Raw genomic sequence first — 576,716 nt, forward strand, 5'->3', positions numbered from 1 at the left:
CTGCAAAAAACCTAAATCGACAAAAATAATGGTCAAAATCTTTGTACCCCGCCTAGGAGGGAATTTGCTCTTGCGACTTTTGCCTGAAACCGTTGTCGCGGGTCACAAATGGATTTGTGTTTTGAATGGCATTTGTACCGTTTTATGTTCATGGCACACCCAGAATGGATTGATTTATGAATGATTTGAATGAAATCAATAAAATATCATTGAAAAGCAAAAAGTGCATGTATGTTTTCCTGTAAATTTCTGTTTCTCTTTTTTTTTTTTACTGGGAAGCAGGGGATGGGAGGAAGGTTGTATGGTAACTTTGCTTAGATTTTCGTTGACATGAAATTTGCTCCAACAATAAAATTTCCGGTCTTGTAATTATTGTACAAGGACTTAGGGGTAGAGTGATGGGTAATGATAGGCTTTTAGTTTTAGTTTTACATGAGGATTAGGATTAGGGTTATGTTTGTGGGTAGAATTTATGTTTAGCTTTGTGCGCAGCAATTGTCGCAGGAGCAAATGTCATGGAACTGGATTTTGCGGAGAGGGAGGATGTAACTATCGAGAGGTTGTGATGTTTTGAATTGTTTACATGAATACTGTTAGGAAGGGTATAGCTTAGGTTTTCATCTTAGAAAGTATTGGTCTATTGATATAGTACCACTATTATTTATTTATTTATTTATTTATTTATTTATTTATTTATTTATTTATTGCTTGGTAATTTGCTGTACTGTATTACCATTTCATTTGTTATATCGGAAACACTGAAATACATGTCTCAATTGCTACCTTTGGTAAATAATACGTTGTACAGGTCCGAATACCAATTAAAGAAGTATTATACTTCCGTGGTATATCGAAGTATATTGCTGTTTCTGGTATTTTGAATGGAAATGAAGAAATGTTATTTAAAAAAAAAAGATACATGGTTTATGATTATAGACATACAGGCTCTGGTTGTCATTTTATTTCATATGAAGACAATTCCATTGTCCTTGCATCTCATTTGAATATATCAATGCATTAGTCCGTAAAGTGAACATAAGCTTATCTCAAATCATCTTTATGGTTGAAGACAATTACATTTTCTTCGCATGTTTCTAATACACAATTTGTTACTTAAAAAAAAGGGGGGAAAGCATGTCTAGTCACCCTTTGTATACAGTGAGTCATGTAGATTGAATGAATGCAGCAATATTAGTAGGACACGGATCCGTTCATTTCTTTCTTTTTTCTTTTTTTTTTTGGCTTGGTAATTTGCTGTACTGTATTACCGTTTCATTTGTTATATCGGAAACACTGAAATACATGTCTCAATTGCTACCTTTGGTAAATAATACATTGTACAGGTCCGAATACCAATTAAGGAAGTATTATAACTTTTTCAGTTGCTGCCCCAAGATTGTGGAATTCACTACCACAACATATCTGTCAGTCAGCTTTACTGGTCTCGTTCAAGTCTTCTTTAAAGACTTATCTATTTGTGAATTGAAATTTTCTTTTTTCTTTGTACATGTGTGTGTATTGAAAGTAAATTGTCAATTACAGTATGTTTTGTAATGAGATTGTAAAGCGCATAGGGAACATTCATTTGTTATATGCGCTATAAAAAATTTCACTACTATAATACAATTTTAAAGTATACATTGTAACTGTCCTGTCCCTTTTGTATGTAAAAAACTACTACAGTGTCACATGAACGATATAAGGGAATCATAAACATAATTTCACAAAATTCTCTTTTTGAAGAAAAAAAAAGTACACATTACCTCCATTTGTCACTGACATATTTTTGGGCTATTATTACCCTTCTGAAAGATAAAAGTCAGTTGTTCTTTTATTGTGAGAGAAAAGTGCAAATATGTTGAATTTCCTTTACATCGTTCAACAAATACATGTGCATCACAAGCTGTAGTCTTCACATCCAGCAGTGACCGAGAAGAAACTAGAAATGCATAACTTTGAATGGATTGTTTGATTCTCCTCAAACGCTCACATCTATTAACATTGATGCATTCACTCAATCCACATGACGATGGATTGTCTTATAAATTTGAAGGAACATGATGAACTCTTACTTGACTGTCAAAAAAGGTGTTAAATATTCCTTATTGATTATGTATATAAAATTATATATACATATATATGTATATATATATATATATATATATATATACATATATATATATAACATATATCATAATTATGATATCATAATTTCATTACTGTAATTTCATGCTCCAAATGCCCTAACGCGAAATACATTGGCAAAACAGGTACTAAGTTCAGACAGACTTCGTTCCAACAATCACAGAAATTCAGAAAGTCATGACTACCAGTTGTCGAACATTTCAGCTCAGGCAACCACTCATTTCATTTCAGCATGCAGGTCAATACTAGTATTGCGGGAGGACAAGGATTTAGGCGAATGTCGCATTCGTCTAAACTGCTGAACACGTGCTACTTACGTTCTACTTACGTGTATTTCGTGTGATGCGTTTCAGGCGCATGGGCGGCGGGTGAGGACTGACTTATCGGGAGAGGAATCCCTCGGAAGTAATTTGAAATGGCAGAAAGTCATACAGAATGTCTATACTCTCAACTAACCAGCAGAGAGGCAGTAACTGACCCTCGACATGAACGCAGATGACCAGCGACACTGGCAAATCGGACTTGCGTGCGCACCTCCGGGTACTAGTGCGGGCTAACACCACTGCGGGGAGCTCCGAAAGAAAAAAAAACTCCCCGCAAGTCACCCGCAGGCTTCCCCAGACACGATGTGACAAGGCCTTTAGAGCTCCAGTGTCCGTATGTCGCTCCTAACTGAAAACGGATCGGCCTCGACAGGTCACAGTACAGGGAATACTAGTAAATGCAATTAAGTAGCGCGCGTCTAGTAGCAGGTAAGACGCACGAAATAAGGGTCTACATAAACTCCCACTTATGTAGAAATACATCAACCACAAATGTAATAAGAATTTACATTTGTTGTTGATGTTTGAATTTTTTACTACATTAGTGGACGTTTTTTACATTTGTGGGCGCTATACGTTTTTACATTTGTAGTTGAAATTTTTTACATTTGTGGGCGGTGTTTTTTTTTCATTTGTGGGCGATTTTTACATTTGTGGGCGATGTACTTTTACATTTGTGGGTTCAACAGCGCATCCCTCTCTGGTGCCCCTCCCCCCACTTATTTTATTTATTTTTTTGTTAAAACAACATAAATAAAATGGAAAAAATGGGGGCTGGCAGCCTTAAATTTTGTAAAGGCGCCTCCCTTTTACGGAATTCCTGGATCCGCCCCTATAATGCAAGCAATGGTTTTGACATTAACTTGTGGTTGACGCAGTCAAGGATCTAGAGGGGACGCGGCGCTCCCTGCCCGTCTCTATTTTTTTTTAAACAAAAGAAATGAAATGAAAAACAGGGGAGGGGTTGTGCCAGCGCTTTGATTTTGTAAAGACGCCTCCCCTTTACGGAATACCTGGATCCGCCTTTGTGATGCGTTATGGCATTTGCAGTAAATTTGGAAATTTTGACATTGATATTGTGGTCGACGTGTTATGACATTTGTGGTTGACGCAATCGCGGATCGAGAGGGGGCGCATCCCCCTCTGGTGCCCCCCCCCCCTCTATATTTTGTTAAAACAACAGAAATAAAAAGAAGAAGAAAAGGGAGGTCGCGCCAGCCTTTGATTTTGTAAAGGCGACTCCCCTTTACGGAATTCCTGGATCTGCCCCTGTGACGTGTTATGACATTTGCAGTAAAAATGGATATTTTGACATTTGTCGTCGACGTGTTATTTTGTGGTTAATCCGATTTTGACATTTGTCGTCGACATGTTATGACATTAGTGGTCATTATGATATTTGTCGTCGACGTGTTATGGCATTAGTGGTCGCTATGACGTTTGTCGTCGACGTGTTATGACATTAGTGGTTGTTATGACATTTGTCGTCGACGTGTTATGACATCAATGCTTGTTATGCCAATAGTGGTCGATTTTGACATTAGTGGGCTCTACAGGGTGATACGTAACCCTACACCACAAAGCAAGCAAGAAGTTGCCAGACATGGATTTTCAATTAAGGGCAGATTCTGAAAGAGCAGCCTCAAAGCTTTAACATTATGGATGACTCAATTCAAATGAACTCTGCTAACCTATCTAAATAGTGGAAAGAGAGCACACACTCTGCAAAAGTGTGAACTGAGAAAAGAGACTCTGAAGTACAGGGTCTTTAATCTTTACCAAGCAGTGCTAGTTGTTTAATGAACAGACCCCCCCCCCACCCCCCCCCCAAAAAAAAAAACAAAAAAAAAACAAAAAAAAACCAAAACAAAACAAAAAAAAACCAAAAACAAAACAAAAGATGTGAACCACCGGAGCAACAACAATCAAGGGCTTGTCAGATTAAGCTGAAATTAAGTATGCACTATCAAAACATTCTGCATCAATAATCGGCATGCCCATTATTAATGCCAACTTTCAAAGCAGTAACATTATCTATTCACAAGTAGTTTAAGTTGAAAATAAGGGGTGTGTGAAGGAATTACAAATAGGGAAAAGAAGCCTCTAAGACATACCTGAGCACAAAAAGGGTGTAGAAAATCTGCTGAAAACACACTTTCTCATTCATTTCATGATCCCAAACTTAGGTATACGTCATGTAGAAGAAGAGCAGTTCTTTCAGAAGATATGAAAACCCAAGATTGAGTGGTTCACCCGTTTCACCATTTTTTTTTTTTTTTTGACTTCAGGTAAAATCAAGGGGTGCCACTTTTTGTTGGTTTTGTGATGCACAGTTACAAATATAAAGACGTGAGAGTGTGCCATAGTTGATGGATAACTTAAATAAAACCACACACACAGAGACAAACACACACATTTTGTATCAAATTATTTTCTCTTAGGCTTCTGCTTCTTACCCTGTTAGTCTTCTAAACTTCATATTGTTTTTTCTTGTCAAAATGGAGTATATGCAAGTTATCTCAGCAATTCCTTGTTTTGGTTTTGTTGCACTTCTGTCTTCATATTCCCCTCCACATCCCCTTTCATCTCTTGCTTCTTATATTAGTAGCTCTTCAATTACCCTTATTTCTATTCATTCAAAGGATTACTAGAAATATGATGTTAAACATTGATTTTTGTATCTGCCTTCAAGATTTCATCTCTGCATTGTTAAATACACTCTTTTTTACTCTTCATGCCTCATAGTTAAAAGTCTAGAGGCTGGAGCGTCATGTTTCTCTTTATTTTTGTTAATGCTAACCAACTGCTTTGCAGCATTTCTGTTTTGTGGCACAAGCATTTTACGTTTACTTTCAGTACTGGCCTTTTCAGAGCAGGAATTTATTCTCTTAGTATATCTTCATGTTTTTTTTCCACGAAGTATATAAAGCATATGCTTCTATTGGTGCTTTTATGTATTCCTTTTCTACAAACTAGTTCCACATTTTGATTGTGAGGTCTTGCAACATGAACTGTTCTCGAGCAGTGTTTGTGTTGTTTCATTCACCTTCTTAGTTGTATACCATGATATAATCTTCCTTCAGGTAATCTCTGCATCTCCTCCACCATTTCCTTCAATGTTTAGCAGTCATTGTGTTTTCCATGACATCATGATACGTATTTCTATATAACTTTTCCCTTCTTCACCTGCCCTTATCAACCTTAGAATCACATTATGCGTCTGGTTTGTGTAAAATGAGTCTACACCATGTATGCACCCAGTTGATGTTTTTGATAATGTGTCACTAGTCATATTAAGATTTGAAAAAAAAAATCGTTTGATATTGTTCTTTGTCACCAACTGGTCTTTGGTTTACTTTTTGCCACAGTCATTGTGTCTTGTCTGTATCTACTGACAACACATCTACATGTAGGGCCTACTCAGTTTCAGATATTATCTCTATGTTTTAAAGTAAACACACTGCCGAATATTCTTGTCTGAAGTTGACCTTTTCTAAAGAGCGTTTGCTTCAATGCACATTATTCACTGATGGGCAGTTCTATTCTAAGATAAAATTACTGTTCACATATAGTTGAGTCACCCTTCTTTTCCCATGTTACCGGACTTACTAATAGAATCTCAATCGGATATTTTATGTATTGGTCTATAATACGGTTGTATCTCTTCTTCAGATTTCATACTGAATCTATACATGGTATCTTTATGAACATGATAAGTATTTTTTTCTTCCTCATTCATGCCTCCCAAATTCTAGAAATTCATATAAGCTTATTTCTACTTTATACAGACACCCTCACAAATTTTTTTGTCTGAAAGTTTGTACTACATTAATTCATTTTCCCTTCTCTTCACTGAACATTTCTGAACGATGTTATTTTGTTCTTCAGCTACAAATTCATGACCATCACCAGTACCTCAGTTAAAGTATTTCTCTTTGGTATATTTATGAAGAATGATTTCTACTTTTTACCAAGCTATAATACGAAGGAATACAAACACAGAATTGACAAATTAAGTCACTGAAAAAAAGAAAGAAATATGTCCTCAGGTAGAATGAACGAGGATTGGATGTAAATCAGACCACTGGGATTCCTCAACTGAATGTTCAGTGTATGAACCGAGTCGCTGTGAAAAACACTTCAGCATCCAAACTTGGTTATGACATGGCAGTCACAACCTGAATATTATGCAGTCATTGTCGACACTAAACAACTGAAGTTTCCCAGTGGCAAGAGTTCAGTTATATATATATATATATATATATATATATATATATATATATATATATATATTGCGTGAGGACTGAAAATAAGTGAAATGGGTCAACCTAGCCGAACTTGACTTTTTCATATTTTCTAAAAGAGCGGGTCTTCTTTTACATTATGCTAACATTTGGTATCATAAAACGGGCAGGAAAGTGTTTTTTTTTAGCAGTTTATCTCGAACATTTTTTGGTAGAATAGTGTGATTAGGTGTGTCTTTAGAATCCCTTTTTCATTTCTGAAAAACCTTGTCCACACTCTTCACTTTCAACTCTAATAACTTTCGAAAGAATGGTGCTACTGCTTTGAAAGTTGGCATTAATTATGGACAGAATGTGTTAATGAGGCATGCTTAATTTCAGTTTAATCTGATAATCTCTTCATTGTTGTTACTCTGGTGGTTTACTTCCTGTTTTTTGTCCCATTCATCGCACAGCCAGCACGGTTTGGTAAAGATTAAGCGCTTGAATAGACACTGTACTTCAGAGCTTCTTTTCTCAGTTCACACTTTTCCTGAGTTTGTGCTTTCTTTCCAATATTTAGATAGGTTAGGAGAGTCCATTTGATTTGAGTTATACATTGTTTTAAAGCTTACAGTCTGCTCTTTCAGAATATGGTCTTAACTAAAAATTCATGTCTGGCGACTTTTTGTTTGTTTTGAGGTGCACGGTCACATATAATGTGGATATGGATAGAATTAAGAGGGTGCAAACAACATGGAGAAAGAAAGAGAATGAGTGTGTTTGTAGCTTTGAGTTGTAAGTTCTTGTGTCGCGATTGTATTCGTGTGTACGTGTATGTGTGTGTGTGTGTGTGTGTGTGTGTGTAGTGTGCGGTCTAGCTAAAACATTCCTGGGTAGATATTGTCCAACTGACTTCCTTCTACTGGCCCAAGTACATCTATGAACAGATGACTAAATCAACTAAATCAACTTGACTGATATTGAACATCTTTACGATTTCCAGTGGAACAGCTGAGAAAAGAGTAGAACGCATACAGTTTGTTGACCCAAATACTATAGCGCGTCTTAAACACAGCGTAGATGCGTCCGAACGAACCGGTGATGAGGGCGTATCGACATGAGGACGTACAAACGTATCGGCCAAACGAAGTGATAAGTGTGCGCTGCATGAGCGTTTTCGAAGAAATGAAATGTTCAGAATTTCCCCCTCTTTGCTTTTTCGTGATATTTTCATTAATTTTGCAGATAACGACGTCATTTTGCATTGTTAGGAAGAGTAAATTCTACACCTTCATACCGGCCCAAATTGTAAAAGTTTACTGTCATTGAGTATGTAGATGTTCCCCTCAGAAAGTGCCGTAAACTTCAAACGCGTTTTTCACGAAAGTAGTTTTTCCGAACTCTATGGAGGGGTTCACCGGTTCGTTTGGTCGACGACGAATTTAGGCAACGTAACATATCACTTTGACAAAACAATGGCGACGGTCTCTTTAACATAGAGGGACTCAATGAATAGCTATTGTACTTGCAAAATAAGAAAGCAAAGAGCAAATTCTTATTCCAAAATATATATTCGACAGTTGCAAAAGAAACCGTCATCTTTCTTCATTGGCGTCTTTCATTCTAGCTCTGTTAGTAAGTTTGATGTACTTTTTTTTGACGAAATCAAAATCATATAGAAATACATTTCAACTACTCAGAGCATTCTAATCAAAATATGCATTTTGTACACTACCACACAACTACACAAGTGATTTAACAAACGTATACTTCATCATTTTGATGAAATACGATTTAAGCCATCGCCTTTGTAGGTTTGTAGGTTACTGACCCACCAGCGCATACGCTCATGCCTAAGCGATCCTTGGCTATGCCACCCGCAGGGGTCGGAGCGACGAACTCGAGATGTGTTGCAGCGTAAGCACTAACAGCGCAAACAACCAGCGCCTGTCAATTTTCATTCCACTTGGAATATGAGGAGAGAATAGTAGCCTGACCATTTCACACCTAAGCTTTAAGATGTAAGGCAGTTTTGATAGAAACTCGAAATTAAATTTACTTTCGCGTTTCACACCTGAGAATAGAAAGTTTTGAGAGGCACGACAGTTTTAATATATAGAAACCCGCAATAACAATCACTTTCGCGATTGCAATCTGTATGTAATTTGTTTTTAAGTTAAAACAAAATGTCTTCCTTTAATGAAACTTGTCCAAACTATATTTTCATATTTGTTTTGATCTAATCACGTCTACTAAGATCTGGCTTTAAGCTTGAACTCATGTTATCTTTTGCAGAAATTCCTAACAATACATTTCATTATACAAGAACATAGTGTATCAATCAATCGCATGGTCGCAATAACAGTTAACGGTTTAAACGTAAAAAAGATCTAAACGTATGTGTCTCAAATTTCGAGGAAACGTCATCCGTATTCTTATTAACATACACATACTAAGACATAATCAAACATATTATAGAGCAGGATGAGCATGACAAACTGCGTTAAACCGTTGATGCATCACCTTGAGAGTACACGACAAACCAGTGAAACTGAACTCACTATGACTTTGAATGAATAGGTACATGAAAATATAAAATTATGTTGAGATGTGTGAAACCAGAGAATGTGAGTATGAGAGTCTTTTGCACTGCTGGAAAAAAAGAATGGTGGGAGAGTTAAAGAGAAACGGTGTTCGGTTACAATAGTGCTGGTTACAGGGTGATCACATCAATTATTGGCCGCCAAGATGAAGAGACGCACACCCACTCCCAAGAAAGAAGTAGGACAAATCATTATCTTATTCCCTAAGCAGTTTCTTGTTGTAACACCAGAAGCAATTGTGTGAGCAGAGGGAAGGAGCTTTGCTCACGAACAAAACAAACAAAATACAAAGCGGTGAAAAATATAACGTTAATCAGAAGTAGTAGTCTAACGTCAATCCTTACTGAAAGCAGGTCCTTTCTCTCTGTCTCCCTCTTTCTCTCCCTCTCTCTCTCTGCTTTGAGACTAAATAGGACGAAAAGAAAGACGATGCTAATGACATTATGCAGACAACAACAACAACAAAGTGTTGGCTAGAGATGAGCTTGTTCGAGACAAAGGCCATTCACATGTAAATATAAATGAGTAATGGGGAATTGAAAACAATTAAGATGACAATTTTTGCCATTCCATGACTACTGGAAATTGTTACTGGAATTCCCAGATTTATCGCTGCTGAACTTCCTGACGATAGGAGATAAATTTTGGTACGCAATCAAAATGAAACAATTTCACTACTACTAGTCACTCTTAATCATGACACGTGTCGATTTAGTTTTTCATCAGCTTTCGCTTTTAGATTGCCTTTGAAGAGAAGTAAACATTACATCACAACTATTTTAACGTTTGAGAAGACACTGCCTTTCTGATTTTCTGTGCCTTTTCTATGCGTACAAAATTACTGTCTGTATCACTACAGTAAACTTAGCGATCTAGCAGTATTTGCGAATAAGTCTCATGCATCTACTGCGTCTTTCGATTTTATCAAAATTTTGTCTTTTTTGTCCAATAACCATGTTTTACAGCGTTACGTATTTTGTTCAGATACTGAAAATCCGGGAGATTAGATCATGCTAAAGTGTATACTGACACGGTTGATATACGACTTCTTTTTTCCAAGTTTTTTTAGCCCTCCTTGGACTATTTTGTTGTCTCAATATCAGCACATTGCAGCTCATAGTATGTAGCCATAATCTCGGTTTCTTTTTTCTGAAGCAACAATAATGTTTGTACAATGACTAAAGATCAACGTTCCTATGTTTAAGTTTATGAAAGAAAAATTACGGAATATCATGCAGATGGGAAATACATTTATTCTCTATCATGTACTAAGTGGCCGTCACTCCAAGTTGTTTATGTAAACGATAAAGAGAGAAAAGTAAATCAGTATCACATATACAACTTCTTGTTCTTAGTGGCAACAGAAACCCAGATATCATGATAAAGGTTTCTCTCGCTAATTTTGGATATTCCGCCTATGTTTGATTACAGATATCAAGAATGACTTAGCGACATGTGGTGGTATTGTGCTTAATTGGGCATCGAAGTTGTTGCAATAGGATGTATAGACATTGAAATATGTCCAGGAAACATATGTGTGGAAAAGAGGTCAAGAGACTATAATTGCCCTAGTGTTCAACAACCGCTCAGCAATTTGATTCTGTTAGATACTATATTCCAATATGTTTTCTAAAATTGAAAAAAAAAAAGAGTTCAAGAAAGTAATGACATTATCTAATGAAGCATTTCGTTTTGCTGCTGAAGTACATGCAGCTTGAAAACGGATGCCATCCGAAAACGCTTTGGTTGAACTCAGGCCAAAATGATTCAAGTATGTTTTATTTCTTTGTTCCTATAGGTGCGTTTCAGTTGCACTTGGTCACACGGTGATGTTACAACTGTAAGACAAGACAACAAAACAGCATCACCCTTTTCATGCAATTTAAACAATCATACGACTTGATGTTGCGAGTGAAGCCGAGTTGTGTCGTCTTTATGTATATTGGATAAGTAAGATTGTCTTCCATTTGGAAAGCTTTGTTAGATTTATCATTGCAACATTATAATGCTAGTTTCATCTTCACAAATTTTACAAAACTTTTTGGTGTTCCTAAAGACAAATTTGTAACATATCTTATTTTATTGGTGAAATATTATATATATCTTTGCAAATTTAAAAATGAATTACCTAATGTGACTGCCTTTAAATAATTTGTTAACAAACAAAAGGAAATAGAATATTACTTGGCTAAGGAGAACAATAAGCTCCCAAAGCATTTTAGAAAATGGAGATTCAGATTATGACTATGTAGAAGATAGTTTGTCTTCCTCTCAGTATATTTTTTTTTGTATGCCCTTAAAGTAATGTTTGATATATTTTGTACATTGCATTGTATGAAATACAGATTATACATGTACAGTACTATGCCACCGTGATTTTCCAGTGGGAGTAACATTATTGTTTTGGCCTTGACAAGGCCTACATTAGCTACAAATTCTGGGCCCATAAATGCGGCGAAAAGGACTTCCTAATATGTCCCTCGACTAATTTAACGGCCAATTCAACCATAAATACAACCCCACCTAACTCTAAACCCTAACCCTAGGACCTACCCTTGCTTGCTATAAACGCACGGGTGCACGCGCACTGCGGTGGGGCCTATTTCACGATAGCCCCACCACTGCGTGTCTCTGTACTAATACTACGGCGACTCGCCTGTTTATAAGAGGCCTAGGCCTACTCGTGAATTCAGCCCCACCGTGGCGTTCATCGGTAGATAAGCACGGCGGTGGGGCTTCCTTCCACAGTATAATTTGTATCATAAAACAAAGACTACTCGACTATCCGCTATCGTCACAACTGCAGTCTTCATCATCATCATCATCAATCCCAAATCATCCATGTCGAAGTTTACCCATATAGGGGAAGACATTATGCTCGAGGTATCAGGTATTTGTGCAAGCTTACTTAGTGATAATGTACGCGGTATTAATGCGTACATGTCGACAGTCAGTGGGTCGATCGGGAGCGCACATCCCGGGCCCGGGCGCCGGGCCGGGCCGGGCTAGCTAACGTGTACGCGCGTGTACCAAGCTAGTGATCCAAGTGCAGTGCTGAGCGGCGTCTGCTAAAAACTGAGCACAACTCCGTGCTTATACGTCATCAATCGGTTCAGGGGTGTTGGTCACGTGACGTACTTTTTTTCGCAAAAGCTGCAACGAGGTCCTCCAAAAATGTGATATTTGGGGGAGTTTCTAGAAGCGATAAAAACCGGAACGACACTGAAAACATATTTACATTGATAATCATGACATATATTTTACATTTCTTTTGCATATTAAAACATTTTGCACGCATTTTATTAGGTCTTTAAAAAAGTAACAATGACTCTACGTGGTCGTTTGTTTGTTTGCCCCCGAATAACAGCGTTAAATCGAGCTCCAACACCGACGGTCAGATTAACGAGGCGATACCGATCAAAATTATCGATCACCAGCACTAGGTGTTGGAATCACAGCACCGCGAGCTCCGCGGGAATTGCGCGACGAAAAAAAGTGATTGCGCGTGATTACAGTCAAATATTAAGAGATGTAGCCAAAATTGCTTAGTTTTAGTGACATAGTGACAGCTGAGCGAGGAAGACATATTAAAATGCCACAAATTTAATCCACTCCCCAAAGTACAACTATCTTAATTTTGCTCCCAGGCTCAGATTTATGAGGCCATGTCGAGTGTGTTCGTGTACGTTACGTGGGCGACCACTGCATTAGCATAGACTTTGCACGTAAAACGTGCATCTATTATAGACGTGAATATGAGTCTCGCACGGCAACGCTAACACCAGCACCGAACTTGAAATGACGAAAATGTCAATCCCTAGGGGTTAGTGTTAGTCAATGGCGAAAAAGCACGTAAATCGCTAACACAATCGGCGTAGCTCAGTTCAGCAGACGACATTCAACACCAAGCCCAGCACAAGCAACCGGAAATACGTCATAATTTTTTCAGGTCAACTCCCAACACCGACGTGATTTCAAGTTCGGTTTTATCGCCGGTGCTAGTGCTGAGATAGCACTAGCACTAGCACTAGCACCGAACTTGAAATCACCCATAAAGTTAAGGCTATAGCCTTGGAATTGGCATTCTCAATGTGCATGTGTGTATACAGTGATGGAAACACGCTCGTAAACCACCTGGTACATCAGTTTCAACGGAGAAAAAGTACTATTCGTACTGGATGCATTACTGGATTGGTAATGATCATAATAGGCCTACAATGTATGAGATAGCAATACAAACAAACGACCACGTAGAGTCATTGCTATTTTTTAATACTTCAATAGAAAAGTGCACTCACGATGCACGAGCTGTACCATAGTCTTTCTCGCGATCGTATATACTGCATAGCAGATAGGCCTAGGCTATACACAACGCATCAGGCAAGTCGATTGTGAAGCGGTGGCAGGTACAAATACCCATTTTTAAGACTGAACTTCCAATCGACAAAAAGGGCAAGCAAAAGATTTCGGAAGTTAGAATCTTCAGCCATGAATGTATGCATGAATGGTGGTAAAGTGGCACCAATTCCAAGGCTATAGCCTTAACATTTTCACACGAATGGCCAGCATGGATATACTCTGACAGAATCAACGTGTATTTCGTTTGTAGTCGTCACACAGCTTGCTAGCTGTACAGGTACAGTAGAGTAGCGTGTACGTGTGTGTACACTCAAATACACTACAGTGTACATAATAGATGATACAATACATTCAAAGCATGCATATTCGCTCGTCCGTCGATGTTGGCTGGGCTGCATGCGCTACGTATTAATTCAAAACGCTGATCGCTGTATACCATACCGTTGTATCCCAGCTCATGAATATTTATGATACCGTATACCTTTGAACCAATCAGGAGGCAGAATATGACTGTAATAGGTTAACATGTTTGGGGAAAAAAAAAATCGCGCCCCGGGGACGTCTCCCGGGGGAAAATCCTACACTGAACAGACATTTTTTTGTCCTTGAAATCAAAACTCAATTCATTTGTGTACAAACATTATTCTATCAATATAAATGCCTGCTTAAAATTGGCATTACCTTTAAGGACACGTCCGTCTTTATAGCAAAGTTTTTGAAATCTCAACACAAATTTAACCATTATACACGCTAAATGTAATGTCGACAAGAGTAGAAGCGCTGGTTCACTTTATTACTGAAAGTTACTGAAGAGTTATACACATTGGCGGAAACACGCTTTTGAGGGGAAACGGAGTTCATTTCTTAGCATGTACCTGTTTTTTCTTCATTATCTTATTTTATTTCAAGAAGTCCCTTCTTTGATGAATTTCTTTTCTTTCTGCAATTCATGATAATGATAAGGAATGTGTTATTAGAAGTACCTTTTTTAATGTGGTTATGACTTTTATCTTAGATTCTTATGATAGTTACTATCCTGTGTGTCACTGTCAGTAATGTTATTTTGCAATTTTTCGTTTGTTATGTTGACTGTGAATTTGTCTGAACATCATTTACAATTCTTAATGTCGGAGAAATAATCCACAGAAAAAAATGTAAAATATTTTGTTCCTGAAGAGACTTGAACGTATAAAATGGTAATATCTTCCAACAGCGCTGGGAAAGAACACCCGCACGGCCAACACAAATCTCTCAGCCACGAAGATGGGATAATTCGAGTTATACTCAGGAAACTTTATTGACAAACGAATTTTGTTAAACACGATTTTATTTGATAACGTTTTGAACATGGAAAACAACCTTAGAACATGGAAAACAAACAAAAAGCAAACTAAAAAGAACAATAATTTGTAATGTTACCCTGAATTATCAAGTCATACAATCTTTTATCAATATGACAGGTGATATTTGGCCTAAATGGATCGAACCCTTTGTCAAGACTTGTGATAATCATGCACCAATTAAAAGTATCAGCCTGAGGGTTAAAAATAGGTAGGCCTATATTCTTTCTTTTTATCAGGTTGGAGTAGTCCCCCGGAGGAGTTGTCCTCCGGAGGAGCAGTCCTAGAACCGTAGATACCTTATAGATAAAGAATATTATGTTGTTCACGGCAATACCTAGGAGAATCCCCTTGGGAAAAACGGGCCACTAAAGATGGGTGAAAGTGGGGGGAGGAAGGTGAATTCCATTTTCATCTTCTTCAGAACCAGTGTGCAGATTTCACCCCAAGTTGGTGGGAATCATTGTTATGGGATAGGGACTCAAAGTCAGTTTTTATTGGGTATGTGGCCCAAGGGGGGGGGGGGCTCCTTCTAGAAAAATGGAGAAGTGGCTTTAATTTACAGGGAAATTGCGTCAGATGTGGTGACTGTGATACTCGGGTGATCGTCTATCGCCCCCACCCCCTCCCCCACTTCCCCGAGCTTTTGTTTTCATTCTACACCAATATGAAATGAATATCAACGTGCAATAAACTCGGATATCATAAAGCGAGAACGAGCAATTTGGGACTGCAAAAATGCAAAAATTTTCGAACTCGCTCTCTCCATCGCTCCCACAATGACTCTTCTTTAGTTGACTTTGGTCCCCTTGCCGGCCATCAGTTATTCATAACGTAATATCATAATAAATAGAAGGAAAGTTTTACCCATAACTAAGGCGTCCTCAAAGACACAAAGACACATATGCGATAACATTCAAACCTACATTGTAAAAGTCTTCAAAAGAATGCATGGTTTGTGGAACACATCACCTTCCTCTAGATGTGAAAGGAAAGAAGAAACTTATTTCAGAAATGTAACATTACAGTGTCGTTGCTATTGTGTGATATATTTTTTTCACGTTGACAGTTTTTGTTAATTGGATTTATATTTTCCAGACTGTAAATAATAAGAAATAAGACATGATTGCTAAAGCGCATTAATAAGATGGACAGCTAATGGAAATTTGGGAATTGAGGGACGAGGTGATCCCTTAGTTTACAGAATAATGATGCCGAACCTCTATTTTTGCATTATTTCTGAAATAAATTCCCGCGTACTTAGCCCAAGCTCAATTATCATTATAAAAATGAATGAATGAACAAAATTTAATGAATAGATGAATTAAGCTACGTTCACACAAACTTAAAGTTAACTCTGTCACTCTTGAAAGATTAGCGTCAACAGGAATTTAAATCGAATTCTTTCATGAAACAGTGGTGGGGGTGGTCGACCAGGGGATTGGTCATCCGGGGAGTTGTCGTCCGGGGGAGTGGTCCTCCGGGGGAGCGGTCCTCCGGGGGAGCGGTCCTCCGGGGGAGCGGTCCTCCGGGGGAGCGGTCCTCCGGGGGAGCGCTCCTCCGGCGGAGTAGTCATCCGGGGGAGACGTCCTCCGGGGGAGACGCCCTCCGGGGGAGTGGTCCTCCGGGGGAGACGTCCTCCGTTGGAGTTGTCAGGTGGGAGTAGTCTGGGGGGGGGGGGGGGGAGGTTGTCCTCCGGGGGAGCAGTCCTAGAACCGTTAATAAAGCATGCTCAATTTCAGCTTAACCTGATTATCCCTTCATTGTTGTTGCCCTTGTGGTTTACATCCTTTTTTGTCCCATTCATTACACAGCTACCACAGCTTAAAAAGATTAAGCGCTTGAATATATTTTGTACTTCAGAGCCTCTTTTCTCAGTTCACGCTATTCCAGAGTGCGTGCTTTCTTTCCAATATTTAGGTAGGTTAGGAGAGTACATTTGAATGAGTTATACATCATTTTTAAAGCTTAGAGTGTACTCTTTCAGAATCTGCCCTTAACTAAAAAATCCATGTCTGACGACTTTTTTGTTGGTTTTGTGATGAAGAGTCATATGTAATACTATATTCAATTCAATTCAAAAAGTTTTATATCATTTTTTTCGACAAAACATATATGTTTCACTTCCTTTGATAAAAGAGAATACGGTAAACAGATCATTGTGTAATCAAAATCAAATCAATTCAAAAGACTGTACAATAATCGCGGACCTTATAGTAAATTATACATTGTAGAAAAAAGAAACAGAAGTGGTCGAAATGAAGTACATGTATAACCTTTCTTAAAGTGCGAAAAATGAAGAGACCCACTAAAAAGACAGAGCTTGTAGAATTTGGGCCCCTCTGTGCGTGTGTGTTTGTGTGTACATGCATAGATTATTATAATCCAATATAATTATATGTGTGTGTATATATACACACATTGTTAAGTATAATTTTATGTGACCCTGCATCACAAAACCAACAAAAGGTTGCCAGACATGGATTTTTAGTTAAAGGGGAAATCCAGTCCAAATGTAAGTTAGTCTGATAAAAAAGAGTAAAATCTTACGAGTTCAACGGTAAAAATTTTGACTGAAATCGGATGAGAAATAAGGAACTTATGACATTTTGAAGTTTTGCTAATTTCTGCAAAACAGTTCTTGTACAGAGGATATGAATATGCAAATGAGTGAGCTAACCATGCCATACCCTCACAATTTTCCATGGATCGTGTACCCAAAAAAAAAAAAAATGACGAAAATTCAATGTTTCTGTGATTGAAGTCTGAAACATGATGTCTTTCAGAGTTGAATAGCTTCAGAATAGTAATTAGTTAGATATACCAGGATTTGAACCTCGGGCATACTTGCGTTTGAATGAAAAATTGGACATTTCAAAATTTTTATATTTTTATGTACAAATTATCATGGCAAGTTGTGAGGGAATGACATGCCCACTTTACCATTTGTTTATTTACATTGACTGTTCAAGAACTGTTTCCCCCTAAAATAGCGAAACTTCAAAATGTCATAACTTCCTTTTTTTTTTCATCTGATTTCGATCAAAATTGTACCGTTGAACTCGTAATAATTTAGACTTTCTTATCAGACTAACTTATATTTGGACTGGATTTTCCCCTTTCAGGACATATCATTCTGAAAGAACAGATTCTAAGCTTTAAAATGGTGTATAACTCAATTCAAATGGACTACCCTACACCTACCGAAATACTGGAAAGAAAGCACACTCTCTGGAAAAGTGTGAACTGAGAAAAGAGGCTGTGAGGTACAGGGTCTATTCAAGCGCTCAATCTTTACCAAGCCGTGCTAGCTGTACAATGAAAGGCACAGAACAGGATGTAAACCACCAGAGCAACAGCAATGAAGAAATAATCAAATTAAGCTGAAATTTAGCATGTTCTATCAACACATACTGTCCATGATTAATGCCAACTTTCAAAGCAGTAGCCTTATCTTTTTACTAGTTATTAGACTTGAAAGTGAAGAGTGTGCAAAGGATTTCAACAAATAAAAAAAAGGGTCTCTAAGACGTACCTGGTCATTCTACTATCTTCCCCCCCCCCCAAAAAAAAAGAAGCGTTCTAGAAAAACTGCTGAAAACACACTTTCCCATTCATGTTATGATCCCAAACTAATCAATAATTTGGAGGAAGCATCATTCTTTAACAAAATATGAAAAACATTGACTCGGTTGACCCATTTCACTTTTTTTTTGGAGTCCTCACGTAAAATCAAGGGGTGCGACTTTTTGTTGGTTTTGTGCTGCACGGTTACATTCTTCTAAAGTTTCATTCATTAAGAGCACTCTAGTAAAAAAAAAAAATATAACAATATTTTTAAAAATGATTAAGGTAACTAGTAACTACACTTAAATATTTTATATGGCTTTCATTCATACTTGCACATATACCGCCTAGTTTGAAAACGTGAAGACAAAATCCCAAGGATTATATCGATACGGATGGGTAAAAAAAAAAAAGATAAAACATTAGATGGAAATTTGATTTAATGCTTCCAAACTTCACATTTGATATACCTGCTTCTTACGAAATCACCCGACTGAACCATCAAAACGAAGCTGACGCAAGATTCACAACTTCAGATATTCAACTAAATAAGCCCCTCTGATTTTGTTTGTTTGTTTATTCATTTCTTTTATGGGGAGTTGATCTTTGCTATGTGATCTTACATGTGTGTTTATTCCAGCTTCACTGCTACATAATTAAGGTTTCGTACTTTTCGTGTGTCCAAATTTGATGCAAAATTACCGTTCTGACTGACTTTATTTTATAGCAATCAAAGAAATTGAAAGGCATCTAAGATCGGTACGTTGGTCTATCGAAACGTGTGGGTCATAGATTTAAAAAAAAAAAGAGAGGAAATTTAACAGTGCTATTCTATGGCGTATCCGGTCTGTAACTCTCCTTTTTAACATTAATTCGCAGCACTATCTTCCTTTGACGAGGAACTGCGACTGCAAAGACCACATTGCCATCGCAAAATAATAATTAAAGTAGTTAATCCGTAGCCCAGGTGCACTTTCATCCAAAGTCACGTTAATTCTGTTTCCTGAGCAATGCGACTGTCGATACAAAGAGTCGTAAAATTCCAGTTCACATTACGTGGAGAAAAATTTCAGAGGAGATACTTCAATGTCATTTCTTCATCAGGCTGTCAATTGAAAACGACAAAGTAGCTGGATTCTTTGTACCAGATTGAGATGGTCCCTTTTTCCTCGCTGCCTTGCTTTGATGTCTATTACCATCTTCTGTCGTCAATCCAATATTCCAGGATTTTACAAAGTTCCAGTTTGTACTGAAGCTGCGACTATCAATATGACGACTGGCAAATACTGTATCTTTCCACACGGAGTCTTTTCGAACTGTAGTAGAAATATCCGATTCAGTTTTATCATGTTGCGCAATCAAATTCGACTTTGCTGCCTGCGAAAAGTATGTACTAATAAGGGGTGTGCTTCCTGGTTGTTGTGACTCAAACTGACGGGAAGAAAATACGGAATGTTGTTTGGACAAGGTGTGTGAAATTGAGATATCGTCGTTTTTTGAGGCTAAGAAGTTCGTTTGAAATGAATGTGATACCCTAGTTTCTAGATTCGAGTTGTCATTGTCGTGAGTCCATGACAATCCGGGATATATTGCATGGGGAGTAATCGTGTGATTACGCACACCATTTGCCATGTCAAGACGAGTTCTGCCTTCCTGAAGTGATGTATTACTTTGACAACCTTGGTAAGTGTCGAAGACTACAGATTCTGTTGCGTGAGTTGGTACCGATTTAGCTCCTGCTGCACAAGCCAACATTAGCGTCCACTCACATTCGCGTTGAAGCATTGTCGCTTCCAATTCCTTGTCGGCGAAAGCACGCCGCTTTCGCATACGTTCACTAACAGGAGGCGGCAGGAAGATAACGGGACGATTTGTTGCTCGTGACGAGAGGCGACTGGAAATCTGGCGGTGACCTACATGTCATAAAAAATGGCGATAAAGATTTGAAAGGAAAAATAAAAATAACAAAAACATTTTTAAGACTTGGATTTTGGAGACAAAGATTAAAAACTAGGACCCTTAATTCCTGCAGTAGTAGTATTGTGTACCAGGAGGGGGTTACGAAACTTAACCTGTGTCATATGGATATGACTCCCGAATCCTAATCGAAACCAAGTTCGATTCCCCCCCCCCCCGTGCTTATGTCCTTTATCCACCATTTCCCTCTAGACCCAGGTGTATAAATGGGTACCTGACAACGCTAGGGTAATGATAATTGCAGGGCCCTCTGGTAGAGCAGTGGCAACACTGAAGAGGCCACCCTGGATAAATAAAACATTATTATCATTATCATTATTATCATTATTATCATTATTATCATTACAGGTAACATAATAGTTCAATAGTGAAAGACAACAAAAATAACACAATCCCTATGGAGACACATCATCATTCAGGATTGGGTATTTGTTGCTCCCTTCGTGTTTTTTTTTTTCTTTTTTTGTTACATTTTTCCGTCAAAGCTCAATTCAGTTGGAATGGGCTAAGGAGGTTAGCCCTGTTTTGAAATCACATTCATTTCCGATTACACTTTTCTAAAACACAAATTATCCCCTATTTTGTTTCCATTATCTCAATGCAAACACGCGATACTGTTTGAAGTGACATCTTTAACTAAGCTTGAATTGGGAAAGTGATATCATTTGTGACCCTGCATCACAAAACCAACAAAAAGTCACCAGACATGGATTTAGTTAAGGGCGGATTCTGAAAGGGCAGAATGTAAGCTCTGAAGTGATGTGTAAATCAATTCAAATGGACTCTCCTAACCTGAATATTGGAAAGAAAGCACACACTCTGGAAAACTGTGAAGTGAGAAAAGAGGCTCTGAAGTACAGAGTCTAATAAAGCACTTAATCTCACCAAGCCGTGCTAACTGTGCGATTAATGGGACAAAAAACAGGATGTAAAACACCGGATCAACAGCAATGGAGAGATTATCACATTTAGCTGAAATTGGCCATTCTCTATCAACATATTCTCTCCATGATAAAAGCCAATTTTCAAAGCAGTAGCACTATCCTTTCAAAAGTTATTAGAGTTGAAAGTGAAGATTTTGCAAAGGATTTTCAAGAAATGAAAAGGGGCCTCAGTCTGAGACATACCTGATAACATTACTCTACATAAAAGGTTGTAGAAGAAATGCTGAAAACACACTTTGCCATTAATCTTATGATCCCAAGAATGATGTAGAAGAAGAATAGATGAAAGAGAAACATAAAAAACTTAAGTCTGACTTGGTTGACCTGCTTTTAGTCCTCACGTAAAATCAAGGGGTGCGACGGTTTGTTCGTTTTGTGATGAATGGTCACATTCAAGCTGCTGTATTTCTACATTAATTGTTAAAAGTTTCTTCTTTTTTGTGCAGGAAACTTACAGACTTAATAGCATAGGATGTTGTGCCCTTCAATAGAATAATGTGGTATGACTGATGGATACGCATGTGAGACAATTGACACTTGATTGAGGACTATGTTTAAAGTTGTTGTGCTGAAAGAATAAAAAAAAAGAAAAAAAGCAAAGGTACGTATCACAAATACTAACACATACACGCACACTCGGGCATAAGATATGCATGCATACTAATGCCATTTCATGCATTTGTATGATCACTTAAAATAAACCACGGCTATTTGTCAAAAATAAAAATAAAAAAAAAAACGTCTCACCTGGTATCAAAATTCACTGTCATGGTGTATCACGGCGGGAAAAAAAAAAGATAATCGGGTGGGCAAAAATTCTATCATGCATATGAATTTAGGGAAAAGTGGGATATCAATATAGGTAAAAACAAAATTACGGTCATCTTACAATAAAGTGAGTATACCATCAAAATATGAAAGATCGAATGTCAGAGGCAACGTCAGTCGATTGCCACATCTGATCAACCGAAAGTTCTGAGCAATTACAGGATTGTCATAAGATCGAAAACAGGAAACAGACTTCAGGAGCGAGTGACAAGCAGGGCGTAATCAACGGAGACCCCGTGTATATCTTTTTTGTGTGTATATATTAGCACGCTGGTAATACAAGAGAGTAATTGCTGCCTTGGGATAATGCAGATTTATTGTTCAATATTGAGTGTTTTACTTTCTTTTGACTGAGTAATCTTCTCTATTGCCCATTGCTTTGTTAATACAAATTTGGAGCTCGTACATCAGAATCGTAGTTGTCTACTCCAATTCATTTGTTGTCCAGTGTATTGAAGTTCACGTACGCCGTGTTAAATGTATATCAGAAGTAAAATTCACGATACAACAGGGTAAGATTTAAACAATCTAAGAGGATCAAAATGTGCTCAATACCAAAGCTTCTGTAAATCACGTTTGAAAACCTGGAGTAAGAAACATGTGACTGTTTCCTTCTTTTTTTTTCATTTTAGACTGTTGTCTGATGGTCTTCTTAGAGTAATGATACTGTGAAGGATCAAAATAATATGCATACAAGTCATGCGGCTTGTTTGTGAAAACAGCTGTTGCTTGTCTACCTTCTTTTTAACAATCGAGTAAATAAAAGGATCTTTTGTTCCTCTGTTTTTTCGGGAAATAGTGAAGTCACTGGTGGTTTTGGTTGTTTCCCCGTTTTATGCATATTCTTACCTTCCAGAATGTCTCTGGCTATAGATCCACTTGATCCCCCTTTGGCTCCCATCGTACCACGCTGATTTCTGACTTTATCCCTCAGGCGGTAGTTCTTGGCTTGCATCACAAATGATTTCTGCTTGTTGCTCAAAAATTCACCCTGTGAACTGTCTGCGTCCGAGTTTTTCTCCATTTCTCGTTCACTTTCCTTCCGTAATTTCTCGGCCGTCGTCGGCCCATCACTGCGTTTGTTGTCGCTGCTAGCCTGTTGTCTTCGAAGGGCCACTTGGGCCGCCATCACTCTCTGGCGCTCTACCACCAGCAGACAATTTGTGCAGTGGCAATCTCGCCAGCGACAAAAGCGCTTGTGGCCCTTGAGGCAGGATACTACACCATGGTTTCGGCAGCGAGCACACTTTGGCGTCCGAACGATCCGTCGAACACGAGACTGATGCTTGGAGTCACTTCTTTGGGAAATAAAACATGGCTTGGTTAGCTGGTGGATGCTACAGTTACCTCTTGATTTTTTTCCGCCGCTTAAATTTGACGATTCGTCCAGCCCTTTGTAACCCTTTTCAGATGGAAGTTTTTCGATTGATAAATTTAGTCCCAGAGTAGCAGCCATCGGATCCTTGCCAGTCATTTTGTCACTCATTCTTGAAGACTCTCTACAAAGAGAAAAGATATGAAATGATAAGTTTTGATAAAGAACTATACAATATTAAAGGCTAACGAATGCTACTGCTATCAAGCTAAAGTTAAAAGAAGAACGAAATTCATTGAGTGGGCAAGAATTCCGGTTTTAGTGGGAGTATGGATGTGATAATATGAACATGTTGACCAAAACTTACATATTTAGGCCATTAAGATACACCGGCTTGAAACAATTTATTCCATCGGAAGTATGTTTCTAATATGACATTCATAGACCTACATTATATCGGAACTCCACTTGTTTTCATAAAAGGACAGAAAACACATGAGGGCATAGCCTTTTTTTGGGGGGGGGGGGGGGGTATTACAGATGGTTGTTACAGGCAATTGATATACGAGGCTATGTAAAGAATAACTTGTGACCCTGAATCACAAGACCAACAAACAAAAAGTCGCCAGACATGGATTCTTATTTAAGGGCAACTTCTAAAGTTTTGAAATTATGTACAACTCAACACAGATGTTACTCTGTTAGATGATAAATAAAGGAAAGAAGGCACACGCTCTGGAAAACAGTGTACTGACTAAAGAGGGTCTGAAGTATAATGTCTATTCAAGCGCTTAATCTTTACAACCAAGCCGTGCTCTGTGGATGAATGGGGGGAAAAAAGAGGTAAAACTCCATGGCAAAAACAATGAGGTGATTGCCAAATTAAGGTAAAATTAAGCATGCTCTATTGACACATTCTATCCATGCCTTGCATCAACATCCAAAGCAGTATCATCATACTTTTAAAAGTATTAGAGTTGAGAGTAAAGAGTTTGTACGGGGTTTTCAAGAAATGAAAAGATATACCAACTCAAAATATTCTTTTAAAAAGTGTTTTAGAAAAACAGCTAAAAACACAATTTTCCCATTTGTTTGATGATCCCAAACTTTAGGGTATTGAAGAAGTTTATAAAATATCTCTGTCATAAAATATGTAAAACTCAAGACTGACTATGTTGACCCATTTCATCTTCTTGAGGGTGCGACTTTTTTGCTTTTGTTTTGTGAATTTCATTGCTTTCAAAAACATATAAAGATATAATCGATACCAAGTACATTTGTGAGGATCGCAAACACACATTTTTTAATGCAATCCAGGAATTATAGACGCAATTTAAAATACTGCCTCACATGCCTCGTGCTCTATTGCATTCCTGATTCCACTCCACCGTCTAGCGAAAATGTAAACTATTTGGGATTGCCCTTATACGTTCCCAAATCATTTTCTGATAAAGCAGACATGGCATAATAATATGCACACAGAGTAAACTATTCACATTATCAACAGTACTAAGACGAATATGTATATATATATATATATATATATATATATATATATATATACAAGCATATACTTTTTGTACAAATTGACGAATAAGATCCTATATATTCATATAATTACCTTTGGTAATAAATGGTCTCAAGGGATTATTTATATAATAACTTTTTCCCAAAATGGCATCGATTCTCTAGTGATAAATGCTAATGAACATGTACCTACCTCAAGACGTAAGGTTACTAATACGGAATGAGGTCTAAACCAAACCACGTCTCTAGGATCCACGAGCAGTGCTGGGACTTCTCACGGCAATATCCGATAGAGCATGAACCTATATCAGCCAAGACTTCAAGGATTGTTAAAAGTTCCCTATAGGTTACACGCTCACTTGAAAAAGGGGGTAGGGAATGCAAACAGACGCGTGAAGAATATCTTATTTGATTGAATTAGTTGTTGTGATGACTGGTTATAACTGAACCGGCCTATATGAGCGACGGAACGTGAGTCTGAATAGGGTTGTATTTCTAGCCTCCATTTGATCTAACATAAAACCGAGTAGATGGGAACACAGTAGGGCGGAGTGATCACCTGCTGTTCAGATCACAAAGAAGATGGTTGATTCAAACAAGGATGGTACAGTGTAAGAAAAGCACTTGCTTTTGGTTTTCTCTTCTTTCTTTTTCACTCACGTGAAATGAGAACCGATATACAAAAGGGGGATATCATCTCTTGTATGAAATTAAAATCGTTAACTTATTTAGGCTAAAAAGATTGATGACGAAAGCCTTTAAGTAACGCCCAGTATAGAGTGGGGATAACATAGAGTGGTATAAGAAGCCCCGTAGCGAATTGTGTGCAGCTTTACAACTGATCTCTACGTAAGCATACGCACAAACCTGAATTATCTCCAGCGGAGTCGACCGTTACCGATGAACATGCTTAGACGTGCATATTTTCTAAGGACGATATTCGTGGTTTGGGATGTACCCCGGTGGGAACGAAGATTTATGCAATCTGGCCACCGATATTATTATCCCACGCCACCGGGCCTTCAACAAACCACTTCGAATAATAATACAATTGTAATCATGTAATAAAGTAAATTTTCTACCTATTTCTGTTGATGAATGTTCATTTTGTCTTAACTGACTTGAGATCTCGTAAAATTAAATCTACAATGACTGTCAAGTGCGCAGGCAACAACATTCTTCCTTAAATCGGTAGAGGCGGCAGATGTCCAAGTCTGCTACAAAATCAATGGTAGCGAGAAAATGAGTGTAAGGGAAATATCTTTTTTGTCCCCTGTGGTGAACGCCTCCCCCCCCCAAAAAAAAAAAGTCACTGTTTACGGATGTTCACATCCGTACATCAAATAAGGAGACAAGCAGCCAACCATAAATCATACAGTCATCAAACAGCAGCTTTGAAACTTTTACCCATATAGACATACGTTTTCAGTAAACGTGGGTTCATGCATAACAGGTGAAATTTTGTGTATCTTAAATGCGATTTGATTTTTTCGAGAGTAGGATAATTTAGATATCATTTATGAAGAATGCTTACATTCTTAACCAAAGTGTCCTTTTCTTTATCCTGTCCATTTTGTAATATTTTCATAACATAAGATATATAAATGACCGCAAATATCTTTTAACTTCAGTTCTTAGTTATTGCAGCAAAAAAAAATGCAACAATAAAGGTTAAATCCTCAATAGTTCAATCGAAAATAAATTGCATTAATCAATATGACTATATGCTTGTGATACTCTACGTTTTTAATCTAAAGTTTGTTGTAGGGGGTCGGAGCAACAACGATGTGGCGAATACAACGTCAGCAGTCGCAGATCTGTCTACTCCTGAATAACACACTATCCTCTGAGCAGCCGCTTGCATTCATTGGAGGTGACGTTCACTGAAAGCCTGAACCAAACGTCACGCAAATAAATTGGAGGGATTTTTAGAATTACGTGGGTTTAGCTGGAAGGGTCAATAACTTTCTTCTGGAACTCGTTAAATAAATGAAAAGAGGAACAAGTCATCGGGTATGTCGACCAAGTATAAGAAAAGAGTTACTTCCATTGCCCTGTATATCTGTTGCTCTCTTTCCCTCCCTCCCCCTCTCTCTTCTCTCTCCCTCTCTCTCTCTCCTCTCCGTTCTTACTCTCTCTCTCTCTCTCTCTATCTGGCTGTATTGCAAGTGCTTAGATGTACATGTAAGCACACACATGGTTCCAGCACTCTCATGAATGGCGGTCCTTTGAAAGGTTGCTTTCAAAGGAGAACTATAGGTTTTGGAAAAGTTAAGGCAAAGGAGCAACACAAAAATAGGAAAGAAAACAGGGAGCAAAAATGCACAATCATGTCCCTCTTCTGTGGTCTTCCATGACATGGCAAAAGCGGTATAACATTTTTCCCCTTATCCACGTGATTATAACCTTTGCTCGAATTTTTCTTTCTTTTCTGTATTCATAATGGAGATATATATATCATGCGCTCCCAACATTTTTTTTTACTAGGAATCCATTTCACACATCCAAGACTGAATTTAAAGACCAATAATGTTGGATCTATAAGGGGAAGCATAGGCGCTTCAACAATTTGAATATGAATAATTTCCCTGACCATTATGTTTTAATTCTTTATGTGAAAAGCATGAGTCAGTCGACGGCGTACCAAGTTCGCATATTCCGCTCAAATGTCACAGTATATTGAAAGTTTTCTTTTTCGCGATTCCAATCCTGTGACGCGTAGCTTTATGCGGTGATTGACTATCGAGCAATGTTTTTTAGTGGATTTTCTAGTAGGAAATTCTAATTTCAGTTTCTGTCTATGTTTTGTCTGTAAAAGTTTTGGCTCTAGAGTAATGTAGCTACTAGTCAATTGAAAAAAATTTTGATTTATCATGCAATTTTAACATCTAAACAAAGCATAACAGTTTCTGTACAATTTCAATCCTTACATTACATTTGTCTGAAAGTTACATAGATTTGGAAAAAAAAAACAGGATGTTTTCCAAATCGTGGCTGCGTTGCTGTCTCAGAATAATGTGGCACACCACAGTGTTTACACCATGGCACAAGTTATTGGATAAGGGAGAGAGAGGCTGATAAAAGAGTGCAACAAGCAAGCAAACAAACCAGTGTAAAATTCTCAGCACACGATATCTCTTCAAGACCTTATCTATAGGATCTCAGGTAACACAAACAGCTGCAGTAAAGTCTGGAGAATGTGCAGGACTTGGTGTTTTTGTCTCCTAATCAATAGCTCCTCATTGGTCTGCTGGTAATTGGCCCGGTAGTGCGCCTGCTGGAGGAGTCACTGAGCTCACTTCAGGTGAAATGGACTGATTATGATAAAGCTCTTCTGTGCTCGCCTTCAGTGTACAAATCACACAGAATTCTCTGTGGAGTAAAAGTGATATGTTTTACGTGTCTGCTTCATCTCACGATCAAAATGCCTCAGCAGATAAGAAAATATTGTCACATAATCCTAGAAGCTTTCGACCTCACGTCTTCGTCAGCTTTATTGTCTGTTTATACGAAATGGCATAGAGGTTTCTAGCACAACAAATCATATGGAGTAATGAACATAATACATTGATTACAGTTTCAGCATGAGTTAACAACTTCAGAGCATACTTGGCAACATATTCAGCAATAACACAACATTCCACAATATATTGTAAGTAAATATAACAATATATTATATACAGATATATCATACAATGAAAAATAATAAACATAAATGAACATATCATAACTAAACTTAATAATGTAGTAGTTACCTGCTATAGACAGACTTGTGTGTGTTTCTTGGGTTGTCTTGTGGCTGTCTGTAGTGGCGGGATGAGAGTGGTCATGTGATATATCGGGAGGGAAGGTGTGTGTGCGCGGTGGTGCATGTCAGGCAAGAGTAGGGTCCGATGGTATAAACGATAAAGGAATGGGTTCAGTGTTCATGCAAGTGTCTCAGTGAAAGATTGTTTAAAAGTACAATATGGACATGGACATATGGACATTCTCGTAGTCATTGCCAGTCTTCAACTCCTACAGCTGGTTCACAATCATTCACAATGGCAGGCATGGAACCAGGGTCCAGGAAGAGAGTAGATGGTGTGTTGCCACTTGTCCCTAGGTACATAACACAAAAATACAGAGTATACACTTAACAGAATTGACTCTCATTGGCAAAATCTTTCTGCACTTACTGGGTGATAAAACAGAACTGTGTCGCACAGTGTAATATACTGTTTTTCCTGTACACACCTCTTTCTATCTCTCTATCTATCTATATACATATACATTGTACTTCATAATAATATGGTCATATGCATATGTGACCGTGCATCACAAAACGAACAAAAACTCGCACACACTGATTTTGCGTGGGGACTGAAAATAAGTGAAATGGGTCAACCTAGCCGATCTTGACTTTTTCATATTTTCTGAAAGAGCAAGCCTTCTTTTACATTATGCTAAAATTTGGGATCATAAAACGGGCAGGAAAGTGTGTTTTTTTAGCAGTTTATCTCGAACTTTTTTGGTAGAGTAGTGTGATTAGGTGTGTCTTTAGAGTCCCCTTTTCATTTCTGAAAAACCTTGTACACACTCTTCACTTTTAACTCTAATAACTTTTGAAAAGATAATGCTACTGCTTTGAAAGTTGGCATTAATTATGGACAGAATGTGTTAATGAGGCATATTTGATTTCAGTTTAATCTGATAATCCCTTCATTGTTGTTACTCTGGTGGTTTACTTCCTGTTTTTTTGTCCCATTCATCGCACAGCCAGCAGGGCTTGGTAAAGATTAAGCGCTTGAATAGACACTGTACTTCAGAGCCTCTTTTCTCAGTTCACACTTTTCCTGATCTTGCGCCTTCTTTCCAATATTTAGATAGACTAGGAGAGTCAATTTGAACTGAGTTATGCATCACTTTAAAGCTTAAAGTCTGCTCTTTTAGAACATGGTCTTAACTAAAAATTCATGTCTAGCGACTTTTTGTTTGTGGCGGCACCCCCCCCCCCCCCCCGCAGCTGTTTCTTCTTCTACCACAGTTATGAGCAATATGCTACATTACTGGTACGGTGAAACTGAGACAGGAAACAGGCAGTAAGAGTAATTGATAGCATAAATCATTGATTTTTTTTTTTTACATTTTTTTAATGATAAATGCAAATGAAAGAATTCGATCTCATGAACTTTAAAGGTTATGAAAGTCCATTTGATTTGAGTTATGTTTGTTTTGTGGTGCAGGGTCACATATATACATGAATACATTCTATACACATTGTATGATAGCTGAATATATAACAGTATGCAATATCAAAAAAACCAATCCTTTGTAAACGTTATATATTATTTGCACCTCCAATAAAGTCCATAATAATGAGTGTATGGATAGAGACAGATAAGCGATAGAGAAATGGTGTGTACCTAGCCGAAAAACAGTATTTTACACTTTGCGAGAGCAGTTCTGTTATACCACGCAATAAGTGCATAACGATTTTATCAGTACAGGCAGTTAATTCTGTTACATTTATCTCGATATTTGTATACCGTATAGTGTGTCGTGTGATTAGGTGTGTCTACACAGAAATGTTTTTCATTTCTGAAAAACCTTGTCCACACTCTTCACTGGCAACTCGAATTTGTGACCGATAGTGCTACTGCTTTGAAAGTTGGCATTAATTATGGACAGAATGTGTTTATGAGGCATGCTTAATTTCAGTTTAATCTGATAATCCCTTCATTGTTGTTACTCTGGTAGTTTACTTCCTGTTTTTTTTTGTCCCATTCATCGCACAGCCAGCACGGTTTGGTTAAGATTAAGCGCTTGAATAGACACTGTACTTCAGAGCCTCTTTTCTCAGTTCACACTTTTCCTGAGTTTATGCTTTCTTTCCCATATTTAGATAGGTTAGGAGAGTCCATTTGATTTGAGTTATACATCATTTTAAAGCTTAAAGTCTGCTCTTTTAGAACATGGTCTTAACTAAAAATTCATGTCTGGCGACTTTTTGTTTGTGGAAGCACCCCCCCCCCCCCCCCCCCCCCGCAGCTGTTTCTTCTTCTACCACAGTTATGAGCAATATGCTACATTACTGGTACGGTGAAACTGAGACAGGAAACAGGCAGTAAGAGTAATTGATAGCATAAATCATTGATTTTTTTTTTTACATTTTTTTAATGATAAATGCAAATGAAAGAATTCGATCTCATGAAGACCATCAGAGATTTTGAGGTTGTAGACAACAAAGAGTACAGACAGCATAGGCAGGGAAATCTACAAAGAGGAGTTCAAAAGGGTATAAATAATTAAGACTTGTGTTGTTTGTATCTTTTTTTTTTATAGTTTCGAGATTGGTTAAGGGAGTTAAAGAAATGTTACCCTGCATTACAGGACCAAGAAAAGTCGTCAGACATGGATTTCCAGTTAGGGGCAGGTTCTAAAAAAGCATACTCTTTACTTTAAAATGATCCATAACTCTTTACAAATGGATTTTCCTTACCCAACTCTATTATATAATGGAAATAAAGTGCACACTCTGGAAAAGCGTGTAGGACTACTGAGAAAAGAGGCTGTCAAGTACAGAATCAATTCAAGCGCTCAATCTTACTAACCCGTTTTTTTTTTGTGCAACGGATTGGACAAAAATAAAACAGGATGTAAAACTTGAGGGCAGCAACAATGAAGGAATTATCAGATTTAGCTAAATTAAGCATGCTCTGGTAAACTAACACATTCTATGCATTGCTACTTCCAATTTTCAAAGCAGAAGTTTTATTCTTTCAAAAGCTATTAGAGTTGAAAGTAAAGAGTGTGTACAGGGTTTTTTTAAGGGGCCACAACGTCATACATGATCACACCAGCTGCAAGAAAAAATAATAGAAAAACTGCTAAAAATTATATAATTTCACACTCGCTTTGTGATCCCAAACTTAAGAATGATAAGAAAGAATTGCTCTTTCAGAACATGATTATAAAAAAAAAACTCATATGATTGACCAGCTTGACCCTTGTGTGTCTTACCTTTTACCTCATGTAAAATCAGGACGTGCGACTTTTTTGTCGTTGTTGTTGATATGTGATGCACGGTCACACACGCAATGGAGGCAAAAGATCTTGACAAATTAAAATAAAGGTTCATAGTTACGTTATGATGAAATTAATAGAATATTTATCATTAATTTATCTGTATAACACATCCATCGAGCAAAGTTGCAGGAACTATGAGTAAATAGATTTGACTGGGAAGATAAACGTGGAAGAAATGTTTTCGAAAACTGCAAAGTGATTGTACTCATTTGTTTGTTTGTTTTTTTTTTTGTCTATTTTCTCGCAGGGTATATATAAAATATATGTATCTTTTTTGTACTGATCATGTAGACATGAACATGTTGTTAATCCTGTCTGGTTATGTATATTTTGTTACTCCCATGTCAAACTCATAATATTGTTTCTTGTACATTCTGTTGGAAAGAAAAAGTGAAAATAAAGTTTGAATTTGAATTTGAATTTGAATTAGTTCGCTTTCTATTCTTTGATAAACGTCGCCCAACTGCATTCTTATTTGTTTGTTTTGTTCAATTATTTTTTCGTAAATACATGCTTACTACATGGTAGTTATGAAGTATAGCACTGGTTCTGTATTTTAGATACCAATACTCTAGCGATTCTTTAAAAAAATAAAACAAAAGCTTTGCGGTTATTGGTAAAGATCACTCTCTAAGGTACAACATGAAAAAGGAAATTAAAAACCTTATCTCCACTTGTAATCTTACTGACTGCAGTCAAACGAAATAAAAAGAAACCGTCTTGTCATCATTCCACTATCAAGAATAGAGTTTGAAGATAGGAATATGATTAATATCTAACCAGATTGTTTAGTGATTCATTTGATCTGAGGACATTACAAAAATTAAAGCGGGATTATAATGACTAACAACGAAAGGTGGGTAGGAGAAGGTTAATTAAAACGGCTACATCAATACTGCAAGTATATTATGTGGTAACAAAGATTCGTCAGACTATTTGCAATTAAAACCAAGGGGGATCAATTGATTTACCAAAACAGCAGTAACCAGGGCAGGATGACATGAGACTTGCCGATACGGCCAAAAAATAAAAAAAACAAAACAAAATAAACAAGTAAGAAAACACGTCATTCAAGATGCTAAGGCTGTTGAGGTATAGTATTATGCTAATCAACATTTACACATTGTGTACGCGTATATGTTACCCTCCACCACGGAATCAACTAAAAGCTAAAAACTAATTTTTAGTTAAGGACAGATTCTGAAAGAGCAGTCTTTAAGCTTTAGAATTATGTATAACTAAGGTCAAATGGACTTTCATGACCTAACTAAATATTGAAAAGAAAACATAAAGAAAAATACTTTGGAAAAGTGTTCACTGAGAAAAGAAGCGCTAAAGGATAGAGGCTATTCAATTATTTAATCTTACCAAGCCATGCTAGCTGTGCATTGAATGGGGCAAAAAGAAGAATGTGAAACTCTGCAGCATAAACAATGAAGCTAGGGATTATCAAATTAAGCTGAAATTGATCATGCTCTATCAACACATTCTATCCATGAATACTAATACTTTCAAAGCCGTACCATCATCTCTTCCAAAGTTATTACAGTTGAAAGCGAAGAATGTGTAGAGGGTGGGGTTTTTTTTAATAATGAAAAGAGGACTTGTTCTTTCAGTAACTGTGAAAAAACTAAAAATTGTCTAGGTTGACCCATCTTACCTATTTTGGTCCTGATACGAAATCAGTGTGAGCGACTTTTTGTTAGTTTTGTGATACACGGTCACGTAAACACGGTCACATAATTATGAAACATATTTGATGGATAAAGATATACAATGTATATTATGTGAATATTCAGTACTATGTTATGAATGGACGGGGGGATGGGAGAGGGTAAACGTTTGGCAATTTTTGGGGTACTTTTTGTACTTGTGTGCATTTTTTGTTATTTTAATCGACGTATTGTATTTTTGTTTTGTTAGTTTGATATGTTTGTTATTGTATAATGTATGATGATGTTTATGTGATTTTATCGGGCACGGACCAGCTGGAGAACAGCCATTGGCTGAAGCCGGTTCCGTGCGAAAATAAAATAAACTGAACTGAACTGAAATAAACTGTAATCATGTTCATACGCACTCACAAAACAGAACGACTATAGAACTGCAACAGTATACCGAGTTTGCTGACAGAAGTCTTGGATTCTTTAATGATGATAATTTGTCTAAAATTCTGGGACAGATTATTAAAAAAAGTAGAGGAGTACATAATCATTTTGTTTTTCCATAAATTGTTATTTTCTGTTTCGAACAATTGATAAATGTTCGTGTTTTTGTTTGCTTGTTTGTTTGTTTGTTTGTTTGTGTGTTTGTTTTAGCAAAGGTTATTTTCTGCAATGCATGTAAATAAGTACTTTCCTCAGATAATTTGGATCAGGCAAACAAAAGCATTCAAAAGGTAGAAGTAAAGTTCCAAACTGACTTGAAATATATGACCGGTTTATGAATTTACACTGATAGCCAGTGTGAGCTTTTCAAAACTATTTAAATTTGTTCAGGTTACTTGATTAAGATTTCGGTGGACCAGAATTATTGGATAGCCTGTAACCTCCGTATCTGTTGGACTGGCAATCAGCAAAGCAATTTATGACAGAAATCAACAAGACACCTAACGAGAGCATAAATCAAACGGTTTGGTATATAGTGCAGGATTTTGGAAATATCCTGTCAGAAAATACTGGGTTCGCTCTACTTGTTGGTTTAAGTTTCTTGTGTGAAGATTTGCTGGAGATTGTTTTGGACAAACACGTAGATATTGATAGATTAGAAGTAAATTTCTTAGGGTAACATTGATAATAACACTCCCGCAATACATTATAGCTAAAAGGATCCAGTAAATATAGGATGTCGTCTTTTCCTGGTACAAAAGTAAGTTTCCATGTGGTTCACTTGTTCAATAAAGTTATACAGTAAATACATGTGTGGGGCGTACAGCATTACAAAATGTAATCTTAACTTGTAGAAACAAATTTTATTCATTTCAAAAGTTTTAGAAGAACAAATCATGATTCTGAACGTATTCTTTTAAACAAATTATTGCATTTGAATATGAATCATACATTAACTTTTGTGCGTTGCTGTAAATGAATGGTTTTAATTCATCTGATCACGTAAGATAATTATATTCCGAAAGCCATTTCACTGGCGCTACAATATGTGTTTTACGCTAATCACAATGTCATGGTATTTTCCGGAGAAAACTCTTTTAAAGGCACTCAATCGTGGCGAGTGGTTTGTACGGTACGGAGACGAACGCAACACGTTGCCTCCCCCATTCTGTATCAAATGTAGTGACCCCGAATGAGAATAGCGCTGGATCAAGGGGTCAACGAACAACACGCTAGACTACAAGAGCTCTGTGAATGAAGAGTTTGTTCGCAAAAACCGATAAGTCCATTAATTGAAGGTTTTGAAGTACAGACTCTGTCATAAAGTACAAAATAATACCTTTTAAATGATATATTGGTCACTACATACAGAGGTACATTTTTGAAGTTATGATGATTTTCTTATTAATCTCTTTATTTTTCTTGACCTTTAATCCAAATAACTCCATTTGGCATATATGGACTTATCGGTTTTTGCGAACAAGCTCTTAAAATCTCCTAACCCAAAATGGCTGTCCGAGCGAGCCACGAGAGCTTCCGAATGGACACACACTCTCAGTGCGCATGCGCATGAAGAGAGGCCAAAAGAGCCACGCGTCTTCTGGCCTCTCTCCTCCAATCACCGCAGCTCGCGGTGACAATGTTTGTGAATGATGCGTACACACACACACGCACACACACACACACATACACACACACGTGTCTCGGTGGCAGCCTTGTCCCAGACGTTTATGGATATAACACCGAGTCTGGCATTGCGCAATTGCATGCAAAAACTTCGGTCGTTCCGTACCATAAGGGATGACGATCGTATGCCTTTAATGTTTTATTCTCTCGTGTGTGTGTCTGTTCCAAGACATGCATTCATGGTTTTGTTTAAATTCTTTCTACAACCAAAACAAACACACAAACACACACAAAATAGAATTGCGTACTATGGACCTCAGGAAAAGGGTATCGTATTCCCTTTTGGAGTTAACAAATATTCGGAATAACGTACCTTTGTTCGCGTTGTTCATTTTTAGTTATTGTTGGATTAACGAACCATGAAATCAATACAAACAAACAAGCAAACAAAAATACTGTAAAAAAGCAAAGAATAGACATTGAACTATTTTCCCTCTCTCGCTTTATCTTTCTCTCTCTCTCTCTCTTACACACTCACTGTGAGGAAGACATTGTTACAAAGGCATCATTCCTATAAATTACAATTAAGTCTCATTTCTACAGCCTATCTTCTTGTCCAGAAGCGCTTTAGTTAACCTATTTCCACTGGTATAGAAACGCCACAATTGGGCGATTGCGATGAATCATTTCAGACTGCCTTTGAGTAAGGCAAAGAAGCTCTTCAGATCTTCGTTGCAATTTCACATTCAACTATTATGAACCGGACAGCCGATGAATACTGGCGTTATACGGCGAGTTCAAAGGTGCAAGAAGAGCGGTAAACTTGGAGTGATTTGCAAATCAACCAACTTTCTGCTGGAATTGAAAGGTCAAGTTTACGTCATGTAACGTACGCAGATAGAATAATCGGGACGTGTTCGTCAGTGTAGGAAGAAATGATGAAGGCAGCATCTGGAGTTTATTATTGTTTTTAAAAGACGAAATTAAGCAAGAATTCTCCTGTTCGTATGCATATCTTTTATGTAAAAGTTATGTATTTTATTACCCTTCTCCTTTTATATTTGAATTTTTGTTTTCTTTTCTTTTACGTCACTATTCAATCATGATCCATCAACACGTTGCCATGGTCACGTCGCACACATACAAAGTAGAAGTAAAAAGTGCGAAAAAAAAATCGCCTATATAAGTTAAAACTTTTTCCTTTTTGAGTCCTACTGAAGTAGTGGTTTTCTTCAAGTGATCAACAACAACAGAAAATATCCCAATTCAAATAAATGCATATCTTTTTTCTGTACTAGCAAAGATTCTAACCTCCATCGTCTAGTTAAGATGCGCTCGATCAGCTTCAAAAATAGATTTAAAAAAGAATATGTAAAATATGTAGTATCATGAAAATTTATTAGGGCCTACTTTTTGTGGGTTTTGAGTTATACAGTCGCAAATACACATTTAATCGTCTTTTACTAGAATTTGATGACTACATTTGTCTCTTATTTTCACTGTAAACTCTCCGGTTTACTCATCGTTCATACCTAACACGTCAGTCGTTTTATTACCACCTTCAAAAACCCAGAATCATCATAACCCTAAAATGATTCAAACATCATTGGGTTACGTGTCTAGAACTCTTTTCCTTCCAATCTAAAACAGTACACATCTGTACGTACTTTTATAAGAGAATTAAATCCCTATACCCTAATATTCATCTGATGCGTAAATAGATGTTTGATGCTTCCACTGAAGAGTAACGAAGTAAAGCGTGTTTCTGGCATTGTGAGGCATGTATTATTCGAGAAGTGTACTATTGTGTTTTAACTGTTACTTGTATTTCAATATATTCCTTTTACCAAATGTCACACGAGTTGATATTTATGTCTATTTGCCAAAGTGTCTAAAAAAATATAATACCGCTTGAAGGGACATGCTGTGTGCTAAAGTGTTGTGTAAGGCAAAGGATAATTTCCTTTCTTAATATAGAAAAACGATCACTGCATGTTCTTGAAAAAGCAGCAAAGACAGACAATGACCTTTTCACAATAGTAAATCACTGGGACTTCTACTCTTAGAAACAAGCAATGTTCATTGTTTTTCATTATTCCAATAAACAGGTCTCTTCCAATGTCCACTCAAAATCTTTGTGACAAGTTTATCAATAACCACCACGTTTGTAACATGAAGTTCCTCCCAAAAAAATGGGGATTATGAAAGGAAATCAAACTCGACACAATGGAATGACGACAATCAAACCTTCAGTCAAACGTTCATGAAGCAATCTTTCTATTACATTTTTTTAGTATACAATTATAATCATTAAAAGCAAAACATTGTGCGCTGCAATCATTCTACTCTCAGTGAATGTAACTGACTCTAATCAAGAGATATCCTTGGGTTCTGGTTTATTTGTTTGTTTATTTGCTTGTTTTGTTTAGTTTTATTTATTCTCTACAAGCAATTGATGTTCCTGGCGTGTTTACTATCGGTTACTGATATTGCACTGCCAGTCATGAAGCCTGAACACACCGGTGAAAATACTTGATGACCGCCCTCTCGCGACAGTGATCTCGAAACAAGCTGTTGTCTGTATTTGCCGTGAATAGGTGACTTTACCCAGTGTTTGTTCAAATAGTTTTAGAAAGCCAAAATACTGGCAATGATTCATGGCTACCCAACTTTCCTCATCTATGTCAATTTATTGGTTTATGATTGCAAATGTTGACCTCGTGTTAAAGGAAGCAAGGCCACCCACTGAGGTTATAGTCTTCTGATATTTTTCAACTTACGAAGGCAAGGCGCAGCGTGTCGATGCAGATCCGCGCTCCATTAAAACATTTAGGCAAGACATTAAATACTAGTTAAGAGCAACAATAGGAGGACAGGTTGGCACCATGCTTCAGTTCGATCACTGATTAGATGTTTCAATCTTTGGCTAGAACAAAATATAACTGACAAATGCTTCAGTGTATTTGTTACGATATCATAGCAGTTCCTTGGTATATTGCAAATGGCTGATCCGGGCTCAACTACACATTATTGCAAGTCTAAATAAGCAGGCAAACACACATACACACACGCACACACACACACTCAGCGAAACAAAACCAAGCAAGCAAAGAGAGAGGAAAAAAATTAAAGGGATTGTAAAGTTTTGGTCAAGGCCTAACTTCAGATTTCTAACATTTTTTTTTGTGAGATAATGACAATCTCTAATGAAATATGAAAGAGCATGTAATTCCAAAAGGAATTCAACATTACATTGATGAAAATTGGTTTTGAAACGGCCTAGATATACAAAAAAGATCATTTGTAATAAAAGGTGGGACCCACCCTTTAATATGATAGCTTGGTTTTTGGATGTTTCAGCCATTCCAAAATAGATTTTCATGAAATAAACTTTGAATTCCACTTAGAATGGTCTGCTCTGTACTTTTTCATAAGTGGTTCCTCGGTATCTTGCAAACGGTTAAAAAAGTCCAATCCTCATGTCAACCAATACTGTACCATCCCTTTATAGGCAGCGAATGCATAGACAGATCATAACCGACGTTCAAACACACTCTCCAGATGTATTCATTTAAAGCTGTTGTATATTTTTTTACTAAAATGTCATTATCTAACCGCTAAAAAGAAGTTGTTTGTAATATTTCATTTCTGAACGCGGACCCTACAACACAGAAATTATTGCAATAACATATATCTTACTTGACATCCATATACATTATATATATATATATATATATATATATATATATACGTGTATATTATATATATATATATTATATATATATATATATATATATATATATATATTCATTTAGATAATCATGATATTTCTATGTTAAGCATAAGCATCAACAACCTTACAGGCTGAGGGTTCTACGCAGTTCTACGCAGTTGCACGAAAATATACGTCTTTCCATGAAATGCAATATTTATTAAACTACGTTCAACTGTTGTGGCCTTCATCCATTTGATTTCATTGACTTGGCTAGGGAAAAAATTGGAATAATGTCTTAAAATACAATATACTGCTCGATTTTAATGGAGTTTATTGATTCTACAGGAAAGGGGAAATAATCATAATTTCCACTGGAAGCAGACTGGAGCATTCAAGGATAACTTTGTCTGGATGCAATAACTGCTAAATAACTTTTTCGTTATGACTATTCAGATTCAGATTCAGATTTGTATAATGTGTTTTGGTTTGTTGTTTATAGCCCTTATCATCTCTGACAAAGGGCTTAATTTCAAATCCTGGGCTTTGTTCTTTTATATTCCCTGTATGTTATTTCAAAATATTATCAAGGTAATATTGTTTCACAGTCTTTTCATTGTGATCTCTAAGGTTTTACACTTCAATGCAAGCTAGGATGGTATTGTTGCAAACAGACAAAATAGTAGGAAAAAAGGAACAGTGAGTATACATGTTGATGCTGTGAAAGTTCTTCATAACGAAACTACTTCAGAACGAAACCAAAACAAAATCACTCTGTTGCTTTAGTAATTGCTTGGGCACGTACGTCATCACCCACTGCAACAATTAAACAAAATCAATTCGTCTTGGATAATGTGACCGAAATGACGTTTGTGATTCATTTATCTCCCCATCAAACTTGTTTGGTGTTTACAGTTAGGATCTTAGTGGCTAAATACGTTCAACACCAATTTGGTTAGGATCAATCACTTTAGCGAGAATTCAAATCTTGGCTAAAATGCCTGTGAAAGAGAAACACAGAATCTGACCACAAACGGCCCAAAAACGGTAACTCGGCGTTGGATACCGACCCCTCCCTCTTCTTTATAGAATATTTCTAAATCTTAAAAAATGTACTCTGTTAAGAACAAGAAACATAAAAATGCCCAATAATCACTCACGAAAAAAAAAAACGAATTTGAGACCACACTATATCAGTTATTGACGAAATAGAATTACAAGGTGTTCAAGATTAAATCACATCTCACCGCAAATACCTGTGAAATCATTGTACAACAGGACTATATTATTATACTATCACACTTGAATTATTGTAATAGTTTTATTCATTCTTATGATACCCGTCAGATTGCAGAAAACGAAAACTAAGGTACGTACATCGTTACCCGTGGATTCATTTCAATTCAGATTCCCCTCAAAAGGAATAATCTTCAAAAAGAAAGCACAGTTCCAACTGATCAATATTCAAGACATTGCCTTTCAAACTCACGACTTAAAGGGATGGTACAGTATTGGTAGAGATGGGAATTGGGATTTTAACTTTTTGCGAGATACCAAGAACACACTTATGAAATAGTACAGAGCATACCACTTTAAGAGGAATTCAAAGTTTATTTGATGAAATTCGGGTTTGGAATGACTAAAACATCCAAAAACAAAGTAAAACAAAGTGATCGTTATGAAATGTGGGTCCCACACTTTATTAGAATCGCTCTGTTTTAGATATCTTAGCCATTTCAAAACCAATTTTCATCAAATAAACGTTGAATTTCTCATGGAATTACATGCTCTTTCATAAGAGGTCATTCATTATCTCACCAAAAATGTTAGAAACATGAGATTAGGTCTCAACCAAAACTACACGATCCTTTTAACGCTTCCTCATTTTCTTCACTTCACCTGTTTCCTTTACACAGTCCGTTTATAAAAAAAAGTAATCCAACTTTGCAGTGATACTATTTTATTGTCAGCTATGGAGAGGGTAATGTTAGTTGTGAGGAAAGGAGAACTCTTCCTCTTTCTATTGATACCTAATCATGTTGCCAAATGTCATGCATGACTGTGCACATGAACTTTAAAGACAACAATGACAAATTGCACTTTTCAAAGTTGGCGTGTTATTGTGAAGGAACAACGCATATCTCACTGCATGTATGAGATTTGTCAATGAAAGTGGTCAAATCATCAGGTCAACCTGCACGACTGCAAGTTTGTGTCTAGGGTTTCTTCTAGCCTTTTATGGTTCATAACCTTCACCACGACCACGTTGTCGATAACTTGATCCTTCCGATAAACGCTAAACCGTTATCCATTTTTCTCTCGTCATATTCAAGACATGGTTCGTCGCTGCGAGTTATGTGCTAAATATGAACAGAAAAAAAAATGGATTGTGTGGGTAGGTCACTGTGGGAGTGACCAAGTTATCGAATAGGTGGCCATGTAAATAGTTATCAACCTTAAAATGTTAGGAGAAACCATAAACACGAACCTGCATTCGTACAGGCTGACCTATTTGGCCACTTTTCATTGACAGATCTCATCCAGGAAGTTTAAGCATTGTTCCTTCACAATATTGCGCAAACTTGGAAAAAGTACAATTTGTCATTGTTGTCTTTTAAAGTTCATGTGCTCATTCATATATGACATTTGTCAACATAATTAGATACCAACGGAAAGAGGAAGATTTTTTCTTTCCTCGCAATCAAAATTGTGCTCTCCATAGCTGACAATTATGAAATAGTAGCTCTCCAAAGTCGGATTACCTTTTTTTCGATACGCACTATATAATCATGGCCCTAGGGTCCATGATATAATATATATATACCAAATATATTACATACTAAATTGTACATAAAGTGCATAATGAACGACTTATTCTTTGTTCTAGTACATTTTTCATCATCTTATTTCTGCAATGATGGTGGACAAAAAAAAAAAAAAAACCGCTACAAAACATCACATTGTTGTTTCCCTGAAATAATCTAATTTCGTCGAAATGATAATTATACACATGTATATATGGTACCCCTGAACACACGTGAATACAGTTGTAAGTGGATAGAGTTAAATCATTATACATTTGGACATCCTTATCAACCAACGCTTATGATAACGGGAATTTGACGACTGATCTGCTGTAACTTAGAATCATTCGGAAACAAAAGAGCAGAAAATAAATGTAACCATCATTACAGCATTGAGTTGCATGTCGATTAGGGGGGGGGGGGGGTGGTTGAGCATGTTTGCACTTTAGTCGTTGGGTAGTATGTTTATGTTATCAAACGACTGAATGATGTTCAGGTGAAAACAATTTGCATTATGGGCAGTCAACATACACGTTATCATGTTACGCGTCCTGTGAAAATTATGTTTGTACTATGTTGACGCTTCGTTACCTCAAACAAGAGGCCAGTGTTTTTATAGCTTAACAAGATTCGATACACTTTGCAAAGCACATTACGAGATTGTATTTGGACAATTTCATTATCCAGTCCATTGTTGTGTTTGATACTTTGGATTGTTTTCTTGATTTATTGGAATAATGAAATGTTATGTAAAGATTTCGTTTTCGCTCATGACAACAAATAGAAATAAGAAGTTTGAAGAAACACTTCATTTTTAACCTTTGTAGATTGTAAATGCAAGATGATTTTCAAAACGACTTACGTCATTTTTTTGCGTCTTATTTGCAATAAGTACCGTTTTGTCTTGTTTAAACTATTACCCTTCACCACTGCCCCACTGTACAGCACAATTACAATTGTCTAGTTTGTGACCTTGTACTCATTTACATTCCCCGTGAATGCTTTGCAGTACAAAACATAATTGGATACCCAGCTTGTTTTATTGAACGCATGATGTCCGGTGCACACAGTGTATTGTGGTTTGCTGTCCATATAACTACGCGACGGCGCGTACGTTATCTAAAATCACGTGACTTAGTCTGCTACTATGTATGCACTCCAGAGAATGGGCCAGTCAGAAAGCATCCTCTTACAGGCGACCAAATGAATTTACGTATTGGTCCTATTCTGGAGCCGTGTCACCAGTTGACAGCCATTCGTTGACATTACTCAGTCATGTGGGAAGAGAAAAGTTGACCCTTTTCCTTACTGTTTTCCCTAATGCGGGTTTGTATTAGGTCGTTATTCTCCATCGCAAGGACAGCATTGTCTTTGATGCATCGGTGCTGATCTACCTACGGGGACAAGCGACAGACTTATGCCTGTCAACCTGGAAGCCCGAAGCGAATTTTCATCTCGTTCGAAACTGTGATAACCACATGGATTTTATTCACCTGCGATTGCCTTGCTCCAGTGTTTATTCCATGTCAAAACCATGAACAGATAATTATTACCGACATGTGAACATTCAGTTGACGCTTGCTGGACCAAAAAGTATTGCATAGTTATAAAAAAAAATGCGATTAACTGTTTAAGCTTATTAGGAGTATGTTTACTCTCTTGTTGTTTGGGCTTATCTTACGGATAGCAGGCCAAACTGCGGCAGACACAATTACTATCACGCCATCCCTACCAGTGGAAGATATCGTTTTTTTCTAAATGCAACAGAGAATTTCGCTCTAACCTTACCCGTCGTCATGGAGCGAGCTCCGACACCATGAAAGCCGCGCATCTTTTATTTTGATTTATATATATCTATAATGATCGACATTTTGCTTTTAGCGCATCACCATATCGCTTGTCCTTTTTCGAGTAAAGTCTGCAGCGCAGAAGAGGTGTGTTGTAAGCAGGAAAAAGGCTGTGTGTTGTAATTTTGATCTCCTTCATCGCTGTCCCATGAAACGTGCATGTGGAAGAATACAGAAATAGAAGTCGATGACTCGTAATTCGTGTATAAATCCTAGTGAGTGCATTCCTACCGTGAAAGCGCATTAACAAAGGGAGAACATTGCGAGACTACTACCAATACATCAACAAAACTTGGAAATCTAAGACAAGTGGACTTTATTCTTACTCCGTCACCTGTGTCGCTGAGCTGTAATCGAAGATAACAATGATGGTAGCCAGAACCGTGTGCTTCATTGTCTGGATATCGGTAAGTGACCCCACACAGCCTTGCAAAGATTTAAAAAAAAAAGATGCCACGCAGTATAATTTTCCTTAAGAAAAATATTTTCAGAACTCTTATCCAGCTTGAGTTGTTGCATACTGGATTGTACAAGCACTCTCTTTCCCCTTTTCTGACATTGCTTCTACACCGTACAAGCGTTACTGTAGAACAGTGGGTAAATCAACAGTGAAATTGCCAAGGAGACTGTATGGAAAGAAAACCCTCTCCGTAGAAAGGTGATGATACCCCACCAACAAAGCAGGATTTCGGCCGTTTTACAACATTGTTTCTAGTGTATCAGTTGGAATATGGGTGGAGTGAGTGAGAAAATAGAAAATTGCATATTTGTTTTGTAAGCCTCAGATAAAGAAGATATCCTACACTATAGAAGGACCCCAGATTAACAATGTTCTCTCACCAGTTTGACGTCAAATGTTCATAGTGTGAACGTCAACAAGGAAATGTATTCTATCGATATGAACGTGTACGTCAGTCCTGTCAAATGACAAATGCTCTATCAATTAATAGAATATCTCTTTCTGGAATGTGCTCTATTGTTTCTTAAGGCGTCGGTTTGATTTACAGATATATGTACACACACACATATATATATATATATATATATATATATATATATATCAGGTAATTCTCAAATAATTCTCCTTAACAACGTCAGTTTGTATAATCGAATACCCGTTAAACTCTCAAGCATCAATGTATTGCTTGGTGGGTGCCACGAAAGCGGCAATTGTACTGCTCTGATCATAAATCAACAATAACAATTATGTAGTCAGAACACACATACATTCAATGTGCGGATGACATCACAGTATGACTGAATTTTTGTAGTTAAGACTTAGGATCTGTCATACATCCAAAATAACATTTTGTTTAAAAGGTGCAATTGTCGTTCGTATTATCTAATGATTAAATTCATGTGTTTTATGGTGATAGTGAATCTCTGTAACATCACATGTTGTTGAGGTTACAATTCCTCACCCTTTCGTCGAAATCAATCATATCCATGCCTTCTTCCTTTGGCAAATGAAACTGATTGTAGCAGGTAATGACCCAGAATCACCATGTATCATTATTTATAGTCAAACTCGAAATCTTCTACTTTGTAGTCAAAGCTCAATAAAGACAATGAAGTTGAAACTCAGGTAATCTATTGCCTTTATCATTACCAAAGATCAGTCAAACTAGTAAAATAAATGTTTTGTATCATTTTCCGACGAACAAGATCAAGTGATTTCTTGCTGTATTAATAAAACTATCAGCTCTATCATGAGCATAGTTTGCTATATTCGCTGATAATAATCAATCATTACAAACCGTGACTTGGCAATCTAAGTTTACATCCCAGTAACTTGCATTTTATGAACATAATATTAAACATTTCGCATCATGGCTTAGAGCTCTAATTTTTTTTTCTGCCCACATTTTGTGTGTATTTATGAAAAGAATCTTACCTATGACTGTTCAGAATGCAGTATTTGCAGGATGCTATAAAGGATAAAGTAGTATCAACAGAAAAAGTAAAGGGTTAAAATCAATAACAAATTCGATTTGGAAAGAGATCCAACTTTTACAATGTGACACTGTGTCACTGTAAATACGGCTTCGAGAGAGCAGAGAATAAGGAAAGAAAGAAAACAAGAAAGGGATGTGGTAGGAATGTACATACAGGGACAAAGTACATAATAATACATTATAAATGTCTTGTACATTTCAACCGTATTTAGAAGACGTTTGGATCTGATATAGAATGGCAGAAAAATGAGAGCCCATTGTTTCATGTTTTATTTCATTACCGTGTGAAAATAATGATGGTTTCATTTTTTTTTTTCACGCATAGTACTCTATGTTTAACCGAAGACGGTGTCCTTGCGGCTTAGCATTTTTCTTTTCTTCTTTTTTTCAGCGGGGAATGAATGTATCATTTATAATACATTCGTGCAAAATAGAAACAGAAAATGGAAACTTTGAGATAGACAATAAAAACTTCGAATTTTGTCGGACAGCTTAAGACGATTAATATACACTGTATATACTACTGAGTTGCATTCCCTACGGAAACTGTGTGTTGCTTTTTGAAATAATAATAGCAGCAACATAGCGACACTGTTTGTCAGTGTACTGATGACATTGCTCCTGAGCTGTTATATAGAATGTGTCACTGAGGCCAAAACATTCAGGGAATTTGATGTAATTACTTCACAATTCTCCTGTTGAATAAGAGTGGTAAGTATCATAGAATATAAGTATCTGGTTACCCACTACAATCTACCTTAAAAAGCCATCAATTATTTGCTAAGTTATTACAACTCGATATTGATGAAACGCGAAACACAAAGCTCATTCATTATTCGATTGCAAGTGGAGATCGGATTGTGAGGACGTCAATACATGTCAGTGAAAGTCTATTGAGGCGAAGAAATTATCAACTCATTTAATTGCGTTTAAGATAGCGACTGATATTACTCTTTCATCAAATATTCAAACTGCAATAACTGTCTTATGCATCAGTTTGATTTTAAAAAAAGGTTCCCCTACTCGGTTTCTTTTTATTCGTTCTATCTCTTCACTGGGATAGCACTACTAATCTGTAACAGTGAAGGTCAATGTGCGTCTTACATATAGGACACTCAAACAGGAACATGATTTCTCTCATCCAAACGGTTATCCTTTAGAGCCTAGAAATTGCCCGTTTTAAGAAGATTTGTAAATAAGGACCCTTTGACACTGTGATGAAAGTCATTCTGAAGTAAGATACAAGTGTTTGGGTTAAAAAGATCAGGAAGAAATAAAAGCAAAATAGATCAACAAAGAGTGGATACACAGTACAGCTGTACATTAAAGTATCAATCAAAATGAAAGATCGTAAAAAAATAATGATATGGATAAACCCCGAAAGAAGCGGATATTGGGACGGGGTACTTACGTGGTCAGGGGTAACAGGCGGAACAGCACACCATGTATACCATTGTTTGTTTGTTTCATCAATTCTAAGAACACAGTCACTAAAACAAAGGAACAATGGAAACTTTTTTTTTTCATATCCACGCTACTGAGCAAGAGTTTACCGAGGGACTGTACCTGTGATGACAGTGTTTACCAAAAACAATTCCGGGCGTTCTTCTGGCTCCTTTGTGTGGACTATTCCAAAGACAGGTTTCGAGGTTGTAACTCGATATAGAATATTTACTCTGTGACGTGATCCGTACACTGCCGATTATCATTAACAAGACGACTGGACGCCTCTGCCTCGGCCGTGCTCCGTGAGCCCGTGTTGATTTCGCTGATTTCCGCGCCCGTTCAGACGTCGTCAGGCTACCTTTCTCGCCGGGATTTCTCGGCAGCATTGACAGCAATACTCTATACGTTGACTCTTGTAAGAAAAGTAGTTCAAACATAGGGGAAAAGGCAAACGCAAGACTAATTGGCCTGAATTTACAATTCTGCTGATATTTATGATCTCAACGGTCATTTCATGAAACGTACGGGTATTCTTACGTTGAATTTGGTTTGACAAAGAGTAAAATCTACGTGGTTTGAATATTGCTTGTCAGTAAATGTGAGCAATGCGCTTGCTTCACAAAGTTACACTAGATGTTCGGTAATGGAATTTTGAGTCGCTTGATCTAGCGTGTTTATCGAACCTTTGTTGACAGAATATATATGATTTTTCTTTAAAGAAATTTTTATTCGCTAGTATTTCTTGAAAAAAGTAAAGGAACGATATCTAAAAGGAGAGTACGACGAGAGTCCATCACCCTTCGCACTCAGGAAGGTTTTCTACCAGCTTGAATTAATGCTTCTCCAAGTTACAAAACCCGGAAAATGATATTTACTTTTAAAGGAAGACAAATATCTTAGCAGCTACAATAACAGCAACAGATCTGTGAGAACGATAAACAAAATAGTTGAAGGATGAAGAATTTCCTCCTCTCACTATCGTGACATGAAAGGCAACGGAATAAACGAATTTTTCAATATCTACAGTTTTGTTTAAATTTCTTTTCGCCATAATTTTATGGAATTGGTTCAGAATAATGTCATCAGAACTCACGATGCGCTGAAAAATTTGACTTCCTTTAACGAAGAGATCGTCATGTTATTCCCAGTGGCTAAAACCAAACACAAAGTTATTAAGCTTCTCCTAGAGGATGAATAATCCTTACCAAAGCCACATGTTTATAGTATGACCGCAGAGATAATTACCATATAGAAATTCACTAGTAGCAATTAAAATCAAGAACATGTAAACCACACATAGTCAGGTTTTGCATGAGTTCATGAGCTCATGAATTGTACTGAATTGTCAATTATTTGATAATATTGTATTGCTTAAGTAATTTTCAAGATGATACTGTGTAACAGATTTTTGGCGGCAGAACAGATATCACGTAAATGTATGGTCGTGTGCGTGTGCGTGTGTACGATGTAGATTGTTATCAGTAGATGTGATATCATTGCTGAGAACAAAACAGAAGAGAAGAAGTATTCTTCCTCCCTCTCTTCTAAAGAGAAAAGTCAGCTCCATTCTCAGGTTTCATCTCTCTATTACACAGACATAGCCCCCTGAGTACGACTGATTTAAAGTGTAATCCTGATCGCACTCTGTTCGCCGGTTAAGTGAACCCATCCAATTGTTTTCATCAATCACCCAGGTGAAGGTTATTCTATCATCTTACTTATTCTCTTCCTTCCTCTTTGCGCTATATATTTCGTCTACATCGTTCCTCGCTGCTCCTAGCTGGGGTGGAAAAAGAAATCACATTTTGAAATGGGCCCTTCCATCGCGTGGTACATCTTCTCTTATCACCATGCCATACTCACCCATACGAGCTTTACCTCATTTCTTAAAACGCACAACACTGCACTAAATGTAGAAAATCCATTAACTGCAAATGTTATTATGAGAAGGGGGCGTTTATGGCTGGAAAGATGCTTGTACGCGGCGCTGGCGGAGTATAAACCTCCTCATTATAACTTAGCATTGACGTTGTCTCGTAGACGATGTGTTTTGGTTTCCTCGTCCGATATGTCATTTTTTTCTTCTTACGAGGCGCACATGCTACCGTAGGAATAAACGCATTTGATTTATCTTTTGGTAATCTTCTTTAGTCTACTTGGTTGTCATTTTCCACCTGTTTGTCAATGTCTTTATTGTATGTTTGCATACCTTCCTACTATAATGCTGTTAAGGTGAACGTTACAAACATGGTTACTGCTTAGGAAATATTCATTTTTCATCGATTGGTTCTGTTTTGTTTTGTTTTGTTTTTCATGTGAGGAGATGACTCGATAGCCCATGGGGTCCAGTTGGATGTGCAGACCACTTCACCGGGTTATAATACGCATCCTGCTCTTTGCGATGAATGAATGAAGCGGGATCCTTTACGTGCATGAGATGTGACTCTGTCACACTGGTCGTGACTTCCATTTTATGTCCTAGTCGAGGGACAGAGTGTTTTTGCCTCTTGCTAGAGGGGACGGTATGATTACACACAGCATTGCTCAGATAGACTCGCGAATCGAACATTTGGATTGGGAGGAAGACGCTCTACCTACTGAGCCAAATCACCGCAACTTGATGGCTAAGGTGTTTTTGGATTATTGTGTTGTCACAATTAATTAACCTAAAATAAGCTATAAATCAAGTTCATTATTAGCAAGGACATCATCAAGATACATGTATTGCCTCGATGCGATGTGTCTTCATCCTGTCAACCATAAAGCAAAGGCAACAAATTTTACATAGAAAATTGTTACCTTCTCATTTATTTGCGCATAAAACATTATATATAATAAATATATACATATCATATATCATATATATATATATATATATATATATATATATATATACATATATACATATATATATATATCATAACTTGATGGTATTATCTACCTGTTCATGATGTGGCGATATATTTCCTACACTCGAGCAAACTCGAGGGAATCTTGGGAAAAACGCAAATAGGATTGAAGTCTCGCATGTTTATTGACACTTATAAACATGAGTGTGTAAAAATAATCGAGTGTAAAAACATGTTTATATTAACAAATTGTATAATCAAAGGGGAATATCGAGGCAGTCATTATTCCTACCAAAATTTAATTGATTGCAACTTTGTCGTCTGTGCGATAGCTACACATCACACTCTTTTTTTTACATGTCGACATGGTTATATGAACAGATTTCATCGATAACTTTTAATGAGTCACATTACTAACAGGCTTCTGAGGAAGCTTGTCCTTCCAACTCAGACCTGTGCGATAGGCGCATATCAAATGGCGCACAAACACACCAGCGCACAACAACACACCAGCTCAAACCAACACACTGGTGCAAACCAACACACCAGTGCAAACCAACACACCAGTGCACACCAACCAAACGCACCTTCGAGGACAAACGAGAATGTCGCCGCAGACTAAATAATTCAAAGCGATATCACCCACTACGTTCATTAGTAAAAGTAACCGGGCCCAGGGGAGTATTTTTTATTACATTGCAGGGGAGCACGTATCCGATTCACCCACTTCTATTTTTCAAGCTGACAACTTTTCAATTAAGCATGGTAATGACAATCGTGTGTTTATGACGAATCGCTACAAATATTTTGGTAAAATATGTATAAAACAATTTGTCTGCTTGTTTGGGTTGTTGTTGTTTGTATAAAGTATATGTGTATGTGTGTGTGTGTGTGTGTGTGTGTGTGTGCGAGTGTGTCTGTTTCTTTTTTTTTTTATAAATTGAAGATTAAGGCTTTAATGAGGATGCCGGCCGTTGAACACGGAATGACGAGATAATAATTATTCTAGGATTTCGCAATCATTCCTACTGACCGTTTCTCCTTCGAGGATCAGTTGAATCATGGAGCTTGTTGAATATCTATAAAGTTATTCATCTTCAGGTAGACATGGCAACACAGTTAGAGCAAGGGAAAAGTGATAGATATCAGTATTCATCATGAGTATCCCCATTGTATTAACATAGATATTCGGTCTTAATAGTATGCTCTTGATATGAGGTAAAGTGCGGGGATTACACTTTACGAGGATTTTCAAGTGCACATGTACTGAACCTCTCTAACCTCTGGTAACACAACTAGATCAGGGAAGAAAGATAGATATCGTTATCTATCATGATTACCGTTATTATCGTACCTCAGGAGAATCGACCTTAACAGAGTGCTTTTGATATCATACAGTGTGCAGGCACAACACTTTGCGAGGATCTTCAAGTGGACATGTGCTCAACCTTTTTAACTTCTGGTCTTATGTTTTAGAGTTGTGTGCGTGTGTGTGTGTGTGTGTGTGTGTGTGTGTGTGTGTGCGCGCGCGTATGTGTGTCCGTGCTTGCATGTGTGGATGTGTGTCTTGGTGCTTGTACATTTATTCTTGCACTTTACGTTCATTCTCATACAAATTATGGTGAATATTCCATCATACACGCATGCGCAGTAGAAAAATAATTGATCGACAAATTGACGAATCACAAAACATTTACAAGCCGGTTCGAGTTTTATCGGATGTAACAACGACACATTGCTCAAGAAGACACTGTAGAGAGTGTTACTAGCCTTTCACCTTGCTACATTAACATGAGCAATTTAATGCAGATGTCATGCAAGTATTGATAGGTGCGCATTATGGAACTGTACACGAACGCGTGTTATCCCCCCAATCGTGAATATGTATTGCCACTCTTTACTGACAATACATTTCATATTGAAATGCAGCCAGTTCTGGTCTACTATGTATTATAATTTATATACTCTGCTACTAGCCTGTTCATTATCTATTTACATGAGGAAAAATCGTAAATTTCATCAACGTTACATAATATGTTATCAACTCTCTCCAGCACATTAGAAGAAAACAATAGACAAAATCAGACATTTAGGCATCGTAAATTCTCTCGTTCGTTTTCCCCTTTTCAAACTTAAGCCTTGGTGATTGATGAGACTGATACTGCATATAATATGGCGCGAGATGCATCGTTAACTAATACTTGGTCCTCGCGATCCATTCCTATTCTCATTTAACGCACTCGCGCCAACACACACACCCACTCTCTCTCTCTCTCTCTCTCTCACACACACACACACACACACACACACACACACACACACACGTAAAGAAAATGAAGCAAATTATATGTCAAACATTCTACAAGGTGTTGATTTTGTGACTTTCTTCGTGCCAGTCATGCCAGTGGGGTGAAAATTGAAATGATTCGCATTTTTCTCGAGACGCCTTGTCTTTCATAAGACGATCGCCAGAAGACGATTGCATTTCCTGAAGACCCAGTTCCTAGGAGCGAGCTGACAAGAAGCCATGGTGGTTTTTCATTGGGTAGCTATCATTATATCGCCTATACTGTCGCATTTTTCGGCGAAAAAGAAAAGACACAGAACAGAAAGAATACCTTGTTTCGGGTTTGCTCTATTAAGCAAAGGCCTTAATTCACATGTTTGCTCAATCGTACTTAGTTATCGACTGGCTAGAAATATTTTTTTTTTCTTCTCCAGTGTATCAAATCTAAGTGTTGTTACTTGGTTGCTTTAGGCGATCGTGTGCTTGCCTTGTTCTTAAAACGTTTAACTTGTTTGTCTTTTAACATGGAATTCCATAATCTTCGATTACGTCGATATTGAAATGAATTTTACTACATGAGTTCAAGTCAATTTAATATGGGACAGAAATTCACCCTTAAGTTCATTCCCGTTCCACGTTAAAGGAAATAGACAAATATGATGCACGGAACACTAGATGTTTTATCAAAATCATTTTACAAAATAGCGACAACACTGCGAAACCGCATAGTATAAAGATATGTTAAATTGGTGATGTCATTTTCTCATAATTCGCCAATCGACCTATCCACCAATCTGCACAAAGTAAGTTCCCTCCTTCAAAGGAAACAAAAGAGATAAACGTTTATTCTTTTAAACAATCAACTGACCTGCAGGTGATTTATATCAGTAACACTGTTTGACATTGTAGATATCTTATTCTTTCTCTTGCTTTCTGGACTAAGCTTTCCTTTTCTCTGTCTCTCTTTTCTGTCCTCTCATACTCTTTCTCTCTCCCCCCTATCTTTCTCCTTCTTTCTGTATATAACTCAGTCTCTCAGTCTCTAACCCTTTTATTTTTTATATCATTTTATAATCGCTTTCCCAGTGGCCATATTGGCTGCTGAGGAACGAAGAGAGATCATAATTGATTCCATCGACATTTCCTCCGTAATTTTCGCTCGGTCTATTTCGGTATATTGTCGATCCACAAAAGGCGACGTACTTTTTCGAATCAATGCGGCTCAAACCCAAGTAGCCTGCCCTTCTGTTGCACATAGCTATTAGCCCATCCTACGTAATCGATGAAAGCAAACTTCACAGGTGGCCAAGGAATTCAAGCCAGATGTGAGATTTTTTTTTTCACTTTTCAGTCGCAGGGTTGCAGTAAAACTTACTGAAGTTCTCATCCGCAATATGCCATTTCTGTGGTGTGTTGAAATTCTGGTTATGGTCGTTCACAAAGGAGTGCCTGAAAGGAACCATGCAATGCATACATTGCTGACTTGGGTTGCTTAGTAGTGCCAATATTTCCACTCTATGTCTTTTGTTTATCATATTTATGACATGAGAACATGTACGTTAGGCTCAGTTAAGGGAAAGGTACATTCCAATGTTCATTTTACTTGTATTAGTATTACAGCAGTGATTGGCAGTTCAGATGTCATCGACATAATCGTGGTTTGGAAGTTTTTCGTCGGCGTCTCGAAATAATCTGCAGAAAAATAGTGGAATCTTATTATAAGAATATATCGCATGCAATTGATTGACCAGGGTAGTATTAAACCAATTTATATATTCAACATGCATTTGCATTGCGTAGGTCCTTTGACAGCCACAAAGCTTGCCGGAGGCTTGACCTAAATAGCTTTTTCTCCAAAGGACATTTTCCTTTAAATGCAATATTATATTGCTCGAATGAAAGCCAGGAGAGGGAAATAAGAAATGTGTAAAGAAACTTCATTCTAGTTTTTTCTGAACTTGAGAATAAATTAAAAACATTGGCTGGAGGAAGTATTGTACTGTTCAAAGTGTCAAAATCTGTCTGCTTAGCTAGCATTCCTAGTCTTCACTTCGAGAATCGTAACAGGCTTACTAAAAAGCTATGCATTGGTACTGTTTGTACGTCCTTAATAGTAAATGTTGTGTTGGCGACGAGAGTCGCCGTGGGGTGTATCACTATGCACACTGAACGGAAGCAACACATATGGTGGAATTATTATTTCCAATTCGTTCCTAACAATATATACCGAATATACTCAAATTGTTATTTTTTCAGACTATGAACTGTGTCATCGGGTCGGTATCGGGTAGGTGACAAGGATGTACAACTGTAAATACGGAGACTTACGTTGACGTGTACTGTCGAGCAAATGCAAGATATTTAATGTGCACGATAGTGCAAAGCGTTTCCTTCAACCACACCGATGTAGTTGACGAATGATAACAGTGGTATACGTATAGCTTGCAAGCAGCTAACAGCCAATCAAACCATTATGGGAACAATGTGTCAGCGGTAATGACTGTTTTGCAATTGACCTTTTCTGTTAGCAAGTAATTAAAATCACACGCATCAATCAAGTATGAGTCATTATGGTAATGGTCATCAACATATTTGATCAGCCCCTTAATGATCTTGCAATCCATTAAGAGAATTTACAATCTGTTGTGTGCGCAGCAACTTGTAGTCTACAGCTTTCAGACACTCGACAGGATGAAGCAGCTTTTTTAACTATTTGTGCGTTGTGGTGTTGGCCTAATGATTCGACAGTTTTACCGGACAAATGTTCAGTTTGTTACTTTTTTCTACATTTTTATGTCTCATTCACCATATTTCTGCATTTACTTGGGGTCATAATAGACTATGAATATTCTTGTACGTGGGGCTGTTCTAAAGTGAACACAGTAAAATGACAAACGGAATTTATGATAAGGAAATTAGAACTGGCAAATAAAAGGTAACTTCCACAAATGATTCTTCAAATCGAATCATATAATTATCAGATTCTCAACAAAGTCACTATGTTTTAATCAAATAGAGATGTGCCATATGAAAAAGTCAACCAATAGTGTGAAACCTCTGCCACTTATCAATCTTCTTTGATAGATAACATCTGTTCATCTGGTACGTGAAAGAATTTTCGAAAATCGAGAGAAAACACATGCAAATATGCCAAGTAACAGAGTTTCATGTCCTGCCGAAAGTGAAGACAGTTTGAACGTCTGCAGGATATAGGCTAGCACACTTCCATCAGAAGCAAAATAAAGAAAGTGACATCAACCACAATTAGGTAAAACAAAATCACATGCACACCCACATGCTTATACAAGCCGTACAGATGTTAAACCGAATAATGACAGCCACCCGCCGCCAACAGCTATAAGCACAGATGATCTACAACTGTCAAATCAAGTCTTGTAGCAACCAACGTATAACCGTATAACCAACGGATAATTTCGTATAACTGTACTTCCCTCGTTTTCAGTCTCTTCCTGATACTATCCTGTGTTGTGCTAGAAAGGAAACCTGTGAAACAAGTGAGAAAAGATGTGATTAACAGCAGGCTTCACACTTTGCTTATGTGGCTTCCATGCTGACCTTCCTATTCGACCTCGGTACCCTCGTCACCCGGGAGAAAGCTCGCGGTCATGACCTCCATCTTGCTTTCAGTCCCTGGTGATAGCATGGAATCTCAGCTTTCTGAAACCTTTTACTTCTGTTGATGATAAAGTTCAGATAGAGCATAGACCTGAAGGTCTATGGATAGAGTTTAATGCGTCTATTCGCAATATAACAGTTTAGAAGAGAACAGTTAAACAATCTCGAGAGAGTGTTGTTTCTTTAAGACGCGTGAGTGGATTGTTTCTGAAATGGAAGAGTGTCACAATCTTTTTTTTTCCTCTCTCTCTCTCTCTCTCTCTCTCTCTCTCCCTCGTTCTTCTTTTCACAATGCCATAAGTGACTACACGTAAAATTCACTGAGAGTTTATATAGGTCTCCAAAGTCCCGGATATTCGTCGTGGCCTCTATAGATCCACAAAAGCCTTGTTTTACATCATGAGAAATGTATATCATGAACAAAATTAATAATGCTTAGCCGCAAGTTCAAAAAAAAAATGTCAAAAACGTCAATGTCCCAGACATTCATTTATTTTAACGCAAAACCACAATTCAACGGGAATAGTTGTTGAATTGTTCTTTATCTGCATCGCCTTTGCTAGTATGGATCTCGGAAATCGGTGTTTGAAAAAGAATGAGGACATCATTTAACATCACGTTTATATCATACCATATCATATTTTAGGCTGACGTTTTGCTAGAACTCTCATTCCGTATATTTTGCCAAACATATGAGTGCAGCTCAGCCCAATGAGCTACAGTGATCGAGTGTCTCGTCCTGTGTTTGATTACAAGATACTATGATACATGATAATTGTGTAGCAGTTGTAGACAGAAGAAAAAATGGAATAAGAGGGACAGGGAGAACTAACGATGGGTGAGTAAATACAGATTTTGATTTAAAGGGTGACATACATATAGCAGCAAAACATCATACCCAACACAAAGGAAAGGCAGGGCATCACAAGCTTTCTTGGGACCGGACGAGACGACAGAAAAAGGATGGTCGGAGCATTGTTTATGAGCAGCTACCGTCGCCGGGCACCATTAAGTCAATTCCATCGCTTCTAAAGTGCATTATTTTGTCCACCAAAGCTTTAGCTCGACCTTTAGAAAGCGTCTCAGCGCACCAGCCTGCACAGAACTGAACGACTTCATCGCCAGCACCATGGATAAAGTAGTAGCCAACGTCGTTATCTATTCTCTGCTTCAAGATGAGTGAAGAAAGAGAGAAGAAGAGAGGGCGGGGAGGGGAGGCAAGCAATAACGGAACACATTTCACATTATGAATCCAAAACAGCCACGTTTTGTGCCTTTCTAAAACTTTAAGCAAATTAAATAGACCTGCCTAAAATGGCTTGGTCTAGTTTTGAATGATGTTTGTTACTGATTCTGAATCCCAGACTACACTGGCTTGGCAAATCGCGGGCTACGTGAGGGATTAGAGCCGTAAAGATGTGTATGTCTTGTAAATCTGTCTATTCGACATCATAACTGAGCTCATAATTACCGATAAACGAAGGTTGTTCGCAGTCGCATGATTGGCACGTCTCTCCGCTCGTAAATTGATATTTTTTTAAGACATGCCATAAAGGCATGGAATATTGATGCTTATGATTATAGCTAATAAAGGAGGAATGCAGTGGAAAATGGCACGTTTTTCTAGGGAGGGAAATGAAGGAATCAGACATTTGACTCAATGATCCATTCCGCCTAACAAAATTCCGCTCCGCAACACATAATAATCTTTGTCACTATTTCATGCAGTATACTTCAAACCTGACTTTACAGGTATGTTGAAATTTCGTTATTGTTTTCCTCTTCTTCTTTTTTTGCAGCTAAATAGTTGGATTGTCCAGTACGAATAAATATTTGAATTCGGTTGGTCATTACCCTCATTTTTTTTTTGCCTTTTTGTCTAAAATGAATACTCACACGGACCAGATAATAAACAAGCAAACAAACAAAATCGGTAATGCCAAACACATTTGGCAGTTGGAGTATAGAAGGACCTGATACAATCATGAGCCATGGTTGATACTAAGTAGACCCTCTTCGAGAGAACATTGACACATTAAGCGTTACATCCCCGAATCCCGTTCCTTAATTATGCTGGATCAAATAATGATTACATAATAACCAAAATATGACCAAAAAGTATCTTTAGTGTCCATTGCCACAGTGTGGTGCAATTGTATGTTTCATTACAACTGCCAGGTAGTAGATAACATTAGTACGTCGTACCTATTAAGCAGTGGTAGAGTCATGATAGAGGCAGAGCGGACGGGGAAATGACTCGACAAAATAGGGTAGTAGCCTCATTGCTCACGAAGGCACATCCAATACAACGGAAAGTCGGGAAAAGTCCAGTGGGCAAAGATCTACGGACATAATAAGTAGCAACAACTGACTTGGCATTCATTCCTGCACATTCTGTGAAAGATGCAAAGCGCATGTCTTTTTTCGCTTCGAAAATAATTCATTGCTGTTGTTTCTTATCTCTTGTCGTTTTAGAGCTTGGCATTGATATACATGTAGTGATAACATTATGTGTGCACATACACATACAATACATACACACGTAAAGAGAGGGCATTTCATAGATAAATTCCTTTCAGAAAAGAAAGTATTACATTTGTTTCATGTCACTTGCAATACAGTGACTGCTCTGTGTTTCCGTTAATTTTAAAAATAGGGGTCTCGCTCTGACCATTTAAATAACCATAAATTATTTAGTGCTATTGAACTAATTTACGTGGTGGAATGGTCACGATCAAGCCGAACAGTTTGTGAAAAATGGACACAGTAGTTAACAATTTCGTCTAATTTCCTTTTTAAAAAATGTTAAGAGTTCTGTAAATTAATTTCCTACCCAAGAAACATGCGGAATAGGTAAAAATGGAAAAACACGTGTACGTCACGAGTTCGACACCCACGAATCATATAGCACACGAGGTATACAGCCCACACGTTATACAGCCCACGAGATATACAGCCCATGAGTCTATTCACTGTGTATAGGCAAACAAGACCCGCGAGTTCGACACAAAGCAAATAAGGCGTAAAGGCCCACGAGTTTGACACTAAGCAAACAAAGCCCACGATACCTACATATTAAGCCCCGTGGTTTAATGTCAAACTCGTGGGCTTCTTTTATTTTTCTAAATATTTCTCTTTGTTTTTTAATGATGCCGTATACGTTATAGCATGTCTTTTCCATTTTGCTTTGAGAATGAATCAAATGAATAAATGACAATGCACTGTTCTGAATGTCTCCATTTGTCTCACTTAAACTTTTCAGTTCATAAATCATTTCGAGCAAGCTGTTGTTGTTTTTTGTGAGTGATTATTTCTTTTGTTTTATGGATATCATTTTTTCTAAACGTTTCGTACCATAACAAGTACCATGCATGGTTGAATTTCCTAAAATTGAATGTGTACAATATTGGCAATAATATACTGTAGTTCGATTTTAAGTTCTCTGTTTCGTACGAATGCCCTTAGAAACGTCAGTAGCATGCCCTGTTAGAGGGCTATTTACTATTATTGTTGTTGTTATTATCATTATTTTAGTTGAAGGAATTGAATATAAATGAAAGATTAATCAGCTTAAAATAGAAAAAAAAAACACAGATTCTGTTTCCATTTCAGCTTTGGTCACTGAAAGGAATAATGTATTGATTAAAATGTTTATCCCTCTAGAATGCAAGACATAGAGTGCGTTTAGCTTTATTTACACGTATTCAGCATTATCTTCTGTTACCAACATGAACGCCGCTTCTCCGAGTTTTAAGTTTAAAAGAAAGTGATTTCAGAACCCTGTTTCAGTTACCATGGAAAACATAATGTAAACATACAGGTAGAGATAACAAAAGATCGGCAGATAATACCAAAACAACATCCAGAAATTCAGCGTACGTTTCACAGGTTAGTCAAATTGTTTGGAATTTACATGGGTAATCATTATTTCATGTGCCGGGGCGATCGGCATTGTGTAGCGTGGACCGCCTGTCTTTTCGGTCAATAGCTTTCAGCTGTGTGTATGAGATATTCCAAACTGACGTCGCAGAAAGCTCAAAATAAGTCACAGCCTTATAACCAGCAGAAATAAGTCTACCTTTGATATATGAGTGTTATTGAGGTGCCAGGTCCTGTGGTTACAATGCTATATGGTGTATTACAAAACATACACCGGGATTTTGTTTTTTCTCTCAGGCAGTAATGTCAGCTTATTTGTGATATACAATGGCCTGGCTCCTTAATTACAATCAAGGTTGGCAACACAAACAACATTCGATTAATTACAAGCCAATATGTAGCCCTCTACCGTGTGTGTCGTGTCGGTGATCAACCAGGATATTCTACTGGCACGCTATATATAACGGCCTTGCGCGAGGATGGCGGCTGTAGAACTAATTAGCTGCACGCTAATTGAATGTGACTATGGTGTTAACGAGAAAAAGGCGCAAGGTTGGGTGAATAATTTTGACGCGAACGTTTCGTTTCACTTTTCTCTGGCTATAGATTATAATAATTGCAGCACCTTGAGTGTGAACTTTCATTTGAAGAATGGCCTCAGACAATGACTGCTGCCTATCAAGCCCTCTGCGAATTTGGTTGACCGAGAAAGTCAGGTTTCATTGATGCAGTAACTCTACATTGAAATCCGCGACAAATTAGGACAGTAGCCCATTTATGAACGTGCCAGATCTGCTTTTGACTGACAAATCCTCTTGCACTAGCGTCTATTTGGGAATTTCCTACCCTAAATATGCGATTTTCTGCGTCTTACGTGGACTCCGCATATTTGGGGTGGCGAATTTGATCGGGCGTGACGAGTGACGGGAAAGGCAGCGTAAACAGAGACACTCGCGCCTTACCGATAAGCCAAGTCTATTTACCCATCTCCTGTTACACTCTTTGGTCGTTGCTGCACTTTCAACGAGTTGTTATCAAATGTTACAGGTGGCCTGCCATATATACTTGCATGCGTTGTATACTACTGTGTACACGTCATGCCGGTGACTATGCTGTGACGCCTTGTTTAGCATCATTTTTATGAGTAAATGCTTAACGTTTTCCTATAAGAAGCATAGTGTTAGATCAATACCGTTACTCCTTCACTTGAATCTTCTTTGTTCATGCAGTGTGTCGGAGAAGCGTCCAGGGTGTTTGCATTCAATTGTGGTTCTTGAGTTTAATATCTTTACCGACATTTAAAACTACACATGCCGCCGAATCATATCCAAGTATGCCCTGTATTCTTCATGTGGGTGTGAAAAGAAATGAAAAGCATAATATCAAACACAGCGGTAAATTGGCTGATAATGAGCCATTGCGGTTCAAAAATATTGCCAGCAAATGTCTGGAAAAGAAACGTCTCCCTTTACATAAGGCTCATGTTCTGACAACGTGCGGATTTGTTCATGCTTAACTGTGGCAATAGATAAATAAAGGGAATGATGGTTGCATGATATAGTTAGGGATAAAACTTCATCAGTATTAGTCACAAGCACATGGTCATGAAACTATGAAGTAGTGTGTGAACTATTGTCGTGAATCGGGGCTGGATGAAATTAGTCAATGCAGAGCTGAAGCGTTTATTAGGATTATGTTAAAAGTGTTTATGATACTTTTTTCGTAGAATAAGTGGTCATAAACGTTGTGGAAAAAAGTGTAACCTCTCATACTCTCTCTCTCTCTCTCTCTCTCTCTCTCTCTCTATGTATATATACATATAGGTATATACTCTCTCTCTCTCTCTCTCTCTCTCTCTCTCTCTCTCTATATATATATATATATATATATATATATATATATATATATATATATATATATATAACATGTAGTTACGAAATACAAAGTTACTTGAACTCATTTTTCAAGTATGCCAATTGTCCGTACATTCAGTTGAACTATTACACTCATCAGGCCATTAGAACTGTTACAGTCCATTTGCCGAATTTTATTTCTACCTCAAATCATTCATTAATGTTATCATTCGTTGCATCCTCAGAACCGGCAGGCAATCATTTTGCCCCCCCCCCCCCCCCGAAAAAAAAAATGATAATAATAATAATGATAATGATATATAAATAAATAAATGATACCATTAGCTGTACTTTTTTGTGAGGAGTGCAATCCTCCAGCATGGAAGAAAGTCAATTAAATCTGAAGACTTAATACATAGACTCACATCCCGTTACTCGTGAGACAGCCAGAAAAATCCAAGCATCTATGCACTCCTCTAAAGCATACAATCAAAGATGAGCTATCATTTTCCTGTCGATGCCTTCAGTTGTCGGCAATTCCACGAAAAAAAAAAAACTTTTTCTGAAAATCATAAATCTGCAATAATGTGAAAATGTATAATTTACAGGGACAAATGCTAACTTGTCAAGTTCTCTCAATTGAGTGGTATTTTGATACAATTTAAGTACGTTTAGACATTTTTGTCTTTAAAAAGAACAAACAAACTTGAGACAATAATATTATTTTCAAAAAATGCTAAATCTTTGACTCTCACATATTCATCAACACTTCAGAATGAATTTCAAGGTAATTAATGGTTAAGAATGGACCCAAAAAAAAAATAATATTAGCTTTGTCTTAGACAACAATTGTGCTGAAGTATGAATATCGGGACTTTAAAAAGTGGACAAAGTTGTAATGTCCGTAACGCTACATTTGTGAACCTGCACAATAAATGCCGAGTCTGTTGTACACAGTTATCAATCTTCAACTTAAACAGGACCTGAGCACTCATGTCAGAAGAAAATATTTTTACTTAATGCTTCAATTCATATTTTTTCCAACATATACTCATAGAGGTAAATAATCGTGTCCAAAAAAATTAATGTCCGTAACGGCAAGCATTTTGTATAATATCTATCAAATGATTTAGAGTAAGTAATCACAACTCGGACTGTTAACATTTCAGGATAACCTGATAGAATAAACCATGAATGGATTCACAATGATTATGCTGGGTTGTTGGAATAAACCCACAAAGCCACACAAAATCCTCTGAATGTATAATGTCCGTAAAGCTGGAATTGCCCTTCATTTAAAGGCCCTCTGACATTCAGTTCTGGTCATGGAACCATGATGACTTCTGATGATGTGCTTACGTCTTCATATAACAAAGTCAAGAATTGCTTGATTGAAATCTGCATCAAATGTTTGTAATCATTTACTCTTTCTTTTTTTGGCTTTTCTGCACCAAAAAACTCTACTTCAAAAATGTATCTTCCCCTTCGTGATATCATCAACAATAAAGACAGCTGGAATTACTAAAATACATCATGTTATGCATATGTTATGTTACCTTGCTATAACCAGGTACATAAGATTACAATTCTAAGACAGGTGCCTACTTGGTGATAAGAATAACATAACGCCCGTTTGACTATTAGTAACTCAGATCTGTCTTCGTCACAGGATACCGACATTCTTATAGGTTATAGCAGTACTATATCAGTTAGTGTTCAAATTATTCTGTCGAAGATGGTGTGCATTAACCCTAACTAGGCCCTTAAGAATTTTTTTGAAAAATTAACTTCATGGTATTTTAGATTACATCATAGGCAATATGAAAAATTAACTTCATGTGCCAATTTTCGTCGCGATTGCGCGGTCGACGGCCGAGATCTGGGGGGGGGGGGCCTGGGAGCCCCCCCCCCCCCCGGCTCTATCAACTACCTAAATAGCCCGGCCTAGTTAGGGTTAAATCATGCCCATCCCGTTCTGTCTACGGTGGATTGAAACATATTTACCGTGGCCGCAGGGAATGGTATGATGTAAACGTAGTATAAGTCCTTATAAGAGTGTTTTCAATTTCAAATGCTAGTAATTGATATGTCGATTATGCATCCACAACTAATTATTTGCAATTTCGGATAGCAATTATTGCCAATGAGTTAACCGCTACAACCGCTATCTAACCGCTATTTCTGAAAATAACATGACATTATTCTCTTACTCTTCCACTTTAATTCTATGTTTAACACGAGTCATAAAAGTACTCGATTGCAGAGATATCGATGATTTTATTAGCGCATGTCGAGTGGTTTAGGAAATCAGCGTTTCGAGAAAACCGCCTTCAAAGTTTTCCTTCCGACGCTATCACAATCAAGGGAAGGCAAGACAGTTTTCACCGTTTAACAATAGAAGGTACGCTCCTAGCCCTCTGCGATGTTCGTTTAAGCTTAGCGCTGGCGGTCTACGCACGACCAATCAGTAACCACAATGCTACGCACTGATCAATAAGATCACTCCCTCGTTGCTAGGGACGGTGTCTATCTGTGGCGCTAAATCCAAATCTTCGGACACGTTTCTGTTTCGTGGGAAGTCAGAATTATAGCCTAGCAAATCGCTAATTTCTTACCTTTCATTTGATCATTTAGCTTCGAAATTTCGGCAGATGATAGACGATACATTAGACTACAAAATCATGCCAAAAACAGAAATCTGATCGTTTTCACTGAATTTGATGATCTGACTTCAAACTCGATTTTCTCGGCTCAGCCGTCAGCGACTTTAGGATCCTTTTGCTGAAGCGGGTCAATATATATATATATATATATATATATATATATATATATGTATATATAGGGCCTATATAAATTGGCTCAGTAGAAGAATGATCATCACCCGGATGTAGTTTATACGGATGTATATACGTCACGAGACCTAACACATACGAATCATACAGTTATGCAGACCACGAGTCATACAACCCATGAGTTCGACACTAATATAAGCAAACAAGGCCCACGAGACCAGCATAAGTCCCGTGTTGTATTGTCGAACTCGGGGCTGTTTTTACCCAGTGTCGAACTCATGGGCCTTATTTGCCTAGTGTCAAACTCATATGAAGAGTTCGGTTTCAAAAGGTACTACAGCCATAATTTCAAGTTTTGAGAAAAACTTGATTTTCTGATTATCATATTTAGCAAACTCAGATTGGAATGATATTTCCCCTTGTTATACTTCTATATGACACAACACTAAAACCACTTTCTAAGAAAATCCAGTTCCATACGTTTAATTCCTAATGAATTAATCATTTTCATATTTTTGTGGATGTAGTACCGTTTGAAACCGAAAGGCAATGGATGTAGTGCATGTAGGCCCTACTTTCTGAAACCGAAATTTAACATACCAGAGATAGATTCCGATTAATGTCATGAGATGTTTCGCGGATTTATTTTTTCCAGCAATGGTGTTCATTGGGATGGGATGCGAGGTCAAGGGGGCCTAGTTAATTGACATTGCCCTGCCCTATCTAGCAGCCAGAATAACAAACCAATGTGCACAGCTAACGCCCCACTTCTCCTTTGCTGACCAATATTTTGAATGAATGATTGTCATTGGTCATAAGCATTCAAACAAATTTTGCATGCTTTAATGTTCTGGATCCATCGAACATTTTTTTTTGTTTTTGTTTTTGTAGGGGGGGAATCCATTATGCATAAAATGTTATAGTAGGGGAGGGGTCACAAAGACACATCGCCCCTTTACAGGACTACCCAACCAGGTACAGGGACAGTTAAAACATACCGTACCCATTGTGATTACCTGGCACCCTTTCTTTCCGAAAGACTGTGTTTCTCATGTCCTTTCTACACCACCCTTTTATTTTCTGTTTTCTTCATTTCTTTCATTATCACCAGGTGATTTTTTTTTTCTCTTCCCGTTCCTCCTTTTTTTCTGTCTCGGGCTTTATCTCGAGATTTCTTTGGGTTTTTTTTTTTTCTATCAATTTTTTTTGGCTATTTTTCTCTTTGTGAATTCTCTTTGAGCTGTATTTTCTCAATGATGTGATTAAATTCTTTACATGAATGTCATTCTGGAATATTCTTATCAGGTATGATAAAATCTTATAATCTAAAACGCTGATGAAATCAAGACAGTCGATGAGTAATAGGAGTTTACCAAGCACACCTTTGTTATTACCTTTGTGACATTCTTAAAGTAAAATGTGTAATTCGAAAAACAAATCTGAATCTAGTGTTCAACGCTTCATGCCACTGCTGTCCTGCCCTGGTGCATTACATTATTCACCTATAGAATAGCAGAGCATATCCACAGGTAAAGCACCATTGATAGGGGTGTCAGAATTTCATGCCATAGTATCATTTTACATTTAACAAAGTACCTTTGCTTTCAGACTATTATTCACACACTTATTAGCTGTGAAGCCATTTAGTTTAGGGCATAGTCCATGCCTACAAAGTGTTTGTACTTGATTTTAGGGACAATTTATGGCTAAAAGTCAAACTCAACACCCTAGCAGTAACGCACAGTTACTAGCAGTAAACGCAGTACGTGGGACTACATGAAAGTCACGTAATTTCTCCAGTTTCTCCGCCATTTCTCCTTCGCTGATGTCTCCTAATTTTCATCCCTGATCCTTTTCTTGGGATGCTTTGTTATGTCAATAAGTTCTCCTTCATTTTCCTCAATTGCTTGATCAAAATGTGATGAGTTTTTCAAGACATTTGTCAGATTTGCTTGGTGATTTCAACAGAAAGCCAAAAGCCAAAAGCCAAAAGCCAACTTATATTGTTTACAGATTTAGGTCAGTGGACAATGGTAAAGGGTCAAGTCAATACTGCTCTCTGATTGGTCAATTTCCTGATGATGTCATTGATGTGGATGAGGTACCTTTTGAAACCGAACTAAAATGGATGTAGTACCATTTGAAACCGAACTGATTTTTAAATGTAATTCTTAATCACTTTCTGGTTGGAAATTCAGCTTTTTTGTTAGTATAAGTGTAAAGAGGTCCTAAAAAAAGAGTACGTCAAGACCAAAAAGTAAATTTTGATGAAAAATAGATGTAGTACCTTTTGCAACTGAGCTCTTCATATGCTGTATGACTCGTTGGCTGTAAGAATCATGGACTTTTTTAAGATGTCGAACTCCTGGGCTGTATATGATTTGTGGGTGTCGGTCTCTTGGAATGACCCCGTTTACACTTTAGCCAAAATGCACCCACTTAAATTTACAGTACACGCAGCTATACCACACACGCACAGAACCAAACTTTAAAACTCACTCAGTCAATATCTTTTCAAACTCTTTGTCATGGGCATGTAATTTGACATACATCTACACACCTGTGTTATTACATGCACATCACATCTAACACCATATTTTAACTCAGTACAGTTTGATACTTTTTCCAGTATGATGTATCTCTGACTTAATATTGCATGATATTATACTGTTGTACATTTATGTCTGTGCATCTATGTAAGTATATTTACTGTGTTCTGTACTCTGTATGCATGCCAACAAAACAAATTTCCAGAAATGAACGCTGGAATCGAATTGAGTAGAACTGAATTGATTCGTCCCTGATGAAAATCATAGATATCTTAAACACATTCCAATAAAATGTTTCAAACGTCTTCCAAGCATTTAAGAAAAGTTCTGAGATGTAATTTCAGAAAAATCACAATGATAATAACAATGTAGTAGTTGATGATAGTGATGATTATGCAGGCATGAATTTGGCACTCAACACAGTGACAAAAACTTACAAATTACTCGTAAATCCAGTAGGGAACACCGCTTGACAGTAAATCGCCACAAGCTACCCGTGGCAGGAATGGAACCGTGGGAAGTGGTTTCATTGTACTGTGGCATTTGGCGATCTATCGATCGGTTTGGGCGGGTTTGTGCGTTTGAGCATAATATGCGAACTTGGCACGCCGTCGACTGAGTCGGGCGTGCGAGCGTGGCGCATTGTTAAGTGATATGGATGATCTGATGCATGGTTTTTTAAGCGACGTTATGTCACTTTCATCATTGCTTCGCTGTTTAGACCCTAATAGAAATTTTCTTACTCCTTCGGGAAGAGAGAACACTGGAAAGAGTGGAGTCGACAGATGAAAAGGAAACCTTCTCATTGCGATAATTTGAGCAATATGAAATCAATTTTTCGAGCATGGCAACATTTTAGAGTTCAGAATTACGTTAAGTATCCTCTACTCCTTCAGGTAATACCAGAATAAAAGAAACAGAAAAAAAAAATCAGCAACAAACTTTAAGCTAAAGAGAGAAAAAAAGAGGTATCTAGTTGCAAACTATACTGCTTCAAGCAGTAGTGCTTAAGAAAGTAACCTCAAAGAGCTTCTCTATTCAGTTATAAATGATTGGTATAAAACCATATGTTGATCTCAGAATCTTCTATTTGGCTTATAAAACAAAATTCAACCTCGACTCTGATTGGATATCATAGGTTTGGATTGGTAGCAGCTACTGAAATTTCTTAGTATCAAAAGGAATTAACAGTTTATAATGGTCTCTAATAATGTCGGTCATCTTTGACACACACACTCACACACACACACACACACACACTCACAAACACACACACACAAACACACACAAACAAACACAGAGACCACGTTGACATCATGAATACAGAGAAAATGGAAAATGAATGCTTATTTATTGATATGACCGCAGAGAACTGTTAACTCATGAACTTCAAACATACATCATTTACATGCTTTTTACTTTCCACATTCGTTCGTTCTTGAATAAAAGACCAAATGATGCATTTATGCACATTTTATCATTGTAGTGACAAATCACAGTGCCATTATCGAAGTTAAAAATTCACCCAGCAGTTTGTTCTCAGTCTAAATCAAAGTATATGTTTTTCCGTAGTTGTCTCCAGTGATCAACTCTCTTTCCGATAAACCGCTAAATATTTTAGGACCGGCTCGCTTCACCTGTCAGATTCAATGTACGACTCCGTGTCTACACTTCATCACGCATAGCCTTCTAGATGTGCTTGCTCTCAACAACATCCTGTAGAAAAAAAGAAAGAAGAAGAAATGTTTGAGGGCGGGGAAAAAATAGGTTACATCTTTCATCTTCCTTTACTTTTTCTTGTTATAGCCCTACTTCTTACAAAACATGTGTTCTATTTCAGTTCCATCCTTTTTGTTAAGCAATCAAAACTGCCATAGAGGGAAATTCTTCTCAAAACCTAATATCAGGTAAGTGCTTGCGAATGATAACTGAACAAGATGTCCAAAAGGCACTCACCTGAACCTGGAAGCATTGGTCACAGTCATTATGTTAGCCATATCTCGTACCAAAGGTCATTTTGTTTCTGTACCAGATCTCAAATATTCTGTGAGCTGGGTTGAAATGTACGTACAATGCCTGTGTCAAGTCACAAATCATGCCATAAGATTTTTTTTTAAAGCCACAGACATAAATCAACATGCAGCCATCTTCCAATGTATAATAGCTAGATAAAACAGATATCATTATTTAGTTTAGCCTCTGGACCCGGTGATGAGACTTTCTACTTCCAGTGGTAAGTTTATGACAGTAAGTGGGGCCACGTATAGCTGTAGCGAGCTTCATTAACATTTTTCGTTTTGTACAGTATGTGTTTACGTGCACGTATTTCGGTCTGCCCAATGCCGTACTGACGGACGAGTGCCAATGCGCTGTAAGCTCTCATCCTTGACACCGACTGCCAGCCTCTGTGTTCAAACGGGTCTGTACTCTTGAAAACCAATGAATTGCACACGCCTTTCATTTGCAAATTGAGGCAATGTGATTGTGCCTATGTGCGCTTGTCTGCCCATCCACACCGCAGTGTCTTTCTCTACTGTGAATACGAGAGTTGGTTGATTATTTCACTGTCGTGGACATATCGTCTGGAAGCTGACTGCGTTCCAAATAAGGCGACATCTATTTCCCCTTCTTCGCAATTTATCTCCTATGGAACACAAAAAAAGTTGGCAGAAAAGCTGCCAGGGATAGAATAGTTGTAGTTATTATTATTTTGGTATTTTTGGGTAGAGTAGCATACACTAATAGAATCAGAGATGCAAGCAATACAAAAAGAGTTATTTCAAAGAAAAAAAAATAAGCCATGTGGATTCTAAAGTAATATCAAGAAACGAACCAACGTTTCCATTTAATCATGAATGAAAGAAATATCCCCTTAATGTAGGATTTGCTCTGCAAGGCATCCCCAACAAGGACCAGGGTAGAAAAGGGGGTTTGAGTACAACACATTACAGAGAAACACAAAGGATGTTGAAAAATGTTTATCGCAGTTAACTTTGGTATGGGAAGGTACCTGCACCGCACTTTTACTTCCTGTTATGCGCAACTCAGTTTTAATGCACGGATTCCTTAAGAGTTAGCATGGATTTCTAATCAACCTGCAATAACCTTCAAATGTTTTTTTTTTATGATATGATGGACAATTAGAAAAAAAATAGAACATAAATTTTAAAAAATAACAGTGAAACTTCACTTGAATTAAAACCCTTTACTCCTTCCATCGAACGGATATGAGTTTGTTTGAAAATAGTGATGTAAACATCTGAAATTACGTCAATACAATCTCTAATATCTGTCGTTTGTGGTTGGCGGAATTACATGTTCCAGCGTCTGACTTCAAGCCTTTCCCACAGGGGTAAAAAAATGGCATTGTGGTGTACATGCATGGAATCATGAATTGAGTATTGAACATCCCAGATTATCAGGAGTTCAGTTGCAAGGCCACTTGGAAGCTCGACAAGCTGGTCACCCAATAAAGTAAACTTCCCAGCTTCCTTGTTGCACCAAGCCCTCTCGGCCCCTAGAGGTACATTACATTCGGGGTATGAGTGTGAGAAGCACGTGAACACGTGACTAACGAAGCTGTCGAATCAGCCATCCACAGGGGGTTGTCATAGTAAGTGAATCGCTATTTAATGACTCCTCTGCGGCATAAACGAGCTTAATATTGCCACACGCGCGAACTTGAATAATTGATTACGCAATATACTTTGTGACGTAAAAACAAGGATGCAAAATACATGGCTCTGGGACACCAGGTAGTAGCCAGAATAAAATAATAATTATGACGGTGTGTACGCTGATGTACTACCATCAGGGTGTCTCATTGTAATTATGTAATACACAAGTTTGGGTCTCACAAGCATATGGTTTATTTTTCCCCTTGATTTTCCCCGTTTCCTGTCTCTTTCGATACCACTTTAACCTCTCCTTCTCTACCTTTCTCTCCATTTCTTTCCTTCTAAGATTCACTTTACGGTATGTTCTAGACGCCGACATTTCACTCTCTCTGTGTCTTTCTCCCTCTCACTCCACTCCGTCTTCTGATTCTTTGGGCTTGTATTGACTGGCATTGTTGTTATGTATCTAATCACTTTGAAATAGGTGGTTGTTGGTGTAATGGGCTGTCCTTTTCTCAATTTTCTTCTTCCGTCGATTGTTTTCATCATGTATATCATAACACGAATCTACACCTTGTGCACTTGCCAGGGACTGACTCCATATAACGTAAGTGTGAACTGCTATCATCACCATTTTAGTGCCGAGTCTTTCTACTCTGCCCACTCTTGCCATACTAATGATATGCATTGGCCCCACTGATTGACGTTGATGTGTGGTCCTGCAATAAAATCTAAGAATTTCCGCCACCACGCCGTGAACGCCGGCCATCTTGCCCACTACATTCCTGTTACTTTGTTTTCCTTGTGATCCATAATCGGTCTTTATCATGCCTTCTACCAAGAAATCTGCTGATCTCTCAACCGCTACTATCCTGGACAAGCTTCTGGGAAATGATGGATATCTTGCCAGAATGCGTGAGATTATCAAACCATTAGTAAAGGAGGTAGCAGATGTGACGTCAAAGTCATTTTCGGACCACATAGAACAGAACAGATACAAGATCTACAAGTCCAACTGCAAGAGAAAAGCATGAATCAGAGCAGATTGATTCTCTCATCCCAATTGATATCCTGTGATGCTGAACATCGCCTTTCTTCAGTGGAACATCAGTTACATGACGTGCAGCAGTATTCGCGAAGAAATTCACTCCGGATGTCCAGGCTCGCAGGAATCACGCACAGAGTCGACGGTAAATCTGGCCCTTGGTGTATTCCGCGAGCGTGTATAGATCTGGATATCTCTGCAGCAGACATCGCCAGATGTCTGCTGCGTAAAAACGCAGGATGGTAAAACGCAGGATGGCGCAGGATGGCAAGCACCATGGTGGTAACCTTATAAAGTTCTGCAACTACAGGTCACGGAGCAATGTGATTACTGCTAGAAGGAAGGTAAAAGACAGTGATATCTCGATCCAGGAGGATCTGACAGCCAGAAATCAACAATTCTACAGCAAAGTCTACACAAGAAAGAAGGCCGCGAGCGCATGGACAGCTGATGGCAGAATCTTTGCACAACTAAAGACACAACGGGGTCAGCTTCCATAATCTCATCAGTCAGCGAATGTACTCGTGTAGAGTTGTTATATGTTTTGAGCGGTTGACCTTGTACATAGTACACAAACTTTGCAGACCTACTCACATGTATGTCAGTTTTCTCTTTTCTATCGATTCATTGTATAAAGGGCCCTTATGTAGGTCCCTGGCAAGTGTTTTTTTGTCTATTTGGACTTTGCTTTTATATTCCATAATTTCCACAATAAGCTTTGAATTGTTTGTTTTATATTCGTATTGACCATACACGTATGCTCAATGTACACTTATTGGTCTACATTATTCAGTGTGGCTGTACAGTTATTATCTTGTCTGTCTCTTGCCCACTGACTATGGTTCTTACATTTTCTTTTTCCTTCCATGAAGACACAGTGTAAATTAATATGTTCCTTACTGTGCAATCTAGTCACTTCTTATAGTATCTTATTGCAGGCAAACTAAGCTTTTACAGTGGTTACTTTTTCAGTTGTTTTGATTAAATGTATGCTTACGCAGACTTCTTTCTTTTCAGGCAAGGGTCAACACTCTCCTTGTGACATCATTTTATTCGATATGAATGAAATATGTTTATACCCGCACGTTTTTTTTTTTTTCTGAATGTTATGACCTGAATATTGTAGCTACAGGAACCTCTTCCTCCCTGAATCGTTTTCATTGATATATTCGTAGCCTAAAAATGAACGTTGAAAAGTTGTACTCGTGTATATCAAATTCAAACGTTAGTTTTTCAGTGCTTGGAATAACAGAAACCTGGTTGAATAGTGAAGTCAAGGCTTTACCCATGTATGGAAGTGGCTACAACTTTGTCGGAAAAGGAAGGAGTAACCGTCATGGTGGTGGAGTAGGTCTTTTTTGTAAGAAATACTTTGAAATACAAGATACGCAATGATTTGAATACAATGTTGTACGCAGTGGAAATGTTCTGTATTGAGATATTCTCAGATTAGGAAAATGTCATCATTGGAGTGAAATAAGACCACTTGGACAGCCTGTTCTTGCCTTTTAAGACAGTGTTGAAACAGATCTCTTTAAAAAATGCACTAACGCAAATCCTGTTTTATGATGGGAGATCTTGATATAAATCGTTGTAATTGGGATGATGCAAATTCAAATAATTTCATACTTGTATATTAATTTATACTACGCCTTTTCGTGCTATTTCTTGTTTGTTTGTTTGTTTGTTTGTTTCATTTCCATCTGAGGAGATGACTGGATAGCCCATATTTAGCTGCAATAGCTGGGCTTCCATGGGGTCCAGTTGGATGTGAGGTGGGATTTCTAAGCACAGCAGAGTCACAACTAAATCATCATCCTTATTAAACAACATATTTGTAAATAACACATGAAATATTAATGTGACAGGTATAATCACATACACACTGAGTGATCATATACTACAATATTCCTTGTATCTAATGTGAATTTACACACACAGAATGTGAATGGTATATGTTTATCTTTGGTAAGACATGTTAATGAGAGTAACTTATTATTATTTTATTGAGAATTGGCGTTGAATATAAAAATGGGATAAGATCATACAAACATACAACACTATATTGCCACATGCATCCTACTGAAGATTAATCAGGGCCAATGTGCAATATCTCTTTTGAATCGTGTATGCATACTTCAGAAAAAGTCACTACGTGCAATAACAAACTTTTATCCTACATCTCCTTCTCAACCTCTGCTTAAAAAGGCCCAGCTTCTTACCACATCTACTTTCTATCTTTGATAATAGGTCCAAATATACGAGAGATGCACATTTATATAGGACTAGCAAAACTGATAACCTATATTTACCTCTTCGTAGATGTGCTGCATCGCTTAGGTCTGTCAAAATACCAAAGAGTACATGTTTGGAATTCCGTGCCCAGTGAAATCAAAGGTCCATCCCTTGCCTTTTTTAAATATATATGAAAGATGTTTGTTGAATAAGTTGCCTTCGCTGAAATTTAACCAAAGATCTACCCGTATATAATGTCTGCAGTATTTTTTCATCTCCTTATCATAGTTTGCCTGTTCTTTGCTTGATCTCCCTCTCTTAAGTGTGTACTAAAATGTTCATTAAAAAACAAAATCAAATAGGAGCCTAGCTATAGAAAGGTCAATGGCCTCTGATGGCTCCTCCATTTTCTCCCTTAGAATGTTTTTTTTTTTCATCCTTGTTTTTTCTCTCTCTTTCTGTCAATAAGTTTACTATGTTCTATTTTTGTACGTGTATATTGTAATCTAGTGAAATGTTATTGTTTTTACCTTGTTCTTTGCATTTAGATGAGAATTTAGAATTAAATGAAATGAGTGTGGCAAAAAAAAAAAGAATAGCTGCTGAAAACTGTTTATCAAATAGTGGCGAGCCAATGGAGTAAAATGAAACAGTATTTTACCGGTACTAAAACACGAGTAATTGAATTTTGAGGTGACTTAGACAATCAGTAACAAGTAAAAGCAGTGAAATAAATCGCAAAAAATAAGCCCAAAACGTTTCTCCATTCAGGAGCCGGGAGAATGTCATTGTTTGTGATAGGTCACTACACTCCCGCGACACCTTGGTGTACTCCACACCTGTCACCAACGCGCGGCAGTGTAGCATTCCTTTACAATGTGTCGACCTGCACTCCTGTGGGTTACTAAAATGCTGTTTCATGAGCCTAACCCTAACTACAGTAATAATATTATGCAGTCGATGCAGACATTCCCTTTTTGTTTGATTTGTAGGCACGCACGCAAGCATCCCCCACGCACACATAGTGGCTATATGCCATACTGTACGTTTATATATTTGCTTGAGTGTGTGTGTGTGTGTGTGTGTGTGTGTGTGTGTGTGTGTGTTTATATTGTACCAATCAGTGGAGAATTCAACTACGTCCGTGTAACAATCCACAACATGTGAAAGGACACTTTCGATAGTGTTCACAAACTATAACGGGCTACAATTTCATTTTTTCTACCATATCTTTCTCAATATTTCTCGTTGACATGTTATGTCTACTTTGAAGCGAAGGATAGGAAGATGACTAGTGGTCCAAACGCGACATTGTTTCTACTCTACTGTGTCCTTGGTTCATCCGTTCTTATTAATAGCCATACGCAAACAAAAAACAGGCGACATCGGGGTTTTGTCTGATGAAGAGATTGGTGGCCAAGCCAAGAGACGGTGCGTCTAGAGGCGCCAGGATAAAAGCCGTTATGAGCCAAGCTAAGATTGACATGATTCTACGACAAGCTGCATCTCCACACTCAGCAAACAATAGAGGACCGGGTTCACGAGTTTGCAGTCACTGTTACAAACATCATGTGTAATTTCCCTTCCTAAAATTCGGCGCTTGTTGCTGCCACTGTTATTGCACAACAGCACATTTCCTTGCACACGTAAAAACGCACGCACATGTGCACACACACACACACACACACACACAAATAATGAAATATGAATGTTTGACAGAGTAGGAGACCAGTCAACTGTTTTCTTCTAATCCAAGATTACTTTAAAACCAGTGATGTCAATAATATAGTAAATAGATAAGGCTCCATTAAAGATAGAAACCGAACTAATACAAAATGACAAAACAAAATAATGACCAAGGGACGCCAAAAAAGGGGAAAAAACAGATCAAGAGGGGAGTATTTTCTCCATGGATTAAGCAGTTTATTTACAAATTACATACAGCCAGCGTGTACAAAAAGTAGTCCATCTTATCAACTTATCAAAGTCTTACGTACTAAAAGAAAGCTTTGTTTTTGATGAGGTTCTTGTAAATACATGTTTCTCGCTATTTTATCGCAAAGCGCCACACTCATTGGGGACAATTATGTCTGAAGGCTTGAGGGGACGTCTTCGGGCAATTAAACGATATATGTGACGGTGCATCTTTAAAACCAACAACAAAAAAAGTCGCACCCCTTGATTTTCCGTGAGGACTCAAAAAGGGGGAAACGGTCAATCAAGTCAATCTTGGGTTTTTTCGTGTTTTCTGAAAGAGCTTTTTTTTCTTCTACATTATTCCTAAGTTTGGGATCACAAAACACACTGTAAAATGAATGGGGATGTGTGTTTTTAGCAGTTTATCTAGTACCTTTTTTTATGTAGAGTAGTGAGATCAGGTATGTCTTGGAGGCTCTTTCTATTTCTTGAAAATCCTTTGCACACTCTTCGTTTTCATCTCTAATAACCTTTGAAAAGATACTGCTTCTGTTTTTAAAAGTTGGCATTAAACCATGTACAGATTGTGTTAATTGAGGGTGATCTATTTCAGCTTAATCCAATAATCCCTTCGTTGTTGGTGTTTCGGTTGGTTTACACCCTTTTTATCCCATTCATAGCACAGCTATCAGGTAAAGTATCAGGTATTGGCAAAGATTAAGCGCTTGATTAAACTCTGTACTTCAGAGCCTCTTTTTCAGTTCACACTTTTCCAGAGTGTGTGCTTTCTTTCAAATGTATAGATAGGTTAGGAGAGTCCATTTGAATTGAGTTATAGATCATTTTAATTTAAAGCTTAGAGTCTGTTCGTTTTAGAGTCTACCCTTAACTTGAAATCCATGTCTGACGACGTTTTGTTGGTTTTGTGATGCAAGGTTGTAAATCATCCCACTGACCTTGACTTCATTATCTGGCTAATTACTAAATCGGAAATAGACAATGAAATAACTGGATGAGTAACTTAGCAATGGCCGAGCATTGCACTTTTGTATTGGGTCAAACTTTGGATTCTTAAATAAGAAATACTATAAAGGTCGATTTCTTCTGTTTCCTAGCCGAGATGTTCCTTGTCCCTCTTGTTCTAGTACCTGTCCAGTGTCATAGGGATCAAATGATAGTCTGCTATATGTTTGAAACAATAATGACACCGGACTTCTTTAAGACATGTATAACTCAGCTTTAGCTTAACAAAGGAGCAGTGAGTATTACCGAGCTTAATCGCGCAATTTTTCACATTTTCTCACGATCTTAAAATTCAATCATCAATCAATTACCGTGGAAGCTTTAGTAATACATGAAAAACTAGACTGCGTTTTTTTTTTTCTTTTTCAATTGACCTGTAAATATAATCACTGTTTAAACTTTTGATGCCGTTTGTTGCTCCCACCGCACATGGAGAACACCGCAACTTCAATGGTTTATCATCATCTATGACTTTCTTATCCAATGACTGAATCGTATTTGACAAAGCTATGTAGGCCTATCTTTTAATCCAGTGCTGTGAAATGATAATGATGATTATTATAATAATAACAATATTAATACAAGCAATAACAATAACAATCACTAATGACATGTTCCATGGGCTTGCATGCATTGTCATTGCTTTGTTTGCAGTGGTCTGTATTGTTGAACAATCAATTCCAGGAAATGCATGCAGATTATTCTTTTAAAAAGTTTTGAAGTTCATGGCTGAATTCCCTGTTTAATTCAAAGTTGAGCTCTTTTTCAAATGATGAAATGCGGGATAATTAGATTGCTACATTAAAAAAAAATGGCCTTATTGCATATAGATCCCCCGCCTGTCATATTACTCTTGGCTCAGATATAGCCGTATAGTTGAGTCTAATAACCCCCTTGATTGGTAACCCGTTGAGGACGGACTGATTTTGCTACAACACGAATTTCCTATAGACACCTGCCCGAGTATACTCGGGACTCGTCCTCAACGGGTTTTGAGATCTGTGTTCTTGTCGAGTGATGTGGTCAAGAAATATTTGCCGATATTAAAGGCTCTATGAAAATTTGGGATTCCATTTTTCACTTTCAGTTCTGCACAAAAATCAATCGTCAGCTTGACGTGTTAGTTTCAATAATATTGACCATGCAATTTGGAATATACCTTTTTATGTTTTCATTTCAACATTATGAAAGCAAGGCATGTTGTGAGATCAAGCATTGCTTTAATATGATGGCTTTGGGTGATTTGCTCTATTTATCTATCGAACAATTGTGTGCTTATTGTCAGATTGGTGCAACTTCTTCTGGAATATGATATGACGTTTGCTCTCAAATCATACATTGAAATTCTACATGTAGACTTTAGAAAGGTACTTTAAATTCTTGAAAAGACTACAGAATTGGAAATAATAGGAGAAGACGGAAGATCATGAACAGTAAATCTATCACATCCACAGTCATAGACATTACACTCGTGTGCGTAAAATTATGATTAACCAATCATAATATCCTGGTAAAAGAAGGTTCTATAGTGGTATGTGTGCTCGTGTACTTCCCAAGCTATTATTCATCATGCGCCATAATATCTAACTAAGATGTGGACCTACTCGATATCACGTCTCGGCTAAATCCGCAAGAGCGTATACTACCATTTAGCTCTACATGATCTCTAAATCAGATTCTCCCAGCTGGTAGCTGATGAGGTGCCCGTCTCACTATCGACATGATTTCTTTGTAAACGTTAAATCTCTGTTTCTCTATCTTCCCCTCACTCAGCTACTCTCTGCCTTCCTTTCTAATAATCCAATGTTACTTGTTATGACGCAACACGTATTTTGGGACTGCCTGTGGTTTTGATAAAGAGAACAATGTGATGAATGCGTAAGCTACTTTGTTTTTAAGGCTGAATCTATGCTTAAATAATGGCACCACAGAGGAAATGAACACATTCCAAACAATAACGATAGTTTAAACAGAATGTTTATTGGTTATGATAATAATTATTCATGTTTAATTGTATACTGTATTGTGTGAATAGCTCTAATCATGAACCATCAAATTAGCCTCTTTCACAGTAAGTCTGCAGCCGTTTGCGACCATTTGTGACCGTGCACCTCAAAACGAACATAAAGTCGCACACACTAATTTTGCGTGAGGACTGAAAATAAGTGAAATGGGTCAACCTAGCCGAACTTGACTTTTTCATAGTTATTATTTTCTGAAAGAGCGGGTCTTCTTTTACATTATGCTAAACTTTGGTATCATAAAACCGGCACAAAAGTGTGTTTTTTGAGCAGTTTATCTCGAACATTTTTGGTAGAATTGTGTGATTAGGTGTGTCTTTAGAATCCCTTTTTCATTTCTGAAAAACCTTGTCCACACTCTTCACTTTCAACTCAAATATCTTTTGAAAGGATAGTGCTACTGCTTTGAAAGTTGGCATTAATTATGGACAGAATGTGTTTATGAGGCATGCTTAATTTCAGTTTAATTTGATAATCCCTTCATCGTTGTTACTCTGGTGGTTTACTTCCTGTTTTTTGTCCCATTCATCGCACAGCCAGCACGGTTTGGTAAAGATTAAGCGCTTGAATAGACACTGTACTTCAGAGCCTCTTTTCTCAGTTCCCACTTTTCCTGAGTTTGTGCTTTCTTTCCAATATTTAGATAGGTTAGGAGAGTCTATTTGATTTGAGTTATACATCATTTTAAAGCTTAAAGTCTGTTCTTTTAGAATATGGTCTTAACTAAAAATTCATGTCTGGCGACTTTTTGTTTGTTTTGAGGTGCAGGGTCACATTTCGTGGTACGAAAGCCTGCAACAGATCTCAGGTCACAGAAAAGGCATTTATAAATACAACAGCTGTCGTACAACAAAAGTGACTAGAGGAGACCTTTGCACGAGTAAGTTGCATTTGCTCGTGTATGCTCGTGAGGGAAATTGCGTGTTCACATGTTTGAACGGGTGATTGCAAGTGGCTTGATGCTAAGTACAATGGTCGTTCGACCTGTAGCATGGCCGTGCGAGCAGACCTGAGACCATACGATAGCTTAAGCGATAGAATGAAACTGGTACGACTGGTCGTTCAAGTGATCGTGAAGTACAAAACCCCCTAGCAATTGACCGGGAGTCAATTTTAAGTTGGAATTCATGATGGTGAAGATGCCAAAGACGGAAGTTAACAAAGGAAACGAAATTGTTAGAGTAGGATGAAGTGATCATCGAAGAGCAAGCTAAGCAGCCTACAGAGCAGCCAGGGGAGTAGGCAGAGGGGGAGTAGACCATACAGAGAGGGAGTAAACTGGTTGGGAGATGGGGATTTGGAGGCAGCAGCAACACTCCTCCTTCATCGAAGGGGAATTCCCGACAAGTGGCAAGTTAGTATGAAAAGAAAGAGTGAGGTTTATAGGTACAACATATAGGATTGGATCCAGATCGTATAAAAAGATAGGGAAGAACTGAAAATGCGAAGTTTCACTAACTTTTGGGAAAACAGTTTTTGAACAGTTGATTTGATGACGTCATCACCTCAACATTTTATTTTCTTCTGATAATTCCGTCAGACTGAACTTATAGTGCCTTTATCCTGTAGATTCCTAGTAAAATTACAACTAATGATCATACCAAGTAATTTTGCAGAATGACACATCCATTCTGCACTATTATTTTCATGGGATAGTGTATCATTTCTTTTACGGCTTTAACAAGGTTTCATTTCTCCAAATCTGACTCGTCCAGATTATGTAGACTAACGATATTATAAAAGGACATCATACAATCTCGAAACCCCCAAGTACGGTAACCTCTCGCATACAATTCGAATATACTTTTTCACTCTCTAATTCGTTGACTTTGTACCTGATCTTTTTGATCGTCATCAGTTTGTTCCCTATAACCAGTGGCGTATCTAGGGGGGGGGGGGGGGGGGGGCAAGGGGGGCACGTGCCCCGGGCGCCACTCCTAGATAAAAAACAAAAATAAAAAATAAAAGAAGAAGAAGAAGAAGAAAAACCGCTCGCCAAAATTTATATAAAAAAAGAAGGTAAGAACAAAACGTGATGATAACGTGGACAAAATGACAATGTCTATTGTGTTCATACATGTCATTTTATATTTAGCAGGCAAAATGTTTCACGGAGCAGCGGCTGCAATTTCTTTCGTTCTGAAGCGATAGCCAATTGGATCAAAAGAAGGCGCAAACGGTTTCGAACATACGGGGGGGGGGCAAAAAAAACAACAACAAATCAAACAAGATAATAACGAAACGTAATGATGACGTGGAAATATACAAATTTCGGCTCACTCGCTCGTACTGATTTAGAGTATTTTTTCAAGTCTTCAGTTTGTTGGTATAAATTGTCATTAATAAGGTCGTCACTATATCTGGATTAGAATTGTAAGATTTAATACGCAAGAAAATGACAAGAGTTCCATGTTTTGTAAGCTGAAATACAAAAATTTTCAGCTCGTTCGCTATGCTCGCTAGCCAAAATTTATCCAAAAAAAAAGAAAGAAGAGAAAGATGAAAACAAAACGTGACGATGACGCGGACAAAATGACAATGTCTATTGTGTTCACACATGTCATTTTATATTTAGCAGGAAAAAATTTTACACGGAGCAGCGGCTGCAATTTCTTTCGTTCTGAAGCGATCGCCGATTGGATCAAAAGAGGACGCCAACGGTTTCGAACATACGGGGGGGGGGAGCAAAAAAAAACAAATAAAAAAAGATAAGAACAAAACGTAATAATGACGCGGAAATATACAAATTTCGGCTCACTCGCTCGTACTAATTTAGAGTATTTTTTCAAGTCCTCAGTTTGTTGGTATAAATCGTTATCTATAAGCTCGTCACTATAGCTTGATTAGAATTGTAAGATTTGATAAGCAAAAAATGACAAGAATTCCATGTTTTGTAAGCTGAAATGCAAAAATTTTCGGCTCGCTCGCTACAATTTATCAAAATTCATTACATTTAAATCACCCTCAAAAGACCCCATTTGAATGCTTGAAAAAGCATATCATGTGGACTTTGTTTAAAGCGTATTATATCGGGACCATGTGGAAGAACAGACATATTTTGAAAATATGACTGAACAGGCAATACCCCGTTTATTCTGTACGTATATGCAATGTATATGCAACTTGTAATGTGTGTATTTTTATATGAAGACGGAAATAAAAACAAACGAACAAACAAATAAAGTCCCTACCGGGATGGGGTTAGGGTTGAACACTTTTTCAGAAATTAGGGGCGCAATTTTCGCGTTTGCCCCTGGCGCCGTTTTCCCTAGATACGCCACTGCCTATAACTGTAGAAATAATGAAAACTTAGGCGATATTCTATTGTCTGAGACATGTATAGAAACTCGTAGGGTGCATATTATGCCAATTATTTTTAGGTTAATGAATATTGTGGGATAATATTGTTTTAACTTCTTTCTGAAGCCGCAGCTTCTCTATTTTTCTTATGACATCAGTGTTAATTTGTCATTTCTGTCGAGAATTAACCACAGATGATAGCCTGCAAGATTGAAATGAGGTGATCTTTTGCAACCATTTCGTATATGCAAATTAAATAGTCTTGTACTGAGAAGTAGCTTGGAAACTGACTTTGTTTTGTTTTGTTTTTTGTTGTTTTGTTTTTTGCTTTGTTTTGTTTGTTTGTTTGTTTGTTTGTTTATTTGTTTGTTTGTTTGTTTGATTGATTGATTCAGCTAACTCGAATTACTGAACAGAGTCCGCGTCCCTAGTTTTTTTTTTCTTTTAAAGGCACTCAGTCGTGGCGAGTGGTTTGTGCGGCACGGAGACGAACGCAACACGCTGCCTCCCCCATTCTGTATCAAATGTAGTGACCCCGAATGAGAATAGCGCTGGCTCAATGGGTCAGCGAACAAAACGCTAGAGTTCTGTGGGCTACAAGAGAGCTCTCTGTGCTAATCTCCTAACCCAAAATGGCTGTCCGAGCGAGCCACGGGAGGCTTCCGAATGGACGCACACTCTCAGTGCGCATGCGCAGGAAGAGAGGCCAAAAGAGCCACGCGGCTTCTGACCTCTCTCCTCCAATCACCGCAGCTCGCGGTGACAATATTTGTGTATGATGCGTACACAAACACACACACGCGTCTTCTGGCATCTCTCCTCCAATCACCGCAGCTCGCGGTCACAATGTTTGTGTATGATGCGTACACACACACACGCACACACACACACACACGTGTCTCAGTGGCAGCATTGTCCCACACGTTTATGGATATAGCACCGAGTCTGGCATTGCGCAATTGCACGCACAAACTTCGGTCGTTCGGAGTTTACGTACCATTAGGGATGGCGATCGGCTGTCTTTAAATCCCACTAGTCTACGATCGACCATTACGAAGATTTACATTTTTAAATGATAGAAAAGCGAACAATCATTATCTCTAATCACCTGATAATATCTCTATGGATATCTATCAAACTGTCAAAGGAATAGCTATGTGTACATGCTTGCTCATAATTTGGTACTTACAAGAAAATAGATTTAAGGGAAAATGTGTCTGTAATCCTGGAGCTAGGTTTCGTTGTAACTCCATGGTATAATGCAGACCCGATTCAAATAGTTTATCTAGCAGTGTACTCATATAGTTTGTTTTTGTCCCCGCCGAACGAGTTCTAGCAGGGGACTGTGAAACGGGCTCCGTACGTGTGTGTGTCTGTGTGTCCGTCTGTTCGTCCGTCTGTCCGTCCGTCTGTGCGTCCGTGTGTGATCAAAATGTTCAATTTGCTACTTCTCTGTCATTTATGAGCCAATTTTGATTCTGTTTGCTTTATATGATAGCACTACATGGGAGCTTTGAAACTTCTACACAGAATTTCAGTTGTGACCTTTGACCTTGACCTTTGACTTATATTGTACATTTTGCTTCAAAATGCTACTCCTTCGCCATTTCTAACCCAATTTTGATTCCGTTTGCTTTATGTGATGGCACTAGGTGAGGGCTTCAAAACTTCTACATAGAATTTTGACCTTTGACTTCTTTGACCTTTGACCTTGATTTTTGACCTATATTGTACATTGGCTACAAAATGCTACTCCTTCGCCATTTGTAACCCGATTTCGATTCCGTTTGCTTTATGTGATGGCACTAGGTGAGGGCTTCAAAACTTCTACACAGAATTTTGACATTTGACCTCTTTGACCTTTGACCTTGATTTTTTACCTATATTGTACATTTTGCTACAAAATGCTACTCCTTCGCCATTTGTAACCCGATTTCAATTCCGTTTGCTTTAAGTGATGGCACTAGGTGAGGGCTTCAAAACTTCTACACAGAATTTTGACCTTTGACTTCTTTGACCTCTGACCTTGATTTTTGACCTGTATTGTACATTTTGCTACCAAATGCTACTCCTTCGCCATTTCTAACCCAATTTCGATTCCGTTTGCTTTATGTGATGGTACTAGGTGAGGGCTTCAAAACTTCTACACAGAATTTTGACCTTTGACTTCTTTGACCTCTGACCTTGATTTTTTACCTATATTGTACATTGGCTACAAAATGCTACTCCTTCGCCATTTCTAACCCGATTTCGATTCCGTTTACTTTATGTGATGGCACTAGGTGAGGGCTTCAAAACTTCTACACAGAATTTTGACCTTTGACTTCTTTGACCTTTGACCTTGATCTTTTTACCTATATTGTACATTTTGCTACTAAATGCTACTTCTGGCGGGGACATATATTACGCACCGCGTAATTTCTACTTTTCCTTGTTGTTTTTTTTTTCTGGCTTTGATCAGATTGGTTAATGTAACGATCCTGCTTTATTTCCGCAGGGAACTTTGTCACTATGAATATTCAAAAGCTTATTTTTTTTTTACAATAAGCAGACCGTAATTTACATTCTACGCAAATAACATTCATAAAACGAATAAAGAAAGACATGAACTTTGACATAAAACGATATGAATTCCCTCTTTTAAAATCTGAACACTTTTATTACTCAAATTAGAAATCAGGGAAATGATTAGTGAAAATATCTTCATGGTTTAAGAGCAATAGATTATCACTCGACTTAAAAAAAGACAAATCTTATTCATTTTCATAATAGGATGCATGAAAATTTAATACGACATTTGAAAATCATGGTGGATGGTATATTCTTAGAACAAAATGAAAAAAACTAATACAATATCTCGAAATATATAAATGAAAATATGATATGGAACGCTCATGCGCAATACATCTCTGATAATGTGTCTCGTAACGTTGGTATACTCCATAAGCTTAAGTATCATGTCCCTAAGAATATCTTATTCATGCTTAAATTATAACTCCTTGATATTATCGTATATTTCATATTGCAACTTCAAAAAAGTCACATTCATAGTATATTATTTCTATAAAAGAAAAATATACGTACATGCACCAACTCATGTTATCGAGACCATGCAGATTCTTTATGCTTCGTTTACATAGTACTTAGTCAGTCGCCATCTGTTTTTTTTTCTCTTTATTTCAATTAAACACAGGCATACATTCTTGTCCTAAGCCAATCTGATAAGTTTCATTAATATAATACTAAAACGGTGATGGCTGTGAAATCTATCAGACACACAGGATCTGATATTTGGAACTCTCTTCCCTCTGAAATTTGAAGTTTATAAAGTTCATGTACTCGTTTAAAAAAGCCGTAAATACAATATTGCTCCCTGGATATCAGTGATTTCTTTGTCATTGTAAGTGTACTATGCATGAAATTCCTTCGTAGAAGCATCGTCCCACTTTAAATATATTACGTAATCATGTAACCAACCATGACCTTAACTGTTTACCTGTACCTCGGTGAAGAAAAAAAGAATTGTCATGCCTTGCTGATCAGTGATCCAGGTGATATAACTTTGTGTAAACTTTTAGTGAAAGGAGACGCAAGTCATAACTCCCTCCTATTTTTTTTTTCTGATATGCATTACGTAAGAGGGCTACAAGCAAATCAAGCTAAGCTTAAGCTGTAGCCCTTTCGTATTATTCATTGTATTGCTGATAAGTTTTGCTGCACATTGTAAATGCAGTGAGGAAAAAAGTATTTGTTAACAACTTTGTTCTTGCATATGTCACCAAGTCACCAACAATGTATGCATGTATAATTATACATGTATGTGCATGTACAATGATTATACAACCAATAAATCAAATCAAATCAAAATAAGAATAAGATAAAGTGGAACAATTCTTTCCTCTTACAGTAACAGCTAATTTGCATTTTATGCAAATTATATGTGTATGACCAATTCGGAAAGGCATCAATCATTGACCTCGATGTTTATACATTCAAATCTTTCAAATTATCATTGTTATCATTATCATTTCAAATCGGATAATGGGAAGCCGAGACTTCAGAGTTTTCTCTCATTAGAGGTGCCACATGATGCAAATTTTTCAATTTTGCCCCGCTGGATTTGGGGGGACTTTAAGTATGGTTTTTTAGGAGGCCTCAACAACTTGCACTGCAGTAGAATTCCTACTGTTGCAATAAGTGATGGGTTACCACCTAGGTACTGCTAGATTGACTGGACTACATACGCAATGTGACCGGTCAGTCTAGTTAAGAAGTAAAAACAGTTTTACCTTTGTGCTGCGACGAAATAATTTGTTAACAAGCGGTATTCACAGATATTGTATCAAATCACGACATAATGCAACATGACTGTGAACCACGCTGTGATATAAGAACGAAGAAGAAAAGTGTCTTCTAGTCGGATCTAGGAGTGTTGTGGCTGGAGTCCAAAAGCTCTAAATCGAAGAAATCAATCCGTTCAAAGTAATTATGATGTACACCTTAGTACCTTTGTTGAGTTGTGCGTGCATGCATGTTTCCATGTGAACACGACAAGTTAACACCTGCAGGCTTCAGCTGTCAACAGACACACAGGCAGTGTAGACAAAGCCTGGGAACGCAATAACAGACACGGAATAACAATAAAAACATGTCTCTTGGAGTTCGTAGAGTACGTTACATTTACCTGAAAACTGTCGGAATGGATTTCTTTGAGAATGCCAAAAACTGCTCACCAAATATGTATATTTCTTCTGTAAACATCTCTAAACTGATGAAAGGAATAACTTTGGACAATACAGTCAGCGGAATGTACATATGTGTGATACAATCCTTTGTGTGCAAGACTGCTAAAATCATGATAGATGTTTAACACTGGAAATCGGGTTGCAACAATTGCTATTCTATGGGCGTCAAACACAGCTTTATGGATGGGGAAAAGGATTATTTTTGCCAAAACAAAACAAAGTTGCATATTTGTCTGATTTTACTTCTTACGTTACACGGCATTTCCACCACTCATTGAGTAAACTTCAGACCTTGTACCGGTATGCGCACTCTTTATACTTTAACCAAAATGTCAATTCTCAAGGACCGTTCAATTAAGAAAAAAAAAAGTCAAAAGGCAATGCTTAAACACAAGTGTGTGAATATATTGCATGTACAATAATATCTTTTATACAACACCTTAGAATGATGTCGAATTGTGATTGGCCAAGAACATGTAACATGACATTAATTAGAAAATACCTATCAAACTCATTGAGAGTGACAGCCGTGCATTAGGTCCCTGCCATTGGCCTAATGCACGGCTCCCGCAGGTACTAATGCACGGCCGCTCGACTTCACGAGCAAAGCGCCAGCAAACTACGTGCTGGCTGCGCTGGTAAGTTCATTCACAGGCCAGGCGCGGCGCGGTGCGGTTGCTGGGCGTACTGCAACGTTACGTGTGCGCGCAGCTGTCTTGAATACGTACCAGTCTTGCACCTATAGTTGCATGTACGTATATTGCGTGTTACAGTGTACGGGCCTTATGGCTGTGTTTTTACTTTTGACTCGGATCTGCTACATGGACCACGGTGATCTCAAAATCAAGACTTCAATTCAAGTTGAGAAACCGCAATTTGATTATTTTTCTGTGTTTTTATACAAAATCACTGCCGGAAATAGACATAGTCTAGACCTACTTACTAGATCTACTGACATCTCAGATCGGCCTAGGCCTAACATTAGAACGTTCTCGATCTAACGTTAGTGTAGACTGGATATAGACCCTGCAGAGTTTGCTTTGATTCCTGTGCGGTCCAGTCATGGCGGGTGTTTATAATTTAGGATTTTGTTCATGCATTCAGGCACGAATATCGCACTCAGCGCGAGATTCGCAACTGGTCTATTCAACGCGGCGCTACGCACCATGTTGAATAGACCAGTTGGCGTATCTCGCGCTTCGTGTCCAATTTGTGCCCAATGCATTCACAACTCATAAATCATTCGTATATTATCTATTATTTAGTTGACATTTTTCCATTCAGAAACATGATACTTTTACTTGTTAACGTTGCTAGGCGATGTTACGGAAGACACACCTGCAGTGTTATTGGCTTTAGTCAGGAACAGTGTGTTTGCAATTTCTCCATTCCGTACGTTCTTTTTATTTTCTTTTTTTACTTATTTACTTATTTCGACTTACCGGGATATCGAGGTGGGTTGTTACATTCATAAACGGGGTGATTATAATCTCATCCTGATGAATTATTTCTAGTTATCCTCCGAACAAAAATGCATCCATGATCCTCGAAAGTCTTAAAGAAGGTTAAGTGAAACAACATGCTAGTTACTGACTGCAGTTACGATGTGAGAGTAAAAACGTCCACAACAAATTATTTTGAGGGCCTACGTTATAGTACGCCGGAGTACCAAGTCATTCGGAAGTAAGAAGGGCCCAGCTTCCGCCAGACTTAACAAATCTACACAAAGCACCCACCTGGGCTTCAGCCTGGCACATCCGGTCCAGCCCTGATCTTATATCGATCTGCCCAGAGGGAAAAAAAGAGAAAAGATAGAGGTAGAATCAAAGTGTAGACTGTTTAGTTTCATCCTTTTTAGTGTCAACAATATCATCTCTCCTCACAGAGAGAGAGAGAGAAGGAGCTCAGATTCTTGACATCATTAATCCTTATGTAGTTGATGTGTTATCTTCAGATTCGAAAGTGGCATGATGATTAGTTGACATTACTAATCAACGTCGCAATATAGGTACTACCCTTTGTAGGAATGTTTTATATTCTGTAGGAATATTATGACGTCATTATATGAAAACACATTCTCAATCATATCTCATTAATGGGATGGAATTTTTAAATGAAATTTACGTCACATATATTTCAAGTCAAGCGAATTCTATTCATATTGTCAAAATTTATATTTTCTCTTAAAACGTGCGCGTACGCGCGCGTTGAAATATTTGTATGCTCCAATCAAGCCCAAAATTTTTTTGCACACGTTTCAGACCATTTAGAGCATTTTTTGAAAAAATGAAAAAATCGGACGGACGCGTACGCGCGCGCGCATATACGCACGCACAGCTCATATGCAATCGAAATTTCCCATTTTTTTCACTGTGATCAGATGTCTGAAATGTGAAGGAATATTTCTACCAAGTTTCAAGTCAATCCGACTCAATATGACGTCATACGGGCCCGTCAAAGTTGAAATTCCGCGCGCGCGTCAATGGCGATAGACAGTGCAATTATGCCAAAAAACCGCAAATCTTAAATCCGATTTTACTCGTCAGGATGGACGGTGACCCCCCATTTCCTTTACATATTCTGAAAGCTGATGAGTTGTATATGTCATTTCATGGGTTGGCGATGCTGAAAAAATGATTAAAAGATATCAAATTTCTTAATAAAGTAAAAAAAGTAAATTTTCAAAATGACGTCATCAAATTTCAAGTTTACTCGAGCGTATCTCACTTATCCTTTGCCAATTTTCACCCAAATTTCAATATGTTGTAGCTTATGAAATGCTCTTTCATAAATTAAATACACAATTTTCATTAGATGACGACATCACCTCGAAAAAATGGATTGAAGGTAACCTTGTCAAATTTGACCAGTTTACGTGTAATCTCTATGGGAGTGCAATTTTTATGGAAATGAAAATTGACATGACTATCTTTATCGAGCACTAGCTCACTTATGCTTTAGTGAATTTCTCTAAGGTTTTAATATGTTGTAGCTGAGACGTAGGGCTATCGTAAGTGTGCCCTTTGTTTTTTCATACGTTGTCGGGATCACGTGAAAAAACTTGGTTGAAATTAAAGTTTATCTTCGATGTATTGAGATATTCCTTTCTTTTTGCAACTTTATGTGCAATAACTCAAGAAAAACATACCCTATCACCACCATATTTTGCACATGTTTAGTTCATGTCACGAACATTATTTCATAAAATAACAACTACTTGATCAGACGCCATCTTGGGTATGTAAATTAGGGTCAAAGGTCATAAATGTTTCATCCTGTATCTTGGTGAATACATGACCTATCTTTCCCATATTTTGCACACGTAAAATCCATGTTACAGGGATCATTTCATAAAATAACCACTTTTTGCTCAGATGCCATCTTGTCTGTGCAAAGTGGGGTCAAAGGTCATATGTACTTCTTTTTCTATGTTCGCTATGACGTGTTATCTCTATGGGAGGGAATTTTTTAGATGTGAAAATTGACATGACTCTCTTTATCGAGCACTATCTTACTTATGCTTCGGTGAATTTCTCTCAGATTTTGATATTTTATTTTGTGCCTGTGTTGGTCAATAAACGCTAAATCATAAAGCTGCGATTGATAAACAGCCAAATTTCAACGATTTTTTAAAGGAAAATAAAAGGCTTGATGAACCTCAACTTATTTTAGCATTTTCTTCTCCTTCAGGGGAGTGACTTACGTAGAGTTATCATATGACAGTACTCCAAACGGCTATGGCTATCAAAATTTAGCAAAGTTAGTAAGTCTTTCCATTTAATGGTGAGAAATGTAATGTTAGAAATAAATCGGAAATACTTCTTCGCTACACAAGATCCTTGTATCACAATGGGCTGTACTATAGAAGCGTCTGTCAACCACTAGCAATCACGTGGTGTGGAGACAAGCAAAAGACAACCTCGGAGCAGACAATCATTGGAGCATATGTCATTTTGAAACAGTTGTCTACCAAGAAGCAAAGAGGGGCAATATTCGGCAAAATCTTATAAGGGCGAATATTCTCTACATTTCAGCATGAGTGGGACAGGATTGGTCCAAAAAGTTTGTCAGCTTCGAGAGTTAGATGCAAAGTAGGCCTAATTCAGAATCACAGTTACACTGTCATGTGCACAAAATGAATACAAAAATCATGCTGCAGAAAACGTCTGCAGACAACTTACACTAATGTGAATTACTGGGAATATACAAACACAGACTCACCTATCAATAGCACGAGAAAGTGAGTATATTGACAAGACAGCAGACTGTTCATATACTAAATACTAGTCCACCACCGATCTTGTCTTCCTTTTAATTCTGTTGACATGGCAACATATCAAGTACGTCAGTGCGGCTTCTGAAGCAATCCGTCATGGAATTCAATGTAGTATGTATGGAGTGGTCATAATCATTTAGCCCAGATAACCATGTAATGAGCCTAATCCACTTGGTGCACGTCGATGTTGGATGCGTCCTACCCATTACGACCCTCTTTCTCCAATTATCGCTTGGCGACCGACGGGGAGTCGCCCATCCCGGCAGGTCAGGCGAGATCATCATTAATCTTTGTATGTCGTCATTGTGTGTGCGACCTAATTAAAGTTGAAATTATGGCATCATTGTCATCCCGGAAAAACAAAATAAAGCTGAGACTCTGTTGGCACACACTTCGTCTAAAAACCAAAGCATATTACTTGTCATGTCAAGAAGACCGGTATCCCCATGTACTTAGATCAAGGTTGTTTCATGCACGGTTGCTTGGCAAAACCATACATTTGGGAGCCACGTGCTATGACTTATTCGTTTCAATCATTTTGTCTTACTGCAGCTTGCCAATAGAAAAGTGAAGCCTTTACATGTTATAACATGGGATTGATTACACATGAAAGCATCTTCAGTTTTAGCACTGTTTTTCCTATAAGGTCTTGGCAGTTCCCAGTATTGCCTTTGTGTTGTTATGGTGGTTTTTTTTTTTTTTTTTGTCTGTGTATGCATGTGTGTGTATGTGTTAGTGTGTGTGTGTGTTTCAACGATATAGTTATAGTTTATAGAAAGAAGAGACATACATTGTAACGCTGTATTAACTTTTTCGGGGTTAGTTTTTAATAAGGCCCATTGCCTTCTCACTAACCCCTTCACTTGATATCTTTGGTTGTCTTTTTTCTTGTTGTTTCTTTTTTGTCACATTGTCATGTCATACTTGTCATACCACTGTTACATTTTTATGTATGCACGTTTTTATAAGTGAAAATAATGAGCTTATAATGAGAATGAGCTTACCAACCAAGATTTAACTTCAGATATTCTGTTAAAGAAAACATCATTAATCTTGATCCTCATCTATTATATTACAGTCTTCAAATTAATGTCATGTGAGAACGGAAAATTAAAATTGTAAAGAACTAAGCATTTCAATTACATGTCAACAGAAATGATGACACCAATAAATTATTGAAAATGCTGGAGAGTGGGATGTAGCAAACCATAATAAATTATTATAATATATATATATTATATATATATATATATATATATATATATATATATACGGAATGTCCAAAATGAAAAATTACAACGGGACCCTCCGCAATGATATATGTACAGATAAGAAATCAATCCAAATACAATTTCAGGGTATGAAACTATAACTCATTGCCCACATCTTACAGAAAACCCTATGAGATTTGCTTCAGTGGTGAAAGAGAAACGAGGAATTTTGTGGAGCATGTCAGGAATCTCTTCCCTCCAAGTCCTGTCTATTTAATGTGTTCACACGGAAGAGCATCCAAGTGCTAAACTTGGAAGAATCAGACTCATGATAATACTTTACAACAATCCACATTTCTCTGTGACCGCTTAACCAAGTTGAATGGGGTTTTCTGCAAAATAGAGCTAAGATGTTATAGTTTAAGACCCTTAAGTAGCATCTAGACAGTTTAATCATATTTGGTGTTATCAATGCGAAAATCTGATTGTAATTTTTGGGGGGACATACTGTATGCAATTATATATATATATATATATATATATATATATATGACCCTGCATCACAAAACTAAGTTTTACGCGGTATGGGTATACTTCTTAACCCTTTCTGTGCCAAATGTCCACAAATTTCGCACACAAACCTATGGACAGGGAATGAATGTGGCACACAGAGAGTTAACTAAACGCAGGCCCGTAACAAGGATGTTGAGGGGTTGGGGTCAAAATTAGGAATAATAGACCTATTTGACGGAATAAAACGACCGAGCCATCTGGGTCTTGGAAGGGCATGGCTTCATGAAAAAAAAAAATTGCTGATGATTGCGTGTTTGGGGTGGGGGGAGGGGGGTGTTCAATTATGCGGGAAACAAGCGAGCGAGGGAGCGTAGGAAAATGGCAGAAGATGCGGAAGGGAGTACCCCCTTCCTACATGAGGGGGGCTCTTTGCATATTTAGAATTTGAATTCAATGATCTAGGCCCCGTTTCATAAACGATGTTAGTATGGTTGGTGTACACTTGGGCAAGAGTATTTCGACTATTTTCAATCAGAAAGGTAAGACGATACTTTTTTAATTATTAGTAAACAGCTGAAAAACTGAATTATTTAATCCTTAGTTGATTTGGTAACTTACTCATCAAAACAATATAATATCCGAGTCTAACAGTCTAAAGAGAAAAAAAAAGAAAGGATAACCTGAGTAACAACATCCTCCCCATGACTGCTGGAAGGAATCAAAATAATAATTACAGTTGAGAAGTTTTGTACTTATGATTGTGTGTCGTGCGAATAAAGCTAGATGTGAAATGATCGCAAGGACAATTAAGTCTGACATGAAGTCATAAAATCAATAAAGATATTAACTTCATAAAGACTTTAGTTGCCTTTTATCCAGCAGAGTTCAGTGTTCAAGACAGGATTCAATACGATATGTGTATTGGTTTTAGGCATTTGTTCTTTGTGTTTCCCGCTAACTATGAACTGCCTAGATCAATGCTAATTTCCCTCAAATCTTTTGGTAAGCCATTAACACTGTTGCTTATTGTCGGCCGATTGCAGAGGTTCACTCAAAGATAATGCTACAAGTTCAAGAAATATTGTAGTCCAGTGACAGGTCATCGAACTGTCTGCTCTGTCTACTGCATTGTTTAAGACCACTTAATAATCGATGTCAAGATATCTTCTACTGATCACAGGGGCCTTGATTTAATCAGCGTTAATTGTTTTGTCGTCTGTTCGTCATAGGGAAGCCAAATGGGAGTCTTCGAAGCGGAGCGACCCTAATCAAGAGACCAGATAGAGCGGCTTGGGATGACCTTGCACTAGCACTGGCGTCCTCTCCAAAAAATTCTTGAAGGGAGAAGAAGCTTTGTCTCTAAGGCTTGCTCTTGTTTTCTCGGCTTGGATACAGGATAGGAACGAAGAGGTCATACCGATACGGTTTTAAATTTGGGATTATTTTAGCGCAAGTCTAGCTCTTTTGTCATCTACTTACTATTTTTCTTTTAATGTTCATGGAACGCCAAAATAAATGAGGAAACAGGGAATGAGTAGGAGGTTTAGGTTCAGAGTCACGCTTTATAGTGTCTTCGAAGCAAAATGAATACCACAAAATGAGTTGGCAGATCTGTACGTGTAACGGAATTATGATTTAGACATTTCAAATATAAAACTTCACTGAAAGGATAGATACGGTAGGTTTCATTTTTTTTTTTCCTGTGATAAGCTGCACAATGAGGGACATTAGGTTAGCTTTGCTGAGGTAAATCTATATCATACGGAAACACGTTTCCATGCGTCAACCCTAGGAGTGATTCTAACATTTCTATAGGAACGGGTTATCGATTGTGAATAGATTGAGAGAAGAGAGTATTTTTAATAAAAGTAAACGTAGCACTATGAACATAGAAGAGATTTTATCATTACAATTGCATGTAGGACAGAATTCTAGAAACGAATTAGGAACAGCGCTGACATAAAAAAACAAGTTATAATCAGTAGTAATACAGGAAAGGAAACCATTTTGTTTCAGTAGTTTTTACCATGTTTACATTATGGCGGTAATAAAATATGGCATGAACAGTATTGTAAACTTCGACGCAGGTGGAATAGAAACAGACGAATGAAGCAGACAAGTGGTGTTTATCTATTTTTTCTTCACTTGTAACCCTATTATTTTGTATGATGATAACTTGAAAACACGCAAAAAAAAAATGATAGTGGATTTAGGGTTGATGAGAGAAATGCAGAAAAAAAAAGTTCTGCAAGAAGCAAACGACGCCCTTGAGAAGTTTCCTTGGCACAATGGCATGCTATATCACACGTTCTCTCATACGTTCAATGCATGTCGTACAGTCCAGCATCATTCCTAGGGTATAGGAAATGGAAAAATGAGATCGCTGCAGCCTTTCTTGCGTTGGAAGACCCAAACAAACAATTCTTTTGCTTGTGAGACACATTTCGTGAGGATGTCTTATTTCAAAGTTCACTTGTGGTATGCTGCTCCAAAGCCATTGTTCCGAGGCCGTCAAATGCGTTCAAACTATTCAACGAATATCTCTTAAGGGAGCTCCAACATGATTTTACTTCTTTTTCCACTTCCGAGTATTGTCATTTATGATAAAGTAAGATTGTAATACTTACTTGAAATGGTGCATCACACCTATTTTAAGTTAGCAATGTCCGTTTTTTTTTCTACCAAAGCTTCAACATCCAAAATGTTTATCCACATTTTGTATATTCATGGCATTTTCTGTCATATGTTAATGAAAACGTATCAAGCTACATTCTCAAGTATAATAAAAAAAAGTAAGCTTCCACCAACATTCATATTTGACTGCTATTTTCTGCCCAGCACTGGGGACATTCTCAAGCCGAAAAATTTCTTCCCACCTTCTCTGACAGACTATGTTTTGAAATCAATGTAGAATAGAAAGGTAACAATATGTATCCAGAGTCAAGTTTCAGAGCTAGATTAGGAGAGAGCTCACAAGGGTAACTCTAATGATACCTAATTTTAGCATAATGTAAAAGATGATCCGCTCTTTCAGAAAATATGAAAAAGTCAAGTTCGGCTACGTTGACCCATTTCACTTATTTTCAGTCCTCACGCAAAATCAGTGTGTGCGACTTTATGTTCGTTTTGACGTGCACGGTCACACACACACACACACACACACACACACACACACACACACACACATATATATATATATATATATATATATATATATATATATATATATATATAGTGCGGTGACATCCTCCATAGGAAACGAGCGTTTTTAAATGCACCGCGAAGAGCGCACAATCAGGTATAGGACATTTACAAGGACTCTCGACTTTACGAACTCATACCTCCCAGAATATGTCGTTTTGCCTAAATGCACCTGCTTTTTATGAAAATCTAGATTAGCTTACTCTTCATACCTCATTTGTAGAGTTTTTTGAAAATTTTTCGTTGGTACCTTTTAGAATTAGGTGTCATTTCTCACTCAAACGCAGTCAGCTCTACTACAACACGCAATTTTACATTGACGGCACGGTGTGCCAACTGTGAGCCTGAAGGCCGTTTTGGGAAGGTTATTTTACTGCCATACCTGTTGTATTTGTACAATGCACCTGCCTAGCAAGTTGCAGCAAATACTCACGTGTATTCATATTGAGTTTGGAGGAATGTTGTGAAACTTCGCCATCGGTACCTTTTCACTGGTCATAAACCATGTCAGTTTAGCCCCAAGTGAATAACCCACCAATATGTTCATACACTAAAGCAATTGCCTGCTTCCCACTTGAATACGCTAGGCTGATTGGCTAAATGTCATTGGTCTTACGAAATCGCATCGGGTCAACGCGTGATCGTGATGTAGCGCGTATGCAAATTCGTGACGTGACAATAGGCGTCTTTATTACTATTATTTTAGATTTCATTAATACATTAGCTCAACGTAGCATTTGCGGCGCGTGATTGCATCATGAATATGTATTATTCTTCAACGCACTGTGATAGGTGGTATGCAAATGACGGATCTACGTCATAGCTAATTATCTGTTCGTCACCGTTCGCGTGTATTTTTTTTGCAATGCCATCATCATAATCTAATAGAAATTGTCAATGTTTTTTTCTTTCTTTAGCATTTTCTTTCCGATTAACACTAAGATAACAGTTACATTGGTTCCATGTTTATTTTCATGCCTTCAAATCGTTCTTATCTATTCATTTGTCTGCACTTTTCGGTCGTAACTTTGTATTTTTGTTAATATTGAATTTTTTTAAAAGCACGAACATCTCTCTATTTTCAGACACATTTTTTTTTTAATGTTTCAACCTGTTCTGTACTGCACACGTAGATATCAAGAAATTCTTCTGTTGCCGTGGACTGTATTTCATTTTCACTAGGGATGTGAAATATAGAAGTCCAAATTTGATAAATTTAATGAATATTTGACGGTAGTCCGTCGGTCAGGTATTGAATTTGTATCAACTTTTGCTTCAAGGGGATCGCATGTTATCCAATTTAACTACGAGGGCAAGATGTAAGTTCTTGCCCTGCTTCTTTGCTTTGTGGGTCTCTCTCTTCTCTCTCTCTCTCTCTCTCTCTCTCTCTCTCTCTCTTCTGATGTTTAAGAGAGCTGTGTCCACTCCTCTATTCTTCTCTCTGACTCCCTGTATCTCTCTGTCTGGGTCTCTATGTCCATTTATATCACCCCCCCCCATCTTTCTCTCTCTCTCTCTCTCTCTGCCATTCCTTCTCCCTGTCTCCCTGTCTCTCTCTCTTCTCTTTCTCACTTTCTCTTCCTCATTTCATCTTTCCTTTTTGTCTGTTCGTCCTTCCTTAACCCCTGTCATTCTCTCATAAGTTTGTGTATCTATTTTTCAGTCCTACACACTTACGCACCCATATAACACACTAAACACCACCATGAGCATTACATAAGACATTTTTTGCCTATGTAACTTTGGGTGCCTATGTACTTCAATAAATAGTTCTTGAGTGTCGGGAGACGGTACAAAATTTGTTTTAAGAACTGTCTATATTATCAAGATATGATTACCTTTTGAAACTAGGAGTGGCTAAGAATCATCGTTAGTAATCTCTATACATCTCGTTATTAACAAGTTTATATTCAACGCTATGCACTGTTTCCTACTTCTCTTTGTGACGGAGTGAGGTTGATTAAGATACAGCTTAAACAGTGAATGATGAACACCACTGCATATACATTTGGTGTAATAGTGTGCCCAGGCAGTGGACACACTCAGAGCAGCAACATAACATTTGTTTTATGACCCTCAACTTTATGATAGAGTGCGTCTCAACAAAAAAAGGAAAGAAAGAAAAGAAAAGGTAATCAACTTTGGAGGCTACTTTTTAATAAATTGTCAGCTGTGGAAAGCGCAATGTTGATTGTGAGGAAAGGAGAAATCTTCCTTCCATCGATACCTAATATTGTTGACAACGTCATGCATGACTGAGCAAATGGACGTTAAAGACAACAATGACAAATTGCACTTTTTTCCAAGTTTGCGTGTTATTGAGAAGGAACAATGAATGTCTCACGGAAAAGTGGAAATTTTCGCGGTGTTGACATTTTCGCGCATTTCGTGCGATCCGAAATCAGCGCGAAAATAAAAGCACGCGAATATATTTGCTTACCATAATTATGATCAAGTACTTGATGTCTGGATTCCGTGGAATTAAAAAGGCGCGACACTCTTCTTACCCAGCCAAGAGCGAAAAATTAGTCGCGCGAAAATATCCACTTTTACAGTGGATGAAATCTGTCAATGGAAGTGGTCAAATCAGCAGGCCAGCCTGCATGACTGCAAGCTAAACCATTATCCATTTTTCTCTCGTCATATTCAGGACAAGGTTTGACGCTGCGAGCTAAGTATTGAATATGAACAGTAAAACATGGACTGTGTGAGTGTATGGCCCTCCCTGGGAGCGACTAAGTTATCAGACAGAGGGCATGTTTAAGGTTATAGATCATAAATTGTTAGGCGAAACGCTGAACACAAACCTGCATTCGTGCAAGCTGGCCAATTTGGCCACTTTCATTGCTACATCTCATCCATGCAGTGACACATGCATTGTTCCTTCACAATAGCACATAAACTTGGAAAAAGTGCATTGTTGTCTTTAAAATGTTCTCAGTCGTGCACGACAATTGTTAACATAATTAGGTAACAATGGAAAGAGGAGGAGTTCTTCTTTATTTGCAACTAACATTGTGCTCTCGACGCTGACAGTTATGAAATAGTAGCCCGCCAAAGTTGGATTACCCTTTTTATACGCACTGTAGATGAAGAATATGATATATAAGATTGATTAGGTTGAACCTTTTCACCTATTCGGAGCCGTCATATAAATCAGAGGGTGGAACTTTTTGTTGGTTTTGTGATGCACAGTCACATAATCTAATGATCGATCAAACAGTCTCTCGGGTTTTTTATGTTGTTCTTCCTTACAAACGTCCATTGCTAAAGTATATAATTATAGTTAGTAATCTTTGGCCAAAAGTCTGAAAAAGATTCAGAACACTTAAGTTTGAAATAGATCTAGTAGTCCTCACTTCAAAACACAACAGGAGTTCCGAATGCCACGTTAGTTCTTGATCCGGCGGTGGCAGACAGAAATGAACGATTGAGGATGTCTAACGTTAAGGTCTACCCTCTCAACACTCAAGGTCATTGTAGTTTTGGTAAACCTAGTCAACCTCCGAGCAAAAGTGTGTTAACGGCACAGTGTATTCTCAATGCCTATGCCAATGTTTGTTGTTAAGATAGAAAGTATGTAGGTGGTGATAAGAACATTGCATGGCCGATGATAGTAATGACAACGATATCATAACGATGGTATCATAAAATATAAGCGATATAATCAGGCCTTACGTACGCAGAGTGGTCTCATCAGTCAAACGTTGTGTTGGAGTCATTATTACACCTATATTTCAAGTTTATGCCATATCAGATGTTATAGAGAAGCCCATTCTGAGTATAAAACCAACTATAGTCTGAATAAACCCTTTGGACACAAATCAAATTTACGAATTCGTACATGTAGCTGTCGTTATACTATAGAAAAAAAATCGTTTTGTACTTTCGATGGTGGTAAACATTCAAATAAGCAAATGCCTTTATTTCTCTTCAAATAAGACAAAAAGTTTAAAGAATGATATGACTCAAGGCGATGTATTCTTTTGTTTTATGTTTTCCAGGTATTTTGGCGGGTCTCGTGGAGCTGGCATCAGTTGGACAATGCCGCCTTTCACTGCTGGCCAATTCAGGGACCTGATAAAGACAACTTTTTATCGGACTGCCATGGTTAGTTGGACTAAACTTTCCAAATCATTACTTTCATTTTCACTCTTGAATTATACCACGTGTCAGCTTTCACAAAAGACTACATAAACAATTCTACACTGTTTGCTGGGAGAGGGAACGATTGAAACAATGGTTTGTGTGCCCGTGTGTGATTCTGCGTGCGAGCGCATGTGAGTGTGTATACCATGTGTGTGTCGTGGGTCAACAGTATCGAGTAAACGAACTGACTTAGACATGAAAATAAGTATGTGAAGCCTAATGGTGTGCCCAAAGATTTTATCATGCAATCATTGTCTTCTTATGTTTGGCAAAATAATATTCATGATGTTATTTTGAATGGAAATGATGAAAATGCAGAAATAAAACCAAACAAACAAAGAGTTTTTTGTCTAATGTTATCTGAGGAATACAAAGAATGAAAGATTTTTACGCATTTAAATTTGGTCAGTTTATGTTCAATTACAACAGTGGTCCTCTCCCTCAGATATTTCATGATTTATTTCATAGAAATAGCCATGTGCATAAATATCACATGCGACAATCCAGCGCGTTCCATATTCCCATATTTAGAATAGTACATACCCAGAAAGGACTTTCGTATATACTGGACACTAACTGGTTGAAAAGAAAGCCATCAGAGCAGAGATTCAATACAACTTATAATGTATATATATATAAGCACGCTAATTCACGCTTTAATAACACTTAAAGAGGAATATGATTATTTGGCAGTTGCCAGCAAATGGAAAGAATGTTACTTAATTATCAAATATGTAAGGATAATTCATATTTCAAATTTTCTCAAATTGTGACATATGAATTTAAAGGGCAAAATGAATCGTGAAATTTTAGTGGCTTTTTTTTTCATTTGCTTTTCTTTCAGGTTTGTGTTTATATTTGACTTATTTGTCTCAATGAAATGCATGTACGAGAGAAACAAAAATGGTCACTTTTTTCTGTCATGGCTTTAGTCAAAGTATTTCTTAATCAATCTATGAGTAGCTTTTAAAACTGAGATGAGGACCAATGCGAAGGTTAAAACCTAACTTTAAAAAGTCATGCAAGGACTCGTCTGCTCGTAGGAAGGGTTTGCTGTTGAAAGAAAAAAAAAATTGCTATGAAGTAAGAATCTGTGATCTGGCATCTGCAACGTATGACCTATTGGGTATTTCTTTACAGCCAAGAGAATTTGACAGTGATGGCGTTTATGACAAGTCGTATTCGAATTGACAGAAATTTGTTTGTTTGGTTTTGTCTTTTACACGTTTTGTTTTGGGTTTTTTTCTAACACTATTACACCAACAACAAAAAAGTAATGATGAACATGCCAAATGAAGCAAATGTGTAAAGCTTTTTAGATTTTGACTGCTTGTACTTATTTTCTTCTAACACTTGAGAAGAAAGAAATGTGAACAAAAACAAAACTTCTAACGCAAATTTTCCTGTAACTTCACACTGCGTAAGACAGGCTTTGAACGTGTGCCGGAATGTCGATTGTAATGTAAGTGGTTGTCTTGCATTGGGTATGGTCCGTACAGCGGTGCATATGTCATCGGTGTGTGTGTGTGTGTGTGTGTGTGTGTGTGTGTGTGTGTCTGTTTGTTTGTCTGTGAGGTGAATGGAGGAGGGGAAAGAGTGTTCACGACTGTATGTGAGTGTGCGGGCTGTATACACGTCCGGCGCTAAATTAAAAAAAAACAAAAATTGCCGGGGGGGGGGGGTGCAGTTTACATTCTGGTGCCACTTCCGGATCTCATCAGTGAAGAAAAATAAAGAATACAAAAAGAATAATAATGATAATAGAATTAGAAATAAACTCCGCTTCCAATCGACATCGACATAACAAGCAAAAACAAACAAACAAACAAACAAATGAAGAAACCAAGCTAAACCACATTTTCTTCTCGTATCCCTTCTAGGGTCTATGAAATAAAAGTTGTGTTGCCTTATTATTTCTTGTTAGCCGTTGTTATGGAATGCGTTGTGTTATAACTGCAAAGAGCATTGTAAGATTAGAATATTTTTGTTTTGCCTAAGTTTCATGACCCAGTCACTGCAGCTCATGCCGTCTATCCAAATCGTACCATGTTAATACATTATTATACCACGACGGCCATCCAAGAGTATAGTCCTCAGTGTGTGGAGGGCTATGTGGTATGTAAGAGGGGCTGGTGGAAGGCCAACCTGCCTATTATTGCCAGTCTGCTCCTCTCTGTGTATTTGTTGTTATTGTGGACTGCGGTAATCATAAATTGCTCCATGGCATAGGCGTGGTATGTGGCTAATTCTAACGGGCAGATATTTCATACCGCGATAGGAGAAGAAGAAGGAGAAAAAAAGAAGAAGAAGAAACACCGGGTGATCCTGGTTTTTTGAAAACTCAGCTGCCTACTGCCTACGTCAGACCACTGCTGAAGTGGGTTGCTGTTGTGGGTTGTTGTTTTTTTCGCATTTCAAGGGTTTTACATTTCTTAAATTTTACAGGGTAGTTGCTATCAACTCTTTTTCGTTTCTATTTCTCCAGTTATAATTGGGTGATAAACCCAACTTCCCAGAATATCATCCCGGCAGTAATTGTCTGCACGTATATACGACGACATATAGACAACGACACAAAAGCAATAGTCTCGAAATGCAGTTACAAGGTCATATAAGGCAGATAGCATTATAACACAATGCACATTATACGTTGTACGTATTATCTGACAATGTCTGGTGACGTATGTTTGATAATAGTAGATATTCATCATCCAATCTGTCCTTTCTATTTCAATCTCATTCAATCATTCAATCACACTGCATTCATTCTCTTCAGTTACAAGCTGAACTATTTTGCAGTACATCGTATCTGCTCTCTATAATATCTATAAATGAATGGTTTTCTGGTTCATGTAATACGAATAAAAAAAACCCAGAAATACATTGATTAACAAAATTATCAAACGCAGTGAGATTCCTGTTGCCACAGGCACGGAATGACGGCGCTTTGTGACGGAACATACGCACACATGCGCACACATATACTTTTTTAATGATATTTTTATATGAATTTCGCTCGATATCACTAGCGTTTTCACAATGAAACAAATACCCCCCCCCCCCCGGAAAAAAAAAGAAGACATGATTTCGTGTAGATTCATACAAGCAAAGGCAAGAACACTATAAGAACAATATTTTCTACAAATATGTATCAAAATATTACAATACAAAATTTACTTTTATAAAAAAAATGAATGGTTGGTGATATTGATGGTTTATAATAAATTTCTCCTGGATATGTTATGTTGATAACATCTCAAAAATGATATCTCGGAACATTGGTGTTATCAACAGAGTAAAGTTTCACCTCCCAATTATTCAGCTATTTATGTTGTATTCCTCTGTGATATAATCTCATTTACAATACGATTTATTGGCTTGGGGCAGCGCCCATCAAAATCTGTCAGCTCTTATATAAGAATTCACACAGATCCATTTTTTTAACCATTATTGCTAAAAATAAAAGATTTATATTTATTCCGATTAGGTCAATTCATGTTTAATTTCAATAACAGGATTTTACGTGCTTAATTTACTAATAGGTTTCGTAAGGAAAAAATTATTAATTCACAAATACCCCATCAGACGATCTGAAGAATATCATTAACCTTTGCTGTGGTCCATGTTAGCACAAAATACGTTCATATATGACCGGCCAAGATTCTGTAATGCGTTTAGTGAGGATATTAAACGGAAATGCCCCATCATTAGCTCTATTCAAAAGGAAACTGAAATGGATATTGTTCCAATCATATAACTCTAATGTCTGAGTGTAATCAGTATCTATTGATTGAGCCAAAACTTAATGCTTTGGGTTAATGATGATAATGTCTCCTGCATTTGAATGCCTCTACCACATGTCTTTTCTCTCTCCCTTCCTTTTTTTTTTCTCCTTTCTCAACACCCGTCCCGATTTTCGCTGTATTGTTGCATTTGTAGTGTTCTTGTTCATATTTTGGTGTGTCTGAGTTCATGTAATTGTCTTGTATCTTGCTTGTTTGTGCTGTTTGTCTCGTCTCTGCTGGATTTTTTTTTTCGTCTCCGTTATTGTATGAGCCCTATGAATAAATATAAACTTGTGTATGTTCTCATGTTTGATTTGATCAATTGTTCAAGAAATATGAATTGGGTTTGGTGACCACGAATATCTTCCTCTTTTCGTATAATGTGACTGGGGAGCCCACAATCTACAAGTTTCGCTTTTCAGTGGCTCCCCCATATTCATCCTCTAATTAATCTATCACTATAAAGCTTGCTTGTATGATCCCCTTCTAAAGTATAATGTACCTCCCTTTTTATTGATTACTTATATCGAAATTCACGGACACTGTGCATGTATGCTACTGCTCTGATAACTTTTGAAAGGATAACGCTACTGCTTTGAAAGTTGGCATTAGTCATTGAAAGAATGTGTTGATAGAACATGATCAATGTCCGCTTAATCTAATAATCCCTTCATTGTGTATGCTGCTGAGTTTTACATCCTGGTTTTTTTTTGTCCTATTCACTGCACAGCTATAACGGCTCGCTAAGATTAAGCACTTAAATATACCCTTTACTTTAGAGCCGTTTTTCTCAGTAAACACTTCTAAACAGTATTTGTTTTCTTTCAATATTCAGATGGGTTTGGGTTAATAGAAGAGTCAATTTTAAATTGAGTTATTCATTATTTTAAAGCTTAAAGTCTGCTCTTTTAGAATCTGTCCTTAACTAGGAATCGATGTCTGGCGACTTTTTGTTCGTTTTGTGGTGCAGGGTCATATACATAATATATATATATATATATATATATATATATATATATATATATATATATATGTTTATTCATATATATGACCGTGCATAACAAAACCAACAAAAAGTCGCACTCACTGATTTTGTGTGAGGATTGAAAATAGGTGAAATGGGTCAACCAAGCCAATCTTGAGTTTTTCATATACAATGTATTTTGAAAGAGCAAGGTTTACATTATACTAAGGTTTGGGATCACAAACGAACTGGAAATTGTGTTTTGAGCAGTTTTTCTCTTCTTTTTTTCGTATAATTCCCTTCTCATTTGTTAAAAAAATATATATACACACTCTTTATTTTCAACTCTAATAACTTTTTTTTTAAGATAATGCTTGGAACGTTGACATTAATTATGACCGGATTGTGTTAACAATTCATGCTCAATTTCAACTTAATTTGATAATCCCTGCATTGCAGTTGCCCCGGTGGTTTACATCCTAGCTTTTATCCCATTCATAGCACAGCTAGTACGGCTTGGTAAAGATTAAGCGCATAAATAGACCGTGTTCTTCAGAGCCTCTTTTCTCAGCTCACGCTTTTCCTGAGAGTGTGCTTATTTTCCAATATTTAGATAGACTAGGAGAGTCAATTTGAACTGAGTTATGCATCACTTTAAAGCTTAAAGTCTGCTTTTTTCAGAATCTGCTCTTAACTAACAATCCATGTCTGGCAACCGTTTTTCTTTATTTTTTGGATGCAAGGTCACACACACACACACACACACACACACACACACACACAAACAGATATATATATATATATATATATATATATATATATATATATATATAGAGAGAGAGAGAGAGAGAGAGAGAGAGAGTAAGTTGTCCACGTGTTGGCGTGATAATATCATAAAAAACAAAACTCTCATGCATTGAATTGTTGTTGTTCTCTCAGTATCAACACTTGAGAAACAGCAAATCGCTCGAAAATTTGTCTGCCGAAATAAACTGTTTGTGAATACAGTATGAACTGGTTTCAGTTTTGTTTTTGATGATATATATATTTATGAAGAGCTTGCTTCCGAAAAGGCGCTAAATCCATTGAAAAATGATGGATTAAGCGCCTTTTGTAAGCAAGCTCTTCATGTATATATATATATATATCGGATGGAGATGAATAACATGTTACCCGATGCCATGTGTTTGTGTGTTTGTGTGTATGTCATTATTTCATAAGCTGGTTAGTCGAAGGGGACCAAATAACCTTGACTCTGATACGATGGTGAAAGAATGAAAAAGGGAGACAGTATTTGAGTGAACAACGAGTGAAGGAAAGACAGTGTGTTTGTGCTTTAATCAATCTGAGGAAAGGCAAATAATCTGTATTGGTATTTGCTTGAATTCTGTGAGTGCAGGAGTGTGTTTGTATGTTTTGTTGTGTATGTGTGTGTGTGTGTGTGTGTGTGTGTGTGCGCGTATCATAGGCCAATCACATAGTTGAATGTGTATTATTATATAAGATACTATCTAAGGTAAATTACCAAACATGATTAAGGAAGAGTTGGGTGAAATAATCTATTTTGATCAAGTAGCGTAAGAATAGAAATAAAAAGGAAGCGGTAAGTTTAGTATATAGATAATAATTTTGTTTTAATTTATTACATTACACATGTGATTTTTTTGTCACAATGGATTTCGAAAAAGCGTTTGATTCGGTAGCTCATGAATTTTCAATTCAGGTTTTACATAGGCTTGTATTTAGCAATTCATTCTATTCTCTACAGGTTAAGGAGTTTTGGGGGAAAAAATAAAGTAATGAATGGAAGGCACTCTACTGGTTATTCTAATATCAAGAGAGGGGTTAAGCAGGGTGATCCCCTATCTCTGTATCTGTTTTTGTTAGTCATTGTAACACTGGCACAACTAGAAAGGAGAGATGGTAAATGACTATGTTTTGGGGAAAATGAAACAAAGCAAAATTTTATATGCGGATGACATTTCGTTAATCCTAAAAACAAGTAACGGTATTTTTTCATGAATTTGGAAAAATAAGTGCTTAAACATTTATAAAAGGAAAAAAATGTTCCGTGTCTGTGTGTGTATGTGTGTGCGTGTGTGTAGATGGGTAAGGTTACAGAGAAGCCTGTATTATCTGTATTTTTGGAAAATGTGTTTATGTTGTTAAAGTTTCATTTGGTTAGTTTTCAAGAGATGTCAGAGTGAAAAATTATATGAACTTTTAAGACATATTAAGTATAATAAAACAGCTCTTAGGATGGTGGAAGCGGGGTGATTAAACACTCATGGGTGGGATCTATTTGTCGAAAACCTATACCTTATCAAAATAAAGATATGTATCATCATATACAGGTTCCTCGGTGGATATTTTCAGAAATGGGTTAGATATTCTCTGAATTCTTGTGGAATAGTAAAGATCGCCTAAAAGCAAGATTATGCTGATGGGGGACTACGAATAATGAATTCTAAGTTGTTGTTGTTTTTTTTTGAAAACTCAACGTATGTGGTTAAAAATTTATTGAACCCTGAGAAGATATCTGCATGGAAATTATGTTTTGATTACTGTTTTCGGTCAGTGGGAGGAAGATTTATATTTATATGTGATAATGATTGGTCTAGATTGACGATGACAAATCCAATCCCACCTTTTTACATACAAATGGTGAAGGCATGGCGGGAAATGAAGGAATTTTGAGGATGGAGCGATGAACCCGGTTAGATTTATGTGACAATGATATTTACAATGTACATCACATCTTACAAAAAGGTTTTATTATACCCCTTTGGCATTTTCAAAATTGAGGTAGTAAGGGAAACGGTGTATTTTAGATAAATGATATTTAACATGTTTTTCCTGTGAATTGGAAATTACCACACGTAGCGTAAGATGTCACGACATTGATATATTAATTTATGATATACAGTTGAGGATTTCTAGTATAAAAGATATCAAATTTTCAAATTATTAAATCAAAGATGATTCAGGGTATTTCACTTCAGAGCAACAAGAATTGTATTGTGTGGAAAGGAATCATGGTGACAGGAATTTAGATCTTAATCATAAACAAATCAGAATAAGATTAGTATTAAACCAAGAGGCACGACATTACTAAGTAAACACATGAAATTTCAGTTCAAGTTAATACACGGGCTGATATACATTAAGGAATGTCTGTTTAAGTTTGGTTTGTGAGCGATAAACTTTGTTCCCTTTGTCAATTAGAGGGGAAATTTATTCACATTTATTTTTAAATTGTCTTATTTTTAAGCCTATGTGGCATTTTCTTATTGAGCATCATGGTTTAGTTGAGTTAGGGGATAATCATGGAATGGAGGGATATTTTCTTGGGCGTAGAGTTAGTTCAAATAGAAGTAGGTGTGTACATGCTTTGATCGTTTTGATGAAATCGTTTTACTATTTCAGTCAAGAATAAAACAATGATTTACCCTCAACAGAAAAGATACAGAAGATTTTTTTTTTGTATTTTATAGAGTAGGAAAAGACAACCGCGATAAAAGCATTTGTGACCGGCGACAACGGTTTCAGGCAAAAGTCGGGAATTTTTAATTTTTTTTTTTGTTCGGTGATGTTTATTATGTTAAACATACAAACAAACACGACTCATTAGTTTGGTGCAATCTTGACGTGTAGTGTTTGAATATAATTGGTCATATGTGACCTCTCCTTTCCTCTTGTCTACCTTCCCTTTAGTCAGCCTGCTGTCACAATTTTTACTACGAGTAGACAAATTTGAGAATATTAGTTTTCTTTTCACATGATTATGTCATGCTACAAGTGACAGGTGAGTTTCCGATAGCATGATGCACGATTTGTGTAGTGATTTGCGACTCTGATTGGATCAAACCATGTTCCCCATGCATCTGTTTTCACAATGGAAGTTAGCACTGCTGTTCACTTTTTGTTTCACTTCCGTTGTCGAACATCGCGGTAGACTCAAATTGAGAAAGCCAAACGAAGAGCACGTACTACAGAGGGAGCATATCTACTTTAACAGAACAATGGAGCACGTAATCATGCACGCGTGGACAAAGCATTCACGAAACGCTGCAACTGGTGTCTCCGAAAGCCGAACTATGTAAATATGTGCGACGCACCAGCCAATCGCATGCGAGACCCTGCGCCGTAGCAACGCTGGGGATATTGGCGCGGCGTTCGAAAGAAGCTCGAAACTGACGAGTGCGATCCAACATAGGGTGCTTAAAATTGCATTTTCGATAGGAAAAACTTAGTCTTATGCTGTGAAATTTAGTGTAGATGTAGAAAACATATCAAAGATTCGATTTCTGAAAAAAAAAAAAAGCTAAATCGACAAAAATAATGGTCAAAATCTTTGTACCCCGCCTAGGAGGGAATTTGCTCTTGCGACTTTTGCCTGAAACCGTTGTCGCGGGTCACATTTGCCAAAGTGAGAACATTTGAAGATTTCATAGAAATTATTTGATTCAAGGATTTATATCCGTGGTTGTTGGGGAGAAATGCACAGATTGATTGTTGGAATTATTTTGTTAATCAATCGTGTGTTTTTTTTTTTTTGTTTTTTTTTTTTTTGTTTTTTGGTCCACGTCAGACCTCAAATCAGTGTGGGCTTCTGGTTTAAGTCTAGGAAACGGGTAACCATGATACGTCAGAGTGTGATTATGCATTGTTAGGTGCGCGTGAGTGTGTATGTATGTTGGTTACGTTGTTGAGTTTGTGTATGTGAGGGTGTGTGTGTATGTCTTCTGTCGAGTGTGTGTGTGTGTGTGTGTGTGTGTGTGTGTATTTGTCTTGCGTCCCGTTTTGTTCTGTTTTCTTCATTCCGTTTCGTTTCTGTTTTTTGTTTGTTTGTTTTTTCTGCGGGGATTTGTTCGATGCGCGGATGGAGGTGAAAAGGGTAGGTTCGAGGTATGTGGAGATGTTTCAAAAGCTGCATGTAGTTGTATTTAGAGTAAACGAGGTAAACGAGTGTAATGGTTTGTTAGTTAGGGTGGTTAAATTTGGACACGGTTTGTTTTTGGTAAATGCATCAAGTTTACACACATGTCATTATTTTGTTTTGTATAACTAAATCAGATATTGGGGTGAGTGATATGTTTGAAAATATGAATCTTGTTCGAATTAAATTTAGAGATTTTAGTTCACTTCTGGATTTTGTGAAATTCTGCATTTTTAAGTATGTCTTTTGTGGATATCTAACAGTGCAGGTCCCAATATGGGCCCTTATGGGACGCCATATTGTATAGTCAATACATCAAAGTTGACTGATTCATAGCATACATATTGCTTTTTTTATGAATAATCTTTGAACGATTTAATTGGAATGTCTTCAACTCAATAATACCATCATTTGCGCGCAGGATATGTGGTCGAGAGTGTCGAATGTCTTGCTTATGGCAATGAACACACCAATGATGTGTTTTTGCTCAGCTAAGGCATTCGACACCCTACTGTAATAACTGGGCTAGTTCTATATCTGTGGAGTGGGATTTTTTGTCTTGGTTCGGTAAACCATTCATGATTATATAACATAATATAGCATAGATTAGACAAAAACAACATGTTAAACTTTCAAGGGTTAGGGGAGAACAATGTCAAGTTATTGCAACTGATTGACAAATTGCCCTACATCGACGTAAATAAGTACTGAATTGATCAGTGTTTTAGTAGTAGCCATGATAAAAAATCATGGGCGTACATACTCGAGCAGGATTCGAACCCACGACCTCCTGATCACCGGACAGGCGTCATCTCCACTAGACCACCGAGCTTTCGCCCGACAGCAAGTGCTGGTTTGAATCCTTATAGCATGCAGCGGGTACTGCTTTGTTATTCAAATTTATGAAGTTCTTCCGTCGAGATGTTTTCATTGCAACTGATTGACAAATTGCCCTACATCGACGTAAATAAGTACTGAATTGATCAGTGTTTTAGTAGTAGCCATGATAAAAAATCATGGGCGTACATACTCGAGCAGGATTTGAACCCACGACCTCCTGATCACCGGACAGGCGTCATCTCCACTAGACCACCGAGCTTTCGCCCGACAGCAAGTGCTGGTTTGAATCCTTATAGCATGCAGCGGGTACTGCTTTGTTATTCAAATTTATGAAGTTCTTCCGTCGAGATGTTTTCATTGCAACTGATTGACAAATTGCCCTACATCGACGTAAATAAGTACTGAATTGATCAGTGTTTTAGTAGTAGCCATGATAAAAAATCATGGGCGTACATACTCGAGCAGGATTCGAACCCACGACCTCCTGATCACCGGACAGGCGTCATCTCCACTAGACCACCGAGCTTTCGCCCGACAGCAAGTGCTGGTTTGAATCCTTATAGCATGCAGCGGGTACTGCTTTGTTATTCAAATTTATGAAGTTCTTCCGTCGAGATGTTTTCATTGCAACTGATTGACAAATTGCCCTACATCGACGTAAATAAGTACTGAATTGATCAGTGTTTTAGTAGTAGCCATGATAAAAAATCATGGGCGTACATACTCGAGCAGGATTCGAACCCACGACCTCCTGATCACCGGACAGGCGTCATCTCCACTAGACCACCGAGCTTTCGCCCGACAGCAAGTGCTGGTTTGAATCCTTATAGCATGCAGCGGGTACTGCTTTGTTATTCAAATTTATTTACGTCGATGTAGGGCAATTTGTCAATCAGTTGCAATGAAAACATCTCGACGGAAGAACTTCATAAATTTGAATAACAAAGCAGTACCCGCTGCATGCTATAAGGATTCAAACCAGCACTTGCTGTCGGGCGAAAGCTCGGTGGTCTAGTGGAGATGACGCCTGTCCGGTGATCAGGAGGTCGTGGGTTCGAATCCTGCTCGAGTTTGTACGCCCATGATTTTTTATCATGGCTACTACTAAAACACTGATCAATTCAGTACTTATTTACGTCGATGTAGGGCAATTTGTCAATCAGTTGCAATGAAAACATCTCGACGGAAGAACTTCATAAATTTGAATGTCAAGTTATACGTAATTTCCTAGGTTATATGTATATAACCGTTAAAGATCAACGGATGAACGGTATGAGTGCACATTTATACTAAAGTAATCAGGTCTTATATTTGTCGTATGCATTTTTATGTTTTTGATTGCTTGTGGTTATCTGTAGATTTTGAGATAAAGCCTTGGTACAAGGTGTTAACAATTACAAAACATTCAGCCCTTGCATCACAAGACAAATACAGATAAGGCAATCAATCTGTTTAAAGCAAGACAGTCTAATCTATGTCTGCCAACATCACATCTTTACACACACAGGAGAGATTTCTCTTAAAGAATACAAAACTACAAAAAAAAAGAAACTGACACAAAACAATTACTCCACGGCCTACAATGAAAAATACCATGTATGCCATCCTCTCTCTCTCTCTCTCTCTCTCTCTCTCTCTCTCTCTCTTTACGTTTGAGACATGCAAACCAATGTGCAATGTGAAAAGAAAAAAAGATAGAGAAAGTGAAATAACAGAACGATGTGGGATGGAAAACGTTTGCAAGTCACGACCTCAACACGCAGGAGTCATGCATACAAGCTAGAAACTAATTTCCATGAACTCAAGATCAAGTAGTATAGGTCCAAGAGCCCAAGTCCACCAGCTCGACACTAGGCAGATATAGCCCATGAATTCGACATTACATCAATCGGCTTAATGTACGCAGTGTCAAGCTCATGGGCCTTCTTTTACCTAGTCTCGACCCCAGTGGTCTTATTTGCCTATATAGTCAAGCGTCGTGGGCTAGTGTTAAGCTTAAGGGCCTTGTTTGCTTAGTGTATAGCTGGTGGGTCTTCTTCATCGAGCTCATGGGCTGTATTCATCCATCAAAATATGCAAACAGCAGTGCCCACGATGATCCAGCAAACCGCAGGAGTTGTTGATTAATATGCTTTTTTCTCTGTTTATGTTAGTTACATACCTGAAAAGATTGAATTTCGTCCTGAATTGAACAAATATTGAGTTTGTTTAGTGATGTTGTTGATATCACCACAGACTCAAATAAATACTCGCTGTTGTTTATCAAAGGAAAAGGTCAAGTGATAGTGAATATCTGATTGTGTATGGAATCTGATCTTGTATAGAAGGAAAACGTCCAGCATTTAGCCTCTCCAGTGTATAAGATTGTGATCCAACTACTTGACATTGAGGATATATCAAAGATGATAGATGTTTCTACAGTCTTCGCTTTAACAACAGTAAAATATCACTAAACACAAACACACTTGCACACTTACAAACACTATACACCACCACATATATCACATCTTGTAAATAAAAACAACCCCCCCCCAAAAAAAAAAAAAAACACCCAAAAACAACATCTCGTCATAAATTAAATCAATCACCATGGACCACCACCATATTCACAAAGTGATTATTTACTGAAATACCGACATATATTGATAATCACAAAACGTAAGGTCGGATGGGATGATTAATGGCATAAATGCACACAAATTCTGAAAAGGTACCCAGTATACAAGTGCTATGTTAAGCACGGTTACCACTCCTCTGATACCAAGATACCATGCATTATATGATATCATCCCATTACTTAGTGCAATAGTCGATTTTGCCTGTGACATGGGCACGGCCTCACAAATCAAGACCACTGGTGCGCAGTACTTTTTTTTTTCCTCGATGCGGCCAATTTGCCGCACATTGGATGTAATTATCCGTGAACTCGAGATAAAACAGGAGGAGCTGAGACGCTCAGGTGGCATCACTAGAAGATAACAGAAAAAAAGAGCAATGACTAACTACGAGAGACACTAGAAATACAAACCACAGGTCAAATACTTTATCTAAAAATAAAAGATGATCGTCAAAGTGATGAGGAATAGCAATACCATGCTGCCTGGTAAACACATTACTTGGAGATGAAACAAAAATCGATTACTTCATTAGTTTTATACAGCAATGGATATTTGCATAACATCCCTATTTCGTCTTTAGTTTTATATGCTGATATACGTGCTGTTATTAGCTCACCTAAGCCGAAGGCTGAAGGGAGCTTTTGCGATCGTTCTTCGTCCGGCGTCCGTCGTCCGTCGTGCGTCGCGCGTAAACTTTTTACATTTTCATCTTCTTCTTGAAAACCCCAAGACCGATTTTCACCAAACTTGGCAGGTAGCATCCCTAGGGGATTAGGATCTCATTTTGTTAAAATGGGCACCATGCCCCAACCAGGAGGCCCCCAGGGGGGCCTAAACTCCCCCAAACTAAGGTATCTTTAAAAATCTTCTTCTCTAGAACCAGAAGTGATAGAGCTAAGTTGATACTATGAGTTAGTACAGTGATGACTGCAGTTTCAAGTTTGTTCATGGCGGAATCAGGGATGCCCCCTTGGGACCCAGGGGAGGGGGGTGGGGAAGGGTCCTAATTGGGCCCAAATTGTACATTTTCATCTTCTTCTTGAGAACCCCATGACCCATTTTCACCAAACTTGGCAAGAAGCATCCCTAGGGGCATTTGTTCAAATGGGCACCCTGTCCCACCTGGAGGGCCCCAAGGGGGCCAAACCCCCCAAAATTAAGCAATCTTTAAAAATCTTCTCTAGGATCAGAAATGATACAGCTAAGTTAATACTACGAGTACGTTAATGACTGTAGTTTCAAATTTGTTTCATAGCAGATCCAGGGGTGCTCCCCTTGGGGCAGGGGGGAGGGGTGGGGAGGTCCAAATTTGGGCCTAAATTGTACATTTTCATCTTCTTCTTGAAAACTTCATGATGGCTTTTCACTAAACTTGGCAGGTGGTATCCCTAGCTCGTTGGGGTCTCAATTTGTGAAAATGGGCGCCATGCCCAACCCAAGGTATCTTTAAAAAATTTGAGCCCTTATTGTACATTTCTATCTTCTACTTGAGAATGCCTGGTCAGATTTCAGTAGAGCTGTGTGCAGTGGCGCTGATTAAAAAAAAATTAATAATAATAAATAAATTTTAAAAAAATACCAAAATGGTAATTCAAGGGTTAGTATACTGCATTTGAAAAGGGTAATCAAGAAATAAGATATTCTATATACATAGTCTATATCAAAATGCCTTGCATTGCCAATAATAAGACTTGACCTGACTTTTCCATGTATATAAACACACACACACAAACACAAATAATTAGGGGATGCTCTAAAGTGCAGATTTTGGACATCCTTCCCCCGCTTGGTCACTTCGACGCCCCATCGCTGGTCATACCTCCCCCAATCATGAACATAAAGTGACATCCTCGACTACCAGTGGCGGATCCAGGGGGGAGGGGGGCGCACCGGGAGCCCCCCCCCCCCCCCCCTCATAATTTCCAAAGCGAAGAAATATAGCTACAAACGGCAGTTTTTGAACTGTAAAATGTCAAAATTTTCAAGCTTTCTGGCTCCGCTCGCTCGCATGTAATCGCTATGCCGTTTTCCTGATGTTGCTTCCAGTAATTGCCAGCAGGTGCGCCCGGTGCACCCCCCCCCCCCCTTAATTTCCAAAGCGAAAAAGTATAGCTACAAACGGCAGTTTTGGGACTGTAAATGTCAAAATTTCCAAGCTCGCTCGCATCTAATTGTTATGCAATTCTCCTGATGTTACTACCAGTAATTGCTAGCAGTTGCGCCCGGTGCCCCCCCCCCCCCTCCTTAATTTCCAAAGCGAAAAAATATAGCTACAACGGCAGTTTTGGGACTGTAAAATGTCAAAATTTTCAAGCTCTCTCGCTTCGATCGCTCGCATTTAATTGTTATGCAATTCTCCTGATTTTGCTGCCAGTAATTGCCAGCAGTTGCGTTCGGTGCGCCCCCCCCCCCTCTTCATTTTTCCAAGCGAAAAAATGTAGCTACAAACGGCAGTTTTTGGACTGTAAAATGTCAAGATTTCCAAGCTCCCTCACTCCACTCGCTCGATCTAATCGTTATGCCATTCTCCTGATGTTGCTGCCAGTAATTGCCAGCAGTTGTGCCGGTGCGCCCCCCTCCCCTAATTTCCAAAGCGAAAAAGTATAGCTACAAACGGCAGTTTTGGGACTGTAAAATGTCAAAATTTTCAAGCTCGCTCGCATCTTATTGTTATGCCATTCTCCTGATGTTACCACCAGTAATTGTCAGCAGTTGCTTCCGGTGCACCCCCCCCCCCTCCTTAATTTCCAAAGCGAAAAAAATATAGCTACAAACGGCAGTTTTGGGACTGTAAAATGTCAGAATTTTCAAGCTCGCTCGCTTCGATCGCTCGCATTTAATCGTTATGCAATCCTCCTGATTTTGCTGCCAGTAATTGCCAGCAGTTGCGTCCGGTGCGCCCCCCCCCCCCCTTAATTTTCCAAGCGAAAAAAAATATAGCTACAAACGGCAGTTTTGGGACTGTAAAATGTCAAGATTTTCAAGCTCGCTCGCTTCGCTCGCTCTCATTTAATCGTTATGCAATTTTCCTGATGTTGCTGCCAGTAATTGCCAGCAGTTGCGCCCCCCCCCCCTAATCTCCAAGGCGAAAAAGTATAGCTACAAAGGGCAGTTTTGGGACTGTTAAATGTCAAAATTTTCAAGCTCGCTCGCTCCGCTCTCTCGCATTGAATTGTTATGCCATTGTCCTGATGTTACTGCTAGTAATTGCCAGCAGTTGCGCCCGGTGCGCCCCTCCCCTCCCTTAATTTCCAAAGCGAAAAAATATAGCTACAAACGGCAGTTTTGGGACTGTAAAATGTCAACATTTTCAAGCTCGCTCGCTCCGCTCGCTCGCATTTAATTGTTATGCAATTCTCCTGATGTCGCTGCAAATAATTTGTCGTTTCACACCGTCATTCCATAATCCATATAAGGAAAACTTACAATGTTGCTCAATGACTGCGCTGTGGAATGTATCACATTCCGTTATGTATTGTAGTCCCCATTAAGTTTGCAGACTGACAGCGCACGCACACAGGCGCACACACATACACTTTTTTTTTATTTCATAATATTCTTTATTTGAGTTTCATTCAATGTCAAATCCATATTAACAATAAAATTAATACGTCCACCAACAAAAAAAAAACAGCTGTATTCTTCTTTCTTGTGCTGCTAAATCATTTTTCAAACATACAGTACGATAAGAGAAATGACATGAAAATCTGCATAATTCTCAGAAAAAGCTATTTTGATCAGCCTAATCAAGCCAATTCGAATGTGCATTATCACTCACACACCGAATAAGAAATGTGTGCTACTCAATCACTTTTTAACTTAACTTCCTTCTTTTTTCTTTTTTCTTTTTTTTTGGCAGAGCACACGCTATATACATAAATATATCAGATAAAGTATAACTCTTAAAAGGGAAAAAAAAATTCTTGATCAACTTGATCAGATTGCTCAATATCCACTTCATAACATAAATTCTCTTACACTCTCTTGAGAATACAGTATTTCCTGAAACATATCATAAAAAAGCATTCTTTACTTAACCGAACAAAACTCATCATTTTTTTCTGTCTAACCTATCAACCTACCCCTCCCCCCGTATAAAACAAAATAATCATATGTGTATATCATCAAAACAAATCATTTCCTGCCTAACCCCTTAACCATTATTCTACTATTGCCTAACTATACATCTACCTAACCCTAACCATCCCCACCTATTTCCCCATTACCTAACTACATCTACCTATAACCCTAACCATCCCCACCTATTTCCCCACAACCTCAAAACTACCTTTCCACGAGGTGCCCCTCCCCCCCCCCCCCCCCCAGGTCTTGACCCACGGTACGCCACTGGCTGTGTGTAATTTAGATTAGTGACTGTGTGAAAGGTGAACTTGCGATACTCAGGTGAGCGCTAGACCCCCGGGTCTCTTGTTGAAATTATGTTTCTGTGTTCATTATTAGTGTCTCTCCGATATTCTAGAACAACAGGTGGAGGATGAGGACATAGCTCCAAGAGGTTTTGGAGTGCTTGTATAATTCCTGCTTATTTTCCAATGTAACATTGCCTATCAAATATTGCATTGTAGTATAGTATCTCATGTGACTCAACAGTAAAGAAAATACGCGTAGATTTAAAGTGCAAACATTTTCAACTTATTGAAATGCCAGCAGTGAATTCAACATTTTGATTTATTCATAATTCGGATGGAAATAATTTGGTACAGGGATGAAAATGACTGAATGAATGTAAATATTTCATAATTTTGATATTTTCCCGTGATTTTATATGTCCTTGCAAACCAGATACAACCACTTCTACTTTCAATTTCTTCTTAGAGGTTCATGTGCACAGATGGATACATGTAACGTTCTAATGCGACACCAACATTAGCAGATCTGTTCCTTTATCTTTTCGGGTTTTTTTTTTTCAAACTAGTTATCTCATTTCAATACATGTAATCATAGAGACACATAAACTGTCACCTCCATTCAAAAATTAATCATATGCGTTACAATTTACTTCATTGAGAAATCAACTCCAAACATCTGCTGCGCTACAAATTCCGAATCTCTGATGTTTGTCGACGATGACCGTCTCCTAATTGTCCTTGTTAGGATGTTTGAACGTGAATTCCCCCTCCTGAAACCAATATCACAGATATCACATTTGATGCATATGTGTAGGCACGTTGTATCCCAAAAAAAGAACTTCCTATCACGTAAACATTTCGCAAGAAAGCCTTCAACATAAGAAGATATCACTGTTTTTCTCACTAAAGCATAACTGTAGACGGTTAAGTCTAGCAACATTTGTATCATACCTATTGTTCACATTTTGGTATATTTAACAATACTTCAGTTTCAATTCAATTTCAATTCCAATTTATTTTATACTTCTCGTATTTATCATTATTTTTAATGATTCAAATGTTTACATTGTTTGTTTCTATTCCTCACTCATATTTTAGAGCTATTTTGAAGCACTGAAGCTGACTTTTTGTCTCACTGCAAAATGTAGATTATGCCTTACAGTTCAATCTATGTTATAATCCGTACTGACATCCCTATGTACATGTTATACCATTCAATTGTATTAAAGCACATGACTACATGCCATTCACCGCTGATTTAAATCCAATATTTGGTAAATCCAGTGAACAAAATATAACTATTAAGGACCCCATTCTAGATAGGTAAAATTGTGACTGTTTACATTGTTTCTCACGGTCCAGATTTTGTGGATGAGTATTGTTATGTCCATTTGCTGTTTTCTTCTATGGTCGATTTTTTTTTTCATTTAAAGGCTGAGCTTCCAAGTAAGGTTTTTCAAACACGTCGAAATGTGTATTTTGAAACAAAGACCGTTTTTTCACGAAGAGAGGGCCAAAACGTAAGACCTATGAAACACTCGGTCTTGCTGAACAACAGCTTACAGCTGATAGCAAGCTTCATTTTACCATGGCTAAAGAAGCAAACCCAACTCAACTCGTCATGTGTGTGTTTTCCTTTGATATATATATATATATATATATATATGTATATATATAATAATTATATATATAGGGAGATAGAAAGCGATATATATATATATATATATATATGTATATATATATATATATGTATATATATATATATATATATATATTTGTTCGTTTTGTGATACACGATGCATCACAAAACGAACAAAAAGTCGCACCCCTTGATTTTACGTGAGTACTCAAAATAGATGAAATTGGTCAACCTTGAGTTTTACATATTTTATGAGAGACCTATCCTTCTACATTATTTGTAAATTTGGTATCATAACATGAATGGGAAATTGTGTTTTCAGCAGTTTTTCTATAACCCATTTTGGGGGGGAGAATAGAATGATCAGGTATGTCTAAGGGTCCCCTTTTCATTTCTTGAAATCCTTTACACACTCTTCACTTTCATGCCCAATACCTTTTGGCAGAATAATTCTACTGCTTTGAAAGTTGGCATTAATCATGGACATAATGTATTGATAGAACATGATCAATTTCAGTTTAATTTGATAATCCCTTCATTGTTGTTGCTCCGGTGGTCTACTTAATGTGTTTTGTCCCTTTCATTGCAGAGCTAGCACGGTTTGGTAAAGATTAAGCGCTTGAATAGACCCTGTACTTCAGAGCTTCTTTTCTCAGGTCACACTTTTCCAGAGTGTGTGCTTTCTTCTAATATTTAGATAGCTTAGGAGAGTCCATTTGACTTGACTTATACATCATTTGAAAGCTTAGAGTCTGCCCTTTAAGAGTCTGCCCTCAACTAAAAACCCATATTTGGCGACTTTTTGTTGGTTTTGTGATGCAGGGTCACACACACACACATATATATATATGCGTTTGTGTGTGTGTGTGTGTGTGTGTGTGTGTGTGTGTGTGTGTGTGTGTGTGTTTGTGCGTGAAGTACATGTGGAAAGGCATCTGTTAGACATGCACGATATGTTTCTATTTTGCTGGATGACGTTATAACTGGGACCGCATAAGCAAAGAACACGACTTCCTGAAACTATTAAACGGTATGTTATCGTTATAAATCAAACTGAAGCTCACAAAGGTCATATCATTTGAAGGATAATGTTTCTCTCATGACTTCAAGATACACCTTTCCAATTATTAGTTCTTCTTAGTCAAATTCTATAATCATCATTGTATTGCACATGAAAATCGATTATGGATACTAATATAGATTATTGCACACAAATCAAACAGAATCAAATTACAAGTCGAGGTTGTCTATCTTATACAAGATGACCTCTTTGTGGGCAGGTTAGATAAAATATATCCCTTTAAAGGGGAAAAGAATATTCACACATTGTAGAAACAGTTTTGTCTTCCATGCTGGAGCACCGCCTTTGAAGCACGCGTCAGTGTTAGCCTACGCGCTGTGAGCTCTATTTGCCTATGCTACTCGGCCATGATGCAAATTGTAATACGATATGTAATCACTTCATGCTTGCCTCTCCTACGGTTTTTCGTAGTGTTTATCTAAGATCGGATGGTTCTAGAAATGCCGTGTACAGTATGATATCAAAAGATGTGCAGACTCCAATAAAGGAACTTAAAATGCTCGGTTGACTGGACAAGAAAAATGTTAAAAAGAAATCAAATACTGGAGAAGCGTATGTGAATGATAAATGTTTGACAAGTCAGCTGAAACTACGTCAGGCGCGAATGAAAGTGAAATGTTTTCAACTGGATATCTCTTGGATTAAGTTACATTATCTACTCGGATTAAGTGAAATTTGCGTTCTAGCAGAGAAGAATAAAAAGAAATAACACTCACTAAGAACAGTTCTCTTCTCTTGTTCGAAGGCGAGTTTGTTGATCACCACGGATTAGAACACAACCAGAAAAGATGAAACGCCCACCCTTGAGAAGCTGTAATCCCACTTTAGTTGTCATGGGAGTCCTTGTTCATGTTGTTGATGAAAGAAACAACCATCCGGATGGAGGGGAAAAATAGACCCAAAAGTAAAGCTTTCACAGGAGTCACTTTGTTTTGGTGTCATCATCAATCATGTTCGTGGCCGTAATTGTACTTCTACGTCTTTAAAATGGGGCACAATGTATAGCGCAGTCACATCAACACAAATTTGGTTCAGTGCACAGGCTATAATAGGGTACGGTTAAGGTGCGCACGCGGTGTATCATATGGTGTTCCACACTGTTTCCTCGTGTCGATCATTACTTCAGTGTTTGTTTGTTTGTTTGTTTGTTTTTTAAATACACAATGGGAAAATTTACCCGTGACCCAGTTAGAACGTAGAGAGATGGCTCAGAACAATTCCAAGGGAAACATAAATCATTGATTTTATTTACACGTCTCTTTTTAGCTCATACCTGAGCACCCAGGTAGTTCTTGTATTCGGATAGCTTATTTGAAAGCTGTGTGCCACACTGTCATTCCCTTAGGTCTCTCTTCTCCCCTCTCCTTTACTAGACGAGACCTAAATACGAACACAATTACACTTCTCTATGTATGCTGAAATAGTTAGCAATGACAGATGACTTCACTTTGGCTACGAGCGAGCAGGTCGTGGGTGACTGTACTTTGGCTATCAGACACCGTTCACACCTTCACAGGGAAGCTTAGAGACGTATAGCGATGGGCGATAGGTACGCCACACGGTGTACCACGCTTTATCCACATTTCATCACCTCAGTCTTTCCTACTAACAAATGAGAGTTTTTACTCATGACCTGTGTCCAGGTTAGAACATAGAGAGGGGTCACGACATTGCCAATGAGAACATAACTATTGCCTGACCTATAACGAGGTCAGAAAGATGATTAGGAAGTGGATTAGGAGATATGACATGGCCTAATTGTGTTATTGTGATCTTTGTAATCTACACGTAAATTTAAAAAAAAAAGAGCGTGAATGCAATAATTAAACTTCACACTTTGGGAAACAAAGTTGCAAGAAAACGAAACAAAAAGTCGATCAAAATGTGTCTCCTCTCACGAGAAAACAGACATTGCTGTAATAGTATTATAGCAATGTCTGTTTTCTCGTGAGAGAAGAAGAAATATTTTGTTAGCTATTTTCACTTTTACATAATGTAATGTTATACAAATATTCATACACTTCTTCTTAATCAGAGACACATGTAGATACCCGCGAGCTGTGTAGGGTAGAGCGCATGTGTAGTTGATGATGATCAGACAAGCAAATTGAGTTATGGTTAATCTGAGAACGAAACTTAACCCATATTTGATTTCGTGATATAGACACTTGCTCGACCACACGTGCCTTTACATCGAAAGTCTAGACAGGTAAATATATCAACCGTGTGATTTGATAGTACTTGAACCTTGTGAGAAATACAGAATTGAAAACAAAGTAGACTAGGCTTGAACTCGTCACTGAGACAGGTTAGGTGATACCCAGGATCCGATATTGGCCCACTGATAATTTCATCTTAAAAACTGAGGAACCACAAATCGAGTCAGTACATTAAAATAATAATATATCACAATTTAATAGAAAGAGAGTCTGTCGTATATAAATTTTGATTCTCATTTGCGTGACATGTTTTTTTTTTTTTGTATGTTAAAAAAAACGTTTGGACAAACACTTCCGGAGATACGAAACAAAGTGATATTGCATGTGTGGGTATGTGTGGGCATCATTATCAAACCTAGTGTCCTTGTTTGCTTGAATTGTTCTTGTCAACATAGTCTTACTAAATGTACAGTGAGCGTAAAAGAAAAGAAACCCATAAACCCATTCTCACAATCGGAGACGAATAATGCAGGGGTGATATTGAGAATGATAGCCTCATAAATTTACCTTTATTTGGTATTTAGTCGTTTAAATCTGAAAGTAACCTTGAAACATGCAATGTAATAGGTTGATTATGATATATCAAAGTCATCTTGCTCAATACTTATTTACCATGCTTGGTACTGGTAGGATTTACATTATGCATGATCGGTATAATCAAGCTGGATGCTTACACAATGCACTATACATTCTAAGAGTAAAGAAAAGCTGAAAAGAAAAGGGGATGCTTGAAAGGACAGACAACTGACATTCCCAGCCAGCTTAATGCCTTTGCCTGGTCGGCCAGGTCCCTTCTTCTCTCAATCCCCCTTTGCTTTCCCGTTGAGAAGTATTGCAATTAAACACTATGTCCGATGCTCACTACCAAAAAAAAACAACACAACAACAACAACCAAACAAACAATAAAAAACAGTATCACACACAAACCCAGAATACCCCAAGCCTATGATACCGTAGTATACCCGAGCACATGCGCGCGCACACACACACACACAGACACACACACACAAAGATGCACAACACAAGCACACTCACACACTCACATACACTTTCCTACGTTTTCTATCTCAGGAACACTTTGCCAAAAGTGACCAAATTTGGTATCAATAGATAGACAACTTGACCAGACAAAAGAAAAAACGCCTACAAATACATTTTTATGTTATTGTAATTAAGCATAATATATGAAAGTCAGCATTGACAAATGTAAGAATATATATGTATATTCTTCTTTTTCTAATAACAGGATGCCTTTCAGACCGTACCTTTTCTTATTTGTGATTCGTTTTCAAAGAAGACAATCATCAATATTGGATGTTACATTTCTCCTATGTTGTCTCAGTGATGAGTTCAAGTCTAGTTTCAAATGTTTGCCATAGGTAAGATCTATTTGTGACCGTACATCACAAAACTAATAAAAAATCGCACCCCGTACTTTTACGTGAAGAATCAAAAGGGGTGAAATGAGTCAACCAGGTCAATCTAAAGTTGTTGGGGTTTTTTTGCATATTTCATGAAAGAGATTTTTTTTTCTTCTCCATTATCTAAGTTTGGGATTATAAAATGGATTGGAAAGTGTGTTTGTAGCAGTTTATCTACAACCTCTTTTTTTTTAGTGTGAACACTTGCACATTCTTCACTATCAACTCTAATAACCTTTGAAAAGATAATGCTACTGCTCTGAAAGTTGACACCAATCATGGAGAGAATGTGTCATTAGAGCATGCTCAATTTCAGCTTAATCTGATAATCCATTCATTGTTGTTGCTGCAGTGGTTTACATCATGGTTTTTTGTTCCATTCATCGCACAGCTAGCACAGATTGTTAAAGATTATGCGCTTGGAAAATTTACTTTACAATGTTCTTTAATATATTATATGTCTGACCCCGCACCTCAAAACAAACAAAAAGTCGCCAGATATACATTTTTAGTTAAGACCATAATATGCTGAAAGAGCAGACTTTAAGCGTTAAAATGATGTATAAGTCAAATCAAATGGACTCTCCTAACCTATCTAAATATTGGAAAGAAAGCACAAACTCAGGAAAAGTGTGTACTGAGAAAAGAGGCTCTGAAGTACAGTGTCTATTCAAGCGCTTAATCTTTAACAAACCGTGCTGGCTGTGCGATGAATGGACAAAAAAAAAACCAGGAAGTAAACCACCAGAGTAACAACAATGAAGGGATTATCAGATTAAACTGAAATTAAGCATGCCTCATTAACACATTCTGTCCATAATTAAAGCCAACTTTCAAAGCAGTAGCACTATCCTCGCAAGAGTTATTAGAGTTGAAATTGAAGAGTGTGGACAAGGTTTTTCAGAAATGAAAAAGGGATTCTAAAGACACACCTATTCACACTATTCTACCAAAAATGTTCGAGATAAACTGCTAAAAAACACACTTCTGCCCGTTTTATGATACCAACATTTTAGCATAATGTAAAAGAATACCCGCTCTTTCAGAAAATATTAAAAGTCAAGTTCGGCTAGGTTGACCCATTTCACTTATTTTCAATCCTCACGCAAAATCAGTGTTTGCGACTTTACGTTCGTTTTTGAGGTCCACGGTCACATATATATGAAGAGCTTTCAACCAAAAGGCGCTAAATCCATTGAAATGATGGATTGAGCGCCTTTTGGAAGCAAGCTCTTCATATATAGCCATCAAATTATTCAACGCTCTTCAGACAACCTGAGAACAGAAAATAACATCAATACCTATTCCCGACGAATAAATATGTCTGTAACGTTTCAGATTACATACCCATAATATGAATATCTTACAATACCATAGATTTTTTTTTCCCCGGCGCCCATATTTGTTTGTATGTGCATATGTGAGTGCGTGTGTTTTCGTTGCTAAGAAGTCATTTTGATGTTATTGTCAATGCATCGTCACGTATTATGTGCCGTTGCTGTATCTTCTTTCTCTCTTTCTCTCTTTTGTAATTACAATTTAGATTTATTTTGTTGTTTGTATACTCATATCTCTCAATCCTCATAATGTCTATCATTTTGGCAATTACTTTGTTTGTTTTTTTAGCCCTCCATGGACTATTTTATTGTCTCCATGTCAACATAATACAAACTCAAAACATTCAACCATAATCTCTTAACATAATTTTCTTAACATTTCTCTCGTAAACATTTACACAAACAAATGTTGGAGTGACTGCCACTTTAAACTGAACTTGTTGAGAGTACCCGATACAGAATAAATATATCTCTCATCTGCGTAATATTCTACTTTTTTTTCTTCATAGAATTAAACCTAGGGACTTATATACAAACAGTTGTTGCTTAATCAAAATCACAACACAATTTAGAGCATCATTTCTCTTTTCTTTAAAACCAAAAATGATATTTTCCAGACTAAACTTTATCTGTGCTCTAGAACCTTCATTTATCTATTTTCAGTTTCTTTCCAGATTCACTTACTAGTTTCACATTCATTAAAGAAATGTACAATATCTTCCAACTCTTCTTTACTTTCTTTGTTAATCTTTTGTATAATATGTAACTTGTACGGACTTGTTGAAAACAGCTTATTAAGTGAAATTATTTTTTTTCTTCTTCATTCCATGCTTAAATAGATAAATACAATACAGTAGTAAAATACAACTGTATCCTAAGCAGGATAATTTTCTCTTTAACACAATCAAACATCACATCCTCTTCTTCAGAGTTAGCTTTTTAAGATCAACTTTTACCGTCTGATTTGATCTGGTAGTCAAGTTTTGTGTTCTTACAACATTATAACTCATTCAGACCAATACTTTCTGAGATACAAAACAAAAAGAATGAATATGGCTGTTTGCATGTGTATTCGTTTGTGGCATTATATTAAGATGGAAAATCAATACCGATAAACATATGTGACCGTTCATCACAAAACCCGGCCAGCAAATAGTCGCACCCCTTGATTTCACCCTTTGCACACTTTTACACTTTCAACTCTAATAACTTTTGAAAAGATAATGCTGTGATTTGAAAATTAGCATTAATCATGGACAAAATGTATTAAAAGAGCATGTTAAATTTCAGATTAATCTGACAATCTCTCCATTGCTGCTGCTGCTCCAGTGGTTTACATCCTGCTCTTTGTTCCATTTATCGCACAGCCAGCACGGCTTGGTGAAGATTAATGGCTTGAATAGACCTTGTACTTCAGAACCTATTTTCTCAGTTCACATTTTCCAAAGAGTGAGTGCTTTCTTTCAAATATTTGGATGAGTTAAGAAAGTCCATCTGAATTGAGTTATACATCATTTAAAAGCTTAGAGTCTGCTCGTTAGGAATCTGCCCTTAATTAAAAATTCATGTCTGGCGACTTTTTGTTGCTTTTGTGATGCAGGGTCATTTATTGTACATGAGTGTTGTTGTTGTCTATAAAGTAGCATCTTTCATTTTGTTCATGAATTGATACATTGAATATTGATTGATCAATATAATTGGGATAAGTAGTAACCTATACTAATCGGTTAAATTACTGTTTTTACGGTAATTTTGTTTTTAAGTAAGCAAGATAAATAAGTGAATATGCCTCAATGAATTAATAAAGAAACAACCAAACTAATTAATTTATTAATTACAAAAGACGTGGCCGGAATTGAACCAAGCTACCATAGCGCTGTAAAGCAGATATTTTACCCCTAGAGCACAACTTCCCGTGTGGAGCTAAAGAATGGCCTGAATCCATTCGCAAAATCCAGTTCTCAATTGTAAATTGTATCATCATGACTGCAAAAGCTTGTCTCTTAATAGCGAACGGAGCAAACAATACACAGAAAGCTCCACAAATATCGTCATGTAAATTCACGATTGCATATAGATTCACCTCACACTCTGTTTATCTCGTTATTGTTTTTAATAATATTCATATTGCCACGACTGTTTTTATCAGAAATCCAAATTTAGCACACAAAAAAGAAGAAGAAGAACAGCAACAACAAAAAACACCAAAAAAAAAACAAACAAAAGGCAAACCACCTGCCATTTCCATGAAGTGTGGGCACTGCGCAGGCAAAAGATGCGCACTGACGCACACGTGCGGAATATGTTGGAAATGGCCAGAGATATCTGAAACATGTTCATATTGATTAAAAGGTCATTATATTTGGGCATTTTAAGATTTGAAGTGAGGCAACACCCAGGATACTTTAGTATTATGAACTATCTCAGTGACTCTTGACCTGAAGTTTATGTCTTCTTAAATAGATACAAAATAGTATGACAAATAAATTGACATCATCTAACAAAAGAAAAAGTGGCATCTGGACGACGTCATGCATGCCAGGACACAATCCAAAGCGTAACCATATGCAATGTTAATTGACATGAAAAATTATCATGGGAGGTGTCAGGTGAATTTGTTGTGTTAATTGTGATATAATCGATTTAAAAAGAAATGACAACTATAATCTTGAGCATTCCATGGTACTGTGATATCAAATCGCTGCCTTGCTCTTATTTGTACTGCCATATTTAGCTTTCCCATTATATTCCAACCACCCCCCCCCCCTGTAATTTTCCCAAATCATAACACTGAATACACTTCTTCCTACTGTGTTACTGTGGGCACGAATCTGCATGTACCCGTTTGCATTATGGCTTCGGAGCGAGTGAAGAAGCGTTTACTTCATATTTATAATTTCATAATGTCAGCTGAGGGAGTTGCATTCATCCATTTGTTTCGTCAGCACTACATTTTTGTGATATTGCTTTTTTTTTTAATTTAGTCTACACACAACGTGACTTAATATTGACAGTAACAATCAACTTTGCTCTAAACCGTTGACTGCACATGAGCTTATGCAAGATAGGCTTTAATCTGAGCATGGATACACAGTACTGATGGGGGTTGATGCAACACACAAAAAAAGAAAATCAGGGTACTCTGAAATTCATTATTTCTAGAGGTATATGTACCTTTTCTTGTTTTCGAGAGAAAAGGTATATGTACCTTTTCTTGTTTTCGAGAGAAAATAAAAAAGCGGCAGGCGCCATATGTAAAATGTTTGTCAATATAGGCTTGCACCGTGAAGAATATTTGTAAGGGGGGCATTTTTGTTCTAATAATAGGAGTGAGTTTGATGGGGTATATAGACGTTGCAGTGAGAGATACAAGAAGAACAAGCGACGCGATATAAGGGGAGCTACTGATAAGATTCAAGGATTTATGTGGATGCCTGAAAAAAGGGCAATGGTTATCATGATATCGTTGATGAATTACGTAAATTCAGTTTCCATCAATGTGTCTTTTCTAGTGTGACGTGTTTGGAAAATTATTTGATACTAAATGTAGGTTAAGGTAACCTTAAGCAATCGCAAGTACAGTTTGGCGGCAAGCTTAACTGCCAGGGAGGCACTGTGTAATTTGATGGAGTAACTCGACGCCATTTCTATTTTCCTGACTTCCAGGGTAGGAAGGGAAAAAAAGGGAAAGGGTTTCTTATCGGATTGAAAACCATGAGGCCTCAGCCAGTTTCTAATGAAGGAGGCCGTTCATAAATATCGCGATAACGGATTCAGCTTGTCGACAGGAATCTTCTTTGAGCATTGCAATTTCAAGTCATTGTGACACGAACGCAAGGATTGTTGAGGCGAAACCAAATGTAATTTGGATTCTTGATGTACACATCCCATTCTTTCTGTTGTTCACCAGGAACAAAAACAAACACAAAAACAAAGCACAAGATCATGCAGATGAGGCACGAGTTGTCCTGTTTGGTGGGCTCTGCACCAAGTAAAGCAAACAAACTCTGTTATCTTCAATGTCAAATTCCCGGGGTCATCGGGAAGAGACAAGCAGACAGAATAGGTAAGCTGGAAGACGAGGTTAGTGATGTAGGGGAGGATCAATAGGCAAGTATTGATTTTGTTACCTACGTAGGCTATTACGAAAGATTATATGCCTCTAAATTTAGATAAATTCCTAACTGACTCAACCTCACATAACATATAAATTGGTACATTCTCACTTCTGTTTCTCATTTCGATGTCCGTGAAATACATTATCATAATATCAGAATTATTAGAGCTGTCACATATTTCTCTAATGTTCAAAATGCCAAACACTAGTATGTACGTACACACACACACACACACGCACACACACATACAGGTAAACCAGTAGATAAATGTAAATTCGTTATGGCTTAACTAATTTACCTTGCAAGGGAAAGGTGAGAAATCCATGGCTTAATGCCTGCAAAGGTGACACGTTTGGCAGGTGAGACTGACATTACTGTCTCAGTGTTTCATCTTGTTGAACCTTTGAAGAAGTGTAACTCTGTGGAACATATTATTCGTCTGTCCAACGCATCACGATTACCAGAGATTGCCTGTCATTACATGCCAATAGTTGATTGTACGAGAATGTTTCATGTCTCTCTTTCCTGTAAGCTATCTACAGTTGTAAGTCAGCATACGAGACGTAATGGTATCGTCTGTACCATTCATCGTTACAAGAAGTTAGGAAATCCTGTTGTAATAGTCCAGGCGCAGCGACCCAGAAAAAATGACTTCGTTCAACCCACCCCGCAGAAAAGGTTTGACTGCATGGGGTGGTCGGTTGGACCCTCTGGAACACCCCTAGGTAGTATGTGATATCAAATTGTGGTATCAACGACATTTTACAGGCCATTTTAGTTGCGACATGACCATATTCTTCGAGGAAGCGTCTGCGCACACTAAGACTACTACACGTACCACTAGCACTGCTACATTCGCCAATACCAGTGGTGCGTGTTATAGTCTTAGCGTACAAAGACTTTTTCCGCGACAAACATCGGTTTTTGCCTGCAAACTAACTTTTCACGCGAAGCTGGGGTCGGTGTAGTGTAGTTTCCAGACGTTTTTATTTCGTCTTTATTTCTCCGAGTTGAAGCAAGCCAAGTGAGAGTGCATACCCAGCGATTGTGACGCCCGTACCGTTTTTTGTGGCAATCATTGAGCATGCACCCTCACTCGGCTTAGCGCAATATAGCGGGCTTCTGCACAATACACAAGCTGTAACTCAGAGAAACAATGGCGAAATAAAAACAGCTAGAAATTAAGACTAGGGTCGGTAACGCTTGTCGCTATTAGGGCACTGAGGTATAATAGGTATAATATTGTGCATGGTTACCATGGTAACCGGATGCCTACAGGTGATTGGTATAACTCCCAAAAATATCTGAAATTTAGACAGGTTTGTTTCTTTTGCCTTTCGTGCACATCACTCATTGTAGATGAGCTCTACACTGTAAAATTAGTCTGGATAAAAATGGAAAAGACGCCCAAGATTTTTCCCTCATTCTCTCCTCAGCATTAATTCATTACTGCACGTTTTGAATAGAATTGACATATCATGATATTTCATTTTATTCTATATATATATATATATATATATATATATATTTTTTTTTTTGCAATAGTTAACGAACACAAAAGTACGCTTAATTCTTTGATGGATAATCCAGCGCACGTGTATATTCTTTCGAAAGGAATTTATCGGTATTCTTGAATAAACTTCCTTTAAGAACATAAACAGTCAATTGCTTTCCTCTGCTCTTTTCCAGGATTGTTTTGAATAACCATCGCTCTGTAAATACTCGAAAGAGCTACTATAGAATATTGGCTTTGCTTTCTGTATTCATCTTATTTTTAAGGGAAATTTGTGTCCATACATTATTAAAAACTATATACATTTGCCTGTGCTTTGAAGTCAAATTTGTGTTGAAAGTACGACGGATGCAACTTTTTCATGCATTTTACTATTCGAAAACGATATCTTTCTTTCAATGGCCGTTTATTATGCCTTTGCTTACAAATTTTGCTGTAACTTGAGAATGCTTCAAAATATTCTTCACATATACCTGATGTCGTACACTTTATGCAGAAGGAAGGACATGCTTATTGAGCTTTTTGAAATTACGGGCTTTAGTTTTCGAGTTATTGACAACTAAATTCTGATTGGATCATACTGGTTGCCATGGCAACAGGGAAAACTTTTTGAACGAAAATCAATAAAAAATTGTGTGTTTTTTTTATTGCATCTATAAGATAAAAAAAACCAATGTTTGCAGCAGCAGGAGGCATTTTGGGGGTTACTAGTACCAGTCACCTTTAGGCATCCGGTTACCATGGTAACCATGCACAATATCATAACTTACAATGAATCCCACTGTATGGATGACATCTCTAGCAACATATACATATATAGTTTTATGCAGTTTTGATGAATTCTTCATGAAATAAATGCAAAAACTGTGTGAGTTTGTCGTTTTTAGTGCCCCAAATAGCGACAAGCGTTTACCGACCCTAGTCTTAATTTCTAGCCGTTATTTCGTCTTTATTTCTCTGAGTTGCAGCTTGTGTATTATGCAGAAGCCCGCTCTATATATTGCGCTAAGTGGAGTGAGAGCACACACCCAGTGATTGCGATTCGGTCGTCACAATCACCGGGTATGCGCTCTCACTCGACTTGCTTGAAGTCTTGAAATAAAGACGAAATAATAACGGCTAGAAACTACACTACACCGAACCCAGCTTGGCGTGAAAAGTTAGTTTGCAGGCAAAAACCTTGTTTATCGAAGAAAAAGTATATGCGCGCTAAGACTACTACACCGAGCACTGGCACTGGCGCCTGTAGCAGTGCCAGTGGTGCGTGTAATAGTCTTGGCGTGCGCAGACTCTTTTACGTTTGTTCCAACAAATCATGATGAAAAGTGGCCAGTAAAATTCTACTGACACCACAATTTGGACCCACATACTACCTGGGGATGTTCATAGAGGTCCCATCTACCACCTTGTCTGGTCAAACCTTTTCTGCGGGGTGGGTTGCACGAACTCCTTAATTAAGCCTCTTACAGGAATTAGCGCCTTGACTATAATGAGTGATTTTCTTATGGAATTACAATTTTTGAAGCTCAGTTTGTTTTACTTCATTTTTTATTTTCATTTTCTGTACTTATGTTTATTTATTCATTCATTTGAAGGGGTCGGTGCATTATAGTGTTAACCCACACTTTGGTGAAAAGTGAGTTACATACATTTACACCATCCTGAATCACTGCTCTATAATCCCTAAAAATGTCATCTTGAAATTTAAGCAATAAATGGGTTTTTAATGCAGGCATCTTTTTGCCCCGAAAATTAATCACATCTTATAGGCAGGAATATAATGCTAAGCCACACTTTTCAAGATGGCGACCTCCATGGTAGCAGACAGAAGGGTGTCATAAAAATATCTAAATCTGAACAGTGAGGAAACTTTCTCATCTACAAAAATGAGTTATTCTGATTCATAACATAACTTGTACTCTTCTGCCAGTTATGAAAATGGAGATGAGATAAACATTAATGAAATTTTAAGCATTCAATGAGTATTTCTTGTTAATTTTTGTACTGTTGGGGTTAGCACTATTTTCATGCTAATTCTACTGATCATGACATTTTTCGCCAGTTTTTTTTTTCATTTTTGTTGAACTTATCAGGAAAATACCACAATCACTGGTTTTAGGAGTATCTTAGCATTGTGCATTATGACCTATAAGAAAATTGATAAACATTCATGGTCTTTCCCAGCACCTTAAAGTTTCGATTAGTGGGTTAGCAATTTATTCATGCTGACATTTAGCTTGAAAAGGAAAGCTTCCTTAAAGTAGTTAAATATTTGATGAAATATATTCAAAATATAAATCTTCATTTGTTATGTGTTTTTTTTTCCCATCGAAATGGCTTATTGTAATAAGTGTATTGTCTCTAAATTTATGATTTTTGTTCCCGATGCAAATGTGATCTGAAAACGTTCATATGGGTAAAAAAAAAAAATGTACGGATAGCTGGATGTTTGGACATATGCCTTATCCGTTAGTAATTCTTACAGAGTTAGATCACTAGTGAAACAACATTCGAAATTGTCATTGATTAATTTGTAACCACTTTTGAATAAAATGCAATTTTGCTATGCTTCCACAGCCATATTTAGGGGGATTATCTATAGACAGTAGAAAATGGATGAAAACAAAATGCATTTTTAATATCGATTAATTTACCTCAAATTTTCAAAAACATTCCTGTCGCTGTCAATACAGCTGTGCTTCCCTGTAGTTTCTTACATAACAAAAACACGATACTTACATGTTTAACATCCTTTGAAAGGATGTTACATTTATGATATAACTGCAAACATTATTTTTTAAAATCTAACGCTGTCGTATAAAATTCATAGTTCCACGTTGTTGATACCTCTACATGGTTTCTCAATTCGTATCAATAAACGTTGAAAGCAATCAAAGCGGAATTTAAAGCATCAATGCTGACAGTATAGTGTTTTTTTTTTTGAACGTAATTGAATTGTGAGTCAATATCTCCCTTTTTTCCACTACTGAATTTACCCTTCAAACTCGGTATTTATCATGCATTTTTATGAAGAAGTCTCCATGTTTGAAAGAAAATGTATTTGCTGAATTCTGTTACAAATTTCAGAGTTATTCTTTTTTTTCACGGTTGTTTTCAAGATTAATTTACAAAAAAGAAAGTTTCCTTCAAATTAATTTGGAGATTTGTGATTGATAAAACTATTGAAAGCATATAGAATTTTCGCTTTTTCGTATATGTTTTTGTCACCGTAACAGCTTTGACATGAGAACATTTTTTTCTTGTTCCTAAATGATCTACATGATCCAAATGTAGTCTGAAAACGTGCATATGGGGTAAAATGTATGTGTATACACACACCAACTTGGTATAATACGTAGACTATTTTGGTCTTATTTGGCACATTGTATTTCAGCATGTATGGTCTGTCCGAATATACGAAATCTATAAGTGTTCAGACTTCCAAAGAGATTTTTGCCCAATTTTTAAAATTCTTTTCATGGATTTTTGGCCATTAAGAGTTAGTCGTTCATTTTGTGATAATAACTTTCCTGCATAATTTCACACAACCTGCATTTACCAACGAACAGGGAGAAGGAGGATTTATTGAGGCATGTACAGTCATAATTCTCATGCAACATTATTTTTTTGGTAAATTCGTTGTCATACAATGAATGATTTTAGAGTACTATTGGTGATTTTGATACCCTAAACAAGAAAACCAATCTAGCTAAACAAGGCCTTAAAGGGGTAGTACAGTTTTGGTTGAGATGAGAATTAGGCTTTTAAATTTTTGCAAGATACCAAGAAAACACTTATGATATAGTACAGAGCATACCATTTTAAGAGGAATTCAAAGTTTATTTGATGAAAATCGGGTTTGGAATAACTGAAACATCCAAAAACAAAGTAAAACAAAGCGATCGTTACAAAGTGTGGGACCCACACTTTACTAAAATTGTTCTTTTTTGGATATGTCAGCCATTTCAAAACCAATTTTTATCAAATAAACGTTGAATTCCTCATGAAATTGCATGCTATTTCATAATTCATGTGAAATTTCTCATTATCTCACCTAAAAATATTATAAACCTGAAATTAGGTCTCAACCAGAACTGCACGATCCCTTTAATGTCTACTTTATGGTATTTTATTCCCTTTAACAAAAGACATGACAATCTCTGGAATAATGTTGATATGTACCATTTTACTTTATTTTCTCTGATCTAGATACTCTAAATTCAAAATGCGTTATATGCATAATGCTGAAGAAGGGACTCTTTCCCTGCTTTTAGGTACATGGAAGATGTAAAATCCTCAATGAGATATAACCCCCCCCCCAACAAATCATATTATTATTTTGTATGACACTGAATGCTTTGTCTTTTAAAACTTGAATTGTTGAAATTGTTTAATATCCACATTTCAAGATGTCTTTATGCGTATATGATTGATTCTGTGCGCGTGTGTGCGTCTGAAATATATGCAAAGTTTGTCTTCATCATTCACACAGACTATACAATACAAACAGTTAAAAACAAGTATATTTTATTTTAATTTCACGTCACAAAGGAGGGAAACTCAAATATTACATTAATTTTCCGTTTTTAGCGAAGAAATATTGATATTTTGTGAGTTTTCAAAAAATAAAGAGTATTTGTGTACACGACGGATTTGGCTGCAGTAAAGTGCTAAGCCACAAATTCAAAATGTGACTTGAAAAATTCCTCTTGAATCCACCAAAATATCAGTGTAGTAAATTTCCCCAAGACACTATTCAATCTTGAGTATGTAAAAGTTCATATAATTATGAAAAAATTGGCCTTCTCGAGTCATTAACCTGATTTATGGATTTTTTCAAACTTTCAAAAGCGACTACCTCAAAATGAATATTGTGTGGGTTAGCACTATAATGCACCGACCCCTTCATTTATTCATTTATTTATTTGCTAAACGTTCACACTCCATTTCACTGATGAGTAGATAATGGGCTGGTATTTTGATAGCGCAGACCAAGTTAGTCTGAGACTACATGCAGGCCAGATGAGCGGCGAATGAACTTCCAAAACTGCGAGGCCTATAACTTTTGATATTCCGATAGCAATTAGACCCCGAACTAAAGTGTGAACTAAATCATATATTCCTTTTTAAACTTTCCCGCAGGGGGTAGATTTAAGTTTTAACTATCTCAACAGTTCGTACCGTCGTAGCCGGGGCATGACTAGTAATGGCTCATCTATTGTCTTGAAACAGCGTGCAATACGATGGTGATCGAAAAAAAAAGCACAGTCCTAGTTTCAAAGATTTGCACGTTTACATTATTCTCTTATGGCAATAGGATGTGGTAATCACCAATTTTTCTCACCATACGTATATGAGTCTGTCATATCAGCTTGTGAGGAAAGTCGATTCTTCATTTTCCCGTGAAATCAGCCAAAATTTGTTATCTTATTGTAGAACTCTGCGAAAACTACCTCAAGGGTTGTTCACTTTCTGCACAAGAATGTCGTTCCAACGTATACGTGCATTCTCATACCTTCGTTGCGAGAAAGTAAAAAAAAAGAAAACAAAAAGAAAACAAATACACACAAAAATGGATTAGGGCCTACGTCTCATACCTAGGTGGTGTTGTACTAATAATGGCTCACCAATCAATTAACTCCTCTTCTGACAAAGAAGGGTCCTACACGATGAAGTCAATGATGACTGTACATGTGCTTGCCTTCTTCTTGGCGGGTCTATAATCAGCGATAATACCAGCCATCGGCTGGTATTCTGATAACGCAGACTAAGGGTTCGTGCGAGCGCTCAAAAGTGAACCAAAGCGAACCGAACAATTTACTGCGTACCGAACTGTGCTGTGTCATATTTAGAGCGTTCGAATGCTCTGTGGAGAAAGCGTACCTCATGAGGTATTTTTAGAGGGGGTCACGTATTTCATAGCAACATTATGTTGTTCACCTGGCGCGCTTAAACTTCTCACAGATGTTCCGAGCAAAGAGAATGAACCCCTTGCACTATGACGTATGTGCACGTAACGCGCACTCTTCACAGCGAACTGGACCCCATTTAAAGGGGCATTCCAGACAATTTTCGTAATTTCACATCATGTAGTACATAAATCGACAGCTCCATGTGTAGATTTGTGGAATTTATTGTGGTACTTGAGCAGAGAAACAATACTTTGAAAAACCTTATACAAAATTCACTGAACAATGATGATGACATAGGAGCCTCACATATTTCAGAAATGCTAGTACTTGCAAGTTAACCTGGGAGTGTGTATAATCTATGCATGCCTTCTTCTTTTGTTCTCCTTCCTTGAACCCCAACTCATGCGTTCTTATGGTGAGGCTGCCATGTCATCATCCTTGTTCATTGCAATTTGTTATAAATTAATTGCAATTTGTTATAAATTTTTGAAACATTCTTATTCTTCATCCTAATCTTTGTAAATCCTGAAATTCTGTACTCAGTATAACTAATTTATAGTTGTTCAAGTGTAAAAATCTGACAATCATTCGGAGGTCTCCTTTAAGACCAGATATTGCCTCTGCATATGGGCTATCCAGCCAAGTTTTCAGATAGAAATCAAATAAACCAACAAACAAACAAACAAAAGTTTTGGTAAGCTTTTGGTACCCTTTTTGAGCACATCGGTAAGTAGTCCACTTCTGGCTCAGTTCGGTTCGGTATGGTACATTTTAGGAGCATTCGAGCGCTCCTCTGGTGCAGGTTTGATACGGTTCGGTTAGCTTTACTAGAGCGTTCGAATGCACCCTAGGTTAGACTGAGACTATAAACGATGTTAAGATAGCAACACTCGCTGGAATGGCAACATTTCCATAGCAATATCCAGTCAGGAAGCTGGATATTTGTCGTAACCCTGACAATTTTCATTCCAGCAAGAGTTGCTATCAAATTATCATTTTTTTTAATGAAATGGGGCTTAGATTAGCGCCATGTGAGCATGCGCATGCAGTAGAAACGACTAGTCTGAGTGTTATGAGCCTGGCACTTCGTTGTAGGACCTACATTTTTTGATACAATATAGCATAGTCTAAACTTAGTCTGAGGTTTATTAGCTATTCTTTGCTCTCAGAATACCAACCACTGATAGTACGCAGGTCCTGACTAAGCTGATTGACTATGCTCGGATTAACTCTATTTCAGAGGATAAGAAACAGTTATTGCTTTAATGGCTTTTGTCATGTGAGTTCTCAAAATCGAATATAGGGAAATGTATGTTAAATGTAAAGCATGTAATTCTGCGAAGAGTATAAAATTACTTTTTTACAGGTTTTTCACCGTTAAGACTTTACCTTCCTTTATTTGGGGACTGTTCTTCCGCCGGTCTTTACGGATAAATAGGTCAATCAGAAATGAAAACAAACTCATACATTAAAAAGCTAAGAAAGCAGACATACATGGTGATGAAACTACTGTACATATCTATACGGAAACAAACATGTCAGCAATCAAGGACATCAATTATTACTCTACAAGTACATCGCCGTAGTTTATAATGAAAGAGACAAAAACAAAGGAGAGTTCAGAAGAGAGAGCGAGGACGAGATATGTTCATAGGGAGAGAGCAAGGGAGACAGACAGAGACAAAAGGACAGAGAGAGGAGCTAAGGAGAGAGAAGTGCATGCATACACGAAAACTGAAGAAAGTTATCCATTAACAGCTTTATTCAAGTGCATTTCTAAAGCTTTTAAACGTTGGATTTTAGCTTCAACTCAAATGGTGACTTAATCCAATCTCTTGATCCAGAATATGTTAAACCTTTATGTTTAAAACATGTCTTAATCCGAGTTATCACAAAGTTTAATGATGAATTTCTTACATTATATCTGAAAATTGAATATCTTAAATTGAAACATATCTAACTTGCATTTTGGAAAAAAAAAAAAAACAAACCTTGTGTGCAATTGTACACATAATACGTAAAATATGTTTATTTTGTATCTTATCTAGTTTGTCAGTAGATAGTGCTGTGTATAAAGGGTCAGTAGGGAACCGAGCGTATATACGTTTATAGTACAGCAAGCAGTGATCTATTTTGAAGAATTTGAAGTCTTTGAATAAGACATTTCTTTATGTTCCTCCATATCCACAATATCGCAATAATCTACCTTACTTTGAAAGTTTGATTTATAAAACAACAAAAAAAGCATTGTCATCAGAAATCAAAGACCGAATTCCTTTCAACGAATACAAGTTATTTTTTACCGTATTTTTAAACAAACGATCGTTATGCCCATTCAAGTCAAGGATTGATCAACATAAACGCCCAGATCTTTGCGACAAGAAACCTGTTTAATGATGGCGTTATAAATGACTATTGATATGTTGCTTTTTAATTCGTCTATGTGAACCAATTATCACACATTTATTTGAGTTTAAAACTAAATCATTACATTCAGCTATATATATATATATATATATATATATATATAATATTTCAAATGGGTATGTTTGTTTGTTTGTTTGTTTGTTTGTTTTTTTTTGTCTTGTTCTAAAACATGCGCTTTCCTCGCCAGGATAAAGCGTTTTAATGCCATTTTAGGTTTTAATCTCATATAATATTTCAAATGGGTATTAAGTTTGGTTTTAATTTGACGGATTCTTTCTCCAGAATAATAAATGCACATGTGTCATCCGCGTACAACGCGGTTTGAATGTTGCAAACAATAAAGTAGGTCATTAAATGCAGACCATTTAAAAGAGGACCGAGATTAGACCCCTGTGGTACGCCACACCTCACATTCAAAGGCTGGGATTTAACTGCATTGACTTTAGTGTACTGAAAGCGACCACTCAAATAATCCTCAAACCATTCACAGGCTGGAGGAGCATAACGGTACAGAGCACCAGTTTCATCAACGATATGCAGCCCCAGTCTACAGCAGTCAACTGATGTGTGTTTTTTTCCTTCATTGCGTGAGGGTTTACAATACACTATTTTCCCATCTAATTAAATGCCATTTTTCCTGACACACTTCATTACACCAAAGGGTATCGCCACTTTATGACATGTACGCTTCTGTATCACGCGCATCCGTCGAGATAAAGGCAATTTATCATAGCGTTTGAATATTCCACATTTATTCGTTCTCATCTCTACCCCCCCCCCCTCTCTCTCTCTCTCTCTCTCTCCCTCTCGCTCTCTCTTGTGTTTCTCTCTCCGCTGTTTTATCTATTTTTCAATCTTTCCCCTTTTCTGTCTATGCCTTCTATGGATCCACTTCTTATTTTTTACCTAACCTCTGATGTTCTAGTGAATAATAAATTGTAGTGAAGCTACATTCAAAGCAATATCGACATATTCGTCCTCATGTTATTCCTGCCCTAGGACTTCATCCAGAAGTCGAGTTACCAGGGACCAACATTTCAGTGTTAAAGAAAAACGTGGCTGGAACAGATCTGTGATATCCTGTAAAAATGGTCTTTAATAGGAACATATTCTTATCCCATATATCATAAACCTGCATGAGTGTATTCAGATATGTGCAGTTGGATTGTCATGCAGTGTAATATCATTCTACTTGATACCCTGATATATACAGAATGGAAGTATTCGATAACAACAAAAGTGTTTTGCGAAGTCTTCTAACACAAGAAAGCTCTAAAAAATGTAACCCATATCACGGGTTTTAGGTTACTCATTTCCTGATCATACTACGTATGGATTTGATATCGACATCGTTGCCATTTAACGCAACGATTTTTGTTTGTTTATTTGTTTGTTTCTTTTCTAATTAAGCCAAGGACTGTCTCAAATATACATACCCATCGAATCCTGCAAGGCGAACTGTTCTTCTTAATGTTCGCACTGTCGTCTCCTGTTCCTTGTAAATCTTGCAGTTCTTACATATCACGAATGTTTCTGCGATCTTTACGATGGTCATCACACGGACAGGCCTGTCCTAATCCAGGAGCTAATATTCCTTACCCATTCCATCTCGTGCGTATTGATTTCACCTATTCCCATCGACATCTCGATGAATATACCAACTTCAAGCCGTAATGGCATACTTGAGAGACTATCGAGGCATTATCAGCTGACAAACATGGTGGTAACCGTGTCTTGACGATGGGAACACCGGATGGTTTATTATCCTTTAGTGTTGATTTCTGCAGACGCATGTCTGTAAATTGGTTTGCATATTTTCTATGAAGTAAATCATTTGAAGACTTTCCATTACAGAAAGCCTCTTCCTTTATACATTTTTTATTGTTTAGTTTACTTGATTAATGAAATAAGAAGGCCAAGGCCAATATGTATATGTCATGCTGGAAAATTAACAGCTGATTTCACTCGACCACGAAGAAATCTGTAGCAAGGCAGTCAACATGGGTATGGATGCTTACAGCATCATGACATGTTCTATTAATCTTGATTCTTGTTCAGACAAAGCTTTTTTCAATGATCGACTTGTTCCTTTTCGCTTAGCATTTCAAATAGCTCCGGCTTGACTAACACCTCTTACTTCTGGCGTATAAAGATGTGAAAGTCGAGTTTCTCAAGTCACTTTTTGCTCCAATACATTCCCGATACGTGTTGAGAAAAGAGTCATCTACTGTCAACATCATGAGAATGGGTTCTGAAGCGTCAAAAAGTGTCATCGTTTGCATTGTCTGTACATTTGGTTCAGGCATGAAGTTTTGATATTTATGGTACCACAAGTTTGACACGTGTAGCAAATATCTTAAAACGCATCTTTTGAGCTGTTTAGATACTCACTGCAGATGAGAACCTACTCTTAATACACCTCATTAAAGAGATGGTACAGTATTGGTGGAGATGAGAATTGGGCTTTTAACTTTTTGCGAGATACCAAGAAAACACTTATGATATAGTACAGAGCATACCGTTTTAAGAGGAATTCAAAGTTTATTTGATGAAAATTGGGTTTGGAATGACTGAAACATCCAAAAACAAAGTAAAACAAAGCGATTGTAATAAAGTGTGGGTCCCACACTTTATTAGAATCGCTCTTTTTGGATATCTCAGTCATTTCAAAACCAATTTTCATCAAATAAATGTTGAATTCCTCATAGAATTACATGCTCTTTCATATATCATAAGGGGTTTCTCATTATCTCACCAAAAAATGTTAGAAACCTGAAATTAGGTCTCAACCAAAACTATACGATCCCTTTAAGCAAAAACGTTGGAGGTTATACTGTGTATATCAGTTACCTTGTTACTAGAATACAAGGATTTGAAAATCGCAATAGAGAAAACTCGTAAAACACTGAGTAGAAATCGCTTTACTTAAAAATCGCAAGTGATTTCATTAGCAATCCACCCCCTTCATGTATATGCTCCTTTTTACACAGAAATGTTTGAGTATGAACAATGTAATAGGGAACACTCGGCGTTTGTAAAGTTTTAAAGAAAAGTAAAACCGTTCCTGTAGGAAAACACTATATAAATCGGCAGCCCTGGGTGTACACAGGATTGGAACATTGAGAAAGTTTCTGGATGGAACAACTACAAAGACACTTGTGCATGTGTTTATTTCAATTCAGTTGGATAATTATAATGGTGCTAAGAAACCCTTGAACGCACGTGTAGAAGTACCAGGTGTGCTGCCCACCGTGAACTGTGTACCAAACAGCGTTGTGTTTCTTGGAATTCGAAATTCAAAAACTAAATACTTTTCAGAGTGTGCTGCAGAGTGCTCAGTGAATCAACGACGTCTCTTCACTATTGTTGACACGCTGGTGCATCAAATGAATGAGGCCATTCTTCCCAATGCTTCTTTTTACCAGATGCTGGCAGATTTTATTCGACAAATTTACCGAGATCCGCTAACATGAGCTCACCTTCATCATCATGTGAGCTTGATCCAATTCCCACTAGTCTTCTGAGGGTATTATGTTGATGAATTTGTAACATACATTACGGACATAGTGAATAAGTCTCCACGCAGTGTCAACTTTGCAACACCAATGTAACAGGCCCTCGTGAAACCTCTCTTGAAAAAGCTATAGCTCAACAAACAAGACATGGCTAGCTACCATGATCCCGTGGCAAATTTCAAGATTCTCTCAAAGGTTCTTAAACGCACTCTATACCAATAAGTTTGTATAAGCTGAATGATGATAACCTTCAAGATGACTTTCAATCTGCCTGTACAGAGAAAAATGACATTCTCACCGTTATGGACAGTGCAATGGCAAGGTGACTGGGCTTATCTTGTTGGATCTGGGTTTGACACCGTCGATCACGTCGTAGTCTGCAAAAGATTCAAGCATATTGGCATAGGTGGATTGGCTCTTCAGTGTTTACAATCCTACCTCTCAAACAGATCCGAGGGTGTGTGTTCGTGATTCTACTTCAAAGACAGTTTATCTTGACTTCTGTCTTCTTCGGAGATCGGTCCTTTGCCCTCAACTTACCACATTTTGATGCAGACGGCACACAATTATACTTCTGCCCACCGGATTGCAAGCGGAATCGGATAACTGGATGAAAGAATGTTAGGATCAAAACAACAGCTTGCGAAGTTCAAAACTCCCAGTCATCGTATCGGGACAGTATCAATCCTCTATTCGTGGGTCGTGATCGTGGAGTTATCTTTGACTGCAACATGACAGTGGACTTGCAGGTGTCAAACATTATTAAACTGCCATTTCAAATCCTCCGCAATCTTCGTGCTATGCACAAGTATCTGACTTCTAAGGCTGCTATGTAGCTGGGCCACGCATTTGTCACATCCCGCACAGACTGTTGCAACTTTTTACTCTAAGACACCCCCCCCCCCCCCCCCCCAAGTGCCAAGTACAAAAACTCTGGCGTGCTCAAAATGCTTCTGCCCTTCTGGTGACATATTCACGGAGATCCAATAACACTCCACTGGTTCCTTGTCGAACAGCGGCTCGCCTACTACGTACTAGGTCCTCTTCATCACATACCGGACTTTGAAGTTCTCGTCATCACGATACATCTCATCTCTACGCTACCTTCACAAACAATCTCGATCTGGTCTGCGCTCTTCTAAAGCATTTTATCTTCCCGTCCCGAAAACTAAAAGATTATGGAGAGATAGAGCATTTATATCAGTAGCTCCCCTTCTTAATATGGAACAGACTTCCGGATTCATTGAAAGATTGTGAGACTGTCAATAATTTCGAGAGAAAACTAAAATGCACATTTGACTCAGGGAGGTGGGAAGAGACCCACCTCCTTTTTTGACTAATACCTTTCTTTGAAGATGAATATGTTGCAGCTGTACATGTATGTGATATGCTCTCACATTGTGTATTTCTTATCAATATTAATTGTAAGCGCCTCAAGCAACAATGGATGGATATGCTGCACGGTATAATGATATATTTTTTTATTATTATTATTATTATTATTATTATTATTATTATTATTATTATTATTATTATTATTATTATTATTATTATTATCATTATTATCAGTAGAAGTAGTAGTAGTAGTAGTAGTAGTATTTGCTCATTGGAGTTCCGGTACCTCCAACTCCAACGGAAAATTAAACCGCAAGGCTTGTAACACGCAGAAGGACATCTGATCACATAATTCTTATCCTCCGTAGTCTTCTTTTGTTGCTGATACGAGCTCGCGTCAAGTTTAAGATTCTGACATTTTGCATTCAAATGTTTTCATGGAAATGTCCCTGCCTATTTCATAAAGCCATATCATCCCGCTCGTAACCTACGTTCAAAGTCAAAGAAAATCCTCTCTGAAATAAGTTTGAAATCCAAGACATTTAGTGATAAGGGCTTTTTGGGAAACGCCACCATTATCATGGAGCAGTCGATGCCATTACACCCGACAAGTTTACTCAGTCGTACAACCACTCTCAAGCGTACATGCCCAGGTGCCTGACGCGTCAATATATCGAAAGCTGAAGAGACTGAGAGACTGTACATCAAAGTCATTACTAATTATATAAAATGGAGAATATATTTCATATGTATTTCAAACCTCAAACGTGGCTGAAAACAAAATCTGTGATACGATTATAATCACACTTGACATATTGAGGTTCTCATGTGATCTTTCATTATGTTGGCAAAGTCGGAGTTTAACCATCCCGTGATTGTTATAACCATTTTGATGGGGAATAAAGTGAAACCAGCATTAAAAAAAAATTCCTCTGAAAGCGAGATTTTGAAAATGAAATGATATGATTTAAAACACTAACAGTCGATGAATTTGGCATGAAAATATTCGTAAGAATTGCATAGAATTACAGGACTTTGTCATGCTAATAGAATCCGAGCGTTCAAATGTCGAATTTGTGTGCCTATAAATGATATTGAAATTGGTACTTGGGATGAAAATTTAACGTCTTTTTGAAATTATAAGCAAACTGTTCGTCCTTAAATTGAATGAATTTCTCTCTAAAATAGATTAAATGGAATCTAAATGGAATGACATGAAACGAATTTGAATAATCGAAGAATCAGAATGAACTGTGAGAGCAGAGAGTTAACAAATCGCTTGAATTTGGACTCCCTCTCATCAATTGAAAGGTAAATCTGCTGAAATTTGGCGGGAAACCTTATATTATCATTATTATTGTCATTATTATCATTAATACCGTTATTATTATTATTATTATTATTATTATTATTATTATCATCATTTTTTGTTATTCTTGTTATTATTATTACTGTTATCATTATACCTTGTATAAAGCTGACAAAATGTCCGAAGTCATTGATACTATCTAAGAGACTGACACCTATACTTATATCATGCCTGTTGATTAAAAATATCATGTGAGAAAAGACATTTACCTCCATTTCCTTTCAGACAAACATGCACATATGTCATTTCACAATGTCCACTTCATGAAACGCAAAATAAAGAGTTATGCACAGCAATAGCGACTACTGAGGCCAAATAATCTCATTTGGAATAACACGTCATCTAACTTAGATAGCCACCCCTTCAAGAAGAGCAAGAAAACGACGTTAAAAAAAGTCAAACAGAAGGAAAACAAAAAAAAACGTGTCTTGGCAGGCATTGAGGGTCAGGGGTACCGAAGTGTGGCAACTCCAGGCTTATAACGACCAGGGGCCTTACAAGGATCATAAAGGGATCAATGTTGGTCTTGTCGTTTTTGTTGTTGCTATCATTTCCACACCATTGGAAAGAATCTCCTTCTGTCCCATTATTCAAAGGCAAGACTCGCTTCAAATTCTCGCTTTAGGCGAATTGTTCGACTTGTGACTTCAACCGATATAACGCTTATATACATATCCTGCCGTTCTCAAGAATTAGCCATAGCTTTCAAAACCTTGTCGAACCGATGCATTTGACATGTACACTGTGCTCTTTACAATATACCTATTGATGTAAGATTCTTCCTACTAGTCTTCTCCACTGACGTCATGGTCTATGCGATTGATCGAGTGTATGTTGTTGTTGTTTTTTTCTCTTTCCCTCCATCCCTGAAATCGGCATCCCTGAACAGTTGATGAGAGAGACATATAACAAAAAAGACTGTTCCAAAACCTCTCCCTTTGTACAACAGCTTCAAAATGTTTGGAACTGACATTATCATTCTACGTTGTTAAACGAAAGTTATTGTGTGTACTTAGGTCATTTGGTGCCCTATTCAGTTTCAGATATAAAAACAAAATACTGATAATCATGTAATCAGCCTCTATAGCTGACAGATTTTGAAAGGCTTTAAGCTGTAAAATGACGCATAATTCAAGTCAAATGGACCCTCGTAACCTATCTAAGAAAGTACACTCTCTGGAAAGTGTATTCTGAGAAAAGAGGCTACACATATCAAAAATATGAAGTGTTGTTATAGGGTCTATTCAGGCGATTGATATACCTCACCGTGCTCTGTGCAATGAAAGGGACAAAAAAAAAAGGATGTAAAACGTCATAGCAACAACAATGACAAGATTATCAAATTAAGCTGAAATTTATCATGCTCATTTAATATATTCTATCCATGACTGATACCAAATTTCAAATTAGAGGCATCATCCTTTCAAAATCTATTATAGAGTTGAAAGTGAAGAATGCGTAAAGTGTTTTTAAGAAATGAAAAGGGGACTCTAAAGACACACCTGATCACACTTTTTATACACAGAGTGTTCTAGAAAAAAAAACTGCTAAAGAAAACAACAGCAATAATTTCCCGCTTTATGATCCCGAACTTTATTATAATGTAGAAGAATAATTGCTCTTTGAGAAAATATGAAAATCCAAGACTGACTAAGTTGACCCATTTCACCTATTTTGAGTCCTCACACAAAATCAGTGCGTGCGACTTTTTTTGTTGTTGGTTTTGTCATGCAGGGTCACACATAATATGTTCATGCCGTGGTGTATTGGTATTTCCTATAATTAGCTTTTGAAAGATGGTAAACAAATGTGACCTTGATAGATAGAGTATTTTGATGCAGGGGGAAGATGTGGTGTAAGAAATTGCTATCAGTTTTCACCCTCTGTATTTATAAGTCAAGATCGCACCATTCTTCGAAAACATGTGGTGGAATGCGAAACCAGTGGGATTCGAACCTGTCATCCACCGCTTTCCGGGCAGAGACACTACCACCAGGATATCATTAGTTGACAGAAGTGACACTATAATTATGAACTTTGAACAGCGGTAGATGACAGGTTCGGGTCTTATGAAGATACGGAGAGACGCTTACCAGATTTTGCATAAGGCTTGCCATGATCCTATACCCGTTCATCATGTAGATCGTAACAGCTGAAATGTGTAATGATGTTGGATTTGTCGTGTTTGGGAGACAAGTCTTTTAACCAGCAGGGTCTCAGCAGATTGTCATGCGAGTGTCCTTTTTACTCTATCCCTCGTCTTACTGCCGCCCATTTCCCTGCCTATCAACAGGGGACTAAACGAACTATATTCACATCGTGTCTCGCGTTTTCGCCTGAAGTGCCTTCCGACAACTTACTCAAGACCACTTCATGGTCCACATACGAATGATCAAACTGAGAAAAAGGCCAAAGACCCGTATCGCGTTCGTCTGTGCGTGTGATCAGAATGCGAAGCGAGAAGGCTAGTGGGGAAAATTGTCATGCCCATGAGTTACGCATGCATATGAAAAAGCTTGTTCTTAGACTAACGGTGACTCGACAATTCACTAAATAGCATCGACATAGCAGGCATTCTTCACATGTGAACTTGTTCAGGCCGTTTTTGAGCTCCCCTTGTTAAGTCTATGGGAAGGGGCTTTGGTCTAGCAGTAAAACATCTCCCTTGCAACGCTAGGCGACCGGTGGTGATTCCTATTAGGACGTTTGTTTTCTTTTTTGTGTTGTTCGTTGTTGTTGTTGGGTTGGTTTTTTTTTTTTCATATGAGCTCTATTCTGATTATGCTGATAATTATGCTGATAAATGACTTGTGATTCCTGAGTTTCAAAGGTGACTTTCATCAGCAGACTCACAGTGACGACTTGAAATATGTTTATTTTGTTCTCTCTCTCTCTCTCTTTCTCTCTCTCTCTCTCTCTCTCTCTCTCTCTCTCTCTCTTTCCTCATATTATCTCATCTTGATAGATAGACTGAGACTGAGCTGCACTTTGACAATCTATAGTGGTTGATTGACTGTACACTATTATTACTGTCTCACCTAATCATTCAGTTGTTTATTGTGCAACAGTTCACCCGTTGTGCGCAATATGAATTAGTCATCGTCTTCAACCCCAACACTTCGCAATAATACCTTTTCAAAACGTTTGGTGTCTGAATGAATACAGAAAAACACGTTTTTGCTACATTTTCCCAGCACTGAATATGGCTTAGATATCATATTTTCTCTTGAATTCCCCTTTTAGGAATTCATTTGTTTATCTTAACTTCTTAGAACGTGAGCTCTACCCGAAAAGTCCCAATAGAGCAAATAACATTTGGATGTTAAACTCATTTGTTTGTTTTTGTTGTTTTCCTTCCTGCTTTTATTCACTTTGAGTGTAAATCCTCACAATACCAAGCTCATCGGTGCATTGATGCATCAGACATATTTCACCAACACACGGACTTTTTCTATTGTCTTATATATTATTTTCCTCCACAATGATTGCAGGAGTGTATGGTGTTGTGTGATACAGGATCAGGTTTAGGCGGTTTTTATGTGTCTAACTGCAGCTATGGTGTTTTATTTATCGTCAACGATTCTCAAACGAGATTGGTTTTTATTTGATTGCTTCTGCAAATGAAGTACAATTACCTCGCCGGGGAACGCTGAGTGCCCCCAGATATGACTATTGTTCTATGCGTCAATACAAATATTCACTTTGCATTCGCGACATACTACAATTGATTGGCTGAATGATAAATGGAGATTAATTGACATCTTCCTGGTGCATCTATTTATAATCACCAATGGAATATCTGAAGCGCAGTGGTACTTCAAATTACAATTGAAAATAACATTAGTTTCTTTAGAAAATGCACAAGGACCGAGTGGATATGCCGAAATTAAAATTTGCAAATATAAACATGTATTGTCTGCGCAGGTACAACTCAGTCTGGTGAATATCTGCAATGAAAAAGATAAAGAGAGACAGAAATAAAAGTGTTTGTGTTACTGAACTAGAAAATATTAATGTGTAGGCCTCTTTTTTCTTTAAAAAAAAAGACTTTTAGGCTGCTCCTGTTATTATTGGCATATGGGAAATCAGTCTGACAGCAGGACTAGCCTCGTACTTAGAGCGTTGCAAAACTAGCCATGGGATCCCGCAAAGAGGACCACAGAAATTGTCAAAATATTTAGCGACTGATTGTTTGTTTGGTTGGTTGCTTTTATGGGGGTTTGTCTGTGATGGATGGGGAGAATACAATACTTGACAATCTAATTTCTTAACTTTCTGCAGTAGAATGCTTTGGAATTTGAAGACAATCAGTTTTCCGGTCTAGCAAGTCTGTTATGAGGAACTTCAAAATATAATTGATCTTTCTCAAAACTGAATCAATCTGCTATTTGGTTGTGAAGTATTTTTCGGGAAATATGTTATAAGGTATCATTACAGTCTATACCAATTGTTCATAGGATATGCAAATTGCATTTTACAGCATTTACAGAATGTACACACAAGAGTGTAAATTCGGGCAAATTAAAATGTCACATTCAGATTCAGACTCATATTCATCTTTATTGATCTATGATAGGACATATAAACTTTGCTGTCATTGACATTTGTACAATAATACAAACACATCTCACATCACTTACTTGTTTCCATGACAGTTACAATGAACATTATAACATAAGAAATAAATAAACCAACTAGAAGTGTCGCTATGGTTAATGTGCCTCCGCTGTGTAACATTATGTTCCAAACAATTTCACATGGCATCCCAACAATAACAACGACAACAAATGGAACTAAATGCCAAACAAATCAAAAGAAAAGAAAAACGTTGATTGACAAATACCTCTCACATTACTTTGTAATAACACCAATGAAAATTAAACCAAAAAGTTGTCAAGTCATCATGGCTATGGAAGAAGTCCATGCTATACACGTAGCTATATCTTTTAACCAGAGACCCTTTTACGATTATGATAACCTGCAAAACCTTGAAGAAGTTTTTTTTTTTCTAACCAGATATTCATCCCTTCAAGGTTGGTGCTTTAGTATACCATTATGTCATACTCCTGTGGCATCTGTAACTGCAAAGAGCAATAATTCAGCCGACATTGAACAAGATCTGGCAGTTTCAATAAGACAAGCTAGCAAGAGATAGGGAAACAAAGAAGCAACATTCATCACTCCGCACAATTTCATATATCGGTGATCTTGTTTACATTGCTCTTGTCAGCTCCATTTTGCGTCGAAGACATAGATTGGCCGCCTCATTGCATGTACTTTTACGCTCTTGCAGTAGCCATAGATCATAACGTAGGTCCATATTTTGTGCATAGTTTACTTTCATCTCCCTTACAGGTACTATCAGGTTCAAGTAGAGGTTTCTGAACTATTTAATTTCTTATGAAAATAAATGAAATTCCCAATTCGACGACAGGATACAATAATCATAGATTATAATGTGTGCATCAGGTTTGTTATCAGGAACAGTCCTACTGTTTAGATCGTTAGAACACGCAGACAAGGAAAAGAAGGAGGGGAAGGGAAATACCATGTGTACTAATAAAAAAGAGGAAAATCATGAAGAAGAAGGGAAATATACAGAGAGAACATTTGGTATAATCAAAGAAATTTTGTATTATATTGTACCTAGCTTGAGACCCTAAAGAAACATCTATTTGATGGTACAAATGAGCCTAAGGTTTACATAAACAGCTATTCGCATCGTCTAGATATATCGCATCGAAATTAGACACGCACGTCCCATATCTGCCTCAGCAATGCAGATCGCGTAGCCCAACTTTCAATTAGACGTTACTCGTATGCAGTGGACAAATTAAGCGATCATATTAATGCGTTCTCCTCCATTAAACATGTAAAATGCCGTACGAGTTATGCATGTCTGGCCGGACGCTTGTCAATGCCCATCTAGTCTACTTTCTCATTACCTGTTCCTACAAGTCGACAGTGCTTCACGGTTTGTCTGCCCAGGCCTCCACAGACAGTATATTACGTTTCAAGATTCAAGATTCAACTTTATTTTCACCTCCATCAAAATGAACAAAGAAATTATGTACATTGCATATGCACGGAATATTTGTGATACAGACAAAATTTGAAAAGGTACATAAGAAACTTATGAAAATGAGAAGTAGATGCGATTACATCTTTGTTAAATACATAACGCGTATAATACAAGTCAACTAAGGATGAGGATGGAAGTGGAGGGTCCCACTAAAAAGCAAAGCTTGTACGATATGGGACACTCAGAAAATACACAAAACATCAATATAAAACACAATAAACGAACCGATGTCAACTGACATCAAGATGATTGGGAAGAGAAAAAGAGAGAAAAGGAAAGAAAAAAAAAGAGAAAAAAAAGAGAGAAAAAAAGGGAGAAAAAAGGGGGAACTACAGCATGTGCCATCGTGGACGCAAGCAATCTAGATTTCATAATGAAAAATAAGTGATAAAATACAAGCTGGATTGAATGTAATGCAAAACATTTTTTATACGTAGATATGTTGGTAAGAATGCAGGAGAAAAAGAAAAACACGTTAATATGCTTGTCTTTTAATGCGTCTGTTTTGAATTAGTTTTCGTTTGTATCATCCATGTTTTACTTTCTGAAATCTATGTAGATGTCACTACTATGTAGTGTTCATCGTTATATATATGCATATTATTTGCTCTTCCTATTTGACTTCAATGTAGGTGTCGTTATGAGATATAATATCATACTGCCAATACAAAAGTTCTTTGACAGCTCTTCATCATTGTATAACATCGTTCGAGTTATTCAAATTTATGAAGTTCTTCCGTCGTGATGTTTTCATTGCAACTGATTGACAAATTGCCCTACATCGACGTAAATAAGCACTGAATTGATCAGTGTTTTAGTAGTAGCCATGATAAAAAATCATGGGCGTACATACTCGAGCAGGATTCGAACCCACGACCTCCTGATCACCGGTGATCAGGAGGTCGTGGGTTCGAATCCTGCTCGAGTATGTACGCCCATGATTTTTTATCATGGCTACTACTAAAACACTGATCAATTCAGTGCTTATTTACGTCGATGTAGGGCAATTTGTCAATCAGTTGCAATCGTTCGAGTTATCATGGCAAATGTATTCCTCGGTTTGCTTTAAAAAAATATATATATCCTTGAAATTGCAACTCTAACAGCAGTTTATTGCGAGACTAAAAGCATCTTTGGTGAACACTGTTGAATTCAATAAGTATGTCCATTGTATGTTGTTTTAACAAATAGAAAATAAATGTCGATTAACACCAAAATGAAACAAACATCAACACACTTGTTTTTGCCAGCGCTTGGGCTATCGTTCCCGTATTTATTAGTATTGTAAATCTATATCTACTCAGGAAGATCGTTCCTTTTTTTTTCAGTCCCTTATCAATGTAAATTATATATATATATATATATATATATATATATATATATATATATATACAATATATATATATATATATATATATATATATACATATAAACGTAAGTAGAGTGTGAACTGCAATATGGCTGACAGTGCTCAACTACATAGGAGCCCATGTAGTACATATACTATACAAGGATGGAAGGCGTTGCTTTATTAGTGACTTAGCTGGACAGTCTGTTTCGGCCGAAGCCTCGTCAGCACTCGTCTTACACTGTACTTTAACCAGAAACTGATTTAGTTGTTGACGACGCTTCGGCCGAAACAGACTGTCCAGCTAAGTCACTGATAAAGCAACGCCTTCCATCCTACTATATATTGTAATTAATTAATATATATATATATATATATATATATATATATATATATATATATATTATATATATATATATATTTATATATATATAATATATATATATATATATATATAATTATATATATATATATATTCTTTCTCTATATATAATCTCTATATAATCCTTCTCTCTTTATCTTCTCTGCCTCTGTGTATGTCATTTTTATCTTCGTTTCTATTTTCTCTCTCTCCCTCATCTGCGATCTTCCATTTTCTTGCTTTGTGACGTCCTACTTTGTGCGCTACTTGTATATGTGCGCATTTTGTTATGGACGCTCCAATTGACGACGCATCTTTTATTTTGATTTCTATCTGCTCCCAAATAAAATCTGCCATTGACTTGACAAAGCCCTATGGGCGAAAATTCGTCAAAACTACGTCTCTCACGGACTTTTCATATTGAACTACTGTTGTGAATCAATACTGTCTTCGACTCCGAGCAGAAACCTATCGCTGTTATTATTATTATTATATATAAATATATATATATATATGTCCCTGCATCACAAAACAAACAAAAAGTCGTCAGACATCAGACATGGATTTTTAGTTAAGGGCAGATTCTGAAAGATAAGCTTTAAAATGATGTATAGCTCAATTGAAATGGACTCTCCTAACCTATCTAAATATTGGAAAGAAAGCACACACTCTGGAATAGTGTGAACCGAGAAAAGAGGCTCTGAAGTACAGTGTCTATCTGTCTATTCAATCGCTTAATTTTTACCAAACTGTGCTAGCTCTGCGATGACTGGGACAAAACACAGGTTGTTAACCACTGGGACAAAAACAATGAATCAGATTAAGTTGAAATTGAGCATGCTTTATAAACAAATTCTGTCCATGATTAATGCCAACTTTCAGCAGTAGCTATATCCCTTCAAAAGTTATTTAAAAGTGAAGAGTGTGCAAAGGGTTATCATGAAATGAAAAGGGGCCTCTAAGACATACCTGATCCCACTACTCTACGAAAAACGGTTGTAGAAAAACTGCTGAAAATGCACTTTCCCATTCATATTGCGATCCTAAACTTAAGAATAATGTAGAAGAAGGGAAGTTCTTTCAGAAAATATGAAAAAATCAATATTGACTTAGTTGACAAGTTTCACCTTTATTGAGTCCTTATGTAAAATCAAGGGGTGCGACTTTTTGTTCGTTTTGTGATGCACGGTCACATAATGATGTGATAAAAACCTAAAATGGCATGTACGAGAAACAAGCAACATGCTGCCCTGATAAGTGTTTAAAATAATTATCATCGTATAGCTTTGGGGGATCCTCTCCTTTCTTGTGATGCTCGTTAATGAAGTGAAGAATATTGAGAGGGTAATTCTGCAATATCTTTGTTTCATGTAAATCAACTAGAAGAGCCATAGGCACGCAATCAATGTCACAACGTTGTGACAAGAAGAGTTCTGTAGGAGTACGCATTATACGTTATTTCATTGGAAGTCATAATGTCAGTATGGGATAGTGTAACGATCCACTGATTTTTCAGCTCAAAACCTTGAGACAAGTTGTTCCCGACTGCATTCTCACTCGATTATCAAGATGCATGGATTACGGTTGGCAGGTAACAGTAATGATGTGTAACAGTTTTCTTCATCTCCATAAATCCCGAGCCGATGACAGTTCAACAAATCCACTCAGGTCTGGCAAGAATGTCGACGGCACGTTCTATCTGATCTAATTTAAGTAAGTCAAAGACATTGTCCAAAAAGGTACGGGGATGCAATCATTCAGTAAGCTCGTTATCGTGCCCAACCTTGCATACCTGCATGATACCATCTAATTTGCTATTTATCGTTCCTGATTATCGCACGATTCTTTGGCCTAATGCGGGATTCCACTACCCTCCTTCAGCTAATTAGACAATCGATAGCACACCATTATAAGAGACATGTTCTTACCGCTACTCTTCACTATGCCTACTCTGACCCAATTCTTACAGGCAAGAGTGATGAGAAAATAGCGAGGTTCAATAAACTTATCCTCACTCTTAGGTTATGGACTAGTCTTCTTCCACTGCGCTCCAGACATTTGCCGGAATTCCTGAACACTGGCTTTGTCTTCATCCAGACCGTTACCAGGTCTTTTGTGTTTTGATTTTCCTGCTGATTCATAGGTCACTCTAATTTCAATCTGTCACACCACTACACGGCAGTTTTTGATTCGCTACTTCGCGTGGGCTTTTTCATATAAATGTTCATTACGGCTCATTAGTTTTCTTCGTGTCTTCGTGACCGCATTGTCGTATCTACACAACATCCCAACGTTAATGTAAAGGGAAGAATGCACGCCTGCTATAATGGGGAGGGTATGATGAATCCTAAACCATTGTGTGTGTGTTCGTGGTTTTTTTTTTTTTGTTATTATTCTTAACATGATGTCTACACCTATCGTTGGGACTCATCACCTCACTCACTCCCCTCAGACTCTCTATCAGTATCACTTAAGCCTGGCGTATCCCAGCGCATATTGCAGTCATCTTATCTGTGTCTGACTAGGATCGACCCACCCAAAGTCCTCTTGCCTTGTGTTCGTGCTTATCGCCTGTTTATTACTCAGAAAGTTTCGCCGTAAATGCCAACAATCTAAACCATTTCCCCTCTAGAGGGACAACGAGTGGGAGCTGTATGGCCAGGGTACCGCTAGAGAGGCAGGAAGGCAGACGATTGTGGCCACACAAATGCACTCTTACTCCCTCTATGACTTATGGTGATTGAACTTAGCCTGTCTTATTTATCGTTTTGAAGCGAGATAGGTGTGATTTGCGTCAGAGGTTCACTGTGAAAATAAATAAATGAATATATGTATAGATAGATAGATAGATAAAAATAAATATCAGCAGACCACTTCCCCTCTGTCACTGCCTTAGATCGGACTATACTGAATGATGATGCACTCTGTAAGCTGCCGTGATTATGGACGCTGTAATACTAGTAGATTCATGGTAATGATCTTTTGCGTCATGCAGGTAATTTGCACTGTGTGTACAGTTCGTTATTGATAGTTTGTTTCTAACCTCATCAAACCACTTACCTTGTTGGACCATATCTAGCTTTCCTCTACATCTCTTAGCAAGATCTGGTTTCACGAAGTATATGTAATCAAACAGCCCAAAAAACATGTTTTTACATGCGACCTAATGGCAATGAACTGATTGTTGAATTGTACGGTCCATTGTGCGACCATTGATTCACAGAGGGAGGAACGGGTAGACACAGTGAGAGAAGGTAGGAATATATCACATAACTATTGACGGAGTATTATTCCGTGCAGTCAACCTTCGAGGGGAGATATCCATAATTATTGAGCAGCATGGTTTAGAAAGGAAGGCAAACGCCTGCTTTATTTTGTTTTGTTTAGTTTTTGTTTTAGAAGGGGGTTGTTTTTAGAAGTTACGTTATTGCTGCTGTTGTTTAGAATTTCAGTACATGAGTACACATTTTGAAAGTGATATTAACTTAATCATTACACTTTTATACGTTCCTATTTTTACTCAAAGATTGATTTAACAAGATATACCAGTTCAATCATCTCTGTACTGTCAACTTAATCACACAACGAAAAATGTCCAGCTCAATTTTTTCTTCATTGAACTACTTAAAGTATTGTTACGACGACAGCAAATTGTTAGTTTTTATTCTCGGATTGGTAAGATTGTCTTTCTTTTGATGATATACAGAATGAGAATTACCTACTAAAAAGTCTGATTTCTAACCGGATCTGTTTCAGCTCTTTACTCTACAAATAGTAAGGACTAGCAAGTACATACACTTTCCAGTGTTGCTTATTAGTTATATTTCTCTTCGTCTTCTCTGGAAGTTTCCTTTGTTTTTCTTTCTCTCTTTTTTTAACGAACACTCTATAATTGATTTACCAAGTGATTGAAGTGGACCACAGCGGTTGACGCACTTTCAGGATTATTTTCATGTATGATGAGATTGCCATTCCTGGGAGTTTTTGGTTCCTTCTTTCACTGTCCATGCCATTTTCTTCCATCCGTCTGTGCATAATGCCACTCTCCTATACAAGTACAGTGCTCTCCTGGCAAATTTCTATATTCCGATTCGAAACAATTTGAATTTCAATTCAATTACAATCGACCACATCAAATATGAAAAAAAAAAGAGTATAGGATTTATCCCCTCACGGGATTCCGATTTGCCTATAGTGTTGAACCAACCTAATTAAAGCTTTTTCAATCACTGTATTCCCACATCTTGTACTCACTGTTTATCTAGTACTACATCGTATCATTTTAATAGAGCGTATAGATCATGTTGCAAAATTAACCTAAAACAAGAATTGCAATAAAAATATGACTGTCTAGAGTCGCAGTGCTGCAAGCAGCTGTCGCATCTCTTTGAAAAGTTCCCTTCTGCAGGTAGTATAGGAATGATTTCACATGAAACTGGAAAAATAAGCCTTAAAAGGGGACTGCTCGAGTACATTCCATTATAACCCGTGATGGTTGGAAGCCTCCTTGTTCGATACTCACTTCTCATTTCGCCTAATTGGTTTGTAAGTCTGCCACTGTGGCTTTGCTACTTTTTCCCAATATCTGCAAGAGTTAGTTATTTCAAATAGAGAGAAAAAAAAGAAGGTTGAATTCATTATCACGTGTCATCCTGTATGCTTAACTCACATTCTTAATCAATGCAAAACACAACAAATAAAAATATTAATCCAAAACGGGATTATGATGTAGGCAATTCACCTTTTACCAATTCCTCTACCCTCCCAGCTGGGCCCCACTCTGCTCCGACTCTCCAAAGCTACTTCACGCACGCTTCATCACTCAAACCCTCCAACAAAACATTCTAGGATGTCTCCTTTTACGCCAAGCGAATCTCTCTCTCTCCCTCTCTTCCTCTCTCCCTTCTTTCTCTATGAGGACACAATGTTCCACTCATCGTAGCAAACGCTCATTTCCAAAAAGCTCTCGAAAACCTCTTTCCTGTCTTTCTTTCTCTACTTTTATATGGCGTTTTCAAGGGATAAACAACTTCTGCGCAAAAGAAAATTAATTATCTTTGTCTCCTTGCATCATTTACTTCTGTCATGTATCTGTAAATCAATGATCTGCGTAAATCTATACCAGATAAATGCAGTAAGATTTAATATTGAACACAATTTCAGTATACATTTGCATGGCGTTAATAATCACTCGCCAAAAGCAATGTTTAAACAAACACACAATCACAATCGTACACACCTTGGCAGTATGTACATTTACATCACCTCTCACAAAAAAAAAAAAATGGTTCACCGTCGTTCTATTTATAGTATGCGTTTGTTTCAAACTATAAGCTTTGCGGAATAATCAGTGGTCATTGGCGTTCTTTGCCCTCCCCCCCCCCCTAAAAAAAAAAAGTAGACTATGTGAGGACACGGACACAGACGCAAAAGGTTTCTTTCATGATACCCTCATTAGGAAGCTAAGTTTGTGTTCATGATTTTGTGCTATGTTTCTTCGGGGATGACAGACAAGAATCTCACCAAAAAAAAAAAATCAAAAACAAAACAAAGCAAAACAAGAAAGAAAAATTACCGTTATAGATTTAAAAAAAAGGAAAATTATAATCACGGTTTTAGCGAAGTCTAGCTCTCCTGTGTTGAGCGTGCCGATTATTCCTAGACAGCAAACCTTCTTTTGACATTACATCGATCAATCGATACCTAAATATATTCAATAGCGATGTATCGCACACTCCACAACATTTTACTACATAATGTATTATTATCATACAAGGTGTGCTTATTGGTTTCCAACCTCTGTGCTTTGATTGAGTTGCCAATCTTTAGACAATAAAGGATGGAACAGACCGCAGTAGTAAAACTGCATTATTGCAGAAAGCTGAGAGTAAAACGCACCATATGCATGTCAACGCAGTCCATATATCTGCTGACCTAGATATATTTGACGTAAATCCGTTGGTTTCACTGACTGTGAAAGAGCCAGCAAGATGATAACCTTTTAAAAAGCCACCACCCACACTTACCATGCTAGCTCTTCGGCCAATATGGCATAAATAGGTCAGGAATTAGACATGGGATAGAAAGGAAAATTCTACCCGTTAGATTAGACATCTTGTCGGATGGGCGATCAGCAACCTTCAGTGTAAGAATAGCTGACTGATGTAATGTTTCAGTGTTGATTACAACTTCCTTCAGGAAATTATGATAGGCCGATATCCACAATCCAGGGTCCAAACCGCTGATTTCAGATTCACAGTGTTAGACACATCAGATACCGTGAAAGGAAAGCGCGTAATCATTGCTTGGTCCACAGAACAAGATTCCATCTGGCCCAACAACAGTTGTACCTTACACGTCGATATTAATGCGATGGCTCAAGCCACTGCTCACGCTGGTGCCTACTGATCAAGCTGAATATGCAGTACAGAGAGCATAATCCTGAACCGAACATAAAACACATTAAACACTGTTTCATCATGACACATGAACTCATCATGAGAACATTACAAAACAACACAGAATTAGGCCCATCAAAAGTAAATAAATATGCAAAATTGTTGCTTTTGTTGCTTTTGTTGTTGTTGTTGTTATTGCTTTACATGATTTATTAAATTCATCTTATCCCTCAAATTTCTTTTGGAAACTAAAATATGCATTTATTCTCAGAAGAGAATAGGCCGACCTTAATATAATACACATCGTTTCATCTATTCATGACAAACAATTGGAGTTGTTTCTACGATTCGAAGATAAACATGTTTATTATTCTTTCCTTAATCCCATTTTAGGAAAGATATCGTGTGAAATAGGGTGAATCCGGGCACGACAGCAATGCTATTTCCGGCAATTGCTATGGCCAGAAGTTCATTTGTAAGTGACAAGCTTGAACTTCTGATATACGCGTATCACATTACTGCCATAATTTACTTGGGAATGTCATTAAAGTTCCGATGTGCTATTAGGAGATGATTAGTCTGCTATTAGCAAATTGTGTGAGTCGATGAGTAGAGCTTGTTATTGCAGTGTTGCCGCCGTAACAGGCAGCTTTCGTACAAATCAAGCTGTCGCCGACGCTACAGACAATATCAGCCATGTGTGACGGGTGGTGTCCTTGGCATTAAATACGTGCCTATATACACGCTTCGCTTTACCTTGTCCATTTTCCCATGCGTGCACCAATTCTGAAAACATGATAATCAACAAGCAAAAATTGTGCCAAGGTACACCTCGAGTATAATATTCAATCCGTCAAACCTGCATATACAAATGCCATCACTACTGTATCTCTACTATCGCAAAACCTGTGGCACCCTTTGAAGTTTAACATGTCATCATGCGGGATAGCTAGCTCTATTTCTTCCATTTCATTATAGGCCATGATTCATGTCCATCTAGGGGTCTATTTGAAGCAACGCGTTGGGGGAGGGGGGACAAGTCCTAGACAGTAATTGTACAATTCTTGTTCAGAAAATGTATATCCCCAAGTCAAAAAAAAAGCTGCTCGCAGAAGAGCGAAAAGGGGATTAATTTTGGCTACAATCTGCACTTAAAAATCAGCCAACCAATCAGAGATATCGTATTTAGACGCTACAGTGAAGTAGGCCATTCACGATCGCCGTAATATTACTCGAAATCCAAGATGGCAGCTTTCATGAAACGTCAGTCCAAATTTTGCGTTTTGCATGCAGATGTGTCGGCGAAAAGCAATTGAAGAAATAAACAGCATTGGTTCATGGAAAGATTCGTTGATTTTGTGGGGATGGATAAAATATGACTGCAAAGAACGTGACATCGCATCTGCAACTGCAAATTGCTTTCATGTAGGCCCCTACAATATATCATTGAATGTTTCATGCGCCATACATATTCATCAATATTGAATTTTGCTTCAACTGAAGCTGACGAATTAGGAATATGTATGATTCAAAAATATGTTCCGACTTACCAAATGATGCAATGCTGTGGCAGTGCACTGTGTATTGATGAAATGATGAAATTGAGAAACTTGTATTTTATATATAGGTATAAATACCTTGTCATGTGTTGATTATTAGAATCATTTAAATTGTGCTTTTGTTTGTATTATGAACAATGCAACGGATAGTTCATAAAATTTCAACCCTTTGTATTTTTCTCATTTTCAGTAGCAATTGTCGCAGTGGAAAGATCTGATGTGCGGAAAATTTGGCATACGTGTTTATGTTCTCGACAGATATTTTTCCATCCAGGGTCTCATCAATTCACCGGGGTCCTTGAGGAAGAGTACAAGGGGGTAGGGTCCTAGAATCTTGTTCTATTATTCGGGCCCTGACACTGTATGAAAGAGACGTCAAGCGATAATTTCAAATCGATAAAACACAGATCAATTGTGTTAAACATGATTTACTGCAAAATGTGTGTACTTCATGTTTCATTCAAAGGAGGTATTTGAAAATAATTCATCTCACTTCAAGCAGCCCTCTTGCTTTTTTTTTTAGTATCAACCTATAAAATGTTTTGTAGATAAGCCTATACTCTATCAGTCCATTTGTAATTTGGAACCTTTTTTTCCACCATGGTCTGCTTTGCTTAAAGGGACATTCCAGACGATTTTTATAATTTCACATCATGTAGTACATAAATCAACAACTCCATGTATAGGTTTGAGGAATCTATTGTGGTTTTTGAGCAGAGAAACAATACTTTGAAAAACCTTAAACAAATTACACTGAACAAGGATGATGACATAGGAGGTTCACATATTTCAGAAATGTAACAGTGTAATTTTATTACAATACCGCTTGCTTGCGAGTTCACCTGTGTATAATATATGCATGCCTTCTTCTTTTGTTCTGCTTCCTTGAGCCCCAACTCATGCATTCCTATGGTGACTCTGCCATGTCATCATCCTTGTTCATTGCAATTTGTTATACATTTTGAAAATGTTCTTATTCTTCTTTCCAATAATCACAAATTCTGAAGCTCTGTCCTCAGTATAACTAATTTATAGTTGTTCAAATGTGAAAATCTGAAAATCACCCGGAGGTTTCCTTTAGACCCCAAAATGTATATTATGAGGTTAAAGGCTAATATTATGTTTTTCTTCAAATCCACGGTATTTATATTGTTCCCCGCCCCCAACCATTGCAGATGCAAGGAAAACCTCGCAGTACTTCGCAATAGTTTGGATATCAAACAATTATGATAATAAATCTGATGGTGGTATGTGGACAAGAGAAGTAAGCTTGAACTGCATGCTATAGATTTATGCATATCACCGTAGTGTCGGGACACTGATATTCCTAATCAGGGAGACGTTTCCTACAAAGTCAAAACCAGTTTTAGGTCCCTCCCAGCATTGCAGCAACATAAAAATGAATCATCCAATGTATGTCCCATGGCATATTAGAAGGTGTTCCATAGCACAGTACCAATTTCGCTAACAACAATGCGTTGGTGTTATCTTTTGTCAGTATCAAAAGCATTATCTATGGCAAAGCCGACGATTTCTTTTTTTTTTTTTGTATTTGGGGCAAAACTATGTTTATATACTATAACCAAAAGGCTACTTATAAAACTGATGTCTGCTTATGTTTCCAATGATTAATTGTTCAAACTAATAATTTGTATATTGGATAGTATAATATTTATGCTAGAAGTGTTGTTTTTTTCTTGTTTCTTTTTTTTTCTTTTAGAATCTTAGAGCATGAACTAACGATGTGCAGAAAGCCCAATACGCTTTGGTTTTCTCCATCCGTCGTGATTTTTAGTTGGTTAACTTCCACACATACACACACCACACACACACACACACACACACACACACACACACACACACAGGTGCAGCAATTATCTAAAAGCGGAAGAACAAGCAAGTACACAAAAGAAGTAAGACAACTAAACCTGGCTCTATATATGTATATATATACAATATATATATATATATATATATATATATATATATATATATATATATTTATATATATACATACATACAAGTATAAAAGCGTCCATAGGGTGAATTCATTCAAAAGGGGACATTTTTTATTCCCCTTAAGGTTTTGACAATGTTTTACAAAGCCTTGATTACCATTGATCTTGGGCCTCAGGACTACTCCACATTAGGGCACAGATGTCATATTGTGTATAGATTGAGGACTGTGGCATCAATACAATTTAGGGGAGATTGGCAGGGATGCAAAAAAAAAATGGGTGTAAATATTGGATGTACATAGAAAACAAGTCATTGGGGGAATTTAGGTATATCTGCTTTTTTATTAAAAGGAATTGTGTTTTCTCATTAACATACAAAATTTAGTGGTATGAGATACATTTTGTGCTCTCGTGAGTTCAATTCAATTCAATTCAATTCATTTATTTTCATTCTTCCTTTTTTCTTTGAACAAAAACATAACACAAGATAAATCAGGTATTACACCATAAACAAAAAACACTTACCTTTGCAATAAAGAAATGATATCGATAAACATAAGAGCGCATACTGCCAAAAAAAGATAATACAAAGTCATGCTTCAGTTGAAAAAAAAAGGAAGAAAGAATAGAGAGGTCCACTAAAAAGCAAGGCTTGTAGATTGTGAACCACTCATAAAACTTATGAATTGCTTATTTACAAACACTTGTGACAAATATGATATACGACAGGACGGGACAAAACAGAAGAAACACAACAACATGACACAACTTGCCAGAATAGATGAAAAGTATGGAAGGAAAGAAAGAAAAAGAGAGAATGAGAGAATGCCTACACGCTGAACAAGGGAAATGGAACAGGGGATGGTAGAGAATGTGCTTCATAGAGTTGGCGCTGCATGTAGCTGTGCAAGGATTGTGATGGCTACTTCTTTACGTAATAATGAATTCAGTGATTGAACGATTGGTGGGTGGATGATACACCCTGAGGTTGACAAAAAAATAGCTAAGGGGGAAAAAAAACATACCAGAGAGGATTTAATAGAAAAGATTTCAACTTGCGCTTAAAAGAATACAAAGATGGGGAATGTCTTATTTCACAGCTCAGTGAGTTCCAAAATCTAGGACCGGTGTATTTAAATGTATTCTGAGGCAATTAAGTTCTCAGGAGGGGTAAATGAAACTCATTAGATTGTCTAGTGGGATAATCATGAAAAGACTGGTTCCGTGGGAACATTGAATTGAAAGTAATGGGAAGTGCATTTACATTGTAATTAACATAAACTGACCAAGTTGAAAAAATACAAATCTTTAATTTTCAAAATCTTATATTTGGTAAATAATGGCTCTGTATGGGAACGTGGCGGGACGCCACAAATAATACGAATAACCATTTTTTGTAATAACAGTAGTTTATCTAGTAAATTTTGATGGGCACTACCCCACGCTAGGAGTCCGTAATTAAGATAAGGTAAAATTAGAGAAAAATACAACGTCAACAAAGAGGACAATGGAATATGAAACTTGAGTCTATTAATAATATCAATATTGCGTGAAATTATTGTACTAATGTTTGTAATATGCGGCATCCACGAAAGTTTATCGTCCACTGTGATACCAAGAAATTTTATATGAAAAACTCGTTCTAACAAAGTGTCATCAAAAGCGATACCTGTGCCTAAATCTTCTAAAGAATTACTAAAAAGCATATACTTAGTTTTTTGGAGATTAAGTGATAATTTATTAGCTCTTATCCACTGAGTTACTTTTTTCAATTCGGAATTAACGATGCGTACAAGAGTATCTGGATTTTGGTGAGAAAAGAAAATGTTTGATTCGTCAGCAAAAAAGTATAAATGAGAGTATGTCAGATGATCTGCAAAAGTCATTAATATGAATGATAAAAAGTAAAGGTCCTTATAAACTACCCTGTGGGACGCCACATTTAATGAATTCTAAACTCGAGCTGTACTCGTTCAGAGATACATATTGTTTTCGATTTTGTAGGTAACTCCTGAACCACTCCAAGGCCTTCCCGCGTATTCCATAATGAGACAGTTTATAAAGTGATATTTCATTATTAATTGTATCGAAGGCCTTGGAGAAGCCCAGGAAGATACCAATAAGATGAGAATGATTATCAAAAGTATACGCAGCGTGGTCAATAAACTTTAAAAGAGCATGAATGGTGCTATGTTTCTGACGAAACCCAAATTGAGAATTTGTTAAAACATTATGCAAATTCAGAAAATTAATTGTTCTTGTAGATATCAATTTTTCCAATATTTTAGATAAAGATAAAAGCATTTCATTTCATTTCTGCATTGAGCCCATATTAATGCATAATTTTTTTCCAAAAGGGCAATATTCGCATTTTTTCGGAATATTTTCATGCTTTTTACCAAAATTCCCCCAAACTGTAATTTATTATGCATTTCCCCTTATGGCTGGAAATAGTATTATATATATATATATATATATATATATATATATATATATATATATATATTAAGTGACGGAGGAATGACTGCTCGCAGTCTGTCACACCTATACATAAAGTTAATGCAGAACCCACAACGTACGAGGCCGAGCCCGCTTCACCCTATGTATATATATATATATATATATATATATATATATATATATATATATATGTATACATGTGTGTATAAATATGACAGCACTTACACTGCTTGTATATACTACTTGAAACGGATCAATTTAATGTAAATGTATAGGGTTTTCTTATTTCACACCTGATCGATGATGTATTTATGTTCAAACGAAGTTTAGCATGTCACTTTAGTATTGTAACATCAAACATTCGATTCGGAACATAACCATCTGTTTCTCTCTGTCAGGATTAAAGGGAAGGAAAAATAAAAATAAAACATATTTACGTAAGACCAGACGCATATCTCTTTCCTGGACGTTGTTAAACGCACAAACACGCCATCACAGTACACCCACGTAAGACGTAAGTATTTTCGACCCGTTATATCACTTCTTGCATATAAAATTATCCGTTTTGCATAATATTAAACCAAAAATAGGTTTAAGCTGATTTTGTCTGCAGGATTATGCTTGGTGAAAAAAGGAGAGAGGAGTTGAACATGTACTCCTTCACTGTACCCCCTACCCCCGTCGGAGCAAAGAAACAATGAATTCTTTGCCCATAGTTTTTTTTTTTCTCCTGATAGGTTTTCGAAAGGAAACATTGCAAGCAAACATCATTCCTTTTTAATATCAGATATTCTCCCTGCGGAGTATACATGTAAATATAATTAACGATTCTTCTCCTTCCGATCTTTCTTCATGTTTAACCTGGAAATATGGTCAATTACAATAAGACATGCATCCATACATTGTATTTATTTTGAATTTCTCCTTTGTCTTACCAGACGCCTTACATATAGCAGTCTGCATCTCATTTGGCGTCTTATCCCTATGTTATAGCATGAATGAATATCAAGATTAAATGATAAGGTGATCGCGTTCATGAATATATTCAGTTTTTTTTAACAAACACGCACGCACATACACAAATTGAAAATACTGTTACCTTGAAGAGTTGAATTAGCATTATAGAACTTAACAAAATGAAAGATATTACATGTCTCTGTTCAGAGACATAAACTGAGGAGAAATTTGAAGAACAAAAATCAAGCACCAAGCAAATTTGCATTGAACTGATCCCTTGCAAACTAATGATCAAATGTTATGGGCTGGTTGGTGTATTTTGTTTCGAATAGGCCTACATTATCATAATACTAATTTTTTTTTGTGTGTGTTTTATTACATATCATTTATTGGAGTGGATTTGTTTTCTTTCTTTTAATCGATTTCTCTCAATCATAGTATGGTCTAAGTAGATATCTGTCTCCAATTACTTTCCCCTTATTTGATTTATCCTGGGACGTACGACTGAACAAGCTTGCTTTACCATTAGTAGGCCCCATCATATTTATCGTATTACTATGAGCATAGCCCAACACTACGAACAGACTTTTGTGTGTATATTGAGACAGACAGTGGTACATTTCCGGTAAAGTTTCACCAAATGTATGCTTTGTAATGTTAGTATTGTATGATGTATCTTCGTGAGAAATATGAAAATAAATTGAAATTGAAATAAATGTCATGACTCTGTAACATGTTTTGACCGTGCATCACAAAACAAGGAAAAAGTCGTACCCCTAGAATTTACATGAGGACTCAAGAAAGATGAAACAGGTCAACCAAGTCAATTTTGAGTTTTTCATATTTTCTGAAAGAGTTATTCTTCTTCTACTTTATTCCTAAGTTTGGGATCATAAAATGAATGGGAAAATGTGTTTTCAGCAGTTTCTCTACAACTTGTTTGTTTGTTTGTTTGTTTGTGGGCGTTTTTTTTTTTGGGAGAGAGAAAGAGAGAACATCCAATAGTGCGGTTAGGTATGTCTTAGAGGTCCCTTTTCATTTTTTGAAAATCCTTTGAACACTCTTCACTTTCAACTCTAATAGCTTATGAACGGATAATGCCACTGCTTTGAAAGTTGGCATTAATCATGGACAGAATGTGTTGATTAGGTATAACTGATTTAATCTGATAATCACTTCATTTTTCTTGCTCCGGTGGTTTGCATCCTGTTTTTGTCCCATTCATCACACAGCTAGCACAGCTTGGAAGAGCTTAAGCGCTTGAACAATTGAATAGACCTTGTACTTCAGAGCCTCTTATCTCGACCAGTTCACACTTTTTCAGAGTGTGTGCATTCTTCCCAATATTTAGGTTATGAGAGTCCATTTGACTTGAGTTATACACCATTCATGTCTGACGACTTTTTGTTGGTTTTGTTATGCAGGGTTATGTCATGTGAGATGTTGGCCCTTCAAATACGAACAAATTCCATGAAACGTACGACGAAATAAATTATACATTATAAATGCGCTATGAATACATCTTGGCAGATTCTAGGTGATTCCAAGCCAGCAGCCCCAATATGTGTTGTTGTCGAAGGAATAGATGCAATAGATGACTGAATTATTGAACATGCTACAAGGAGGAAAATGTTAGTGAGGGACAGGAGGGAGGACATTTGCTAGTCTCTTTATGTCCAAACCGAAGACAAAATTTACTCACGTGTCTACTGATAAAAAATCTTATACTAATATGTCTATTGTCTCACACTATATCGCCTACTAAGATAACATTAACATGATCACGCTCTCTCTCTAAACGTAATCAGATTTAGAGAATCATTGAATAAGCGTTATCTGATTCTAAAGGGCATATCTTGAACTGTGATCTCACCTAATAGCATAAGCATTTGACAATGAAACAAAAAACACACACACTGAAGATTACAAGTAGACTTCAAGAAACAATTCTCTCATATTGGTAATATTTCTTCCATAAAGATAATACTAATCGGTTGAAGTACTTCGCTGCATTTTTAAATGATGCCTGTGTAGTGACAATTAGAAAGATAGCGACTTGATAATACTGACAAGTATTTGGGTTCGTTTACTGTATTTTGAACACGGCAAGCTAAAACGTTAGCGAAATAACACGCAAACACACCACGCGTGCGTACACACACCCATACACACACGTATACACACACACACACACTGGTAGTTGTGCAGTATTAGTGCATATTACGATACTTGTCATTGGTGTCAGTGCTGAATCCAAGCAAACAGTAAAATATATTTCTTTTTTAAATTTCTTTACATCATCAAGAAAATTTCCAGTTGAACATCTGAAACTCAGAAAACCAATACTATCTCAATGCGGTTAACCTTCTTATAAAATATTGCTAAATACTAAAAATTTATTCAAACAAAAGCAAAGGTCAAATAGGAACACGACACATACCTTTTCGTCACACTTCGTAAGACAAGATTTTCTGTATTATTCCATATTCATATGAAACTTCGGATTCAAGAAATGTAGAAAAAAATCCCGTTTTTAGGCTTACCTCATTTCAAGGGGTAAAAATTTACATTTACCTAAATTTCGTTTCGTGTTCTGTTGTTTTTGTGTTGTCCTTTTTTTCTTTTTCTTTTTTTGTTTCCCCATTCTTATTTCTTGGATAGCACGGGGCTCCGTGACGCAGAACACTATCTAGGTGTCATGCCCTTGTACACGTGTTCACTCTGCCAAACTTCATAAAATATGCACTCGCACCTATAGAATTTTTGACACGAAACCAACCAGGACCGCCGGAACTCAGCCTGGTCTAAGTGTCAATCGACTTTCTGCTACAGCAAGACTGCTGTTACAGGAAGTAAACCATTTTTTTTTGTACTGACGTGGTAAGCATGCAGATACCAAAACCTTAATACATCACTGAAAATATGTCAAATGTAAAGTAAATGTGTATTTATTGATATTTTTTCAATAATGTCGGAAGGATTTGTCAAGTAGTGAACCTTAAGCCTCACTTTTTTTTTAATTCAAAAGCGCAGTACAGTATATCCGTGTACATGCGCAATATAAACGAATATTTCTATCAGTTTTATTTTCAGGGTATGCATGATTACATCCAATGAATTTCCAGCGAATGATGTCTGTATCCGTATTTGTGGTCAGAACTTAAATTGCTCTAATGTTTTCCTTCGAGCTTACTCAGTGCATTTTATACCTAAATTGCTCAAACAATAATAAAACATGACTTCAGTGTTACTCAGTTATAACACTTTGGATACGAAAGCTGACACTTTCAACACTATCAATATCAATATACTACGTTTGATGTTTCTATCAATTATTACGTAAATGTGTAGATGCACCTCCCACTCTTTTTTTTTGGGGGGGGGGGGTGCCAAAGGTGTGTTTCTAGTACTAAAAATGAAGTTTAATCACGATGAGCATCTTAGATTTCCAATTTTCTAGTACATGATGAATCATTCGCTCCTGTTGATGTAATAAGTAAAAGCATAATTAATTTTGTCAATCAGTTGCAATAAAAACATCTCGACGGAAGAATTTCATGAATTTGAATAATTATTTGTTTGTGAATCAACATAGACTTTTCCGTAAGAAAAAAATAGCGCTATACTTTAACCATCTTAATCCTCATATTACTTTTACATGACTCTCATAGTCATCATCCTTATTTGCAGAGTGTAGCACAGAATTCTTCGAAAATATGTTACATTTTCTGAATTGAAGTAATACCACATACAATTTCGTTTGATTTTGAGATGTTTGATATCTTTACTAGCTTTATACGTCGAAATGTTAGACAAAGAATGCTACGAAGAGTCAATTTTTATGACCAAGGACATACACCGGGGTATGTTCCTGTTTTTGTTTCTTTTCAATTTTATTGACAATTTCCCTTGCCCCTGTAAGCAGATTTGCTTCATGTGCGGAAAGAAAATATAAAAGAGAAAGAAATGTGTGTCTCATGTTCAGCTTTCACATCGTTTTGATAATGAATTGCAATCTTGCGTATTAATGAACTTCGGGAAAATGATGAAATACATGTGACCGTCCATCAAAAACCAACAAATAGTCCCACCGGTTGATTTTATGTGGGGACTCAAAAACGGTGAAACGGTTCAAGCGAGTCAATTTTTGATTTTCCATATTTTCTGAAAGAGATATTCTTCTTCTACATTATTAGTAAGTTTGGGATCATAAATGAATTGGAAAGTGGACTTTTACCAGTTTTTTTTTTTCTGCAACCTTTCTTTGTAGTGTCATCAGGTATGTCTGTATGTCTTTGAGGTCATTTTTCATTTTTTCGAAAATCTTTGCACACTCTTCACTTTCAACTCTAATAAATTTTGAAAGGATGATCCCACTGTTTTGAAAGTTGGCATGGTACCATGGACAGAATGCCTTAATAGAGGAGATTTGATATCAGCTTAATCTGATAATTCCTTCATTATTGTTGCAACTATGGTTTACATCTTGTTTTTGTCTCGTTCATCGCCCAGCTATCACGGCGAGGTAAAAGATTTAAGCGCTTGAATAGATCCTGTACTTCAGAGCCTCCTTTCTCAGTTCACACTCTTCCAGAGAGTGCTTTCTTTCCAAGATTTAGATAGGTTAGGAGAGTCCATTTGAATTGAGTTATACATCATTTTAAAGCTTAGAGCTGCTCTTTTAGAATCTGCCCTTAACTAAAATTCCATGTCTGACTACTTCTTGTTGGTTATGTCACGCATGGTCATATCATATACCATATCATTATGTACACACACACACACACACACACACACACACACACACACACGCACACACACATATATATATATATATATATATATATATATATATATATATATGTTGTTATATAATTTATCTCAGATACTACATGAATCTTTTGCAAATGTTTGAATAATATTATTTCATGACATGTATACCTTGTACTATGTTTTGATTTTCGTTGATTGGAAATGAACAATGATTGATTGATTGATTGATTATAAAGACCTTTCAACCGAAAGGCGCCAAATCCATTGATAAAAGTTGGATTTAGCGCCTTTTGGAATCAAGCTCTTCATATATGTGAGTATGATAAGGTGAAATTACGTGCTCGGCCGCGTAAGTGGTGGGTGCTGCAAAATTAAAGGCTAGCTAAGTGAACATAATCTCACCGCCTGCAAGCAGTCATTCCTCCACCACACTGACCTATGTATATATGCCTATAAATGTGTGTCACTGGAATCATTGGACTCAATACAATATGCAATTGCATGATTACATTATATTGTGTACATACAGATTTTGTTGGATGAATAAAAGCAGAAATAATGGAACAAGCAGAAGACAGCCATATATCATTAACCAATGTCACTTGCTTTCGACAGATATCCCTTAATCAGATCCACGCGAAATACGCGTCTGGTAAGCCATCATCGCTAGTTTAATCAAACGATCGCGTCCTAAGCGTTTGCCAGAAATGCAATGAAAGCAGATGTGATGTCTGGTCTTGGTAAAGCCTCGGGCCATAATATATTACACATGACCAACATTCTTGCCACAAACAGCTTCCTGCTGCCACTTTCATCTCTCGTGGTTTGTAGAATAATGATAGGCTAAAACTGGGCCAGTTGGCAGACGACAGGTAATGCACAAGAGTTGATAAGACATCCACACTCCATTTGGAAAAAAAAAAAATTGCAGTGATATCATCATAGCAATACTTTCAGATTTTTCTTGTGGTTTGTCTCAACATTACCCCACCCTCTCACCCCTCCTTTTTTTTTCTGACCATCTCCCTCTCCTTCCTACCCCATCTCTCTCTTCCTTTGAGTCTTTATCTCACCTTCTCTTGTCTTCCCTCTGTATTCATGACACACACACACACACACACATACACACACACACACTCCCTCTCTCTCTCTGTCTTTCCTCCGTACAATTCTTTTTCCACTCTTTGTACTTCTTCCTTCACTAAAATTCGAATCCAGACTAGCTTATTTCCTGTCACAATTTCTCTAGCCTTCCAAGATTGTCGTTTCGTTGTCCTGCTTGTAGCTTGGTTTTGCTTTTGCATTTGTCCTAAGCTGTATGAGGGAAGTCAAGATGCCTTGAAAATGTCCTCGCTTCAACGTAAAAACAATTCTTTGGCGATATCATTTTTATTGTTTTGTGTTAACTCCATATATCTCGATATTTATGATTAAATCAACAAACCTTTTTGTAAAATGCAATGTTCATGCGACGCCAAATTCTTGTTTTACATTATTATAAGTACAAAATGAATTCGTCTCGTCAGTGATGATTCCTCGGACCAAACTCTATCTAACAGAATGCTTAACGCGACGTAACATGGATCAACTTTTTTATTTCAACAGGATTCTTCCACAATATGCCAAGTAGATAGCGGTTGAAATAAAGGTACCATTCTTTCATAGACAAACATTATCATCAGGAAATATAATATTAATTATCATCTCAATCGATAGCCAAGATAACTGGTCATAATGCTCCCTGTTTGACAACATATTTCCAGATAGAACTGATAGTTTACTGTGCTGTCACTTGTTCAGTATAAGTCAGCTTTGTGTAAACAATGGTAAAGCAAAGGAACTCCTCGTCAATGAAGATGGCGTCTGAAGGCGGATCAAGCAGTAAATGCTGTCCCACTGGGCGATGACTCCAAGCTCTCGATGTCATCAGACGGGCTGGAGACGGCTAAAGCCCACGACAAGAGCATCATGTTGCTTGAGAATTGTTTTTCCTCCTTGATCCTTTCCTACTGCCAGTAGCTGAGTTGTTGAAAAATTAAGATACGTAGATAGAATGAAGTCGTGAGTTCAAAAATAAATGATCTTCGTTTTCGTTTGTTATTTTTTTCCGTTTTTTTTTTCACATCCATCAATTAACTGATTAAGTACTCCCACGATGAAATGTAAACGGGAGAGTAAGAATACATGATTTTCAGTGAGTGCTTTACTAAAATGGCTTATGTCATCACCGCTTTGTTTTACCCTTAGAGATAGTATCTGAATAAATATTGCGGAAGCGGTATTATTCATTCAACTTTGTTATAAGTTTCCATCTTGAATTGTCTAACATATTCTTCATCTACACCCAGAAGAGCTGCTGATCTTTGTTCTAGTCACAAGTATTTTCACGACATTCTAGCAACTGTCCCTTGTAGCTGTCCAGGTGTAATATATCATGCCGTGAAGACGTATAGTGTTTTTTGTTTTTGTTTTTTGTTTTTTTGTCTAGATGAAAACAAAAGCCATCCAGACAAACGGGATATGCTATAGAGTTCCAAGCAAAGTGCCGATGTCGAAACTGATACTGTTGACTGTACAGAATACTGATAACTGTTCTTATAGCTTACACTAATCCTTTACCTCACACACACACACACACACACACACACACACACACACACACGCACACGCACACAATGCATGCTTGCTGACATGAGAGATCAGGTATGAGAGAGCATGTATGTGTTAGTATAAATATTTGTAGCTCTGAGCAGCACTAGGTTTCCTTGCGTATAGCTCGTGGCATCTGCCTATATGTTTTCTGGAGATCAAACCACCAGCTCCCCATTTTCTACTTGTGACGTCAGTCTCGATGGCCACATAATGCACTTGGATCCATCTCAGCTTGTTTGGAGCAGACGCTTGATTCGTTTCAGCATATCCAGGGAGAACTGTCCCTCGTTTGTTAGACATATTATGGTAACAAAGTGTTATGACACTGGCTTGAACTGTGAGAAAGAGCATTCTTTGATAACCATGCGTACAGTGACAAGCATGATGACACACTTAGTGCATTTACCAGAGAAGAAAGTAAGAAAGTGGATGAAAAAATGTGCATATATATATACATATATATATATATATATATATATATATATATATATATATATATATATATAATACGTATGGTTCTGTCACTGCATTAACGTGGTTTCATCTGGGGAGTACGTGTGAGGCGGGATATCTTTGTATTTGATTAGAAACAAATCAAAACACAATTTTAGTGTAGAAATAAACAAATGGTTAATCGTGTGTAAAATGTGGGTGTTTGGGATAAGCCATTAGACTTTTACAAATAAAGATCCGCATCTTGTGTTTCTGTGTACGATAAATTCAAAACAGGTGCAGTGCCCATCTCTATCCGTATGCGTCAAGTACAACGCGATAAATTGTGCATAATGATTTGCAGGTTGTCACCCACTTGGGCAGCAACTTTACTCACAGTGTTTGTGCACTTAAGCCTTACCACACTTAGACATAACAAGTTATGAATCATTCAGTTGTTCTATGGCTAACATACTACTAGTATGCAAATATAACGAAACCACAATCTCACACTGCAATGGTTTCACCTTGATTTTTACTCTTTTGCTCGCAGGAAATTACATTGATAAAGACGAGTTAATAAAACATTTCATTGCCCGTGTGTTTGCACGAGTAATTTAATTTGCCAACACACAGTATCCTTCTCAACATCAAGCAAAACCTATCGTCGTGCTTTCACTGATTTTCTTTCAACAGAAATGTATATAGATGCCGCCTTCTACGCTTTCTTCCCTCTCTCTCTCTTTCTCTCTCTCTCTCTTTCGTTCTCTCTCTCTCTCTCTTTCTCTCTATAAGATATACACAAAAACATGTTTTATAAAGAGAAAAAAGACTATAATTGGAGGGAGGGAGAGATGTACGCATATCTTTATGTGTGCATGCATGTAATTATGTACTAAGTATTATGTAAGTACGTATGATCTGATATTTTCAGTTTCAGTTTCAATTTACTTCACACTTCAGGAATGATAGCACAAATTCTTCTACCTTGTCAATGATAAACATACAAAAGAAATTTAAAAAAAAAATACACACAGTAATTATAATGATAACTGGTCGAAATCGAAATCGGGTTGTACAAAGAGAAGTGTGACAGGACCTACATGAAAGCAAGCTTGTTGGGCTGAAAGTCCCGAATAATGTTTTAAATTCTTAATGGTGACATCTCTATGTTCCATGGAGTAGACATTGATTTGTCGGGGGGGGGGGGGTCGCTAGGAATTAGCAAATGTAATGAAGACATCAATTTCCTTAATAAAAAGAAGAAACTTTGTTTATGTTTAATTTAGTTGTGGGACGCAATTGTTTAGGGGTTGGTTTTATTGTTTTTGTTGTTGTTGTTGTCGTTATCTAGTATAGAGGTCACTAACGGGCATACACGATTGTGCCGACATTGCTGACACATCTTGCATACTAATGTGTACCGGAGTCCAAGAGCACTACACCTATCATTCCTGGTTTGGAAACAGACAGAAGTAACCACAGTGTAGTATATGGTATTGCAGTCATTATGCGTATGCATTGACAATATTGCATCCTACAAGCATTGCTTTTCAGTAGGTTCCTCATATTACACATGACTATATTATAATGTCCTTATACATTTGTGAAATCATGTTTAAAATCGACTGTTGTGTTAAACATATCTTATTTTGAAATAAAATGGAATATGAAACCTGAGTATGAAATGTGGAATATGGAACATGAATTTAGAAAAAAAAATATGTGGAAAGAGAAAAAGAATGTAGAATCTTTTCAAAACTCATCTTAAAACGTTGCGAATACAAGACATATTGATTACGTCACATGGCAGCTGGCCTCATGTTCAAGTGCCTTTAAGAATATTCCCGACATCTCTTCACATCCGAACGAAATTCCTGCTTCTTCCTCAAATATCATCCTAATGATGTTTACTTCGGGTTAATATTTGGTCATCGGAGCATCTGGTGGTATGAATTCTCCTGCCAGGCACCGACCATAACAGCTGATGGCTAAATAGTGTAATAAAGATTGTCTCGGCTACACGCTACAACATTTGCTATCGGGAGTGTGTGTGTGTGTGTGTGTGTGTGTATGTGTGTGTGTGTGTGTGTGCGTGTGTGTGTTTTATCACTTCAAATGATCTGAAATGAATTTCTTTTGTTCAAACTCGAGACAGTACGTATGCGTAGTCATTGTGTGATATCAAGTCCGTGTATCCATTTGTCCATGATGCTATGAAAACTTTTTTCTCTTTGTCTGTCTGTCTATCCTTACGTGGCTCTCTGCTATTATGCGCGTCTGTGTCTTAGAAACCCGTTCGTACAAAACAAACAGTCTTGATAAAAGCATTATTTTACTAAAAATAAATATGCGTGTAATTCTGAATGTATCTTATAAACGTTATAATCCACAAACTGGTATGTTTCTTTAAACATATCTATAACCACCCCGTAAATAGAGTGACAGGGGGTGCAAGTCATAAATAGAAACATACGCTGACTCATTTTCTTGAAGCTACATATTGGTAAAGATCGTTGCACAAACGAAATTTGTAATTCGTAGATTGTAATTTCGATGCCTTTCTAACTGATTGCTGGTACTTTGTGATGAATTTCCACATTCTAATTCAGCATCCTGTCTATTTTGTACAGTAACGTGTGACTTCTTACATGACTAATACGTGTTAGCGCTATTTTTCACTTTCATTGTCATTATTAACTAAGATGCGAGATTTTTTTCAAGCCTGGTACTAAGTATTAAATCGCATTATCAGTGTCTCGATTCCTTTTCTTCTTGTGGGATTGTAGAACTTTTCTTCTGAGTAGACTGGACGCCATTAAGGTGCATATGTCAACCTTTCGTCTAGAATAATTTCGTCCTGTCACGCTTTTTTTTTCTCTGGCAGCATGGATAAGAAAATGTGGAAATGAGGGGGGAAAGAAGCAAAGGGGAAGATCAAAACAGTAGTGCCAACTTGAAGTGAGGTATAGCACGGCTTGTTTGAGCGTGTGGCTTGATTTCATTACTGGCTCGACGCATTCTTGTAATCAAATATTTCACTTCCATCTGACCAGCGACTTCAGACGAGCATGAAAATGCTCACTTCGAACTTGTTGAAAAGGGAGGAAAAACAGGAGGAAAATCTGGGGAAAGAAAAAAAAGAGAGAAAAGATTCAGGGACGCTAGAATGGTAGCGTGGTTCCGCTCGTGCTGTCAGCAATGTCCTTGACAAGAGAAGTCCCAACATCTCCAGCCCGGTGCAGACTTATAAAACAACTGGCGTCTTCCTCTCAAATCCCTTAGTTGAAGAGTTCCACATCTAAACCGGCATTGGAAATTACTATCTGTGTTACATGCAAGACACATAAGGGCCATTCATTTTGGTGTTTGTTCCTAGAATCGTCAGGTTACAGATCAAGAATATTAATTGTGTGATTAGAGGCTTCGCAAGGTATATAGTAATTAGGCAGAGATTTACGTAGGTAATCAATGAGTTCTTTGTAGGATTGCTAAGTGGTTACAAACAGCTCTGGTAGCTTTGTCAAAAATAAACTCACTTTCTTCTTCATAATATCACAAAAGTGCATACGGCGCTGGCTTGTTATGTGAGTCTCTGATTCAAAGTCGGGTATTTGAATGCCATTGATGAGAACGAAATACAAACTGGTTTTCCTGTTTTCAGTCCAAGTTGTTTTTGGTCTTTCTCGCCTCCATTTGCCTTCGACATTCCCTTAAATAAAAGTCATTTCCATCATTTCCATACAATTCATCTAAAGATGTTTTCATAAAGTCGGTGCTTCCGGGTGACTATCTCCTTTATCATGTTTATACGTTTGGTTTGCTCTGATCCAATCATTTCTCGTTCCCAATCTTTTGTCATGTGTGCTTTTCATGATATTCTTAACATTCTGCGGTAAGACCACATTAAAAAAATGCATCCAGCTTCATACATTTGGCCTGTTTCAATGCCCAAGTCTAACATCCATGATTATGTTGCAATGGAAAATACTATGGTCCGTAAAATTCGCACCTTTAGTTATGTGGTCATGCACTTCACCCCTTGCCGTAGACACTCTCCTCGAGATTTCAGCCCTACGTATCTGTGATCTCAGGAAGATACATTCCTGCACCTGTTCAATAATTATTTTCTCCATTTAAAATTTAGAATGAAAACCACTTTGTTCACTCTATCCCTGTCAACTACCATATAGTATGACGCTTGTCTAATAGCAATCAGGAGGAGATTAACGGTGGGTTCGAATCCCACCTGATAGTGAATACCCATGTTTTGGGGTTTTTTTTTTTTTAAATCATAGCTATTACTCAAGCACTGAATAATAGGTGTTAATTTACAACTATTGCTCTACCAGTCTGTGTCCATTTTCCTGTTTCCCACACCAAAGTACATAATATCCGGAGAATACTTATATGCCTTGTCCGCTTTGGACTACTTAACATAACAATGTCGGAATTTCGGAGCTTGGGTATTTATTCCATGTTCATCGTGTCACTGCCGGCAACCAAGGACAGCCTGGTGGTAGTGTCGCTGCCCGGAAAGCAGTAGATGACAGGTTCGAGTCCCACTGGTTCCTTTTTCCGACATGTTTGTTGATTGACAGATCAGCAGTTGCGATCTTAACAAACTTAATTTGTAGAGGGAGACAAAGGAAAGAAACTTGCACCTGAATACTTATTATTCTCTTCTCCCTGTGCTTTCCAAAGTTCAGTTGTTATGCTATCTACCCCAGGATTCTTCCCATTGAATCTCCTTGAGAGTCTTTACTACCTCTGATCCCAGTAGTGGAAGTTCATTCAACACCTTGTCTATGAGCACAATGAGTCATTTATGTATCAACAAGGTACCCATCTACCCTTTGTTCTTACAAATATCGGCATATTATCATTCTACCCAACTTTGCTTTATGCCCTGGATTCTTCCATGCGTACAATCTTCTTTAGCTGTTGTTTTTAGACAGTATACAAACCAGAAGGTCATTCATGACACAAAACTGCTCAAACGGTTCTTCCTCTTTTCATTTCTGCTGCCATTACAAAAAAAAAAATACCTTAATGAATCTGTCTTGCGTGTACTTCGTCCTATTTTTACTAGGACCAGATTAAAGTAATAATTTGACTTACTGCAGACCTTGTCTATTACTTCCTGACTAATCTGAGATAGTAAACCAAACATCGCATTTTCAGATTCCAATGTTGGCTTCCTTCGCTTTTGATGATTAATCATCATTTGTGTGTATGTGTGTGTGTGTGCCTGCGTGTGTTTGTGTGTGTGTTATTTTTTATAGAAAACACGCATTATGAACACATGAATACATTCTATTTGTCTTTTCTCAATTCTTTCTTTACAAATGATGGAGTAAATACATCACTACCAAAAAAAAAAAGTCTAATCTGGTGATATCGCACAAACTTTCCCGTCAGTTATTATTTCATCCTTCTTTCCAGATGAAACTATTTGGAAAAAGTAAATTAGTGATGGATGATATTGATGAGCAATCAGTCGTTTTCGTTTCCTCCATTCGTCTCCTTTCTGTCGTACAATTATCACATACAAACACAATGTACATAAACAATTATATTAACAACATATCAGGCGAGAATAGTTCTGGTCAAGAGCTGGCAAAATGTGGAATTTCCTTCGTAAAAGGTGAGGATGCAAGGAGAGATAAGCCAAGTGTCTCTGCAGGACAGAGCGCGTAGCGTAGTTTGTTGTCATGGTTCCTCATCGTACCCTGTGGAGCAATGTTGATCTTTCCTAATAAGGTGCTTTGCTTTTTAGCCGTGATATTCCAGCGCGCTTCTCGCTCAGCGAACAGGGAGTGTTTAGGGGAATGATAGACCTCTTCTAGCATGGCGCCAGTGCTGAGAATGCCATTGCAAAACCTGTTTTAATACCTGTCGCGTGAAGAGTAAACTTTGAAACGACGAGAAGGAAGGCATCATTCTCAACCTCTTATTTCTCCCTGTCTAGGTGTCCTCCTCTCTTTCTCTCTCTCTCTCTCTCTCTCTCTCTCTCTTTCTCTGTCCATCTCGTTTGCTCTCAGCTCTTTGTAAGTCAAACAGAATCCTTGCTATTAATTTCCGGCTTCTGATGTTAATTCACCTCATTCTCTGGATCTCAATCAGCCAATTACGTCAAAGTTCCTCTTCTTTTCATTTTTTTAATGACTATTTTCCCCTCCGTTACTTTCCTTTTCTCCCTTTTTTTTTTTTTGTAACTTGGAGTTTACGTTTGTTCAATAAGTGATTATTATCCGTGTGTGTCGTTGGCTTGTTTTATTTTTTTTTTAATCTGATATTGATTTTTTTTTTACTTTTGAATTAATAGAGTCCAATCCGCATATTGTTGGCATGGAGTCGTGGGACATCGCCCTACAGGAAGTATCTTTACTTTTCTTTGGCTCATATGACTATTCTTCCTCTCATTGACTTCTCTTCCTCTCATTCGCGTATTCTTCTTCTCATTTGACTTTTCTTCCTCTGATTTGATTTTTCGTCTTCTCATTTGACTATTCTTCCTCTCATTTGACTCCTCTTCCCATCATTTGACTCCTCTTCCCATCATTTGACTACTCTTCTTCTCATTTGACTATTCTTCTTCTCATTTGACTCCTCTTCTTCTCATTTTATTTCTCTTCTTCTCATTTGACTTTTGTTCCTCTCATTTGACTTTTCTCTCTCCGTCCTTTGATTTATCTTCTTTTCATTCTATTTATCTGTCTCATTTTTTTTCCTCCTGATATCGAAATCGTTTTCCGGTCGTAACTGTAATGAGTAGAAGTGTTGCATTTGCCAATGAGAACAAAAACAAACAAACAAACAAAAAAATAAATCATACACAAGTTCTCTTGAGAGAAAAAAAGCAGACGAAAAAGTGAAATAAAACGCTGACCATACGATTTGGAAACTGCTTTATCATCGATGGGAAGGTGGATTTCAGGTATTCTCGCTCTTGGTTTGGCAACATGATGTAGCAATGATATAGACATATCTCCTGGAAGGAATGGTGCTTGCTGCATGTGCCATGCTCCCCTACGGTTTTGCCAAGATTGAAACACTACACAGAAATTGCCAAACATGAATACTTGATTTTATTTCCCATCAGCAGAACATTTTGTCTCCACGACGGTCGTCTTCACTGACTCACAAACCAGATGGCCATTAATCCATCATTTGCGGCACATTCCTTTCGCTGCCAAATCGATGGAGCTCGGTGAAAGTTCATCTAGTATCACAAATAAGACTGATGGGATATCATGTTCAGTATATTTGGTATTTGGCAAGAATAGACCATTCGCTGTAACTCTATTTTTATCACACAAAGAAGATGTGCTCAGTTGTTAGTATTGATCACAATAAAGAGTGGTTCTTCCTTGCTTTTATCTCACTAATCCGTTGATCTAGATGGCCGATTAAAATGTCTGCTGGCAAGACCCTCATACCTCGGTGGTGAGTGGATTCCCAGGATTTCTCCCTTATCCTCATGAATTAATCATGGCAGGCCTCAAGATGTTCTTGCCTGGCTGGTGTCACAAATCCCTCAGTGCATCGTTCCACCTTTTCCATCTCCCCTCCTAGTCCTAACCAGAAGCCTGAATAACCATGACATGTGTGCTATGTTCATACGAAATACAACGCTCATCCCTCTGCTTAAGGTTAATCTTTGCTTGTAGAAAGAACACATGCATGATTAACGATTTAAACTATGAATTCAAGAATAAGAAAATTGGAAAAGAAGAAGAAGAAAATACGACTCCAGCTAAAAGTTCGGTCGTTTCTAGAAGGAACGAGTGCTCGTTGCTCATTTCTTAAGCTATATAGGGTGGTAATATGCTGAGCCTCCAAACATCCTTCAATGTTATCGTGACGGAATATTCTCAGTAGAGCTAACGTTATTAGTTTGGTAACCATGATTTGTGTCATCTTATTGATGAGCATACAGTCAAACTTGTCTGCAGTGGCCACCCCAAGGGAGACCAGAAAAAGTGGATGTTGTAGACAGGGTGGCCGCTATAAGGACAGGGTCGTTAACATGGCTTTTCTCTTGGGGGAATTGTGTTTAGTGGTCCCATACGGCAGGTGATCGCTATAGACGTTGGTCGCTGTAGACAGATTTTACTAAATCTATACGTATTCCGATACTGATTTTTTAAAGGCCTGAAATACCATGTTTTCTTTTCGAATCATTTGTATTGAAACAGCGACGATTCACTATTTCACTGTAGATTCGATGGTCAACAGAATGATATAGTACAATAACTAGATTATGACCGAGCTATCAGAGTTCCAGACTAATATATAATGGTTGTATGTATATGTATATATGAAGAGCTTTCTTCCAAAAGGCGTTAAATCCATCACTTTTCAATGGATTTAGCGCCTTTTGAAAGCAAGGTCTTCATATCTATATATATATATATATATATATATATATATATACATATATATCCGTATATTTATTCATTGTAGTGAAAGAAACATGTATGCTTTTTGTGTGAAGTTACCCATAATGCACAATAACGGCATATACAAGTTCATGTTGCCTTAACAGTTATTTAATAAAAAACGACTCGCAAACACTCCCTCATATAAAAATAGAAAATTAGTATACATATTGATATGGACTTTCATCTGTTCTTCACACTTTGACATAAGTATGTATGTTGCCCACTTTTATAGAATTCACTTGAAATTCGTAAGAAATCCAAAAAAAAAAACACATTTTTTAAAGAAAATAAGCTGTGCTGCTTTGTTGCAGCGTTCAGGCGTAAAAGAGATGAGGCCTTTAAACACAGTAGGGCATTTGAAAATTAATACCATTGCACCATGGTGGTGAGGAAAGGACGTTCTATCATATGTTTTGAATTATCCTCAGATTATTCAACAGAAATTGGAATTACGATGGTATCAGAATCTGCAACTGCAGCTACGACCCACACACGCAACCACATGCATACACACTGCCTAACGCGAAGAGAATATCTATGAAGATAAAACGAAAGAAAACTCGTAATCAAATGCTGAAAGGAAAGCCCAGTCCCAAAAACATGCATTTATTCTTATATGTCATTTGTTGTCAATCAGGTAGGTGAAACTTTCTGATCTCTATACCTTTTGGGGTAAATCATACCTTCTCTGATTGATTTTTTTTTAAGGTTTAAGGTCCCAAATAGCCTCTTATTGCCTACCCTTGTGTTACGATACCCGAGCTAACACGCACACACACCAACAGACGGACACACATAAAGCAAGCACACAAGATATCAAATACTGTCTTTCCTTGGTTGCTTTTATTCAAACTTATCGGCCTTGTTCCATTTTGTATTCAAAGCATCGAAAGCGACAGATATTAACTTGTTTACAAACACACACACACACACACACACACACACACACACACACACAAACATGTACACACGTGAACACGGCACAATGCGACCAACTAGTGCAAGAATGACTCTTGCTGTACATCTCGACCATACCGCCTTCGTTGACCCACCCTTTATATCACTGCCGGCTCTTGTGTCCAGTTACGCATTCAAATCAGAAGATTGAGACAGTTCCCTTGTGGCAGTCAGTCCGCAATTGCCTTTGTTCTTTAGGTATGAAAGTAACAAGAAACAATGTACAACGGAGTAATATTTCTGTATACATCCAATTGCAGTAGGCGGTATAAAATTATATCAACTTGTAATTTCGGGAAAGGATTGTTACCCGAAAACACTTGTCTATATTTGAGAACTGAGGGGAAAGCATATGCGTCGATATATGGTAAAATGACATACAAGAAGCACTGGCGTCATGCACTATGCGAAGGAATAAAACACACTCATTAGCGAGGCAGCATTTACGACCATTTGTTTCGCTTTCGAGACGACCTCACGTCTGTGCCTAATCGTCTGGAATAGTCGCCGACATGTGGTTTACACACACATTGTCGCCTGCTGCACAGACCCCACGCCACGCTGTCTACATGTGCTACATGATTGACTGCTTTGACGTCTACACTCGTCAGATCTCGGTCTAAAATACGTATTTCTGCATATTACTATGACTACATTGTAAAGAATTTATGTCTACAATACATATACACGGGATTTAATACTGTATGATAATTATACAGTATATGATATTTACACACACACATATGAGACTATGCACTGTACAGATTTATTTTGACCGTGCATGATAAAGCTACAACTACAAAATATTGCACTGGTCAATTTTCCAACCAGTTGGATCGATATCGTAGCTAATATTTCGTTTGGGACTATTCTTCTTTTAATTCTGACAAAGTAAGCTCTTACATCTAACGTTTGGATGCATATACGTCTCACTACTGTGGGTGTCGGTTTTCATATACCCCTGACGACTGCATTAATTTAGCAGCTGGTTTTCGAAATGTTTCATTTATGTGTCAAATTAATGCGTGCGTTAGTATCGAACTAAGATACGAAACGGTCAATAGCAACACTAATGGAATTATATGTATAACCATGGATAGAACATGACATCTATGCTAAGTTTTAAGTTGATCTGATCTCTTCAATACCTCTATGTTATTTATTTCGATCTAGTTTCAAATTCCTTGCTTCACTCACAACACCATAATTCAGTGAATTTATTGTTTAATGCGTAAAAAAGTAGAATTACAAGAATGACCACATCAACTACACTGTATACTCACTTTTCTCCTTAAACAGCTGTGCTAGAATAGATCGTTCCTGGGAGTTCATAAATGTTTGTTCACTAAACCAAAGAAAGGAAACAACAATGGAAATAGCAAGGGTAAGTGACAACATTAATTTCCAATTTTTTTTTTTTTGTGCTGGATTACCTCACTTCATTATCAGTAGATCATTATCCGTAATACATAACTCGTTTGATACAGACACTCTTTTTTATGTAGCATTTTCTTTTTCAAGTGATTTGTAATATCTTTATCTGAAATTCCCACTCCCCAGAACGGAGATAGATCTATAACAAATTTATACACACTTTTCTCCTTGTGTGTGTGTGGGAGGGGGGGGGGGTCATTTTGCATGAACCGACACAATGCCTAATAGTCATATATCATCCTGCGTTGGTAATATCAAGGGTATCATCCTTAAAAGACAAGGGGCTAATCTCATATTGCGAAGCCATGTTTGCCTATCTAACTCACGGTATTTAAGCTCAGATAGATTATTTGATGCTGTGTGACACGTTAAGTTGAGTAGCTTGCAGGTCGCACCAGCAATAGTCGTTCATTTGGGCGCGACGCGGCAATTATGAGAGCATCATAGAGGGGAGTGGAACCGCTTCATTTTCCGGTGATTATCACAATTACTGGTAGGAGCGCTTCGTGACGATTAACACGAATCCTGTCTGTGCTTAATACATGCTCCTCACAGCTGGAGCAATGATTGCTTCCTAGCTTGATTCGAAATGCAGCACATCGCCTCTGCAAAACTCACTCGACCTACCATTGTTGTTAATTATCAATAAATCGACGAAACAGGAGGTGTAACTATAGTCAGGCAATGAAGGCGGTACGAACACGAAATAGAATGCACATTTCTTCCCCTCACCTTAGTCAGCCCTCCACTTAGATGGACCGTAGTAGTCCGGGTTCCAAAGTCAGACTTAAGGTCTAACCTGTTTTTTTTAACCGTCCACCCGATGTTTTTGAAGGTTTTACACTACTTCGAGGGTGCTGAGGGTGCGAAATAGGGTAAAACCATCAATTTGATTCCAAATCATTCACATTTTACAATATATAAGAAAATATCCTTTTCAAATTTACATTTTTGGCTGTCATTTTAGATAAACTTGCGATCGCCTCAAATAGGATGTTCAAACGCCGGGAACGAATCAATTAACCGTTTGTTTGTTTGTTTGTTTGTTTGTTGTTGTTGTTGTTGTTGTTGTTGTTGTTGTTGTTGTTGTTGTTTTTGCTGTTGATAAACTTAGAGAATCCAAAGAAGGCAGTAGTCGCTATTGAATACAAATTAACGCTTCCTTGGGTTATCTTTAAGATTTGTCTGCACTTAACTTTTTTGTTTCCTTTGTTGTTAAATCGGATTTTTTAAAGCATCTGTATCTTTTTTGTGTGTGTTATCATCTGATCGCTTAGGACTTGCAAAGCTGAAATTGCTCATGCACTGATATGCTCATGCACTATGGATAAATATAATTTATGCTAGAATTGTGACCCATGCCTCCTTTAAGTGTCCTGCAGTATAAACCTTAGACATTGTTCACATAAAAGGAAGCTAGCCACTACCTTCCCCAGGCAGCTGTATCTCCGTCATTACAGGTTGTCCAAACCACATTTTGCCCTATCTTGACCAGTGCCATGAACAGCGATCCGAAAGGTATCGTCCGATAGTTGACAAAATAGCAAATATAGCGAAATATCCCAGGGGGCAGAGTCAAGGAGGTAAAAATGAAAAGCAAGACAGCAATTGAACCGTGTTGAAGTCTATAGATTTTATGAGTCAGGATCAAATGCATCATGGGGACTTTACTTTCTGTCTTTTCTTCACATCTTCGTGTTTTCACCTCCTCCATATTATTTACTTTGACAGATGCTATGTTTAGTTACTTGTTTTTTGTTGTAGCAAAACGTATGTTCCCTTCATATTTGTCCCTCTATACATTTTGAGTTTGAGATTGTTTTAACACGCTCGATTTCTTCTTCCTTGTCCTCATTACGAAGTATCCGGAATTATCGGAAACTCAGTCTTTAGGCAATTGATGTGTACACAGATCCCAGTTTACAATTCTTTTAATGATTCCAGAAATCTCCTCTTATTCTAAGTGTGTGTTTGGTTTCTTTCTAAATACATTTGTAGCTAGATAAATCACTCTTCCGCTTCGCATACAATTTTATAGTGATTTGATGGATTGGTTGCAACTGGATTTACTAATAATCTGCATGGAGTATATTGCGTACACGAACTCGTTCTAGAGTAAACGCGTTGCCATTATGTTCTAAATAGGTTTCGTATATATGCAGCAATTTTCCATTCACGGAAATTTGTTTTTCACTTGATTACATTATTCACAACTAAGTAACATACGTCAATGTGAAGAGTGACAGTTGTACACATTTACACACACACCCATTATGGGTAGACGACAAAGTTATGATCGTGACATTATACTTAACAGGTAAAGGTCCTTAAGGAAAGTATCACACAATCATAAACATACAAATCCAATGATGGTTGTCCATACGTTGAGACAGTGGTTACCGAAGCTAATAAACCTGCTGCCCATTCATAGGCACACGCAACAAGTTCGTCCAATAATCGAATGTCAGCAAGGGACAGCGAGCTGCAATCTCTAACGAGCGGTAATTGTGTGAATATTACTCCCACATCGTATAAACGCACTCGCATCCTGACGACAGCTATTAGTTACTAACACCAGCGTCCCCGGGGAGAGACAGAGAGAAATTAAGGACCGCCAGTAGATGGGCAAGCATTGGTGTCCTTCGCATGCATGATCTGTGATTGTAGGAGATCTTGCATTCGCAATGAGGCGAAATTTAATTCAATAGAAATACGCTGTTGAAAATTACAAAACAAAATCGATATTTGCAGTCAGCCGCAGGGTCAGCATCACCGAGTACCTGATGAAGTGATGACGTGGTAAGTCAGTTGTAGGTGTGGTAGTAGCGTAGAAATGCGGGTCTGGAGAGAAAGAGAAAGAAGTCGGCAAATTTTCGGTAATGAACATTAATACATACCTTGATATTAATCTTGGAGCAGGGGAGAAGAGAGACTTTTTCGATGTTAGGATTCTTGTAGGTGTTTTCTCATATGACTACAAGTTACCTTCTGGCTGTCTGCATTACATAAAGGTCTGTTTCGATACAGAAAACATCAACGTTAGCTGTAACAATACCAACTACAACCACAATAATGACATTTTCTTTCAGACCCATTTTAAACTAACACAAACCTATGCAAGCCAATCCGAAGGGAAGTCAATTTTCTTTGCTTCAATTTTCTTCATATCTTCTTTACATTCACCAGGCAGATGGTGATGTGAGCTTTGCTTTGAGCCGTGATATGTTCCTGAGTTTCTTGTGAAGTCATATCATTTTGATCTCAAATTGCCGAGGATCATCGGAGCTCCTTAGATAAATAAAGTGGCCTACAGAGATTAATTAGGTAGGATCAAGGAAATTGCTCATTTTCCCCCATTTTAGCATGTAGAGTCAATTCAAGTTTGTGTCTCGGACGATGGAATGATAAATTGGTTCCATGACTACGTTTGGTTCCCGTGGCAGGTGCAAAAAAAAAAACAACAACAACAACATATTGGACTAAACAGGAAAAAGTTTAGCTGTGTAACTGATTGGTGTATTCATTAGTTTCATTATCTATACGTAGTATATTTCTGTTGGTCTTATTGAAGTGGCCCACGACTGAATCTGCCTTGCCAGACGTGTTTTGCATTGTCTTTGCTCGCAACTCATCGAGGTCGCCATGTTTAAGTGAGAGTACAGTGGAATCAATTTCTGAACCAAGCAGTTTTGACGAGATACAACTGTGTACCAGATGTAGAGATGTGAGACAATAGGTACCTGGATCAACGAATGACTTTGATTGATCAGTGATCAGAGTTTGCAGGAACGAGCGGAAGGCTATCAAAAGTTGAACAAATTGCTGCGGAGACTGTCTATTTCGGGGAATATTGGTATGATTCCTACTTGGGAATTGTGAGTAATTCTAACTTGTGACTCGACAAATTTCACGTGACATCTCTCAATAGCTATTTATTGCCAAAGTATACTGGAATGACAGTCACATTCCATGCCAATTCGTCTATGCTAAGATACAAATGGAATCTGCTATAAGTTTGATAGAATGTCATATGATACATGTCGTAAACAATGTAAATTGTCGATAAGAGTACAGATACAACGAGGTTTAGGCCAAAGACATACCGGAAAGCAATGAAGATACAGACTAAAGACCATTCTATCAGAGATTTTCGAGTCTCTACTCGTTGGATTTGTTTTAAAACGAAAGCACGGTCAAATTAAGACTGCCAGAAGATTAGGAATTAACGTGTCTCCACATATGAAAGTACAATTTAAAACGAACAGTATCGAATATTACGTATTCAGGCAGATCCATGCGCAGTAATGCCCAGTGCCGTTTTCTGTTATCAGTACTGAAGCAAACATTGTTACAAATGGTTGGAGTTAGTTCGAACAGTACGGATTTTGCCTGTAAGCGATAATTTTAAACATACACAGACATTCTCAGATTCATCCATACAGATCTATGAGTGTACTAATAAGAAATTAGGCACTGAAATCACAGTAGGTCAAGTTACAACAACATAGTATCGTACTTTAGACGATTTTTTTTTTCTAAATTGAAAAAATCTTTAGATTGTAAAATTCGGACACGTGGTGGCAAAGATATAAAAATGTGTCCATTTTCAACGACCTTTTAATGGAAAATCTTTGTTTTGTTGTGTTTTTGCCAAATTACCTACTGCTGTTCTTTCCTCTGCTTTTACAATATAATTTGGTTAGGTGTGACATATCATGAGTTTCAACTAAATTGAGCTGAGAATACTACGTGACTGTTAACAACACAACAAAAACAAGTGAAAAAAAGCAATGTTTCGACATGAGTGATGAAAGTCAAAAAGAATTCAAACAATATGGCTGGGCTAGCGTCAAACCATGTAGACCTGTGAGAATAGCAGGTAACTGTAAATTGACTGGATGCAGGCATCCCTTCCAATTCCTCGTTGTCAGCCTCAAAGGGAAAAGGTGAAGATGATTCATAGAAGGATCAATAAGTTCATCTGTTTAATGTGGTGCGGTTGGCTTTAAGAACAGAAAGAATTACTTATAGCGTATATCAATAATGAATGTCAACAAAATATGCATTCTTATATTCAAGGGGCACACTGAAGTATGATTAAATTTTGTATGTCCTGTAAAGATGAGATAACTGGTAGAAAATTAAATGTGGAGGGTGTGAGTATACACAATCATGTGTAGACATCAGGCCTGAGTCTCATGAGACATTACATAGAGGATCGAGTCGTTGGACTCTGCATCGGTAAATCACTGTACAGGAATGGAAGACCATGACAAAAAAAAAAGGCGTTTACAATACTGTCCTGTAGATGCACTTTAGTAGGTTCAGGTGAAAATACCGAACAAAGGAATGGCAAATAGCACAAACTTGATATACAGTAAATTACTTTGAAACTTAAACAGGCACAACAGTCAGGAACGCCAAAACATAATTAAAACAAACACTAATAGCCCCCCTATATGAAGTGATATCTCAGAAAGATCAGGGCCAAAACAAACAAACGACACAAAGAATTCCCATGTCGCCGACGCGACGTGGCCATTAAACATTCAGAATTCATCCTTGCTTATTGCATTTGTGTTTTCATTACCTCGGTGATATCGAACTGTGACATAAATTCGGTGAACCTAGGCTCCCTTCACCAAATATCTCAAAGGCGACTAATCATTTTCTTGTAAAATATCCATCTTAAAAAAAATAAAGATATATATATATATATATATATATATATATATATATATATATATGTACATATAATACACACATATGTATATACATATATATATATATATATATATATATATATATATATATATATATACACCTTGGACGTGACGTCAGCGCGAATCACGGCTGAACTCTCAGCAATGCAGAAAAAATGTGGTAGATTTACCTGCATGGTTCTTGGTATCTTGTTTGGGAAATGGCTGCAAAGGAATCCCCTGGCAGAACAATGGAGGAAAACATGTTTATAAATAGAGTAATTGCACGACTCCTTCTCCTAGATTCTTCGGGTAAAAGGGGAAAAACACCAAGAAAATATAGAGATAGTGCTCGTCCACATCTGCGCCCCCCTTGGGGTAACCTACATTTTGAAATGCATCCCTGGCAGTGGGCTACTATCATTTCGATTTCTGTGTTGCGTGCCTTGCACGATGGCTACCAGTCAGCATCCATCTCAGCATTGAACTGCCTATAGGCTTGCCTCATTGCCAATCACTGCTAGGAATGAGAGTTTCTACATAAGAAAGGAATCAAGAGACGCTCATTTTAGACATAGACGATGAGGGTTCAGCCGTTGATTAGCATCAGACAAGAGGTCATAGCAGCTCTCTGTCCGCAAGAATTTTTTTTTTCAAGAAAGTTAAAGCCCTATCATGGATCCTATGGTAGAACAGAATCATTGTAATAATTAACCTGAAATGCACATTCCATTTATTCAATCTTTCCTTGAGTCATGTATGATTTATGTTTTGTTCTGTGTATTTTAAATGTGAAATGGAGAATGAATACGCAAACATCAAACAATTCTTGTCGATTGCTCCCTTAATGGTCTCGATCCATTACATAATTTGCTATACACTTGTACCAGCCAGCATTCCTGCTGTTTCCCACACCGCCATTAATTCTTTATTCCTGCAGTTTCTGCTTTTGCAACTACCTCCTCAATAGACTCTTTATGGACACGTTTAACCGTGGCTTTGTAATATAAATAACTGCAACTGAGTAGAATATTCTTTAAAAATCGACGTGTTTTAACTCATCCCCCGGAAAGAATACAAACTATGACTCAAGTTCAATTGTCTTTACCACAGCTTCCAAGTTTATTCCATACCAAGGTGCACCTATGTGGAACATGACAAAATGAAAAATTATATCTCTGTTTTTCTTCTCATTAAAACATCCTCCCCCCCCCCCTGATTTTACATAATCTTTTTTTTTTCTTTTTAGGAGGACCAAAAATATCCCAAACGACTGATAAAAAAAATCACCAGATATTGAATCTTTAATGTCTTTGATTTCCCCAAGGTAAGTTTCTCTTTATTTCCCTCCCCTCTCCATACTATCTTCCTTTCAATTTCATTGCATCTGACAAGCCTTCCATTAGGCCGCTTTTCTCTTGTCGTCTTGTTTTACTCCTTTTCTCTCAACAAGTATCCTTCAAATACCAGCCATATTGCCCCCAGCCATAACGGCGATGTGGATTTCGGTCACATAAGGGGTAAAAACTAAGTCTGTGAAAAGTTAAAAGAGCGAGAAAGAGAGAAAGAGAGAAGGGGAGGGGAGGGAGGGAGAAAATGGATTTTTCGAATGTCCCATTGCTTTTAGATACGCGAGTTTTGTAAGGTTTCCTTTCTTTTGTGTATTGCAATGACTGCATTTTCTTTCGTGTGTACTCCCATACAATATATTTTCCCTCTCCTTCACAAAAGCAACAGGGTATAACGTTTCTCTAGATTCAGTCACAACATATTTGCAGCACTTTTGATACTGATACAGTACTTACCGCGGTGTGCAGCGACTAGAAATACACGTTTAACAACATAACTAAGAATTGCATTTTTTTTTGGGGGGGGGGGTGGTTTCGAGTGGTTTATTTCTGCATTAAAGCAAATCCAAATTCAAAACAAATTACAAATGTACAAAGAATGACATATGCATGGTTACTGAAATAGCAAATAAGCATAAGCAATAGTATTGTGCAATAAACCCGTGCAAAACATGTAAATATGAAATTCATTATAGTAGATATTTTGTAGTAAATGAGACAGATAATTGGACTCAGGAGATCACCGTCGTGAGCAATCTAGAATACATTGTATTTTGATTATAACCTATAGGGGTAAATGTTTATCTTTGAACTGACGAAATAAACGTGCTGGTGAAATTTATGGATGGAAAAAAAAGTAATGTTACTTGTTTGACATAAAACCTACAACTTTTGTCGTAGGTTAGAGCTTCTGTATGTCTGCGATCTTACTTCGAGGAATATGTACTCCTTTTCACGGGTACACACATTTAAATCGTTGCACTTTGAACTTAGCACTGTTAAGAAAGCGTGACCTCCCCTGTGAATACAAAGGCACAATGATTAAGCCGTCATATCTCGACTGCGTGGGTCTAATGCATTACGAGTAGTACCCTTTCTCAACTCCCCTGTCTGAATTTCCCTCTAAAAGCTTTTCGCGATTACGAATTACGGCGATCTTCAGAAGCTGGCGTTTTGAAGCTCCCTCCACTTATCGATGATCCGCTAAAAACTTGACCATGGTGAAGTAGTCACAGCATTGTCTGAGATGAACAGTACACCTAAAGCCTCGACTACAAGAAAATATCATATCAATGTCTTTTGTTTGTTGTTCTGTGTGTAGTAATTCACTCCTTTAGCAAAAAAAAAAATGTACTGCAATTACGAATGTACGTCTGTCTGGATGTAATTTTTCCTGGGTTATTCCAACACGACCATAACTCAGTGAAAACTTTTGTGTGGGTCATTGATATCATCACATGCAATTAGTGTGTTGTTCATATCACTGTTTTGTGAAGAGTGTATTATTCTTTGTGAGGACAATGATAATCATTAAAGCTACTGTTTCTCTAAAGGCCTATCCCAAGTCAACAGATACTAGGAGTAAGGCTGTTGCATGATATAACACCTTTGTATGTCAGAGGATGTTTAATTCTGTTAACTGATTTTTAATTTCTCTGCGTTCTTTTGCTTGATTTTATTTTCGAATGAACAAAATCCAATCTGATACATTGTCCATACCTATGTTATTTCCGTTTTCATCCAAAGATTTTCTTTCCGTAGGAGAGGGCATAACGATTGAAATGTCAGTCAACACAATGAATAAAACGGTAGCGTAGTGCTAAGACATCATTACAGGAATTCCGGCGTCACCCTCAGGTCTGCATTTGCGGGGGAGTTGCGTCTATCCAAGGCCTTGATTCATAGCGGAATAACTTTCACCAAGATTAACAAAATTCGGGGATGAAATATTTCAAGTAAGAGTTGATTTCACACAAGAGAATGCACATTCTCATGACATCAACAACTGAAGTTAGAAATGGGTAGGCTATTCTTCAGTGTTACGTGTGTGTGTTCGTTTGTTTGTTCGTTGTTTGTTTGATTGGTTGTATGTTTATGGCAAGATCCATCTTATATGCAAAGGTATGATATGATGTGTCATATAAGCAAAGTATTTTTTCCAGTTTCTGTATTACAATTGTTATTGCTGTATTTACTATTTGATTGTATCAAACACACACACAAACGCACACACACACACACACACACACACACACATAAATAAAATCAGGCCAGTAGCAGATTTCACAATTATCACTGGAATTAAAATCAATGAATTGGACTAAGCTTTGTTCGAATAAAGAGTTCAAGTGAGTGGAAGGTAAACGACAAGTAAAAAATAGTGTCTTTACTTTTCTTCCATCATGCCATGAGAAGATGGACAAAAGACATAGCGTATAGTGCGCTGGGCACGCCATTTCTATGCCCGCCACTTGCAAGCCTGACCTTCTGCTAAATCCGAAGCCCGAAAAGGGCACAGGGTTAAGGGTTCTCCGGCATTAAACTGTGTACTCGGGATTTCAAGTGCCTCTCCTTTATTACGTGCTTGGGATGCACAGTCGGGTTGATTTTGGAAAGTCATCCGTTTTATTGTGCGGCAAGACCAAGGTATTACCGGGACAGATATATTGCCTACACGAACCGACTTGACTGGGCTGCGTAGAAGACGCACAGCCCTGGGGACCATCATCGATCCTTGTTGAGATTTCCTAATACCGAAACTAAACACCCCACCCTCTTTACCTTCTACTCGACTCTCTCACAGAAAAAAAAAAAAAAAAAAAAAAACATTATGACGAGATAACACGAGCAACATGCGGGTGCAGGGGGAATATATTATAGTGATGTATACGCTTCCGATGAGACGAGAAATGAATGGTTTCCGTGTTCTACTTAGTAGTATCCTGATTTTGGTGCTCATAAATTTGCATTCAGACTGCGTGGAGGTAAACTGTATAACTGACTTCGCTATGCGGACTTGCATTGCTTGGCAGGATGACGATTATATTATGGGAACCGACACGAAAAACTTCAAATGAAGTTTCTTACGTCTAGAATTAACGATTTGTGTTTTGTTTTGTTTTGTTTTGTTTTTGTTTGTTTTTGTTTTGTTTTTTCAACTGGGAGCAGTTTACTCGTACACTGTTCATCCGCATCACATGAATTACGAAAAGTGGTAATCACAGTGTGATTTTACCATTTCTCTAATAAAGCTAATTAACATCAGGCTGGAAATATGAAAGCCATACTTTCTTTTAAAAAAAAACGGTAAACGCATGTGTATTTTATCATCACCTTTGGATTATTAAGAATATGAATTCATGATGAAACAAAACATATATTGTGTGTTGCTCCGGAACTATCGTCTAACAAAGACCAAAAAAAAAAAAAAAATCATAGAAAGTGCTATGCAACTCGATCCGAGAGGCTGTTTGACAAAATCAATTAGGCCTTACCGATTTTGATGCGCTGCACGGGTGACAATCAATATTATCCCATGTAATGACGAGTACTTCACTCCATTAGACTGCCATCTACCCAAGCTCTTGTCGTTTAGTCTAAACATTGCAGACATGATTTCATAAAATCAGGCGTTATGCATGCCATCCTAAGGAAAGAGACACAGCACATAGAAATAATCATCAATGATTGGAAAACACAAGAGTCAGTGTAAAGGCACTAAACTGGTACTTTTTTTTCACATTTCTATATTTGTGCACAACAGGAAAGTTTGCCCTCCTTCAATTAAATGTGTTTGTCCTCCGGTTTGAGACTTACAAAATAAAAGTATTACGCTAAAAAGTGAAGTTTTTGTTTTGTTTTGTTTTGCTTTGCTTTGCTTTGTTTTTACAAATTGATGTTTTCCCAGTTCGATTTGATGAATGGATAATTTCCAACTGTGATTTTGTGTAATATGTAATGATCAGTCGAAGCACACCATCAGCAAGACGTATTTTAACTTCGAGAGAAAAAATCTTTTCCACGCAGAATTGATCTGGCTTTTTTTCTGTTTCTTCTTTTTTTTTTCTTTTTCGTGGACACATGCCCCTAATGCAAAATGCCTACAGGATGTTGTTTGTGTAATGGATGCATCTAAGCAAGCCCTCATCGTCCCAAAGGTAACCCAAGACAGCAAGGCAAGGCTTATATTTCTTTCGAAATAATAAAAGAAAGCTGTTTAACGTTTGCTGGAGACAAGACCTAACAATGGATTGGACATTTTTCATTCGTTGCGTTTCTTGTCTTTGGTCGGTGTTTGTCGATATCTATAGGACCTATACCCTGGAACACGAAGAAAGGGTCTTTTGTAATCATGTACCCACCTTTGTTTGTTGGTCAAGAAGGACGAAAGCTTAACACTTTTACACAAATGCCGTAATCTTAATCTCAGTGCTATAGTTAGGATATAATTGGCAGGAGTGAATAGTCTGTATCATGTTATGGAGACCTAGCAAGTCTCACGCCTACGGCTTGAGACTTGCTACGTCTGAGAGGACTAAGACAAACAACATTTTCCGTTGCATAGTGTTGATGGAAAGATCTCTAACTTCAGAGTCCCCCCCCCCCAAAAAAAAAAAAAAATGCATTTCAGTAAGTCTATAGTGGTGGACTTGGTCACCAAAAGTTTTTAAGGTTTTTTAAGTTTAAAAAGCCTTGGGGAGAAATTCGAGCCTTTTTACTAAATCAAATTTGGCAATATTTTGGAAATTTGTACAATAAGTGATTTCGGAAACAGCAAATGTAATTACAATAATTACCCCCAAATTCATTTTTCCCCCTAGACTGTTATATGTGACCCTGCATCACAAACCCAATGTAAAGTCGCCACACATTTTTTTTTTTTTTATAGTCAAGGGCAAATTATGAGAAAGCAAACTTTAAATTTTAAAATGATGTAAAACTTAATTCAAATGAACGCTTCCAACCTATCTAAATATTGAAAAGAAAGCGGACCTTTGGAATAGTGTATTCTGGGGAAAGAACATCCGTTGTATAGAGTCTATGCAAGCACTTAATTTTACCAAGGTTGCTAACCTACCTGTGCAATGAATGAGAGATGAAAAAAACGCAGGATGCAAAACGCCTCATCAACAACAATAAAGCATGGTTTATCAACAATTCTATCCGTCACCAATACCAAATTTCAAAGCAGTAGCATCATCCTTTCAAAAGTCATTAGAGTTGATAGTGAAGAGTGTGTCAAAAGAATTTTTAAGAAATGAAAAGGGACATCTGTGACATTCCTAATCAACCTATTCAACAAAAAAGTGTTAAAAAAAGAAAGGAAAACTGCTGAAAACACAATTTTCCATTCGTCTTACGATCCAAAACTTTACAAATTTAGAATCATGTTGAAGAAGTATAGCTGTATCAGAATGTATTAAAAACTCAAGACGGACTAGGTTGAACCGTTTCACCTATTTCGAGTCTTCATGTAAAATTAGGGCGTGCGATTTTTGGTTGGTTGTGTGATGCTACGTGACAGATCAATCTACTTCAGATGCGTAACGTGTAGGCCTATGTGTTTTGTCTTCACCGTTCTATTACACTACATTTAGTCCAGTTGCTCCCGTCTCATTTTCACCAAGGACCTTAAAGCGGGTTCCCATTATCACGATTGGCGCCACGATTGAAATCGTGGTCTTAATCGTGCAGCAAGCGTGATGGTCTTATCAGATTGTATCAGATCTTAAGGTCAATCGTGGCAATCGCGTTAATCGTAGGAAAATTTTGGACGGTTCAAAAATTTTCTACGATTAACACGATTAGTTTTTGATCGTGATCATCGCATCAGTTCGTCTAGGATCGTATCCAAACGCAGCAAATCTCTTCTAATCGTGCTTCTTAATCGTGTCGATCGGGATCGACTTTTTCACTTCACTTCCGCTTATAATAATTATTATTTTTTGCCCATTTGCCCTTATTTTACTCATAAATTGATTTATTTTGTATTTTGATAGGTGGTAGCCTGCATCTTTAGATTATTATTTCCAAATGGTAAATTGTATGACGGTGTGGGGTTTAATTGTCGTAATTTTTAAGGTACATTATCAAAATAATGTTTTTATGATTTCATAAAATGAAAGTTGTATTACAGATTTTTAGATATTTTCATACATTATGTTAATGATGTTTTCATTAATGAGTTGCTATTACCATTATACAGACACACAAAACAGGATATGGGATAACTTTTGTAACGAAAACAAAAAATGAGCAAAAATAAAATGGCAATTGTATGTCTGCACGTATTGACTAACGTCAGTACAAAGATGAGAATAATTTAATGAATCATGCTTGAATGGGTACATATCAAAGGCAAATGGTTAATTTTTAAAAGTATATTACAGAGTATTTTTTGGGAGGGTGCAGTATCGTGCTGTTTGTGTATTGTACATAGTAATTAAGAGTTGTTGTTTCATCAGCCATCGTTTGACCCCTTTACATCTATTTTGACACTTTTCAATGTCTTTTTTTTTGTATGTTTGGTAGAGCACAATTTTAGAGGAAAATTGTTATTTTCATTTCTCATTATTATTGCAAATGTAAAAGTGACCATTGTCGTGGATGTGAGATCACTCGTATGATTATGACAATGAAGATCACTCTTATTATTTTTCACAGTTAGTTGTTCAATATGTGTAGCAATATACCCCTGCGAAATAATTTTGCGTAAAACCTCCTTTTTTGTTAAAAAGTGACATCATTTTGATTAGGGAGTCACTTTTCTGTTATGTGTGTGTATCAGTTATGTTAAACATTGTTAAGTAAAACACTAACTCAAGTCGAATAAACCAAACTTTTTATAACCCATGAGATAACGACATTTTGAAATAAAAAGGCATATAATATGATACATACACTTTGCGAATATGAAATCGAATACATAAGCAATACTATCCATTCGGCCAACTTTCTTATATCGAGCGTATATAACACATAATACTATATTACATAACATTCAAAATGATCCCATCCTCTTTCTTATCTTCCATTTCATCATATAATCATTTTCTTCATGTATTGGAGAGAAAGGTCATTTTGTCTTGCTGTTTTTTTTTCTGGGGAAGAGGGGCAATCATCTGATCTTATGTATTTGGGTTCGTTATTTCATTTTTTTGTGAGGGGGGGGGGATGAGCATATCGTTTTAATAATCTATTAATTTCTTTACGTTTAATATTAGACGAGGGAATATCTGAGGTTATGGCTGGCCTGGGTGCTGCTTTCTCTCTGATAACATAATCGTCATTAGCAATACTGCAAAGGTTACGTTGTCATCATCGTCAACCTGTCAAGCCTTGCCATCATCAATGGTTGTGGATAAAATTAATAGGCCTAATCACTCTGCATAATTTAAGGGAAACAATGAAATCCATCGTCAGCCGGACTATAATATTCCCATTCGGGTCCAATCGCGCCTTAAATGGGGGTCGCCTCTGATCCCGATCGTAAAAGATATCGTATCTTATCTCAGCAGGCCGTATTGGTTCGCGGTATCCGTATTGGAACGTATCAGTACGTTGCTGCACGTACCAGATCGGGGATCCTGATCGTAATGGTCATATTAGATCGGTACCAATCGTGAACTCAATCAGGACAATCCTGTCGGATCGTATTTGAACGGCAGACCAGATCGTGACAGATCGTATCGCTTGAAATAGACCAATCGTGACCATATCGCATCCAAGCGTACCAACACGTATTGACTCGCATAACCTCGTATCCAAACGTGAAATTTCAGACGAGTTCAATAAATTTTCTACGATCAGTTACGAATGTCCAATCGTGGCGTTCGCAATGGATCGCACGATAGTGGGAACCCCGCTTAAGGTAGGGGTTAGGGTTGTGACAGGGTTTTCAATTTAGTTTCATGTGAGGACTAGGATTAAGGTTAGATCTATGTTTCTGGGTAGACTTTATGTTAGGGTCACCGTGCAGATATTTCACGGGAGCAATTGTCGCAGATGTAAATGTCATGGAACCGTCTAACACACTCAGATGCACATAATGTGCACAGTATCTACAGTCAAACCTGTTTATAGCGACCACCCAAGGGAGGCTAAAAAGTGGCCGTTATAGCGTGGGGTCCGCTATAGACAAGTTACCCGACCTTTGTGTGCAATGCCTGCATGTACATGTATCATCGTTGTATACATTGATACTCACATGTACATTATGTGTATATTTTACAATGCACACGTGTGTTTCATGCACTGATCAATCCCGGTATTGATCAGGTTATTACACAGTAGCATGTGTACAATCGTGAAGACACCTTCACACTAGTCCATTACATGTAATTATGATAGAATGAGTGATGAATGCAGCGGTGGCGATCACTGAACGTGACCCATGAGTGACTGGCACGGCTAGAAAGCTGAATAACACGCTGAATTATCGGCTCGGCTGCAGCAGCGGCTCCGTGTGGGTCCGTTGCCGCTCCCGGTGGCCGCTAGAAAGGTTAAAATTTACCGCGGAAGACAAAATTTGTGGCCGCTGGCCGCGTTAGACAGGTGGCCGCTATAGACAGGTGGCCGCTAGGGCAGGTTTGACTGTACATGTTTTTAAGCAGCACTGCTGCAAATGATTTCAATCGGTCTTTTACACGGTCTATCTCTACCTTACCTGTCTTATCTGAGCGTTTGTTTAATTAGATTCATTTTGTTTATTTTGTCTGTGAACAAAACGTGCACACAATGAAAGTTTAAGTGAGCGAAAAGGTTACGAAAATTAGAAATTACAGGTAGTTACACAAAACTTTCCAAATTTGGTGATGTCTGTTGATTTTTCACATGTCTTTTGATGATTCTATTTGGCAAGGACCTGCCAAAACTGCCTAATTTCCCATCACCCATTGGGCTCCTTTTTGTTCCAATTGTTTAGGATTTCAAAGATGAGAATCTCCGCTCTGACTCTGACCTTTATTTAAATAGAAAAAAACAAGTCTTTCGAATTCTTTGCCGGATCTGAGTATTTTGTTATCTTTTTAAGTGCCCTTGCAGTAGTCTCAAGACATTATTTTAGTCATGTTAATTAATGATGATCGTAACCTAGATAATGATGATAACATAAATATCAGTCAGGTTCCTTGAGGTTTTTACTGCAGGCTTAGATTTGCTACTTCAGGACTAAAAAATGTTTAAAAGGTTGCAACCATTCCTTTCCAGAATATATTATTAATTCATCAATCATCGATGAGACGTTCGATTTATATAGAAACCCCTTCCTGTAGCTCCTTTGTAGAGCCTCTTCCTGGAGCCCCTTCATGGAGCCCCTCCATGTACCCCTTTCCTGTAGCCTCTCGATGTAGCCCCTCCCTGGAGACCCTCCCTGTAGCCTCTCCCTGGAGCCCCTCACTGGAGCCCCTTCCTAGAGCCCCTCCATGGAGCCCCTCCCTGTAGCCCCTCCCTGTAGCCCTCCCCTGTAGCCCTTCTCTGGAGCCCCACCATGTAGCCCCTCCCTGTAGCCTCCTGTAGCCCCTCCCTGGAGCCCCTTCCTGGAGCCCCTCCCTGGAGCCCTTCCCTGGAGCCCCTCCCTGAAGCCCCTCCCTGGAGCCCTTCCCTGGTGCTCCTCCCTAGAGCCCCTTCATGGAGCCCCTTCCTGGAGCCCCTCCCTGGAGCCCCCCCCCCCCCCAAGTAGCCCCTCCCTAGAGCCCCTCCCTGTAGCCCCTTCCTGCAGCCCCTCCCTGGAGCCCCTCCCTGTAGCCCCTCCATGTAGCCCCTCCCTGGAGCCCCTTCCTAGAGCCCCTCCCTGTAGCCCCTCCCTGGACATAGCCCCTCCCTGAAGCCCCTCCCTGGAGCCCTCCATGTAGCCCTTCCCTGTAGCCCCTCCCAAGAGCCCCTTCATGGAGCCCCTTCCTGGAGCCTCTCCATGTAGCCCTTCCCTGTAGCCCCTCCCTAGAGCCTCTTCATGGAACCCCTCCCTGTAGCCCTTTCCTGGAGCCCCTTCATGGAGCCCCTTCCTGGAGCCCCTCCCTAGTGCCTCTCCATGTAGCCCTTTCCTGTAGCCCCTCCCTAGAGCCCCTTCATGGAGCCCCTCCCTGGAGCCCCTCCCTGGAGCCCATCCATGTAGCCCCTTCTATGTACACCTTCCCTGTAGCCCGTCCCTGGAGACCCTCCCTGTAGCCCCTCTCTGGAGACTCGCCAGGGCGTCGGGACTTGTCATCAGATTGTTTTTTGTTTTGTTTTGTTTTGTTTTGTTTTGTTATTTTTTTTGTTTTTTTTTCTGTGCGAGTCATTCGAGTTGGTAGGACTGATCAGGCTTTATTCAGAAATTACGAGAATGACTGCCAACATGCATATACCATCGGACACGTGCTTAATCTTTTTTTTTACGAAAGTCATCATATTACTCAGTAGCTTCTTTGGAAAAGTTCCAAAATTACGACATCTCTTAGTTACCATCATGTGATTTCCCATGGTGAAAGATACTTAGTGTACTATGGGTTGGACTGAAATGTCGATACTTTCAATAATTTAAAAAAAAAAGGCTGAATCTGTTGCCAAAAAAAAAAATGAATAAATATTCATTCATATGTATATCTGTACATAAACGCCTCTGGTGACCCAAGTTGCAATGCACTTGATACCTGAATGGTTCATCCTGTCTCCGCTACATGTCTTTCCTTCCAGGGTTCACCATGGACTGGACTCAAGATCCTCCTCAGGAGGTGAAGAGTGAAGACACATTCTACGTGCACTACTCGGTGACGGCAGACCTCCATTTCTTCGACTGGGCCATTCGAAATGACACCTCCTACGCGTTGGACAACGGCCCAATCTTCACACAATTCAAGTACAGTCAGCCTCTTTCTTACCATTCGTAGCATGTTGTTGTGCAGTGATACCTTCACAATGTCTGTTAAAGTACTAAATTCCTCAAAGCATCTATACACTGTATGTGTGACCTACCAAACTCGCCCATGCTTATACACGGTCGCAAAATAAAAATGAAAACAAATATTAAATTATCAATGTATTCGAATATCACTCTGTTGCATGATATCTTTTTCCATAAAGTATATATATATATATATATATAAAGGTATATATATATATATATATATAATATTGGACTGAAGTGCAGTTAAATGAATTAGACAGTAATCCTAGAACTGCGCAATCAAAAGGGTCCCGTTCGCGAGTGATGTGGGAATTCCGGATGTTACGGCACAAATTGTCGCCCCCGGCTCAGGGCAACAATTTGAGCCGGAGTTGGTGGCACAAATTGTCGCCCCTGCATATTTTTGCACCGTTTTGTGCAATAATTATCAAGTAAGCCACACTAGTTATATTTGGTCCTGTATGATTATCAATGTCTGCCCACAATGTGCACGTGATTCTGTCACAAGAGTTAATGTTTTATTCGTCTTTCTACAATATTCCTAAGAACTTCGACAAGACCTCCTAGCTTGTTAGTGAGATCAATGTGGATGTCGGTGTCTCCCACCAAATAACTGTCCTATGAAATTTATAGTCTTTCTTGAGTTGGAGATGGGCAAGGTCCTCCGCTGAGTTCCATGGGGGCAATTCACATTGGTTAACATGTCGTTTCTTTATGACGTTGCCGAACCTTCCTAACCACCTGTTTGGTAATTCCAATCGGCAAACTGGAACTTACAGAAGTAACGAGTTTATGCCCTCTTGTCAAGCTTATTAATCAACCCCATATTGAACACCTATCTGTATGAAGCCGGTCAACCGTAAAGGCCTCTGTCCATTGCTCCTGTGTTCTAGGGCTAGCATGAAAGGTAAACTACGATACTTGTTAAATCGTCTAGTCCACGATGTCCGCATATAGCTCCATGTTGTAGAGTTGTGCTTACCCTATCAAGATCGAACAAAAAAAAAACACGCAAGACAGTACTGTTTGAGAGGAATTAATTGACAGTACAAGTAGCCAGTAGAAAGCATGAAACCAGCATGCGCAGCGACGGGGGATGAAGACTCCTCATTCTTTGACATTGTGACCCGCTACAACAAAAGGATCCTAAAGTCGCTGACGGCTGAGCAGAGAAAATCGAGTTTGAAGTTACATCATCAAAACTGGTCAAAACAATCGGATTTCTGTTTTTGGCAAAATTCTGTAGTCTAATGTTTTTTCTATCATCTGCCGAAATTTCGAAGCTAAATGATAATAGGAAAGGCAAGAAATCACCGTTTTTCTAGGCCATGATTTTCCGACTTTTAAAATGCAACCTGTCACAGAAACGTGTTCGAAGATTTGGATTTAGCGCCGCAGCTAGACTCCGCCCCTAGCAACGAGGAAGTGATCTCATTGGTCAATGCGTGGCATCCTCATTACTGATTGGCCGTGCGTAGCCCGCTGGCGCTAAGCTTGAATGAACATCGCAGAGGTCGCTAGAAGCATGCCTTCTATTGTCAAGTGGTGAAAACTGTCTCGCCTCCCGTTGATCATGATAGCGTCGGAAGGAAAACTTTGAAGGCGTTTTTCTCGAAACTCTGATTTCCTCAACCACTTGACATGCGATAATGAAATCATCGATATCTCCGCAGCTGAGTACTTTTATGGGTTGTGCTATATATGAAATTAAAGCGAACAGTAAGGGAATAATGTCATGCAATTTTGAGAAAATTGCTCTCCCCCGACTTTAGGATCCTTTTGTTGTAGCGGGTCACATCAATTATTATAATAGGTTGTTTTTAAGATTTCAGAAACTCATTGAAGTTTTTGTTTTATTATCATTGATTTGATGAATGGTTTGTTGGATGGTATTCAGCTCGTTTGACATAGCTTTCTTTTCGAGGTGTTCTTATTACAACACTCAACTAGTTTCAAATGTTACTATATTTGAGGTTATCCACCAGTTGGCGCAGAATTGAAAAAAAAATGTATAAACCAACCTATGTGTGTTAATTTGAATGATGTCTGGGTTTTTTTTTTTCAGTGTCTGTAAGGTGGAAGTCTTTATGTCGTTTTCAGCAGAGACGTACCTCAGAGATCCAATGAACTTTGCGCTAGTCACTTCTGCCTATAGCCTTAAATGTAGGCATTCTGATAGCGCGAGGGATGTGAAGTAGTTGGTCCCCAGTTTTCGTTTGAAGTAGATAGATTCAAGGGGGCTAAGAGGAGTATGGATCTATGAATTGGAATGTAATGCATTTGATATTGTCCCAAATAATACAACGATGAAATATACATGGTACCCGCATAGTTTCGACCTTGATATTGAACATATGTCATATAGAGTCCTTGCAGCAATTAATCTAAGAAAAACTGTGTGACTGACTCCAACTTGACTTCTAAAGATTGCCAAAGTGCCTGTCTTTTCTAGATATGTAAGCAAATGCATGTCAACACTGTGCCTCGCTTTGAAAACAGCACTCATTATTTTCAATTCACTGGACTGCAAAAGTCAAACAAACTCCAGACCACTTCATAATCGAGTTTGTCGATGCTGATGTGCACGGTATCGCTAGGCAAGTATCATCTGATGCTTCTCCACCATCACACTCTTAGTCTCTAAAACATCCCTGCTAGTCTGTGATTTTACAGACCTTTGCTTTCCCCTTCTTTTGTTCGTTCTGTATCTAGCCCAATAACACATCGAGGAGTTAACTATGTTTTCTTAATGGTATTGACTTTATCTTTTGTTCAACTTCTTTGCCATTGCAATGTCATACATTTCGTTTGTTTTTGGATTTTGTTTCAAAAAAAAAATCATACTCATCATCACTATTATCAAATAACCATAACAGGCCCAAGATAAGTAAACATCTGCTTTCTCACAGACAAATACATTTCAGTCCTAAACACAAGTCCCTTGATCATAACGTAATGTTCAGGGCTTCTGTCGTTTAAAATTGCACAGTCATGCTTGAAGAATTAGTGCAAAAATGCACTAGTCACTAGCAAACAGGACCTCAATTTTGAACCCTGCTAAAAATAGACAAGCAAACTAGCATAAGAAAACGAAATAAAATGTTAATAAGTTTTAGGACTGTATGTTTACATTATTTTACTTTCTTGTTATCAGTTTTGATCTTATTTTCTTCTGAAGACTCTCCTGCAGACTCGGAGGATTAAAAAAACTAGGATCGTTTGTCTGACTCTGAAACTTGCCATTTATGAGAGATTTGTTACCTCATTCTAATCCCATTTAGAATATTTTCTCTGATCCCCATTGTTTTGTCAACAAGGTCAATTTGATGACTTTGTCAAAAACGTTTGTTTCTTAAAGAGCTTTAATGAATTACTCATTTAGCTGTCCATCATGGGTCATCCATCAAGTACTGAATGTCATAGTTGACATAATCCAAGAAAAAAAAGATGGGAACTATGTGACAGCTTATTCTTGCCGACGAGAGAGTCATGTGCTGGAGCGTTAGACCTAATAAGCTGCAAATCGCGAAATGAAAGAGTATCTAATGCTGTTAGTCTTGATAAGCTGAAATCGAAAATAAGCGAAACAATGGATACCTAATTTCATACTGTATAGGTGTCAACTCAACAACACAAACTATCCTTAGGCTTGGTTTTATGTTTTATCTCTCTATAACGGAGCAACACAAAAATACGAATAATTCTAGGGGGTTTTAATGAGATATTAGGAACATACTAAAAAATGCTTTGAATGTCAAGTCCGAATTCTAGCTATATCTATCTACTATCTTCAACAGATTTAGGGATACTCAATAAACCGATACATCCAAATAATCGTTGTTAGATATGATGTCCGGACCCTAACGATGATGACAGAACAAGAGTCCAACACGCATGGTTTTAATTGAACATGAAACCCGTGATCATTTTTCTTGCTTGGTTTACTGTATACTTTGAACGATGTTAGGTTCGTTATTATCAACATACCTGGGATGATACATTTATGTATATATATATATATATATCACCGTGCATCACAAAACGAACAAAAATTCGCACCCCTTGATTTAACGTGAGGACTCAAAAAAGGTGAAACGGGTCAACCAAGTCAACATTTAGTGGTTTTTTTTTCATATTTTCTTAAAGAGATACCCTTCTTCTACATTGTTCTTAAGTTTGGGATCATACAATAAATGGAAAAGTGCATTTTCAGAAGTTTTTCTAAAACCTTTTTTTTTTTGTAGAGTAGTGAGATGAGATATGTCTTAGAGGCCCAGTTTCATTTTTGATAACCCTTTGCACACTCTTCACTTTCAAGTCTGATAACTTTTGAAAGGATAATTCTACTGCTTTGAAAGTTGGCATTAATCATGGGCAGAATGTGTTAATAGAGCGTGCTCAATTTCAATTTAATTGTTGTTGTTGCCCAGTGGTTTACATCCTGTTTTTGTCACATTCATCGCACAGCTAGCACGGTTTGGCAAAGATTAAGCGCTTGAATAGACAGATAGACCCTGTACTTCAGAGTCTCTTTTCTCGATTCCCACTTTTCCAGAGTGAGCGCTTTCTTTCCAATATTTAGATAGGTTAGGAGAGTCCATTTGAAATGAGTTATACACCATTTTTAAGAGTCTGCTCTTTTAGAATCTGTCCTTAACAAAAAATCCGTGTCTGGCGACTTTTTGTTTGTTTTGTGGTGCAGGGTCACATATATTATTATGTCTGTTGCATAAAGACTAGGCGCTTCTCATGATGTCCAGTGCTACGATTTTGATCGCTTCTCCAGAGTCTCAGATAACAAGACAAATGTAGTTAGCTGCTAGGTAAGTGTTTTCAGATGGAATATCATGCCTCCGCCGAAAAGGTGCCATTATACTTCGTGGCGGCTTCCTCACTTTGAGATCCCGGGTTAATTTTGTTGCTTCTTTCTATTCTCGTCAAAAGACTGGTATAGCTATCCCTTTGGGGACATCTCAGTTTTCTACTCGCATTGGGTTATCCTTCATGGAAGTACTAGTACCTCCTTGGTTTCTAATTCGTTTCTTCTGCTTTCTTTCTTTTTTTGTCAATTTTTTCTCACAAGAAGCTGCTGATATCAATTACACGGATATTTTGTTAGTTAGTAGGTTAGTTTGTTTGTTGTTCGTGTTTATTTAGATTTTCCACTAGAGTAAATGAAATAATTATTCTTCTGATAACTCACACACTTTGGTAGCATTGCCTCTCATGTCCCCGAAACACTTGTTTCTACCTCTGCCGCCTCAAAGAGCTACCTTAGAACGGCCTCACATCCTAAAAGGGCGCTGAAAACCCTTCTACTGAAAGCTTGTGCTGGCCGGCGTAATCCTGTTTTGATAGGATTTTGATTGCTATTGTGACATGTCTTAGAGGGGAATCCACGCTTTTTACATCAGTTATCAGTGCTGGGCAAAGGAAGGAGAATTAGGGATGTTTGGAGTCACAACGCACAGTGAGTCTTACATGAGTAGGGTGTGTGAACGCCCGTAAAGACGCATCAGCCACTTTACAGTGACACACGGTAGGTTCTTCCCTAATTATTTTATTTATGAGAGTACATCCACAGGCAACCAGCGTACGGTAAGCAATTCAAAGCGACTACAGACTGCAGGAAGACGACTGAAATGGTCAAAGTGGCCATAGAGTCCGGAGGAGCATTAAAAAAAAAAACTGTGTCCCGCTTACATGGAAAGAGCCACCGGGTAGAATGTGCAGAAGTTAGAGAGGGCCTCATTGCTGCAGTACGTGTATGATTTTGCAATCATAAGATAGAAAGAAAAAAAAAGTTCAGACTTCTGAATAGATATGCGTGGACGTTTGTATCTTTTCCCAACATGATGATTCTCAGGGAAAAAAAAATATAGATTTCTTCAATTACAGTTTAGTCGTTGTCTGGGACGGAGGAAACATCCATCAAGAAGAAAGCTGAGCAAAGGAGTTGAAACATGACAGAGGAGATGTTGTGGTTCAGTGGATAAGACCACGGACTATCGATCACGATTGTCCTGGTTCAAGTCTCCTGGCTGTGGCAGCTGTACCCCTAGGCAAAGCACTTTATCGCCATTGCCAAATCCTTCGGAGAGGTTCCGCGGTTGCTTGCATATAAATGTTCAATGCTTCCTTGGCGGTCACGAAAAAAACAAATCAATTCTAGCACTCCATTCCAATTAAAACCAGTAAAAACTGAAGTAGTACTTTTGTTGTTGTCGTTGTTGTTCTTGTTTGTTTGTTTGTTTGTTTGGTGGTTGTTGTTGTTTTTTGTGTGTGTATGTATGTATGTGTTTGTAACCGAAGCAATCATGGATCTGCTGCTATCCGAAGTCCGGCCGACAAAAATAAAAACCAATCAAAAACAAAAACAAACAAAACGACAGCAAATCACACAAGAATGCACTTCAAACTGTTTATTTCTTCATGTTTTTTAAATTACACTATCGTTTTTTTTTGTCAATATCCGACTGGAAAATCCTCATTCTTTTTACGATAACTTGTTTTGTGGTGATGATAATGACGACGATGACGATGATGCTCGCCAAAAGGTACAATTACTATCCGAAATAGTTGTACCAATGTTTACATTTGAGTGCTTCCAAGAATGTGGACTGATGTCAAATGACTCTAGAAAGACTCCATAAGATCATGACATGGCTGTAACATGATACGTATCCCTAAATTATGAACGCTTGCATGCATAAAACATCACGCCGGTCTGACTAGCCTTCCTGCCTCCTGTAATGGACTTGTCATTCCTATGCATTACAAATTAGACGGAAGACAGCATGTAACCTCAATGTGGGGATAACTTGCTACACCTAGGCTGTTTTGGTGAAATAGGGTAACACTGTTATATCTCAGTCAAAGTGCGTCAAATTATAATAGGCTATATGTGGGAGATTCCACACGTTCCTCTTCTCTTTTTAAGAGGCCTCGTCTTGATACTTTGCCAATATTCTTCGCATTGTCGAGAGGTTAAAGTGCAATTCAACACCAGGATGAAGAATAGTAGAGGTCACCACTGAATAGGACATCAAATGAATAAAAAAGGTGGATATAGATACAATAGATATATTCCATATATTCCACACAACAATAGCAATTGCAGTACTAAAATTAGCAACCACATAACTATGCAAAGCGAATGAGGTAATAATGCAATCGGTTTACAAGTTTATCCACTGATACGCACTTTTTTCTCATCAATTCTCCTTTTTCACATGAAACAAGCTTTGTCCAGTGCTTCATGTTTTCTGTCGTTGCTGATGTTGTGGTTTGGTAAATACTCTGAAATTATGTATACTACACCGCGAGGGTTGTGCTTACAAATCAATCGAATTTTATTGAATATTGTTCAGTTCATTTCAGTTCAAGCCAATTTATTTCTGCATTCTATTTTCAATAAAATATACCACAGGATCTAACAAAATGTCATAAATTTTACAAATAGTTCCTACGTTTCAATACACATTATTGAGTACAATCGTTTAAAGGAACTTTTTTGTTAAAGAGAAGAAATCTAAGCAGTGTCAAAATTTAAGGTATATTGTACCACAGAATATCTCTTCGAATTATTTTTAAGAGAGAAAATATACGTGTAAACTCTCTAAAAAATATCGAGTGAAAATATTCACTCTAAAAGGAGTGAATTAAAAAAAGAGTGAATTTTGAGTGAAAATGTTCATTTGCACTCCTTTTAGAGTGCCCTCAGGGATCACTACAAAATCTTCGAGTGATCCTTGAGGTCACTTCAAAATGAGTGAAAATGAACATTTTCACTCAAAAATCACTCCAATATCACTCTAAATTCACTCTTTTTTGAATTCACTCCTTTTAGAGTGAACATTTTCACTCGATCTTTTTTAGAGAGTAAGATTGCAAACGCAGGAAACCATCTTCATGAGCAGAGCTTCACCAAGAAGATGGTCCAAGGTAAACTTACGACATGAAATAAATCTTAAAGCACGTCATAATGAATGTCGCCATTCGAAGGGTGAACAGCAATGTAGAAGGTGTGATATTTTTGAGCACAAATTACTGCTAAACAGTCTCGAGACTTGACGACATCATAGTTACCCCCAACTTTAGCGCTTACAATGGTTGCTGCCAATATTAGTTTTCAGTGTAGCGTACGAAATTTTATGACGCCATAATATTCTCGCTGTATAAATGTGATTTAGGTACAACTTCTATCACGTTCTTTTTTTTAACACGATACATTGAAATGAACGTGATTGTACTAAACTTTAGTTTTCTTATGTCAGTAATACAATAATTGTAAGATAAATGAATAATTCATAAACTGTAGTGTTTCCTGCAGTTCTCGTTAAAAACAAATAAAACAATTCCAAAATAACGTTGATATTTCTGATGACTAACGAAATACCAATTGCAATAGGATACCCTTGATTTCCATTTAAGCACAGCACATACATTTATTTTTAAAAATCTATTTTGCATCTCTCGATGGAGACACAGGGAAGGAAACACTAACGATGAGTATTCCATTATTCACACACAAAAAAAAAAGTTTGGCGCCAGTCGCACTCGTTTGTCTCCCTGTCACAATGAGGTCTAACACAACTACATTTGTTAAGAGAATTTGCGCAAACCGATATTTGATATTATCTAATATTCTCTCTAAGGTAAATAGATGAGTAGGACTTATTATCGGTCTGGACGAAATCTCACGAGACGTTCTTCCAGACTTCACAGGATATGTATGGTGTTGATCTCATTCAAAAGAGCAGCATGAGGACGGGGGTTTTAAACACCTCTTTATTAGATTTGGCACCCAGACGAATCGTCGGACTCACGCCAAGCTTTTGAAGGCAACTCATCCATTCAAACGAATGTTTTCAGCAGAACGTAAGATGTATATTCATTTTTTTACGATACTTTTTCCCCTTGTTAACTTATTGATTTCAAGCTTGCGGCAGCCGATCTTTACTCTTGGGAAGAATCTACGTAGTTGAATAATGTGACTTCGCATCATACCATAAATCATCCCATAAAGTTCGAAACTAGATGTGGTTGTCTGTGACATGAAAAAGATGCATTAGATTAAAATAGAAAAAAAAATGATTGAAATGATTGTTCCTGGAACAAAGAGACTGATACGAGAGAGGAATAATTATGAATAATGGATATCAAGATTAAATTCAGTTTTGAACACGCGCTACTTTGAAAATGAGACGTCAGACCAAAAGAAATGAAAGTGAAATTTTTGGCACCATGCGGAAAAGGGAGAGTTAGACAGTACAGGACAGAAATAGTGTGGTTCCCATACTGAATGGATTAGATGACCCCCATCTCCTCCCCCCCCCCCCCACCAAAAAAAAACAAAACAAAACAAAACACAAACGGAGAGAATAAAAGTAAAGTTTATGATCTGCTGAACAAATCGGCAATATGTCTGTCAATTTGTTGGTGATATATTAAAAAGGCAATCCCTCTGCAGTTGTTTAAGAGCATTTTGCAAAACAAACTAAAAAGAAACCCCACTCTTTCCAATAAAAATGAAAATAAAAAGAATGTGGATTCTGAAAATGATTTAACTGTTTATATGAATATTCATTTGGCTATCGTTGCTACAAATAGAAGGAAACCATAATATTTTTGTTATGACATAGATGCAAAGTTATTCTTAGGTTTTGGGATTTCATGACAACCTTGATTCAGATGTCTAAAATATGAAAATTATGTATGATTGCAAGAGCGACTTTACCTCTTGAATTATATACCAAAAACATTTTGTAACAACCATTATGAGTTTGTCTCAGATGTAAGGTATGTAAGGCACAAGGTAAAGAAAAATCTTTACAGACCAATGTCATTCTCGCTTATCTTTTGAAATAATTTTCATCAGCTCCGTGCTAATCTAACATTGTGTAGCGGAAATTAATTTTCGAAATTCTCAGCTGCAATGATTAATTTTCAACTGTTACCAAAAATCTTACCAATGATTTTGCGTGCAATATTATGTATTTAATTAAATGATCCTCAGATATGCTAATGTCTTTCGACTTCATATAATACAAAAACCCAATGTATTATGATTGCGATGAAAATGTGATAAAATGGTCTCGTTGCTGTTTCAGTTTAAGAAGACAGCATGACACTGTGAATGATAACTAGCCACTTAAAGTTTCTTTGTTTTGTATGATGTCTTGCAGAGAGCATGCTATATGACCTATTCGGCTGCTATTCGGTCGTATTCTGGCCTATTCGGCTCACTCGCCTGTATTCTGCTCTGTATTCGGGTAACGATTTCGGATGGATTTGGGGAGGTATTCGGACATTCTGGGCAGATTCGGCTCTATTCGTGATATTCGGGTCTATTTGGCTAGATGATTCGGGCCGTTACTCCCCTACTGATACGAATATGTCCGACTCAGCCCAGAATGCCCCGAATGCCCCGAATGCATCCCCGAATCCAACCGAATTGCATCCGAATACATCCCGAATGTGGCCCGAATGAAATTTGTCGGGGCCACATTCGGGAGTAATCTTGAGGGTATTCGGCTGGTTTTGAACATTTCGAAACGAATGTTCCAGAATCCCTCCCGAGTTTTCGCAATTGATTCAGCTCCGGTGTAACCGAGGCTTTAACCCCCCCCCCCCCCCCCCCGCAGATCTGCCACAGCCTGTCATGACACCTGCTCGTCTTTTGCAGCCTAAAGATTCAATGCAATTTTGAACAAAGATCTCGCTATAAGGACTAATAAAATGATTTTCACAACATTGTGTGATTCTTATAGTGACAAAGTATTTATTACATTGTAATTATGCCCAGATCTAGACTGGCACATTTTCCCAAAGTCAGCACAAAAAAAAATAGTTCACCTCCTACTGTTTTATATTAATCTGACTTAGAATCTCCCAACTGATTTATGTGAAACACACACACACACACACACACACACACACACACACTAAATGTAGCAACCCTTCATTTGTAACCAGCGTTGCCAGGTCCCAACAGAACAAAATCACTATGAAAAGGCATGTAAAAGATCACCAAATATTAAAAAAACACCAAATTTGGGAAATGTAGTGTAGGCTTCAATTTCAAGACAAACACAATGAAAACCTCTATGAAACACTGTATTAACAGGATTGCATCGCGCTAGTCTCGGTGCAATTCATTGCAAAAAGTGACGTAGTCACACGTAGGTGCCTTCACACACTAAATGCAAAACGTTTACGATGTGTAGGCCTATGGATAATGCAGATACTCAGTATGTGTGTATGTGTGTGTGTGTGTGTGTGTGTGTGCGTGTGTGTGTGTCGAGCGTGACAAAAGACGCACACGGTATGTTTCTACAGGAAATTCCAACGCATTCTAAGAGGAGAACTTTGGGGAAATGCATTTTCGTTTTTATTTACTGCCATCATTTTTCATTGGTCTTGAAATCACCAAAAGAATTACCAAAAATCACCAAAATGTTAATATGATTTGGTTACCAGACTAAAATCGTATCACCAAGGGCTTCCACAAATCAAATTTCACCCACTTTTTGGTCACCGAAATCACCATCTGGCAACACTGTTTGTAACGGAGAGCTAGGTCTTCCAGTGAACAGCAACAAACAAAACAAAACAAAACAAAAAACACTCTCTATCAAGCCTTAATTTAAGCTTACTCTAATGTTTGTCAGATATAACATGCTTATCTAAGACGCTTAATATCAAACGTTACTCAAATGCAAGCTCTAAGAATGTTTCTAGCGGTGGACAATGTTTCATTCGTCAAATGTTAAAAAAAAAAACACCTGCATTTCTATAACCTCTTGAAAAACATTTACCACAAAGTTTATGTGTTAATCGCGAAATGAGGGAAGCTTCTATCCTTCAATTATTAACAAAACCATGATGTTACAATTCATCCACGCCAATAATTATTTTACTTTAAGCTGCATAACACTGCACTCCGGGTCCTATACTATATAGTTCCACAAGAAATCAGATCAGTAAACCCTTTCAACATTTTCCGTGGAGTAATTTTAGTGTTGATTTACCTGTTAATCGCGATGTGAGGGAAGTTTCCTAATTAATCATGATATTACGTTTTATCCTTGTCAATAATGAATTTTCTTAAAAAAAATAAATACGTATAAGATTATACTCCGGGTCCAAAATTATACAGCTCCTTTCTACAAGAAATCATATTAGCAAACAGTTTCAACTCCTTCTAGTAATTTTACAACTTTTATTTCAGACACGTGATATGCTTGTCATTGTTTTGTCTCATAATAGTATTTTTTTTGTTTCCTTCAAATGTTTCATGCTACGCTGTAGATTTATCTTCATTCACATATTGCAGACCTTTTTCTGTCATGTAAAGTTTTCAATATGTATTTTTCCCCTGCAGCTATGATTGCTATATTTCACATGGCCTTGCCAAAAGGCAGCTTTTAGCTGATGGTTGTGCTCTTTTCTTTACCATGATGAAATAAAAGTTACTCCAACTTAGAATAGAAGACGCAATTTTTTAATTCAGTAATATGACGTACAACATAAGGAACAACGCTTCCGCAAAATTTAGTATACGCAAATTGTGTGGTATAGTACAACAAATACTTGGCAATTGCAAGGCACTTGTGTGTTATCTTTATGTCTGTGTTATCATAACGTTGACAGACCTGCTTTGCAGCGTGTTTGTACCCGCTTCACTTGCCATCCATAGTACTATATGAACCCCGTGTCTAGCTGCCACGATCGGGCCTCTTATTTACAATACTCATTCTCTATTCATTAATTAGGATATAAAATGAGAAACATGAACATGCTTCTCTGCTCCCGCTGCGAGATTCAAGGCATCCATTAATCCTATTTCTGTTCCAGTTGACCTTTTGTAAACTTAATAGGGCAAGTGTTCATTACAAGGAGAAGAAGAAAAAAGACGGAGAATTAGAAAAAAAAAAGTAATATCGTGGGAGAACACCGTCTCGCTGTCAATCGCAGTTCTCTGCATGTGGTGTAATGAGAGTCCGAGGAAAAAACCAACATATCAACGGATGTAATACAAGTGTCAAAACAACGGATAACCTTACGTACATGCGATGATCAAGATGAGCCTGCAAGCGATAAACTCAAGATAAAAACGAGTATAAAAAACATGTGTGTCTATCACACACATACACACACACACACACACACTCATGCATATGTATATATATATATATATATATATATATATATATATATACATATATTTATATATACATATTAGAGAATGGAGGATAGACCAAAAAAAAAAAACAAACAGGAGTGCATGGGAAGAGAAAAAATAGATCGGAAAGAAAGTACAGTTGACTCAGAAGCTTATCTTACTGGGAAGACTGTGCTCAGATGACTGAAAGTGTACATACGGCCTTTATTCTCCGCAGGCGATGAAATTATATCCCGATGATCTTTCTTCTTTTCTTCTTTTTTTTTTTTTTTGATCTTGCATGAATATGAGATAATAAGCACGTAGGCACATGGGGTGCGGATATGTTCGGGTGAACCAGACATTTCGCCAGTCTGTTGGAAAGGTCCCTTACTGACTCAGACGTTAGCGATTGACATAAGGCGTCCGCTTTACGTAGACCTATATTATGTTATGTGCCGCGTATTTTGCCGTACCATTGTTTTCAATTAATACACGACAAGTTCATATATCAACATTCCCTTGCCCATTAATTGTATGCAGTGCGCAGTCGAGCGGGGAAAAAAGGAACAAACTGACAACGTTCCTCCACGTACTTTCTCGAATGCCTACATCGCAGTTTCCTGGATGAAAAAAAAATGCAACAAAATAAAGCAAACAGAAACTCTGTAAATACTTGGCATATTGAATTGTTAAAAAACTGCATCAATTTGTTTAGTAACCGATATCAAAATTACCGACTCAAAACATAGTGTCGTGGTAAACATTGCTAATCTATCGTGTCATAACATCACTAAATTTCTGGTTATTTATAAGTTTAGGCCTGAAATCAATGACACATGTGCAGACTAAAATAAGAAAAGACTAGCAGATAAAAACCAACCTGGAATAGCGCATGGCTGACAACAAATTCTTTCAGAGATACCTTCTTCATTTCTAGATGTCTTGAATACAAACCAAGATGATATACGTAACTTGTCAAATACCAGTCGGTGTTCAAATAAACATAAGAAAATGATTAGTGGGCCTTTTGTAATGCCCTTCTGGGACAGACTACCCTGCGATGTTTTACTCCCGAAAACTTATAACCGATGAAAGTGCATGTTTTTAGCATAATCCCTCAATTATTGTTTCAGCTTACCCCTCTTTGGCAGACGGGTGCAAAACTTTCCGAGACTCATCTTTTTACATGTTAGCATCCCTCTTTTCAAGTCTTGTCAAAACATCATTTCTACCACCTTTTTTGTTATAAGTAATTCTAGATGCTGGAAAACGGAGCAGCTTCTGACAGCCCTCTGCCCTCAAGAGATACACGATTATACATGTATTATATATATATATATATATATATATATATATATATATATATATATATATATATATATATATATACAGTGTGTATAAAAAAGGGGTAATCCACAGCTTTGGGGGAGAGCTACTGTTTTATAATTGTCAGCTATGGAGAGCGCAATATTAATTTTCAGGAAAGAAGAACCTTTCCTCTTTCCATTGATGCCTAATTATGTTGACTAATGTCATGCATGACTGAGCACATGAAGTTTAAAGATAACAATGAAAAACTGCACTTTTTCCAAGTTTGTGTGTCACATGAAGGAACAATGAATGTCTCGCTAAAGGGATGAAATCTGTTTTATTTTCTCTCTTCATATTCAAGACATTGTCTGTTGCTGCGCCACGCGCCACGTGACATGACATGCGTACATTCAAGACAGGTATAGATTGATCGGGGGCCCGTTTCATAAAACTTGTTATCAGTGGCAACTGCCACATTTCTATGACAAATTTGCTCTCAGCCAATCGGAAGCAAGGATTTCAGTAGCTTGTCACATCTATGACAACTTGTCACTGATAACAAGTTTTATGAAACGGGCCCTGGTCTTACCAATCTGCAAAATATGATTTTATATACATGTACCTATATTCACCTTTCTTGAAACAAACATTTTCATTACTAGCGCAATATATCGAGCAACAATTCAAAATCTTATGTCTAAATTAAATGCCATTATTTCATCAGTGGAGACGAAGAAATCTAGTCCTGATGTCATTAAAAGTATTTGTTTCACTCTAATTTCATATCCTTTACATTTGAAGTGTACAGGGACATGAATCTAAATTCCTAATATTGTCCTGGTTGAAACAATTTAACAGCAATCTGAGAAGCTAACAAAAGTGGACAAACACAGATGAAGCGCTTGTTAAAGTAGATAATTCTTATTATGAGCACAAATCATATTTGCTGTAAATTAGAATAAAGCTGAAGTATTTCTATCAATGATATATTATTACAGCTTAAGCACCATCTTTCACCTGCTTCTAGACTTTGTATGGATAAGCACTTTTGCTGTCAAAGAGTAAAATCTCAGGCTCAGGGTAACGTATTACGACACCGTCCATGATAACTTCTTAGCAAGGCGTAAGAGTCACCTCCTACCCCATCCCACCTTATTTATGATAACTTCCTAACCAGGCGTAAGAGTCACCTTCCACCCCTCCCACCCTTTTTTTTTTCTTTTAGCTTTCTATTTCCTGACGACCTTTGGATCTGCTGCTGCTTCCATGGCTATCGCCTTTCGTTTCATTACCTTCTGTGTTTTTGCAGCAGTTTGGCCTGGGGAGCATCGAACTTTCACATGGTTCACATGTAACGTGCGGACGACCACACCAAGCAGATTCTTGATCAAATTGCTTTGAAGAGACATGCCGCTCTCAAACATGCTTGTCTGCGGTCAATCTTTGGTGAAATCCTAACAAGTTTCCACACACCCTGGTGCAGACCAGCTGAATAGACACCATCTTGCTTGTATTTGGTCATCTTGTAAAATCACATGCATCGAAGAGACGCCTGTTTGATGAAGGTTTCATACTTCCCTAGGAATGGTGACTTACATTTTGGCTTGGCTGAACCTCTTAAATGTCTACGTATTAGTTTACAGACGAAGTAAACAAAGTAAATTGCCATCTCACCGAACAATATGTTCCGGGGGAACTCCATCTGTTTTGTTTTGTTTTTTTAAGTTGTTGATTATTGAGATGATGCTGTAAGGTTTTGCTCGGGGTAGTGCATATAGAAGAACATGGAGGGGAAAAGATAAACAAGGACGAAAATAAACAGGGATGGGGGATTCTGTGTCTTTCTCAGTGAGGAGAAAGCCGGTACCGCTGGATTATGAACCCATTTCTAGCAGGAAATGTCAATCGAAAGTCACTGATCCATCAGTCACCTTAAGAGCACGTCATCGAGTCACATTCGAGAAATATACTAAAGATGGAATTTAGATAGCAGTCCAAATCTCGTGTATTCATGAAAATATCCACAGAGAGGTTAGCTCGAAAGCCAGGCACATAGGGTATACATTTGTAAACGTCACTGCAAGACCAATATACTCTGAAGTCTAGTTCCTCATCTTTTCCCCTAGATGACTGAACGTCAATTTATATCATTCATCCATTTTCGTTTAAAGCATAGGTACACGAACTATAGTTTTATTTCTGTTTAGCTGTATCCTTTGCCCTTCGACATTGTTCTTTGTTAAATCTCTTTTAATGCAAATTAGTCTCTGTATTTATTATGATTGTTAATTCCAAAAAGATGCAGGAGTATATAAAACGGTTCTTAGGCCATCTCAAACTCAAAGGCAAACTTTTGTGCAGATAGTGGAATCTGTAAAATGTGTCGATGAATGCCAGCAATCTTTACAGCCATACACCGCTTTTCACATAATATGTCTAAGTCGTTTTCATTGGTAATTACGGCGGTTGTGATAACTCTCATGCTACCCTCAGTGCGGTCTTATTCAACACGCGCAAAGCCCTTAAAGGTTATCGAGGATATTTTGGGCATACCTCACTATAGAACGGATTCGACATCTTTCCTCATGGTAACGTTATGTGTCCTTATCACCCTGCTTTATTCAATACAGCGAAGGAGGTTTCCATTAAGAGTCTCTGATTTCGTGCACATGTGGTTTCCACGACAGCAATAGTTATCACGTGTATGAAATAAAGAAGATGAATACCTCAAGTGTGATGCCGAATAATATGGAATATCATATTCATTTTTGCTAAGGACACACTATCTCTGGAGATTTTCAAACTGATCGCATCTTATCTGTCTTCGGCCTATAGACATTTATATTTGCTGTAAATAAATGTTATTGCACTAAAAAAGAAATGAAAAAAACGTTTTTCTCTTCTTTGCTCTTTATCAGCTATTCAATCTTATCGATATAAAGCCCGCAATCTACCCTTTCTTTGTTTGTCGTTGCTTTCACATTCTCTGTACGATGTACACAGTTCTATTTCGTTTGTTTTGATTTTCAATACCTCAGCCTACCTACATGGCCATCAGCCCACCTGATGTTACTAAAGGGCAGTCATTATATTGCGTTAGAAAGAAAATGCAGATAATTTGTACTTGCGCAAGTACGTGCTCTAGGGTAGGCTCTACTTCAAGCGCCATGTGCAAACCAGTTTACGTCTATATTTTCGATCCTCTTTCCAGACGTGTGCTTGCTTCATACTTTCGGCGGCAAAAAACGCCAATATTAATCGCTAATTTTCCCAGTAACGAGAATCTCTAACGCAATAAGTCTGGCGTCTCATGTGGGGTTGGCGGGATACTAAAGATGAAAAGGCTTTACAAGCTACACTGGGGGAGATATATCACCAATAACTTCCAATATGCTTCTTTATTACCATGGTGCAGCCACACTTATCATAGAAATTTCGGCTACGCGTTTTCATGAGAAAATAAAGTTAAAGATTCTCTATGTCTATGTCTATGTCTATGACTCATTTACAGAACTTAAGCAGTCAAGGATTTCCATTGTATATTTTTGGTACTGAACTTTTAAGTTTATTAAGCTCCATCGACGTTCAACTGATAATCAGAAATATGATCAAATCTGTCTAAATCACTTTCACGTTAATTTGCTCGTTCACTTGTGCCAGGTCCTACATTCATAACTCAAAGATAAAGAAAAAGAACAAACAAAACAAACAGTGCCAACTACAGTATGTGTTACTGTCTGACAGAATGCAAACATTGTGACTATTATATTAAGCATCCATAGATAATTGACAGGCCAATGATAACAGACTTGATTGTCGGCTAAAGAGTACCACTGGACAAGGACTTTTATTTTCTTTGTATGACAGATATACAACTCATAAACACATATTCAAACAGCATTCATCTCAAAAACTCCTACTTACTACTATGATAATACTGACTACTGACTTTTTCCGGATGGACGCTCTATAACGTCAAATTGCTTGATGCAATCATGCAACGCAGATCGATACAGAATATCGCTAGCCCCTGCATGCATCCAGTGACAACCACTACTCATACATGCGTTCGCCGATCTGTGACGTCGTGATGTTCAATGGTCCTTGTGTTGCTGAAAGTACGTGACTCGAACATGTCGAACGTGAGTGACTATAAAGCCATTCAAAATATTGAACCCTAATTCTAAGAATAAAGTTTTATACATTTAGATTCAAAATCTGAAACCAAAGTAATGATGTCTAAGACTAGCAATTCAGGAAAATTGATAGATTACAAAATTAGTCATAATTTGAAATATTCTGACATGGAACTGTGAGCCTTTCAGCGCCAATTCGCAAGGTTACGTACTCCTTGCAGTCCCACACATTGTATTTTAATGTCTGTTCGTCAAAAATGTATATAGCCTGCGTTATGCCAAAAGAAGTAGGCCTATACACATGTCCTGATTCATATTCTATGCAAACAAAGCACATATTATGGAAGTGTGAGGCAGGACAAACGAGGAGAATGGACCCGAACAAATTATCATAAAGGCCTATATATATATATATATATATATATATATATATATATATATATATATATATGTATATATGAAGAGTTCGGTTTCAAAAGGTACCAAGTCAATAATTTTAAGTTCTGAGAAAAATCTTGATTTTTTGATTATCATGTTTAGCAACCTCAGATTGGAATGATATTTCCCCCTTATTATACTGTTTATGATACAACATTAAAACCACTCTCATACAAAAAAAAAAAACAGGTCCACACATTTATTTTCAAGGAATTAATCATTTTCAAATTTATGTGGATGTAGTACCTTTTGAAACCGAAGTTTCACATACCATAGACAGATTCCATTTGATGTCATGAGATGTTTCGCGGATTTATCTTTTTCCAGTAATGGTGTTGATGGGGATGGGATGCGAGGTCAAGGGGGCCTAGGTAATTGACAATGTCCTGCCCTATTTAGCATTCAGAATAACAAACCAATTTGCACAGCTCAAGCCCCACTTCTCCCTTGCTGACCAATATTTTGAATAAATGATTGTCATTGGTCATAAGTATTCAAACAAATTTCGCATGCTTCAATGCTCTGGATCCATTGGGCATGGGGGGGGGGGGTATCCATTATGCATAAAAGATAATAGTAGGGAGGGGTCACAAAGACACAGCGCCCCTATAGGCCTACAGGATTACCCAACCAGGCACAGGGACGGTCAAAACATACTGTTCTCATTTCTTTCACACAGGCTTTGTTTTTCATTTCCTTTCGACACCACCCCTTTTATTTTCTGTTTTCCTCATTTTTTTTTCTTTCGTTCTCACCAGGTGATTTCTTTCTTCCCTTTCTCCTTTTTTTTCTGTCTCGGGCTTTATCTCGTGATTTCTTTTATTTTCTTCTTTGTACCTTTTTTTTTGCTTTATTTCTCGCTGTGAATTCTCCCAACACGTGTCTCAAGAACACTCTCTATTCTTAATCTGTTTTTCTTCATTCTTCTTTCAATGGAACTTCGAAGGGAAAAGGTGGAAAAACATTATCTGAATGTGCTGTTTTTCTCAATGATATAATCAAATTCTTCAGGGCCTACACGAATTTCATTCTGGAATTTTTTTACCAGGTTGTAAGGTAAAATCTGATAATCTGAAAGCTGATAAAATCAAGAGGGTCGGTGAGTAATAGGAGTAGCCCTATACTAAACACACATTTGGTATTACCTTTGTGACATTATTAAAGTAAAATATGTAATTTAAACAATCAATATGAATGTATTGTTCAAAGCTTCATGTTACTTCTTTCCTGCCCTGGTACTTATACTTAGCTACGTTATGCATGTATAGAATAGCACAGCATATCCACAGGCAGGGGACAGGTAAAGCACTGTTGGTATGGGTGTCAGAAATGCATGCCATAGTATTTACGTACATTATCTTAACAAAATAATTTTGCTTTCAGACTAGTTGTCACACCCTTATTAGCTGTGAAGCAATTTATATAAGGCATAGTCCATACCTACAAAGTGTCTGTACTTAATTTTGGGGACAATTTATGGCTCAAACTCAACACCCTAGCAGTAACGCACAGTAACTAACAGTTAACGCAGTGCGTGGGACTATATGAAAGTCACGTAATTTCTCCAGTTTCTCCATCGTTTCTCCTTCGCTCTTGTCTACTGCTTTTCATCACTGATCCTTTTCTTGGGATGGTTTGTTATGTTAATGGGTTCTCCTTCATTTTCCTCCATTGCTTGGTCAAAATATGATGAGATTTTTTTTTTAAAGATATTTGTCAGATTTGCGTGATGATTTTAACAGAAAGCCAAAAGCCAACTTCTATTGTATAAATGGTAGAGGGTCAAGTCAATACTGATCACTGATTGGTCAATTTCCCGATGATGTCATTGGAGTGGATGTAGTACCTTTTGAAACCGAACTAAAATGGAAGTAGTACCGTTTGAAACCGAACTGATTTTTAAATGTAATTTTTAAACACTTTCTGGTTGGAAATTCAATCGTTTGTTAGTATAAGTGCATAGAGATCCTGCAAATGAGTACATCAAGACAAAAAAGGGAATTTTGATGAAAAATGGATGTAGTACCTTTTGCAACTGAGCTCTTATATATATATATATATATATATATATATATATATATATATATATATAATATAAATACTGTGCTTTGCATCTGAAGTAGACCCTATAGATGAGAAAGAGCTGAGAGATGACACGGTGGGTTGTTTGGACACGGTCGCTATTACAAACTCTCCCTCATACAGCACTGCCATCCCGAATTGAAAGCTTCCTTATCAAACAGAGCGATGCATTCAGTGGATCAGATGATTATGAAGCAATAGTCATAGAAAGTAGGCAGACAATGGCTGGCCCGATTGAATCGATCTTCATTCGCTGTTCACCGGGGTACATTTCAAAACCACGAATAGCACTCATGAGCGAATAATGTGCATCGAAGCGTACGCTCATCTATAACGGTCGGGGACTCGACTTCGGCTGTGTGTGTACTGATGCATAGATCTCAGTGATAAAGCTGTATACAATAAATTCTTCACGGGGATTCTCGAATATATCCGAGCCAGGCCAGCCTGCCCGCCCCATGGTGTCCCCTCGCTACCGGGTTTGGCGAATTTACAAACTCGAGATAAATTCAGCGAACGCCATCAATTGTTCCTTGGATATCTATTCCCGGAAATCATAGCTATTTCATGAGCTTCTCCTCGGCATGTGTTTTTATTAAGACAAAAACAGCTAAACAAAAATCCTCCCTATGTGTTCTTTAAATTATAGCTTTTTCAATGAAGGATAGAATCACTTAGACTAATTTACGCACTGACATCAAAACAGATTGCAATAATTGCAAATTGCATACAGTCATAATAATTATGAACTCGATGTCGTTGTCCCCCGACACATACGCGCATCCACATACTCATTCTCCACGCTTGAACACACATACACACAAACGAAGTCAAACGAAACGAAAGTTTCCATCAACTTCCGGATGTTCCCTTTAAAGCATCATTTTTCAATGAAGGACCAAATCAGTAAGAATTAAAGGCATAATCGTACAAAAACTGACTACAATAATTACAAGTTGCATACATTGATAAAATTATAAACTTGATGTTGTGCCCCGACCACACACACACTCACACACGCACAAACAAACACAGACACACGCACACGCCTGCAATCTCAAAGAGAGCCAAAGCGAAAAGATGCATTATGTTGATTACATGGAAATAGTGAAATGCCAAAGGACGAGGGAAATACTCAGGCGGTCGTAAGAGGTTGTCATCATGACTTAATCAATCATATTTCCTAGACTGAACAAGACAAACTAACAACCAAGTCTGCTTCAGCATTCCTTTCATGCATTGGCGGTCGAAGGAACGTAGGACGTAGATTGTCAAGTATAGTTCAGACCATGCAGCTACAGTAGCTTCAAGATGAACTAAGAGCTGAAACAGAGAGATGGTTAACGGTGACAGTGGAAAGTATGTTTTTTTTTTCTTCTCCCAAAAAGGAACAGTGTACTTACATGTGAGGGTATGACTATATGCTTTCATGTATGTATTTTGCTATGAAGGCTATCATAATGTGTAGTGTGTGAACAGACCCATCTTGAAAAGTCATGTTACCAGAGAGCAATGGTGTCACCAATATTCTGTCTACTTAACAAAATGTAATGAAAGACCAATATAGTAGATGCAACTACTATTTGTCTGGTTGCCATAAATCTCAGATAATGTATTATTCACAAGAATTGCAAAAGTAGAGGATGATATGAACTAAGCATGGACATTGATAAACAAAATGATACATGAAGTTAGATTAATAATAAAATTCATCATATCAATGTAAATTAGAAAGAATAGAAAAATCGCTCTCATTATTGTAAATGCATTCATATCGCCCCCCCCCCCCCCCCCCCCATTGGATCTGGCTTAGTTTAAAAGATACGTTGCAATGCTTTACAGCTTCTATATTTTTATTACGTCCATCAACAAAAACAATATTTCTAATGCTACAACACAAAATGAAATTATCTATATTATTAAATCAGTTCAATTTAAGACTTCAACTGATGGATATAATGAATTCAGTATGAAACTACTCGAATAGTTTCTTCAATTACATATCCTTTGGGATATATTCAATATGTCTTTATCGAATGGATGTTCGTATGCCCAAATCTGTTAAAGATTGATATATATATATATATATATATATATATATATATATATATCCTATATTAGTTGTGACCGTGCATCACAAAACGAACAAAAAGTCGCACCCTTGATTTTATGTGAGGACTCAAAAAAGGTGAAATTGGTCAACCGAGTCAATCTTGAGTTGTTCATATTTTCTTAAAGAGCTATCCTTCTTCTAGATTATTATGTAATTTGGGATCATAACATGAATGAGAAAATGCGTTTTCAGCAATATTTTTACAACCTTTTTTTTAAGGAGAGTAGAATGATGAGGTATATCTTACAGGCCCTTTTTCATTTCTTGAAATAATTTGCACGCTCTTCACTTTCAGTCTAATAACTTTTGAAAGGATAATGCCAGCTATACTGCTTTGAAAGTTGGCATTGATCATAGACAGAATTGTTGATAGAACATGCTTAATTTCAGCTTAATCTGATAATCTCTTCATTGTTGTTGCTCCGGTGGTTTAGATCCTGCGCTTTGTCTCTTTCATCGCACAGCTAGCACAGCTTGGTAAAGATTAACCGCTTGAATAGACCTTGCACTTAAGAACCTCTTTTCTCACTTCACACTTTTCCAGAGTGTGTGCTTTCTTTCCAGTATTTAGGTAGGTTATAGGAGTCCATTTGAATTGAGTTATGCATCATTTCAAAGCTTAGAGTCTGCTTTTTCAGAATCTGCCCTTAACTGAAAATCCATGGCTGGCGACTCTTTGTTTGTTTTGTGATGCTGGGTCACGATTTTACAGTTGATAGATAAGGTTACGAAACAACTCTCACAAAATGAACATGTAATTGTCATATTTATGGATGTAAGTGAGGCATTTGGTACCATTAATCACATATTTTTATATATAAATTGAATAATTGTGACCGTGCACCTCAAAACGAACATAAAGTCGCACACACTGATTTTGCGTGAGGACTGACAAATAAGTGAAATGGGTCAACCTAGCCGAACTTGACTTTTTCATATTTTCTCAAAGAGCGGGTCTTCTTTTACATTATGCTAAAATTTGGTATCATAAAACGGGCAGGAAAGTGTGTTTTTTTGGCAGTTTATCTCGAACATTTTTGGTAGAATAGTGTTATTAGTTGTGTCTTTAGAATCCCTTTTTCATTTCTGAAAAACCTTGTCCACACTCTTCACTTTCAACTCTAATAACTTTTGACAGGATAGTGCTACTGCTTTGAAAGTTGGCGTTAATTATGGACAGAATGTGTTAATGAGGCATGTTTAATTTCAGTTTGATCTGATAATCCCTTCATTGTTGTTACTCTGGTGGTTTACTTCCTGTTTTTTGTCCCATTCATCGCACAGCCAGCACGGTTTGGTAAAGATTAAGCGCTTGAATAGACACTGTACTTCAGAGCCCCTTTTCTCAGTTCACACTTTTCCTGAGTTTGTGCTTTCTTTCCAATATTTAGATAGGTTAGGAGAGTCCATTTGATTTGAGTTATACATCATTTTGAAGCTTAAAGTCTGCTCTTTCAGAATATGGTCTTAACTAAAAATTCATGTCTGGCGACTTTTTGTTTGTTTTGAGGTGCAGGGTCACAATTATGGTTTACGAGCCCCTGCTTACTCTTTGTTTAAAGTTATTTATCTGAAAGGCTACACACTTTTACACACTTTGTGTGCATACATGTCGCGATTCATCCACGTCAAATATCCGATATGGAGTCCCCACAGGTTCGATACGTGTATTGCTTCTTCTTCATATATATATAAATTACATTATAAATTCATCGTTGATTATGACTTTCGTTTCGTTTGCGGATGACACTGCTGTTTAACCTCCCATAAGAATCCTCACAACCTGGTTCAGATATCAAATTATGAATTGCAGAAAATATCACCTTGGTTTAAAGCTAATAAATTATCCCTAAAACTTGGTAAAATGTATATAATACATATATATATATATATATATATATATATATATATATATATATATATTATGCATTTTCAAACTACATACTACAATCTTGATCCGCATATTGCTAATGGTTTATCCCTAGATCAAATTGATTAAATTTTTATAAGTAACAATTGATAATCATTCAAGGTGGCATTATCATAAAGCTGAAATCGTCACAACTATCTAAAGGAATAGGAAAACTGTGCAGAGTGGAATATTCTTTGTCTCAAAAATGTCTTTAAATGCGTCATAAGACTTTATTGCTACCTTATCCAACATACTGCAATATCATATGAGGAAATTCTAGTAAATCCAAATTGAAAAGAATTTCGGTCTTGTAAAAGAAAGCTGTGCGAATTGGCTGTGCGAATTTGTACAAATTCCACCCTTATAACACCTGCCGATCCTTTACTTCATCAATCAAAAATTCTCTAACATATAGTGCAGTATTGATTACAACAGATTTGTATAGTTATGTTAATTTATGGTCCCTGTGCGTATATTAATTTTCTTTGTTATTAAAGTGAAATCAAGAATGGTCTCTCCTCCACCGCGCGCTTGCACCTTTTCACCTACCCCCTTTGTTTGCAAGTAAATGCTTGAGAATAATTTTCCACTCGTTCTCTCAGAAAAGGGCTGTCATCTCATCAGACACCATTATGTTAATTGTGACGGCCCCTGCATCATGGGACATGTCACGGAAGTAAAAATGCAACAAATGTACTATGCTTTGCTTCTAAATGATTTCTTAGTTTTGCTTGAACGTTTGATCTTCCTAAAAAAGAAATTAAAAGAAAATGTTTTTTAACCAAAATCGGTGTTATTGTATTTTCGTTTGTACATTGTATTCTTGGGGGGGAAAAAAGTGGAAAAAATGAATTGAAATTGAATGGAAATCGCTGTTACCAATGGTTGCTGTTGTTTTGGGGGGAAAAGGGGAGGGAAAGGTGATTAGTTATAACTCCGTCGAATGTCTATTTTTTGAAGCACTAAGCTTCGTGTACCCCCCCCCCCCCCCTCCGAAAATAGTGAAAACGTACAGGGAGCACTTTATGACTTGTTTTATTTCGTAAATTTAGTATTGAAATTTAACCAGAATAATGTTAAAAAAACATCATTAATCCGTAAATAGCAAAGTGGAACAACAAATTGGTGTTAATACAGTCAGCTACAGCAATCAAACACGTGCTCAAACCCCGGTCACACAGCGCTTTACGGTTTGGTCACGGCCAAAACACGTCAAAACGTGATCGTCCGTGAAGCAGACGATGTTGTTCGTGTTGACATCGAGTTTAAAACGAGCTACTAACGGTCGATTTATACACGTGGCAGGGCGCGGGGAAAAATCTGAACGGCGCCGGACGCGGTAAAAAGTTTTGAACTGCTCACAATTTTATTCCGCGGTCAACCACGGGCGGCACACGTGGTAAAGACGTGTAACACACGTGAAACACACGTGATAATCCGTGTTCCGGCAGTGATTAAAACTTGGGGAGACGCGGTGAAGACGCGAAAGTTTAGCCGTCATCTGACGCGTGTTACGCGTTGGTATCACGGGAAATAGCGTGTGTTTATCGGCTTATCGCTGACAATTGGATTCTTCCGCGTACACAAACGTGGCTGGACGTGGTTAGCCTTACTTAGGCAATGCTTCAGCAGTGAAACAGCCGCCCGAACGGCCATACCCCGTACAAAGCACGGCCAAACCAAAATTGACCAAAAAATTACCACTTACGACCACGTCCACCAGATTTTCATAACTTTTTGTACGTGATTTGGACGTGGAGTGCTGTGTGATCGGGGCTTCAATCATCTCCAGCTTTTGTTAAATCTTTCCCATCCAGTAAAGACGACATGCTATGTATTTTTGAAAAGACGCCATATAAAACATGTCAATGTGAAATACTCTTACTGTAATATCAAGTGTTAAAGTGATTTCTATTTTCAGGAGAGGGGTGATTTCACGACGTTAGGTTATTTCAGATGATTTTTGCGTCTGTTCCGTGCTGTTGATTATTAAGCTAAATGCAACAGTCGTGAAGTGGGCATTTGCACTTTTTTCTTTTACCCTGCAGAGAGCATGAAGTCAAGACATTGTCGATTGTTTTTGTACATGAGCTGTAGACACTGTAATTTATGTAATACTTTCTGTGATTTGTGTCTATACGAAGGCATATCGTCACTTCATCTGCCTCATTATGTAGACACTTGGAAGAAGTTTTGTGTTTATCACCACACAACGGGTTGGAAAAAAAAAAGAGTGAGGCAGAGAAATGAGATCCTGGGAGGAGAAGCAAAGCTACCAGCTTGAAAATGCCTGAGAGTCTTAGAAAACGTTGAATAATGTGGTTTCTCATTCTTCTTTCAAGCCTTGCCCTAGGAACTGTCCTATTTTCTTCAACTAGAGCTGAAATTTGATTAATAAACGTACTGGTATTCTTCTTAGATTGAGAGTTTAGCATGGGACACGTGAAGAGTGAACATGATGACAGACTTGGCTGATAAAGGAAGAGGTGAAGCCAGTGTTTGTGTATCACTATAGTATACTACTAACTCCCCCTCCCTGCCCTCTCTCCCGTCTCCCCTCCCCCACCCCCCCCCCCCCTCTCTCTCTCTCTCTCCCTCTCTCTCTCTCTCTCTTCAAAATGGCGACATTTTGTCTCATTAGGCTAAAAAACTTAGATCTAAATTTTCAGTTAAACCATCATGTGTTTGTTTAAATATTATTATTATTAGAATTATTATCATTATCATTATTACCATCATATTTTCTGGGAATTCCTTGTATATTTCAAATCGTGTGTATTTCGAGTGCATATTCCATTTTTAATTACAGGATTCGCTTCAAGTGAAGACTACTCAGCGAATTATCAAAAAAAATTGGAAAAACGTTTGGCTGATTTTATTTTTTTTCTATGATTATATCTTATATCATGTGTATTTTTGTTGTTTTGGTTCCATTTCGTTTTGTACGCTTTTTGTTGCATGCAATGATTTTACGTTTAGGCCTACGTACATTCTAATAAAACTCAACTTGTGATTCCATTTGAAATACGATCAAGATTGTTGAACTTTGGTGTATGGGGTGGGTCCCAAGGAGGAGTTTTCCACTTAACCCAATCGATGCTAATGACTTTAAGGTAGACACTCGATACGGAACTGTTGCTGAACGCGGGAAACCAAATGTCCGATCCATTTTACACTATCTCTGACCTCATCAGCTGGCGGCTGCGAATTAAGCCTTTCCACTCCATCCCACCCCTCCTCACATTACTCACATCAGTGATAACATAGGATACTATCAAAACATACGTTTGTCAATCTAAAAGCACTGGCTTAGTTGTGAGCTTTTTCTTAGGGATGATTGACGTGGAATTATGGGTAGAATAAAAAAAAACTTATAACTTCAGATCATACTCACCAATAAGACGAATAACAGATGGTTTTGACATATTACTATTCAATTTAAATCATCCACTTGTACCATTGAAAATATTGTACTAATGACAGCAATTTTTACAACGTCTGAGATGTTTTAAAGCTGACGTTTACAGGCAATCAAAACCAAAATATATTAATGAGGATTGAATGAACGTAGCAATATGAGTAGAAGCCATCAGTGAAGGTTTTAAGGAAAATCCGGCTATCGATGAATGAAAGGTTTTGAATTTGTTAAATTTTCGATGTCGGAATTTTTGGATAAGAAGACTAAGTTTCCATGACGTCATTTTGTGCAATAATATACTAGTAAAGAGAAGATAAGAAAATTTCACAAAAGTTTCATTGTTCATAAAAAGTACAAATTCCGTCGACTTGTTATACAGATATTATGTCCAGGGTAATATTTTTCGCCCTGCTTTCTGAAGGAAATAAGTCAAAATTTAATGCTCTCTCATTATGCTATAGAAATTAGCATTTGTTACATATTCCTATTCTCTTAATATTGTTGCCCATAATGACTGTAGTTGTCTCCTTTTCCAGCGATGACGGCACTATTTTTTTTTATTGAAAACTTTAGAAAGGATTGCACGATTTTTAAAAACTTTTAGTATTTTCTTATACTAATGTTGCCGCTTTCACTTATATTGAGATTGGTTTCCGTTGATAAATACTTTTACAGAATTTTACTCATAAGTGTAATTATATAAATGCATTTTTTTTCAGGGAGACAACTATTCTCTACTGAAACAATTGTAACTAAACCTGACCAATGATGTGAACTACGTTCTATAGCATAAATGTATAATGACTGTAATGGCTTCATTACTTTCTGCTGGTATCGATCGGCAACACGTCCACTGGCCTCCCGACAGCAGCACGGGTGTGTTCTGGAATTTTCTTCTTCTTCTTCTTCTTCTTCTTCTTCTTCTTCTTCTTCTTCTTCTCTTCTTTTTCTTCTTCTTCCTTTTTTCTTCTTTTCGACCCGCCTGCCTCGTGCATGACTATTTTCATCAATAGGACGATCGTTGAGTAATACTGTGCATCTCTCCGCTTGTAAATGCCGGTGATTGATAACCCTGCCGAGCTCCTCTGCATCATATCCTGATGGTTTTGTCACCATAGTATTACCATTAATGTTACTCAGTAAATGTCAGTTGAATTCAGATCATCAAATTTACCCACTGCGTTGTTCGTCATGCAGTGCTAACTGTTAGTTATTGACGAAATTAAAAACATTACGTTCTGTCCTTGTCTTTCCACGTAAAGCGAATTGAATCTCCTTTCAGGAAATGTATTAACGTCCACTGTCCTCGACGGAATGTCTGTCAGCTTTTGATCTTGCATTAAATCTTTCCAACAGTTTTCAAAACATTTTAAGTTGTTAATGTGGCTTAAAACATGCAGAGCTAAACAAACAAAACGGGATGATAAACGTTGCTATTTGAAATCAATGTTTCATTTTCATTTGATTTTAGATAATGATTATGAGATGAGAAGAGAAAACAGAAAACACGTAAAGAAGTAAAGATCAAAAAGTCCTGAAATGGAGGAAATACCACAACATGATTGACAGTCTCATTTATTTCAAAAAAATATATAGCTGACTCGAGTTGGAGTGAATTTTTGTCTCCGTGATAAGATGCAGAACAGTAGATGGTAGAAAGGGGAAATGAAAAGGACCAATGATACTGGTTTACACTAAGGTAACATCATTAATTCAAATGGAATTGTTTGCTATGTGCGCTTGTTTGCCGGGGTAACGGGACCACAAAAGAGAGTGGCTAGGATGAGAAAAAAAAAGTCACGCACAAACACATTCTGTGCATATGAGCGTTTCTTTGTATTTCTTATCATTTGTTTGTTGGAAGTGAAATAAATCAACTTGAACAACTTGAACTTGAACATTTTCTTTCTTGATTGTAAATGGATCTTCCGTTCGGATTACAGAGAGACCTTGTTTCTGTTGCGCTTTGCAAGTTTGTTATTGTTTTGTTCACTTTTTCTTCGGTTTGTCTACGCTTCTTCTCCTGTACTCTCTCCGACTCTGTTTCGCTCTCTCCCCTGTCTCTCTGTCCTTCCTTTGCTTCTCTCTCTCTCTCTCCCTCTCTGTCTATCTCTCTCTCTCTCTCTCTCTTCCAACTTCTAACCAGTTTCTTTTCTTTCTAGCTGTTCCTTTCTGGCTGACGAAGGGCTGAAAGCCTCAAAAACGTGAAAAGATTAACCGGAGAGTCACCTGCATGAAAACCAAGGAAACATTTAGCAGTATTCTACCGTTATACTTGACTGTGGCATATGACAATTATAATCGATTATGCCATTCATTATCTAGTCCTGAAAATATATATTGTAAGCGAATCATTCGCTTAGCAAAATGGGAGAGGTGCAGAGGGACATTATACCTGGTCGTATGTAATACTAACCCTTGATGTTATGTTTCATTTTAGCATTTTATTGACTGTATTGGCATCCTTATCAAACCTTTTTTATGCAACTTTTGCTATTTTTTTTCCCTATGTGTTCAGAACTGGAGAAGAAGCTAAGGCATGGTGTCACAACACACGCTGCCCTTCTGCCTCTGAAGCCACACTAGATAACTGTTGTCTCTACCACGTTAATGTCCATTCCTGCCCCAAAGATGAGGTAAGTAAAGCATAATGTTTCTATTCATTACATTGCATGAATCCTATCGAAACTTGGAAGCATCAAGATACGAGCAGGTAGTGATTCAAATGGCGTTTGTACAACCACTTTGGTTTGTTTTCCTGCGTCATATTCCTTTTTTTCCCCGTTATCCACTTCGTTCGCTATATAAGATTCTAATGAAAACGCTACAACAAAAGCTGCTTAAGCAGTCATCATTGGTTTTGATGCTTTGACACGATCTTGAACAGACTAATAGTATACGGATATGGACTGCTTTTCGGGGTAGGGTTGATATTAGTTGCCCGAGGTATCTCAACTCACGCTATGTTCCGAGGAGCTTGCTCCGAGGGTCATAGCGTGGAGCATCCCGAGAGACGACTAATATCAACCATACTAACAATACATAATATATTAAACAATAATATCAACCATACCAAGAACAAACAAATTCCTGTCTGCAAATGTCGGACCGTTTTGCAATGCGACTGCATGATATCACACATGCGCTAATCGCTAGCGACGATCTGCTGTGTTTACGACAAGGCAAGGGTTGTGCGTAGTGGTTGATCAAATTTCGTTTTTACGCTGCGCTGCTTGAGTGGGTACTCGCGCTGTGAAGGCAAGGCAAAGCTCAGCGCATACACACGTCCGCGTACATCCGGGTACTTGTGATAGAGGGCAGTTTGAATGTTATGAAGCTTTGTGCTGCGCGAAGGATTCATCAAGCGAGGTACATTGTATATGATGTTTATTAGTGTACCAATGTTTGGGTTAATTTCAAAATGCTTTATCAGGGGGTTGCCATGGAGTTTTACATGTCCTCTTTGTTTGAAACAGAATAAATGGGAGATCATTGTATGCATGCATTTCCGCATGCATGTGGTGTTCTTTATGGTATGTAAGTAGATTGCTTGAATCCAACTTCGACGAGCAGTAATTATACTCATCTTTTTGCTGAGAATGTCATCTTTCAGAATTTGACTTAAACCTAACAATATCATCTATTGAATGTGTGTTTGTATTGAGATGGGTGTCACAAATGATAGATAATAAAAATATTACAGGCTACCACATTATAAGTAGAGGAAATCCTTGGGCCATCAGTTGATTGTTATCATAGTCAGTGAAGGTGTGACGTCTATACATACTAATCTCCGTTTACATGTACATAGGGATATGATTTAGGCCATCACCAAGAAAGCTTTCTCAGGCCTCCAATCATCAGTTTCCTTGGTTGGATTTTTAAGACTCTCGGGTCGGAAGGCTTTTCCATGACACAACATTGCTGTCTTCCACTTCCATGAAACTACGAAAAAAACAATATTGCAAACCTGGTTACTAGATGAATGAATGCATCGTATAGAGAAGCTCTGCTTCAGATTACATGCATTCAAGCTTGTGGGAGGTTAGGCATTAGGCAAAAAAAAAAAAATGGTAGATGCAAAACGCCATACCAGTCTCATAAGAAATTGACATATTAATATTATATAAAAGTTTTTTTTCCTTCATTGCCTTCACAATGTACAGCTAAACGTATCAGCGATACAATGAATAATACAGAAGGGCTACAGCTTTAGCGTAGCTTGATTTGCTTGCAGCCCTCGTACATAATACATGTCGGAAAATAGCGGGAGGGATGACTTGCGCAGAGAAAGAATAGAAGAAAGGAAAAGGGAAAGGAGAGGTCTGTCTGCTTTCAATAAAGGTTTACACAAAGTTAGATCACCTGAATCACTGATCAGCAAGGCGCATTCTTATACCAAGGTACAGGTGAACAGTTACAGTTCCTGGTCGGCTATATGATTACGTACAATTTCCACGAAGGAATTCCATGTATAGTACATGAAATGGCATTATGAAATCACTGATATCCAGAGAGCAACATTGTTTTTACAGCTTTCTTAAAAGTGTAAGTGGACTGTTCAAAAGGAAGAGAGTTCCAAATATCGTTTCTTTTTATTAGGGCTCCACAGTGAGTTTTTGCTATTAGAAGGCTCGTTAGGGCTACTCAACTTGTTTATTTTGTATGACCTCCTGTAATGCAACAAAGGATCACTATTTTTTTTTTTACTAAAGTGCTGTTTAAACGACCTGATAATAGTGTCCATCACCACTGTAAACTGCATTAGTAAGTTGAATGTTATAAGGAGTGAATAACACGAGTTTGTTTAAGCAAATTACTTTTCATTGAATTAGTTTCTTTCATTTATGACAGCTTTTCTTTTGTACTTCTAGTCGCTTTCACGATGCGTTATGGTTGTGACTGTATTGTGTGTTATCAGTGTTTCCTCTTCGGTCGCCATGCCCCTATATTTCGTCATGGCATGACGTCATACTCATTTACCATAGAAATAAGGGGGTCCGTTATACTATCAGCTTCGTTCATGATTCAATGAAAGGGAGTGTAATCATTTGAGTGGAAGCTTCAAAGTCCAGAGAACTGCATTTAGAGTATAAGACAGAGATGAATAATACATTTCTAGTGATTGAAATAAACCATCTGTTCAAAATGGAACAAATCCTCCGAGAAAAAAAAAAGATCGCTTGCTATTGTTAAGAAGTCTTTCTCGGGCATGTTTGACTCACCTCTCAGTATTCAAACCACATACTACCTCACTCACTTGACTACACGTGTGAGAGGTGCGCAGTGGATGTGTGTTCTCAGCAAATAGTTGATGCAAACATGTGTCACTGCATCATTTTGGCTCGCCAAAGCTAACAACGACTGGGATATTTGGAGAAGAAATTTTAACTTGAGAGTAGTTAAGAAAAACGTTAAAATGTATATGCGAGGTATGTGGAAATGGCGTAAATCAATTTATTTCAGCGACCTCTAAACGGAATGAATCGCAAATATTTTGTATATTCGTTTATTGAGACATATACTTCGCCTGTGTTGTTTTCAGAATACATAGTTCATTCATAATGGTCCATAGGGATGACTTCATCGCAGACTTTGGTGAAAACACGAGAATCAGTGCTTTGATTCTAACCAATGGTACAGAAAAGACAATGCATGGTAGTATACACACACCACGCACAGTACAACCGTACTTGCCTGCTGTATGCACGCTAAAGCAGTAGGAATAAAATGGCGTCACGTTTGCTCAATAATGCCCTGGGAAACAGCGAGCCTCAGACGCTTCATGACGTCACAGAGAAAACTGATCTCCCACCGGCATAACGAGCAAATTGTGGAAATTTATTGAAACACAGGTACAGGCTCTATGTCCAATTTTGGTTATAGCATGCAAACCTCTCTTTATTTGAGCTTGTAAAAGAAGACTACGAAAGAGTCTGTCCCACGTGAATTATTCATCAAAGTAAATCACACGTCCTTGGTCTAACTCTCTAGTAAACATTATCGGTCCATGTGGCTGACACACGGTGCGGACTAGCAGGTCTCCACATGATGTAATAGTAAGCTAGAGAATGGCGCCATTTCGCGTCATCACGAGCGCAATGCCAGCTTTCTCTTCTTATTATTCTTCTTCTTATTCTTCCTTCCTTCCTTCTTTTTTTTTTTTTTGGGGGGGGGGGGGAGATATGAGTGAGAATTCCAAGACTGGTATGATTCAAGTGATCGCCTAGGAACCTGCTAGAATACGTGTTCTGTTCTAGCTCATTCACTCACGTACTGCTCGTTTCCAGTGAGAGAGGCAACCATTAATTCCTTTCTATTTTTTTTCTCGCTGGTATTACCGTTGATGGATGGCCTAATTATAAAAGCTAATTGACGCATGCTGTGGGATAGACGTAGTACATCTTATGTCTCATAAAGCTCATCTTTCACTTTTTTCTCAGTTGATAAGCTCAGGCTATTACTAGGTATAGTGTCGTGACGTCGATATATGGGGTTCGATATTTCATGTATTATGTACTTCTGAAGATCAATTTGTACTTCAAATGCAATAGTTTTTTGCTTCACATTGTTGGGTAATGTCCACTCATTTCAGTGGGATGATGCATAATATTTGAATGATATACTTCTATGTACTTCACCTTAGTGACTTACGAAAATGAAGATAACACGAAACTATAGACAAAAAAAAAATGTAATACTGTTTACACCATATATAAGTGAGTCCAGTCCTTTCTCTTTTTTTTTTGGCTGTTGTTCTTGTTTGTTTGTTTGGTTGGTTGGTTGGTTGGTTGGTTGGTTGGTGTTTTTGTTTTTGTTTTTTTTTTGCAAATCGAGACTTCCCGACAATTTCGTGAGTGGTTAAATTCGCGAGTGTGGTAAACAGTATTGAAAGAAGAATTGTGCCGTATATGCCCCACCCCCCCCCCCCCAAAAAAAAAAAAAATACAAAGGGACATTCCGCAACGATAACTTTAAAAATAGTGAGTCAATCCAAATACAATTTCAGGGTATGAAATTATAACTCACGTCTTGCAGAAAATCCCATCCGATTTGCTTCAGTGGTCAAATAGAAATGAAGACTTTTTTTTTTTTTTTTAGAGCATGTCATGAATCCCTTCCCTCCAAGATCTTTCCATTGTCAGCGTGTCCACACATTAATATGCAGTTCCAAGAGCATGCAAGTGCTAAACTTGGAAGAATCAGACCAGTGACATGCTTTACAACGATTCACATTTCTCTGTGACCACTTAACTAAATTGAATGAGGTTTTCTGCGAAATGTAGCTAAGATGTTATATTTGAAGGCCTGAAATAGCATACAGGCAGTTTAATCATATTGGAATGTATCAATGCGAAAATATTATTGTATTTCTTTTTTGTTTTGTTTTGTTTTGTTGTTTGTTTGTTTGTTTTTTTTGGGGGGGGGACATATTATTGTATGCGTGTAAGTCACAGTCATATCGGGATCAGAGTTGATTTTTTTTTTTTTGCGTGTTTTTAAATTCGCGAATAACAAGACAATACCCTACTCGCGAACAATCACGAAAATAAAAACCTTGCGAAATATTCGGCGTATAAAGAAGCCTTAATAATTCAGTATTATTAGAATGTTTACCTTGCAGATTTCAATTCAGCTTCTAGCTACAATCAAGATATAGCTTCGGTTTTGTTCTAAAAAGGACTAGAGGATGAGGAGGAGTCGAGGAAGAAGAAGAAGAAGAAGAGAAGAAGAAGAAGAAGAAAATCTTGTTATGCTCTGTAGATCAAAGACTGGAGGATTCTTTTAAACATGAATGCTCTGCTTTTCTTTGATTCCATTGGAAACCATGGGGTTGTTCTTGGGTGGGTTTTTTTTTTTTTTCCTGTTTTGAGTGGGTTTTTTCGAGGGGAGGGGGGGGGGCGTTTTGAATGTGTGTTTTTCTCGTATTCATATTCATAGGGGTGGGCTTGGTTCATCTGTAGGATCTGGGGATATTTACCATTTCTTTGAATTTATTACGATCGTTTACACGCATCATTGCCACGCCAAGGTTAAATCATTACCATGTAAGGTTAAAACTTTGACCTCAAGATACAATTATTATGACTGGCTGAGCGAGCCAGGGAAAGGTGCGAAGGTGTGTCGAACCGGAATGCAATGTGAATATTTCAAAGTGTTAATCTTTCGTCTACATTGCTTGGGGCCGAAAATAGAGGACGCTGCTTCCAGCGTAAATGCACTATCTATCATTCATGCTAAATGCTTGAAAAGAAATGTAGACTGCCGCAGTGGACTGTATGAATTACTTCGTCTATTATTTAGGAGTAAAGCACCCTCTCGCGTCTGTTGATGGGCCACTGAGCTGGAATCTTTAGGTCCCCATAGTTCCCGTAAGGAGGTACGAGAAAGGGAGGGTCATGTATACGTAATAGGCACGGTAATTACGGTCCCCAATGCCCAAATGAGCCTTGACCACAAGGACCCTATAGATGGCGTCTTAAAATCTCCATGAGACCAAAGTTGGCGTTCGAACACTATTTCCTGCTTTTTGTTGTTTTTGTAGCAATCAGCTTTGCAAAAATATTCTCACAAGGGAAGATATTAAGAATATCACACCGTTTTACCACTGTCAACAATGCATAATCGACTGCTATATCATTAAATTTATTCGCATGTTCATAGATTGATGTTATCGCCATATTTGTAAAATTAATGAAAATGTAGTATGACAACAATTAAGTACACAAGGATGTGATTGTAAAGAAGGCACGATTTTTCAATCTCGTTGCTTATTCGTTCTATTTCACTCTCTTATGGCAAGATTTCTAGCATTATTCTGGCTATCAAACTCTAATTATGTATTTCATTTGTGAATGAAATTTTCAGGATAGAATGACAAGAAATGGAAATCACGGTAAGCTTTTCACATTCTAATGATTTGTACCCTAATAGTGGCCTCCAGAATTGTATGCTTTGTAGCTCTACTCCACCAGTTTTCTCTCCTTTGCCAATATAGTTTCCTTTCCCCCTATTTACCCTTGTGTGTTTTACACACGAGATACTATGAAGAACATGAATTGGCCTAATTCACTTCGCCAGAAGGCAAGTAATTTTCACACGACGACCTCTAGAGAGGTTCATTGTTTCCTCACGACCTTCTTATCAAAGTTGCATGACAGACGACAATCCCCTTGAAAACTTTGCAGAGACTGAGTGAGTTAGTAACTGACATGTTTTCATTCATATAGTGGGATGCTGCTCAAACGTGGCTCAGGCTGCTGAAACCATCATCAGTGCTGTGGGATATGCCTTACTTTTATTAAGGAAACAGGCATTACCATTTAATACCTCTGCGGTGTCATCGCCAACTCGAAATATTTATGCTTCGGCACGAAGACATTCTCTATTGCTCCTCCGCAGTCCAAAGTCCAAAGTAAATCCTTGTCTTTTTTTTTTTCAACCATACGTGCGGGAGTTACCTTGGATAAAATACATCGTCAGTCCCGAAGGGTTTATCTGTAAGCACGTATTTGGTAGACTGGTGAGTAACCAATCATGGTGGATATAGTACCACTATTATGAAGCCGTGATCGGATCCAACTGAGATCCAGGGACCTCTATTGCCGCGCTGTTCTCACAATGTTCATTTATCTTATCGTTGCAATGACGAACGCTTCACAACTATATACGTGGGAGCTGAAAGCACGCTTCTTACGATATGTTGCCAATTGTATATCAGTAATCATTACGTTGATCATATGTATTCGCATTGGAACCACACCAAAGCAAAATGCTGACAAATGGTAACCCGCATAGCGAAATAACTTCACGTTTTTTTGCGACCGTGATGATCAGTACAATAAATTATGTTGTTTGTTAGTTAGTTTGTTTATTTATTTGGCTGTCTGTTTGTTTGTTTGTTTGTTTGTTTGTGTGTTTGTTTGTTTGTTCAGTTGGTTGGTTAGTTGGTTGGTTAGTTGTTGTTTTTTTCATCTGGAATAACTGCCCGACCAAAGTAGACCACTCTCAGATAAACCTATGAAGGCAGGTGAGTCGATGCGAAATCAATCACAGAAATTTAGTGGAAATCCAACATTGCCAAGGCACCACTATCTATCTGGTAAGCGAACAAAGGATACTGAGTTAAGAATACCGTTAGTGAACATGAATGTAGCAGCTGCTGGGGTCGTCGCATTGCTGGGTATCAAATAAACACGTGACCCCTGCTCTCAGGGAATTTTTCCATATACGACAGTCTGTTTTACCCGAGGTTCATCATGTTCTATTGATCTCCTACTTTTTTCCTATATATATATATATCTTTTCATCATTATCTTTTTTTTTAGTGAGGATGCTATAACGGTGGTTAGGGATCCTATAGAGATAAAGGATATCTTGTACATTTGATGTCTAATATTCTTCAAACCGAACTGTCAATCTAGTGTATTTGTTACAAATGTCAAACCTCCGGTTCTTAATTTCTCTGTAGATTGCCCGACAAATTGATCATGCAGCAGTAGGTACTCTTCAGCATTGTACAATTGGTGATGAAAGAGCGGATTCCATAAAATGCATCATCAATGTAGCGTCAGAAAAAGTGGTAAACAGAGTGGCATATTTTTCATGCCAGTATTCTAGAAATCTCGAGAAAATCTGAGAAAAAAAAAAACACCGACGATGATTGAAGCGGAGATAATGGCAATATATACCCTTTGTCAATATTGGGGGTGGAAAAAAAGGATAACTCGGAAAGGATGATAACATTAACGTAAGTTTGGTACACTTGCTGACATCAATATACTCAGGATTTTACTCAACTATGAAAGCTGCTTTTGTGTGTGTGTCTGTGGCTATGCTGGGTCTTCGTTTACACATTTGCATTCGTATCTCCATAATGGAAAATGGAGAAAACTAACATGAGACATGAATATGAAGAGACATGGCAATGAGATTAAGATACTATTAACACGCTAATAATTTTTTTTAAAACCTCTAACCTTAGAACCTCAATGTAAAACAGAGCAGTTCTTAAAGAAATACCCCAAAGTCAGCTGATTTGAACGTAGACGTACATTTCATTCCTGCATTTGTTTATATTGGGAAGGGGTTTGACGGTGTTGTCGGTGGTTTTATTTTATGATGCATGGTCATTATCATAATCTCCTTCCAATTAAAGTAAAATACAAAGAGACAATGAAGAAGAAGGAGAAGACGACGACGACGAACCAGCATATGGGTTGATGTATTCTGTCAAATGCCAAAAAGTCACCATGGCCATCCATTATTGCAATTCATGAAAAAGCGAGAAGGTTGTCGATCTTTGACTGTTTGAGTGTTTCTGATTCATGTTTTAAAGAAAGAAAAATCATGCTTTCATTTCTTTAATTGATTCTTTTATGTAATGGCTTATACCAGGTTGGGAGAAATTAATATGGATTTTATAATGATGTGTCAATGAAGGAGCTTGTTCGACCCTTTTGGCATTGACACAAAGTCTAAGGCTAGGCTAGGGCGGATAGGGTGGGGCTCAAACCCTTTTGTCGGAAGATGGTTCCAACAGATGAGAATACGTTTGCTGGGTATTCGCATCACGTTTTATGTCAACACTCGGACAGGTTGGTGGGATTACAAACCTGCCCCACGTGTTCAGAACGACCTATATAACACTGAAGATGTATGCTCACACGCAGACAAGAAATGAAGTTATTATAAGGATGTCTATATTGACACTGTAAGCGCCTTCACGCAGTCCCTTTCACCACGTCATATTCTTCTTTAGTTTCAAAATTCTATCCCACGAGGACGCTTAAGATCAAAGACTGAAAACTCTTTTCGTTTCTTTATTTTTTCCGCCGAGATGTCCTCGGTTCCAGAGTCGGCTGATGAAAAACTGACATCGCTGCTGTAATGTGATAAGATGCGAATGATTAACGTGTATTATTTATGTTGCACGTGGCTCATGTTCGGTGCAAGCAAATTGATACGTCAGAGGGAGCCATCGGGTGTGGATGATTCTCTTCAAAGGGCACGTAGCTGCCATTACTGCCCTCACTCTCTTGTATGGTGTGAAAGTACCTGGGAATTTACTGCAGGATTCTAATTTGTCTAAGTAGCAGCGTGCCTCACGCTGGGGGCTCTGCGTAGCTTCATAGAGAGAAGTCTGAGGTATTTTCAGCAAAATACATTTACGGCAACCGACACGTGCTCATCATTGCATCTAGTGTGAATGTGTGTGTGTGAGAGTGTATGAAGAAATGTTATAAATCAATGTTCGTGTGTATGTATGTACATGTATGTATGTATGAACAAATAATATGTAGGCATCTATGTAAGCACATAATATGCACATGTTGGCAAGTATGTCTACTGAATATCATGTGTGTTTGCGTATGTATGTTTACATTGATTGCTTATGAGTTGAGGTTTAAGTATGTGTGTCAAACATAGTTCTGTAGGCCTACTTGATTACTGTATAAACACAGGTGTATACATGATACTAACTGTACTAAACGAAAGCATAAACAGCAAGCAAACAGGGGTGATAGCTAACAACGTTCTTTGTTAAAACTTGCTGTTTTCATCTATAATCGTACTTCCTGCAGGACTTATGACAGAAAAAAAAAACCCTGTTATATCTTCAAAAAAGCCTTTGAAAAGAATAATAAATTCTATAGGTAATCATTAGCAAACACATGTATTATTATCTTTGTAAGCGTGTATATACGCACACGCAGGCGCACGCACATAGATTATTTTGTGTATCTCACTCTCACTCTCTCTCCTTGTTTGTCTGTCTGTCTGTCTGTCTGTCTCTCTCTTCTCTATATCTCTTATATATATATATATATATATATATATATCATATATAAAATGTGATCGTGCATCACAAAAAGAACGAAAAGTCGCACCCCTTGGTTTTACATGAGGACTCAAAAAACCAAGTCAACCAAGTTAGTTTTGAGTTTGTCATATTTTCTGAAAGAGTTATCCTTCTTCTACATTATTCTTTAGTTTGGGTTCGTAACATTGATGGGAAGGTGTGTTTTCACCAGTTTTCGACAACCCTTTTATGGGGGAGAATAGAATGATCGGGTATGTCTTAAAGTCCCCTTTTTATTTCTTGAAATACTTTACACACTCTTCACTTTCAAGTCTAATAACTTTTTAAAAGGTAACTACTGCTTTCAAAATTGGCATTAATCATGGACAGAATGTGCTAATACAACATGGTCAATTTCAGCTTAATCTGATAATCCCTTCATTGTTGTTACTCCGGTGGTTTACATCCTGTGTTTTGTCTCTTTCATTGCACAGCTATTATGGCTTGGTAGAGATTAAGCGCTTGAATAGGCCTTATACTTCAGAGCCTCTTTTCTCAATTCACACTTTTCCAGAATGTCTGCTCTTTAACTCTTTATGTGCCATGGTGTAAACCCCTTGTGTTCCACATTATTCTGAGACAGCAACGTAGCTCTACTTTGAGAAAACATTCTGCTTTTCACATCCATGTAATCTTTTGTTGCCCTCTAGCGAAGTTGTAGAGAAAATGCCGAGCTTTTCTGTGATGTAAATTGTATGACAAATCTATGATTATTTTTCTTTCAAATGACCAGTAAGTGCATTATGGTATAGAGGCATAACTTTTGCACTCAGAATAGTGAGAGAAAGGTCAAATGTGCTCGCAAATCGAGAAAGGAACTCCACGTGATATTCAATCACCACATGAAATGCAAGCTATGCGTGACAGGAATGGGAAAACGAGAAACGCCTTCATCGTTCCGTGATATTTGGCGATTTATTCAACGGTTTGGGCGGGTTTGTGCGTTTGAGCAGAATATGCGAAGTTGAGTCGGGCTTGAGAATATGGCACATAAAGAGTTAAGAACGTTCCCTTAACTGAAAATCCATGTCTTGCGACTTTTTGTTGGTTTTGGGATGCAGGGTCATATATATATATATATATATATATATATACAGTGACAACAGAATTACACCGAGGACGTAGCTCTGTGTTATATGCCCCATACAACTGCCATACTTCAGCTTTCGGGCATCGCCCCTTGATGTCAGATATGCTCTTATACATAATAACATAAGGACAATGCAAAACTAAAATAACTGTAACGAAAAGAAGAAGAAGAAGAAAATACATGTGATACAGTGATACAATTATTAATAACTGACTGTGTGCGCCTCCGGAACAAAAATATAGATAGACTGATATAGATAGATAGATAGATAGATAGATAGATAGATAGATAGATAGATAGATAGATAGATAGATAGATATATAGATAGATAGATAGATAGATAGATAGATAGATAGATGGATAGATAGATAAATAGATAGATAGATAGATAGATAGATAGATAGATAGATAGACACAATAGTTGTATAATGATTGCATAAACATGAATTTAAAGAAGCGTATGGAGGAACACACGGTCCATGATGTCTCAGCTAAGACTGTTCTCATTATTATTATTAATGATCGAACTATATTACTTTTGTTGAATTAATAAAAAGTATGCTCTGCCTGATCTAAGAGCAAATTGATTAGCTCGCCCATACAACCCATCATGTGTAAGCTAGGTATGAGACAAGCTAATATACAAACTTCAGATTTTTTTTCTTTCTTTTTTTTTTTGCATCGACCTGCTGTTTGCAGTGGTATAGTGAGTAACGGTTAGCATTGAACTCTGTACAAAGTGCAGCCAATTACAGTCAGCAGACGGTTCAAAGGTTAGGAGTGATCGGACGCTGATTGATTCATTACTCAAGATTAGTTGGATTACTGCTGGAGTATCATGAGCATTTGACAGACAACCATCCACCTGTTACACAACGTCATATATCAAAATCATTTTCGAACATATCAGTGCACTGGTTGCACAGAAACCACAAGATGATGCCCATGAACGTTAACTTTTACTCACCACTCACTGAGGTCTAGATGTCTATCTTATCAAGCAATGATTCAAACACTGATTTCATTACCGCTTGGAACTTGATGCGACAAGGGAGACGTGACGTTGACTTGACGTACTTGTAATTGTTCAAGCAATGTCGATTGTAGCCTCGCTGTCTATTTCAAAGTGATGGTCTAGCACGAGTAAATGCATGGGGAGATTTCAGCTTCTCAAAAGGCGCGGTTATTCTTTTTTTTTTTCCTGTGGGAAGGAGGTCCGCTTTAGAAACCATTGGATCACATCGTGACCTTTTGCAAAATAATTTATCTGAAGTGTACACAAACTACCGATATTCAATTCAGTCATGCGGCTAGCTCTAGTTCTGAAGATTACATGAGTACATATAGGACAAGTTCAACCACAGCCACGAACCTTTTCTTGCTCACAACCAGAATAGCATTCTCGATGAATAATCAAACTGCACCACCCCACCCGGCCCTATCATTTTGCATGACTCTACTAGTATAAGAAAGCTTACATCATGCACCAAATCATTCCCCATAATACGGCTTTCATTAAGCTACGGACTCACATTATCATAATTACGTTTTGAGGACCTTCTAAAAATATTATGTGACAAAGGTGCTAGGACACAAATCTATCTAGATGTAATGACGCTAACAGCAGAGTCTACATCACAAAGTAGTGAGTCCGTTTCAACGATGTATGACGTGCAATAGTAGATACTATCTGACCAGAAACCCCATTCAATTTGATTATCACGCACGCTATAATCTGTCACATTTTTCATGACATCTGGAAACGTATGCCACTGATCATTTATCAAGAAGACAATAATATTGATGAGAGCGATGACAGCTGTTGAAGAGCCGCGCTTAAAATAGACGAGCTGGGTCCAGCGATGAATACACTTCATTCCCGATACTATGCGAGTGATTCGCAATCCAAATGATTTATAGACTACGTCATATAGACAAGACATAAAATGGTGCAGAAATGGTCGCAGCACAAATTGCTGCGAGAGAATGTTGCCAGCTACGTAGGGGCAATACACTCGTTATTGATCACATTATCCTGTAAATCTCTCGGATATCAGTGTTTGTAATTTAGCTCGATAAGAGTGATTGAGATGGGCTGTGCATGAGCCTCGGATGATTGGACTCATCCGTGTTATATGAGTCGTGTCTTTCCAGAAAAGGCTGGGATTATTTCATGTTTGATGGAGATATGTATACACACCGTCACGTCAGTCAGGTCAGGGAAATGTATACGATACACACTAATCAAGCTTGCACGTAAGAGGTATTTTGTGTAGCCTAGACGTGATAGATGCGACCCACGGGAGAAACCTCCCACTGTTGGATTAGTTTCTTGTCTCTCAAACTCGGACTGGATATATTGCCCCGGATACCTGGTCATTTTCTTCTTCGCATTCTTTATCTCTCCCCCCCCCCCCTCTCTCTCTCTCTCTATCCATCTATCCATCATCTATCTATCTATCTATCTATCTATCTCTTTTACAATATAACATCAACCACGCATACATATGTTTGTCATGTAGTTTCTATTTCTTTGTGAAGCATTGAATCGTGCTAATAAACCTAGATGACTGTTACAATTTCATTATCATCGACGCTGAGGGGGAATAAAATGGCCAATTGTCTAGTTACAATGAGCCTTTCTATGTGCTCTGTTAAAGTCTAGTTACAATGAGCCTTTTATGTGCTCTGTTAAAGTTGATGTTCAAGACTTTATTAAAATTTCTGTAGCAGTATGATATATCGGTAGGCAACAAATACACGCATCACATTTATTTGTTGATTTCAGCTATATGTAGGGAAGACATGAGTATGCAGTACTTTCTATATAAAACTATTAATGATAAGTGAAAGCAGATTATTGGCTGTGGAAGTTGTGTTATTAATGATCTTCATAAACGAATTTATGGTAGGAGGTGTGTCAATGGTGGCAATGAATGTGGTTTAGAATATAGAAATAGTAGTACAGGTGTACTTGTGTTCAGACTTTTTGCCTTTGTCGCTGTAAAGTAAAAATAGAATACTGTGGAAATTTTGTCTAATACTACTGTTTTACACAAAGTTTTTATAGTTCCTTAAGAAATTTTCCATCAGTTGTTCATTGTTGTTCACAGCGGGCAATTCCCACTGTCTACACTCTCCATCATTCTCAAAGTACCCCTGTCTGTTACACTATAAACCCATAATACCTAACATCTGCATGCCTGTGTTCACTTTTAGTCATAATGCCGCATGGTCAATCGCAAAGTCTCATAATTTTAGAGTGGGCTCTAAACAAGTATTAACTTTATTCCTTCATTGCATGTAAAGTAACACAAGTTATAATTGTATTACTCATTACATATTTGAATAGGTATCATTGTCTGTATGTGCTCTTGTTTGTCGAGTCTCACGTGGTCACCCGTCTTTTCTCCAGCCACTGTTGAATGCACACTGAGTAGTGCCAAGTTTTCTATACCGTATTTTTCAGTTTTGATTGTTACCCTGCTTGTCATTTCAAATGACTTCAACATTGACTGACTAAATGGATTCAACTCGTGTGAACTTCATATCATTTGATTTTCTAGAACCCATGATCATGTTCACTGTGGTTCTGTAACACTCTCCGGACCACGTGACCAGTGTTCATCTCCAGTCTCTGTCACGAAAAATGGGTGAAGTTTTAATCTGTACCCATAATATAAAGGCCACAGTGTTACATTTTTTTTTTGAAAGCTAATTACAAACTAGGAAGAATGTTTATAAAAACAGATATTCAATATTTCCTTTGACTTACATGAACTTACGGCACAATGATGTAATTTAGGCGAGTCCTTTTCCACTTATAAATAATGTAAGAATATGTTATCGCTGTTGAAGATGACACAGTCGTATTGGCCGAATTAATGCTTTCATGGGCATTTCCGAACGGTATGCGGCGTATGTTACTACCGTGACACATTAGTCAATCATTGAGAGAAGTGTTTATGCGAGACAAAATGTTTTCCTCAGTTAGTCTAACACTGGTTCGTTCGTTCATAGACAACAGGAAACACATGTTCAAAAAGTTGTACATCTTCACACCACTGCCTAATTGTACGATAGATATCCCTTGTCAGACGGGCTTGGAACATGATCGTGCTCGTGGCTGGAAAGACAGAATTATTAGAGGAATAAGGGTGACCTTTTCTTTTATCCAAGCCATGGAAGTGCAAATATAATCACAGATACAGCAAGAGAAGTGTAATTTGTTTTCTCTGCTCTGGTCACGAATGCTTTCTAAAACGATGCTGCGTTGTTCCACGCTTTGCATTGATTATTTGAATTTGTGTTATGGTCAAATTACCATTGGACAGGGAGGCTTCCGCTCAAACTCCAGTATCTACGTCTTCCCCAGGGTGAAATAACACCCAAACTTTCTTTAGTCGTGTGGCTACGAGGGGATTGGTGCAACAGAATCATAGCTATACCGTTAGTTACAAGTGGTCTTACATCCCTAGCACTATACCCTCAAAATGTTGGAAACAAGTGTAGGCCTAAAGCATCGATTTCTACTCGTGCTTTAACGTTTCTGGGGTGATGAATCGAGTGTTGGCCTAATCACTTTAAAGGGACATGCACTATGACTATCAAGATAGCAGACATATATAAGAAATTCCTTTGGCAGATTACAAAAAAGTGAGCTTTCTTATCAAGGTAAGGAGCTCACGGGGTACGCGAAAGAAAAAAGAAATGTTATCTTTTTTTTTCTTTTCTGCATACTTTCGACGTAGATCGCAGGACGCAAAAATTGCTTAATTATATGCAAGTCTACGCAAACCTACGCTACTCTACGTCTTTCCTACGTAATAGTACCCAAGACTAGCACGCTACTCAGCGCCAATGTGTACTCAATTGCATGGTACCATACACCAGTTCCAAAAAAAAAAAAAAAATGAAAAGAAAATATTCATTTGAGGCTGGATCCATTGATTTACCAAAAATACGTCTTTTTTTTCTCATTCTTGCAATTGTTTGCTTTCGTCATTCTTTTTTTCTTTCTTGTGTTCGAGGCTTATTTCGGCGATGTCGCTACGCCACGCCACGCTACACTATGCAAGCCGGGTGTGAAAGCCTTCCTCTGCTTTGAGAGCCGTATATATGACACGCACGCTGGAGTTTTTTTTTAAGTCTAGGGCAATTACCCCCTGGAAAATTACCCAAGACCCTTCCCCTGACCGTTACCCTATTAATCCTAAACCTGAACCTAATCCTAACCTTATGTAAACCTAACTTTAACCCTAAACCTAACACTAACCCTAATATTTTAACATTTACTCTAACCTTATCACTAACCAGTATCTAGAGGGAGGGGGGGGGGGGGGGGGGGGGATTGCCCTGATTCCATACCAAGTGTGTTTTCTTCTGGACCCCTCGGTAGAACAGCTCCACCATGAAGGTGGAGCTGAGTAGGGCCATCCAGCCGCAGTTTCATGTAATTTTGTGATAATTTCTTTGCATTATTCGATGAGACGTAATGTAAGCCTACATATTTACATTTTGCAAAAATAGAATCAATAACGCAATCAATTCACCCAAAGTTACTGAGATGTTCTGAAGGCAAAGTCGTTCCAAAGGATTTCTATAAGTGATTCGTAAAACCAATCACAAATGAAAGTCATGATGATCAAACTTTGTTGTTCTTTTTCTTCTTTTTCCCCATTAGTCTGGCCAGCAACACTTAAAACTGTGCCACATTCCTCTTTTTTTTCTAAATATGAGAATTGTACCCACTAAAGCAACATTTGCTTTAATGGAAACATAAAGGGTGACTTTTCTCCAGATAAACAAAACATAAAAACTAAATAAAGGAAGAGAAAAAGTTTTTTACTTATTGATGGTTTCTAATGTACTGAGGAGATCTGGAAATTGAGGCCATGACCAAGTTAAGTTACTACAAAACGAGGGTAATGTGGTCATACCCGAGGGAGCCTCTTCAGCATGACCATAGTTGTCCCAGAGGGCCTGCCTTTACAAGTATAACAGGCATTTCTGGAATTCATTTCATGGGAGAAACAGTAAATTATTTAATTTATAATGATTGCAGATCTATACTTCTTCATGACCAACATATTAAAGAAAATATCTCTTTTCCTCCAGTTTTGCTAAATCACATTCAATATCGATTTTGATAAGTTGATTTGTCGCTAATTGTTACTGATCATTATGAATATTACTTGTGCAGGCTCCCTAGTTGTGTTCAGATATGCTGTTACTAGTATTCATCTTTTGCGTCTATATTGTCGGACAGACTAAATTTGCGATAAACTCACCTTTCAAGCCATCAATTCTTGATGTCGTTGCAGGTGTATGCCAGAACTTTGCAAAGGCTTGTTTAATTACCTATATTTGTCGTACCTGCTAGATTGTTGTTGTTGCGTTGTTGTTGCTGTTGTTGTTGTTGCTGCTGCTGCTGCTGATGATGATGATGATGCTTCATTGATTATCTATGTATATCGTGTAATGTATTGCACAGACATGACAGATGTACTTAGCATACGCTGTATTAACAGTTGATAGATATACATGAAAATAGAAAAATGACATAATGATAAAATGATGATAACAATAATAAGATATAGCTTTTGATTTTATATTGTGATTTATAATAAGTGTGGTATCAGGGGTCTACCTTTTGTTATTCTTTTGTGTGTGCGTGTGAAGAACAACATAACAGAGATTTACATGCTCCGATATGTTCCACATGTTCCATGCTTTTATCATGACAACTTGTTGTCCTGTTCATTTGTGTAAATGTATATATATATATATATATATATATATATATATATATATATATGTGTGTGTGTGTGTGTGTGTCTGAGTGTATGCATTTATACATACATATATATATATATATATATATATATATATATATATATATATATATATATGTGTGTGTGTGTGTGTGTGTAGATAGATACGAACAATTTATCAAAGGTATTATGGGACAATCTATTTGTGACTGCTGAGTCCGCACAGTTCTCAATTTTAGCATCACTACGAGCTAATCCTGCTGAATGTAAAGAAACGTAATTCAAAAAGTACGAAGGTGAAATCTATAGTCCCGCTAACAGAGTTGACGTCAGTATTATCAAGAAAAGATTGATGATTAGACCCCTTTTAATAGCGTTCAGTCTGCCATGTCTCGTCAAGTATCCATACAAAATTATGGTTTTCGTGTCCTTCGGTGCTGCGGAGAACAATATGGGCTAATGATATTTAACGGGAATTTCTATTTTCCAACTACATGTTGTTGTCGTTGTCATACTTGTTTACATCATAATTGTCTTTTCCTGGGCACGTCTAATTGCACTCACATAGTTTATAGACGTACTGGTTTACCTTTTAGTAGATTACACTATGTAATAACATATTTCTGTCGTATTTCTTATTTACTTGTTTATTACCTTCTTTCTTTCTTTCTTTTTGCCTTAACAATACGTTTTATACATCAGGGTATGTGCGGTAAAATTTGTTGACTGAAATACTCGAAAATGCAACGATTTGTAAATCTAAACCTTTTGCCCTTGCATATTGTAAACACGTAAACCTATGGGAGTGCATGATATGTTGAAGACTTGAGTGAAATAGAGACAAAGACACAAAGAGGAGCTGCTTGGCATAAGACTGAAGCAAAACTAATTGCTAGAGTAGTTTTTTTTTTTTCGCCTCGAGCGTGGGGTTGCTTTCTACCGATAGCTGGAATACCAGCGCCATTTTAAAGTGTTATCTTGCTACCCACGAAAGAATAACACAAAGAAATGGAATCGCACACGGGTAAGAAAGATGATCTAGAAATCTGATCCGAAGATAGCTAGGTTCGCCACTACCTGTCACAGTGAGCCTCGGGCACCGGGCGTTCCAGAATTGCAGTATTCACACGTCTCCAAATGCCTGCTGAAGGAGGCCTGCTTTATATTTTCTTACACAACAAACACACACACAAACCACACATACTAGTACACGCGATGTTTTATTTCTTTAATATTTACGTTGATCGTGGTTGCCAATATACTCAAAGTAAAATAAGTTCAACTTTGCATAATAACATATATAACAGGTGCCACAGTTGTCTCATAAGCAAAGGTACAAAGTTAAACCTAGTTTTCTTAGAGTGCAGGGAAATCGATATTATCAAAATCCTTCTAAATAGACCTTCGATCCCGTGTCCATAAAAAAATAATACAATAAAGATCAAGTGAAAAAAACATTTTCGACCATCAGCATGAGGACAAAATGACATTAAATTGTTAATCATATATCTTGTTAATGCTATTGACTTGTATCAAAGAGGCAATTTTCTGTAGTCTTTTTGAAGCATTAATCATTCTATAATACAATATTTTCCCTACCGTGAATAGACTAATTCACCAGTGGGTTTCGGTGGCATTCACATTTTACAGTAGTGACTTGGCAGTTGCTCCAACAGAAAACGATAAATCTTTGTGAATTTCGCAATGTAACAATAAGAAACATTAAAATAATATTGCACTTATTCACTAAATATTTCGGAAGGATCTGCAATACAGATATATTGTAGTTAGAAAATTAGAAATCTTTATCGCCATGTCTACAGCAATACCTATGCGAAATGCATTGCTCAACTTAATTTCCAATTTGGTGCCTTGGGCTACGGCCGATGAACACTGCATTCCTCGTGGGCGCTAATGGCGGCCGATCCCATTCTAAACCGATCAGAAACAATAAACGGAATTCTCACTGTTCAGATGCCCATGTCGGATGCGACGAAATATCACCATCGGGAACTTGACATTGTTTACGAATTTGACATATTCTACGAGTAATGCGAGGTATTCCCCTCCTGTCTCCGTTCCTACAACAACATCGGCACACGCCAATTCCAAGTGATCGTACTGAGTACAGGGTGGCCCGTGAGAAGTCGCAGTATACTTGGCAAAACAAACAAGAATTCCGAATGGTGTGTGTTCAGTGTCCACCTTCACGGGGAGCAGCCTCGCCTTCGCTACGACCGTGTCATCCCAGTCCAACTCTCAGACAAGAGGCTGTACAGGTCGAGAGAAATGTCGAATATTTACGTCATATAGAATGTCTTTCTCGCTGCAGCATTTGATATCAAGACAGTATGGGAAAAAGCCCGATGTTGTAAACCGTTACCCGTTGAATATACCTATCAGGAAAAGCCATATTTCACTTTGCGCATGAGCAGAAATATTCAAGCAATTCTTATTCATGGTGCTTGCCAGCACATCTACCTGATAGCACAACCTGACAACAAAAGTGGTATTTGAAAATATCAATGCAAAATGATTGTTAATAAATTTAATGCAAGATAATGAAATAGATGCTTTCCCATGTGTAGCTGGTCTACCCAAGTTTGTTCTTTGCTTGAACATGATTGATGATTCCATAAACTGTTTCGTCAGAAAAGTTTATGCATTATGCAACATTGGAAATTAGTGAGGTGTCCAACGAACTAAAAAGAAAAAAAAGTAAAAAAAAAAAGAAGAAGAGGAAACGTTATTTGTATCCATGTGCACATGTGCTCACTCCGAACTGGCTTATTGTAACAGTAAATCACAAGGCATCGACGTGATTTACCGCGTCCTGCAATAATATGGCCCGAGTAGACCCAATTGAATTAAGTATTTAAAAATACATGTAATTTGTCGGCTTTACAAAGCACGACACTTTCCAAACGGTTAATTCAAACAAAAATTATTCATGGCTAAAAGCATTTGTGCTTAGAAGGAGACATGATTATTTAGGCAGGAAGAAACCACATGAAAGAAAACAATGGATATATCGTAATGGATGGAATTCATAGTTCTAACAATATGAGTAAGTTTGAAAATCACCAGGATAATGATGCTACTGATGTACATGATGCAAAAAAAAAAGAAATAGATAATGAAGGCGATCAATATTTTTGGTAACAAAAGGATCGCATTGTAGATTGGAAATAGCGAGGTGATGACAACAAGAAAGGGAAGGATTGACATCATTGCCTAAATGAGAAAGAGATGAAATACACGCACAAGAGTAGTCAATCAACAGCAAATCTTTAACATCAGAAGTATTGTATTATACAAAGCTTCCTGTTTCCACTTTGATGAAATGTCCTCATGTTAAACAGGAAAAATCAAAACGACCTTACGTTGTTTGTTATATTTATCACATCATAAGAGAAAAACAAGTTAATTGTATCGTATTCTATTGTATATGACCACCTTGCATCACAAAACCAGCAATGCGTCGCCAGGATTTTTCCTTCAGAGCAGACTTCAAGTTTTAAAATGATGTATAATTCAATTCAAATGAACTATAATAACCTACCTAAATATCGGAAAGAATGCACACGATCTGGAAAAGAAACTACTTAGAAAAAAAGAAGCTCTGAAATATAAGGTTCATTTAAGCTCATAATCTTATACCGAGCGGTGCTCAATGCTATGAATGGGGAAAAACAGGATGCAAAAGTTCATAGCAACAACAATGAAGGAATTATCACATTACGCTGAAATTGATCATGCTCTATTAACACATTGAACCCATGATTATGTTATACCGTCTTTCAAAGCAGTAATATCATCCTTTCAAAAGATATGAGAGCTGAAAGTGAAGAGAATTTACAAGGGAACTCTAAGACATTTTAACACACACAGACACACACACACACACACACACACACACACACACACACACACACACACAATGTTCTACAAAAACTGTTAAAAACAGTTTCCCGTTCAAGTTATGATCCCAAACTTTTGAATACTGTAGAAGAAAATTGATCTTTCAGAAAGTGTGAAAAGCTAACACAAAACCAGTGCATAGAAATTTTTTGTTGGTTTTGTGATGCACGGTCAATATTGTATTCATTCAGACAGGTTAATACAACATGTCTAGGGGAGAAAGAAAAAAGCTTGTCTGAATCCCTGAAATACACTATACACAAATGTATCCAAGTTAGAAATAGATAGTACCGTTAAATACATAAATCTACAACACAGTTGTACATTTACAACACAATAAATGAAATTTAGCACTGGACTTTGGAACGCCATTGCACAAAGGGTGAATAGTCAACATGATAATAATGATATTGGAAAGGAGGAATAGTCAGCTAAGTTAAACAATAAAAGATATTGCACAATGTACCAACATGATATTTATGTAGAAAAAAGCCTATTGTCCCTTGAAATACGCGGTTTTGAATTTTTTTTTCACCATGTTTATATACCTACAAACAGAAATGTGTTTTGCACCTTGGTGCTGGTACTGCTGTATTTTCGATATCATCTATAATGTTGACTGCACAAATCAAACCAACCCATGATTATAATGATTATATAAATGACTGAATTGTTGCCTTAAAAAAGAGTAGGTGCCCACATACATACACACACACACACGCACGCACGCACACACACACACATGAATATCCGTCCGGAGTGGAGCTCTTCAGCCCACAAACACACTACATATCTCGTAGATTCACACAAGACTGTTACCCATCACACTAGCCACACCCACAGCCACCAGACACACCTAACAATGGCCCAGTCATGAGATTGTCCATTGTGCATGTGTCACGCTTTCATCTAGTCTTGTATTGTGGTACCGAGAGGTCCTTGTAGTGTTGAGACACTGTGTAGGAGAGTTATGACCGGTCTAGTCTCGGGGGAGGGTCGCGTGCCGAAACGTTTGTATACACAGATGTTGGAGCATGCTGCACTGGCCGACCAGCGACAGAGGTGCTGGTGACAATACCTAGTGCCATGACTTTAACCTATCCCGTCCTGGAGGGAGTCACCACAGAACAGAGTCCCAGTGGTACTGGATGTTTTCTTAATGAAATATATCTCTGAGTAACAGAGTCCTAATCTAATGAGGATATATGTTAACAGTTATATTCTTCTTTTTACATCTAACACAGTGATGACAATTATGTGTATATTATACCATGTTGACTTTACTCTAAGTTTAAGAGGATCCAATGATAAAAACAAAAGAAAGAAGAGAAGCTTTGTTCGACACCAATGGGCATAAAACAAAACCATCTCTTGTGAGAGTTTCTTGTGTCATCCTGCTCTTTGTGTCAGTGAACAATGCATTGGTGTGCATTCCTTGTTGCTATTGTGAGATAAAACACAACAGATTTTACCCACTTAAAAAAATAACCCATAAATAGGAACATAGGTAGAGTTGATTAAAATGCAATAATGCAGGGCAGCTTTATGTGTGTTCAAACTTACAGCATTCATTCATTCATTCATTTTTTATTTCCACATGGTCACTTGTTTCAGCCACAGGCTGCACTTCCACAAGTCCGTGCATCTTGATAAAAACAGTTACATCACGTAATACAAAAACATCATAATACACAAAATCATACTGAAGAAGAGGAAGAAGAAGAAGAAGAAAACACACTTGAGCTTACAGGCTACAAAGCACATTCTATATTCCTAATTCCCACCCCCCCCCCCCCCCCCCCCCCCGCTGACACAAAATCTATACATGCTTGGACTTTTACATGAGAATAAACAAACAAATATACACAAAACACATGACTCCATCACTGAAACAGTCTCGTTAATCAAAAAAACAACAACTATACATATTCAATTCAAATCTATATTATAGTGAAGGACATTTCTTTCAGATTCCTAGGCAGTCGATTCCATTCTTAATTCCTCGAAATGAAAAACTCCGTTTCTTAATATTAGTTCGCGGTTTAAATAACTCAACATAATAATACTCTTTAAAAACAAAATGTTTTGACAAAATGTTTTCAAAATTCTCATTCATTGTATGATACTGCTATAAGCTTACTACCTTATACCACACTGATTATTGATATACATATACGACACCAGGATGTTACTCCTGTAATGATCGATTCTCAGAGAAAGTGTTCACTGGTAATCACATTGTTGTCCTGATGTGATTCTTCTAATATATTTGTTTATTGTAGACTGCTATTCTTGATGAAATTAAGTAATTTTAGGATATCTGTAGGTTTTTATTTCTTGTCTCTCTTCCTTGGATCGTTTCTTTCTTCTTCACAAATTCAGCAAAACGGCATAAAACAAGTGATAAAAGAGTGAAAGACGATGGTCCGACTCTGTATTTAGTTTGAACTGTAATCTAAAGAGTATACAGTAGGCGATACGATTTCTTTCGAACTCTCACTTTGAGTTAATTATTCCAATGACTGCGTGTCATCATGACGTCACAATAGGCTATTATGAGTTGGGTATGCTTTACGAGCAACTCGTAAAGTTGATTCTGTTGCTCTTCCATCATACCAACAATGGCAGATCTCAGCAGGCAGTCAGCGGCCATATGTTCACATCTACGCTAGATCACGACCCAGTAGGCTATGACAAAATGGAAAGTGACGTATCTGAGGTGTTGCGCCTCAAAACGCCACGTCAAATCAACTCACGTTGCTACCCTCAAAGTCTGTCTATTCCATCACAATATTTTCCTGTTAATCCGTAAAGTCATGCGAGGTCAGACAGTAGTCCTGAGGCCTTCTGTACATTGAACCCCTGTTGTGACTCAAAGAAGTTCGTCATTTATTGCCAAACTACAGTTATGTTCTATACAAAAAAAGGACTCACTATTTGTTAAGGCGGTTCTATGAATACATATCCAATTGATGCGAAGTATACAGAAATGTGGAAGAGAATGATGAACTACTAAAGTTCGTCAAAGCGGGAATTTGCGTTTCTGTCACAGTTGATGTTCTATTAAGCATGATAATGCGACAAAGTATCATAGTGTACGTAGTAAAAAGCATAAAACCGAAAGAAAAATGTGTGGGTGTCAGATAATACAACACAGACACACACGAACACACACACACTTACAAATAAAACCAATTAGCACGTATGGTTTTGGAAGGTGTTGAAATGGCAGGTGGTCATTTGTGCCTGAAAAGTGGCGATTAGAACGATTCTCTTAGGCAAACATCACGTGTTGATCAAACACTGGAGAATCTCTTCCTTCCCAGGAATATAGGAAGGATTGAAATAGGACCTCTGGGCCCATCCTGACATGGATTAAGGTATTGTTACCGCCATGCAATGTGAGATTTAATCATCGAGGCCTCAAGAAGCAATATAAATGTTAATGTTTGCGTCGCTTCAAGCACTCTCTTCTTTATTTGCATGTCCAAAGAAAGATAGCGAGAGACAAATCCATGAGCGTCCTCATGAATACAGGCTGACTCGCTTGCTCAAGGTGGAAACAAAAAAAAAATCTTGAGCGAAAGAAAGGCTTGATGCTATTTTTGCACATATAAAGAAGGGAAGAAATAAAACAACGTGAAAATCTTTGGAAGATTGTATACCAAAAGGGTCTAATCCAAGATTCTAATTGCATTCGTGTAGTTTGACATAAACCTTTCGCTCTTCCTAAAGTTTGCTCAGATTGATAAATGGAACGTACGTAGTACCCATAGACCTTATGCAACTACCAATAAGAACCATGATTATGTCCTTATTATTCTGTTTCTTATTTCTAAATCAGATAAAGCAATGACAGGTGAGATTGTCAGTTTTATAATGTCATTCTACTCAATAATAAAGATTACATGATCTCAACAAATGCAAGAAACCTAAACGTGTAGAATACATTCAAACGCACTGTCGTGTGGAATAAAGAAGAATACATCCGCGGCTCCCTCCGTTAACGGGTTATCAGAATCACTCAGGTAATCTCAGATTACCTGGGACTTAGCATAATACTCAACAATACTCTACCTATGATAATGACAAAGCACTTTATTTACTGTTAAAACTGCTGTAGGGTTTATATGTCCAAATTTACATTATAGCACGGTAAGATAATGGAGAGAAAAATAAATTGGTCACACACACACAAAAAAAAAGTCTAGAACCTTTGACTTTGACTTTAGATCGGAGGTGGTTAATAATTACTAATTCAGTCAGATATCAGTTATAAATCCAACTTATACTTACATTATAAACCCAAGTATTTGACAATGTTTGCACAAGAATTGAATTGAAACCTACATACCACTGTCAGATATGTGACATTGTTTGTAGATACACGAAATCTCCGTACCTCTAACAAGAATTGGTGTTTGTACATGGATGCGTTCTACTTACCAGTACCAAGGAGGTACTAGGCACCTCCTTGCCAGTACCAAGTTTTGACAATGTTTGAATATGAATGCAATCTAAAATGCATCTTCCGCATAGTCCAATTGCTTCTGTTTTCAATCTGACTCATACCCTTTCTTATCATGTCATATTGAATGGAAAATTGAATTACATCCTGTCCAACCTTAGTGCATGCGTGTTCATTTCATTGAATGCTCTGGTAGGTTGTGTGAAGAGAATAACAGGTCCGTCTGTTGTGTTTTTTTAAAAATAACATCATGTTGTTAGTGTTACGATGTATATATATATATATATATATATATATATATATGTATATATATATATATAATTTCGAAGATATTCATTCTCGTTTAGTAGGACTGTTGGCAGTTTGTTATGAATGATTATGTTTCACACAGAAAGAGATGGCGGGTTTATGATATCTGCTCATTTTTTTTTTGTCTTGTCCTGTCACAAAGCTTCAGTAGGATGGCGACTGATATAACATGGAAATCTTCGACTCTGAGCACAGAAACGAGCCAACAGTCATCGACTAACTTTGCAGATCTAATCTTTTGCTGGCCCTAGGCGATTTCCTCGCCAAGCATTCACAGTCCTACTGACAAGCAAACAAAAAGTCTATCCAATCAGATCGAGTCTTACAGGGCTCCATGCGCTCTCCGAAGTCAATTTCACAAATACCAGATTGATCCAGCCGGTATAGTCGATTGGAATCTCGTCTGTTTGGATTCAATTTGAAATGCATTAGCTTTGGTTATTTGCATTGTAGTGAGATGCCTTCCAAGATGTTTTCGCTTTGACAATCATCTAAAATGAGCGCACCTATTAGGGGTAATAGATTCATTTAAGAAAGAATGAAAATAAATCTGCCCTACAAGAAATGGGTAGACTCAGGGATTGTACCCTGACAGAAGTATTACAGAATAAATTTCCAGCTTCATTAATCATGACTGAAGATTCTACTCCAGAGCAAGGTTTATCCTGAATTTGTCCTGTTGATCGAAGGATACAAATCGGTACAAATCGAGCAAAATCTTCAAACAAGATAGACCCTATTTAGCCTGCTGACACTTCGAATGTTATCACAAAAAAAGCTCCTTTAAGATCACTTAAAAGAATCTAAGCGAAATGCGACTGTTTGGCGATCCTTTCCTTGCCTTTTTAATCCAGCAGCGTCATTTTGGCAAATATTTCAGATATCACCTTAATTTCGATTAATTAAGACACGTTGTTGAATTTAACATGAGTAAACTTGCCGCCACAACTATGAAGATTAAGAGTTGTAAAGAAATGACACTTGCCTGCTTTGCGCCTGGGATCTTCTGTCCCGCCTAACGTTAAGACCATTAAACATTATATGGCATGCAAATCAAGACTTCTACCAGTATAGGGTAAGGCTATATAGGAAATAAGATTACATGTTTCGTGTATCACTGAATCAAATGGCGACTTGGATTTTTCCCCTCTCCACACTAGCAATATTTACTACCGTACCTGGAATGGCCTTTGTAGAATAATGGTGAGTCATCTAAATAAACAAAGCAAAGTGAGTTAGAAAATGAACAAGAAAAATGGTGTTGATGTTTTTCTCTCTTTTTTTTTTTGTTATACACGAAGCCAGCAGTGTTCACTTTAGAAAACAGTGCAATCCTAACGACTGCTTCAATTTTTAGCTTCACGTATCTCATCTCTATTTTGCCAGGCACTCTTTCCTTCCACGATTGAAAACTGTTCTTATTTTTCAATGTAAAGGGAAGAGAAAATGAAAGCCACTATGCTTCTTCTGTTTAAAGGCTGAAAGATTTTTGTACGCATGTGACCTTTGATACTTTCAAAACGACTCATTTCAATGGTGTTAAGTAGCAGAGACGTTGGAACTCAAAATTAATATCATCGAACAGTGAATCGCCTTTAAATGCCGACATTGATTTTAGCACTTCCGTTGATTAATTTACCTGCATCATTGCTATAGCAACCGTAAATATTTGGATGGAGCTGTGAATCTTTGATACCGCTATGACGGCTGGCAGACATCCATGTGTCTGTCCACATTCAATGTAAGTTGCTGTTGTTATAAATTTTCCTAGCACGGAACTGCTACAAGAGTCCGATGGCCCACCTGTTTTTCCGGCCTCCTGCTTTCATATCAGCGTGTTGCGATCGATACGGCTGTCCAAGATTACTTGCAGAAGTCACATCGATCGATCGATGGTAATTAGACGTCTATGCAAGGTCCGCAAGGTTTCACACTGACCGAGTCGAGTTAATCAGAGAGCCTCTTTCCTCCTTGAACCTACACGTGTTAACAATCAATGAAAGAGCGTTATTGTGACAATCTTTTCTTGAGAGGCGAAAAGTATGGAAAGAGAAGTTTGTTGAGAAACATGTCACTCTGGTCACTGAGCTTCAGTATAAAGAAGGATAAAAATCCAGGAGAATTGATGTCAGAGGTTACAGGGAATGGAAAATCACTCTTATGGAAGGAAGCCTTTTACAATGTAGGATACTTGATTGTGAGTAGATTTATGATAATTGAAGAACGTCGCCTTAGTATTTTTGATATTTGATTTTTGATATTTTTTATAATGAGGGGTAAGATTCAGATACGTTGTATTTTTTTTTCATTCATGAGATCAAAATTATGCAATCAATGATTCTACATCGTTGTACGCGTAACAAAGAGTAAGGGTTAGAATACAGAAAATCTCTTCTACACATCTTCACGCACACACACACACGCAAACACACGCAAACACACACACACACACACACACACACATAACAGAACAGATATATTTTAAGATGACCATGATGGAATTGACCATTGCCCTACGTCTCTCAGTAGTAACATTTCAGACTACCAATTGCGTCATCGCATTATGACATTTACATTATTTTTTCACTCTTTAACTTTATCTCCATTTTTTCTTTTCTGTTTTTTCGGTTGAATTCTAACCCTGTTTTTCTTTCTATCGTAATAAGTGCTCAAAACTTAGTGGCAGTTTCTGTGTTTTATGGCTGTAACTCAGAGAATATTAATTCGTGTAACATTTTCCTTACAAACAAAAGATGGAATTTCTGATGGCTTACATTTGAACTTCCAGACCTATTTTTTAGACTATTCGTCAGCGCCTAATTATTACAGCTAACTGGTAATACAGACGTCAAGATATTAACACAAGTTATCATGAGAGCAACAGATATTATGAGGTGGACTGGCATTTCATTTTTTGATCGTTTTCTTTAATCATGAAATGCGAAATCTGAGGAGCTCACTGCTCCATTCATTGGAGACGTCTCCCTGTCTCGCCTTAACCCCTCCCAAGGGTGTCAGCCCATTTCCTTCCCGCACGTCAGCCTCTCGTCTGTAGTTCGCACCACCATCAAGGCTTGCTGTACCCACAGGGACCGACGGGAGGTTGGCCTGGGCCGAATGAGATTGCCTTGCTGCTGAAAGGCGCCATCTTCTTTGCTCACATGAAATATGACGTAACGACAGGAAAGAGCGTGAAGAAACAAGCGTGTTCCATATAAATTCACCGCCTTGGAATCTTCTGAAATTGGATTTCATGACAGTTAGCCAGTGTGTCTAACTGAGTGAAGGACAGATTTGTTGTTGTTGTTGTTGTTGTTGTTGTTGTTGTTGTTGTCGTCGTCGTCGTCGTCGTCGTCGTAGTCGTCGTTGTTACTTAGATTAAGAATTAGCAAACCCAGCCCAAATGATAATCTGAATGAAAATATAAAGTTGAAACTACTAGTCATATGTATAGAAAATTATTTAGTTTGCAGAAATGAGCAGAATTCTACTTCCTCTGAAGAAATAGATGGTGATAGGTCATCTTAAAGGCTGTTGTTTGAAGAACTCTCAAACGTGAAACTGACAACCGGCTGGTGTGGGAAATTCTTCATTTTTTTCTCCTTCTTTTGTGTGAAATCTTTTCAAAAATGGTTGAGAATGACATTTGGCATATTGTGAATAACCTGGGTTTTCTGGCATGCGATTGTGTATTGGATTCCATTCCATTCCCAAGTGTAAGGAGAAGAAGCTAAGGAACCACTGCACTAATGTATCATGACGTGACATAGGATGGCTGTCTCCAATCTTCAATTTGGGATGCAAAATTATGCCTTCGATATTAGTAAGCGAATAGATTATACAGTTTACCCCTGCGAAGAACTTAGGCATAGAATTGCACGAAGATAGCACGATATTATAGTTAAAGGCTTATTCCATTTTGAAGAAGTGGCACGTACTACTTGGCATGTTTGGTCTCCCGTATGTCGTTAAAAGAACCTGAGGATGAAGCTTTGGTTCTGTGGTTTGGTCTTCACGTCCTAATTGTCACTGCTTACTTTAACAACTCCTCTCGCTTGGTCTACAGTCATCTTCTTCGAAAGAGAGCTGATAACATCAATACGTACCAAGACACAAAGTATAATTATGTTAAACTTTCTGTAGAAGTAAATGAAGAGTAAAACTAGCAGGGTAGAAAACCTCAAAGTTACACGACCAAGTCAATTCTTTGGAATGTGGGTGTGGTTAGAAAAAAAAAAGTAAGATAATCTTCTCTCACTCAATGATCCTTGATCTTGACTGCATTTTCTTCTTATTCAGACCTTTTTCCTTTTTTTTTTTTGATTATCCGCCGCTTTTCTACGATTTGCGATATAGTGAACAAATTGTCTTGACCAAGGCTCATCTATTTCCAAGAAATAATGGTCGAAAGAATATAAGATACTTCAAGTGCCCGTAACAGTTATCGAGCCGAACACCCTATGAGTAATACAGCACACGAGTTATATAGAGTCCACTAGCTAGGCACTGTACATGACCGAGGCCGACGTCTACCTCTAACATCAGGTAAATAGGCCCACGAGCTATTACGTCAACGAAGTAGACACTAGGCTCTCTTTACCTATACTTGTCTAGCTGGTGGGCTTGTTTCACTTAGCTCGTGGGCTTGTTTATAACCCTTTACACGCCACATTAATTTCTTGCCCGTAGGGTTGTGTGTGAAATCTGTACACATTTAACTCACGAGCACAGCGGGGGTTAACTTGGTGTCTAATTCGTGGGTGTATGACTTATGAACCTTTCTTCAATGTGTAAATCGTGGGCGTCTGGTTCGTTGGATGACCCAATTATTTCGGGTTTTGCAGTGCGAGGTTGACAGATGGCAGAGTGTATAATGTAGTCATCTTGGAGATTAACAGGCGCATGTCATTTTGACGCTTCTAAGCACATCATTTGAATAAGCATGGACTGAAACGTTCCGTGAAATCTTTTCCTAACATATTGTTTATCAAGAATTTTGGGCAAAACCATGTGCTTGCGACTGGTATAAATCAGAGCGGTGCTAAGCAGAGAGAAATGAAAGAGTCCGGAGAATGATGAATGATATGCGGTAAAAACTCATCCAAGTAAAAGATGTCTCCGACTGTTTGTGCCATCTCTCTAAAAGGGTCACGCCACGCCGGAGAGGCAACCTGATTCTGCCCCTGGTATTCAATTAAGATGTCGGACTAACAGAAAAGGGTGTCAAATAGGGCACGTTAGACGCCTGTTTTCTTCATCAATTAGTTACCGTTTACAAATTTAGGCCGTAGAGTAGCTGCGATCTGGTCTCGGCTCTGTCCCCATGGTGTTTATTCTGGCTAATGGTAAACACACGTAGGCTCGTCAGTTATCCCACGTTCTCTATGTCCTCTTTACTCGTGAGGTTCTAAAGAATGTTTGCCCTCGTGATTGAATGGTGTGTATCGATCACTGTGGCATGATACACATAGACTTTTTTTCAGTCGTTTCGTGGAGGAAAGAGAGCAAATTCGTACTTTTTTTTTGTATGTGTGTATGTGTTTCAATCTTAAGTTTTGTTTTGCTTGTTCGATTCCTAGCGCTACAATTAATCAGAATTAGTCTGGCTGGCACTCTGACAATCAATCAGCGATGGTGATATTCGGATGACAAATTATTCAGTGCAATCTTCCTCTTTCTCAAGAATATTCAAATTACGGGCAGTCCAACAGTTTGGGAGCGATTTGAAATGGTCGCATTTCATCTACTAGTATGTATTTCCTTTGTGAAATACTAAAACAAGGGCTACCATCCCCCATGGCTGGTGGGTATGAAACAGAGTGTAAGATGTAAAGTGTTGGAATGTGCGCTTATTTGTTTCTTACGTATGTCGTAATGTTTTGTAATATCTGCAACGTTTCAAAAAAGGGATGCTGAATTTTGTTTGCTTGTTGTTTATACTCCTTCTGATATCTTAGTGTTGACTTAAACTGTTGTGACAATAGACCATCAAATCGCTCCGGGATCTCATAATGCATGAAAGATTAGATGTCGTCGTTTTTGGTCTTGTTTACTTATATGATGTGCCGTGGGGTTGACATGGAACAGATGTTGTGCAAATTAGTATATCACATAGAGTGCGTCATTAATGGAATATTGCCATAGAACTTTGTAAAGAGCACTTCGGCTTCTTTGATGTTACTCTACAAAACGTAATGGGACAGTGTGCGCTCTGCAGTGTCATCTGGGAGATCTCATGCCTCCGAGTCCGAGAACTTAAAGGACTTCGAATGCTCTCTCTTTCTCGTCACTCTGCCTGTTGCCTTCTTCCTTAGTTCTTGTGTTACAATTTAAGATTAGATGTAAATCTATTCCAAAATCGAGGACATATGTTAAAATTTCAAAGGAGATGAAAAACACACTCCATTGCAAGTGTCTGAAAGTCCCTGATCAGTCGATATAATTATTCAAAAGATATCGAGACTAACATTCGACAAATAATCATGAATTCAAGTTTCAAGTTTACAAAGCTTTATAATTAAATAGTAAGACCCGGGTAATGTGGGATTATCTGATTTCATTTTGTCGTATTATGAATTGTATTTATAGATATGAATATTAATTGGACTTGTATTAGGGTTGTTTTAAATCTCTTTCTCTCAATTTCATGCGTCAACCAAAATAGAGTTTGTCTGATTCGTTTAATAGAAAGGCGTATGTTTTAGTTTACCTTTCTTTTTTTTTTTCTTTTTCTAACTGGTGCAAAGGAAAGAATAGTTAAGAATTTTATCTGCACATATTAAGGTTAAGTCTAAATGTAAGGAAAAATATAAAAAAAATGAAAGGGAAATTAATCAGCATAAGAAATGCGAAGTGCAACGTATACTGTACAAGATATATATGCACGAACAAAAGGAAACATTTTTCCACCGAGTGCACTCAAATATTCTGCTCTGAACCTGATGTCTCACTTTCTATTATCAGTGGATTGGTGTGGCCTTATTCTGCCAATACTGCACCTCAAAGTCTAGTCTTTTTTTTTTTCGTCCAGCAAGTACAACGGAAATCTAAGATAAAAACCTGTACGACCAACGCAGTCCTCGCCAAGATTCTAACGCTTGAAAAAAGTGCATAACTTCTTATCATGATATGCTCTCACACTCTCCAGTGTCGAATTCCCGATCGCCTCCAGGACTTGGTTCAACGTTCTTTCTAGTGATTTGCTTTGGGACCTATGATGATTATTTCACTATGCAGATGACTAAAAGAGAGAGAGAGAGAGAGAGAGAGAAAGGGAGAGATAATATATGTAAGACGGGGAGGTAGTAGGCAGAAGAAAAAGGAAAATCGTGATACAGAGACAGAGACTGGGTGGCAAAAAGAGAAGAAAATATAGAAAGACAGAGAGAAAAGGGGAGAATAGAAGCATAGATCTCATCGCAGTCAACCATTCATATTTGCTCATAACACAATCAATGACGTGGATGTATTTCGTATCCTTGTGAACCAGTGAAAATGAAATCGTGAAGCAGATCCCCCCCCCTTACTCCTTACCTGATGTCACATCAGCTGACAAGAACGCATACGAGTCTTCGTAAATAACAACGCTTATTAACTAGATTAAAAGTCAAATGGTGAAATTTAAGCCATCAGTCCTGCTCGAAGGTAGGTGTAGTGTTTCCAGAGATGCTTTACTGCCTATAAAATGACGGTAAAGGGAACAGTTTGGCTTCCGTTTTCTCCTTGTGCTGATGTGGGATGGTAGAGCAACTTTTGAGATTTCAGATGTGATGATTTTGTGAATCATTCTTATAATGGATGACTCAAGGAAAACTTAGAATCAAATCTGAGGGAAGAACAGTTTCAGTTAAAGAAAAATATCACATTTAACAAGAAATAATAAGCGTATAATTGAATCCATGACAATTCGCATGATTGTTGAGATAAATCACTCGAATTTGATCTCATTGGGCACATACGTGGCCGAAAGGAAGACTTTTTTTTATCCATATTCATTTTGAACCCCCTCCCCCCCCCCCCACAAAAAAAAGAAAAAAAAAGGAAAATCACGATTTTTTTTTTTCTGAGGAAATAATTTTCCTTGACTTTGAAATTATATTCAAAAAATTGAGCTGTTGGTTTTGAAGAACAAGTGAAGCCATAAACAAGAGATTTGGCATTTTTTATCTTGTTGTGAAATTTGTTTTGTCATTAACGCTAAATAAAACACATTATGAAAATAAGCTGAAAGTAACAATGGGACCAATTAAAACCTGTTTTTTATCACGACTTCCCGACGTCTAACATTATGAGCCGACTTTCCCTTTAATTTTTTTTTTTGTTCTACAGTTTCAAGAGAGAAATTTCTCTTGTGTTCTGTGATATAATATCATAAGCTTACGCACTACGACTGAGGCTCATGTGATCACACTAAAATGGTCTAGACTTGAGAAATTAGAATCGAGAGCAACGTCCGCCTCAAGTCTAATTTCTTGTAATGTATATATATATATATATATATATATATATATATATATATATATATATATATGTGTGTGTGTATGTGCGTGTGTGTGTGCGTGTGTGTGTGCGTGTGTGTGTGTGTGTGTGTGTGTGTGTGTGACCGTGCATCACAAAACGAACAAAAAGTCGCACACACTGATTTTGTGTGAGGACTGAAAATAGGTGAAATGGGTCAACCTAGCTGATCTTGACTTTTTCATATTTTCTGAAAGAGCAAGTCTTCTTCTACATTATGCTAAAATTTGGGATCATAAATGGGGGAGGAAAGTGTGTTTTTAGCAGTTTATCTGGAACATTTTTTGGTAGAATAGTGTGATTAGGTGTGTCTTTAGAGTCCCCTTTTCATTTCTTAAAAATCTTATACACACTCTTCATTTTCAACTCTAATAACTTTTGAAAGGATGATGCTACTGCGTTGAAAGTTGGCATTGATTATGGACAGAATATGTTTATAAGGCATGCTTAATTTCAGTTCAATTTGACAATCCCTTCATTGTTGTTACTCCGGTGGCTTACATCCTATTTTTTGTCCCATTCATCGCACAGCCAGCACGGCTTGGTAAAGATTTAGCGCTTGAATGGACACTGTACTTCAGAGCCTCTTTTCTCAGTTCACACTTTTCCTGAGTGTGTGCTTTCTTTCCAATATTTAGATAGGTTAAGAGATTTCATCTGATTTGAGTAATACATCATTTTAAAGCTTAAAGTCTGCTCTTTTAGGATATGATCTTAACTAAGATGTCATGTCTGGCGACTTTCTGTTCGTTTTGTGATGCAGGGTCACATATATATTATGTGACCGTGCATCACAAAACGAACAAAAAGTCGCACCTCTTGATTTTACGTGAGGACTCAAAAAAGGTGAAACGGGTCAACCAAGTCAATATTGAGTTTTTCATATTTTCTGAAAAATCTACCTTTTCTCTACATAACTCTTAAGTTTGGGATCATAAAGTGAATGGGAAAGTGCATTTTATGCAGTTTTTGTACAACCCTTTTTTTGTAGAGTAGTGAGATCAGGACGTCCTTGAGGCCCCTTTTCATCTCTTGATAAGCCTCTGCACATTCTTCACTTCCAAGTCTAATAACTTTTTAAGAGATAACGCTACTGCTTTGAAAATTGGCATTAATCATGGACAGAATGTTTTGATAGAGCATGTTTAGTTTCAGCTTAATTTGATAATCTCTTCATTGTTGTTGCTCCGGTGGTTTACATCCTGTTTTTTGTTTCTTTCATCGCACAGCTAGCACGGTTTGGTAAAGATTAAGCGCTTGAATAGACCCTGTACTTCAGAGCCTCTTTTCTCGTTCACACTTTTCCAGAGTGTGTGCTTTCTTTCCAATATTTAGATTTCAATTGAGTTATACATCATTTTAAATCTTAGAGTCTGCTCTTTCAGAATCTGCCCTAAACTAAGATTTGTAAGATTTGTAAGATTTTATTGACTCTATCGACCCCCTCTCGGGGTATGAGAGTACAAACATATTTACAATATATGAATACAAAAATATAAGTGATAATGTATATGTACATGTGAAAATAACAGATATGAATAAATATCTTTACAAAACAAGGCGTAAAGGACGTTTAACTACTCTACCACTACGTGTACAAACATTCACATCTACTTTACTTTCTACAAAAATACTGTCTTTCTTCTTTGGTATTGAAGAGAACTGAAACATAATAATTCTGACAAATTTGGCTAGTTTTTTTTTTCAAATGGCAAGCATTAGTTGAATTGAATAATTTGGCCATATGTAATGCACTTGGTCTACTGGCCGTCAAGCTACTTGGTAAATACAATAATCTATCTTTGTTGAAAGGGGGACAAACAAAAATATAATGAAATTCATCCCCTATATCGTCGGATAAATACAGATAGTACAATGCAATTCATCTGTCGAGCTTGCATCAAACCTGCCCTTATTAACGGGTAATCCATTAGATCTACATCTGAATTTACTTAACGTAATATAATCTTTCTTACACAAGACCTGTAAATACTTCTCTAACATCAAGCTATCCTTAAACATTCTATAATTTGTACAGATTCTATTTGACCATGTTGCTGCTCTCCACTCTTGAATAAACATTTCAAAAAGTCTAACTTTTGAGGTGTGTGAAATCCATGCAGCACTAAATCCACCCCCTTGTGCTAACCACACATTCCCTAGCCCTGCATAATAAAAAATATTTGCGACAAATAACAACCATTGTGATTTTGACGGGGAGTGCATGTCGCCTTGTAAATGCAGCAGAAATTTGAAAATTGTACATGGGTGTTTGGTTTCTTTTCCCTTGACTAATCTCAACCAAAATCCAATTATTCGACATTTAATATGGTTCAAAATTACTCCACGTCCAGTTTCACCATAAACCATACAATCAGGAGTACATTTGTTCACAAGCAAAATTTTTCTTAAGAATTTCCTATGGAAAATTTCAATTTGGTCTATGCACTCATAACCCCAGACTTCACAACCATAGAGTAAAACAGGTAAAACAAGATGATCAAATAGGTGGCACTGTGTGTCCACAGAGAGCTGTAACTTTTTAGCCTTGACTAACATGCTATAAAGTGCTTTTCTAGCTTGTGTGACTTGTTTAGAAATTGCCTTTTTAAAACTACCATTATAATTGAATTTAACTCCAAGATACACAAAGTCATCTACAACCTCAAGTGGATCACCAGCATAAACGAATTCAGGAATTCTTCTAACCTTCCCACGGGAGAAAATAACAATTTTAGTCTTGCTTGCATTTACAGTCAAGCGCCATGTCTGACAATAACTATCTACAGCATCAAGAGCTTTTTGCAACTCCTCCGGAGTTTCTGCTAAAATTATTGTGTCATCTGCATAAAGTAAACAAGAAAGATTTAAAGCTTTTTTGACATTATCAGAATCCAGGTGGTAAGAAATCTCACTTTCCAAATAATTAAGTCCATCATATGAATTTCCAACGTATTCTTGAAAATCATTCAGATAAATGGCAAATAAAAGCGGGGAAAGGTTTTCACCCTGTCGTACACCAGTGTTACAAGTAAAAAACTCTGACATCTCCCCCCTAACCGCCACACATGATTTAGCACTTTCATAGATATTCTTAATGACAGTAAACAGTTTACCCCTAAGTCCCATCTTCAACATTTTGTACCATAAAGATGATCTATCAATTTGATCAAATGCTTTCTTGTAATCAATAAATGCACAGTATAAGCGTTTTCTATTTTGCAGATAAACATCAATTATAGTCTTCAAAACAAAAATATTATCAATTGTAGAATAATTAGAACGAAAGCCAGCCTGTTCTTCACCTAACATATTAGCATTTTCGAAAAACTCTGAGATTCGATGATTCAAAATGGAAGTAAAAAGTTTTCCTAGACAACTGAGAAGAGTTATTCCTCTATAATTATCAGGATTTGTGTCGATACCCTTATTCTTAAAAATAGGAATGATAATCCCTATGCATCATTCAGTTGGAACAATACCACTGTCCAGTACCACATTAAAGAACTTTACCAACACATGAAGCATCTCTACGGGACAATTCTTAAGGAATTCATTTCTTATGAAATCTTTTCCACAAGCTTTTGAATTTTTAAGTTTCTTAATCATTAGTGCCACTTCTTCCAAAGTGACTGGGGCATCCAAGGGACCATCTGCCTCAACAATTACTGAAGTACCGGTACTATCTTCCAGGCCTGTGGGCTGGTCATCTTGGCTATTACCTAAACGACTAAAATGATTAACAAAATCCCCTAATGAAACATTTCCTGTTTTCTTTACTTTGCGTTCATTATTACTGTTGAGCAATTGCCAATATTCTTTCGGATTGGATGTCTGTAATGAACGGAGAGATTCATTCAAATCTCTGTGAAATGTCCTTCTTTTATGTCTTAATAAATTCTTATAAAACTTTCCTGTAGACTCATAATGATTCAACAGACATGTAGCCCCTGACCTGCCCAGAAATTTAAGCTTTCTCTTTAATCGATTTTTAACATTCAAATACTCCTGACGGGCAGCTCTGCATTCTGCATCAAACCAAGGCTGATGGTTGTTTTTATCCTTATTGACAGTCTCATTTGTGTTTACATTATGTCGAGATTGTCTCCACTTACAAATGCCAATATCTTGTGCAACACTGACGAACATATTGCATAGTTGTGAGTAACAAAAATCAATACTATCTTGATTTGTATTCCCATCTAAACATTCCACATTTTTACACATTAGCTCAGCCGAGTCCTTGATTTTCTGTTTGAATATTGCAGCGCTGTCACTGTTCCACTGGAATAATAAATAACGTTGACTTTCATTAGGCTGTGAATCTAAAACGGCGTTGTCTACTGCAGCGTTTTGAGAGTTGTTAAAAACAGTGTCGACATTCACAGCAGATTTAGAATTTGCGATTGCAAGGTCACACTGACAGGACAATGAACATCTGACAAACATTTATCAAATACATCAATACTGAAATGAGTAATGCTGGAAAATAACTGACGAGATACAATAACATAATCAATAGTGCTACAACCACCATTTTTGTTGAAGCATGTGTATTTTCCGACAGACTGATCTTCCCCTATTCTTCCATTAACAATCCTGAGATCTAAACTTTGGCACACATCAATAACAGACTTTCCATTGTTATTTACATGGACATCAGTATTATAACGAGTAGTTGGAATATCTAGGCCTTCAGTAGTTACATGCATATCAGAGACATCATTACAAAAGCCTAATCCAGTCTGATCTGTCAACACATCCTCTACATCTAAAAAATCATCAAGCAAACCCGTTCTGGCATTGAAATCACCCAGCAAACAAAAGGGTGCATCATATCTACTTTTAATATCAATAATATCCTGCACCAGGTTGTCAAAAACTTCATTAGAATGGTGAATTGATCCCTCACATGGCAAGTACACTGCACCAACAATAAACTCAAAACCTAAAATTTTACTATTTACCTTGACCCATAAAATTGATTCAGAAACTGTTGCATGAATTCTAAAAACTAAAAACTAAAAACCCATGTCTAGCGACTTTTTGTTGGTTTTGTGATGCAAGGTCATACAGATATAAACCAAATACGGAATAATATTGATATTCTTACCAAATAGACATAATTTTCTGCTCTTGAAGCACTCTTAAAACAAACAAACAAACAAACAAACTTCAAAAGTCCTTGACTTAAAATCCCTTGAAAGTCCTGTATTGCATTTACAATATTAGATAGGGAATTAAAAAAAAACAGATTCCGCCCAATGTTTCGCTCATGCGTGTGTTTGTTACTTTTACTTATCCATTACCTCCACCTAACCACTCACAACACCTTCCATATCGGTCCTTTCCTGCTTCATTCTTGTTTTCAAGTTGAAGAATCACTTCTTCTACTACGTAAGGGATTGCAGTCATACATTCTGATTAAGAACTGAAAGGAGTTTTTTATAAAGGTATGCCAAGTAGAAATTAGTTTTATGGCAATATCAGTGATGCTCTCTTAATTTCGGGATGCCAGGTGTTCCAATCGCTCTGTATTGCAGGGTGACGCATCTCATTTCGTCATGTCATGATTACAGGTTGGAATTAACGTAATTACTGCTCGTACTGAAGTGCGACACTTAAAGAGGGCCCCTTTGAACAATGACGCAAGCCGGACTTGCAGGTGGATGTATTGTCACAGCGCCAGAAAACTTGTCGAGATGTCAGTCACATTGCCTTGTCACAGCATGTAGCTCTCGACAATTGGACCTTACTTTTTTTTCTGGAATGCTCTTTAACTGCCATGGCTCAAAACGCCATTTGATTGGCGAACGGATGCATCTATTGAGCGCACTCAATGGACCACCTGCACGCGCGACACAAAACACGGAGGCCGGATGGAGATATGCTATGGATGACGGGGCGAGCGAGGCTAATCTGCCTAGCAACGCCAGTCCGTACCATCAAAATCCGAGACACACAAACGAGTGCCGTGCAGGCATTGCACGCTCGGTATAACGATATTACTTAAGGCAATAACAAATTCATTTCATTGAAATTGAACTTGAAATGCAATCCTGACCCTGGTTGGGCATTCATAGTTGTGAAAGGATGTCAACTTGGCATCTATTTTCTGATTTGTATGGTGCTTTTATCAATAGCCTTCTAGAAATTGCGCATGCCAAGAAGGTGAACAAAAGTAACAATGTAATCATGTCATTGGCACAGAGATTTTGAATAACACGCTATAGTCACTTTGTACAAGGTATGTAACATCGGCATTTACTTCCTAATGGTTTTGTTCAGTATCAGAAAATACCCTTTTCCCTTGATGAAGGTAATTCTATTAATAGATAATTAATAGTAGACTGTAGCAAAGCCCATCATTACATTTAACCCGTTGAGGACGGACTGATTTTGCTACAAACGCATTTCCCATAGACATGCCCGAGTATACTCGGGACTCGTCCTTTAAGAATGAAAATAAATCATCGCAAGGCGTGATACCATATCTGAATAAAAGAGAAGAGACCAGGAGAGGGGCGCAAAGAATCGAAGCAGCAAAGACAAAGTTCCTTCAAAACGTTTTTTTTTTTTTTGACATTGGAATTATCCACCTGTTCACCTTCTCTACTACCCTTTAGACTCTCGATAAGTGAGTGAAATTAACTCTGATAAAGATGTTTTTTTTTTCTTTGTCAAGTGTCCCATCATGTGACCGTGACAACAGTTACCAAACACTCCTTTCATTTCAAGATTTCCAACTGCCTTCATGATATAGCAAATGTTTTGGCCACATGTGGCTCCTATTAAAACAAAAAGAAAGAAAGGGACCCAATTACTCTTTTTTTATGTGCGATCATTAACAGTGACGAGCAGAGCAATTTCAATCAGTTTTCAGAAAGATAAAGGAGAGATGATAGAGTGATAGTGAGAGAGGGAAACGACAGATGATAGAGTGATAGTGAGAGAGGGAAACGACAGATGATAGGGTGATAGTGAGAGAGGGAAACGACATATGATAGTGAGAGAGGGAAACAACAGATGATAGAGTGATAGTGAGAGAGGGAAACAACAGATGATAGAGTGATAATGAGAGAGGGAGACGACAGAGATAGAGTGACAGTAAACGACAGATGATAGAGTGATAGTGAGAGAGGGAAACGACAGATGATAGCGTGATAGTGAGAGAGGGAAACGACAGGTGATAGCGTGATAGTGAGAGAGGGAAACAACAGATGATAGAGTGAGTATGATAGAGTGATAGTGAGAGAGGGAAACGACAGATGATAGAGTGATAGTGAGAGAGGGAAACGACAGATGATAGAGTGATAGTGAGAGAGGGAAACGACAGATGATAGAGTGATAGTGAGAGAGGGAAACGACAGATGATAGAGTGATAGTGAGAGAGGGAAACGACAGATGATAGAGTGATAGTGAGAGAGGGAAACGACAGATGATAGAGTGATAGTGAGAGAGGGAAACAACAGATGATAGAGTGATAGTGAGAGAGGGAAACGACGGATGATAGAGTGATAGTGAGAGAGGGAAACGACAGATGATAGAGTGATAGTGAGAGAGGGAAACGACAGATGATAGAGTGATAGTGAGAGAGGGAAACAACAGATGATAGAGTGATAGTGAGAGAGGGAAACGACAGATGATAGAGTGATAGTGAGAGAGGGAAACGACAGATGATAGAGTGATAGTGAGAGAGGGAAACGGCAGATGATAGAGTGATAGTGAGAGAGGGAAACGACAGATGATAGCGTGATAGTGATAGAGAGAGCTCAGAGGGAGAGAGGGGAAGAAGAATGCATGCTATCCTTACCAGAAACAAAGAGAAGGGAACAGAGGGAGAAAAATGAAGAGAGAGATAAGAAGAAATCTACGCTATCCGCATAAACACATTGAGCTATGAACTTCTTGTGATTTTAGCAACAATCAGAAATTTCGAAAAGGAACGCTTACAATATATATCAACTTTGATTTTGGATTGGTTTTAATTATCATGCACTCTTATTGCTGCGGTGTCAAAAATAACTCGGAAAGTGTTAAATGTGACTCGGAAATGGCGCCAGCTGAAAGTCGACTCCTTCCGAGTGAAAGCTGCTCGGACTTCCGAGACAAATGATTTCACTCGGATTCCGAGTCACTTTCCGAGTCATTTCTGTGGCGTCAAATTAACTCGGAAAGTGTCAAATTTGACTCGGAAATGGGGTCAGTTATGTGCAATCCATTCCAACAAAATGACACGGATTTCCGAATCAAAAGATCACAATTTCACTCTGATACGGTGTCGTTTCCCGCATTGTAAGTAACCCACTTTGGTGTATTAATGACTCGGATTTGGTGTGCACTTTTCCAGAGGAATGCGGAATGGAGGAATACATAGGAGTTGTCATCTGTGAGGACCCACCTCATTCACAACACTCATATAAATAATTGCCTGAAACATGGTCTAAACAGTCAGTTTTATTTAGGGCAAAATGAACTTTCGACACGGACACATTGACTGGTAATGGCGTAGCCGTAGGCGGCCGTACGGTAGCTCGTACCTTTTGTACGTAGCCCTAGGCTATACGCTATACGTTAGGACCAATCTACAATAGATGTGAACCTACCTAGCTACACCTCCACTGTACATGCACGGAACCTACCCGTATGATACGATGAAACTAGGCGAAGGGGGTGGATTGAAACTTATTTATTACATGTTATCAGAATATTTTCAGAACAAAATATGTATCACAGGTATGTTTGTGATGTGTTTGGTAGAACTAATGAAAACTTTTGACTAGATTAAGTTCATTTGTGAAGATGATCTCAAATCTTAATGGTCATGATGATGGTGCCGTTCCTAAACCGTTTTTCTTTTTGTTAGATCTCAGATCTAGGTCTATGCTAATGGAATGGAGAAAAGTCATGATTTAGTCTACTTTAAAGATAATAAAAAGTTTTGGTACCTCAAAAGTTTCCCTGGATTTCCTTGTCTTGGTTTGTGTTTCACGTTAAAGTACGTTGTCTGTGAGAATTACTCGCCCCAAAGTGCTCTCATGTCTTAGTAACCATGCAATAATGGTTTCGTACCAGAGCCATCGCCGTACGGCGTCGATAAATATTGTACGAAACCACTGACTGCGACCAGCAGCGTGCAGCCCATTGTACGCATATAGCTAACTGCGACCAGCAGCCCCATAAGCATAGCGTAATGGGGCTTCGCATTGTAGCATTAAGGATCATGACAGAATTAGTATCGCGGGTAAATGGCAACTTAAAATCCAAAAATTTCTTCGATTTGAAGACTTACCAATTAAGTTGAAGTATTGAAAACAGGCTTCGAACAACGTTTGGTTCTGCCAATAGTCCCTTTCTTTTCGAATTGATGACTGAATGTGACTCGGTCGAGAGGACCTTGGGAGAGCTACTACACTGACTACTACGGCCAGCGCATGCGCACACAAACATCTTATCCGTTGATGGCTTTGAAATCTGTGCGCATGTGATGTGTTCGCATGCACTGGCTGTAGTATTCAGTGTATGGTAGCTCTCCCAAGGTCCTCTCGACCGAGTCACATTCAGTCATCAATTCGAACAGAAAGGGACTATAGGCAGAACCAAACGTTGCCCGAAGCCTGTTTTCAATACTTCACCTTAATTGGTAAGTCTTCAAATTGAAGAATTTTTGGGATTTTAAGTTGACATTAATCCTGCGATACTAATTCTGTCATGATCCTGAATGCTACAATGCGAAGCCCGATTACGCTATGCGTATGGTACTGCTGGTCGCTATGCGTATGGGGCTGCTGGTCGCAGTTAATTGCATGATTACTAAGACATGAGAGCACTTTGGGGCGAGTAAGTCTCACAGTGTTAGTTATATGAAAGGTACTTTAACCTGAAACACAAACTAAGACAAGGAAATTCAAGGAAACTTTTGAGGTACTAAAACTTTTTATTATCTTTAACATGTAGTAGTTTCAGACTTAGGGTCTAGAATAAAAAAGTTTGTATGAAATTAAATATCATGCTTTTTTGTTGTTTTTTTTTCAACCTTTATTTAGATATTTTCACTTTTTCACTATCAGTATCACTATGACATCTTTTTTAAAAGGCACTGTATCTACAGGTACCTTTACCAAAATTGTTCTTACAGCCACACGCGTGTACTTGTATCCAAGGTTATAATATACCGTTTGGGGACCAATAATTGTGGCCTGTTTTGAACTTTTACATTTATTATAAATGTACGAATGAATTAGCAATCAAGATCGTATGTGTATTTTATGCATGTATAGGGAAGGTGTAGCTAGGTAGGTTCACATCCATTGTAGATTGGTTCTAACGTATTGCATATAGCCCAGGGCTACGTACAAAAGGTACGAGCTACCGTAAGGCCGCCTACGGCTACGCCATTACCAGTCAATGTGTCCGTGTGGAAAGTTCATTTTGCCCTAAATAAAACTGACTGTTTAGACCATGTTTCAGGCGATTATTCATATGAGTGTTGTGAATGAGGTGGGTACTCACCGATGAAAACTCCTATGTATTCCTCCATTCCGCATTCGTCTAGAAAAGTGCACACAAAATTGTCCATTTTGAAGACAAAAAGTTGCAAGACATCTCGCGGCCGCGGCGGATCGTCGAGAAATTACGCTTTTTTTTCGCGGGGGACACATGACATTTTTGTCCAATTGTGGAGCGCGTATGTCATGTACACCGCGCCGGGTATTTCTGATGTGACTCTGCGTAGGTGTAAAAAGTCCGATAACCAAAATGATAACTCGGATTTGAGTCAGAAGTACACGGTTGGTGTTAAATTTACACGGATCTGAGTGAAAAATTTTTGACTCGGATTCAGAGTTGAAATTTTGACTCGGCAGAAATAAGAGTGTGTATTTCAATCAAAGTGTATCAAGTTTATAATGAATTATCTGAAGCGATAATCATGACAACGATATGTTATTTTTTTTTTCCTTTAATCAACGACATGATAGTCCAAGCAATTGATTTCCTAAATCGCGCTAAAAGGTACTAAAATTAGAATTACTCTTTCCCCTTTAAATACGGAGCGAAAATTACAATGATATTGTAATGACTCTGATATGAACTATGCAAAGTAGATTTGCTTTCAAATTCCTATTGAGGCAGCATGACAAATTTTAGTTAAAACAAGACAGATTTGAGCTTTGTGACAGCTCATTTTGAAAAAATATCAACTGAACTATTAAACTAAAATATATGCTGTAATTATGTTTACATATTCAAAAACACGATCATGCATACTGACGTCGTTAAGATTAGTGATGTTGTGTTTGTCTCATGGACCCTTGTTTAGGATGATCTTCGGCAATATGTTCTCTGTGATTTCCATAAAGAGAATCATTCCCAATACCAAAACCCAAGATCGCAGCCTACAAAAAAAAAAATGTGATTATACAGAAGCATAAGGAGTTATCTATCTCTCTCCCTCTTTTTTTCTCTCTCTCCCTTTCTCTTGTTCATTTAAGCAAACTAGAGCACGGAGACCTATTGACATTCAACTGAATACATGGGTGACAGTGAACAGTGACTGTACCAGAATGTGTTCGCTGCGCAGCGTGATTACAAATATCTCAAGAAAACGTGTTTTCCGATCTTTTAACAATGATAAAAAGGCTCCTTATAAAGAAATGTCTTTGCGGCACCTCTGGTGCAGCTGGGATAAGTTTCCTCTTCATTTTCCTCTCATCCATGATTGTAAAATTTCATATTTCATATGATTCATTTTCAATTCCGCATTTATTTAGTGTGTATTATTAGTTACTTCATAGGAACACAGTCAATTGTAAAAATATTCAAACAATGGAATTGGTAAAAATGCAAAGTATTGAGGAGATTGAAAACGAGGATGAAATTATTTGTTTGTAGATAAAATGATACAGGACTTTTCACTGATAAGGAATGCAATTTGTTGCCTTACCTACGATCAGGTCTTGGAGCAGTGTAGGAATACTATTCGAACGATGACGTCATTTCTCATCCGTGTATGTCCTACGAAGGTAGTGTTTCTATCTAATGTCTTCATCTCAACGTTTTCTCTTCTTCATATCTTAATTTTTCTTACTACAGTTGGATGGTGTATGTGGACCTTGGGTACCGCCTAATGGTGACATCTTCACTCACACTGAGTCACAAGTAGACAGTTTAAATCACTCGGAATGGGAAACGGCCGTGGCTCTCGTCCCTCCGGGATTGACCTCTATCATCGCTCATATTCGTCTCGGTAACTTCCAGGCTGCCTTACATCACACGCTCACCGTCCTTCCAAGAGCCGGTATGTACACTCAACTCGTACTCCTGTCGTTTTTCCTGTCGTTTTCTGATCTCAACAAAAAAATGGGGAAAAAACCCCGCCCTGTAAATAAACTTTATATACAGATATTATTACAAATCTAAACATGAGAAACGGTTCCTTATACCAAAGGTTATAATTATTCGAAATATAAAATAAAATTAGTAATTGTTAATTTGTTAATCTGTTAATACGAAAAATGAAAAAAAAAAACAGATTCGTTATTCCGAAACAATAAAATTTTCATAATATATTACCTAGATATACGTGAATCCGAAAATGAATAAAGGACCTCGTTGATCACCAAGATCACACCCATGTACTTCATTGTCCTTCATTTATATATCACGACCACCACGAGCAACCAATATATTACAAGCATAGTCTTTTGAGTAGGTTTCTTCATATAAAGTGTGTGTGTGTGTGTGTTGGATTTCTTCTATTAATCATAGATTTGAAAACTGTTATTCGTGCCTCTTGTGCAGTAATCAAATGCATGTTCATTTTCAATGATTATTTTATGCGTGCTCTTAAAAAAAATGAAATTAAAGCTTAAATCAAATTGAACTCAATTGAATGGTTCGGTCATCATCTAGCAGTGTGCGTTTCTGAATGTACTGGTATAGCAATGGAGTAAGTCTAGATTACAGCCAAAGGCCTTATCATATTCTATTATATACAAATATATATATATATATATATATATATATATATATATTACGTAAGTCATAATGTATATAAGTGTACCAATGGTGTTGAGTGTGTAATGAGAAATGATGTTTATATTTCATCATATATATATATATATATATGTTTAATATTATTATGAATATGAAAGTCCTACGTCGGTGTTTAGTAAATAGATATCAAGAGTAAAAATACTCTTAAATACTCTCAAATACTCTTAGTAATAGTACTCCTGCGGTGTTTAAACGACTGTTTTTACTCTTGATATATATATAATTATATAGATATATATATATATATATATATATATATATATATATATGTATATATATATATGTATATATATATATATATATCATAAATTCTGAAAAATCGGTGAGATATTTGTCATTCAATTGGGTCAGTACGCTCTAAACTGTGTTGTGATTTTGATTAAGCAACAACTGTTTGTTCAAAAGTTTAAAAACAAAGTCCCTAGGTTTAACCCTATGAAGGAAAAAATCATTGAATATTATAAAGCTGAGAGATACATTTATTCTGTACTCTCAACAAGTTCAGTTTAAAGTGGCAGTCGCTCCAGCATTTGTTTGTGTAAAAGTTTACGAGAGATTTGTTAAGAAAAAAAAAGATTATGGTTGAATATTTTGAGTTGCATTTTGTTGATATGGAGATAATAAAATATCCCATGAAGGGCTAAAAAGTTTGGGGAAAAAATTGGGTCAGTACGCCATTTATTTTTACTGAATTGGGCTAAAGAAAAGCAACATATGAAATGAGAACCTAATGGTTAAACTCGAAATTATGTCGATGAGAGAGCTAACATAGTCCAACCAGAGCATCCTCCTTATAATCGCAATGGACAATGTTATACAGGTAATGACTTAACTCTTGACATCCACGCGGGATTCTATTTTCCCGAAGCGCTCTGCAAGACAATATTATTTGCTGTAAAAATCTAGTTTACCTGAATACACGTTCAGCTCTCTCATCAGAAATTTATGGAATCGTACCATCTGGGGTGAGTCACTCCAGGCAATAATCATGTAATTTCGATCCTCACTGCCCTAGTCACGTGACTTTTTTATGACCATTCACTGGCCATTATCTATGTAGACTATATTCAATATCATAAATGAAAAATAAATAAACTTAAATGAAAACTAGCCCTTTGTTCTGAGCTGTTACCATAATGTAACTATATGTATGTTTCGTAAACAAAATATGAAGATATTGGCATGCAAAACATTTATTTCAGGGCCGGCGCAGCCGTGGGGGCCGTGGGGGCTCGGGCCCCCACACTTTTTGTGCACCATACAAAGGAATACATAAGGTGTCATCACTTTGGGCCCCCACACTTTTTTCAACCCGGAAGTACGTAATAGAGATCTTGAAGTGTGGCGGCGGTAAGGTTATGTGTTTTCTCTCAATACCTTGTTTTTATAACACCCGGAAATGAGAGGGGAGAGAATGAGCTGAGGACCTTTTTTGTTTTTTTTTTTTTTTTTTCTTGTCAGCTGAAGAAACCCGGAAGTGGACGGGGAGAGATGAGCTGAGGACCTTTTTTTTTTTTTTTTTGCTTGTTAGCTCATGAAACCCGGAAGCGGGCCCCACACTTTCGAAAACACTGCGCCGGCCCTGTATTTAGCCAAGTTACTGAGATGAATCTCTTATTAAGTTTGATTTGCTTCAAATTCTCACCACTATCTTACTATTTTTTTTTAATACAATCTTTATGCACAATGCCATCGTGTCGTGAAGTTTCCTTTAAGCAGTGAAAAAGTCATATGAAACCAGTGTACCAAGTTTGCTCTGTACAGGAATCTATAAAATGTCATCCCGGACCCAACCGATGGAAAAAATGGGACAGGATGAGAAGAATTGCAGAGGAATAGGTCAAATGTCAATAAAAAGTGGTCAAAAAAAAGTAAAGAAACGGAAGTATGAATATGCTTGCGGTAAGTGGTAGGTGACGGGTTCACATACCAGGCTGGTTCATTGTTTGTTTCAAACATGTTAAGCATGTTAAAACAAACACACACATGTTTAAACCAAAACACGCAAAAAATAAGCAAAACAAAACATTAAGAACTGTAATTTTTTCCCAACTCCTATGCTTCCTGTGGGCCTTCAAAGGGGGTTGAGCATTAAGGAAAACAAACAAAACAACCACACAAAGACACAACCTCACACGAAAGCGCACATCCCTTGCCCACAGACAACAGGTAATACACTTACAATACACACGCACACATGTACACAGTAGATAACGATCACAAAATAAAACAGTGTTTCGATTTTGCATTATTTTGATCTAGATACATCACATCGAAGTGTTTACTGACGGTGAAATGTTTGGGATAGGTGGGGATTCTATTTTTCTTTTGTTCCTTCTTCTTCTTTTGTTTTCGTTTTTGTTTTTGTTTTTTGTTTTTTGTTTTTGTTTTTGTTTTTCAGTAGTTAACTTAATTTTTCCAGTACTGGAAAAGTACTGTACAGTCTCTATGTCATATCTTTAGTACTAGAATGAAACATGCAATCATATATCTTGAATGAAGACGACACACACAAATACACGCACACTCAAACGCGCACGAAGGAAGGCGTCAAACAGACGGGCACACACACACTCACACACACACACACACACACACACACACACATCAGGCTATGTTCTATTCCAGACACATTTACCGTTTAAATCTAATTACGAAGGCACGACAGATGGATGGGTAAGGTACAATGTAAATCGACACTCTACGCTGGTACAGCTATAATGGTGTCATAATGCCTGTGACGTCAAAATTGTCATTCTGACATAGCTTTCCTTGAAAGTCTCAACTTACTGTGCAAACTGACGAGAGAGCTGTTTCATCTTCGTAAATTAGGTTCATGACAAGAAAAAGGGAATATGGTATCAAAAATAAAGTCATTCCACAGCGAGAGTGCAGTGTTCACTTCTTTGCTCTTATTTTACTACACACACAATTAATTGTCTGTCTGTAGAATAGTAATTAAAACTAATTTGGACTATTTTGGCATCTGCGACTGGTATTGGACAGACTATTAAGCGGTAATATGGAGATCATTGGATATCTGTGTAGAAGACAGACAGAATCACAGATCAGTAAATATGTTGCACTAGAAATGTGGTTATAGCGACTGGTATGCCTCCACCATTAAAGACAAATGAAACGTTAAATAACATACAAAATGTTTATATGGCCAATAATGACTTGATTCACAGTACAATATATAATATATACATATAATGCAGAGGGCCGCCGTTATAAGCCGTGCTTGAACAGACGGACAGCCAGAGTTAAATTACCATTTTTTATTGTAGTACTTGAACACTAATACGGATGGGCCATGTTAAAATGCGTGTAAATCCAGTTTTATACAATTACTTGGTAAACAGGAGTGGTGCCTGTGAGTGCGTGTGCAGGTGATGAAGCGCGAAAGTGTTGATGGTCAGCACTTCTAAGAAAATGATTGAATATGTTATAATATGGGCGAAGGGTCAAGCAGCAAAGTAAAAGAAAGGGAAAAGGGGGTGGACCAAAATATTGCCTTGTTGTTGAGTATAAGAGGTACATGTTTAATGATTACTGTACCGTATGATATTGTGCCAAGAAATATTTCTTTGTATTTGCCTTAAAGGAATAGAGAGATGTGCACTGTTTTATGTGGAGAGGGAGTGAATTCCAAATATCAGGCCCGTTATGCCGAATTGATTTTTGAGCTAATAGGAGTTTAGGGTTATTCAAATGGAAATCATTACGATGGCGCGTGGGGTAAGCATGGACATCCCTGTTAAGGGAAAATGCGTTGTGGAAGAGTGGGAGTAGATTTTGCGTGTATTTGAACATAAATATTGCTGTTTGAAATTTGTGTATATCGTCAACTTTAAGAACTTTTAGTCTAAGGAATAATGGATCAGTATGTTCTAAATAATGTGAGTTAGTACATATTCTTATTGCCTTTTTCTGTAAAAGAAAAATAACATTTACTTTGGTTTTATTACAGTTTCCCCAGACAACATTACAATAATTAATATACGGTAAGATTAATGCATTGTATAACATAGTGAGTACTTTTTCCGTTACAAAATATTTTAATCTCCGAAGTATTCCAATGACTTTAGATATTAATGTGGTTATATTATCAATGTGGTTATAATGCATGGTTCTCATTTAGTTCTCATATGGTTCTCTATAGTACAATGTCTTGACAATGTGTGATGACAGTTTCACATAACTGGCAAAATATTGAAATGACAGGTTTGTCACAAATGTGTTGAATGTTCACTTTCCTTGAACTAGGTTTGCTTTTGTATATAAGAGTGCAGGTACATGTATTTCAGGATTTGGAAATTTTTACTTGAGTTTAGACCCTTTTATAAGTTTATGCATTGAATAATTTGCAAGGTATGAAGAAAAAGTATAATGTCAGTATCAAATAGCAAACTTTTTGCATTTTAGCCGGGCCTTGACCTGTGCCCTTGCCTTTAACCTTGACCTTTGACTCTATGACCCAAAAATTCCCAAGAGAATCACTGTCAGGTATAGTACATGCATAAATATGTACTACGTTTCATGATACCTTGAGTCACTTTCAGATATGGTGGAAAGAGTGGAATACAAGTGTATGGCACTTTCACTTGAGCTTTGACCTTTTGACCTTTGTCCTATTTGCAGGAAATTTTCCAGAGAATCTCAATTAGGTAATGCATGTATATATTAAGCTCCAAGAAAAATCATGCAAACATTGCATAATATAATTATAACGTCGCTGGGGTGACAAGACCTTGTATCTGAAATTTTGGTGAAAATGATTTTTTTTTTAATTTATGGTCAAACAGTCAGATAAGTGATGTCATGTCCAAATCCTAGCTGTCTTACCCCAAAAACGAAGCCACCATGGCATGTCAAAGAAAAGGCTATCCCATTCGCTATAGTGCTTTGGCCGCCATGTTTTTTTGGCTCTCCTGAACATTTGACATTTTGTAGATATGAGGTCTTGTCGCCCCAGCGACGATAAGTATGAAGGAAACAGTGAAATTCTGAGCAGTTGACATTGGCTTTAGACCCATGACATTTGACTTATCGTCCCTAAATTCCAGAGATAATCTCTGCCAGTCAGCACATGCATATGTTACAAGTTCCCTTGAAAAATATGCGAGATATGGAGAAAAAAGTGAAACGTTAACATTTTCACCTGATTTTTGACGTTTTGACGGTTGACCTCATGACCTAAAACTCTTTCTGGAGAATCTATTTGGTAGAAAATGCATACACTATCTGACCTCTTCCCGATTTCACTAAAAAACTGCTTAATTATTGATCATACGTCATCCTTGGACCAACTTTGTCGAAATCTGCCTCATCCAGTCTTGAGTTATCACGTAAACGGATGAATTTTAGGAGTTGATCTTGACCTGTGATCTTTGACCTTTGGCCGATTTCACTCAAATTTTAACCAAGTAATTGTCCCATCATACGTCATCCTTGGACAAAGTTTGGTGAAATTTGCTTGATCCAGTCTTGAGTGATCGCATAAACGGGTACAATTTCATGATTTGAACTTGACCTTTGACCTTTGACTTTTGACCTATGACCTCAGGCCGATTTCATCCAAAATCTAATTAAGTAATTGCCTTATCATACTTTATTCTGGGACCATGTTTGGTAAAATTCTACTCAATATTACTCAAGTTATCGCGTAAACAAATGGGGACGGGCGTACATACGGACGTACGTGCGGACGTACGGACGCACGAGCGCACGGACGTACGGACGGACGGACAATCCGAAAACCTCCTGCACCCTTCGGGCGAATGCATAAAAAAGAAAAAAAAACAATGGAGAGGAATAAGGTATGGAACGCTGCGGCTTTACATCGAGTACTGAGTATAAACCACAGAGGGTGAATGATCTCAGAACACAGCGTGTTCGAAGTACCTTTTCGCTTTTTAGTTTAACATCTACATTCATTTTATCGCAAGAGGAGCTGTATATCACCTTGGGACTTCCAAATATCGACTCGTCTACCCTTGCTTTCATGCTGGCTGTGTTAAGGGCGATGCAGGTTTCATGCTGCTGAGTGGGTTTCACTCTGTACGCAGCTGTCCGCTCGGGGCGTTTTCACCAATGATAGTTTCATTAGAGAGGCTTCCCGAATCACACCGATTCTAAGTTCTGATGCTCGCTTTGGCAGCTTGGACATGTTATGTGCAGATAGCGAAGTAGAGGGAACGTTACTAGTCCTATACTTTGAAAGTATCAAAATACCGTACTGATATTCAAAGCTTGCAAATGAAGACATGATCTATGTGTTCGTGTGATCATCTTATCCTTCTTCTTTTTTCTAATTGTGTTAGAAGGGTTGTCTGTCAATGTTTTATTTTCTTTTAGTATTACAGTTTTGAAGTGCGAAGGAAAAATCCTTGGCAAACACACTCACACACACACACACTCATGCACACACACACACACACACACACACACACACACACTGTTATTTCTATTGATCTCCAATACGTATTTATAGCATGATATCAGCATTCACGTTATTGTGTATAAAACAAGCGAATTATAATTATATATATCACCATCCATCATCACTTCATTCATACACTCACAAACTATACTACCGACTCTACATACACAACCACACACACACACACCGTCCATATTTTACTTCTGTTTTATAAACGTTACATTATCAGAGTACAAGTAAATGCAAAAACCAATTTAAAGACCTGTCACTTTCTTTTATCTGCAGTCAAAAGTCTGAGGTCAGTCGAACTTATTTTCCCACTGTGAGATAGCAAACGGGATTAGGGGGAGGTGAGGGGAGAGAGGACAATTTCAACCAACCTTTACACTTTCCAATGTCAGCAAATGCAATCCTATCGATTTTTGCCACTTTCAATAGCTACTCCGTTGTTCTCTTCCCTACATTTTAATTTCAGTTTCAATTATATTCTTATTGTTCATTTGGAGATGCCTTTTGCTTCAAGTCTTGCACATAAACACATGAAAATATTGAACAAAAATATACATCCAAAAAAACTTTTTATATACGTTATAATATCATTATTTTTTATATAATTGCTATAGAATGCAATTATAATGCCATCACTTTTACACAATCTCATTATAGATATAAATATATTTCCAGCCCTTGCTTATAAAAACAAAAACAACAAGATTATCTGTAAGAAAGCCACTTTTCAAAAGATGCTCCTCAATAAATACAACTCCATGTAGTAATTCAATCTGAAACTCTCTGGCTCCCTGATTAATTTAGTTTGTATTTTTGGGCTTTCCAGATGTTTTTGTCAGCACCTTTGCAACAAAGCGAAATGTTAAGTCATCACCTCGTACTTGTGTAAAGTGTAAGAGCTTATTTAAAACCTGTTTTAAGATGCTCATAAATCTTTCTAGATGGAATTTCACAAAAACTAACATTTCTTATTGGAAATAGTTTGAACGTAACAATTATGTGCAAGATGTCGTGTCAGCCAAAGCCACTGTGTATCTCCCACATTTCAAAACCACCTCGTAGATATACATTGGCAGTACCCCTATTATTCATACCAACCCAACGAAAATATAAGTACTGGGTCTAATTCCTTTTCAATCAGAGCAGTGACTTGATTTTTATTTTTCTCTCATATATGAATATATGTGATCATCTTGTCTTTTATTAAGAAATACCTTATGTTAAGCATTATGGAGTTCAAGTAATTCTCTTTTTTTTTGCAAATTCTCCAAATCTTGCCATGACTGTAACATCTCAACGCACACACACACACACACACACACGTGCAGACACTCTCCGTATTTGAGCCTACGACAGCAGTAGAACTGTTTTTACTCCCACAATTGGTAGAAAGGTGATCAGATTTACAAATCTAAACAAATAAACCCCCGAGTCTTGTCATCTTAACTTCAGTAGTAGGCCAAGAGCAGTCATTGTCCCGCATGTCAACTTCTGCTTATGCAATCTTGTGGTTTGTTGGGCTTCAGTACTTCACTAGTATGAGTAGTAATCATAATGATAAGATGATTGTGGGAGGTGCTTTAGTGGTAACGATTGTAATAGCAGCCTCACAGGTGATAGTGGTAAGCGATGATGTCATGATGTTGTTAATGGTAGTTTTAGTGAATTGTAAGTCCTTGAACATAATCCATTATTGTGATTTGTCTGTAACTTAACGTGCCGTGTCGCTCTCCTCTGTTCCTTTGCAATAGTGTGCGGAAATCACAAGTGCGAAGGGGACGATGGGGAAGCCTGCGCCACTTGTCCTGCCGACTGCGGGCGCTGTCCACTCTCTAAAGGGGTTCTTGCAGCCATCATTGCAGCCTGCGTTGTGGTCGTGATTAGCTTTTGTGGAATAATTGGGGTGAGTAGTGGCACACATTAGTCTAAATTCGTAATTGAATTTGAATTCAAGGTTACAAGAGAATTCTCATATTACAGTGCCTCCAATTGGCATGCATTGGACACTGCGTCACTTGTACAATATACATAAGAACACTGAAATCGAAGTTCATCTCATAGCAAATGGTTACAGAACTAGTTTGATGCACTTATAGGCCAAATATTGTGATAATGAGGAAAGCAAAACGTAGGTATTAAATCCCGCAGGTATTGTTTTTTATGCAAGTTTGCATTTGCATAGACATAAACATCCTATTTTAAACGTGATAAGTGTAACGCATTTAGAATTATAGGGTATCCTTATACTTTGAAAATATTCAGTACCCATCTATAGGCATCAATAAGACTATAATTATATAAAGAGTTTATTTGCAAAAGGGGTTAGATCCACTTTTAGTATTTTGGAGAAAAATTGGTTTGTTTGTGAGAATTTGTACACAAGTGTATAGAAAATCTAAATCTAATTGTGCAATAATTTCTATTCAAATGGTTGTCTTGACTTTAAATTTTCACTGTAAGTGACTCAAAAGGAATTCTGTGCAGTGATGCTAATAAGTCAATTTTCATCAAAAATGGATCTAGCCCCTTTTGCAAACAAGCTCTTCATATATACATATATATATATATCTCTTTTGGCAGTACTTCTATTGGCGACAAGAAAAGATGTTCTGGGATGAAAGCTGGATAATAAGTTATGATGACATAAGACCAGGTAAGATTAAACTCTCCTTGACTAACCCTGTTCTTTATTCTTTCACTATCTCTCTCCCTCTCTGTTCCTCTTTGTTATCTCTTGCAATATATTTTGCCATTGTTTAAATCACGTGTGTAATATTGCGACAAGATCTATATGGGGCTTCATTAATTTTGTCTATTTGTTGTCGGTTTTGTCTTCTATTTACATGTAACACTGAGATCAGAATTTGCTCAACTGAGGTGATTTGTGCATAGGCCATTGAACTGATTCTTTTTCCAACCGTTGGTTTGATAGACTCCACTTTCACGTAGAATTCCTTTCTCTTCGATGACAAGAGCAATTCAATCTTCAAAATGGCACTTATGGTATTTCTCGAGGGAGAAAGCCAATCTCGACTGATGTGTCTTGAGAAGAATGGACCAACCGGCCTGGGATAATGGTGAAGTGAGCGAGTTACCTTCACAATGGAATCTCTCCGATACTTTGCCCATCCTTTCCCCCTAATGTTTTCGCGCTCTACTGTAATAATATTTTGAATAGAGTGTCCTTGCAAAGTTTCCATTTCTCTTCAAAGCACAGGTAACGCAACAGCCGCAAATGCTGCAAATGTAACCGTTTTCCACACACATGTTATTGTATTTTCCCTATGATATGCTAGCATTTTCTCATACACGGGCATGTAACTTTAGAATCTGGAAGTGTGCTAGTATGAAGCCTCCAGCTGTTGAATATAATTTTAGATGAGAAAATGTAACATTTGTTGGCGTACAGTTACAGAGTTAGATAAACTCAACAGTGTTTAGTGTGGTTTGTAAATCCTGTAAAATTATAAAAATCATCTATAAATTGTATGAGCAATGACTTCTTGATTTAGACCCCCCCCCCCTCCCCATATAAGGTTCAGTCCAGCTTTGCATTTATGCTTGATCTTTCATATTTGTATATATTTGATTTCGTTTTTCCATAGACACAGGTCAGCGAGGCTTCGGGGGAAGTGTGATCAGCATTAGAGGCGATTGTGACACGTCGGCTTCCAGTGTCTCTGGTTTCGCACATACAGCACACCACAAACAGGTTTTCACACAAACAGGAATCTAGTAAGTTTTCAACTTTATTTGTATTCCGGGCAAGTATTAAGTTGTGTATTTGAAGTCTATTTTGTTTTTGTTTATTCTGACGACTATAATGTTTCAAACAATCGCATCGAGAACAAGTCGGTATACATATTATCAGCTACAACTAGAGTATATTTTGTTGAACAAATAACAAACATAAGTTAGTTGTAATGAATATGCGATGACAATTTTTCTTTTTGACGAATAAGAAATAATCAGAACACATCATTTGATAATATAATCATTTGCAACAAATGATAAATGGATAGTAGTTATCAGAACCAAAGTTAGGGAGCCTAAATCAAAAACAAAGCTTGTATTATGTAGGCCCCCGAAGAGTAAATCACATCATAATAAACAGTCCATTAAACATAATAACTAAAAAGTATATCTCATAATGATATAGAAAAATCTAAAACTAAAACTGAAAGATGGGATGAGAGGATGCAGAAGAAATAGATGAAACAAGTTGAGAGGGGAACGAAGAGATGGAGAGAGGAGATGGTTTACTGAGTCATCTAATCTGTCAGATAATCTTGTTTCAAAACTTGAAAGTTTAATCTCGTCCGTATTTTCGTCTACCTGAGGTTATTTACTGCTTGGGATGATCTTAATCATAGTATGTGATGCTTTGTTAACAGATATACTTGTCATGTCATAAATAAGGTGTTTTTCTTTGTCGAAGATTCACGAACCATTCTCAAAAATGTTGTTCAATAAGTTAGTAGTTAGAATAGTTAGAAACAATTGAAATGAAGTGAAATGATATAAAATGAAGTAAAATGAAATGATATAAAATGAAGTCAAATGAAATAAAATGAAATTAGAGAATTGTATACTGTTTATTATACCCACACTCCCTGAATGAGACGCAAGACTCAATTTTCCAAGGCAGACTCGTCTTGTTTCTGCATTTCCTTTAAATACATCCTAGATGAGATGCATGCAGAGATCCCCTCATTTCATCCAGAGTGATGATATCATAACCCGACACTGTGACGTTAAACACAGCTTCTTAAATAAACATCACGTGGTCTACATGGTTGGAAACTTTATGCCATGTCGCTAGTCACGATGGGACATTGAGAATGTAAACACAACTGCAGAGATGGTTTACTGCAAACTACAATTTAATGATTGATACCCCTTCATTTTCATGGATTTATTGAAACCCATCCAGTGACAATTAGAGTGTCGTATTCCCTTCATGCCGATATTACGTAGTGATGACATGTGATTTGTTTCATTCTACGAATATAGTTCTTTGACTGAAGGACTGAAACGTTTGAGGAGGTTGCTTCGTCGAACCGAGGCCGTGTAGCCATAGAATTATATACTGTTATCATCGAGCTTATAATAACATTTGACTAACGTAGCATACCACTTTGTATTTTAACATAGAAAGAAAAAGACAAATAGATGGTCAGGCAGACAGAGAGACAGATAAATAATTCTACATCCAATGTATTATAGCGAGGAAGACGAAAATAGCATGACACAAAGAACCTGCACACTTGTAGAATATCACGTGTCTGCATCGTATCCCTCAGTGTTACATGGCTGAACAACCTATATAGGCTGGTCTTCAAAAAGAGAGCCCTCTGAAGAAACAGCATTTCACCTCACTTGCCGAATGATTAACCTGGGATGCATATTATCATGATATTTTAGGAAAAGAAATAATAGGAAACTGGCATTTAAGAAGCTTCCGTGAACAGAGATGACAATTTGTTTTCATGATCTATGAATTTTCTGGTAGTAGGGCTTGTATATACTGTATATCTCTTTTGCTGTTACGTAGAATGACTTCGATGGTATTAGTTTCCGAAAGTATGAGGCATAGTCACGATCAATTTATGTGCGTGCACTCTCTAGTCTGGTTTTTGCTACAGTATGTATCTTCGATGGGAGCTCTGAGCCAAGCATGTGGAAGACAAGAAAGGGTTCAGTGCACTATCAGGGGTTCCGAATTGATAAAAGCATCTCCTTCTGTTTATTAGATCCGGCAAGTTTCATCTTTCCTTTCTCCTTACAATTCATCGAAATTTCTTTGCTCTTGTGTCTTTTGGCATGGAAAAAGAAAAAAAAAATAGGTACGATTTCTCGCCTGTGTCATCAATCCTCATCCCCGAGGCATGTCATTATCGGTATCGATCACAAACCTTACCACAGAATGCACTTAGGATGTGTTTACACTGTGTCGAACGTTTTAGGTCACCGATCATACCTAGTTGTGAATGTGAACGCAGTAGCGAGGAGTAAATGCATTATAGGGATATCTCGGCTTCTTCTGAGGAAATGTTGCTTTTAGAGCTGGAATTTCGTTGAAAGTGCTGATTTCAAAATTTATTATACAGTAAACAACATATCTTATGTTTCAGTTTTTGTTATTCTTTCAATTCAAGTGTAAAAATTATGAGCTGTTTTTTTTTTTTTTGGTAGTTCCCAATTTCGCAATGTTTCTGACCGTTTCCTTTGATTGTTCAGTAGATCCTACAAATCGGGTTCTAACAAAACCTTAAAATCAGCATCAAATGACACCCACAATTCCTTATTTACAGTCCTTTCTATGTTGTCTCCTCCCCTTCTTCTTTCTTCTGTCCTCTCTATCCATATTCTTCGTGGTTTTGTAATGTCAATGTGCTCTCTTCTTTGTTTGATGTCGTGTCTTTTGTATACATTTATACATGTGGGTTTTTTATAATCATACGTGTATATTTGTCTGTGTATTAGTGTGCTTGTCTTTTGTGGGTACACACGGCTTAATTCCTATTGTCTGTGGGTTGGAACACTGTTAGTATTGTCTAAATTTGTAATTCCTCGAAGTTTAAAAAAGTAAACTGTTTATAATGATAATGTCCTTGTTACCTATCTGTACATGAATCAATTCTGGATGATATTTAGCTACATATGACGTCTTGTGTGATTCACGTTTTACAAGCTCGAATACAGCGGACCACTTTTTCTCCATTGTTATACCTATTTTTTTTCTTTGCCAAGTGTCCATTGCTATTCTTGGCTATTGTACGTAACTGCATACTTATCTTATTATTATACCTTATGATGTATTTTTTTACAAAATGATAAAACAAATATATGTGTAATATATGCTTCGTATTTTGTTACAACGTTTGTGGGACGGAAATGAATGACAAACTGGATTGAATTGAATTCAAATTGAATTGACGTTCCATCATTATGTTAAAATCATCATTTGTGACCCTGCATCACAAAACCAACAAAATGTCGCCAGACATGGATTTTTTAGTTAAGGATGGATTCTGAAAGAGCAGACTCTAAGCTTTAAAATGATGTATAACTCAATTCAAATGGAGTTCCCTATCCTATCTAAAATACTGGACAGAAAGCACACTCCCCGGAAAAGTGTGAACTGAGAAAAGAGGCTCTGAAGTACAGGGTCTATTCAAGCCGTGCTAGCTGTGCCTTGAAAGGGAGAAAACACAGGATGTAAACCACAGGAGTAACAACAATGAAGAAATTATCAGATTAAGCTGAAATTGAACATGTTTTATTACCACATTCTGTACATGATTAGTGCTAACTTTCAAAGCAGTAGCATTATATTTTCAAATGTTGAAAGTGAAGAGTGTGCATAGGATTTCAAGAAATGAAAAGCGGCCTCTAAGACATACCTGATCATTGTATTCCCCCCCCCCCAAAAAAAAGAGTTGTAGAAAAACTGTTGAAATCATACTTTCCCATCCATGTTGAGATCCAAAACTGAAGAATAATGTAGAACAAGGATACCTGTTTCAGAAAATATGAAAAACTCAAGATTGACTCAGTTAAACCATTTCACCTTTTTTGAGTTCTCAAGTAATATCAAGGGGTGCGACTTTTTGTGTGTGTGTGTGTGTTTTGTGATGCACGGTCACATTTTGAAATGAATGTGTTATCTTTCGGGTATATCTGCATCCCTCTTAATTTCCCGCTTTCCCCCTACGTTATGTTGCCCAACTCTTTTTAGCCTATACATATAATCTTGCCACATGATTTTCCTTTATTTGTTTTAGTTTGTCCTACTAATTATAGAGGACTCAAAGCCCATTTCTCTCCCTCTCTCTCCTCTCTCTCTCTCTCTCTCCTCTCTCTCTCCCTCTCTTTTTCTTTATGCGTATATACAATGATATATTATATAACGTATATAAACACAGGATATCTCTTTCACTCTATCCTTCTCCCTTCTTTCTACCTATCTATGTGCCGATCTACCCTAGCTTTTTAAAGCGTTTTTTTTACTACATTACTTTGTCGAGCGGTGATTCGTTGATTGACAAAGCAGCCACCTTTCCGACTCGAAAGAGTAACTGGAGACTACACGTGTCACCCAGTGTGCCACCTCTCTTTCCACCAGGCCTGATCTGACAGTTGGGAGGCAGTGGCTCTCTCTCTCTCTCTCTCTCTCTCTCTCTCTCCTTCTCTGTCTTTCTTTACCTGTCTTTCTCTCTCCCTCTTTCCTTTTTTTTCGACCATACGTTCGTTTAAAAGAATGAGAGAAAAAAATCTGACAACAATCCCGGATGGAGCTCTCCCTGGTAATCACTGGTGCAGCCATTAGTAATCGATACCATGCTAACTTAGCCAAACACGCCCCATCGATTCCACAATCGATACTCTCATGAGGATGGCTTTGACTGAGTAGTATGAGACGGCCATGCAATCAAACGGATTCACCGTGCGTACCTTTCGCCCTACTGATTACACAATCATTCTCTAATATCTCTCTCTCTCTCCCTTGTTCCATTTAACTTAATCCATGCATCAAATTGAAGTCATGAGTCAGATAATTCATCTTATCTGACTGTAAGATGTTATGACGATGACTATACTGATACACTGAATCAGTGGTGTTTTTTTTTTGTCTTCTGTATTTTTATACTCGTTCTAAGTTTGAAATAATTTGTCCAAAGGGGATGGAAAGGGATGCAGCAATTTCTGTGCAATGTTGCTAAATGGAAAGAGATTATTAAAGTGTGATAGAAATGACACTGTAATCATAATGACATGGTCCTATTTACAAAGGGTAGCCTCTCCAGTGATAACGGTGCTTCTCCTCAGGGATTTGCCATCTTTGTTACCTAGCGGTTTTACACATTGGTACACAGGGATAAACGTGGGTCAAAACATCTTGTCAAAGGACATAGGCACTTAGTCAGATAAAGGAAGTACTAGGCGAACACCTCCTTGTCCGGACTCGCGCTCTTGAAAGTTAAGAATCTCATCCATTCTATACCACACTGCCCTCACACGTTTTGTTTGTCTTTAAAAATTTGTGATATTGATGTTTGCATGTAATTTCTAGTTCGTCTCGCATGGTGCCGATTTGTTGTAAATGACAAACGATTACACCCGTCAGCCCTTTCTGTAAATGCAACACAGAAACTATACGAAACTTTCCTAATTGTCATTTGTGTTTTGTTTTTGCCTTTTTGGAGTATACTACTGAACTTCCATTTCATTTTCATTTTCTGTATTTGTTACTTCAGCAATGGACAAACAGTAGCGGTGAAAATCGTCTATAAAAACTCGTTTACACTTGACAAGAGAATCCGAAAGGAGGTCAAGCAAGTAAGGTAAGCAACGAACAGATTGTAATCATTTTATACGTGGATACTTGACAAAAATAGTCATTGTCTTAAAAACATCGGAGTTTATTTTATTAGCTTTGTGGTGAAATCTTTCACGGCAAGCTTCAAGCCAAAATAGTTGGATTCAATTCACACAGCACACGTGGCAGGAAAAGAATGTAGCCGTGTATGGAGAGTCTTTTTATGAGATTCAACTAAACGTCCTCTCAGAAAATGCCCTATATTCAAACAGGAAAATACTTTGCATTATTTTATATCTTCTCATTTCCCATATTTCCCATACATTTGGCAGTGTTTGGAGTGAATTCACGGAGAGCCTGGGAATATGTTTGCTAGCTTTCGTGCATAACAACTCACCACAGATTGGAATCAATTTGCCATAAACGATTCCAAGTATTACATTTTTTTTTCTAAAAGTAGTTTTACTTCGGCCGTTGCACCGTGAATTTTTTAGCGCGCAGTTATTGAAGTACCGTAATATTATTGTAAATTTGTCAATGTTAGTTGATAACAATAGTGGTAGTAGTTAGAACGGCAGTAACAGTAGCAACAGTACTAGTTTAAGTAGATGTAGTAACAAAAAAGTGTACAACTAACAGCTCAATGAGAATTTACCATAATGATGAGTCTTTTAATTCTGAACATAATGATCAATCGAAATAGGAAGCCAGTCAAAATAACAGCACTTCTAAATAATCTAGCATCAGGAGAGAGGACAGCAGGGCTACCTAGCAATTACCAAGGCTGTATCCAACCTGTGAAATTGAAACAAAAAGAAATGCAAAAATGAAACAATGAAAATGAATAAAAACGAAGACACAAACACGCATTGTGTAAGGCTGAATATTCTACACATGTATAAATGGTGAATTTGGATGTTTACCACTTTTGAAATTCATTTTGAGGACGTCCTGAATATATTGCGGGGCGCGCAATCCTTGGTTACGTGTGTGGGGGATGATTGATTTCAAATATACATCTAAACTCACCCCGGGTTTTCTATTATGCAGTATGCAATCCTTTAAGCTTATTACGATCGCTGGCTTGTGATTGAAACGTCGCTTGGAGACACGTTGCTTTGGAATTCAATATTCTTTTCTGTGACAAATAACACGCTCCTTAAGGGTGAAATATCTAAGTGAAAAGGCAAATACATCACAGAGCCTGAGTTTGCACAAATTCAAGAGATTCAGATGGGCTGAGAGCCACGGGAGCTTGATTCCAGATAACCGTTAAAGATTCGTTGACCTTGAGAGAGTGTGGGAGAATCACATCGTAGGGCAGCAAACTAAGCTATCTACAAAGGCGAGTCAATGCAACGATGAGATGTGCTAGAGATCACCTCATCGTTACAAAAGAAACTTGTTCTCGAAAGCAATACTTCAATTAGGTAAAAATTAGAGTCTGTATTGTTGGGAAACACAATTTGATTATGCCATATGGATACGACACTCCGACTATTACTCCGACTCCGACATAAAATGCAGAGGCCAAACATTCATTAAAAAGTGGAGTAGCACAAGCTATAACTTGCTTCGAGAATGAACGAAATTTTGCTCTCCTCAAACAAACTTAAAAGTGATATTCACATTATGCAATGACTGATCAACCAGCGGTCAGTCACCCTGTCTCTGATTTTTCCCCCGAATTTCTGATGAACCTTCTTGAATGAATTCAAATTGATCTTCTGAATGCCTTTGCTGATTTCTGAGTATTTATGTGACGTTATCTTTGTGTAAGACATTAGTGAATAAGCATAAGAATTTTACTATTTTAAATAATCATATAATGATTTGAGGTGTTTTTGTTGTTGTTGTTGTTGTTGTTGTTGTCGTTGTTGTTTCCATTTTTTCTTTTTCTTTCTTTTTGGTCTGGACAATACAACTTTTTGTATATCCCCGGCTTTGTTTTCTGCGAATTCATGAGGGTAATATAATGACTAGTATACGTCATGACGCTATTGTATACATCAGACTGTGTTTATTTTGTGTGTGTGTGTGTGTGTGTGTGTGTAAGTGTTTCCGTTTATATACTTCGGTCAATTAACTGCCACCCGCATCAATTGGTCAATTAACAAAAAAGAACAGGAAGGGGCAGATGAGATTAAAGAGAACTCCGGATGATTTTGAGACTTTAGCATTTGAACATCTATAACTTGCTTACACTGGGTAAGGAGTTTCGGAATTCATAGTGATTGCGATTCAGAATAAGAATTTTTCAAAATTCATAACAAAACACAATGAACGAGGATGATGACATAGCAGCATCACATAAGAATGCATGCTGAAAGCTCAAGGAAGCAGAAAAAAAAAATAAAGTTGTTAAGCAAGTGGTATGGTAATGGAATTACATTGCTACATTATTGGGATATGTGAGGTTCCAAAGCTTTGTTCAGTGTAATTTGTTTCGGGTTTTTAGAGTACTGACTTGTCTGATCAATGACCACAATAAATTCCATAAATTTATTCATGGCACTGTCAATTTACGTACTACAAGTAGTGATATTATGACAATCGTCTGGAATTCCCCCGTAATATTGTGTAATAAAGGGTGACTACAAGAAAATACAACAAGATACAATAAAGAAAATACGCTGACGTAAGTTTCAATTTCATTTCTTTCTGAAGGGAATCTGTTGAAAGTAATAGAAAAGCTGCACAATTTAAAAGAAATTGTTCTCTTTTTTTTTTTAGGCAGCATTATACCAAACACGATTGTTAACATAAACATTGGGCAAAGATTTGTCTGCATAAATTAGGTAGACTTGTAAATGAGCTTTTTGGAAGCAGATTGGAAAATATAAAAGCAAATAAGGAGAGAAAGAGGCTGAAAAGTTTGATAAACACACGCAGACAAGCCTGGATCAAGGGTGAAAGAGGACAGAAGCCGAACGAAATGATTTAAGAGGAGGAGGGACAATAGTGAGTGAAGCTAGAGGAAGTAAGCTAGTGAGAAAGGAAATGGGAAAGAGAGAAAGAATGAGGAGAGAGGACAGAGAGAGAGAGACAGAGGGAAAAGGAGAGAACAAAAAAAGAAGGAGGGGAGAGATTGATAGAGAGAAAGGAGGAAGAGTAGGAGGGAGATAAGATGGGAAACACAAGAGGCGAGAACCCAGAGGAGAGTCCGGCAGACACAAGAGAGATAGACATCGCCCGCGGGGCGTTTGATTAAATTTCATTTTCAATTTGAATGTGCACATGATGGTCGAGAGGGACGGAGTGTATTGAGAGCGGGCATCCTACCCTTATTGATTTCGCCTCCTCAGAATGTCACGTGACCTATGGATAAAGGCGGCACTACTTTGTCATGGGAGTCTACAGTGTATCCCACGTCTCAGGGTTAAAGGTATATGTGTGCGTTTTAGAAAAAAAAAAGAGGTAAAAATGAGCCTTCACGGAATTTATTGGTTAACTGGCAAAATATTTCTGTGTGGGCTACAGCAACATCATGGCAATGGATCGCACTATAGGAGTTTCAGACACATACACACACAAATGTTCCATTCTAAATTCGTTTACAACCTATGCTTTGATGCTATCAATATTTGACAGCGGGAGAGCCCCCTATATTGATTCTTGCGATAGCACCACCTAAGGGAAATGATGCAGTAAATCAAGGCTTGGTGCTGAGGGTGGGATACATTCATGACGTAGACATGTCAGGTGCTGTATAATGAGTCCGATCAAGTCGACAAAATTTTGGTAAAGTTGCAATAATTGGCAAGCTGAGCATACTTTCAGAGCATCCTAATGAGATTTTAATAACATTTCGACTTTAGTAAATCGACATCTAGCGTGAATCATTGTCTGCCTTTACCCGTCTATATCATGAAACGGCTCCGCGTAAAGTGGATCAGGGAGATGATGTCCGACACTGAACCAAAAATATCTCACTGTGACAACAGCAGGAGAGTAATTCTAGAACATCGTTCTAAAGAATGCATGATATACTTCATTGACTCTCCTTGTTGAATACAGGTTCGTATTATACGAAAAAAGACAAAACTATAATATTTGGATAATGAATTGTTCGTGAATTCCTTTATCTAACTGGCTACATCTTAATCCATAAAACAAAAACATAAATAATAATCTTAGATAAGCTATCACCAAATTGTAAACCGATAGAAGAGCAACAGTATGTTCAGCCCGATATTCTGTTTATTGATGGTTTATCCTTTTAGTGCTTTGTATGTCTATTGACACAGAAATCCCATAGCGTTTTATACACTGTCCAAAGTCCATGGCACAGAAAGGACCTGTGGTTAAGCAATGTGCTTAAAAGACAAATATAAAACAAATAGGACAAAACTACCTGGAAAAAAAAATCTCATCATGCGAAGCTGTTATAGCTACGTTTTCTTAATTGTAGCACCGAGTTCTGTGAGGACTTTCTGAAAATAGCATGCTTATATTCACATTAGAGCACTGTCGGAGACTGAAAAAAAAGGACGCATTTCCGTGGTGCATATGTACGTTCGATTCACGATTATAATCATGCTGTCACTTAATAACGGCAGACGGTGCTGCAAGCATAGATTGAAAGTTCTAGACAAGAGAATGAATTAAACTCAACAAAATTGCATTCTTTAGATTTTACCAGGACGGGTTTGAAAGGTTGGGAAAAGAACAATTGAGGAATTATTTCTGCCTTTTTCTTCTTCTTCTCTCTTTTTTTATCTAATCTCTCTCCCTCCCTCTCTCTCTCTCTCTCTCTCTCTCTCTCTCTTTCTCTCTCTCTCTCTCTCTTGGCTGACCTCTTCCAAAGCATTCTTTCATTTTCCTCTAAGTAAAGGGATGAGATCAAACAGGTCTGTACTTCTAAATTTAAAAGAAATATACTTGCATTCTACCTTTGCACATTTCCTTCAAATATGATTTCTGATAAAGAAATAAATATGTTTCCTCTACACTCTTTCGATATGACATTTCTTCTCTCTCTATTCCTCTCTCCTACACTTTAGTTAGAGATAATTGAGTTGTGTTCCTCCTAACGAGCCAACCTGTTTATATGTAAGCAAGATTGATGCTAAGTGCTTACATGAGAGAGATAGCCCACACTTCCATCGTTAATCCGACATTTGATTACATTAATGCTGGTCCTCCACACCCCATAATCTGTTATCGACGGGCAAGTCAGTGCCCTAATACAATTTGCCCTCTCCAAAACACCGGCTGCTTGGTCGCACCCAATGCAGGCAGCAAAGTCAGATGAATGGATCCACACTTCACTCCATGAGACGTGATGAGAGAAAGTCCTGACATTTCCAGCTCAAAATTATGCACCGATGAAAGAATACAGTGCCAGGTGTGCGTGCTTCGTCAGCTATAATGTCATAAAGGACGTTGGGTCTCCACAGTGAATGTGTGTTTTTACTTGTTATCATCAATCTGATCATACAATTCCCGTGTGCATTTACAGTGAAACTTTCGAAAGTAAAGTGGTGTGTGTATATATATATATATATATATATATATATATATATATATATATATATATATTTATACATAACCTGATGTCTATCGTTCTTCATAGAGAGCTTTCAATTCCATAGCTATTCAAGTTTGCCCAACGTCATGCAAATTTGAGAGATAAAGTTTCATGACGAATACTCAACAATGTAATGCTTGGGGTATGAGTTTTCTTTGTCTCCCTCTATACTAATAAGATCGCAACTGTTGATCTGTATTTTTAACAAACATGTAGGAAAAAGAGAACCAGCGGGAATCGAACCTGGATGTCATCCGCTGGTTCCTTGTATCTTGCCTTCATTTTATGGAATCCTTTCTGTAAATGTAGGATGTCTGTAAAGAATGATATCCACATTTAACCTTCAAAACATGGCTTGCAACGTTTTTGCTTTGTTTTTGTTTTGTTTTTGTTTTGTTTGGGGGTGGTTATTTTGTTGTTGCTTTTTCCCCCAGCTTTCTTTGAAATCGATAAATGCTAAATAAACATGGGTTATTTCAGGCCAGTTTTCCATAAGGAAGTCAGTCTTATAATCATAAATCTTCAAATCCCCGTGCAGGGTTTTTGAAAAGAGCTAGAACTTAAAAGTACACTTTTATAAAAATGCGAAGAACGGTAATCATGCTAGTGACTTATTCGAAATGTACATTGTAAAAGTAGGTGAACATTCATAACATTATGTACGTGAATGTGTGTGTGTGTGTGTGTGTGTGTGTGTGTGTGTGTGTGTGTGTGTGTGTGTGTGTGTGTGTGTGTGTGTGTCTTATATAAGGCCCTTTGCCATGGGCATGGCAGTTATCATAAACTTCATTGTTGAAATGTGATATCACCCGAGGTTGGCAAAAGTCGTGGCAGCCGAAATCCATGCAATCTATACGGAACCATTTCACTGTAGAACTGCAAAGAGGCGCGCCCTTTGTTTGTCTAGCGTTATGATAACGGTTTTCATTCACCCCTGCCTGCCCACGACCTCCATTGCCAGTCAAGCCACTTCACCTCAGATCGATTTCCACGGGTTACAGAAAAAGGGAAGACATGAGCTTTATCTCCTATCGCACCGTTATTTGTGCAAGGTCGAGATTGCTACACGTCTTCCCACACGCATCATTTGCCACAATGCAGTGTGTATTCTCAAAACACCGGCGGCGCAAAAATACCCACCCAAATTTACAGGCATACCTCTCATCCTTCACCCGTATGTAACCTGGACGCATTCGCTGTTTCCGAAAGTCGAGTCTATAATTGGCATCTTCAGAGCACCTGTCCTATTTTACTCCTGACTTTTTCCCGCTCTGTATTTGTGATTCACCCGCATCACATCGTATGCCTTCCCCTCGTGTAAGGGTAGAAAGCCAAACGAGGGGAAGATGAAATCGAAACAAAATGGCGGTTGGCGCTGGAGTTTAGTAAGTAAATCCGGGTTTAGATCAGTGGAAAGTGAACCGCCTGACACCGTACTATGGTTCTCCAGAGATGAGGGGGAAAAGTGTCATTCTATTGCCACATTTTCTACGAAATTTGAACTTAATGTGATTATATATGCGGATTTCTTCAGAGCAAACAAGTTAATATCTAAACATGATATTCATATTAGATACGCATCATCGTTTGGCAATGGAGGTCCTACCACTCATGTGGATGTGGATATTTATAACTGTTTTTTTAGTACAATATTTAAATGGCATCTCAGCAATGAAGTCAATTCTTCTTTTTCTGACTATCAAGTCTTTTTTCTTTAAGTCTTTATTGCTATTAAGTCTTGATAAGTAAGTCTGAAATATGGAAGCATAGTACATGAATCGGGTAAAAAAATAATTCTAATAGTATTTGTATACTCATACCTAATGTGATCCTTGTCATTTTATTGGTTGTTTGACATTTCACTACTACGTCATCATTCGTGCCATTGTGGCTCCATTTACAGTGCAATCTTGGATCCATGCGATTTGCTCGATTGCACGCAAGCCGAGAGCCCGGCACAGTGAGATGTAAAACGCGTGCGTTTGCAGTGTGCATGCGATCAGGCATATTGACGGACAGCGCACTAGCGTACGCGTATAGCGCTAGCACTCTCTCGATCTCAGATCGTGCACATTCGCTCTTGCATCATAATTCATCAAGCATCAAATGAGAGGCATCTATTTTAAGGTGTTATATAAAACGAATAATAATTGTTTTTCATTCGTGCAATGGAAATAATATTTCATTCAGTGAAAGATGAAATTATTGATCCATTCAACAAGGCGCAGCCGAGTTGACTGGAACATTTTATATTTCACCTCTTTAAATATTCTGCCCATTACACTCATAAACATTCATTATTTCTATACTATACGCTCATTGGAAATGGACAAGAAAACCTTACAAAGACTTTCAAAGATAGACGTCTTTAGTTTTGATACTTTGAGCAAGTCAGAAATCGAGTGTACTGAATGACTAAGCCAAGTTGTAGGACAATCTGATAATCCATCCAAAGTGGTTGCTATGAAAGTTGTATTCCCCTTTATTTCTCGCAAAACCAGGAGAGCGCCGGCCGGTGTGCTGCAGCGTATCTTTAACTTTAAATAACCGCACTTTTCTCAAAATTAATGTTCCCGAATTTTGGACTTTCTACCCCTTGTTTCTCTTACTGGGGAGATGGTGAATCACGCATCAGTTTAAAACTGAAGATCTATTTTCTTTTTTTTTTTTAGGCAAGGTTACATAAAGGCACAACAACAAAAAAGAAAGTTGCCCTTTATTACCCAAGTCTTAGCTTTGTAAGCATACAATAAAAAAAAAAGCGGTTCATAGACTATTTTAGCTCCAACGAGAATCCAATGCTGTTTTTGCGAATAATTGAATGCGGCTGGTTTCATTTCTCAAGTGAAAAGGAACGAAGTACCCGTAATTATTGGCAATTATTGTCTAGCTCCGTACTAAGGTATTGTTCAATCAGACTTTGATGAAATACGACATCAAATCCCAACGTAGACCAATTTGTACCGCAAAATAGCATTATTGACCACATTGCACATGAGAGTTCATGTTCATGTTTATGCCAGTTCATGGTGAAATTAGCAACACGTGACTGCGCAGATTATCTGTTTCACTAACTGTGCCGGCGCTCTCTTCTACACTTCATAATAACAGAAACAAAATAATTTTCTGGAATATAGCATGATGGTGATAGTTGACAGTAGAAATGTTATTGTTATTTCTGTTCATTAAAAAAAGGGGGAAAAATCAAGTACTGGTATATAAGAAGTAGTGTCCCTAAGCAAAGGTTTCTGAAGGATTGACCCTATTGTCCCTTGAAATTACTTTGTCGAGTTGCGCAGGTGCAAGCTGACGGTTTGTGGTTAAATGTCTCGGTGCGAACACGCACTTTTATCTTTATAACAACCCATTTTCTCTGTTTATGAATCAATTGTATCCAAACAACCCCATTGTAGATGTGATAAAACACATCGAGTATGAAACCATGACACCTGTGCTTTCAATTTGATTTCATTATTTGGCCCACCTGAATTATGTGATTATTGGTTTCAAAAAGTTGTGGTTTTTTTTTTTTCAAAACCTTGTTTTTCTCGAAAATGACTTTCTTCTCCTCGTCCCCATAATGTGATTTTCATTATGAAGTTAGAATACCATAGAAGACACATTCAACATACCATAATTCTGAGTTGATCTTAACTTCCAAGATCGATTTAGATTATCTAAAAAACTGAGAGAGCTCAGGGGCTCTTGTTTTATCCTTCACGTTTTGCTTGTGGTGTCATGAAAATATTCTCCTCCTGCAATGCACCCTACAGGGACCTCATCCACCCGAATCTCTGTAAGTTTGTCGGCGGCTGCGTAGAGGTTCCCAACGTAGCGATTTGCACTGAATACTGTCCCAAAGGCGCTCTCTCCGATGTCTTACTCAATGAGGATGTCCCGCTAAATTGGAGTTTCAGGTATGAGATATTTTGACACCAGTACATAAATATGTGCCACCGATCATTGTAGTTTAGTGTCTTGTATGTATCCCACAATATACAAAATAAAAAGAAACAAACACACTATACACATTCCATATTGTAGAACCGTTTGCATTGATAATCGACCGTTATGATCTCCTCTGTTCCTAAATTGTATCAGACTCAAGATTTTATTGTTTCCTTGCCTTTAGCTATTTTACAAAGATGTGGAAAAAGAAAATGAAAAGACATTCTTGTGTTGCAATACTGATGAAAAATAAAATGCATTTTTGCTTGTGAAATTCCCACTGGAAATGGTAAAACAACAACTTTAGTAGCTCTGGTCAGCATTTAGTCTTTTTTGATGACAAAAAAAAAAACTTTGAGAGGAATAGAAACCTAACAATCTTATAAGCAATGCATGGCTCCCCTTCCTCCTCAGAAACATCAAAGGAAATAAAAAGAAGCTTGTCACTGTAGGCGACTAGAAAAATGCATCGAATTCTCCTTCCAGAATATGCTTTTCATGTTGAATAAAATCAAGTGGTACGATCGCCCGGGGTCGTGGGATTATGGCTACTGTCATGAGGGACAGGCTTATCAGTGAGCAGGGACTGGACGCTATATATAGCCTGAACATCTCTGGAAGCCAGTAGATCCCTTCTCCCAACAGTCGTATTGATTTGCAAACCCAATTCCTTGACAGATTTTCATTTTGCATGGACGTGGCACGTGGAATGCACTATCTTCACAACAACAAGCTATATCACGGAAAACTCACGTCTTCAAATTGCGTCATAGATGACAGATGGGTGGTAAAGATCGCAGGTCAGTAAGCACCCCCCCCCCCTTTATATGATATGATATGATATTATATATATATATATATATATATATATATATATATATATATATATATATATATAAACCGTAGCGAGAGAGAAAGTGTGAGAATCAGAAATGGATAAAATGGATGGATTTGTACATTTCATGATATATGTGGGGAGGTTACGAAATGAAATGGTTATAGAAACTATCATTCAGCGTCAGAACGCAGCACTCTGAAGTTCTCTGCTTAGAAAATTCATTGTTTTCGGGAATGTGTATCAACTCTGGGAAAAAATACAATATGTTGGAGTTATTTGACCCTTCGTGCGCTTTGAGTGCCGATTCGCACAGGAAACACACTGGCTATCGTCCATGGCACAGAGAGGGTTGTAAAGGACCGTCAGTAATATAAACCGTATACATAGTGTAGAATATGTATTAGCTTGTAGGTACACACTGCGATGCTTTAATTTCAGCCTGACTACTATCTGCCTACGCCGAGGATTTTGTTTGTTTGTTTTTTCACAGAGATATTTTTTTTAAAGAATAATGATGACAATAAAAGAAACCTCTTGTGCCTGGTTTGGTATGCCTTTTTTTTCTTTATGTTGCTTTTCGCAACTTACTGGGTGATGTCAAGTTCAGTGTTAGTACTGGTGTGAATGCTTTCTGCCAAACAACAGCCTTAAATCGAGCTCCAATACCGACGGGCCAATCAAAGGTAAAACATTCGCTCTCAGTTGTGTGCAAAGTTCATCTTCCACCATTTGGAATTTGCTTGCAATATATCGAGAGGGTCTACCTGCCAGGAAAATTAGCTGTTTCAGAGTATTTGGAGACCAAAAGTTAAAAAAAAAAAAAATGTCAAGCATAGTACATGATATTTATTCCTGAAGCGCCCTCCCGGTTCAGCAGTGGTTAGGTAGAACTATACTAGTACGTGATGATCGAATCGCACCCTTCCAGCAGTATGGAATAGCATGCTGCTAACTAGCTGCTACCACAGCGATTAACTCTGTGTGCTCCCGTATATTGTTATCGATGTAATCGAATATAAAACATCCCTGCAATACTTCCGGCGTGTCTTTTGGGGTTATATGTCGCATTTTCTTTGTTACCCAACTGAAATCGTGTTAATGCAGCGTTATTTCATACATTTCCTATTCATATATATCCATTTTAGAGTAAAATTCAGCTGTTTTGGTAGGCGTATCACAAGTTTCTTTTTGCCTTTAAAGGGATGGTACAGTATTGGTGGAGATGAGAATTGGGCTTTTAACTTTTTGCGAGATGCCAAGAAAACACTTATGTTATAGTACCAGAGTATACCATTTTATGAGGAATTCAAAGTTTATTTGATGAAAATCGGGTTTGAAATGACTGAAACATCCAAAAACAAAATACAACAAAGCGATCGTAATAAAGTATGGGTCCCACACTTTATTAGGATCGCTCTTTTTTGGATATCTCAGCCATTTCAAAACAAATTTTCATCAAATAAACATTGAATTCCTCATAGAATTACATGCTCTTTCATATTTCATTAGAAGTTTCTCATTATCTCACCAAAAAATGTTAGAAACCTGAAATTAGGTCTCAACCAAAACTGTATGATCCCTTGAACACAAGCGATACCGATCTTGCCGATCACATTTATCGATCCCCAAGACTCTTGTTCTCCTCACACCACTGAGAAATCCGCGGTATTGCGCCGGAACTGTGCGACGGAAAAAAAAAATGATGAAAAAAAAAATGATGGCGCTTGGCTCAAGTTAAATTTCAAAAGATGTATTCGCGACTGCTTAGTTTTAGACACATCATGTGGAAGACTGATTGAAATGCCACAATTTTCATCCCTTCGCAAAATACAACGATCCTAAATTTGCTCCCAGGCTCATATTTATGTATTCATGTCTGGAGTGTTCGTGTTCGTTCCGGGGGCTACCATTACCTTAGCATAGACTTTGCAGATAAAACATGCATACATGGACGATAATGTGGGCGTCTCGCACATACAACCCAAACGCGAACACCGAACTTCGAATTGCAAATATTCATAGTATGATGATTCCTATGGGTTAAAGTTAACCGATGGGGAAAAAAAAACATTAAAAGGCCAAAATATAAACAGTGCAGCTCAGTTCAGTAAATGGCATTCAACACCGGGCAGAACACCAGCTTCCGGAAATACGTCAAGATTTTGAAGTCAACTAGCTAACACCGACTAATTTCAAGTTTCTTTGTTTGTTTGTTTTTTGTCTTTTATTGCCGGTGCTAGTGTAGAGATAGCACTAAAATAGCACCGAACTTGACATCATCCACTGTCTCTTGTTCTAGGCGCCATGAGAAATCTAATAGTTGTATGACCATGACTGCTATAATGTGTTGATGTATATGGAATAATGCTAAACTTATCCAACCTAATAGATTACGGACTGTCGACGTTCAGAAACCAAGAAGGGAGTCAGACATGCACGAACAATTACAAGACCCGCGCAATGCAGGTGTATTTGCCTCCAGAGAGTCGAAGTAATACGTATTCCCTTCCCTCGCAAGCAACTGACATCTACAGGTGAGTGGCAGCATTTTTTTTCGGCATAGACTGTGCCATGACAATATTTAAAAGGAGAATCCTAAACTGAGCAGAAAGAGATTTTGATGACGAAAACTGTTTATGTTGACTTGCATTGCACAACTGATGTAAGGTATTCAGCCTGGTCTTACAGCAGCCTGAAGTTCACATCACCGCAAACACGTGCGAATTAGCGATTTCTTAGAACATTGTCATGATGTTACTAATGTTGTATTGTTTGTTTGTTTGTTTGTTTGTTTGTTTGTTTGTTTTTCTGTCTGTCTGTCTGTCTGTCTGTCTCTTTGGGATTTTGTGGGCATTTTTAAGTTACGGCGTCGTCCTGGTGGAGATTGCGTCTCGAAATGAAGTCATCCCCGAAGACGACTACCCACTGGACGAGACTTGGCGACCTCCACTGCCTGATCTCGATATGGCCGACAATACGGACGACGAGAAGTGTCCGTGCCCACAGGACTTCATTAACGTGAGTCTCTAGAAATTGCACCGTTAGCTTTACGTATTTATGGCAAATGTTGTTTATCAAACGTAATGAGCCATTATTTACACTAAGCACCTATTGTCTGTACCTATGTTTATGCACTGATACCTGCGAAGTTATGAGAGTGTGGTTCTAAAATGTGGGTCGCTCCACGAGAGCAGCGGAAGGAGGGTGGGGGGTATGAATGTCCATGCAGCATAGCTGTACAGTCGCACACCGTAGTACCTCACCTCCCTGCTAGTATCCACCTGACCACGTTCACTGATTGTTGGGAATGAAAAGATTGCATTCCTGTGGGATAATTAGAAATGACATCGAGTCGACGAAGCCTTGCATTGACCTGTGCCATTGGTCGTACATTGTGCTCCTCTGGAAAAATAGTAATCGTAAGGAAAGGTCAAGTTGGGTGTCCAAAGGTAAGTTAATTGAATAGCCTAACTTCTGTGGTTTTTCGTGAACTTTTCGATCGAGGCATTCTAATTAAAATCATTTGTTTGAGATAAAGAGACGAACTTCAAGTTTGCCGCTCTAATGACGCACGCCATCTTGTTCTTGTAGAAAGAGCCTGGCTAATTGTTATTTAGTACACTGCACGGAATCGATGTTATTTTCAGCAAACGTTGAAAACCGGGCACAGTCTTGTGTTGAAGCGTTTCGTTATCTTTAATCAGCTAATAGAGAGGTGTTGGAGTATCAACCCTGTGCAGCGCCCTCATTTCTCTCAAATCCGCGCAACCCTGCATAACATCAACCCGAGTAAGCTGAGCCCGGTGGACCTCATGATGCAGCTAATGGAGAAATATTCCCGTCATCTGGAGTCCATTGTGGCGGAGAGAACGCAGGACTTACTGCTTGAAAAACAGAAGACAGACAGACTTCTGTACAGTAAGTCCTCCAAAAAATTATACGCCCCTAGACGGTCCCTAGACAATGCGTCACGAGAACCCATTTCTAACTACAACAAAAATTATTTGTACAAATATAATTATAATTCACTGTTACAGTAAAGAAAAAACGGTTACTCATTTTAAAAGAGAGGAAGATGTCGACATTGTAAATGACAGCTATACTGACAGAACCAACCCAAATGCCTTTGCATGTAAGCCTTAGTATATTTGTCTTCGGAAATGCATACGGGAATATGATGTTCATATATTTGTATATTTCTGCCGTAGTCAAAGCTTCAGCTTGATCTCTTCTCTACAGGTATGTTACCCCAGCCTGTAGCAGACGACTTGAGACAAGGCAACGCAGCCAAGGCTGAGCAATACGAATCTTGCACAATATTCTTTAGGCAAGTCACCTTTGACACTTCTATTATTCCCCTTGATTATGATAATAATGCAGTGCCCGTCAATATTGCTTATGTTCAAATATTTTGTCTCAGAAAATTTGTGAAAATGTGAAGACTGCATGAGATGAAATGATGGGGAAAAGATGAATACGGAAAGGACTGTTTATGCAAGATTTCACTTTCCTCCTGGAAGGCAACATTTCTGGAGCACTGTGTGACTAGCGTTAGGTTACATGCCTATCTCAACGATCGTCGTCACTTGATCTCATTATGAAGTGTTTTCAACTCCAACAGACGATCGGTTACTCACACTTCCCACGATCATGTTACACCAATCATCAAGTGTCCGTTGGCTGTGTTTGTCAAAAAGGCTACCACTGACTGATTTCTAGATAACATGAAAGGAACATAAACATGCTTGTAAAGTTTCTAGACTTCCGATTATCTGTGAATTGTATCATTTTCAACTCTACTCAAGGACAATAGATATTATCAGATTGGTCATGTAAGCTCGTGCAGTAGTAAAAATGCCCTCTGAAAATGCCGATACAATGAAATGAAGACAACTGCAAGACTCTCTTTCTCTCAATGTCATGTTAAATCTAGGTACATTTCGTATATTTTGGTATCGTTGTTATCGTGAAGATATTAATGATTAGATGTTTGGTTTTTATTTTTTTTTTATTCTTTCCTACGTAATTTTATCCGAACAGCGATATCGTAGGTTTCACAAGTCTTTCCAGCACAAGCTCGCCGTACGAGGTGGTGGCACTACTCAACAAGCTATACGTCACGTTCGACTCCATCATAGATAATTATGACGTGTACAAGGTGGAAACGATAGGAGACGCATGTAAGTGTAACATAACTCTTCTTCTTCTTTCTAAGCTTTTCTTGGAATAGTATACGTCTTTACATTCGTTTAAGTTAGTGGCCTGTAATCTAACGTTGTTCTTTACGTGCTATATAGTTGCTGTATAAATTCCAGACTTGTTCATTTGACAGTTCTTTTTTTACTGTTTCGTTGGTTGGATGGTAAATATTGTTGTTGTTGTTCTGGGTGTGGGTGAGGTGGTGGTAGTGGTGGTGTCGGTTTTAAAGTCAGGTTTTGTTGTTGTTGTTGTTTTTCGCTGTGAATTATGTAAAACTAAGAATGCACTCGGATGCTTGTAATGCCATTCTGCGAGGCGGTGTCCATCATAAAGATCTCCATTATATCTGTGCAGAGTAAATACAAACTTGAGTACTTACAAAACGACTCAAGTCAATGAACATGGTTCTTGCGGAGACTAAAAGACTGAGTAGTCTATGTGCGGTGATAGACAAGGACCAGACAACATTGATTTTATCTTGATATTCATCGCTGAATAAAGCACAGGGATCTTGCCAGCGTGATAGGTTGTCAACATTTTCGTGAAAGCGGTGAATTTTAATACCGTGACGATGAAATTAGACAGATATTTATTATGCCATTATTATGTTTTATTATGTCATTTGAATGGAGTTTGATAGGTGCTAACCTTACCTCCCATCTCTAGACATGGTCGTCTCGGGGGTTCCCAGGAAGAACGGCCACAAACACGCTGGCGAGATTGCTAGTATGGCGCTCGATCTAGTGAACGTGTGTGAAACGTTCGTCATCCCACACAGGCAGGACCAAAAACTTAAAATTCGGGCTGGAATCCACTCAGGTAAGTGAACTTCCACACTTCCACACTGCCCACGGCCTGTCGATGGCAGTTTCAATATTTCGAATGGACTTCACTCGATAAAATTTCAGGTATCAGAAGAAATAACTTCAAACATTTATCATTGTTTAAGGAATGGTATAGTATTGGTGGAGATGAAGATTGAGCTTTTAACTTTTTGCGAGATACCGAGAAGCCACTTATGAAATAGTACAGAGCGTACCATTCTAAGAGGTATTCAAAGTTTATTTGATGAAAATCGGTTTCGGAATGGCTGTGACATCCAAAAACAAAGTAAAACAAAGCGATCGTAATAAAAGGTGGCTCCTGCCTTTCATTAGGATCGCTCTGTTTTTGATATCTCAGCCATTTCAAAACCAATTTTCATCAAGTAATCGCTGACTTCCTCTTGAAATTACATGCTCTTTCACATTTCATAAGAGGTTTCTCATTATCTCACACACACAAAAAAAAAAAATGTTAGAAACCTGAAATTAGGTCTCAACCAAAACTCTACGACCCCTTTTATCGTGTTGGCTGTGGGGGGAAGGGAATTAGCTGCCGTAGTGGATGATAGTAGGAATTTAACTTGAATAAAGTGTAGGTATGACTCGGTGTCACCAGGTCATGAAGTATAATGATCCTATTGAGTGAGAGAGTAACACGAAAGATGCACGTCTATGTCAAACACTCTGTAGGTTCTGTGGTAGCCGGTGTCGTAGGACTCAAGATGCCAAGATACTGTCTCTTTGGGGACACCGTGAACACAGCATCACGCATGGAGTCAACAGGGGAAGGTAAAGGGACTCTTCATCTCTTTCACACTCACTTAAGAACGTCTTATCTTAAGTAGCTGATGTCATCCATTATTTAGGTTTCTTTTTTGTTTGTTTTGGGGAAGAAATGGGTTTCGCACCCTACGGAAAAAAACCCACTTCACTCGAAATGAGAGAAAACATCGAATCACACTTAACGCATATCAGATAACGTGATCAGAAGTAAAACCGTATTTGTCAGGTTGCTTGTTTTTTTTTCTTGTTTTGTTGTCTGTGGAGGAATCGAAATAAGCTCAATTAAAACATAACCATACTCATAATTCATTCACAGTGTGGTAGTGATAATGTTCTTTGACTTATCAAACTCATCTGCGTGAATGCAAAGCAACAACAAAAGAGAGATAACACCACATTCTGCACACGTCTAAGAATACAATTATTATTCTTAGATATTCACATAATCATAGTACCGTGTATCACTTGATATGCGGATACCAGATATAGTGCACTTCCATTATAATGAACCCGGTTAAAACGAGGTACAACGAATCTAACATTCATTCACCAGCATTATCCACTCTATATCATTCACTGTTTATTTGTTCGGCTGCAACGAAATTTCGATATAACGAAAGAAAACTGCCGGCACGAGGACTTCGTCATAAGGGAGACGACTGTATTAAAAGAAACGAGCGACTCTCTGAAATTGTGCAATGTGGAATGCATATTTGAAGTGATCTCTCTCTCTCTCTCTCTCTCTCTCTCTGTCTGTTTGTTGTTTTGTGTTGCTTGCTTGTCTGTTTGTTTTATTTCCATGGTGACGATGATATAACCATCAACCAGCTCTAAAAATTCAGGCCAGTGAGTTCTGTGTGAACCTGCTAAACGGGCTAGGCGGATACATTCTGTCAGAAAGGGGAGAGATGCCAGTCAAGGTATGTCCCGTGATAATCATACACATACACACACACACACACACACACACACACACACACACACACACACACACAGCCTTTATGACATCAGGAACTTCAGCCTCTTTCAAATCGTTCCGTGAACTTGTTGGAGGTTCTCTCTCTCTCTCCTCTCTGCAGATGAGACCTCAGGGATCTGTCACATAGCATAAACGCATTCAATTTCAATACGGTCGTTACGTCATCACCAGACACGGTAGTCATGACAGTGTTCCTACGCTGACGTCATTTCAAGCAACTATGAAATGATCTCAAAAGTCATATCCATTTTTTCGCATTATATATGTGTTATTGCTTCTCACTCCCTAGTAGTTAGCAATTACTGTATCTTTAAGATACTCTATTCAGCTACTTAGGACATCAAAACCTAAGGCAGAATACCCAATTCCTTATTAAACTGGATTTTACTCCCACAAGAACCTTATTATGAATCATTTTGAGTAATTATTACCAAAGTGATAATTGCAAATAATCAACCAAACCCCGTCTTTCTTTGATCTGACCTGACAGATTTTCAGCACAGTTTCAAGTCCATGGTACTGCTGATGAGTCTTGTGTATTTTAAGTCATAGGTCTCTCTATGCTAGCTACTCGCGCTTTACACTATAACGAAACGCACCATTTTAGTGTGGGAGAAATGCTCAAATGGACCACCTTAAACTCTAGGTTAACCCGATTTAATCTTGGACTACCGAACCGCGTGAAGAAGACTACCGATAAGGCAGGAAAAAAAAATCTGAGCTCACATCGTACTTGACATGAGCTAAGCAGACTGGATGGGTATTCTCATTATTATCACCTTGGCAGCGATCATGGTGGCGAAGCAACACCGCCTCACTACGTCCCCATCAGCAAAGGCTTTAATTAAGTTTTATTGGTGGCATAAGTTACGTTCAGACGGGAGCCCTTAACCTCGAAGTTAGGAAACTTCGAGGTTAGAGCTTGTAGTTAGGGACCGTGAAGACGCACTCGTAGTTAGCAAACCTCGAGGTTTGCTCGAAGTTTCGAGCCACGAGAAATCTTATGGTTAGCGCTCTAACCACGAGCCGCGGGGGGTCCCCACTCGTAGTTAAGCACCGTGTGGACACAAAACACAACGAACTCGAAGTTAAGAGTGACCTCGCCGTAAACTCCGGCCCCCACAATTTCCCTCTGCTTCCGGGTCAACCTCCCAAACGTACACCACAAATACACCACACGTGAAAAACCTATGACGCATGACACAACAACATCATCTTTTCTTCCCATGCGCTTGATCTCTGAAACTGAACACGTCGAATTAACATTTACTCGCTATCAAACTGTATTCTATATTCTTCTCCGACGCTAAAAAAATGTTTTCGACGAATATCTTCATAAAGGCATAAAGTCATCAGTGCAGTGCTATCTCTGCATACCATGACAGAGAAAAAGAGTACCCGTAAGCGAGTCCGACAGGGTTCGACTAAAGAATAAATAGACGCCTTGTTAGCAGTGTGGGCTGAAACTTCCGGTTTTGTTGTTTTAACATCGAGTAGGACCCACTCGTAGTTACGGGGGGCAGAAGCTTAACCTCGAAGTTTCGTAACCTCGAGGTTAAGATTCGTCGTGTGGACACACGTCGTAGTTAGGGGGCAAGAGCGAAACCTCGAGGTTTCCTAACCTCGAGGTTAGGGCCTGCCGTCTGAACGTAACTATAGATTGCATGGCCTATGGCTACAGTACTGGGACGCTAGGATCTATGACAATAAACACCACGTGCCTGGTAGCATCTTAAAGCTCTTCCTATGTTCGTATCCTTATGCCATTGCGTCATTCTTGTATGTAGAGGCACAGATGAGAGTCAACAACTTCTTGATAACTCAATCGTGGAAGGGGCCGCTCAAGTTAGCAAATGGCATAAAATGGCCAATAATGGCGCTGTGACTAATACCATGACGTCATACATGCGTTTCAAATATTTTTTGAAACACATCGGACTTACGATAAGTTAAGTTGCCTCCGCTACTGAAAATTGTGGATAACTCAGCGAAGAAAATAGATGTCACATATTTCTTGTCTTTGTACATCTCGAATTAATGAAGAGAAATGATGATTTCTGTTCGAATAAAGCACACACAAACAATGACAATTGAGCTTCTGTCACACATTAAATAAGACTTGTAGATACGAATATTTCAAATGTGTATCTATCTAAGCTGGCGAAATAATTAATTTAACATCATTTCATTAATCATATTGTCAGGAATCTAACTCGTACGTGGTGTGTATTTGTCTGTGTGTCGTCTATGTGTTTGTTTGTCACTTTTCCTCATTCAGGGAAAGGGTGTGATGCTGACTTACTGGGTAGAAGGGAAACACAAAGAACCTGAGCCAAGTGAGGATGATTTAAAGGGAGATTACATCGAACTTTCGTCATCTCCACGACACCAGCACAACTCTGCAATGCAGACACCGCCTCTACAAACGTCAGCCAAAACCAATCTTACCGCCAACAGTGTCAACAGCGTCTACCTCGACGAGGAAGACCCCAACAACAAGAGTACTCCCTTTCGGGGACCTGAGAATGGCGATGCCATCAACTTAATCAAGCCATCCCTGAAGAAACCGAACTCGCCTTCCGTTGGAAGTCGAAGCAGTCATGTATCACTTCCGGGTGAGCCGTAGATTTAGTGAGAAATCTTATGAATGATACCAATTACACGTTCAAAAAAAAAACACGATTCTTAAATGATGATAATCAATAAGTGCTTTTATGTGATTGTTGGTGCATAAAGGAATTTGTCTTTCGACATCAGAAACGAAGTCACACTTGTTCGGTTTGGGTGCTTTTTTATGTATATGACTATTTCAGCCGTAAGTGGGAGCTTTCCTACGCCTAACGGTAGTTAATTTATGCTCTGGCATGTGCTGACATAGCAATGCACCTGACAGAGCAATGCCCCCAATTTTGGTCGACATTAGTTACATTGTTTTAAAACCAAACATGTCTAAACGATGTCATGATTCTGACTAGTTCATTTCACTGTATGAGACGACCCGACAAGAGAGCTTTGTCATGAATGTATCCATTGCAAATTGAACGTATTGCGTATGTCATAGATATTCCGAAATTTTTCACGGAAGTTGGAATGACAAGTTGCACTCTGTTCTTCCCATATATCAAATTCAAACTTTTTAATTACTTTTTTATGTTATCAGTATTGCTCTTCAGACCTCAAAACATACAAAATGTTGAAGAATGTTCAAAATGACGTAAATTTGGTTATTCTGTCTGATTTCAACATCCCTCCGACAAAATACCCGCGGAATCCTTTTGGTCATCCTACACAGAAGATCTGGACATGACTCATTCACACGTCCTTGAAACGCTTTGACAATATCCCTTTTTCCCCCATTTTGTACTATCTACTTTGTTCGTTCAAAGGGGAATGCACTTAAGTTCGGATCATTACACATCCTTGCATTTTAGAACAACAACAAAAAATACCATAGGTTGTTGTCGGTTTTTTTTTCCCACAACCAATTTATCCTAAGAACGACATGTAATCGTCAGCCACAACATTTCCACATTGATGCACACTTGCAATATTCCCGTTGCCTTTGTTGAGGTTTTCAGTGAGATTGATATTGTAAATCCAAATGAGATCTAAAAGCTTCAAAGACGCCGAAAAGTGATCTCTTGCAATGTGTCATAAAGGACATGCTTTTTTATCGGTAATCCAACCTTAATGCCGAAAGAGTATTTGTTGCCAACCATAAATAAAATCATTCAATGACCCTTTCGGACAGAAAAATAAATGCATAACCACCGTAGCAAATATCAGCTGAATATCAATCAGTTCATACCAAGTGCCCTGGACTTTTGATATACCCTTATGCAAATTTACAACGTCAACTGGTCGGCTGCATTTACGGTCAGATCGCCACAACTCGAATTCCTTCTGTTTTTATTATTCAATGCCAGATCCTTACTCGCCAAACACTATTACTCACGAAATAAGATATCTATAGAGGTATGGAGGCTTACATCTTCACATAAAAAAGAACGTTTTCTTTGCAGGTTTGTCAGCAAGAAGATCAAGCATTCAAACATAAGCTTAATTTTTTAAGGCGTTGGAGCAGGCGTTCCATTTTTTTTTTTTTTTTTTGAGGGTGGGGGTCGCGTCTACAATTTTTTTTTCAAGGCGATTAGTCCACTGATTATTCGTCATACAAAATCAGAATGAATTTTAGCTAGAAACCCAGCTTTGTATAATGTGTAGTGTATGCTGATCATCACCTTTATTACTCGAGAGATAGGGCATAAGCACGAAGGCCTACACACTGTCCCACCACCAATCAGCAGCATCATATTATTTGTAGCTATACACACTTTAATAGTGTCATGTACGATGTTTACCCAAAAAGTAAATTTGGTTGAGTAAATAACATATTTTCTCACCAATGAATGTTGTAACAATGATATGCAATTTCTGATACAACTTTTATGTCTTTGTATCTAGAGCATATTTTACCAATGGTTATTATTCTTTGTTTTTTTATCCTATTGTGTTATAAAACAAACTATCAGATGGGAAACCAGCCAAGATAAGTAAGTGCAGTTATACGGTTGTGAATGCTAACGATGCTTTCCTTTGACTAGAGTCCGTCAACATGGCATGGACATCTTCGAAAATGTTGTTTTTTGTTAATCTGTGAAATGGCCGTTGGCATTTTGCATGAAACGGAGTAGCAAATATTGGTGTTGGTATACCTTCTGTACATCAGGCATGTTTGATGGATTCTACTCCACCACATTCTTTAGCGTAGCCCATCTTGTGTTTCACACACCGCTGATAGAAAAGATAAACTCAACCCACGCTATTGCTATATTAGGCTACATGCACAGAGCAACTTTCTTAAGACGATGATGTATCCCCCGTCTGTTATCTAAAAGGATCGTTTCCCTTTGGCGTGCACCCTAATTTAGCCATAGGGTAGCCGTTATCTATTTTAACCAAATCCACGTTAAATCAATGAGGATTGCATGTATTTCTTTTAAGTCACATTATTTTTCTCACACATTTTTCCCCTATGCCTGCAATAGAATCAAACATTGTTCATATACCCCTACCAGGTACAAATTCCTAGATTATTATTTGTGCTCTTTCTTTGCACTTTCTTGGCTCTCATTCCAAGATTATTTAAACGCGCTATTCCAACTCTGGGTGTTATGCTTCAAAGGAGAATCCTCTTTATGTCGTCAGTATCTATTAGAAAGATATTTTTGCGACGTTGTATGTCTTCTCTGATGTCTGAAATTTATTCTCTGTATTCACCTCCACATTGATTATGATTCTAGAGTGGATCAATTCCTTTCACTTCGTGTTGCTCACTTCCTCCGTCTTTTTTTCAATCAATATTTGTCATCATTTCTTTTAGATGTGAGTAATAAAAGTTACGCTTGTGTGCATAGTTGCGTTTAAGTTTCATAGAAAAATGATTATGCTTTCTATCATGTTTTATCATATCACATGCAAACCGTTTGTGAAAAATGTAATATCACATGCAAACCATTTGTGAAAAATGTAATCACAAGAAGTTTTGGGATGTTGGTTGTCTCATACAATGGATCACTATGAATGACTGCTTTATGATTTCTTTGATTACATATCTTCAAAATTTACATTTGTAGAAAATAAAGAGCGCTTCGTGCCGTACTGATTTGGTCAATTTGCCTCATTTTCCTTGTCACCTCTATATGTACCTGTATAACAATCAAAACACATTGGAAGTCGCACGACTTGATTGTTTGTTTGTTTGTTTGTTGTTGTTTTTTAGTTGCCCTGAAAAACATTTTACGTTAATAAATGTTTGCATGAATACAATTTCTATCATCATATGTGAAATTTTGTGTTGATCTAGTAATTGCTTGTTAGTGGTTGCCGCAGGTGTCTAAATCCTTACAGCCTTTACTTTGATATATCTTTCGTCATAAATAGCGCTCCTACATATTTTGATTTTCCATTATTTGCTCTGATTGTTCGGAAACATTTTAATTGTAATAATTATAATAAAAACGAAAAGTTATCATTCTAGAAACTGGCTGCCGTTACTGAGCAATTTTCATTTTTATCATTTTTTTTTTGTAATCCTTTGATGAGAATCGATATGATTCATTTCCTGTCTCTTTATTGGTTTCTTTAAAACCATAATTAAAGTCGTTTTCAGTCATTTTTAAATCGTGTCTGTTGCTTGCCATTTATCTTCGCATTTCCTTCATTTCTGTTTTAAATATATCGATAACTGTGGAGAAATGTTTCGTCGTTGCATGTTCACGTTTCATTTTGAGTCTGGAAGAAGAAGCAAACTGAAGAACAAATTTACAGGAAATAATTCAATCATCAAGAAGAGTGAAATTTATTCATACAAATCAGATTGAAGAAAGTTTGTACACTTTGATATGATATCTGAAAAAAAAGAGTAAAAGTGATGTACGTCGCAATCACATTATACAAAGTGGAGGGGTGAGAAAAAAGAACTGCTTCACTGGTTTATCAAGGACTTGCATAGCTAAGCCAAACTAATACTTCCTTGTGAAATGAATTCGTAGATGAAGAAATTGTAGTCATTCGTTGCATACGTTTTAGAGTGGTAATTAGTTCTTCAGAAATGTTACATTTCGACAGGTCGAGATTGGTATTAATGTTCTTTTTATGAACAAAAATCACTGAGAAGTTTAGACAAAATAACAAACAAACAAACAAAATGTATGTTCCTATCGATGTTGTCTTTTGACTCATCGTTATCATCCTGTCAGGAAGGATTTGCCTGGTAACTTACTTTAACGTTGTTTAGAGGAGTTCCTTACACACAGTAAATCAATAGACTGCGTCATCGCGTACGTGGACCAAGGAAATGAAAAGTGACTTCAGCACGTGCCCCTATGCCATACCAGTTTGCCTGTCTTATTACATATAATATGAATTATACAAACATGATTGGCCGTTATTTGTATATGTCTGTAGTTCCATCTTCGTTCTACAAATAACCAGCGTTATCATTGTTGACATTGTGCTTATGATCGTTCGTATGCTCATATCGTCATTGTATCGTCTTGTTAGAGTGAAGATATGGCGACTCTTCAGAATACAATTCTTTTCTTTTTAAGAATAAAGTGATCAATTCAAGTTCTTATATATTTTTTATGTATAATGTCTTCATGTATACTGTATATTATATGCTTAATACATTGCGCACTGTGCGTTCAGGTTGACATTGCTATATCACTTACTTGAAGCAACTCATGTACGCCGTCTAATTTACAGTTTTAATGACAAAAAAAAAAAATTGATGTGGATTTTTTTATTGAGATTGCAAACCATCCCTGACAATGTTAACAGCATGTTCATGTCTCCTTTTCACACTTCTTGTCATACGCTTCTTCGCTGACTGACTGCAATGCTTACAATCTGTGTAGTCATATCATGTCAGCATGATCCACCTCTAATACCATCGCCTTTCATACTTACTGTGTCTATCTATAACGCACAGGCTCAGTCGACGAAACACAGGATGAGTCAGAGACAGCTTGCCTGATCAGAGAAAGTGTTCTCTAGTTAGTACACGCCTTGAGCGACAGTAGCCTACTAGACAGAGATCGGAGAAATCCAGTCTGCAACACGCGGAGTTATGATTGTGACATGTCTCCAGACTGAGGAGGACTGGACACGGATCTCAGCACTGTGACTCATATAGCGAATGCCTGGCAAGAATTCTACGTGCTTCGCAATCTAACTTGAATCACTCTAAACCAATACACAAGAGATGTGCAAGAGATGTATCGGGACTGTTACATACAAGTACTAGTAAACTACACGGAGTACTTTTCATTGATAGCAATGGAAAATGAATGAATGAGAATGAAGAGAGAGAGAGAGAGAGTGAGAGAATGATGATGATGATGATGATAATGATGATGATGACGACGAATGGTAGTGATGATAATAGTGATAATGATCATAATAATCACAGCAACACTTACAATAACTGCAGCACGATGGTAGAAATAATAGAAATAATTACAATAAATAGCTATCAGCTTCATTATTTTCACCATAACCATCGCCATTGCCATATATAGCATCAATATGAGAAGTGATCCTATGTGGAGTGTTAACAAAACAGTCGACTCAGGAGCACAACGTGGAGCGTAAATCAAACTGCCATACAGTGTGTCAAACTCTCCTACATGCTAGTATATACACGAATATTTATGAGTTTCTGTCAGCATTAGGATTTCTTGTTAAAGTGAAGCATGACGAGTGATTACTGTCAAATGCCATCACTTTTTCCCTTCACTACGCATAAATATGAAGACTTGTTTAGGGTCAGTTTAGACCTTCGCCCTGAACTGGCTTATCATAACAAATGGCAGCAAGCCCAGTGAGACATTCTCGTTACTCGATGAAGAGCATCTATCAGTCATGTCCTCAGGCTCTTTGTTGATCCTGGAGTCTTCCTATTAGGCGATCCTTCACAGTCACAGCCAGAATCAGGGGCAAATGATTGTATGAGGAATAACCAAAACCTTTCCGAAGGAAAACCTACAGGCGCCAAGCTTGCTAAAACATGATGCACAGTAATACTCTGCCTCTCCTGCTGCTTCATTATGGTCAATTTCTAGCATCCTGAAATGTCTTCATTCAATTCACTGCTAGTCTGCGGGTACAGACTGCCGTGGTGTGTACCTTAATCAATTGTTATGATGCGGCGGTCGGGCAACTAGCTATATTCGCAGTGTGTGTCACACTGCTGTGATGCTGGAATACGCTTTGGGAATCATCCCAAGCCAGTGTGAAATCTAACAATTGCAGTTATTTTGTGAGCACGCCTTCAGTCGAGATATTGCTATGACATTTGTCTGCGTTTCGACGTATACTAAGAAATACTACTGTCTGTCATATTTTGTTTTGCTGTGTATCTGTTACTATCTTGTGTATTCATACCACTAAGGTCTTCTGCAACGGTTAGGGTATTAAATGATGTAAGTGAATGATGTTGAGGGAAATTGATTATCATTATCATCATGTATTGATAATACGTCAAACATACATCATCATAATAGTCTTATCAATATTTTACGAGGATAGTATTAATAACAATGGGAAACAACATGTGTGCCGGTTCTCCAGTGCTCAAAGTTTCTACTAATTTCTCACATTGGAATGGTACTGGCTCACTACCGAGGCCTATTTGTTCATCATTTTCGAGTTTCTCCACGAACTATTAAACAAATTATCATGTGGAAGGGAAAGAAAAAGCTTTATCATGACGATAAAAAGCATATGCATACCATGGAAACATTGTTATCGGAAGTAAATTCTAGCAAATGTCAATTCTAAGCTGTAGTTTTCGTCGTCACGAATTCAATGAATTCTTCTGTGTATAAATTGTACAAAATCAATCGCACAATGTAAATAGAGATTTTGTTCTTTCTCATGGTGTACATACGTACCACGAACATGACGGAGTGAATATTCGTCTTGTACTAAACTGATCTACAGCAATGAAGAGCACGTCAATATTATTTTATATAATCGATCTAATGCATATAATAGTTTTAGCGCAGATTCATACTATATTGTAAGAAAAAATGCAATGAAATAATTATATCATACGGGACTTTACATTGAGCATCTAATAATGAAAACGCCTTATGTGTTAACTGCTATTTACTCATATTATCATGTAAGATTAGAAAGCAGGTAGTTGTGGTGGAAATTGAAAACAAAAACGAAAAATGTGAAAGAAGGTAGTCTCACCTTCTCACTCATAAAACTTCGCCTGACAACGTCCACAATGTGACTCATAAGCTTATGCCAGGACCCCCACATGCAAAAGACAATAATAAAATAGGCATTAATAGCTGTCACAGAATGCGGGCTTTTCACTCGATCTTTTCGAGTTTCTTGGCTTGCTCGAATAGTGAACACTGTTTGTTTGGGGGTTTTTTTCATATCACAGGGGAGAAAATCCTTTGTGATATTTCGCCTCCCCTCTTGTTGGAAAGCATTTCCATATTTGGTCGTAACGGCATCCACTATTCAAAGATGTCCCTGGTAATCATGATTGCCTTTTCTTTTTCAGGGTGATTACATTGCAGTGACTTCAAAAGGCTAACTGTTATTCAGTATATTGGAAATAAGCTATAAGTGTGTGCATGTATGTATGTATGTATGTAAATGCTTTTTAAATAACAGACACAGTGAATAAAAAAGATTTACTCACCGCAATCTCTATTCAATCTAAAAGTCAAATAAAAACATCATCCATGAAATGTTAGAGAACAATCTAAATTTCGTCAACTGAACTTACGGAAAGAAACCGCGGAGACAACGGTTTTGTGATCTTTGCGAGTCGTTCGTTCAGCTCTGCGAAACAGGAAGGCATATCCATAAGTCAACATGGTCAGATTTAGCATTTTTCTCACTTGGAGGGATCAACGTCCATACATCGGCATTGTATTTTCTGGGTCTAATTTTCTTACTATCAACCTTGAAGATTTGGCAAAAATTGATCTGCGTAGCTATTGAATCATACTATTTTAGCTATTCCTCTTAGAGCTGAGTTTGTGAGGGTGATCATGCTCCAGTTATCTATTACGCTACCCAATCTGGATACCAGTGCACTAATTAGTTTTAGATCTGCTGTGACAATCTGGAAAAGCACGTTTTTTGATGAACAATAGCGGGCACTCTTCAATATTTGTCGTGTTTAGTGTGGGTTATGAGATTCTACCGACTCTGATAATACTTGCGTGAATTTCTTCACATGGAGCTATTTGTATTCATGCCAGAAACTAGTACATGCCTGACTGCCAGGCAACGTCTCTTGCAGTAACAAATTTTCTAGAATTCCTTTGCGACAGGAAGTGAAATTCATCCATAAAGTAAAGGGAATACAATGACATGTGACAAGATGAATTTTATCAACGATTTATGTAACAAGGATTCATATTGGACTCATCAAGTGATTAGGGCTGATATGCGTTATATGACGCGTATTCCTCAAATCAAATCAAGACATTGTGTGTTTTTATGTTTAGTTTTGTGTATAACAAATGGAAGTGATGAACCAATTTCTTGCAATATATCTTTTACAGTGTTTTAGTACAATATATAGGTCTACCATTTTGCCCTTTCGCCGATAAGCGGCGAGGTTTCGATATCTACTCGAATGCTACTTTTTTTTTAAAGACATAAATCAAAACCCATTTTGTTCTTTAAATACCTCCTGAAAATAATGCAGCCAAATGTTATTAGAATTTTCATTTTATCCTTGTGTATTTGACGGCGTTTCGAGCGAGTCATGAATGAAACTGAGTCACAATGCTATAACCTATAAAGCCAAATTATAGCCTTATATAGAGTTATAGTACAGCAATCCATAATGGCATTACACCGTTCCTTTTTTTACCCCTTTTTTGGCAAATCAAAGCTCGTTAGATATTTGACTGTATTCATCAAACGTTTCGACAGGGTAGATGAGTTTGAAGTGTATGTTCATGCAGGTTGCGCTGCTTTTGATTAACATCCTTTGTTGTCTTTTTGCTACTCAAAGTATGTTCGTTTGTTTGTTTCTTTCTGTGTTTCTTTGTTTGTTTGTTTGTTTGTTTGTTTACACTTAGTGACTTATAACCAATGGACTCAACGCGTTTGCTCCAGTGATGTACTTAAGTGTGAAGAGGTTGACTTTATAGTAGCAGGCATTCTTCCACTGCCTGGTAGTAGGAGCCCCTTACCCGCCCCCCCCCCCCCTCTCTCTCTCTCTCTCTCTCTCTCTCTCTCTCTGTGTCTCTCTCTCTGTCTCTCTCCCTCTCGTGTAATTATTTTTTTCGCTCTTGTGTCTTTCTTCAGTTCTACAGCAAGTATCCATTCACACATACTAATATGATCTGTCTTCTTCGTTTTCATCCACTTCTAACATTTAACAGTTACATATCCAGAGGTCAGCAATGTGAGCAACATATGAAAACATAATTCATATAAACATGTTAAAATACACAATCCAAAAGGAAGAAGACCCAACACACACAAAGCCACACATTTCCTCCCCAACCCTCTCTCTCTCTCTCTCTCTCTCTCTCTCTCTCTCTCTCTCTCTCTCGCTCTCTCTGGATATGTTCGTATATTTCTTTCGGTCTTTATCTCGCTTTCTCTCCTCTTTTTGACTGCTAACTATGTGCTCTCATACCTATGTTATTTTACCTTTTCTCCATAAGTAAATGCACTCTGTCGTACCTGATGGAACCAAGTGCGATAGAGAAGTTGGCTGTTGAGGATTGCATTCAATTCTCATAGCGCTTGACATTTATGTATTTTTTTTTTTGCACATGTTTGTTTTTATTTTATTTGTTATAGACTAAAAGGCAATAAAGATGGACATTATTATACAAGAATACCTCATGTTCTAGAGCTGTCTGTCTATTGCTGACTTTTTCAGTGGCGTGTGGCTCTTAGGGGCCATTCCGATCTGTTTTGTAATTATGTGCTGGTGGGCTATGAGTCTGGTGTATTCGCATTGGTCTTAGACAAGCAGATTCGATCCTATCATAGAATATGATACATATCCTTCACATCACATGAAAGTAGTAACTGTGTGGTCCCCCATAAATAAGGAACAGACAGACACAGCAACTCGGTTCAGTTGTCCCAGCTACTCCACCTCGTAGCCAAATCTCATATCGTTGCTTCCTTGAATTACTTAATTAGGAGTGATGATACGTTATCTAGGTGGTGATAATGTGTGTGTGTGTGTGTGTGTATGTGTGTGTGTGTGTGTGTATGTATGTGTTGGTGTTTTTTTTCTCTCTCTATTTAAAAAGACAGATTGAAGAAATCAGAGGTATCCCCACTGAAGACAATGGAAATGTCTGTTTTGAATAGTCTACTATAGTAAACCAACCGGGGGGCGGACCTTGTGCAAAGAAATTCTAGCACACACACACACACACACACACACACACACACACACGCATATATATATATATATATATATATATATATATATATATATATATACAGTGTATATATAGTAAACAGGCAATAACTGAACGACTGCAACGTCTGCTAGCAGCCCTCCTTCCTCCGTCACGACTATGACGTATATTTCTAGATATGTTCATTACATTGTGATAATGAAATTTTTCCACGAACACTATAGAAAATTAAGATTCTAACCCAACACACTTCTTCTCATACATTTGTTAATGCAATTAGGTAATGATATTCCACGTTTTGTATAATATGTATACATATATATGTACATATAGATAGATAGATAGATAGATAGATAGATAGATAGATAGATACAGTAGATAGATAGATAGAGATATCAAGAGTAAAAACTTAGGAGCCAAATAAAAATATTTGCACTTTATTGTTTTAAAAAATACCCATTATTTCTTTCTTTCTTTGGTGGCGTCACTCCCTAGTGCTTACATCATGCGTCCAGCTAGCTTTTTGTTATTATTATTTGTATCTTGGCAACTTTTGCGTCTTCTTAGTTTCTTGCATCTACTTTTTATGTTCAGACTTACTTTGATAAAGGTCTTTGATCAAAACGTCAGTGCAATTTTTTGACTCCTGCGGTGTTTTTATTTGACTCCTAAGTTTTGACTCTTGATATCTATTTATTACACACCGATGGAAACTTCCATATATATATATATGAAGACTTTGTTCGCAAAAACCGATAAGTCCATATTTGCCAAATGGAGATATTTGCTATTAAAGGTCAAGAAAAATACAGAGAATAATAAGACAATTTTTGCTTCTTTTGACCATAACTTCAAAAATGTACCTTTATATGTAGTGACCAATATATCATTTCATAGGTATTATTTTGTAATTTATGACAGAGACCGTACTTCAAAATCTTCAAAAATGGACTTATCGGTTTTTGCAAACAAACTCTTCATAATATGGGCCGTGACGCGAGAAAAGGGCCCTTGGGGCATTAAATACCGAAAATGAGTTTTCACCTCCACATTGTGGAAGGAACTCTGACGTATTTAGATATGTAAACCTTTTTCTGAAATTCCAATCCTAAATGACCCCATTACGTCATTCAAAAAAGCATGTTTTGTCCAAATCCTTTCACTTTTTGGTGCGTCTATGCATGTGCGCGCAGTAAGCTAGTTGATCTTTTTTTGCGCGTATTGCTTTGTCAAACTTCCGCGCCGTTTTCTGGCGTTTGCGCGCAGCAGCGCTAAGGGTCCTTTTCTCGCGTCACGGCCCAGTATACATATATATATATGCATATACATAAATATATATATATTTTTTCATTTATTTATTTAAATATATATATATATATATATATATATATATATATATATATATATATATATAGATTTGACCCTGCATCACAAACCAACAAAAATTCGCCAGATATGGATTTTTAGTTCATGGCAGATTCTGCAAGAGCAGATTCTAAGCTTTAAAATGATGTATAACTCAATTCAAATGGACTCTCCCAACCTATTTCAGTGTTTGAAAGAAAGCACACACTATGGAAAAGTGTGAACTGAGAAAAGAGGCTCTGAAGTACACAGTCTATTCAAGCACTTAATCTTTACCAAACCGCCCTAGCTGTACGATGAACGGAACAAAAAAGAGGATGCAAACCACTGAAGCAACAACACTGAAGAGATTATCAGATTAAGGTAAAATTGATCGTACTCTATTAAAACATTCTGTCCATGATTAATGCCAACTTTCAGAGTTATTAGAGTTGATTGTTGATAGTATAGAGTGTGCAAAAGGATTTCCAAGAAATGAAAAGTGACCGCTAAGACATACAAGATCTCACTACTCTACAAAAAAAAAGATTGTAGAAAAACAGCTAAAAACACACTTTCCCATTCATTTTATGATCCCTAACTTAGAAATAATGTAGAAGAAGAATAGCTCTTTAAGAAAATATGAATACTCAAGATAGACTTCGTTGACGTAATTTGCCTTTTTTTTTTAGTCCTCACGTAAAATCAATGGATGCGACTTTTTGTTGGTTTTATGATGTACGGTCATATGTGTATACATATATGACTCTGCATTTCAAAACAAAAAGTCGCCAGTCATGATTTGTTTAGTTCAGGGCAGATGCTAACAGATCAGACTCTAAGCTTTAAAATAATGCATAACTCAGTACAACTGGATCTTCCTTGGTTGCTTAAATACTGGAAAGAAAGTACACACTCTGGAAATCTTACAAAGTTGTGCAATGTGTAATGAATAGGAAAAAAAAAACAAAGAAACGAAATAACTCTGTGATAATCACAATGAAAATGTAATGAAACTGAGCTGAAATTTTCAACACTCATTATGCACATTCTATTCATAACTGGTACCCACTTTAAATACAGTAGCACTATCCTTTCAAAAGTTATCAGAATTGAAGTTGAGCAGTGTGATAAGGGGTTTCGTGAAATGAAAAGAGGTTCTAAGACATACCTAATCACACCATTCTAACATATAGTGTCCTGTGAAACCTACTAAAAACACAATTTCCCATTCGTGTTTAGCATAAACCCAGAAGAAGAATTCCAGAAAAAAACCCTGAAGATTGACTACGTTAACACATTTCACCAGAATCCTGTTTTTAGTCCTCACGCAAAATCAGTAAGTGGGATTTTTTGTTGGTTTTGTGGGTGTGTGCGTGTGCGTGCGTGTGTGCGTGCGTGCGTGTGTGCGTATGTGTGTGTGTGTGTGTGTGTGTGTGTGTGTGTCTTCTGTATGTGTGTTACTGTATATTCCGTTGGTTTACCAAGTATGGGTTCCGTACTTGACCTGCCATATTTGGTGTATACTCTGGATTGTTAAGTCGTAAAAGTTGATCATTGCATCTTCACCACATATTGGTTTTCTGTGATACCATAAGATTTCTGTCAAATTAATGATTTCAATGCATAGGGCATATTGAAGCCACAACGATCTTTGTAAAAAAAGGTTAGACATTACAGTTAGTTAGGAAACATGGGAATTTGCTCAAGTATTTTAAGGTAACCAATCTACATTTACTCATGTGTCCCTTATTTAACCGTTTTATCACATTTCTTAAATACGCACACCTGGCAGTCTTCAGTTGAAATCAAGATTTATTCTGCAGCGGAATATGAGGGTTTGTCGTGTAGATGTATGTTGGACGAATATTCAAAAACCTCCGCCGGAACAGCTGTGTTCATACGAAGTGACAAGAAACAAACAACCTGAACACAACGTCAATAATAAGTGGAATGTATATGAATGAATAAAGACAGGGGGTGAAACATATGGTTCCAATGAGTGGAAATCATGTTAATCCCTTTGAGCACTTTCGTGGCAAACCAAAAGTGTCACATACACATTGACATTGTAATGACATTTAAAGCATGACAGGGAAAATGAGTTTTATTATAAGTCAATTAAAAGAAGCAAATATATTTGATATATTACAAGATGCATGCCGATAACACACTTGAGCGACACCATACTCGGTTGACAACCCGTCGAGATGATTAACACATCACATGATGTGAGATGTAAATGATGACAGTGATCAGGTGGGATAGTGTATTGTCAGAACATGAAATTATTACTACATAACCCACCAATAAATAGATACATATCTACCTGTTGTTGTTGATATAGCTACCATATTCCAGTTCTGAATGTTTGCAGAGAAAAATCTTGGGAGGAAAATAAAGGATGTAGAAACAGGATGCAGTGAGTTTTATCGTTCTTGTTTGTTTGTTTTTTAATCAGAGAGGGGGTAAAAGGCAAGATTTGAGCGTTCATGATTCTCAAGTGGTGGGTACACGAGGTTCGTCCAATTTTCATGATAACAAAAATAATCTTTATTAACATCAACATAATCCTTTGATTTATGTTGATTAAAGGAAAGGGAAAGGTGATACGGCTAATGCAAGCCATGTTTCACCAGCTAAGACAGTGAGACTACAATAAAAAAAACTTTTCTCTTATATTCTTGGTGGATTGCAAATGCCATCAATTTTGCGCATTAGTCTGAAAGTATTGATTGAACACGATTCACACTGCACGTAAATTCATTACACACTGGATTGGACACAGTGAAAGGGAACGTGTTTCCCATAGCAACACATTAAACGAAATCCGAGTAGTTATGGCTGCTGAAAACCCCGTCTAAACTCGTGCTTTTCAATTAAGAGAAAAACGTTGGTAGCGTCAAGCTGTAGCGGTGACTCACCATTAATACAATTCATTTCATGTTTGTAGTAGCACAATGACCTCATTCATATTTTAACTTGTTAAGTTAATATTTCAACTCACTGAGGAAGATAAAGTTAGAAATCATTCTGCAGATTATCTATCGTCTTCTGAATTCACCAGTAGTTATAATAAGGTTTGGTTTGGATTTAATTTTTGTTGACATTTTTATTCAAGGGCTGTCATTTTAGCATGAGGCTTGCTTTACGTGGCGTTGCTTTACTATTGAAACGTAGGTGATAACTGAGGAGTGATGTATAACTCTATACACGTTAGACATGACAGTTAGACAAAAGTCATGATATGATACCTAAAACACAGAAAGAATAGCACCGTTTACATGTACATTTTTCTCCTTTGTGCAAGTGACATTGATTCAGTATTGTAGGAGAAAGAGTATATTGAAATGATTTCACACTCTCCAACCTCTTGAACTAAACTCTCTGAAACATCTTCTTCTTTGCTTTAGCGTCAATGATGCGTCAAAAGTACAAATATTTACACGAATGTCAAGCAAGAATCCCACTGCAATGACTGGACAATGATTATGACGTAAATAAAGACTAAATCAGACCCCGATGCATCTTCTCCTTTAGTCTTCTTCTTCTTCTTTTCTTCCCTTCTTGTTTTTCTCCATCTTTTCTTACAATCCATCTCTTAGTTTTGTTTTGTTTTTTCTGGCCCACCGTTAATCATCCTTCAAGGCATCTTTTCCGTTTTCATGTACATGACAACATTTACGCAAATACCGTGATGAAACCACCATAAATACATTCATCTTCCATTAAGAATTTCATTCACATGTTCTGGGTTTACTTCTGTTAATGGCTGTCAGGCCAATTCGTCACTATATTCAAGTTGTGAAATGATTTCATGTCACTTAGAATCCCTCAACCTCTACCAAAACTTCCAACACCGGTACCACAACCACCATAACCGTCTCTCTCCTCGCACAATTTGCACACGTTGAGCAGGACAAACGCTTAAAGGGATAGTACAGTATTGGTGGAGATGAGAATTGGGCTTTTAGCTTTTTACAAGATACCAAGAAAGCACTTATAGAGCAAACCATTTTAAGAGGAATTCAAAGTTTATTTGAAGAAAATCGGGTTTGGAATGACTGAAACATCAAAAAACAAAGTGTAACAAAGTGATCGTAATAAAGTGTGGGTCCCACACTTTTGAGTAGAATCGCTGTGTTTGGATATCTAAGCTATTTCAAAACCAATTTTCATCAAATAAACGTTGAATTCCTCGTAGAATTACATGCTCTTTCATATTTCATAAGTGGTTTCTCATTATCTCACCAAAAAATGTTAGAAACCTGAAATTAGGTCTCAACCAATTACTGTACGATCCTTTAAGAGCCATTTCGAGTGGAACACAGCCATAAAGGGCCGTTCACACTGGAGCCGTTTTGCGGCAGCAGTAGCGGCAGCAGTAGCGGCAGCGGTGTGCACAAAAAAAAAAAAAAAAAAAAAAAATCGCTCACGTGTCGTTCACGTATATACAACAGTACTGTTCACACTGGAGCGACTTCTCACGGCGGCAACCGCAAGCGGTTTTGTCGAATCTCTCCGCTGAGCGAGTTTGCAAGTCTACCGCTGCGGCGAGTTTGCTCTCGACCAATCAATATAGAGTATAGTTTGTGACGTTACATGTGGGTGGGGTAATAAAATCTAGGTTGAATAAAGTCCGAAGGTACTGGGTACGTGAGTCACAAACTGAACGAAGAGGTCCGGAAAAGACCAATTTTGTGCAACAAATGGCATTATGATCACAAAAACACTTAAAGGTGTTTCTGTGATCATAGTGCCATTAAGAAAAGTATCGAGCGGGAAACCATTGGTGATAGAATCGGGCTAAGTGGTAAGTTACTCGCTTGGTTTTCTCGAGATTCTGCATTTGTTTTGATGCATGGCAGCGGTCACTCTCTTGCAGACACTACATTGCAGATTGTACCTTTCCACGTATTTTGCCATACACACAGACTCACTAGCGAAAGAAAGCATCGTCTCCCAATATCACAGTCCCATACACGTCTATCTATGTCTGATATGGCACTCTGCCAACATGGTACTGAAGTCTAAGTTTCTAGAGACTGTAGTACAGTAGGCCTACTTGGAGTCATGCTGCACAATAGGAGCACTCCTACTGTCCTACTAGTCCCACACCTCGTATGCGGTCCACAGATGGGAAAGACTTCCCATAGGTCCTAGATGTAGAATCTAAATGGACCACAGACGGCCAAATGTATTATATATATATATATATATATATATATATATATATATATAGGCCTATATTAGTATTATTTAGACTCTAACATTAACTGTTAGACTACTCTAGATCTAGGCCTAGCCTAGTTCTAGACTCTAGACCTAGGGTCTAGACTAGAGATGTGCTTTTGTACTGCCATACTGCTTCTGCTATGAACGCGTAAACATAACCACAAAGGCACAACCATGTCCATGCATGACTAAATTTACGACTAAATTTACTTAAAGACGTTACCCATGCTCAGTCTCAAATCAGTGAAGCAGGACAGGTTTGTCTTGATTGTGAAAAAGTTACAAATCTTCTCAGACTAAGGCCCCGTTGCAAGAAACTTTGCGTTTAAACGCAACTTGCAACTGATTGTCACTGGCCAATCAAAATCATTGTTGCATGCATGTCTTCTTAATAGGGCAGACCCTGAGCCAATCAGAAAGGTTGTTTCAAAATTAGCAATTATTTGCAATTGATTGCAACTTTCTTGTAACGGGGCCTAAGTCTGACAAAGTAATGTTTTCAAATCTCAGTTAACTAAAACTGTAACTGTAAGCATTGTCTTATCTTGTTTTTTTTTTTTAAAGATGCCCACATTTCCCACAATCAATAGACTGATTATCATGGCACTAGGGATGTAGGGGCCTAGACCAAGCTTGACCTGTCCTGCGTTGACCTACCAAGCTGCTAGAGTGTACGGAAAGAGTTCCTTCACTGTACAAATTCTCCTTGAGAAAAAAAATAATGCTCAGTAATGCAATGGTTGGTGAGTAAATAGTTGCTGACCCTTGACATGTGGCAAGGATTGAAGCAGCCACTTTTTTTCCTCTGGAAGGCTGTTCCAGTCCTTTGTGGTCCTCGTTAGGAAAGATGACCCCTTGTATTGTGTTCTGCAGGAGATTGATCCAATGCATTAAAGGGAGAATGCAAGGGAGGATGCATCCCTGACCAGGCTTTGATATGCGAGCTCGTTTATTGACTGGAAAGCTGTGTGTTTCAGCTTTTTTTTTTACTGGAAGTGCATTGTTCAAAAAATTGACATTTTAGGTACATAATGATTATATTCCATATTTATTGTTCAGAACTTGGCCTTACTCCTGTGGGAGGAAAAAAAGTATTTGGGAGGTGATGGTACATGTATTGGTAATTTCGTACATATTTTGTATGTCCGTATGTCACCTGCAAAGCATGTTTTACTGAACTCATAAGAGTGAAATTTCTGTGAACGCACATTTTCTAATCTTTACCCTGCCCCTTCATATTCCAAGAAAAATAATAATATATACTCTTCTCTTTCTTCTTCTGTATATAGCAACATCCCATACTCTTGATAGATATCCCATTATGCAACGTGGACCAATCAAATCACTTAAACTGTATTGGCCATCTCATATGAAATCTCATATCTCATTTAGTGTATAATTAGCTCCTGAACGTACATTAAACTCTGTCTGCCACAGGTGCCTATTTAAAGTCAAGTAATTGGCCCATGCAAGTATACAGTGTAATCAGTTTCAGAGGACGTGAAAAATGAAAGTCATATGTAACTTTGAATGTATAATTGTCTGTCACTTTTATTTCATTGGGGGTGGTCGCAAGAGATTTGACTTTAGGCAGGTCTACATTTCTTTGCAAAATAAATTTGGATTTTATTCAAGCTAGAAATGTTTTTTAAAAAAAGATAGTACCAAGGGGGGCCAGAGGTATGAACGGTTTTGTTGTGATCTGAAGTCTGTACTACCTCCCCTCTACCCTACCAAAACAATTTTGCCCCCCCCCCCTCCCGTTTTCAGATATCAAGTCTTACTCTTGCATTTGCACAGTAGATCTTCAGCTTTAAAACGTGACCTTCTAATCTCGTTGGTGACTCCAGCTCCTTGTTTTCAGGAGTTGCTTACAATATAAAGATACAAAATTACTGGAGAAAACAAATTAAATCCTCTTCAGGTACATGCAGTTGTGGAGCACAAGGCACAGTCTTGTCAAGGTATTGTGGCTGCAGCTGATCTTGTCTTCAAGTTGATCTTTGCTCTAAATCTCGACTACCAGTCGCATTGCATGGCAGTGTGACCATTTTAGAGGGACTCCTGTACAAATTAAGAAAACTCTGGCATACCTCCCTTGGTTTCTAAAATGTTGTGGATCAAACTACTCTCAGTCTTTACAATATGAACGGTAATTTCAAAACACAAGATATATAATTGTCTTTAATTGGCATCCTTCATGTATCACTTAAGTAGGGGAGATGTACCCCAGGTAGTTGCATCTATGTTCGTAAGAAGTGATCAAGTTCTTCATGATTATCATACAAGGCAGGCTAATGTGTGTCGCTTAGCAATTAGAACTCGACTGAGGAGAAATCTGATTTCATATTGCAGGGCCCTCAATACAAATGTATGAGAATTCCTTGCATTATATAGGTGTTTTGAACATTTTGTACATTTTCTTGTTAAATGAAAATGCACGATAGCTATAAAAACCAACAGAAATTAAGTTCCAACTGAAAAAACTCGCCCTTTATTCACACGCGTGCGCGCGCGCACACACAACACACATACACACATACACAAATAAAAATCATTCTGTATGTAAGCCTACTAATTTTTCTTAGGTTTCGTAGGCCAAGATTATTCCAATTGTTCAATCTCGAATGAACTGACATATTTTAGTATTCCAGTTCATTTACTGATTTTACGACAAAATAAACTGGTAAAACTGCCACTTTTGGCCAGTACCGTACTTAGAGTCCAACTGGTATGAATTTTCCCAGTTTGGTCTGTTTAATTGTTCTAATTGGAGTCAACCGGTATGTTTTTCAGTGTGTAAGTCCGTTGCGTTGTTTTCAAGTCGAATCAACTAGTCAATATGTCATTTATGTCCAGTCGATTCCAATTGGTATCAAATATAATTTGTACATAGTAATGACGTGAAAACATGTCATAAATTGTCTTAACGTTGTCCAAGAAGTAAAAAGAGAGACCTTAGAAAACTCCTGTTACTTAAGTCTTAGCAGTAAATAATTGGTTGAATAATTGACGTAACACTTCCGTCATATTATGGTCATGAATCTAACGAGAAGAAAAAAAAAATATGGTTGTGTAAAGTGGTCATCTATGACGTATGACGAATTGACCAGCTAATGAGCAGATTATGTAAGATGTCAGTTTTCTATCAGGGAATTCACTAATATACGACGTAATACGTCGCAAAACACGTAAATATGACGTCATAGATACGTCGCAATATGACGTGATAAATACGTCACAGAACTGACGTGAAGTTTACGTCATAGATACGTCGCTAATATGACGTGATAAATACGTCGCAAAACTGACGTAATTGTAACGTCATAATTTCGTAGCTAGTATAACGTGAAAATATGTCACAAAATTTACTTAAATTTGACGTCATGAATTCGTCGCTAATATGTGATAAATACTTCGCAAAAAGACGTTATAATCACGTCATTTAATGGTCTTAACATGACGTGCGACCAGTTTGACCAGTTGCGACCAAATCAAGACGTCTTATTGACGTCAGTCTGCTATCAGAGTCACTACAGCTTTCTGAAAACTTCACGTTTACGTTTGACTAGTGTACACTAGTACCTCGAAACCCATTTCTTTAAATTTTGACATGGCATCGAATATTATATTACATGTATAATTTTAAACACTCAGTTTGTGTACTGCGCTTGCATTAAGTTAGTATTTAATGTCATATAACTCATATCAGGTCATGGCATTATATGCATAATACGAAGCTGTTTTGTTTTTTTTTTTTCTTATCCGACATAGATATTAAATGAAACCAACGAAGCAGTGAGTTGATTATTTGCCGTATTCTCTGCCTAACCTGATTTTCTTTTGTTTGTTTTTGTAACTACGTGTCCAAATCATTGCAAATCTCGAGTCTCACCCGTCCCCATGTATTTATTCGCTCTTCGAAGTTCTTGCTCACTTTTTCTTAAAGAACTCTGTACTGCTCTCATCTCTTAATCCTATATCTCCTTTATTTTCCCTATACTGCATGTATGTTGTATTTTTTTTTGTTTCTTTTTAATGAAAAAGATCTTTGGGGGTTTGAAAGACGAAATGTAAACAACTGATTTGCCTCATGTTGTAATGAATGCATTTTTGCCAGGGATTAGCACTGAATTGATTTATTTTCAGTTGCAAGAGATGACAATATTTACACTTATAGAAAATAGGTCCAAGGTACAAATTATATTGGTGTTAATTACCATACTTTAATCATTCGTAAAATCCATTACCATTATTATGTTGTTTTGACACTCATGTATATCCATTCAGATTTACATAGTTGCTCATAAATGTAAGGGCCCTGTTTCATAAAGTTGTTCGTAAAGTTACGAACGACTTACGAGCGATTGGTGATCAGTTCTTGTGGTGAATTATTGAAATTCTAGTAAGTATAGCACATCGCAACTGATCACCAGTTGCTCGTAAGTTGTTCGTAACTTTACGAACAGCTTTATGAAACACCCCCCAGATCTTGTGAATTTTCACTTTATACGTTCATGTGCTAACTGTGTTGAAACAAAGAATATAACATTACTCCCCTTCACAAATGTGAACAGTATGCATACTCTGTACTTTATTTCTGCAACAGATTGTCAAATTAGATCACATCAAATAAAAATGAATCATGTAACAATTGTCCTGAATTAGTGTCTCAAGAGCTAAATTCGACATGGGGATTGTGTGGTTTGCATTACTGCATGTGCATTGTTTGATGGTCTTAATGGAACACTGCATTTTGTTTGATTTTGCCATTAACCAAAACTAGTTGAATGCTTGCATAGGTTGGTTTAAATTAATTGAAATGATTTAGTACAATTCAACAAACTTATGCTTAAAATTAAACCGACATCTGTTGGTTTTCGGTAATCATTCTACCAAACAGTTTGGTGGTTCAATTGGATATCGAGTGTCTGTTAAAATTCTAACCAGTTTTCTGAAAGCGTAGATTTGATGGTCTAATACAGATTTATGAATCTGAAATCCAAACCGAGATTATGAAAGAATGTTCTTTCATGTATGCGCGTGGTTTGTTTCTTTGTTTGTTTGGTTTTTTTTTATTTCATTTTTGTCCAAGAGGACACAAAACCGCCATGAATTTCTTCCCGCCCTCCTCCGTGCATAACATAAGACACACGTTGTGAAGAGGGAAAAATGTCACTCTGGTAGCATTGTATGGTCCAGTATGGTCATGGTATGGTCCAGTTGTGGACCACATCATACTCTACACATGTACATTGTAGTTCCTACATCTAGTAGGTTTGACTTGGAGAGTGAATGGTATTACCTAACACTTATCTGTAGCAGAGTATCCTCTCGACACTGACTTCCCTTAACCTTTGTAACTACACTTCCAGAAAGAGCATGAACTATGACTGATATCAAATTAAACATTTACATTCCATCTGTGGAGTTCATCCGTAAAGATTGGAATGACAAGTAAAGAAGTAATGTTGTTGTTGTTTGTTTGTTTGTTTGTTTGTTTGTTTAGTTGCTTGTTTTTACAGAGTTCATCTTTCAAAAGTTTGACTACCTTGCCGACACCAGAAAAAAAAAAGAAATAAGCCCTTTTTACACTTGTGTTTCTTAACCCCGTACTTTCTCTGACCCAGGATTATCGTTAGCCCCGTACCAATTCTTTTAAGCTTTTTACACTCGCCGATAAATCCCGTACTATAGTAACCTCTTGTCCTGGGATAAGGAGAAAACTGACCTTTTTGCACTCGTATTTCTTATAGCCTCGTATTTTCCAAACCACATGAAAATTAATGATTACGCTGTGCACTGTACAAGTACACGCACGCACCGGCAGCGCTTGATTACCTCGTTTCTGATTGGTCAGTCGCTTAGCCCGGGATTATTTTTTCGTTCTGTTTACACTCGCTTGCTTGGCACCGCAATTGCGGTGCTAACCCTGCTATTTTGCAGGGCCAGATAGTACGGGATTATCGGTGGGGCTAGCCCACTTTGGCAAAAACAAGTGTGAACAGAAAGTGGGCTAAGGAAAGTCCGGTACCAACGGTGGGGCTAAGCCCCCCCTTAGCCCCACCGTTGGTACGGGACTAAGCAAACATTTGCAAGTGTAAAAAGCCCTATAGTAGTCATATTCTCATCAACACGAAGCAAGATAAGACATTATTACGTGGATGCTGAGTAGTTTTGTAAAACAACAAAACAAAGCAAAACAAAACACGCACACACATACATACAAGGTCACCATCGCAGTTTACATTGAGATATTGTAGTGTTGGATGTACACCTTTTATGTACGTCCGTCTTAGTATGATAATCGTCCGACACAACAATTTTTGCATGCATATCAGTAACACAAGGAATATTTTGCAGTTTGATGGAACAGTCCATGTTAAAAGTTTGTTATTTTTTTTAGCAAAAAGTTGAAAGGCTGTGATTCCATTGCTCATTGCCCAAAAGTCTTCAAACCTCACAGAGTGTCCTCTTGCATGTTACGAATCCTTGATTTCCTTGATTATGTGTTTCATTTTGGAAAAGTGATTTTATGATCATTCTTAAACTTTGGTTATATTCTCAGACCAGGGGAATGTCTCCATTGATTACTAGTACAATATACTGCAGGTGGCTAAGGGGTACATTCTAATTTCCATTAGACGCGCGGCAAACCGCTCCAGTGTGAATAGCGTGCCGCTGCAACAGAGTAGCGGCAAACGGCTATCGCTGCCGCTGCCGCAAAAACCGCTCCAATGTGAACGGCCTACGAACGGCCCTTACAGCTGTGATAAAATTCAATGTTCAAACATCAGCTTTGGATGAGACCGCCCTCTGGGGGCTTGTGCGCAGGCCGCTAGTTGGAGGAGCATACGAGTAGGAGGTGCGACTAGCACGGGTCCACCTGTAGGAAGGCTGGTGTGCCAGTAAGTCACCCCTCTCTGCCCCACAGTGATAACAATCCCTGATTACCTGCTTAAAACTCTGTCGAAAGTTTTTCGACAGGAAGGCGTAGATGATTGGGTTGACACAGCTGTTGCATGCTGCCACAAATTGAAACACCAGGTCGAGAATGCCGATAGTTGTATAGGGAATCCGAGTCTTGTCTATGAACTTAAGTACCAAGGTGTACGTCAAAAGCGGTCCCCAGCTTACTATGAAAAGCGCCACGACAATAGCCAGCATGGTGACCACCCGCTAAATGGAAGGTTTGGAGAAATAAGTCAGTGTTAGAAAAATTCATTTCATAATGCAATGTATGACTTAGGATTAAAATAGCCTAATTTTGTTATGCAAGAATATTCACAGCGCACAGACCACAAAATATATATATAAATATATAATAAACCAAGTGTATAGTTTGTCCACTTATCAAGAACTGTACAGGTATTATAAAGGATTGGAGAGAGTGGAAATCGTAGATTTTGGATACATTGTATTATGCAATCAGCAAACGAATTCGCGAGTTTAACCGACTTTTTGAATTGGCAAGGCAGGACTCGGGTTAGCAGTATGTTCTCTGGTGGCTACTGAATTTTGAAATGTTGTGTCCAGAAAAAGAAATGTCGTGACGCGAAATAATAGGAAATATAAATATTCATTTTGGATTTTAGCTGCCCGACCGGGCTACCAAAAAAAAAAAAAGGTTTGGTGGCCCGACCTTAATTTTTAGCGACCCGGGGCCACCAGGCCATCGCTAATGTCGAGCCCTGGGTTTAAAGGTACATAAATAGGCAAGAATACGTTAACCAGAATCTGGTTGTATACAAATATTATCGTCATGGTCTTATGTTATTGTTTTTCGTTCTCATGTATCTTTGTATTTCTATTGTTTAGGTCTCTCTTTTATCAGAAAAAAAAAAATACAGTCCGTGTCTGGTTCAACCCCTCTGAATATTTGTTGCTGTTGGGTTTTTTTTTGTGTGTGTGTTTTGTTATGTTTTGTTGTTAATGATGTTGTTGTGTTTTTGCTTGCTTGCTTGCCTGGGGTTTATTTTACGACTTGCTCTCCTATTTGTTTGTTTTGCAACTGAAAGGGGAGAGGGGATGCCGCGGCACTTTGAGGCACACAAAAGTAGTAAGTAGTGTGTAAGTGACGAACCTGTATTTTATCCGTCTCGCCAGTGTTGCGATGTCTTCGAGGAGCGGGCGAGTCACTTATATCTTCCACTCGAGGGTGCTCTGACCGAAGTGCGTCGGCCTCAGTGGCTCCTTCGTCCAGCGTAACACCGTTGCTTCGGTGGATTTCGGCTCTTCGGATAAATGACGATCCGTCGGACCAGCCTGAAGTGTTCCGGTACCAAACCCTGTACCGCCCTGCGCCTAAAAAAAAAAGAAAAAGAAAATCATTACTTTTTTTCGTTTACAAGCTGGAGGGGACATGTCGTGCCCTTGTGGCTTTTCACTGCGTGCTTCATGTGTTTTTTTTTTTTAGTTTAAAGTTTAGCTTCACAGTGTCTTCAAGAAACATATTTACCTCCTACAGCCGAATTGCAGTTTAAACATAAGCAGTGTGTTATTTTAATCATTTCTTATATTCCAGTGCAAAAGAACGATCACTTAAAATCAAAATCGGCGTATCACAATGAAACTTACTATTGCCTACAGAAAGGCGGGATGAAACACAAATAATAATAAAAAAATACGTAAATTGGGTGAACGAAGAATTATGAGAAGGAAATTTTTGTGAAGCTTGAGAAAATCAGACAATCCGTTCAATCATTTTGAATTCTTAAAATTTTGGTACCATTATTACTCCATAAGAAGACTAACATAATTTGTGTAGTCACGACAGGACAACGATATAAAAAGGATTATACATAACATTTCATTTCAAGCAAAAAACCCTTTGTTTAGCACTTTAAAAAGGCAGGGGAAATGATATTACGTATTTCAGAAACAAGGGGAAGAAATGTATAAGCCTACTTTTCGTTTTAAAGGATAGAAAATTTTGTTGAATGCTCTTTATTATAGCTTGATGTAGTCTTCGTATCCAGCGATGGTGGAAACTTTCAAACGGATTGTTCTACTATTATATCTGCATTTCCGCAATCCATGTACTGTCAAATTTGGGTTTCATCCCCCTATTAAGCTTGTAATTTTTTTTAATTACCTATGTATCTCAGCAGGTGAACGAGTAGTAACATTTCAGCAGAACCTAAAAAAAAAGAGAAGATGCATATTTGTATAACACAAGTTTGTGACAGCTGCGATCATTTTTAATCTTACCGCGAGATGAGAAAGGTGACCCATTTGAAGAGCCGATATTGCGCCCTCTTGTGCTACAAAGATGCCAGGCTAACATCATGTAGGCGTAGGAGACCACGAGGAGTGGTATTAAAAACAGCAAGAGGAATAAGTAAGTAGCGTAGACCTTTGCCTTTGCGTTGTCTGTCCAGACATTGTTACACACATATACTCGGCCGTCGGAGAAGTCGTGCGGGGATTGTTTCTGCAAGGGTTGCGAGCAAACATAGAAATCATGACGTTACGAAATGTTGAACAGAGCGCAAAGAAAATGCTTGTGATAACGCGCGATTCCTTCTCCACGGTTATCTCATTTGATTTTATTTGACGTCATCTATTGTTATTTTTTCAACAGAAAAAAGAAAGTTATACTCAATCATAATCACAACGTGATTGTCTGAACACAAAGTATTGCAAATACTTACATCTGTGCGTGTATTGTTATCTCATAAGGTAACAAACTGTTCAAAAATATCATGTAGAATTAATTAATCTTGCATCAAACTTGCTTCCCCAATGTACACACACACACACACACACACACACACACACACACACACACACACACTTGTATACAATATATCACCAAAAACAGGTTGATAGAAGGCATAATACACAAATCCGTTGTCGAGATAATTTGAATTGTAATACGGAATGAAAATCAAAAATAAAGCTAACGGAACCATCGCACCTCGCTTTCCTACATTATAAGATATCCATGAAAATTATTCTTATTGCTGGAGTTGATATCTTTGTCATGAAACATCTTAGGGAAACCAGAAATATAAGGTTAGAAGTTTAAAGTTTTGAAGTTTAAAGTTTTATTTTCTCGTGTCACCAAAACAAGGGCATCGAAGAAAACATTACTACAGAATGAGAAAACAAACATATATCAACGATCGACAATGACACAGAACAATAATCATCCATTAATTTTGCAATGTTTACAATGTTTGCAGTTTGCACTTGTGGAATTCATTAAAAGGGTAGTATAGTTTCATATTACACATGGACTCAGGTTTCTTACATTTTTAGATGAGATAATTAGGAATCTCTTATGAAATGCGAAGGGGCATATAATTCAAGAGGAAATCTACGTTTATTTAATGAAAATTGGTTTTGAAATGGCCGAGATATCAAAAACAAAAAGATATGAATAGAAGGTGGGACCTACTTTTTCTTAGGATCACTTTGTGTTACTTTCTTTTTGGATATCTCCGCCATTTCAAAACAGATCTTCATCAAATAAACTTTGGATTCCTTTTAGAATGATTTGCTCTTTAACACATTTCCATAAGTGGTTTCGAAATATCTCGCTAAAAGGGATGGTATAGTATTGGCGGGGATGAGAATTGGGCTTTTCACTTTTTGCCAGAATATCGAGAAACAAGCTGTGAAATAGTACGGACTATACCATTCTACGAGAAATTCAAAGTCTATTAGATGAAAATCCGTTTTGGAATGGCTGAGACATCCAAAAACAAAGTAAAACAAAGCGATCATATTAAAAGGTGGGTCCCACCTTTTATTACGATCGCTTTGTTTTGGATATCTCAGCCATTTCATAACCAATTTTCATCAAATAAACATTGAGTTCCTCTTGGAATTACATGTTCTTTCATATTTCATAAAAGGTTTATCATTATCTCACCATAATATGGTAAAAATCTGTAGTTACGTCTCAACCAAAACTATACGATCCCTTCAATCCTCATCTCCACCAATATTATATACTGTCACTTTAACACTAGTAGTAAAATAAGCTGACAATGTATACATGGGGTGGTTATGAAAACGAACATTCACGAGTCTCGCGTAGGCAATCTATGTAAATATGATGTAAATAATTTGTTGACTTTGCATAAGCTTATGAATCTAAAATTCAAATATTGGTTTGGATGTGTCTGTCTCTAATTATATGTCTTGTAAGGTGGAGCTTCATTATTTCTCTCGAGAATTTTGCCAAATTTATTAGTTCCTTGTGAGTTCAGAAATGGTCTAAATACCCATCTCTACCCATTTCTTTCTATATGTCTCCATTTTAGGGCATTCAAAGAAAAAGTGAAATTCGTCACCAGAGTGGTTTTGGTCATATAGATTGCATGTTCTGATCTGACGTTCTATTGCATTATATACCCGTGACTACAGGTATAATTTGCATGTCGAAACTTTACAAGGGCAATTCTATAATATGAATATGGGAGTTTGATTAGGTACGGATCCAGTATAAAATGTCTTTAAAAAATCTATAGTTGATACATTGCGTGCTGTCATAGATTTTGCTGCCCCAGTTTGGGGCATTGTATCGCTTGCTGGCTTGAGCTATGAAATGCATATTGGCCCATACTCCTGCCAGGGCATTCAGTTCGTTTATAGTAGTTTGGATGTAACGTGACCATGGAGAGCAGTAAACCTTCTAATTATGTAGTAACATTGAAATATTCCACACAACGGTTGTTAATTTTGTTTCTTTTTCATTAATAGTTCCAAACCATAAGCTCAGCGTTTTTGTTTGTTTTTGGTTTTTGTTTGTTTGTTATTGTTGTTGTTGCTGTTGTTGTACACATGACATTTCGAATCTTCCGAGTTCTCCAAGTTCCACAGAGTCCATTGTTTTTCTTTGTAATCCTAATATTTGCTTACAATATCAAGCATGCAATGATTAAATTTGTGCTAACTTTTCGAAACCCCAAACTTCCGATCCATTATGTAGGAATAGGTACGATAAGCCGACCAAAGATATCTTGTTGAATATCTGAGGATAGCCTAATTTTCCAGATTTTTTTTTTAAATCAATAAGCTATACATGGCTCTCTTAAGATATTCGTTTGCATTGTGCTTTCTTGAAACTATTGTTGTAGTTGAATACTACATCCAGATAGGTAGGCATATATGCCGTGGGCCGAGCGACGAAAAGAAGCTTAGTTTTGATTTTCATTGACATGTTTGCGTGAAATTGATCCCTTTACACAAGCCTTACAATCGTGGCGAGTGGTTTGTGCGGCACGGAGACGGAACGCAACTAGTCCACTGCCTGGACTGTTTTGTGTGATCATTTACCGCGCGCACACACCGCTATTCACAGCACGCGTATGCTCCACCGTACGCTCTTGTATTAATTTGCCGCGCACGCACGCATCTCGACCTCCAAAACAGTCCAGTCTGGTTTGCCAAGTCTCCCCGAAATATTTCGGGAAAAAATGGCCCCACCCCCACTCCCTCATTCATTTCGAGCATCCTGATTGGTCGATGAGATTGCGTCCAGCAGGCAATTTGTGGGATCGAAAAGAGTCGATCGATCTCTAATCTTGTAGTCTTATTGCAAACAGGTATATTGCATATGGCAATATAACATACATATTTTACGCCAATATTTGTATTAATCTCTACATATATTGATGGAATTTCAAAATTATTTTTCTTTTTATTAAAAAATGCTCAAATAATATATCTTAGAGATCATAAGAGGAGAATGAAATTAGAACGTATATAAACCGTGCGTAAGATTAAGACTAACTTTTACTCGTTTCCATAATTGTTATAAATTAAGTTATAAATATCACAATAATCATCATTTTAAATCTATTTTTTCGACAAAAAAAAATAATAATGTAAAAATTACAAATAATAAGTTGATAAATACGTGTATTAAAGATATTCGCCCATTTAAAGCATCGTGACTTATCGTACATGTCAATTTCGAGGTGGCTTTTACTTCTCGATCGGGGATCCCCCGAATCGCGTGTACAGCATACAGCTGCTGCTGCTTGTGTAACTAATGTGCTTTTCGTATTGATTCCGAGTCTTGCGTTTTCTGACCAAAATCTGTGCAGCATTTCAAGTATTTCCTCCAAACCTTGTTTCCATGATCAATGGATGTCAACATCAGCGTCTCTGCGTCGCTTTTCTGACAGTGATAATGAGAAGAGCATTCAGTGCAATGTGCTACTGAGAAGCTTGGATTCGTTGACGGTTTCGGGGAGCAGCAGCAGAACCAGAACTTAGAAGTCCCTACTACACGTAGACCATCTCGTTTCTCCGTGCGTGGTCATAGACTCATGATTTTGTTTATCTCCATGCCGACTGGTTTCGGCAATAGTGTGGTGTTCCAACTTCCAAGCTGCACCGTTGTGCGGTGATATTCTTCGCAAACTAGATCTACATGATGGACCAGACTCTCCGAAAGCTGTGGCTCTTGTTGTCATGCCTTTGAAGTCTTTAATTTCGGACCAGATGAGCAGGGCTATGGATCTTGCTTGGCCTGCGTGACAAGTCGGAGACTCAAGCGGCCTAGCGGTAAGCTAATCTGATCATCTAACGTTAGATCTATCCAGTTTCTACAAATGATTCGTCAAGGCAACTTTTATTACGTGTCTCTTGTCTTGAAGTACAAACTGTAACTGTAGGCCCCTAGTTGAACAACAAAAAAAAAAAAAATGATTGTAAAACTAAATGTACTTAAATGTCTGGCCTCTAGGCCGGGTAGGGTAAACACATGTCAGGCTTCTACTACAGTACTACTCTTGTGAGTGTTCCTAGGTGTACTGACCTGAGTCAAATCCTGTGTAATTGTAATAAATTATTAACACCGTAGCTGCACTGGTTTAATTGTTTTGTACAGTAGCAGTACAGTAACTACTGTAACTTTCTCGCATACAAATGCAATTACACATAGGCCTATATTGCCTTAGCTTTGATCTGTGAGCCACAGCCTGTGTCTCGTTGGCTTTGCTCCTCTACACAGACAGAGGAGCAATCGAGACACACGCTGTGGCCCACAGACTAATTCTTCATGTGCATGTACATTGAGAAAAACTCAAATAGGAACATACTTCAGTATGCAAATGTACTCATACTGAAAGGGGACAACTTTGCACAACAGGGAATGACACTAGAACCAGACAGGGTTGCCTTTTGAACACTTTGATTCGGTCTTCGGTACCGAATCGTCAACATAGGTCCTCTGAGGACAGTCGCCATCTTTCGTTCTTCTTTCCGCCCTCTCTCGGCGTATCTGTTATAACCGTTTACACATTATGTTCCCTTACAATACTTGTTCATCTATAGATTAAAATTATGCAGTCTTATGGCTATGCGCTATGCATTGAAGAGACTGCAGGCATTATTAAAATCACATGTGCAATGTAGAAAATGTTTTTTTATTTTAATCTTACTGGTGTTTTTTTTTTTCTTATTTTTCAAATAGGGGGACTGCATCTGGAGACACCAAAGCATTTCGAGCAGTGTATGGAAAATTGGGTGAATTACGATCGAAACTCAAGTCGTCAGTCCCGCTGTTGCCCTGACAGCCACTGCAACCAGAGATGTGCGTAGCGGTATCATCGAAAACTTTGCTCTTTGCAATTATGTATGGGTAAATCAGTTGCCGGACAAGCAAAATATAAAGCATGTTGTCAAGTCTGCTGCAAGAGATTTAGATACAATGTTCAAGTGGCTGGCAGATGACTTGAAGATCCATGGTGCATGTTGTGAAAGGATGATAAGATAACCTTTATGGCACTGCTTCCAGAAGGTTGCCACAGGTATGTTAATAAGTTTATACATGTATGTACCACCGGAACACGGAAACTGATATCCAAAAGGAAATTGTTGACAGCATGGTATTAACAGATGGTGAAATCAGAGTTCTGGGCCCCATTTCATAAAAGATGTTAGGATAGCAACTTTTGCTGGAATGGCAACTTCCAATAGCAACAGCCAATCAGGAAGCTGGATTCTTGTCATTACCATGACAACTGCCAGTCCAGCAAGAGTTGCTGTCAGATCAAATCTTTATGAAATGGGGCCCTGATAGCTACCATTGCGTCTGGCCTGGGTGTTGACGTAGGCAACGTACACAGTACGGTTTTGTGTGGATGCCCAAGTGATCTAGACGATTATATCCACCTTTTAAAAGCACTCAATTTTCAGGAGTTATCAGATATACTGGTAACATGAAGAATCATGTACAGCTGTACAGCTGTACATCGGAGCTGAGATTTTTTTTTTTTTTTAATGAAAAATGTCACGTAAACACATGTACATGTAGCTTAGCTTGTACCTTTGGGATTTGAAAATTGTTTTTTAGAGAATTCATATGATTGTTTTCAAACAAGAACCCACTGTGGGTGTTTTTCCTCCTTAAGGTTTGTAATGGTGAGTGGTTGGTACATTGGTTTCTGGTGTACCTGAATTTTTGGACCTGAATTTTTGCAGTTCCATGCTACATGTACAATAATTTTCTTTTTATCACTGCAATTACTGTACCTTGCTCTTATTCATAGAAGCAAATACAATGTACGTTTGTACACACCTACTTTTCATACTGTACTTTATTTTTTAGGCGTGAATATTTTCATTTCATTGGACATGTTGATGGGTACATATCGTAATTACAAGTGATAAAATTATGGAAAAGTTGAAATATCTTAGTTCAAGGTTGTGTTTTTGTGATGTAGTGGATTACATGTACATTTACATACAGACCATGCCAAGTGGGGATGGGCTGTGTGTTTTGGGTGTTTGGGTGGGTGTTTGAAAATTGAACTATTATGCTGTTTGTCTGCACATGTAATTGTACATCGCATGTTCATCTATGCATACATGTACATACAAGTGTACACATGTTTAGAGTATGTTTTTGAGTTGTACAACTACCAAGAACTTGTTTACATATACTTTCTTTACATAGAAAATCATTCATGAGAAGTACAGTATGTTCTTTGGCCCATTTTGATAAAACTAAAACTAGTTCTGTTAATGCACATTAACATTTGTACCTATAGTTTGAACTGTGTAGCAATGAATTTATTTTCTTTTTTGAACTTCGAAGCATTTTTCTTAAACCAAGAATTGTTGCAAAGCGCAACAAATGAAACAAGAGACCCGCGGGTCTAGCGCTCACCTGAGTATCGCAAGTTCACTTTTCACGCAGTCACTAATCTAAATTATTCACAGCTCTACCAAAATTTGACGAGGCATTCTCAAGTGGAAGATGAAAATGTACAATAAGGGCCCAATTTTTTCAAGATTCCTTAATTTGGGGGAATTGGGGCCCCCTGGGGCCCTCTGGGTGGGGCATGGTGCCCAGTTTGATAAATTGAGATCCTGACCACCTAGGGATGCTACCTGCCAAGTTTGACAAAAATCCATCATGAGGTTGTCAGGAAGAAGATGAAAATGTCCTCCCCCCTACCCCCAAGAGGGGCACCCCTGGATCTCCTATGAACAAACTTGAAACTACAGTCATTAATGTACTCACTCATAGTATTATCTCAGCTCTATAACTTCTGATTCTAGAGAAGATTTTTAAAGATTCCTTCATTTGGGGGGTTTGGGCCCCCTGGGGGCCCCCTGGGCGGGGCATGGTGCCCATTTTAACAAATTGAGATCCTAACCCCCTAGGAATGCTACCTGCCAAGTTTGGTGAAAATGGGTCATGGGGTTCTCAAGAAGAAGATAAAAATGTACAATTTAGGCCCCATTAGGACCCCTCCTCACCCACCCCCCCCCCCCCCCCCGGTCCCAAGGGGGGCACCCCTGATTCTGCCATGAACAAACTTGAAACTACAGTCATCAATGTGCTAACTCATAGTATTAACCTAGCTCTATCACTTCTGGTTCTAGAGAAGAAGGTTTTTGCGGATTCCTTAATTTTGGGGGGTTTGGGCCCCCTGGGGGCCCCCCTGGGTGGGTCATGGTGCCCATTTTAACAAATGGAGTTCCTAACCCCCTAGGGATGCTACCTGCCAAGTTTGGTGAAAATGGGTCATGGAGTTCTCAAGAAGAAGATGAAAATGTACAATTTAGGCCCCATTAGAACCCTTCCCCACCCCCCTCCCCTGGGTCCCAAGGGGGGCACCCCTGATTCTGCCATGAACAAACTTGAAACTACAGTCATCAATGTACTAACTCATAGTATTAACTTCGCTCTATCACTTCTGGTTCTAGAGAAGAAGATTTTTACAGATTCCTTAATTTTGGGGGGTTTGGGCCCCCCTGGGGGCCCCCTGGGTGGGGCATGGTGCCCATTTTAACAAATTGAGTTCCTAACCCCCTAGGGATGCTACCTGCCAAGTTTGATGAAAATCGGTCATGGGGTTTTCAAGAAGAAGATGAAAATGTAAAAAGTTTACGCACGACGCACGACGGACGACGGACGACGGACGACGGACGACGCACGAAAAAAACGAAGATTTCTTTGTCATAACTTGTAACCAGTTTGTGTTAATCCTGTGTTTTTGATGTGTAATGAGAGTCTACTACACATGGTAATCAGACTGAAATGTGACATATCAAATTATTTCTCTGACATCAAAATTCAGAGTCAAACAGTTTACAATGTATTTTGTTTGAAATAATGCACTGTTGTTGAACAATGATCGTGAACTATCATGAATATACAGCAAATGTATTGTATATTACAGTACTTGTACATGTACATGTACAAATGAAAGTGTATAATGAAGGAATTTCAAGAGCTTGGAGAAACAACTGAAATATGCCTAATATTTTATCAACTATAGAACATTTTATTTCAGTTCCTTATGAGTACTTGGTGGCACAGAATATCCAACTTTAAAGACACTTATACACCTGAGGAATTATTTTGAATGTCCTTCCCAGAGTGACAACTTTTTGAACTCATTATTGACAGTTGGGAGTGGGATGCTAGCTTTGAAACTTCCTTGGTAGTTGGTACAACGTTAACAGTTTTACCATCATGGCCAATTTTTTATAATGAAGGCTTAAGAAGTAATGTGATTTAAAAAATGTACAAGTTATACATATGCTCAAATTACACTTCTCGTAGTCCATTTGTTTTCACTTTGCTGTCTGCTCTAACTGTACATGAAATAATGAAGACTACACAGTGTATGTAACAGTACATATATTGCACATAATGTACATGTACACTGTACATTGTACATTTCAAAGTACAATAGTGATAAATTGATGTATTTCCTGACCACACCTCAACACTGAAAAAAAAAAATCTAAACTTATTTACCAATAATCAGGTGCCATAAACGTTGAAAAAAGTAAAGTCTACTACACTGTACAGCTGTATGTACAAAGTACATGTACAATGTTTTAATTTGGATGTGATTTGTAATAGGGGGTTTAATCAAATTGCTAACATGTGAGTGTGTGTGTGTGTGTGCATGTGTTTGTGTATGTTCGTGTGTGTGTGTGTGTGTGTGTGTGTGTGTGTGTGTGTGTACACATGCGTGTATGTGTTTGTGTGTGTTGTGTGCATGGCCCACACATTTCCCAAGCATAATTTCACGCTGATATCCCCCTTTAATAAATGTTTGTGAATTAGAAAAAAACAAGTTGCTTTGTCAGACTGTCTTTTGATATGAATAGGCCTACTTCATCTTGGTTTACTAAGTTTAGCTTTATTATCATGAAGACTAACAAACAAAACACTGAGTGACGGGGTATTCTTACAACAGGGATATCGGTCTGATTGTCTCTGTTACAGAAATTATCAAAGTGAATAGTTTCGGTCTAACTGCCCAGTAAGCCCTACATGAAGTGGTAATAAAATTATAAAAGTTGTACAAACTTAGCGCAATTCTTTAAATTTAGACTGCTCTCTAAAAAAGGCACCTTCTGGTTCCTTACATGTACTTCAAAACTTTGCACTACAAATTGTGTAATGTGTTTGTACCCTATCCCCTTCACCTCCACCACCCCTGATCAGAATAGGTATGCTTGATATCTTGTATACCATACATAGCTAAGTAGCGGTTCATAGAACCTACATCTCACAGCCCTGAGCTTACATTACAAAATTAGATTGTTATTTAGTGGGCCAGATAATAGTGAAAACAGGTGCATACAAGTGCCTATGTATGTCAATTAAAGAATTTCTTTAATTTCTGAATATTTCATCATACAATATTATTAAGGAAGAATAATTGATGACAAAATTATTTCCTTTAATAAATACGATTGGCACAATCCCCCCCCCCCAAAAAAAAAAAAAAACCCAACATAATGATCGAATTTGATCCCCTTTACCAACAATAACATCGCCAAACAAATCTTCCAACTTTTCTTGAGGTCCACATCTCACGACCTTCACAGAGTTCTTTGCAGTTTTATGTAGTGTTTGGACGTTAGAAGTGGCACATCACAAATCATACATTGGCGAGATGGCGATTTGTAGCTCGCCATTTTCAATTTCAAGAATAATATTCAAGTCATCTCATCATCGAATCTGGGCACAACAAAGTCCAAAACACCACGTGAAAGTAGGTCGGACATGACTGCAACCATAACTTTCAGCCAGTGAAAAACGTTGCACGAATCAGCTGTGCAAACAATGCATGGTACGGATCACTGAAGAACTGAGTACATGTATCGCATTGCATTGTGATCAAAGAGTTGGCTCTTTGATTGTGATAATGTGTGTTGTGCAAAAATGCAAAAATGCAGGCATCTCTGTTACATAATTAGTAATTGTTGCAGATCGCAATTCACGGTGCAATGCACACAGCTGGCTGCAGATCGATCGATCCCACAGAACTTTTCTGTGATCGATCCCTTAGTTTTCATGCATACGCAATGAGCTTGCGAGAGATAGGGCATTACGTCAGCATACCTAATATGAAGTTTTGACCCTACGCACTGTCAAACCATTCTGGACGTTTTTTTCGGACAGGTTTGTTGGCGCCCTCATCGATATCGAGCGGTTACAGGGGATAGCGCGATAAGCTGTCGAGCGCGCGTGGATGCGTAATGATAAGAAAACGTCCAGAATCTGGACTAGAACGCAACACGCTGTCTCCCCCATTCAGTACCAAATGAAGTGACACCGAATGAGAATAGCGCTGGCTCATTGGGTCAGCGAACAACACTTAAGGGCTCACACCCATTAATATTTCCCCATAGGGATGTGTGTTAAAAATCAAATTTCAAAAAAATTCTGTAGAATAGCTGGGAGAAATGAGGTGTTTCAGCTTCACTAACCTGGATAAGTGAGATATACCCTTTCATCCATCAAATTTTCAGGGTGAATTATTCAGTCCAAATTCTGTCCAGGGGTCCGCAAAGCCAGACTACGAGTTCTTGTCACTCAAAAAAAAAAATCCCCATTTTCCGTACACGTACCCAATGAAATATAGTCCCCTCAAATTCCACCAGAATAGCTTTCATCTTCCAACCAAAATGCAATTTGTAGAGGAATTCATACTAAATATCTACAGCTATTCAGTTTTTTGCCAAACTACATCATTGACTTTTAATTAATTTTTTTCTTCATTTATTTTGGTATCTTTGGTACGAATTAGTGAAGGGGTCTGGGACATTCCATTGTATTTACGAGTGTGGGCCCTTTACACTACAAATCTCCTGACCCAAAATGGCTGCCACGAGAGCTTCCGAATGGACGCACACTCTCAGTGCGCATGCGCATGAAGAGAGGCCAAAAGAGCCACGCGTCTTCTGGCCTCTCTCCTCCAATCACCGCAGCTCGCGGTCGCAATGTTTGTGTATGATGCGTAGACACACACGCACACACAGGCACACACACGCACACACACGCACACACACACACACACACACGTGTCTCAGTGGCAGCATTATTCCACACGTTTATGGATATACACCGAGTCTGGCATTGCGCAATCGCATGCACAACCTTCGGTCGTTCGAGAGATTACGAAATCACGCACCATTAGGGGTGACAATCGTCCGACTTTAAGCAATAGCAGAGAAATGCATCAATTAAGAAATGACTTGTTCCCACGTTCAAGTCTGCAAGTCAACAAAATACGTATGTTTTAAAGCTATTTCTTCACGCGCCTTCGAGTAATCGTACGAGCCAAATCCTAACCGTGCACACACACACACACACACACACACACACACACATACACACATTCATTTCCTCCCACCTCCCTGCATTATACAGTTTAGATGATACACGCGCAGGCGATGTATAGAGTACGTTACGGTGCATATAGATAACGTACCACGCGACAGCGAGGCGATCCACAACGCGAATATTTCGTGTACCACGAACTGAGTGCTGGGTTCAGACAACAGTATCCACACGAATATTAGCTTTTAAACATAAAAGCGCTCATGAAAGTCACCTACCTTCCCGAGACTGTCCAAATACTTCATTCATTTATTCCACAATGTCCTCAAATACAGTCGAAAGATTTGAAGAAATACGTCGTGTTTGGCAGGATTAAGCCGCTCGCAGAGCTATGCGTTGCCAATTTAGCTGTATGTACAGATCGTGTTGATCGTGACAGCGTACAAGCGCTACCAGTGCACGAAGTACACTAGTAATCACAAAGATTTTGTATAGTTTTTGTATACTAAAAAAAAGCATCAAATTGCCCAGACACTAGTAATCACAAAGATTTTGTACTGAGTTTTTCTATACTAAAAAAAAGCATCAAATGGACCAGATCGTCAATTGATAAGAGCATTGATATCAGACTACTGAGTATTCAACTATAGCTTTCTTGCAAATTGAAATAAAGTCTCAAGTATAATTTGTCTCATGACATAAATTTCACGCATAAATTATGTTCAATGCCGAATATTCCCCCCATAAAAAAAGAGAGGATACAATCGGACTTTCTACAGCATAACTTTAAAAATGATGAATCAAATAAAGTGCAATTTCAGGGAATGAAGCTATAACTTATTACCCACCTCTTGCAGAAAACCTCTTTCGATTTGCTTTAGTGGTCACAGAGAAAGAGGGTCTTTGTAAAGCATTTTAGCAGTCCCTTCCCTCCAACTTATGTAAGGAGACGTGCTGTCCATTGTGTTCACGCCTTGCAAGCATGAACTTGTTCGTTGTGTACTCACACGAGGATATATCTCTTTTGAAAAGTGATTGCCGTTTGTTTGTTTGTTTGTTTGTTTGTTTGTTGTTGTTTTTTTTCATTTTGAATAAGGAAATAGAGCATGAATTACACCAAAATGGCGCAGATTTCTGAGATTTGAAGTCAGATTTCTAAGTATGCACACCTATGCACTTTCGGCCATGTGAAACATGGCACGACAGACTATCCGTGTCCCTTGCAGCTCTGACTCGACATGGGTTCTTGCCTCGGGTTCGTCAGTGTTCCTCGGAGGCGAAAATCACATGGAATACAAGGTACGTAACATGTATGCACCTTAACGTCTGCATATTCTTCCACCTCCCTGGTATTTCAAGTACTGAGTATATAATGTCTGTGTGTTTATACACGGTTACGAAGTGGCTCGTACGAATACTCGAAGGCGTGGAAAAATAGCTTTATGATATAAGTATTTTGTTGACTTGCAAGACTTGAACGTGGGAACAAGTCATTTGTTAATTGATGTATTTCTTTGGCATTTTTAATGTATGGGAACAATATCAAGTGAATAATATGTCAACGATCCTTAACAAAAAAAAAAAAAAAGAGGCTCGGCCTACGGCCTTTTATAGTCATCTCCATGCAACTTCCAAGATATTTTCGTCGAACACGAATGATTTATATTTCCTAACTTTCCCTCTGAGAAAATAATTATTTTACTCGTAGCAACGCTTACTTTGAGGGACCAAGTCCTACAATATTACTTCACTGACTGCATTCGGTGCTAATTGCAATTTTTCTCACTTCTTGCCAGTATTATGACAGTGACAATTATTATAACAATGAAAATAGCGTTAAAGTTCGTTGATGCCTTCGTCGAACATTGATTCTCTCAAGTTTTGGGGCAGGGGATCAATGCCGCTAAATCGTTCCTTTATGAATAATTCAAAATCAGGATAGAACAAAGGCAAAATGGAGAGGGGATAAATTTTCACTTTGCCTAACACGAACATTGCAGTATGAAAAACCCGGATATTTCATTGTTATTAGCGACACATGATTTCAAGTTTCATGCATACATAAATTGTGAATAACACGAAAAATTTCTTACCTAGAATCTCTTTTTAGTAAGTTTATAGCAAAGAGAGGTTATTAATTGAATCAAATGCCTACATATACAATCTACTAAGGCGCAGTATTTTTGTGACAAGTACTCTCCAAGATGTGAAAATGTGCTAAAAGTGAGAATGTTCACTCTTGAATGAATAGATAACAGAAAGGAGTGAGTTTAGAGTGAAATTGGAGTAAATTTTGAGAGAAAAATGTTTATTTTCACTATAGATTTTGGAGTGACCTCAGGGATCACTCCCGAAGGCTTTTGAGTGATTTATCCCACGTAATTTTTAAAGTTTCAGCTCGGAATGAATCATGGTCTTCTGAGTGAGATTGTACATTTTCAAGACTAGTTCCGGCGGTATCAATATCAAAGTATACACGTATTGCATCATATTGTATCATCAAATGCATCGACTTCAAAATCTTTCACAAGATGAAATGACTCCCTTGAAATTAAAGAAAAGGTTAATAGCTTGAGTTTGCAGAGGTAAAATTGCCTGAAAGGTCGCCATCTACGCGACCATTTATGATAGCTATGTTAAACGTTTTGCATAAGTCAATAAGATTCGTTCCTTCTTTTTTTTTTTGTTAATACATTATCATTGTTGAGTCTAACAAGAAGCAAGAAGCAGGAAGGTGGAAACGAATGATTTAAAGAAAGTAATAACATAAAGTTTATCCAACATGCACTGAGGGAAGAGATCGACCTCTTAATGTGTTTTCACTGGAGGCTAACCGAACAACTACGGTTGGCGGTATAAAGAAGAAGGGTGGAATTCACCAAGAAAGTGAACAAAATTAGAAGAACAGATAGATTTGGAGAGGAAGATGAATATTCAGAAGTATTGAACATTTCGCCAGGGCATCAGTGAAAGAGGAATTCACGATGGCATTTATCTCACACAATCGACGTACTACCACACTTACCTTGGTTTCACTTAACATCGCTTCATTTTCTCTTGTCACAAATGGAATCTGATTGGATAATATAGGGCAGGTATTATGATTATACCCTAAGGCCCTGATTCAGAATTCGATTTATGATACTGAAATTAAAGTAAAGACTTTCGTAAGTTTCCCACTACACTGAGCGCCTGAAGAAGTGAACTTCCAGGAGGCCCACCTGCGACCGTAGGACAAGATTACATTAACCGAGCTTGAGATTTGAGCTGTGGCTGTGGAAAAAAAGCTGCCTCATTCTTGAACATATCTCCACCATCGACTGATCCAAACCGCATGCCTCTCAGAATTATATTTACGGTTGAATTCTAGCAGGCTGACATTTGCTGCTGTTTCAAAAGTGTCGATGACATTTGGGGTACACAGGGTCATAGTCACGTTAGTAAGTTGGTTATTTACCTTGCTCACAGGTTGAGTGATTTGCTGCTAGTAAAGCTGTATCACTCCCATGGTATTGAATTCGATCTCTATGGTGATATTTAGTGTTGTTCCTAGACAGACTCTCATAGGATGCTCCCAACAGCTGCTGCTTTTTACCATTTGATCTAACACGTGTTGGGCTTAATCTCTATGTTTCTCTTATATAGTTAGTCAGATTTGGATTTCTAAGCATTTTTTTTCTTTTGAATCACATCTTAAACTGACTCTCTTTTCAAACTGTAAAAAAGGCGTCTAACGAAAAGGCTAACCCATGGAGTATACACAGAGCCTGAAAGGCTATTGTCACTAATACAACATGGATTTGATATGCACCATTCCTATGTTGCGGTGAACACGGTGAATATACGAATACATCATACTTTAGTGCATAGCACACATATTTTGCTATCAGATCCCTCATGTGAAATATTAGTCTGGTAGTAACAGACATAGATCTCTAACCTAGATTGGTGAATGGATCTAACATCCATCATCCTCCCAACACCCTCAATAAAAGCGGGTCACTCTTATGAAAATGGCAGCAGAATGAAGGGGGAACAAAACTGTTTCTAAGAAAAATGAAATAAATCTAATAAATACATTCAAAGTGCAATTGTAGTTCAAGTTCGCATAGAGGTGTCTGGTAAGGGTCCGATTAGCCGTCTTTATTCCATTCTTGAACTCGGTCAATTGTCTCATGTGGAAGATACAATCGGAGTAACTGCCATCACACTGTCTCGCTCTCAAAGCATAATGTGCTCAATGGTGGTTCGGAGTTACCAAGAGAATTTGTCACTTCTATCTGTATTTTTGTCTTTTATCTTAAATTTTCATATCAAAATCATTCAGCATACTCGAGACTTTTTTTTGCAAACATCAATCTGTTCGTTAGTAATAAGTTTGCGTTATATCATACTTTTTTGCGTCCTTAACGGTTTGATATATTCCTTGTGTGTGTGTGGGTGGGTGTGTGTGTTTATATACATATATATATATATATATATATATATATATATATATATAATGAAAATAAAAATATGTATGTATGTATGTATGTATGTATGTATATTTATATATATATAACATTATTTGTTTTCATTTACCTGCTACGTCATCGTCAAATAAAAGTATTCGTGTTTATAGTTAATATTGCATCGTTGTGACACTAACGAGTGTAAAAAGGTCAGTTTTCTCCTTAGCCCCTGACAAGAGATAGTACGGGACTAATTGGCCAGTGTAAAAAGCTGAAAAAAATTAGTACGGGACTAACGATAGTCCTGGGTCAGAGAAAGTCCGGGGTTAAGAAACACAAGTGTAAAAAGGGCTTTATGCTTGTTTTCTGATAGTCTCTTCTATCTTCTGATAACCTATTTATGACGTGTGATTATATCAAATTCCGGTGAACTATATATAGAACATATATCTCTGTATCTTATAACAGATCTTTTATGTTCGCAGTTTCAGTTTCTGCATCGGAAGTTTCTTTTAGTATTTTTAATAATATCGTTCCATTTTGATTTAACCATGCATCTTTTATGATAGCTTAAACTCATTTTAATCGATCTATATTTTGCGTCTCTATCCCAGACCCCATGGGAGGATTGCTTTATCTTGATCACAGAGTGACTATGATATGATTTCCAGTTGTTATTATCATTGTTATTAACATCATTATTGATTTATTAATACCATTTTACTAATGCTATTGTTATCATTATCATTAGATGACGATAATAATCATCATTGTTATTATTGTCGTTATTATCATCATCAACAGCATTAAAATCGATACTTTAATTGTAATCATTATTATGATGACGAGAGAATACTAAATATACATGTATATTACTAAAACCATAACGCTAATCAAAGTTGAATTGGATCTCAAAGATATAAGAAAAGTGAGGCAGCCACCTACCTTGCTGAATATTGCTGGGATTGACACAATGAAGGAAATCAGCCAGAGCCCAGCCACTACACGCTTTGCTCGGCCCATTGTTACAAAGGACTTGGCTTGCAGTGGGTAAAGTACCACGTAGTATCTGTGGGAGACACAACATATGAAGAGATTAATGTTTTGTTTTGTTTTTATTCTATCTATTTTTTCTGTATATTTTTGGGTCTAACTGAGGGACTGTACAAAGGTTTCAAAGGTTATATGTGTGTGCAGTATAGTTGGGTGTGTAAGTGTGTGTGTGTGTGTGTGTTTATACGCGTGCGTATATGTGGATGTGGCTGTGTATATGTGTATGTGATTGTCTTTAACTCCTTTAATTATCATTTTCTTTCAATCTTCAGTTGTCTTCCTCTCCGTGTGTATCAACTTTACCTTTGTACACTCTACTTTCACCCACGTACACACAAACTCACACTTTTATCAACAAAAGCATCTTGGAGTTTTCGATTTGACTTTCTCTGTTAAGACTACAGTCATCTTCATGACGTCATTGTAGAGGGTATAAATAGTTTTGTTACTGCTAGAGACTAGGGACTAGCAGTTTATACTAATCTACTATTCAACTAGTTATGCAACTGGATTGGCACCTATTCGACAATGTGGTGAAGACCTCGCATCCCTCATTCCTAAAATGTCGGCATGTACGAGCTTCCGTTCTTCTCAGAAAGAGCTGTTGGAATTTGGTGAATAAGGACACACACACATACACACACACGCACCCACACACGAACACACACACACACACACACACACACACACAAATCCTTTGCCTTGACCTCTAAAAACTCAACTCTGAGTGTCGAGCATTTACCAAATCTAGTAGCGATTAGGAGTTTGCCTCCTTCGAGTCTGACGTCAATGCTTGGAAATAAAATGCACAGGGTGAGGATAGACTAAAGTCACCAACCTGACTGCATAAATGAAGAGAGTGAAATCTGCGAGTCTAGCAGTGTTAGTATCAAATTCCACAACGATCTATTTGTGTCGGCATCTCTGTGATTGTTTGAGGCAAAGCGTCGGTAATAATGCGTATCGATCTGAATGGATCAAAACCCTTTTACTCTGAACATTGGATTAGAGTCGTTACCGAGGAAAAGGCAAATTCTTTTGGAAATAGTGCCATGAAGTTACAACTAAAAGATTAATACTGCTCATACACCATCCATACTTGGATGAGTTACACAATTTCTTTATCAAATCCAAAGAAAATATATTGATCTTTACAGCATCTTTCTAATGAAAGAAGACATGACATCTAAAGTACATTAGAATAAAAAGCTGAACCAATCAATCTTGCTTTGTCTTTCTTCTTCTTTAACCATATTGTGGCTCCAAGCAACAATATTCAGACGGCAAAGAAGAATATCAAAGAAGTGAAATGGAACTCGAACAAACGATTCTGTCCCTGGTGATGCAGTTTTTGATTCCAGGAATTCAAAATCAATACATTATAGTCACAAGTTTTCTCCCTAGGAAAAATAAATCAATTGAATACAACCTAGAAAAATAGCGTCAGTGTAACCCTCAAAAGATACATGTTGCTGCATTTGCTTCTTGTTTTACTCTTAAAAAAAAAACCAATAGCAATTAATGCTTGTAACGATGTTTTGTGGCAATAGACAACAAACTGTCACCGTAACTTGATCTGGCAGTTTACCAGGACATCAGAATAGGTGTTCAGCCTTGTAGTCTGTGTGCCAGAGGCTAAACCTTGTTCCAACATCCGACCAATGTTTTTTGATGGATGTACCCACTTCGAGGGTGCTGATTTCGAATCTCCATGATGCAACTCTTGCATCCTGAGGGTGCTGAGATATTCAAGATGGCCGCTAAATTGGTCGCAGAAATACGGAATTTCTATACATTTCCTTACAGATGTTAAAAGTTGTTGCGCTCTAAAGTGCTTTGGGGGAGAGATCTAATAGTGAGAACCAATAATTCATATTTCTGTTCTCATTCCTTCTCATTCCAGTCGAGTCAATTTGTCAAATCAGCCAAAATGGCGTCCGAAATGGCCGCATGGTACTACAGTCGGTAAAATATAAAGAGAGATAAAGATATCCGAATATGTTTTATATAGTACTCATCACGTGTGTAGTGAAAAGGTTAACATTAACACATTTTCAAAAGAACTAAGAGCTTTACACTTAGCACAGAGATATGTCTAATGATTTTATTAAGCCGAATATGCATAAGGAATGGCTTTCCAAATAGAAACCCAAATGGCTGTTACGATGTGAAATAACCCTTTTTTTTTGGGGGGGGGGAGGGGAGGAGGGGGGATAGTGTGAACTGTGTGACCTGTTGGTTATAAAATGTGAAATAGGATTACTTAAAGTAATTCTTGACAACCGGGCATAATCTCTTGAAAAGTAGGCCTATCATGTTTTCTGATAATGGCATTAGAAACGGCCTCTACCATGGCCCCAAAAGTAGAAATACAGGTTGTTTCCCGATCTTTGTTCATAATCATAACATTCATAAGTACACGACTTTTGATCCTTGATTTATGCAACCACATCCATTGGGGAAAAAAAGAGAAGAAAACACATGTATTTAAATAGTGCCCAAATGGTTTCTTGAACAATCTATAAACCTCAAATATTGCCTAATCAATCAATGTTTGAGTTGTTATTTATTAAGACGCCAATCGTCCTCAGTACTCTCAAGAAATCTCTCCGTATCACTGTCATCATCATGGTCGAGATGGCGACCGATTGTTAGTGTGCAACAATCATTTAACCACATGTGAAGTCGTGTAGGGGTTTACACTGTGAGCACACCTACATCGTACCATCTTCCGAATTCGGCTGGAGTTGGTGATAAACACATTGTAAAACTAGAGACACACAGTATTCATCCTTTAAAAGGATGACAAAAGTTTTGTCATAGGAATACAGTTGGGATGAAATTTGTAGGGTCAAGATCCATTTTTCGTTTGCAAGCAATATTCTCGAAGCTGTAGTTTGGTAACTGTATGCTAATGGTGCAAAGGGAAATACATTGTAGTGAGTCTTCTGTGTCCCTATAATCATGCCCGGTCTACCAAGACATCCCAGAAAAAGACCACACTTTCCAAAATATGTCTTTGGCAAATGTCATAGATTCAGCCACACCGTATCTCAACCTAACTATTCTCTCCAGACAAATGGAAGAGTATTTTACATCTCACGAAACAATATATCATCATGTATCGTAGGGATGATAAAATGTTGGTGTTACCAGTGATAGAATCCTTACACTGCCTTAGGACTACCAGATGTTAAATGGATGTTTACACAACTTTCTTCTGTCGTTTCTTTATATACATGAATGCCGAACACTAATAATCAGTGGACAAACAACGTCGCAACAACATTAGGAGAACAAAAGTCCTCTCCTATAGCAATAAAACCGCAGGAAAGAGCGAGGGGTACCGTTTTAACAGACACACACCGAAAATCTTCTCCAGGTAGGTGTCCACGAAGGGGGGGGGGGGGGGGGGGGGGGTGTCCACTGATGAGACTACCACCGTGACGCCTACTGGCCAGCGCCGCCTATTGTTCTAGATTGCGCACGTACTTGTATCACTGATCTCAAATACATAGAGATCAGTTTTTACAGTCCATGCACTTGTTCGGCGCGCGGCGTCAATCATTCTCCGTTCGCAATATCGCGCATGGCTGTTGAGTGTATCAAAGGAATGTTACCGCAGTTGCGATCTAATAGAAGGGTTGTAGGGTATAAATGTCGCGGTAACGTCCGGGTAATATCAGGGTAATTACCCTTGATGGCTAGGGTAGACTTTGACAAAAGGAAACGTCCGCGCAACATTTTGTGGGTACCGTGTTCACAGGAGGGAAAAAATCCTTATACGTTGTCGGTGTAACTCTAGTTTGAAAGCATCTGTCAAAACTTTAAGTCATACTCATACATGCACGATAGCATTCGATGATTATCATATTTTGCTAGACACAGTGTTATGTTGTTTAGAAATATATTATGTTTTTCCTCATTCAATAAGTATTTATATGAATATTTCCTGCAATACTGAGACCAATAGATAGTCAGATACTTTTCAATGTTACTATCAAATCCAAACCAATATTCACACATTATGTGACCCTGTATCTCAAAACGAACAAAAAGGCACTAGAAATGGATTTTAGTTAAGGGCAGATTCTGAAAGAGTAGGCCTGGAGTTTTAAAATGATTTATAAATCAATTCAAATTGACTCTCTGAACCTATCTAAGTATTGGAAAAAAGTCACACACTCTGTAAAAGTGTGCACTGAGAAAAGTATAGGGCCCATTCAAGCGCTTAGTATGACCAAGCCGTGCTAGCTGTGCAATGAATGGGACAAAAAAAAAAGGATATGTAAAAAAAAAAAGCACAATGAAGGGTTGTCAGGTTAAGCTGAAAGTGAGTATGTTCTATCAACACATTTTGTCTATGACTAATCCCAACTTTCAAAGCAGTGGCATCATCTTTTCAAAAGTTATTAGAGTTGAACGTAAAGAGTGTGTAAAGGATTGTTAAGAAAAGGGCCCCTAAGACAAAATTAATTACACTATTACGTAAAAAGTGATCTAGAAAAACTGCTAAATACACAACTTCCCATTGTTGTTATAATTCCAAACTTTGAAATACTGTAGAATAAAAATGCTCTCAAAGAAAATATCAAAAACTCAGCATTGATTAGGGTGACCTGTTCCACCTATTTTGAGTCCTCATGTAAAATCAAGGCGTGAAACTCTTTGTTGATTTTTGTGATGCACAGTCACATATGCAAATTACATATCAAAAGATTGCACATTTTCTGGAAGCTACGCTCGTCATCGGCCAGTTTTAGTAAAAAACGCTTTTGTAAGACTTCAAGTAAAGTTCAGAAAAACCAATCAATACATGACATGCAAAAAAAAGTCTTTATCAGTTTCAAGATCTATCGAGAGAAGCGCGAAAACTCTTTCAAATATCCACGTTTAAAGCAGGGCGGTCAACAGTCTTCGTTAATAACATTTTAAGGAAGTAAGATGGGTTTTATTAGAATAAAGATATGTGGCCCAGTCGTCAGTGATTACACTATTAACCAAGAATATCTCTTTTTTTTTTCATGTTTACAAACATTTCACACCATTTACAACAGCAAAATGGAGACTATATGATGAAGTCAAAACTCCATATGCCCTATGACTTAAGAAAAAGACAGTGTTTTGTTTTGATCAATAAAATCCAAAAATACACCCAAAAAATTGAAACTTAATATCTCCTTGGAATAATAAATCACTAGCCGTAGCTTTGTTTCCAAGTGTGGGACTCTTAGTCGGACAAAGGCCAAGCCTTTCAACTTTTGCGCGTGTAGAGCACAGGAGTGGGAAAGTAGTAGTGTATACGCAGGTCTGCTCGAGCTCAGCAATACGCATTCGCGGCTGTGAGTACGGTGAGTCTAATGTTAGGGCCTAGACATATGGAGAAATATGGAGATCGAGAGCCCTATTTCTATAATCTGATGCATAGACTACCAGAGATTAGCATTATTTTTGATTGATTTGACAAACCTGCTCGACTTAAGTGTGGATATGAATATAAAGTTTAGTTTGTTCGTTTTCACACCGACTTCGATCCACCAAATCACTTTAGATCAATTTCTCTTCACCATTTAGAAGGAAATACACAAAAATAGGAGGCCATCTTGCATTTATCAAAACTCTCAAGAATGCAAACTTTGCACGAAATAGAATGAAATCATTAAAAAGAAAAAAAAATGACAGACGGTAAAACAAGGTTAAACCGAAAAAATTGTATACTATGGTATTCATAATACTTTATTGCCTCTCTCCTCCCCTTTAAGTATTCACAATAATCGTTACTAACACACGTTTTGGATGTGCCACGTTGTTGAGGGAGTGATGTACGCTAGTGTGTGTGAGCGTGTGTGTGTGTGATTCTGACTCCCTGTGTATGAAGTTGACGACCTGCGATCTGATAGTCACCTCCCAAGCATTGGATTGTTGTTTTTTTTTTTCATGACGTATGTAATGGCATCATAACCATTGGGCTAATTGTCAAGGGAATCGTCGAAGTTTAGAGGCTTTCAGACTCGATGTCATCACCTAGCAAGGCATTAGAAGGGAAATATCCCAAAGTGTCGTACAGGTTAACATGTTTTACTATGGGACCTGTTTCAACTGTTCACGTGTACTATACTGTTTGATCTAGGATATTGAACGACAAGTGTTCGTTTAGACTGAAGCAAATCTGTAGCCCGTGGTAATGTCTGTCATCTCCACGTCTTACTTCGTATTTAGACGCAATCACTGATCTGACAATCTGCACTCTCTTATTATCTATCGAAGGTGATTCTGTAATTAAACAGTTTCATATTCTTAGCAATTTACCTTGTATCCATGCACTGGAATTCACTACCCCTTGTATACAATTAGGAGATTATCTTCCCTTGATTCATTTAATAAGGCCCTAAGAACCTACTTGTGGTGATATTAATAATTGTATATATTCTTGTGCCAAGCGCATACAGAGAATTAATAATGATTATTATATTTATAGCTGCGAAATATTACCACTATTTTTTTTTTATTTCACCAATATGTTGGCTGGGTATCATAAGATGTTGTCAAAGTCACTGAAATGAATTTCATATCATGCACTGCCTCATTAAAACATAGTCCTTTAAGTCCATGTTCCTTGGCTCATCGTGATCTCTGACACACATCGATGGGAAAGGCCAACTAAGATGAATGGATAGCACTATTCCATTCTTCATTTGATGTAGGCCAATAAGTAGCTCCACCTCATTTACTACTGGATGATAAGCGGCACCAGCACTCCCGGCACTAAAGTCTTCACTATATTAGCCCCACGTGGGTGTTAGTGGTGTCACGTGACAGGGATGAAGGGTGGAAACACGTGACGAGAATTCCTGTCGGGGAAAGAGCGATGAAGACACAGCTCCTTACAGAGACGTTCCCCATGGCGGTGATCATGATTTATCGAGGCAATAACAGACTGGAAACAGACTAAGGAAAGAGGAATTTTAATGACAAAATTGTAGTTCATACAAATTTACAATTCGTGTGCGTATTTTTTACACTTATCTTTCTAAATCTGAACAGAGCGAACGCAAAACAAAACAAAAACACAATTTTGTTCACGAACGAAAGCGTAGCGAATTCCAGTTCCATTTAGAATCAAGTATTATCTTTATGCCGTTCCCTTGCCAGTTCAACTCTGCTTGACAGACAGTATCAAAGTGTCCTGATACGCCCGTTTTTAGAGTGCGCTGTTTATAGCGGCTCGTGTCCATAGCTCCCATCACTGATCTTGTCTTCTTTCATTCCGGCACCCTAGAGTAGCTTCCTCAGAACACATCCGACACGTCACTCTCCTGCATATCTTATCAACTTCTCTATTGAGACGTCGCCATTTCTTTGTCGTCGGTTAGTGTCGGCAACGTAAAATTCTTGGACCTAGATTTCTGAAGAGAGCATACAGGTTACTAAGACTTGAAAGGCCTTTGAAGTATTAGATGTAGCCTTCGCCCTCAAGTAATACGCATGAGGTAGGGAAGACTGATAAAAAGCAATAAGATGAGTGAGTATGGCGCCAGATGAAAGTCACATGAAATTACTTATGCAATATTCCAAATTAATAGTAATAACCGTTAAGGAACTGTCGCTACATAACAAAAATGAAAAATCAAACAATGATCCAGTAATTTCTTTCTTGTAACCGATGGCATTTCCTATAAACATATAGGAAAATCTCGTACTTTACTAAGTCACTGATTATATTCAAAGTGGTGTGTCGTAAGTGCAAACAGAACAAAAAGTCACACACCTCTTCAATATACTATTCGCTATCAATTTGTGTGTGTGTGTGTTCTTTTATTTGAATGTATATGACTTTGCATTCTCTAAAACCAATATCTGCATAAAACTTAACATTAACGTTAATATTTTACAGGCCAGAGACCAGACGAATGGAAAGGGTTTACTGCATAATTACGGGCAAACATTCGTATTCGAATGCTGCTTTATTTACTTAACGGACAAGTTCACCTTCATAAACATAAGGATTGAGAAAATGCAACAATATTAGTAGAACACATCAGTGAAAGTTTGAGGAAAATTGGACAATCGATGCAAAAGTTATGAATTTTTTTTAATTTTTGTGTTGGAACCGCTGGATGAGGAGACTACTACAGCTTGTGAGTCATATGCGTACAACAGCATAAAGAAAATATAAAAGAAAATGCAACATATTTTCACTTTTTTCGCATAATAAAAGAGCAATTGACTTGCCTCTTTCTAAAGGCAGGGGGAATAATATTACCCATAACATTTATCGGTAACGAGTCAGGGGAGTGTGTACTTTTTTCAAAAGATGGAATTTTGTGAAATTCTCTTTATATTTTCCTTATATTGTTGTACGCATGTGACATCTAAGTTATTCATACACTGCAGTAGTCTTCTCATCCAGCGGGTACTGCAAAAAAACTTCAAAAATTCAAAACTTTTGAACGGATTGTCTGATTTTCCTCAAACTTTCAATGATGTGTTCTACTAATATTGCTACATTCTTTCAATCCTTATGTTTATGAAGGTGAACTTGTCCTTTAATAATCCATGAAGTACGTTGCTGAATTTGCTCAATCTAATCATACTGGGGTTACTAGTATGTTGAGGCTTTTGGCTGGCGAGTTTGTTCGTCATTTTACTGATTTGGCAAACCACCAGAATCAGTCTCATTTTCGCTTCATTTTCTTGCGACCATGCTCCTCCTTCTCCCTTACGATTAGTCCTTGTCCCTTTCTAATATTAAAGTCTTATACAGATGATATTCACGTTATTCATGACGCTAATGAGGATTGAGCAGATAGCTCCATTTTAGGCTTTTCTTGCGCATTCTGGCACTTGTCAAAAATATCATACTCTTTTTTTTTCACACGTGTGGTTCCTCCCTGTGCACAATAGTCCACACAGTTTGCTTACTATCATCATGTGAATCAGTAAAAAAATTACAGCTATTATGCGTCTCTGGCACCATTAAAACATATTAGCCATATATTTTGTGCCTAGAGATATCAGGTTTTTTTTTTTGTCTATACAGCAATCGCAAAATCCTAATCCACCTCGGCTCTGCTGACAAACGAATGGATGTTATACAGTGTACTTCCTCATTCCCATTTGAACATTACTGTGAAATCAGCTCAAGCAGATATCTTGAAGATTACGCTGTAGTCGTCCTAGCAATGAACCCTGCAAGACTACAGATTGAATAATTGCAAGATTATACTGTTTTCGTTACATGATGATGTCCTAAACAATAACAACCAGTGAACAAGACATGGCCACCTCAATCATAATATGATAGTGATAGTGATAGAGAGAAGGTTACTGAGATTGCTGAGGAATACTCATCTTAATCCATTAACAAATTTGGTTCATTGGTTTATATTGGTGGTATTGAAGACATTGAGACACGAGTTGTATCTTTTCATATACTTACAATATACTTATACATATATATTTAACATAACAAAATCACAGGTAACGCGCCGTTAACAAACAAACTAACAAAAACAAAACAAAAACAGAATCCCCGACAATACAATGTAACAATCAGCAATCCATTATTAATGCACGAATATTGTAGCTACGCGGAGACTTTACTCTCTTAGAAACTCGAGTGAAAATTTATTTTTGTTTTTGTTTAGAGAGCAGGAATCATAGTGATATCTATAGCGTAGTCATGTATGCAGCAATATGTAATGACGTTATCAGAATATACGACATATTCAACAAAAATGTGATAGTTTTGACACTTTTAAAGGGACTGTACAGTACGGGTTGATGTGAGGATTCAGGTTTGTTACATTTTTGGTGAGATAATGAGAAACCTCTTATAAAGTATGAAAGAGCATGTAATTTCAAGAAGGATTTAACGTTTATTTGATGAAAACTGGCCTTGAAATGGCTGAGATATCCAAAAGAGCGATCCGACTAAAATTGACAGGCCACGACTTTCATTAGGATCAGTTTGTTTTACCTTGTTTTTAGATATCTCAGTCATTTCACAACCGATTTTCATCAAATAAACTTTTGATTCCCCTTAGAATTGTACGCTCTTTAACGTTATTTTCAAAGAGTGGTTTCTAAATATCTTGCAAAACGTTACAGGCTGAATCCTCACCTTAACCAGACTGTACAGTCCCTTTAATAGTGCAGCCGGTTACATTATTTACTCCAGCCGAAATGAAGTAACTTCACATATTTCGATTCATAATTGGCGGCCATAAAGCCATTTTGCATTTCTCTTTGGCAAAGTAAAACTATTAGTGATTTTTTTTTCGTAAGTTTCAGCATAATGTAAATATAAATCTTCTCAGTACTCGTATAAACACAGCCATTTTGTATAGTTGATTTGATTTGAATTGGTTTATTGGTTTCTGTATTATCATTGTACATGCACATAATGAGTTTTGGCTGCTTTGACAAAAATCGCTCAGCTGACTTTACCTAAAAATATAAGTTGTCGCTTTTCGCCTTGGGTTTAATTCCCTGCTTCATTTTAGATCACAGTATATCACCATCTGTATGAAAATGTAAATGAATCTGCGTTTATACAGGACATTAATGAATATCTCAAAACTTTCAAAGAAGCAAGCGTTGCATCGACCAGGTTCGGCATTTTAGCACCCTCGATATAGGATAAGACCATCTATTTGTTTCCAATTTCTTGTCATTTCATAACGAAATACATGTACTCAAATTGGAACTGGAATTTGAGTTAATTTAATTGAGGGCAGATTCTGAAAGAGCCGACTATAGCTGTAAAAGAATGCACAACTCAATTCAAATGGACTCTAAATCTTGGAAAGAAATCACATACTCTGGAAAAGAGTGAACTCAGAACAGAAGCTCTGTAATACAGGGTCTTTTCATGCGCAATCTTTACCAAGCCGTGCTAGCTGTGCGAAGAATGGGAAAAAAAAAACATGTAAACTACCTTAGCAACAACAATGACAGAATTATCAAATTGAAATGCTCTATTAACACATTCTGTCCATGACTGATACAAACTTTCAAAGCAGTAGCATTATCCTTTCAAAAGTTATTAGAGTTGAGAGTGAAGAGGGTGCGGAAAGGACTTTGTTTTTTAGAAGTGAAAAAGGGCCTTTAAGACATACATGATCACGCTTCTCTACCAAAAAGGGTTTATTTATATTTATTTATTTATTTATTTATTTATTTATCGATTTATTCACTTATTTACTTACTTATTTATTCGCAACGTGTGTTTATTTTAACAGGGACATCCAGTTCAGTTCTGCTGATATCATGTATAAAGGGTTGTAGAAAAACTGCAGAAAACGCACTTTCCCATTCACTTTACCATCCAAAACTGACGAATAATGTAGAAGAAAAGCTCATTCATTATAAAAACAACAGAAAACTAAAAAGTGAATCAGTTGACCGATTTCACCCTTTTTGAGTCCTCACGTGTATTGAAGGTGTGCGACTTTATGTTGGTTTTGTAATGCACGGTCACAAATGTTCACATTTTTTACCATTTAGAAGGAAATACATTCATATGTCCGTTATCTCAAAACCCTCAAGGATGCAAAAGTTGCATCATGCTGATTCGGGTTCAGCACCCCCCAAAATAGGGTAATTATTTTCAAATTTGCTAGTAAAATGTATATTTTGGTAAGTGGAATTGGTATTCACATTTTATCTAAGCTCCTTTGAATCATGAGTCATGTACATGTAATCTAATTGATGTTTTCAAATGAATTGCTGAAAAGAATTTTGATTCATGTATGAATTCACCTTGACAAAAAACAATCAAACAAACGAATCGCCGGTTAATAACAATTTTACACGATTCGGATGGAAATACGTAGGAATTTCCGATATTGGCAGCCATTTTGGCGGCCATCTTGAATATCTCAAAACTCTCAAGGATGCAAGAGTTGCATTCAGATTCAGATTCGGATTCATACGGGATACGGGCAGTGCACGGTTCTTGCACTGCCCGTAGTGCTCATGTGACGTGCGAAAAGAGCGTGTTGCTTTTAGGATTAGCAATGACAATGTATAATTTCTTAATGTTCTCATCTACCGCTCAAAGGTTGGATGGACTCATAGATTAGAGAACGCGACTGGAATCCACTTGGTTGTACCAAAAATCTAATTTAAAATTCGATAGGTAACGAGGGTAAAGTCTACCGTTCAGCCTTGTCTCATAACACTTTTATACCAATGTTGCTATCTTTCGTTATCTGTGAAACATCAATTTCTACATCTTAGAAACTGTATTTTTTCCGATGTACCGGTAGTGAAACCCCGTGAAAATCACCAGGATTACCAAAATAAGCACGCGCGTCCTCCCAACAAATTAGGATTACGCGGGCGAATATATCGGTTCTTCATATTCAAGTAAATGGAGGAAGTCTCTTTCGATCACCACTTTTAGAATACCCTAACCCTAACCCTAACTTTAACCCCAGAGGGAGGTGTATAAGTAAAAAGCGAAAAAGAAATGTGTCAGTTTACAACCAATATTACATATGTATTCATGTGCTATTTCTGAAGTGAATATTGGTATTTGGGCTCGATGAAACGCCAGACATATGGAGTTAGAGCACAGCTTTACATTAATCTCAGTGCTGGATTAATACGTAAAGCATTCCCAGAAAGCATAATTTATCTTTCAACAGATTGACACATGCTGCACTAGCCGAAACAAAATATTTCACCTTTGTAACACACAATTTACTGGGGCACAGGTGCAGATCTCTCCATGAAGCACAGCATCGTATGTTTGTTTGTTTTTTATTCGATACATTTTTCACAAGGAATTCTATAGCCGTTAGACACATGGTGTTATGTAGTCTGCACACTTTTCCTCTCCGCATTAATCATTCATGGAAGCTGTAAGAGAACAGTAAATCTTTATCGCATCTCATCCTGCTACGTGACTGGGCCCTTGTGTGATAGTCACGAACGTAGGGAACATACGGTATTGGGTTCAAGAAAGTCCTTTTGCAGGGTACGATTCCGCGCTAAACCAACAGATTATCTAGACCGAAAACACATGTCACATCGTACACTCGCAATGTTTTGTTATTGTTGTTGTTTTGGTTTTTTTTTTAGTTTCCAGCCATTGTTGGATAGAGCTTGTTAGAGATGGCTAACAAGAAGCTAAAATTGGGACGTCTTCACACGGTGCGACGGGAGAAAATAAAGTAATGTTGTCACGTGTCTCTCATCAGTCAGCTGGGTGTGAATGGGGTAAGCCGTGATGAATGGGAGACGGCCTGGCAGGCGAGTCGCCTCACTCACACGACCCCAGAGCTCTCGATGTGGACAGCTCTCCTTGCTTCACATGTCCTCGTCATCACTTTGCTACGGGCAATCCTGTGACAAATGGCTCTGCTTTTCTCCAGACAAACAGGGCACAAAGTGAGAAAGAAACAATGTTCGCTATTGCTTTTCCTCTCACGAGAGTGGCAGCAGTCCTTGTGAATAGGAAGCACTTAGCCAGCCGTCCATTGTGATGGGGTGATTAACACGTATCCAAATACTAGTACTTCACTGCTGACCGCTGCGACCTTTTAATTCGTAGGGGGTTTTTTATCTGTCAGTATACACGATGTTTTTGAGGAAAGAGGCGTATTTTCAGCAGTATCTTATTTTCTGATAGCATTGCTATTAAAATCACACATTCGCAGGTTATTCGTTTGTTTTTATACCTGAATGCTTGTCAGTGTCTTTGATCAGCTGGCTGTTTGTTCATCTCTTTGTAAGTTATCAAGCGAAGGCAGTTGTAGACTTCGAAGGTTCCATACCCAGTGTGGTACGTTATGATGCCCTTCATAGTAATAGAACCAGGGAGGTGTAAGAGACATTTACACTTCCCTCATAGAACCAATGTTATTTCATAATCTACTGCCTGCTTTCACCACTGATTCCCTGTACAAGCACTTCAAACAGGTCCATGGTTTCGAACATTATTACAAAGACAAAAAAAAATCAACCTGTATATCCAATGAGGCTTTTGTATCACTCTAAATCATCTTTCTTTCTTTTTTTTTTTTTCTGGTAAGCATTTATTCTGTGAACATATGAAATTGATAAAATTCAGAAGGTATAAAGATTTCATGAAACTATATACAGTTACAAATGTTCGTACTAACCATGCGTGCGTACGAATCTCCCTGTTCGTACGAATTAGGGAGTGCGTAGAGATTCGTAGATGGAGCATAGTTTTTTTTTTAATGACCTTCTTACGAAGTTCGTATGGACGCCGTTTAATTCGCAAGAACAACTTACGATCTTCTTTAGAAACGAAGTGATTTTCGCTTATACAATGGCCTTACAGTGCGTACATTTTTCGCAAGAATGCATTGAGTTTTCATCACGTTAACAGTCATCATCACGGTATTCACATGTCATTCCTATATGATCTTACGATGTTTTGTATACTTTGTCCAGTTGCACAAAAAAAAAGAGCTGCAGTTTACACTGTCAAAAATTATATGACTGTTGAAAGTTTGATACTGTTAAAATGACATATGTGCCAAGGAGACTCCAAATGCAGTGACAGCTGAATTCCCAAGTAGAGGAGGGGGAGGAAGACGATCGAGCGGTTGTAGCAGGTGCTTTAGTTCAGTAGAGACAGCAGAAAAGAGAGGAGAAGGCGACGCTCTCTTCACATCAACAGACTTCCCTCTTGTTCCCCTATTTCTTCGACAGGAGATGAACAGAATAAGGATTTGAACTTCACGCGTTTGGCTTTATACTCCCTAACCGTGTACGTATTCCTTACGGGCAGCTTACGAACGTCTTGTGAACGCTATGAGTCCCTGTTCGTAAGGCTTTCTTACGAACGCCGTAAGAGCTTTCTGTGAACAACTTAGGGCGTAGATCGCAGCTGTTTTCTCTAAAGCTCATGCAAGCAGGACAAGTCATGAGAAGATTAAGGCTCGGTCACAAATACCATTAAGAACTGCTACGAACGCCGTACGAACGATTTGTAGGCAATTTCGTAAGATCTTAAGAAGGCCATACGAAACCAGCGTTCGTAGACCGTTCGTAGACCGTTCGTAAGTTCGTAGCCTGGTCGATGGTCTTGTCCAAGATTTTTTTTTTTCTAACTTCGTGCGAAACCCTCTCTTCGTAAGGCGTCGTACAAACATCGTAACAACTACGCAAGATTTTGCAAGGTCGAAAGACAATTCTTGAAGCCTTAAATTCTTACGATGATTGTAAGAACGCCTTAAGTTGTTCATAGAGGGCTCTTACGTCTTTCGTAAGAATGCCTTACGAACGGAGATTCGTACGGCGTTCTACAGTTCGTAAGGGACTCGTAAGGCGTAGGTACATAATTTGTTCTTGCGAATTAAACAGCGTTCGAACGAAATTCGTAAGAAGGTCGTAAGAATCTGTGCCCCATCTACGAATCTCTACGAATTCCAGAATTCGTACGAACAGTGACGTTCGTACGAACGCATCGTTCATACGAACCTTCGTGACCGTAGCTTTATAATGTCTTGAAAGTAAATGGCATATTCCATGCCAGGGGTAAGCTGGCTGGCTGTCACATGCATAGACATTGGTAGACTTGAATTGAAACATGTCAGCCCATCCAGTCAAGCTTGTAAAACTGGTGATGTAGACTGGAATGCTCACTCTGTCTGTAATAATAGTCACTTTGAGTGTGACTTTGTTCTTGGGAAGGATATAGATGTGTTGTTTCTCACTGAGACGTGGCTCCTTGCTGAGGATACAGTCGTTGCAAGAGAATTAACCCCACCTGGGTCAACTTTCATCAATGTATCTAGTTCAGCAACCGTGGGTCCAGGGCATCATGATGGTATCGGTATCCTTGCGAACAAGGAGCTCAAGCTCATACATATTATATCACTTGCACTTAATGTTTCTACGTTTGAATACGTCTTTGTGTCTAACAGTTCCCGCACGTTGCACTACGTGATCATTTACAGGCCTCCACCATTAGCAAAGAATGGATTTAAAACTTCCATATTCTTTGAAGAGTTTGAGGATTTTGTTCAGGAACTGAATCTGCTCCCAGGAAAGCTGATAATAGGTGGGGAACTAAATGTTCATTTTGATCGCACAAGTCAGGCTGACGTGAGTAGAATCAACTCTGCTCTGGTGTCGCGTGATCTTGTCTTGTCCAGGCATTAATCAACCCACTCATAGACTCGGTGACACTTTGGACCCCTCCCTCCCCCTCCCCCCCCCCCCCCCCCCCATCACCAGATCGGATGAGTCAATTCTGAATATTAAACCAGTGCAGCAACTTGGTCTTGAATCCCATGTACAATTGTACGTAGATCAGCAAACTCAATTTTCTGAGGTAACTGCTACTGAACTTACACGGATAATCATGGAGAGTCTTCTAAGACTTGCAGTCTTCATCCTTTACCAAGCCATGGTTGCTGAAGAAGCATCTCCCGATTCTTGCTCCTTCGCTCACAGCTTTGGTAAATGTCTCTCTATCAACAGGAACCTTGCCAGACTCACTGAAGCAAGCTATTGTGATTCCAGTGATAAACAAATCCTCATGTGACAAGGACAGTCTCAAGAACTACAGACCAGTTTCCAATACCGAGTTCAGATCCAAGACCATTGAACGTGTAGTTACATCTCAGCTTGTTCAGTATATGGACTCTCATCTCTCTGAGTCTTTTCAGTCTACCTATAAGAGTAACCATAGCTTGCGAGAAAGCCCTCCTCAAAGTCCAAGATGACATCCTTCGCAGCATTGACAAAAGGAAACGGGTTATACTTGTAATGCTGACATGTCTGCTGCGTGCGATACAATTGATCATAAAATTCTGCTTGACCTTTTACACAACACCCTTGATATCAAAGGTTCAGCTCTACAGTGCATGGCTTCTCACCTTACAAATCGAAGGGGTCGTGTCTGCGTGTCTGGTCACTTGTCTAGGGAGTGTACCTCAGAGGTTGGTATTCCACAGGAATCTGCAATTGGGCCCCTATTGTTCACCATGTACACCAGTCCTCTTGGAAATCTTCGTGCTTAAAACGTTAAGTATCATATGTATGCTGATGATGTGCAAATCTAGCTTGAGTTTGTCCCAGTGATCCTTCCAGTGTTGAACTCACTTTGACAGCACTGTCCAGGGGCCTGTTTCATAAAACTTGTCATCACTGACAAGTTGTCATAGATGTGACAAGCTACTGAAATCCTTGCATCTGATTGGCTGAGAGCAAATTTGTCATAGAAATGTGACAGTTGTCACTAATGACAAGTTTTATGAAAAGGGACCCAAATGTGTGGGTAAAGTGCAGGAATGGATGACTCTGAACAAGCTGAAACTCAATAAAGATAAAACAGAGTTTCTTGTTCTTGCCTCCCAACGCCATCTTCAGCTTGTACAGGACATCAAACTTGCTCTTGGTACAACTCTCAACTCTTCCTCGAATCATGTGCGCAATCTTGGAGTTATCTCTTCCTCTAATGCAAACATGAGCACTCATGTTTCAGAGATCTGCAAGTTAGCTATTGCATCAGAAATCTGTGGAGGATCAGAAAATTCATTGATGCTTCTACTTGCCACACAACAGTCCGTGCATTGGTCTTATCGCGACTCGACAACTGCTCTTCTTCGCGGAATCAGTCAGGCTAATGTGGATCGCTTCCAGAGAGTACAGAATGCTGCCTCTAGACTTTTGTGCTACGTTCGATCACCTTCTCATGCCACTCCTCTTATTATATACTTCAACTCCACTGGCTGCCAGTCAAAGCAAGAATATCCTTCAAGCGTCTCCTACTGCTATACAAAGAAGTCAACAATATAGCTCCAGAGTATGTTGGGGGTGTCTGGTACGACACTCTCACTGTAGGCGCACTCAACTTTTATTATTTCCCCCGCCACACGTAGTGTGAAGGGGGTATATAGGAATCACCGTGATGTTGGTTGGGCGGTCGAGCGGTCGGTCGGTCGGTCGGTCTGTTGCAAAATCTTGCGTCGTGAACTCCTTCTACAGTTTTGAAGCAATTTAAATAAAACCTAGGGTAAATGATGATATTGAGGTAAGGATGTGCAAGACATGTTTTTTATGTTTGTCGGACAATGCGTTGCCATGGTAACCATAATTTTACCAAAACCTTGTGGATTGAATAACTTCCATAATATTTAAGCAATCAATTTCAAAATTGGTATCTATGATGATCTATAGGAGTAGTTATGCAAGACACTCTTTGTGTTTGTACTTGACAAAGCGTTGTCATGGTAACCGCGTGTTTTCTTCGAAATCTTGTAAAGTGAACAACTTCCACAGTTTTGAGGCAATCAAAATCAAATTTGGTAGGCATTATGGCCCTGAGGTATAAATGTGGAACACATAATTTTTGTGTTTGTCACACAAACCGTTGCCATGGTAACCACAATTTTACCAAAACCTTGCAGATCGAATAACGTTTCCATCATTCATGGTTCTTACGTTGCTCTACGACGATTGTATAGCCGCCTTTATAAAAGAGAGTTTCGTACGATGTGGAAAAAAAAATCTTAGACAAGAACATCGACTAGGCTGCGAACTTACGAACTGTTTAAGAAAGGTGTTCGAACGCTGGTTTCGTGCCGCCTTCTTACGATTTTTTTTTTTTTGACGAAATAGTCTAAAAATTGCTTTTACGACGATTGCCGGTATCCGGCAATATTTCGTTCTCCTACCTAAAAGCAGTACAATGAGAGGAAAATAACTAAAATGACCTGTTCTATTCCAACAAACTAATCCACTCTTCACACTCTTCATTGGTGTCAGTGTAATAATAACCACATGGTCTTCTTTATCCAGGATATCCTCTCTAATATTGCCACTGCTCTACCAGAGGGCCCTGCCATTATTATTACCCTAGCGTTGTCAGGTACCCTTTTATACACCTGGCTGGAGACGGGCATCGTGGATGAAAACATCTCGTCCAAGGAGTAAGCACTGGGCGGGAATCGAACTCGGGTTCTCCAACTTGGAATCCGGAGCCTTATCCACTATGCAACAACGGCCCATAGAATTTTGAAAACCAATCTTCCCAATATTGACATCATAATTCCTCTCATTATTGACTTTGTTGATACGATAATGAGTAGCCATCTAACTGTCTTTGTCATGGCCATTTTCACTTTCTTTTGTCTCATTAATGCTATCAAGTTTAGATATCATATTGTAACTCGTTATAACCATGAACATTTTGATTACGCTGTATTTCATGCATTAGATCTGGTCTGAAAATGGTTAATATTGTTACCTCTCTGTCCTATACATCCTCTTCTATTTTTCTTCTTCTTCTTCTTTTTTTTGTCGAAAACTAAAGTTACTTCACAGTCCCGCAATCAATCAGAGTGCCATAGTCTTGTTATTGCGCGCATTGCTATGTTCAAGTTGCTGCCAGCTGCAAGCTCCTTGCAAAACTTCACTGCATCTGACACGTCGCTACATCCAGAGTACTCCGCTGAAGGCATCGCTAAAGAAAGCTTCCCGCCTCCGCGTAAAATAACAGACCCATCGATCTCTTAATTCGCTCATGCCGTGAATATGAAGGAGGGTAAATTTCCACTCCGTTTTCCCCTTTTCGAAAGAAAAACTTTAAAGCAATGCCAATAGATACTACAAAGAATTTTCGTATTTCTTTCACTTTGGGCAAGAGTTGACAATAAGAAAAATTTATACAACCTTGTTTGCGCGGATAGAGATGTTTACATAAATAACGCTCAGGGAGCACACATTAACTACCTTCCCTCCAAAAAATTGTATTAATGACGGGAATGCAGGGAACTTTTAAAATGTCAAAGCATTTTCGGAGCCTGAGAATTCACCAATTTGTTTTGTTAATCAACATGAACTAGCCAAGCACTCTCAGAACACAATACTCCAAAGAAGAGATATAATCTGACGAAACATTACCAAACTTTACCAGAAAGGAACAAATCGGAGTCATCTATGCCACAAATACTCAATAAAAAACACTTTATAACAGCCAAGTATAATGTTTAACCAGATTAGTTGTCTTACGATCCTGAATTCTATGCCGCTTTAACATCACCTCTGTGTCATTACGCACACGTATAACAGACTCACACATTCATAAATTAACATATTGTCTGTAACATCTTCAATAGTATTAAGTGTCAGATGGAACGGAAAAATACATTAGTATTCACATATGGTACGAAGACCGATTTGTTTCGCTGTCTGGTTGCAGGAAATAAGACAGAAGGACGTGCCTGAAGTAACCTGTCGACTAGCTTAGATTTTTTTCCTCTCCACACAGGTTGCTGTGGTATTGTGAAGAGCAAAGTAGTGACCTTTCTTTAATCGCAGAAATCATATTTTAAATGGTTTCTTTTCGTTTGTGAATTGTTGCGTTATGTTCGAAATTTATTTCTCTATCAGATTTTTCTTTTCTTTTCTCCGGCGAGGGCTGGGATTTGTGTATACTCTTCTCTGATTCTCACCACAATTTATTCAGATAATGTCTGTATACAGATTATTGACAGAGTGATTTTAGTTTTCTGATTGTTCTGCGGGGCGAAAGTAAAAATAAATGAAAAGTTCCCTGAAAATATTTTATAGAATTGTTGTGTCATATTTCATATATTAGAGTATGATGACTGTTTGTTCTACACAAAAACTATCCTGTTTCATTTGATTTCTCATCTTACGTGAAGTTAGTTCGATAAGATTCTCCATTTTGCAATCACGCCTGAATGGAAGACGATTTCAGGCTTCATTACTTCAAGTATGATAATAAGGGACTATCAGTAATGATCAAGATAAAGACGATGATTACAATAGTAAAGAACGTGTTCTTGTGATGACGATGATATCAAAGACAGTAGGTATAGTCATTTCAAAGTCATGGATAATAATCGTTCAGAGGCATATGTATAAGCAATTGTCCTAATGAGAAGAATCACTTCCAAGCACTGGAGAGATCCTTGCATTTATGTTTTCCCAAAATCCTTAAAATATCGGATTTTCCTCTCAGACACATGCGAGTGGTACTTTGCCCTTTTTGTTGAAATCATTGTCTATATATCTCTCTGGGCATGATTCAAGTGTGGTCTATCTTATCGCTGATAGAAAGCAACCCTGATACAAACCGTTTTAACACATATGTGCAAGATTGGCCAGTCCAAATTTCATTAGCGAGGTGTAATGGATAACGCAATAAACGGCATTAATCACAGGCAGGGGCAATGACAGACGATCACGTTTGTCGCTAAGTAGTATAGGCCTAAACCAACCCCGGAGCTGTGGCATACAGTGCACTCATATCTTGGGGTCTACATCTGTGTGCAGTGCTCACAATTATGCACTCATTAGAATGATGAAATGGGGCAACGAGGTAAATGTCAGACTAAATTTGTCTACCTTCTGACGAAGTAGATATCAGACTGAGTTCGTTCTTGCAGGTGTTTATTTCGACTTTAGGATATAAGGAGTGCTTGTTTGTTGTCCGTATCATTCAAGAACTAGGTGAAAACAACGCATAGTGTATGAGAGAACACAAATCAAGAAAGACGAAATAAGGATCCCCATTTTACTGTTCTTTATAAGAAAACTGATGCTTACTGTCCAACACAGTGGGAAAACTGGTACAACTTAATAAAGCCATGTCACCACTGGCAGGACTTGCATGAAATGCCAAAGAATTTTGTGAAGTTTAGAAGCAGTTTTATAGCATCTTGCATTCCGCTGGCACAGTGAAAAAAAAAAATTCTCTCTCTTTCTCTCTCTCTCTCTTCATAGCAGGCTCCATTTGCCAAAACCTCTTTTCTCCTATCACTCTCTCTAGTTGGGAGACCACTGGGTCCAAAGCTCTCCGTTTACCCACTGTTTTTGACGTCTTACATACGAATTGAAATTCAAAGTGATGAATTCAAAGAACGCATTTTGACTTCTGTCAAAGCAATGACATCCTGGTAATTTGTGACTCGTTCTTAAGTGCTTTTTGTTCGCCACAGTAATAGACGATGGTTGTTTTAAAGTAGAAGGGGAAACGTCATTTAATGCATCGCAAACACCGTGTTGTTGTTTCTCTTTCGCTCTTTGATTATCAGTCTCATATGGAGGGATGGATGGGGCCATAATGTATGATACTGAAATAAGTTGTCACATGATGTTTATGCGTGATTCAGTCGTTCTTGTTATGGAATTTGATGATTCTGAATTAAGCTCTAAAATGGCATGCATTACTGAAATATTTTTGTAATCTAATGCTTTGATACATCATTAGCTGCGTTATTGCGAAATTGCGAAATATTTATGTGGGACTGAGGCATTGAAATGTTTGCACGCAATATCCACTGTCAGAATGTTTTCAGGACATTAAAAATTTGTGTTATTTCATGGATACCAAGGGTCATTATGGAGCGGTCCCGGCACCCGGCTGAGTTTATCTTACGTCTCTGTCAAAGGGAAAACCGCTTCATCTTGTAGCTATTTTTTTGAAGTAAATCAAATCATCGAATCATCGATAAGTGTTACATGAAGATTAGAAAAGAGAGGAAAATAGAAAGGGGCTGTGAATGTTAACATGTTTTTGCGTGCAGTGAACGCGGTCACAGTCACTGTGGAATTAAAACGAAATTTCGGTGTGACACAACATGCCAATTGGTGTGTAAACATAATAATTTATCATATCATTATTTTATTTTATCAATAACAAATAAGCAACAATCTGATAACTTATAACATCATCTTTGCTACATCGCCGAACTCAGTTGAATTAGGTCATGAAGTAGGAATTTGAACAATTATGGTGGATGTTTAGTCTTATGTCTTTGTATATGAAACGAGCCGTAAAACTTCTTTTTCGCTCCATTAATTCTTTAAGAGTATATCGTATTAGAATGACAAAAGATATCTGCAGTGAAAAGAAATAGGTATAGCCTATATGGCTTGAAAGTGCAGTTTTCAAGTCGATCTAGGCAATCTCATCACTGTACCTCAAGACGCCGTTTAATAGAATTGCATTTTACAGTGAGTGTTTGTTTCTCTCTTTTCCTTAGTTTTTTTGTGTTTGTTTGGCTTTTTTAACAGTAACATCGTCATAAACACCTGTCAACATTTTTTTTAATCAGAGTGAAAGGTGAAAGGAGAAGTCAAGAGACAGAGGGCAATCGAGAACAAGATCTCTCCATAAATCTATGTCTTTCTTATTGCTGTTGGTGGTTTTCTGCGTACGGGTTATCAACAGGGGCTGCGGCACCTCAAGAGACTTCCTATGAAATGGAATAACTATGGCAACGTGTTTAGAATCAATGTAGAGCTGATGGTAGAAGGTTTGTCAATGTAGGCCTATATACTCTAAAGTGCGTTATTATCCGATGAGTATAGGTGATGAGCAGACATTGCATAGAGCTCTTTACATATTCCTATACAGGGCGTATCAAAAAAAAGTTACACTTTTGAAAAAAATTGTCTGAATTACATTTCAAAATATTTGGAAGATCTTTCCATATTTATATATACCAAATAGTCTCATCTATCAAGTGCATTCAACAAAACAAACTGTTGTTCACGCTTGGCTGAACACTGACGCTCTTTGTCCACAGTGTGAAAAATGGCTTGCGCCAAATTGAAAGATTGAAAATTCAGCCAGCAGTCCAAAGAAGTGTTCTCATTCAAACAAATTGCTCTTTAGCTCACAGTTTTGATTATGTTATGCTAGTTTAGGAATTTCCAGGCGATTTTCTGTCATGTTTTAAATGATTCCATTGTGTTATGGAAGGTTGATTAACAACACCAAGATCTTTTAAGCACAGTTATCACAAATCATGCACAGACATATCGAACCCACATGCAAGTCACACAGTCACGAAGAAAAGAACTAAATTAGTGCATCCGCAGATCATTCAATCAATACAATCAATCCAATTAATCAATCAATCCAATCAATCAATCAATCAAGCAAGCAAGCAAGCAAGCAAGCAATCAGTCAGTCACAATTGTATGCATGTTTTACAAAAAGTGGCAGATCGACGTAAGGAATATCACCTTCCCCCCCCCCCCCCCCCGTGCCTTAAAGGCTGATCAATGTTTGAAAAATTGATTTATTTGTTAGTTTATTCGTGCAATCTGCCGATTGATTATTTCCAGTGACTGAAAAGTGATTAATTGATTATTGGGTTGATTCACTGATTGATTGAACGACGCAATGACTTACTGATATATCGGTTGATGTATTGATGGGTTGATTGATTGATTGATTGATTGATTGATTGATTGATTGATTAATTAATTAATTAATTAATTAATCAATTGGTCAATCAATTGATTGATTAATTGGTTGAATGATTTGAATGTTGATTAATTTGGTACCACTACCGCATTGATGGATAACTGGCATGTGGTATCGATGTGTTCGTGTATTTTGAAAACTGTGCTTTAAAGATCTTGAAGTAATTACACACTCTAATTCTTATCAATTGATTTAGAAACGAATCATTAAAATTACGATAAAGCTGACAAAAAAATCTCAAACTATCATAACATAATCAAAGCTTTAAGCAAAAGATCAATTTGTTTGAATGGGAACACTTATTTGGACTGCTGGATGAATTTTCCATCTTCGTTCAATTTGGCGCAAGTCATTTTTCACACTCTGGACAAAGAGCGTCAGTGTTCAGCCAAGCGTGAACGAAAATTTGTTTTGTTGATTGCACTTGATAGATGAGACTATTGTGCATCCATAAATATGAAGAAATCTTCCAAATATCTTGAAATGTAATTTAGACATTTTTGAAAAGTGTAACTTTTTTTGATACGCCCTGTATTAAGGTCAAAATAAATTCAATCTACGCTGATTGTAATAGACATTATTTACATACTCATCTTTACTGTCATTACCTACCTTGTCGCTATATCAATCATTCTCATTACTACCATCCCCATACTGTTATCACCATCAGTAATAATAACAATAAGGGTCATTTAAACTGCGCAGCTACTATAATAATATACTCTACTGCGCATTATATAATAACATACATACAAGAAATTCAAACATAAAATACATTACTTCAAGAGATGACTTTTTAACCGGACCTTAAATTCATTAATTGTAACTGCTTGTCTTCAAACAAAGGGAGATTATTCCATAGTTTTGGTGCAGCGTACAAAAATGCCCTGTCACCAAGAGTAACTTTTGATTTCCCTGATGGATATTTCAATAATGTTTGATCCCGTGAACTTCGGAGTTGATAAGATGTTTGAAATCATCATCACCAGTGTCATCATCACTCTATCACTTCCATGGTCTAATAAATTGGAATTAAAAACACCGTTGTTATGCCTCGAGAAAAAAAAGCACATAAAAAATCAAGTCTTTCAAAAGAATCTTTCTTTGGATCATAAATCTAATTAAAACCTTTATTCCATCAAGTGTTTTTTTCCCGTTATTTTCCCCCAGTTGTTTATCAGTTTTGACGAGATCGAAACACCTCTAGCACCACTGCAAGAGCGTGGCCTTTAACACCATTGACCCACAGCTAGTCAGTGAAAGGTGACCTGACTGTGTAACCCACCTTCCGACCCGCATCCTTTGAAACCTGTTCGAGATGTAGTCCACTCGAGGCTTGCATTCTAATGGCGCTCCCTTCCCACCGTAAAATCATCCTCGTTATGCCGCTAGGGGGCACTCAACCGCTGGCTCAGTGCCTTCCCTGGGGCTCGAGCTTCATCGAACCTCACGTGATTCTCTCATAAATAGCAGCCAGCCAATGAGTTAACATTTTAACATTGTCACGTGATAGTCCCAAGGCTTAGTGATATAACTGGACTAAAAATCTGGGGGGGGGGGGAATCACGTCTACGCACACTGCAAGGTAAATACAAGCCATCAGGTAAGCCCATCCATCGTCTTGCGTTGTTTTTGCAACGAGCTGAAACTGTAGACAGGAGTGAAATGGCTTTCTCCAGGCAATCCATGCTTTAACGTGCTATGTTCTCTGACCGTCACCCACATTTCCTCCTGTAATGACATTATTCTCGCTTATTGCTGTGCATTTATTGAGTTAAAGGTGACGTGTAATCACTTAGATGTCATGAAATTTGGGAAGGAATTACGATTTAATGTGGTTGGTTGAAATATTGGCTTCTGAGATATATATATATATATATATATATATATATATATATCAAATTCATATTTCAGAAATATTACATATACAGGTGTTTACGCTCACGTAATACATCATAGGAGAGGAAGAGAAAAGCATCTAACTTGGCATACAATAGAATTCCCTCCCCGATTGTTTTCTTGCGAAATATCATTTTGATGAAATCCCCTAGGGCTTTGATATGATTCTTTGTCTAGTGGCATGGGTCGTGGAAGTAAGGCAATAAAGCTGTCACATTATGGAAAGGGGAAATGTTAATGGTTAACCAGCAATCAGCCGGGAATCATTATGTCAGTAACTCAAGAGTACTTCCCAAGTGGCAATAAAGCCCAATCATTTTGATTTTCTTTGACTTCGTAACAAACCTATAGAAGTATGACAACATGGCAAGTATTGTTACAAACTTACATGACAATAGTATATAGTTTTAGAACGCGCTGAAGTATGTGATAACATCACGATTGTAGTTAGCACATTGAGGTGTATGGCATCATCTCTGGTCTATGCAGCACACTCAGGCTGGTCAGGTGTATGGCAACATCCCGAGTTTTGAATACACTCAGCTGTATATTTGAGCTTCAGATCCTATATGGCAGAATCTTTGTCAGATGCAAAATGAAAGATACATTAGTAATTGTTAGTTTATGACAAAGATTCTACAGTGATCGAAAGCTCACACCCCTTTTCACTCGACTTTATTCCAGTGGCTCGCTTCCATTGGATAAGCAGCTTTCAGCCGCCCTTTTTTTTCCACACTCAATTATGGCAACATCAAGTATTCCAAAGCATGGAGTCACTGAGGTGTACAGCACGTGAAGTGTTGGGCACCGCCGCGAGTTTGTTTCCTACTCAGGCGTAAGTGTTTTGTGTTTTGTGTTTTGCGGTATACTCAGATGAAGACACTATCCCGATTTTAGTAATACAATTAATTTTACTCTACTGGCTTGAAATTATTCGATAAGAGGTTTTCAGCAGGTGTGTGGCGCCATCCCGATTTTACTAATGCAAAGAGGTATGGCACTATACCGAGAGCTTTGATAACACTCTGACCTCTGGCCTCTGGAGTAGGGCACCGTCCACAGTGTTGTTGGTGTACACTCAGGTGTATAGGATAGTATGCTGCGTTTTATGATACAATCAGGTGTATATGCCAATGTTCCTAGTTTTGCTATGCAGGTGAATGGCTCCATCTAGTTTAAATGATAGCAAGATATTATTCAGAGGGGTGAAGGCACCTGAGCGTTCAACAAACTATGGTTCAGGTGTGAGTTTCTTTAATTTGTCTCCCTCTACAAATGGAATTTGTTAAGATCGCGACTGCTGATCTGTAAATTAACAAACATGTCAGAAAAAAAAAAGAAACCAACATGACCAATGGGACTCGAACCTATTTTCCGGGAAGCGACATTACCACCAGGCTGCATATCCCTGGTTGCCGGCAGTGTTTGTTAATATACAAATCACCAGTTGCGATCTTAACAAATTTCATTTGGAGAGGGAGACAAACTGAAGAAACTCACACCTGAACCATCTAGTTTGTTGCACGCTCAGGTGTATGGCACATTTGCCTTGTTTTGTAACACACTTCATGTGAAGAGGGAAGTTCATCACATATGCGTGGTTGCCACCGTGTATATTATGTGTATTGATATTCCAATAAAAATCTGCCTATACACCGAAAAATTATAAAATTGTAAAAATTGTAAAGTGTAAGAATCGGTGTTTACTGTCCCGAGAATGCCAATCTTATATCAGTAAGGATAAAATACTTTGGTGTGACTACCACTAAGTATCAGATTGTAACTTATTTCTACAGTGATTTTTTTTTCTTTTCGAGATACTCCCCTCCCGTCTTCCACCCTGAGGTTCACTAACCATTGCTGTGTCATTAAAGGAACATGAGACGGTGGAAGGGTACAATGATGGACGAGGTGACGGAGGTAGGTGATGATGGAAGGTGATCAACACTTTCTTTCATACAAATCGAGTAGAAAAGGAGATTCGATTACCGATTGCAATATAGCAGTTTCAAAAGAGCTGGTGAAAGAGTAGAACTAAATCTACCCTGCGGCTACATGGAATGTGTTGACTGCATGAGGGAATTAATCATTGTTCTGCGCCTTTGTAAGGCGTGATTTTGTTAGTCTAGTCAGGACGACTTCGTCCAAATTCGAGCTGGCTTATCGTATAATGTAGTGCAGTATAGGGACTAGACTGATGCTACATACCCAGCAGATGCTTTCAATCTTTTGAGAGATCAATATTTGTTGAAGCAATGGTAGAAGAAGACCAATCGATGAACATGGGTCGGACAAATGGATCGATTATCATGGGAACCGTCATGATGACGTCATCACATCCTACTTGATCTGCGCATGAAATGGGAAACCATATATCTCTATCCTTGGGCTGTTGGAAAGAAAATACAGTTCGATTGAAAAGGTGGAAAGAAGGAATGAAAAATGCATGTACCATAAATGCTGTAAGTGCTTTCAACCCGTCAATGGCGCAGCAGGTCCAGGGTAAATTAGTTTAAAAATTCGTTTATTCAATTGACCTCGATAATGGTTCGATGAAAATGTTGATTTTCCCGACTTACCCTAGTTCCGACCAGAAGTGACGTGCTTGTGTTGTGTCTACTCAGAGAAGTGAGACGAAATACAGTAGTGCACCGGTGAGTTTGGGGCCTTTTTAGGTAAAAGTGGAACGATTACAGAAAGGAGGAGGGAAAATGTATTCTTGTCGTTTGTTGGTTTGTGTCCATTTCTCGTGTTTCTGGGAGACTAATTATGCCAAAATAAAATATATAATACCTAGACAGTGCCGTAACTTTCAGATTGTTTAAAGCGTAAAAATATGACATGTAAAACAAGGCAAAATGAGCAACAGACTATCTTTGAAAGATGTATGATTGATGAGAGGGTTATCTTTTTGCGGTTGTTTTGCGAAACAAACCACTCTGCCGCAGCAAATATATGTTAAGAATTATGAGATTTTAATGATTGAGCAATAGCAATCACACGCGAAGAGTGAACATAGGATTGCTGGTAGAATTAAGTGCAATCATGTGACAGGTATCCCACATTCTCTTCGTGAACGTGACATTTAACTTCAGTCCTTCGCTCTACATCATCATACGCACATGTCATAAAGTGTTAATGATCAACGTAACTCTTTCGACATGTACTTTACTCCAAGAGCAATGCCTTGATTCATCACTGCACCAGGTGGGGGGGGGTAGAATTATACTAAGTTTCACTTTAAAAGTACCTTTGCGTTTTTATGGATAGTTTTATCACATTACGACCACGTGATTATCATCTTCTATTACATTCAACTTGGCAGATCACGAATCTTTATCTTTTTTCCTGCAGTTTGGAATTTTGGCGTTCTGCTTTTGGTATATATATATGTGTGTATATATATATATATTTATATATAGCGATGCAATCACAAAAGCGCATCATGTATGAGTCCATATGAAAAACTATCAAAGAAAATAAATCTATCAACGTGCCATTCAACAGATACAGCAAGCTCACGACGTCCAGTGATGAGAATAATTTTCTTTTTTAGAGTTGGTATATATTGAGAGCAAATAGTGGTTGCGTTGTATTTTTGATTATTTAGAGTACTTATTTGCTAAAAATGGCCATCACATGATTGACGCGCTTTAAATTTCATGTACGCCTCGCCTCTCTTGACTACGGTGTTTCTTTGAGTATTAATTTCCTATTCCAGCAAGGGTGGGGGCGCAGGGGCAGTGTGTGTTACTAAATGGTGCTGTATGGAATACGTTTCTAGCTCATTCGAATAGCACAATTCCCAGTCTTTTCAATGAAACCTTGTAAACAGCAAACCATGAGAGTTGTAATGTAGAGCTATAGCTTCTCCATTCATCATCTAATTAGACAATTATTAGGAGACAACTCATGTCTCTTGCTACCTGCATGTGTAACGTTCCTTCAACTTTCGCTACCCGTGCAATTACTGTAGATTGAAGAAATATCAAATATTTCTTTTTGTTCGATGGAATGGTTATACAGGTATACATACAACATCAAAGAAGCCAAGTACTTACTATTTACATTATACTCAAGCCTCTTTATAACAGAACAAGTATCATAATATATGAACAAATACATTTACTTATCTTGATAGAGTTACTTGATAACCACAGCTGATAACATAGCTCAATCACGGTTCTAGTCAAATTTCTGTGTTGTTTCTACACTCTATATTTGTAACCAGTTCAGCCAAGGTGCATTGTAGATTGATTTTCATTTAAAACATGTGAAATTGATTGTTTAAATACGCAATATCAGGGTATCATCGACGTAACGAGACTAAATGTGCCTTTCTGGTCCTGGTCACAATTGGTGTTGTGCCAAAGGAGCTGGCATTATGCATAGAATGTATGAAAGGGTGATTCTACTTCGTAAAGGTAATTGTTTTCACCTTTAATAGCACTTGTGTGGACACTCCGCAAAGAGGGAATGAAGGAAGAATCTAAGCAAAAGTATGGAAGAAAATGTGTAAAGAAACCTCCATTTTGTGCAATCAAATGTCTTTTACTCTCCACATCTAGTGATGTTCCGTTTTCAAGACTGTGCGTCAGTTTCCCTGGGCATGAGGCGTCACAGTCAAAATGCCAAATGAATCCAATCGAATTATTAGTGTAGAATTACTATCAAAAAAGGCCATCTTTCTTCACTGCATAGAAAAAAGAAATTCAGTCATTCATGTTAAATGTACAGGTTGCTGATATCATGATGTGGAAATGTGTACAAGTAAACATTGATCCCGGGTCATGCTAAGCGTCAGTTGGTCCAAACCTATTTCTCTATTTGCTCCACCCAAAACGTTGTAACTTGCATGTCTTCGCTGTCCTCTACACATTCTCATCAGATCCCTTAAAACATTCATCTTCCTTTCCCTGGTAGATTGAAATTAGAAAGACATCAATCTAGAGAAATTGTTTCATGATCTTCAGGCTATCTACTCTAACGATTAGAGCTATTTTTATATGTTCGGAATATACAAATGTCGCTCGTTCTTTGGCAGGCAAATTCAATGACCCTTTCCGTATTTTTTTTTTTTTTTTTTTTTTTTGGTCGGCATCAGTGTTTGACGGCATCAGTGTTTGACGCCAGAGCGCTATTATTTTCCTCTCTTTCTCAGTCATGAATCTACGATGTGTGGAACGTCCCGATTCTCGAGGGACAGTTAAGTGGTATGTTGCCATTATCCTGTCTAGCTGACAATCTGTAGGATCTCCGCATATGGAAATTAGAAAGAGGGAAGAGACTTGGCTCACGACAAGTGTCAGGTGGGGAAAGTAAGGGGGGGGGGGGGCTAGAAAAGCTACACAGTACCAGAAAAAAAAATCATCGGGAAAGAAAGCAAAAACTGATCGAATCCCAATTGTATTGTGAGGGCCGTTTTTATAGAATTAAAAATGACATATTTGCAACATTGGTAATCTAAAACAAGCCATAAAGACGTCTTGTTAGGTAAAATGTTCGAAATCACTAAATTGTGTATAGCTTGAAAGCCCTTGAATATGGCACATTAAAGTAATGACGTAGGTATATGGACACCATTATACGAATTCGTTATCTCTGAGGACCTGAGGTTCTTTCCTTCTCTCCCTCTCCCTCCCTCTCTCTTTCTCTCTCTCTCTCACTGTCTCTTGGTGTTTTGAAGAGCGTTTTCCCCGTTTCTATTCTTTACTCTCTCTCTCTCTCTCTCCCACTCTCTTGTTTCCTTCCCTTTGCCTTCTCCCCACCTCAATTCAATCTCTCGACAGTTTATTCATCAGGGTAGTAAGATTTCACTTTGTACGGTCATTTATCTAGTTTACTGCCACAAATCTTATGCTTGGTTCTTATAAGTGCGTCCAGCGAAATATGTGTTTGTGTTTAGACTGAAAGCTGTCAGGCTGTATGTATAATTTGTATTAGAATTGAGTTTATTGCTTTATACATCAACTTGAGTTTCTGTTTTTGTTTCGGAGTTAGCGAATGAATTCTGTGCAGACATCGAAGGAACATGAATAGTGTCTGCATATCTATAGCTGGTGTGTTGTTGTGTAGTACAAGGCTCTCCCTCTCTCTTTTTCTCTCTCCTTTTTTACCCTTGTCGTTCTATCTCTCATTTTACCTTTACTTCAAAACTCCTATCGTTTATAACGTGATTACATTGTTTATCTTTCTTGAAAAATATATCATGTTACTTGATTTTTTTATGTTACTTGATTATTATATTGCATTTATTACATGTTTTCTCACGTTTGTTTGATTTGTTTTTTCTTCGTGTCATAAATTCGAACTGTGTTTGGCGGGTGAGATCAGAGTGTCGGATGACAAAATATGCAATTTACCAATCTGAAGTAACAGAGGGGATTCATGATTAACTCTGGTAGGTAGAGAATAAAGATCAGGGTTTGCTTCTTCTGACTTCTCTTGTTCATCATAATATTTTTTCCGGCGGTCGACTACTATTATCCTATCTGTGAGAGAGCGGAGCGATGGGAGAAGGTATCTCCTGCTGTGTGGAGATGGTGTAAAAGATAGCTCCATTCAAAATGGGAAGAGGAGAGAGCCCAGAGCATCTTGAGGGGAAGTAACGGGTACCTACAGGGGAGGGTTGTAGCTCTTTAAAATCATTGATGTGTAGAAACATGAAATCTATGTATGACCTGGATAGAATCTGCTGAGAGAGAATAAATTGAACACATTGATATTTTTCTGTTAAAGTAGTCTCCACATCACCGGGTAGTATCATTACAACATTCATGTTTCCCTACGAATTAACAAGTGGCACTTCTGTTTTCATGCATGACATCATTCTATTCTCTGATGAAATGAACAAAACTTGCTTATCTGATAACAAAGTGCATCATATCCTGATACGATCAGCACGATTGACATGGTAATCTGTTTCTCCGCATACCTCTACTTTACCCAATGTAAACCAAGCAAAAGGAAATTTAAAACTCATCTGATTCGAAATGCCATGTTATATGTTGCTGACATCCAAAAAAAAAAAATATATATGTATGTATCCTGAGCATAGTAAGGAAGAGTTCATACGAAGAGTCATTATGACTGTGTAAGTGTTGTAGGCCGATCATGGGCAAGAAAACCATCATTATGTGCTCAGTTCTGACATACACTAGGTGGCAGATTGTGACTAGCAGTCGTCAGTTAGGGGAAATGACAGCACTGGAGAACTGACTCTTCATCTGATGCAATCATCGACTGAAATTGACATTAGCTACGGTTACCTCGTCTTAGTACTTCGGAAGTAAATAAGAGGCTAGTACAGCTATCAAAACAATAACAAAAAATCTCATGCAGTCGCTACTACACGAACGGGCTAAACGCATGTTACTAAAATCTCGGAAATTGGACATTCTTTCGCTGTCGTTATTGTGCAATTTTGGAGATTGTACAACTTCTGTGGTCACTGTGATGAAATTAGAAAAGTACCAGCGACAGCAGTAGGCGTAGACATCAAATTAAGATTAGCTATATTATAATTTCATTATAACATACATAAAGTAGAAAAGTAGTAGTAGTAGCAGTAGTAGTAGTGGTAGTAGTAGTAGTTGTAGTAGTAGTAGTAGTAGTAATAGTAGTAGTAGTAGTAGTAGTAGTAGTAGTAGTAGTAGTAGTAATGGTAGTAGTAGTAGTAATGGTAGTAGTAGTAGTAGTTGTTGTTGTTGTAGTAGTAGTAGTAGTAATGGTAGTAGTAGTAGTAGCAGCAGTAGTAGTAGTAGTAGTAGCAGTATATACTTAAAGCAATTAAAAATAATTGCTCTGGCTTCACTAGGTGTAAAAGATCTCCGCAGACATCCGTTTTACATTTATTACTCTTGGAGTATACCTTCCCTGCTGTCTTTAAAATTGCATCGAGAAGACAATAACCCACTTGTATTCGAGAAGGTCGCAACCACTGGGTACAAATCTGGGCCAAAATGTGTCGATGAAGTGGACTGAGGGGATGCCTCACTTTAGAAGTCGTGATGGCCACACAAGTGCAGGCGTTCTCACTGGACTTCACTGCGATGTGATACTATTTCCCGAAAGAAGGGGGTGTCCAGGTTTATTTGCCATTTGCTTTTATTCACCGCTCATTGGAAATTCAGCAGAGGGTGTGAAAATCAATGTAGCATCGCAGAGAAGCGAGCGTTCGGTGTGGCAACATAACAAGGAAAACTAATGGTGAGCGATGAATATACACCGTATGAAGAAAATTACGGAATTTGACATTTAACGCAGCGAGAGAGTGCCAGGGAGAGCCAGGGGAAAAAAAGCTGAAAAATAACAACGTTTAATCGATCAGTGATATACTATGAAAGACTTGACACCTACTTCTCTTCCTGACCAGAAGATGCTAATGGAAGACAAAGGTATGCTCATTTCTTTTGTAAGATCTATGCGTGTATTTCTGCAAAGCATTCTTTGGTTTGAAGGAGACGATAATTTGCTTTCTGTCAGGTGTTTTGTCCATTGTCTGCAAAGAAACCGGTGGGATCACAAGACTAGAATGGAAGCCGTTTCTAAAAAGCTGGCACCGCAAGCGACAAACAACACGCTCATATTGCGACAGTACATCTTTTCAGTCGTTATTTATTCTTCCTCGAAGTGAGAGTTGTTTTGCTTTAAAATCCCATCACAATTGGCCGCTACGTCTTGACACAGAAATTCGTAGAATGACTTCAAACAAAGTCATAGTGCACGTAAACTAATATTTTCAACTTTTACGCAACGCATCCCTTTTACATCTGCAACAGAGGGTACTTAATTCGTGTTTAAAATAGGGTTCGTCAGTTGACACAACCTCTGTGTGTAAGGCCCATGAGTTAACATATCCCAGAAACTAGCGTCACCCGACGTCCGGTTCGTTCCACACTCAAGAGCTTTGTGTATATAGACGTGTATGACCGAGTGCCTTACGTCGCCTCTATCCCCATGCACCATAATATGTCAGCTTTTGATTAGTTTTGCTGGTCCTTACATGAAACTTTTCCTTCAATGCTACAAAATGTTTTAAACCACTGCTATACTACCAGCTATATTTTTAACGAAATGAAACCTCATTTTTATGTGCTATTAAGTCGTAAAATAAGACTGTGCTTTCGTGCCTAGCAATGCTTTTGAAGCAGCCCTAAGGGTTTGATCTGATTCAGTCTCTTAAAGTGGCATGGGGCGTGGGAGGTAAGAAGGTAATAAAACTGTCACCTTCAGAAAAGGGTTGCCAAGAGTTGCTGACACCGTCAGATTAACCGTTTGAAAGGATAAGTAAAACTGCGATAATGAGGCATCATTATTGCTCACTCTATGAATAATTGTGGTTGTTTGTCTTTGTTTGTTTGTGTGTTTGTGTGTGTGTGTGTGTGAGTGTGTGTGTGTGTGTGTGTGTGTGTGTGTGTGTGTGTGTGTGTGTGTGTTTGTGCTCTTGCAAGGACCTTCAACCGGGGACATGAGTAGGTTTATACACCTTCCAACCGGGGATACACACGAAACCGGGCATATTATTATATGCCCGTTTTCCGAACGCGTCCTAATGAGCTCTAAATGACGTCAGCAACAATTTCTGACTCTATCCCGATTCCTACGTGCCATTTTAGAAACTGCCCAGGTTGCATAGTATTTGAATTTTGTGATAGAAACGAGAGACACTAAAGCTTTACCGCTTGATTTTTATGCATTCTGACTGCTCTAACTAAGTCCAGATCTAAATGTTAATACTGATCTTAGGTAGATGTATACCTTGCAACATGGATGCCTTATGGACAAGATCTACAAACGCCTTCAGAGTGTATATATATATATATATATATATATATAAGGTCCTTTATACATTTATGGTACAAAAACATGTGAATTGATCAAAAATTTAATAAAGATTTTAGATATTGTAGATATAATATTGTATAATCTAACAACAACTTTTTGTATTCACATCATTAATTACAGTGTTAGATATGGAACATCAGTCAGACTGCAGCTACAACCAGACTTCTGCATCTCACAAAGACCAGAGTCAGTTGCTGAACTTCACTGAGCCCTCCAGAACCGAACTGCTGAACGTCATCTTCTCAATATCTGTAGAATATGACATACTGATCCAATGGAAAAGAGATAAAACATTGAACTGGGGGAACCTGCATGTCTTCATGTATCAAGAGAAGTCAATCAAGAACTGGGGAAATATTGTGCAAATTTAAGGGTCAAGAGGATCATGATAGAAAGTTGTCAATTATAGATAGATATGAGAGGAAATAGTGGGGGTGCTGTGGCATAGTGGATAAGACTCTCGACTCATGATCAGAGGACACGAGTTGGAATCCCGCCCAGTGCTTACGTCCTTGGACAAGATGCTTTTACCCATCATGTCCCTCTCGACCCAGGTGTATAAATGGGTACCTAGCAACGCTAGCGATATAATAGCAGGGCCCTTGTGTAGAGCAGTGGCAACAATAGGCGTTTTCACATCAGCCCGATAAAAATCCAAGCTCGAGATATTTTTCGCGATTGCGAATTAGAGCGCTATTTCATTTCTTATTCACATCAGCCCGAAGAGAATTAGCCCGCATTTTTTCGAGCTAATTCGACAGCTGAGTATGTGCAAACAGCATCAGTAATGTGTGTGCCCTCTCATAAATTCCTCATGATTTGTGTGCAGTTTGCCTCGATCGATCGGTTCACACACGCTAGGCATGATGGGATGCATCGCGCTAATTTCTCGAGTCGTTTTCACATTATCAAATAGCGCGCTACTATCCCGCTATTTCAGAAATTTCCCGAGTTGGACTCGAGAAATTTTCTCGATCAGAGCGATACAATTAGCGCGCTAATTTGTGTTCACACTATCAAATAGCGCGCTATTTCGTGATTGGGTTAATTTCCCAAGTCAGGAAATAGCGCGCTATTTCGAAACATCGGGCTGGTGTGAAAATGCCTACTGAAGAGGCTATTCTGGCTAAACAAGACATTTTCATTATTATTATTATTATTATTATTATTATTATTATTATCATCATCATCATCATCATTATATAATCATTATTATCATTATCATTATTATTATAGGACAGCATGAGCACTCACTCATTAGAGGACAGTGAAACCGAAATGTATTACACTGTCTTCTTTTGATAGTGCAAATAATTGTTTTCTAGCACTTAAAAAAAAAAAATGGGTTATGAAGTATGTGATAATCAGTACTGTACTGTGAATGCTCCGTCATTCAGTACTGAAAAGAATACCTTGGAAAATTTATGATTTAAAGTAATACACCTCTTATTTACAATTTCTATCTATTTACTAAATCCTTTTTTCGGTTTCAATGGATTCTTTGATGGAGACTGTTCATCTCAAAATTGCTCCAATCACCTTGCAAACTACACCATGCACTTTTGATTTAAATTATGATACAACAATTATGATACCCTTGTATTTTAATGATCTTTAAACAGCAAAGGGCCAGACAACAGCTGAATTTCACCTAACTGAGAGGTACACTGCAGCTGAACTTCACCCAGCACAGAGTCAGAGTGATAAACTCCATCCAGTGCAGAGTTAAGGGCAGGGGGCAAGGTGTAAATGCGAAGGTCAGGTGAGATTGGGTTGGACGTTCTGCTGTCTTTATTAGGTATGTTCAATCATTATTTTCTAGCTCCTGAAACAAACTTGAGCAACCATGTTACCTTAATGATGTACTGTGATTGTTTATTATTACCCTCTCCCTTTCCTATAGTATCAAAACAACCTAATGCTCTTACAATGTTGAATACAAGAATATTCGACAAAGCTAATCATTTCAAACCGTGAAAAATCATATTTACAGCTTGTCAGTAGATACTAGTGAATTCACTCTGTCAAAATCAATGGTAGGGCTTTTCAATTTGATAGCTATAGCTTGTTATAGCAAAGGCTACGCACCCATCTCTACTATACTTTCGAACATCCCATGTCCTGCACTCTTTGCTTTGTTTATAAGATATTAACTGTTCTTGCATTTGAATAAAGCCGATGACCAGACAACAGGTGAACTTCAAGTTCAAAGATAAGGACTGGGGGGCAAGATGCAAATGGAAAAGTCAAGTGACATCGCCCTGGATATTCCACTATCTTCATTTTGGTATGTTAAATAATTATTTTCAGCTATTAAATCAAGTTGAGAAATTAAATCTGGATCATCTAAAGTGAATTCTTGTTATTATATTTTCCCCTTATTCATTACTAAAGCTACTTCATACTCTTACAATTTGCTAACAGGGGCACATCATATAGTGATTCAAACTTTGAAAACTCGCAAAACTATTACAACTTGTCGTTCACATAATGTATCTTTAATACAAAATAGACTTATTGATAACCATTAACATTTTGTTGCTATTGCTTGTTCTGATAAAATTGTGCACACCCATCTCAAATATTCTAGAACCACCCCATTTGTGCATCCGGTGTTTTTTTTTCTATGGTATTTAAGTGTTCTTATATTTGCACACCCAAGGGCCTGACGAGAGCTGAACCTCTCACCAAGCCTTGGGACAGACGACTGCAGCTGAGCTTCACGCAGCTCAGAGTCAGACTGCAATTGGACTACGAACTGTATAGCGGCATCCATCTTCCACAGAACACAGGTACGCTTTCCTCAAATTAAACCTGAAAGTATTAAGATTTTCCAAAATAAACAACTTGAATAACAGTTGAAAAGAGGCAACTTCTGTTGATGACATATCAGATACGGGTAATTCAGTCTTTCTTATTTTCGTAATTATTGTAGACTTGTTGGACAAACCATGTCACCTCTATATGTGAACTGTTGCACACGAGTAATGAAGAAATTAGTGCAGTTATAAACCCAAGTTGGGAGTTCATTTAATGTTTATGTCTATATCTTGGGGCTTCAGTACAACTAACAATAGTTGATTAATGCATTGACATAGCAATGCAGCTGTCTTGTTGCGTAACCACTGAATCATCTTTCTGTTCATTTTGAAACTCCCAGCTTGACTAACATACGTTACAATCCTTTTTTAATCAAATAAGTCTTTACTGACATGAATGTATAACGTTCTGGCAGATGAGTGATTTAAGTCACAATCACATTTTCATTTTGAGTCTGTGTCACACCTTTTTTGTTCATCAGGAAGAATCCGATACACTAATTCTTGTGTATGACAACCCAGACAATTTTCTTTATCTTTTTTTTTCGTAGATGCTGTTAAACTGTCGCTAATATACTGTATGAAAAATTGCTGAAAAGCAGTTCTTTGTAGTGATATGTGCGCTAGTCATGTGTGTGTTCATTCAACTGTAAGCCCACATACCTTACTACTCTGTATAATGTCGGGCAGAGGGGATGTGATTTGCATGTCATAAAATTCCAGTATGTAACCAATATTGTTTGCTTTTCCATATTTGTATGTATTTCTTTCTTTCTTTCTTTCTTTTTTCATATAGATTCTCAAGGCATGGAGCTTGCCGAGGGTGATGCAGACAGGTTAAATGCAACATATGATAGGTTTGACCGCTGTAAAATATAGACAGTATGTATATGGATTCAATCTTTCAAAGTCAATGGTGTACAATGTATGTAGATATGTACTTGGTGGAGTTTGTTTTTGTTTTTGTTTTGTTTTGTTGGGGGGGGGGCTGCATTAGATGTGAGGATCTGACATATATCTGCAGCCCTGTGATTAAAGTCATGAATGTAAATTTCATGGTGATTTTGTAATAGATTCTTATGACAAAAGCTTCCAACACAATGACAATTCCTTAAATGGGGTTCAAATATTATGTCTTTCAGGCCATCATTTGGAAAATAAGAATAGGTCTATTGTTGATAGACCTACACACATAATAGATTTTCAAATTCCATGCACTTACTACAAATGGCATGTATAATGTTACATAATCTAACAGCATCTTGACTGTTTTTGTCTGCTTTTCTATTTTGTGGTCACATAATTGGCATGCTCAATTTCAACGAAACCTGATGATCCCTTCATTATTGTTGCTGTGGAGTTTTACATCTTGATTTTAGTCCCATTCATTGAACAGAACATAGATAGGTATGATTAAGTGCTTAAAATAGACCCCATATTTCAGAGCCTCTTAATATGTTTTTGCAGAGTGTGTGCTTTCTTTCTATTTAAATGGGTTTCTATTTAAATGGGTTAAGAGAGTCCATCTGAATTAGGTTGTACATCATTTTAAATCTTAAGAGTCTGCTCTTCCAGAAAGAGGATTGAGCTTTAATATAACCTTTTACAAGATACTAAGAAACCACTAATGAAGTGCCACAGAGCATACCATTCTCAGAGGAATTCAAAGTTCATTTGATGAAAATTGGTTTTGAAATGGTTGAGATATCCAAAAACAAAGTAAAATAAAGCGATTCTAATAAAAGGTTGGTTTCATCTTTTATTAGGATTAGTATCATTTTTCATCAAATGAACATAGACTTCTTCTTGGAATTACATGCTTTCTCATATTTCATAAGAGGTGTCTCATTATATCACCAAAAAAAAAAAATACAAATCTGAAACTAGAGGGCTTTTTACACTTGTGTTTCTTAACCCCGGACTTTCTCTGACCCAGGACTATCGTTAGTCCCGTACCAATTTTTTCAGCTTTTTACACTCGCCAATTAGTCCCGTACTATCTCTTGTCCGGGGCTAAGGAGAAAACTGACCTTTTTACACTTGTATTTCTTAGCCCCGGACTTTCCAAACCACATGAATATTCATAATTACGCTGTGTACTGTACACGTACACGCACGCACCGGCAGCACTTGATTTCCTCGTTTCTGATTGGTCAGTGGGGGTCGGACTTCGTCTCCGTCGCTTAGCCCAGGATTATTTTTTCGTTCTGTTACACTCACTTGCTTGGCACCGCAATTGCGGTGCTAACCCCTGCTATTTTGCAGGGCCAGATAGTACCGTACTATCGGTGGGGCTAGCCCACTTTGGCAAAAACGAGTGTAAACAGAAAGTGGGCTAAGGATAGTCCCGTACCAACGGTGGGGCTAAGGCCCCCCCCCCCCCCCCCCCCCCTTAGCCCCACCGTTGGTCCGGGGCTAAGCAAAAATTTACAAGTGTAAAAAGCCCTTTTGTCTCAACCAAAACTATACCATCCCTTTAACCAGAAATCTACGTTTGGTGACTTTTTGTTGGTTTTGTGATGCAGAGTCACAATTGCATTGTTAGATATGAAGCTACAATCAGACTACAGTATTGCAGTCTGACTGTTGAGCTTCACTTAAGAGTCTTGTCATAGATGAGTCCGTAGGTGATGACACTTAAAAGTGTTTTACCAGTTATTACCCAAACCAGAAATGAGACAAATCCCCTTAGAAAAAATAAGCAAAAGCATTACAAAACAAAACAGAACAATGAAGCATGCAAACAATCCAATGAAAAGCAAATGGGTGAATCGAAGCACACTGAAAAAAAAAGATTTTTAGAAAGTGGAAAGAAGCATTTTAAAATGGACAAATGCAAATATCTGTCTGCATATTAGTCTAATTTCTGATTGCTTTGATGATTAAAAGCTATTGTGTAGTAGACAAGGTCATTGTTATTAGCATCATTATCATGATCGGTATTCTGATGTAGGGAACCTCAGAGTGCAAAGAGAGTGGATTGCAACACATCATTGTATGCATACAAAATACTTGCAATTACAGAATTGCGTGAAGGTCAGCTGCTTTCGTAATTTGACTAATAAAGCGTAACAATATTTCATATGATTATGAAAGATCTGTTTAGGTATAAGTGATCCAAACATAAATACATCAGTGAATGTTGCAGTGTATTATTTTTGTTATTGTTTCCAGGCGCGTCACAGCGAACCTTATGTAACCTAGATAGAAAATTATATCTAGGGCCTATGCGGGCAATTATAATTTGATTAGAAACATCGAATTAAGAATACCTTGTATAGTGTAAGAATGAAGTAGAATGTAATAAAAAAATACGGTGAATGATAACAATTTCACGAAGACTCTTACCAGTATCACCTATGTGGTTATGATAATTGTACTGTGATTATGACGATATTGAAATAATTAAATACATGTTTTCAATATGAGATTTTCCAATGAATCAGGCAACCAGACTATGGAAATTTGACAGCAACAACTGTTTCAATACAAGTAGTTTCTGCAGTTACATAATCTGTCACATGACATGTACATGTAGTTAAATTGTGTAGAACTGAAGTATGAAATTGATAGCAGGGAATTAAGTAATTGAATAATTGCCAGTGTCTGTCATTCTGCCTCTTTCAATGAAATGTGTTCCCATTGTGGCAATTGATGAGTAAAATCAAATCCAAGTATGAAACCATGACTTTCTGCAGAAACTAGAACTACATATATCAATCATTGTGAATTTTTTACTCCCACCTCCAAATGGAGGTAGTTCGTTCAACCAGCACTAACTTTATATGGTTTTATTTTAAAAAGAAAGTTGTTACCATGGCAATGCACTGTTCACCATTAAATAAAGTCGTGTTTTCTTTATTCAAAAAATTCTTTTCGTCACATGTGTCATTATTATGTATCGCAAGTCTAGTGCTCAAAAACTGAGTTCGATGAATAAACTGGTAAGGTCCTATGATTTTCATTAAAAATTATGTTACCATGGTAACACACTGTTCAATATTAACGAAGGATGAAGTTTGCACAAGTACATATTATGACTGTCAAATATCAAGTCAAATGCCCAACAGCTGAGGAAGTTAACTGAAACCACGATATTTGTATATGATTTTCATTCAAAATACTCTGTTACCATGACAACACATTGTTTGACATGTAAGGACAAAGAAGAGATTTGCACATCAGTCTATGTACTTTAGCAGTCTCATGTGCCAAATTTCACGTGAAATGCTCAAATACTGAAGGAGTAAACTGAATCCAATTTTGTATATTCACTGAAAAATGATGTTACCATGGCAACACAATCTTTGATATCTGCGAAGCTACATATCATAGTGGTCACATGTGCCAAATCTCAAGCCAAATGCTCAAAAGCTGAGGGAGATAGGTGAATCCACAATATTTTTGTGTGCTTTTCATGCAAAGTCTGTTGGTACCATGGCAATGCATTGTTCAATGACGTAAAAATGAAGTTTGCACATCAACATACTATACCGGCCACATGTGCCAAATTTCAAGCCATAATGGTCACAGACTAATGAATTTATCTGAATTCACAATATTTCTGCACGCTTCTAAGTGAAAAATGTTGTTACCATGGCAATGCATTGTTAAACATCAACAAATGATTAGTTTTACGCATGTACATACCGTAGCGGTCACATGTGCCAAGATTTAGGTCAAATGCTAAAAAACTAAAGGAGTTGGGTCAATCCACATATTTCTTTGTATGATTGGTATAGAAGACCTTGTTGCCATGGCAACAGATTTCTACACATTACATTGATTTGATTCTATGCTGAATTTCAACTGTATTGCTTTAAAACTGAGAGTAGCAGTTCTATCCACAACAAGAATGTGATTTTTATGAAAATTTGCCGTGGCCATGGCAACGCATTATGCAATATTAACGAAAAAGGTGCCTTGCACATCTACCTTTGACAGCGGTCACACATGCCAAAGTTGGAGTCAATTACTCCATAAATGAGAAAGAAGTTTTATACAATGACTCTCAAAAGCTATCACATAAACTTAGTAGTGCTCCTGACCACTCCTACATTTATGTGGTAGCTTTGCCAAGTTAGGAGAGACTTTATGTGCTAGCTTTGTTCATGAAATGGTTTCTAGAAAGAGTCTCTTCCAAGTCTGAGTTTATGTTATAGCTTTATGCAATAGCCTTTTCATGAAATGGTTTTTAGCAAAGTCTCTCCTAAGTGTGACTTAGGAGAGAGAAAGTCTCTCCTAAGACTTTCATGAAACGGACCCCTGCTTTGCCTTTGCCTTTGGACGTGAAGATTTCTGCTAGCCTCGTAAGTACCTGCAAAAACTTGAGTTTACTACATAGTGTGTAATTGCAATCGACATGTTAGGGTGTTCTTCTTTCCTATATGAATTGTATATTGTAATATCAGGGCTTGATATTAGTTAGACTAAAAAGTTAGAAAATTCTTCTCACCCTTAATGTAACTACATGACTATGATCTTACCATTATCCCCCATTTCATAGTATAACACGTTACTCACTTTGTAGGCATATCCCCGATTTCATAGTATAACACGTTACTCACTTTGTAGGCATATGCCCGATTTCATAGTATAACACGTTACTCACTTAGTAGGCATATGCCCGATTTCATAGTATAACACGTTACTCACTTTGTAGGCATATCCCCGAATCCTAGCAGAAATCTACAAGTCCAAAGGCAAAGGCAAAGCAGGGCATAGATAAAACCAAATATAAAGGGATCATTATTAAGAAAAACCAACAAATTTTCATTTTCTAGCAAGATGAAGAAGCACTCGGCTTGCGTCTTTAAGAGGGCAAGATTTCACGAGGTTGAAAGCTCTCTACAATAGTTTTCACATGGATTTCGAAGGAAAAGAATAATGCTATTAGCAGAAGTTAACTTGCGCCACACATATTTGTCTTTCAAGTCTTTTATTTGTTTGTGTTGCACAGTCCACATAAATAATATTATGGAGCTACCGTAGCTCCATAATAATAATAACAGTAATACCGTACATACCGTCCTTACCGCTGTAAGTACACTCACGAAAAACAGTGCATCGGAAAACATTTGACGTTGATCATATTTAGTGATGTATAATTGATATCGAGTATTATTTGGAACATCACGAAGCATCATGGAATGTGTGTCTGTTTACTTGCGAATGCTTTTACGGCAGTGATAAGACAGTAGTTTCCCACCTTTTGATTTTCATTTATAACCAGCGTCTATCAACTGCAGTCATACTAATCAAGCGAAGGTGTGCTACAACGGCTGGACAGCTTCCGCCACCAAGGCAAAACGCCATGCATAATATGTAAGTAGAGCGATCAAAATATCAACAGACAGAGTTCAAACAATATGAATCTATGAACGCGATGTCGTATTCAACAACAGTAGATGTTGGAAATTCTGTATATACAAAGAGAGCGAAAGAAGACACGAACTACTTCCCCAATCTTCAGGGAGAGAAAAACAGTCTTGGACACTCTAGAAATTCTTCACCAATCCGTCTTTGTCTCCACCTGTTTTAACGAGTAATTCCATCAAATGCGAATGTGCTTTGGTTAAAATTGATGTATACAGTACAACACTCACTCGTTTGTCGCTATTGACGTGTGATATTTATCACTTCTGAGACTATGGGAAAGAGAAACTTAGGGTATCGCCCCACCCACGAGATGAAGAAATGAGCGTGAATAGCATCTAATGGCGTCTTACTATTACTGTGGGCAATCGAGCCTTAAATCAAGACAGACTGGCGCAACACACATCTGTCGGTGGAGGAGATAAGAGCAGTAAATATCGCCAGCATTCCATCAGATGAGCGGCGACTAACGAGTGTTACAGGAAAATACATATCTCAAATTTTGTTTTTATGATACCATTAAAACTATGCCCGAATATGTCTAGGTAAAGTCAATGGCATTGATAGACGAGACATTGAGTAGAGGATTCACAATTAAAGTTCAAATGAATGGTAAAGAAGAATCTTAGACATTGATGCGCCATCCAGGTAGGTTTAACGGGATGGTATAGTTTTGGTTGAGATGGGGATTCAGAGTTTAACTTTTTTGTGAGGTATAGAAACAAAATACGGAATATCATAAAGCATACAAGAAATTAATTAAATTGGATGTAAATCGCTTTTGAAATGGCTGAGATCTCCAAAAACAAAGTAAAACAAAGTGACTTTAATAAAAGGTGGGTCCCATCTTTATGAGAATTGCTCTGTTTTGGATATATCGGCCATTTTAAAATCGATTTCCATCAAATAAACTATGAATTACTCTTAGAATAGTATGCTCTTTAATAAGAGGTTTCTTATCTCGCAAAACATCTGTCTTTAACTTTTTTTTTCTACTGCCTTAATAGTCATTACATTATCAATGAAGCAAAAGAAGGTATTATAGAGTTTAAACCCTACATCGCACAATTAATTGTTAAGTGAATTCCAATAAAATTTTGCTCGATTGTTTGTGTTATCGTTGTCATGGTTGTTGTTGCATTTAAGAAAACACTGAAACTCAGCATCCTGGCGTTTTTTGTTTTTGTTTTTGTTTTTGTTGTTTGTTTTTTTGTCTTGATACTGCAAGGGTGGCGTTAACAGATTCCTCTTCACTTCCCCACCATCCGTTCTGGAGATCATAAAGTGTTGATAAGCATTAAATGGTTACTTGTAATTATTGAAATATTTGTCTCCCCTGTATGGAATATCACTTTTCACTTGTATGCCAATGGCCTGGGAATGTAACCTCACCGCTTAATGAGAATAACGTAATAAGAACGGATTAACTTATTAATACATTGCGTTTAAAAAACTTAACTTAAACGAATTAAATAACCCAATAACCGAGCTCAATATCATTCTCCTCCTCTCACTACACAGACACCGCAAGGGAGAATTTGATATTTATGGAACGATCTTTTCAATTAAGTAACTCGTTTAGTTTCCATGGCAACGTCGTTTCCGATAGGGAGGTAGAGTCAGGCATAAGGAATAAAAAGATCCGGGGATCAACCAGCATGAATATTCGTGGGCCATGTATCATCGTAGCAGGAAATATGCAGAATATTAAGAGAACGGCGTCACTGGGATTCTCTAAAGCTAACTGAATCTTGATAGAGATTGCTCACAATAAAGCAACAACATGGTCTGCGAGGCTCCGTCATGATAAAACATTTATACAGAACACGATAGTGCGAAGACAACGAATACTCTGATTCTCTCTTTGAAAGCGGGATTGGAATCGAGTATGAGATGATTGCCAATGATGCTAATAGAATATTCTCCTCGTCATCACCTTCAGATTACTGTACTGGAAGCAACCTGTACCACATCTATTCAATCAGGAACACATAGTACCCTATGTACTGAGATGACAAGCATAATAATTGTGCTTACATAAGTGCATGTTTAAAGATATATTTGGTTTGTTGTGTTTGTTCTAGTTCCATTTAAATTTCAAACATAAAATGCACAGGCAATGATTATTCATTGTATTTGCCTGTTTTCAGAGAGAGTAAAAAGCTCCGTTTTGAGTTACATGGGGTCATTATTGTGGCTTCCATCATACTGATACCACTCAGCCGTCCACTCGGAGTTTTGACTGTACTCTTCAGTGATATCTGACAAGCTGTATCACTCATCAGATGCCGCAGTGTATGAATATATTGACAATGAGAGCATCAAACTTCACACAGTTAAAGTAGAGATATGCACAATGTTGGTTGGGAGTTATCATTTCAAAGTACAATAAGGCAGTTGGCAATTATGTTAAAAGGGGGTGTGTATACGGCACATATTTGGTAAATTGAACAATTACCAAAAAGTGCAATTTACCAAAATGTGCCGTATTTGCACGTTTTGGTAACTGCACATTTTGGTAAATTTACCAAAATGTGCAGGACATTGACGGCACATTTTGATAACTTTCTGCTCCTTCACAATCATCACAAAAACAAATTGTAAGTGCAGTTGGTTTTTGTTCCCACCGAATGAGTTCGGTAGGCTAAAGGCCGTTTCACACCTTTCCGGGCAAGCTACGCGGGCTTGTTGCGAGTAAGTTTTTTGTTTTGTTTTTTCCAGCACGCAGGAAAATTATCTTGCCCGTAGTTGCCCGGAGCTGCGCATGCAAGTCCGATTTACCCGCAGCCAAGTTTTGAGCAGCACCTCGCACGCACCTCCCACGCAGGTACTTCGCTGTCCCCGTATGCGGCCAGCGCGGCCAAGATGATGCCATTCTGTCATTTCTGTTGGACTTCTGCCATTCCTTCAGATGAATTTCTGAGTTGTCAGCCCCCACGCGCCTGGCGCGCAGGTCACACAGAATTCCCGCAAGAAGAACATAAGTAGCACGCATCCAGCAAGTAAGACACATGCACAACTCGCCTAACTCCTTGTCCGCCCTCAGAAATTTTCCGGTATGCTGGAAAATCCTCACACGCAACAAGCCCGCATAGCTTGCCCGGAAAGGTGTGACAAAGCCTAAACATGCAGTTACGGGTAAGAAGGATTTGCATGCGCACCTCCGGGCGACTACGGGTGAGATACGTGCTAGGTAATGTTATGTGCAGGTCATCTGCGGGTACCTCCGGGTAGTAAAAATTGTTCTTCGCAAGTCGCACGCAAGGTTGGCCCGGAAAGATGTGACACGGCCTGTATAGAAAGGCCGTGTCACACCTTTCCGGCCAAGCTACGCGGGCTTGTTGCGAGTAGGGATTTTTTAGCACGAAGGAAAATTTTCTGCGGGCGGACAAGAATGTTTACGAGTTTCGCACTTGTGTCCTATTTGCTGGACGCGTGCTATTTACCGTCTACTTGCGAGTATTCCGTTTGACCTGCGTGAGAACTTTGAAACCGATCCGTTTACTGTTACGAGAGACTTACGGGTACTGTGTACCTGCGTTGGAGTTGTCTGCAAGGGTTTCCTACTGGTGTTCTGCGTGTACCCCCGCGACTCACTCGGAACATATTTTGAACATGCTCAAGGCCTTGTCATACCATATCTGGGGAAGTTTGACTTGCGGGGAAGCAAATTTGCTACCCGGAACGCCAGTAGGAGGCCCTTAGCGGCAGCACCTCGCAGGCAACTCCCACGCAGGTATTTCGCAGTCCCCGTATGCGGCCACATTAATGACATTCTGTGGTACTTCTGCCATTCCTTCAAGGAATTCCTTCACTGAGTTGTCAGCCCCACGCACCTGGCACGCAGGTCACACAGCATACCCGCACGAAAAGCAATCGCAATAGCTTACTCGAGCCTTCAGCTCGGGTGAGCTAAATAAGTGTCTTGCCTGTCTTATACTGCAGGACCATAATCACCTTAAATCCTTGACCGTATTATAAATCTCAAGCCCATCCATGGGTTTTTAGTTCAGTTACCAAAATGTGCAGATTGTCAAAAATGTGCAGGCAAATCCACTTTTAACTGCACATTTTGGTAACAGTTGATCCCGTCAGGTATAGGTGCACTATCGGCACATTTTGGTAATTGTGCCGTGACATAGTTAGCGCACATTTTGGTAATTTACCAAAAATGTGCCAATTTACCAAAATGTGCCGTAACAGGGTGTTTTGAGCAAACCGTCGCGTCCTAAATGGACTTTCGATAGTTTTTTACTATAATATGCAATACTCGTTGCAATGTACGTGTTATCACACAAGCAATTAAAACTATCATTTACATTTGCCAGACAGGCGCTTGACCTTACCCGGTGAAATGCTATCGTTAAGTCATATGCACATCAATGTGTGGCAGCAATGCCATCCCTTATCGTGTTAATTCATGTCACGCCTAAATCGGACGGAATTACTTTGATGCAAAGTATAGCGCTGTCAAGGACAAGCTGCCCATACATCCACTCTGACTGCATCATGACAGTTTCCTGACGTCATACGCGCGCTTATCTGCTTTGTCTTAACGCGGTCATACTGATGTTAATCCATTGGTTGACTGATAGGTCGTGACCTCGATACACTGAAGGTCATCACATTCACCTTAATTTGTCTGATTGATGCTACGACCGAAAATGTGTCAACTCATCATTGACTTATCAAATACAAGTTATATTTTTCTGCCGGAATCGCAAAGCGAAAATTGTCATTTATAAATTGTCGCATGATCTCCTTGTAGTTACAAGTTACAGAAGAATACATGTAAGTGACTATTATTAGTGAAGTAAGCAGCCCAATAGGAATGAAATGGTACAAACATAATTATATTCTATGAAGGTCGCGATAGATTTTATTTCCCCTCACCACGTTGCCTCTAAATGAATCTTCGTTGACCTTTTTTTTTTCATGGCCTTTAAACAACGTCAGTCCGCAAGACTGCTGATCAGATGGGTTACAGCTCGTTATTCCGAAGGTTCGTTATTCCGAAGGCTCTTTATTCCTAAGATTCGTTATTCCGAAGGTTCATTGTTCCGAATTTCATTTTACGGATTAACCAATCTTCGGAATAACGAACCTTCGGAATAACACCACAAATTTTCGGATTAACGAACCTCTAGGTATAGGAAATTTGCGTGTTTCGGATTACCGACCCTTCGGAATAACGAACCTTCGGAATACCGAACCTTCGGAATAACGAACAGCACCCATCAGATGTGCACGCTTCCACGTGGTTAGAAGGTAGATGCTAGATTCCTAACCGAACGGTCGGCAATGTGACAGCAACCAGTGGCTATGAGATCATGTCCATCGGAACACACACGCGCAAAATCAATACTTGGCATCAACAAATAATGTACAGCCACATTAGACCTATAAACCTTAGTTACAACTTGTTGTTGTATCCCGGCTTATTGGCACACTGTGGACTGTTGCACTCCCAAACATAATCTACGGTGAAAGGTGCTAGTTTGGTCAATATGTATGATGCACAATATGCTAAAGGAATACATTTGAAGATAACGACAGCGGCGCACTAACGCCAAACATGTGATAGTGAGATGGACCATATAAATCTTAACACTATTACCAACATCAATACACACAAAAAGGTGGAATCAAATAGCACAACAGAAAGAGAAATAATTCAGAGAACGATGACCTCGTCATGAGGTACTGCATTCAAAAAACGGAAAAGATGATAAGTTTAAAAAAAACCTGTATTCTCCCCCCCACTCCCGTCAAAAACAAAATACAATGCTTTGTTGTGATGTTGGTCTCTCATATCAAGAGTTGACGGGTATTCTTATGAGGCTTCGCATGTATTCATTTATCAGTATAAGACTTTTATTTTATTTCATGTGAGAGTAATGTGGGAGCCACGAACGAAAGTCCTCCTTATTCGAAACATTGAATGAGAACACATCATGGCGTCAATACTGCTTCTCAGAGGACAGGTGGGGCATACCTTCCTTCTCAAGGCAAAAATGAGTCAGATGAGTTCGTTGGCTAATCCTGCTAGATTCCGAGTAGTGATTCAATATCTTCTTAAGATACTTCTTCTATACAAGCGCCTTGGCGGTGGTCAAGTGCAGTGTTTAATACCTAAAGATACCAAGAAAAATCCAGCTTGCGAAAATTGCTGGTTTAGATTAAATTCAAGCAAACAGCGATCACCTGGATGACAAAATCACGTGGACAGAGACGACTCTGGATGACAAAATTCTAGCTTTCACTGAAACATAAATTCAGTGATATGTGTGGAGTATGTCTATAACTCAGTGATGTGTGTGTTATGTCTATAAACTCAGTGATGTGTGTGTGGAGTGTGTCTGTAAACTCAGTGGTGTGTGAGTAGTATGTCTATAAACTCAGTGGTGTGTGTGTGCGTGCGTGTGTGCGTTTGTGTGTTGTTTGTGTGTATGTGCGTGTGTGTGTTGTACTTTTGTATGTCTACAAACTCAGAGGTGTTTGTGTGGATTATGTATATGAACTCAGTGTGTGTGTGTGTGGAGAATGTCCTTTCGCCACAGCGTTTCACTGTAGCGGGGCCGGTGTACATCGAACTCAGAAAAAGTATCGGTAATATTCTTATTACTGGTTTGTTTGTCTGTTTGTTTTGGGGGGTCTTCGTTCTCTCTCTTTCCTTCATAGGACACTGGCACTTATTATGATATATGTATTTATATATCAACATATGTTTTATAATATATATATATCATATAAACCGATAAAGTAGATTAAAAATGTAATTCGTCACGTCAATCATATGCCATTTCAAACACGTATATATATTGATTTTTGTATTGGTATAATTTTAGTTGGTCAAGATACACATATCCGTTCTCCGTATAACAATTCCACGCCTATGAATTCGGGAACTTAAGTTTTACCAGCGTTACAGCTTTTATGTAGGCCCCTTCAAATTTCTGTAATTTCCTTGTGGCACCTTCATATCATGATATGATCATATACATTCGTGTTCGTTATGTTTTTTTTTTCTTCATTCAAAAGACATGGTTGTTTATATTTTGTATTCTTACTTGTTGTATTACTGTCAATCATTTTGAAATTTCATCGAGAAAGTGGAAATATGAAATAAATTTGAACTGAACTGAACTGAACTGAGCGGCAAAAGTAAGACTCATAACGTCAACGCATATTGCTCTCCATATCATATTTTTGTTTTTCTTATCACAAAAAACAACTAAGGAACGAATCTTCCAAATGTCGCATCAAAAAGGAGGGCTATCAACGAATATCTCTCAAAGACTAAACTATCTATGGCAACCTGAGTTAAAGTCGTTTTTGTGGGAGATGCAAGTAATCATATCAAAATGACCCAAAAAAAGTCAAAACAGGAAATTCAGTCGTCGAAGGACAATAGGGAATTTTACCTCATCTCGCTTGCTAAAAAAGAAAAAAGAAAAAGAAAAAGAAACCTCTGGTCGGAAGTACAAAACCACGGTTTAAAAATCAGTTACAAAGCATAACACAGAGACGATTTTTTTTAAAAATAACATCACTGTTTGACACAATTATAGTATAGTATTACAAGACCGAGTCTTTCTCGAAGGTACCAACGGACGTGTTTGCATTTGCAAACACTTTGTTTATGTGAGAGGGACCCTGAGTGCGCACGCATATCCTTCTTGGCGATTGTATTTTAAGTTATACGAGACATCTGATACTTTTCTTAATGCTCCAGCAGTGATATTATTTCCTCTTTTCAAAGATTATTTCAACGATAATGTCTTGTTTAAGCCTTGGCAATCCATCCATAACATCAAAGGTAAGAGTATATTATTACATCGAAATGTCGATAACCGACGCACATGGACTGAAAAAAAATGACTAAACTCTGGATTTTAGAGTGAGAAAGCGTTGTTGTTTATTTTCATCTGTAAAACTTTACTTTGCTTTCAAAAGAGAGGTCGTACCTTGATGTTTGAATGACCACTTCCATTACGCTTGTAACATTGTTAATGTCATGAAGTATCGCCTAGCTGTTCTCTCTGTCTGTATTTGGCTTCAAAATCCGAATATCACGTTACACTCTACATCATCTGTTTAACCTTGTCGGTAAAACACGGCTTCAAAATTTGATCTCGTTCGTACATTAGTGAGTTAAAGCTCTCACGACTGCACCTAAAATACCGGATGTCTTTATAGCAACTACAACAACAAAAAAGAAAATGATCAGAGTCTTTGTGTACGCGTAAAAAAGTCCAGGGTTGTAGTTTTGAATGCTTTCGCAAAAAGAACCTTAGACTACAAGAATCGTCGTTCAGGCAGAGCCATCAAGACATTAATTCTCTCTTTTCTAGAAGGCAGGTCAGCTCTAGACTCCATTTGCAATGATTGAATACTTTGTCCACCACAAGCTTACACATCTCGTTACGTTCTTAGGTACTCTGCTGCTGTCATTCCGGAGACACGCTAAAATATGTGAATAAACCCGAAGGTCACGTATAGCGAAGAAAAATTAATGCATTTCCTATAGAAATCAAAGTAGAAGGTAGCATTAAAAGCGCATAATGGTCTAGATTTAAAGCCATAATATGCCGCTACAGCAGAGAGTTGCTGGCCAATGAATTTAGTTGAAAGAGATTAATGGAAGCATAACTACGATGAAGATTGAATATTGTGTATTTGCTTTCCCCATGTCAAATTCTATAATAAACACTTTTATCAAAGGAATTTGAGAGTAAAGTGTATAGATAAATAAATTTGGCTGGCCTCTCCTTCAAATTACTCAGCCTTCTCTCTACAGATTCAAACTGAAGTTCGGTTGCGTGACATCACCTGTGCGTTTTACAACATCTGTATTCATATAGTGCATAAAATGTCCTTTAGCATGCTTTTTGCTTCCAAAGCATAATGAATGTTGCTATAGGTGGAGAGCTTTTTTAACATGTACTACACATCCACACCCGTTCAAACATATTGAAGTGAATATAATGATTAATTCATGAACAATTCAGCAGCTGTCACGATCAATTTATTACATGGTAAAATTGTATGTCTGCCATTCAATTTTTTTTTTGTTTCATGTTGCACTTTCATTTGCATGTCTTTCCTTTGTCCAATTCTCATTAATTGCCCTGCATGTTCATTTATGCCTCTTGTCATTAAGGCTGCTATTTCTCTTCTGCTGTTATGTCTTGTACTTTTTTTTTTGTGGAGTGATATACTTCAATAAAGTGATGATTTAAAATGAATACATTCTTGAAATATTTGACAGAGAGTAATCACGGTACAATTTTTACCCAAAGATTTAACAAATAACGCTGCAGTCCTGTGTGTCCATTCAAAGTCAATTCTGTAATTCCACGATGGTAGAAGAATATCGTCTATATCGTGTGTCGGAACGTTAAATGAGAATATAACATGTAAATAACTTCTACATGGAACACCTCCGAAGGATGATGTTCTACTTCAACCATTTGAAGGTTAAAGATACAGCCTCTATAAATTCATACGTCGACTATTTTTTAGAACTGTCAATGGAGTCTCTTGTTTTAATGACATCGAAACTGAAATTGACTGGAATTGTGTATAGCTGTCAGCATTTCACGATTAAGAAAAAACGGTACAATATGTCTTTTCTGTTTGCTAAAGTTTTCCTGTGGCATTTGCAAAGGTAATTAAAGAGATGTACTTTCTATCCTCCATAAAGTATAGGTTTGAGCTGTCAGTAGTGATATGAAAAGCTCCATGAGATTACTTTTCATCTTTATTGATTCTGTCAGGGCAAAGTACTATGAACCTATCAAGCTCCATCAGATTAGCGGGTTGGAGAGTCCGTTCCATTTTCCAGAAGAAAGCAAAAAAAAAAAAAAAAAAAGAAGAAGAGAAGAAGTGAAACACACTCGTTGGAGATGGCATTCACGTTCTCATTTTTGTTACATACCAATACGAGTTCCGCGATATAACCATTCCAGACAACCAGATGATTCCAACGGCATACCTGCTGTGCTAAGTATTCTAAATACGGCTTGTTCGTTGACGTTCCCTGCCTGATCTCATTAGGGCTTTATGACGTCATACTGATTGTTGTCTATTGACGTTAACATTCCTGTAATCTAAAAGTTGAACTTCTCACCATGTAGGTTGTAAAAAAAAAAAAAAAAAAAAAGGGAGGCGTTGTTTGGGCGATTGGCTCTTGTTATTACCAACCAGACTGGAGACTGTTTTCTTTTTTTTCGAATGGAGCAAATGGAGAGGCGGAGTGTCATAACCAATCGAGATTCAAATTATCATTTAAACATGAACGCATCGCATTGAACATAATGTAACAATGCTGGCCCATCTTATCTCAAAGACTTGATTTCTCTCCACTCCTCCACTTCTACCCGATATCTCCGTTCTTCCTCTACTCTGCAATTATCGTATAATGGTTCTCGATTTTGTACCTGTTATTGATCCATCTCTTTGAAACAAGCTCCCCTTTAAAATTCAAAACGGTAAAAGTGTAGACATGTTTAAACCAATACTCAAAACTTATGTATTTAATCAGTTGTACTTTTTTGTTATTTATATACCACAATATTGGTTATTATATTTCCTATCTTAATTTACTTTCTTTTTCTCGTATATTATCAATGTGCTTAGAAGTTATTGTGTTATCATTATCATTATCACAAATTTTATTATTATTATCATCTTTATTATTATCATTATCATCCATCATCATCATTACCATTGTTATTATTATCATTATCATTACTATTATTATCAGCGATATTGTCCCGTGAGTCAGTGAATAATTCATTAACCATTCATTTTCTGTTACACTTCCTGATTTTCTTACAACTTTTGGGAGTAGTATCTGATACTACTATTTAAAGTCATTCTTTCCTATATTTGAAGTTAAGCACACTAATACCGATAATCGGGGGATAAAGAAGCATTATAGCAAGTAGCTTACATATGAAATATAGTGGCCAGGATACAATATAAAGTGTTAAGGCTATTTGAGTGAAAAATGATACACTTAAATCTATTTATGGCAAAGAGCAGGAGTTGTGGCAGCCCTATAATTCTAGCCAATTTAAGGTTCTAAGAGTGTTTTGTATTTTCTTGTTACATCGCTATATATATATTTTTTTTTCAATCTATCTTGACATACATCAAAGTAATGTAGACAAACCTGACCACATTTGATGGGCGCAGCTTACCCAACTCCACACTCGGCCTCATACGTCTACACAAGGCTGACCTACAGCCGAGTCATTTCTTTTACTTTTTCTCTCCGCTATATTTGTCGTGGAAACTTTCATTACAGTCAACCGAGATATTTGTGTTTGCGTGCTTGTTGTGAAACTGCAGCCTTTTCCTCAAGCCCACTTATATCTGTTTGTGTTTTGCCCTATTTCGACCTCACTTCTGCACAAAGCTTCAACAAATTGCCCAACCTGTTCTGGAAGAAAAAAAAAAACCCCGACTTACTCAGTATTCTATATAGGCAAATGAAGATTGCATTCGCCATGAAATGAAGACTTCGTTGCGCGTGCCGGTCATTTTCCTACGGTATCCTTCTGTTTTTATCAAACGTCGACAAGATTAAACAAGTATTGGGGAGAGTGTAGAGTCATAAAGAAATATCTGTCCTCATACGGCTCAGTAAATTCCATTGAGTCAGGTTTGGAGTCCTATATGAGTATCTTCAAAGAATTCGGGATACAAGATTATTACATTGAATATACAGTAATTCTACGAGATGGGGAAAGGTTGAAATCGGTTTGTTATTTATCATCTTTAAGGCATCAACACAAGGGATAGCACCAAAAAAAAAAAATGTTCTCTTCATAACTTAACTTCAAAACAGAAAGACGGGAAACCCGTATATCTTACAGATTGGGCATTTCCAAACGCTGTACATATAAAGTTTCAGAGTACGCGACAGTGTTGAGAATGAGGAGATTAAAGCCGAAATCTGGATCACTTCTAGAAGCAGTAGACATTTCAAGGTGACAAAATGTAGACCATTATCATACGTTGAATGCAGAAGACGCAGCCAAAGAGAATGACTTCGTGCGACGTAAGCTCAGAGGACTGCCGTGTCGACCTAAAGCATAAGAACTGTCTTTGGCAAAGGATATAATGTCCTGTCTTTCTCAAGTTTTAGGGTTAGTATTACACGACGTAAAGACGACACGAATATTAATCTTTGTGCCCTACATAGCGACCATTAACGGAGAATTATGGTGGACAAACACTGATATATTTACATGGTAGGAGAAACGGAAAATATAAAACATTGATGCGGTCGACCCTAACTGTTTCTATCATCTAAACGACGTCTAATTTCCCAAGATGGGGTCAGAGTTCTTTCCCTATTGTTCGTAATTGCTTGTTTCCAGAACAGGGTCAATGCCAGACATGCACACATATGCTCTCCAAATGCAAGCTTGTTATGCAGTAAAGAAATAGTTAATTCTCCTCAATACTATAAAATTTCAGATTATGTGAAGGAATGGATAATCACAACGTCTAATTTCAATTACATAAAATAAATTGGGTACCATACGTTTGAGTTTGTGAGTGTGTGTGTGTGTGTGTGTGTGTGTGCGTGTGTGTGTTTGAAGGTTGCGTGAAATTTGAAAACTGGATCCATCCGTCACGGTAAACAACGAGTTGTCAAACAGTGAGAATGCCTCCTCTGTAAATAAAATAGACACGCAAAATAAGCCTAACGATATAATGTGACTATTTAAATGTGAAATGTTCGTTTTCCTTAACAAATAATTTCTACAAGTCGAGAATGGAATGATATCCACCGCAACTGATGTGTAAGATATTTCCTCTTCTTTTTTTTTCTTTTTTTCTTTTGCCGGTTGGGCTCAGCTATGACTGACTTTGCTGCAATTTGAAATGCATACAAATAAGTTATCACATGTAACAATCCTGACTAACTTCAATTTACACTCGCTCCCATAGTCCTCGCATTTCAAATACCTCTCATCACGCTCAGTGGATTACAGCAGTTGATAAACATGTGGTGTTTTTTTTTTATCATTGGATAGCAATTGCAATATTATGATCACAACCAGGTGATATATTTGTCGCTTGGTATAGATTAATCATACAAGATATTTGTTGCTAGAGTGTGTGCTGTCGGGATATGCTAATTGTAAATGTCCTGTTGGGATTGTTTTTTTTTTTTTCAATCATGTTTCAATAATAGAATCCTGCTTCTATACATGTATATATCGTCATGCTGATAAATTCTATCAGAACAATAATTATTCGAAATGTTAATGTTTCTTGCTTTATTGTGATCAGCGCTCGAAGGTCCCTGCCTGGAACGTGACCTTTGACACTCATGCTAATAATGGGAAAGAACGCATTAACCCATGAATCCATTGATATTTTGCAAGATTGTAACAAAGGGATCATATTGTCTGTGCCGAGACTAGACATTCAAGATTATTTGACATTAATTAGCATAGAAGAGACAGGGGACAGATATTGAGAAAGAAAGAGCGGCTGAAGAAAGGAGTGTCAGAAAGATAAATCTGTGACGGTGATGATGAATGGTAATCATAATAATTCCAATTTAAAAGAAATGGTGATAGTGAACATTATGCTTACCTCTCTAAACTGATGATCATCATTGTAAGAATGGAGCATACAGGCGAGACGATATTCAGGTAGGAGGCAAAGCGACATCCGAAGTCACCAAGACTCCAAGAGCCCACGAATTCGACGATGATCCGGACCGGGATAAGGAACACTACGGTCAGGAGATCGGCCACAGCGAGATTGGCCAGGAACAAGCACGTCACGTTGTGCAGACGTCTACTCTTGACCACCGCGAATATGACTAGAATGTTTCCTACCATCCCAACCAGGAATCCAATCGCGTATATGGTGAAGAAAGAAATCGTCATGTAGTATTGTAATTCTAAGTCGGCGTCGTAATCTGTCCATGACGAGTCGTCGTCCGCCGAATCATTGTAGCCTTCCGTGATATCGAGGGGGGTCAATAACTCCGGAGAGAATGCCATTGGATCCTATGGCTTCGTGGAGACAATTCCAGTTTTGATTGCTGATATACAGTCCAATGGCGATGCGATTACTTCTTACTATGGTAAACGGCAACTTAAGGTCCATGGAGACTTTCTGAGTATATCAAGGGAAGGATTAAAAATGGACAGTGGCGATGACCTAGAGTACTTAAGGAGGCATTTTTGCTTACTCAATTTCTAATGAACAGAGAGAAAAAAAAAGACAAAGAGATCGTTTTTATTCCGTTGCCCTGCACCTTTTAATGTGATGATAGAGAATGGAAACGCGTTTTAAGAAACAACGTCTTGCTATGCACGGAGCAATTCCTTTAAACAAAGCAACGTTGCCCCCACAGGTAAGGAGAAGAAAGCCAAGTCCGTTCGTCGACAAGGATACTGGTCTCAGAGCGAGTCGTGTGTTATATGGAAAGAGTTCAGTCGTCATGGGAGAGGTTGAGCGATGGGCAGCTCGCTGTCCGAAGAGGGCACTCCACATCTAGCGAGTCTCTCCAGCTATAATCCATCACCATACCACGCAATTGATATTTATTACCGGCTTGTGTGCCACTTTCGAAGTTAGATTACAACAAATGCTTATGGCTCTCGAAGGAGTACTTAATTAATCGCCGATGTCCAGAGTTTCGTGCGATCATATGCAGTCAAGAAATATCTGTTGGAACACATCTCACAAGCAGTTTTAGAGCACCAAATCGAAGCTAAATATATAGCGAGTCTGTGTAGGGCAGCCGAACAACGTCCGAAATTTGATTGCGGTCCTCAATGCCTAAAACTCAGCGGGACAGTGACCTCGAACACATGACGTCACACGATGGAATCCGTTCTGCGAAACAAGCAGAGATTTAAAAAAAACAGTTACTTTACTAGATCGTGAATTTTATCATGCTTTAACAAAATCTAATAAGAGAGTATGCCACTGTATACTTTAAATATGTATCGATGTAAGCAGCATCACAAAAATAATATGTGAGTACTTTCAAAAGGTGGCGTGGAATCATGAAGGAAGAAAGCCACGTAGACCAACTCGTTGTCATAAACACTAAGTGATGAGGTTAGTAAGTCTTGTCACAAGCTTCAACGTCTTAAGAGTTCTTGATACTATTGTCATTCTTCTTAAAGTTGCCGCTGTTGCACTGATCTACAAGCAAAGCTTGTATAGGTAATACCTTAACCTTAGTTATCATGGTAATGAAATGTACTTGATACAAAGTTGAAACATAAAGAAAGTGAAGTTGATTGCCAGTAACTGAATTCTATTTCAATGTACATTGAAATCTTACTGCCTATTTGCAGAGACTTGGTTTTACGGGACAAAAGAATAACTTTGCTGGTTTTTACGACCAACCACATTCGTCAACAATAACGCGACAGCTCCAATGTCGAAAAAAGTCGCCCCCCCCCCCTCCCCCATCTCATGACTTGATTTGCACTTTATGTTCGTGTCAAAAGGCTTGTAAAGCGTCAGTAGATTTAGCAGATATGAAGTAAGAGCCGTGGTTATTTCTGGAAATCGTTCAAGAAGAAGGAATTGTGCGAAACTCAGCTCGGTTAGTCTTTTTTTCTCTCTCTCTCTCTCTCTCTCTCTCTCTCCAGAAATGAGGTCTACAGTTCACAGCGTAACAGGTGTGGTTATCTTTACTTGAATGACCTATATCACTTGAATAAGATGATGACATACAATTATATAGAGGGAAAAATCACATCATACTTCATGTTTAATTACATAGTGTTAAAAAAAACAAAGCATGATCCCACAAGAAAATATTCCTTCCCTCACCCTAAAACTGATACATTGGAAGATATTTCAGTAGATCCAAACAGCACGATAGTTTTCTCCCATCATGCCCATAGCCACCCCAAAGTTTTTCCGATACATGCAGGATCACATCGTACCATCAAAATACATAGGAAGCAGTCACCATGAATCTCCATTGGTAGTTTGTTGAACAACAAAATGGCATACTATTACGCAATTACACTTCACATCTACACAGAGGATCGTCTTCGTGAAAAATATTGAGTGACATTATTATCACAATACAGATATAACATACAAAGAAGAAATGAACAATTTCAAAAGAATACATACAATACTTGACAGTGGCAGCAATTTCCTGGACAACTGACGTTTGGTTGTCAACACGCACACAATGTCAGATGGAAAGACAGCGATGTGAAGCTAGACACGGAGTCAGCGAAGACTGAGTGTATCACTGAGTCTTCTGCAGCTATTTACCACTCATGCCTCCTTACGCATCGCTGCTTCCTGGAAAGCTTTCTGACGATGACGAACTTCATCGGCTTTCCCGACCATGGGCAGGCAACGAATGAGTGCACATTACAGATAGTCTCCGTTGAATCGGAAATTACAAAATACTATCAAGAAGCTTTCACAGAGAATTCATAAAGCATAGCTTCTTTCTGTGTCCAGATGAAGTTATCATTTCCCGAAGCTGCGAAAGACCATGCACAGTTGTAATGACGTGCTTAGATCGCATGGCTACGAACACAGTTTTCATGTTGTTTTTCTCCTTCTTTATCATATATACCGGTGCCCCGGAGCATTTCGCGAACCATTTAATCTCATGTCTTCTCTTCCCTTTCTCTCTGTCTTTCTCTCTTCGTTCTTTATGGTGTATTGCAGTCTTCATAGGTTTATCTGTTTGCCGTCTATTGACCGACAATTCATGCCGCAAAGCCCTTCATGTCACCCTAATGTGCGTAAATACCATTTGTCTTGGGATGTTTCATAAATGACATTTCCTACAGAAGTTTAAGAGCGAAAAGTAAAGTTGAAAAGAATCAAGACAACATTGCAAAATTGTGTCTAGTAGAGGGAAATACAGCTGCAAACTGCTGTTTAATATTCATTACATACAGCTGGTACCTAGAGATTTCTAAGATGGCCAAACTGACAAATTGTCAAGGAAGGCATTATGGACACAGGGTGTAGTCGCAATGGAAATAGATGCATATGAAATCTGCGATATACCGATTGACCTTAGGATACAAGGCCACTGCACCGTACGGCTACGCTTTGTAAGTATTCGAGTCTCTCTTGATTGTGCGTTTGTATTCATTATCGTTACCAGTCTCGTATAACTTATCATATATTGAATAATATGGGATTTACGTGCTTAGTGGAGAATAAAGTAAACATCTATTCTGATGTGAGTGGAGATATTACCCGATCTAAAATGTATTATTCGATAAAATATTTCCAAGGAAGCGACAATCTCTTTGGCGTAAATGCATGTCTAATATGTATAATTTATGCCTTGTGAGCGTGACTGGTATACATGCAAGGTCCATTTCATAAATTTTACCTGCCATACAAGCCTTAGTGGTTGTATCACATTCAGACATCAGTGTTTGATACTGTACATGCAGATTTGAGGAATGTTAACCAGGAGTGTGCCCCATACTCGTGTTCAAAACTCTGCAGTAGATTCTCTCTCTCCCTCATTCTTTCTTTTTTTCTCTCTCTCTCTCTCTCTCTCTACATTTTCCTTTACTATGTTTTTTCATCCTTAGGTTTTCTCTGTAGATGTTAATTTTAATGTAATTTATCATTTGTTTTTTGATGTGATTTTTAATGGTATGTATTTGTTTTGCATGCTTTACAACTTTGCAATTCTGTTATGAATTTCATTCTTCGAGTTTATTTCTATGTCAATTATATGTAAACTCACTTTGTTAGTCTGCGGACTTTTTGATGAGTATAATAAAAACCGAATTGAATGAATTAATGAAGGAGATAAAGTTTCATATCGTCAAAACTGTTAACCTTTTCAATTTCTCTCCATGATATACAATCTCTCCGTGGTATACCATTTTCTTGCCTGCTGTGGTATGTCTCACATATCACTATGTCTCCATTGATTAGTATCCAGCATGTACGTTTACGGTTGATAGTAAAGTGTGACGTTTCCATTTTATAATGCTTTTGCTACCCTAATGTATCTGCTCTACTTTTGTAACATTTCAAACGTTCCAAAATGTTGCGTATTGGAGTTTTAATGGCTTTCAATTAATTTGATGATTTGTTTAGTCATTTGTATTCTTTAAAAAAAAGTATGTAATGATCATGATACCATAACACATAATTCACGAAGATATTTGTACAGCTTGATTCCGTAAACTGCTGATTTTGTTGGGTGAAGTTTCAGCTTTTTGACAATGTGTTGGATTCAGCCGCTTTTGTAAAAATAACATAAAGTCAGCAAGGGCAACTGTGGCACGTCTATTATGTGTTATTGCTTCTCGCGTTTGTCTGTGCTTTTTTAATGATCTTACTTTTTCATTACATTCAAGACGTCGACCAATTTGTGGAGGCTCACTGATTTCAAAGCGTGAAATGCCCTGACGACAAGAAGTAAACTGACGGAAATATCATTATCCCATGTTTATATGTGGGTTATTTAAAGAGTTGCATTATTTTGTTCAATCATTATTAAAAGCGCATTTCTTACATGAGAGGCTTGAACACAATCTTACCCCCCCCCCAAAAAAAAAAAAAGAAAAATAAACACACACACGTACACACACACACACACACGCACACACACACACACACACAAAGCAAACAATGATAAAAATGGACTTTCTTCATGAGCATTTGCTTTCAATGTTATTCCTTGCCCGCTTTGAGCTTGTAGGGTTGCAGCTATTTTTGACAAACGCGGGAACTGTTATGACGCAGAGTACTGTGAAGTGGAAGGAAACGATTTTGTGCTTACTTGCACTCATACCTACAGGCAGACATGAAATGTGATGGGGATGGAAGCAGTAGGATATCGTGCTATCAAATAAGGCCCCCACAAACCTATTTTCATATATAAATAGAGTACTTGCAGTACGCTTTTTTTATGATTTCTTTTTTTTTCTAGACACAACAATGTATTTATAAATGTTGTTGCAATCGTCGTTTTGAAGCAGTGTATTACAAATGTGAGAGCTACACTGCAAAAAGTCTGGTGTTAAATAGTGAACAACGAGCTGGTGTTAAATTTTCGGTGCTCATTTATGGTGTTAAATTAACACCTCCGGGTGTCATTTCCAAATTTTAAACTGTTTTTTGAAGAGTTTCATAGTAACTGCACTTCTTGTTGATTTTTAATTTAAACAAGACGATCAAGAATTTTACATTAAAATACTAGATTTTTGAAAAAATGTGAAAATAAATTTACACCAAAGTAACACCAGCTGGTGTGGTCTCTTATTGAAGCTGGACGGGTGTTAAACCATTGATATTAACACCAACAAATATCAAATCAACACCATGTGGTGTCATTTTTTAATTAACACCAGTACAGTGTCAAAATAACACCAGGTACAGTGTCAAATTAACACCACGAAGTGTCAGGTGAACACTTTTCAACACCATCACAGTGCATTTTTAACACCTGTGGGTGTGGTCCTTTATTGAAGTTTGATCGGTGTTAGATTTAACACCCGTGGTGTTAAATCTAACACCGATGTTTTTACAGTGTAGAATGAGATTTCTTTAATTGCTAATAATATGTCAAGTCGGTACAGTTGTGTATCGGCAATGAAACTGCATTTTGAGCGTACAACCCGACGTAATTGCTTTCAGATTGCGACATTCTTTTTTTTTTTTTTTTTTTTGTCTTTCAAAGGTGAAATGCATGAAACCTGTATCTGGTTTAAAGTTACTTCATTTTACATTCCGAAGAAAACTGTGATCTTTATGCATAATATACATTTAAATTGTTTTATAGATTAATGTAAATGTATCTCATTGTAATTTGGGCACTTTATACTTTGTAACGTCTACGATCGAACTATGAGTGTATTCCTGACAACTAATTTTTTTTCTTTCTCTTCTTCTCCTGAAGTACTCTCATGGCCATATGCCGTCACAAAACCCACTACTTTTTGACAGCGCAGACGTCTTCTTTGGCAATACCTGATATTTGAAAAGAATTCTAATACGACTCAATCTTTGAGAAACCCCGAGTTGAATGAATAAAATTGTAGGAATGATAAGTATGAGATCACACCCGTCCTATTTACCCATTCTGTACATCGTGTCAGTACACAGATAAACAGTTGCAACGTCATTGACGTCTATAGAGCACATTGCAAGAGAAAAATGACACGCATGACATTGAAGTTTATCCGCCGCGAACACATGCACACAAAGCAAATGCTTTCTTACAATTTCTTCAAATGTGACCGTGCATCACAAAACCAACAGAAAATCGCACGCACTGATCTCTTGTTAGAACTCAAAATAGGTGAGATGGGTCAACTTAGTCAATCTTGAGTCGTTCATATTTTCTGAAAGAGCAAGACTTCTTCTACATTATGGTAAAGTTTTGGATCATAAAACGAATGGGAAGTTGTGTTTTTAGCAGTTTTTCTGGAACACTTTTTTTGTAGAATAGTGTGATTTGGTGTGTCTTTGAGCATGGAGTCCCCTTTTTATTCTTAAATACCGTTTAAAATTCTTCACTTTCAACTCTAATAACTTTTGAAAGGTTGACGCTGCTGCTTTGAAAGTTGGTAATAGTCATGGATAGAATCTTGTAATAGAGCATGATCAATTTTCGGTCAATTTGATAGTCCCTTCATTGTTGATGCTGCGGAGATTTACATCCTGGGTTGTTTTTTTTTTTTTTCTCATTCATTGCACAGCTAGCACGGCTGGGGAAGATAAAACGCTTGAATAGACCCTATACTTTCGAACCTCTTTTATCAGTAAACACTTTTCCAAAGTATGCATTTTTTCCATATGTAGATAAGTTAGGGGAGTCCATTTGAATTTAGCTATACAACATTTAAAAGCTGAAAGTCTGCTCATTCAGAATCTGTCCATGTCTGGCGACTTTTTGTTGGTTTTGCGGTGCAGGGTCACAAATGAGTGAGTTCGTCTTGATTATCTAAGATCAATTTAACAACTAAAATGTTTCCAGCGGAGGTGGCAACCCCTGTAGGAGTTTTCTTGTGTCTAAAAAAATGATTGTTGACAAGGTCTGACAACAGTGTAAGGAAAAAAAAAATGTGGAGAAATCGATACGAGATACTAGCCAACACTGCTGTAATCTCCAGCACTTTAACATCATTTCCTTAATTTGCACATTACCACTCCATTTCACGTCTTCTTCAATCAAGGATGAAAACAAGTGCGATACTTCTTTAAGTGGCTGCGAGGAAGAGTTCTAAAAAAGGGGGCCGCTTCGAATCTTTTATACACATTGTTTGTGAGTCTGGTTTCAAACAGCCAATTGCTTTTAAAGCCATACTCATCATTCCCGAAAGGGTATTTTTGGTTTGTTTGCTTCCTAGGATAGTATTTGCGAAACAAAACCAGTAGTTACTTCATTGGGCATAGATTTGCTCTCCTCAGCTTATCTAGATTCTCCCTCACCACGCCACCCCCCCCCCCGCGTCTAAAATCTCTAACACACGAATTTGCAGAAGAAAACAGACCAAATGAAAGGGAAACAAAACCTGAAAAGCACCAAAACAATCCTAACAGACGAAAGGAGTTCCAGTTAGTCAAGGATTGCATGCTATAGAGGCTTCCTGTTTAAACAAAGTCTTAAATGTGGATGGTATGATATTACATTGCAGATTATTGCTGATAAAGTCTTATTCATCAAAAACAGAATACACACACACACACACACACACATACACACACACACACACATATATATATATATATATATATATATATTGCAATAATGATCATAGTCGAGTGTGTTGCATGCTTTCTTTAAGCATGACGCTTAAACATTCGATACTGATGACAAGAGGACTTTGTCTGGAACATGTTGAAAATGCCGCAGTCGACACGTTCTTATGAATTTAAACATGAACAACCCAGCGTTCAGTCCTAAAGATTTAACAAAATCTGCAAGATTATCGTGATTTATTTCTTTCTCCGATCCATGATTTCTACATGACAAGAACCATCAAGTATTTTCTGAAAGGGAAATATTACTCATGATATCTTAAACACGGACCATGATGCCATCTTTGCTTATAAGAAATGACAAGGGTCACCTATTTTGTTTCTGCGCTGTACAAACTAGTTTCAACGAACAAAAAAAAACATTCCATGACCATATTAGTTTAATAAATTGAACAAATTAAGTAAAAATCACATAAAAAAAGAACAGCAAATGTTACTTTAAAGTCTTACAAAACTTATGGAATATAAAATTTCTTTTTACAGAACAGTAAAATGATTCACAGCCCTATATCTTTATTCAAATGAGATATTGTCATAGTACCATATCCTCACAAGTACGCCATCTGCTTGCATGATAGAAATCGTCCTTTTAAAAAGAAATATGATACATGACTTGAAGAAAAGTTATATCATTCACATCATTTTTCTATAGCAACTTTGTTGGTGGAAGATGGCTTTATGGTTGACAAAGAGAATTAGTCTATATTTTTCTTCCCAGGTAAAACACGAAAATGAGAGTTTTAAGCACATTACTACATCAGTTTGCCTAATTTCTCAATTTTTCTTCATGATTGGTGAAAAAATAACAAAACTTTCGTTCCTGTTGTTGTATTTGTTTGTATTCGCTTTACTTTTTTTCAGGTCTAAATCAACTCTGAACAGAGAAATTGAGTTACTTGTTAACTGTCCGTCTAGCCAGCGGTGTTTGCCTGCTACCGCCCATGGACAAACACGTGTCTGTTAAACATCGCTCTCAAAACGGGTTCTGTCTTTAATGACATCTCGCACAAGACACTCTTCACGATACCATAGTTTTTTTAAGACGTTGTTATTTATAGTTTGACATCTTTTAACGTCTAAACTGTTTACCCTTTTGAATTCAAAATTTTATACTAGTAGTTGTTACTCATTTCAGACGCAACAGATTAATTTTTACATTGGCTTGGGAAACGAATGTGGTCTGAATTTTCTGTCTTTTTGAAGAATTTTACTTAATATTGCAAATTTATGGCGACTTCTTATACTTCATGTATTTGTATTGTCAAATAATGCAGAGTAAAATCCCTCATTAGACTTTCATGAAGAGGTTTCAATAACCAACATCTGATTTGCACACCATAATGTCTCTTCAATGAGTTTTCCCATTAATAGGGATTTTGATGTGGATATAGTACTAACGTCATAGGAATTCCTCCAATGCAAATTGAAGAATGAGATGATAACGGAACAACTGAACACCACGCGAATTATGACCCCACATCTGTCTTACACTTTGATTATTTGAACCTACATGCCCATTGCAAAGGAAGATGGTGAATGATGACAATAGCTGATCTTTGGGCATAATAGAACAAGCTCTATAGAACAAAGCTCTGGCTCTGTAAAAAAGAAAAAGAAAAAAAAAGTGGTTTTCATATCCATGTGTTTGTCAGGAAACCTTCAATCGGATGTTTCATTCATTCATTCATTTATTTCAATTTTAATAAAATGTAACTGTAGTAAAACATTCCTTCCCCCCCCCCCCCCCCCCACACACACACACAGACCCTTTTTACCCCGGAAATGGCACCAGAGCAAAAATAAAAGAAAAAGCTTTGTTTGCTTTGCTTGTGTGTCCATGTCGATTCGAAGGCAGTTTCAAGTTGTATCAAAGAGCTTTTTTTTTCTTTTGCCAGCCGACGAAACATAGAATGGTGGAAAAAGTGCGGGAAAGGCCTCTTTTTGGTTAATTTGTTTATGTTTTTTTGTTTTTGTTTTTTGTTTTTGTTTTTGTTTTTGTTTTTGTTTTTTTGCTTGTCAGCTGAAGAAACTTGGAAGTACAGAAGGTTGCGCTGAAGGCCTTTTTTTTGGGGGGGGGGGGGTGGGGGGACTTGTTAGTTGATGAAACACGGAAGTGGCACCAGAAATTATAAACTAAGTGTAATAAACATAGAACCAAAGATGAGAGGGAGAGAATGGTAAGTAACTTTGCATATGAATTGTCCTATAGGTGCAGACGGTACAAATCATTAATCCTCAGAATTTTACTTTCATAAAATCGAACGTTTATAGCATGGCATCTTCATGATTCATAACAATGATACGAAGAGCTTTTTTTGAAATGATGATATTTTTTATATATGAGGAATATGTGTTCCCTGAGGCAGGTAAGTCATAGTTCAAGCAGCGTTTGATCAAAGTTGAATACAGCAACAGAAGACGTTTGTATCGGAAGACAAAATGTATGTATGAGAATTGATGTGTAAAATCCAAATGAGTTTATTATCAGACCTAAGAATTTGATTGAAAGGGCTTCTTCTATCCACTTAGATTTTCAAGATAGTTGCTAAAAAGCCTTCATTTGGTAGTGTGAAGATTCATTGACAGTTTATTACCTCTTATTAACTGGAGTAATTGTATTAATTCGGCATTTAGATTATCAATCAGTATATCAGGATTGGAGAGAGGAAGACACGAAACTTCCTCACTTCTTTCTGTTTTCTTTTAACTTTGTTATAGAGCAACATATTCAAGGTTTTGATCATATATTAAGTGTCAAATCTGGGAGAGCAACCATTGATTCACACTTAACATGGTCCGATCAGTCAACAGTACGAAATATATTGCGATCCTCTGGTAAGTTAGTAAATATCTTACCAAAAAAAAAACCCACTGCAAATTCTCAAATATGCACTCACACTGCCTCACATCACTTTCCATAATATTGCATGAGGAAACTGCAGTATCAGTAAAATAAATTGTATATTGCCAATACAGAAACGTTCATTAAGACCTATCGCTGGTTCTCATTACTTCAAAAGACTCTCAGAAATGCAATGTCTAAATTACATTTCAAACTCTATCATCCAGTAATATCCTACCCGTCACGCAACTGACAATCATTTCGAAAATCCTAAATCTATCATAGCACAAAAATTTTTAACGCATTATTGACTTGATGTATGAAACGCATCGCCCGATGCTTTCACACGTACTGCTTCTCTTCGATGTTTTGAAACATTTTACAATACAATTCCCCTCGCAATATACGAATAACAATCTACCTCGCGAATTAGCTTTCACATCACAAGAACACTACAACCATACTTTTGGTATCTCACGATTCTTCATTTTTATACATAAAAATTCTTAGGTGAAGTCAATTTTTAACTTGAGTGTATTAGGTTAGACTTACTTAACACTGTTACTTTCCTGTGTTCAGATATCGCCTTCTATTTCCACTCAATATATCCATGGCTGTACATTGCTATGTAGAACTAAATGTCCTTGATTCGTTACTTTTTGTTTTTTTAATTAATAGTTACTTTGGTATTATATTTCAGGACCCAAGAATAACGGAGTATACACGACTGATGACACCTGCCTTGGTAAAGAATTATGAATGAATGAATGAATGAATGAATGAATGAATGAATGAATGAATGAATGAATGGATTACTGAATGATTGAATGAATACTTAAATAAAAAAAATGAACAAATATCTAATATGACCATCTATCTATTCTTTCCGTTGAAAAGTGAAGATGAATGATAAGATGCCATACTACCCGGAGACTGTTATCAGAGTCAAGCAGACTGCTCATTGCTGGTGGTCTCCTCCACCTGTAACTTAAAGGTATTAGCCCACATTTGCAAACCCACGAAAATCAAAACTGCATAAAACAGGTCCAATATGACTTCAAGTACAAGTTATAACAGTAACATACCTCACCTGTTGCTCTTTGTCTATACCATTCGATAAAAGAGAGAAAATCATCGTTTTAAAATCAATTTTCAAACCGGGTCCACCCGACCCAAAATCGAATTACGAGCGCGGGCTAGCTACGTACATGTATTACACATGTATCGCATGCATGTAGTACGTACGTGGACCGGAGCTAGCGAGCGTTATACGCATGCATACGGTGCATTTTCATTTATTTTTATGAAAGTAATGGACTAATTGGAACGAAATTTTGCACAGGTGTTACTGCAATCATACCCAAACTCCATGCTAACTATGAGACCAATTGCTGCAGGTTTACAAATGTGGGCTAATACCTTTAAGATGCGATGCAAATTGTGTTCTTTTATACGTGTAATCATACTTATTGCTTGAAGTACATTGCACTCATATTTGGACAAGGACGTTACTGTTGATTTGTCATGCGATTCAATTGTACAACGAAACGAAAGAAAGTAACGAAACAAAGAAATGAAACAAAGTAAAACTAAACTAAGAGAATAAGATTTTATCAACATAACAGCAGTGGCAGATCTACAGGGGGGGGGGGTCGGAGGTTTAAACCCCCTCCTTGGGCTGCCAAGTTAAAAAAAAAAAGAAAGAACACAGAAACAAACAACAAATACTCAATCAATTATTTTAAGACCAAAATGAACATAAAGGCATTTTTCTTGTCTAAAAATTGTCAATTTCATAACTGAAAATTATAATACACTAACAATATACATTATTATATCTATACACTAATATTCAATTATGAGTAAATTTAGTATATATCAAGATGGTAGCCTCGCGTCCTCGAGTGTGCCCCGTGGAACATAACTTAAGTAAACTTTTCCTTTTCCTCTATGCTTTCTAGTAATATAAGAATCTTTATTGCTCGAACAATGCGATTACGTTTTAACTTTAAATGAATACATTTCAGACGAATGGCAAAGTGAGAGTGGCTCGCTCCCCCTGCCCGTACTTACAGTAAAATGAATAGTTTGCATAAGTTATGATCATAGTCCTTCGCAGTATTTTTTTTACTATGTTTAATTCCCTAGAAATTTGATTTAAGTGTTCTATAAACACGAATTGTATACTCTGTTTTTACAAATAGTCCCTACCTTGGGAGGGGGTATCTCCCTCCCACACCCCCTCCCCCTCGGTCGCTTCGCTCCCTCGCCGATTGTGTTTCCCACGTCGAGATTTTGCCCCCCCCCCAAAAAAAAAAAAATAGAAATGTCGCTATTAAAGGCGACTGGTATGCCTCCGCCATAATGCATGATTTTCCTAATAGGTCTGTAGTACATGTGGACAATGTATGATTACATTGTACATTTTCACAAAATTGGCAAACTATTAAAATGACAAGTTTGTCACAAATGTGTTGAATGTTCACCTTCCTTGACCTAGGTTTAATTGGATGAATACGAGAGCATGTATTTGGGGATTTACGGACTTTAACTTGACTTTGACCCATTCATAAGTTTATGCATTGAGTAATTTTCAAGGTATGGAGAAAAAGTGCAATTTCTGTATTGAAAAGTACATTGTTACCATTTTCATCTCGCCTTTGACCCTAAAATTCATAGGATAATCACTGTCAGGCAGAACATGCATAAAAAATATGCAGTAAGTTTCATGATAATTTGAGCCACTTCTGAGATAGGGAGGAAAAAGTTAGTTCAGCACTTTCCCCTGATCTTTGACCTTTTGACCTTTGAGGCAAAAAAAAAGACAAAAAAGACAAAAAAAAAGTTTCCAGAGAATCTCTATTAGGTTATACATGCATACACCAAGTGTTTAAAAAAAAACAATCCTGCTGGCATTGCATAAATATGAGGGAAATAGTAAAATTTTTGAAGTGTTGCCCTAGACCTTTGACCCCTGACCTTTGACCCATGAACCCTAAATTCTCTAGATAATCACTGCCAGTCAGTACATGTAAGTATACTATGTTCCGTGAGGATACCTTGACCAATTTCCAAGGTTCGGAGAAAAAGTGAATTTTACTACTTTTACTTGACCTTTTGACCTTTGACCTTTGACCTCATGACCCAAAACTTTCATCAGAGAATCTTAATTGGGTAATACATGTATACACTAAGTTTCAAGAAAATATCTTCAGGCATTGATGTGTTGGCTCAGTGAGTAGAGCGGCTGCCCTCACAATCGGAAGGTCGTGGGTTCAAACCCCGGCCGCGTCATACCAAAAGACGTTAAAAGATGGGAGTTACTGCTACCTTGTTTGCCGTTCAACAGTTGAAAAGGTTAGAGCAACGTCGATCTGGCGCTGCTCAGTGGCTGCCGGGCCCACGATCAATTGGGCAAAATTGATTTCCATTCTTGGACAATAAAATGTGGAGTTTATATCCAAAACAATTATTATTATTATTATTATTTTAAGGCGGAAATAGTGAAATTTTATGTATTTGACCTTGACCTTTTGACCTTTGACCTTGAGCATGTGCACCCAAATGTTGATAGGCACAACTTCACCCCCTAATACACATGCATGCCAAGTTTCGTTAGGATACCTCAAAACGTTTTTTTAGTTACGCTGTCCACAAAATTCATTACGGACGGACTAAAGGACGGACGGACGGACGGACGGACAGACGGACGGACGGACGGACGGACGGACAACCTAAAAACATAATTCCTCCGGCACCACTACGTGGCTGAGGCATAAAGATATTTGAGCAAAAAAGAAACAAAATAGAGCATGCAAGTATGCTTAAAATCGCAAGCTGGCAACCCTAAAACTGAAAAATCTCCCTACAGTGGGAGGGGGATACCCCCTTCCCACCCACCCCCCCCCCCCCCCCCTCTTCGCTCGCTCAGGCTTGGTCGCTACGCTCCCTCGCAATACCCAGCTCAGCCCCTGAAACCCCCTCCTTGGAAAAAAGCTAGATCCGCCCCTGAACAGTGACAATTTCAGTGGCGGATCCAGGGAGGACCGCAACCGGCGCACCCCCCCCCCTTTATTTTTTGTTGAAACAAAAGAAATAAAAAGAAAAAATGGGGAAGAGGTGCGTGCGACACACCTTTAATTTTGTAAACGTGCCCCTGCAACTTGATCAAAATCGGTTAAAAGTTAAGAAAGTTATGAAATTGTGATTTTTCGCGGTATCTCACAAAATAGTTCTTGAACAGTCAGTCAATATGCATTTTTCTTTATTCACATCAGTGAGTTCATGGCGTCAACCTGTTGTATGTTTTATTCACAAAATCTGTTTAAAAAAAAAAATCTGTGTTTTGTTTTTGTCTTTTGGTTTTGTTTTGGGTTTTTTTCAAATGCAATTATGCCCCCAGTCTCAAATCACAGTATATCTGAGCGATCAATGTTTTGAAGCCATTCAGCCAGAAATACCATTATGTCTTACATTTTTCTAGCAGAAAAATTTTCGTCAGCGTTTGATACACGATCAATGGAAAATTGGGATATCATGGCATCATCAGTTCGCTAATTTGCTATTCACATAAATTGTTAGAGATCTGTTCTGCAAAAATTCAGTAGTATTTCACATTTCTTAATAGCTTCTTTATTTGTAATCTGATTTTGATAAAAGTCGTCATTGTTGTGGTAGTAAATTGTTTTTTGTTTCTAAATCTAGTTTTTTGTGGTCCAGAATTATCCCTTACCTCAGTTTAGGGCAAGCAGTAATCCTTTGCAGCCCCATTTAAAGTGCAGGCCACGCGTCACTTAATCAGAGTCGGCGTTTTCTCAATACCAATTTTTTTCCAATACTGAGCTTACTTAATTGCAAAAGTATCAAGACAAAAGGCCCGAATTCATTTTAAAAAGAAAAATATTAGGATGGGACATGTTAGGAAAACGAATCAGGGTTCATTTTTATTTCTCGTCAACGAGCCCACACACACACACACACACACACACACACACACACACATACGGAAGAAATGAAATCCCTTACTCAAACATGTGTACTGCAGCTGTTTCATCAAATTTATGTATGCCAGTAAGGTACGCTGTTTATATTTTTCAGATAAATAAGTACAATGAATAATACACGTTTTTAGCTTGTCTTTCAATTGAAAGCTTGGATCAAGAGATTGTTGTGCGGAGAGTTCTGCCCTGTGTCAGCCTCGAGTGGTTCGATAGTTCACTGCCTGTATGACATTTGATCATGCTGTCTATACTTTATTATATATTATATTTTCTTTAAGGACAGTCATGAATTTTACATTATTTACCTACATCGTACTTGTAAACATAGGGTTTTTCATTGCTTCTTGATTCATCATTTCTGGAGGGTTTTTCTATGCTTTCTTTCATATTTTTCTGAGTATGAGCATTGCGTTTTAGCGGGCTTTCTTTTAGTTATCTCAAGAAGTGTTTTACTTTGTTTGATGTTTGGTTTTCCTTGTTTTCGAGCGTTCTAACTTCTACCTCAGTCTGAGATTCAAAATGTCTTCACCAGGTTAACAGAGCACCTGTACAGACTGTGCTTAATTATGCTTTTCACTAATTCACTGTATTTATTGCACATTACAAAGTGTTTCCGTAATTTTTACCATGCCATGCATGTCATCGATGCTTTACCCACAATGAGTGCGGTTCTTGATCAAATTGGTACCTGACAACTCCAGTGAAATATCTTTGGGGTAAGGTGAACTGCAGCAGGTTAATGTTTAGACAAGGAGATGAATTTCCCATCTCTTATAGTGTCAGTCAGCCATAATCCAGTCTCGATCCAGGAAAGCAATGTGCCTGGTTCCACTAGTTCCTCTTCATTTTTTTTTTCCATTTTACAACTTGATTTAGTTCCACATCCCACAGCTGTCCCAGAGACTGAATTGATGGTGTTTAATCTACGCCTCGACCCACCCTCATGAGTAATGAATACATTTTCGGAGACTAATCATGAGGAGGAAAAAGATAAAATCAAGGGATGAAGAGACTGATGAAGACCAGAATACTTCACGAGTAATGGCCTAGAAAGAAGGAGAGTGGCAAATATCAACATCAACCTGAAGGGGTTAGATAGGCACTCAAGGGCATAGGGTGACAAACTTCACTCTTCGCTCGATTTCAATCATGAACAACTTGACTCAATTGAAAATTAGGTGAGCTAATGAAATTAACAGAATACCTAAACTCCATAAAACTTGAAGATCATATAAAGTAATGTTGCATTCCGTTCAAACATAGCTTGTTTCTGTGTCATTAGTATCTTGCACTTTAGTTGCTTCCTTTTTCATCGAAACAAAATGCACGACTATTCTCCACTTATTTCTTCGCATTGCAGGATGCAATGAAACTTACAAGGTAGCTACTGATGCAATGAAACTTATAAGGTAGCTATTAAAGAGGAAAATAGACAACCTTTTTTTCACACTTGAATGAGAGTTTTATTGGGCATTCTGCAAAGTTTTATATGTGACTAGTAATGTATAAATCATGATGTAACAAGAGCAACGTTTTTGGATATGGTTTCTACTTGTGTACGCAACTATCTTGTTTAACATATTCCATTAGTCAGACATTCAGATATTAATGGGCCGGTCTTAGAGAGTAGTGTGACTATAGACGCCTTGCGAGAGGGGTCAGGTGAAATGGTCCGGTCATGGAGAGTAGTCAGTCGTAATATTGACCGATTCGGGTTCGTTGAGGGCAGCAGACATTTTATGGCACTGGGCGCAGCCATTAGCTCAAATTGCGGTGTCCCAGCATACCCCCGTCCTCTCCCCCACCCCTCTGGCAACATGTTTATCACGCACTTGTAACAAAGGTTCGCGCACTAAGCAAGCATTCGCGCACTCAGTACGAGACGCCTATTGGCTGAAGCAACCATGCACCAGTTTTTTGTTGTTTTTTTTTATTCCGCGCGCGTGCTAATTATAGGGAAAGGGGTGGGGAAGTGGGAGGGGGGTCGGCTGGGACACCGCAGTAGTGGCGCTGCCCATGCCGGTAATACACAATGCGCGTCACGGAATCGGTCAATAGACCAGCTGGAGAGAGGGATCAGGTGAAATGGTTCGGTCATGGAGAGTTGTCAGTAGTAGGGCAGATAATTATGTAACAAAAATTGGTCGAAATGCTCACATCCGGCGGAAAGTATGAAATTTTGCATATAGGGGTATTTTGGGGCGCTGATTTCAAATATTGCCGGATCCAAGAGATCTGACTACGGGGTCGGCCGCCATTTTGAATTCCAATATGGCCGCCATCACAAAACAAATTCAAAGATCCCTATCTTCAGTTCTGAATGAGCTTTGGCACCAAAATTTGGTACACATGAGCGTTTTGACACATTGAATTTGATGACAGATTGATTCGGAGTGTCTGACAAACATCGAATGGCCGCCATTTTGAATTCCAATATGGCCGCCTCGACGAAATATTCAAAATCCTTATCTCGATTTCTAAGTGGTGAGTGACCCTGAAATTAGGTGTAAACAAGTATTTTAACATACTGAGTTAAAATATTAACTGATGTGATGTGTCTGACAAACGCAATGCCTGCTATTTTGAATTCCAATGTGGCTACGAAGACAAACATCACGACAAACATTCACGGGCATGTCAAAAAGTGCAGCAAAAAGGAAGCATAATGCACCCTTCACTGACGTCACAATGTAAATACATCAGCGCGCACTCTATCAGTTACAAACGCGCTCAATCTAGGCCATGGGGTGAAGCTGAAAAAGAGGCTTAGAAAATGGGTTTCGTTCCAGCAACACTGGCACTACTTTCTGAATGCGGAAATGTGATGTTTTGTACATCCTAAATATACTGTAAAAAGTTCTCCTCGAAATATCCTGTAGTTTTTGCGAAAATCCATATTTTATAAACTGCGACCAGCAGCCAAATACACATATCGTAATGGGGCTGTGAACTGTAGCATACAGGATCATGACGGAAGTTTTATCGCGGACAAATATCAACTTAAAATCGGGAAAAAATCTTCAATTTGAAGACTTATTAATAAATTTGAAGTATTGGTAACAGCGTTCGTGCAAGGTTTGCTTCTGCAAATAGTTCCTTTCTGTTCAAATTGATGACTAAATGTGACTCGGTCGAGAGGAAACTGGGAGAACTACGCTGAATTGACGGTCAGCGCAGGCGCACACATCACTGCGCACAAATTTCGAATCCATTGACTGGATATTAGATGTCTGTGTGTGCATGCGCTGGCCGTCAATTCAGTGTAGTTCTCCCAGTTTCCTCTCGACCGAGTCACATTTAGTCATCAATTTGAACAGAAAGGAACTATTTGCAGAAGCAAACCTTGCACGAACTCTGTTATCAATACTTCAAATCTATTGATAAGTCTTCAAATTGAAGATTTTTTCCCGATTTAAGTTGATATTTGTCCGCGATAAAACTTCCGTCATGATCCTGTATGCTACAGTTCACAGCCCCATGACGCTATGCGTATGGGGCTGCTGGCCGCAGTTATGCGTATGGGGCTGCTAGCCGCAGTATAGTTCCCATAGTGTTTCTAAGCTGAAATACGTGTACATATACACATTTGTAAAGCATTGCTTTTAGCCATATACCTAGAAAAAAAGTGAAGTTTTGGTTTAATAGTTGCATTATATCTCATGTTTCAGCTTTTCCTGATGCTGGCTATGCAAAGGAAGACAAGAGCAAAGTGGTTCGAGACCATTGAAGAGAGAGAGCACTGACTGACCGTCAGAGGTCAAGGCAAATGCCTTATATTCTGTTCAAAGACATGTTATTAATCAAATGACTAATCATTCAAGGCAAAAAAAAAGAAAAAAATTCAGTGCGTTTGTTTGTGTGTGTCCGCGTGCATGTGGGAGAATCTTATTGTACACACACACACACACACCCTCACATGCACACACACATACGCACACACATAGTTATGAAGATTCAATATACCCAAGTGTATTAAAATATTATTCTACATGCCTTGGCCATTAATCACATCAGCATCATAAAAAAGATTATCATAAACATGAACACACACAATGATATAATACATGTATTGATCAGTGCATTACACATACACAGGTGCATTACACATACACAGGTGCATAAAAAAGCTGACATATCATATACACTCACACGCACACATACAAACTCATTTACACACATGAGACATTACTATTAAACAGATCATATTGTTTATCAGTAAACATGTTTTTCTTTTCTTCTTCTTCTTCTTCTTCTTAAGAAGCTTTAATATACTTAGATCACATAGCAATCACGTTGTTCATGAAATATTATACAGTACTTTAGAAAATTTAATCTTCATAAAATTTCCTGAAGTTTTCATTGCTATTATTAGGTTACAACATGGTGGGACACTACCTCCTTTCATGTAAGATAGCTCAAAATGATAATCAGTCAAATTTTCTAGTTTTAATAAATTTCCTGGAACATTCCATGGTCCAAATATCCTTGAAAGGGTGTAAAAGTTTTGAAAAATGCCAATATATAAAATAAAGGCAAAATTATAGTTTACCCATTCATGAGTGAAAACTGTTGGACTCTGTATTGGAGGCAGTGTGTACCTGAAAATCTCGGAGAGAATAAAACAGGTTTGGCATTAAAAATTATGATAACATTGCAATTAACTTCCAATATCAGAGGATCAGTGCAAACCTGACTCCACTTATGCACAATTTTCATTTGGCTGGTGTGTATTAGTTTTAGCAAACTGATTTTGTACTCACACCTACATTGTACTGACCTTTCTACATGAACATTCTGTTTCAGTATTGATAATATTTACATATTTTTTTTTCCCAGAGTGGGAGAAACAAATTTCAATTGTAGTCATTCAGTTTTATGAAAAAAAAACACACTTAGGAAAACATCTTTGTTCTTAGAATAATTCAACCCTAATCAAATCATAATACATGTAGTGGGCAGAAATGTTTGCTAAAGGGCAAACAATCACTTACTGAGGCAAGGAGTCAAAACATGTTGCATAAACATTGGCATTCAAAATACAGGAAGCAATCTGTATTACAAAGACATTTTATCATGCACAACTTTGGTAAGATGTCAATTCTTGAATATCAATCACATTGACCAAAGCATTGGTGCATATACAGTACATTCTGTTGTTTCTGAACTTTGCACTGAAGTTCTTTGTGTATGTGTGTGAATGTTTCAGTGGTGTATATATATTGCTCCATTTTATCAAGGACAACTTATAGTAACATGACAATGTTTTCATGCTTCAATATCAATCATATTAACCCATTTCCCTTGGCAAGTAAATGAGCAGGTTGACTCTGTTGCAAATGATGCATTTTACAGGCAACACAGCAGAACCTGAAGAGCTTCCAGAAGAAAATCTTGATCTTGATGTGAGCGTCTTAGGGGAGGAAACAGATGCTCCTGCTGACGGACCAGGCTCCTCCTTAAGCTTTCGTTTCCTAGCGAGATTCAGGCGTTTGCTATCTATAAACCTCTTGTAGCACGTTTCATGGAATCCTATTTAATACAATGGAGAAATGAACAGCAATGATTAGCCGTTGGATTTTGTTAGGGGGAAAAAAGGCTAAACGCTAGAGGGAGGGGTTGAACATTACACTCAATATCATTAAATGTACGGTAGACTATTGACTGCCAATATTTGAATCTTGTAATTACCAATAGGCCCTAGTACTATGCCAGGTAATCATTAACACCTCATGATCATTGTCATCATCAACTACTTCAACTTGTACTTGCAGTGCAATTACTGATTTTAAATTACATCTACAGCTTTCAGCACCTGATCACATGCAATATCAATTATCATAATTATGAATACAACTGCCTTATCATCATTAATACTAGTAATCCTTGGCCTTTCACTATCGCCACCACCCACTGCTTTATAGTTTGGCACAACATAATGGTAATCATATGTTTTAGGGAGTTTAATTGTTGAAATTATGTTATTGTTATTGTTGGTTTTTTAGACCTATTTATATCAAATATTAATAAGTCAATTTAATGAGATGCCAAATGTGTGTTTTGAGGGGGGATTCGCCAATTTCGGGGTGAGAGAAACAGGATGGATTTTTAATATTAATACTCCATGGCCATGATTATGAAAATATAAATTTACATGCAGTTTAGACCTTTTTCAATCCAGTCCTGTGTGTCAAGATTTTTACAAAACAGTATCACCAATCAGCCACATCATTCTAACCTGGGCTGTACATAGAACAACATGTAAAATTACATCTAACGGTTAAGGCTACATTATAACGGTGCTATGCCATGCCAAGGTGAAATTCTTATCTAAAATGTAACAGACACGCTAACGGCTAAGCTACTGCATTAGCGCCCATTATAACATACACAAGCAACGTTCATAACATAGCTAACGTTGTACTTGTATGTAGTCATCATGGTCATTAATTGATATTATAATTATTACTGGCATATAACATTGACATGAGAGAGACTGCACTGCAGTGTCGACTGCTACGACTGTACGCACGTAAACTAACCTGTAAATTATCCTACGGCTACGTAGGTTGCAGTTGAGTCAGTCCCCCGAGCAGCTGAATCACTTCGTTCTGGTCTGCGATTTCACGGTCTCCCCCACTCAATTTGATCCACTCTTTGGCACACAAAATAGGTTTCGTCTATCTTAGGTTTGTCATAGCCGTGAAATTTTCAAACTTCATCGATGTTACATGCATAATAACGCATCTTAAAAGTTTCGGCAGAGCAGACGACGTAGACGCGTCGACAGGCTCACAGGGGGCGGCCATTTTGACTCGTAAACGATAATTCTCGATTCGGATTGGATAACATACATCACATGATCGTTCGCGAATGAATATCGTACACGGCAAAGTGTACATATTGAGCTCCTCAGTGACAAAAAAGTTCACTGTTTCCCCCTAAATTACCAAAATACTACAGGAGGGTTTGTGTCGAACTTTTTCCTGTAGCCTTTTTGGGTATTTTTTTACACGTAGCTGTGGAGAAATTTTAGTGCCGCAGTTGTCGGAACGAAACAAGCGAAAAAACCAGCTCACCCCATGGCCTAATCAGGTAGCCTAATTTACAAACCCGAGATAGAGATTTTCAACACTCCAACATGGCAAATATGTATTAAATTCAAATTGGCTGCCGTGCAGCTTGTCAGACACATCAAATAAGTCCGTTATTGAAGTCATCATATCTTCATGCTTTTATATATCAAATTCCAATGGCTAATGTCATTCAGAACTGAAGATAGGGATCTTTGACGGCGGCCATATTGGAATTCAAAATGGCGGCCGACCCCGTGATTAGATCTCTTGGATCCGACAATTTTTGAAATCAGCGCCTCAAAATACCCCTATATGCAAAATTTCATACTCTCCGCCGGATGTGAGCATCTTTTTCACATATCTGCCCCACTATCAGGTGTTATAGACCAGCTGGAGAGAGGGGTCAGGTGAAATGGTCCGGTCATGGAGAGCAGTCAGATGTTATAGACCAGCAGGAGAGAGGGGTCAGGTGAAATGGTCCGGTCATGGAGAGTAATCAGGCGTTATAGACCAGCTGAAGAGAGGGGTCAGGTGAAATGGTCCGGTCATGGAGATTAGTCAGATGTTATAGACTATTTAAAGGGGACCTCCGAATGATTTTCAGACTTTTACATTTGAACAATTATAAATTAGTTAAACTGAGTACAGAGTTTCAGAATTTATAGTGATTGGGATGAGGAACGAGAATGTTTTCAAAATCTATAACAAATTGCAATGAACAAGGATGGTGACATGGCAGCCTCACCATAAGAATGTATGAGTTGGGGCTCAAGGAAGCAGAACAAAAGAAGAAGGCATGCATGGATTTTTCACAGGTGAACTTGTTGAGCAAGTGGTATTGTAATGGAATTACACTGCTACATTTCTGAAATATATGAGGCTCTGATGTCATCAACACTGTTCAGTGTAATTTGTTTAAGATTTTTAATTTATTGGTTTCTCTGCTCAAGGATCACAATAAATTCCACGAATCTATACATGGGACTGTCGATTTATGTACTACATGATGTGGAATTATGAAAATCGTCCGGAATACCCCTTTAACTTGAGGGGTCAAGTGAAATGGACCAATAATAAAGAGGAGTCAGGTGTTGTAGACCGGCTGGACAGAGGGGTCGGGTGAAATGGACAGGACGTAACAAGGAGTCAGGTGTTATAGACCGGATGGAGAGAGGGGCCAGACATTTTGAACCAGCTGGAGAAAAATGTCAGGTGAGATGGACAGGTTGTAGAAAGAAGTCAGGTGTTATAGCCCGGCTGGAGAGAGGAGTTGGGTGAAATGGTGAAATGACCAGCAGTCATAAAGAGTACTCAGTAGTCAGGTGTTAGAGACCGGCTTGCTCGAGGGAGAGATCGGGTAAATTTGACCAGTCGTATAGAGAGGTCGTGAGGACAGACAGGGAGATGTGTAGATGGTATATGTTTGCCGTACAAAACTTATTTCCGATGAAGGCACTGGCGTATGTAGCTATAAAGATCCCACAGTGATTACGTTTCTGCGTATGGAAAATGCTGATGTGTACCCAATATTATTACATTCAGGGAAGGTATATATATTTTTTTTTTTTCTGTTCGGTTTGTCAGCCAACATGTTTTGATTGGTTTGCTTCATTTTCGTTGATAGCAAAGTGTAATATTTTCTCCATATCATTCCTGTTGTAATTTCTACATTGCAACAACATTGATTTTTACTAGAATTATCACTGAAGGTGATTAATACCCCCGCCCCTAGTGTTGATTTATAGTATGTGATGTCATGAGGGCAATGACGTTAATACCAAGTTTGTGCACTTGTCGAATTGGAAACAGAATAATTTTAGTTTACTGTACAATTACAGAGTTGACACTGAGTATAAAACTTACAGCAAATGGAAACATGCTTTCCCCCAGCATCACTACACTTAAGACCATCATACACACCAAATTTGACCTTCATAGCTAGAATGGTTTATTTTGGTACAAAAATGAGTGGTTACCATGGCAACACATTTTTCTTATATTAACTCATTGGTGTCTTGCATAACTACACTCCTCCCGATCATCATACATACTAAATTTGACCTTAATTGCTTGAATGATGGAAAAGTTATTCAATCCACAAGGTCTTTGGTAAAATTATGGCTACCATGGCAACGCTTTTTCCGACAAACACAAAATTATGTGTTCCACATCTATGCCTCAAGGCCATAATGCCTACCAAATTGGATTTCAATTGCTTCTAAACTGTGGAAGTTGTTCACTCCACAAGATTTCGAAGAAAACATGCGGTTACCATGGCAACGCTTTGTCAAGTGCAAACACAAAGAGTGTCTTGCATAACTACACCTATAGATCATCATAGATACCAATTTTGAAATTGATTGCTCTAACACTACAGAAGTTATTAAATCCGCAAGGTTTTGGTAAAATTATGGTTACCATGGCAACGCATTGTCCGACAAACACAAAAAACATGCCTTGCACATCTATACCTCAATATCATCATTTACCCTAATTTTCATTAAATTTAAATTGCTTCAAAACTGTAGGAGGAGTTCGCGACGCAAGATTTTGGAACAGACCGACCGATCGACCGCCCGCCCGACCAACATCACGGTGATTCCTATATACCCCCTTCACACTATGTGTGGCGGGGGTATGATTATTTTATAATATCATGTACGCCTAGTACTAGAATTGATGGTTTAAAATGAAAAGAGTACGATTCCACAAAGTTCATCAAATATGTTGTTCAGAGCAGGCACAAAACGACAAAAAGCTAGGGAATGTCACGCTTGAAAACACCCCCCCCCCCAAAAAAAAAAAATGCCGAGAAACAGTAACAGAAACACGCAACGCCACTTTAAGTACTGTTTATGCGATTACATAAATACATTCCTTATTACGAAAGAGGACAAAATACCGAAATAGACTTAAGTAATGAAGAAATTATAGGCCTAGTTCGTATTGGATATACTAGTCTAGGCAACTCGATTGTAGCGACTCTCTTTAATGTATTTTTCTAAAACATACATCAAAGCAGCAGAGAGATGCCATGTCCAATCTACGATATTGCGATGTACTGTAATTTGTACCCACCAAACCGCAAGATTAGGTTTTTTTTAATCTTCAGTAAAGGGTAATATTTTCATTTTGACAACCACCAAGGGAAACTAAGAGCGTGAAGATGAACACGGGTATAATGAGAAGATTTATATGCAGCAGAAATAAGTGTGTGTTATGATATTGAATTATGAGCGTCTGTTAAAAGGTTCCTGCCACCTTTCAGTACATTTCCTGTTTTAGATTTATTGCTGGGATGTAAATGATCTCACACTTCTTCCGACAAATATGATAGACTTCAAGCGCACTACCAGTATACGATAGCTTTATCGTCTATGAAAAAAATAAACAATTATAGGGCTAGCTGCACAGTGGAATTTTTTGTTTTCATGACGTCGGTAGAATCACACAACGTCTGTTTCATTTTCCTCATCGTCCGATCTTTGCTTCAACTGACGTCATGGAGAAATAAGCTTCGTCTACTAGAATCATTTATTCTAGGAGCAAATGAAGGCGATCCATTACAGAATAGTTGGATTTGTATGAGAAGAAAGTTCCAAGAGGTTTGGGGATGATCTTTTTTATGTTTTCATATCTGATTTATTTGTCTTGTCAGCTATACGGTGCCGAAGTTTGCAAAAGAATTACAATAAAGCTACCTTTGGCAACAAATCATCTGCAAACGGCAGCATTACAGATTGCGAACTGAATGAAATGGAAATCTGAAGAATAATTGAATTACTTATTTGTGTCGTACTGCCTGTGGGGTGAGCCAACGAGACAAGAATGAATATCATTAATCAGTTTGGATTTATGGCTGCAGAATGATGTAATAAAACGGTTATGGCACATTACGCTGATACCCAAGATGCCCACATTTGACTCTACATTAAGTTTGTGGACCTGATTAACTTTTGGTTAAAGACCTGACGTATCTGATCTTAGTGACTAAACGAATTTATCCCTGATGACTTCGCACACACCCGTAAATGCGTGCGCTTAATAGCACGGTGAGCGCTTTATTTTCCCTGATGGATACGTAAAGCAGCCTAGTTTGACAGGTGGTCATAACACGAGTGTGTGCCAAGTCACCCTCCCGTCATGTCCCATGAAAGCTCTCCAAAAAATGACATTCTAGTACGTTAGTGATGTCTAGGCATTTAACGTCGCTGTAATTTCATAAAAATTATTCAGCCAGCATCAACTTTTTGTCACTTGACATTTAACGTTAGGACCACAGAGAGAGAGAGAGAGAAAGAAAGACAGAATGAGGGAGAGAAAATACTTTTCAAGACCTTGTTTAAGAATCAGAAGACCCACTTTTTCTATACAGTCCTGATATGAAAGTTAAATTGTATTTCACAGCTGCATCAACAGAGATTCATTATGATAGACTCAAAGTAACCCGACCAGAAATAAAAGATAACAAAGCTGCCAATTGAAATTGACAACAAAATGCCAATACATCAAAAAGATGAAGCTCTAAAAAAATATTGCTCGTAATATCTGCACACCACCGTGCACTTTTATAGAAAGATCAGTACAAAACACTTTTTACCCCTGGAGATTAAAAGATTCCTTGAAATCTAAGATTGAAGATTCAAAGATGCAAATCTATTTTCATTTCCATCAAATAAACAAAGAAATTATTTACAATGTATAAGCAGAACATAATTATTATTTTGTAATAATTGACCTGCTATCCCAACCCATGCCCACCCCCTCGCTCATCGGAAACAATACATGTGTTACACTTGTGTGATGAAAAAGAAAAAGCCATTGGAAGCCACTTCAGGATAGATAACCAATTCTACATGGACCAATTACGATACTGAGAACTATCTTCCAATACTCATATCATGCTGATACTGAAGATTTCCTTTATAGCATTATATCATTCTACTTCCGATATATTTCAAATATCACGTATCGATATCCATTTCTCTCCAGGGTGATATCACTGCCATAAACCGTTTTACCTTCCATCTCAGACGGCGATATCGAAGAAAGTAAGTGAGATGATAACGATAATAATCTTTCATCGAACTATATCGCTGACGATTTTTTTAATGTCATGACTCCTTTCTACGTGTACCTTTTCAAGCGTCGAGCAAAGTACCAAATAGTCACACTACATACAGGCTGATCTCGAACCTGGCGTAGACGCTAACCCCAGGATTCTAAGATGAAAACAAAATCGGGGTCGTTATCATTTTATCCTGGCATAATCTCCGCTTAAGCCTCTAGTTTTTTGTTTGTTTGTTTTTTTTTATTTTTCTGTTTGTTTGTTTGGGGTTTTTTGGGGTTTTTTTTTTTGGTTTTTTTTTTTTGTTTGTTTTTGTTTTTGTTTTTTTTTGGGGGGGGGTTGCGTGCGCATATACACACACAAGCACACAGATATCAATATGTATATGAATGAATATGGATGGATAGAAAGCTACATAGACACTGAACACTGATTAAACATGGAAAGATAAATAATGTACATGACACAATAATTTATAGATCAATTTATTAAGACCAGAACCTATAATGTAGATAATAACTTCTGAGCTGCACGAGTGCCTGATAAGCTTACACAATCGTGAACGGATTAAAAGATATTTTAAGTCTTATCTTAAATGATGCCTTTGTTGGGGATTTCCAAACTTCTTAAGGTAATTTATTTCAGTTTGGGGGTACAGAGACAAACTACTGCCACGAAACCAGGGGAGGGGCTGGGGACGCTTTTAGATTTTAAGAGAAAGAATGGGTAAAATCGGGAAAAAAGCAGGGAAACATCCATGATTCCCGAAGGTTCCGTCCTTAGATACTTCCCTTACTTTTCGAAGTCATTACAACTTCAGATCTGAGTCTAAACAGTTTTGTAATAATTATAATAAGGGGCCCAGATAATAAGTGTCTAAAAACAACAAGATTTTCAATGACATTCGTTGGCGAATCGGAAGCCGGTGTCATGAGTGTAGATCTCTCAGAAGAGGAAGGATCCTTCATTGAGAGTGTACTCGCTGCAGCCGCCCAACTTGAGAGTGTAGGAATGAATGCATAAACGAATATTTTCATGGTTTACTATCCTCATCAAAGTATTTTCTGATACGTCTGAGGTGTCATGTATCATTTGTAGTAAGATTACCCGTGTATAGAATAAATAACAGAGGGCCCAACAGTCTCTGTGAAAGAAGCAGATACTGTATCATCAATTTCGACTCGTTGATTAGATCCGTAAAAATGTAGACATTCATTAATGTAAATATGGATCCATAACATGTATCAACTGTGCATATACGAAAGTGATACTTGCTGCTTTGTACCAAGGTGTGAGTAATCAAGGTACAACACATCATTTTTATGATTGTTTGGAACTTCGACTGGTATAATTGTGGTAACATTTTCGGGCATCTTTTCAGGCAAGGCTCGCCACACTTTGTTTCAAAACATATCCAAATTATGCACACAGATTATAATAATCGTGTGCGTCATTGATAAAGGTTGGCATATCATATTCATGAGTGAGCATTGTTTAAACCATGAAAGATATAATTTGTTGGTCTGATGAGTATTACGGTAAAACAACAGATAGATAAGATAACCAAATCTATATGGAGAAACGGAATTCCTAAGTGTGTGGAAGAAATCTTCAAAGACGTTCTCGAACGCCGAGGCGAGTGTAACATGACGGGACTGCAGTGACTATAATGATATTAAAGCAGAAAACGATGTTCGCTTTCTTTGTTGTTGCTGCTTCCGCTGCTCATTTTTCAATTCAAGCTTTGTTCCAAATGAATATATTTTACAGACCTTATCTGAGTTACTAACAGAAATCTGATTCGAATTAGATTGGGGGCATCAGACATCAATAAAGCCATACGATTAGATAAAAGCTTGCTGTTTGCTTAAAACGATCGAGTGTCAGAGTCCTAAACTGTGCCTCGGGATATTCGTTGAATTTCATCCTGGTTTGTTTTGACGGCGTCTGGCATCTCACAGACTCTCCGTTCTTACAAGTTTATTTCTGTGTGTGTGGCTCATGTGTGTGGTTAAGTTGTAACACTACGTCTAAAAAGTAAGCCGTCTCCTTACATAAGATGAAAGAACATCCTGCCTGTATACTTCTGTAGGAAGCCTGGTGTCACAAATGTACACACTAGTAGTTATGCACACGTACATGTATGATGTACTGTATGCCTGGCTGTTTTAATGTGTATGTACACAGGTGGACCAGATTAATGGAGAACATTCTATGTGGTATAGATATAGTACATACAGGCTGACCAGATCAGTGGAGAATTTTCTAGGTGGTATACAATGTAACTACACAGTACATGCATGTAAGAGGAAATACATTATAACTCACTCAATCTAGAATGATTTCACCCTTTCCAGAATTTTCTGGGAAGTGCTTACATATTTGGCTGAGTGAGGCACTGTCCCTGTAGCCCAATGTGATTGGTAGTTATTCTTGGTAATGATGTTTTGTACATAGTTAGGCAGTGAGTCATCCAGGTTTCCTGGAACTTGGACTGGCTAGTAGGTTGGAGAGAGTTATAGAATGTGCTAGAAGGGGTTGAATGGATAGTATATAAGCCAGAGAAATTCTGCAGTAGGCAGAGTACCCAACACCTCTGCTCTGAGAGTTACGTCACTTCTGGCTCTGAAGCGACTTGTTATAGTCAGTCCTGTGTTACCTGCTGACCTGTTATGTTTGTGGAGATAAGGCCTGGGAGACATTTTGCCTGCAGATAATTAATTTGCCTACATTGGAGAGAGACTCAATGTTTGTGTCAACGGACATTGCTACGGCAAAGCTGTGACGGGCTGGATTCCTAGCTGGACAATATAAAGTGAATCATCATTCAACGCATCGACTGGACGTGGTCGTTGGATTCTGCACATTTTGCTGGGAACATTATACTGTGGATCTATTGTGGACATATACCCTGGAATTATAACGCGGACTATTGTAACCTGTGCCTCCGGATTTACGTCGCAGGAATCATTCATCGGTGCATCGCGGATCATTCATTTGTGCATCGAACATCGTATCTGGACACTATCAGGGAACTGTAGCGACTTTGTGATAGTTTGGACGCATGTAAGTGATTCCATTACCGATTTGTAATTGTTTCTATTGATCATTGTTGTACTGATATGACGCCGATTACTAGTCTGTACCCACAATATTACTGTTAATAAACCGCCTGAACAGTAGTTGATTGTTTCTTTTGTGCGATCATTCTCAGTGTGATTTTGGTCGTAACACTGGTAAAATTCATGACTGCAATAACCCCCCTTTGTTGTTGTTTTGGTGTGTGTTGTGTGTTTGCTCCTACGTATAACGCAGTGAAACTACTGTAGTATTGCGTGTGTACGTTAGATATCACGTTGCCATGTAAAATTCAACGTCACAACTAATTTCTAGGAAAACTCTGCAGTTCTGGTTTATGTTTTTGAAAGTGGAAATATGAGATAAACACCTTTGTAAGCTATTATGGCTGCATATATAGATTACAACATTACATTCCTCTGGGATATTTTACAATTCATGTCACGTGTAGATGTGAAATGAGGAATATACTTTATACTGCAGTAGGGCCTAAGAGTATTATGGATAAGATATGAAAGAGAGTGGAAAATCAGGTGATAAATATATGAACGAGATAAAACAATAAAAGACAGCAGGAAAGAAGAAGTTGAGGGGGTAGGAGACTGGGACTGATCAAAAGTAGTGAGATTCCGTTGAGCTCCAGAAAAACTCACGAGCTTTACGCTAAAAAGCAATAGCTGTAGTTCTCATGTCACAGCCCGAGTAGTTCTTCTTCTTTTGTTACTGACGTATTCTTCTCAGGACTGCGCATAGAACTGTTCCTATTACATGAACCTGATCAATCATGACAACGACATTGGTTAAACCCCAAAACACACAGAGTGTACACTGTCGTCCCTCCCTCGGTCTCGTGTGATTGCCGCGCAAGAAAAAAAAAAGTCAGTTATTTACATAGAAATACGTCGTACCCTTCAATGACTTTTATAATTTCCAGACAAGCATTTTATTTATGTATAAAGATCAGGACCTCACTATTAAAGCGCCAGTGACTTTAGACAAAATTACTGCTTCGTGTCAAGCTCGACAAGTTGACATCAGTATTATCCATGGTCTCGATGAGTAAACACAAAGAACTTATCACGACTTTGATAGGACCTTTGGACAAGTACAAAGGAAAGTCTAATCGCTGGTACATCAGGACTGAAATTGTAAATATGTAATTGACATTCCGATGTTTACATGCCATGAAAGAGACAAGCGTGTTAATACATCACACTCAATTTCTCACTCAACTGCAGTTCTGGAAGTCTGCTTTTAATAAAATTGTACCATATCTAAACTCTATCTACAGGGTATAACATCATACCCTTATTATGAGTTGCATGATGTAGTGTACGAATAAGAGTTGTGAATGCATTAGGCACGATTATATAGCACCTGAAGAGATCCTTGACATTTGATTGGTTGTTTGACGTTGATTATTCGGCCCATTTCACTATGACGTCATCATCCGTGCAATTGTGGTTCCATTTACCGTGCAATTTTGGATCCATACGATTTGCTCCATTGCATGCTCACTGAGAGCCCGGCATACTACGCGTATACGCTTGTGTTTTGCAGTGTATGTATGCGACAGCGCGCTACCTAGCATAAAGCGCTCAGTGAGCTGAGCACTCTCGCGATCTCAGATTCTCTATTGTTTCTAAATTAATAAAACATGAAAGAACAAGGATCTCTTTCAGGCGTTATATAAAACAAATAATAAATGTTTTCATTCGTGAAATGGACAGAATATTTCATTCGGTAAAAGATGAAATGTTTGATCCATTCAACTCGGCTGCGCCTCGTTGAATGGATCATTTCATCTTTCACCTCATGAAATATTTGGTCCATTGCACTCATAAACATTCATTATTTGTATAATATCGCACGAGGCGTGAGCTAAGCCACTGGTCTATTCAACGAGGAGCGTAGCGCTGCGTTGAATGGACCAGTGGCAAATCTCGCGCTGCTCAAGTGCAATATTACGTGCCCCAATGCATGAACAATATCATGAATTATTCGTTTTATGGAACACATCGTCCTTATGACACCACTTGTTTCAAATAACCGGCAACTCGGGAAGGCCCAAAAATGAATGTAACATTTAGGCCAAGAAAAATCACGCAGTATTCAAACGCCCGCCATGGTTCTACCACACAGGAATCAGTTGTATTTGTATGAAACTCTGCAGAGTTTAAAGGTCTAGATCTAGGCCTAAACCGATCTGAAATGTCAGTAGTTAATACCAGTCAGATCTCTCACGTTAGAGACTAAAGGTCTACACTATGCCTATTTATGACGATGATTTTGTATAAAAACACAGAAAACAAACAAATTACAGTTTCTCAACTTGAAGTGAAGGCTTGATTTGAGATTATTGGGGTCCATGTAGTAGATCTATGTCCAAAGTATATAAACACAGCTGTAATGCAGGTAACACATAAAACAAATGTAGGGCAGCTGCGAGTTGCGCGCACACGTAATGTTTAGGTACCCGGCCGCCGCGCCTGTGAATGAACAAGCTAGCACTTGCTGGCGTTTTGCACGTTAAGAGTCGTGCATTATGCCCATGCCAGGGGCCTAATCAGACAGCAGCACCCGATGATTTGCTCGTATTTATTCAACTCGTATGCAAGCCCGCTCGAGGCTTGCATACGTAATGAGATGCGTACGGGTATTTTGTCCTTGGGCTTTCGGCAACAAAAATACACCTTATATTTACAAATTTGGTATCAAATTCAAGGAAAATATGTAAGCTATCGTCACATGTTACTCAAATTATTGTAAATGAAAAATATCATAGCGTAATTTGAGCTTGAAAAATGATGAAAAAAGTAATTCGTGCAGTACATGTTCAAGACGTCAAAAGAATACCAAATTAACCTTGCGTCTCAATGAAAATGCATTACTTGGTAGTCCATCTCTTAATCTTTGTATCCATGTAAATATCTTGACAATTTGTTGCTTAATCCGGTCAGGAACCAGTAAAATATACATCGATGTCAGGGCTGGTCAGCTTGAAACCGTGCAATCTCAAGAGTAAGTTCTCTCATTGGACAGCGCTTGCATTCAGCGCTTGCATTACGTCATTACGCTGCTACGGTTTCATGCCACGTGCTTGCATAGCGCATGGTTGCATAGGCACGCGTGTAGATTTATGTGCTTCGGACAGAAGCTAGAAGCTAGAAGCAGTGGTACAGCGCGCGCTGAATGCAAGCACTGTCCATTGAGAGAGCTCTTTCGCGCCACTGTACACTTCGTATGGAGCAGACTTCCGGCTTAGGAGTGAATTTTACAGACATTTCAAAACGGAAAAACTAGTATAAATCATGCTTGCGTCTCCTTGACTCCAATATATGATGAGCATCTAAGTTTCCTCTCTACGAAAAAGCCAAAATTAGAAACAACAGTTTCTTAATCCGGTCAGGAACCAAAAACGAACTTTAGACGACAAAATCTTCCGTGAAAAGCAGGTGAAATTTACGCAAATTCAACTGATTATATCGTCATGATAAGAACCGATATTATACGCAAATTTAGTATCAAAATAAAGATCAAAGTCTGGAGAACAATTTACCACGACTTGTAGCCATGATGAATGTATGTTCAAGTTCAAGTTCAACTTTATTTTCATTTCCATTAAATAAACAGGAGAAGTTATATTTAATGCATGAACAAAACAAATTTGTAGTAATTTCTATAAACGTACATCAACAAGATACATGTGATGATGAGTAACGACATAATTGCATTTATAAGGTATATACATATGCATATTACACGGATGGGAATGGAAATGGAGGGTCCCACTAAAAAGCCAAGCTTGTACGATATGGGACCCTCAGAAATACATAAAAAGCAAATAATGGCTTCATGAAACTACAAACAAATATATGAAACAAAATCAAAGAAACCAATGTCAACTGACATGAAATGAAATAACAGGAAAGAACGAAAAAAAAAGAGAAAAGGGAAACAAAAGAAAACGAACTGCAACACACGCCATCGTGGACACAAGCAAACAGATTTCCAGGATGTATAGGAGTAATAAGACGCACCCTTTAATGATATTGTGAATATAAGGATTGGGTACAAATACCAGAAAAACTACAAAAGAGCGGACATATTAAAAGCAAAGAATAGACACAATGATGCATTGTTCGATGACTGTCATATTTGAGGAGAACTTATATTCGACAGATTATTTTACTCTCATGATAGAAAATAGTTGATATGTAATGATTAATGCATATATATATATATATATATATGAAAGATAAGTGGTAACGTAATTGAGTTAATAAAACAAACCTAGTTCGGTAATATGTTATAAGATTTCAATAAAAATAATTTCAATTTATTCTTGAAAGAATTCAAAGTTCGTGCTGTTACAATATCATTAGGAAGTGAGTTCCAAAACTTTGGCCCATCGTAAATAAAGGTGTTCTGAGCCAGTAGGGTACAAGTCGCTACACTGTGAAAACCATAGCCCTGTCAAACTCTCGCAAAATCTAGCACGACGAGACACCTTTCGAACGCAAAGATCGTCAACGAGAGTGCTGAATAAATCCTGCCGGATCGGCTCATAGCGATTAGCATACGTGCTGCGGTCTGACTGTAATGCACGGCTGGATTTGTCAAGGACTTTGATAGGTATTGTCTATCAAATGTTATACAACGCCTGAAGAGATCCTTGTCATTTGATTGGTTATTTGATATTGGTCATTCGGCCCATTTAACTATGACGTCATCATCCGTGCCGTGCAATTTTGGGACCATACAATTTGCTCCATTGCATGCTGAGAGCCCGGCACACTACGCGTGTAAAACGCTTGCATTTGCAGTGTGTGTATGCGACAGCGCGCTAGCGTAAAGCGCTCAGTGAGCACTCTCGCGATCTTAGATTCTCTCTTGTTTCTTAATTAATAAAACATCAAGTGACAATGATCTATTTTAGGCGTTATTTAAAACAAATAATAAATGTTTTTCATTCGTGCAATGGACAGAATATTTCATTCGGTAAAAGATGAAATGTTCGATCCATTCAACTCGTCTGCGCTTCGTTGAATGGATCATTTCATCTTTCACCTCATGAAATATTCTGTCCATTGCACTCATAAACACTCATTATTTGCATATCATGTGACATGTGCTTGGCCAATCACATGTTGTATAAAAGGGTTATGATGGTGGGTGCACATGTATATTAGTTGGGTACCGCCTAAAGTTGGCCTTTGATGACATAAAGTGACGTTTCTTTAGTCATTTTAAATGACATCTCACGAAGTGGGCACCACCCTCCCCTTCACACACACACACACACACACACACACACACACACAACTTATCTCTGCTTACATGAAATTCTGTCTACAAAGACGGGCGTCAGTGAAGGGGTTTGGTTAGTCTTGATCTCAATACGTTACCAAAGTAGGCATAACCGATTCCTGAGTAGACACATTTTCCAATAGCTAAAACACGCATTACTTTTAGGAACGGCTTATTATTATTGTCCTGTGTCCATACCATATCAATTCCGTGGGCATTTATATTACTAACAATGAGAAGCCTAATTGACGTGTTTTGTTTTGTTTTGTTTTTCCCTTGATTGTTACATCAGCGATCTCCTGGGATTTCTCCCAATATCTATTTGACTGAACAGTCCGTACTACGCTTTGCCGCTATGCCCAGATTGTTTTAGCTGCCCTTTTCGCAGGAATGATGTTGAAGTCTTTCTTCAAACATTCCAAGGAGGTAAAACTCTTATGATGACATCCTCTCATGGGCATTATATCAGCCTGTCCAGCAATTCTAATCTTGCCAAACCCTAAAGACGCTGTCATGTTGTCTGTTGCTTGCCCCCAAACACAAACGTCTTAGCGGCTGGATACAGAGGTTAGTTTGATAGCTCGTTGCTTAATCCTTCTTGATTCGGTTTTTTTTTTCGAAGTCGACGTCCAGTCGTGCTCCAGTCATGAGGTCGTGCCGACACGGCTGTCTACCAATGTTTGCCCACAGTGAGCAATGGATCTCTTTGGAAGTAAGGCACACTGTACCGACAAGAAGAGAGAGAGCATCACATTACACCACGTTCTCTCACACAGCCGACTCATGATGCAGAGAACATTTTCTTTGATTTGTCGTCTGTTTGCACGAGCTGTCTACTCTCCTCCAGAAAGCATTTCAGTTTGTTCTCACTTGCTAGGTTTCATTGCAGACCAGACCTGCTTCACAATCTCAGGATTGATATCTTTAAAAAAGTGAAAATGAAAATGAACGTAATAAAGCCACTTTGTAGTTGATAGACAACACACGGTAAAAAAAAAGAATAAGTATATTATACTTCATTTGTTCCTAACAAATAAGATCTTTCGCAATACGCGAGCGAAGATTCCATCTTAGGCAAAGTTTTAATCAGCTGTTTCACGAAATCCAATGTTTTTGTAGAGCCATTCTGAGTCTCCAAGTTACTGATATTAAATTTTCATTCAATTTCAAGTTGCAATTTAATGAACTGGTCAGTGTTTTACTCAGTCAAAACTAGTCTTTCATTTAGGATTCCTTCAATCGGGCAGTTGCGTCTAGTACAATATCCGTCCAAATATCAAATAATCTGTTATTTGTGTGTAGTTTTGCAAAGTAAACAATTCCCGCCATCGTAATAATACATAGTGTAACCTCTATAAATTGCATACTGACAGGCTTCTGGCAGACAGACTGTTAGTTTAAAATCATCCTATGGTGTTTTTCATCTCTCTTTTTTTCTGCTGTAGCTTCTCCTTGACTTGATTCTTTTAAAATTTTAAATAAGAATGCTGCTCAATTGGTTAGAGAAAGGGATATCTATAAACTCGCCTTGTGTCTGCGTAAGTTTCGCAGCTATTGATGTCATGAATCAATTCATATAGGGCGAATAATTGACTGTGTGCCCCTTTTTCACTCTTCTTTTACATATTCCTTCTCACGATTTTTTTCATAGTTCTTCCAACCAGACAGTATTTTTGAATCATAATCCTATGGAAAAGTATAATACTTTACATAACTGTAATATATGGCTGCCATAATTGTAATCTATAGGATATCCCAATAATGTATGTGTACGTGGATGTTTTCACGCGCATTGAAAAGGTTGTCATTAACACTTCTCTAGACGTGCTAGAAGAGATAAAAGATGACACTTACGTACAGAAACATACGACTGATAATTTTATCATGCAAAAAAAAAGAAAACAGAAAAATATGACTTTTTACATGGCCCCAATGAGTACAGAAAACCTTCATTACTCAATCCTTCGCGTTTCATATATTCTTCTTCATACTACTTTTACTCAGTACGCTAATAACTCACTCTATTGCCTATATGTATCACTATACCACGACCAATACCTCCATTAGCCTATACAAAACCACAGGTGGACCAAGAAATGTGTAACCGGTGTTCATATCGCTATACATTTCTCTGCAAAGACAAATTTTGAGCAGAACATGTACGGATCACAAAGCAGTCTGCTTTGTGATCACCTGTAGTCCATTCTGCAGAGCCAATTGGTGATCGTAAAACATACCTACCTATCACTACCACCACCACTAGTTCCATTATCCTCAACGCAACCAATAACGGTCGACAGCAAAATAATTATGTATCCTAATATGTTCAAATTTCTGCTAATTCTCATGCCAACTGTAATAGTAAAACATGCCTAAAGTAATACATTCCAAACCCACTTTGGAAAACAAACAAACAAACAAACGAATATTATCACGACTGTGCTGGTAGTATCTATATATGGGCATTTGCATAGCCTACATAGTTTTAGAATAACGCTTGCAAAAAAAAAAAGATAAACAAAGTTGCTACTAAATTACTTTGAGATATTCAGGATGACCCCCAAAGTGGCCGTCAAAACATGAAATGTCTTTATTTTGCCTTATATTCAGATCAAAATGAAATAAATGGTAAAAAACTGTGTTTTAAATGATTCAGGAAGAATATTCCAATAATGTATGTCTCATAGAATGCTTTTACTGGTACAGAAAATGTTTCTTAGTTTCTTGGTCGAAGGTAATACATACACTATGCAACTATAAAGAGTCCCGGTCGTGTGTTCTGTAACTTATAGTGACAGGAAGAAGGCCCCTGGCAACTGGACCACCAAATCGGTTGAAATCAACCGCTTCTATAAGACGCAAAACTTGCTTTCAATATGGCTCCCAAGATGTGAAGTTACCTTATGATGTAGTTGAATTGTGTGAGACATGTTAATAAAAAACAAAAAACAAACAAACAAAAACTACCCCATCCCTTGATTCCCAAAGCTTGATATCCTTATTTTCTTTTTTCTTTTTAAGCATTTCTATGTATTTTTTATCTGCGAACCTGTTCAAAAGATAAATATGCAGGTTTGATTGAAGATTTTCAAATATTCTACCACAAACACTTCCCATGCTTCAGTCCACCTCCATTACACGTATACAGTCCACAGTGAAAACGCACAGGCGGATCAAGAGGTGACAAATAGGCCTACCATATTTTAGCCATTCACATTTTCCTGAATATTCATATTTCTGACTTTTTTATTCCTATCAAATGGTTGCCAATTTCACCATTTATAAGGAAATATTATGGAAATTTCAGTTTGTTTGTTTTTTTTGGCGGTCATTTTAAATATCTCATAACCTTCAAGAATGCAAGAGTTGCATAATCCAGCACCCTCGATATAGGGTGAAACAATTAAAAACATTGGCCGGCGATAAAACAAGGTTAAGCCTCTGGCATCCAGACTAGAAGTGAGGTAAATCGTGCATGCTTTCAATGACTAAATAGCAACATACTGCATATTTTAATATGTTATATGCCCAAAGTTTTGTTTTTGCTTTTGTTTTGTTTTTTGTTTTGTTTTGTTGGTTTTTTTTTTGGGGGGGGAGGTCCACCAAGAGATATCATGATTATTGCGAACACAAAATTATTTTCTGTGGTCACAATCGAGAACTTTATAATCTACTTGGATTCCCAAAACGTTTCGACACAATCATGCAATCAGGAATAAGGCAATGAATATCACCGTTGTCCGAGACCGAAGGGGACATTCTACATCATCCCGCCCAGATTAGTCCACTGTAGGAGAACGGTGTGCTTTTACATTCCATGGTTTGAGATCGTCACGTTGACACACACGTATAGAGGGAGGAGCTTTCATTGGATAACATCAAACTTAGCAAAGACTGCATGATTCAGAAGAGAGAAACACGTAAATGTGCCCTTGTTAATGCAACCTCATTATATTGCAACATTAATTAGCATATCTCGATTATATCTGATTATTCGCATCATTGAATTTTTTCTTTGTCTACGCTTTTCTAGAAATGGTAGTAACAATTTCCCCTCTCTTTTTCAAAAATACTGAAACGGCTGTGATGATGAAATTGATAAAGTAATGAAAATATCAGTGGTAGGCCTAATATTCATAATGAACAAAATGTATCATCTATAAATGGTGTCAGCCTCTTCAGTATTAATACTAGGAGTTACAAAAAACATTTCCCACTTTTGATCCATAATAGTTCGAAGACTACATACATGAAATAGCACTGTCATTGATATGAGTAATAGCTAAATAGTGTACAATTTAGTTGAAGGTGATTTGAATATGGGAGTATGGATCAGTTTCGTTAAATTCATGATTGATTTTAAAGTTCCAGATTTGGGTCAAATTTGAACCCTCTGTACAAAATTGAACTTTACACAGGAACCAACAATGTGTATGCGAGTGTGTGCTTACAATGACCCTGAACAATAAACATGAATACCACGAATACCCCCTTTTCAGAGCTCTGCTGACTAGGCTTATGGTCTCTTGCTCCAAGGCACATAAATACTTTATTAATAATTCATGATGGATTCCCTGTGCACTGCTAGTCTCAATTCATGGAAAAGGGTAAAATGCATGCAAGTGAAAAACGTGAGCACATGTTTTCATGTGCTTGCATACACTACATTTCAGGATGAATAAATACTTATAGCTTTGAAAGTGGAATTTCTCATGAATATGTAATACAGCTTTCAAACCCGGTCATTTTTCAGAACCATTGTCTGGGTGTTAACCTCACACTCCCATACACACCATTTGACCCCTGTGCAAAATGAAAGTTTTGTACAGAGAGTTGAAAATAGTGCAAAATCTGAAACCTAACTTAACAATTAATCTTGAATTTAATGAAACTGATTTAGGCTTTCATTTTTAAATTACCTCCAACAAAGTTGTACACTGTTCATCTATTACTCATATCAATGTCAGTGTTATCTGATGTATTGTTTTTGAACTATTAAGAATCAAAAGAGGGAAATAGGGTTTTTTTAACACCTAGTAATTCTCTTCCGTAGGGCCCTGGCATTCCATTATCCAAGCATTGCCGGGCACCCGTTTATACACCTGGATCAAGCGCTAAATTTTCACGTATTGTCGCAGAACGAACGCATCTCTTGGGCTTCGAATCATTCCCATCCTAAGTAAGTTTTGAGTTTTGTTAACAAGTATTGTAAGAAATAAGTAGATATACACTGAGTTGAAGAAAAGAGACTGAAATTCTGCTGATCCATCAAGCTTGCAGGAAATCGGCCGTTCAGGCACGATATAAGCATGCTTTAACGCCCGCGCGCACACACACACACACACACACACACAATGACACAAACACACTATAATGAGATAAAAGAAATTCAAGACATTATTAGACCTTAAAGTTCAGACATACGGTCGTTCAGATATCAAACTTTGGAATCGAGAGCAGATATTTGTTTTCATATAATTCCGAGCTATATCACGTTTTTAAGTTTCCTCGGCTGTCAATATGTCTGCGACTTTCTGATCATCAGAAGTGATACCTGAAACCGTAGTGGCGGGTAAAGATGCCTCAGTTATGTGTTGCATACGCAGGATTAGCGTAACGAAACATGCCATTAACATTTGGAAGCACTGTTGAATAAAAGTACAGACATCAAAACTATAATGACAAGAAAAAATACGTTGGGTTTGTTTTTGTTTTTGTTTTTGTTTTTTTTTTTTGGGGGGGGGGGTTAAATAACAATTCATTGTATTGAGCTAAATGGTGGATATCACGTGAAGTCAAACGCCACGTGGTAGCCATGCCAACATTTGATTTGATAACCCTTGATTATTGTATTTTTTGGATTGTCGTATGCAAGGAGATTATATTGTTGAATATAATTCACATGGGGATTGGCCTTGGTTCATTAATACCTGTAGTCTGAAGAACTTAAAGCTGTATTGTAGCGGATAATTGTATATGTGCTAGATTCGTGGTGCAATCGTTCTCGCGTCCAATCCCAGAGGCGGATGAATAGTAAGCCAGTGATATGGAAATTACTCATTTCAAGCTCATAGACGCGGTCTAGTTTCTCGGCATGGGGAATATCAAGCGAGATTGGGATGATTCGAATACAAGTCACAACTTATCATGAGAACTAAGCTCGATAGTCATGTTAATATGTTGATATTGGCTAGGAAATCAACGGCTCCTCCCGGCTGCATTTTATTTTTTTTTCTAACATGCTAAATATAATTATGCGGCGTATATTGAAATTACTGCGTGCCTATTGGTATCAAACATACTCATATCATACAAGATGTGAATGTTCAGTGTTGCTTGAACTCGTTTCACTTTCATTTTCAGTTCAGTTTATTTTCATGTTTCTCATAGAGAAACAATACATTGTGGTAACACAAACTGCGTTACATGCACAAAAAGCCATTACAAACTGTATCTTTGAATCCCTCAAGTTAAATGATTATACACCAAAATCCATACTTTAACGGTCATAATATGCTGATTACAGTTCGTTATTCTGAAGGTTCGTGATTCCAGGTGGTCGTTAATCCGATAATTGGATAAAAAAAGGGAGGAGGGTCGTTGTTCTGCAGGTTCGTTGATCTGAAAACGAAATAAGGTTTGTAATTTCAAAGGTTCGTTCGTACGCACCTTTTTTTCGAATTAACGAACCTTCAGAATAGCGAGTCTTAACCGTTTGGGTAATGTTTCCATAAGTTCTTTTCAATATCAAAATTTAATGAAGCTTATTTGCACGTCTCCAAGCTTGGACATTGTTTAGCTCATTGTTCATTAAATTGAAATGGGATTGAGATGAGATTTAAAGAAAAAACGGAATTTGCATAATCGGCACAACATATAAATGAAAGAATTTTTACAGAATTTTTGAAATCGTTCATTTATGAAAGAAACGGGGTCATTCCACGAGACCAACCCCCATGAGTCAGACAGCCCAAGAGTTTGACATTGACGAAAGGTCCATGAATCATACAGCCCTTGCCGAGTTGTACATCCCACAAGTCGACACTATAGGCCCATGAGCTCAACACTAGGTAAAAACAGCCCGATACAACACGGGATTTAATGTGTGGGTCTCGTGGGCCTTGTTTGCTTATGGTGTCAAACTCATGGGCTGTATAACTTGTGGGCTGTATATATGACTCATGGATTGTATGACTCGTGGGTGTTGGTCTCGTGACGTGCACCCAAATAAACAGCAATGGGCCTAAAAGAGAAACCTGTGGCACTCCACAGGAAATCAATTTCATATTTGACTCGTGGCCAGTGAACTGCTTCATAATGGACAAATTGAACATATTGACCAATCTAAAACCCTTCCAACTATCCCACAATGCTTTAATTTGTATGGCAAAATATCATGATTTACCGTATCAAAAGCTTTAGGAAAGTCAAGGAACACTCCAATGTTATGTGAAATCTTATCAAAAGCATGAACTCACTAACTGATGAAAGATAGTAAGGCACAAAATGTCGTACGATTTGTTTAAACCAAACCTGGAGTCCGACAAAATATTTCATTTGCTTCAAAAATTAAGTGTATGTGCGTAAACTAATCTTTTTGAGAATTTTTGAGAGAGATGGCATGAGGAAAATGAGACGACATTTATTCGAATAATCTTTTTGACTTCTTTTAAAGTAGGAATTATTTTTGGATTTTTTTCAATACTTTGCACTAGAGATGAATTCAAAATATATGTTAAAGGAGATTTGAAAATTTAGGAACTCAGCAATTTGGTAATACCGTCGCGGAGTGCAAGCTGCCCAACACTGGCATTAGTAAATACTACACCACGATAGTGACTCTACTATCAAGAACACCGTCTGAGTTAGCCATCCTGAAAGGAACGATCGATGCACATAATTATTACAAACTGTTATTTTCACAGAAAATTTCTCACGAAATTGCTTCCTAATATTTATTAGACATTAATTAGTAGCTTGATGTTCGTCAGAATAATACCTAGGAGTCACAGATGCAGCATATAGTGTAGTCTGTGCGCAAGGTACATCTTGTAATTAGTACATCGATGAAAACATCTCACGAATTCGCTTTTAAAAATGGCTGTTTAGAACAGTTGAAGTTATCACGAGTAAGAATGAAGTAGACTTGGTTGAGCTACTTGGCAAAGTTTGGAGCAAGATACTGCGAGGTAATTTATGACAGAATAAAATTCAGTGATGCATTTATGTAATAACAATTTGCTAGTCAGGAATTACAACGAACGTTATCTATTCTATCCAATTTTGATTGAAGATGTGATTAAATTTTCAAGATACTGTTACTCTGAAAAAAGAAAAGACTTTGCACTGACAGAAAAGATGGCGCCATTTTCCCAGGCAAAGTATATCAGAACCAGCAAGAGAGAAGAACGTGCATCTACTAGTAAAATGTGTGGGGGAAAATCGACTCAAGAACACGCTGCTGAAATAACATTGAGTGAATAATTGCTTCTGATATGAACATGAGCAAACACTATAGAACTACGCAAAACACGTTGTCAACTACGTGAGGAAAACAGGTGTATGCAAGAACGCGAGCTAGTCAGTATCAAAAGACACGACTGCAGCATTTACATATGAATGTTTCGTCGCTTGATTATTAATTCTTGAGCTCAATGAGAAATGATTAAAAAGCGATTCAATTTAGGTACGATCATGCAAACGAGAGAGCCAATTAAGGATATTTGGTGCACTGACTGTGCTAATTACATGTGTTATTAGAACTAGCATGACCAACAAAACTTTAAACACGTATAATACCTTCATCAAAATCGCGTGTTTTGGTGCAAACAAGCATAAAATATTTTCTATCCCCATCAGGGCAGCTCTAAAGCATACAAGAGCAAACAGAATTTCAGGGATTATAACAATAAACATCAGACGCTCAAGTCGGACACCTTACGTGAAGTCTTGAGGGATATGGGCCAGGACATTGGCATGATAATGATTGTGTAGCGTTGAGCACCACATACATTTTTACTGCATTGTTGCAAAATTTCACGTGAATAAACCAATAACAGATATGTCAATTATGTGATTGGCAAAATCATGTAATGTATTGCTTGGCACAGACAGGGCACTACAAAACCCAAATGATACTACTTTTAATTATCGTCAAAATCAATTTGCTACAAATCATATCAATTAAACCTATCTGACTCATTTGCGTCCACCACCACCACCCCTATATATGCCTGTGCTTTAATAAGGATGCATAGCTTTACAGATTGCGACTTATGCACACACTCACACACTCACGCACACACACACACACACACACAAATATGTTCAAATTCTGCATTCTAATAACAAAAAGTATAAATCAATGTTTGAATCCTGTCAAGTGTAACTGGAAATATCCTACAAGATGAACCATGACAACAGTAGCCTCCATTTGCAAGGAGACTGGGTGCTGTTCACACAGTCGTGGTGAAATTTGTGCGAAACGATTGTTTATCTAACTCTCCGATTAAATCATTACAGCCCTCAACTTCCTGCTTTGACCTTCCGGGTACAAAGTTCAATTATTTCGTTAACCCTCATTCCTAAATGATAACCAGCACTGTTTGCCTAGTCTGTTACAGCGTGATAGCAGTACAAATATGACAAGGAATGAATATCGAAACCTTGATGCTTATTTTGATAGAGCGCTACTGAAATCAGTATGTGGTTGAAATACAGTACTGTCAGAATTATATGCGGGTATAATCCATGATTGAGAACTTTTTAATCTGGACGACTAAAACAAGGCTACCTTCGTGGATGATGTTGCTGGCAGGGTGTTATAACATCCTATTATCCTAATTACATCGACCTCGTCCATTAAAAAGTTTATGAGGGATATCCATGGCCTAAATACTTTTGTTAGAATAGAGAAGATAGCCTAGCTGAAAGCAATATTCATACTGGCAGTTTTAAGCATGACAATGACTATTAAGTATAAGAATGGTCAAGCACTCGAGAGATGTCTGAGACAGACATGTACAGATCCTTGTCTGTTATAGGAGTCTATTATGACAATATGTTATGCCTTGCCTCATTTATTTAACAATATACAACAGCAGCACACTGTCATGTAAATACTTACCCCCTTTCTTTCCTTCACTTTCCATCTCTCTCTCTCTCTCTCTCTCTTTCTCTCTCTCTCGTTCTCTTTCTATCCCGGAATAAAAGATAAATGACTGGAATAAATACTTGTTTTCACTTGCGTTTTGTGAACTTTCAAGAAAAGACAACAGAAAGAGAAAACCAGCAGTTTTAAAACACATAGACCTAGGTCACTAAAAAAAAGGCTTCAATCTTGGCCTTTGTTCTTTGCAATGATTTATAGCAGTTTCCTAATCTACCGTGTCTACGTTGTCTGCATTAGCCAACTTGATTATTTTTAGACTATAGATCACTCAGTTTTCCTTCTTTTGTCGTTTAAAACCGGATTCTCCAAGGCCATAAATGGACCTCATAGTTGTGATCATAACCTAGCCTCGAAAGAGCTGCCATTTCCGTCCCACCGATTCCACACACATCAGATATAAAACGAAAAATGTAGGGGGGAATAGAGCAGTTCCCTGCCTACCCATAGACCGTTTCATGGTGCATTTTTACTAGTTCCTAAAGTGGCGGTTACACAAACCTTGCTCAGATACAAGAACAGTTTACATTCATTTAAGTTCTATACGTTTGCTTAACATTGTGAATTGTAACTGAATGATCAAGTACATGCTTGAAAAAAAAAACACACACACACGCACGCACACACACACAATGTAAACCTTGTTTACCGGTAAGCAGATATGATAGATGCGATTTGTTAGTGGAAGCATTGTTGGCTACACTGTGAAGGCTAAATTCAATAGGCCCAATCTGAGGCAACATATAATATCAGGGCTCGCTTCTCAGCCTCAGACGCATATATACACACTGTACAAGAACTTTAAGTATCAGTGGCACAATGCGTCTGACATTGCATGAGAATCCACTCACACGTTAACTTCACCAAACTACCAACATCTTCTGGGTGATAAAATGGTGCACATCCATAGACCTTCTACAGCCCCTGTGCTTTTCTACTTCTCAACTTGGGCAAAGTACGCAAACAGAGAACTACACACGTGGGACCGACCTCACTTCTTGGACGTTTGGTCTTCGCCGCTCACACATTGAACGGCTGCAAAATGAAAAATCTTTGACGAAGAAATATTCGACAAAAATGGCTTATTGACTATCAGTTACATAAAGTTGAGGATGTCGCAAGACTACGCACATGATTAAACTGCTTACCCATGTAATAGACAGGATGCTTACTTCACGAGACTCTTCAAGGCAAACCAGAGCCGGGTCCGAAAAAAAAAAAAACCACCCTCGTAATGATCAGGCGTACCCGTCACACTACTCCAGATTGCTACTCTTGTTTACTTGTCCATATGAACCAGTTCATCATTTGCACAAGTTTTCTGTTTGCGCATGAGACCGTGGCTTGCTTTGAATTCTTTCAAATCCCCGTGAGATTTATTGCGATGGTTTGAAAATTGCGTTGAGAATGAAGAGAAAAGTTGATCACGGGAGACCAGATGTCAATTATTGACACGTTTAATATTTGCGAGCAGCTGATAGAGACTAAGAGAGAGCAAAAAATCGCTCAAGTCTGAAGGGACGATCCGTCAGGTAATCAAAGAATCAGGCACAGTGATGTGAAGCAGCCAATCAGCATTGAGTATGTCACAGGGAGGGCGAGCGCGATTGGATGTGGGAGACAGTCCCTTCTGCCTCGTATTTAGTCAAGATACTACCTTGACAGTGCCTAAAACTTCTATGTCTTCTTGAGCAAGAGCGATTCCCATTCATGCACATTCTTATTTAAAAGGCTAGTACCAAACATTTAACTCTGTCAACTTAAAAGAGCGATTTATGAAACATTAAAAATCGGGTCGTTCTGACAAGAGGCTAAAATGCAACATTGTCAGCCCCTGCCAACATGCTGATCTGAGACTCAAGTCTGATATATCTTGTTACGATCTAAATAATGGCTTTTTGCCTTTTCAAGTCAGTTCCATTTCTATGTACATAAGATGTTTACTATCTCTGAAAGTATGATGTTCATTTTACACGGAATAGAAAGAATATATGAAAGAAATATTACCCAAAAAAAAGAACAAGACGGCCGAGGTGCCTACTTCGAAGGGACTAATTACTCCCACCATTATCGGCACCAGCATGTTGTTGCCTTATTCGTGATATTGATAATTTACCTTGCTCTATCGAAAAACACTTCCTATTTTGGCTAATCATGATATTGGAGGAGCTACTAGTATTCCTGGCGTGTCTGGAAAAGCGTGTGATATCTTTCGAACTCGACGTACTCCATTTCGGCTAATAGTGTCAAGAGATAAAAGTTAATAGTAAGGTCGTTAAACAATGGTTTAAATTTCAGTGATCCCAAGGCCAGTCACTGCTTTACTACAAACAATCATATCAAAACACGATAATAAGAATAACACCAAAGGCCATTAAACAAATAGGCCTGCCGGCAAGAAGGATTGCCCTGAATTTATTTCTCATTCCTTGCAATTACCTCGGGCGTCCTCCTCCTTGCATATTGAATATGATGCTTTTTTTTATTACCATATCGAGTGAGCGCGTAGTGACTCGTTTTAAGCCCTGATCACTGGCATAGGAAATGCCATGTGTCAGGTCATCCTCTTATTACTCTCAGGGGATGAATGATTTGATGTTAATTAATCCAATATCGAGCTTGTCGCCGGATTGATATTCTGTGACGTTGAACCCGATATCCTACACTGCTCATAAACTTAAATCCTTATCTAGTGGCAATGGAAAATGTTCATACATTGGGATCTGACTGTCATAGAGTTGGCGGTTGGTAGAATTTCAAGAAAGAAATGGAGTTTATGAAACTGCAACAGACAGTGAAAAGCTAAAGCTAATAATCACATTGAGTCGTGATTCAGTCAAATGTCTCCTTCAAGGTATGTGTTTGTTGTTGTTGTTTTTTTTTCTCTCAGAGCGGTCCATAGAAGTCAAATTGCTGTCGGAATAACACTCGACAAATTTAAGCTAAACCTATTTACATACTCAAACACATACTTGAAGGACGGTATGTCCTTTATTTTAATTTGTTTTCTTCAAGAATGATCGAAGCTCTATATTTTGACATTGCGTGACTAATGCATTTATAAATTTGTGATTATCATTCTTTCGCAAAGGACTCTTCCCCCTTCCGAACCCCTCCCCCCCCACCCCAAAAAAAAAGAAAATGGGTTCTGTGTCTTCAGTTTTTAACAAAAGGTTTGAATCGAATTTGCCTACTGATACGATAGAAAACCATTTCCTGGCTAAATTCTGCCCTACCTTGTGGTACAGAGTTCGGGATAGATGACATTTCATTTGTATGGAGAGGACGTGACATAATGCACTGGTCTGTCCTTCGCAGAAAAAAAAAATATGAATAAATAAATGAATAATGGCATAGTAATGGAAATAGCCTTCAAAAATTCAACAGAAATGAATATGATGAAACGCACGATATAACAACAGTACAACTAGGGAATCGATATTTCATTTCAGGGTCCAAATATTCCGCTGCCAGTAGGGCAAAGGAGGCAACAGGGGGTATAATACGGGGTGGATAAAGAGATGGCCAAGATCCCCAACCTCCCCCCCCCCCCTTCTTTTTGTCCAGGATCGTGTATACAGTGTAATGCGGTCAGCACACAATGAGCAATAGAGGGCAGCAATGCAAGAATGCGAGATTGCAGGATGGAGTGTTTTGGTGTTTTTGTGGAGTAACGATATTTTCGCTAGCATGAAAAATAGTTTATACCAAATTCTGCTTGAGTGAATGTTTTGCTGCTTGAGTTCAAGTGGTAACCGATACAATCTTGTCCATTGAATAGAAACATCAACAGGGGACGGATTACAACTGTCTTATAACCAAATGTCAACTCTTGAAGGTGCTAAGAGTTGCCCTTTCTCCATCTTGGTAGGAAGTTTAGAATCCTGTATTTAAAAAAAATGATTGTTTTTTCCTAATTTCGTGTCTACTGCATACAGTTTATTCTCTTTGTTTACTGCAAATTACGTATGTTAAGATGTATAACAGCATTTTATAGCCAAGAATAAAAATTAATGTACAGAACTGTATGGAATTCAGCACTTTTGACTTTTATCTATTTCCCAATTGTAGCTAAGTACGTCGGATGATCGATTTATTGATTTATATTCCTTTTATGCTGGAGCCATTACGTGGTCCTTTGAGAGAAGTTAAGATATAAAGTCAGTCATCGATTCGTCCTCCACCTAGGATTGTCAAAATTACAGTCATCAAGTGAACGACCTATAAACACAGGATACGAATCGACCGTATGATTACTACTTGACTATACCCCAATGGTGTAGTGGATAAGGCTGTGGCTTGTGATCGAGAAGTCTGAGGTTCGAATCCTGCCTTAATTGCTTTCATTTCGGACAGGAAGTGTTGCTGACAGAAGTCCTTCTTGGCTCAAGTGAGTTAACCGAGTATAAATATTGCGTAACGCAGCAGGGTAAATAGTAAGCCTAATGGCAGGGCTCTTCTGGAAGAGTTGTGCTCACCTTGTATAGAGGCTGAATTTACTGTCGCGGTTTACTTTGGAATGAAGCTCCTTACTCCTAAGTAATGCCGTTATGAAGTGGTGGTGTCTCCAAAGCCTATCTTGGAAAGTAGGATGATGCCATATCAGACATCAGTCACTTTTTTTTATTGCCGAATTCAAGCCTTTGACAATGTACAGGGGTAAAAGCATTACGGGACCTTAGTCAAAGTAAGTACATGCCTCTAGTGTGTCATTTGTGGCAATATTTTTTTCCAAACAGTAAGATTAATTTTCAAGAAGTCATGATTACTGCAAGGAGGGTTTCAAACTATGATAAAGTTCTAATGGAGAATTAAGCGGGGTCATTAATTTCTGACCGCAGTTTGCCGCCAAGTCGATGTCGTTATCTTGCAGAAATTGTGCTTCTGTTTGACCGATTTCCTCGTGACCTCTTCTTTTTCGGTAACTTATTTAATTATGACAAAGCTCACATGAATGAGGACAGTTTGGAATCTTAATCTTGGCTTGTTTGGGTTTTTGCAGACCGTAGCTAGAGAAGGAAGGCGAAATGTCTTGCCACAGGGAGAACAGATTTGTGGATAAAGAGGACTTCACCGGAAAGCAAGAAAATCTCATCTTACAGTCATGTCTCATTCAATGCCCAAGAGACGGATTGACACAGAAAACGATTCTCCTTTCTACAAGGCATGACCACAAACATGTAGGATCTACTATAATATGCCTTCGCTATCGTAGTGTTTACCCTCTGTGGTTTATACCGCCTTAGCACTGTGTGAACACTGGGCCTATACTCGCCCTATGTCATTTATGCCAAGGGGATAAGGCCTACACCACCACCTTCGGTGGCCCTGTGTGAACACTATGCTCGCCCGTGTGATTTGGGCCCTGGGGTTTGGATCCGCCATCTTTCCCCCTGTGTGAACACTATGCTCGCCCTATGTGATTCAAAATGCTTACACTATGTGGCCAGTATGAATCGACATGCATACAATGCACTGTGTATTAACATACTCAGTCGTGGCAATGCTTTCAAGGTGTAGGCCTACACCATGGAATATTGCCTTTGGCAGATATCAGAGTGTAATAATACCGTGGAAACAGCATCAATAATTGACAACATGTGACACTTGGAGCTGACATTATTTTTTTTTCTTTTCCCTCCTTTTTTAAAATGATCAGGGGCTTTGGCTTTCAACACAGTCTATTCCTATTAGAGGACAAACGCGACTGAGACACGTGGTTGCTGATGTGACTGCCTGAGCCTTCAGTATTTGGATCATTGCTGTATGACGTGAGAAAACAAAAGTACCATGTCTGCAACTTTTTCAGATTGCTTGTGTCAGTAGAATGGAATTTATGTCTCATATTTCAGAAGTCAATACTGTATATAGGCCTATCACTGGACAAAACAATATCAAACTCATCAAAACACAATTCGAAAAGTAGGAACAAAAAAAAACATACTTCTAATACTAGTATACAGACATTCCACCCAACTTTGTCTATCATTGAGTCAAATGGCTCATGTATGTGTGCATGGACAAGGAGAAATAATAAGTGTGAAATTATAACTGTATAGAAGGGCACCCTGTAACTCACACCTTAATCCGGGACCACAGTCGTAGACAGTGGAGGCATTCAATTTTTTTTTTTCAATGGTAGTCAAAGTTTCAAGGAATACACCTATATCATAGGCCTACATGTAAATGAGAAAAGGAGGTTTGCGGTAACACCATGCGTAAGCCTACGTGTTCCTTGAAAGGACTGTTGTTTGACGAAAGAAGATCCTAGAAAGAGGAGGGTGGGAGAGGGAAGCGACATGGGGAGAGTGTAGGGAAGCAAATAGTGACAGTCGAAGGGCAGAGGTGAGCTAAGGTTGCCTTAATGGAGACGGAAGGACTGTTGTAAGGAAGAATAAGTGGGAATCAGGTAAAGAGTTCGGAAGTCGGTTGGAGGAGAAAGATGAGACAGGAAGGAGGGAGGAGAGGGAGCTCGAAGAAGGTTGGAAATCAGGATAGGAGAGAGAGAGGTGATCGAGACGTGGAATTCTGAATGGTTTATCAAGCAAGAGAACATTTTATATCACCACGCAAACTTTAAGTCTGCTTTGCAAACCAGAAAATTGCAGTTGTACATGTCTCACATGTATACGCTTCAATTTTACGTGTGAAAGTGAAGCGTGGTTTCCAGTGTTTGAATTTCTCAACGGTTTCCATGGTAAAGATGCGAAGATTGCATAGCTACATACACTGGAGGAGCCCAAATGATACTTATGATTGCATTGCTGTATATCACAAAACATGCTTGTTGGTTGGTCTAATTTTGGTGGGTTGCTTTATACGTTTACTGTGTGTGTGGCTTTGTTTTTATTTTATTGTCTTCTTTACAAAAGCAGGGTAGTCCCATTCCAGCCGCAAGGCCTGCTTTCCAAGGGTTTTTTTTCCCCTTTTCTAAGCTTTGAGATCGGATGTTGCTATGGAATCAGCCAAACAAAAAGAAGATTTGTTTAAATCAAGTTCATGTCAAATCCCTCCCATGTTGACTATCATTTGGTGGTCATCAAATGCCCATGGCAGTCATAAGTGTGTCAGGTAAATATATCGTGACCAGCGTGAGTCCTATTTCGAATCACCCCTGAGTATCGAGTAGAAAGGACAGGTGATACCATGTTGGTGGAAGAGGTAATGTAACACGAAGGAGGATAGTCAGAGGCAAACGTGAGGGAATTGTGAGAAATACGTGCGAAAAATGTCAGCATCAAATCACTCAAGCAAGAGAATTTGTCCCTTGACGCTCAAACTTGGTTTCACCGTCCCACTGAATGGAATATTGCTTTGAAACGAGTTCTATTGCTCTATATCGCCTGCAGACACGGTAAGACTGTTTACTGAGATTACCGCTATGAATGATTTAATGAGCAGAGATGGGAATGATTGAAGCTGTATCAAAGTTGCTGAACTAGAACAAATTGTCAGATTTTGAAGAGTTTCATGATAGCATGACCTGAATTTCTCGCTCTTGTTCATTCTACGTACCATTTCTGAGCAGTCGTGAAATTTGCTAGTCTGGAAATTGAAGAGCTTAGTATATGAAGGATGGATGACAGGGAGCAATGACACGTACTTTGGTTGGCAAGGTGAAGGGTTACTATGGAAACAAAGCCTTCCCTACTCGACTGAAGAAGAAAATGGTAGGCCCTATATGCCTCGTGTAATGGAAGGTTTTACCTCTTGATCGTTGTGTGTGAGAGCACAAAAGCAGATAAGTAAAACGAAGTCAGATAAAACGGGGCAAAGAAATCGGTTTGAGGAAAATTCAATGTTGCATGATCGTACACGAGATGTTTGGGCAGTTCTACGTGACATGTGACTAGTTGTAGACAAAAGAAAACAAACTAAAACATGTTTATGAAAACTTGTTATGAATCATTCAAGCTCAGGACATATAGATAATACAAACACACACACACACACACACACACACACACACACACACACACACACACACACACACACACACATTCCACTACACTAACAATTCATGGGAAGAATGAATGTTGTGTAAGGATGACATTGTAAGACGGAGAACATTTCCTAGGTTGAAGTAGAAAAATTTCGTTATTACAATGCAGTTATCATCGTAGTGTAGAAAAGAGAGGCTAGCATTTGGTGTTTTTCGTGAGAACTATTTAGCAAATTTCTTGCCCCTATATTGTTTGATTTACTGATGTACTTTTCCTTCTGTTTAGTATACATTTTGAAAAGCTCTGTTGTCATACCAATTGCCTTATTAGATAAAGAGAAATTCTAAGTCCAGCGAATTAATTTAAATAGAAAAAATATAAAGTCTGCGTCATTTTCATGTTGTGCTTTTATTCCCTCTTCATAGTTTGCATCCATTGATGACTGGTAAAGCTGGAAGACCTTAATCTGTAGTAGATTTCGTATGTCATAATCTACTGTTTGATATTGTGTTGCAACTCAATCACTTATTTCCATGGAAACAAAAACAGCGATACAATAGCATAACACAAATTAAACGAGAAACGAAGTACAAGTTATACGGTATAGTACTAAATGTATACACGAATGAATATATAGTACATGTATATGATAAAGATATTGCAAGAATGGCATAACGTAGAAAAAGGAAACTAAAACGATGAAAAGGAAAAACAAAATGTGCTGAAACAGTCAGGGGAACAATTACTCACCTTGTTATAGAAACCAACTGTTTCTGTGCAATCGAGATTTTAAATCAATTATCTGACTTTGGTTTGGATAATTGTCAATTCATGTTAGCTGCTTTTATTCATTCCTTTAAAAAGATTAAATTCGAGTACGTATTGTACTTTGAGAAGTTTGTTTATGATAATTTGCAAGCGTAAGAATAGTGACCTCTGTTTTATTCCACATAATAACAAAAATAATGTCTTTGCTTTTAAACATTGGATGGGGTAGATATTATGGTATAATAGACAATGGACTTAGTATGTTCGTTGGAGTTACAAACAGCCACTTCACTAGAGATAAGTGAATTTAGATCGTTTCATCTTGAAATCACGACTTCCGTTGTTTCCTGGGAACAATAAATTCTTGCTGAACTTATGTTAGTCACGCATACCCCGACAGACACGGCATCGGTCGATAAAACTGGTTCCAGGCAAATTCCTGTTTCATGATTAATTCATCATGGACGGGGTATTTGGATAATATCAGATATCATGTGGAGCGATGTGGACGAGTCTCTGAAGACACGGAGGGGAGTATTGAAATCCGTTTTTTGAATAACGCCCTCTGTCTGTTTTGTAATATCAGTCGGATGTTGTGAAATATTCAGAGAAGCAAGCAGGAAAAATGCCCAGCCTCAATGGTGCTCTTCGTTACGCATATTGCTACACTTTCAGGGAACAGGGAAATTTGACACAAATCAAACAGTGCTATATTGCGGAATTCGTGTTTGCTCATGAGTAACTTTTAGTCCTAAGAGCATTGCATCACTTGAAAAGTGCAGGTTCTTGTGACGTCATGCACGAATTAAAACGTTAATATTTGCAGTAACAGAGTATTAATGACATTAAACGCTTAAAGAGAAAGGAAATTACCTACACATCTTTTAAAGCTCTGTATAATACATACATTATTGTGTGTGATATACCAAAACAACTAAAATCTATGCGCTTTCACATCCGTTTGTATAGGATTTTTGTCATAATGGTCTTTGCTGCCCTCTATTGGCATAGACTCTCCCAACTACTGTGTCATTTCTTGTGGCTACAATCACTACTTTGATAAAGGTTCACGTTTGTGTTTATTGGGTCCTTGAGATAAAGCAAACATGTATAATGATAAAGAAGACATGATGCTCGTAGATTTTTCTCAGTGCTTTATTGTTCTATTTACGTGTGTTTAAAATGCAAGTTATGCTTAAGTCTCAAATGAATAAAGATAAATGTTCCAAAGAAATTGTATGTTACAGAGGTTTCTTTTTTTGCTGTTACTTTCCCTGAACAAGATTTTATGCTCGCTCTGTATTATTATGAACGTCAAGTGAAAAAAAAAGTGTTATCTAGTCTGAAGGGGTTTGAACCCGCGTCACCCATCACAGTTAACCAGGGAGGTGGACAGAGAACCACCGCCATGAGTTAACTGCTTCCCAGAAAGAGGCACTACCACTGAGCTGGAGCAGGCTGATGGTAGTGAAACCAATTTGAACAAAATAATCACACAAATTGCCCAGTGCCTCTCGGCTCTTTCATTCTTTCTTGGTCTTATTCATAATTCATCAGCCTCCAGTAAAGGCATGCAAGTCCTAAGAATGAAGGGAATCAAATTTGTTTCAATCCCATGTTACTAGTAATTCCTTCTTTTCTTTCACCTGGCAACGCGTATTCTTTATTTGAAATGTAATTCTTTGTTAACCCTTTAGCAACTGAAGATGCCGTACTTAATGGCCTATGGTTTCCTAGGAGGTACAGCAATATTGCTCTCATTTCGACAACGTTCTAAATTATGTAAAATAGCTCACTGCATGTTCATTTTTGTCTATTATAAGGTATGCTTATTTGAAAGCCTGTTAACCCGATTAAGACATTACTAAGAGAATGGTGGTCACAGAAATAATTCTGACATACTTTTCCTTTTTTTTATCTTTGGCCTCTTTCAAGTTACGTAATCACATATTCTATTTGAAAACAAACCAAAAAATAAAACTGTAAAAAAGTGGACAGGCGGTTTCGGGCATTTTAGGGAGCAATAAGACAGGCGGTTAAGGGCTGTTCAGTTACTAATGGATTAAATGAACGATGCAATATTCCATTGATCTTGCCAAGATGAAACAATTCATTTTAAAAGGAGTGACTTTATTCAGGACAAAACAGCAATCAAACTTTTCGATGTCTTAATGTGCACCGTTTTACTCTCTCAATTACATGGCACAGGCATAAAGAGTGTTTTTGGTTTTCAGAGTACGCGATATTCTAGATTTAATATGAGTAGTAGTTTTATGATCGGTTGGATGGTGAGTAATAATATCCGGGACACTAAACATACCGGATCAATTCTGCAACAAACAAACCAAAGCCAGAATCGTTTGATTCTGAAGTTCTCATGTTGACATCATTCAACATTTCTTATGAAGTACAGACAGTAGATACGTCCAGTGAAATACGATATGTATTTCCGTTTATCAGTGATTAATTAAGTGCGAATACATAATACATTATTCCCAAGGAAGCTGAATACTAACTAGACAATCATACCTGATAACAAAAGTACTCCATGTGCACAGTCTCTACCATACTCTTAGTCCTTTCTTTTAATACAATGTAATGACTAGTCTAAGATTAATGAAGGCATGCATTTCCTAAAAACACTATCCGTGCATAATAGCATCAATGCATAATATAGTGCATGTATGCATAATATAGTGCATGTATAATAAAATCAAGTACTATAGTATGCATGTTTGTGGGTTTGTATTCATATCTGTATATCTATATCTATCTGTCTATATATCTATCTATCTATTTATCTATCTATCTATCTATCTATCTATCTATCTATCTATCTATCTATCTATCTATCTATTTATACATGCGTATGATATATTGGATTTGACTGAGGTCATGCGATATTTTTTTATCATCCAATAGCTGGATAGCCCATATTCAGCTGCACTAGCTGGTCTTCCACTGGGTCCGGCTCGATGTTAGGTGCATCAATTCACCGGGTTACGCACCCTGCTCTTTGCGATGAATGAATGAAGCGGGATTTTTACGTGCATGAGTTTTGACTCTCTCACCCAACGGACCGCCATTTTATGCCCTATCCGAGGGACAGAGTATTTTGCCTCTTTATAATAGCAGAGGGACCGTATGATCACACACAACATTGCAGTGATATCAAAGCGATTCGTACAGTGACTAATGATTAAGTATATATTCTTTGATAATATATATATAGTTATTTATATAAATCAAAAGAATGACCGATATCCTGAATCCTGAGAGGTATGCAAATAGCAGGTTTAGGATTTTAGATTCAAATGAATGTCACCTTTCCCCTTTTGAAAACGTGTTAGGTGAGGTACAATTTGTAGCAATGATTCTTGACTATAGATTCATCTCTCTGAACTTGTGTAGTCATCTTGTCTGCTTCTTCACTACCAGCCTTGACCTTTAACCAGGACAGCACCGAAGAAGTATCTATTTCGTTCTTTCTCATCGTAAAACATGTTTTCTACTGCAACTCCCTCTTACCACAGTCAGCTCACGTGTCGCCCGCAGAGGTCTGGCGCTAAATAAATAATCCTGCGACAGGCAAAATCGTGCGAGTCATCTAAAATTTCGAGAAGTCTTTTGTCAAGTAAACTTAAGTCTCCACGAGGGGGACGGAAAAAAGAATTGATAATAGTCATCATAAATTACGCGAATGCTCGTTATCTTCGCACAACAAGGTGTGACTGATCTGCGGAGATTGTTCATTCAAAAGGGCAAATGGTGGAACCCCTATTGCAGACTAGACCCAACTTGCTTGAGCGGCGTATTGCAACAGTTATCACGTTCAGGCAAGTAGATCAGTAGATGCAGGGAGGTGAGACTCGAATCTCATGTAAATGAAGATTCAGCGTAAGCAGTGTTTCATTTATCGAAATTTTGCAGTTTTGTTTGTTTTATCATTGCAGGATTTATGGAGAATATCTTGATAGTTCACTTGGTAAATATACAAAAAAAATCGATTCACCCGATTCCATGTTTGGCACAAATATTGTGCATTATAAATATTTAATGAGAAACCAGTTGATCTCCAGAGGTCTGTGTCTGAGGCAGACGGTTCATAAAGTGTAAAACACGATGAATGCTGGTATGAAGATACTTATACATGAACTTTATGGGTGGGTTTTTTTTTTTCTTCTTCTTTTACGGGGAGTGGGGCTCTGTCTCAGAGGTGCAAACTTGTTTAATTTTACGCAACAACAAAACAAAAACAAAATGAAAAATGACATGGCATCTCAATGGCCGTTTCTTTTGAATTCATAATCTTACAATGTTGGAATAAATTGCATAATACTGCATTGCGCATGGCATGTCTTTTTTCCTCTTTGTATAGATATGCGATCAACTTGTAGAAATAAATGAAATGGCATGCATAATGAATTACACATATACATAGAATGCCATATATTTGTATACAGTCAAACCTGCCATAGCGGCCACCTGTCTACAGCAGCCACCTACCGTATGCGGCCACTGAAAATCCCCCCCCCCCCCCCCCCGAGAAGAGACCTGTTAAAGCGCCTGTGTATAGCGGTCATCTCTCTATAAAGATGACCGCTACACACATGGTCTATAAATTTTGTCTCCCACTTTCAATTTTAACCTGTCTGTGGCGGCCATAGACCCACACGAAGCCGCTGCTCATAGAGCCGCAGCCGAGCCGATAATTCACATGTGTGTGTGGGGGGGGGGGGGGGGGGGGGGGTTCTGCTTTCTTGTAGCCGTGCCAGTCATTCATGGGTAATGTTCAGTGATCACCACCGCTGCATTCATCACTCATTCAGTCATAATAATGCACTAGTGTAAAGCTTTCTTCACGACTGTACACATGTAAAGTACTGTGCAACAAGTTGATTACCACGGGTATTGTATATAAGTATACGCATACATGTAGGCCCTATATGTAAGTACTGGTAGATGCATACAACGATAATACATGTACGTGTAGGCATGAGCAATGCACACAAAAGTCGGATAACCTGTCTATAGTGGCCACTCCAGACCTTTCGCCTCCCTTGAGTGGTCACTATATACAGGTTTGACTATTAGGCCTCTATATATATATATATATATATATATATATATATATATATATATATATATATATACATATATATATCCCGATAAATATATCCCGATATATATATCCCGAAAAAAAAACATTTTCTTTGCTCAAAGTTCTCACTATATATTTTTATTTGTTTCTGGTCAGTTTTCCCTTTCTTGTTTCAAAATATATTACAAAAAGCTGCATCGCTTCGGCGATCCCTCGCATTTATTCCAAAGTTGATTTACATCCTTTGGGTTTATGTCAGGTTAATGTGTGTGTGTGTGGCACACATACACACACTATAGCTTCTGGACCACACGAGCAAAGAGAATTAAGGGTTTGGGACGAACACCGATCAAGGGCTTTCAGTAGCTCAGTCGGTAGAGCACCGGTCTAGTAATCCGGAGGTCTCGGGTTCGAATCCCGATGAAAACCCATTTTTACTTTACTCAAAGTTTTCACTATTTATCATTTGTTTCTGGTCAGTTTTCCCTTTCTTTGTTTCAATATATATTACAAAAAATAAATAAGCTGCATCGCTTCGGCGATCCCTCGCATTTATTCCGAAGTTGATTTATATCATTTGGGTTTATGTCAGGTTAACGTGTGTGTGTGCGTGTGTGTGTGTGTGCGTGTGTGTGTGCGTGTGTGTGTGTGTGCGTGTGGTGATGTGCACACAGCAGGTGCTTTGGTATGCTCCTTGACACGAACAGACTCAGATCCAAATATATGCGGTGACCGGGTATGGGTTGGGTCTGGTTGGTGGTTATACTCCTTCGCACGGCACAGTATGGCCTTTTGCGCTCCTCATCGTATGGTGGCGCCATTACAATTACGGTTAGTCGCTACTTTTCAAATCCGATATATTCTCTAAACTAGAGGAATTTTATTCGATCGAAAGTCTCATGTTTTCTTCTCTACAATTAGTAAGAAGCAGTTTTTCTGCTCAAAATTTCCAGGAGAGTTATCATACAATACGTCCAAAATAAATGTAGTCATAGACATGATTTTCGAACATGATTTAAGATGCTTTGATGTCACAAACCACTTGGTATCTAGAAGCTACCTTTAAATAAGTTGTCCTGGTTAGATCCGTCACATTTCCGCGTTACCATTTTTTTTTCTCGATAGAAGCCTAGAGACAAACACGTGGCACTGTTGATCACTGCCCGACAGTAGTGGACGCCTCGCCTCTCTCAAGAGCTTCTATCGATCGAAACTCACTCTAGTCTTAGTTTAAGAGATTCCATGGCATTACTACTACCACGTTTCACGTGATTTTGACATAGGATTTATTAAAGTTTGGGATGAATTAGAAAAAAAATATTTCATACCAAAAGTTATCAGTAATGCAAGCTGACTCAATATCCCTATTCTATATTTTGATGGGGTTATTGTGTCGTTGTCGTTAAAGATAGAATTACGATTAGAAAGAAAGACTATGCCAAATATTTCACTATACTGCTCGATGGTTGAACATCTCGGACAGGCAGCGGTGTGGAAAGAGCCAGGATATCCTTTAAACATGCTGAGAATGCAGAGGGTGTACTGGTAATATCAGTATGAGGAATTGGATCTCATTTTCTGCTAGATAAAGTTGAATTCGTCACGCATCAAATCAGTTTGACGACGAAATTTGATTGAATTACGCTGAGCCGTTTGGACAAGCAAGATTTTCGGCAGGTTTTCGGCAATTTCAACAGAATTGGTGAGTAGAAGACGTCTGTTATCAAAGCCACCGTAGAAGAACACTTAATAGTTGATTTTGTTTAGATTACACTGCCAATATGGCTAGTCGTCAGTAGTACGTGATGATTTACACACAGAAAAAAAATCGTCCATGCAAGAAAATGTAACTTCCAAGATCACATGATGTATTACTGTAGTTGAATGACGCTCAAAATATCTACAGACATTAATACTTTTGGAGTAGGGGGACGTATTAAGTTATCTATTCCATAACTGACAAGCAACTATTGACAAGTACTATTATACTTAAATGTTTAATTGACTTTCATTCAGTCTTTTCAGAGATTCGTTGATGCTATTAAGAATAAGTCCACAAGATCAAAATCCAGCAGCCGCGCTCATCTTAACGACAGAGTCAGAAGCGGATGATCGATCACGTGTTACACAGTGCTCTCTGAGTTGAGTACCATGATGACCCGTGTTCTTACCAGGTGTTAGTAACACAAATTGTAGTGTGAGGAAAGGTGACGACTTGCTCTCCTCTGAGTCAGTGCTCGTAGACCTAAACGCAGCATTAGTCGACGCTAGTTACGTTCAGACAGTGATCCTTAAACTCAAGGATAGTAGATCTTCAATGATAAGCTCGTAGTCAGGCACCGTGTAGACGCACTCGTTGATATACAAATATAGCTATAACTTAAAGTTAACTCGAAGACGGCTATCCACGAGATATATCTCGGGCTTAGCGCTCAATCAACGAGCCGTGGGGGGGGGGGGGGGGGTCCTCAGTTGTCGTTAAGCATCGTGTGGACACAACTTGTTGTTAGGAACAGGGAGGATTCTCAACTCCCTGATTGGAATGTGTATACTGTAGATGAGCATGCATAGTTACAGTGAGCCTATCCCCGAGGATATAGCCACCTTCTTCGAGGATAATTTGTTGATTTGTATTGATTTTGAAATGCAGAAATAAAAACTGAACTGAACTGAATAAGCTTCGTGTGAACGCGCGCCGTATATAGGGAGTCAGAGCTTATTCTCGAAGATATATAGCTATCCTCGAGGTTAAGGATCACCGTCTGAACGTAGATATTGTAAAAGTGGAATAGCGCTCTGCCGTCAACATTGAACATCTTCCCTAAAGTAGACAACTAAAAACAAATGGATACATTATTAAAGAAAGGCAAACATAGACCACAAGTTTGATAGTTTTAATAAATTTTAGAGAATTTATTGTTTTCATTACTCATGATTACATGCATTTTGAAGCCATTAAGTAAATCAAAGGTTGGAATCCCAAGATAAAATTCCATATGAATGCATGAAAGTCTGTAGCCGTAGAGGAAGAACTATAGACAAGAAATAAGAGCCTTGAAAGCCATATGATGGGGAATGGAAAATGTATTTCTTCAAAGTGAGCTTTCCAGCAAAGGAAAAGCTTCACCAACTGTAAAGATCGATAGCAATCGAATTTCATTTTTTTTTATTTCAGTCGAAAGAGATCCTTAGTGTTATTGATTATGGTGTGGAGACATACGTTTAATCACATCCATGGTCAATAAAATCTTTGTATTTTTTTTTGTATAGGAGAAAGCATGCACTGCTTTAGCGTTTTGTAATTTGTCGTGATTTCATGGCGCATCAATAACAAAGTAATCGAAGTAGTTTTAAAATAGAACATAATTTATTTTACCACAAACCTGTACCGTGATGGCATGACTTCTAGATACAGAGAAGTGAATGTTTGAAACTGCTCTGCACTTATTGCTTCTTCTCATAAAACCTATTCAAAGCTTCGCAAATAATCTTATCTAAAGCATGGAATTGCAATGATATTATAGACATGTTTGCCATACGATGCAATCTGTTCGTAGTTTTAGCACAAAACGCACAAGTGTTTGTCACTTGCTTGTTGGAAGAAATCCAGCATCTTAAGTAAATCAAAATCTTGGAAGTTTAGTGCTTGGTTGTTGTCGGTTGTTGTTGTTTTTTTTTGTTAGTAGAAATCGAAAATCTATTTGTTTCTTTACTTTTTTATCCTATTTAAAACAATAAAAAAAAATCGCATCGCAATCTGCCGCTCCGCATACATTTCACACCAAGTGTGTGTGTGTGTGTGTATGTGTGTGTGTGTGTGTGTGCGTGCGTGCGTATGCGTGTGTCTGTGTCTGTCTGTCTGTATCTGTCTGTCTGTGTGTTTGTGTGTCTGTGTGCTGCGCCTTTGTATTTTAGACGTCTATTTCTGAGATTTGCAACTAGAACCAATGTCTGGTCAATCGACTCTGAAAGGAGAGGCATATAAGGTATACCTAGATTTCTTACACCTGATTGCTTGTCACTTGTGGCAACATATTGTCTACTATGTTCAAGAGTCCTTTTTTCATCTAGCTCATTTCGGAACAGGCAAATCTAGTATACAAAATGTTCCGTTTAAGCCATGTGTGGTCGAAAATTTCTGGCAGCTCCTTGACTGCCGGATGGAGGACAAACGATCATCATGCATATGATCAGCAATGTTAAAACGACATCATGACAATTCATCGTATACCGTTTATATGCAACATTTATAAGGTTTCAAGCTACCTGTCGGCTGAAGTGTCAAACCAAACAGTATATTATTAGTTCAATTGTCCTTTTGTAAGTTATAATATTAGCCCTTTACTGTCTTTTTTTTGTTGTTGTTGTTGGGGAGAGGGGGCTGGTAATGTTACGTATCTGCCCATTATGTGGTTGTGGAAACAAGCAATTATAAGAATAGTTCATTTGTTTGAGTTTTTTGTTTTTTTTTCTTGAATTGGCTCAAAACTATTGTCGAACTTGGAAGGTTTCTTCTGGTCTACTGCTGACAACCAACATGTTACAGCATCACAGGCAAGACTTTGATACGTCAGACACAAGAAACTCTAAGTGACAAATGACGTTATATATTAGGATCCAATGCCTACAAGCTTGCGCGCAAGAGTATTTGGTATACATCAAGAGTATAATGACAAGTTTTGTGATGGTATCGGTTATCATTAAATAATTAGAGAAGTTAAAAAATGATAATGGTATATGATAGCAATAAATATGATGTTTTATCTGACGTCACAACTTTCCCTTTCCAGCTCATTCTTCAGCTGTAGTGTCTCTTTATCTTCCTTTCATTGTTCCTATATTTATTCGCCATTTCGTCCATTTCTCATGAGTTCCTGTCTACCTTCTTCTCTTTCTCTCTCTCTCTCTCTCTCTCTCTTTCTTTCTCTTTCGTCTCCTTCGTCCTTGTCATTATTCCCGTTTTCCATCATCATTTGCTCAGTTGTATCTCTACATTTTGCTTTGCTCTGATTCAATTCTTATCTTTATCATAGTTGTTTATTCTCTTGACGATATGTACTAGCTGTGTCTATTCTATTTTTTCTTGATGTTGATTGTTCTCTCCTTTCGTACCTTTGTTGAACTAATAGAAGCCTTAATTTCCAGTGTCTGCGGTAGTTTGATCAACTGGTCTAAAGTAACATCAACTGCCTTCTCCTTTCCTCAGAGATCAGCCAGTCACCAGTGCCGCCAAATTGTCCTGTTAATGATATACGATTGTGTCTTAATGTTTATAGTAAAAGATACAATCGGCCAATCAGATGTCCTTTGGTATTTCACCGATGCGTAGTCACTGCTTCGTTTTCTCGTCTGCAGGCGGACCTGTTCTGGGGTTTGTTTATTCAACATTTCACCTATTCTTTTTGCCTGTAATATATTACACGCCTGTAACACGTTGTGTACGATACAGGCGACACCCAATCTCCTCGTTTGTGACAAGGATAGCAGTGGGCTGGATCTTGACCGAAATAATTTTCTGCATTTGGCTTGCCAGCAGAATTCATTTTCAATATCAATCTTGGCTTGGGTTTTCTAAAGTATCACGTACCGTCCTTGGGAATTTCGGTCACATGGTATTTTACTGAGATACACACAATACCATCTTAATTTCTTCGGAAATGGATCCACTTATCGGCTAAGGGTAAGATCATGTTCCATCTGTTAGCCAGAACACAACAAAGAGAATACGTTCATTTTCATTAGATGTGTCCTGGTTTACTGTTACGCCCAGTGAATCCAATTACAGTTCTACAACATGGTGTTTCAATGTCTTTTTTGTTTCCCGAGATTGTGCAACATGTACACCACGTCTTGACTTCTACGCAACAAAGTCTCTGAACGTGAGTAGTTGAATATTTTGACAATCAATCCATTATTTAATGATTTACGCTTATGACTATATGGCCTAATAATTTTTTAACAGTCAAAGCCCTACAATAACAGCAGAACATAAAAAACCGGGCGCTCCGATCTGCTTTATAGGGCAAAAACAAACAAACAAACATACATACATACATACAATACTATGCAAATTTTCAATCACTTTTCATTCTCCCTTCTCACAAGGCTAATAAGATAAGAGAGAGAGAGAGAGAATAATGTGTATATACCACTTCCAAAAATGAGAAGACAACTAAATAATCACCATTCAAGTAACAACAAAATAATACTATAGCACGACTAGATCAACATTTATGCTCCAATTAATGTGTGTCGTCAAACAATACACTGACATTGTCTTCGCGACACTAAAAATCGATAAAAACGTGACAACAATGAAACATGGGGAAAGTATGTTAACATGTACAGCGTTAGATTCCATTGTTACAAGAATAATTAACGTACATAAACGTCCGGGAAGTTTTAATGATATTGGTATTCGCATCATTTTTCAAGAAGAAATGAGTCGCGTAATGTCCCATGTACACATTGTTTGTTGTTGTTGTTTTGTGTTTGTTTTTTTTGGCTTGATTGCTGTTAGAAAGTGTTAGCCCTATCATGATCGGGAATGATGTTACCCACTGTCGTCTGCTAGTGAAGAAAGCTGTACGGTGTTGAGTTTACTCTTGACATGACATTGAAAGATACTCCCTTCATTCAATGCTGTGAGGACACCAGTACATAATTTGGCCATATACTCTTAAAACACTCCGCCCATGTCATATGGTATTGCAGGAAATTATTTATGAGAAATGATAATGAACACGTTGAATAGCTGTTAGGCTAGATTTGCTGTCTTAAGTTATTCCCCGAATTATCACCTGTCTTTACAACGGAGAGAAAATCAATTCAACATATCGACAAAATTATTACGGAATTGTGGTTCTGTCATTTCCACACGTCATGGCCTCCAGTCAGAAACAAATCAATACAAATCGTTAATTCATAAAGACCGAATCAGCGCTTGGCTTCGCTTGGCGAAAAGTGATGTCATACATCATTCCCGCTTTTTTTTTCTCGCGTCCGCCTTTCACAAAGCTGATGTTATCTTTCCTGAAATCGGAAGGGGAAGTGAATGGTGAATTTCTCATAATTCTCATAATTTCTAGAGTGCAATGATTCTCAAAAGCATGCATTCACATTGTTTGTTTGTTTGTTTGTTTTTGAGACATTGATTCCCAGATGTCTTGATTGATTTCTTGAGTAATGAAACTATGCAGGCATCATCAGACCCCCCCCCCCCTCCACCATCCTTCAATTATTCATGTCTCCTTCATTTATTAGTTGTCTCTTTCTGTCATTTTCATTCATATTTCTAACTCATCTTGGATCTTTTTGATAAACGAAGTGTGGGTTAACATAGAATTAGAGTGGACTATGCGTCATGGACGATAAATTTCCTGAGGAAACAAAATAACCAAAAAGTGAACAACGGACGCTAAGGATAAGTTTATACATCAAATAGATACTACGTCATTATTATGTAGGTATAATAATAATAAAAAGGTATTTATCCAGGGTAGCCTCTTCAGTGTTGCCACTGTTCTACCTGAGGGCCTTGCCATTATTATTACCCCAGCGTTGCCAGGTACCCGTTTATACACCTGGGTCGAGAGGGACATGGTGGGTAAAAACATCTTGTCCGAGGACGTATAAGCACTTTGCGGGAATCGAACTCGGGTCCTCCGATTGGGAGTCGGGAGTATATACACACAGAGCCCCCACTATGTATAAATGTATGTATATATGTATGTATTGTATGTATGTACGTATGCATGTGTGTATGTATGTATGTATGTATGTATGTATTTACGTGTATATGATATATGTATTCATACACATCCATGTCGAAGAGGCTGAGAGAGAGAGTGATTTAGCGTGACAAGTTTCCCTGTATATCACAGCTACTTCCATTCTGTGTATGAAGTACATCACATGCAAACCTTGTGTGGCAAAAATATTTATGATGTATATGATGTTGAGTGTGGTTAAACCGCCAGATATTCCGTCATTTGTTGCAACATACTACGCTCCGTCATAAATTTTCTTAAGATAAACAAGAGTCAGGGATTTCCTTTTTCTCTCCCAGCCATTCATCCTGTGAATGTAGTGCTTTCTTATGGATATTCGTTGATCACCACAGTGTAAAAATAGAACATTGAAGCAAATCATTCCTGAGGAGAAGATTCACGTAGAAGCATTTTTCAAATTGGCATGATGCCTTCAATGTATACCACAAAATGATATACGCATCGAAACACCACAAATAGCGCCGCACGGACATACAAACATACTGTACGTGCAAACATAAAACAGAAGCATACCGACATGCATATGAAACACACAAACAGAACAGTAGAATTCAGCACGTGCAAGTATTTCCCACATTAGGACGATTCATTCATACACATCGTCACATGCATCATTACGCACGCGCGCATACACACACACGCACACAAACACACACACACACACACACACACACACACACACACACACACAGAGTTTGACGCACCTTGCCAAATGCAGTAGGTCAAGTATAGTCATGATAAAACACATCAAAACCGGTACAAGGACAATAGGTTGAAATGATGTAATCAACTAATCGCATGGAGGTTCCCATATGAAGCTCGCATAGCATTACGAAGCGCACACTAAGGCTTTACTGTTTTAAGACTTCAAACTGAGTACAATGTTGGATACAGACAGTGGAGGTGTAGTGCGAGGAGTAAAGCTAGGAAACTGTTAGAGTGGAAGAAATCCAAGTAAGTGTATATCATTGTGTGTGTGTGTGTGTGTGTGTGTGTGTGTGTGTGTGTGTGTGTGTGTGGTGCCAGCTAATTCTTGTCTTCCGGTATTTCATTTCTGTTTCCGTATTGTATACCATTCCTTCCCTCGTTGTTTTAGCAGACGCAGTAAACTAATCACCTTGTTTTTGTTTATATCCTTAACGACATATCTTTATTTCCTCAGGTTGCCAGTTTAATTCAGATGCGTGTGCTCTGCACTCTCTTTTCCAGTTTGAGAATGTTGTTACCATCACCTTATCTATAGAGTTAGAATGCTGACGTTTTGTGCATGAACTTTTATTCTTTTTTTTTAATATTATGTTGTTGTTTTTTGTCGTGCGTGTTGCAAGCGTATTTGAGGAAGGACAAAATGTGCGTAACAATTACCCCCGCTCTTTGTATCCATACTTTACGTATGTCGTAGATAACGAACACCTAGAGCCATCAACAAATAATTGCTCGCATCAGCATACAACAGCCCTGGGTATTTATCATGAATGAATGAAAGTCACTGACTGAGACGCAGAGGTGACTAGTATTTATTCAGCTTCCGTCAGATGTACATGTAAATATTGCTCAGGCAAACTTTATTTCTCCAGTTTTCTGAATAAAGTTGTAGGATCAATAATTCAGCCATTGACTGTATACCACATCTACGCCTGTGGTGTGCGGCATTTGTATGTTTTGGTTTTGTTTTCTATTTTTTGCCATGCCATCGTCGTTTTCTTTTTTTGAATAACGATAAGCTGTATGGAAGCAATTGTTGTTATGCATCACATTCAATTAATTCCGAACTTCACATGTCAACTATGACTATGACTACATAGTGTTAGCGAATGGTCTAAAAGGAGTTTAAAACCTTTTCAGCTATGATATTACATGTATAATTATTTTTTTTTTCTCCTTCTCTTACTCTCAGTTGTTGAATGGTTCCCAATCTCTTCCTTTCTCTTTCCTAGATATCCATGTATATATATATATATATATATATATATATATATGTGTGTGTGTGTGTGTGTGTGTGTGTGCATATGTATATATATATACACACATATATACGCGAGTGCGCGCGCTCACTATATGAATGAGAACAATATATATATATATATATATATATATATATATATATATGTGTGTGTGTATATATATATATATATATATATATATATACACACATATAGGTTAGACGGGCATGGCTGCCAGATTGCATGTAATCTATATATTAGTGTAGATTTTTACATAGAATTTCTATCTGCTTTTTATGATCGTGGGCTTGTTAATTCAAGTCCTTTTCTGGCAGAATTTTTACATTCCTTTTATACACCAGATGGTTTGATTGTGTATATAATCTTGCCTCATTCTATTCACTGTTTTAATATTGTTTCGTTATATCATACATAGATCTGGTTACTACTGATTTCAATTAGACGTTTTGCTCCTTTCAGCTCTAATTGCCTGTTTGTAGGTTTTTATGCTTATATCTATGTAACATGATTTTTATATTCATATAGTTGGATTGTACAGGACCTTGATGTAAAACAGCATTCACTTGCTGATCTTGTTATCCTGTCAAAATATGTTGAAATAAATAAATAAATAAATAAAATATATACGCGAGTGCGCGCGCTCACTACATGAATGAGAACAAGACATGCAGTGGCGTTGTCTTTCCACCAAACAGTTATATTATATAATACATGCAAACAGTCTCGTCGCTTGGCACCCTTAAGGCTCCTAAAGAAAACCATTGCGCGCAGTCGTCTTTCTAGAACTTAAAGATAATATAAAGTTTGGTACCTCAAAAGTTTCCCTGAATTTCCTTGTCTTAGTTTGTGTTTCAGGTTAAAGTACCTTTCATATAACTAACACTGTGAGACTTACTCGCCCCAAGGTGCTCTCATGTCTTAGTAATTATGCAATTAACTGCGACCAGCAGCCCCATACGCTTAGCGTAATGGGGCTTCGCATTATAGCATTCAGGATCATGACAGATTTAGTATCGCGGGTAAATATCAACTTAAAATCCACAAATTTCTTCAATTTGAAGACTTACCAATTAAGTTGAAGTATTGAAAACAGGCTTCGGACAACGTTTGGGTCTGCCAATAGTCCCTTTCTGTTCGAATTGATGACTGAATGTGACTCGGTCGAGAGGACCTTGGGAGAGCTACATACACTGAATACTACGGCCAGCGCGTGCGCACACATCACATGCGCACAAATTTCAAATCCATGAACGGATAAGATGTCTGTGTGCGCATGCGCTGGCCGTCAATTCAGTGTAGCTCTCCCAAGGTCCTCTCGACCGAGTCACATTTAGTCATCAATTCGAACAGAAAAGGACTATTGGCAAAACCAAACGTTGTCCGAAGCCTGTTTTCAATACTTCAAATTAACTGGTAAGTCTTCAAATTGAAGAAATTTTCGGATTTTAAGTTGATATTTACCCGCGATGCTAAATCTGTCATGATCCTGAATGCTACAATGCGAAGCCCCATTTAGCTATGCGTATGGGGCTGCACGCTGCTGGTCGCAGTTATCATGCAATAATTCGTACAATACGTGTACTACCTCGCCGCCATACGGCGTCGCATACTAGTAAACGGCTCTGGATTGCATGATTTCTAAGACATGAGAGCACTTTCGGGCGAGTAAGTCTCACAGTGTTAGTTACATGAAAGGTACTTTAACCTGAAACACAAACTAAGACAAGGAAATTCAGGGAAACTTTTGAGGTACCAAAACTTTATATTATCTTTAAACAAAAAAGCTGATATATATTCCTCTTCTGTTTACTGCTTTTCAATGATTGAGAAATGGCTGTAAACGAATGGAGGGGCGTCATCTGTGCACCTTTTTTGTGTGATTTCAATTCAATGATACAGGATTAACGAAGTTGTCTTGATGTCTGCTTTAAACGCCCAGCTCCGGTTGTCATGGAAACCAATCTCACCCTTATACCACTTGGATGATTAGTGCGTCTGGTTTGCGGCCGTAAAATCAGAAGGGATTGTCATTCCGGCCGAACTCCCGTAGACTCTGCATGATTTGTTGACTTAAGGCCCGTGCAGCACACAGGGTAAATGTTTAATGTGATTGAGACCGATTACTGTTTCAAATCCGTGATTGGGAACTGAGAGAAGTTTCCGTCGCATCACTTCGTCGTTTACTGCTTAATGTTTAATTTGCTGATTGCGGCTGATAAGAAACTAGATTCCAACTTTCACTCCCCGGGCGCAAGAGCCCACCTTGCCGTAGGGTTTGTCAGCTCCCGAGGATCAAGGCAAAGTACCTTAATCGTAATTAATGTATGTTCCGCTGTCACTTTGTGGAGACGCCTTGTCTACTAACCTAAAACCTGCCTCAATAGTGATCAACTTCGGTGATTTTTCTTTTTCAAGTGTGTCATGACATACCATCCTGTGTAACCTTGCAGCTCTTCCCCTTTACAAACACAGAAATTTCCAATATGTTTACAACAATAATGAACAACACTTTACCCCAGTATGTAGCTGCACGCGACTTGTATCAAAATAATGACAACGTTTGCCAAACTTCCACTGGCATTATTTTCATAGTAAGACAAAAAAAAAAAGATTAAGCACACAAATAAGGTTATTGCCAGAATTTAGGATGATAAATGCAAATATCGAGTACATAGGCTTGCCGAGGATAGAGTAAAACCAATGGGTCTAGTTTAATGATTTTGCATATGTATAAAGGAGACGCGAAGGTCTGAAGATGAAGACTAACATGGCTGGTAGATCACTCTTGGATTGGTGATACATGTTTTTCCCCCATTACTTGTTCTGTTTTCTTATGAGAAGAACCTGATGTATAGCTTTAATACGAATGTCTCAATTGCACCTATACTGTTAATATTGCTATCATAATCTTTAATTTGTCCGGAGCATTAAGCTTATTTTGTTCTCGAATGACTGTAACCTACCAGAATTTTCTATACCCCTGACTATCACGGTCCTTTTCTTTTTTGTTTAGTGTGTTATATATGTGTATAAGTTATATATGTGTTCTTCTTCGTCACACTCGAATTCTACTTGGACCTCCGCTTAACAAGCTTGTTTTTGAGTAGATCCCATTGTATTTCTCCAGCATAAACTCTGATGAATTGATTGTCATGTTCTTTTTTATCGTATGTTCTAGCTGGATATCTGGCATCCTTCTATTTTGTTATATCTGATGATTTTTTAGATTAAGAAATACGAAAATCGATTCGAATTAGGTTGGATTAAAGGACTTCTGTTCCCTGTTTTAACCATAAAAATACAGCATGACCATCAAAGATAAAAACAAGCATACAAACAAAAATCACCTTTGTATGTACATAAATTCCCCCGCTGTCATAATTCAAATCACTTGCTAGCATATTGAAAAAAAAAGATATTGTGCATAGTTAGTACTCTTTGTATGTGGCATTGAGTCATTCTATTTATGGTTACGTGGTCTACGTTATTCCGCTCACTCTCACTTTCGACAAGGTAACTCTTGATACCGATTGATTGTTTCCTTCAGTTGATTTCTGTTAGCAAACTTTCTGGTTCATTGAAGTGCAATCTTACACAGCTAAATGCGTGATTTACCATGCGATGATCACGTGACTCATCGACTTGTCGTTTCTGGGCCAATCACACCTCTTCAAGAGGTTTCATGTTATCCAACCTGAACGGATCAACCAATACTTGGTGTACCTTGCACCGCTCGGATTTGTTGTACCCTTCAACATGAAGTCTTGGGGCCAGGCTGTGTATCTAATCGCTCATGAAAGTGCAAATGAGAGAAGACGAGAAGACTTCATGTGTGATTGTCGCTGGTAAACTCTGCACGAAGAGTGTTGGGCCTGTGAAGGACCTCGTATTCTGTAATGTCATGGGGAGGTGGAAGTAGATTTCGACAACTCAAAGGCAGGATTACGGAATGCTGATATAACTTTAGCCTTTTCCATGGAAATGCGAGCAAAACACATCTCTAACTTTAGCCGTAAGAGTGCTTTCCAGAAAGTCTAGCCGGAATGTTTTGGAAATGGTTGATTCCTAGTCGGTTTCGTCAGCCATAATCATGACATAAAAATAAAAGAAGGCATTCTTCCCTAATGGAGACTTGGTGTTGATGAAATGCTCTTCTCAGGCAAGTTTGTAAAAGGTATGCGTTGTCACATTTGGCGCACATAAAACTAGCACATTCATTGTAACAAAAACACTCACATTCAAGGGGATGTTTCATTAAGCTGTTCTTAAAGTTACGAACAACTTACGAGCGACTGGTGATCAGTTGTGATGTGCTATACGTATCATAATTGCAATAATTCAGCATAAGAACTGATTTACCAGTCGCTCGTAAGTTGTTCGTAACTTTAATTAAAGAACAGCTTTATGAAACACCCCCAGGTCACAATAACTATATGTGTAGCGTATGTGGCGAAATACGTGTGAGAGTTTGTCCGTGTCTCGGGGGATCATAAGAAGTCTGGATTTAAGTAGTGGATCATGAGAAATGTGAAATGAAAAGTTAAACACAAATTGAATAGATGCAAAAGGATTTGATATCCGGGATGCAATTTATTATCTCATATCCTATAAAAAGGCATCATAATAATGCACATGTCACCAACTAAGGCAGTTGAATGAGTCACGTGGCACTTGTAAACGTCACCTTAAGAGTACTCTTCTTCTTCTTCTTCTTCTTCTTCCTCTTCTTCTTCTTCTTCTTTTTCTTCTTCTTCTTCTTCTTTGCTAAGACGTTCACTCCATTTTTTGAAGGAAAGCAAGCGGTTTCAGTACAATTCGAAATGCATTAAGGACTTTCTCTTGAATGAGAACTTTATCTATTTGACGCAACTTTGTGAAATGCAATTTTTCAAATTAAAAAAAAAATGAATAGAAAGCAAGTAATTTGAGGCAAAAGACATCACTTTTGTCTGTCTCTGCTTAATAGGGAGATACACAGTTTGTGTGCTAAACAAAATCTACAATGAATTACTTTCTACCGTTTGATTCGATACTTGGTGTCAGTCAATTAAAATCTCTACCTCATACAGAGTTTTACTATTCCTTCCTTTGTTTGTATCCCTAAAACGTCATAAAAAGGTGGGGTTTTTTTTCTAATGCTGAACCATGACAAGTTTTATAAGAGGCTGATGAAAATATTCGGAAAAAACAATATTTGCAATAATGGCGACGACAGTATCACTGATGACAATTGCAACGCTACAACAAGGAGAATTGCCACTAATAATAGTACTAGGAGTAGTAATAAATGCCACTGATAATAGTACTAGGAGTAGTAATAAATGCCACTAATAATAGTACTAGGAGTAGTATTAAAAAGTAGCGATGTAATGATAAGCTGGTAGCGGCTGCGGATATAATGTTGATGACGTTTCTTGATAACGGTATTTTCTTGCAAAGCATTTTAGCAGTAAACTGTTACACACACACTAACACAATCACACACACACACACACACACACACACACAGGCGCTTACTTATGAAGATATGTTGACGCTCTTCCTTCTCTCGACTGATGCATAGTAAAACACATGTCAGAATATTCTCATTTCACCCATGACTTGCTTTTTACCAACATAGTCTACTGTCATTGCTCTTCAATTTTTGGCACTGCCCCCCCCCCCCTCCCCCATCATCCTAGCAAGACCAGGCCCCGTGGAACTCATCCCTGGAGCTACAGACTCGATAAAAATTCAGACTGCATGGTCTTCTTCAATGATAGACTTGTGTGCAGCCGTAGTAAGTGGTTGTCTGTTGGGAAGCTCCCAAGAGCGTTTTTGATCGCGTAGGGTTGCAATGTTTGGCGACGCAATCCTTTTCGAATAAAGCTTTTATCACAATCTGGAGTGCTATATCATTGGAATGCCATCATATTTATAACCAGTCCTTGTGGGTGTCACCGGGCGAGCCAAGTGGGTAACGATGGCTAGCATACAAATTACGACCTCATACTGCTGTAGAGTATTCACCTCTGAAGCAAACCACACGGATTTATTTAGTTGTTGGTGGGTTTGTTGTTGTTTTTTTTTCATTATTACAGACTCCTTGTGCTCCTTAAATTTCAAGGATTCTTCAGTCGTATACACAAGATGGTTCAGATGATCATTTCCCCACCTCGCCTCTTTGAAATCCTAATTGATGTTTCCATCAGCATGCATGTTGTTTAGAATTCTTAGAAAGATTTTCACGTTTTCAGCATTATCGCTACTCACAATGATAATAGTCAATGGTGAGAGGCGGTTAATGATAGCTTGGATTATTGTCATTACTATCATTATTATTATCATTATTATTAGTAATAGTAGTAGTAGAATTGCTATTATCATCATCACCATCATCATCATTACCGTTCTTATAGCGCATAATACCTTTGTCAAGGTCTATATGCTCTCTATTATCATTATTGTTATCATTATTATTATTAGTAGTAGTAGTACAATTGTTATTATTATTACCATCATCATCATCATTATTATTACCGTTCTTATAGCGCATAATACCTTTGTCAAGGTCTCTATGCACTCTAGAGGGGAAAAAAGAAAACAGGAAAAGAAAATTACAGAAACAATAAGTGCTACATAGATCATCTAACAATCATTATCTTACTCTTTGAACAGGTAAGCTTTCAAGGATGTTTTAAACTTTACGACCTAAGAATTCTCCTATAGGCTCATATCTTACAAGGAATTCTGAAAGATATTGGAGGAGCAATTTCGTGAAAACATTGGTAAACAAGCGATAAAATCTTAAATCCAATACGTGATCTGATAGGAAACCAATGAAAGGCACGTAAAACAGGTGATAGGGACTCATATGTCTTGGTCTTTGTCATAAGCCTTTGCAGCAGCATTTGGAATAACATGTCTGACCATTCTTATACTAATCGTTGCTTCGTTCCGAGTCCAGTGTGTATCTGGTGATTATAACTCCACGTGCGAATGCAAGAAAAGCCTTCTTCTCTTATAGGGATTAAGGAAGCCATTTCAGAAAAGTGTCATATATATCCTTCGCCAAAACATTATCTTCTTGTCCCTTTTTATAAAGTTTTCGCTCTTTATTTCATTGATGAGCACCATTCCGTTGAGTAACGTCAGTTTGTGCAAAAGCGTTACCGTCATGTTCGTACAATTTATGACATATGACATGTTTGTGACGTCGACCTCCGTATAGGAAACCCTTATATAATTTCCTGGCATCAAACGGTGTCATGTATCCATCACGTGTTTCTGATTTAAAGCAGCCATTTTAGATTCAAGGTTAAGGTCTCAGTGCCTGTTTCGTCTCTGATTACATTCAACTAAAGAATTCTAAGTAGAGACTTAGATGTCACGAACGCCATCGCAGGAATTCGACGAATTGAGAGAACTTACTGATTTCATCAAATTGATTTAGTTTCTATATACCGACATGTAAAGAAAAAAAAAAGACATTCGACTATTTAAAGTTTGAGTAGAACAAAAATATGCTATTCCTGCAAAATTGACCTCGAAGTTTTGTCAGAATACCTATCACAGAAGTGATTTTTTCTCTCTCTCTTTTCGTTAAGAACAGACGTGAAAGGATAGAAATCACATCTGCTAATATGAGAAATATAACTAAAAATGAAGTTGACAAGCTCAGAACAATAAAGCTCAAACTTCAATATAAATAATATGGGTCTGTCACTGTGTTGTGAATGAAAATTTATTTTATCAATGAAAATTTATTTTATCTTCCTCTTTTCCTTCTTAGATATAATGATAGACTTCAAGAGCTTGATATTTCTCGCCTTATAACACAATGCAACTATTCTAATCATGCTTATGTTATGTTTTCATTTGATTTATATGGTGAGGTTAAGGAAATGTGTGAAACAAAGAAGTAAGTTTAAAAGAATCATATGAGAGTCAATTAAAAGGGACCACTCTCTTGGGTCATTTTCTGACTCACAGACTTTCACTGACTCACATAGGGAACCTTGGAGATCATCGGGTCTCGTTGTGTATATCATCAGTTGTACTCACAGACTTATATTACTCACTTAACATCCAAACGACCATGCTATTGATTACTTCTCTCTACAGAAAACTGCATATTGATGACTTCGGAAGGGAATTAAATCCCCGGGATCTGTGTTGCTCCACAGGCAGGATGAAATATGTCCACTCAGCGTGTTAACAGAAACAGGTTTACATCTTCTTCTTTCTTTCTTTTTTGTGGAGATGTTTACAAATAAGCAAGTTTTTTTGCTTCATAGGGATTCCTCTTGTTAATCGAGTGTCTCTCTAAGATGGTCTAGCTGAAGTGTGGATTGCTGAAAGGTTAGTTCAAATGAAGAAAAAACAACCACAGGTCACTATCTTGATTATAAGCGAGTTTTAAATTTCGTGTGAAATCCCACGCTACCCCATGGCATAGATTTACAAAGGTGTCAGTGAGTTGGGAAGAAGGATTACGGCTGTAAGAACACGTGTCAGTTTTTTGTTTGGTTTGTACGAAACATCTCACTTTTTGTAACCTGTCTTGACTCTGCTCTGATGAATCAAATTAATATTGAATGCATTAACAGGAGCCACTAAAAACCAATATTATTTTCGCTTTTAAATCATTAACCCATATCTACTTCTAAAGTCAGTATTAATACAAACGTCGTGGCCTTTGTACTAGACGCAAGGCACAGCAAACCGAAAGGCCAAGTGATCCAGTGACGAGCACCACTACATGACTCCAGGCCTGAAGCTAAGAGTGTCAACAGATTAGTTTCACGGACTCATTTCCTTGTTTACTTCTATTGCTTGCATGTGAACACAATTACCCAGAAAGCCTTACAGTGTATTTTGTAATATCAATGCCTCGTTCTTTTTATTCACATCCTGTGAGAGTTGTCAAATATTAAATCATTTCAATCACGTGTAGCAAAACATCTCTAGCATATACACACCAACCACGAACATACGTTCACAAAATAACCAAAACGTAACGAGGGAGGCGTGATGTAGCGGCAAAATTGCTAACGGAAGTCAACGAGATGGTAGAGAGCGTCTGTTGGGCGAAGTATGCAATTATTTGTTATTTCTGCTGGTTAAAAATTGATAAAGAATTAGTGATTTTCCCGACATTTCAGGTATTTTAATACAGACAGGCTAATTGAGTTAATACAAGCCAGACACTCAGGTTGGTGGTACAGTGTGATGTTTTGATGCTGGGGTAGAATAGGCTAAACGTATAGCGCGAAGTCTCTTGTCCCTTCAAACCTATAGGCTTTGTAGGTATAGATAATCGGTCCTTAAATTCCTCTCAATAGAAGCAAAGAATGGACACTTTCAGCTATCGAGGCGAATGCTGTCATTAACAAGAACAAATTGTATTTCCATTGAACTGACCAAATTGCATTAAATGGTGCAATAAGTGGCAGTTTCAATGCAAATATTTTGAGTTATCAATCGATGCCAAGGTGACACACGTGTTCTGCAATCACCAATGCAATGCCTTTTAGTTAGTATGTCGAAATCATGCTTCATTGTGTGTGTTTGCTTGGTAGACTCCGTGGCAAGACTCTGATATTGGGATCTATGAAGTATGAAATCATTCCTGAAGGGTACTTCGTATCAGCTGTTATCGCAGTCTGAATAGATGCACGCCTATTTATTGTTAGACAAACAAACAAATAATGAGAACTACTTTAGTAGTTGATAATGACAATTAGGCCTATTTTACTTTATGAAAAATAGTATTTGACGTACTTCTACTCTTAGCGCTAACCTCTTTGCGTTAGCTGAGTCCTTTTGTGTTGTAAAATTCTTCCATAGACAAGAAATGAACACAATGATCACATCCTCGCTTCCCCCATGCTAAGGAAGTCGATATCTGACCTTGGTACACTTGGCCTTTCACAGTAAAATGGACAGGAAGACTTAATGAATTGACACGACATAGCGGGAATGCAGTGACCATGGGTTGATATCACCTTCAGGGAGTTGTCTCCAGACCCCGTCTCCCGTAGGTTGGTGGGTTCACAGAAGGTCCTTTCACGGCTGGCATTGAAAAAAAAAGTAGGGATCAGTTCACATGACAAAATAAAGATGGAATGGGAATATTGCATGACAAGAGTTCGGAAATCACTGCTTTGATAGCTGTCCAGGGTATGATATGATGGAAAAGATAGGAGTGTTTCCTTAAAACAAAGCAGTTTTGTCAACCCCATCTTTAGAATAGAACAAAGGATCGGTGCACCCTGCGGCGAAGAAATTCTCTGACCGTGGCTACTTAACAAATGACACGAACCAAACCCCAGTTTGTCTGAAAGCATGGAAATTGCAAAACCTCTCTCCCGCTCTCTCTCTCTCTCTCTCTCTCTCTCTCTCTCTCTCTCTCTCTCTCTCTCTTGTCTGCGATTATGATACTGGATCATCTCAAGGCAAAGATGTTCTACCCTTGTCTGTCTGGTCTTTATTAAATCTCCAGCTGGCTGCCAGATAAAAGACTGTTTGGTGCCATGCGGTCAGAGAGATGATACAGATCTTTAGCCATAAGTGGATCCCTGTAATAAGGTCGAAACACATCGAATCCTTCACATTGCTATATACACACAGTATCAGTCAAGTGGTTTTAAGTGGAGCTGGTGCACATTATTTCCGTGAGATGTGTCGGTAAATCAAAATAAGGGGATACTGAATCGAAGTGATTTGTTTTTTGTTGTTTTGTTTGAATCAGACTGAGCAGTAATTTTCAGACATTTTCAGACATTGAACATCCAAATATAAAGAGGAGCAATCCGAATATTGCACCAACAATATGATTTTTTTTTTCCATTTTGAGGTCATGATGTCTTTTCAATAACAGAGAAAAATACACCTCTCGCCTGGTGCAATTAATGTTCCTCACAGGACTTCACTATATATGGTTATGTTGTCACTGCTCCCAGACCAATATCAACAAAAGATACGTACGAGTTAAATTTTAGATATGAATGGGATGAGAGAGACTCTAGATAGTGTACTAGTTAAGATTCCGTGATTGATTGATACGTTTGATCTCGGAATAAATCACTTCCGTGAAAGCTCGGGGTGGAACAGACTAGGTTAAGATGTCAACACAATGTATACACAGGTTTGTAAGCACGGCAAAGCCGATATTTGTGTGTATCTGTGTTATACTCCACAGAACTCAAACACCTGAACGGAAAAACAATGTGTTTTGTCTCACCTCCCTGGTTTCATCAAGTGTTTGCTCCTATAGTGGCGTGTGTGTTGCAGCGTGCGCATTTACGATCTAGGTAAGATATCAACTAATTAGTTCTGTGGGGCTATATCAATGACGATGTTTAGTGTTCTGGATACATGTCTTTCCTCTTGTTTACCTTTACCTGTATGATAGTCTTTCTCGAATCATTGTTATGATAGGATAGTGTGTATTCATAACTGTACATTATTTGAAATAGCGTTCTGCAGTTGTTTTTTAAACTCCCTTTTATTTTCGACTAGACGCACCATCAAAGTGCATAATTAACCGAGTTTAAACTATACGGTTTATGGCAGCTTCAACCCGACTCCCACACTGTAGCACTACTTCGCTCCTCCCGAAACCCCTGAATTCACCGAGCCCTCCTCCTCCCCCTCTTCAGAAAACAAAAACAAAAACAAAAATAAAAAAGAGGTATCACTCTCAATAGCAGTGACAGGTAGCAGGATATCGGACAGTTTAGCCTGGAGGGGGACAAGGGTATCACAAGGGGCGGGTATTATCCCTCACTGCGGGGATGGAGTACATATGAACCCTGGCCAGCGGCGCTCACTCGCTTTGTCTCCCCACGCCTGAGGGTAGACTTGTCTATCCGACCTGGTATTAGCTTAATCTCAACAACATTATTCCCAGTCGAACTAGAGAGGATACAGTAGCAGAAATCCAAGAGTAAAGGGAAACATCGGAAAAGAGGAGACATTTCGTCGTAATATTTGCGAATCCCAACTCCAGTTGCATTGATTGATTGTTCCCTGGCCAGCGAAGAATGCTTCCTAGAGCACTTGAAATTCACTTCGTCCTTCAGAGTATTGAGGTGAGGGGAGGGTATGGTCCCTTGGGCGGTGAATGGGATGGGGGCTTGAAAGGGGCCGTGAAAAAGGCAAAGCAGAATCTGGCAGTGTAGTGATCAGACAGCCTCCCTTTCAGTTTTATCATGGAGCTACGTGCTGCAGCTCCATGGTTTTATCGTCAAGCGTTATAGTTCCCACTAACAAAGATATCACCGTCGACATCCATAGCATCACATTCAGTGATTAAGATTCGTAAAACCGTGGGGTTACAGTGATAACTCCTTGGTCAGACCAAGAGACAATGTGTGATTCAGGGCATCATCCATATCGCTAAGCATCGTGAGTAAGCTTTGGAAGATTCTCCTTTCAACCATGGTAACTGCCAGCAGCTTCCATGCCTGGGGTACAGTGTTATTTGCTCGTAAAGATTGAATACCTGCACCTGTTTGTATCATCTTTCATGAGTATCGTAAATAAGATGCCTTGTTGTAATAATGTGTGTATGCAACACATGTCAAATTCATCCAACATCAAACAAAAATAGTGATTTAACGACTCTTGTCACATGTACCCTCTGTCATAATCTAGAATTCGGCCGACTCAACATTCTCCACAGAGATGGCTGGCCAGGAGTAGAATATGTTAAGCATCCTTATTTTTTTTCTCGAAAGTTCTTGTTTTTATGAAATGATTCACACTTTAGTATAAATCTTCCCTCCCGGAGAGATTCAGTCTCACCATATAGCTGTCTGCAGTAAGAGTATAAGAGCTGCATTAACTGCGAGATACGTTGAGAATGTGTTGAGGTATTCTAATCTGTTGTGTAGTATCTCTGCAAAAGCGAGAAGAAGACAGCTTCCGAGCAACATTCGGAGCGACCCCTTGCGGCCAATATTGGTTGGTGTAACCGTGAAAGGAAATGAAAAAGGGAGAAAAGACGAGAGAAGTACGTGTGCACCTAAGAAAGTCAGTACAAACGGCTTGAAAGCATTGGATGAAGTCATACATCATTCTTCAAATACAATGTCGTGTGCTCAGAAGGACAGAGGTATTATTACAGAAGCACTGTTTCATCCATGCTGGCCAATGTGGCTGTTTCCAAGGGAGAAAACTTCCAGAATCTCGCCCGAGGCAAGTGGAGTTTTTTTTTTTTTTATATATAAAATAAATTCACATGTCATTTAAAAAGAAAATAAAGAGAGTGGGAGGGTTTCCACATATGCTCTTTCCATGGTATTATGGTGATTTACATCAAAGGCGGTCATATTGCACAGATAATGGTATTTTCTATTTATACATAAAATTGCACAAAGCGCACACTCCTTACAATGCACCTTCAGGCACGAGGATTAACTTTGACCGTTCTCGAGATCGCTTTCTAATTTTCTCTCGTTCCATGAATATTCTTGCCTCGACTAACATAAACAGGATTTGCTCTTCAAAATGCATTTATCATGACTGGTTTGTTTCTTTTCCAAGTAATGCTGTTTGATGCAAGGCTATCTCGTCCTCTTTCTCGGAATAGACAAAGGAAGCGGTGAAGTACCCGTTTCCATAGACATTCGTTCACTCCCTCCTAAAAAAGTATTAACATATCGCTGGATATGTCTCGTTCAATATGTTGTAAAGCAGTCAAAGATAAAATCACTGTTATGAGATTAACAGCGGGATATCCCCCATCACACAGTCCGCCTTCCGCCTGGGTTTTCCTCGCGTCGTTTTCACCTCCTTCCGTGCAGTTTGTCGTGATCTCGGAGAAAGGGATTCATTACCCTTGGAGTGACTTGCAAACAAAAGTGATTAAGCATACTTGATGTGAGGATTCAGCCCTCTTGACTTTGAATCTACTAGAACACTTTGCAGCACACAGTGTTAGCTTTCCGTGGGTGGTTGATTAATGATCTCTTGTGAATACGGATGAAATATATCATCATCTCGTCTGACGTCATTGCATCTAAAATTTTATCGCTCTCCAGCTACGTGCTCACTCAACCCTGAAAACAAGATCACACCTTAATCTAATGAAGCATATCCCTGGTACCACCCCCAAACTGTGGTTTCTAAGAAATTTATTAGGAAATGTTGGACTAAAAAGCACCTGTTCCTTGGTTTATTCCTTACACCGTCCCACACCTTGGCCCCACTAAAGTGCTCACATGTTTCAGGGGTTATTTCCTCTCCCTGGACAAATCCCTCCCCTTCCCCCTCCTCCACTCCGCTTTCTGTCTCTGTCTCTCTCCCTCCCCTCCCCCTCTTTCTCTTTCAGAAATCGAATCACGTGAATTTCCAATGAGGCATCAGTTGAGACATCTCTGTTGGGTAAGAGGACATGGGACCCCCAAACTTGCTTGTGTAGATTGACACATCATGGTGGATGAGCTATTTGTTCCTCACTCTACAGTTTGTTCAGGAACCCGAATCGAACTAGTGACGCCATCGCACTAGACCTGGTCTTCACACGGAGTTACCAGAATATTGAACTTACCAGTCTTCTGACGGCATCGACAGTACATGTACCTTGCCTTCCTCCCCTGTTGGTCTAGTTTCAGAAATCCTAATTGACATACTTCTTATATATTGGAACGTACAAAACGGTCTACGATGTAAATTCCGCGAGATGGAAAATATCTGCACTGGCCGGAAATCGGATATCAAATTGATTTTAGTGAGGAAACTCTAGATTTATCAGTTTCATGAAAGTATCATGATCGTTTTCAGCTCTCTGATTTCACATCCCAAAAGTTTAGTGAAATAACTCAGACTCAGAAAAATGGCCCCCCAAAAAAAAAACACACACACACACACACACACACACACACATGATCGTTAAACATTCTGTAAAAATAATAGTTTCGATCGGAGGCAAGTTTGTATACATCACTTTACTGAAATGAGTTTCATCGTCATTGTCATTCACAGCATTTCCAGGTCATGCCGATAGAGGAAAATGCCATGACATTTTCATGTCCTTCAAAACACTTTGTCATTATTTTGATTGGTTTCACTGTCAAATGACACCGAGATTATCAAACAATCTAATCATGAATTCTATCATGAAAAGCCCAATATGCAACTCGGATATTGGTGTCTCTATATAGAACAGTGGATCACTGAAAATCTCAAATTTGCCCGAATGTCAAAATTTATCTTATAGGATCTCTCGCACATAGATGATCAATTTCTTCAAAGGTCAGTCAATTAAAGTGGAATAAAGCATTGAGTGTCTACATTTCATTTCCGTGGAAAAGAACACCATGTTATTAGTACACGTTTTTGGTGTATAGGTCCGTTAGGACTCTGTTTAGTTGGTTTTTGCTTCATTACCTGGAACCAAGTTGCTTGAGACACTCGCTTATAACACACAAAGTCCTAAGATTATACCTGCATGTGATCGAGCGAAGGATAGAGGAGACAAAAACAATAGATTTCATAGAAAAAAGAACATATCAAAGTAACTCTATAGTCCGCCTTTATATATCAGTGGTATATCACACAGCGTCTTTACGTTTTCATTCTGCGAATATAAATTCTTAGGTGACCTAGGTATAAAAGGCTTGTTAATTCAACCATAAATCAGACAATGACATAAAACCGTGTCGCCAACATGTAGCTTTCAATTAAGTCAGGATCGAAGACTGAATGTCATTAAGCCCACCATAAGCTTACACCATGAGAAAACTGACTGTCCTATCATCAACCGTTCGTCCTGCAAAGCCACCCATTCAATTTCACATCGAAATATTTACAGGACTAAGTTTGGATTTTTGAGCTCAGGCTGTGTGTGCTTTGATATCAATCTACTGCACTGGATGTAAGTGAAGGGGTTTATCATTGCCAGTATGCCACACATTATGCTTCGAGGACATGGTAGACCGACACTCTAGATCGGTCCTGATCTTCCCTAACACTTGGCAGCTCGGTGGACAAGTCAGGTAAGTGTGCTACTGAATTATGATAGTCCATGCAGAAGATGGACATTAATTATTATTTTTTCTCACACTTCAGATTTTGCTTAATGCTATTTTTTAATTCACAGTGTATTATAAGCCTTCATTACTTTTCGATTTTTTTTGTTATTCTACCTCTTACCGTTGTTTACGCATGTGGTATCGTAGTATCGTAATGGAATTTGATATAGATTATTTTAAAATATATATTGCCTGTAGAATGAAGCACCTAAGTTTTTGGCAAATATAAGGGCACTTGATGGAAAACATGCAGCTGCTCTTCTTCACCTCATCGGCTGCTATCATAACCATGAAAAGAGAAAAGCAATGATTTCCTCCGGCACAAGTGATTTCCTATAGGTTTTTGATTGATATTTGGTATAAAGTTGTTTCCGCAACCAGTGGCAACGGAAAGTCGAGTCTTGTTTATCATTGTACTGTTTGATTAAATACCAAGGACGCGGAGACGAAAGGCTACAGCCCCCCCCCCCCCACCCTTAACGTTTAAAGAAAAAACGATTTTTTTTTTTTGTTTAGACTCTTCCATGAGAAAAAAAATAGAGAACATGCAGCTGCGGCCTTTCCTCATCCACCCACACATAGCTTTTCATATCAAGATAAATGAAAAGTGTTGTTTTTGCAAGAACAAAAATGGAGAAAATGGCGAAACACTGAAAGCATATAAACCTCAGCTGCCCTCCCCCACAGTCCCACACAAGCATTCAACGAAAACATGTATGTGCATGTGTTTGTGTACTTTTGTGTGCTAGAAACACGAGAAAATATGGTTGTTGCTGTTTTTGCAATGCATGTATGCACAGAAACTCACAAAAACAAGGATTTCTTGGGGTATGTCACTAGTTCCCTTCGTACGTATGATCTTTGTGATATTCAGTTCATTGTGAATATGGGAGGACATGGGTCATACCTGTCATATTCATCTCTCCTCTCTTCCCCTTAATTCTTCTCTCTCTCTCTCTCTCTCTTTCTCTCTCTCTCTCCTTTTCTCTATTTGTGTTTGCCTTGTATAGTTTCAACCTTTATCTATCTCATTCGATGTTTTCTATTGTAAACATTTCGTTTGGTTGTATCTTTCATCAGTCACTTTCTTTATTATGACTATGAATGCTTTCAGAATGAAATAAAATGACGGCTTCTTTCTACCCCCCCCCCCCCCACACACACACACAGACACACACCTGTAACATGTATTAGTTTTTATAGAAACTGGTAGTGCAAGCATAAATCGTAGCCCGATTTTTTTTAAAGGTTTTTTTTCTGATTATGCTGTTGCTCAGAATGCATGTTTTCTCCACAAGATCATAAAAATTTTGTTTTTGACGGAGGGAATATAAATATCGCGTCCCATAAATTACTTTCGAGCACTAGTGAAGATTTAAACAAACGTGACTTCCAGGTTACCACGATATCAAACGTCTTGCAAAAAAGGCACGTCAACAGAAGACAACATATCGACTGTTTACAGAGGACCACTTTAAAAGGCAATTATCACTGAATTCAACGACAACAGTCGATGCGATTTTAACCTGTAAACAAGCTGTTTTAACAAAATTCAGACATTGAGGAGAGATAAGAGTTTTCAGTCACATATCAGCAGACGACACGAGCTACACTCCGCGCCATGAACAGACTGTGTATATAAGCTGTCAATTCAGATCGAGGTACATCAATCAGATGACAAAAATATCCTAAATTGGGGGAAGCCTATAGCAACGGTTGCTATGTACCGCTATCATTGCGCCGATCTATCTTACTGGCTGCCTGCTATGGATGGACATTAGTTTTCGACCAGAGATCGGAAATTACTGGTGAAAAACGGTCTATCACGCCATTCACTCACGTCCCTGGTAAAACAGTAGCATCTGATTAAAATCAAGCTACATGCCGGAATCACAACGGACTCAATGAAGTTCTACCCACTCCTCTTAATCAGAGAGGAGTCACAAGTAAGACTGATTCTACCAAGTCTTCTTAATCTGTGGAAAGTCAAAAAGTAAAACTGACAGTACCAGGCATCTTAAAAAGATAAGAGTCAAAAGTCAGACTACTCTACCCAGTCCTCTTAATCTGAAGAGAGCCACAGGTAAGACTAACTCTTCCCAATTACCTTAATCAGAGGAGAACCACAAGTAAAACTGACTATACCCAATTAAACCTTAATCTGAGGAAAATTGAGCCACAAGTAAAACTGTCTCTTCTCAAGCCTTTAAATCCGAGGAGGGTCTCAATTAAAACTGACTGTAGCCAATTACCTTAATCTGAAGAGAGTTAGATAAAGACGGACTCTACCCAGTCCTCACAATCTGAGGAGAGTCATATAAGACTGTCTCTAACCAGTCAGTCCTTTTAATCTGAGGAGAGTCACAGGTAAAACTGGCTGTACCCACTTATACCTAATTCTGAGGAGAGCCTCAAGTAAAACTGACCCTACCTAATCCTCTTAGTCTGAGGATAGCAACAAGCGAGACTAACGATTCCGGTCCTCTAAATCAGAGGGGAGCCACAAGTAAATTTGGCTTTACGTAGTCATCTTAATCTGAGGAGAGTCTCAAGTTAAGCTGACTCTACCTAATCCTCTTTGTCTGAGGATAGCCACAAGCGAGACTGGCGCTTTTCGTCCTCTTAATCTGAGGACAGCCAAAACTGACTCTGCCCAATTATCTTAATCGGAGGAGAACTACAAGTAAGACTCTACCTGGTCAACCTTATCAGAGGGAAGCAACACTAAATTTGGCTCAACCCAGTTATATATAGAAAGGTTTATTTATTCATGTCATATCTCGTAGCCCAGGGGCTAAATTGCGTATAACATAACAAATAATATATACATACAAATTCAAAACTATCTGAGGAGAGCCTCAAGTTAGATTGACTCTACCCAGTCCTACTAGTCTGAGGAGAAACATAAGCAAGTCTGACACTACCAACTAGTCTTAATCTGATGAGAGAAACAAGTAAAACTGATTGTACCCAGTTCTCTTGATCATAGGAGAGTCACGAGTCAGACTGAATCTATCTTGTCCTCTATCTGAGGGGAGCCACAAGTTAGACTGACTCTACCCAGTCGTCTTAATCTGATGAGCGAAACAAGTAAAACTGACTCTACCCAGTTCTCTTGATCTAATGAGAGTCACGAGTCAGACTTACTCTATCTTGTCCTCTATCTGAAGGGAGCCACAAGTAAGACTGACTCTACCCAGTCGTCTTAATCTGATGAGCGAAACAAGTAAAACTGACTCTACCCAGTTCTCTTGATCTAATGAGAGTCACGAGTCAGACTTACTCTATCTTGTCCTCTATCTGAAGGGAGCCACAAGTTAGACTGACTCTACCCAGTCGTCTTAATCTGATGAGAAAGACAAGTGAAACTGACTCTACCCAGTTCTCTTGATCATAGGAGAGTCACGAGTCAGACTGAATCTATCTTGTCCTCTATCTGGGGGGAGCCACAAGTTAGACTGACTCTACCCAGTCGTCTTAATCTGATGAGCGAAAAAAGTAAAACTGACTCTACCCAGTTCTCTTGATCTAATGAGAGTCACGAGTCAGACTTACTCTATCTTGTCCTCTATCTGAAGGGAGCCACAAGTAAGACTGACTCTACCCAGTCGTCTTAATCTGATGAGAGAAACAAGTAAAACTGACTCTTCCCAATTATCTTGATCTGAGGAGAACCACAAGTACCTAGTCAACCTAATCAGAGGGGAGCCACACTAAGTTTGGCTCTACCCAGTAATCTCAATCTGAGGAGAGTCTCAAGTTAGTTGTAGTCTACCCAGTCGTCAAAATCTGATGAGAGAAACAAGTAAAACTGACTCCACCCAGTTCCCTTGATCAGAGGAGAGTCACGAGTCAGACTTGCTCTATCTTGTCCTCTATCTGAGGGGAGCCACAAGTTAGACTGACTCTACCCAGTCGTCTTAATCTGATGAGAGAAACAAGTAAAACTGACTCTACCCAGTTCCCTTGATCAGAGGAGAGTCACGAGTCAGACTGAATCTATCTTGTCCTCTATCTGGGGGGAGCCACAAGTTAGACTGACTCTACCCAGTCGTCTTAATCTGATGAGAGAAACAAGTAAAACTGACTCTACCCAGTTCCCTTGATCAGAGGAGAGTCACGAGTCAGACTGAATCTATCTTGTCCTCTATCTGGGGGGAGCCACAAGTTAGACTGACTCTACCCAGTCGTCTTAATCTGATGAGAGAAACAAGTAAAACTGACTCTACCCAGTTCCCTTGATCAGAGGAGAGTCACGAGTCAGACTGAATCTATCTTGTCCTCTATCTGGGGGGAGCCACAAGTTAGACTGACTCTACCCAGTCGTCTTAATCTGATGAGAGAAACAAGTAAAACTGACTCTACCCAGTTCCCTTGATCAGAGGAGAGTCACGAGTCAGACTGAATCTATCTTGTCCTCTATCTGGGGGGAGCCACAAGTTAGACTGACTCTACCCAGTCGTCTTAATCTGATGAGAGAAACAAGTAAAACTAACTCTACCCAGTTCCCTTGATCAGAGGAGAGTCACGAGTCAGACTGAATCTATCTTGTCCTCTATCTGGGGGGAGCCACAAGTTAGACTGACTCTACCCAGTCGTCTTAATCTGATGAGAGAAACAAGTAAAACTGACTCTACCCAGTTCCCTTGATCAGAGGAGAGTCACGAGTCAGACTGAATCTATCTTGTCCTCTATCTGGGGGGAGCCACAAGTTAGACTGACTCTACCCAGTCGTCTTAATCTGATGAGAGAAACAAGTAAAACTGACTCTACCCAGTTCCCTTGATCAGAGGAGAGTCACGAGTCAGACTGAATCTATCTTGTCCTCTATCTGAGGGGAGCCACAAGTTAGACTGACTCTACCCAGTCGTCTTAATCTGATGAGAGAAACAAGTAAAACTGACTCCACCCATTTCTCTTTATCTGAGGAGAGTCACGAGTCAGACTGACTCTGGGTACGTTTATCAACTCTTTTTCTCGGCAGAAACAGGTCTTGCAAACGGCTTTCAGGGATTTTTTTACGAGATGATAAACGCAAAGCTGTTTTGATTATGGGGTTCGGAAAGCCTTTTTGAAAGCCACAAATTTATGCTTTTAGAAACAGGTTTCCGAAACATGTTTAGAGAAACCTGTTTCTAGAAGCCCTCTGAAGCAAGATAAACGCAAAGCTGTTTTGAAACGGCTTTGTACTGCAGTTACAGTATAATGACCCCCTTCTCCTCGGGTCAAATTGCGCAATGCAGCTGCGAAGTGACAAGGCCAGTTTTCGTGTTCGCGATGAGTTGATAAACGCAACTATTTTGGAAGCCGTTTCTAAAGGGCTTTGGAAACGGCTTTTGAAAGCCGTTTCAAACAGGGGAAAGATGATAAACGCAGCCTCTGTCTTGTCCTCTATCGGGGGGGGGGGGGGGGGAGCAACAAGTAAGACTAACTTAACCCAGTCATCTGTATTTGAAGAGCAGCCATCAATGTTGCACATCGGATATCAGACGTCAATCAGCTTACCTGTACAAATTTCCTTTTCTGACCGGGTCGAGTTTTATTACAGGTGCAATAGCAACTCAGGGGGAAGGGTCGATTATTGATGATAGGTAAATCAAAATAAGTTTAATTTCCCATCATTTTCAACTGCTCCCCAGTCCTTGGGAATATCAATTGGCATCCGTAAAGAGTGAAACTAATGTTTTGCCCAGTGTACTCTTTCCGGATTCCATAGATAATCACGTGAAAATATGAACTTGATTTACAGAAAGACATGAATGACACGAAGGTCCATCTTCCGGTAAGATTTCAAAATTACATCAATGACATAATAAAATTCCTCAGGTTCTTCTAATAAAGTAATCAGAATGTTTCAAAGTGCATCAGCAATGTAAAGTGGCGCAATGTCAGGCAGAAATCTGCAGTGCCCATACACGATAACCACCATGACTCACTAATTTACTAAGCGACTGGGACGTCCAGGGATTGTTTCATTTAATGGGTGAGAATTCTCGGAAGGAAAGCTCTTGGAATAGACAGCCTAAGCCGTCGTTTGATGAGTGAGCAAACAAGGAGCTGAATGGCGCCAAGTCATCGACTAGTCCATACAGATTTCGAGATAAAGTAAACTTGTCGGTCAGCACGCGTGACAAATCGAAGATAGGAAGGACGCAGATCCACGGATTGCTTGAATAATTATAAAATATTTACCTCTCGATTTTACAGCGTGCTTATTGCATTTCACGTTAATATTGCCACTCCGCACATTAAGGACCACCTCCGACGGCAAATGCGAGTCAGGAAGACTTTTGTCATTTCATTTGAAATTAGAAACATTGTTTCATCTCACATCCGAAGCAATTGCCGGAAGCAAATTTACAGGTGTAACAAAAAAAAAATCGAAGAATGCAGTGAATTTAATTTCGTTTTCTAAATCCTGTGGCAAGCTATGAAGCCGCAGATGTGCGACTAGCACGTTGCCAAGATTGACCGTCACAAGTCAGTACGGGTACAATAGCCTACTGTGTTATACGTATATCAAGAGCTACGAACGATTTGATAATAACTCATTAGTGAAGATCTTTAGCCTTTTAGCAAGTATTTCTGGTAATGATTTCATGAAGAGAAATTTATTTCTTGTCCAGGTAGTAAAGTTTAAATCTTTTTTTTTTTACTAAGGCTACGCCTAAAACTTGTTGATAAGTTCAAAAGCTGATATCATAAAGAAGTCAGAAAAGAGTCGGAATGAGCTTTCTTCCTGATATATTATGACGTAGGTAACCTAATGGTTTACAATACATTGGCATCAATGTGATTACCTTCCAACTATCCAAGCTTCTTGACTGCGCATTCCATGTAAAGTGAATACAACGTTTGACTCTTGAGACATCGAGGAAATGAGGGAATCAGAGCGTCCTTTACATCCCCGTCAGGTCTTGCTTTCAGCGAGATGTGTCCCTAAATTCTTAGGATCAATTATCAATCACTGCAGACCATCCGTAGATTTCGACAAGTACGTGATATTTAGACGGACCAGTGAAGAAGACAAAGTAAACGAGCGTTTAATTATTGACCTTCACTGCTGCTTACCGTAGTGGAATGAGAGTTCAAATCCGTGGAAGACTGACACGTTCTCATGAACTTTGAAAGGGCAAATTGAAAAAAGAAGAAATGTGGGAGGGAGAGGACTACTGGAGTTTTGATGAAGAAAAAGTGTCGTGATATATTTTAGGAATGTTCGTCTGCCCCCGAAACGCGGGCAGAAGTATACATCGGCGATCGATCATTCTCAATTTAAGTCTGTGAAGCTCACAGGCAAATATTAACGCGGTAACCGACATGGTGTTTTTGGCTTGTTTTGTTTTTTCTATGAGGAACTCTACTGGATGCCACTAGCACAGTGTTTGCAGGCGTGTTAGTGTGACCTCTTTTCTTCGCTACGTTCTCTATCGTTTTATCATTATCACTGAGGAAAATTGCCTTAGAAAGAGAAACATTCCATGAGCAAAGGCTGAAATTTGAAACTTGTTCTTCTCGCCGATGTGAAAACCTTGAAAATTAGACAGCAGCCTATATCAGAACGTGCTTCTTCACAGTTTGAGCAAGAAACTGATCGTACTCCTTATCTTGGTTTCAAATCATCGGTCTACACATAATTTCACTGTTCATGCAGCGCTACAGAATAAGAAAAGAATGAAGCACAAACACCCAACCCGCGGGTTCTCGTTTCGCTCTGGTCGAGCCTGCATGCGAACGCTAACTCAGTGACTGAACGGAAGAGCCAGGGGCATTTTCATTTGACAAAGGGGGGCACGTCATGTCAACGTACAAAGACGTCGAGCAGGCGATTCAATCTCCTCATCTTCACCCCACCGACTGGAGCTACGCCACTCATTTACCGCTATAATGGGTGTGTCGGGTTACCTGCCCTGTGGCCAAGGGGTGATCGAATGGCGCTACGGGCCATGCCTCTTCTTCTCCATGAGCCTAGGCTATCGAACTTTGTCGACAGAATGGTGTATTTCGATCAGATTTGGTGTTCGGAGTGTCAGGAACGATATCCTCCAACATTGGCGCTGTCGCCAGTTAAATTAATAGTGTTGTATTTTGTTCTTGAGGTGTTGTAAAAGCTAATTGAAATGGATCATGCAGCAATGCCTAATGGATATCGTATTCAGCTCTCTCAATGTCAGTACACTTTACTTCATATCCAGTGGGAAAGGGGCGAAGCTGTTGATGAAATTAAGATAGTAGGATTTCACATTTTCTCGTACCCCCTCAAGTATTCCGCGTTGCCACTTTTATCATCGCTGTCATAATTGAGAATTAAGCTTATGAAATTAGGACGAGGTAGTCATTTCTATGTGCCACCCTCTACTTGATGAATTCATAGGAACTTGATGAATTCATATCTCAATGGTATTTCATCTACCGGCATATTTTCTGTTGTAATACAAATTCCACACATGCGTGATCAAAGACTGATGCCCTTTGTATTCTTTACCTTTCGATCACATACGACAACATCATAGGATTGAAAATAATCATAAAGATAAAACAACATCGTATATACATAATAAACAGATAAAAATGTAAACGGAGCCTGCAATAACAACGCTACCAATCATAATACACATATCTAGACTACTTCCATAGGAACTTTCATCATGGAGATTTAAAGTGACATGTCACCCCCATGTCTACGTTTAAGTTGAGTTTAATGAACACAGTGAAGCGAAGCTAATATGCAGTGACTTTTTTTTCTTCTAAAGTCAGTTGATAAAGAAGAAAGAAATGTCGTCTCAATATATTGAATTGAATTGAATTGAATTTATTTTCCATTTCCATGTCAACATGAACAACATGAACAAGAACAAAAGACATGATACATAGCATTAACACACAAGTAAAAGTACAAATTACATATAGACAATTGCCAAAAAAAAAAGATAAAGACAATATGAATGGCAAATGGATGGATCTCCAGAAAGTAATAAATAACTTATAACTTGAAGATCCAACAACAATCATATAAAGTATAAGTTGTCATTGACATGCATATCAAGAACATTGAGACATTTGTACATACGCACACAAACACACACATATCACAATAACTCAGCCTGATTTGAAAAAAAAAGCTAATTATCTGATATAAACTTTTGTAATAAATATTTTTTCAACTTTACTTTAAAATTTTTAACAGCACTGCATTGTTTTATATTTTCAGATAACATATTCCATAATTCTGGTGCTCTGCATATGATATTAGAGTTTGTAAACGAGAACCTTCCGTATTGCACACGAAAATCATTTGCACTTCTTGTATTATAATAGTGAATTGACCTATTTCGCACAAATTATCAAATAATTCTGGTAACCTATCATTAGTATATGAATGCATAAAACAAATCACTTGATAGTCATAAAGTAAAAATACTGGCAGTATATTCAATTCATAAAACAATATGATATACGTATACACATGAATGTTGTTACTTTCCCTATTACCTGCACATTTATGGATTTTGTTTATTGTACATTCTAATAACATGTGCATTAATTGACTTTCTGTAAAATTTCATATTTGTATGTTTCTGCTGCACATGAAAACAAAGGTATAAACTAATTGTTTGCTATGTGTAATTCGGTCCCCATTTACTTGTGTACAAATTTTCAACTACCTGAAATCTTTTTTTTTTTCAAATGAATTCAATGAAAAAGTGTTATGGTTTATAATGGCTGCATTGTAAAAAGGACTGTAAGTTACGTTACCTAAAAGAATTACGAATGAGAAAAGGATTATATGATACCTTGCTAATGTAAAGTTAATTCTTCGCTTGTACTTTGCTCAAGTATGTAACTAACTGTGATAACATTCGAAATGTCATGTGTTTTGTTTGTTGTTTGTTGTTGTTGTTTTGTGGGGTTGCGTACATTTCACTAAAACGTTGTGGTTTTTTTTTCAAAGTTTGCTACATTTTGCTTCTGAAAAATAAAGAAAGGTGATTGCTCTTTTCGATGATATGAGCGACACAAAGTAGCGAGAGATACCGACATCAATTTCTATCGTCATCCATAAACCTCTAGGAGAGACAATATGCCTGCCACAAACCATATTAAATTTCAAGGGATTCGACAATGTCAGAAGCCCCAATGTCCAGTTCGATCAGGTAGAGATTTGTTTACAGACAACATCACATCTTATGGTCAAACCTCGAGTGACCAGTCTGGTCATTGACACAGCTGAGATTGACCAGAGGTGATTTTTTTTTTTCGCCAAACAGTCCAATTAGAATTTAGATGAACAAATAGACTCCCGTACGCACTCTGATCGTCGTTACTTTTGTTGTGGGGACATTATCAAACTGGTCTTGATAAAGATTCCTGACCGGTATCAATGTGAATATGTAATCGATAATACAAATGTGGTCACATTATGACTATTGTATTGTCATAATGTTACATATGTTAATAGCATTATAATGTCACCATAATAAGACATTCTATTGTAATATCGAAATTGGCTGTAATGGTGACACCTCATAAGCAACTGGAAACCAAGTGATAGAAGTTCACTTTATATATATAATTTATTCTAATGTACCCGGGCTCCACTGAGCGGCCAAAATGAGTTCGCCGTGCAAGCGATTCAAAAGTAAGGGTACGTGTTGTTCTAATATTCTCGATTACTTGACACTAATGGCGAAGGTTTGGTGAGATTCACAGTGAGCGAGCAGGTTTCAGTCCGTTTGAACTTTACGCACACTCGCTACCGCACTTGTTACTGATAAGTCTTTGACAATAAATGGATCGGGCCACTTGAGCCAAGCCCTTTACTCTCTTAAATCAGTCATGAATCTTGACATAGCCTCCATGCTTGCCATCTGGTCTGGTAACCTTCTCGATCTGTTCTCCAATGCACTGTATTCCTTTATTAAGGTATAGGAATAATTCTGACTGATATTACTGACTTTACGATGCAAGAGTCCACATGATGACTTCAGCTGAACTTTGCCCAGAAGAAACAAACAACTGCTCGTTTAAATAGTCGGCTGCAAGAAGATTTTATATTATATACACACACATACACACAGACACACATTATAGGCCTAAATATATGTAATTCATACATTGATCATTATCCCCATCTTTTTTTTTACGTACAACATCGTTGTTGAATGATTTTTGTTTCATTTTATTGAAACTTCAATCGGATATTGAATTTTTGCCTTCTTCGGAGTAGACAACCGTGTATACTTTTTACATGTATATGATCAACGATATGTGACTGCCTCTTAACAGGGAACTAATCGTTTCCATTTCAGTCAATGTTCTGGAGGTCATTTTAAATTCAGTATTTCTTGTTGACGCACATTAATGTCGAATATATTTTGTAGACTTTTCCCATGGCATGGTCCATAGCAATATTTTCGTTCTTACCTCGTCATTCAAGAGCTTTAGATCTCCGACGCGAATGCGAGGACCATACAGCCTCCCGGTTTGAACAATAGAAATAGCTGAATATCGCATGTGCAGAACACCATTTTAACATAAAAACGTCGTCTTTCTCGTTCGCGTTGGAGCTCTCAAGTCCGCTATCCCCGGACTTTCTCTGACCCAGGACTATCGTTAGTCCCGTACCAATTTTTTCAGCTTTTTACACTCGCCAATTAGTCCCGTACTATCTCTTGTCCGGGGCTAAGGAGAAAACTGACCTTTTTACACTCGTATTTCCTAGCCCCGGACTTTCCAAACCACATGAATATTCATAATTACGCTGTGTACTGTACACGTACACGCACGCACCGGCAGCACTTGATTACCTCGTTTCTGATTGGTCAGTGAGGGTCGGACTTCGTCTCCGTCGCTTAGCCCAGGATTATTTTTTCGTTCTGTTTACACTCACTTGCTTGGCACCGCAATTGCGGTGCTAGCACCGTAATTGCGGTGCTAACCCCTGCTATTTTGCAGGGCCAGATAGTACCGTACTATCGGTGGGGCTAGCCCACTTTGGCAAAAACGAGTGTAAACAGAAAGTGGGCTAAGGATAGTCCCGTACCAACGGTGGGGCTAAGGCCCCCCCCCCCCCCCCTTAGCCCCTTAAGGTGCTTTAGATGCCTTATGAAGATTTGTGCAATCATGTTATGGGTGATTCGCACGATATCTGAGACTTGTTTGAACCTAGTCATTCGTGTCTTAAATATCATCTGAGAGACTTGGTCAAATCTGGACACATTATATTGTGACGTTATCAGTGATTTGTTTAAACCTAAGTATAGTCATTGGTGATCAGCCGGATTGAAGTGGAACAAAGCCATGACAATTTGACGTGTACGTTGGGTTTTAATATAGATCGATGATACACATACATAATAAAGACACATAAACGCTTCAATTGAATATTCTAGGAATAACAGTGAAATCGTTTCGATTGACTTTACAGTTACAGTGATTGTATAGTTTAAGTCGAGACCTATATAACGTCAGGTTGATAACATTTCTTGTAAGATAATGAGAAACATCTCATGAAATATGAAAGAGCATGTAATTTCAAATAGGATTCAATGTTTATTTGATGAAAATTGGTCTTGAAATGGCTGAGATATCAAAAAAGCGATCCTAATAAAATTGACAGGCCACGACTTTTATTAGGATCTCTTTGATTTACCTTGTTTTAGATATCTCAGTGATTTCAAACTGATTTTCAAATAAACCTTTGATTCCCCATAGTATTCATGCTCTTAGACATTTCATAGAGTGGTTTCTAAATATCTCGCAAAATGTTACAAGCTGAATCCTCATCTCATCTGGTACTGTACGGTCCCTTTAACAGTGAACGGCGGATGACTGGAGCTCCCAATTCTGTAGTTAGCGAAATCAATGTAAAAAGAAATCACTTCAGCTATAATAATATTAACTTGATCAGTACAATTTGCCATGTCTATAATGTTTGTGATATTTTGTAATCAGAGGCGAGTAGACAATGCTGATTCGTATTCTCTGACCATTTGAAATCGACAATGGCACAGGAGCGGCGACGATCACTTGGAACATATTGCTTCCCAACCCCCAGTCTTCTTACGATGCACATTGATTTGTGATGACAGATACAATCAATGTTTGATGTGCTGTTTCTCTCAATATTGATACGAGTGTCAATTTGACTTTCCAATGTAACACCTTCATTAAACGCACCGATTTATAAAAATGGGTTATGCATCCGGGACACATAAGTCAAATTGTTTTACGCGTTACCCACTTTATTGGCAATGTCAACTCCAAATACCAGTCAAAAAAAATATGTCACAGGTAATAAAATGCTATTATTATGTCTGGAAATGAAAGTTGGCCGTGTGATTTTAGCGATGAATCAAACCTCAAGTGCCCGGAATTTTTGCGACACGCTGGTGATAGTACTACCTCACTCATATCCCTCAATATTGAGTATGCCCGAGTGGAAATACTCTGACTTTAGGGGGATAGTTCCTTGACATATATAGTCAATATTAAAAATTTAGCAAACAAAGGGATAATTCTCTCCTGTGTTGTCCTCGTGTCTCCTTTCTTGTCATTTTTACATACCGGCAATAAACGACAAGGCTAGATCTCATGGCAACGAACGTAGAGCGAAGGCCAGTAAATCAAACGGCATTTATGACACCAACCGAAGTTTGGCGTAGACAATAACGGGGAATAGCCCATAGGTGTCTTCCTTTTCGCATTTCCTGAGAGAAAGATGCAAACAAGGTTGAAGCAAAAACAAGATCATCCCATGTGGCTGGAACCGTGGGGCGATGAGCGAAGCACTTTGCCTCGACAGGGCAGAAATTTCCATTGAGAATGGACTAAAATAAAACCGGCTGCTGTTATCCCGCACAATCCGTCAATATTATGTTAATGTCAAAACATATGAGGTTTAAAGACGTGGCTTGATATGGCAAAAGTTCATCGAATATAAATATTCCTATCCATTCCTATCCGAAACAATGGATATATATTTTCTCCGATGTATAAGGACTGGTTCAGCAGACTTTTTTTTTCTCGTTCTTCCTTCTACTTCATTGTCTGATTGTCTTCCTTTTTCCTTGAACTTGTTCAGTTTCTTCTATTCCTCTTATTCCGCTCGATATATTTCTTGTTAGTTTCTTCTTTTTTCTACGCACCTTTATCATCGATCTGCATCTTTCTTCTTCCTGTTCCTCTCAGGCCAGGTAGAAGTGATGGGAAATATTTCTATCCGCGTCTAGATGAAAGGAAGAATGACTCAATGGTGTGACTTGTGCAGCATTGTTTTAAAGCATTTTGAAGACTTGTACATTGAGGCCTCGAAGCTATACTTTTCTCTGATTGCCGAATGCATTGCTCTACTATCATGCATTAGATTATCAGATAAAACTGGAAGAAAACGAAAAATCTGCCCTTCTCACCTGCTCACTGAGGATAGCAACAAAGGCATGTGATGTGAAATGTTGGGAGAGAGAGAACTAACTTTGAAATACTGCCATACAGATTCTCATCATTGGCTCAAATTACCCGTAGCCTTCCCTACGGCAGAACTGAGTAAAATCATGCCTCTCTTTGGCGCAGTGTGTCAAGAAATCAGATCTAGAAACATTGTCCCGGGATAGCCTGGGCAAGGAGAGAAGATTGCCAGTGTAGCCGGCTCTATTATGGAGAGGAAATTGTCTGACAGCGGCCGGTTGGGAAGGAAAAATTCCAGGGTATAACGCATCTGACATTTTGGCGATCCTGCCTTTTTCTGACATGTGTTAAAGGGAGGTGTGTGTGCTCGGGTTTGTTTGTTTGTTTTTGGTTTTTTTTTACTAGGATTCATTTTGAATGGAGGCTAAGGAAACACTCAAAGGCTTAAAGCAAGCTACCATGGGACTCCGGGCGTTAAGTTCCCTCCAAAAGGTTGCAAATGGACCTTTAACAGATACTTTTATTCAAACAAGCAATTTTAAATGTCCATCACATCTAGGGCAAGTGAAATATACTTATCCATTGTGTCATTATGGTTAATTGACATAGGATTGCCACCTTTTTCCTTCCCTATCTGATTGTATTCATGTTTCGATATTCAAGATGTGTAGATGTAAAAATGCAATTAATACCCTTCTTCCTGAATACCGATGTAATCGATGCAATCAACACTCCAAGACAAATAATTAGAAGTAGTTGTTAGAGAAATTGTACTAAAACATGGTTGACAGCTGTTTGACCTGCCGTGTGTTAACTTGCAGTCACTTTCCATTAGGCTACTAGTTGACCTCTCAGTTTGTTTCGCCTGGTAAATCGCAGACAGATCAAGCTGGGTAACACACACGATATGATCTTCCAAGTAATTCATTAGGGAAAAAAGAAGAGCTGACACTAAATACTAAAAATAATAAATACTAAATACTAAAGCTGTGTTGATGACGACACATCCAATCAATAAGAAACGTACTTCATCCATCCCTACATGTCGTCCCTCTCATGACATCAGCAGTGTGTTAACCAAAAAAAAAAAGTTATCAAACGAAGAACAAAATAAAAATTCGCATCTTCGTATTATTACGCTCCTGCCGCACCTTAAAGGGACTGTACAGTACTGGCTGAGGTGGGGATTCAGGTTTATAACATTCCTAAGTGAGATAATGAGAAACCTCATATGAAAAATGAAAGAGCATATGATTTTAATCTGTTCAATACTGAAATCTGAGAATCCCATAGATTTAATACACAGGCCACCAGGTTCCCGTATGGAATGGGTTAAGAGGGATTCAACATTTATTTGATGAAAATCGGTTTTCAAATGGCTGAGATATCCAAAAAAGTTATAATAATAAAAGGCGACAGGCCACGCCTTTTATTAGGATCTCTTTGTTTCACCTTGTTTTTGGATATCTCAGCTATTTCAAAACCGATTTTCATCAAATAAACTTTCAATACCCCTTAGAATTGCATGCTCTTTGACATCTCATAGAGTGGTTTTTGAATATCTCGCAAAACGTTAAAAGCTAAATCCTCACCTCAACCAGAACTGTACACATCCTTTAATTGCCACTCCCACTTTGATAAGCTCAGATTACGTAACCTTTTCTAAAAGAAAGAAACAAGTAGGCCCTACCATGATAAACAGATTGAAAAAAAAAGACTCCATATCACTAAAAAAAAATGGCATTCAAATGTGAATATGATACCGCTGGAAAAAATATATTTTGTGTTTTACTAGGTAATGAAGTCAATGGAATGGAGTGTCATTGTGTCTGATATGTAGGACTTCTTGAGCATTGTTTACCATTGCATAATACCAGCTCAACAAGGTATTGAAAGAGTTTGGGATAATGATGACTTGGTAACCCTACTGGAAAGAACACAGTGTTCCACAATGTGTTCACAGTGTGTTCACAGTGTGTTCACAGTGTTCCACAGTGTGTTCACAGTGTGGTCACATAGTATAGACTATGTGAAAACGCTCGAATTTAAAAGTTTGGGGATAATTTCACAATGTCGTTTGGTTTTCACAGAGTGTTCACATGATAACGTTCTGTGTCACACTGTGAATTCATGATTCACAATGTGTTCACACTGTTAAAACGCTCGAATTTAACAGTGTGAAGAGATTTCACACTGTGCTCACACTGTGTTTCTCACACTGTGGGACACTGTGTACTTTCTAGCAAGGAAGAGAGTAAGGGAAATGAAATGTGACGAAACATGAGAGACAGGGCGACTATACAGCACGATATCAACCTGTCAGTGCATAAACTGTTTCTTGCAAAGTGTGGTTTGCTAAGTATCGCTGATTCTTAATAATCATCCTCAACTCCTGTAAATTCATAACGACCAAGTTATTCGTTTGTCATGGGTCGCTATACGAGTGGATATTTCACAATCATGTGGAATGTTGCAAAGTTAGGTTTCCTACCTAGTAAGAAAAATCATAGCTCAAATTTCATATAAAACTTCAAACAACTCTCATGTATTTCACTGCACCTGTCACCTAGACAGCATCTTGTATAGAATATAGACGAGTCGTATATCCACCCTGTAATATAATTGACAGACTCTGGAACTATGTTGCTATAACCAATGATTGGCAGATAAGGCACGACTTCTCTTCTGTGTCTGATTCCCGTAAATCGGCGTTTATGTTCACATAAAGAAGCCTCTATCCATGGAGGACGAGTTCCGAGTATACTCAGGCAGGTGTCTATGGGAAATAAGTGTTGTAGCAAAATCAGTCCGTCCTCAACGGGTTAAAAAAAGTACTACATAGCTAAAGACCATTTGATATCAAATTTGTAATGGAATCTCATTCATATCATCTTTCCATTCAAATGATTCTTTGGATATTATTTTCGGAAATTGGGAGAGCGTATATGTGGTTTGAAAGGAATGTGAAAAAGAGGGCCTGACTGTGAGAAACGTGAAAAACAAATATTTTGAGGAGACAGGACATGACTGGATAACAAAGTATTTGTACCAAATCACATCACTTTTGGAAAGCTAAGACATAATATTTAAAAATGGAGGAGATGAATGAGACAACAAAGGGACTCAACGAGCGGCACACCCCATGAATCATGCTTGTCTTGAGTTATCATTTATTTTTCCCCTCGACTGCATGCACGTTATCTACCTCGTGTTCAACATTGCATTCATTCATTTTTCATTCATTCATTTACCTATTCGACACACAGCAATTTTCTAACCATTTTCCGTCTTTTTTACTCAGAAATGCTTGTTAAATGTATTCTACAAAATGAACTTGGCCTTCTCTTTCTCGGTTTACTTCATAATTATGAACATTCTTGCTAGCTTCAAGTTTATTGTACTATGACTAAGGTTTCAGAGAAGCAGTTGAGTCACGTTGTGTGTGGTTAGTAGACTAACCTCTCGTTTGTGTCATTACATGAATGACAAAGAGTGTGGTCATTGGCTGGATGAAAAAGTCACAGTTACAGAGTTTTATTCAGTCAATGTCTGCATTGAGTCCTAGCCTCAAAGGGGGATTCATACAGGAATCGGTCAACTTGGCCCAATGTGTTCATTTTGAGAGGATGAAATAGCAAAGTCGCAGCACAAGCTCTCGCGAATTCACTGACACTGACAGCAGTCAAAGACCTGCGATGTGTAAAGATGCAATGAACACAAGTGCAATGTACAGTTAATGACACTCGTTGAGCATGGTCTCTGTTATCGCTCATATTCGCGTTCACATGTGCTATATAGTGATGAAATAACAAGATAGCTAACATTGAACGAAGTGCAGAGACCCGAACTGGAGCGGGGGTGGGGCAGTTTCCTACTCTCGGGAAAACCTAATCAAGAATTTCCTACAATTTTCATAATGAAATAGTGAAAATCACATTAGTAAATTTCGAAAATACCAAAGTCGTATTAAAATTTTATATCCAATGAATACTGATTTCGTATGAAACAGGGGAGATCGCATTGGTATATATCGAAATAGCAAAGTCATATCAATAATTGATGTTTCATGGATATTGATTGTGTATGAAGCAGATGAAATCACATTGGTGTATGTAAAAAAAACCCACAAAGTCATATTAATAATTGATGTTTCATGGGTCGTGGTTTCTTGTGAAACAGGTAAAAAGCACATGGGTATATATCGAAAATAGCAAGAGGCATTATTATTAGTAATGGATATTTCATGAATCATAATTACGTATGAAATCACACATTGAAAGCATCGCAGCATCATGAATCACATACTTTGTATGAGAAGATGAGAATTCGTGCCTTGTTTTCAAAGATTAGCCTCCAGGCATCGATGCATGCACAGCACCGTATGTGTCTTCAAAATTCATCATTTCTGATGTCATTCGTAGACTCAAAGCTCAAAACTCAAAAGATAGCTATAGGTTTAGGGCCTACATGGTAAACCAATGTTTTGCTTCCACTTCAATGTTAGCGACAGGAAGCAAACTTCTGTTCAACGACTTAGTTTTCCAGTCTCCATTAATTTCTCACAGCCAATAAACGTGGCTTGTCCGTGCGTGCCTAATGTATGAATGTGTGTGTTTCTCCCCTAAATTGATGTAGATCAATGTGCTAACTTGTCTCGTCACATCACTTCCCATCTCGTTGTATGACAATGATGAGGCCTCCATCCATTTCAAGCTTAATCGCTTATGATGGTGGTCTCCTGCATTCAATGATCTCTGTTCTTTACTGAAAAATACTGTATATCTTATTTTATGTTTCTGTGTATCTACATTGCTCAATGCAATCACCTATGTGTATCTATTTATGTACTGTTATTGATTTATTTCACTGCACTTGTTATTCTTTGTCTTTGTACTTTTTGAAGTTTGCATTCAAATTGCATCTGATTGAATGCAGAAATAAAAGTAAACAAACAAACAAACAAACAATGACGTCATGTCAACCAATATTGTTTTATTCGGGGGGGGGGGGGGCGTTCACGAAGAATTTAAGTCAAACTTAAAATTCGAGATTGGCTAAAAATTATGGTATGCTGTGTGTGTCTTCAATGTTGCTCAACTTTTTAATGAAAATGAAGATTTTGTGGACTTTTTCATGTAGACTTTGGTAATACAAGATGAAATAAATAACAAGGGAATTATTCTGTAAATATTAATGATAATTTCAATTGGGTGGCGATAAGGCTAATAGAATTGAATAGGGAAACCAGTGGCATACCATACTTTTTGAATTAAGTTTGACTTCGTGAAACACCCCTGGAATGAAAAGAGGAACCCCAGTGAGAATACCCCCCCCCCTTCACCCCTTTATTCAGATGATTTAGGACTTCTAATTTTTTCTCCATTGACGGACCTTTATTGTCGACTTTCAAGCTTATCCAGACTCCATATATGTGGAAAGAGTAGAAAGGTAAAAAGTGTAAACAATAATGACAACCCTAGCACTCTGCGAATCAGCATGTAAATAATTGATTTTGTAAATGATCATAGGATGCACACGAAGATACAGAGAGCACAAATATAAACATTATAAACATTATCCAGATGAATTTCAATGCATGCAAAGAAACATGAAATCAAAACACACACACACACACACATGACCCCCTTTCTTCCCCCCGCATTCGTTCATTACTGTGTCAATTACATAGACACATAACATAGTACTGGTATTGCAGTTTAGCATATACAGTATTTTATGCGCGTACTAACGTTAGAGAGAAAAATGCCCCCCCCCCCCAAAAAAAAAAAAAAAAAAATGAATCCTGACTAGACAGACCGACCGACTGCAGTTACACAACAATGTGTCATAGAGACACATACCTCTAGCTGCGTGAAGGAACATACAGTATATTTCTTGATTAGTTGAACCTCTCTTATCCGGCCTCCCTTTATCCGGATCTCTCTATTATACGGACGCGATCTCGCCGTGATTTTTTTTTTTTATAATTACGGGAGGAAAGGGGGATTCCCAACTCCTTGAGAACTCCTACACAAACACACATGACCGTACTTGATATAGAGTCTATTTCTTAATAACTATTTAGGTAAATCATCCCAAGAATTTATAAAAGAAAATTATTTCATTCTTGCAAACACGAACCTCTATTTTGGGGTCTGTTACTGAGTGTAACAATGAAAAGGTTGCAGTATACACATTACTACAATGGGCTACATTGACTCAGTACATTGTGTATACGTATATGTACATGTATAAAGCAGTGAGTCTCCCGTATCCGGCCAAATCCCTTATCCGGATGAGCCCCGGTCCCGACTTGTCCGGATACGAGAGCTATTGATCTAACACAAGGTGCAGACAATTCTAAAATCTTACTAAAGAGAAATCATATCGCAACGAGAAAAAGATAAAGAGTAGTCCTAGTGAGGTTATTATTACTAACTGTGGTTGAAGAATATTAACTTCGAAAAAAATGATTTGCAAAGAACAAAGATGAATAATATCAAGATATTAATGTATCCCCGAGAAAATCACTGTAGAGGGTTGGATGTTCCTATTTTCCTTTCAAGTTTGCCATCAGTGGCCACGGGGAATATTGAAGCTTCTGTTCACTTTTCTCGAACCTCCTCATGTAGAAACGTTCTAATGGCAACAAGGTAACAAATCATCGTAGTTAATGATAAATTGAAGTGTTAACAATTTAAGGATGGCTAACACGACTGTATCTTAATATATTTGCCGTGAATGTTGCTGAATTGCAGATGATAAAGTCAAAATTAAGCTGTCATCTGCAGCAGCTCCCTAGCAACGTCCAACAAACAAGCATGAAGCAATGGAGATGGGAAGGCCCTGATTTCAATCTCCAACCTACGACATAAATCTCTCTTCAGAAACAAATAATTGCTGATGGATTTTCGTTTTCCATGATCAAGATTATCTGCAAAGAGATAGTGTCAGTAAACAGTGATTTCGATGGTCCTTCCGTGCAAAAGCAAATGTTGTATTTGTACTCTGATTCGCTGGTTCTAATTTTCACATCCTGTTATAGTAGTCTGTAGCGTACAGAGATTTTTTTTCGTATTTCAGTAACTGCAAGTCAATAGATCGAGCGACATGATCTATTGGTAAGGGGTTATTTCACAATCACTTTGATAGAAAGGATACATCAAAGATTCATATCTCTCTTTGATAAAATTTGTATGTGTTTTCCCATCATTATGATAGGAGCTTGTATAGTCAGGGGGTGGATTTGGCGCCATCACGTGTCAGAACGCACAAGAAATCCATTTATAATTTATTAAGAAAGAAATAGCCGGTGGGTCAGATTCAGAAGGGGGAGTGAGTGGCTTTTTAGACGAGCCATTAAACAACTGTACTGTGATGATATATATGCTGAAGGTACAAACCTTGTACAAAGGGAAAATGCAAATTTCCGTGCATTGTCGAGTCTTGTACAGCGACACATTCTTACTAAGAAGAATTATTCACAAAATGCAGTTAGACAGCTGCTGCTGTTACGCATTAACATGCCAACGGCCTCTAAAACAATATCTATCATTCGACGAATGCCATGTTCTTTAATTAGTGACGATCGTTCTTTTTAATGAAATATGAAATGGGATCCCTTGAATGAATCCGAATGCATGTGATTAGTAGGAATATCTCAGTAGCCAATTAACAATGGACGACCCAATAATGCCAAGAACGGCTGGTTGGAAATTAGTGTGTCTAGACGATATGTATCCTCGCATTTTTATCCTTTGTTGCACATATCCCCCTCTGTTGTCGTTGTTGTTACATTGATGGTTCGAAAAATGCACTAAACGGTGTACAGAGACAACAAAAATTGACAATAAATCCATCCAGCAATTTGAGGAGATTTATATGAAAGAAATATAATCATATACAGTTAAGCTTTCAATTTAACTCGCTAGCTGCATGTTTTCAAATCAAATTGCCTTTTAGCCCCTCCCCCATTACATTACAGAAAAGGGTCCGAAAAACGATAAGTTTGGGAGTTTAGATCGACAAAACTATGTTAATGTTTGTCTCACGAGCAAGATTCCTAAGTAGGTCGTGGCCCTCATCTGTAAGCCTTTCCATATTAATAAACAGTCAATTGATGGACTGATGGAATCTCCCTTTACGATATATTGTTTTCCTAGAGGGATTTATTAAATATCTTGTAGTCCGTTCCATTGGGGAACATTACATTACCACCACGAGTATCACTGGAATCCTGAGTTTGTCTTGATAAAGATTCTAATAAAGGCTTTCAATAGACATCCTTCCTGATGCATTATGAAGGAAATGACAAACTTTTTTTTTTGCACAGAACAAGCCGATTGCACGTTTGATACAGCATCTGTATATGACTTTCTGCACATACATACATTCATCTTTTTTCCGTGAGTTGCGAGTTACATGTTAAAAGGCATAATATATATATGTATATATATATATACATATATATGTATAATATTATTCTTATCATTTATAAGACATTTTTCCAATATAACTTGTCCTACGGAAGGCAATCCACAGTATGGGTTTATGCCTTCTTACCTTGACTTGAATTCGTCAAAAACGTGGAGGAGGATAACAACGCAAAAGATAAGTAGTTTTTATTTTTTTGCATGGACAGATTCTCATGTTAATAGTTAGCAGTGGGTTATTCCTGTATGTACTCACTGTCATTTCAGAGATTACCCTTTTGGCGTTGTCAGGGGCAACGTTTGTATAGTACATTAGACTATTAGTTTAGATCTCAAGTGCCCATTCCAGGGTAATTTGATAAATGACGTCATCATGTTTTATTTACGTTGCAATTAATACGTATGAAATGGAAGCTGGTTGCCATGCAATTCTGGTCAAGATGACGTAGACAATGGATCAAGCTAAAAGACCCACCCCCTCCCCCTACAAATAATGTGGAATTCTGATTACCCCTTCCCCACTCAGTAATATTTAGGGTATGTGTATATATGCTTGTTCCCTCCCTTCGAAAGCCCCCCCCCCCACCCCCTTTCACAGGACTGCCAACATTTCTAAACCCCCTTTTCGCGGCTTTCGCAGCCTTTTCCTGCCTTAGAGGCCCCCTAAATCACGAAAACTGCTCAATGTACCCCCTATCTCAGTTTAGTTCTCATTCCAACCCCGATCTCAAGATAGACCCCACCCCCCCCCCCCTTCTCATCCCAGGTATACTGTCATTCATTTGGTGAATACAATTATCTATTATGCAAAATACTTTATATTTTCATTTAAAGCCAAAGATATAATTCCAACTCTAAGTCCGTTTCTGTTTTCTATGAAGCATTTGGAAAATACAGAACGTATTATAGCTATGAAAAAAGAATCGCTTTGATTTTCATGTGAACAAATGGCAAGCTCTTAAACCACAGTTTTTTTATGTCAATTTCTTTTTTTCTCATAATGTACTACTCATTATTATGCATGTATTTGTTATGAAGCGACATGTGAATTGGGGAAATAAAGTTGATAAAAGTATGCTGCCATTCCTCATTTTTCAATTTGATTACGTAATATACTTTCTGGTAATTTTCCTGTTTTGAAATCATCAGATCTTTTTGTAGTCATGCTCTTAAATGTCCTTTTTTGTGTGACGTCATGACACAAATGAAATGAAAACAGATAATTTTTGAACCATTGACCTAACAAAGAATTGTTAATGCTCAGTTTCAATAAAACAAGAACACAGGTGCAAGATCAATGCATCGAAACTCGGGTATCTTCACATCAAAATTGAGAGCGCAGCAAATGAGTTAGATTTTTATGAAACATATTTAACCCCCCCCCCAAAAAAAAAAAACAAAACAAAACAAAACAAAACAAAACAAAACAAAACAAACAAACAAACAAACAAACAAAAACATAGTCTCAAGATTTCTGGATTGAAAAAAAAATGAAGTTAAAAGTGAAGTCAGAATATGAACAAGGTTCGTAGCTTTGATGGGTTAGGCATAAACCGCAGCAAAGATTAAACACACACTTGATTTTCCCTTCTCCTTCATTCTAGATTGAGCAGAAAACGTAAAACACACAATGGAGGGTTCTTGCCTTCTCCTTCTCCTTTAGTATTCTACTTTCCGATCCCCTTCTTTACTCTTAAAGGTTCTTGTGGATGTTTTCCCCTTTTGAGTGTGTATTTTGATCGTTCATGAGTTTTGAAAGTGATGTTGAAATCGCATGAAGCATACCCTATAGCAAAAGGGCGTGCTTTAATTTCTCATAAATAATTGACGGTTACTTTGTCACACGCTCTATGTACCCATGGTAAGGCAGTGAGGCATCACTAGCATGCATGCAATACAGGTTGGCCAAATGTCGCTGTGTTGATGAAAACCGCAGACTGCTAGGAGTGAATGAACTAAAAGATGAGTGTTTGCTCGTAGCTTGAAGAACACGTGGAGTGGCTCCATAAGGGGAGGGGATAACGTCTATGGTTAATTATTTAAGATACTAACGGTTTCTTGAGAACCTCTACTAATCAATCTCCTTCTAGCCAATTTTCCCTCATCTCTCTCTCTCTCTCTCCCTCACCCTTTTTCTCTATTTCTCTCTCTCTTTCTCTCTTTCTTTCTCTCTCTTTGCTTTCCTTGTTCCCCAGTTTCCCGGCTGACCTATGATGTCAACTCTCCACACAATGACAATGACAAGACTCTCATTGATATTGTTTTAATGTCTTCATTTTGTATTCGTCACCAAAGACTTTGCGGCCTTCAAATATATTTATATATTTTTCTATAATTTAAAGAAATGACGTTGAGTTTGAGTCGATCTACATACCTATCGATCTATTTGTGATCTGCCTGTGTAATCAATAATCTCTCTCAAACCCCAGGTACATACCTCTGTGATCTAATTGGTATGTATTCGTTCAATAATGTTCCTTTTTTAATCATTGTTCTTTGAATTCTCTTTATCCGTATCTCATTTTTTTTTCGTTGTCATGTTTCTTCATTCCAGTAATGTTCCCAGTTGCTAGGCAGTGTACGAGTCACTAACAAGCCTCTTCCAGTGAGCAAACGCCTCTAGCGGTAGCAGACTCAATATTCCCACGAGGTTGGTGAGACCAGGGAGGTGGGCACCTCCTTGGTGAGACATAGCACTTCCCATGATCCTTGGCTATTACACAGTTTGTTCGATGTCATAGTATCACATAGACTTTGTCACTCTATGGAGTCAAATGATATCGTTTGATACCCATTTTTGTAAAAATTTACTTTATCTTTTTCTCTACTTTTTTTTTGGGGGGGGGGTATGTTATACACTTTGAATTTCCTTCCCTTCATCCTGATAATCATGCATCTGACTATTTCAAAAAAATGTAAGTGAGAGAAACTGAAGTTTTAAAGTGTGCTGGATCTCCCTAGTGATGCAACGGCTATAAGTAAATTATGCTCATTTGAGCCATGATATCATTCTGTGCAGTGATCCTTTCCCTACATTATTGCTCCTGGCATTTTAATTTAGAACAGATGATGAATAATTTATCGATGATCAACGATTTTGCAGGAAGAAAGGCAATTCATTTCATCGAGTACGTGACCTGATTTGGTTATCCCACATTACGCTGGGAGAAAGTCAACCCCAGCAAGGAACATCGTGCCTGCTTGTACATGACGTAGTTGCGTCCTTTTTTCTTCTTCTTCTTCGTTTTCTTTGTTATTTCTTCTTTCGGCATTATAACACGGACCGGGGTGGCTAAGTATAGAGGTTTTTCAAGGAAGATAGCTGTGCTACTCATACTTAAAGATATTGATGATTGTAGATTGTGATTTTTTAGGTGTCTTATGCATGTCTCTGTAAACAATTCGTGTATATCAGGATTACTTCATTAAATTCTTAAAGTATACTACTTGGTAATAGCATTCTTCCGTCATAAATCTCCCCAGTCGTCTGGAAGCTTGAGGCAACAGGATACATACTAAAAACGGGAAAAGTGCAATCCAAAAATGGATATAGAACTTTGATGTAAAATAGTGTCTTTTGTGGGCCTTTCATGTGGAAATTAAATTACAACAAACATGGCAATTGATATAGAATTAGTGATAACAGATATAAAATGTGATATGCCATGCTGAAAGAGGAAAATATTCTATTATGGTAGAATAAGGAAAATGTGACGTTCTTTCTTTCCGCGCAGTCCCCAGAATATATAATTTCTCGTGGGCGTTTTTACCATCTCCCTCAGATTGGTATTCCGATGTGCTCCTGCGTTAGACACACATGTGTTGGTAGCTTGTGTACTCAAGCGACTGGCATCGTCCCCTGAATTCGAATTCCCTACTCTCTTCTTTTCGGTGATGTTCTTCAGATACTTTCACAAGTCTCGACTGGACTGGGGCAAATTCACAGCGAGTGAGATTTCTAAAGGTAATTCACCCATCCACCACCTGCTCTTCTCATTACCACTCCGATCAATGCTGCCCTGAATGTTAACGAAATATGAATCGATGTAAATATGCAGGCTACTGGGCGATAGAGCCTTACGTGCCGTTCATGGGTATAGTTGCCCGATTAGAAATAATGCGACGCGTGTCTTGTAGTTCTCGCAGGTTGTGCTGGCGGGGAAACCTTTTAAGCTTGGTTATGACACGTCGTGTTTGATTTCCCAAGGCACTTCCATCTTAGACATAATAATATCCTTCAAAGCAATTTTATTCCTGTGTTGATTTTTTTTCTTTCAGTTCCATGACATTGTATTAATTTCTAGATAATGTAATTAGATTTTGACATCAAGTGAAGACAGAAAGTCTGTAAGTGACCGTTCATTCCTTCATGACTTACAGACACCTAATAAGTTTGTTTTTTTTTTGGGGGGGAGGTGTACTGATTTTATTCACTTTCCATTGACATGTAAAGGCTGGTGATATTTGTAAGCGTCACAATATTGTTCTAATGCCGCTTGAGGCTGACAAATCTGCAGCCATGAGCAAACCATTCAGATATTTTTCCTTCCTCCTCCCCCCCCCCCCGTTTCTCTGACTCAATCTACACACACATACACACACACACGCGCACGCGCACACACACACACACACACACCCACACACACCCACACACACACGCACACACCCACCCACCCACACACACACATTTTGGCTGATTGCAAGGGGATGTGCTGGTGATTAAAAGGTTTGCTGTTGCTTTCAAATCGAAATGATACTTGGAAATGGAGGATTCGTCTCATGGGACTGGTCTGCCCACACACAGGGCACCTTCAGGGTTAATGACTCCTATAAATAGTTTGGCCAGCAGCAAATTATTGACTCTCGTATGCATCATGATATCAAGACTTCAGTCACCTCACAGCAGTTGTCTAAGGAAGCTTTCTTCGGAACCATTTCGAAAGATGACGGCTCTTCCCTTAAACCTGCTTCCTCCCTCCGAAATTCTGCGAGTCCGAGGAGGAGAGGGGGTGATTTGTCTCCACTGACCGTTGGTGAATCTGAGAATCCGAAGGGGTGGGGGAAAAGACAGGCACACTCTAATCTTAACCGCTCCTCCTTGAGAATCATATTGGAATGAATGACTACCGTTCTATAGTCAATAAACATGCTCATTCAGTATCCTGCTTGTATAGCAGACTTTACTCCTGTTCCAGATTCCTGCGGGTCGTTGACTTTCGGGTGAAATCACTTCGCGTCGTAACTTCAATTTATAAAAATGAATTTTAGAATGTAGCGCTGAAATGAGTGGAAAAATCGTGCAGCAATAAAATCATAACTGCACGGTGTGTTATCCTATGGCAGATTACCGATTGCTCCGTAGCTGTGCGCCAGGCACAAACCCAACAGTCGCTTTGATTCACACTGTGGTCTGCACGGCCAATAAAAGAGCAGCCCCACTGACTGTGTTGAAATAAAAGTTTCGCTAGATGATATCATAGCTCACAGCCTGAAACAAATAATGCACAGATTAAAGTTTGTGAAGTTAGTGGAGGTGCAGCTCACACTCGGGAATTCACAATGTTGTGTAACATGCACTCGGCTGCGCTTCGTGCATTATACACCATTGTAAATACCCTCGAGTGCACTGCATCTCCACAACTCACTCTCACCTGTGCATCATTTGTATATTAACCCTTAAATTATCTTTCTTTGGCTCCTGGTGGAGGTTGTTGTTTCGTTGTTGTTGTTTTGTTGTTGTTGTTGTTGTTGTTGTTGTTGTTGTTGTTGTTGTTGTTGTTGTTGTTGTTGTTGTTTTCAACGACACATAATTACGGACTCATTTCCGTCCAAAAGCTTGCCCAAGGACATCTACAACACCAACATCATTTCCCTTATCTGTCACTGTATGTAGCACAATCCTGTTAAAGATTTTGTTCGTATAATCCCAGCTAGATGAGGAGTGACCAGTTGTTTTTAATGGATGATGAACTAGATAGGAATAATCAGAGAAGACAACCCAACACAATGAATCCAGTGATACTAAATGACTCAGACTGTAGTTCAGATGAAAATAATCTTGTTCAGTTGTTACGAAACTGAAAAACATTCAATTCAATTCAATTCAATTCAATTCAAATGAGATTTTCTTTCTAATTCAAGGGAACATTACTCATTCCCTCGAACTTTATTGATATGGTACATCTGTAATCCGGATCAATGCAACCCATTTGGAAAATGCTAACACAGAATAGAAAAACTAAAATATTGCAACACTTACTTCCTTCACAAACTCTTGGTTATTCCGAATGCATTAAGCTACGAGTTGAGCTTATATACAGTTCAGACACTGAATGTCTCTGGGCGTGACTATTGTTCCTTTGTATACCATCCCCGCCCCCAGTGGTGCATTTGTCCAACCATGCATTATACATGACATGTACCAAAGCTTGAAACAACAAAATAGATACAAATCCAAAGGACAGACAGAAGGGAGGATAGATAAAAGGAGACTGAAAGCATGGAAAAGAAGAACTTAAGTTATAATTCACCACAGAAGAACAAAGAAGTAAGTTGCAGGAAATTCAGGTGGAATTTAGTCATGGTATACTTTGTATGTTGACAGAGAAAATAGAGAAGAATGTAATGCGCCATGATGTGTTATTTGTTTCGTCCAACCAGTGAGGTTTCTTGGTTTCATCCACTAAATCAATATTCTGTTGCTTTCCATGCAATGGGCGAAGATTTGTGCATGATTGCACGTGAAGTGTTCCCGCATGCATGACATAATGTGATATATCCCATGTCAGTTCTCTCCCAGATGAATATTGATACGGCTTACGGACTCCATTTACTTCAGCTTGAGTAAAATTTGTTGTTCAAACAGGCAGGAAATGATGGTAAAATTTGATTGTGGCTGAAGTCCAGGCTGAGGCTCCACCACATAGAGGAAGTTGAGCCATATTTTGATTCACTTTGTGCATCATTGTGAGTCTTAGAGAACTCTCAGCCGATATTGCAGGCAAATTGGTAACGAACGATCTTCTTTATCTGGTGAGAAGTATCTTTTGTGCTGCTCAACTTCAAAATGATCAAATTTTGTTGATTTATGGTTGTTGTTGTTTTGGGGGTTCAATTCACTTCGTATGTTTAAAGCTCTAATGTTTATTTGTCTTAATACACGTTACTAACAGACGACCATGGCGGCCATCGTCACTTGCTTCAGCGATAAATGACTTTGTCAAAATTTGTCCGTTTTGATTTGGGATTTTGTTTGTCTGTGATGTACACGCAGGGCCGGTGCCGCGTTTTTAAAAGTGTGGGACCCAGTTTATATTTCTAGTGCCACTTCCTTGTTTCGTCAGCTGACAAGCAAAAAAGTATTAATAATAAGTAAGCAAATAAAACCTTCAGCGCAATTTTCTGGTGCCACTGAACTCTTATGTCTTTTCTACCTTGACCAATCTCAATGTCATGTGTCAACAGGGGTCTGCCTGACATGTTTATACACAACTACACTTTTGTTGATTAAAAGTACAATATCGTGCAAAAAATTCATTCCGAAATCGACAGATCTAGATGCTCAAAATCATTTCAATCCTGTCTAACCAATACAATCTAATCGAGTTAGTAAACATAGTGTGTCATGATTTTGGTGGATTTTGTCTGTTTATATTCCTTCTTTGAATAGTTTTCTTGTTTATCGTCCCGTAATGGTAACATTATCACTTTTTTTTCTAATCATCGTCATTTCCTAATGACTGCCTCCCTTCTCTCCCCTCCCCCTTGTACTTCTAACCTGTTACATGAGGGAATATGCTGCTGTTTGATATTCTCCAACAAGCTTGTAAAGCATTAAATCTTTCAGTTCCAAAGAAATCACTTGACGATCAGTACTTGATCACCGAAGAGTTCATGTTACCAATTTGATAAATGAAATACATCAGTATGATTTATACGAACATGCGTCGAGCATATTGTTCACCATAGTCAACATTCACCATACCTCAACCGTATTCCCATAGTAGAGTAAAAGCTTCTTAATCCACGGCAGTCAAGTCACGTCTTCCATGATGTAAGTCAATCTCTTGTTCAGATTATTTACCTCTAAAGGAAGAGGAGGGAGGTCAAAAGAGTATGCGTGTATCATGTATCATGTAGAGTGAAAATAATGGATCATGAAAATAAAGTAGGTAGAAAGTGCTTGGTCCGGCATGATTATAAAATAGAAGGATAGAGCTCCCTCAAGATAGATAGATAGATAGATAAATAGATAGATAGATAGATAGATAGATAGATAGATAGATAGATAGATAGATAGATAGATAGATAGATAGATAGATATGGATAGTTAGTTAAATAGATAGATAGATAGATAGATAGATAGATAGATAGATAGATAGATACATAGATAGATAGATAGACAGATAGATAGATTATTTCACGCTCTTTTTGTGACCAGCCGTCTACTCTCATATCTTATACCAACAGTTTATTGGCTCTGTATGCTTCTTTGAGACAGTTTAAATCATTGACTAACGACTTTTCCTGTACAATCTCTTGATTTCATCCTTTCAAGGGATATTGATTGTTGTTGTTTTTAGTTACCAGAGCATTTTATTGTTTGTTTGTTTTTGTTGGGTTTTTTTTTTTTTTGGACAATTTAAGTTTGACCCTTATTGCGTCAGCACTTTGACATAAAAACTAGAGAAGAAATCAGCCACCTCTTATTTCTATTTCCTCTTTTTGGATGCAAACTTTTCTAACTTTCTGATATGAAAACTACAAGAACATCATCTAAACGAAGAAAAACAAACTAAGTCTTACAAAGAAAGTAACCCCTATTGACCCAACGCACGCGTTGATATTTTCTCTCCGGGTATATCTTGATCCCTTAAAATGGAGAGCTGTATTCTGCGAGATTTCCTTTCTCCTTTGCATGCAAAATGACTTGCAAAAGAGTAAACCTTCTGCTTCACTGATTATGGCAAATGTGAGTGCACTATAATATCATGGGGTGGACCCATTCTCTAGGAGTTAATGGAAGATCGCAATACATTATTCACAAGTCACTTCACCAGTTGGCAACATTATATACCGTCTGCACATCTCAAGCGGGTTTACGCGGCGGGTATACACATGCCAGCCGCACTTCTGACCCTGAGGAAGGCCAAAAGGAAGAAGAAAGCAGTTTGCTTTATTTTTTTTTCGAACCATTTCCTCTTTTTGTTTTTTGTTTTTGTTTTTGTTTATTAAATCATAAGTTTTACGAATACATGCATTTTTTTTTTTACCAAGACATGAAAGATAGCTTGGTAAATTTTCTCTTGCAAACGCATACCATTCTCTTGTGGCAGATCTGACCACACACACAAGTCTCCTTAAGAGTAATAATGCTAAGGCGAGATCTCGTTTCGTTTCACAGGAGTATGCTGGTAACCCCAGCGTTTGGATTGGATTCGATTACTTCTTTAACTTGAAAATCTCGAAACTCCGTAAACTCCTCAAATGAGCTGGACATAAGTGACAAAATGTTTTATGTGTATCTTTCGTCTATACAGAGAACTAGGAAAGTGAACCAAGCCATCCACAGTTTATAGGCTATACAGGAATCTATTATCACAGAAATTGCGCGCGTTTCTTCCACTTTTTTCTATCTTTTCCCTAGCTTGTTTGATTTGGTTCAGGGCTAACTTGGGTTTTTTTTGTGTGTGTTTTTTTTTTTTTTTTTGGGGGGGGGGGGATTCTAGGTACAGCAATAAAATACAAATAAATTAGACAAACAAAATAGAAGATAAAAATAAAAACAGGTATTGTCTTCACAGACAATTTTTACAAAATCTATATTCTCCTTTCACCTGCCTTTGCCTGCCCTAAATTTTGGAATCCTCTTGATAGCAGCATAAAAGAAGCTTGAAATCTTAATAATAATTTTACTTTTGAATTAAAGAAATTGTTCGTGAATTCCTATATCACAGGGGATGTGTATTTGTGAAAGCCCTAAATTTGATTTATAATTTTCTTGTCATTTATTTTGCTCAATTCATCAGTCTAACCAACGCAGTCTCCCTGTATATCACAGTGAGCTCAGTCTCGTGTGCGTTAGCATTGACCCTTGAACTCCACTTCCTTTGGCCCTATCACTGTTCACTTTTTCTTATCCACTTATCAAATCTTCGGTTTACTCTCTCAATGCATCAATGCTTAAAGGTACAATTTACGCTTGGGAGCAGCGATTTAAAAAAAAATTCAAGTTAACACATTTGATGTATAGTGTAGGTCAGTTGTATCACAAAAACATCCTATCATATAAAAAAAATGAAACCATAACCGTAGACGGTTTAGTCTAGAAAAACAATTTTATTATAACTATTGTTTACATTTTTTTTATTAAATAATACTTAACATAAATTTTAATGATTCGAATTTTTACATTGGTTGTTTCTATCCCTAACGCATATTTTAGAAGTGTTTTGAAGCACTAAAGCTGGGTTTTTGTTTCATCTGCAAATGGTAAATTATGCCTTTAACTTCTTTATGGGAAAGCTAATTTGTATGGTGTGTGCTGTTGTGTGCATGTGTTTTGTTTTATTTTATGTCATTTCCTCTCTCTCTCTCTCTCTCTCTCTCTCTCTTCCTCCTTTTTAAAATTTTTCAGGCAATTTGCTTGATAGCATAGTTTGTCCTTTACTATTAGTTTTTGCTCATATAAGGACTCCATTTTACAGGTAATGCTTTTTAGGAGTTCACCCATTTCCAACAACTTCTCTTTGATGCAATAACGTCACAATTAGCCCATTATGGTTGTATTCTCCTGAAGTACATATGTTTTTCCTATCATAGATAATAAGCTGCATTGATTTCTCCTACCCCGTATACCTACGCAAATGCTTTTTTGATTTCATTTCATACTTTTGATGGAAATGCAGTAAAATGAATTGAAATGAAAATCATAAAATAAAATGAAGTGAAATGAAATGAAATGAAATGAAATGAAATGAAATGAAATGAAATGAAATGAAATGAAATGTGTACATTGTCCCTTTTAGAACAGTACTTAGCAATGTTGCGAATTTGGATACAATAGTCATAACTATCGAGGGAGAGGTAATAGATATCTGTTAACTGCTTTGACACCACTTGACCATGTATCAACTTCTCATTGTCAGATTGTCACTATGTGAAAATCGAACTTCAGATTACTTTCCAAAGTAGGCCTACTTGGCATGTTAGCAGTGACATATTTACAGCTGTTAATTTGAATTCATCTCAATTTGGATAATGCCATGCTATCTAAGAAATACGGAATAGACATCATATTATTTGATATGATATATACGAAACAATCCCAACCCACTCACTTACGGCTACTTTTTTTCCTCGATTCCAAGCACAGTTGCGGTAAAATCTGTTAATGACAAGTGATAGAGGGATATAACTCAGTAAAGACAGTGATGAATGGGAATGTTTTTCTTTCTTTTTTTTAATGATGGAGGTATCAAATTATAGGCACTGTCTAGATCAATCAGTTTTTAGAGGAGTCTCATTAGCATAGATGACTTTGATGATTCTTTTTAATGGTCCTACCAAGGTCAAAAGAGATGGGTCTGATGGCGTATACTGCACTGGACCCTTTTACTTGGCTGGATTCTGATCGGCCTGCTGATTATGACACACACACACACACACACACACGCACACACACACACACACACACACTTTATTATGATATTCTTTACTTGAGTTTCATCCAATTTGTCCACAACGAAACGAATATAAACAAATCTGTAAGCAACTGTACTCTTCTCATGTGTGCTGGTAAATCACTTTTTCTTACATTATGCCGTGAAATATTTTATGCAAAATCATACCGTGTATAAAAAAAAAAATGAAATTATACATAAAAGCTCATAATGCCAAAACAGGCTATCTTGATCAACTTGATAAAACTAATCAATATCCGCTTAATTACACAAAATGCACACTTTAGAATAGAGCATTTCACGAAATCCTGCAGTGAACAATAATCTCACAATATAATTAAGCAAACGAAATTCATTTTCAACCTATTACCCTACCCACTTATCTGATTTTGCTGCATAAAACAAAATAATCATGTAGGCCTATGTGTATGCTTGCTGCATTTACCAGACCAAAGTATCCATACATGTACCTAACCATCCTACAATGTCCTAACAAACTACATTGTATTACCATACTTTACTGCCCTAACTTCAAATACCCAAACCCACCCCAAGCACTAGAAATATCTGTAAAGACATCGAACCTACCCCGCTCACACACACACACACCCTCACCCACCCACACAGACACACACACACACACATACATACACACACACAACTATATTATGAGTCAACGTTAATATCTTGCTAACCATACATTAATCCTACATGTTCTGTTGACCATTACCTTGTTTTAGTTCAGAGCTTTACGCAGGGTATGCACACGCCCAATATAAGCTGCCTAGATATGACAGTATGTGTCAGCATTTTTTGTGGGGGAAAAAACAGTTTCCCCTTAGATTCCTAGAAACCCAAGAAACGAAATCACTCCATTGCTGCTATTTCTATCTGTATTCATATTTCATGATATATAGTGCATTCCCTCAATCATCCAAAGGGAGACCGAAATGTGGTTTATAAAATTTGCATCTTAATGAAACGCAGTTAGTTGTATCAAGCCGATTTGATTACATTATTACTGGCCTTTTGTACCCGGAGCAAGTCGTGCAGATGATCAGAGCTATTTCCACGTTTGCCTTATCACGATGAAGTAGACTTGAGTCGACTTGCCTTCGGTAGGATCAAGGGAATTTCCAATCTTGCCATAAATTCCAAATTTACAATTCGTAATACAGGAGATGGAACTTTTTTAGGCATTGGTTTGTCCGTGCTTTTTTTGCAGCCATCCCATGCCAATTGGTGCGGTCGATCTTTAACCTGTAGATGATCCACGTGACGTTATAGTATTTGAGTCACTAAGGCGAGAGTGAAAACATGTTTTTGAATAACAGTGATGGCATCCAGCCCCTTAACTGTGCCTAACTCATCAAACATGTCATACTCATGAGTCACTATTTATAGTGGCTATTGGAGTTATGCTGGGCATTCATGTGCCTGAGTACAAATGAGTTTGTGAGTAATTTTTTCAGCCAAATCGCGACCTCCTTATAATCTTGCTGGAAAACAGTGCAATACTATGATTCTACGCTTACCTGCGATGGCTTATAGGTACTCAATGAATGACATGGACGGACAACCTGCAGAAGGCAATGGTTAACCGTTGCAGTAGTTTGCAATCATGGCAAGACAACTACAAAGAGAAGAAAATGACAAAAAGGAAAAACCAGTTCCCATCAGAAAAATAGTTATGTGTATGGTAGGGTGACACCAGACCGTCATCCGGCGACTTCACGCTACAGGAATTAATTAGAATCGGTACCCCGCAGGACCATGATTTATGTATCAAGGAAGTAATTGGATCGTGTAAAACAAGAAGTGGAGGGGGTATTAATTAGTAATTAAGAACTATTAAAGTGAGACAAGGTGAACTCAACAGTGGAATGATTAAGGCATTTCCTGTCAGATGATCATAGTCATTATATTCAGGGTTGAATTGTCATTCTTGATATGGATTTATAATCTTATTTGTATATTTATTTCGGGTTTTTTTATCCTCCAGGGTTAGCCTGTTCAGTTTTGTAAAACTGCTTTCCAAAGTTGCCTTGCAGTATAGTACAAACATCATTCTTCATGAGAATAGAAAATACGATTATATGTGGTATTGCAAAATACAAATATCAAGAATGGATTAACAATAAATAAGTACACGAAGATACATGAATATATACATTTATATGGCACGGTTACAACTCAGTTAATTTACTATATATGGCTTTAAATCATTCTAATGCATAAAGGGACACTCTTAAAACATCCGGGTCAGAACTGATCAAGAACTGGGACCGTTGGGGTCACACACCGTTCCGGGACAGAAATGACAAGGAATGGGGTCAGATATGACCCTGTACATGTTTGAACATCTACGGGGGTGCATCAAACGAATTGGCTCTGACATATGGACAAGAATTTCTTTTGCACACCTATATACCTGTCCTTGGGCAGGGATATTGAAGGGGGCATTTCAAAGACTAACGTGTCCTACAATTTACAGTAGGCAAGCAATTGACGTTGATTAGAACAATGGTAGGCTGGTTCTTCCTGTAAATAAAAGGCGTGAATCAAGCCTGAGTTTGCCATGGACGTAGATGAACACTGATCGGAAAAACACTCTACATCCTGCCACCCTGTCTACTGTGCGTAGTCATGGGAAATCATGAACACATGTATACATACACACAATCGCGAACTGCAATGAATTTGCATTATTGAAAGATATAAGGGAATAGAGAGTCTTTGCGCCTCATGAGGTTGGTCACACCTTGTATAAAAGAGGGACAATACATTTCTAGGAGCCAAACAAATAGGATCATGATGCAGAAGTAAATAGCTGGATATTTTCGGTATTGAGATTGGATTAATAGAGTTCAGATTGTTTCGGTTTCATCAACAAAGTGACAACTGATGAAGGATTGAATTAAAAACGCCTGAAATCTAATTCCTGTATAAGTGAAGAGAAGTGATCACGTGACTATCATGGCACGTGATCTGAGCTCTAAGCTCATGGTCAAAGATCGTTTTGGCCTCTTGTTTTTCTGCGGACGGCGGATCCCCTCGCTGGTCAACTCACAGCGTGGACAATGGTCAGGCGTGGTAAAGGTTAGCTGGACACTGTCAGAATGACGAGCGGACTGAGTAAGCTCTTGGCGTGGACAAGGGTCAGCTCAGGGCTTGGTCTATAAGGGTGAGCAGCTGGGAACGTGGTGTAATGTTGGGGCGTGGTTCAGTTTGGGCTGTGGACTATTACAGGGCCTAGTTCAGGAGGTAATCTTTAGTGGAGCGTGGACTAGAGGTAAGCAGGTTCTGCATTGAGAATCTCTCCGATAGATGCTTTTTCTTCGGCTTACAAAGCATTAATTTGGATAAAGTAAAACTTCAATCAGTCAAATGAAGGCTAGCCTGAGCGTGGAACCGATATCTAAAAGGACTGATCATTTGGAGGAGTTATTTGTGTAGTGCTGTAAAATATGTCAACAAAACGAAATACACATTGATTTAACAAGGGGGAAAAAGGGATATGAACGAACCGCTGTGAGAATGTACCACAATATGATTCTGGCCAGAACTCACATAGGCAGTTTACCTAGTCTATGGATTACGCAAATTTTGACTGCGTAACGTGCATGACACATCGTGTAGACGCCAACACACATCTGATAATGAATGCACGTTGACATGCGCAGGCGCAAGCTCCGCCCATTTTGAGCTTGCTTTAGTTCATGGCCTAGATTTGGAGAACTGTACATAGAATGATTACATGGATGTATGGATTCTGGTCAAATTGACAGTGAAATAGCAATTTCTGCGATTTCTCAGTCTTCAGAACTTTTGAACTTGTTATCTCTTCGGCAAGAGATTTGTGTAGTAAAGATCCAAGTCAGCTAGGCTTGAAATCATAAGCACATGTATGAGATTGCCCTTTGATGAACAGCGTGATTACTTCAGCAAAATGTCAAGGCCATCACTAATACCCCTTGATCACTTATAATCTTATTTGTTATGATTCGTGTTACATGGAGTACTTAATCTAGCAGATACGACGCGCCATTAGCAGCAATCCGGTCTTGTCTCACTATCAAGTAAAATGATATCATTTCCTCACCTTCAGTCAACTGGCGTTGCACAAACCCTCAGATTTCTACCTTGTTATAGCTGCACTTAACTTGCAGAAATGAATCATTCCTGGGAGTGATTCAAAATAAATCAATGATAAGAAGTAAGAACAATACATGACATAAGAAGTTTCCAGCACGACAGATTTTGGCATATTGTTCTCATAAATTTCACGACTCCACGTGAATCAGCCAACAGTTTTTAATCCTCTGTTTTGAAAGAGTCTGGAAATATTTCCTCGTTCGAACGATGCAGGACTGCAAACATTCATGGCATATCAGGAAAAAAAATCAAATACGCACAGGAGAGCAAGCCATGATAACTTCTTTTTACTCTCTTGAGAATAAACCCTTGAGCTTTTCTCATGTTCATTCTTCATTCGAGGAATAATTACCATGGAGCAGAACATCAACCCTCAACAGACCGAGAGATTCAAACGGGTTGTATGCAATGAATTATTTATCTCGCATTTGCTTTTTTTTAAAGTAAAATATAAGTATAGTAAAAATCAATACATTGGTACATTCATAACACAGAACATTAAAAACACAAACATTCACACACAAGTAAACACACACACACACGCACACACACATACACACACACACACACACACACACACACACACACACACACACTGGTCACATTTTTTTTTCAGTTCGCCCACTCTGCCTAAACCGACCTCTTATATGTCCGTAAAAGTTTTTGCCTTAATTTGTTGACAAGGATAGTAAACAATCGAAGAACGTCCGTCCGCGGATTAAGCTTTCAGCTTAAATTCTCATCCAAATTTCCTAGTGCAACCAAGATAATTGAGCATTTATCAATTTTCTAAACTATGATAGACGTCTAAAATTTGTTGACTGCATGCACTATAGCTATCACGAACAATTCGTCAATTTGGCACAGCTCAAAGGATGTTGGAATAGTATATCTAGGGCCTGCTTCATCAAATGGAATCATCACAGAAAAAAAGCTGGTTTAATTGGTCTCGTCATGATAGCATCCAGGGAACGACCAGCTGTGGACGTCCAAGCCGTTGCCAGGCGTTACTAGATCAACATCAGTTTGCAACAATATCAACCATCCTTTTGATAAAGACCCTGGTTTCGTAGGTACTATGCAAATATTCATTTCTTTGTTTTTCTGTTTGTTTGTTTGTCTGTTTGTTTTTTATTTGCTTGGGTTTTTTGTTTGTTTGTTGTTTTTTTTAAGGGGTACCTCAGTTGGTTACAGCTCGTTAGTCCGAAGGTTCGTTATTCCGGATTTCATTTTCGGATTAACAAATCTTCGGAATAACGAACCTTCGGAATAACGCCACAAATGTTCGGATTAACGAACCCTTTTTTCATTTTCGGATTAACGAACCTCTAGGTATAGGGAATTTGTGTGTTTCGGATTTCGGAATAACGAACCTTCGGAATAGCGAACCTTCGGAATAACGAACAGCACCCCTCAGTTTCTACCAATTCAACTAAAAGTTCTTCGTACAATCGATGTTCGATGCGTCGATGACCCAAGTCGACCGGAAGGCATGTCTTATCGCCGATGGTTGTCTGAGAGAATCGGTCATTGACCTTTCTTTATTGTGTCTCCCTGGCGCAATGAAGCCCCCAAATTTATTGGGTTGAGAACCACCATCAATATCCATTTCTGGAGAGACAATGAGTCTGCGTGTATTATCTCGACTAAAGGCCTTGAATTGATTTATTTCTACGAAGCTTTTGTCCCATCTACAGGAATATCGGTTCAGTTTGGGAGATCTTGGTCAACAAAACAGAATGACGTTTTAGATGTGATAAAAGTCTAACTTTGTACTTTGTATGCTGTCGTTTCTTAAAAGTGTGATGTAGTCACGACAACAGCCCCACCCCCTCCCCATCGTACACTCTGGGGATCATAGCTAACTCAGAATACTAAGTCTGTATGTTGTTTTTAAAACGAAACGAAACAAGGGAGATGGGGCGCTGAGCTTTTGACAAGTTTATGCGTTGTCTGTATATAGATATGACTAACTTATTTGTAGCGAGTGCCTACAGACAGACGAATTAGATAAGCCAGCTTAGTTACAGACGTAAAGCATCCTTCTCGTCTATGTTATCTCCTCCCGTTCTCAAGGGTCAATTAACCTCTTTAAAAGATACCAAATATTACACGCCTACATGCACAATTACATCAGGAGGAGGGAGTAGAGAATGACTTTGTCGTTTTTTTGTTTCGGTTGTTGTTGTTGTTGTTGTTGTTGTTTTTGTTGTTGTTTTTGCCAATGTCTTTTCAACTTTACGGTGCATTGTTTCATTTAATGGAATCCTGTCATGCCCAATTCAAGATCCCATAGGCGAGATAATAAAATCATCACAGGAATGAAATCAAGCTAAACAGGAGGGACCTTTATTGCAAAAATAACGTAAGTCTAATATTGCTTATTGAGCAATCGTATTGTGATATTCTCAGAAGTCATGACTTTTGGTTCATCCCAGACGAGGATTGATAGTGAGTAAACAGCTTTAAGGGTCTTATGTCCCTTTTGCAAACTTCACGAAATATCACATGGTTAAGAATAATGTCTCCCAACATTTGGGGGGATATCTTAATAGGGCAATACACTTCAGAGATTTGTTGTTGTTGTTGTTGTTGTTGTTGTTGTTGTTGTTGTTGTTGTAAAGAGAAAAAAACATTTCACTTGAGAATACGCTCCCTTCTTGTACACTCGAGAACAACGGTTGGACTATTTTCGTGGTCCGAATGAATTCGCTGGGAATCTATGACACTATCTCCCCTCCATCACAAAGAAATCCCCAGTTTTAACATTGTGAGGAAAGGCCTGAATTACTTGCCTCTACAGTATACCAGTTAATGAAAGATATTCAATTTTTAGGGTTGAAAAAGCATGAAAAAGGGACACTCGAATTTTATGGAGAAAAAGGGGAGGATAACTGCTATGGTTCAACTTTCAACTTTCAACTTTATTTTCACCTCCATCAAAATGAACAAAGAACTTTATGTACATTGCGTATACACGGGATATTTGTGATACAGAACAAAACTTGAAAAGGTACATAAGAAAATTATGAAAATGAAAAGTAGATGTGATTACATCTTTGTTAAATACATAAAGCGTATAATACAAGTCAACTAAGGATGAGGATGGAAGTGGAGGGTCCCACTAAGAAGCAAAGCTTGTACGATATGGGAGCCTCAGAAAAATACACAAAACATCAATATAAAACACAATAAACGAACCGATGTCAACTGACATCAAAGTGATTGGGAAGAGGAAAAAGAGAGAAAAGGAAAGGAAAAAGAAGAGGAAAAAAGAGAGGAAAAAAAGGGAGAAAAAAGAAGGAACTACAGCATGTGCCATCGTGGACGCAAGCAATCTGGATTTCATAATGTAAAATAAGTGATAAAATACAAGCTGGATTGAATGTAATACAAAACATTTTTTATACGTAGTTATGTTGGTAAGAATGCAGGAGAAAAAAAACACATCGTTATATTTAGAACACAGAGAGGGACATAGTTTAATAGGAGGACTTATGTAAAAAAAAAAAAATGATGACTTGACTGAGATGATAAAGGGAAACTAACTCTGTTGGATGTTGTAAAGTTTCAATAAAAATGGTTTTAATTTATTCTTAAAGGAATTCAGAGATTGAGCAGTAGTAATGTTACTGGGAAGTGAATTCCAGTACTTTGGCCCGTCGTAAATAAATGTGTTTTGAGCCAACAAAGTTCTCAGAAATGGCAAATGGAAATCATTTGATCGCCGTGTTGGATAATTATGAATGGATTGATTTCTTTGAAACATTGTTTCAAATATATTTGGGAGATTATTTTTATTATAATTATACATAAATTGTCCTAGATTAAACAAATACAAATCATTAATTTTCAAGATTTTATGCTCATAAAATAGTGGGTCAGTATGGGACAAAAATGCAGTATGACATATAACACGGAGTGATTTCTTTTGCAATAAAAGTAATTTATCTAAGAATGTTTTATATGTATTTCCCCACGCGAGAATACCGTAACTTGAATATGGCAATATTAAGGATGAATATAATACGAGCAGGGACGACAAAGGAAAACAAAGCTTAAGCTTATTAATTATACCAATATTACGTGAAATAATTTTACATATACTGTCAATATGAAATTTCCAGGACAGCTTATTGTCAGCTGTTACTCCAAGAAATTTTATATGGGAGACATTTTCGAGTGGAGTACCATCTAAAACAATATCAACAGGTAATGCCTCAGTAGAATTACTAAAGAGCATATATTTTGTTTTTTGAAGGTTAAGAGATAGCTTATTATGAATGGATTGATTTCTTTGAAACATTGTTTCAAATATATTTGGGAGATTATTTTTATTATAATTATACATAAATTGTCCTAGATTAAACAAATACAAATCATTAATTTTCAAGATTTTATGCTCATAAAATAGTGGGTCAGTATGGGACAAAAATGCAGTATGACATATAACACGGAGTGATTTCTTTTGCAATAAAAGTAATTTATCTAAGAATGTTTTATATGTATTTCCCCACGCGAGAATACCGTAACTTGAATATGGCAATATTAAGGATGAATATAATACGAGCAGGGACGACAAAGGAAAACAAAGCTTAAGCTTATTAATTATACCAATATTACGTGAAATAATTTTACATATACTGTCAATATGAAATTTCCAGGACAGCTTATTGTCAGCTGTTACTCCAAGAAATTTTATATGGGAGACATTTTCGAGTGGAGTACCATCTAAAACAATATCAACAGGTAATGCCTCAGTAGAATTACTAAAGAGCATATATTTTGTTTTTTGAAGGTTAAGAGATAGCTTATTTGCTTTTATCCACTGGGCAACATTTTCTAATTCTAAATTTATTGTATTAACAAGGGTAAAAAGATTATTGTGTGAAAAAAATAGATTTGAGTCGTCTGCAAAAAGAATAAAAGAAAGAACATCTGATGATCTACAAAAATCATTTATGTAAACAGTAAACAACAGTGGACCTAATAAACTTCCCTGTGGCACCCCACATTTAATATTTAATATTTGTGAATTACAACCATTTAAAGAAACATATTGTTTCCTGTTCATGAGGTAGCTCCTGAACCACTCCAAGGCCTTCCCACGCACTCCATAATGGTGTAATTTGTTAAGTAAAATATCATGATTGATGGTGTCGAAGGCCTTGGAGAAGTCCAGGAACAAACCTATCAAATGAGAAGATTTATCGATAGCATGTGCCACTTTTTCTATAAAACTCAATAATGCATGTGTGGTGCTATGTTTCTCCCTAAATCCAAACTGAGAATTCGTAAATATATGATTAAATTTAAAGAAATTAATAGTTCTTTTATAAATAATTTTTTCAAGAATTTTTGACAATGCACTTAACAAAGAAATTGGTCGGTAATTATTTACATCTAATTTGTCACCTTTTTTAAACAAGGGGATGACTTTTGCTATTTTCATACTTTCGGGGAAGGTGCCATTAAAAAGGGATAGATTAAATATATGAGCTAAGGGATCCGCAATTGACGATATTACCCCCTTTAAAAGAAAATTGCTGATGTCATCGTGTCCAGCACTTTTTTTGGAACTGAAATCAGAGACAATATTAATTATCTCCTGAGTGTATGTTGGATTAAAAAATATTGAACTAGAATTTGGGGGACCCAAAAATTCGGAAAAATGTTTTGTGGAGGGAGGAATATTACTTGCCAGGCTTTCCCCAATTGAAGAAAAATGGTTATTCAAAACATCACAAATTTGTTGAGAATCTTCAACAATTTCACCATCAAATCTAATTTTTGTAATATTTGACTTAACATTTGATATATTCATGGCTTGCTTTAAAACTTTCCATGTATTTTGCATATCATGCCTGTAAAATTGTAACTGATTAGTATAATATTTTTTCTTTTCTATTCGTATAATTTTCGTCAAAGTATTTTTGTAACTAGTGTATTTCAACTTTGATTGCTCAGTACGTTTCATTTTCAATCTGTAATATAAATTATTCTTTCTATTTATTGAACGCAGGAGCGATTTTGAAATCCATGGGAGCCTGGGTATTTTTTTGTAATTAGCTGATTTTTCTCTACGTTTTGGAATACAAATGTCCAAATGTTGGATAAAAATCTTCATAAAATATTCATAAGACAAATTAACATCATCTGTATCAAAGATACAGGACCAGTCTGCGGTTGTCTCCTTCTAGTAGATATAATATGCCCTGTTTGCAGACACGAAGTATTACACATTGATTTTCAATGAAGTTACATCGATAAATGATTTTCTTTTACATGAAGTACATATACGGTAAGAATTTTTCAGAAATCCTAGCTAGTTTAGAAATATTTCCTACTGAAGATCAAGCAAGGACAAAATTTTCGCGATCTTCAGTTTCATTTCCTCATTTTGATAAAACAATAGAAAGATAATTAATCAATTAATCTAATTGATTATATTTGTAAAGGCGCCATACCCCCCACCCCGCCTCCCCCCCCCCCTTTACGGAATTCCTGGAACCGCCCATGAGAAAGCATCAATTGAACTAGTTTACTCTTCATCTTTATTCCTTAGAATTTGCCGCATTATTCTGAGAGCCAAATTCTGAAACCATTCATCATATGTAATCTGAACGATGGCAGACGTTAACTCGTTCGCGTTTACTTTGAGTGACATTTTAGGGAATCTTAAACATTCTGTCCTTTGTTGTTACCGTCCGTAACTTGTTAGTCGTGCGATTAAATGCAAATGAACAGTATTTGATTTCAAGTCTGAATTCCATACACAAACCACGGTAGCCAGTTTGGGCTACGCTGTTTGTCGTTCATTATTAGAGTTACCATACCTACGTATGTAATTCTAAACTCTCATTTTCCCTTTGGAATATTTGACCCACAATACGTACACATGTTCTTGGAAGACTTGTTGTACCCCAAATCCTTTGGAGAAGGCCAGCCTTTTGTCGCCTACTCGATACGCTATTTCCATGCAAATAGGTTACAAGCGTGTCCTGTGGTCCTTGTGTTAGAAGCACAATCGAGTACGCTTTCCAACCACAATGCTAAAATGGACGCATATTATATTATGTCAAGTAACAGGCACACCACGTCAGACCTGATCAGCTGTAAAAAGTCGGCGACAAGTAAAACGAAAATTCCTGTTTATCTGGATTAGGTTTGCGGACCAAGACGTTCAGAAGGCACATTGCTAGACTACAGGCGACAGACAGAATTCACATAACACCTTATGTCATGGTATGTTCAAACCCTCACACAACCATCTATTACGAGGTAAAAGTGAAGGAAAAACAAGCATGCCACTTTGAAGAGAATGATATCAATTAACGATTCAAGTACAAACTCAACAATATATACACATAAATTATATTTGCACAATTTCATTATGAATGTGAAACCTGCCATGAACCTACGTTTCCCAAGAAATAAGAACTGCTGTGTGCTCAGACAAATGTTAATGTTATCTTATAAGATTCAAATAGGGGATAAAAACAAGAAGAAAATGAATATTCAAAAAAAATTAGAATAGCCAGACTTGACTGTAATTGCGTTTTAGCGTAGGCGACTCACCGCTCCCGCCCACTAACAGGAATGTACATGATCGGTTCCTGTTCGTAGAGGATAGGGGAATATCCAGCGGGAAATCCGTGGGAGGCTTAACAGTTTATCCTGGGGCTACCCTGATAGATTTGTTTTCTTGGTAAGATTATTTTAGAAAAGCATAATTATCAGTATCCAAATCTTCCACTCTGTCATATAATATCATATTAAGTATATATACATATATATATATATATATATATATATATATATGTTATATATATGTGTATATATATATATATATATGAATATTATATGATTACAAATAAATAAAAATATATATATATATATATATATATATATATAAGAAAATGAATATAATGTAATTCTCAATATGTACTGAGAACTCAAGTTCTCAATTTCATGCTGTCAATACCAATAGTTTATCTTGACACACAAATTTTCGGGCGATTCGATTAAAACAACTGTTGGTATTGACATCATGAAATTGAGTTCCGTTCTTTTTTGGATATTTTGCATAAAATTGTATATGCACACACACATTGTATACATATATATATATATGTTATGTATATAGATATATATATATATTGAAACAAGGAAGGAAAAACTGACCAGAAACAATTGTAATAATAAATAGCGAAAACTTTGAGCAAAGAAAATGGGTTTTCATCGGGATTCGAGCCCGAGACCTCCGGATTACTAGACCGGTGCTCTACCGACTGAGCTATTGAAAGCCCTAGATCGGTGTTCGTCCCGTTTTCGAGATATATATATATATATATATATATATATATATATATATATATACATGTATATATACATAAAGTATTTTATTGCGCCTTTAATACATGCATAATAATATCAGGGTTCGACGTTAACGAAGACCCAGAGCCAATGAAAATTAATGTCGGGCCACTAAAGTTTCCAAAAGGCTATCTGTTGTTGCCCCGATTTGGCATTACAGATCAAGAATGAACTGCTATGTTTTCGTTTAGTTTCGACCATACACCATATTCATTGACATTTCTTTTTCGGGCTACCAAAATTGGAGATTTATAGATTTTACTGACTCGAAGGGGTCTCAAAAGAATAAAAAGTTAGTTACCTGTAGGCCTATATCTATCTACTATACATCTACATCCACATTGTGTACTCTTGCATGTAAGCATGTTACAAAAGAAAGTATTTTGACTTTTCTGTTCCTGGCGAAGGGAAAGAAGAAAGAAATTGAGGAGAGAAGTGGGCATTGCGGGGGCATTGTCATTGGTGAACCTCTTTTTGAATTATGCCGCGAGCAAAGTCAGTCGGACAATGCTCTCATACTTGTCTGCTGTAGACTGAACGCCATGACAATTTGAGGACACTCACCTGGTCGCATGGGGGCGTATTTCGCTACGAAGTACATCCACTGTCCAGTGAAGCGTCACATTACATAGCAGCCATGATTCATCAAACATTGGCCCCGTCTCTTCCGTGCTTTGATGCGTGCAAAGCAGTAATGAGGATCAAACTGATGTTTTCCTTTCATCACACATAGCGTTAAAGTTCAACCATCGATTGATCCGCAACCTTGATTTACCTCCCTTCATTCTGTCATCCCTTTCTTCTTCTCTGCTCTTTCTTCTCTCTCCTTCCCTCTCTCTCTCTCCCTTTGTCTCTCTCTCCCTCCCACTTCGATCTCTCCCTCTCCGTCTTCTTCTTTCTCGTCGTCTCTTTCTGTTGAAGTCTATTCCAAAGTGATGATAAAGGTAAGGTCGAGCCTTACGAAAGATCAATGTATCGTTCACTTGTGAGCAAACAACAGCCTCGATGTCCGGTAATAATTGACTAACAAAGAAAAGCATCTATTTCACGTTGTCAGTTCAAGATTGGTCTGCTTAGTTAATGTTGGATCTCAGCCAAAGCTTTTAAATTTGCTGAGTTTGAAAGTCAAGTGGGTCCTTACGAAGTTCGACTTAGGAAAGGAACGTTCTGGTTTCGTTCTCAGAAAGAAACATTGTATGCCTCAAAATTAATAATACTCTGATCACAAGGAAAGCATGGAGGACATTTATTTCATGGACAAATAACCAATCCTACTCTCAACATTAAAAAAAAAAACTTAATGATTTGATATCGTTTAGCCTCTGTCCTTCTTAGTTCCTGTTCGATCTAGTTAAAGACGATTTTCCCTGACGGGACTGAGTTTATATGGATGTCTTTCATTGGTTGCTTTTGCTCATCATATAAATTCTTGTTGTGCTATAGATCCGATGCATTTAATGAAAATCATTGAAAGGGAGAGGAAATCCCAAAGTTGTTGCGTCATTCAAAAGAGATTTTTATCAACAGTTTCACATCTACTGACGACAGGATAGCTAGAATCAATATCGCCATGAATTTGTACATCATTAGAAGACATCCCAACTCTTTACACGGAGAAATGAAAACAAAAAGCATATTCTCTTCCTTTCGTGAACAACTTGCCATTTTACGTAAAATATGTCATCAAACGTTAAATGGGCAATTTCACATTCTATATAAGAAGGTTTTGATGACATCTAATGAAGGAAATTAGGACAAACAGAACAAAGAAGTTCCATTAAAATCAGACGTGAGGTGGAACAGTAAATAGGAGTTGTAAGTTCCACATTGGGAGGGGCCTCACAACTTCCCGATTGGATTGCACGCATAATGTTATCAAAACTACGTGTTTCCTCTCTGAAAGTCACCATCATTAGATAGATTATTGTTATTACAAAAAAGGGCACTTCGTGTTATTTGTGGCGTCCCGCCACGTTCCCATACAGAATTAAAGATTTGTATTTTTTTCAACTTGGACAGTTTATGTTTAATTTCAACGCAAATGCACTTCCCTGTATATTCAATTCAATGTTTACAAGGAATCAGTTTTTTCATAATTATCCCACCAGGCAATCTACTGAGTTTCATTTACCCCTTTTGAGAACATTATCGGCTCAGAGTACATTTATATACACAGGCCCTAGATTCTGGAAGTCATTAAGTTGCGAAATAAAAAATTCTCCTTCTTTGTATTTTTTTAAGCGGAAGTTGAAATTCTTTCTGTTAAATACTCTCTGATGTTTCGTTTTTATTAACCAAGTCCCAATAATCACAGGGTTCATCATCCAACCATCAATCAATGAATCTCTGAATTTATTATAATGAAATAGCCATCATAATCTCTGCACGGCTGTATGCAGCCACCAGCTGTTTGAAGCACCTCTTCAATTCTCTCTTTCGTTTCCTTGATCAGCGTGTGGGCATTCTCCTTCTTCCTTCCTTCCTTCCTTCCATGTTTCCATCTATTCTGTCTAGTCGTGTCATGTTGCTGTGTGTCTCCTATTTTGTTCCGTCTTGTCTTAAATTATACTTGTGCTACGCATATGTAAATAAGTATTTCATTAGATTTTTCTTGAGTGGTTCACAATCTACAAGCTTGCTTCTTAGTGGACCTCTCTGTTCTTTTTTTTTCCAACTGAAACATGACCTTGTATTATTTTGCAAGTATACATGCATATATAGGTAACTTTATTATTGTATCATTTGATATCATTTGCAAGTTGTATGTATACAATTGTGACATGATTCCTAATCTATACTGTGTTATGGTCTGTTGGAAAAAGGAGAAGAATGAAATAAAAATGAAATGAAAAAAATGAAAATCATAATTACGATATAACAATACTGCAATAATCTAGTGTTATTGCATCGATATGTGTTTGCGACTAATATTACCAATTTTTAAAAAAAGAGAGAGAAACTCGAAAGATGAAAAACATTCCTATTAGTATTCAACAGTTGTTTTATCTGCTTTATCTGGAACATAACCCCAAAGTAATGAATACGCACTATTCTCTGTTCCTTTATTGTAATGTTTTGGACGTTCGATAATATCAATAATAAAACACTTCGTTGGTACATCAGTAAGTCTCTGTGTTTAGCGTAGTGTCTGTTTGTTCTTTTTTGTATGACTGTCCGTCTGTCTTTCAGTATTAAACATGGCCGGCGCCACGTTTTCAAAAGTGGGAGCCCACTTCAGACTTCTGGTGCCACTTCCGGGTTTCACTAGCTATTCAGCTGACAAGCAAAACAAAACAAAACAAAACAAAACAAAACAAAACAAAACAAAACAAAGCAAAAAACTTTGTAGTGCCACTAGTGCCACTTACGCACATCCGGGGTAAAAAAAAAGTGGGACCCCAAAGTGGTGAGAACTTACGTATTCCTTTGTATGATGCAAAAAAGTGACCCCCCCCCCCCCCAGTTCCGCCGGCCCTGTTAAATTTACTTTCATGATGGCAAATGTTCTTGTTGTCTAACAGTGCACCTATGTGTCGGCCAGTTTTTCCTTTATACTGTCTCTATCGTTATCTCTGTTTCAAATCCTTCGATAACATGCCTTTCCACTCGACCGTGCGGCCGATGTGGTGTGACGAGCAGAACAAGAAATGTCAAGTAGAATTGATTCAGGCAGTCAAAGCATTTCCTCGAAAAACAATTGGAAGGAAGAGGGATCTTTTTTCTGACATGGCTGCTTTCTTTTTCTACGTATTATTAGCAATTACCAGCCGGGCTCATTCGCTTACGGCCGTGATCAAACCAGTATACAGGTGGCATTTCTGTGTCACGTATTGAATAGTGCGGACTATTTCGGGAAGGGGAAGTCTATTGTACCTGGAAGACATCAAGTGACCAATAAAGTGGAATAAATTTTTGTACAAAGGATGGCTCAAAACTACAGGCCTTTTGTGAACGATAATCATTGCAGATTTCTGATAATTGGATGAAATCAGCACAGCGAAATTTTCCCATTAACCTTTCCCCTATATAGTGACGGACAAATTCAGTAAGGAAACGTGCACGCACTGCAGAAGAGTCACGGAATCGATCCATCAACATTTTTGTCATCAAGACAAACAGATAACTGCAGACTTTAAGATTGAGTTGAATCCTGTATATTATGAAAATGATCTTCAACCTAGTACAGGGAGGGGACATCTTTGATGACAAAGAAAGATGACATATTAGGTTCTTTCTGCAGATTAAAACGGTTGATTGGACCGTGAAGATGCCTCCAGGAATAGAAAACAAGTCCTCCGAAATCCTCTCGTGATTTGTATGCAATAATGATAAATGAGAACACTACTAATGCAAACGCTCCTTTTACTCTTCTTCGCACAGCGCATTCATAATGACGAGTGATAAAAAGTGATTTTTATAATGACAGACCTACAAAATGAGAACTGTGATAATAAAGTTATGAGATAAAGCTACAAAAGTGCCTATTTGTCGGGGGTTGTGTTTGGGTTTTTGTTTCTCTTGCGTCAATCTTTGGTTCAAACAGCGTGAGAAATGCCTGAAGGAATGTTCTCTTTCTGTTCCATTGACTGGTCAATGTAACCATGGTAACTGAGTTTTGCCATAAAAGTGACCAGGTGCGCACCAGACTGTGACTTCTTTCTCTTCAGTCAGTATTTGCGACTCCTCAATATTCTATGTCTTCTTGGATTACAATTCGTAGCTGAGCATTGACAAACACGATTACTTCCTATATCCCAGCAAGCAAAGGTAAATGGCAAGACATCTCTTAACCAGTTCAGTGCTACAACTTCTGCCGGGTGTGTACAATGCTATGGGGTTTTCTCTGCCAATCGGGTCTCAGAGCACATAAAGGGTTAGATAGGAGATAAAATCAGGCCTGGCATCAAACCGAGGTGTTCTTTTCTAGCACATGTTCAAGTGCGAAGTAAAGGCCGATGATGTCATGCATCGTCGAGATGACCCAATTATATCACGATAACTCAAAACGACACCAAGCTGGCAAATATTTTTGCAGCGACCTGAGTGTGCCATGCCCGGAAGAGAGCGATGTTCAAATGTTGTGCTCGGTGTTCATACTGAGGGAGTCGGGTGGCGCCAACGCTCGGGTAACCCAATTTCAGACAGACAATCAGGGTTACTGCCTGATCGCCAGGTCGTTGGTACTCACTGCCATCATGGCCATGTATTCCAAATAAGACTTAAGGTGACTTGTAAGCTCAAACTTTTTAATGGTATTTCCTGTGTACTTTCTTTCTATGTACAATATATAGATATATACGGACGGGGTGGGGGAGGGGCCGGGGGAAGGGTGCTCACCCCCCCCCCCCCACACACACACACACTTTTTTTTACATCATACATAGGAATACCTAGGGTCTAACCACTTTGGGCACCCCCTTTTTTTTTAGCTCGGAAGTGGCACCAGAGGGAAAAAAATGTGAGTAAGCTCTGTTTCGCTTGTAAGTCGATATCAACTAGAATCCGATTGGAAGTTGTATACCAGAGGGCTTTTTTTTTTCTGGACAGCCGATAAAACTTGGAAGTGGAAGATGAAGTGCAGAAAAGGCCTTTTTTTTCGTGATTGTCAGCTGATGAAACCCGGAAGTGGCACCAGAAATATAAACTGCCCCCCCCCCTACTTCTTAAAACGTGGCGCCGACCGAGATATTAAAACGCCTGTCTGATTTGACACCTACTAGTATTTAAAGGACAAGTTCACCTTCATAGACATGTGGGTTGAGTGAATGCAGGAATATTAGTAGTCCACACATCAATGAGAGTTTGAGGAAAATCGGACCATCCTTTCAAAAGTTATGAATTTTTGAAGTTTCTGCTCAGTCACGGCTGGATGAAAAGACTACTATAGCTTGTGATGTCACATGTGTACAACGATATAAAGAAAGAATTAAAAAAAGTCAACATAATTCCATTTTTCTCGCATAACAAAAGAGCACTCGACTTCTCTCTTTCAGAAGCCAGGGGGAATAATATTACCCTTAACATACGTCAGTAACAAGTTGAAGAAAAGTGCACTTCATTAAAAAAGTAAAGTTTTTGTGAAATTCTCTTTTTATTTTCCTTATATCGTTGTACGCATGTGACATCATACACTGTAGTAGTCTTCTCTTCCAGCAGTGACTGCGCAGATGCTTTTTCCTCAAACTTTCACTGATAATATGTTCTACTAATATTGCTGCATTCTCTCAATCCTTACGTATATGAAGGTGGACTTGTCCTTTAACCATTGATGATCGGACAGGAATGCGGGATGGGAATCTCGTGTAGACATCGTGCCGATGTCAGACACTTATGACTGCCGACAAGAGGCCTACATAAAGAATTTAATAAGTGTCTATTACAATTTTCGCGGCAACGATTTCATTTACTGTTATTAATCCCACCTAAATTTTCCTTTTATACATTACGCAAAATATCTTTATCATAAACATGCTTCCAAGAATTTTTGCTCTTCAGTCTTTATAGTTTTCATGTTACTGTTTTATAGTTCTCCCCTTCCTTGTAAGTCTCCCTTTCTCTTTCTTATTTCCTTACTTGATGTCTCATTCCACTCTCTTTTTCACTGGCCTTTCTCTTTACTTTTCTCTCGTTCTGATGTAATCGTAAAGATCATTTTATGACAGCTTCAAATGTCTTGATTGAGACAACTTATGACCCAAGATAAACGTGAGAGAGATATCTGCAATTACCCCATTGTCTGATCCTTTTAGTAGGGTTCAAGTCGGTACATTGAAGGGTAACGAAGGGAATACGAAGTTTATCACATCGCTGGTCCGCTGTGACAGCGGTCTATCTGACACGGGAGTGTTTATTGCTTGGGGAGGGAAAGTGGGAGAGTGCACTCATAGTAGATCACGTGATACGCTGTTGTGGAAAGATGTCCTCCTATTGGTTGATTGCGCGACAGTCAATTTTCAATCACATGAACCGACGCGAATATACTCTGAATACGAGAGCGTGGTAACACTAAAACGTTGGCAGCCAGCTTATTCTGCCATCACCGAGGTAGATACCTGCTATCTCCGGTCTATGCAGGGTGGGGAGGCGTCAGATTTTCACACAACCTGCTTGCCTGCTTTAAATCTCACTTGAAGCTGCACAGTATGATAAATAGCCGTTCTCTTGGCCTGGATTAGCTTAGTTGATCCTGTACTCTGATTCAACCATTTTGACTGGAAGTCAATTCTCATCCTACCCAAGACATTGGAATATTCTTCGACTGATTTTGAAGTGGCTTCTCAACATCGTCAGGTAAGAGATTTGAAAGAAATTCAGAGAAGTTGGAAGGATGCCACGAATGTAAGTCAGTGATTGGTGTTCTGCTTTACTGAGACTAAGAGTGAGTGAGTGTTGATTGCAGAGAGGAAGACCAGACCTGGAGATTGGCTGATTGTTCGTTTGTCTGTACCATTTCCTAAAGTGCTGGTTGGTCATCACATCTATTGGTTCGGTAAGTTCGATCTTTTCAAGGAAATAAAGAAAAATTGCAGGATTTTTTTTTCTTCCTCTAGAAAGTAGGTTATCATGTTACGTGATTATTATTTGTAAAGTTTTTTGATGGCTAGTGTTGTATTTTTTTTTCACTTTGCAATGGCAAACGGTTTTGTAGATGAGAAACTAGTTGATATTAATATTGCATGAAACCCTCAAATCGGTATAACTATTAAATTAACTTGAAAATATGAAGGAAGCAAAAAAGATTATGCGTTGCTCTTCTTTCGCGCAATTACATCACATCGTATCTTACTATGATAAGGAAATGAAAGTGTTGTATTCAGAAATAGTTTCCGAACTCTGTTACTGTCATCAAGCGGACTATGTCAAGACAACTAAAAGATTTTGTAGAACTGTACTTCCAGCCCCAAGGCTCTGATTTCCTATTTAGATTACGCTACTGTTCCAGGTGTCTACCTGTGTCAATGGTTGTGTTGTACTGGTGATCATTCGTCAAGACACAGCAACTGAAAGTTTGGACCCCATTCACGAAGTCGATTTTATTAGATGATTTGGTTTAAAAAGAAAATGCCTGGTAAAAGAAACATGTCCGTACTGAGGTTAGATTTAATGCATTTAGACTCCTACTGCTTATTTCTTAACGTTGAATTTTGATTCAGTATTTTTGCTAAATATGTTGCATTTGCTTTTGTAGCTTTGATAATGTTTCGAATTGTACATTGATAATATGATAATACTTGATATTGTTCAATTTAGTGATTTCCATTGTATTTGACTGTTGTTGTGAAATTATGAGAAATAAATTCAGTTTAAATTCACAATCAAAATTCAATTGAAAAGTGCACCATTGTTAGAACAGAAAAAAAATGTGAAATCGCTCTCCATGGTTACCTCATAATGCATGTATCGACCATGACTCGTAAAACTCAAAACAGACATTTTTAATGACATCCAAAAGTCATTTCATTGTCATGTTGCACATGGCCTTGCTAACTGGAAATGAGTTACCCTGTATAACGTAATGAGGGTTGGAATCGCCTTTATGGAAATTCAAGGCTGGACTATGTGTAGGAAAGATAACAGAGTCATTGGCATGCATGAAGTTCACACCATCTGATAGTATGTTGTCCGCGCATACATGTGTTTTTATTAAAGTTTTTCATGCTTGACATAGATTGATGAATATCGAACTTCTGATATCAATGCAGTATTTTCATATCTCACGTAGATTACAACATAAAGTGCCTCGCTTTATGTGAGAGGATGAGGTGGAGGAGTACAGGCTTTTTTACAACCTTCGCCTACAAATAGAATGAATTAATCTAGGCCAGAGTAGAGACTGTTTTACCTGTCACAATCAAGTCGATGCATTCAGGCAGACTTATGCAGTCATTTGCATATTGGTTATTGCACTAAGCTGCGTCAAGAGAGAAGAGTACGTGTGAAATGTATCCAGTGCTAAATCATGTATCTGCATTACTAGCCTCCCCCGTATTCGCTCGCAGAAATAATATTAGACAGATGAATTCCACATTGATTTCAGTTGCTTTAAGTTCTTACTAAATCTTTAAAATTGTGGACGCGATTTAATAAATTTCTAAAGCATGTACTAAACAGGGCCATGAAGGCAGTAATACCACCAAGGGATTTTGTTGTAACCGCAATATTAGGCTTGTATAGAATATTCACAGTTGTTTTATCATTGATACGAATCAAGACAGGCATGCATGGTTTCCAATAGGCGCTCCTAATGGTAGAAAACTCCTCACCCATGTCAATCTTGAATCCTTCCTCTGTAAATTCAATTCATTTATTTCATACTTCTCATTTATGAATATAACATCAGATAAATAGGCGCAAGTTCTTTACCTTGTCAACAATGTACAAAAACAAACAATATACATGGTCATAACAAAGCAATTGTAATGAAAACTGGTCGAAATCGAAATGGGGTTGTACAAAGAGAAGTATGACGGGACCTACATGAGAGGCAAGCTTGTTTGACTGTATAGTCCCGAATAATCAGTGTTTGTGAAAAAGAAACGGAGAATGGATAGAAGATTAGACCAGGCGATCTAGAGGTACCAAATAAGAGAAGCGGGGGTATAGCCTATGTGATTCAAAAAAAAAAGAAGAAAGAAAACAATATACTAGAATGTGAAGAATTATTGTGACCGAGCTATCATTTGTTTCCAGAGTAGAACATGATTTACACAAAGGGCCTACTGTCGAACCATAGGGTAAAGCCTTTGAGTCACCCTACGTCCATACGGTGGTCTGGCGTGTGGACATAATTTGATATATGGTTCCATGGTCTGTTTGACATATCTCATTAAATCGTATTTTATAGCGATGTGTCAATAGGCATAGAGGACTAATAAACAGATTCAAACAACCTCTGTGAGGTTAATAGTATAAAACTGTAGACAAGTACATAAATAACACACAGAGTAGCGATATTTATATGAATATATGTGGTTGTTGTACACAAACACCGTAACAAAACACATGGATAACTGATTTGATGATATGAAGTTTTCTCATCCAGATATTCCACTCAATTCCACCGGCCCTGAAAATGTGTATGTGTTACTTTGTGTGCGTCTACATCTGTTTTCACAAGAACTGATTCAATAAGAGAGAATTGGCCTATCGTGTACAGGGACAGCAAATAACCCGCAGCGTACACTCGTGTTTTCTCTCCAACAACCAAACTGTTTTTTCATCTTTCTCTTTGTCGACATTCCATTCAATACATTAAGGATATTGCGTGGTTCCCTCACCTGTAAGACTGCAGTCACTCTTTATTTCTCCTCCAATTGAACCGCCAGTTTACCCATGCTAAGTCTAAGTCAGTCTGACATTCGTGCAATATGTCATTTCGACTTCGACTCAATATACTTTATATATCTCGTACAGATAAAGCGATTATTTGATCAAAACTTATACAAATATTGAATAGATGCGGTCTATCTTCGGGTTGTTTAAGGCATACATAGAGCAATTTGTCTAGCTGATGTGTGCCGATACTTTGGTCTGTGCCAAACACGGCCCTATTCGGCTTTTGATACCCGTAATCACACGCCTCTTACTACATCCCACCCCCACCCCCCCCCCACCCCACACACACACACACACATAGACACCCTGAAACACCGGTCAAGCTTAAGAAACGAATACAGTCGTGTAACCAATATTTTAAAAAGGATAATAACAACAACATCGTAGAAAGTGGTAGCACCCCATCCAATGGGTGTTAAAAAACAGCAGACACTGAAGCAAACAGCCTAGATGTTTTAAATCGCCCTGGAGCAGTTGGTCTACTCTAGCTGGCTTACTGAAAAGGGGGTTTTTAAAGAGTAAAAAGCACCCACAACCCTTGGGAGGAAGATCTCCCTTTTCAATCCAAGCTGGCATGGATAAATTGAAAACGCTCTGGAAACAATTAGCTGCAGTTCAATCGAGTGAGTGTTTTCTGGTCCGCTCTTGAAAGGAGCTAATTCAATGACGTAGGCAAAATGAGCCGCCCGGGATAAAGCAGCGTTGTGTACATTCAGAGTCACTTCACGACAAAGATTGCGCACATCATTTAATCCAAGGCCATAGGTCTTAGAAGTAGTGGGGAGATAATTTTGTCGAACTGTTCTTTTGCAGCAATGCATGTTGTTTGGGAAGTAATGGGAAATAACTTTTTGGCGGATCTTACTGAACTTTTCGTGTACTCACTTATAGATCCAGCTACGGGACTGTTAGCGTACTAGTAATTGATCATTAATTGTCTTCCACTGATTGAGGACTCACAATGTGACTATCCTTGGCGATCGCCTTCCTATGTTCTGCCTCATCATGCCGTTTTTGCAAACGTCAAATGTTTTATACTTTGACTGGAAGTCACATTCTTTCCATTTACTAGCTAACGCATTTCTCATTTCGCCATTTTACTGTACACAACACAGAATTACTGTCGAATTACCACAACACAGTAAATGAACTAATCATTAAAGATCGTGTGTATACATTATATACTTTGGCTTTTTTGATCAGATCAAAACCCACGATTAATGAAATAAAAGAAATCGAAGCGATGTATTGTGGTGTATTGTTTTTTTACTCTTATTCATGTTCGTGATAGAATGGGAATGTAGGTCTTGATTAGACGTTTCAGTATCTTAAATTGAGGAGGAAATGCCTGGCTTTTTAATCATGAAAGCATTTCGAGAAAAAAAAAGTGCGATGAAGAAGACAGAATGCTGTTGAGTAGGAAGTGGAATGGTTTTAAAAGCTGTGGCTCGTAGGAGAGAGATATTTCACATGGCTGTTCATGCACAGGAAGAAGAGGCGGTAAAAGTTGGTCGTAAACGCACGACATCATCATCGTCTCAAGAGACAGGCGAGCATGACGAGAGAAAGTCGCTCACTCTCTCCGAACCAATATAACTGTGACATCTGGCGTGACGAGTTTTCAATTTCTTCTTAATACCAGTTTGTAGGAGATGTAAAAAGTCTGTAAGTCTGTGAGTGCTAGCACCCATGACGTTACCACACAATGCATATCATACTTCACTGAAACATGGACCATGTGGTGGTTCCCTTGTGGTACGTTTTATAGATTTGTTTATGTTTTTACCCAGATTGATGTGAGTTGAGTATTATGTCATTTTCTTGTTCCGCAAATATTAGATAAGTATCACTCTTGTGTATTGCACATTTCTATACGTCTCTCTCTCCCTATCTATCTATCTATCTATCTATCTATCTATCTATCCATCTTTTTCTCTATATATAATATATACGTGGATATGTACTCGGTTTAAATTACATTTCTTTTACTCAAAAGAAAAAGTCAATAGTATTATGTAGTTTTAGATAGTTTGAGCTGCTTCTGTTTGGACCGAGGTGAGGGTGCTCGATAGATTGAGATTTGGGTTGAAAGCAGAGAAGGGAACGGTAAAAAAAAGGAAAAAAAAAGTCCAATGAGGACTGTTAAACTCGAGCAAAGTCCTACCATCGCACTACAACCATTCACCGCACTACGGACAAGACCAAGAGCACTAAATCACTCTTTATCTTTGTCTGTCGTTTTCTTGGAATAAAGCCTGCTAGGGTACACTTATTATATGCATGATTTCTACCTTGATTAGCACGTTAGTGAGGGGAGAAGGCTAGATCGAAAGCTGCAATTAGTACGGCTCTAATGGGGGAGGGGGTTGCATGCCTGTGAGGCATGCGCTTTCATTTAGATACCACTTAACCCCACCAGGAAGTGGAACCTAATGAAATGGTGTTACACCATTGAGGGACTCGCAGATATATTAAAGCCAAACGACATTTTGTCAAATACGCACTGCCTGTTGAAATCACCAAGTACGACCATCGATAGTTGACGTGCTGCATTTCAGGCTCATGTTTGAAATCGCAAACACATTGCATATGATGAGACAAATGCAACTGATTTCCAGTTCTTGCAAGAACTAATCACTAAACCGTAGCAGACGAACGATTCCTCAAACAGGTCAGACACAAACATGTATATTTCTATATGTATTCTTTGAATACAAAAAAAAAATTCCAATGACTTTTTTCATAGTTTGTGGTCTTTTTTAGATTCAATTAAGTGTCTCAGTTTATATGATGGCTTTAGAACTTCACAATTTTAAATGTAATAAGGATGAACTGTCCACAATACTGAAATATATTTAAGATAATAATGTATGAAATAATCTTTTACACAAGCTTGTACGAGAACTGACGAGAGAAATTGTAATGTAATGTAATACTTATACATTCAGCAAATCAAATATACGTAGTATAGATGTAGTTATATTGCAATCATTTAAGTTCTCACATTCGCAAAAGGGAAAACAATTCTTTGGTTAATTGTGTTAGAAAAAAAAAAATGTCGTGAGAAAGAAAGTTATTCTACCCAGACAGCGCTCTTGGATAGAAAGTCTCTCATTTTGGAAAGTGCACATTGAAGTGTGTTGATTGAATCACATTATTATTTTGTTTTACTCGCACAGATTAATTCGACGCGGAGACACAAGTTATTTCCTTCGAGAATACCAGTAGTCTCCCCAAACCAGTAGTCATGGCTGGTGCGGAAAATACACCAATTCAAGGCATCACAGTAGGCGGAGACACCTATAGCGATGTTACACCAAACCAGCTGTCACGGAGTCCAGCAAGCCTTACACCGACAAAGGGGGGCGTCCACCATCCTGTCTGATGAGCTTGTGACTGACACGGCCACAGAGTGGTACAACGAATCTTCTTCCTACCATGACTATAACGGAGACATGTCGACTTGGGCGTAAGTAGATATGGTTTCAGTCTTGAATGAAACAGGGTAGAGATGGGGGTTGCCGCGAGCTTGGTAGTGATTTATGGCACAGACTTAAAGCCAATTAGATGTTTAAATGACGATGCCTCTATTTTATTGCATTGAGTCAAACATCGTTCGTTCTTCACAAACAGGAAATTAGAGACTGCTTAGTGTTTCTTCAACGAGTGCGCGTTTTGTTTTAAATTCACTTAAAAATATTATTCTAATCATTCTACATGAGTGATAATTCACTTCTCCTAATCTTTCCTCAGCAAGGAGTGAACTATAGTGTCATCATGTATTCCTGCAGAGATTAGGAGGGTATTAGTTTGTTTGATATTGCTTTAATCTGCCAAAAATTGCAGCTGTCCGTTTTCAACTTTTCAGTTTAAAACAAAAATGTTCGAATGGAGACAGCATCCTTGACTGACAAATCAAAGTTGCGGTTTTCTGATTGTCATTTTATATTTCACAAGCACGTAGATACAATACATCTCAATGATATTCCTCACATCACGGTTTGGCTTCTGTCGCTACAGATAAGATGAATAGAAAAGAATATAATAGCATTTTTGTAAACTTGCTCAAGCTCATGAACTTTTCTTCAGGTAATGAAATACCAGTTGTAAAAAGAAATAATGAAAACGAAGAAGTACGAGAACGAATAATGAAAAAGCTACATTTTCATAAAATAATGGTTGCAAAAAGTCAAGGTCGGTAATTTTTGTTCTTTTCGGGATGGGATAGGAAGGGATGATTTTCCAAACAATTGGTTTAAAGAAAGTACAGATATACACAAAAATAACACAAAGATTAAATGACGGGCTGAGAGGTCAAAGGCTAAATGCATAGGTAACTGAATTTTGTCCATTTGGGTAAAGTAATAATATACTTGTAATGATAATGGCAATAATAATGGTTATTATACAGCACTATATCTAGTCTAGTCTAGTCTAAATGATATAAAGACATGTACGAGTTTCGAGGGGATTGATGATTTTATCTTCCAAATTATGCTCTAGATCCATCACAAATAAACTCTTATTTGCTACTATCGAATTTCAAACAATGCATGATTCAAGCCAGGGAACTGTCTCACAAACCTCCATCTCGTCAGGTGTACCTAAAAAAAAACCCAACAACATAAAGGCAAAGCTACATCATCAACATAGCAGTGATAGTTTGTGTTATGCCGCTAGAGAATTCCTTATCTACCATTTAAGTACATGGAAAAAGTAGGGGACCGCCAACTCATCTCTGTTATAATTCGTTCATAAATACGTATAAATTTGCAGGTAAATAACATGGCCTACAATAAATAAAGGGTTTTCTGACACACACTGAGAGAAATCATAACAATCTTTTGAGTGAGGTGATAATATACAAATCCCTGGTCCGTCACTTTCCAATGTCGATTGATATGATATCTAATTAGAATGTTTAGATTTAGTTCTCTCCCAAAATAGTTACCGCCATCAGAGGATTCATTAAGTTATGTGGATATTCTTTATTTTTACACACACACTGAAATGATTCCAAGCAAAAGAAAAGCGATTGAATTCTCATTCGGAGGACAGGATTTGCGCGCGTGCATAGGTGCGCCCTCAACAGTTATTCAACGGCCAAATCATTTCTCTCGTTTTTTGCTAGCGGTTACAAGAAGTGTTTTCTATTTGGCTTTCTTCATAAGGAAATTAAACCGCTGGCAGCTGCTGCACACGGGCCTTGCAGGAACCGATCTTGCTGAGGAACTATATTTTGTCTCTGCAGTAATGCCGAAGCAGCGAGAAGGCGGGAGAACGAGATTACATACCGTTAACAAGTTAATATTTCTCTTGTCTTGCGCTGTGCTTGAATTACACCTAGCCCTGCGCCTCGGGCTACTCCGATCACAAAATCTCTCACGAACTGCGCAGAGATTGCATCAGGTGAATAGTGAGTGGCTAGAAACGATCAGGCTCCTTGGTAGACAGAGACGACGTAAAGTCACTTGAAATGACTAGCTCAGCTTGGGGTTCATTCTGTTTTCGTAATGTCCAAATGCTAAGTAGGGCCTAGGAAGGAAAGTTGAAAAACCTATACTGACAACACTTTAGCTGTCTTCCAACGGCTGGCTTTGTGAGTAGAAAAAAAGTAACATATCTTAAAGATACCTAGCCTGTTGTCTGAACATCCTATTCAACTGATATGTTACCAAATTTAACAATGACTTGAGACACTGTGATATAAGAGTTTAATAAAGCGTTCGTAATAATGATATTACATTGTCACATCTCTGACCGATTCTTTGAATTGTCTTGCTTATTGTTTGAACGATACCAAAGATATGTTGCCATTGATAAAGTTGTGTAACTAATTGTAACTCAGGAGAATGTCATATAGGTCCTACTCACAAACCTTCCACTGCAAGCTAAATGATAAGTTGAAAAAGGATCTCGAGTGGTCCAAATAATGACCGTGTCCATTTCTCTCTCGACTTCCTTGAGTGGTTGTATGCATTACAGAATCATCCGTTTTAACTTCTTCTTCTTCTTCTTCTTCTTCTTTTTTTTTTTGGGGGGGACTAATGTACTAAAGTAATCTCCAGTAAATTCATAGAGTAAATGCAACAGTACGAAAATACACCCGACGGTGGCCTGTACTTATAGAGAAGAAGAAGAAGAAGACAGACAAAATTTTGTTCTGTGAGTACCCTAGTGGGTAAATGAAACGATAGCCAATTCTGACGTCAGAACAGGTGGCTGATGACATTAAAATCTCTGGTTGCTCAACTCTTGTAATTATCTCCTGAACAAGTACAACTTCCATCTAAGGGGAGTATTAAATCCAATGATTAATAATGCGTGTTTATCCTGTTTCAGAAATAACCTTTATTAATATCACGTCACCTCCTGTTACCTTTATCGCTATATCAATCCGAAAAAAATGTTTCTCCCAGCAACATTTACTTTTTAAGTCGCTGTCTTTTTCCCTTTACACAGATTGATTGAGATCCTGCTCTTGGTCGTCTATGTTACCATCATTCTGGTTGGACTACTTGGCAACTCACTTGTCATCTTCAGCATCTTACGAACACTACACCGTATCTCTTTCACCTCAATGATGCTGTGTAGTCTCGCCATTGCTGATCTTCTCTTCGTAGCTGTCTTCACTCCTATTAATCTCCACGCCTCCATCCACTATGAGTTCATCTTTGGTCCTTTTGGCTGCCAGATCCTGTCTTTCCTTTGGTTACTCTCACCCGCTTCATCAGCCATGATGCTTCTCGTAATAAGTGCTGAAAGGTGCGACTTTTTTTTCTCGCGTTTTCATCCAATAACCTTCTATTCTCTTTCTATTCTTCTTATTTTATCATTTGACTTAGTTAAGCCATTTTCAAATGGTTCTACTTGCTAAAACATGCTTTCACATTTTTATTTTTTAATTCAAGAGTCTATTACGTATTCTGCATACAGTTTCCTCTCCCGTCCTCCTTACTTATCTTGACATCCATCAGATGTATAGCATTGGAACAAACATTGTCTTCCTAAAATCTTGTGCCGTGATTTCTTAATGATTTGCAAAGAAAGAACGTCTGGGCCGTTTCTACAATTCAATTAATGTTATGATGCCGTGATTCTGCCCGACAATTGAAAGAGTCACGTGTATCCATTACTTTGGGAAAACGATTGTCAGAAGTAGTATGCAGTCAAGTATATTGCATCTAAATAATATGTTCTGGTTCTCAGCTGCTTCTTGTTATTGGCGATCTTATTTCAAGCAATTCCTGTGTTTGAAGGTACGTGACAAATTTCAGCAATGAGAACAAAGTCGATTAAATCCTGGAAGAAAAATTAACAAATTGCATCATTTTCACTGGGTAAAACTTTTTTTTTTACTTCATCAATTGTATATGAGTGGGTGCTATGTTGTAGAAACACCCCAAAATATGATATATTTGATTTCACAAAATTCTTAGGTCTTCTTTTTTCATATTTCACACTTTTCTCATCGAAAAAAAAAAACAATTTTTGAATTCGCTTTCCGACTATAATAGAATGCGTCCAATATGCCACACAACGTGGATATTTACTGTTCTGTGTATGCCTACCAATGCGTTGTTGATCCTTACTTTGTCACATTCCATTACTTTAATAATATTTTTTTCTCCGCGTTTATTTTTTCAATCAAATAACTAGCTACTTTGTCTGTATCTTCTGTCGGCCAGCCGTCGGATATCCCGGTAACATTGACCTAACATTTCCCGATTGTCCCGACAGGTACTTGGTGGTTGTGTTCCCGCTGCAGGCCAAAATATTTTTCACGAAGAGACGCGGTCTTTTCATCGTAGCAATTACCTGGTTGATTTCCTTTCTCCTCGCCCTCGTCTCAGTTCCATTCACGGTAATATTTCCTACTCTCTTTGTCTCATGACAATTTTCATCAAAGAACTTATTGTCATAAGACTAATTCCTTTAGAAAATCATGATATCTGTTACAATGAAATGTAAGATATTTAAGTGACTCTCCAACGATTTTTATTTTCGACATAAATGTAGAGATTTGTTTCATTACCCTACCCTAAAACAGGAAATTGTCTCCCACGAGACCTTTAAACATCTTTGCACCATCTTAGACCATTTTAAAATACCTCGAAGAACAAAGATACATTTTAGAAAATCGATGATGTCTTCCTGTTTTGAGAGAGAGAGAGGGAGAGAGACAAGCCTTGACAAACATTCTTGTTTTCCAAAACCTTGTCTATACATTATGCTCACCACGGCATCTATTTGAGCTTGTACAGCACCTTACCCAAATTATCTCACAATCATTGCCTCGCCTTATACTGCAGCTAAACATGTTTTAGATCTTTGAGGGGATTCTTCAGTTCGGTGAGAGATTGTAAGACTATTGTAGTCTTATTGTAAATTGTTAATTTACAAACTCTTAAGTCTATTGTAATTCAAATTGAAAACAATCATTAAGCCTCCAGTGTATGTAGGAAATAACCTGCTTGTATCACATAAAGCTATATGAATGTACAATTCTATATCTTCGCGTCATGAACCATTCTTGTTGAGAAAAAAAAAGAATCACAAAAGGCAATTTTGCTCTCTCAAAGATGAACTTTATCACTTCAGATTTTTGTTGCCTGGATTCGAATTCTAGACAAACTGAACAGTTCTCGTAATGAAAGAATGTAATTCGTGTCTTCACCCTTTTTCTTCTTTTTTTTTTTAGTGCAAGGATGAAGATTTCACAAAGAGAACTTAGGCCCTACCAACGAAATAAATGGGAAAAGCGAATGGGGTTTATCTTCTGTTAAAGTAAAGCAAGAAAACATCCCATTTCCTCTTTTCCTCTGTACCCACAAAGGTACCAAGTTTTGGTAGACCACTATACAATAGAAACTTTGATTTCTCCCTCCCCCCCCCCCCCAACCCGGCCTTAAATTTACTCAAAACTCCTATTTAATTTCTTTTCAGAAATACAATGAAACTATCTATGGTGGCCACGTGTATGCAGAGTGTGAGCGAGACGCTGGGACCATAGCGGGTCAAAACTTTAAGGTGGGCTACTTCTTCATCGTCCTCTACCTGGTCCCATTGCTGGGAATGCTGTTCTGCAACGTGAGGGTGATCTTTACTCTTCATAGAAGTAGCCGGGTCACGAAGAACCTGCAGAGCGTGCGTGCACTTAAGGGCAATGGAATCAAGAGCGCCGACAGGAGTTCGATGCGCATGAGTTGCGGTGACCCGGAAGTTAGTACAGTGATCTCCCAAGGCGGTGGAGTCAGCGAATATACTTCCGGTTCGAAGTGTCTAAACGAAGACGAGAGGGAAAAAAGAAGTGTGAAATCTCGAAACAACGCTCAGTCTACTCTTCAGGAGAGAAAACGAGTAAGTCGTTTGTTTTACACACTCGTGATTTAAGGCACACAGCCAGTTGTCATGTTGATTATATCAGTTTCATGATTTCAAGGCAATAGGCCTATTCCTCATTTGATGGCTATAAGAGAACCAACATGAACAAAAATGTGAATGAAGGTTTCTTGATTTTTTTTTTTGGAGGGGGGGGGTCTTTGAACGTTAAAACTCATCAAATTTGTCGATGTAAATGTTGATTGTTCTGAAATATTAAAAGAGTTTGTGGCTATATACAAATTACTTCTACGTTTGACTGTATGAATGTTATCCTCATCATGTTTTATAACTGTGTGTACGGATCAATCACACATTTTATGGGTCAATCAAGTTACTAGTGCGTATAGTCATCTGAACCAGTAAATATATCCTGTGTTTGGACTGAGCGTTTGAACGGATAACATATTAATAAACCTCTACGGCGAAAAGGCAGTTCCGTGGTGGTTTTAGGGTGTTGGTGGGTTTTTTTGTTTTTCCAAAACGGAACAAGTGATGCACTTTTGGAGAACTCTTAACGCAATATACCACATAATACCGCTTCGGTAATTGACTCAGTCATTTATTCCAGACAATAAACATACCCTCGTGTCCGCACAACACAACTCGTCGATATGAGCTCTGGATGCCGCTAATCTTCGCGGTAGAATGGACAAAACCTTTCAATAGCTGATAAAACCGTTCAACATCCGCTCTTGTATTACATTTTCAATCAGAAGAGTCCATTTTTTCATATCGCTCCTCGCTAAAGAGCGTTTCATTATATTGGTTGATTGAGCGCGCGCCCTGAATTAAAAACGTAATTGCACTAAAATTTTGCCGAAGCCAAGCCGCTAGCAAAGATAATGGATATTTAATTAAGTCACCGAATAAGAACACCCCTCCCCCACTCTCTCTCTCTCTCTCTCTCTCCCTTTCTTTTCCCTCCCTCTCTTCCTCTCTCTCTCTCTCTCTCTCTCTCTCTCTTTACTCTGATTCTCTCACATCCTATACCATCTACTCTCCCAGTGGTTCCTGGCTCTCACGTTTTCAGTTCTATTACTTTCACTTTTTCATCCTTTCCACATATGTATTTTTTCTCTCCTTATCTCTCCCTTTTTCTCTAATTTGACTTTTTATCATATCGTTCTGTTATAAAGGTCCGTAGGGCCTACCACTAAACACAACAATCATATATTTCAGACAGTCAGTATTATAACCATTATTAGTTGCTCATAATAAACTACCAAAATTGACTGATTTCATCACAAGCAAAACTATCGCGTTTGTACTTCACAGCAAAAGCATTGCGTAATTAATTGATAAACAACGTTTTCATCGTTTTGGGAAAGATACGTAAATTGTTTATCTTTATTTTGGTGCAT

General features: G+C 37.9%; 3 protein-coding genes across 3 annotated transcripts in view; 2 read left to right on the forward strand and 1 right to left on the reverse strand.

The window, feature by feature from the left end:
* Positions 1–44,342: 44,342 nt before the first annotated feature.
* LOC139725261 (atrial natriuretic peptide receptor 1-like) lies at positions 44,343–325,845 on the forward strand. The gene is made up of 22 exons (XM_071636348.1): positions 44,343–44,726; positions 100,674–100,779; positions 203,762–203,924; positions 235,069–235,186; positions 282,584–282,788; positions 291,752–291,903; positions 292,581–292,653; positions 293,606–293,735; positions 299,261–299,347; positions 308,626–308,769; positions 309,479–309,600; positions 312,028–312,172; positions 312,500–312,656; positions 313,343–313,556; positions 313,878–313,965; positions 314,679–314,818; positions 315,504–315,656; positions 316,352–316,450; positions 317,273–317,364; positions 319,702–320,038; positions 321,956–321,976; positions 324,919–325,845. Exons 1-22 carry the CDS (start codon positions 44,685–44,687, stop codon positions 324,981–324,983), a joined length of 2,853 nt encoding a protein of 950 aa, XP_071492449.1. The 5' UTR covers positions 44,343–44,684; the 3' UTR covers positions 324,984–325,845.
* A 17,884-nt stretch (positions 325,846–343,729) lies between these two features.
* LOC139725262 (QRFP-like peptide receptor) lies at positions 343,730–422,851 on the reverse strand. The gene is made up of 5 exons (XM_071636349.1): positions 422,306–422,851; positions 363,401–363,524; positions 346,154–346,376; positions 345,027–345,241; positions 343,730–344,122 (listed from the first exon to the last, which is right to left on the reverse strand). Exons 1-5 carry the CDS (start codon positions 422,719–422,721, stop codon positions 343,730–343,732), a joined length of 1,371 nt encoding a protein of 456 aa, XP_071492450.1. The 5' UTR covers positions 422,722–422,851.
* A 146,575-nt stretch (positions 422,852–569,426) lies between these two features.
* The window catches only part of LOC139725263 (QRFP-like peptide receptor), a 20,480-nt gene continuing 13,190 nt past the window's right edge, over positions 569,427–576,716 (forward strand). The window contains exons 1-4 of the mRNA XM_071636350.1: positions 569,427–569,440; positions 572,434–572,736; positions 573,712–573,835; positions 574,918–575,331. Of these exons, the coding sequence (XP_071492451.1) occupies positions 569,427–569,440; positions 572,434–572,736; positions 573,712–573,835; positions 574,918–575,331 (855 nt within the window). The remainder of the gene's footprint in view (positions 569,441–572,433; positions 572,737–573,711; positions 573,836–574,917; positions 575,332–576,716) is intronic.

This window comes from Diadema antillarum, unplaced genomic scaffold (genome assembly GCF_040938485.1).
Source record: "Diadema antillarum isolate AM-2024a unplaced genomic scaffold, OU_Dant_1.0 seq00000030_RagTag, whole genome shotgun sequence".
Lineage (NCBI taxonomy): Eukaryota > Metazoa > Echinodermata > Echinoidea > Diadematoida > Diadematidae > Diadema > Diadema antillarum.

Excerpts from the sequence above, each read along its gene's own strand:
- LOC139725261 (XM_071636348.1), top strand. The coding sequence starts at position 44,685 with ATGATGGTAGCCAGAACCGTGTGCTTCATTGTCTGGATATCG. Across the intron at positions 313,966-314,678 it reads TCTTGCACAATATTCTTTAG|CGATATCGTAGGTTTCACAA; the intron begins GCAAGTCACCTT and ends TTATCCGAACAG. Across the intron at positions 314,819-315,503 it reads GGAAACGATAGGAGACGCAT|ACATGGTCGTCTCGGGGGTT; the intron begins GTAAGTGTAACA and ends TCCCATCTCTAG.
- LOC139725262 (XM_071636349.1), bottom strand. The coding sequence starts at position 422,721 with ATGGCATTCTCTCCGGAGTTATTGACCCCCCTCGATATCACGGAAGGC. Across the intron at positions 363,525-422,305 it reads ATGATCATCAGTTTAGAGAG|ATACTACGTGGTACTTTACC; the intron begins GTAAGCATAATG and ends TGTCTCCCACAG. Across the intron at positions 346,377-363,400 it reads TCCCAGCAATATTCAGCAAG|AAACAATCCCCGCACGACTT; the intron begins GTAGGTGGCTGC and ends CAACCCTTGCAG.